Source organism: Amphiprion ocellaris, chromosome 9, assembly GCF_022539595.1.
Source record: "Amphiprion ocellaris isolate individual 3 ecotype Okinawa chromosome 9, ASM2253959v1, whole genome shotgun sequence".
NCBI classification, from domain to species: Eukaryota; Metazoa; Chordata; class Actinopteri; family Pomacentridae; genus Amphiprion; species Amphiprion ocellaris.
Genome location: NC_072774.1, coordinates 5,483,431 through 5,910,911, shown reverse-complemented (window position 1 = coordinate 5,910,911; position 427,481 = coordinate 5,483,431). Strand labels below are relative to the sequence as shown.

Below are 427,481 nucleotides of genomic sequence, written 5' to 3'. Positions count from 1 at the left end.
CATCATACGGCACGTTTTTACCACATGTTCGAAAAATCGCATTTTTTTTCGACATAGTATAGTAAGGCGTTTTTTTGGCGCCAAAATTCATGATGATTTTTTTTTGCACAGAAAACCTTTCTGGAGTGTTTTTCACGCCCTCCTTTACATTATTTCATCATATGGCACGTTTTTACCACATGTTCGAAAAATCTCATTTTTTTTCGACATAGTATAGTAAGGCGTTTTTTTGGCGCCAAAATTCATGATGATTTTTTTTGCACAGAAAACCTTTCTGGAGTGTTTTTCACGCCCTCCTTTACATTATTTCATCATATGGCACGTTTTTACAACATGTTCGAAAAATCGCATTTTTTTTCGACATAGTATAGTAAGGCGTTTTTTTGGCGCCAAAATTCATGATGATTTTTTTTGCACAGAAAACCTTTCTGGAGTGTTTTTCACGCCCTCCTTTACATTATTTCATCATATGGCACGTCATATGTGGCTCAAAAAAAGTCATAGCATGGTATGTCGCTCGAAAAACGTCATAGTATAGTGAGTCGCCTAAAAAACTGTCATACTATAGTATGTCAGTAAAGAAAAGTCATAGTATAGTGCCAGTAAAAAAAAGTCATAGTATAGTATGTCAGTAAAAAAAACGTCAGTATAGTTTGTCGCTCAAAAAAAGTCATTATGTCGCTCAAAAAATGTCATATTATAGTATGTCGCTCGAAAAGTCATATAGTATGTCGCTCAAAAAACGTCATAGTATGTCACTCAAGTAACTGCAGTGACTTTAGCGACACTACAATGTATGAGTGAAGTTACTGAATATTTGTCTCTCTTTACTGTTGCAGCGGTTTTGCAAATTGCAGACGGACCCTGTTCACTCCACAGACACCAATGTTATTCCTGTAGCTTGAAAGACAGCTACTTTTGATAAAACTGGGCTTGTAGCACATTGTCTGCCTTGCAACAATGGGAAAGAGGCACCGTTTATGTTTTGACAACCTATATCTAACGAGTTATTGATGCTGGAAGTCCAAATCTGTGACTATCTTTCCAACTTTACCGAACTTGGGGCCACTACCACCCAAGGAGTGATATATTTAATTATGAAAAAAGCATTTAGCCATACTTAAAGCTTTAAGTGCTTTATTAACACGGAACTAAACATTTTGTATTGTTTTATTATCACAGGTTCTGTCTGAAAAGAGGTGGCATCATTTTAAACAGTGAAATCAAACTAACAAAATGTAATGACCAACCAGTGAGCAATACTGGATTCTGCAAAAACATAAACAACTTTTTTAAAATCTAAATCTTAACACAGATAATGTATTAACTTATTTATGTGTGTATGCATGTATTTATTGATTTATTTAGTACTGTTAACATATCAGAATTCTGAGTGAGTTTTTCTTAAGATAGGCAAAGGCCATTTATTGATTACATATAGGCTTTTAAATGTTTATTAAAAACTAAAAAGCTGTGACCTACTGGTTGGGTTCTCTCTGTTCTCATGTTTCTTACATGTTTGTCCCCTGACAGCCGGGTCCTAATGTTTTTTGAGCAACACACCATACTATGACGTTTTTACAATGATGGTTCTACTATGGAACCAGTTTGACATATTCAGGTGTTCTTTGTGTGAAAACTCAGAGATTTCAGGTATCAGAAGGTGGTTTTCAACTTTCTTTGTTAACTTTCTGCTTCAACTTTAAACTAAATTTCCTTCACTAAGCCAGCCCTCTGGACTCCCAGTAAGCTGTGTTCCTATTGGCTGTCCAGGTGGCTGCTTGGTATTATCAGGAACACCTGAGCAGATCAGTGTCTTCCTGCTTTATGTGGCTGCAGCCAAACATTTCATCTGTTTCTGTTCACCACTGAACCGGGTTTGGTTCCATTGCTTTAGTTTGTTCTTTAGGCGTTGGCTTGCAGCTTCCAGCAGTAAAATAGGGTTTAATGTGTTTCTTGGTGTGTTTTAGGGCTTTGTACTGAATAGTTGTCTTGGTAAATGTGGTTCTTTAGCCACAGTTAGCACATGGTGCTGATGTGTGCAGTGATTAGTGGATTTGCTGCAGCTGAGTTGTGTCTTTATCTTGGCTGTAGTGAGTCTTCAGAGGTTTCTGGTCAGACACATTCTGTATTCTTGTTTGAGAACCAACGTTGGTTGTCCAGAAGGTAAGAGTTCCTGTCCTGATTCTCTGTTCTCAGAGGTTCTCTGGTAGGCTGCAGGAGACTTTAGCGTTTGGGTTGTGCTAGTTTGGTTTTTGTACGGTTTCATTTGGACGACTATCTTGAGGCCCCTCCATGTGGTTTAGTGAGGTTTTCTGGAACAGTTCTACAAAGCAACCTGCAGCAGAAGAGACTTTGAGAGTTTTTAGGAAGTTCTGGAGACCAGACTTTAGAGCAGCAGAAACATTTGTCAGCAGTTTGAGCAGGAGAAGGTGAGCTTCAGAGTAGAAATGAGATGGAAACCTTCTTGACCCATGTGGTGAGGTCCTGTACCAAGAGTTTGAGCAGGTTGTGAAGAGTCTGTAGTTCTTTGGTCTGAAAGCACAAGAAGAGTCGACTCATTAAAGGAGAAAACAGGAGATATTGTTGGTTCTTCTGTCGCTCTGCAGTTTCCTTAGACTGAATATCAAGTTTATATTTTAAATGATTTCCCATGTGAGCCCAAGAAGACTTCAATAAACTCCCTCCATCCCCTGGACACAATATATTTTATTACCATGTTAAATCTTTTTTTTTTTTAAATGTTTTTGAGTTTTAATCATAGTTTTTTTCTCTTTGCTTGTTTAGTTTTGTCATCTGTGTAAAAGGTGCTAAACAAATAAAGTTGAATTGATAAACTGAATAATTGACTAACTCATGATTGTGACAACAGAAGTATTTTCATTGTGATTTAAGGGTTTGTTTCATTTTTAAGGTTGGGGTTAAAATCTTGACAGAAAAAAAAGATTAAAGAAATAAACTACAGTAAAAAAAACAATTAAATCAAAGGAAAAAACATTTAATATAATAACACTTTTAAAAAGAAAATTAAACATTAAATACAATTAAATTTAATTGTATTTAATGTTCAATTTTCTTTTTAAAAGTGTTATTATATTAAATGTTTTTTTCCTTTGATTTAATTGCTTTTTTATAAGCAATTAAATCAAAATTAAATTTTATATTAGAAAAAATATTTAATTAGATAATTAAACAGAAGATACAAACATGTAATTATGAAATTAACCAAAAATTTTTAAACAAAAATATTAAACATTAAAGATGAAATATTTTAGATAATTAAACATTTAAAAATACAATTGAACAAGAATATTAGACATTTAGAAAAATACAAAACATTTGATTATTAAACCTTTAAAAGTCAAAACATTTAATTAAAAAATTAAATGTTTAATTAGAAAATTAAATCTTAAAGACAATAAAACTTTAAATAGGAATTAAACAGAAAATAAAATGAAGCATTAAAAAAGAAAATTAAACATTAAAAGGTGGTAAAACATTTAAAAAGAAAAACAAAGATTTAATCAAAAAATTAAACACGGAAAGAAAAGGAAATTTTTCAAACAAGCCAATAAAACATTTGAAAAAACAACAATTAAACATTAAAAAGACAAAACATTTCGAAATCAGATCAGACATTAGAACAGAATAAAAGGTGAGAAAAGAGCAAAACTAAACATTTAAGAAGAATCAAACTAAAGACAAAACATTTGAAAAGACACCAGTTAGACTTTAGAAGATCAAATTAAACAGAAGAGACAATAAAACGATCAAAAAGAGCAAAAAGAGAAAGTTCTTAAAGCGTTTTCTAGTCTGAAATGAAAACATCAAGTTGTTTCTTCAAACATTTCCTCTTTATATGTTCTTGGTTTGATTGTGGACAGATTTACTAAGAACTCTTTTCAGAAAACTGCTTTCCAGATAAAGTCTACTAGAGGTTGAAGGCATTGATCAAACTAATGTTACCTTCTGATCTCCACAAACTTTACTGTTCAGTGAAGAGAATCAAAGTTTGTTCAGGATTTCTAAAAAACCCACAGGTGAAGGTCTGAGAAGAACTCAGATGGATGATCTAAATGTGAAATCAAGACTCATGGTCACAAGTTTTAAGGCTTCTGTTAACCAGAAAGTTCAAACTAACAGAGAAGTACTGAGAAACTTTTAAAACTTCAGCCCTCAGACTGTCTAAAGGTTCAAACTAACAGAGAAGTACTGAGAAACTTTAAGATTTCAGTCCTCAGACTGTCTAAAGGTTCAAACTAACAGAGAACTACTCAGGAACTTAGAAGATATCAGTCCTTGGACTGTCTGAAAGTTCAATCTAACAGAGAACTACTGTGGGACTTAGAAAATTTCAGCCCTCAGACTGTGTGAAAGCTCAGGTCCTGAGGACTCGGGAGGTGTGGAGGCTTTGGAAAGTCTTGGAACTGAGGGTTCCACCCTCCAGCACAAAGGCTGAAGTCCAACCTCCTGAGAAAAACGGTCGAGTCGAGACTCGAGTTAAAAAAAAACTCGAAAATGACAAAAAATAGATGATAAATGCGCAAAAAAAAGAAGAATTGGCATCTGAGCGAATAGCTCAGGGGGATAAGAAGAAGGACTACCAAGCGGTAGGTCGCAGGTTCGAGACCCGCCACCGGCCTTTTCTTTCTTTGTCTTTGTCAGGATGTTGAGAAAATTTAAGAAGTGTCTGGTCTTGAACCAGCGACCTGCAGCTCCATAGTCATATCCTTAACTCACTGAGCTACAGATCAGATGAAAAGAAATAAATTCGTCGTCCCTTTGGCATCGTAGTTTCCAAGTGACCACATGGGTGGAGCCAAGGCGGAGTCTGGGTGGAGTCAGGGCGGAGAGTAGGCGGGGAGGTGGGTGGCGGCCTCCCCCCTCTACTCCCCCACCTCCCACCACCACCCACCACACCTTCCCCCGCCCGACGAGTTTTTCGAGTCTCCACAGGTTTTCCCGAGTTTCTGGAGATTCCACCAGGTCGGAGGCAGAACAAGTTGTCATGAAGAGGTGTTGAAGTCGGCCAGGATGGACTGACTTTTTACAGCGACTAGAAGGAAGACCACTAGAAGAGCAGGTCTTTAACCACCATCCATGAAATCCATGGAGTCGCTCCAGAGAAATGAAGGGAGGTCAACTTTTATCAACCTCCATCCAGATGTTCAACTTGATATCTTTGAGATTTTTAGCACCACAAACCTTTAGTATCACACTTTATTATCATTTATTAGGACTTTAATGGAATCCACCAGCAGATTTACTTTTTGTTGACAAACTTTATTCTTGTCATCATGGGACTGCAGTATTTAAAATGCTTCCTTCTATTTGACCTCATGTTTATTAGTTTTAGTGGAGAAAGTTATTTTAATTGTCCATTAGTCTCTTAAAAACCAAATAATAAATTGGATTAGTTAAGAGGTTTAAATTTCTTACTTTGTCATATTTTAAAAAAAAATACAAAAAATATAAAAATAAAGTGTCTTGAGACAATTTGACCTGTAATTGGCGTTATATAAATAAAATTGAATTCAAACTGTATGTATCTTGTAATGTTGGAGTAATTCAGCCATATATGTTGGAAAACACATTTTCTTTGTCCATTAATCTGTTGATTGTTTTCTCCACTAATTCATTTCTTGTTTTGGTTTATAAAATGTCAAGCCCAAATATATTCAGTTTACTGTCATAAAAACCAAAAAGATTTACATTCATGATGCAGGAATCAGGCAGTTTTTCACTTTTTATCTTAGTTTAGTCAGAAAGATAGTTGACAATGTGTGAATTGTTGCAGCTTGTGAGCCGTAGAATGTTTTAATCTTTGGGGCCGAGTGTCAAAAAACACTTAGAAACCAACATCAACAAAACCTCAACAAAGATTTGAACATCATTAAAGGGAAATCCAACTTTTGGATGACAATGTCGAATTAAAGGTCATTTATTTCCAACGTAAATGTGTGATATTCATCCTCTGGAGCTTTCTCTTCACATCGTCTTCCACCTGGACTGGTTTGGTCGGGAGAATGTGCAACAAACATTTGAAAAACTGCACTTTAACATCAATGAATGACACTGAAGTTGAATCTCTACATAAATGAGACTGAGTCTGAATGTGCTGCTCTGTCATTAACTCCTAAGTTTAGGGAAAGTTCAAACAAAAGAGGACAGTTCAGATAAGACTTGAGAATGAGCTTATTTTGAACAAACATCTCAGACTTGCTGAGCTTCAGCACCTCTAGCAAGATATTTTAACAACAAGCAACTCAAGAGATCCAGAAGTTGGAGAGAGTTAGCTTTAGCTGAGCCAAAGAACATGTGGGATGCTAACCTAGCAAACATTTCAGACTTTTCTCTGTGAATTCTGAGAAATAATTTCCTATTTAATGACAGAGCTACACATCTTAACTCAGTCTCATTAAAACAGACTCTAATTCAGTGTCATCCATCCATATTAAAGTGCAGTTACCCAAAATGTTTGTTGCATGAGCTCCAACAAAACCTGTCCAGGTGGAAGGCCACTTTGACAAACAGGAAGTGGAAGATTCCAAGCAGATTTATAGAAGGGGGAACCGGACTGTACTAAGTGTGGACGAGTATAGAGGGGTGTTTTGTGGGTTTTTAAGGCTGATAATGATTATTAGTGAGACATTTGGAGTAGATATTCATTTGCAGTAAATGAAAGTATTTAAAATCTTGAGTTAAACTTAGAAGAACACAAACTCTAACAGAAAACTTTGTTGATACGTTTTTTTGTTTACAGATGTTAAGTTAAAGGAGTTTTATCCGTGACGTATAACCAATCAAATCACTCCAGAAGACAGAGCGACCACAGGTAGATAAAGGTTCAGAGCCAAAGTAGCACCATTTTTAAATGTATTTATTACCGTAAATCAGTAAAAAATAAAATACTGATAATCAGTAAATCAGTCAGCCCACAATTACTATAATTCTACAATGTATGTCTCTTTCCTTTGACTTGTTATTTGTACAATATACGTTGTACATTATGCCGTTTTTTTCATCCCAAAGGCTATACTATGATGTTTTCTAAGAGACATACCATACTACTCTGGTTGTTCTGGCTCTGGGCTGCTGCACTCCTCCTCTGTTGTTTTCTGGATTGTACTCAGCTGCATGCCTTCGTCCATCCGGCCTCCGTTGACTCGTCCCGCCTGCCGTCTCTGGAGCTGAAGCTGGATTGGAACAGACCAAAGTACAGTCCAATCACGATGCCAGCTGCCTCTCAAAAGGCTCCTTCATCTGGCGGAACTTCTTCTGAGGGGAAGCTGAGCTGGCCCGGCAGAACTTTGGAGATGTGTTCCAGTGGTTGGTGGATGTGTGGGGAGATAGAGAGGGACCTTTGAATTGTTCAGAAAGGAAAACAGGAAACCCATTGGTAGTTTTAGTTTAGGATGCTACTGCGGTGTGTTTTTGGTTTTAAGAGGTGAACAGGAAGAGTTTTTTTTCGTATTGATTATCTTTTACTTTGTTCCTGGTTGGAATGCCCATCAATGTCAACATGAAGTTCACTTTTAGTTCTGTTGATTTATTTTTATTTTACTAACACCCATTTGCTTTTAACCCCCTCACATGTTGTGTTGTTGTAAACTTACTCTTTCAAATAAATTCTCGTCTAACCCTCTGGAAACCAGCGTTTGGACTGTTTTTGTGTTGCTCCTCACCTACTGACAGCTGTGGACTAAAGGCTAAACTGTGATGTTTTTAGAGCGACATGCTATACTATGATGTTTGTTGGGCGACACGCTATACTATAGGCTTTTTTAATTGACATATTACTGACCTTTTTTTTTTTTTTAAGTTTTTTTGTTGTTTTTTAGCAACATATTATAAGAATTTGAACAGTTTTAAAACTTACTATACTTTTACTTGTGCAATGAAATATTATTCTATGGTATTTTTAGATGACATATTATACTCTGATGTTTTCTTGAATAACACACTATTTTGACAATATATTGACATTTTTTGAACCACATATCATACCTGACAATTTTAGGCAACATCCTATCATTTTGCGCTTTTTGAACCACATAATAATCTATGTTTTATTTTTTTCTTGCCAACATGCTGTACTATGAACTACAGGCCATACTATGTTATTCTTGAGTAAAGTATACTATACTTTGACATTTTCTGAACTACATCCTATACTATGGCGTTATACACAGAGTGCTTTGGTTACATGTTGATTTATAATCTAGATTTTTTTCTGGTTTGTTTTTTGACAGGATTACCACAGACCTGACTGTGAACACCGTTGACACCCACCTGAGGGAGACGCTGCCTAAGATCTCAAGGCTGCTTGGTTGTGGTCTTTCTGGCACGTACTCTTCCAAGATGAGCCGGGAACTTTAACACTGATGGAATGACACCAGGTCTAAGCCGACAAACTTCCAATTCCTCCTCAACCCACAGTCTCTGGGAAACCTACATGGAGTAAGAAAAGTAGACAGAGAAGTAATTAAGTCTGTACACAACATATTAAAAAGAAATCATGCCAATAAATTAAGTACAAATAACCGAATCCGCCAATATACTGGAGACCAGAGCTATTTAATTTGATAAGTATAACCTTGTTTAGTAACATTTCAATTATTTGAGAGCAATCCTAAAGAACTGCCTGTAATCCCAATCATAAAATGGGTTTGGAGGAAGAACATAGATGGTAATCTGGATATACATGAGTTAGGCTTTATAACTACTATTGGTAGTATTGGTGGTAGTAATAGTAATAGCAATGTGACTACTACTAGTAGTAGTGGTATTGCACTCACTACTGCTGCTGATACTGGCACTGCTACTACAACTTGTAATACTATTACAAATGCTGATACTACTTCTACGACTCTAACAGCTTTTTATACTACTACTGCTGCTTGTACTTTTAGTATTACTACTACTGCTTGTACAACTATACTACAGCTACTATTAATCGTTTGGTATTAGCTTGTCAAGCTGCTAGCTCGCCTTAGTGTTTTGCTAGTGGCTAACTAGTTAGCTCTCATAGACTGGAAGCTCTCAACAAGATTTCATAATGAAAACAGAGCCAAAAACTATTCTTACCTATGAAAAGTCATTCCAAGTTTCCTTGTCTCAATCGTACGACGTAGTGTGTAACTGTATGCAGCACAGTGAGCCGGCATACTTGTTGTTTCCGTTTTCACGCCGTCTACATCAATGGAATGCACTGAAACTTTTCCCCCACTAGCTTAGCCTCGCTGTAGCACGCAGCTCAAAGGGGCGTGTCCTATCTACTCATTCATATCTATGAGAACAACGATGGCTGCACATAAGGACGTCAGACGTTGATTAGCTGCGTAAATACCATTATATACAGTCTATGGTAAATACGTATGTGAATCGCATCATTGGCTGCAGCAGCCAGTCACCGGTCACTCACTGACTCACATTGATAAATAGCACAGAATGAATTGTTACGTGTTTATTTCATTTACAATTTAGGTTGGATTTTTTTTTTTGTGTGTGTGAGCAGCGCAGATTTTCTGTGCGCGGAGACCGTGTCAGCAGTGCGCAATTGCGCATGCGCGCACCTTAGAGGGAACAGTGCTCTGAGTGTAAACGTGCTTCAGTACTGGCAGATCAGCTAAGTGTGAGGAGGATAAAAAGCTTGTTTTCATGCAGTGTTTTTTTTTTTTATAAAGACAACCTTAAGCATCAAATAAATTATTAAAAGTACCAACAGATTCCTCAGTAATGGTGTCGGGCTCAGAACAAATGAATGCAACACGTCACCGGTCTAAACCTGTGTCCATTAGGAAAAAACAAACTCAAAACCATTAAACAACCTGGTCCAGGGAAACAGAGGCCTGTGCTACGAAGCAAGTTCAACAAATCCAGGACTTCTGTATGTTATCGGGTTTCACTAAACCAAACATCAGTCAGGCTGAACTAAAAACTCATTCAGTCCACCAGTGTTTATGAATCCAGCTATGAGCGCATTTACATCAAAAACATGGACAAGAACAAACATTAATCCTAAAACTACATTACAAGCTAAGGGCAACACAACAGGAAGGAAAACTGCTTCATTCTTTCAGCTGCTATCTTGGTGGTGTTAAACACTTTCTGGAGCAAGTAAAGAACAAATTTTAAACCGTTAATAACGCTCGCTGCAAATTTTATAAAGTCAACAAGCCTTTAGTGCTTTTTTCAGTCTCTGTCTTAGGATGATCTCACTATACAGAGGCCTATAGAAAAATAAAATGGCTTTAAAATGTGTAACTATTTATAAAAATAAAGCAAGGAAGACTAGCATTCTCTCCACTGAAAATCTCTTAAAACTCCCAGCTCAGATTTTTATATCAGTTATCAGAAATCAAATGTAAAATATACAGTGAAAACTGCAGGCTTATACCTGAAGTCTACATCCAGAAAGTCTATCTTGAGAAAACCTGCTTCGTAGCCTTAAAAAGTCAGACTTAAACCTTAAGTTAGCTAGCTAAAGGGCAATTCATGCTTTCCGCAAGGATTATCATATAAATTTCGTCATCTACTCTAAATTAGTAGGCCAAAATTTGAAACGGCTTGTACTGCACATTCCAGAAAAGTAGCTTTTAATGATTTGTTTAAGGCTTTCTATTGACGGGGCGCAAACACAGCGGGAAACGCTCAGATCTCCAGAAGTCCTGTGCTATGTCTACCTCCTATCTGCTGTCAAAACCTCCATCAGTCTTACAGAAACCATGAATTTACTCCAAATCTTGCTTCGTAGCGCAGCCCTCCAGAGCCTTTATTAAAGCTAGTGTTGCAAACTCGCAGCTGACATCAAACGATAAATTAAGTTACACTTAGAAGAAAAAAAAAACCTGCTTCTCTTGAGCAGGACACAAAGACTTCTGTGTTCAGTTCATCTCGAAACAAACCAACCTTCACTGCAGACTCTCCTGGAGCCTCCATGAGGGGAGAGGTAGGGAGTTTAAACACTGCACAACCACGCAGCGTAGCCTGGGGAACGCAGGGCAAAGATCAGGGGCTTCGTAGATAAAATATATCTTCTCACAATTCACCACAAACCACACAGTAATTTTAGGCATCTCTCAATAGTACAAAATTAATTCAGGCACCGAGTTCAGAGAGACCGCGTGATTGGCGTCTTTGCCGAACACGATCATAAACCCAATCCGATGTCGTTGAGGTTACTTTGCTTATTTTTCTTTTAGAGCGCTGGATTAAAGGAGCTGCTGCCGTGTTGCTCAGCATCACGAGTGAGCAGCCGCTACACCACCATCTCTTCTTGGCGAGGCGACGGAGCCGGGAGGGGAGTGCTTCTCCTGAGGAATCAGCCAATGGGAACCCAGATGACGTCCCACTCGCTGTCACTCAGTCGGCTTCTTCGTGACGGACGGTGTCGACTCCGCGAAGGTCCTGGGAACAAAGACGAGAAAAATGCAACGTTGGTATGTTATGTCTTTTTTTTCCTTAAAGGATTTGATGTATGTGGATTTTAAAGGTGTGTTATCCTGAAGAGGAAACACCTTAAAGACACCATTTATCAGCCAGAAACTACTTAGCTTTCCAAAGGTTCTTGAACTAATCGTGTGACTTATGGTTTTTTCTGGAAATTTAACATAATCTAAGCTTAAAACTGTGATATTTCATTAAATTATTTTACTCTACGTGTCTAAAAAATAAACTATTTGCATTAACCAGCTGTGGTAAACAATAACAAATCAAGAACTTTTCGGCTGAACTGCAGAAGAAGAGGCAAGTTTGAAAACAAATAAGGGAGATTGAGAGCAAAATAAAATAAATGCGGCATGGCTAAAAGATAGTATACAGAGAAGCAAAGTTATCAGGAAGTTATTGGAAGGTACATTGAGCATGGTGAAACATCTTTCTAGAGTATACACTACTGTTCAAAAGTTTGGGGTCATTTAGAAATGTCCTTATTTTTGAAAGAAAAGCAGTTTTTTAAATAAAGATAACATTAATCAGAAATACAGTCTAGACATTGTTAATGTGGTAAATGACTATTGTAGCTGGAAACGGCTGATTTTTAATGGAATATCTCCATAGGGGTACAGAGGAACATTTCCAGCAACCATCACTCCTGTGTTCTAATGCTACATTGTGTTAGCTAATGGTGTTGAAAGGCTAACTGATCATTAGAAAACCCTTGTGCAATTACGTTAGCACATGAATACAAGTGTGAATTTTTAAAGGAAAACATGAAATTGTCTGGGTGACCCCAAACTTTTGAACGGTACTGTATGTGCGGAGTAGTGTGGGGGAAAAAAAGCAAAGTTTGTGGAACTTTGAAGAAGAAAATGTTGTTTCCAGGTTCTTTTGTAATGAAATAATCCTGCTTTCACTAATAAGGTTTGTTTGATTCCTCAAACCCATGTGACAGTTTGATTGGAACAGATGGATTCAATTATTTGAGATAATTGCAGGATCAATAACTCTACAATTAGAGGCATGACTAAAGGGAGGACACAAATTTTCATCCCAGTAAAGCTTCTGTTAAAGGGGGCTGAGATGAGTTTAGCAAGATGATTTGCACTAAAGATAATTTGGCAGGAACAGAAAAAACAAGAAACCATTTAGTTGCAGATTACTGTCAGAGTTTCAGTACGAATTCTAACCTCTTTCATTAAAAAATAAGTGATCAATGAGGCTTAATAGAAATCACAGAAATTATATACAGGGGGTCCTCGGTTTACGACGTCCTCGACCTACGGCGTTTCGTCAGAACTGGTTACGTGGAGCTAGTTGACGAGTGGAGCGGACGATATGTCGTCACGTGGTGCTAAAAGAGGGCTTTGTTTACATTCGTCGGTTGTTCGCCACCTTGGATTGTGCTACATTCGTTCATTTTTTGCCCTTCATTATGGCTTCCAAATTTAAGTCAGACTCTTCTGATGGCAGTGACCAAAGAAAAGGAAAGCCATCTCCATAAAAGTTAAATTCGATAGAATAAAACGCTCATTACAGGGAGAAACACAGCGGTCAAGTTGCAAAAACAGTGCAATATATTGTAGCGTCCCTCTGTGAATAATGAGTGAGACTTTATCCTGGTCTCCGGTGGTTTATTGAACCTTCACACAGGATGCTGTGGGCCGTAGCCAACGCCAGAATAACTACAAAAACCTTGTAACTTAGCTACAGAATTAGCCGCTGTTCCTAGCTCTCTCTTGCTCGACACACACATTACTGCTGACTCTCAACCAATCAGAAGTGAGCTAACTAAACATGGCATGTTCACTGACATTAGGTAAATCTCCAACTGAACAATAAAAATTGAAACCTCAACAACAATATCAGTCCGTTACAATATTCTGCTTTCTTTGTCAGAACTCCGACGTAAGTCGAGGAATCCCTGTAATTTAGCGCAGATGGCCAAACCTCAAAAATCCAGAATCAAAGAACATATTTGGAGTAGACCTTTAGGATTTTTGCAAGATCTTGTTAACCTAATGGAAGTTCTTACAGAATTATTTTCAAGTAAATCCTTGACGGTTTAGTTCATGGACACTGAATGACCGATATGTTGCTGTGACAATTTATCCAACAACTAGAACATGAACTGAGAAATCCGGGATCACGGAAAACTTCCAACAATTTAATCCAGTTAACGCGTTAATCTGTGTACGGAGGACTGATGTCTGCTTGTGTTCCAGGTGTAGTGTTTACCTCATGGGGTGAAGAGGCCAGGTGGGCTGGACCGGCGTCGGCAAAGCAGAGCTGGGACTCATCAGCATGGCGCTGTAGATGTTGGCCGCCACCACCAGGATGCAGAGCAGGATGGGACCGATGATCGCCCCCTCCAGACCCAAATAATAAGCTCCGCCCGCCACCGCCAGGCCGGTCAGGTACGGGTGTCCACCGCTGGAGGAGAAATAGTTAAAACATAGTGGAATAGTAGAGAAAGAAATCTAAAGAGGCTGAATTTTACTTCCATGCAAAACGTTTTGGTAGCTATTGTTGTAATTCCTAAACACTCATTCTCAAAGACTTTAATTGTGGTTTCCAGTTGAATGCTTAAATTAAAAAGTAAAAAGGCAACAAATAGTTCTTTATTAGGGATGCATTATATCAGCATCACTATAAAGGCTTTAAAATGAAATATCAGCCTTAACTCACAATAAGTTAGATAAAACCTTGAGGCTATAAGTTTACAGATTTTGTTTAAAAAAATAAATATTGGATCAGTTAAAGTAGTTTTTGTATTTTGCCCAGTAAATTTGTACATTTAAAAATCACTGGATTTTATGTCTGGACCCTCCAGAGGGTCATCACAATAAGATGAATAGGTAATAATATGTTAAACAACAGAAAAGACTGTATTTTATTATAGGTTTTAAAATAATCCACATATTTTCACTGTATCTTAAAGTACGCTTTTGAAACAGTTAATAATGTTAGGAAAGATGGAATGGGTTAAAGCATAAGATCATCTAAAAAACTTGAGTTAAGTGTACAGCAGAGCATGTTGTTGTTGTACATTGAAGAAAATGCTTCAAATATGTTTTCATGTTTGGTTCTCATTTGCTTCCCAGTCTGTTTTAAAATGCTTACTGCTGCACAGATTAGAAAACTTATTACCTTATTGGTATTTATGACAGAGAATATTTCATTACTAACATTAATTTTACTTTAATTTGGCTTTAGAGTCATTTCCGTGTATCCTTCATTATGGGACAGTGTCACTCCTAAGTGCACTTGTTGAGTATCACGTTTGAATGTTGGAAGTTTCATGTTTCAGAGCTCCAATGTGCAGCTGTCATGTTAGAAATGAGCAGCTGAACTGAGAGTCACTGTTAGACCATTTCTACTAACGTTCCTCTCTGCATGACCAGCTGGATAGATGTAGGTTTCTGTAGCAACACAACACATACAGGTTGCACTTTTGTAACTACACGGCATCATTCAATGGTATTGGTAACATAAAACTCAACTGGTTTTGCAGATATTACATATTCCTTCAGCTTCAAGTCTGTGTCGCTCAGAGAAAACAAATGATTCAAAGGGAGACGCCTCTTACAATTTAAATTGCAAACTCTGAGCAGAACTTCATCCAGGGAGGGAAATATTTGGAGTTATAGTTATTTCTAGGTTATTATGCTGTGATTTTACTTGTCCGAATGTGGCCCCTGCGCTAAAATGATTTTGACACCCCTGATGGAGCGGGTTAAAACAGCATAGTTTCCTCTTACACTGTGTGTATTATGTCAACAGTTGCAGGCAGTTTGTTTGCAATCTGCTCAAACAACAAGCTGCTCAGATGCACGTACCCTGATATGTCAGAGTAGATGGCCGTATCTACAAAATACGTGGGCAGCAGGTGGCAGATGAGCAGCAGCAGGGCTTTCACGCCTTCGCCCTGAGCCAACCACAGGTCGCACACGGCCGGCACGGCGGCCCAGTACGTCCCCAGGAACGGCACCGCTCCCAGGATGGCGGCCAGAGCTGGAGGTCAGGAAAGGAGGGATTCAAAGGGTGAGGAAACACCGAGCGTACCGAGGCCTGGCGGGTGCACCGACGGCGCAATCTGCCGCTAACACTCACCAGAAGGAATGAAGACGACGTTGATGCCAAATACGGTGTGAGTGAGCCAAGTGTAGAGGCCGTAGAAACCGGCCATTTTCAGAGAGGCGTCGAACACTCCTCTGCAAAACAAACTCAAGGTCAGACACGAGCTCCTTCAGGTGTATCTTTAGATGCTGCAGCGTCGGTGCATCTCACTACCTGATGGCTTCTTCCACAGACTGGCCGATGATGTTGGAGGAGGGTCCGGGCTGGGAGAGAGGCGTCAGGCTGATGACCCATTTAACCGGTTTGTAGTATTCACCGCTGGAGCTGAGCAGGTAGAAGAGAGTGGTGAGGAAGATCACCTGCAGAAACACAACAAACAGTACAAAATATGGTGAGCGCTTCATGTTTTACAGCAGCTGCACCAAAACTAGTGACCAATAATCAACACATATTAAAAGAAACAGGAGCATTCAGTAGAAATCAACCGATCATGGTGCCAAAATTCATCATTTTTCCAATCATCAGTGTGCTCTGCTGCCCTGGATTACATGTTGAAAACATTTTTTAAATACTGGTTTGAGATTGTTCTTCTTTTGTTATCATGTAGCATAATCTGACATCTTTCAAAAGTTAAAATGTTCTGTGTTAACCGCTAACCTCATGGGAACATTATATTTCAAATGACAAATAGATTGAGAACGGTCTTTCAACATCAGATTAAAATGTTTTCTTTCAAACATTATTAGAACTTGTAGGTAATGTTAGTCGGTGTGTTGGCTAACAGAGAGGCAAATCATTAACCGATAAGATGGCAGGCTTATCAATCAACAATCGATTAAACAACAATGAAATGGGGCACAGTAGACATTGTACATCCAAACTGCGGTATATGTCACAAATCGTTAGCCCTTGCCTCAAAATGTTGAATTAGCGCACTTCTGCTCTCCAAAAACAGGCTTTAGCCATTTAGCCTCACAGCACGTTTCTTATAGCTGCACTTTACAAGCTGAACTCCCACAATGCTCTTTGTTTGCTAACACAGAATGGACAAAAGTCTGAGTAACCGCCTCCTCTGGGCACTATAAATAACAAGAAGATTAACTTAAGAAATCTGCTTTAACTGACAGACCCGTCTCTTTAGCAAAGACACAGCCTGTAAAAACTCAACAGGAAGCACTGCCATCACCGCAAATCAGGAAGCTGCTTTCACAGGATGCGCTAACTAACTAAAGTTGGAAGGCAGCCACAGATTAGTCACCTTATAAACTGAATTGGCCTCTTCAGTTGTGTGCTAAATTGGTTCTGAACATACATTAAAGGAGTAAAATTGTATTTTAGAGACTATGAGTCAGAGAAACTTAATCTCTGGGGTTGTGCAATGAACTATCTTGTCTGTTTGTTATTCTCAATATCAATGCATCCTCTAGAGCTTTAGCTTTCTCACTGCCTGTCTTTCAACATTAAACACACAGATGAATGATAACTTTCTAAAACTAAATCAGGATAAATTTCATATAAATTTCACTACTTGGTTCAAAAACCAAAAGACAAATGAATCTGGGTGTTATTCTAAAGGGACAAATATGACTAATTTGACATTTGTGAATCTTAGAAACATAACCAAGATCCGGCAATTCCTGACGCAGCAAGGTACTGAAAAATTTACTTTAATTGCTGTTACAACTGCGGTCAGGTTCTGTTGTGTTCATTCTGTGTTCTGTCTCCACACTAAACAGCGAGTGATGCCAGGTGAGTGATTCAAATTGGAGTCTGCTGGTGCCAGCTGAAGACCGACGAATATAAAAAGAGCCAAGATGGCGCCGCTGGGGCTCAGGGAATCTGCCCATCTGCCTCCCAACCGACCGACCACACTGGCATCCAGGTTTTGTACGTGCAGTTCTGTCAAATGGTGGATTTTCAGTCATATATAAGAGTTTGTAGGTGTAGACAGCCATTTATGTTCAATTGTTTCTCCTGTTAAAGTGGAAGGTTTAGGTTATTTTGGTTGTTATTTTAGCTTATGTCCAACCTGAAGATTAAATTTGAGTCCCAATTTCTGTAAATAAGGTAAAAATATCACAACTCTACAACTTGCATTCTGTGATTGTTTGGGATCTGGGGAAGATGGGTACAGTTTACACTTTTTACTCCATTGAGAAGCTGAAACTTATCCAGAATATGTGCTGCTAGTGTGCAAACAAAGGCAAGCAAAAGTAAACACATCCTTCCAGTTACCTTCCTGTCCTTCTACTCGTACATAAAGCTCAGGACAAACATACACAAACAAATTCCCATTGTGAGCCCTTCCAACTACCCAAAACAACACCAAATTGACCATTTGAGATGCAGCTTTGCTTACAAACTGGAGCAACCTACCGAAGAAGTGAAGCATCTTCAAGAACCAAAAAGAGAAGCCCAGCTGCTTTTTAGTGAAGCTCTTAAAATCGTCATGACCTGCATGACTAAAAATCTACACAGACATAAAACATATCTTTTTAACTGCACCTTTTTCTGGGTTATAGAATAAATGTGCTGTCATTTTAATTAGGAATGCTTGCTTGTTAATATTTCTGTGTACTACTTTCATTTCTGTATTTTATTTATTTTTTTACCCTCTACCTTTACAAGCCTTCAAGGACCTGCTGCCAAGAGGCATCCCTACGACATGATGCTGCCACCACCATGCGCCACGGTGGGGAGCGTAACATTAAAGCCCTGTGAGCTGCATGTGTTGCATTAAAGGTGCTGTAGAAATGTAGAATTACTGTTATTATTGTAATAATAAATCTATTAAAATACTGTCAATGGTGAAATATTTTTACTTATTACTTTTGGCCATTACAGTAGAATAAAGATACAGCACATGTGAAATTCAAAAGACTTTTTTTTGTTCCTGAGAGTAAATCAGTTTTACCTTCAGTTGGAATTTTTGATGCTTTTTATGCAGCAAGTAAACAAGGTTGAACAAAGCCAGTTCTGCACAACACTGGCAACGAACCAAACAAGACAGCTCCTCCGTGCAGCTTTGAACTAAATGATTTAGAGCGTTTCATACCAGACTCAGTGCGAAGTTGAGCAGCGCCGTGCCACTGTGGAACAAGACAGTGAACAGAGTAGTGGTGGTGGAGATCAGGAGGCCGACGTTTCTGCTCATTACCACCCACAGAGACTCCAGGATCTGAAACACAACACAGCAGCTGTAAACATGGCATCCAGCAGAAAACTGCCCTCCGAGACACACACTTATAACTATCTCAACGATTTATGACCTGCAGTGGTTAGAAGACCTATTTAGGAGCCAAACGAGGCAGTGCTTTTATCAGGCATTCGCTTTACTGAGTATTCTTGATATATAATGGACTGGCACATCTATACTTCCTCTATTCAACCTCTCTTGGAACGTCTCCCATTTTATAGCTTTTCATCACTTAGTTATGGTCAGTATGATGTGGCTTTTTTGACAAGCATTTATGAAATATGACCCTTTCATGTCAAAGTGAAAACAGATTGCTACAAAGCAATGTCAATGAACTCACAATATTCAACAGAAAACAAGTGATGGCATCAGTATTTAGATGCACATTTGTTCAGCCTGAACATCTGGATGCTGCACTTTTACTCAATTTTTCTTTGCAAAACTGCTCAGATTGTCAGGTTAAAGAGGGACCATTAGTGAAAAGCCACAAATTCTCACTTGGATTGAGGTCTGGGCTCTGACTCGGCCACTCCAGAACATTCACCTTGTTGTCTTGAAACCATTTTTATGTAGCTTTGGCTGTAGGAAAAATCATTACCAAAGTCACAGTTCTGTTGCAGACTGCATTGGGTTGTTCTCCAGCTACATTCATTTTACCCTCTAACTTTACAAGCCTTCTAGGGCCTGTTGCCAAAAAAGCATGCCCACATCATGATGCTGCTGCCATCACCATGCTTCACGGTAAGGATGATGTTTTTGTGATGATGTGGAGTGTTCGCTAAACACAGCGACTTTGTAGAAATCCATTTCACTTTGACATGAAAGAGTCTTTTTTTGCAAATTCTTGTCAAAAAGTCAAACTAAATTGACCACTATTCAAAGTGGAAAAATACTTTTTAAAATCCCTATGAGAGGGCGAAATACGTGCAAATCATCTGCCACAATTAACACAGTGTTAAATACTTACAGATAGCAGAGTCTCGATATTTTCCTGCAGAAAAGAAGCGATGTCCTTCCAGTCCAGGATGTCCCCTAACCAGCTGTTGTGCCTCTGAACCATCATCTTCTGCCCACGGTGACGTCCAGAGTGGGTCACATTCTGCAAACATATATATGATATTTTACATAAAGCTGCAAAAAAACTTAATGTAAAATTTTAGGGAGCGGTAAACATCATCCTCTCACACTACCTTCACAAACCATGAGTGGTACAGTCGGTCCCAAAGCTCCAAAACCTGTTTCTCGATGACGGCAGTGTGGTTCACTTTGTCTCCTAACATCTTATGAAGCTGCACACAAAGGAAAAGGTTAGTCTTGGCTGTCAAAATTCCGTTTTTTCTTATATTTTCTTTATCATTGCCAATTATTGTTTCAACCTTTTGCGTTATCCATTCTCTCCCGTGCTGATAAACATTAGTAGCAGCTGAATTCAGAGCTCTCTGCACCACACGAGCCTCTGGAAGCCAACTGGAGGAAGCCACAAGAGAAATTCATGAGGTTCAGCAAGTGAAAAACAATAGCTTAAAAGAAGAATATACAAATGAAAAGAGTGAAGTGTCCTACTTGGCCCATTCTGGATGGTTAGAAACAGTCTCGTTGATGAGGTTACTGGTTACGTCGATGATGTGAGCACTTTCATGGTGAACCTAGAGAGATAAAAGCTACTTTAATAACTACAGTATACAACAGAAGTGAGCGTGTAAAATTCCTTAAATGTCAAATGATTTCAACTTACATCATTTCTCACTAACCGCATATCTACTTCCAATAAAAAACAAATACTTTAGAAAGACTATATTGCAATTTCAGGCCCCAAAGTCGAAACGCAATGCTACAAAAGTGAATACACCTGTGATTCCTGAAACTAAACTAAGTACAGCTCTGATTTCCATTCAGCCTAATTACAGGAACATGGTTATAAAATGGGCTGTGAACAGCAGAACTTTCTCAGTTTTAGACCAATGGGCTGTTTCTATCTGTATCTCTGCATCAGGGCTCCACATGGAACAGAATTGAACAGAAGGCCTAAATAATCTGGTTGTGAGGCTTTGCAAAGATGAAAACATTTACAGGAAGATCAACTAAAAATCAGTGAAACACAGTGGCAGCAGTAATCAGGAGGTACAGAACAAACCAAACCAGAATGGTCGTCCTACTATAATCACACTACAGGCAGCTAACTATTTTTACAATCAAGCTCTGAAAAACACACAGCAACTGCTTCAGACTTGAAACGGGTTATTAATGGAGATCAAAGTTTCTGTGAAGCTCAATGTGAAGAACAGTTCAGAACATGAGCCACAATGGACAGTAGGGCTGGATCCAAATATCCAAATATTCAGTTCTGACGGTGGTATCCAAATATTTATTTTAAGATCTGAATATTTGGATTCCACCCCCCGGGTACGATACGAACAGATCCTAATATTCGGCTCACCCCTCCCCCCTTCAGACGTTACGAACCGAACAGAATATTCGGATATTCGTCATTAATTGGGGCCGAATATCCAGAGCCCAGAAACTGCTATTCAGGCCAGCTCTAATGGACAGCTTCCAAGAAATAAACCCTTGCTTGCTTTTCAGTACAAAACTAGCCTTAAAAAATGTGAAATAGCCTGATAAATGTTAAGAGCACATTCTTTGGTCAGATGAGATCAAGATAAATAAATATGGCCCAAATGGAGTCTACTAGGTTTGGTGTGAACCTGACCAGGACTACCACAGTGAATGCATAGTCCTGACAGTGAAGCACGGAGGTGGGAGTGTGATGATATGGGGCTGCATGAGTGCAAAAGGTGTTGAAGAGATGATATTTATAGATGAAAGTCTGTGGATAAACCAAAATACAAGATGAAAACTTACCATTGCGGTCAGCAGCAGCGCCATGAGCAGCGTCCCTGTGACCAGGAGGAAGATGATGAAGATACTAATGATTTTATCCAGCGATCGCTCCAACCACACAATCATCTGTAGAGAGGAGAGGGGAGGACAAAGACAGGACGGAATAGAGGAAAGGGGGAAATAACAGGGAAATGGTAGAGAGGATACGTTAGTACAATTCTGCAGGAGGTGAACTCATACAGTGATCAGACACATGGAGAAACCTGTGTTCTTTCGTGTGAAGGAGCCATTTTGGATCTAAAAGATGCCCCCGTTGGGCCCTGAGGACGATGAAGTGGTCAAGTAAAGGAGCTAGCAGCTGTATACAAACATGCACACATCCTTTAGCATTAAGGCATGCAGGAGTTCGATTCGGAATGTGTGCTGCTGTGAGTCTATCAGTAAAGTCTATTTCAGATTCAGTTCAGTGTGGTCATTCTTAAACTCAGGTTTCTCAATGCTTCAAAACAGTTTATTACTAGTTTTAGTCTTCATTTGTTTATTTCTGCTCACGTGTTAATGTCACAAAAGCATTAAATAAATCAAGTTACAGGAGTAAACTGGTAAATGACTGTTAGGGGATGCCTCTTTGTCAATAGGCTTAATGGTTCAGTATTATATGGATGGTGACATGATATGGAAGTTGGCAAAGGTCATTCTGCATCCTTATGATGTAATCTTTAAGATGAATATATCATAAATCTGATCAGATTTATCTTGAAGTATAATACTGTAGCCTTACCATAAAGCAGAAGAATTAAACTGAGCAGACTGACTGATGTGAATTAAATTCAATGCAGCCAAAACTTGGTTAACAAAAAAATGGAAACACCACGCAATAAAAGGGATTTTATTTTAACATTTGGTGAATTAAAGAGGCAAATTAGTGTGTGAAGTATGAAGTAACGTCAAATATCTCACCAGCAGTTCAAACAATATGAGACCACTGATTAGTTTTAGTTACCAACACTGCATTTTCTGCTAACAGAAAAACTATGGCTTTAGAAATGACAAAAAATAGAATTTTAAATACAAAAAAAATGTTTTTAAAAAAATACTGCATGAGTTTGTATGAATGATTAGATCTTATACTTGCAGGAGCCCACTAAAGGTCACGGCAAGGGGGAAAAATACTGCAAGATAAGCCTGAGGTACAGCAAAAAAATGTAAAACTATCCAGAAGTAATGCAAAATTGCTGCAAAGCTACGCAAAAGTGTTGCTAGAGCTCACTAAATGTTTGTGAAGCAACGCAAAACTACTGCGAAGGAATGCGAAAGAGCTGCTGGAGGTGAGAAGCAGTGCAAGGAAAAAGTAACACAAATGGAATACAAAAGGATCACGAGAGGTAAGAAGTGTTGCAAACGAAAGGCAAAAGTAACATTAAAGTACTGCAAGGAAATGTAAAAGTGCAGAAAACCGTCTGTGTGAAGGCGGTTTTGTTGTGAGGGAATGGAAAAGTACTGCAAGGTTAAAGCAAAAGTGTTGTGACAAGAATGCAAATCAAAAAGTTCTTGCCTTGACCCTTAGGGGCTTCCGTACTCAGCCCCCAACTGGAGACATAAATCATTAAAGCAGATCACAAACATCTAGTTTTGTTTGTTAAATAGACTCTGTAACAACTAGGTTTTAGAAAATGTTCATCAAACAAGTAAAAGGCACATCTGTGTGGGACTACTTTCATCTGGGGATGAATATACACATTTCTGTCTTTCAGTGGGAGTTGTTGATGCCAAGAAAAATAGTGAATATTTCATTTTTGGTCCTTAAAACCCGCAGCAACGTCCAGCATCCAAAACCACAAAGACAACTGAAGTTCTTCTGAAGTTAAAAGGTGTGTTTACGGTACTTAGCGTTTCCATCGTTTTGTCAGTATCCCGTCCCTAAACCCACAGTTTTTATCAGATTTACATCAAACCAGGTGTCTTGTGAAACTCTTCCCACTCTGCTCGCTCTACATCGTCCTTCTCCCCATGCAGCTCACACACTCTCAAGACAAACCTGCCAATTACAGATCAAAGCAGGGAAGTTACAGACGAGGCCGAGGGATCAGCGAGTCCCGCCTCCGACTGTAGCTTCCTGTAAAAAAAACACCAGCAGGGGAAGCAGTGAGAGGACAGACGGTAAAGCAGGATGACGGAGGTGGTGACAGTGGATGGGTAAAAAACAAAAAAACGCCAGTCCAAGCTACTACAAGGTGTGCTCACACCTCCACACACACTCACACACATAGAAATAAACAGTGAGGTTATTTAAAGGCGAGTCTTTCTCTCTCAGCACTCTGCTCCTCCACATCATTACCTGCTTGTTAAGCCAATGCCAGAGCTTGGGGAGGAGACAAAGAGACATTGGGAAGATTATTATTGGAAAAGATCTGTGCAGCAGTCATCACATGTTCCCATGCCACAAGAAACACAGTGTGGGTACAGGCAGTGAGGGACCAGGAAGTGGCAGGCAGGACTTTATTACAGGGAGTGTGGACTGCAATGCAAACTAGTGAGATTACAAAGACATCCCAAAACACAGGAGATGCCAACAACGATGCCATTTTATAAAACATGAAAAAAAGAATTGCTTCTTCTCAGATGTACCTTTAATGAGTCTTGTTCTCTTTAAAAGCAGTGTTTTGCTTTTTTAGGCAGCAGAGGGATGTAATACAAAGCAACTTCCACCAGTTTTCTATGCTTTAACTTGTTCAAAACTCTTCTTAGAACAAATTTTATTTATTTCTCTATCTATTCACCTATTTACATATTTTAGTCTAATTAATATACAATTTATTACTTCATTTTTATCATTTCTTAGCCCGTTTTTATAATTCTGACTTCTATTTCTATTACCACATAGAAATTATTAGTATTTTTTTATAATAGATTTTTTTGTAATATTTTGTAGCTTATTTTGCCTTGTTCTCTTTCATTTTATCTTATGAGATGTTTCGTCATTAGTTCCTCCATCCCTGTGTTTTAGTGTCCTATATTTATAACATAATTTTAAGGGTGGGGGAGTTGTTTGCAATGTTTTATTGCATTTTTATTTCTGTGTGCGTTGCATTTTACTTGTACGAAAAGTGCTATATAAATGAAGTCTGATTATTTGATTGATTGAACAAAACCCAGAATTCCATCAGAGATAATACGTGGTTACTAGCCAGGTTTTTTTCATCCTGCTCACATAAAATTGAGTGTTTTTGATGCTTAATTTGTGCCATCACCACAAAATGTGTTGACAGTGCGCCACCTACTGCAGTCCAGAGGAACAGGTTGTTATAAGGGACAACTACAAGAAAATACAACAAATTCACTGAGGCGAGACCCAACACTGCGGCTGCAAATGTAAGTTTATCTATTTATTCTCCTATTCTCAATGCAGATGCTTATTTCTAATTTGACAGTTGCACATGAGAGCTCTCAAATTTCATATATTTAAACATGACATTGAAGAAGTGCATATGGGGCTGCCACTGTCATATTATTAAGAACATGGTGAAATCGCTTTAGTTTTTGGCCAAACCACAATGTTATTGATTAAAGATTCTCTGTGATAAGTACCAATGGAATGATAAATTCTCCAATCTGTATTCTATTAGCTGCAGAACCAGCAGTATAAAACAGACTTGGTAGTAAATCAAACATGAAGACCGTATAACATAAAAGCATTTTTCTGCATCACAAACTGACTGCAGGTTCCCACTGCAATGCAATGCATACAGGTTTCGCTACTGTAAATTCAAGGCTCTATTCAGTCAGCTGTTAAATTATTCACAGTCATTCTGAGTAATTTTTCAAGACAGAAAGTGTAAATTCTCTGATTGCAGCTTCTTAAATGCGAATATTTTCATTTTTTTCCCTCCTCTATGAGTCAGTAAACTAAATATCTTTTGGTTGTGAACCAAACAAGACAATGATCGTGATTTTTCTCCATTTCCTGACATTTTATAGACCGAACAACTAATTGATGAATCCATAAAATACTCAGGGTTAATAGACAAAGAAAATAATTGCTCATTTCAGTCCTACTTACTAACATACAGTTAAGACTCTGTATCGTTCAGAGTGAATAAGTTCTGGAGATGAATTGGTGAAAGGGTGACACTTCTTACAGCTGATTAAATCTGAAACTCTGAACATAACCTCCTCTGGAGCAGATTAGCTGTGCAGCATCAGTTACCATGGTGATCTAGCAGGTTAAGCAAGAGTCACTTCAGGCTTAACATACCTGCTAACACATCTATCTCACTTCCCTGTAAAAACAACTAACACTGACATGTTGCCTCTATAAATGTGCGATGAGAAACCAAACAACTTGTTGAACATCAGTCCAATATTCTCCCTGTTTTTAGCTCTGCTTTACGGAACAGCTTCTCCATGTTCATTAGTTAATCACTAATTCTGTCTGTCTGGCTTTTGGTGCTGAGCAGTTAGTGCACAGTTGGATTATTGGAGCTTTTTGCTAAAAACGGCGGCCAGCTGTTGTTGGAAATGACACTGATGAGAGTCTTGAAACTGGGCCAAAATAACAACAACAACAACAACAACAACAATGACTAAATGCTCCATAGAGCTCAAGAGGACCAGAAAACCAGGTAATGTGAGGGATCGCTTATTATTAAATAATTAACCCTCTGAATTGACAGCAGTTTCTGTGTGTTTTTAAACTCACTGTAGGTTTATTTTTCACTGCAATATAAAGCCCTGCACCTCTATGGAAACAGAACAACCACGGAGAAGGAGAAAGGACGCAGAAATGTCTTTAGTGTAAAATGGCACAGCTACAATTCTAGAAATCATAAGAAAACAAAAGAAAAAAAGTTGAATTTCTCAGATTTTTTCAGCATGCACATTTTTCCAAGTGCTAACAGTGCTATAATCTGGATTTACTGCCATGAAATCTCATTCATGTCAGTATCTAGAGTTACTGTCAACCTGATTTACTGTCACAATCTTGACTTTTTCCATAATCTTGGATTTAGAGCTTGGATATAGTTTATCCTAATGTCAGTTTATGTTTTAGAATCTCAATTTGTCTCAAAATCTGGATTTAATTTACAACGTTGGATTTGTAACCTTGGTTTAGTTCATCAAAACCATAATTTATCAACCAAAAGCTCGACTTATTTCAAAATCTAGACATATAACCTTGATTTAATTTATCATAACATTAATTCACCAAATCAGAACTTTTCTAAGGATCGTTGACCTTTTTGAAATTTTGACTTATTTTACAATCTTGACTTTTTGTGCCCAGGAGGAGAAACAAAAGATGTCTGTCCTCAACCCCCACGAGCTGCTGGAGGAGATGTAAAGATGTTGTAGAAATCTGATGAAGTGTGCCTGTTTTTGAATGAATTTTGGGTTTATTTCAGTGTATATTTTCAGCCACCAGTGGAAGGCAGTGCTGTTCGGTCAGAGAACTGGTGGCTCAACGCACTATGGCTGTCTGACTTCTTACATTTTTACAGTCTCTACAAACTACTTATTTTTCACACGTTTCTGCTCAACAACACTAGAACGATATTTTACCATGCTGAACGTAACTTCCAGCATCTTGCTGGCTCTTTTATAGACTGTTTTTGAGCCGAGCTGCAATTAATTTATCGATCAAATACGTTTAACGTTACTTTCAGTCTCTCTAATTTGTTTCCATACTTGTTTCCTATCTACAACAGCCTGCAGTTCAGCCAATTGTTTTTTATCACCCGACTGTTGGTCGTAGCTGTGTCACTTAGGGTTTCTCTGTTGGGCAAAAAATGCAGATTTTTTTGCATTTTACAGAATCTGATTTGTAGACATGTACAATAATGTGATTTTGAAGAAATGCCACAATTTTAAGCTTCAATTTGGTTAATTTTTCTGATAAAACGCGTGTCACACATGATCAGAATGCTGGAAAGACGAAAATCCCAAGTTTTTTTCAGTTTTTACACTTTCCAGCTCTGATAAATGGTGTAATTTCTGTGGCTTTTTAGAGATAACGTAGTTTTAAACCCGCCGGCTGAGTTTCGGGTTCAGAGGGTTTAAATAACCTGATAGACAGGTTTCAGAATTAGAGCCGTTTTACATTTTAAGGACTTCATTTTTCCTGAACTATTAATACTTACTCTTTAGCCTTTAAGCTGCAGAAACCCAGCAGTCCTGACCTTCAAGATTTATTGGCCAGACAGTCCTTGACAGCCACTGAGGGCCTTTATTGTGACAATGACGAATATACAGCATGAACCAGTGCAGCACAAAATACGCGTCTGGATTAGAATGTGTAAAATTACAGAGAGAGAAAATTCAGACGGAGGCATTACCTTCGTGTCGATACGCAGCAGGAACTGAGCTAGTCCTTTGATCGGTCCAGGCAGCAAGGCCTCCTCGCGCTCACGTCCGAACTTCTCCAACACCGTCCACCACGAGGAGAGAGTTCGCTCTGCAAAGCTCTTCAGACCAAAGTGGACCACCAGCTTCTTCAGCACCCAAACTAAAGCACCAGGGCAACATCTCAGCATAAGCAGGTAACGGGGGATTGTTCATATGTGTGTTTGTATACATGTTCGTTACCGGCCACGGGGATCGGCAGCAGCTGCAGGATCCAGAGGTTGAGCCACACCTGAACCAGAACGATGGCCCAGACCAGCAGGATGAAGTAGATATCGCTGGCCCTCTGGGAGCTCTGCTCTCTCTGGAAGAGGCCGGCCGGTAACGAACGAGAACCTTGAGGGAACCCAGGGGTGGCAGTGACGGGACCCAAAGTCTGGACGCCGTCTTGAAGACAGAAGAAGCTTATGTGTTGATACTTTTTTTAAGGGACTGTACACTTCATTTGCCCAGACAATCATGACGATCTACAATCTCTCTATAACACTGTTGTACTATAATCAAGGCCTGGATGGCTGGAAGTTTTCTCATTCAGTAGAAAACTGAAATCCTGCTTATTTACTATCAACACATGTAAAGCAGTCAGCCCAAACCTGAGAGCTGTTTTCCATCCATAACTCAACTTTAACAAACACATCAAGACTTGTGGTTCAAAATGAGTAGTTTAAAATTAGATCCACTGTTAAGCTCAAACCAGTGCTCCTCACAAACACTGTTCAGCTGCTTTTACACTCTTATTTTCTCTTACCAGGACTATTGCAACTCACTATTCACCTGCCTCTGCAACAGCTACCTGGCAACGGTTGATTTAAAACTCACAAACACTCGTCCTGGCTGACTTACACCAGCTCTCCGTTTGGTGCAGAATTCAATTTAAGATTCTCTCGATGTCTTTTAAATTGCTACACAGGCTGAACTTCACATCCCTGAACTCTGAACACCTTTTTCTGCATCTCAACCTCACAGATCAAAGAATCAATTGCTGTTAGAAGTTCCACGGTGCAGGTTTAAAACAAAAAGGGCGACTATACTTTTACCAACACTGTGAAACAAGCTCCTTTTATATTCAGCACAGCTCAGTTCAAAAAGCTTTAAGAACCCACCTCTACAGATAGGCATTTATAAAACATTTTAGCCCTTTTTTAATGTTTTGTTCTTATTCTTGTTCATGTTACTCAAGTTTTGGTGTGTTCTTTAAATGTTATATCATCATTTTTTAATGCTCTGCATAGTGCCATGTTTTGTTAAGCATCCTGTAACTCCAGTTTTGAAAGCTGCTCTGTAAATAGAGTTTATTTTTATTATTATAATAGATGACACACAACTGTGCATCACTGTGGACTGATGATTCTCTTACAGTAGCAAATGAGAAAGTCAAGACATTTCCTCCACATTCATCTTTGAGTGTACAAAGATCTTCTGTGATACACCGAGTTGAATAACGAACAGTTTTCTTACCTGTGCTGGAGTTTTCTCTGGGCCGAGTTTTGGGCTGAAGGTTGCTACAGGATATTGCCATGTAAATAGTGTTAGCAGCAAATGACAGCATCTGCCCCGACAGCTCTCCTAGAGAGATGAAAAGAGAATGAAAATAACTAACACACAAAGACAAAGGATGTAAAGACAAAAAGCTACACAGGAGGTGATCAAAGCAGCTCATCTACGTTCATTAGAAGCAGGTTTGATCAAAATTCAACAGTGTCATTTAATGTACTGCAGAGCATTAAACCTCTGAAACTCAAAACCAGTTGGGAGGTTTGACAGGCATTTTATCTTTTTAAAAAATCTGACAATCACACCATTAATCAAAGCCAAAAACGTGAAAAAAAACGGGATTTTCATCTTTCTGACTAAACATGTGTGACGTTCAGTTTCATCAGGGAAAATAAACAAATCTTTCAATTCAATCAAAATCACTGTATTCTACATGCTCGATTCAAACATTCACCAAAAATAAATAGTTTTCCTTTAAAAGAATCTGTAAAAAACAAAAAAGTCTACACTTCTTGGCACAACCAGGAAGACATTAGTGACTCAGCTGTGACCAACAGTCACATGACAAAAATTCTGGTATTTTTTCACTCAGCTGCAGGCAGTGTAAATACAATGCAGATGAACTGACGAGAAAGTGACAGAAAAATAAAACATACTGGATCAGTAAAATAAATGCAGCATGACTTGAGTTGTTTCCAGTATTGGTTACACTCTTTGACACTTGGAAAAATGTTGTACATGTTTACAGCAGGGTTTTTCCATTTTTGCAGCATAAATAATCAAAGAAATTCAACTTTTGTTTTTGTCTTTTTTAATGATTTATGACCTTTTAACTGTGTCATACTGCACAGAAGACATTTCTCTCGACTTATTGCCATGGTTGTGCTGTTTCCATGGAGGTGCAGGACTTCATATTGGAGTGAAAAACAAGCCCACAACGAGTAAAAACGTGATGGGAGCAAATAAAGGCCCTCAGAAGGTTCTTGGGGTCTGGAGGGTTAAATGAGAAGACTGACACCACTTTTGCATCTTCAGGAGAAGTTTAGCTCTTTGTACTCCGTTCAAAAAACCATTTACTTGTGCTCTTCTTACCCAGTCGGTGTAAAGGCTTCTCACTGCCATAAATGTCGACATGCACGCGTCCATAAATCCTCACCTCGGTTAGGAACAGGTGGTTTCTCTTGGGAGCCCACGATGAGGAGAACAACCACAACCACAAATATGGGAACTCTCCATGAGCCAGTCAGAGACACTAGAAACAGAAATGAAGCAGATTACTCAGTGGACACAGACAAAGTAGTTTTTAATCTGCAGGCTATGAAAGTAATGTTGACCTCTGGGGCACTAGTTCGTCTTGTGAGTCATACTTCTAAATATATATATAATCATAAAATATCACCGTAAAGGCATCTCTATGACATTTTATCAACCGCTCTCCTTCTTGCTCTTTGCTTGAGCAGAACTTCTTCTTCAAATTTCTCAGTCACTTTTAATATTTCACATCTGAAGGTCACCACTTGCCTCCAGCAGCCCTGAAGTGTGCTAAAAATACAGACTACTTCCTCATCTTACTATGCAGCTCTGCATGTGCTGCATGGACCTGTACAGTCGGGAGTTTATCTGAAGCAGAAAACTGCCGACTCCCCTCACCTCTGAAAAGAACACACTGTCTTTCACTGATTTTCACTGAAGGCTCATTTTCTGAAGCCTGCTGCACTCAGAATTAGCAGAAACCTCCTCGGGGGCAAAGAGGGAGTTTGTGTAAAAGTATGCACAGACATGCAGCAGGTCTGAGCAGGTTCTGCAGACCTCCACACTCACCGATGAAGAAGAGCAGGACGGCCCAGACCGGCAGAGCCACGGCCCTCAGGTAGCGCTCGGTCTGGGGGCTCCACTTAAAGCAAACCGCCAGCAAATAGCCAACTACGACAGTGCAAACCTGAGAGGGCACAAAGGGGGTACAATATTAAAAGAGAGGAGATGTTACAGAGTATTATACTCTACTAGGGCTGCAGCTATCGATTACTTTAGTAATTGAGTATTCTAGCGATTATTCTGGCAATCAATCGAGTAATCAGATTCCGCGCTTGGCCTTAAAGCGTCAAAAGTGGAAGGTAACGCGCTGTGTAACAGAAATAATCGACCTGGTGGAACAAGGGCAGACTTCTGCGATGTATTGTACATATATAGTATAGTACAGGGGTATTGTACATATATAGTATAGTACAGGGGTGTTACACATATATAGTATAGTACAGGGGTGTTACACATATATAGTATAGTACAGGGGTGTTACACATATATAGTATAGTACAGGGGTGTTACACATATATAGTATAGTACAGGGGTGTTACACATATATAGTATAGTACAGGGGTGTTACACATATATAGTATAGTACAGGGGTATTGTACATATATAGTATAGTACAGGGGTATTCAACAAAAACTCAAATCCATGGGAACCCCACATGTACTTGTTGGTGATGCAGAAATCACATAAATATGTTTTTATGTTTGCTCCGTTTAAACTGCTGCTACTGCAGCTAATAAAACACAAATAAGAAAACCGATCAGTTTATTCGTATTTATTAGAGAGAATATTCAATCAGTACCTTTAGTTTTGCTTTGATTTGGCCACAAACTAAAGTGATTTCCTTCATTATGAGACAGTGTCAGACCTACATGCACTTCAATACAGTATCATGATTGAATATGTGAAGTATATAATTTTACTGTGTAGCTGTCTATTATCAATAATCAGCTGCATTGATCGGTAAGTTTTCTACCAGCATTCCTGTCTTACATCATTTCCTGTTGCAGAGCTTTTAAATGTCATAAATTTCATGCTCCGCATTGTTCTCCATTAAAACAACCTGTTTTCGCGATCACTTTATTTTGTGCAGAAAACGAGTCAAATGATAGTTAAATGCTCCTGTTTGTGTGGCGAGTTTGAAGCAGAAAGTCTGAGTTAACAAAGAAACTTAAAAACCACCTTCATACTTGTTAACTCTGACTGAGGTTTTAGTTTTTGTCGAGCCGAATCCCACAAAGAAAGTCTGACTATGTTAAACTGTCTTCATAGTTCAGCCTCTGATCGGATAAACACTGTAGACACTAGAAAAGCTGCGCCGGTTAAAACAGAAGCATCCTGTCAAATTTAAAATCCCCTCAAAATGTATTGATTATAGGTCTGGGTCCATATAGGATGAAGTCTGGGCCCAGTTAGTGACCTGGGCTCTGGTATGTAGTGAATTAAACGAAGCCTCGATTCAGAGAATTTTGCCTCGAGGAATTTTAGAACTCGGACAACTCAAGGAATCGTTTCAGCCCTAATTAGGATATACATAATGCAGCACATCTGACCCAGGATTTAAACTGTTGTCAGTGATTGTACAGATTCGTACCATTATCCTTAGTGACAGCGATGCTCACAAATCAGAAGAAACTGAAGGAAAATACTGCAGAGAAATGGCCGCAATGTTGGGAAATTTAGTATGTAAGAAATGTTGCACTTTATTTTAATTAGTATTACTTAACATAATTTTACAGTCACTGTGATAACTTTTCTATGTTAGACTCTTCTATACTAGTTTTGAAAAATGTAATAAAAAACACGATGGAATAAGAAGTACTTAATATTTTGATGTCATAACAACGCATCACATGTTTTACATCTGTGACATGAGGTTAACCAAACTGAAACATCTTTTAGAATAAATAACAATTAGACATTTTCCCCCAACTGTTCAGCCTTATTAAACCCCTGAGATGAGATGTTCCATTCTGATTTCAGCTGCCCACAATAACTTCACTGGCTGTTCTCCACACAAAGAAATCTTTTGATGTAATTCAATACAACGTCCTCCTTCCTATTTATAAACCGAGACCCCGTGTCGGTCCACCTCTGCATTCAGAGAAAGAACACGCTGTCCGAGGAGGAACATTTAATGCAATTTGGATCTGGCCAAAGCTAAGCAGAGTTCAGGCCCCCAGGAGCTGTTTTGGAATAATAAAGTATTGATCGATCAGATGCTGGAACTGCAGCAAATTAAATCAGCTGACTTCAGGTTCAGGTGCATATTCCAAGAAACAAAAGTTCTGCATCGAAGTTAACTGATTAAGTTGCTATTAGAGATGTTAAAGTTTACACAGTTGTCAGCTTTTAATCCAACACTTATCAATTACATGTGCACATGTACTGATATGTTTATGTTCAAGGCCAGTAGTGATTATTAGTAATCAAAGAGAATAAGAAACGTGAAACTGACATGTATTTGCAGTAAAAGCTAAAATATTAGTGTCAGTACAAAGCTTTGCTAAATAAGTTTATTTATTTACATTTGGCATGTTTAATTTAATAATTTCTTAATATTTATGCTTCAGTGTTGACTGGCTGTTATTAGAAATGTGCACCCCAGTTGGAAAAGAACTAAGCCCAGGAGTTAACATCATTTGATAAACTCGCACAAATTAAAAACAACGGCGGAGTCCGGCGATTTCTGCAACATTTGTGTTATGTTATATGTTATATGTTAAACAAACGCTCAAAGAGAAAGTTAGAAGCGAGAGAAAGTTCTAGTCTCGTGCTATCGTTTGCATCTGTATCGGCTGTTTTACTGTCAGTCACAGACACAGAGATAGTCTTCTTCCTGAAGGGGGCGTGGCCAGCTTCAGACACTGAAACCGCCTGTCTAGAACAACCCTAAACCCAGAAATTACACAGAGATGGTAAAATAAACCATCTTTCCGGTATTTCAAGCTGAAGAACTAAAAGATATATTGAGGGGACATGTGAGACTTTCAGAAATCTATTGAGAAGTGGCACACTATGGGACCTTTAATCTCTATTTTTATTATCATTATTTACTCCACAGATTAGTTTTTCCATTATTTGTCTCTAAAATGTCATAGAAAAGTAGAATAAAAGCACATGTTTATATTGAAAGTGTTGGTTTTGCACAACCAACAGTCCATGACCGAAATATATTTAATTTACAATCACAAGACGAAGAAAATCAGCTGATATATTGGAGAAGCTGGAGCCACTTCATTTTTGCATTTTAAATTGATAATCAGTCATTACGCTACTTACTTTCTGTTAATCAGATAATGAATTAAGGGTTTTATGCTATAAGAAGGTCTTGATTTACATAACTGAAAATAGATTGTGGTTCTCAGACTTTGCATGTATTTTCCACACAGTACTAAAGCGAAGAAGTATTTGGATAAAGACAAATATTATGTGAGGTAGATTTGGACCATAGACCCAAACAGTGACTGACAACCACAGAGGGTCCATTGTCATCAGACACTGTGCCTTCACTCACCCACACAGCGTGGAAACAGTCCAGCGCGGCCCCGATGACCCCACAGACGTGTCCGAGGATCACCTGCATTCCGATGACCCTCCAGAACACGTAGAGGAAGTAGACCAGCGGCGCCCCGGCCCCGATCACCAGCAGCACCGTGAGCCTCTCCAGCACCAGCCGGCCCATCGTCTCCACCCCGTAGTTGACGCACCACACCGGGACCAGCAGGGTCCCCACCACGATGGGGGTGCCGGTATCTTGCAGACCGCTGAGCCACGAGCGGCCGAGCCGGGCCAGGGAGTACTTGAAGGGGTGGAGGAAGGTACCGCAGAGCACCGCCCAGAGCAGCGGCCGGAGGAAGGCCTCCAGGATGAAGTAGACCAGCACGGCCGCCCCGCAGCAGATCGCCACGAAGATCATCGCCCCGGTGTTGTAGAAGGCCTGCTTGATGTTTTTGTCGAACTTCAGGGACGACGGCTGGCTGAGCAGCTGGCTCATCATCCCGACGGCCGGCTGGAAGCTCTCCGAGAAGGAAACTGAGTGAGGCCGCCCCACCTGAGGGCTCCCCGGGGGAGAGACGACGGCGGGCTCCGGCGCCGAGTCCTCCTCGTCTGCCATGTTCCCCGCTTCAGCTCCGCGTGACGAAGCAAAACATATGACGTAGCAGCCTGGAAAAAGCCCAGGGGCATCATGGGAAATGTAGTACAAATGAAAAAACACTTCCTACTTCTTGTACTTTTGTTTAAATTATTATTATTGTTATTGTTGTTGTTGTTATTTTATCTAAATACCTAAAGTATGTACTATACTACAAGGTATGATACAATTCTCTATAGTACCGTATCTTATCATATAGCAGTATATTTTACATACTATTCTAAACTATACTACACTACAATATACTACAATATACTATACTATACTGTACTGTACTGTACTATACTATACTATATTCTATTACATTTTACTACATTCTTTTCTACTCTACTATTCTATACTGTACTGTACTGTACTGTACTAAACTATACAGCAAAGAAAGAAGCCCTTTTTGAAAAAAAAACCTAATTTCTAATGTGTCAGTAAAATTTGCATTTGGAACTTGTGATGCAGCATATCAGTGTTCTAAGAGGATATTTAGGAATCATGTGCATCTCTGTCACTGAAACTGACTGAAAACATGAATACAACATATTTTGGCCATAGCTGATTACTACATTGATCTAGTCCACTCTGAAGTCTGCACTTATAAAAACTGTCTACATTCTGTGTCCTTAGCTATATAAAGCTAAATATAATAATTTTTATTCTATTAAAATCATGTTCTTTGGTTTTGTTCTGTTTGAGTTCCATCTGTGCATTTCCATCAAATGGTAAAATAGCATTTTTCATATACTATTATTATTTTTTCTTTAAAGGTTTGTTGATGATAACAAATACAACCATGACAGATTGTTACAGTGGGAGAAATTTTAACATATTCAGCCATTAATACAGGTCAAAAGGCTACACTTAGAACCTGGGGAAAATAATATCCAAGCAAAATGTTTTACAGTCCACAATTTGCTCCTGTTCGGTATGTTATTGCTTGGTGCAGGCAATAGGAACTCATGTATCAGTCTGTCTTTGTTAAACTCAGTCACAGTGCCACAGTGCTGATGAACAACACAGTCTCTGTGGTTGGCGAAGAGCGAAAAATAATGGAAATTATGGAAAAGTGAGACGAACTAAACATGAATATTGGAAGTTATCGAAGATCTTTTACATGGTAAATGCATACTGTAGTTCCTAAAACCTCGGAAACTAAATATTTGACGGCAGTAAACCATCTTCCTGTCTTTGCTGATATCCACACAGCAGGGTGAAGGAGCAGTGGGAGTGTGTTGGAGCTGCTTTTTTATTTTGCTTTCGTCCTCAGAAAACCGTTGTGTTTCCGCCAAGTTCAACATGAGTCACTGGTGAACAGCAGGTTTCTGAAATCACTCCCAGATTTTCCAGTGCATGCAGTTTTTCAAAGACGAGTGAGATTTATCTACTGGCATGTGATGTCCTCATACTTTTTATATTTAGATTTTTTTTATATATGGAAGCTATCATAAATACTGAAAATAACTGGCCTGTTTTAAACTAATACTACTCTGTTGTTTTATCCTCACACCAGTACATGGCACCTCTACAGTATGAGTTTAATAATCCTCTGTATAGGTAGTAAATATATACTCTATCATGTTTAATTATCTAATACTGTCTCTGGTTTTGTGCAAACTGCACACTTGAATGTGGCATCAGATAAAAATGGCAACTTTAGTTTTCTTATTGCTGCATCCTTTTCTCCTCCCTCTTGTTCTTGGCTCTGTTGTGCTTCTTTATGGCGTTCCCATCAGCAGATAGAAGGTGAGAGCTACTATGAGCAACAAGCAGAGGGGAGAGTTGAAGGTCTGGTAGGCTGTGGAGGGCATGAAGACGTCCTCGTACTTGTAGATGCTGATCATGCGGTCGCTGACTGGAGGGCTGTCGATGTCGTGTCTCGTGATGGAGCCTGTTGGGAAGGAAAAGATGATGAAAGATGTCATGAATTACAAAAAAACAACACTAGATGCTAAGGCTAGATGCTCACCTTGGATGGCAGGTCCCCATGCAAACAGGTAATACCAGGACAGGTGCAGGTCGACCAGCGTCTCCTCTCTGGGGACGTATAACGGACGCTTGAATCGGCAGGTCACCCGGTTGTTCTCGAAGATTCCTTCTTCGTCTCGAGCCGGGTTCCTCTTGATCTCTTTGGCCCACTGACCGACGTTGTAGAAGTGATGAATCCGAACGCGTCCGTTGTCATCGTGAACGCAGCCCATGACGTCGTCTCCTCCCTGAAGCAACGAGGAAAGAAGAACTTTATTCCAAAATGCAACTTTAAACAGAGCAGGTCCAAAATAAAGGACAGTTATTGTGACAGATGCCATAATCTCAGTGTTTTGTGACAGAAACCAATGACAACCAATAACATATGATTATACCCCCCAAATTACTCATAGCCTATGCCAAATTTTGATTTGTAGGAAATTTTCATTGGACTAACAGGTTTCTTCTGGTTGGAAATGACATAAACAAGTAACCAAAGACAGTAAAGCAGTGTGATAAAGATGGTACTGGTGAATTTGATGCACTTTTGTCAAAAATTAGGCTAACAATCTTATCTGCAAAGGTAATAAAAATTCACTCAAGAATTCCTGTTTAAACAAGAACATGCAGTGTTTCATAACAGTTTATTAGAGACTCGTTGTAAAGATGAAGTTGAATTCATAAAGTCATCTTCCTGGGGTTTTTAAATGTCTGTTTTTCTTGTTTTCTGATTCAGAAATGGCCAAAGACCTTTTAAATTTGTGTTGTTCACATACAGTTAAGCCCTAAAATATCGCATTTATGCCAAATTTTGTTTGAGCAACAAGTTTGTTTTGGCTGGAAACGACATAAACAAGTGACAAAAGACAGTACAACATTGTGTTACAGATGGTAATGGTGAATTGGATGTATTTTTGCCAAAAATTAGTCATACTTTTCCCTCAGTAATCAGTGTCAAACATCAGTCCATCAATAGTTCTAGTGTCTAACAGTGTTCCTGCAGGTCTCCACTGGGAGTTCCTCCAAGTGTCCATCTCTAGATCTCTGAGCTTGAAGGCTTCCTCTCCATCACTCTGCTCTTCAGTTCCTCCACGGATTCTGGATGGATTCAGGTCTGGACTCTGGCTGGGACGCTCCAACATCTTCTCATTGTTTTCTCTTCACCATTTCTTCACTTGGTCAAAGCGCTGTTTACTTTGACCAAGCTGCCTGGAAAACAGGCCCAAAGCCTCACATTCCTTCCACCATGTTTGACTGTAGAGATGCTGTTCTTGGCCTTGAATGCTTCTCCTTTCTTTGTGTTCAAACATCTCCATGTGATCCAGCACAGAAATGATGAGCAGCAGTTTTCTTCTTTGTCCAGCTGAGCTTTAGTGTGTCTGTCTTGGAGAAGTGGAGTCCTCCTTGGTCTGATCCATGGAGACCAGCCTTGTTTCTCAGTCTGCTGGAGTGTCTGATGGACATGTTGCTACCAGAACTGCTCACATTCATCAGGATGCTCTTGGTGCTGATCCTTGGATTCTTCTTGTCCTCTACCATTCTTCCAGTGCAGGGCTCACATCTGTCTTCCTAGCAGCCCTTTGACATGTTTCACAGTGTGGAACTCCTTGGACTTATTCATCAGGCTTCAAACTGTGGACTATGGAGCTTGAAAACACTCTGATACGACTTAATAGTGTTTAAATATCTTGTGAGCAACAACAATGTGAAACTGGACATTCTCATTGAGTTCTTTGGTTTTAGTCATGACTTGAAACTGACTAGAGAACTACTGCATCAACTGTTCTCAGTTTATAGTGAATTAGATCACTCTAGAACATGGTAGAACTTACCAGGAACATTTGGAATGAGATAGAAGCTGCATTTTCTCAAAAACTGGTGACAATTTCAAGGGAATTAATAATCTTAAATGTGGTGTTTTTAGTAGTATTTATTATTAACATCTCTAACTCGGTGTTTTACTGCTTTTTGTCACTTGTTTAAGGCACTTCAAGCCACAATTATTAATTTTGGGCAAATATGTGTTGTGCTGTCTTGCAACAAGTCTATTCTAACAGTCTCAACAACTGGAAAGGTTGTGCAGCTTCTCACCATCTTCTTATCAGAGGAGAATCCTACGGCCACCCAGCCGTCTGTATCTGCACTCATCTCGTACTCCACATCTGTCCCGATGCGACGGTAACTCAGGAAGTAGTCGCACGTCTCTGCATCACACCCGGGCTTCCCATACCTGGATATGGACAAACAAATATAAGCATTTACTAACTTTACTTTAAAGGCACTACAAACTTGTGAGGCTCAGTAGAGAACATACAATCCATGTAAAATAAGGTGCAAACAAGTATACTCAAAGGAAGTTACAATTTGTCTGGCAAAATTTCTTTGCAAAACCTTTTCTCTTTGGCCATTGTTGCCTATATGGACATATTTTAACGGCACAACCACCTAACATTCAACCTAGTAGTTCTGGCCAACCACAAAATCTGTGCAATATCATGTTTTCCTCTATAGGTGTTTCTATTCATGGTAGAATCAGTGCAGTATCATTGTTTTTCAATACATGTATGTGTGCAACATTGTTATTTTCCACATCTAGAAGAGTCTGCAATAGATGAAGTTGCACAAATGAACAAATCTGTACAGTATCAACAGTTTTTATTCAAATTTCTTGTTTAATTTCATTGTCTACTGATGTTTCCTACATGTTTGCACTGTCCCCTCTGCCGCTACACTGCAAATTTCTCCAATGTGTGATTATGTTATCGAGACACTGTGCCATCCCAGTTTGAGTGATGGTCTCAGCCTGGCCACACTTATACAGACTGTCTCTCTCCGCCACTGCAAACAAACTAGGACACTTATTAAAATAAATTTCATTCAGGTTTCAGGGGAGAACAAAGACTAGACAGTGGAGAGTTTCCCCTGTTTTAGCTGTAGCTCTGTGAAGTCAGGCCACTGCATCTAGGATAAAGCAGCCCAGAGGGAATATTACACAGCTGCACTCCAGCTCTGTTTCCAAGAAGGACGGAGGCGGTGATGTGCAGGAGGGGCATTGTTCTCTAACCTTATGCAGCCTTTGGTTACTCCGCAGTCGCTCACTTTGATCTTGGCAAAGGGGTCGACTGGTGGGGCGGTGGGGAAGGGATAACCTGCAGGATGGGAATAAGAAATGACACAAAATAAGGTATCAGTGGAAGAAAAAAAAGGCCAAATGGGGAGCTGAGGAGCCCAAGGAGAGGCCATCTGCACTGCGTGTGTGTGTGTGTGTGTGTGTGTGTGTGTGTGTGTGTGTGTGTGTGTGTGTGTGTGTGTGTGTGTGTGTGCCTGTGTGCAGAAGGAGGGGGTGGGCAGCTGCCACCGTGGAGCTGGCCTTGGTGCTGAAAGGCCCCTTGCAGAGGATTCAGGTTGGACCAAATACCCAGCAGGAGTATCTGTACATGTAAACAAACCACTCACTGTGAATATACTCACCATCATCCGACAGATATCTGGACTCCAGGAACTCAGAGGCGAACGTGCTGTAGGAGTCCTTGTGCGGCTCCTGGTGGCCCGGCTCTCCGTGCTCCCCGTGGCCGGTCCGGAGCGCCCCTTCGTCGGTTGGGCTCGGCGCGACCCCCCGGTATCCGCTCTGGAGCAGCAGCAGCAGCATCTGAGCAAGGCTCCTCAGGGAAATCATCATGGCCGAAGAAATGAAACAAACAGCGATGGATAATAAACACTAACCCGACTTCGGATCGATTCGCATCCTTTTTGCGGTTTGAATTTCTGTATCTTCGCAGGCTTCCATCGCAGCGTCACAGCCGCATCCTGTCCGCTCGCAGGGATGTGAGGATGCGATCAGGAGGCTAATCCAGCTCCAAATTACCCAGATTCATAATCTCACCATCTAATTCAGATACACGGCCGTAATCCTCCCTGAAACCCGAATCTGGATGCCCGCTGGTGTTCATTAATCTCTACATATTCCTCAGTCGGATGAATGGTTTCGTCCGGACGCCCTCCTCCCTGCATCCTGTCAATCACATCAGCGTCCAATCAGCAGCCGCTACGTGCCTTGAACAGGATCGATCAACTGAATGAAACACTGCAGTTTAAACAACACATGAACAGTTAAGCTCTAAATTATTCATAGGTGTGACAAATTTAGATTTACAGTGACTTTCTGTGCGTTTTTCTGGCTGGAAATGACATAAATAAGTGACAAAAGACAGTAAAATACTAAGTTAGACATGTTAGTGATACATTTTAATCATTTAAATGTTGTTTTTTTTATCATTATCACTACAAATGATATATCAAGATTTATATATACTCCTTAAAATTGATTTTTGAGAAAACGCACTTTGTATACCACTCCTGCCTGGTCCTTGAAATTTCTACCATGTTCAAAATTCAATTTAATTCAGCTCGACTTCATTTGTATAGCACAAATTCATAACACATCTCACACAGTAAGGTTAAGTTACCATAAGAAAATTATATAGAGAAACCCAACAAATCCGAAGTGTCTTTTCCATTCCATTTGTGCAGCATTATGAAGAAAAAACTCACCTTTACTGGACGAAATCCCTCGGCAGAACCTGGCTCAAGGAGGGTGGACATCTGCCTTGACCAGTTAGAGTCAGGACTGCAGATAAAATAGAGACAAATAATGCATAAGACAACAATAGACACTGATCAGAAACATACAGCTCTGTGGCCAGAGATGCTTGCAAAAGTAAGTTAATACACTATAACCTAACAACAGCTGATGCAATAGTTCTCTGATCGGTTACTAGTTTGGCTGAAACCAAAGCGCTCAGTTAGCTGCTGTTATTGTCCATAACTGAGAGACAGCTGCATATTGTTGCTGCTAACAATATGTTTAAAGGCTATAAAGTCATATCCAAGAAAAACAAAAACATAGGAAATAACATGTAAATTAATTGAATTTTGAACTTGGCAGACATATTGGAACTTTATAGAACTTGCATTTTCTCAAAAAATTGCAACAGTTTTAAAGGGTATGAATACTTTTGACATGTCATTTTTACTTCTATTTTACTTTCTACTACAGAAATCCTATTTCTACTGTCTGTACTGCAGTGTGATCTGTGAGCCCCAAACTCACTGGACAAACCCTCAGTTTAACCTCTGAGAGTACGTTATATTATAGTATAGTTGGAAATAAGATCATCAGCATTGCCAAGGCTGTAGCCAGGAACATTTCCACGAGACACAGTAATAAAAGCACTTAAAATAAAGCACACTACTTGGCTTTTTTATACTGTTTTGTCAGATTTATGTTCAATCACACTTTCAATTGTAATTGTAATATCAATAGTGACATTTTTGACATTAAAAGGTCACAGAGTCCTTGGGTATTAGTAGGTCAGTGCGTACTTTTGTTTCATTTTTCCTGATTTCTTACTTTATTTTCTATAATTACAAAAAAATAAATCTGGAACATGTGTCCCACTACTTAGTATTGTGCGTATTTGTATGCAGGTCCAAATCTAGATGTGGTTTAAACATTTATAGAGGCTTGTGTTGTGTTGTATTCACTTCCTGACTGCATTATATATTTAAGATTCTGCATGTCCACCTTTATTTCTCTATTTCATGTCACCACAAGTTTTATCACAGTTGCTGTAGAAACTCTGTAGGTGACCACGTACAGTTAAACCCAAAATATTTTTATGCATTCTAGGTTTTGATTTAAAGGATTTTTCTTTATTGAATAGGTTTCTTTTGGCTTAAAATGACATTAACAAGTTACAAGGGACAGAAAAATATTGTGTTAGAGATGTTAATCATAGGTTTCAACTATTTCTATATTGTTGTTTTGATTAAATTTACATTTTTACTAAAAATACCAGGTCGAAATATATGATCCTGTAATTTCTACTATGTTCTACAGTGTTCTAATACATTTCAAACTGAGAACAGCTGATCCAGAAACTCTCTAGTCAGTTACTAGTTACTTACATGTCATGGTTAAAATCAGAAAGACCATTTGAAATACATAGAAGCAGCACTTTTACAAAAATGTGCAACAATTTCAAGGAGTATGATTAACCATGGACATGGCTACTTTAGTAAAAATGTGTAAAAATGCATCTTAAAATTCACAATTACCATCTTTAACACGATGTTTTGTCATGTTTTATCACTTTTTAATAGTATTTTAAGCTTCAAGATCATACTGGTCAAATAAAAATTCATCATAAATCAAAATTCAGCCCATCTATGAATAATTTATGGTGTATTTCTTGATCAGACACAGTATTTAGCCAGACATGATTTTGTTCTTAATGTTAATGGATAAATATGTATTATATTAACAGATAAAAACGAGAGAGAAAATCTAAAACTCCACATTCTGGAACTGAGGTGTGGTTACACACAGTCAGGCCACTTGATGGCGACATTAATCCACCATTTGACTACTTTCTAAGGTTCTCTGGAGTCTCTGCTCAGATAATTATCTTCATTTTATCTGCTTTTTACTTTTTAGTTTTAAGACTAAAAATACCAAAAGTTTGATACATTGTCATATCTGAGATTGTCACCAACACACTCTGTGACTTACGAATTAATTTTATTTGTTGTATTTTAACCTGCACACCTGTGAGGATTTCAGTCACCTCAGTGTCCTTGTGTCATATTAGTAAAACAGCTGAAAAAAATCCTTAAAAATCATAGTTGTACTATTTTATCTTTAAATCACTGAAGTGCAGAATAAACCTGAAGAATGTGCATCAACTGACAGAAGGTTACTGCAATCACTTTTACACAAAACTATCAAAAATGCACGAAGAAAGAAAGCCGGGTGACAATAAAAATCTTGAATTTATCATTCTTCTATAAATATTCATCAATTTATTGATATTTCATGGGTGAATCCATTAGTTTACATTCTCAGAACTGTAACTGTGGCTAAGCAGTACATATAAAAGTTAATCAGAATTAGAATTAAATGTAAAGTGCAACATTAAATTGATTTTGAAACACATTTAAGTATGTTAGGACAGCAGATTTAAGCTAAATGAATAAAATACCTAAACAAATTCAATATATAATGCAAAAAGCTCCTTCAGTTGTATTTTTGTTTAGTATTTGGTCAAAAAGTGAGGAAAATACTTGCGGTTTTAGACTCTCAGCTGGTCAGAACCGCGCAACAAATAAAGCAGGAAGACTTTGCTGTTCACGTCTGCTTCCTGTGGGTGATGCTGATGCTACACTGAGAGTAAAACTGCAAATAGCTACTGTCAGGGAGATTAAAGCCCGACTGACATCCATAATCGCACACAGAAACAGACAGCCAGGCAGTGCGAATGCTTTTCTAACATCCACAGAAAGTTTGATATATAATATTTAATATGACACACAGTGAAAATGATAAATGGTGTTGCAGGGTTTCTGCTCTTACGCTCATGTCAGGTTCTGGTCTTAAGAGCGGCACTCATGCATGTAAAGCGTGTGCGGCGAACATACAAGAGAGCGTGACCTTTAACCTTTGGCGGCGTCTCTCCGCTCAGACACAAATCAACCTGATCAATCGCCCCTCTTGGTCTCGATCCGCCCAATTATCCCTTGTTTATCCTCCTATTATTTCCACCTCTACCTCTGCTCTGACTCTCTCTCTCTCCCTCTCACTACCTTCCCAATTACCATTCTGTGTAGGGGGGCAATGCTTGCTGGGTAATGAGGGACTCTGGGCGTACCAATCTTAGCTTAATAGCCTTAAAGGGCCACTCATTAACACAAACACTCACTCCGTCTCACACGAATCCACACACATCTGTCCCTGTACATCGCAGCCATACGGGGAGATGGAGTGACAGGCGGCGGGAGGACGAGCGAGGGGCTCTAGAAGGCGGTAGGAGAGAGAGAGAGAGAGAGAGAGAGAGAGAATGAGGAAATGAGGAAGGGGATGTGATAAGGAGGGCTGTGGTGGGGGGAGGTCTGGTAAATGTCAGCGGTGTGTCTCCTGGGCCTGAGAGACGAGTTAGTGACAGCAGAACAATGGCTGCTGGATCCATTCAGAAACACAGCTGCTATGAGCCCGGATCTGTCTGCTGCTTAGCCGTCAACCAGCCACTTGTAATGACACACACACACTAATAGGGAAATAGTACACACTGTAGGACACACAAGGTAAAGCCCTGGATGTTATGGGGGATCAGCAGCAATGTGGACGGCTTAGTCAGGGCTGTCCGTCATTAAGAGCCTCTGTGGACTGAAAACTGACCACTGCTTCTTCACCTCAACGCCTTTTTTTCCAACACAGACTGGACATAAAAAATGGATGTCAGTTTAACTCTGTATTCTTTCTCACGGCCACCAGGGGTCGACTCCTCTGGTTCCAAAATCAAGTTAAGTCTATAAGAAGCGGACTCTATTTTGCTACCTCAGAAAATATTTTCCCTGTTAGTTTTTGGTCTTAACTGCTAGTTTCAAGACTTTTTGAACACAGCGTGGTGTTAATTTTTAAACATTATATTCTCATTTACAAGAAAATAGACAATAATCCAGGGTACGCATACCTATTCTTTAGTGTATAATGGTCTGGCTGCATCTCATCAACTTGATTTTCAGTCTGGCTTGCTTGCATTTCTTTAAACCAATCACAATAACCTTAAGTGGAGGTAAGTGAAGGACACGGCAGGCATTGTCAATAAATAAAATAATCCATTGGGAAAAAATTAGCTGGGTTGTGGTGTAGTAGGTTGCTAGCCTAGTAGGTCATTGTTGTTGTTTCCCAGATTTAAGTGGACTTCAGAAAACACGCTTCTCACCAAAGATTGCATTTAAAACACAGACATAGCCTTAAACCTGCATTCTTTTCAACAGCCAGCAGGGGGCGACTGCTCTAGTTCCAAAATCAAGTTAAGTCTATAAGAAAATTACCCAACTTTGTTACCCAACGTTTTTCTAGTCAGTTTATGGTCTCAACTGCTAACTCTCAAGCCTTTTTAAATGCAACATGATGTTCATTTTGTAAACTATGTTCCTATTTTGAGTAAAATAGAGGACAAAGCAGGGCATGTTTTGGGCGAGGGCTCCTTGGGATCAGTCTAGCCCATTTTGTTCAAAATAATTGTCTAGTTGCACTTAGTGATTAGTCTAGCTTGTTTGTATGTCTTGAAACCACTCACAATCATCTTGGCTGGAGCTAAGTGAAGCATGCAGCTTCAGTTTTCACTCAGAATAGTAACAAGTGTGATTGTTTAGGTGGAACATTTGCACATAGGGAGGTGAAAACTGTCATTAAAATGCATAATTCACCAAAAAAAAAGCAAAACCCAAAAAACAGCAAGTCTGCCTTACTATTAAGTTCTCTTCCCCTCAAAGCCTCATTTTTACCACCAACCGTATATAAGACATAGACATACAGTTAACCTGCATTATTTCTAACAGCCAGCAGGGGGCGACTCCTCTGGTTCCAAAAATCAAGTCAAGTCTATGAGAAAATTAACAATCAGTTTATGATCTCAACTCTAAGTTTCAAGCCTTCTGGAAAACAACATGATGTTCATTTTGCAACTTATGATCTCATTTACAGGAAAATAGACGATAAACCAGGATATGTTTTTGGGCGAGGGCTACCTTATGATTATTCTAGCCCATTCTATAGTACAAAATGGTTTGACTGCACTTGATTATCAATCTAACTTTTTAGTATTTATTTAAGCCATTACAATCATCTTGGGGAACTTGAGAGCAGTTTAAAATGTCTTATTGTGCAGAAAGAAGAATATTTTGTTTAGTTATTTAACTCAAATACTCTCAGTCACTAAACTAAAAAAAAAAGTTCACAAGAAAAACACAATTTATCTCTGTTTTCTGAAAAGCAAAGAGCCCTTTTTCTCCAGTTTTAAGAAATGATATCTTTATTAATAAAACTGTGTGTTTGTGATCCTTTTGTAAATATTTATATCTTTTGGAGCATCAAATATGCTTCGGGCTGAAAGCTATGGAAAAGTTAACCCTCTGAACTCTAACTAGTTTCTGGGCATTCTGTTTGCTCCTGTCACATTTTTCTCCACTGGGGCTTCATTTTTCACTGCAATATAAAGTCCTGCACCTCAATGGAAACAGAACAACCATGACTAGAAGGAGATATTACTCAAAAATATCTTCTTTGCAGGATGACATAATTATAATGCCATAAATCGTAAAAAAAGAATTAAATAAAGTTGAATATTTTTGATTATTTATTTTACAAAAAATGGATCCAACTTGGAATCAACATGTGAAACATTTTTCAAAGTGCCCACAGGTGTTACCAATAACGATGACTCTACACACGCAGCTCACATTTTTCATTTGTTGACATAATTTCTTTTCATACATCTGTGGAATCAGAGTCTGCAGTTCGGCTGAAAAATCTCTAAATCTTTGTCACTCGTGGTTTACAGTTGCACCAAGGAGTGCAAAATTTCAGGCTTAGTTGTTGCTTAGTTTTGCTTCCATTATTTTTAGTTTACCTGATTTTTGCTTTCTTAATTTACTTAGTTTTTGCCTTTTTACATCTTATTTTTTATATTACATTTCTACATTTATATTAGTTTTTAAATCTCAGAATCTTCTAAGTGTACATTTAATGTCTAACTGTTGCACGAAGAGATGCATGTACATATTGAGGAATTTACAATAAGGCTGACTTTGACTTTAAATTTTGGCCATTTTTTAAAGATAAGAAGCCTTTCGAACCCGCAAGTGACTTTTGGAGTTCAGCTGGTTGAAGTAAATAAAAATATCGACCAGTATATGGGCAGTTTTGGTCTTTCTCTGAGAAGAAAATGTGCAATAAACCAGCAGTATCCTCTCTCGTCTCATTCCTTCTGCTCTAACACTCACTAGTTTGTACTGTACGTGTAGGAGAAATGTAGATTGTCTCATAAAGCAGTTTTTTTCTAACTGTGGCATCTAAATTCAGCATGATTCCCACATTCTAGACTCTAGATCACTTATCGACTCAGTCCTGCTTATAATGCCGAGCTATTACCTCCCTCTCACAAACAGTCATAAAGCAGGTCCAGCTGCAGGCCTCCCCTCCTCCAGGGATTCATTTAGGACTTGTCAGAAATCCCTTTACTCACACAGGACAGTGAGCACTACTGGCGTGTTCCTCTGTCACCTCCCAGCTCCCACAAAGACACTCCAAAGATGCGTTTGCTGCACTTACCGGCGACTTGGAACAAAAGCATGTCTGTGTTTGGCTTATTTGCATACACGGTTTGGTTTGTGCTGTTTGTCTGTTGGGGTCTCGCTGTGTACCGAAGGCTGAACGCTTCCATTGTGCCGATTAAATGTTTGCTTTAGAGATAAGGAGGCGCAGGCGAGGTATCGATCAGCGCTCATTAAAAACCTCGCACACATGTACACAAACACCTTCATATTTACAGCAAACACAGACGAATGTATTTGAGCTCCTTCCACCCGTTGGTCTCCTCCCAAAGCGAGAGGCTCTCAAAGCTCGTATTGACAGCTGACTTAAAACGCTTGTTGTCAGTGGACTTATCCATTAAGCTGTAACGCTGCTCCCTCTCCATATAGAGGCGCCGACCGGCCGAGGCCTTGAGCAGTGATTATGGTGTTGGGCAGTGGGAGCTGGGGGCTGCACTGTCATTAGTCTGGTTAATCAGAGCCTTGCTTCAGGTTAAGCTGCGCAGCCTCTGGAGACGGGCTGATGAGCTGAGAGCCGTGCCCAGCCTACAGTGCTGGGTTCTGGGTTCCCCTCGGCCCCGGCCTGCTCCAGCCAGTAATCTATAACTCTCCCCTGGAGCAATGCGAGCAGGCTCAGCCTCCCGGACAACACTGACACCCGATGCATGCTAATGAGACACACAATGTCACCGCACACACCTGTTCATGCACACTTTACCAACATCACTGCACTGTAAAACATCAGCAAGGAGTTTAGACAGGTAGCTTTTCAATGTTTCAGCAAGTTAATTAAAGCAGGGGTGACAATCTCATTTTAGTTCAGAGGTCACATGCAGCCTGATTTGATCTCAAGACCAGGAAAATCAGAGCATAACAAGCTACAATACCACTCAAACAGACAATTTCATGTTTCCATGAAAACTCACATTCTTAGCCATGTGCTAACATAACTGCACAAGGGTTTTCTAATGATCAATGAGCCTTTCAACACCATTAGCTAACACAATGTAACATTAGAACACAGGAGTGATGGTTGCGATACTATTAGTTAAAGTTGCTCTATATTAAAGTTGCTCTATATTAATTGAAGTTGCTCTAAATGAGTTAAAGTTGCTCCATATTAGATAAAGTTACTCTAAATAAGTGAAGGTTGACCTACACTACCATTCAAAAGTTTGGGCCCACAGACCGTATGTTTGACATCCCTGAATTAAAGTCTTACATGCCCCCATAGTTTCTGTTTTTCAGTTCAAAAATAAAGATGATTCATTTCACTTTGACTGTATAACTCTTGGTTTTAGGGCTCTTTTAAACTGTCTGAAAACCAGTGGACTGAAATGTTTGAGCTCTATGACTTTTGGTTAAAACCTGCACCTGCGTCGAATTCTTGTAAAGCTGGGAGGCTAGTTAGTTGTGGGCGAGCAAGCAGAATGGCAGAAGTAAATGTTTATATAGTTTAACAGTTTTGCTCTGTTTGTTACTGGTATAATACAATTAAATCACTTTTTTTATTATATCAAAGCAATTCAGTCCAAATAACTGCAGACTATTAATTGAACTCGCTGTAAATGGGAGCAACTTTACAGATTGACTTGACTCTCAAAAATGGCTTCAACAGCTGCTGCCGTAAGTTCTCAGTGTAAAATGGAGGAAAAACTCTTTAAACTTCAAACAGAAACTAAGTCTGTTTGTAAACTAGAAGATTCAACATAATATCTTCAGTTTACTGAACTTGTTTCTTGAAGTTACCTCAACTAGCTCCACTTTGAGCTAATTACCCAACTCAAGTGCATATAAGTCACATTTTTTTAAGCAGCAAAGGAACTTTCAAGTTGATTTATCCTAAAATAATTGACATTTTCTGCAAATTTGTTCTATTTTAAGCTCAAAAAACAAGCCGCTCCGTCTGTTTTTTTTTACCACCAGCAGTGACCTTGACTTAATGACCGATGTGATTCCACATCTAAATGCTTAACTACCCCTGTCCACGGAGCGGGGTAATAACCAGCTCAGCAGAATGAGTGTCTAATGACCACCGGGACCAACCTCACACTCCACACACAAACAAAGTCCCACGAGGCCTGGAGGGTCTCCGCCAGGCAGGGGACCCTCCGGGGAGTCGTACCTGAGCAGCCGGGCCTTCCATTGGCCGGCCTCCTCCATCCCGGCGTCCCCTGTGAGCTCATTAGCCCCGATCATAACCACTTCCCCATGTCTTACTTTACGCTCCATCCATCGCCACCCCTGCCACACACAAATTACGCCCTCCATCAGAACCGAGCGTGGATGTAAAGGACGAGGAAGGTCGACGACGAGCAAAAAGGGGGCGAGGAAGGATCTGGAAGGAGGTTAAGGAGTCGGGTGATGAAGTGGACGACCGGTTCCGCTCTTTTTTGCGACCCAGATGGGCTACGGGGGAGACAAAGCAGGCAGAGGCAGATAAAGAAAGAGCATTTAAAAGATGCTGCAGACACCGGAGGGACCCCCGGAGAGCTGCAGAATGGGACGAGACAACAAAGAGACCCCATCATCAGTTTAGTGAATAGATCTGTCTATCTAGCCCTTTTATCTCCCTCTGCTTTGCGTTTTTTTTTTTTATTATTATTATTTTATTTTTTCCACCCCCTCCCTCCCCCACCAACACCACCACCTCTCTTAATCAGCCTCTCATTGTGCCATTAGCCCAACCTGTAGTCTTAATCAGAGGCTTGGCACAGACACCGTCGCTATCCGCTGCCCTTCTCGCACAAACACTAAATAAACACATTTTAATGCGACACCAATCATGTCACCCACTCAATGAGCCCTCCCCCTCCTCCCCCTCCTCCCCCTCCTCCAAACACAACACATGGGAGGCTCGGCTCTCCCGTCCATCAGTCAGCCAACACAAAAATGATGTGTGTGTGCAGCTTTTCTGGTGTGTTTCCCAAAGGGGAGGGAGGATGATTTTAACTCGGTAACCTGCATCACCTCCTATCCCAAATCTCTGAATACCGTAACACACACACACACACACACACACACACACACACACACACACACACACACACACACGCACACACACACACACACACTCGCTCGTGCATGTCAGCCAGTGTGTATTGATAATGGCCATTAGCATATTTATGATCATTGCCAGCCTCTTATTGTTTGCTCGCTCCATTAATCTTCATCTGCTGCCTGCCGACTGACAGCTCAATCTAACAGGCCATCGCCGGGCGCAGACACGCACCGAGGATGCAGAGTTGTACATACTCGCATCAACAATCGAGGGGTTCATTGTCTCACGCGTACGCGCATCCACGAGGACGTCGTGATTGACATTCACCCCGGTGAGTGTAATCACCGGAGGTTATCCTCTCCAGCTGCGCGGGGGTCCGCCTGGCTTCTCCTCGCTGAGAGTTGCTTCTGGGCCGAAGGTGTGCGATGATGCCCTTTGATCAGTCGAGCTTCCACCTCCCCGTACGTCTGCCTCGACTCTCTCTCCTTCCACTGAAATGTGCGGTCCCAGCTCTGCGCCAGTCATTAAGTCGTCATTAAAGACCCCCAACCAGTCAGTCTAGCAGCGGAGCTTCACCCAGCAGACCCCTCAGGCTACCGTCTGCAAAAAGAAAAAAAAAATCCTGAAAAATGCAGTGAGTAAGAGAGCAGCAGAAATACTCAGGGTGCTAAACTATGCGGCTGCACTGTAAAAGAAAAAGCACATGAAAACATCGTGGAAAACATTCAAAACCTGTAAAAAACCTGCAAATGTATGGAAAACATTGATATTTTTAGCTGATGAAAACAAAGTAAAACAGTGTCATTAACAGTCACATTGTAACAGGATGAATTATAATATATAAAAAATCAAACGTTTTATGTGGACATTATTTACAGTTCTGACCACTTTTTTCCTGACTCTTTTTGACTTCTTTTTCTCTGATTTGCTCTGAGTTATTATCTATAAAATACCAGTTAAAAAGGTTTTCAGGCCTGAATATATATAATTTTTATTTTTAAGAATAATTGATAGTCTCAAAATAATTATATTTTTGCTGATTTAACTCTAAGACTAATTTTGCATTCAAATACAAATATTTGATGTGGACATTATATGCAGTTTTTACCCTTTTTTGCAGAAAACATATAATTTAATACTTTTTCTGTAATTTTTACTAGATAGTAATTTAATACAACTGGAAAAATCTGTAAAATGACTGACATTTTTTTGTTACCATTTTTCAATCCCTAATGTACATCATGTGCCATCTTAAATAATATAATATTTTCTGATTTAAATGCTGTAAAATTGTTACATTTTATGGTTAGAGAATGCGAATGTTTACAGATTTCTGATGTGTTACGGAATATTATTTCTAGGTATGCTCTGTTTTTATAGTCCAGATGTAAATTAAAACATTCTTCTGTGATTTGACGACATATTATCTGTACTTTAACAGCAAATGTCTGTAAAATACAAACAAAAATACAATTATTATTTATTAAAAAACTAATTTTTAGTCCTTTACATATATATAAAATCAACTAACAGCAATTATACATAATTTTTATTTCGTATAAGGCCAAATATCTGTAAAATAATTATATTTTTACTGATCGCAATACACACTGTAAAAGAACAATTATTTACATTTTGTTAAAATGCAGATTTTTGATGTCAGCATTATATTTATAGTTTTGTTGTTTATGGTTAAAATGTAAATTAATACTTTATTCTGTAATTTTACGAGACATTGTCTATGATTTAACAAAACAGGGAAAATCTGTCAAAAAAATGGAAATTGTTCCAAAAATTTACCATTAAAAGCTACTAAAATACATTTTTTACAGTGTGTGTGTGTGTGTGTGCGTGTGCGTGTGCGTGTGTGTGCGTGTGCGCGTATGTGTGATGACAGCATGCGGTTCGTGTGCGAGCGCTCGTGTAATGTGCACTCAAATGTTAATGTGTTTGTTTAAAGGCAGGATGACTGAGTGACTCACAGCTGATTACTGGCTGAATGAGTGCTGGAGCTGAGCCAAGTTCAATGGGAGGTCTGTTCTCCTGTTGCCTCTTCCTCTGCCTCCCCTCCCTCCCTCCCTCCCCCGTCCTCCTCCCCCTGCATCACCCTGCTGCTCCAGGAAGACCAACCTGGGAGTCAGGATATCTGTCTGTGTGAAGACGTTCACTAATCCGGGACATAAATTTAACATCGAAGATGAATTAAAGCACAAAGTCCACAACATACATAGTTACATGCATATAGACAGTATACTGTAATATCAATAAAAGGCCAAATGATTACAAATTATATCACCTTTGCATCACTTCTATGTAAAGCAGGATAATATTTGCTGTTATGTAAAATTAAAAACTAACAGTTTAGATTTACTATATAAAAAATACAGGCCTCAAAGTAGGAAATCAATGCAGCAAAAGTCAGTTCATTTTGAATTACTGAGATTCTAGTCTTTAAATCTTTATTTCTAAAGATGAACCTAATCCTCCTCAGCATGGAGGAAATTAAATATCTACAGAGATGTTCTGTCTTTCTTCAGAAACAACTTTTTTTTTTTAAGCAGCTTTTTGTTGGAGGGGTTAGCTTCTTCTGACTTTCTCTTTAAAATACCCCAAAGATGTTCTGTTGGATTCAAGTCAGACAACATACGTAGTTTTCACTTCTTCAGAAACTCATGTCTGATTTAGTTGTTTGGATGGTTCTCATGCTGGAATGTTCCTCTTCTTCAAGCTTCTGCAGACTGGGGGTCATCTTGTCAGCCAGTATTTTTGTAAATCCATAGACTTAATATAAACGTCACCATTTGCTCTCATGCAGCCTCATATCATCATTCTTCCACCTCCATGCTTCACTGTCAGAACTATGCATCCACTGTGGTAGTCCTGGTCAGGTTCACACCAAACATGCTGGACTCCATCTGAGAACAACAAATTTATCTTCATCTGACCAAAGAATGTTCTCCCAACATTCATCAAGCTTATTTTCATATTGTTTATCAAGGTTTAATCCAGCTAAAGAAAACCACAGTGCAGGAAAAACATTTTTCCCCAAGTTTTTCTGTTACGAAAACTCTGATTTCAATTGATAACTCCTGTACCAAATGTGAAGCAGCTGCTGTGTGTTTTTCACATCTAGATTGTGAAAGTAGTTCACTGTCTGTGGAGTTATTTTAGGAAGACGACCACTGCAGCCATGATTAGTGCTACTATGACTCCTTCTGTACCTCCTGGTTACTGCTACAACTGTGTTTCTACTGATTTTTAACTGATCTTTCTGCATCCTTTACCATTTTTGTGAAGTCTCACAATTGGACTTCCCAGTATCTCTGCCCATTCTTTTCCACATAGAGCCATGATGCAGACATGCAGACAGACGTAGCACATAGATACAAAAATGTTGAAGTTCTGCTGGGAACTTTAACCATGTTCATGCCGTTTGACTGGAAATTACAGTTTGTCCGTCTATCCAACTTGCCTTAGCAACATCTCACTTAGGTGCCTGACAACCTCAACTAGACTCCATGAAGTCACTGCTGTTGCTTTTAAAGCTAAAATATGTCCCCCCTCTAGTGTCTGTTTATCCTTTAAAGTTTTAAAGAAGCTAAAGCAGTTTAGTCTGTATGTCAGTGGTTTGGCTTAAACCTCTGCAGAGATTATCTTCATTAAGCTACTAAACAGCAGGAAAGTTTGCCGTACCAATTGTGGAGTGGATTTATGACGCTACCAGAGAGAATCCAAACATTCCTGATGCCTTCATTAAAGCTTCAAACTGTGCTATAATAACTGTGATGCACTTTTATACCATCATAGGAAACTGTCTTGTTTTGGTGATGGGAACACAAAGTGGTAACAGCCAGGTAAAACTGTGACATGTTCAAATAATATTCACACACCAGAACTGTGTCTTGGTTTAAATAAAACTTTAACAGAAAACATTAAGCAATCTGTAGCTATGTGGAAACTTTGATGGCTATTTAATCCCTTCATTAATTGAGACACTTAGGCTCCAAATCACCATTTACAGGGAATTTTTATTTGACCGATAGGTTTCTTGTGGCTGGAAATGACATAAACAAGCGGCAAAAGACGGCAAAACATTGGGTTGCAATTAATTAGCAACTAACTAAAGACCTACTGCATCAGCTGTTCTTAATTTATAGTGTATTAGAGCATTGTAGAAATTACCGGGAACATTTAAATTGGTTAGAAGCTGCGTTTATTCACAAAACTGAACCAAAGTCAAGAGTATGAATAGTTTCGGATGTGCCATTTTTACTTAAAATGCTTTAAAAACGCACAGAAATTGTTAAAATTAATAAATAACAGGTCTAACACAATGACTTACTGCCTTTTGTCACTTATTTATGTAATTTCCAGCTCGAAGAAACCCATTGGTGAAATAAAAATCTAAATTTGCATGAATATTTAGGGGCAAAACTGCGTATTCTTTTATTTTTCATTGTATTTCTTATCTAACTCCACATGATCAATGCTGTGTGAACATTTTGTCATAACTTTGGATCTGAACCAAGACCAAAGAATTATTAATAAACCTGCTGTGAATGAGACGGTGTTGGAAATCTATGGACCCATTCGTCTTTAAGGATGTTTCAAAGCACAATATACAGGATCGAACGAGTCATAACGCTTCTCTTTTCTTCGGCCATAAAGCTGCTTTTATAGAGCCGATCTATAATATTTCACTGGTGGAGATTATAGAAGTTTTATTGTGATCTCCCACAGAGAGAAGAGTTTTATGGAGCTTTAGTAAATCACTCCTTTTCTTTGTGATATTGGCTTCTGGGCCTGTTTGCCAGTGTGTGAGTGTGAGAGTTGTGCAGCGTTAACATTTATGGTCTGTAAGCTAATATATTGGAGTAGTTTATGGAAGCAGTAAAGTGTGAAATACATAATTTGCTAACATGTACCATGTAAAACGGCTCTTAAAGATGAGCTGTGAATACAAATGCAGCGCCTCTATTGTCTGAGCAGATTCTATCATTCATGAGGAGGAAAGCTCTGCATTTATCTAACAGTAAAACTCCTCCTGGTGCAAAATGCTAAAATATTTGGAGCTACAAGAAGGGCAATGTTATATTACATTAGTGCATCACTAAAAGCTGAGGAATATATCATGTCGTAGGAGATTTTTTTTGCTTTGTTTATGGATTCTTTCTCCACTGATGTCTGACTAAATCATCGTTCAATATGTTTGTGTTTGATAAATTAGGCTTAAAAGTACAGAATTTTGTACTAAAAATAAAGATTCAACCTTTTATCTCATTGATTTGTTAAAATTACAGACACACTAAACCTGTTTTCTGCTGCTTCATATCCACAGTAACTGGACTGGACTGAACTTGTATAAAGGTTAATAATAACCGTTTTTCCTCTACTGTAGAAATATATACTACAAATTCCTACTGGGTCACCTCTGAGTTATTGTGCTAACCACAGGCTTTGTAATTTAGAGACTCTCACATTGCCGCTACATAGAATTGGTGGGAAGTAACTAAGTACATTTAGTCAAATACTATGCTTAAGTACAAATTTGAGATTCTTGTGCTCTATTTTAACAATTTTCATTATACTAGTATCATAATTTACATTTTATGCTAGCGGAATATGGTAGTTAAGCATTTAAAGTACAACATATAGCTGAAAATTAAACAAATTTCCATAGACTGTATGGAAACGCTGCATTGAAAGGCCTGAAACGTGAATCCAACGCTAAAGCTCGTTAAACTTGCATTCCTTCTACCAGTCAGCAGGTGGCGACTCCTTTGGTTGTACAATGAAGTGGAACTGTAAGAAGTCTATGAAAAAACGACCATACTTCTCACCTGATTTGTTACCTCAGTAAACTTTTTTCTTATTTTTTTCTTAGTTTATGGTCTCAATTGCTAGTTTCAAGTCTCCTTAGATACAATATGATGTTCATAGCCAAACGCCGAATTTGCAAACAGCAGAAGAAAAGGAGAATGTGACCTGAGAAGATGGCTATATTTCAAACATGATGTTGTAAAACGGTAGTCCACAAACCTCACGGTCACTATGTGCATCTTTTAAGTGACATTTTGAATTTGTAAAAACAGATTTAAAAGTTGCTTTGTGTGGATCTATATCCACTGTAAAAACTAAAATTAAAACAAAAAGTCTGTATAAAGTGTACGGTGAAAGTCTAGCACTCCTGTGGCCAGAAAAAAATATGCTGAAAATGATACATTAAAAAATTGGGAAATAAAAACCAAAACACTCAAGACCTGGCATTTACCAGAAAAAAAAAACATGTTAATGAGCAATACATTAAAAATAAAATTTTTTTTTACAAATGTGTGAAAATCTGGCAACCTCACTACCAGAAAAAAATATGGTAAATGGTACATTTAAAAACAAAAATCAAACACAGGTAACTCTGAAAATCTGTCTTGCTACCAGAATAAATATGCTAATAATGGTAAATTACAAAAAACTGTTACTGAATGTACCACCAATACAGTACGCAGCTGTTATTTACCAGTAACAGAGCTTTTCTTCCAAGGTAATTATTGCAATTTAATGAAAATACAATTAAAAACATAATAATGTCACTTTAAAAATAGCAACCACCTGTAAATAACAGGCAAATTAAAGGAGAATTAAACATCATCAACTCAATAATAACAGAAAATATAAAAATTTTGATCAAAAATACAACAAAAAATGTTCAATTTAACATTAAAATCACTTTACTAGTATGCATGGTAATCTAAATGTGCAATATATAAAGTATTTCTCTTCAAAAATGCAATAAAGAGAGATGTTTTACGCTGCTAGACTTGTTTTTTGATATATTGCCGCTGGCTTCTTGGAATCATTTAAAGTTATAATTATATTGTTCATGAAAATGTTATTATTTTTGCTATCTGGCTTCTGTGGAATTTTAAAAGTTTCTTAGAAATGATCTTGTTCTAATTTAGGTTGTGTCTAACAGTTTTCCCTTGATATCCCCCAGTCGGATCCACCTTCAGCCGCTCTAAACACCACGCAGTAAATACACAATGTTTACATCTCGAGTACGTTTCTGTTTTCAGGTCAATGAGTCGGTGACCTGGTTAGTGTGCAGGAGGAAGACTTCCGATTGATGCATTAACACTAACGCTGCTTCTCTCATCATCAGCTCCATTTAGCCGATGATTAACTCCCAATCACACGGCGTGATTAAAAGTCAGAGTAAAAATATTCCATACATATTTAATATTCCACTAACAAGGAACCCAGCTCCCAAACTGCCAGCAAAATAGATATACACCCGTAACACGCACACACTCCCACATACATCTCACCGTTCCTCGCCTGAAAACACACACCTAAACATTTCACGGCTATCTCCCCCACACCCCGGCGAGGGCTAGGTGGAATTAGAAAACCAACCCCGCGGTCTCATTAATTAATTAAACATCGTGTGCCAGTGGCACCTGGGTACCGGTTATCACTGCCACTCAGACACACCGTGATCTCAATAACCACCCCACCACAGGGCAGAAGGAGAGGGGAGGTGGGGGAGGACGGGAGGGAAGGGATGTCGAATCTTCTCTCACAACTTTGAGGGTAAAAAACTGTTTCTTTAAACAGCGAGGAAACCAGGAGGAGACGGAAAAGAGAACTCAGACACCGTGTTTCTGCGGTAAAGTGGGACACATTTCCTCCGAATGCAGCCTGATGAGTGTTTACTGCTGTGTTTTTGTTTGTGCCTCTTTGCCTCCCTTACGGGCTCCACAGGACCTTTTTATCATCTGGCCTAGCAGGGCCCCTAAATCACTGCAGCGACTCCCTCCTCATCATCTGCTCTTAATACCTCCGCATGAGGAAACGCTGCACGAACACACAAACGCTTCCGCTTTCATTCTTGGCCCATTAGCATTTTGCATTGTTAAAACTGTCAGTGGCTTGTGGGTTCATTTGTATGAGTGCATACTCTGTATATCGTGGATGCAATTTTAACCATTTTTCAATCCGACAGTGCCTCCTAAAGGGTTTCAAAAGCCAAATGTTTCAATCCTAATGTACAGTATACAACAGAAGTGTGTATATGTGCAAAATCGCTTTTGAAAAACGCATCACAACTTGATAATTACATTATTTCTAAGTTCAACTTGTCAGGAGGGGTTGAGTTTTAAGATCCTAGGAGCAGCCATTAATACGACGAGCAGAGTATCTTGCATTTAAAGGCAATAGTTTGGATTATCAATTAATTTTCCCTTAAATTATCAAGATTCCATGGTTATAAAAAGATAGGTTATTGTGTGCATGCTTATTTCTTCCTAAACTCTACATTTTTAACCTAGCACCTTACCAAGTGCCAGAACCATTGGAGGAAAGCTACCGTTAACAGGAGTGACTGATAGATTAATTAACTACAAAGGCCACTCAGTCAGGTTAACTATTACAGTAAGAGGGATAGACGTCTGGATGTAGGCAGTTCAAAGCTTGGCGAGTTTCCTCAACACCAGCTTAAGTTGTTTCTCAGAAAACTAACCCTAAAAATGGAGCGCTGGTCCAGTGACCCTTTCATCAGGGTAATACTGCCACGGGTCAACAAAGTGTAGGAGATTCGGTCATGAACAAAACTTTAGAGAGATTACACTGAAAATACAAGACCCAAAAATGAATTTACCTGAACAGCAAAACTGTTTCAGTTTCCGATCTATGAGCTGTCCGTCTGCATCATGGCTCCACGGGGATCAGAACTGAAATAAGAACTGAAAAATCTGACTGTGAGACTTCACAAAGATGGAAAAGGACACGGGGTGATCAAGTAAGTATCAGTAGAAACACAGTTGCAGCTATAAGTTCACAAAACTACCTTAAAATGGGCAGCATGGTATCTTATTTGGAATAATATTTAGCTATTTGACTGATTATCAACCACAAACTGAGCAGCAACAGATCAAACAACCAACAAAAAAAAATCAAATGTCAGGTGTTTAAAACTAGTACATCCAACCAATCCTGAATATTAAATCACAATATCAACATACTTTATTCTCTTTGCAATCATCAGGCTAACATATAGGCATTGACTGGAGCTGCATCACTGTGATATTCCGTACGCCAGACCTTAGTATCTATTTTAAATTAAACCGTGGCCACCAGCACTAATTGGACCTATAGGGACAAAGAACTTGGAGTTCTGAAAAACAAGTGCTATCACTTGGTTTCTGTGCTTTTCAGCTTTGGAAACTGACTCTGAAGAAATGTCTGAATCAATGGGAGGTATGGGAACTGAAAACTTGATGCAGGTGAAGCACACAACTTCAACAAACTGAAGTAAATCACAGAAAATATTACAGACTGACGCTCACCTGAGTCTGCCTGAAGTTATTATTATGATAGAGCATATATAAGAATAACAGGTAACATTAGGCTCCAAACACTTGCAGTCAACTGATAAAGCTGTTTTAACTGTTACAGCATCAGCAAGTTTTACTGAATTTCACCAAAAATATAATAATTTTACAGATATTTCCTGGTATTTTCTCAGTTTTCAAATGTTACAGTATTTCATCTTTTTCTAAAGTGTTTTTTCCTCACACCCTTACTTCCAGATTTTCTCTCTTTTTTTGTGCAGTTCTATTTTGATGCATGATCCCAAACTTGAGCAATTCATACTTTTAATCCTCCTCATTGTTACATGTTTTGATTTCGTGTCCACCCTGTTCTTATTTCCCATGCTTTTATGATAAATATCAATAGCTTCTCTGCTCAACTGAAGGAATAAATCGAGGGAAAAGAAAGAAACTAGTTTGCTGCTCTTTTCTCTTCAGAGTGTGTCCACAGCAGAGATGGACTTGCTTGACTGTCTCTCTGGGGCATTTATGTTGGAGAAGGCCTTGTTATCCATTTTAGGGTGGGAGTTAAGAAGCTGAGATGATTTTTAGGTGCCTGTTTTCTCTTCTAAGGGGTTTGTTCTTTCTGCCACCTAAAAATATTGCAGTTTTATTTCAGTAATCTTCTTCATTCATGCCACAGCTTCTTTCAGCTGACGACTCTGAGGTCAGAAAGCGACGGTGTTCTGAAGACGACCAGAATGTGCAAGCAGCGACACCAAAGTGCCTCAAAACAACAAATACAACGTGGCTCCATCTCCGCAGGAGATTCTGAAGCTCTGCTTGGAGGCTTTTCTGCAGCAGGAGTTTAAATATGACCTGGTGAACTTCAGCAACAAGCATTTGGCCACGTTAGTTTGAGCTGTTTGCAAACAGGTAGGTGAGAGTGACTCAGTGGAGCAGCGTTAGACCTATAAACAGTCAACCAGTCAGAGAATACAGAGATAACTGACGGAAAATAATTCAGTATTTAGTACTTAAGATGTCTCTAAAGCAAAAATGCCAAACATTTGATGACATTTGACAGTCTTTCACACTTGATGTACAAGGCTGAGTATCTGCTGCTGCACAAATAAGCATCAACTGCAAAAAATAAAGGTGAGCAGTGACTAAAACATTCTATGAATTCACCTTATCCTCTGGAAAACATGTAGAAATTCACAGACTGTTCTGTGCATGAGCACCTTTGTGCTGCTAGACTAGTGTTGCGTGAATCAGTCTAAGCTATTTTGTGTTTTTTACCCCATCTACAGTGTACAAACATTTATTTAAGCACACAGAACTGCATGATTCCACTCTAAAAAATATTAAAAGGAGCTTTTATCACCACTTAATTAAAAGCATGGTTACAAAATATCTATAAAAAAGTAAGATTTACGTATTTACGGGAAGATTTTAGTTCAGAACAAAAACCAGAACCATGTTTCACTTCACACAAACTAAAATCTATCGGCCTGTTATCACATTTTTGTTCCATCTGCAGCCAATTTTATCAACATTTGACTCGAGTCGCTGCAGTTTGAGGAATTTTCTTTGACATTTTACCATTTTTTGCAGAACACTTGTTGCTCAAACGTGTGGCTGTGGTCCAGTCTGGTTGGTTTAAAAATAAAATAAAGCTCTGTATGACCTGTAGTTAATCTAATGTAAATGCTTGCAACTACTTAAGTTGCAAATATTATTCCGCGTTGGGTTGACATGAAAATGTTGCATCAACTAAATATTGTGTGTAATTAAAACTCAACTTTCTGCATTAGTTGAATTAAAACTAAATTGAAGTTAGGGTAACTGGTAAGTGGCTTGATAACTTCATTTGTCCTTCAATTTTAGCTCAGGGTTTGAAGTCTTCATGCAAACCTTAACATGCTTGGACAATTTTAGATATTTAATACTGATAATCAAAAAAAAAAAAAAATCAGTGTAGTGAAAAAATAATAATTCTCCTAAGTTGGCGTACTTGAAAATAATTTCAAATGTTGTCATAATTCAGTAAGAATGACATAAACTGGCCAAAACACTATTTTTGATATGAAAAAAATCTTTTTTACACCCCAAATTTAATGTCCCAGTTTTTTTTCCTAGATTACCTTTAAGAAAAAGAATGAAGACTACAACTTCAACTGTTGAAGTGATAATGCAGCAGCAGCGGTGGATAAAAACAGAAACTTGATCTTTCTGCTTCTGTCAAACTGCCTTTTGTTAATGAGCAAAATAAAACTCTTTTTGCTGCTGCTTTGTCTGTTTCACGTAACAACCTGATCTGTCCGCAGCATCAACAATGTTCCTCCATGTTCACCCACAAAATCCTTAGCTATTAAAGGCCAAAAAACAAGCCAAACTTGCCAACAAAGCAAACCCACCAACTCAGTAAACTATGCTTCCTCGTGTTTATTAAAACTTCAAGAATGTCAATAAGAGCATTTCTATACAGCAGGAAGGCTGAGGAGGCCAGACACAACGACCTTCTGCTATTCTCCTCGTTGATAATGACCCAGACAGAGGCACACTGCCCATCAGCCAGACCTCTAATAAAGCCAAACACTCTCTATCATCTGCTAATAACCTCCACGCAGTGGCAGGAGTCATGGACAGGCCAGCGTCTTCTGAATGCGAGGAGGGGAACAAAGCTCTGGGCGGACAGGAAGTAGTGGAAAGCATCCCGTCCATCGATCTGAGAGTGTGATAACTACATTCTTGGTCTTCGTCCCCAAAACACACAAAGACAAAGACTACTGTTGTAAAAACACACACACAGTGCAGAACATCTCACTCTAACAATCAATCCTTTTCATTTGCGAGGCTCCTGGTTGCCACGTGCACACTTGCAGGGGGAGTTATTTTTTCCAGAGATAGGACAGGTAAACTCGTTACTCTTTTCTTAATTGGTACAGAGATTCCGTCCTTTTTTCCCCCTCGCAGCAACCCCTCCAGGGGAATGCTGATTAATTGTCCTCTAAGTCCTCATAATACCCCCCCTACATCCCTGCACATAAACACATACATCCTCTGTTAGGAGAATCCAGTCAGTTTCAAAGTTCAGCAGAGTATCGTTTTTCACGCTGCTTCTCCTGCAGCCTTCACATCATTGGCTCAGTCTGACTATGCAGCCGTACAGCTGGTCTGAAAAGGCCTGCAGAGAGAACTTATCTCGCACCCTCTTCCTCCCAGCTTGTCCCATGTCCCTGCGGAGGTTCGGCTGCCTCACCAGCCTCTCCATGGCCCCGGAGAAGGCCTCGGCCGTGGGCTCGCAAAGAAACCCAGTCTCCCCGTCTGCCACGCTCTCCAGGGGACCCCCAGAGTTCACCGCGATAACGGGGCAGCAGCAGTACATGGCTTCGACGGGAACTATCCCAAAATGCTCTCTGCTGGGGGTGTAGAGCACCGCGGCGCTCCCTCGAAGCAGCGCCACCTTCAGGGAGTCGGAGGGGGAACGCAGAAAGGTGACACAGTCCTCCAAGTGGAGCTGTGCTGCTAGCTCTTTGAGTTCAGCGTAGTGCTGAACGTTCTCGGTAACTCGGTCGTCGTAGCCTCCCGCCACCACCAGGTGAACGCCGGCGCTCAGGCCTGCAGGGAGGCTGCTCCTCAGGGCCGCCAGAGCCTCCAGAGCCAGGCCCAAATTCTTCTTCCTCTCATATCGGTTCAGAGAGAGAAACAGGCAGGAGGTTCCCTCAGGGAGGAGCCCTTCCAGGCCTTGAGCCTCGGCGGACAGCTGGTCAAAGGTTCTCGTGTTGAGGGAGGGATAGAGGACGTCTGTCTGGACTCCGCTCAGACTACGAAAGGTCTCCCTGAAGATGCCTGCGGTGAACTGGCTGTTTACCAGAATCTACGGGGACGTACAGAGAGATTAGTTCATAAGGATCTCACATATATCACAGGTGTGTTAATTCCTTATGAGTCGGAGAGCAGCCCGAGGTCTGTGATTATCCTAAAGTCTAGACTAAAATCGAAATGTCATCTCATTTCTGTCAGGGCCCTGAGCTTTTACAACAGCTCGCCTGTGGAGAGTGTTTTAAATATGGTTTGTTGGAGCTGTTTCAACTCCAAATAATACACCTTGGATTTGAATTTATTCCACTACGCGATAGTTTAAGTAGTTACGGAGAACCAAACTGTTTGGAAAGAGACTCTTCACCTCTCTTAACCACACACAGCAAAAACAACAGAATGAGATAAATACGCTGCAGTTTTTAATAAACGTGCGGTTGCAGTCTTTTGTTTTGCATGCATAAAAGCAGACACAAAGAATGTATTTTTGTGTTAATCACAGGTTTGTATGAAGTGCAGCAATGAAACTAACTTGCATCCTGCACTGTTACAAGTTTCGTGTCTGTTTCCCACTAATATAAAAAATACATTTGCATGCATGTTTTATGTACATATACTGTGCAGTGACCCATATAAATACAGTTTGATAATATTTACTACTCAATCAAATAAACAAATATTAATTCCCGCTGCATATGAGATGATCTGTAAGAAATTATGACATTAAAATGATCTGACACCAGTGTGCAAGAGTGCTGTTCTTAATCTTTTATTCTCCGTTTTACAGATTTTCTGTTTAGTCAGTGATTTACTGCCTTAGCTGCTATAAAGCTTTTAATGTACATATACATGACTGTGCAGATTTTAGGCATTACACGTAAAGAGGATAGTTTAGGTTGGTAAAAAAGGCACGCTATCTTTAGGAGAAAAAAACCCACCAAAATTACACCAACTATTAAAGTCGAAAAAAAATGTAAAAAGAGAACAAATTTGGACATTTTCAACTTTTCAAGTGTCCTTGAACTAATCATTTGTCACACGCAGTTCCATTAGTAAAATTAACCAAATCTGAGCTGAAATTTGTGATATTTTGAGACATGTGAACCGCATCTCATTATCATTTAAAAATTCACCCAAAATAAACCCTTCAAACAGAAAAATAAAATAAAATTCTGCTCTTTCAAGTACAAGTGAGAAGCCATGACTGACCAACAATCACAGGACAAAAAACTGAAGCATATTTAACTGAGCTGTAGGCTGAGTTCTCTCTACTTCTAGTCACAGTTGCTCTGTTTCCATAGAGCTGCAGGACGTTATATTGCAGTTAAAAATGAATCCACTGTGGGCTAATATGTAACAGGAGCCAAACAAAACAAAACACCAAGAAACTGCTAGGAGTTCATAGGGTTAAACAGAGCAGTAATTTAATTATGACATACTAATTATAACAAATTAGTTAAATCTTCCCTGCAGCTCCGTTTTAAATATTTTCCTCTTTTCTTTCTCAGCCATTGTGCCAACTAGTGTAATCAACATCGAATTGATTTAATTTTAAAGGAAATGGTGTGACTGCATGGAGCATGTAAATAAAATTCATCACAATACAGGCAGTGTTTTGTTCTGTGTTTACTCCGCATGTTTTTTTTTTTTAATCGTGGTGTGAATGAAATCTATGGTTCAGTAGCACCTCCTACCTCCAGCTGTTACGTACCATATCAGCCATGCCCGTGGTGCGTTCCTCCATCCAGTCGATGGGAGCTCGGTAAAGCTTCTTCAGGGCCGACTTCCTCTGGGTCAGCAGCTGATCTGGGAAGTGACAGTAGAACAGAACCTTCTTCCTGTGGCGGGACAGTCGCAGCACCGGGATGCACACTGACACCTGTGGTCATTAAATTACAATCTTTACAGGTTCTCCCAGAACTTACCATCTAATACAGCAGCTATGAAGTGGCACACAGCGTCTTTTTCAGACATGTAATACGTAACATTACTGCTTCACCAGTCTTTAGTCGCATTTTATAGACCAAACAACAAAATCAATTAATTGAAAAAATAATCAACGACTTAATTGGCTGTGAATATAATCATGAGTGCAGCTTTAGTATGTTTGTGTGAAAGAAAATAACTTAGAAATTAAGAAAGAGACTGAGAGTGTCCGCCTCATGTTCAGGTATTCTAACAGGGTGTGACACTAAAAGGAAACAGACTGCTGTTGACAACAGAAGCTTTTCTCTGAGAGTGACAGTCATGTATGAGAAGAAAGACAGATAACTGAGAGCTGTTACTGTGCGACAACATTCACCTGATCACAGAAGATGACATCGTACTCCACCCCACTGAGGAACACCAAGTAGAAAGCGACATAGATCATCCTCAGGTAGGCACAAAGGGCATGCAGGTAGCCAAACACACTGGTGGGCAACCAATCACCCACACACTCCTGATATAATAGAATAATAATAGAAACAATGAAATCATGAGTGTGTCTTTAAAAATAACTATCTTTTTGCATCTTTAAGGAACAATTTTCTGTAGTTAGGTGTGTGTTAACGTACCACATGCAGGTCTGGGTCCAGGGTCTCAGAGAAGCAGTGTGTTGGGTCATAGTGGGCCGTCCAGATCTGAACGCTGCATCCCTGAGACTTCAGAGCAACAGCAGCATCCACCACCAGCCGCTCTGCTCCACCGATACCAAGGTCTGGATGCAGAAACACCACCCGCACCATCCTGCACACAGGAATGGATACAGTTACAATACAATTTGGCATATGTTCTCCAGCGAAGAAAACGCTAGTATGCAAATTAGGTTTTAAATACAGTAAAACAAATGAAACATCACTGCATCATGTGAAATGAGAGACAGAATAATGAGCATTCACAGATGACAAATAAACAGTCCAAATACAGCCGAAATCAGAAATACACAGCACATATTTAGAGTAGAATGACTGACTGTCTCAACCTGTGAGAGACAACCAAGAGAAAATAATTCTCTGGGCCATTCAAACAATCTAAAACTTGATGTTAATGACAACAACAAACAACTCTCTTTGGCAGAAGGAAACTGGGATTCATTAATCTATTCTCTGATGCCAACAAAGAGAGCAAATCTGTAGAGAAGTGCTTAAACTTGAAGAATTAGTCCTTTTGGTTTTGTAACATAATTAAATTCATAATATTTATCCCTGAAAGCAGTAAAGAAATCTTTACTTAACAAAAAATACACCTACAATATACAAGACAAGTGAGTATCCCCTGCGAAACATCAGCTAAATGTCACATGATTTACAATTGTATCACCTCTCATCAGCTGCATTATTTCTAAGCTATGCGGTATAGTGTTTTATGTTAGGAACACTAAAAAAACAAATACTTTAGAAAGACAATACAAATACAGATGCCACAGCAGAAACTTGGTTTAATTAAAATTAATAAACCTGAAATGAGCTGTAAACACCAGAACTTTCTCAGTTTTAGATCCATGAACTGTGTCTATCTGCATGTCTGCATCATGGCTCCACATAGAAAATAACTGAACAGAGGGGCTGCAAAATCTGATTGTGTGGTTTCACAAAGATGGAAAAGGATGCACAGAATGCATAAACCGGCTCCGAAAAATAGCTTCAGACTTGGTACACAGGTTATGAATAGAAATCAGAATTTCTGTGACAGCTCAGACAGTGCACAACATCAATCTCTGTGGACAGTGTCCCAGAAGAAAAGAGACTTGCTTGATTTTTGTCACTAAACTGCAAGATTAAATTTTGTTAAAAACATGAAAAGAAGCCTGATGGATGCTGGGAGCACATCATTTGGTCAAATGAGACAAAGATAAATGTGTTGGACTCAGATGGGTTCCAGCATGTTTGGTGTGAACCTGACCAGGACTACCATAGCGAATGCATAGTCCTGACAGTGAAGCACAAAGTTGGGAGTGTGATGATATGAGGCTGCATGACTACAAAAGGTGTTGGTGAGATGATATTAATCGATGCACCATGAATGTATGACGATAAAACACAAAACTGGCTCACAAGACGGTTTAAGAAGAGGAATGTTCAGGCATGAGAACCATTCACAGCACAAAATTACTCAAGAGTTTCTACAGAAGAATGAATGGGTATTTCAGACAGATATGTAGAGCAACACAACCCTACTGATGAAATTAAAAGTAATACAAGTATTGAGACCATTTTCAGTCATTTGACATTTCAGTGATATTCTAGAGATGTATTCACTTCTGCTGAATTCCATACATCTACTGCAAACCACCCTACCTGTCAGAACGTCCATAATAAACCCAAGATAAAGAGACCCTTTAGCTAGTTCGCAATAATTGGAAAGAGGTCAAACTGATGTGTAAAGCTGCAGTAGTGTGTTTACAGATACTAGCTTAAGTGGCTAATATAACCATTAGCCGGTTAAGACAGCTACAACTAGCGAACAGTCATCTTTGTAACTGAGCAGCACAACCGCATGTCGGTGCAATTTAATTAGAATACAGTTCTGTTTACCTTGGGCTCTCTTCACTACCTTCTCCAAGTTGGAAACCAGTGATTATGCTCCTCTAGCTGCCGATAACAAGTGTCAAGAAACTGGGCAGTTTAAACGCCATTTTGGCTGAAAACGACCGTTGAAATCAAGCAACCTGCGCTTCGTGTTTGAGCCACTATGGCGCCTGTTTCCTCCGATGAGACGCTTCCTGTGAGACACGTCTCCTTCGAAATCAAGGCGGATCATTTATCTGCCTTTGAATTAATGTACATATTTTGACATAAATTAAAGATATTAAAAGAAAGATTTTTTCTAAAAATATATGATACTGTAATGACTAAAAACAAGCGCCTAAAATAAAGTTTTAGACAATTTATTTCTGTGTTGAAAGTGATCGGCCGGTCAGGCTTCTCCTCGGTCACCCTCGCTGGTCTTGCGTTTCGCCGTCGTGTCCTTTTTAGATCCGCGTCAGCTTTGTGGGTTCCCTTCTCAAGTTTTGACCAAATCACACATCGGCTGTCTGCTGGACATCAGCGTGAAGAAGGTCTCAGGGTTTCATCTCGAATCAGGACAAATTTAACAAAATGGTAAGATTCACACAGTTTCATTTCAAAGTGTTACAGCTGCTAATGCTAACCGGCTCCACTGCATTCATTCAGACCTCAGTTAACGTTTTGCTATGTTTAGCCAACATGCTAACTTAGCTCATAAGCTGTGGACGTGGCTGCTTGTCTGCAACTCAAACTGTCTCTAAACACACATTTGAAGCTGCTCCAGCAACTTATTAACTAATTATAAATGTTTATAAGTGCATTAGGTGGATTTTGAAGTCTTAATTGATGTTGAAAACACCACTGTAGCACTCAGGAAAGGCCTGTCCATTAGTCTCTGGCATAAATATACTGTACAGTTAGATCAGAGTTAAATAGTGTTGTCATATCAAAATTTTGACTTTAATACAATACCTGTCGAAATATTCCAATATACTGAAACCATTCTATACCAAAAACCTAAAACAAAAGGAAAACTAACAGAATAGTAGATGACACCTCAAATTTACTGTTGTTTTTTAGCAATTATGACAGAGTGAATCACTGTACCTTATTATGTTCATATTAACTAGAGCTGCATTAACTCTTTATTAAGATCAGCTGTTTATACATTCACGTCTCTCCACCTTTATGTCACACGGCTGCTTATAAAAGAATAAATCCCTGCAGAAATCAGCGTAGCAGAACTTTAGCGCACATTTTAATCTCCCGTTTTCTTCTGCAGGAACTCAGTTAATCATTTACATTTATTTCAGTTCTGCAAATTTGTGAACACCTCACTTTTAGCAGCATGAAGGAATGTGAGTTATCATTGTAAAAGCTCAAGGCTAAATGATCATTGCTCTCAAGTACCTCACCAGACTGATGGAGAGAAAACATTTTGCTTATCGCCAAATTTTACAACCATTTTTTAACCTGTAGCTCTTTGAATCCTTTGAACAACTTGACATGTCTGTCGGCGAGACACATAAGCGGAATAATTCCATATGTCACTTTGTGCGGCTGTGTTAGCATCAGTGTTAAGAGGCCAGAATGAAAAATCATCACTTAAATATTGGTACAAATAAAAATACAGTGTAGAATCATTTTTAATGCCAAGGAATCACAATACTTTTCTTGTGCTGGTATACCATGCCGCACTAATTAGGTGGAGAATTACAACTTGGCCTTCTTCAACCATTTCTGACATTCATACACTGCACAGTTCAGAGTCTAATGTAAGTTTCATTCTTAAATCTCCCTATCTAAATGTTATAGGTTTGTTTTAGCTGTGAGCCATGACAGACAGCAAGAAAGAGGATGTTCCTGCTTTGAATCCTGCTCTTAAGTTTAAAATCTGTTGTTGTTCTTTCAGCCTGGACCAGCAGCAAGTGCAACCAACGTCGGGGCGTCTGGCCGTTCCCCCAGCAAGACAGTGGCCCCCCGAGCAGCTGGTTCCACAGTCAGACAGAGGTACAGACTAATCTTTGACTTGTATAAACTGCACTCATCTAAGCCGACAGATGAAGGGGGTAAACCTACTTCACACAAGAAGATGACACATAAAAAGCCAGGAAGAGTCTCGTGTGATTTGGTCTTCTCAGTCTTTACATCTTGACCAACACTTAAGGGAGATTTTGGACCGCTTCACTATCATGAAAACATCAAATAAAGTGATATCTTTTGTAAGAATGATATTTGTGATGACCCAACAACTTATTGAGACACTTTAAGTTCAATTTTCCATTGTCACCTGTCTGTATGTTGCACACAAAGCAGCCCTGGAAGCCTGTTTTATATCAAACGTAAAAGCTCAGCTCGTGCACACTCCCACGTTTGACCCCCGCCTGCTCATGCTATCATACTGTAAAGACTGACTGATGGTTTTCAGACAGCCCTCCCCTGTCTGTTTTGTTTGCCCTCCATAGATTAGAGCAGATAGATGTTGTGCCGTGGGCTTAATCAGTGTGTAATCAGAAGCTGACGGTTTCCTCCCTCGCTCATTATTACCCATTACTACCAGCCTCTTCATTACCTCATTAACCTCTGTTTAATCTCATCACAGGAGTGACGCAGCCATGAATCAATGTGATCTTTTGTCACTGGTTACTGTTGTTGAAATTTCATTCTGGATATAGATTTTTTTTTCTGTGATAGTTTCTAAGTGGGAGGTTCAGATTTAATGGTTTTAATTTGGTTTGGAGGCTTGAATTTGTAAAAATTTGTTAAACTTTGGAGTCAGCTTCACTATATTGCTTTTGAGTTTTTTTCCATTATCCTGTAAAAAATAAAGGTTTATTGTTATTTAAATTAAGGGCTTTTGATTGTTAATAGATGTACCCTTCTGAATCTCGAGCAGTTTCTGGGCTTTTTATTTGCTCCTGTCCCTTTTTTACTCACTGTGGAGTCGATTTTCACTGCAATATTAAAGTCCTGAACCTTTTTGGAAACAGAACAACCATGTCAAGATGTATAGAGAACTCAGAAATCAGTTTTGTGTGGTATAACATAGCTATAATATCAAAAAGTGTGAAAAAAGAAAAAGGCAAATTTGAATAAATTTAATTACTTATTCAAAAAAAAAATGTAGAATGTAGAACATTTTTTCCAAGAGGCCACAAGTATTGCCAATACTGGTAAAAATGGTGGCTTGACATGCTATAAATATTAACTATTTACATCTTTAAGTAGTTTCCATACACTTCTTGCAGTTCAACCAAATAATCCCTGATTTGAATAATTTTTTTTGTCACATGACTGTTGGTTTCAGCTGAGTCAAATATGGTCTCTCACTAAGAAGTCCAGTTTTGTTTTGGTTTTTTTAACGGAATCTGGTTACTACAAATGGCTTAATTTTGGTGAATTTTTAAATGAGACATGAAGAATAAAGGAATATTGATAGACTATTGCAATTTTAAGCTTATATCTAGTTAATTTTCTCAACTGAGCTCAATGTTACACAAGATCTAGGACCATTAGAAAGTTTTTTTACAATGTCTGGCTCTGATAAATGGTGTGATTTTTGCCATTTCAAAAAAAAAGAATTATATGCCTTTCAAACTCACTGGCAGGTTTTGGGATTCAGATGGTTAAAGGTGTTATTTTTTTTATGTGTTTGTTCCCAGGAAAGCCACCAGCAGCGGCACTCGCAGCGGCGGCAGGACCACCGGATCAGCGGGCACCGGCGGCATGTGGCGCTTCTACACCGAAGACTCACCAGGCCTCAAAGTGTGAGTATAAAAGCAGCTGCTGTAAATCGGCTGCACTCGTACGCTCACAAACAAATTTAGCCTTTGACATTTTCACTCGCATCCAGTCACAGATACAAACTAATCCTCAGGATTTCCGACACTTAATGGTAGGAAATTGAGCAGACGTGACTCGGTGGTAGCCGCCTTTATGAGCCGTGGATCAGCTTCATTTAAGTGTCTATATACGCACATAATTATGTGTGTTAGGGAGGCGCATGTTTAGACGACTCTCAAACTTATATTCCTCCACATCCTCGGCCCTAATATTAGAGGAGGCGTCCTGTCTCCTGGCCAGAGCCGGTCACGGCTGATCAATGGTGGCGCGCTGGTTATTGAGTGCGTCTCTCCAGCAGTCGAAGGAGGGCAGACTGGCCTTACAGTGCTGAGTATCGAGTGCGTGTTTGTTCCTGCGTTAGACGCCGGCCTCAAAGCTTCATTAAAGGATCCACTCTGAAAGGTCAACTCAATTACAGCCTCCTGACAGAGGGAGGAGGGAGGGGGTCGTGGAGGAGACGGTTGGCATGGCGATGCTGCTACTTAGCAATGCGCTCCTCCGCCTCACCTCCCTCCCCCTCACTCAACCTCCCCCCTCCACTCAGAGCCTCCTTCAGAGATGAGAGCGCCTCCTTGTTTCCAAAACTCATCAGTAAAATCAGCCTCTCCAGCGAGACTCTCGCTCTGCTCGGGATTACAGCAAATGATGGGATTCTGTGTGTTAATCTGAGTGTTCCTGCACTCTAAAGAAAATAATGTTTGGGCTCTTTTTGAGTTACGACAACTTCAATTACAATCAGCCAACAAACTGCATTGATTCAATGGAATTATCTTTTCTTAAGCCTGAAATTCTTGAGGAGAAGACTTCAAATCCTGAACTCAAAGTGAAGAAAAATAGGTTATTAAGCCACTTGCATTAAGTTATGTCAACTTCAGTTTAGTTTTAATTCATCAAATGTAGAAATTTGAGTTTCAATTACACAAAAAATTAAGTTGATGCAACATTATTTTGTCAACACAAGTCATTAAAATAATGTGTGAAACTTCAAAGCTTTATTTAAATCAGCAAATTGCTGTTTTTATCTTTCAACCAAGCATTTAATCAAGTTATGAGAGTTACTTTTTAGATTGCAGAAGCTTCAATAAAAAGCAGCTGGACTTTTCTTTTGGGATTTTAAAGATGTTTAACATAAAGTTATGTGAGACGTCTTCAGGAACCCACATTAGACAAATTACAAAAAAAAAAAAACAGACTAAAAATATCAAATATTAAAATAAAATGTATATATTTTTTTTAATTGATGAAAATTTAAAATATAAAAAACAAAAAATTTTTAAAAATCTAGATAAAATAAATTACAACACAAAATACCTCGAGATTTTTTCGCGATATAAATTAAAGAGAAAATTAAGACAAAATGATAAAAACTGGATTTGAAATACATCTAAAAAAAAACAGTTGGAATAAATTAAAGTGGCAAAATATAAAAATAAAATAAAGTAATATGAACAAAAAAATTTATGAAAAGTAGAAGCGTAAAAAATAGATGGAAAAACTAGATGAAATATGTTAAAACACAAAATATATTTAAAAATAAAATAATAAAATAAATAAATAAAATAAAATTAATGTTAAAATAAAAAAACGCAAAACCTAAAATGAAGTTGACCAAATAAAAATTTATCAAAAAAAAACAAAACCTAAACAATAAAATACCATAATTAAAAACTACAAATCGAGTAATTAAATAATTTTTAAAAAGATGTGATTTCACGTCTTCAAGAACCCCCTGAAAACAATTCCAGTTACTTTTTACTGCTGTTTCTCGTTGACTGAAAATCCACACAGATAATCTGGGTGTTAATCAGTGTTTTCTTGTTCTTGACAGCGGTCCAGTTCCGGTTCTGGTGATGAGTCTTCTGTTCATCGCTTCCGTCTTCATGCTCCACATCTGGGGGAAATACACTCGTTCTTAAACCGCCTGCTGACCTCTGACCCTCGGCTTCTTAACTCTTCGGACCCGGACCAAACAGCAGCCCCGTTTCCTTCAAGCCATCACTACGACGACGCACGAATTGGATTTCTGTGTCTGTTTTGACACTTAATCAGCATCAGACTTTTGGTAAACATCTTGTTGCTTCTTGCCGTCACTCTCATGTTTTTTTTTTTTTGTTTGTTTGTTTTTTTACATTCAGTGGGGTGAATCGGACAAAGTAACGCCACCTCGGATCCAGCGCAGGACCTGCCGGTGGAAACTGTTTTTTTCAGGCCCCCCAACAAACATTTCTCCCCGTAGCCTGAGTTTCATTTTTTTTTTGTTAACAGCATTTGTACAAAATGTTATTGTAATATTGTACAATAAAAAAGTGATAATTAATAAGTGTGCCTGTGTGTTTTTGAAATTTAACCTCACTTTGTTTGAGTGAAATAACCCTGTTTTTGTTTATCAAGTCACCTGAAACTGAACAAGGCTTTTGTGTGAAATATTCTCAGTGACAAGTGATGTTTTGTCACCTTCAACCTTCTGCATCCATTACCAGACTATTGACAGCTGTACATTCCTCCAAAAGTCACTTGGAAATGTTTGTTTGAACAAAAATTACAGCTTGGATGGGGCTTTTAGGCAGAACAACAGGAATACTAAAACAGAAACTGAAATGTTAAGTGTGAAGTTTCAGTGTGATTGACAGATCAAATTAATGATTAAACAAGTTTCTAAACTTACAATTTGTTTAATTGAGGTTTTGGTTATAACTCAATTATCCTAGTAGTGTTATTTTCCCCAAAAATGCATTCGTGTTTGATCCCAAATTACTCATATCTATGCCAAATTTGGATTTATAGTGGATTTTTAATTGACAACAGGTTTCTTCCGGCTGGAAATGACATAAATAAGTGACTAAAGACAGATGGACATTGTGTTAGAGATGTTAGTGACTTATGTAAAATATTTTTATGCCATTTTTATCCAAAATTATCCGATCAGCGATAAATGTCGAAGCCTTTATTTTCCACTACATCAAACTGTCGTTCTAGTTGAGGAGTATGAATAATTTTCATTAAAACTGTTGAAAGAAACCCATAGAAATAATTTTAAATAGTAGAAATTCCTCATTACCATCTCTAACACTATGTCTTATCACTTGTTTGTGTCATTTCCAGCCAGAAGAAACTTTTCTGTCAAATAAAAAGTTAACAAGGAAAAGCACTCAGAGAGCACACTACTCCTCCAACGCTGCTCAATTGTATCATTTCCGACAGCTGCAATCTTGAAAAAAAAGTCATGGCAGAAATCACGGCACCATAGAACGTGTCTATTTAATGTAAATGTACCCACTAACAAAATGACCTTGCCCTGAGCACAGGTGTGCGCTATGTATGGACACCGAATCGCGTGACCTAAATACGTAGCGGGCAGCGGGAATTGATGGGACTCAGAAACACACCCACAATTTAATCAGTTGTTCCTTGCATAATTTCCAACAGGTAAGTCCTGATAAGTCCGCAGCGGTCGATTTGTAGTAGGATCACAATCATGGGATCATCAGCAGGCAGCTGACGTAGTGTTCACTTGTCATAGTTACAGTGACGACGTGCTGCTATCTAGCTAGCTTTCTACAGAAAACTTTAACAAATCTGTGGATGCAGACTATAAGCTGCATCACTACCAAAATCTAATCACTTGGTCCTTGTGTCATTTCTGACTTTCCCTGAAAATGTCATCGAAATCCGTTAATCTGTTTTTGAGTAACGTTGCCAACAGACAGACAAACAGACAGACAAACCAATGCCGAGTGTCATATAACTCCGCCGCATTCCTTGGCGGAGTAACAAGGAAAGCACTCAAAGAGCGCAGTACTCCGCCAAGGCTGCTTAGTTGTTGTATCATTTCCGACAGAGAAGTCCTGATAAGTCCGCAACGGTTGATTTGTAGTAGGATCGCAATCGTGATCGTCAGCAGGCAGCTGACGTAGTGCCGCTACCTGCCAATGACACAGAAATCTGTCATTTCTGACCTTCCCTGAAAATTTCATCCAAATCCGTTAGTCCGTTTTTGAGTAATATTGCAAACAAACAGACAAACCAGTGCAGATCGTCACATAACTTCGCCCCCTTTAGTGGAGTAACTAGAAGTCAAAATCTGGCGTGAATGATTGTGTGGATAATTTGGAGCAAAACTCTATAATCTACTTGATTCGCGTCATCATCTATATCTGCATGCTGGTTTTGACACGATATCAAAGCACATACATAGCCTACAGTGTGTTACAGCGTCATGTAGCATCAGTAGAACAGCCCAGACTTGTCCTGATGAAATACAGTGGCTTCTTTAAATTAAACTTTGACTGGATCAAAGTTAACTTCTCAGTTTGCATTCCACTGCAGAGGTTCAGAGAGGCAGCAATCTGCAGCAGCCCGGGGCTTCGTTATCACCACTGATACTGGAGCTTTTTCTCTCTAATTGCAGGCAGAAAAAACACCAGAAGGCAAACAACAGGGAGGACTTCAGAAATCATAATGACCCCAATACTGACAGACACTTATTAACTGTACGAGTGTTTCAATCTGGTGTCAATGAGCATCAAACTCTGAGAAAAACGTCCTTTAAGATGGGTCAACTTTCTATATTTTTTTGTATTTATGCCAAAAACTTGACTTTCTGTTTGTTCTGATGTGACTCAGGCAGCAGATTTACATAATGAGATAATATTATGTATATTTTAAATATCTGAGAGCAACTAAAATTAGCTGAAATCCTAAATTTACATCTCCAGCCTTACTTTCAATTAGAATGGTTTATTAATATTACTTGCAGTGTTATAATTACTTATCTTATTGTGCCTATGTTGTTCATTTTCAACATATTTTTTCATGTTTTCATCTATTTAGTCCAGTTTTCAATGGAGTTTTTATACTTTTTTATGTTTTGTCTTATATTTTTTTATTTTGTAATTTTGTTATTTTATCTAATTTTTATGTTTTTTATCTATTTAATCTAGTGATTTAATCCAGTTTTTACTGTGCTGTTTTTAATGTTTTGTCTTTATCATAAGTTGTTCTTGTTTTTAATATTGTTTTATTATTTTTATCTTATTTTTGTGTTTCATCCGTGTTTTCTAATTTATTAGTTTTTCTTTTTTGTTTTGTTTTTATTATTTCATCTTACCAATTTTAATCTAGTTTTTACTCTTTTTATCTTTATTTAATTGTCTTGCTTTTATTATTTTATCTTATCAAGTTTATCTTATTTTTATGTTTTCTCTGTTCAATCGATGACGTCCATTTTTTAAAAAAAAATCTAGTTCTTACTGTGGTTTTCATGTTTTGTCTGTTTTTTCAGAATCTTTTTCTTGTTTTTAATATTGTTATATTATTAGTCTTATTTTTGTGTTTTGTCCTTGTTTTTTAATTAATTGAATTTATGTTTTTCATTATTTACCTTATCAAACTTTAATCTATTGTAACCTAGTTTTTATTATTTTATTCTATCATTTTTAAAAACATTTTTATCTAGTTGTCTAATTTTATTATTTTATCTGATCAATTTTTAATCCATTTCTGTTTTGTTTTTGTTTTTTGTTTTTTTACAGTTTTTTTTATGTTTGTCTTATCATTTTTTCTTTTGCTCTCTGGATTTTATCTTATTCTTATGTTTTGTCTGTTCAATCTATTTTATCCATAAAAAAAATCTAGTTCTTATTGTGGTGTTTTAGATATTTTGTCTTTTTTTTTTTTTTTAGATTTTTTTCTTATTTGTTTTCTAAGGCATTTTTTTTATGTTTAATCTTTTTAATCAGTTTTTGTTGTTTTCATTATTTTATTTTGTTTTTCTGTTTTTTAAAAAAATATAGTTTGTTTCATTTTTCATCATTTCATTAGTTTTCTTTTTTAAATATTGTGTTTTAGTCTATTTCATCAAGTTTTTAGTACAGTTTTTAATATATATATTTTTTGTTTTACCATTTTTGTCCATTTTTTAAAATCTAGTTTTCATAATTTTTTCTTAATTTACCTTTTTTTTTTTTTTTTTTTTAATCTAATGCATTTAGTTTCTTATTTTTAGTCATGGTATATTTTTGTGTTACAATCTATTTTAATTCATTTTTCAAGACAGTTTTTGATCTGGTATTTTGCTTTTTTAATGTTTTGTGTCATTTACCCCCTTTTTAAGAATATTTATTGTATTTTATTCACATGTTTTGCCATCTTAATCTATTTTATCTATTTTTAAAATTCCATTCCATTGAGTTCTAAACTTGCTTTGTCTCATAATCTGCTGATAAATCATCCGTGAAGCACTTCCACCTGCACTAACCTGTATGAAAGGTGCCGTACAATGACTGATTAACTGATATTTAACTTTTCTTGTATAGATCTCTTCTAAATTTGCTCCACCTGGATTTTAAAAAAGGTGTTTTTCACTGTTCTCCTGAGGGGGGCGCTGCAGACTGAGTGTCACTGGCTCAGCAGACACTAATGTAAAGCTGCTCTCTGTCAAAGAGGGGCGTGAACACATCCTCTGAGTGGTCATTTATTTGTTTTAATCTAATCTTTTTAACACTTTGGTGTATCTGAGCGACTGCAGCACAGTCGCTGTCTGAGCTTCACAAACACACTGTGCCATGTGGAGTCGATTCTGTTGAGATGAATGAATCACAACTGATGGTTTCTGGTTTGACTTGGTGTGTTCAGAGGATTTCTTTTATTTCCTGAGCTGTGAGCAGCTGTCTGGCTGTTTTGCAGCTGCAGAAGCTCCTCTGGTTCAGCCTGCATCACCAGGTTATCTGCGTTGAATATGAAACCACCAGCTGGCGTGGCTTGTGTAACTGTGTGTGTGTGTCTTGTACCTTGTGTTAAACGTAGCATTCATGTCCTGTTCATTAATTCATTCTGTTGCTATGGCTCTGCTTTCCGAGAGAGTGTTCGTGGCAAACCCGGCCTCTGTTGTCACATCAGCCTCCCTGCCGTCGCCGTCCTGCACACACAGAAGAAAGAAAAAAAACAAAACACTGAGACACAAACTCCACGGCCCAATTCACGGTGGCACAACACGGCAGCCAGCCAGAATAATTCAATGTAACGATTAAAAATGAAGGAGCTGTGGTCCCCCAGCGCTCAGCAGGCAAACAGGCCCGGGCAGGACGAGCAGCCGTGACCCTCCTCATCGCTGCAACCTGTAGTTCCAAACTGCTCTTGACACCGTCTGCACAAGTCAGCTCAGTGTTTCAGGCAAAGCTGCTTCAATTTCCTCATTGCTGCAACTGGAGTCTTTCTTTTAAACAGACAAATTGATAATGCTCGGAAATCACTCCAGACTGTTCAGATTTGTGCTCTGGACTTGCTTTTCAAATACAGTTAGGCCCAAAATCTTTTATATCCTCACCAACTTGATCAGTAGGTTTGTTTCATGGCTGGAAATGACATAAACAAGTGACAAAAGACAGTAAAATATTGTGTTAGAGATGATAAATTTGAGCTATTTATATATTTTTGACATTTCACTTGAAGTGTCGTGTCCAAAATCGGTCATACTAGTTGAAACTGTTGCAACTTTTCAAGAAAAGAATGGTAGAGGACAAGAAGAATCCAAGGATCAGCACCAAGAGCATCCTGATGAATGTGAGCAGTTCTGGTAGCAACATGTCCATCAGACACTCCATCAGACCAAGAACAAGGCTGGTCTCCATGGATCAGACCAAGGAGGACTCCACTTCTCCAAGACAGACACACTAAAGCTCAGCTGGACCTGCAGCACTTCTCTACTCACTTACTGCTCAGTTACAAGTCATGTCTGAAGGAAACGGCGTCATGAGAAAAGAGGAAACATGGAGATTGTGGAGGAGAACATCAGGCAGTCTGCAGAAAAACTGCTCCTTGGGCAGCATTGGAGCTTCTAACCAGACCATGATGTGAAACATGGAGCCGACGTGGTGAAGAAATGGTGAAGAGAAAACAATGAGAAGATGTTGGAGCGTCCCAGCCAGAGTCCAGACCTGAATCCATCCAGAATGTGTGGAGGAAGTGAAGAGCAGAGTGATGGAGAGGAAGCCTTCAAAGAGCTGGAGATGGACACTTGGAGGAACTAAATCCTTGTGGAGACATGAAGAAATGCTGTTAGACACTAGAATTACTGTTATCTAGGCTTTGACACTGATTACAGAGGAACAGGATGACGAATTTTGGACAAAAATGCATCAAATTCACCATTACCATCTCTAACACAATGTTGTACTGTCTTTTGTCACTTGCTTATGTCATTTCCAGCCAGAACAAACTTGTTGGTCAAACAAAATTTGACATAAATATGAATATTTTACAAAATTAAAAGTCTTTGGTCTTTTAAAAACCCCAGGAAGATAATTTTATGAATCCAAGTCTCTAAGAAACTGCTCTGAAACACTGCATGTCCTTGTTTGAACAGGAATTCTTGAGTGAACTTTTATTACCTTTGCAGATCAGATTGGTAGCAAGATAACCATTTCCACTGCAACAAAGCTGCTGCAGAGGAAGGTCAGTTAAAAAAAAGCAGTCATGCATCTGTAACGGCAACTTTTACATGCATCTACATGCATGTTAGAGCTACAAGAGAAGCCAGTAAATCTTCCTGAACATGAACAACATGTGAGGCGACGTTTGTCTTGTGGAAAGAAAGAAGCAGGAGGACAGAGAAAGAACAGAACAAGCAGCTTTCTTCTTCTCTTTTCACCAGAAACCCGCATCCTGTGGAGAAACCACACACTTTTACAGGGGAGGGTCCCTCGTACAGACAGAGGTGAGCAGCCACTTGTACACACCGTTGTAAATAGGTCGCGTGTGCTTTCTGTTCTACATGACACGAGCTCCTCTGTGGTTCAGCGTCGAGGTGAAAGAGAAGCTGCCTCCCTCTGTGTGGCAGCAGCTTCCAGGATGTCAGGTGCAGCAGAGGTGATGGGGATTGTTCGACACCCGTCTTTTCCTTTCAGAGATTCTGCAGAATATGTGCCCAGCGTTGCATGCACACGTGTTGAGTTTGTTCATGTAGTTTTTGAGCGGATCACATGGTTGGTAAAGCGTGGAATGGGTGGGCGGACGGGTGGAATCGATCCACGCTCGCTGACCAAGTGAATCCCGAGGAAGAACCCAAAAACTGAAGGCAGGGAGAGGGAACGTGGGGACACCTGTGGCGGGGTCTACAGAGAAGAAGTGCAACTATAGCTTGAGTAAAAGTGACAATAAAACTAGAAAAAAGGACGCAAAAAACAGATGGCAGCAAACTATTACACAACAGTTTGAGCCTTGTGATTAGAGGACCGCACTGTTGGTATTTTTACGTATATTTTCACTAAAATGCCATGTACAAAATTCTCAGTAATCAGCATCAAAATCTTTATTTTCCTCCACGTGAGTCCAACAGTTGTTCTAGTGTCTAATAGTGATAAAAACAAGTGACAAAAGACAGTCAAGCATTGTGTTTGAAATGTTATTTATTGATTTTACCTGTTTTTATGGGGGTTTGTTTGTTCAAAATTAGTCATACTGTTCCTCTGTAATCAGTGTCAAAGCCTAAGAACTGCTCACATTCATCAGGATGCTCTTGGTGCTGATCCTTGGATTCTTCTTGTCCTCTACCATTCTTCCAGTGCAGGGCTCACGTCTGTCTTCCTAGCAGCCCTTTGACATGTTTCACAGTGTGGAACTCCTTGGACTTTTTCATGATGCTTCAAACTGTGGACACTGGACCTTGAAAACTCTTGTATATGACTTTATAGCCTTTAAACGTCTTGTGAGCAGCAACAATGAGACACTGGAGGACCTTACTGAGATCTCTGGTTTCAGTCATGACTTGTAACTGACTAGAGAACTACTGCATCAGCTGTTCTCAGTTTATAGTGTATTAGAAGGCTCTAGAACATGGTAGAAATTACCAGGAACATTCGAAATGATATAGAAAGCTGCATTTTCTTGAAAAGTTGCAACAATTTCAAGGAATATGAGCAATTTTGGTCACGATACTTTAAGTGAAATGTCAAAAAACATAGAAATAACTCAAATTTAACATCTCTAACACAATGTTTTGCAGTGTTTTGTCACTTGTTTATCTCATTTCCAGCCAGAAAACAAACCGATTTATCAAATTAAACTTGAAAGTCGGTGTAGATATGAAAGATTTTGGGCTCAGCTGCATTTAAAGCTGTTAAAAGCTGTTCTGAGTTTGTAGTGTATTAGAACGCTCTAGAACATGTTAGACATTACTAGACCATTTGGAATGGGATAGAAGCGGCATTTTCTCAAACAAATATGACAGCTTCAAGGGTAGAAATAATTCTGGACATGACGTTTTTAGTAAAATATTAAGGCAAAACTCCATAAAAATAGATCATTAACATCTCTATCATAATATATTACTGTGTTTTCTTTCTTGTTTATGTCATTTCCAGCCAGAAGAAAGCTATTGGTCAAATAAAAATGCACTACAAATCAGAATTTGGCGTGGCTATCGGTAATTTTGGGCTTAACTGCATAAAACTGATGATGTGATAGGCACCTTTAAATACTGACACTGAAAAACAGATCCCTTTATGTGCATTTGCTGTGTTTCTGAACTGGGAAAATGACATTATATTATGTTTTGCATTAAAACTGGTCACCCGTAAAAGCTCATTTTAACTAATTGCTAACATAATTGTTTTTCTTAACAACTGGTACCTCTTCTACATTTCATTAGATAGTTTTTATACAGATAATTTGTGCAGATTTGCTGTTTTTATTTGGTTAACTGTGAATTTCACTTCGCTGTCTTCATGCTGCTGTGTCCTGTCATTGCCTCTCAGCTCCTCCACTCTGGAAAACACTTCATAAATAGACCGTTATTATTTATACATGTCCCCGAGTGTGCAGTATTTAAATAAATGTACATGACAGATGTGTTCAGCTGCTGCTCGGCCACTGATTAGCCTGTTGTGTCGCAGCCAATTGGTGCGACACTCTCTGGTTAATGGCCGGCGATCAGTAGCAGCGTGTGATCCTGCCGAGAGGTGACAACTTGTTCACTGTAAAACAATCTGAGGCCGTATTCTGTCCTATGTACTGTATGTGGGTCAGCAGGGAGGCAGAGTTTGTGAATGTGTGTTCAGGTGCCAGCTGGATCTTTCTGCAGTCGTATCTTCGCTCAGACTGAAATAAGAGAGTGTGCAGCCTTCACTACCTCATGTTTCTGCTCTAATCCTCGCCGTGACTCACCTCGTGCTCCCAGCATGAAGCGTGAGGAAATAATAACCGCTTACTTTTCTATTTGGCTCCGATACATTTGATTAATTGTGCTCAGCAACTGCTCACATCAGATGACTTGTAATGAGTGAAAACTAAAGCTCTTTAAAGTTAGAAGTTCTATTAATTTCCACAGACACTTGATGCAGGGCCCCAACAGTAAACATTTATACATTCTGTACGTCATGTATATATGGAGATTTTTAAAGCACTGTCATGTCAGTTTCTTTTTATTTTATGATAAAATGAACCAAACTGAGAATATGGTGATGTAAACAAATAAATACTTAAAATGTATACATTATATAGAAGCTAAAATATTTCAGCTTCCATGATTATAATAAGAATTTAAATTTATTTTATTTTATTTTTGTTACTAGTTCTTTTCCTGTGTTTTTGAAGCACACAAAAATGAGAGAAAAATACTGTAGATTTACAGCTGAAAAAAATTAACTGTGATTAAGCTTTTTTTAATGACTCTTAAAATATATTTCCAATTTTAACATAAGGTTTCCCATTTATCTAATAGATATAACAGTTAAAATCAAGTTTAATATTGTAAATATATAGTGAGAAATAAAAGAAAACAAAGCATTATTTTATCCTAACTTGTTTCTTGAATGAGAGATATCTTGTATGATTACAGAAGTTTTCACAACAAAAATGTCAATAAATATATAATATAATTTCTAGAAGTCCTGCTAATCTATCAAAATATATACAGTATACATCCTGCATATTATGCATATATTGAGATTTATCATGTTAGCCTTCTTTTCCTTTATAAAAAAAATAAAACTCAAAATATGGTGAAAGAAAAAGAAATATTGGAAAAGATTTTATAAATGTTGAAACTATTCAATGTAGACAATTACAATCAAATTAAGTTTTAAAAATAAAACCCACTGTTTAAAAAATCTGTAATTTTTCAGAATTTTTCCTTGCTAGTGTACACATTTTTTCTATATTTTTTAATTATGCAAAAATTACAAAAAGACAGAATTTAAATGTCTAATGTAAAAGCAAAATAAAAATCTGTAACTGTAAATAAGCATGGACTTTTATTTTTTAAAGAAAATTGAAAATTTTGGCATAAAAAGACTGTTAAACATTTTCAATTGTAATGTCATAAATATTTCTTTTTTATTTAATAGACAGAACAGTTAATTTTAATAAAGTTATAATTAAAGTTTAATATCAAGTATAATAGTGTAAATATATAGTGATAACAGAAAAATAAACATTGGTTCTGTAATTTTACTTGAACGTGTTTGTTACAAGAGAGATGTATGAATATATATATATATATATATATATATATATATATATATATATATATATATATATATATATATATATATATATATATATATATATATATATATATATGAACTGGCAATCTGTCAAAATATATATGTATTATTTGTTAACAAATAAATGTCTGTCAGTCTATATCTACTACAGGTAATGCCATTGTTCTTACACCTGTAAATATCCTTTTCTTAATATTAAATGGCAAATTTAAAAAAAGAATAAAGAAACGTGCATGATCTCCTGTAAAAATTCCTCCATAAACTTCTTCTCTAAATTGGGCTTTTGAAGTTTCCTAAAGATCCCCTGAGTCCTTGAAGTTCTCTTAATTCTAAGAAGGCATTATCTCTAAAGTTATGTGCAGAGCCATAAATGATTACAGTCTTGTCTGTGATGTTATTTAAAACGTTCAATTACACAGAAAGAGCGTAAAAGGTCAAATGAACTAGAATTAGAGACGACTTCTCTTCAAACAGTCCATTATTTAACCATTTACAACTAGTTCTACTGTTTAAATTCATCCAAACTTGGGTCAAATTGGACCACAGTTTATCTCCACCAGCATCACAGCATCTTTGACTCACAAGCAACTCTTGAAATCTGCCTTTGAACAGAAAAAAGAAGTGTAGAACATTATCAAACAGTTGCAGCATCAGACAGAATCCAAACTGCCTCCAAAATAAGAGGAGTTGAGCTGCTGACTTGATGAAATATTTCAATCCTCTGGCATGTTTTTGCGATCATACTAACCTAAATAAAAAGCCGAGCTGCTGCTGCACAGATTCACAGTTTCTATGGTGAATCTTTGGGTCGAGCTCCAGATGAATCAGCACCATCAGAGCTGTCGACACATTTTTATTTACAGCTATTTATTCTGTACATTTTTTTCCAGGCATATCAAGTGCATTAATACAGAGAGTTGTCAGTTTTGCTGTTTAAATGCACTGCAGTGTATTTGGTTTTAGGCCTGTAGTTTATAACTGGGCTGCTGTGTTTTTGTCCTTTGGGGCTTCACGGAGCTTCAGATTTATTTAAAGCATTGTTTGATTTAATTTACCAAAAGTAAAAGAAAGTGTACAAGTACGTAAAGCAAAAATGAGAACACTCAGGCTTGTCCCAAGTGGATTCCGGCTGTTAAGATGTTTAATTTGTGACTTGTGACTCTGAAATGCCACCAAAACAATGGAGGTGAATGGAAGTGAGTCTGTGGTGCAACATTAAAGACAGAGCACCATTTCTATTGCTGAAATTGCCCTTATTTCTACTGCCTACTATCACATCTATAAGCCTAGACCTCCCTGGAAAAGAGCTTCAGATCCTTACGAATCCTAATTTAACTGGTCTTACTATTTATTATTATCCACTGATTAATAAGGAACACCAAAACCAAAAAAAGCTCCACATGAATTGTGCAAAAATAATAAACACAGTATCTGGTCAAGTCAATAAAAATGCCTCCATCAGCTGTATTTTTGGAAAATTAAAGTCATATTGCAATGGTTTAGATGGATGCCATCTCTGTATTCTCAGTCTGTTGCTGTCAGATCCTCACTGTGTCAATATTTACAATTATTTTATATGTTTTCCGAGAAATAACTTCAAGTTGCGGGCACTTGCATTGAATAGACAGAGCAAACTGCTGTCTAAAATCACACATAAATGCTCATAAATTGTGAAATTATTAGAGTGGAGGAGTGAAATAAGTTTAGGAGTTTGCATGTTCTGAAAATTTCACAGAAACTACCCACAAAGACCCACTCAAAGCTGCAGCTCTGTTGATTTTTTGTTGAAAAAAGCACTTCAACATTCTACTATATACTGCCGACTTGGAACAAAAAAGTCATTAAAACTATTAATGAATAAGATTCAGTAAGTTCGAAGGACAAATTCACAAAGAAATAAGCTACATATCAGAACAAAGAGGACATGAGTGGCAAAAAGGAAAGAAATGTTTAAAAAATATGAAAAGAATGAGACAAAAAGTTGTCTAAAAATAGAAAGACGAGTCAAATAGGAAAGGAAATTGAGATCTTAAAAAATATATCTCCAACTGTCGAAGTTAAAAGCACAAAGGAAAGAAGACAAATACACGAGGAGTTGAAAGAAATAGAGCAGAAAAGAGGTTTAAAGCAAAGATAAGAAGCAGCACAGGGTGCTGGAGAGAGATATGAATAACGACAGGAAGATGGAAACAAGTGGAGACAGTCGATGGTGGGAGAGAAGAAGAATTAACAGGTCTGCTGCGATATATGAGAAGAATTTAACAGAATGGAACAATGTGGAGGCTAAACCCAGAGATGAACGAAACTTTAAAGGAGCAGGAGAGGAAACCAAAGTGTTTTTGATGAGCAGGCAGAAAGTACGGGGTGAAGGATCAGCTGCAGCACAAACCAAAAATGAAACAACTGACAGAGAATAAAGGATGCCACATATTGTATGTATTATGTGGAAAGCTAGAGTGTAAAACCACTTTCAGGTTTGTGATTTGAGGAAGGATTTTTATGCATTTCAGCACGAATATCGGTTTGAAAATACCCTGAAAAGGCACAATCTTCAGCCAAATAAGTCGCATTCACTTTGCTTAACAATTTCACCTCTGTAACATTTGAGGTTATGTTTAAATTACAATATCTCAACATCTAATAAAGATAAAAACCTGAAAAAACATTTAAAACCAGAGAATTCTGCTCTACTTGGATAACACCTGTCTAGTAGTATTTTTTGTTTTTGTGGTACAACTTGTCAAATCTGTTCAATTAGTTATGAAAGTAAAACAAACAAAAAAAACTTTATGTTAATTTTTGTGAGCAAATACTTCATATTTTAATGCATTTTATACGTTTAGTTTTGTATTATTGTCTCAAGCAGCTACATGTGGTTCACAAAATATCACTAGTTTAATTTTGCATTATCAATTTTTTTGATGGTATGAGCTCAAAGATGGGACTTTACAGAAAATGTTCTATTATAATCATAATAAGAAACTATTTGGTCAATTTGTTAATATTGCAGATTCTGAATCAATGACGTGATGAGAATTAACAGTTTCTGAGATCTTGCTGTTCAACATCAAATGTCCATACACATGAAAACTTTACTGCAATGAAGGCAAATTATAGAGGCTCATTGCAAACACTGACTGAATTTCAGTTTGTAGTTCCCAGTTGTTTGCAGGACACTTTTTTCTTCGTCCTGCACACTCTCAAACATAAAAGCAAGATTTATTTGAATGTAGCGGTGTTCTGTTGTTAGTTTTCTTTGTATTTCTTGCCCTAATTATTGTGCTTGGATGTACTCCTCACATCACTAAATAATCCAAGGATGCCACTGATAATCTGTAAATGTTTAAACAAAGGTTGAATGAATGAACACATTTATTAAACAACTGTGGCATCAGACAGCAGCAGGATCCATGTAAGTGTCTCCAAAGAGAGAAAATTGGCTGCATTTACGCACCTTCAACAACAGAAATAAGTTCATCAGTGACCTGTAATTACAAATGAAACCCCGACATGGAGACAGGATGGATCAGGATCTAACTGCAGCAGGTCACACTGAGGACTTTTCCTCACCTCATCAGAGTCACAGTTTATCAGCTACAGGTAAATCAGTGGTTAGATAGCAGACAGTATCAGTACGAGAAATCATTAATAAATTATATTTTTTATTTGCTATTAGTCTGTTCATTAGCACAATATTATGTATTAATATTGATGTTCTGTCCTGTATAACATGTATTTTACCACATCTCCATCACTGTGGTTATGTCTAAATGACAGAATGTTGTCACTTTAACAGACTGATATAGCAGCAGTACTACATATCCCGTGTCCGAACAGGGTTAAGGTGTCAAACCTGAGTGTTTGCAGGTCGATACATGCCACAGTCTTTGCACTGGGAGGGGGGGTGATGAGGAGAATCCCGGCACAAAGGTCACCATCTTTTCAATACATCCGCTCCCATCAGCGTCGAGGCTATGTCAGGTCTGGTGATGCCCCGTGTGACTGCCATAAGCATGCAGAGCCAACTGGGCTATGATGTCACAAACATGAAGCCCCGCCCTGACTGGCAGCCTGCTGCAGAGCGGATCAGACTGGACCGGCAGGGACACACTGGCCTGGACTAATTTAAGGAACGAGGCAGGGCTGAGGGTGGTGAAACCGTCAGGCTGACTGTCTCAGGTGTCAGCCTTGTGCTTTCTAATATTAAAGACACTTGGCGTGTGTGTGCCCATGTGTTCATAGGAGTGTTGTTTATGTGTGGTGTATATTTTTAGGTAACTGTATTTTCCACTCCTTGTGCAGCACTCCAGGGGAGGGGGGGTTGTACAGTGAATCTGGGGATCACTTTGCTCTTATATAATACTGTTCCCCAATAAAATATGTACTCATGGTGTGACTTGATTGAGCTCATACCACATGGGTGCAAATTCCCCGAGCAACAAGTGCCTGGTTTGATAAGTTTCCCTGATCTCTTTACCCCATCTCCACTGTTACTATCAAAAAATGCCATCCATCCATCCATCCATGCATCCATTTTCTTTTGCATACCTGGTTTGCAGGTAACAAGGCAGCAGCTAAACACACACCAGGCATTTCTAACCACAGCACGATTTTCCATCTCTTACTGGGGGATCCCGAGGCATACCCAGGCCAGATGAGATATGTAATCCCTCCAGCAAGCTCAGGGTCTCCCCCAGGGTCAACTCTCAGCTGGACATGTCTGGGAAAACTTCCAAAGTAAGGCATGCAGGCGGCATCCTAATTAGACAACCTCAGTTGGCTCCCTTAGACCAGTGGTTCCCAACCTGGGGTCCGCGCCCCTCCAGGGGGGGCGCCAGAGATCTGAGGGGGGGCACGAAGCTTTGTCTGCTCTGAGGCTGTGATGTTATAAAAATAGATTTTTACATTCTGGATAAAATCAGAGTAACAGACTCACTGTGTCATCACAAGTCTACCTATAAAACATTTTTAAAACACATTTATTTGGTCTTTCTTCAAAAATCCTTTGCTACTTCGATGGCCACAACTCCTTGACCTTTCAACTTCTCTCCCCGCTTTCTTCAGGTTGGCTCCTAGTTCATCCAGATTCGTTAGTTTGTGTGCAGTTAGAAAATTACTAACGGAAACGGTCTCTGAAAAACGCAAAACGGGTGAAGATTCATCAGTACCTAAAAACTCTGGCTATACCTCGAGTTACCTTAAATTTGGTTTTATTAAAGGACAAGACAGAATTATGTTATTTGTGGTGAAATGCTCGCAAATGACAGCATGAAGCCAGCGAATTACGGCGACGTCAGGAAACGAAACACAGTTCGGTAAAGTCGGAAAGATATTCACAAATTCGGACTTCCGGCATCAATAACTCATTAAATATACCTTGTCTAAACATAAACGATGCCTCTTTCCCATCGTTGTGACGTAGACAATGTACTACAAGCCCAGTTTAATCAAAAGTATCTGTCTTTCGAGCTGCAGAAATAACATAGGTGTCTATGAGCAGCCGGCTGTGTGACGAGTGAACAGGGACCGTCTGCAAAATGCAAAACCGCTGCAAACAGCGAAGAGACACAAATATTCAACAAATTTACTGCAGCTGTAGACTCTCTCCTCCTCGTCATAGTACAACTCTTGGTTTGATATTACATTTTTTTCATAATTTTAAGGATTTTTTTTAGTAAAAAACAAAAAAATCAATAACTTAACGCTTATGCACTGTAGCGTCACCAAATTTACTGCAGCCATAAACTCTCTCCTCCTCGTCAGAGTACAACTCTTGGTTTGATATAAAATATTTTTTTATAATGTTAGGGAATTTTCTATTAGTAATACAATGCAATAACTTCCCTCTTATGTTTTGTAGTGTACTTATGGGGTGGTTTTGGTGGGAGTGGGGGGCGCTGGGGCTGGGGATGCAGCTTATAGGGGGGGGCTCCAAGCCAAACATGTTGGGAACCACTGCCTTAGACGTCCGGAGGGATGTCCTACCTCTCACCCTATCTCTGAGGCCACACTATGAACAGAACTCATTTTGACTGCTTACATCAACAATCATTGTTTTGGTCACTACCCAGAACTCACTGGAGCTGGAATGTAGATCCTCTCAGAAATCAAGAGCTTTGTCTTCCCACTCAGCTCCCTTTTCACCACATCAGCCTGTTAACACTGACATTACTGGTGATGTTACACCAATCCATGCGTCCATTGTCCCGTCACTCGTGGACAAGATCCTGAGATACCTAAACTCCTTCGCTAGACCTAACAATCTACTACTTTCCGGCAAAGAACCACGATCTTGGAGGTGCAATGCTGAAGGTCATGGTCTGATGAAGTCAACAGAACAACGTCATCTGCAACTGCAACTCAGAAGTTTCCCAACTGGACACCTTCTTCACTCCGGCTGCACTTTGAGATTTTATCAGTGAACAGCACAAGCAAGAGCAGAGACAAAAGGCAACCTTGGCGGAGTCCAGCACCCACTGGGAATATGTTCGATCTTGTGCCGAGAACACTACTGCAGATCTTGTGTTGGTTGTACAAGAACCAGGGGCACCCCATTTGCCCGTAGTACCTTCACAGGTTCCCCACAGTCATATACCTTCTCCAAGTCCACAAAACACATTTAGTCTGGATGGTCAAAATCCCATGACCCCTTCAGAAACTGTGCAAGATTAAAGAACCGGTCCAGTGCTCCAAGGCCAGGATGGAATCTGGACTGCTACCACTGACTTTGAGGATCAACATTCAGTTGGAGACTTCTTTCTAACATCCTGACATAAACTTTCCAGGGCAGGTTGAGCAATGTGATACCCTGATAAATGGCACCCTTTAGTTTACCTTTGAGAAAATGGAAGCCACCACCACAGTTGCCCTCTGTCCCCAACCTCCACACAACACTGACGAGGCATACGAGCCAAACTATGTCTTCAGAGACTTCTGCATCTCAGGGCAAATCTTGTCCACAACTGGGGACTCCTTTCTGTCTCTGACTCGCGCTTGAAATGTCAAAAAAGTACGACTGCAATGTCAAAGACATTATGGTTATGGGTGGGGCTTAATTCTCTGCATATAGCTGGAGAATTTTTCACATTCACTTAATGTTAGAGCCAAAACTAATGCTGCACTTCCTTACTTTAATGGAGCCAAATATTATTTTGTCCACATTTTTAGCAGAAAGATTTTATGACATAGTTGTGTGTGTAGCTGTGTAAGCATGGATATGTACATTTATGCTACGGATGCATGGATCAAGTGTGCTATATGTCATGTGTTTATGCCACCTCATTAATAAGTTACCAGCTTTTACAATATCTGTCTCTCTCTCTGTCTGAATCATACCAACAGACTTGTAGACTTAGCGTCTTTTTCTTTGGTTTATGATTTCACAAGATATCTTCCATGTGATGAACACCAGAGTTGTGGTGCAGACAATGAAGAAAGCCGTCACATACGGTGAGAGCAGCCTTCAGTCGCACGTCTGCTGGACAAGCATGGAACATGACACTCTCATATGAAGTAATGAATAACATCACTCGCTGCTGACTGCTGCTTTGAATTATTAATGATTTAACATCATCTACCTCAGCTGCTCTGCTTACCATTCAGATAAATGCTTTCATAAAGGTTTGTACAGAGAACAGTCTCCTAATTTCATCTCACTTTAGACCTGCCATAATCAATATTTCTGTGCACTTGGGAGCAGACAGAACAGTATATTATCACCAAATGAAGTTGTCATAATGAGCACACACTGAACACCCACAACAATCAAACCAGTTACAGGCGATCTTCTTATTATGATGCATTGTTCTGTTTCGAAACATTGTGTCCTGCATTCATGTGGATGTTACTCTGATATATATCAGCCACGTAAAAACTAGGAACATCTCAACGAACTTGACAAAGAGCCCAAGGTGTTCTGCAAATTCCCCACCTCCCAGTCTGATTGGGCATCTGGGGATGTATTGATCTATGGAGGTCCCACCCAACAGCCAATGGAACCCAAAGCATTTTCCCCCAACGTCCAAGTACCAGACACCATAAGTCACCAATGACACAAGGAAAATCTAAACACTATTAGGAAATTAGTTTTAAAGTTTTGGCTAATTAGAGTTTATGGATACTGCCAAACTGTTGTCAATTTATGAATTTAATATCTACACTAATTTGTTTTCTTTGGTCTGAGCATTAGATTGTATATAAAAGATGGATGCAGCAACCATGATGCCACTCACTGGTTTGTGGACTAACATTGTATAGTCTTACGTTTGCAATCCAGCCACTGTCATCTTGTTTTTTAGGTGTGGATGTAACTGGAGAAGCAGAAGACACTACGCATGGTGCTGATATGATAGAGACCTCTCAAACACCCTAAAACACGCCCAGCTTTACCATCTATTGTACCCTAAATGTGACCATAACTTGCAAAATGAGCATCATGCTTTATTCAAAAAGTATTGAAACTAGTGATAGACACCATAAACTCATTAGAAAAATTCTTTACTGAGGTAACAGATCAAGTGATAAGTAGGGTCCTTTCACCTAGACTTCTATATAATCTGACTTTTTTTTTTTGCAACCAGAGAAGTCGCCCCCTGCCGGTTGATAAACAGAATGCAGGTTTAAGACACCTGTGTGTTAGCTTCACTTTTCAGGTCCACAGGCTACATCCATCCTTAATATACAGTCTATGACCCACACCAACTCTTGAGACCGGTTCTTCAGTTGCTAAATACTCCACTGCATGCACCAGCTTGTAACTAATGCAATCTGTCTGTCATTTAGTGCTGAGCAAGTCGCCTTAAGTGAGTTTTGTTGAAAACAGCTGAGAGCAGTGAGAGTGAACCCTGTGACCCCGATGATAACTCCTCATATCTTTCCTCACTTGCATGTTTCAGTGTGAAGTTCTTTGTTATGCAAACAACACTCTGTGGTCACATTACATACATTTTGGCCTCATCATAACAGTGGCTCCTGACTGTGGCTGTGTGATTTGCATATAGTATATGCTTCTCCTCAGGTACATTCATTCCTTTCTTAACAGGTCTGTCAGGGCAGGTTATTACAAGTGTTAAATGTCTGTGAGTGCACGTGACAGTGGCAGGTGAAGGTGCTTTATGCAATCTTACAGGTACTGTGTGTAAAAACGTGACGTGATTTGTGTGTATCACTCTTTTTTTCATCTCAAATGTCTGAACAGATAATAAGATCATTTTCCCAGCCTGTGGAGTCTAAAAGATTTGGGACATATTAGCCCTTTTCAGACATTAGATATGTAACATTGCTGGCTTCATCAGGCTGTTATATTGATGCCATTATGTTCATCAGACGAAGGTCACTTTCTTATTAATGTTCCTCACAACTTCATTCACACAAACTCACCAAAGTGCCAGAGAAAGATGCACAAGATATTCGACATTTACGCAAGATTAGACAAAGCACCTAGTGAAGTATCTTGCACAAAAATACAATAATAAACAAAAGACTAAATCTAAACTAATAGCAGCTTATTAAAGTGCCCAAATGACTAACAACTACTGTGACTAGCCGTTAGATCCTGATCGATCTTGTCTCCATGTAATTTATATTTAAAACTAACTAATGAAATTACTGCCGCTTGATGTTGCAGATATTTCTTAAACTCAGAGGAAAGAGTCATAAAAACAGCTGGAAGCAACAAAGTAAAACAGTGACTGTGTGTGACAGCTCACCTGTAGGATGTGAAAAAAAGTCAGTGTGACTTGTGTTGGCTTCTCGCCATGTCAGTTGGGATAAAGTGCAGCCCTCTACAGGTCGGGATCAGGTATAGTAGATAGATTCATAGTGCAGAATGTTCAGGCAAATACAAGTGTGCCTGCAGTCAGGACAAACACAGGGTCAACATCAGTAGGGTGCCTAAGTGAAGGACAGAAAAGGGAGAAAAAAATATAACATTAAACTCAAACTATAATCTCATATGGCCAAATCCATCTCCACACTATGTTTGCCTGCTCAGAAAGTTAAGCATACTCTACAGTCTGAAATATAGTTCACTATTATAACAGCGTAACTGAGTAAGACTCTTGGATTAAAAGTGAAACGTCCAGTTGTCAGAGAGGAACTTCAGTTACCACATCTATTAATGTGGTGCCAGTCAGTCACATTCAGTCTGGTGTATATGGCAGCTGTTCTAACATTTAATAGCTACACTGGTTACATGTTGCAAATACCTGTAATTCAATTCTGCGTAGTCAAAAAGAGCATTTCAGGTATCCACAACGTCATTCTTCCAAGACAAAATGACGTCACTTTTACTATTCATGTGTTTATTATCACAGAAATCTACAATCCAGCTGCAGAACCTTGACTAGCTGTAATTCTAATTTAAGATCTCTTCAATTCCCCTTAATCATAAACAAAAAATAACAAGGAATTGATCAAGAAGCTGCAGCTGATCCAGAACAATGCTGCCAGAGTCCTAGCTAACACCAGGAAACTGGACCATATTACACCAGTCCTCAAATCACCATACTGGTTTCCTGTTAGTCAAAGGATAGAGTTCAAATTCTTACTCCTGATCTACAAACCACTGAATGGTCTTGGACCAAAACACATCCTGGACTTATTAGCTCCATATGAAGCGTACTGAACCCTCAGGTCATCAGGGACAGGTTTGCTGTGTGTTCCCACAATCAGAACCAAAAATAGTGAAGCAGCATTCAGCTATTATGCTCCTCACCTGTGGAACAAACTTCCTGAACACCTGAGTTCTACTCAAACTGTCAGCTCATTTAAATCAGGTCTGAAAACCACATTGTTTACTACAGCTTTTTCTTAGATCCTCAATTTGTTTTCTTGTCTTTTAATGTAATTTTATGATCTTAATGTCTACTTTTATGTTCTATTTTTATGATTTTAATGTATGTCTACCTTTAAATCATTTTTCTGAATGTATTTCTTTGCCTTTGTAAAGCACTTTGAATTGCCTTGTATATGAATTGTGCTATACAAAAAACTTGTCTTGCCTTGCCTTTCTTCAGCACATCTACATTTTCCTCATTAGATTCTTAAATTAAGTTTGAACTGGTCAGAATGACGTTGTAGAATCTCAAACTGGAATTGTGTCTAGTCAAGATGTAATTACAGATATCTTCATTTAGAATTGTGACATTGCAGACATCTGTAGTAGCGTCAGAAGCTACGGCAACTTGCTCTTCAAACATACTATGACACTGCAAGCGTAATCACATATCACAGCTGTTTCACCGCCATGTCAGAGCAGCCTGAGGCCGAAGTTTTAAGACATTTCCTCCACAATTCTTCTCCAGAAACTCCTCGCTGATGAACTCTTTTGATTTCACGGCATTTTCTAACAATCTCAGCAGCTGCCATTATATCTGCTAAAACTGTTTAAATGCTTTGATGGACCAACATCCAATTAGGGGTCTTGCATGAGCAGCGTCATGCACAATGATTCAAACTAGTCATGATGATGTTTGAGCTATTATTCTGACTAAACTGAATCACAGATGATCTCTAACTGTAGTTTTGACGGGTCTGAATGATGTTATAGACATCTAGAATATCTGGAATCTGGAAACTACGCGTGTCGATACCTGTAATTTTAATTCTAGATAGTCAAACTCAGACATCGCCAAACCCCCAGGTCTGTTTATGTAGTCCAACACTGTTCGCATTACTCCTAACTTGCACCAGTTTTATTAATAACAAAGGAATTCAGGATGTTACATGTGTGAGACTTGGTTTGAGAATTAGCTTTTCATTCAGAGCCTCTGCCAGCGTCAGATAGAAACCACAGCGAACAGAGCTTTGTTTGTGGGCGATTCTCATGATTCTGCAGCACTTGCGTAATTTTACATATCACAGAGGTCCCTCCAGTGTTTCTTCCACTTCGTCGTGGGCCTACGGTAAGACGGACCCACGTGGATGAGAGGAATGTTTGTGTAACCTCCATTCAGACTGTACTTTTATTCATAATTCTGCAGACGATGTTGTCGGCAGCCTTCCAGAGACACTCTATTTGTGCGACCCGGAAGGCAGCAGCTACAGACTTGACACACTGCCCTGACTTATACACTGGCCTGACTTATACTCTGTGGATTATGTGAGCTTGTCTTTCTGCTTACGAGGTGCAGGGATTTGCGTACTAGTCCGGCGTGCAGTTTTACAGTGAAAGTGTACGTGCAGTCCTATACGCTCTTGAGATGCCATCATTATCTGATCAGTGCTGCTGCTCTCCCAGCTGCTGTAGGTCTGAGCTGGGAGTTTCCTCCAGAATGCTCAATTGTAAATCAGGATAAGTATTTGGGGGGCTTACAGATATTTGAGCAGAGACATGTCAAAGCTGCAGGTCAGAGAGGAGATAATAACATAATGACAGGTTGGTCTTCCAGTCATAATTCTCCGGTAGCTGCAGGGTGAGGTGTGTATCCAATGAGGGGTGGTGAAGCAGGAAAAAAGCTGATAGGAGCAGCTTCTTCCTCAGTGTTTACCTGCTCTCTCTTAAGCCCTGTTACCTTCTTTTTTCTTGGTTTTTTTTACTGCTTCCTGCAGTCCTCTGGATGAAATATTCACATTATACTCCTGTGAATCTCAGTAAAACACTTTAACAAAAGAAAAAGTCCTGCTTCTGTAAGTCTGTAAGTCTCAGAAATATCTACTTAATTATCAAGTAATGCAGAAAAAAACTTAATGTGACTGATATATTATTGTATCTGATAATACTCCTGGTAAAGAACAGAACAGAGCAATGGTGGAAAGTATATTAAGTACATTTACTTAAGAACAATTTTCGTGTATTTCCATTTTATACTACTTTATACTTACTACTGCTTTTTCTAAGCGAAATATTACACTTTCTGCTCCAGCACACTTATATAACAGCTTTTTAAAGATTAATATTTTGTACAATGATTAATATAACAAGCTTTTAAAATTTCAGATGTCCTCTTAAGACCATTCATTTACTTTCTCTGTACTAGACATTTGTTCTTGATCTATGTGTTTTAATTCATTTGATCTACTGAAATTAAGACAGATTAAGTAGCTTATTTCTCATCTCAACAGCTTTCAGAAATACATTTTTGCTGAACGGTTTCCATTATAAAAGAGCCGGTTTGAAATACAGGAGCACATGGCCTCCGAGAGATGCGTTCGTCCAATCAGGTGCAACCAGTGTTGTTTGATTTTTTTATGATGCATAAATGCATAACTGGAGTTAGTTTCCCCATCCCATAAGGGTCTCAGAGGTTATATGATAAATTTTAGAAGTCATGAATCAATTAGTGTGGTAGGATAGAAAGAAAATGATGCTTTGCTGCACCATTTTGCATTTACTTTTGGATTTTTTTCCCTAATATTTCCTTGTTTTGGGTAATTTTGCATATTTTAGCATCATATAATTATTAAAATAAAACTGTGTGGGAGGTTTAGAGGGGAAATTTTATCTTCGGGGAGTTTGCTACAACTCAAAGATTTCATAGAAAGCATATTCTGACAGACCAGATGTAGATGATGGGTATAAACCTGCCATTTCTGTCATGCAGCTTTCGCCTCCCTTTAGGCTATCTGCATGTTGCTGCTTTTTTAAAACCCCTTTTTTGCTGCAGGAAACAACCTCAGAGCAGCAACCCACACGCTGAAAATGGCAAAATTTGCAAAAGCTTCCTTGATCACATCACTGTATACACATGTAACAACAAAACACAAAACTATTTTGGAGGGAACCATTGCTGCATTCTGCACCACTCAAGATTATTCTAACTTGTTTAAAGAAATGAAAACAATCCACAGCTTTTTCTGAAAACGAATGATAATGAGGTGCAGCAGACCATTCTCCAGCACCAACACAGTGCTGTGGAGGAAGTTCTGAATATGCAAGACAAATATTGCAGAAGCTTGCTTGATTTTGCAATGACTCAGCCATATAAATGACATTGCAAATGTACCAATTTGTCACTATTTTACAGGTGCACCATTGTTGCATCTTGCACCACCCAAGATGATTCTGATTAGTTTAAAGAAACAGAAACAATCAAGAGCTTTCCCCCCACATAGCAAAATGATAATGAGGTGCAGCAGACCATTCTTCAGCACTGAAAGCATCATTGAGACAAATCTGAATACACAAGACTGCAAAAGCTGAAGCTAGAAGTCACATAAAAACAATGAGAAAGAAACTCCAACAGAAATGAGAGATACTCAAATCAAGTATTTCAAAATTGTACTTGAGTAAAATATTTGAGTAAATAGCTTCTCCGTCCTCATCTTTTCGCCTCACCCACTCTCGGCTCCCGCTCGCCTTTTGACGCTCACCAGTTGCTCGCGTGAATAAATAGATGAGAGAAAGAACAGGTAAAACAAACCCACGGATACAATCTGCTGGGGGAGAAAAAAATGCAGACTTGCAGATTCTTCTCACACAGATTTGTGACGGTGAATGACTGATGAGCAGGGACAGACAGTAAACACAAGTAAACATGACAGCGGAAGCATATGTGTGTGTGTCAGCTGGACCTTGGCTGTTTCTCCATTTATTATTAAGAAGCCCAGAAATGCAAGAAAACACAGGAGCTCGTCTCGTTTAGCAGGAATACTAGTTATTCTTTGATGAGATTGTTTCATATTGATGACTCTGGTGTGAGTCAGTGATTTGCAGCCAAAAAGAACTTTGATTCAACTTCAGGTCTCGGAAAGTTAACAATGACCTTTAATTTAGCAGTTTAGTCACAGATCGCACACGGAAATGTGCACGCAGAAGAATGTGTGTGCTCGGAGGAGTGGTGGATCCAGGTTGTCGCTGGTTGTCACGTCTGATATCATCACATAGCCACTGGAGCTCTATTATTCATGAGATCAATGCTGAGAGTCAACCAGGCCTGATGCAGGAAAACCCGCCTCCCCCCTCCGGATCTTTCCCTTCCGTCGTGCCCCCTGGATGTTTCTCAGAAGATTATTCACCCTTCACTTTCGTCTTTTCTGCTGAGTTTGACTTGTGAGTGTCGTGAACATGAAAGCTGAGAGTGTTCACCTCGAGGGGTGACAGCCGGTGAGAGACAGCGAGGCGGATGCTGCTGCCTCTGACGCCTCGACCATCGGAGGGCTTCAGAGCCGGAGGCCAAATGTGGAAGAACGAGGAGGGAAAAGGTGCAAGAAAGTGGAGGGAGAAGGTGATAGGACGTAGGATTGGAGGGGTTGGGGGAGTGTCAGATGTCCAGCAATGAACAAGGAAGTTCTACAAGATGTCCCATAATTCCTTCGGTCACTCATTCCTTATTCCAGACAGGATAAAAATTTACTGGTTTCCTCTACAGTGTGCAGCAAATCAAGATTTCTTGCCTAAGTGACGGGTGTTCATGGTTGCATAACAGCAGACTGGCTCTTTGTAGGAATTTGTGAAGTGAAGTGTCTTTCATTGCATCTTGACATGTTGTAGAGGTAATATACAGCTTTCACCTGAGCAAATTCAACCCTGTCCCTGGAAAAATTACATTCCCATACTGCTGAGTGGCATTCTTTCTCAAAGAAACTAATTCTGTCTCTGGAAGGTAAGACAATGACGATGTAGTAAGGCTTCCAGTTTGAAGGAGTCACTTAAGGAGATATGAGTGAGTGAGAAAACCGGAACTCCTCCTTCCTTCAGCTTCCGCAACATCTGCCTCAATTTCCCAGCCGTCCTTGTGAGAGCTTTCCCTTCCAACATCTGGTAGGGTTTTTTTGGAGCCTCCATCTTCTACTTTTTGAGGTCCGTCCACAAGGATGCCAAGCAGTAACTGGTTTCCAATTATTTTTTGGGTGTTTTTCATCAGGAAGAATTTGTAGTATTTCATTCTGATGATGAGCTTGGTTTTGTAAAGCATGTATTTCAAGACGTCAGCATTCAGTCTCCTGAGATGTGCGGAGCCAACATGTCATCCAGTTTCTTGATCTGGTCCTCCATAGTAAAGTCGAGAAACTCCTCCAGATACATCTCTAAAATGCTGAACCTCTTGGGTGTGAGGACAATGAGCAAGTTAAAAAAAAAGCTCCTCTAGGATCTTCTGCTGAGACGCCTCCATCTCCTTCTTAAGGTTCATGATGATGTTAAGCAGAGAAATCTGGTTTCTTCCTTTTTCTGTGTTTTTCATCAGGATGAGTTTGTAATATTTCATTCTGATGATGATGGTCTTGGAGGACATGTGCTTGAAGAGGTCAACTTCCAGCCTCCTCATCATGTTCAGACTCAACATCGTGCAGCTTCTTGATCTATTCCTTGATAGAGGATGTTGACAAACTTCTCCAGACAAATCTATAACTTTCTGAACTTCTCAGGTGTGAGCAGGTGGAAAAGCTCCTCCGAGTTGTTCTTCAGAGGAGTTACAAAAAAGGATTTGTTCAGCACCCAGAAGGATGGTGGCATCGGTTGACAAGAAGACTCTTGACCAGGTGGACTGAGGCTTGCGCTCCATGTGAGGCCATAGATCTTGGGATTTTAGTTTTGTTTTCACTAATTGATTACATTCAGTTTTCACCTGCTTTCTGGTTATGGTTAGTTTATTGTAGCAGTGTCTGAAGAAGGTGAGGGAGTTTTGGAGAAACTCTTGTAGGAGGGAAGAGTTGCAACTGTCAACCTGTCGAACATGATCCAGGTAAACTTCCAGGTCGGCTGGTTAGTTGGCAAAAGTTGCGGGCGCAGTGAGTAATAGCTTGCCTGACAATGTGCACAATGTGTGCTTGAGGGACATAGAGGTAACAACTAGTCAAACAAGAAGACAAAGAGAAACACAAACTTCGAGCAGAATTTGCAGTGTAGATGCTAGGGCATTAGCAGGAACAATGATCTCATGAAAAACGCAATTGAACTCGGATTTATATTCTGCAGGTGGTTGGTTCCATGATGAATCTCAGGTGGGTCTGATGATTTACGCCAAAGGGAAAGTAGGTCGACAATACTTAGAACCAGAAGTATACATACCAAGGCCAACACAAGGGAGACAATGTAGGCAAAAAACACCAGGAAATTGGAGCATGAGAAACAAAAAAGGAGAAAAGAATTGGCGGGGATTTAGATAGCAATAAAATAAATGGTAAAGATATGTCGATTTGAAATATACAGAATCCAGTAAAGAATACATCTCCATCACTGGGAAAGTGCAGTTTACTTGTATAAGAATGCAGTATTTTGGAGACTGGACTGCAAAATGTACAGAAAAAGTAAATTTGGCTACACTTTAAACACTAAATGGAGCTCCACTAATCTTCAACTCAGTCACACTTTTTACTCAGATGTAAAAAAGAACAATGAGGAACATTACAAATCCTCCCACGTTCTACATGCAACAGTTGCACCCACACGAAGACACACAGATATATATTTGTATTGTTTCATGAGGGAAAACATGGCTGCATAGTGTGCCAGGAGTCTGACTGTTGGCAAATATCCACACGTGCTGCTTAATGCTTACTTTCGGCCGATAAAATGTGCAGGATTTACAGGAAACACGCTCAAATCATAAATAATTTTTCAATTTTAACATGTTAAAATGACCTTTTAAGCAGATTTTTTAGAATAGTGCAGATGTGAAACCTGCATTTTGGTACAAAAACATTTTAGTAATAAAACACTACCCTGTTTTACATTTAGCAAAAAATCTAAGTTCATCAGCATTGCATTGTGTCTTGCAGGCTGTTCACGCTCACACAGTTGCTAATTTTAATTCATGTGATGCTAGCAAAGATTCATGATGTTATAGATCAAAAAATTTTGCTAACAGGACAAATACTGCATTTCATCTTGTAAGTACTAAAGACTTTGTTATATTTAGATTAAAGGAGGACTGAAAACGGCCACACACACAATATATTATGAAAAATATCGAGCTAACATTAACACTTTAAAATGGTTTCAACCAAATCAAAAATGGTTACTCAGAGGGATGGTGATGATTTTAAATTGTAATAACCCACATGTATCTGATTTATTTTAAGCCAAAGACATGTGTGCCGTATGTGCTTGTGAAACTACAAATTAAAATGTGTTTGTAGCAATAAAAACTGGTTTCTCTGTGCATGTTCTGACAAAAATACAGCTGAAAAAGAAGCTTCTTCGTACAAAAAAGGGTGCAGCTTAATTCCCAGCCTGTTATTATGCAAACAAACTCGTATTTCCAGTGCTGTTGTTCACATTATGTACCGTCGCTTTGTCATTTTTGACACTGATGCTCACACATTTTGGCACATTAATCCAGTGTCTTTAATAAAAGCTTCACTGATCCCGTGTGTCCCACCAAACTCATCGCTGTCTCTTAGCAACTGCTACCCATAATGCCTCACCGCTGGGAACTACAACTTCCTCAGAGAGACATCAGAGTGTGTGTGTGTCATTGCCTCGCCCGTGACGTCTCTGCAGGAGTGTGTGTGCGCCGCTCTGTGCGTGGACGCTGAGGCGGTGATGTCAGAGAGTCGGGTCGAGGTTTGGGACTGTGCAGCAGCTGGACCGAACTCCCGAGGGAGAGCTGAGAAAGTGAACACAAACCTCCCCCAGAAAGGCCCGAGCCAGAGATGGAGACAGAGGAAGAGCTCCGGCTGCAGCGTGTTATTACTGGATGCATTGTGATGCTGTTCTCTGTTTGTTGTAGTCACTAAAATCGCCTTGTGTGCATCACTTTGTGTGTGTTTGTGTGCGTACAGGCAGCAGCGCTGACGCTCTCACACCGCCCACAATACTCAGAAAAATAAGAGTTCTGCAGAAGGCTCTCTGGTTCGTCGAAGCACCAACAGTAACTGAAGGACCTCTTTATTCAGCGGATGGATCTTCATGTAGTTCTTTCGAGTACTAAAAGGTTTTATTGCAGATATTTGGTGGCAGTTAAAAGTCTAATAGTGAAATAATTCTATGCTCTACAAAACATTAGAGGCCCACAATTTCCCAAATCCCAAGCTGGAATATGCTAAATGTATTTTAATGAAGGGTCATACATGAAAGTTTTAAAATCACTTTGTCTACAACTGTTAAATGCATTCAGTGTTTCTTGTTGTTTAGTTCGGATCCACACAGTTTATTATAACTTTTTAGGAGTCAGTGTGACTGATTACAGTACGTGTTAGTTCTCTGAAACTGACATGACATTTTGAATACCCTGCTTGTCTGTACCGAAACAAAGTAAAAAGAAATGGTGTTAAATGGCCAACAACTGTGTTCATGTGTTTTTTTTGACAAGCCATGCTATGAAAAAAAAAAAAAAAAACGTTCCAAGTCCTGGAAACAACTGTGAAGATCTGGCAGCAAAATATATTGAAAAATAATGCAACATTCAAAAACTGTGGAGAAATATGGGAAAATACTATTTTTAGTTAATTTAAATCCAGTAAAACTGCAATTTTAGAATTCTACAATGTGAAAGAACAAATTACGATGTGTGAAAATACAGATCTATGATGTGAACAAAATGTACAGTTTTGGGCTTCTTTTTTTTTCTTTTTTTTACAATCAACATGAAACAATAATACTTCTTTCTGTGATTTTATAAAATGTTCTTTTTCATTTAACAAAGCATTTAAATTTAAATAACAGTTAAAATATATATTTTACTTTTTAATACATAATAGACATATTTTTCTTTCAAATAACAGCAAACGTGTAAAATAACTATATTTTTGCTGGGTGAAACAGTAAAAAAGTAACTTTATGCTCAAATGTTGCAATAGAATAATTTGCTATATGTAAAGACATTATTTTTTATATAGACAATATGTACAGCTTTGGCCCATGTTTTTTCATAGCTAACAGTTGAAAAAAATATTTACTATTTTTTAACTGTTACTGAACATTTTTTTCTTTCAAATACCAGAAAATATCTGGAAAATAACCACTTTTTAAAATGTATTAAAACACAGTTAAAAAAAGTAATTTTAAGGTCAAATGTAAATGAATGAATCATTATTTGTATATATTTACACATATATATGGATGATATCTACGGTTTTGGCCTGTGTTTTGTCATAATCAACAGCTTAAAAAGTATTTGCTATTTTTCAATTGTCATTACGTATTTTTTTCTTTGAAATATCAGTAAAATAATCATTTTTAAAATTAATTTAGATACAGGAAAAATACTGTAATTTTATGGCCAAATGCTTCAACAGAACAATTTACAATTTGCAAAAATGCTGTTTTTTAAAAGAGGTCCTTAACTGGACCATGTTTCCCACAAATAACTCCCTTGAAAATGGTTCCTTAAAGTCATTTATTCTTCCTAAAGGAACTCTTTTTTAATGATTCTTCGAGGAACATTTAGGGGACCTTTGAAAAATAATTTGCAGAAATAATTCATTAAAGAACCTCTTGCTCAAAGGTGCTTTGTGGAATGAAAAATGCTTCTTCTATGCAAAGACGCATTTTAGTTTAGCAGCTTTATCCTTCTGAGAGTAGATATTACAAAAGAAAAACCTGAACTACTGAGACGCACACATGGAAAACTACCGTGGAGTTGTGCGATGGTTCCTCCGACCAGCTGGTGTGTAGATTCACCACCAGCGGCTGGATAAAGGCTGAGTCAGGACACACTGGTCTCTGTGTGTGTCTGTGTGTGTCTGTGTGTGTTTGGGGACAGTGAGGAGATGATGGCAAAGCAAAGCGGTGTACAAACACTCATGCTCCTCTCCTGACACGTGTGAGGATAAACATCGATATCCTTGACTGACGTTAACACCCTGTTGAGTAAACACACGAGTCGAACTCTCACCACTCGACGGCCGCCGCTCGCTCAGATGCCTATAGGCTCCTCGGCTGCCTCCGCGGCCGTCTGGCAGCGGAGTCAGGCCCAACAAACAGCGCCACTTCAGGGTTCAGCAGCCTCGCCACGGATCTCCCACACATTCACAACAGCAAACACCTGTATTATTGGTCTGACCGCCCCCGATTGTCAACACGGCTCGCTGTCATGCTCCACATGGAAAGAAAACAGGAAGAAAAACACCAAAAATCACCTCCCCTCACCTTTACCTCCTTTAAATATGTAAAACCTTCAATCGGCTACAAAACTATGAAACCCATTGTTGCCAGAACCATGGCCAGATTAACCTGTTTGGTGGCCCAGAGGCAAAAAATTAGCTGTTTGGCCACCTTTCAACCCCCAACCACCAACACCCTTTGTGCACTGTTGCCCCCTCGCCTCTTGATTCCCATTTGGGACACCGTTATCCGCACACAACGGCTTCATTATTTACCCAGAGTCCATAAAGTGTTCCTCAGATGGAAAGATACAGTCTGTCCTAAGGTTCTGTGGAAGCATTTTGTAATAAATCTTTGAAGTAAACTGATTAAACACAAAGTAATTTTGGAACTTCCATGACGTGAGCACAGAAGCCAAAATTCTGAGGTCTGGAGCACAAGATTTGGTAACGCTGCAGGGCCTGGCATGTCATCTTTAAAAGAAATCTGCAAAATTACACAATTTATGAAAGCCAGAAACACTTAAAAACAGAATCATCTAACTTTCAACTTTCTGATGGTCCTTGAAGTAATCGTGTTTTACGGGAGGCTCGGCCAGGACGACCAACCAAGTCTAATTGGGATGTCTCATCAAAAACTGCCTAATTAACTGAAACTAAACCACCAGATATTGTAAAACACCAAATTCTGCATTGGCGAAACTAGGAAGCCACTCAGCTGCAACCAACAGTCAAAAATTCAGAGATTTTTCTGTTGAACTGCAGGCAGTGTTTACACAAAGCTAAGAGGAGACAAGTATGGAGACAAATGAGTAGGACTGAGAGCAAAATAAAACACATCTGATCAATAAATCAAATGCAGCATGGTTTTAAAATGGCTTACAGAGGAGCAAGTTGTTGGAAGATACATTAAGCATGGTGAAACATCTTTGAAGAGTTGATGTGCAGAGTTGTGTGGATATAAAAAAGTAAGTAGTAAAATATCTATAGTACGCAGAGCCATTATTTTTTCAAAAATTGGTAACACCTGAGGGCTCTTGGAGCAATGTTGTACATACTGATTACAGGTTCTTGAGTAACAAACAGTCAAAGAAATTCAAACTTTGTCCTTTTCTTGGGATTGATGGCACTACAACTGCATATAAAGCATTTCAAAGTGCTCTCTTCGTCTAGTCGTGGCTGTTTCCACAGAGGTGTAGGACTTTATATTGCAGAAAGAAGAGCCCACAGAGAGGAAAAATGAGAGTGGGGCACATAAAAAGTCCAAGAACTATGATTGTACTTTTTTTTTATAATCGATGAAAGAAGACAAAAAAAAACTCAACGGTATTGGATAGATGCGAATAAACGCACACATACAAAGAGTTTTCCACCAGCTTGACGTTACAAAGATTTAGACAGATGGAGAATAAGTGCATAATGGAGGTTGATTTGATGCAGAAATTCAAAATGGAGACACACCGGTCAGCCACAACATTAAAACCAAAAACCAGATATTTACTAATGGAACAACTCTTCAACGGATCAGGGTTGTTCCGACACATTTTCCAGATGCTCAGTCGGACTGGGACATGGAGAGTTTGGAGCTCTTTGGGCTCTTGGTCGTGTTCCTCGAGTCCTTCTGGAGAAGTTTTTACAGTGTGGCAGGGAGGACAACATTTAGGTGGTTGGTATAAGTCAAAGTAACATCCACATGAATGCAGGATCCAAGGTTTCCCAGCAGAACATTGGACCATAACAAGATAGTGAATGTTTTCCACTTTCAATGGTGGTTTTAAGGTTGTAGCTGGTTGGTGCATGTTGCTCTCTCGCTTCTAACTGGTTCTAAATCTGCTTCTTATTGACTGAATTGATTTAAAGATTTTACTGATTACTTTTTTAAAGCTCATCGAGGCTTAAAGGCGGCCGTGCTTTTGCCATCAGGACCCCTCAGCTTTGGAACAACCTGTCTGGGGAGAAAACTTGTAGAATTACTGACTTCCTGTAAATCACTTTCTTGTATGTGATGTTGACTACTTATGAAGTTTTTTGTTATTGCTTTAAGGGTGTGCTGCCTTAATTATTTTATTCAAAATTGTTGCATTTTGTGTTTTTGTGTCTGTTGCCAACTTGTTTTAACTTATCTTAATTTCATCTTGCTTTGTTCAGCCTTATTGTTTTAATTTCGGCTTCTGTGCATCCTGCTTTTGCAGGATGTGTTGATTTGTTTTGTTTTTAAAAGTGCTATATATTTACATATAAAGTTATTACTGAATGTATGAGCTGGATTAAAGGGGAAATGGAATGAGAATAAAGTGCAGGCACCTCTTGCAAAAAACATTAAATAGTAGAAAACAACGTTGGACAGCCTTATATTTGTACTGCCGGCTGATATTTTTGTCATGGAAATTCCCCAAAATGAATCAAATTACCTCAAATTTGCTCAGTTCGGCCTCAGCTGTTCATGTTTTGCAGTGAATTAAACTTATTTTGGAGCCACCAAACACTTAAAAAATGTAAAAGTATTGTAATATTTATCGTCTATTAAATGAAATCACTATGAGGTCAAGCTAAATATGTTTCCAGTCACTTTTAACAGGTTTAAGTGTTAAAGTTCTGGTTATCTTTTACACTGACCTCTCCAGATGAAGAGGTAATCTATCCTGTGTCATCTTCACAGTTTATATAAACCTTGTTTCCTCTGACAACTGCACACAATCACAACAAACCAGAGAACAGAAGCGGTGTCTCAGTGAAGAGCAGTGATTTGAGCGAGCTGCAGGCAGAGATTACAAAGGGCTGACTATGAAAACAGCTTATTGAGGAAAAAGAAAAAAAGACTTGGGGAGGGGGAGAGAAATGCTAAATATTCTCACATGAAGAGCATAATGGAAGTTGGTATTGGTGTGAAGGGAATTTAATATTAACGTCCCCCTCAGCTGCTCCTGCCAGAGGCAGGAACTGATCATAACATTCGGCTCAGGACGTCATAATTGGTTGTAAAAGAGCCTCTGGACTCAGTGTGTGGTTGTTGCGTGCATTCCAAAAGATTCAGACAATCTGCTTTTTACGCCTCCTTTCATGAATAAATGTGATCAAGTGCGTAACTGGGTTTATTACTTAAGTGAGCGTGTGTGTGATGTTTGTGCGCCAACAGGCTGAGCGAAACGGTCCAGAGGGGGCAGTCGTGATACTACGAACGGATTCATCTGCTCAGTCGGAAACCTGAGAGGCGGCGGTGTGTTTGTGTGCACAAAATGCTGCACGTCGAGTTTGTGTTGCATTTAATCACAGGTTTGTTCCCTCTTTCGATCTTGAAAACCATGACACAAACCAGGTATACTTACCATACATTATTTCTAATATTTCGCCCATTTTTTAAAACCCCTCTGAACCCCAAGCAACATCTTTTGCTCCTAACACATTTTTCCTCATTTTTCACTGCAACATAAAGTCCTGCACCTCTATGGAAACAGAACAACTCAGAAATGTCCTCTGTGCACAATGACACAGTTGTAATGCCATGAATCACCAAAAAATGAAAGAGAAATACAAGATGTCTTTGATGACATGTTGTACAAAAATTGAAAAAAATGGAATAAACATGTAAAACATTTCTTCAGGTGCCCACAGGTGTTAGGTTTTTTTTTTCCCCACGACCGTAAGACTTCATAATGCCTCAATGGGGGGCAGAGTGAGGTTTGGTGACAACCGGTCCTAGTCTTAACAATTTGCACTTTTAATGCACTTTTTATTGTGGGTTTTTAAATATTTATTATCATTATTATTTATGTATCTTTATATGACTGCTCTTAACTGTTTTTAGTGATTTCAGCTCTTAGTTTTTACTTGCATTGTGTTTTAGTATTATGCTATCACTATGTGCACTGCATTACTTTGCTGCTTTGTCTGTCTATCTATCTATCTATCTATCTATCTATCTATCTACACTTATTTATAAAAACCCTACAAACTTGTAGCTTTTCATGTTTCTCTGCACACCAACTTTCACAATGCTGAATGTAGGTGAAAACACTGCCTGCAGTTCAGCTCAAAACTCTCCAGTGGAAGCTTGTTTATTTCCAAAGGATCTCGCTCAAAATGGATTATTTTGGCAAGTCCTTAAATGAGACATGTAGAATAAAGTAATTTTGATAAAATACCTCGATTATAAGCTCTGACTTTGTTAATTTTCCTGATGGAACTACATTCTCGCTTGAATATTTTTCAAAAATTTTTCTAAAGAAAACATCTTTTAAATCTGCTGACAGGTTTTTAGGTTTCACAGTTTTAAATATAATGAAGTCCCCTTGCTATAGCCTCAGAACAGTAACACAATTTACACCTCTTGAAACGCTTTAAACAAAAAAGAGATGAAGTCAGTGGCAGAGCTGTTGTACTGGACTGCATTAAAACGTATAGAAATGCATTATAAAGTTACACACATTAGAAAACGTGATACACGCTTTAAACTGATGACTAAATCAATTAGCTGCACCAACTACAACAGTAAAAGTCTCTTTACACATTAATGTATCGATGTAAATAAATCAAAGTTAAAGCTGCAAGTCAGAGTGTTGCTGGGATGCCAGTTACACACTTAGTTGACCATTACTCACTGCAACAAACAAATTATGCACCACTTGTGCCTCATGCTGTTATTTCTGCTGATCTTTCTTTTAGCTGAGCGACAGAACTTTCACTGCAATTGCTTTAATGCAACAGCACTGCCTCTCTTAAGAAACACATGATCTCAGTGCTTCCTCTGCCACTGGCCAGCTGTGCATGTTTGCCTGTCCGAGCAGAAAATTATGAATGAGCGCAACCCTTTAATCACATTCAAACGCTTCCACTTATCTCACTTGTTTTTCCTGCCCGCCTGTCCTTCCTAACAGCCAAAGCTGTGACAGAAGCAAGAAGTTAAGTCGCTTTTCAGAGATCTGTGAGGGGAAAAGAAAAGGCTGAATGCACTCAGAGCGGAGAGGAGGGAATGTCCTCAAAGTCTGGAGGGAGGAGGGTGGGTTTGGACAGGAACATGCTGGAGGATAAGGCGTGTTCCCTTTGGCAGCACGGTGCAGTGTCAATCCGCCGGTGCCATCCGATGCCGGTGCTTGTGACGGTGCAACAGTTTGCGGCTGAGACGCTGAGAAAAGATCCGGCTGGCTATAAATAGGCCGTGTGTTAAAGAGGAGCGTTGTAAATATAGTGCCCTGGCGTGGTGTTGCTTTACACCAACCCTCCCCATCCCAACCCACCTCCGCCTCCCTCTCGGCCTCGGCCCCAGCCTCCACCGGACTCCTCTTAACAGTTTCATTATGCCAGAGTGCGTCATGAGCGCTGGAAAGAAAAAGAAGCCGAAAACACGGGAAGAAAGGGAGGAAGAAAGAAAGGAAAGACGGGGGCTGGCAGCGGTGTAGTTATGGGACAGATTACGCTCCGGCTCTATGTGTGTGTGATGTAATGTAACTGAGGCCAGGCTTCCCCAGGTCTTCTGCAGGTTTGGGCAGCTTCCAACATTCATTAGAACAGAGAAGAAGTGTTGGGAGTGAGGTGATCTGCTATTGTCTTCTTTTTCTATCCTTCTTCTTTTGTTATCTAGGTTATCTTGTCCTCTCCCTTTCATTCTCTTGTTTCATGAATCGTGTTCCCAAGCAAATTTAAACCAAACTTTTGAAATGTTGCAGAAAATTCAAAAGAAAAGTAAATGCAAATTAAGGTTTCATGGTCAGAAGCTGGTAGTATAGGCTATGATAGTAATAACTGTAATAAACAGAGTAGAAAAAGCTGCAAGCAAAACAAGGAGTGTGTTCCATTTCCCATATTAACATAAGGAGAAGATTTATTATGTCCTAAATCTTAATTTGTAAAATGCGGTATGCCAACAATACCAGGATGTCCAACTACATCCATTTTTACTTAGCAGTTTGCAAGCCGGAATGCTTTTCTGGCTTTGACTTTTCAACTCGGCCACTTCAGAACATTCACCTTGTTGTCTTTAAATCATTTCCGTGTAGCTTTGGCTGTTCGTTTCAGTTCATTAGCGTTTTCCAAGTTGCAGTTCTATTTAGACTGAATCAGGATGTCCTCCAGGACTTCTCTATATTTTGCTTTGTTCATTTTACCCTCTACTTTTACAAGCCTTCCAGGGCCTGATTCTGAGAAGCATCTCCATGTAATGATGCTGCCACCACCATGCTTCACTTCATGATGCTGCCACTACCGTGCTTCTGCCAAACATAGTATCTAGTCCTATGTCCAAAAAGCTCAAATTTGGTCTCATCAGACCAAAGAACCTTCTTCCAGTTGACTTCAGAGTCTCTCGTATGTCTTCTGGTGAACTCTAGTCCAGATGTAATATGGGCTTTTTTCAACAGTGTCTTTCTCTTTGTCTCCCATAAAGCTTTGACTGGTGAAGATCACACAACAGTTGCTGTATGCACAATCTCTCTCATTTTAGCTAACTTCCTTAGAGGAATCATAGGTGTCTTGCTGGTCTCCCTCACTCTTCTCTTTCCTTCTCAGTCTTTGAGGACAACCTGCTCTGGGCAGATTTACACATGTGCCATATCCCCTCCATTTCTTAATGATGGATTTAACTGGACTCCAACAGATATTCAGTGACTTTTCTTTTAATGCATCACCTCACTTATGCTTTTCAGGAACCTTCCAAGGGGGGGTGAATACTTGTTAAGCCACTGTAGTTGCAGCCCTACATGTCATGATTTGTGCTCTCCAGAGGCGAAAACAATGAAAGAAACAGTCAATCAGTCATGAGTTTGAAGTTTGCTGTCAGAATTCCTTCCAAAAAGGTGTTTCTGTCCCCCATGAAGTGCATTAACTCATTTTCAAAGAAGTCAGAAAGAAGTTCAAGTGAGCATAGAAACTTTTGTTTTGCAAACTTGGGGAAGTTTTATCGAGTTTTAATTAACTTTTACAGATTTAAACAGGCTATGGAAACATGGTTACACTCTTCTGTCTCACTTCTCTGCCCCTCTGTCCTCCTCTCTTTTCCTTTTCTACAGACCTGCTAAGAAAAGTGCCTCGCTGGGTGTGGTGTGGTCTGTGTGTAGGCAAACTCTGCTCACTGTGTCCACTGTGTTTTCACACTTTGCGAATGTGCGTGTAGGTGAATTTCTCGTATCGCATATAAAACCCTTCCTATGACATCACGCGGTGACGTCCCCTGACATTCAGATGTCCGCCCGGCCGGCTTTCAGTGGGAACGTCGTCGGTGTGTGTGTGGTTGCACATCTGGCAAGGATTTTCAAGAGCTTTTTCCCCTTTTTGTTCCTTTTCAGCGCCGAACAAGTGACTTCTTTACAAGAGAAAAAAGTCAGATAGACTCACTCTGTCTCCTTCTGCCTCTCTGTCTCGCACACAAAAACACACACACAGAAACACACACACACACTATGTGACGCAACAGCCACTGGTCATGTTCCCAAGGTCCTGTTCTCAGCACAGTCTGACTGGAGGCCTTTGTCTGAGCTCACTTTAAAAATAAAACTGGAGCAGGATTACCACACACACACCCTCACTCACTCTTTGTGCATGAACTAAGCCTGACCCGAGGTGGAAAAGGAGCCCACTGCCAGCTCATGATGCTGTTTAAGTGAAGTGTGTGTGTGTTTGTGTGCACGTATGTGTGCTGCCATACTGTATTCATGTGCATATTATTCCACTCGTCCTGACAGTCTAATTATGGGCTTGTGTAACACCCATGTGTATATGAGCGTGCACGTACACACACACACACACACGTATGAGCCTCGAACATGATCACACCACCTGTCATTTTACTGCCGTGCACAGAAACTTAATCCTCCACAAATTACAGGACTCAGATTAAACTCGTCCGACTCTTCGGGACTCTTCGTAAGGATTTCTGCTCTCGTAGCGCTTCTCATTGATGTTTCCCAACATCCCGAGAACTTCCCGTAACTTCCACCGCCAGCATGTCAGCCGAGCGCTTTTGCATTGCAATTTACGGATTTAGCATAAGAAAGCAAAACACGATCCTGGACAGTACGAGATGAAACACTGTGACTTCTAAATTTATCACTTCATTTACAGAACCAGTTACATGAGATAAACTGAAAATAAGACAGCGTCCGCAACTAAACTGCATTTTCAGTTGCATTTTGTGGGAAACTTATTTACTGCCGAATTACGTTTGCTTGTGAAGTGTCACCAAAAATAACACATCTTTACTGTTTGCTGTTTTTGTTGGAGCCTGAACGCATCTCAGTTGATGTTGGATGAAGTTCATAGATTGATTTGAAATAAACTAAATTCAATATTTACTGCATGTACAGGTTGGTGTACTCTACCATTTAAAACTTTGGGGTTACCCAGACAATTTTACACTTTCCATGAAAACTCACACTTTTATTCATGTGCCAACATAATTGCCCAAGCGTTTTCTAACCATCAGTTAGCTTCTCAACACGATTAGCTAACAAAATGTAGCAATGTAGCATTAGAACACAGGAGTGATGGTTGCTGGAAATGTTCCTCTGTACCCCTATGGAGATATTCCATTAAAAATCAGCCGTTTACAGCTAGAATAGTCATTTACCACATTAAGTCTAATTATGTCGAGACTGAATTTCTGATTCATTTAATGTTATCTTCATCATTTTTTTTTTCAAAAATAAGGACATTTCTAAGTGACCCCAAACTTTTGAACACTAGTGTATATACGGTTCATGCTTTACAGTGATACTGTATGGATTAACTTCTTTAAATGTATGGAGTCTCATTTATATTACTTAGTGGCTATGTGCCTTTACTTGCCTTTGACTTAAGAGTAGTGGGTTTGGATACCTAATCTTCAGTCAGGTGAAGAGACAACAGTTTTTTGATAACTGTCCTAATATCATTTTTGATAAATTTAAAAAGGAAAATTATATTGTAAAAAGTATTTTTTTTGTTTGTGCGTTGAAGTAAACAGTTCACTTTCGTTTAGTGCACTGATGGAGAAAGTTGTGACCGACAGAGCGAAATAGGTGGATTTTTCAATACTTACATAGCGAAACTACACTCCTAAGTCAGTAAAATATTCTGTATGAAAAATAAACCTCTGTACATCAATTAAAAAACTTCATTATCTCTGTAGAGCTATTGAGTGGGGACACATGAACCTCAGCTTATTACATGAGTGTTAAAATAATTTACTGTACTCTTAGAATTAGGTGAACCTCAAGAAACGTGACTTGCTTGGGGGGTTTCCTGGGGGAGTCTTTAACAGCTCAGTTCTGAGAAGAGATTACTGGTGGAACTTCTAATAACTCAATAGGGGTTCTTTACTAGTTAGGTGTCACTTTATGCCTGTCCACTGATGTAAATAATGTAACCCGTTATTCATTTTTATAAAAAAAACAAACAGCAATACCAAAATTACTAGAATTCTTTGTTTTAGTCCTTTTGAAACTAAAATTTAATTACAACAATAATAAATGAAGAACCTATCTGAGGGAACCATCAGAAGGTTGCTTGAGGCTCTTCTACTTCTAAGATTGTATATAAAGGTTTAAAGACACCTGACATGCCAAATTGGTTTGAACCTGTTTCCTGAGGGATTGTTACAAAAGCAGATATGTGTCATATAATTATAGGAATCAGTTTTTCTTTCATTTCATCTTCCGTGCCTGTTGGATACCTCCTTTCCATTGACTGCATGTGTATTTGTCACAGCGCACAACAGTGAAAATTCAACTGATTTCAACTTTGATGCTGATGTTTGGTGGGCGGCAAGTTGCCCTTTGCTCAACGCAGCGCCAAACCATTGTGGTGTGACGCAAACTCTCAGAAATCATACGTTTCAGAGTGGATTGTTGGGTTCTGTTTGAAAGGCCATTTTGCCTTACGTTGACTGAAAGTCTTTCATACTATGCCAGCGTGACAAAACACACCTGTTTCAAATTACATTTCTTTCAAAGCATAAATAAGAATGTAGTGTAGGTGTATAGGAAGATTATTTTCGGGAGACGTGGTTTCTTTATCTGTTAAAAAAGATAAAATACGCACTTCAGATCCTGTTGAAAATATGAAACGTGAGACAAATTTTCCTCCAAATGATTCAAAGCATCCTTAAAGTACCACAACAACTTATGTTTCCCTCTCTGGGATTGAAACCCTTCACTGTGCTGCGTTTTACCAATTGAGAAACACTGCACTGACAGCTCAAGACGCACTTAATTAGCTTTGTCCGCTAACTTTGAGAACCCTTCCCTTCTCCATTAAGCTTCTCCTCCAAAAACACCCCAACCACAACTGCCATCCTGAAGGCTTTACGGGTGCACGTTGCCAATGACGCCCAAAGAGAGCTCTCACAGCGGATTAGCGCAGCTTCGCCACAACAAGGCCCCAGAGGTCCACATTAAAATTATAAATGGAATGTTGTGTCAATTTTACTTTTAATTTCAGTTTTTCGTGGAAACAATGACATAAAATAGCAAATATCACAGAAATATTGACTATATTTTTAAATCCATTTGTTGATAATTTTTCCATTTCATCATTAATTTGTAAGCGTTTGCCAGGCTTGGCCCCATCCCTTTGACTGCATATCACTCCCCTGGATTTCACATTTTGTAGTGCAAGTGTGACCCCCCGGCAGGTTGGCAGCGAAGCCACATCACAAGGCAAACCCTCCTCAGGACACTCAGACACTTTCCAAGGAGCCAGAGAACAGCGAGGACATTCAGGGGAGACACCTGCTGAATCAGGCGCTTCTACGCCACAGAGTGTGATGGAAACTAATCCACTTATATCAGCCGCGCTGCTATTAGCGTCCTGTACAAACACACTACCGTCTATTAATACTGTAACCTGGCACACACACGCCGCTCTATAAATGCACACTCACGCAGTGGCTGTCACACATACCTGATCTGGTTTCAGCTGCACAAACCTTCCCGACAACACATTATACAAGACTGGCCCACACACACACACATACAAACACACTAGTTGGCCGTGGCTCTCAGTAGTGTACCGTTCAGCAGACACTTGAAAGGACACCCTAGAGAGGAGTCCTTTTCACAGTAATAGTGCCCGGCAGCACTTAGCGCGGACCCGGTGGCTCTCTCCCACTGTAGTGAAGGGGATGAGGGTTCTCAATTCCACAGCAGCCCACTCTTCTCTTCCCACTCAGTGGGAGAAGAAGAGTCTTTCATGGGCATAGCACTCCACCGGCTGCACACTCCAAAGCACTCACTCACCCGCCGTCCACTGTGGAGAGTGGGATCTCGAATTCGAGAGAACAAGCAAGCGGGAATTGGCGATGAGTGTGAAATATTTCTGAATTATGTTCAGATGGTTCACACTCAAATACGCCGAAACTCAGCTGGACGAGAATGTGCAAAAAGAGTGATAAAACGAAGGGAAAAAGTGTTTCAGCGAAATGTTGAGGCTCCACAAACTGCAAAAGCAGCTGCAGTGCTCCTTGCAAGTTTTCAAAACTCTCTTGAAATCCCTCTGTTGGTGTTGTGATGTTGTTTTGAGAGCATGTTCAGACATTAAAACTATAAATAAACTGGAATCATCTTGGTAACATCCCTGGACAGTTCTTTTGGGGTTTACAAGACCAAATCCCTATCTAAACGAATAAAGAGAGACTCATTACTGCAGCTTCAATGGCCACCGAGACCCAAAACCTGCACGTACTGAATCAAAAGTCAAATCTCACTAATAAAAAAAAAAGTAAATGTGTTCCAAAATAAGGTTTAAAAAGAGTTTTTCCTGTAGATTATACTTCTATTATGCATATACCACAACACAAGTGCTTGAGATGTTTCCTTGGTTAGGCTGTTGCAAACCTGACAATTAGCTTTTTGGAAAAGTGATTTATGGAGCTGCTGAAGGTCCACAAACTACAAAACTAGCTCCAGTGCTCCTTGCAAGTTTTCAAAACTCTCTTGAAATCCCTCTGTTGATATTTTGCTATTAGTCTGAGGCCATGTTCGGGCATTAGAACTGTGAATAAACTGCAATCGTCCTGGTAACATCCCTGGACAGCTGTTTCGGGGATAATAATATCAAATCCTGATCTAAATGAATAAAGAGAGACCTAAAACTGAGACACAAAACCTGCCTGTATTGAATCACCAGTCAAATCTAATCTTAATAAAAAAAAACTAAATATGATTCAAAATAAGGTTTAAAAAGAGTTTTTCCTGCAGATTATACTTCTATTATGTGTACACCACAACGCAGTTGGTGGGATGTTTCCCTGTTCGGTTGTTATAAACCAAACAATTGGCTTTTTTGTTGGCAAAATAAGTGATGAAACAAAGGGAAAAAAAGTGTTTCATGGAGGTGTTGAGGCTCTACAAACGGCAAAACTAGCTCCTGTGCTCCTTAAAAGTTTAAAAACTCTCTTCCGTCCTCTATGTTGGTATTTTGATGTTGGTTTGAGGCCATGTTCAGACATAAGAAGTGTGTAAATAAAATGCAGCCATCTTGGTAACATCCCTGGAAAGTTATTTTGGGGGTAATAAGATCAAATTTCTATCTAAATGAGTGGAGAGAGACTTAAAACCTGCACCTACTGTATTACCGGTCATATCTGATTAATAAAAAAACTAAATATGCTCCATAATAAGGTCGAACTATACTTCTATTATGCATATACCACAACATGAGTGGTTGGATGTTTCCCTGTTTGTCTGTTACAAATCAGACAATTTGCTGTTTTGGGGGGATTTATTTGCAAAATGAGTGATAAAACAAAGGAACAATGTGTTTTAGCAAACTGTTGAAGCTCCACAAAATGCAAAACTAGCTCCAGTGCTTCTTGGAATAAACTCTGCAAGTTTCAAAACTCTCTTGTAATCCCTGTATTGGTGTTTTAATGTTTAAGTCCATGCTCAGACTTGTTTAAATAAACTGCAGCCATCTCGGGCAGTTATTTAAGGGGGTGATTGGATCAAATCCCCTTTTAAATGAATGAAGAGAGACCCATAATTACACTTTCAATAGCCACCGAGACAGAAAAGCTGCATATACTGAATCACCAGTCAAATCTGCTGAATTAAAAAAAAACAAAAAAACAATACATGCTCCAATATACTTTTCTGCTACAAACAAGACAAGTGATTCATTAGGAGGAAAGAACCTCCCACAAATTTCTATTCAGGTCTCTGTGATAACTGTCTCCCTCATAACATGTCTGACTGAGCCCACTCATTCATTTCAATAACGCCACTGCATTAACACTGTTGGAATTTTACATCAACAGATGAAATTGCCAATTTTTGCTAGAACCTAATGTGACCAACCACTGTGCAACATAAACATTATATTTCTGCTGTTTACACTGACATTGTTAAGATGGAGTATGAGATGATTGCCAACGTGACTTTCCAGAGTTATAAAAATGTTCCTTATATCATTACAACCCATAATCAGTGCTGTGACAGAGGACAAGCCCTGATATTCATTCAAACGCCACTGAAACACTACTTTCTGGAACCCAAAAGTTTCCCTTGAATAGAAACATCTCCATTTGTTATATTCCTGCACTGAATTAAAACTAAATTAATCACGTCTGCACATGTATACACATATATAATTATTAAGGTCAAAAGAGTACATTCATTATGCATGTATGTATGTTATGAGGGACTCACTTTGGCCCTGTAAATCAATTAATATTGATAATTTGTGACATATATTTTTGTAATTTCATAACACTTTCATGCACACAAATTTATTTAAACTGTTATATATCTGTACATTTGTACATCATAAAAGGTATTCTTAATTTTAATTAGCCTTTTCCTGCTTAAATTAACGGAAAATAAATAAATTTAAATACACAAAGTATTATTATATAAGTGAGACACCAAAGTCCAGGGCTCATTGGGCCATTGTTTACCCTAGTCCTTTTAGCATTAGCTAAGGAGAGTATTGATGATAAAGTGTCGTCCCTCCAAGCTCATGGCAACAGTTGGAGATATTCAACAATCACATAACGATGGAAAAATTTAATTTCCATACAACTAAACTGTATTCCCACAACATTTTCTCTCCCTACAAAACAAGACTATAATGACTAGGAAAAGCTTCCAGTTCTAAAGAGCCTTGCAAGACACGTCCACAGGATTTGTCATTTCAGTGCTTCCTGTTTACTGTGTATGGAAACAGGCGTGCAATGCATTCTGGTAGCACCACAATGCATTTTGAGAGACGTTGATTGGTTCTTATTTGCTTGCTGCCTCTGAAAACTCCTGAAGAACTTTTGAACCAACTAATAGAAAATGAAGACAGACTCAGCAGCTGCATGACTGATCTCTTAACACAAACGTTTTTAGAAACACATTAAGTGTTCCCCATTTGCTAGTTGTACGGTAGAAATCCCTCAAGGGTCTATTTTAGGGCCAATTTTAATCAGGATATATCTACTAATGACCTTCCTCAAGTGTGCCCAGATGTTACCATCCAGATGTACACAACCTAAAGAACAAACTAACAGCTGCAGTGATGAATGTGTCAGACTGGTCAACTAGTTCTTGCTTGACTCTCAATATAAGAAATCACTTTACATGTATTTCACAGTGAGGAATGATAACTCAGTTAACCGTGATGTGAAATTATCGCTGAAGTTTTATTTCACTTGGTTTGGTTGAGGCACCCAAACTACTTGTTTAAATTTAGGGAGAATATCAGTCCATTGCTTGGAGCACTGAGAATGTAGTTCAGTTGTACAGAAGGTAATTTGTAGGACACAGGGCCATGCAAGACATGGTTGTATCTTGCATGGCCCAGAAAACCAAGAAGAATTTTTTTAAAACTACATGTTGTTTAATGTGCCTTTCTGTATTTTCTGGTGTTCTTGCATTGTGCATAGTAAGTTAATGCACAGGCTTTAATCACTGCAGGTTTAGAACAAAGGTTAGGAGCTATATATGGTCCAGATCTGGATAGAAGATGGGGTTATAAATGCTCACAGGGTTGAAGAATCAGACTAATTCCTGGGTAGGTTTTCTGTGGTGCAAATTAGAATGAATCTGGGTTGCCAATGAAATCACAATGTCAGGGATAAACTCCTTAAACAATAGTCATTTTTGACAGTTTGGTCAATATTTGTACAATATTTCTGTCACTGAAATGGGATATGCTCTTTTAAGATGCCTTTTTAAATTGAATTCTTTGCAAAAAGTTACTCTTGTAATGTTTAATACAATCTTTTATTTTTTTATTTTCCCTGTGGTTGTCAAAAAAAAAAAAAATTTACAACAAGTCACCATGCTTTTGTCCAATGCTTGGCACATTGTTGGAAAGCACCACCTATCATGGAGACATCCCTGTAGACATTAAGTTTCATTTCACATGTAGTTTGGTTCTGTTTATGTACCAAAACTACTTGGTTATGTTTAGGGACAATATCATAGTCTGGGTTACAGTACACAGACTATTGTTTGAAGCTTCTCTTCCATTCTAGGTTACCAGAGTGACATTTTACTCAACTGAGAATGCAGTTATCTGTATAAGAATGTGATTTGGGTGTCCACATACTTTTGGACACATGGTGTACCTTTCACCCCTATTGGTAGAAAACACTTCACGGTAAGTCATCATGCTATTCCGGTTTGAAAGTGGACTTGGTCATCCCACAAGTGAAGCGCTCAATCACTGCTTGGCCCATTGTTAAAGGGCTCTATATATCATGGAGACACGCTTGTGGACATGTACCAATAGGCTGAACTTCCATTTCATTTACTGTTTGATTCAGTTTAGGCACCGATATCACTTGTTTAGGCTTCGGGAAAATTCAGGGTTTGGGTTGCAAGATACAGTTTATTGTCTGGAGCATTAAGGATGCAGTTCATTTGTATAGAAAGGGAACTTTTAGGACACAGGACCATGTAAGGTTTGGATGTCCACATACTTTTGGACACATAGTATACTTTCTACCTTTACTGGAGAAAAAAAGCATTACGAATTATGTAATATATGAGAAAGTTTCCAAGCTTGTCCGTGTTAGGTTGGAAATCGTGGCGCGTACAGCCAACAGGTTAGACGTTTGTTCAAGGGTTGGCCCAATGTTTTGAAAGCACCATTCGACTTCATTTGAGTTGTTAGGTTTGATTTAGGTTCAAAAAGTACTTGGTTAGGTTTAGGGACACTACCAGGGCTGGGGTTACAATATAAACCCTATTGTTTCAAGCATTAAATTGCATAGGAAGGTAATTTTTCGGACACAGGGACATACAAGGTTCAGGTGTCCATATACTTTTGGCAACACAGTTTACCTTCCACCCCTATCGGACGAAAACCTCTGCAGTTTATTGTCTCTTTACCAGCTTATCCTGTGTTGTCTAAACACAGCAAAGTGTAGACCCTCACTTCACCCTCACAGTGGAAAAATTACCCTGAACAGTCAGATCTGATGCCTTCAGGCCTGAGAGCAGCATGATGGTGACAGAAGCTGTGATGACTCCCAGCTTGTGTCTTTAAAGCGTGTATTAAAGTTCAATGAGACACTGCTTTTTAATAGTTTATCTTTCTCCTTCTTTGTTTTTGTAGATTGTGTTGCCCCTGTGGTATTCCCATGAGCAAACTCAGCATCACTGGCGGGATTCATCACTCGCAGTTCGGCACAGGCCAGGATTACAGCAGCATTCCCCGCTGCTCAGTCACGATGTAAATTCAGCTCATCCAGGCGGATATCTGGGCCTTCTGGACGGCGTGTCTGTGAGAGTGTTTCTTGGCTGAGGATCTAGACGGGATGAGCCGAATACTAAGCCTTTAGGAATCAGGAAGATGGTTCCTGGGATGCCTGGAATTCCTTCTGGAAACCTTTGCTGTCTGAGTGTGAATTAGGGCCCAGAGTGAAAGTTGCAGCAACAACCTCCCACTCGCTCGCTTCCTTTTGAGGCCAGAGCCGGCTGGATCTTCTCACGAGACTAGAATTATGGGACAGTTATTCGGAGGAGCCTATTATGGTATGAGGACACAATACTCCCACACATTCAAACACACACAAATACAGACGGTTACAACATGGCAGGTGATAGGAATCAGGCCGTTCTTGTATTATCAGGCCATAATGTGATGATGCTGTGGATTCCTCGAATACCTAAGTGGTCAGGTTTATTCCTCGCTATAGACAAGTGCAGCAGACAATTACCTAATAGCAGTCTGGAGTGCAATAAAACAAAATCTCTGCTTGCGTGAAGTCATGCTGAGGGAAAAAGAAACAGGTCCGCAGATGAAAGGAATGCAGAGGAAAGTGAACTCAGGGACAGAGGATGACACACCGCAAACCGACGATCCTCAAAGGCTTTTTTAGTCCTTTTTATCATCACAGATATTAGCTCAAAACCCATTTCGAGGGTGTCGACATCAGAGAAACATGAGTGTGTACACAGGAATGTAAGGGAAACTACAACATCATGTCATGAAGAGTCATTCGATGTTTTTAGAACATCTTATTATCATGTTATATTTGGACCTGTGTTCATCCTTTTATTAAATAGGATGAGAATTTATATGTTTGCTGAGGTCTAAGGAAAAAATAATTCAATGGTAAAGTTCGCAAGAAGAAAGAACTGTCGCATGATTAGACAGCTTGGTAAAAATCTAAAATTTAATTTATAAGACAATGAGCAAATCAAACTTTTCTAATGTGACATCACAGGGTTGCATATAAATAGCATGTCAATTCAGGCACATTTCTCACATCTACGCATTTTAAGCTTTTCGCACGTGGTTTTATGGTGTTAAGTGATGAAACGTTGATGATTAGGATCAGGGTCAGGGGTCAGGGTCATTTGTGGCGATTACATGCTCTGCAATTAAATGCCAAATGCAAAAAAATCATCCCAAAGTGACTTGTCAAGTTATTAACTCGCCTTTTTGTCATACCTGGCTTGGTTTTCCACTGCAGGAACCCCAGACAGGTGCACTCAAAGCTCAAATTTGAGCAAAAACAACCCCTAATGGGCTCTTTTAGCTTTTCTGTTTCCATTGTATTGTAGGATTAATTAAAATGTACCAAAATATAGACAAATAGGAGTTACTGGATGTAACACTAGTTCCATAAAGCTGTAAGAAACACAACAATGAAGATTTATGTTCATCTATATGGTGAATTTTTGCATAGATGATAGTGATGTCTAACTGCAAAGGATCACTATTTAACAACAAGCTGAACCAATCAGCATTCGTATTCTCTGCTCAGAAATACTTACTCCCATAGCTGTTATTGGGGAACTTTCTTTCCCCAATAACGACCCAGAAAGAGGTTCTACAGGGGCAGTTCTTGCGGTTGAAAGACACAAAAAGGTTTGGGAAACTCACAAGTTCCTGCAGCTAAAAACAGTCTACTGTCAGGTGCAATTTATTAGTAATTGTGGCAAATTCAGTAGCCAAACATGGACCAGGTATTTGAATTCTGGGTGTTTACAATGGGTAGAGGAATAACTTTAATGTTCTCCATTGTTTTCTCTCTTCCAGGGGAATGCAGTTAAGCTGTGGGTTTGATTGTGTGACTACTTGTGTTCTCAGCAAGTAAAGAGGTGCTTCAGTAAATTGGTGTTGCTCTCCATAGAGCTGAGAGACATGTAAAAAAAAAAAGATTAAAAAGTGTTCCATTTTTGTCCTTGTTCATATCAATATCATATTCCTTCGCCCTTATCCTGGTCTTGAGAATCTTGATTATGCCAGCTGCAGTGCCCCCAAACGTAACTGGGATACTGCTGCATGTATGCATCTTATCCCGGTTTGTGATTACCACCAACTACCTGCACAGGTGCGATTGCAGCCATAAGACTATCAACGTGACTTCCTACTAATTTGGGACTTTTATGAAGTGACTTCATTATCAAAACCACAGCACAATATACTGTACATACAAATGTTGCTTGGTTGCTAACCGAAACTGGTTAGCAACCAAGCAACTGACATTAGTAACAGAACTGGTGCTCATACAGTTGTTTCCTCTGATCTCATAATTGCTTCAATAGCGTCACACAGCTTGTAAAACAATAGATATTCATGAGTACATTTTCTTTCCACTTGAGGTTACCAAACTCTATCCAAAGTTACAACTGCATACCTTCATTCACTGCTACCTTATTATACGTGATGACAGCCCGACACAAACTAGAAGACATGACTTAATATTGTTGGTCACGCTTGTCTCTCAGTGCCAACAATGAGGTGGATAAGCCAAACCCACAACACGGCATTGGTATTCAATAGAACTAAAACCCGTGATATGAAAGTAGTCAAATTAGTTTAAAGTGAGGCTACCAGTTGCAGAAACGTTGTTAAAATGCCAGTTTGTGTAGTAAACATCATCGATTTCTGCACGCAACAATCAGTGACTTGGATATTAGTATTTATGATTACAGGGATAACAAGAAAAGCAGTCAGAGAGCTCCGCCAAGGCTTCTAAGTCGGTGTATCATTTCCGACGGATGAAATCTTGAAAAAATTTGTGGCAGAAATCACAGCACTATAGAAAGTGTTCATTTAATATAGATGTACCCACAAAAAAAATTACCTTGTGCTGAGCACAGGCGTGTTATGGATGCGTACGTTATGTACGGATACTGAATCACATGACCTAAATACATAGCGGGAGGAATTGATGGAACTCGGAAACACCCCCACAATTTAATCAGTTGTTCCTTGTATCATTTCTGATGGATAAGTCCTGATAAGTCAGCAGCGGTCGATTTGTAGTAGGATCACAATCATGTGATCGTCAGCAGGCAGCTAACATAGTGTTCACTTGTCATAGAGTGATGCCATGCCGCTATCTCACAATGATACAGAAATCTTTGACAAATCTGTGGATCCAGTCCACAAGCCGCATCACTGCCAAAATCTAATCACTTGGTCCTTGTGTCATTTCTGACCTTCCCTGAAAATTTCATCAAAATCCGTTAATCTGTTTTTGAGTAATGTTGCTAACAGACAGACGGACAGACACACCAACACCGATCGTCACATAACTCCGCCGAGGCACCGTTTACCAGACGTAAACACCATATCCCAAACATGAAACCAGAAAAAGCCTCATAACAAGGAATCTATGATGACATGATCAGGGTTACTCTCTTCTACCTACAAAGCTCTTCCATAGACACAGATTACTTTATACAACTGTTTTCACGGTTCCCTAACAATGACAAGTAAACTGATCTTTATACATAAAAAATGGTGGAACCGTCATATAACTCATACAAATCAAGGTCAAAACAATGAAAATATGACCTAACTTTTAATAAAATGCAATTTTAGACTGTTTCTTCTGCCTGCTATTGTGCTTTCACAGCAGTTGAGACAATGGACAGGATCGGTTTCAACAGTCAGGCAGAAATCGATATTAAAATGATGATGAAAGAGGGGAACACCTTGTACATCGTTAAAGGGGTCAAGAGAGAATGAACATGACACATATAGGTTACACCTCTCACACATGGGCCTCACAGGACATAAACCAAAATGTGCAGTTGTGTTTATTTCCACTGTGAGCTAGAAACTGACTCTCACACACCACACACTCAACCACATATCTGAACAATGCCTGAGTTATAATACGTTTTTTTACTGCATGTTGGCAAAAGAAATGTCCATTTGTCCAATTCTGATGTGTTTTAAATCACAACTATTCCACACATTCACACTCGTTTCCCAGCGCTGGAAACTCTGAGTCGAACAGGATAATGGCTTTAGCAGTTTCTGACACACTTTCACCATCTTCTATTATATTCTGTGTTTTTCAGAATTTTCAATGCAGAGAAACTACCCAATGTTTCAGATCCAGAATTCACTGGAAAGAATTCCCTGTCAGCAGTTCCCACAGCTCACCTACAGTAGCCCATTAGGGACAATAGATGCATTCAAGTATGAATAGCTGGCATCCCACTGAAAACTTGTGAACAGGGTGAAAGGATACTCCTAAATTGCAGCCCTATACATTTACTGTCACATTAAGGAGCTTCAGAGTAATTCCTGCCTAAGGTTCCTGGTCTTTTTAGGTCTCTGCATGCTTATTCCACCGATTAATTGCAGCGTGATCCTCTGTGAGCATCTTATTCACAGACAATTGTAGAAAATTCCACAAAAAAGCAAACAGCTGACTGACAGAACCGCACAGATACTGAGGCTCATTTCCTTTGTTTCCTAATAAGTGTGCAGTCACTTGTGATGAATGCTTTGATCGCAAAATGACCTACTGATCATCCGTTGTGTGTCTGTGTGTGTGATATCTGTCACTTAGAAGCTCGCAGCACTATTATAATGAGCATACGGTCGGCGTCACACACGGCTCATATTAACCCCTCGGCTCTTTCCTGCATCTTCTCCGCAAGATCGTGTGTTTTCCATCTCTGCAAATGTGCGCTTATTTCTGCGTTCGCATGTGCACATTAAAGTGGTGGCTAATCTAAGTGTTTTACTCATGTTTTAATGCTTGATTATGTGCAGTGAGTCAAGGGAAAGAATGAGGCAAAGTCTTTGGCTCAGAGCTACGACTTGAGTGCCGCCTCCCTCCCTTCATCCACCCTCATCATCCATCTTTATCAGGCCCCGCTGCACCCTCCGGTCGTCGTCCCAAAACTTCTGCGCTCAGTGGCCCGAGAGAAGTCAGCCGTGCACCCTAGAAAACTTCCCCTCCTTCCCACAGTCGCTCAATAAGCGCCATTCATGGCTCGGGCACCATAGGAAGCAACAGAACAGAACATTGTGCGTACACGCATTTATGCCGACACAAGGGTGAGCCAGAGGTGAGCGAGGAACTCCCCCCGAGAGGTCCAAAATCTAATTTCACAGAGAGATACGCTGCAGAAAAAAATGCGCAGAGACACAATGAGATGCTTCAAGTGCAGCTCGAGCTCTCCGAAGAGTTGAAGTCCCGACGATCCCACAATCCTGCAAGAACAAGATCTATGAGTGGCTGCAGCAGATATCCAACCTGGCAAGCGTGTGTGTGCGTGTGTGTGTGTGTGTGTGTGTGTGTGTGTGTGTGTGTGTGTCTGTGTCTGTGTGTGTGTGTGTGTGTGTTCCTCGGGCCGTCCCACGGGGGAATATGTGCGTCTCGTCTGTGAGTCACAGTCCGGGTCTGTGTCTTTGTGTAAGTCCATCAGAACACATCAGCATCAACATCCCCAGTTCACCTCAGGCAGACACACAAAAGACACACAACACACACACATTGTACATCCTTAAACCTCCCCAGGGCTATGTGCTATCCCCCCACCACCGAATTCCCCTTAAGCTCAAACCTCAGCCTTTCTACGTCCGTTCATTGGACAATAGCTAGCATATGCTGCTGTTACATACAGTTAAGCCCCAAATTACTCATAGCCATGCTGAAATTTGATTTATAGTGGATTTTTATTGGACAAATAGGCCTATGCTGGCTGAAAATGCCGGAAAAAAGTGACAAAACCCAGTAAGACGTGTTAGAAATGATAATGATACATTTTTACCATCTCAACTAAAAATGCCTTGATAATACAGCTTCTGAACCATTCCAAATGGTAATTTCTTCCATGTTCTAGAGTGATCTAATTCACTATAAACTGAGAATAGCTGATGCAGTAGTTCTCTAGTCAGTTGCAAAACATGGCTGAAACCAAACAGCTCAGTAAGGTCCTCCAGTGTCACACTGTTGCTGCTCACAAGATGTTTAAAGGCTATAAAGTCATATCAGAGTGTTTTCAAGGTCCAGTGTCCACAGTCTGGCAGCAACATGTTCATCAGACACTCCATCAGACCAAGAACAAGGCTGGTCTCCATGGATCAGACCAAGGAGGACTCCACTTCTCCAAGACAGACACACTAAAGCTCAGCTGGACCTGCAGCACTTCTCTACTCACTTACTGCTCAGTTACAAGTCATGTCTGAAGGAAACGGCATCATGAGAAAAGAGAAAACATGGAGATTGTGGAGGAGAACATCAGGAAGTCTGCAGAAAAACTGCTCCTTGGGCAGCATTGGAGCTTCCAACAAGACAATGATGTGAAACATGGAGCCGACGTGGTGAAGAAGTGATGAAGAGAAAACAATGAGAAGATGTTGGAGCGTCCCAGCCAGAGTCCAGACCTGAATCCATCCAGAATGTGTGGAGGAAGTGAAGAGCAGAGTGATGGAGAGGAAGCCTTCAAAGAGCTGGAGATGGACACTTGGAGGAACTAAATCCCAGTGGAGGCATGAAGAAACACTGTTAGACACTAGAACTACTGATGTGGAGGAAAATAAAGACTTTGATGACTGAGAAAGAGGAGGAATCTTTGGTAAAAATGTAAGAAAAAAAACATAGAAATAGTTCAAATTAATCCTCAACATCTCTAACACAGCGTCTTACTGTCTTATTTATGTAATTTCCAGTGAGAACAAACCTATTGATTGAATAAAATTTAACTGAGGATAAATAATTTGGGCTTAAAAGTACATCAAAACATTTTTCACCACAGATGAACTGTATGAACAATGCTCTCTTTCACCAGAAAAGTTTTTTGTTTTTTTTGTTTTTTTAAAAACAGCATATGGGCTTTTCATTCAGATTTTATGTCTATTTTTGTTTTGTCACGTGCTGCAAGAACACGATGAACAGTTTACAACAATGTCCCCTTGTGACAAACAGCTTTGAAAATGAAAAGATAACAGTAATGACTGGATAATTATGTACCCGAGTTCATTTTTAAAAAATGCAAAACACAATAAACAGTGAATGTTTTTCCATAAACAGTTCATTTTTTAAAAAATAGAACTGTCTTTTTTAAATGATAAAAGAGGAGAAAATGGGGAAATTTCAAGGTAAAAATGCAGAAATAATGATCCTCTAAGTAAGACAATGTAAGAATGGGCAGAAGTACAAAAGCATCTTTATATATTGCGGTTTGGATATTTACTAGCTGGCACAGTGGGAGGAAATGTTTAAGTGTCCTGTTTCCCAAGAAATAATAAAGTTTGACACTGAATTAAGAAAAAGTTAGGTTTTAGATAAAAATGAAAATGTAAGAGAAAGTTTTCATTACATTGCAAGTCAATGCAGTCTGACTACAGGGGATAATAAACACACATTTGGCTTGAAGAAGAGACGGAAAACAAACTAAACTTGATAATGGAAACGAATCAACGTTGAAGAAATGTTCGGTCTCAGGTTTACATTTTGCTTTTTGTCATTTTTTACTTCGGGTTTTGGTTTGTGGTTCAGGTTCAGGGAAGCGAAAAGCATTGTTAGGCACTGTTACATGTTAGAAGCTTGGTGATTTTAGGAAAATTGTCATTGTTTGGGTTAAAATATGTCCCTTTTATTACATATTTGAAGCCTTTTCTCCATTTTCTGGGCTAAAAGAGGCGACACGTCCTAACTAATCTCATTTATGATTGGTTGGGTGAAAAGGTTTGACAGCGAATCAATACAAAAAGGCAAATATACTACGATTAGAAACAAATTTGTGACACCTTACGAACATAATCTGGCAGAAAACATCTCAAGATGTGATTGAGAATGCAGTTTAGTGGTGTAGTAATGTCATTCAGTGGAGAAAATAAACACACAGATGTCTAAAACCAGGGAGCTAAACATGGAGGTGCAGACAGAGAGGCTGACTGTGGAGTGGACAGCACTCTGTGGAAAAGTGCTTCAGGAGCCTCTCTGCACCGAGAGTCATTATGGTTCTATGACACAGATGAATAGTGCATTAGCATGAGGGAGAGCCTGACATGACACATGACAGACTCAACTAACTCGCTTTCGCTCTGTCACCTTTCTATGAGCTTTTTTTGCTTTTCCCTCTCTGAGAGAAACTGTCTTTGTGTCGGTCTGTTTACGTGGAGAGCACATGTGAGTGCACGACTTCAGCGTCCACAGAACAAGAGGACGAAACGCTGCACTCAATGTAGCTGCACGAGACACATGCTGACAGCGTACACTGCAAAAAATTAATGCTTTTAACGTTGTTTTTTTTTTTTTTTTAACAATTTAAGATGAGATCAATTTAAGAGAAGCTAAGATAAGATTAACTTTATTCAGCTCAGAGGATATTGTTTGGCCTCAATTTGGTCTAATAATACTACTACTACTACTACTACTACTAATAATAATAATCATAATCATAATCATAATCATAATCATAATCATAATCATAATCATAATCATAATCATAATCATAATCATAATCATAATAAATGAGTACAAAATGTAAACTGTAAATTAAATGACAAGAAACAGATAACAGAAAGTCAACTGAAAGTAAACATGTTTTGCACAGAAATATTGTACATGACAATGTTGATATTGACAATGAGACTAAAAAAATTAAGATATTTACTGTTTTTTCATGTTTTGTTAAATGGGAGACAATAACTGATGTTACTGGTAAAGAAAGATAAATAAAGAAAAGAAGAAGAGAAAACAGGCCAAAACTATAAATAATATTCACATCTCTGTATGGTAAAAACTGTAAATAAATTAATTGGAATTTGACTATGAAATTACAATATTTTTACAGGATTTAAATCAGCATAAATTATCAATATTTTGAGGATATTGTTCTTTTTGTTTTTAAAAGTGTATTTTAAGGATTGCAAAATAGTACTTTTTTGAAACAGAATTTTATAAATAATCCTTGTTTGGTTAAATTCTGCTTTTGTTCAATTATTTAAAAATTTTTTATGCTGGCTATCTAAATCTAACTGTTTTATATATATATATATATATATATATATATATATATATATATATATATATATATATATATATATATATATATATATATATATATATATACACATACATACATGTGTGTGTGTATATATATATATATATATATATATATATATATATATATATATATATATGCTGCTAATTGAAAGATAATGTGTGTTAATTTACAAATACAGGAACAATTCTTTTATAAAGTTTGACCATAAAATGACATTATTTTTTACTGTACTAAAATCTACAAAAATCTATTAAATATTTTCTGTTATGGAAAATTTTTAAAAATTATGTATATTTGGGGTTAAAATTAAATTATATTTTAATATATTTTACTGACTTTTTACTGGTTTGTTAAATTATTGATAATATCTAGTAAAATCACAACTAAAAACATTTTTTTAACATGCTGACTGTACAAAAAAAGGCAAAACTGTAATGCTCACATCAAAAATCTGGATCTTTACAAAATGGTAATTAGTTCTTTTCCAATGCTTGACTGTAAAATTACACTGTTTTACTGTATTTAATATATGCTACAACTATTCATTTCTACCATTATTTTACAAATACTTGCAATCATTTAAAAGAAAAATTGAAACTGAGAAAATGATGCATTTTTACTGGTATTTTACAGATTTCCCTGTTTTGTTAAATTGCAGAAAATAACTAGTATAATCACAAAATAGTATGAATTTACATGTTGACTGTACAGTATTTATATAATTATTTTATATATTTTTTAGTGATTTGAAAGATAATGTATGTACGTTGTGGATTGAAATTGGTACATAATTTTTAACAGTTATTTTCAGGATTTTCTTTGTTTTATTAATTTACAGAAAATATCATGATGTCTGGTAAAATCCCCTGACTGTAAAAATAAAACAAAGACTGCCAAAACTGCACATAATGTTCACTTCAAAAATATGTATATTTACAAATAGTACCTTGTCCTTTTACAATGTTTTACCACAAAATTAATCACACATTTTAAAACAATTAAATCCTCAAAAAATGTCATTATTTGAGAAATATTTGGCATTAATTGAAAGAATAATTATGTAATTGGCAAACATTATGTATTACTGTATTTAAATCTGCTGAAAAATATCATTATTTTACATATATTTGCTGTTATTTTCACATATTTTACAGTTTTACAACATTACAGTATTCCACTGTTTCATTATGGATTTTTTTCTGGCACCCTTGCTGCCAGATTTTCTTTTTTTTTTTTTTTTTGTGATATTTTTCACAGTGTGTGCAGAGTGTATGTGTGGTGGAGAATAAAAGAGAATATAACAACTGTGCAGAGCCTCACTACACAGCGAGTGTTAGGTAAGAGCCTCTGTATGGACTTGTGGCCTTGTTTGGAGAGCGCCTCGTTCTGCCGTGTTGTTCAATGAAGAGCCTCTCAGAAAACACATAGACGCACACTCGCTCGCTGCAAATGATATCAATGCTTTTGTAGCACAGGGAAAACGAGCGCATGTTTGGTGGGTGAGAGCAGCAACCCCGAGGTCTGCATCCGTTCATTGTTCTTTCATTCTTGTTAATAATTTCCAGGAGTGTTTGTGTGCGTGACTATTCCTGGCACGTGACGAGGAGTTTTTGTGAAGACGAGGCCGTGCGTAGAGGAAAGTCTTCTTACTCTGGCTGAGCTCCGGGTTTTCGCTTCACCCTTGCCGACTCTGCTGACTGAGCGGAAGCCTCTTCTTGGCTTCTTCCTCGTCTTTGTTGACTCACCGGGCGGCCAGCATCCACAGAAATAGCAGGGGGATCCTTAGTGCGTATGAGGTGTCCCCACTAAAGCACCTTAGCGCTGGGGAACACAGGGATTGCCCGGCGTATCCATCCAGCAATAATTGGATCACTGTGTGTCCGAGGAGGCCCGGGCCAGGCTGCCGCTAACTGCTGTCCTAATTGGATTAGCGAGTGTAGCTGTGGTTGTGTGTTGCGAGGGTTTCCCCGGCTTACCGTGTCCCAGGTGTGTAACAGGAAAGCTGCTGGAGTAGGACGTGCATGACGTCATTCTCTAAGACAGGCATCTGGTCGGCGTTGTGACCCGATGACGGGCTTTTTTCCTTCTCAGGCGATGACGTCAAAGCAGGAGATTCCATCAGCAGAACACACATGACGCTGCTGAGGACAGACATGGGGAGGAAAAGACTCATTTAAGTGACAGAACCCAACCGGGCAGGGCCACTAATGAGTGGACAGGTTGACAGGTGTGACCAGGACGACCCCAAGGAAGCAGAGGAAATCTACTCATTACCAAAATTACGTAACTCGGTCTGTAATGGGGTCTAGTTTGGGATCAGAAAGAACAAATCTGCAGACTAAATTTGGTAAAGTATATTTATAATATGGGGTTCTAAAGGGCATCAACCTGGATCAGTGTTTGGCCTCTTATAAGGAGAAAGTTCTTGTTTCTTTGGTTTCCTCAGCATTCGGATGCACAAACGGCAAATTAATAATCTTAAATCTTGAGTCTTCAATCTTCTCACACCGTCCTGAGAATTGCAGGTTAAAGCCAAAACCCAATGCTGGTTTTGAAATACGTATTTTATTTATAAAAATCATCTAAATTACACAATTTACCAAAACCAGAAACTGTAAAAACAGAAAAAATCACCAGGTTTGGTGAACATATCATGTGTGACAAGCGGTTCCACTGAGAAAATTAACCAAATCTAAACTTAAAATATATATTTTATGCATGTCATATACAAACAAACTGCCCAAAAATAAACAATTTGCACCAATTGCGTTCTGTAAAAAGCAAAAAAATGAACTGGCTTAGCTTTTGCCAACAGTCACGTGACAAAAGTTACGGTTTGTTTGTTTTGGAGGTTTTTTCTCCATTGAACTGCAGGCAGTGTTTACACCGAGCAGAGACGAGACAACTAATTAAACTGAGAGGAAATTAAACATATTTGATGAATAAAATAAATGCAGCATGGCTCAAAAACCATATACAGAGGAGCAAGTTGTCGGAAGATACATTCTGCATGGTAAAACATTACCAACAGCGTACAGTCTTAGCCTTATAGTCAGGCAGAGTAGTATTTTATATCATTTTTGTAGAGTTTTAATCCATAATATTTAACTTATTTGGGTAAAATCACACCATAAATAACATTATAGAGTCTTACCCCAATTTTTGCACTTTTTAGGTTACTCTTAAAATTCCAGTCATAACTTTTTTTGTAGGAAGGTGCTTTAACGAAACAGCTGTTGTCTTAAACGTGCTATATAAAGTAGTAGTGTGTCATTTGAGTCCATTTTTAGTAATTTTCAACCATTTTTGACAACATTTTGAAATTTTTTGTTAGATTTCAAAAAGGTTTTAGGTATTTTTGGTCATTTTTGGCCATTTTCTGTTACTGTGGGAAGCTTTTCGTAAAATCTGGATAGGTTGGAAGTATCTTGGTAAATTTCTGGCTCATTCAGTACAACAGAAACACATCCAGGATACCAATGATTGTTTCTAGGACTCATAGGAAATAAACTGCTCCAGTTTTACTGTTCAAACTATGATACATCCCATAACATTTATGCTCAACGTGGGTTATAGGAAAAAAAAAAAGAACAAAAACGTATCTAGTATGCCTGTGTGAATATGAATGTTGGTTATAGCTGTAAATGACTGACAGTCTATGCAGTTTGTACTTCACCTCCTGCCCAGTTTTACCAACGACAGGCTGCATCACTCTACAACCCTGTAAAAGGCCTGAGCAGATACACGTCACTGATGTCTTTTCAGCAGCCTTGTCTTCTTATTGCACTGAGCCTCCAGGTTTCTCAGTCCAAAGACATTCACATAGAAGATAAATTGGAAACTCTGAAGTGCCTGCAGGTGGAAATGGGCTTGTCTGTACACGTTAGCCTTGTGATTGACCACTGAACTGTTCAGGCTGTTCTCAGTTTCTCGCCCTCCTGCAGCAGCCCTGCAGCCTCAGACAAGTTACGCAGCATTAAACCCATCTACTGTTCTCGGTCTTTTCTCTGAATGAACGAGTGTCACTAAAACTAGCACTAGAATCTGTGGCACAGATCAAAGACAACCAGTTTGCGACACATCTGACCGCATCAGAAGTGTTTGTAGTTGTTCTGCACAGCCACATTCAAAGGTAGGGTGAAAAGAAAGCTGTCATAGGACTGGAGGTGGACATATTCATAGTCATAATGTTGTCCAGAAAGTATGATAAATAAGAGCATATTCATAAAAAACAGAAGATTACATTCTCACTTCAGCACATGAAATTGTCAGTTTTGTGAAGCTGACATCAACCACCAAGACACAGTTTCTCAAGCCATTTATTTGGATCATACCATTACTTTAACCCTTTGAACACCCAAATGCACCAACGGGTTTGAAGGGTAAGTTATCTTAACAAAAAATCACCAAATGATGCCATTTATCTGAACAAGAATCTGGAAAAACCAAAAAGAATTGGTGGCTTTTCAAACTTTTCATGTGTAGTTCCACTTGGAAAATTAACCAAATCTAACCCTAAACTTATATTTGATCAAAATCCATTTATTCTACATCTCATTCAAGAATTCACCAAAAATCAATCATTTGCTTTAAACAGATTCTGCAAAAAAATAAATAAATAAATAAATAAAAAATCTGATGCTTCTTGGCTTAACTGAGGAGTCATGATCAACTGAGTTGTGGCTAACAGTCACATGAAAAAATTCAAAGACTTTTGGGATGAACTTGGGATGAACAGTGTTTATACAGAGCAGAGAGGAGACGGTAAGAGACACAGTTTATTAGAGCCAGAAACTGAAAAAACTGAAAAAAATCATCAGGTTTTCAACTCTGAAGCAATTCATGAAGATATCATGAGCGACATGTGGTTCCATTGGGGGAAAATGAACAAATTTCCACTTAATAATAATTTGTATTTAATTATTCCCACCACTACTCTTATTACAAAAAAAACCATAATTTTTGGCCAAACTCAGAGCAGAGAGGAGATGACAAGAAATGAGAGAAAAATACAATATACTAAATGCAGCATGGCTCAAAAATGGCATTCAGAGGAGCAAGTTGTTGGCAGATACATCCAGCATGGTGAAACATCTCTCTAAAGCTTAAATGCAGAGCAGTGTGAAAGTTTGTAAAGGTTGTAAAAATGCACATTTTAAAATACTATACGAAGTCCTCATTTTTGAAAAAAAAAAACCCATATTAGTAACTACTTCCCTAAATTGAACATTGTGTGTGTTGACTGTAGGTGTTTTAGAATTGGTGTAAAATAAATCATAAAAATTCAGCTTTCATTTTGTCTTTTTTAAAATGATTTATGGCATTCTAACTACTGTGTCTAACTGCACAGAAGACATGTTTGAAGTTCTCTCTCCTTCTCCATGGTCATGCTGTTTCCATAGAGGTGCAGGACTTTATATTTCAGTGAAAAATGAGGCCACAGCGAGGGAAAATGTTACAAAAGCAAAAAAGGGTTCAGAGGTCATAAGTCCATATTGCAAGATATTCTGTCTTTGCTTGTCATGATCACTATTACTCCTCCAAAGAAGGGCTGTACATTTGTCTGTTTGTCTGTTGGCAACTTTACTGAAAAATGGAATAACGGATTTGGATGAAAATTTCAGGGAAGGTCAGAAATGACAAAAGGACCAAGTGATTACATTTAGGCAGTGATGTGGCTTATGGTCTCGAGCCATAGATTTGTTAAAGATTTCTGTATCATTGTGAGATAGCGGCACAGCGTCACTGTAACTATGACAACAAGTGAACACTACATCAGCTGCCTGCTGACGATCACATGATTGTGATCCTACTACAAATCGACTAGGACTTATCCGTCAGAAATCATACAAGGAAAAATTGATTATATTGTTAAATTTAAATTGATTAAATCATGATGCTGCCACCACCATGCCTCACAGTGGGGATGGTGCGTTTGTGCTGATGTGCAGTGTTCGGTGTCCGTCATATATAATGTCTAGTCTGATGCCCAAAAAGCTCAATTTTGGTCTCATTAGACCAAATAAACTTCTGCTATGCTTTTTCCATAGAGGTGCGGGACCTAATATCTCAGGGAAAAATGAGACCACACTGAGGGAAAATGTGACAGAAGCAAAACAAAAAGGGTTCAGAGGGTCAAATGCTTAAGTACATATTGTAAAATATTCTGTCATTGCTTCTCATGATCATTATTAAATGTGTGGCCTTGGTTTTATGTGTTGTGTAGAACTAAATGGTGTTTAAACATACAAACACACAACCGTAGGACACAAAACTTTACCTGCCAGTGGGTGAGTTCATGTTCTGACTACGCAACTTGTCACACAACCTCATTTCGACACAGAACAAGCACAAAGACTCTTCTTATGCATCAGTGACACTATGCGGTGTCGATGTTTATTATTTCTTCTGTAGACAGCATGTTCTTCTGGTTTACAACTAAATAATTGTGAGTTAATTGCTCAAGGTTATAGCATCTGAAAAGCCTTAAGTTATGTTCGTGGTGACAAAAAGCTCAAAACCCAGAACACTGACGCACAACACATCATGGTTTATCTAAAAGACTTCTCTGTGTGCCTGAGTTCTCAACAATGCATGAACCAACCACAAATGTTTAATATGACACCACTGTGGTCATTTTTTTTTTTTTTTTATACTGTGCATCCAATAAGGCTGTAAAAAAGTCCCCAACCAGCAACAAAGTCCAAATCTAGTTTGTTCCCGTGTTTACATGTGGGCGAGTGAGAGGGAGGGGCGGGAGGGATGCTGAATGTGCCGATCCATAAGCCCCATCGACAGAAAAACTACTGTTCCTCAACCGGAAAGAGCAGTGGAGGAGAAACACTCAAAGTGGACGTCCTCAGAGCGGTTCAAAAACACACACTCAGACACTCGTACAAACACACAGAGCAGGTGGGCAAACAAGTCAATACTGGAATTTGGAAAAAGAAATGACAGAGTATTGAGTGGGAGACAGAGCAAGAGAGCTTATTTGAAAAAAAAGTACATTTTTATTCATTTTTGAAACCAAAGTATTAGCAATATGAGGCAACACATGAGCAGTCAGTCATGAAAGATAACAGGCCTGTAGTTAGAGGCTGCTGCAAACGTTTACCTGAATATCAATTAAAGAGTTAACTAAAATAAAAATAAAAATCTGGGCAGGCAGACTTCTCTTGAATGTATAGTGCCTATAAAAAACATTCACCTCCCTTTGAACTTTCCTCGTTTAGGTGACTCTTCAATGCCAAAGCAAAAAACAGATTTCTACAAAATTATCTCAGTTAATGGACAATACAGAGCAGAAAATAAATGATTGCATAAGTATTTACCCCCTTCACTACCATACTTCTCATCATGATGCTGCCGCCACCATGCTTTACATCATGATGCTGCCACCACTATGTCATGCTTCACCTCATGATGCTGCCACTGCCATGCTTCACCTCATTATCCTGCCCCCACTATGCTTCTCATCATAATGCTGCCACCGCCATGCTTCACGTCATGATGCTGCCACCACCATGTCTCACATCAGGATGCATCTGGTCTGATGCCCAAAAAGCTCAGTTTTGGTCTCATTAGGCGAAAGAACCTTCTTCCAGTTGACATTTGGAAATGCACACATTTCCCCAACATTACCTAGTTTCCACTGGAGAAATTGGGGCAAGCATGAAGTGGCGCAAGCATTTTCAAGAACAAACGTTCTGTTTTTATTGCCATGTAGGAACCAATTGCTTTGACCACAACATTAACTCTGAGTGCACTAAAAAATGACAGAAACCTGTTAGTTGAGGTAACTCCAGTTCTATGGGCATGTAGGAAACAGAACAATGTAGGTTTGTTATGTTAGCCTATATAACAAATTTTACATTGTTGATGGTGATGTTTGAAAGGAGAAAACTGCTACTGGATAAGGGCATCTTTTTTCCCCACATAAACAGCACTTAAAGAGGTTTTAATCATGCAATCAGAAGATGTGCAAAGATTCCAGCTGCCCTAAAACCCCCACACAGTTCCTACAGTCTATTAATATCAAGAAGTGATACACTGATGACACTGTTAACAAGTTACATTGGGACTATTCTTCAGTAGAGAGAGTATCCAAGAGAGAAATTCACTTAATTTCCACATGAAGCGCAGAAAAGTCAGACACAGAAACAAACCGAATATGCATATTTTTGTAATTCAAGTAAACAAACCACATCCTGAGTATATAGTGTAACTAGGGTTTTGACAGCACATTGCAATAATCTCTCTCCCACAGAACACAGAAGAGTGTTTGTTCACAACAGAACGCAGTGTGACTAAATGAGCCTAAGAACTGTGCAGAAGAGGACACCAGTCAGAATACTGACACATTTAACTGAGATTTATTGTGTAATACTACACGTGTGTGCTCATGTTTTTGTTTTGAAGCGCTGTTACTACAGATCCTTCATGGCATGCTAATTAATCATTCAGCTCTTCATCTCAGCGCTCCACGCTGGGAATTCAAACACGAGGCCCGAAGTTTCCACATGTTACGTCTCATCAAAGTCACTTTACAAGAGGTTTGACTCTGGGTTACCATCGCAATTTGAATAAACCCGATTTAATCGAACATCAATCAAAGATCTCCTCACACCAAGACCATTAACACAGAGACACACATATATGGGTAATTATACAGGACTGTACCTAATCTCTGATGTTCCTGTATGTATTGAATGTGGACGTGGTGGATTAAGTATAGGACCATAAATGCCCTGCAGTCATCGCATGTCAGTGTTTACATGCAAGCATGTGCATGTACCGTATATGCAGTTTGCGTTTTCTGGCCTTGGGAAAGTTGCACAAAAAAAAAAAACATCATTTATGAAACCACCAGAGTGGGCAGGTGTAATTCATTTATTTTTTCCACGTGTTTTTTATGTTATTTTAACATTAAAATTATTACCTGTGTACCCTGATAAATAACATTGCAATACTCCAAATGAACTTTTTTTTTCTCTCCTGGCCCTTATTAAGGATTAGATCAATAAAAATAATCAAAAATTGTCGATACTGGCAAAAATTAAGCATTTTATCGTAATAAACTTTTCAGCTTTATTGCCAGCCCAATGAAGTGTTTTTTAACTACATTTTTTATATTAAAAATCATAATTAATCTAGGATTTTGGCTAAACAAATGTATTAAAGTCAGTTAAAAGTGAAATTCATGATTATAAAACTACAATTTGTAGGACAAAGCTCACATGTTGATATGTTTTAGATTGTAAACTGCCGTTATCAAAGTATTGTTGCTGCAGGAAACAATAAACAATAAAATTCTAATTTCAATTCAATTTAAAAGAGAAGTGCATTTTTTGGGAATAACTGAAAAAATGACACATACCCAAACTATGTTTTCTTGTTAGGTAGGTTTTTTTTACATTAGAAAACATAATTTGTTACTGACACAGACTAAAAATTGTGGCCTATATGACTGCTTAAAAGGCACTGAAAAGCAAAATCCATGCAATCATCACTGCAATAATCCATCATTATTGTACTCAGAAAGAACAAATTTCCAGTTGTGAACATAAAATCTCCATTTAAAATAAAAGTCCACGAAAAACAGCATAAATATATGTTTTGTTTCTGTTTCTTTACATTAGAAAATATAATTAATCTCCAGTTATGGTGACAAAAATTGTTAAAAGCCAGTTAAAAGTAGAATCCATGCACTCCTCACTGCAGTAGTCTGTGATCACTGAGTTAGGAAACACCAAATTTCTACTTGGAAACATAAAATCGGTTTTTAAAAAGTCTGCTTTTGGAGAGTAACTGTGAAAATGTTTCAACAGGGAGAGGCATACACGTAAACAACATTTGTCATTTGAGGTGAAGATATCTGTTCCCTGCTATCACAAAGACGCAAATGACTTGACAGCTGCGAGATGCTGCAGTCATACTTTGAAGTATGAATTTGCTCGTTTTAGCGTGGGCTGCAGTGACATCATTTGGAAAAAAATTACTGCTTCTCTCTCTTGGAAACAGGATGCTTTTATCAATTATCAGTGAAAAGAAGCCCACAGAGACCCTTCAACACTCTGGCCCACGTGCACAGACGCATGCACACAAACACACACAAAAGTACTCCCACGACAGAAAGAAAAAAAACACATCCACAACTACCTCAAAACCGTTGCCATTGAGAGGAGAACCTCCACCAATCAGAGGAAAGAGGGCAACAGAGGAGGAAGTTAGTGTCACACTGTATGTGTTCATCATCAGCGCTGACAGAAATAGCTCTGTCAGAGAGTAAACAACACATCTCATTCATAAAAAAGAAAAAAAAAACAGCCAGCAAACGCCTACTCTTTATGCAGTGCAACAAGAGGGGAATCAGGAGATAAAGACAAGAAGAGCGGCAGCACACAGATACTGTACAGACACAAAGAGATGGAAATATAGACACACAAAAAGAAAGTGACAAAAGGGGAGCGTGAGACGTGGGGCCGCTAGCAAGTGACGCTGACATCACTTCCTCGTCACTGCTGGTTCCACTTCTTTGGTTTGGAAAACACCAGAAACCTACGTCACGTGGTGAGACGTCGCTTTCCAACTCTCACTCTTTCTCAGTAAGTCACACACACAGTGACACACACTCACACTTACATGTTAACGAGAACTGATCAGCCACAACAAAAAAAAAACCCCACCAAGAGGTGAAGTGAACAGCATTGATAAACTCTATACAATGCAGTGTTCTGCTAAGAACTCTTGCAAAAAGACACCAAACAACGGCAAAGAAATGTAAAATGACCCATAATGACCCAAAATGAGACTTAAAACTACCTCACACCCATCCCAAAGAGAAACAAAACAACCACAGAGATGCAAAATGACCCAGAAAGAGAAGCAAAATTACTGCAGACATAAAATGAGTGCAAAGAGATGCAAAACCGCCGCAAAGCGATGCAGAATGATCATACAAAATGACCACAAAACACATGCAAATGAACCAGAAAGAGAAGCAAAATGATTGCAAATAGATGCAGGACAACTGCAAGGAGATGCAAAACAACTACAAAGAGGCATAAAATGATTGCAAAGAGACCAAAATGGCCACAAACAGATGCCTAATAACCACGCAGAAATGCAAAACTACCTTAAAACTACCACGAACAGACACAAAACAACCGCAAAGAGATGCATAAAAAGATTGCAAAGAGACACAAAATAGCCACAAAGAGAATCAAAACAATTGCAAAAGATCTACAAAGAGACACAAAGTGACCCAGAAAGTAAAGCAAAACAACCATAAAGACATAAAATGACTGCAGAAACGTATGAAACCACTGTAAAGGGCCACAAAACGACTGCAAAGAGACGCAAAACAACTGCAAAGTTGTCTCAGAATATGAAAACCCTGCATTTTGCACTGCAGATTTAAAGGCAATCATCAAAACACATTAAAAGATTCTCTTGAGAGTTCAGGTGAAGAATTCAAGGAGATATTATCGAGTTGATTGTCAAGATCAAGATCAACCCAACGACAGCACCAACCTGTCCCACTAAGCGACCTCTTCTTTAATTATGCACAACTTTAAAGACAAATTCATGGTTCCTGCAGGACCAGTGTAGACTTTGTACACAGTTTTATTCATATAACTGTAGTTAGACGTCAGTTTGTTGCACTGATGGTCGTATTAGTTCTCATAGTAGTCACAAAAAAAACACTAAGAATGTTTAAACAATCATGCCCAAATATGGTTTAGGTGATTTTTCTTTATCAATTAACCCAATACAAAGTCTACAAAAGACTTAAGCACAAAGCAGGTGGGGTTTTAGAGATCTTGTCACAACTCCCACTAATACAGTTTCATTCAAAATGCATAACTTCTTGTATGTTCACGTCCACATTACTCCTGTGTTTTAAGAACTCCAAGGTGGAAATTTTTGGTATTTGACCCAGTTTTAGTTTTAAAACTCCCAGATTGTGCTTTCAATTGGACATGCAGAAGCAGAGACTTTTAGAAATGATGACAGTGACACCCATGTCCACTTTCTGTTTGGGCCTTATGGCCAATTAAGGGCATGGTTTCCATTTTACTGGTGCACAGTTGGTTCACTTCATACTACAACAGGTATTAGTCCACTTGCTATGCATTCAGCCATAATTAGCTCTTCTTATTGAACACAGAAACAACTCTGGATGTTTCTCAAAGGCTGTAATTTTGCACTTTTTTATAGGATATTGCAGCTGGTCACATATGCAACTGCAGCAAGACACTCCAATGTCTAGCAGCGACTACTTCAATTACAACTCTTTTAATGATGGATTATACAGTACAGGACAGTCTGGTATATGTGCAGTCACTTGCAAAGCAGAGAATCCGTGCATTTTTCAAATTTTGGGCTTACAAACCTAGGTAGATATCGAAATTTATGTCACATATAACTTTGCAAAAATGCAGATATGGTGAGGTGGTTTTAATGCTGCTCAAATATACTTTATATACTATAACTGAGACTAGCCCTTTATAAAACTGTTAAGAGTCACCAGCCCACATGTTGTGCCATTACACCAAACCAGTTTCCACTCAAACGTACACATAACATGCGTAAAGCCACATAAGGAAATTGCTTCATGTTCTTTGGTTATTCGCCTGCACATGTGTGTGTGTGTGTGTGTCAGAAAGAGGAAGTGATGCAAGCTGCAATGGAAGCTCTATTTTTAGAAAAACAACGGAAGTGTCCATCTCACTTCTCTTTCCAGGATTTGCACAAAAATACAGACACACACACCAGAGAAAGCCAGTGAAAGTGCACACTTCCTCGCCGCAGACACCCACACTCGTCTTCCAGCGGTGCGCAGCGGTGGATCTGATGCAACAAGTTTTTTAAAAAATGCACAAGTGCCTAACGTTTTTGCCAGTTTGGAGCCAACAAACTCGCAAAACTGTAGAGGAAAATGCGTGAAAACTTTGACAGGGTCATAATGTGGAGCAACTTTATTTTATCTGCACTTACATGGAACCAAATCAGCATCAAAAAACAACCAATCAACCATGACTGATCCCGTTCTCTGAAAAACTCCCACACGGCTGTCCAGGTGACAATAAAGCTGTGTCATTGCAATACTGATGTCATATGATTGTCACGGCACGGAGAGGCGAGTGGGCGTTTTTCACTTCCATTTACATCACATGGTAACAGGATGAAACCGGCAAAGTGAGACTGGAGTGGGCGGCATTGTCGCCACCTTGATCGCTGGACCACAAACCCTCTGGCTGTGTGAGCAGAGGAGTCGCTGGGCGATGCTATCCTTACGTTACAACCTCAACCCCCACAGGACTGAGAGAGTATCGGCAGAAATTGGCATCATGCAACACGAAACACAGAGTAGGTGTTACACAGTCTGTTCCGTGTTTTCGTTTTTCACTGAAAATTAAGGACCGTTTAGTAAAAAACAATGAAACTACATAATCACCAAACATCAACCGCCATTAGAGGAAAATACCACATCTTATGTCTCTATGTGCAGACGACAGATTCTACATACTGTAGGCTCATTTTCACTGCAGTACACAGCATTTAAAACCAAAACCGCACATTTATTAACGATCATGAGTAGTAAAGTCAGATTATTTTTGCTAGATATACTTTTAACATTCTAAACCTCAAAAGTTTCTGAACATTTTGTTGGCATTTTTTTGTTTCTATCACATCTTTGCTAACTGTGGCTTCATTTTTCACTGCAGTATACAACCCTTAAAATCAAAACTGCGCATTTATTGATGATTATGGGCAGTAAAGTCAGATTATTGTGCTATATGTGCTTTACATTTGACATTCTAAACGTCAACTGTTTCTGGGTGTTTCTTTTTAGTTGTTTGTGTCACATTTTTGTTCACTGTGGGCTCATTTTTCACTGCAACATACAACAGTTAAAAGCAAAACCGCACATTTATTAATGTCCATGAGCAGAAAGTCAAATTATTTTTTTAATTTTAAAATTTATTTTGTATTTGTCACATTTTTGCTCACTCTGGGCTCATTTTTCACTGCAACATGCAGCATTTAAAATCAAAACCGCATATTTATTAATGATTATGAGCAGAAAGTCAGATTATTTTTGCTAGACATACTTTACATTTGACATTCTGAACCTCAACTGTTTCTGGGTGTTTCTTTTTTGTTGCTTGTGCCACATTTTTGTTCACTGTGGGCTCATTTTTCACTGCAACATGCAACATTTAAAACCAAAAACACATATTTATTAATAATCATGAGCTGTAAAGCCAGATTATTTTGCTACATGTACCTTAATTTAACATTCTAAACCTTAAAATTTCACTTTTTTGCTTTATTTAGCATCTGTCACATTTTTGTTCACTGTGGGCTCATTTTTCACTGCCAAAACCGTACATTTATTATGATCACGAGTAGAAAAAGCAGATTTTTTTTTGTTATACATACTTTACATATAACCCTCTGAACCTGAAGGAGTTTTTCGGCATTTTTCTTTTGGTTCTGTCACATTTTTGCTCACTGCAGGCTAATTTTTCACTGCAACATACAGGAATTAAAACCAAATCTGCACACTTATTAATGATCATGAGTTGTAATGGCAGATTATTTTACTATATGTACTTTACTTTTGACATTCTGAACCTCAAGCAGTGTCTGGGTATTTTTGTATTTTCCTTCTGTCACATTTTTACTTACTATGGGCTCATTTTTTTTTTTTTTTTGACTGCATTATAAAGTTCTGCACCTCTATGGAAACAATACAACCCTGACTAGAAGAAGAGAAAACTCAGAAATGTCTTTTTTGCAGTGTGACATACTTATAATGCCATACATCACAAAAAAGAAAACATTAAAGATAAATTTCTTTGTTTTATTTTACAAAAATTATATTAAAAAAAAAACTCTAATCAACGCTTACAACAGGTGTTACCAATACTGGAAAAAATTTGGTGGCGTCACATGCTATGAATACTTTATTACTAACGTTTTCACAGCCTCTACAAATTCAACGTTTTCCCACAATTCTGCACATCAGCACCCTGTGCTGAATGTATCTTCCAAAAACTACATTTATAAAGATTTACTTCCTCGCTACTTTCCAACTAGTCTGAGATAAAACCATTTATTTCAAAGGAAACATTTGGGCTGATAGTGCAGTTTGGCTGCAAGGAAGCATCTATTTCACTGGTCACATCTGAATGCTGTCAGCAAATTAAAACCAGAGGAATCAGGAAACAACAAGGAAACACGGACGTCACGCTGTAACTGCGATACGGGAGTTTCTAGCACTAAAAGTTTGCTGTTTGGCAACTCATGTCAGATGCTGGAGTTCCCCACAAACACACAAATGTATCAACAAACAAGGACTTTTCCAAACCGTTCCATTTCGGAGCTGCATTACTACACGATGACACAGCAATGACGAGGCAAAACAGGGCGGCTGAGAGTTTTCTATGACGGGGCAGCCGTGTTAACGTTAACGTCACGACAGTGTGATTTATGTAGCATCGTGAATTGGATGGAAACTGCCAGAATGGATGTTTGAACAGTGGAAAATCAATCCTACATGGCCACTCCATAAATTATTGTCGCTAAAGTCACAGAACACGAGGAGCTTCATTCAGCGTGTAAAAACAGCTTCAACTTCAGATGTTATCAGCCCATTGAATTATTGCCAAACATTCCCATGTGTACGGATCAGAGATACGGAATGCAATTTTGCACTTACAAAGAGGAATAAAGTCACATTTTGAACTCCAAGGGCATTTGTCACTCTTTTCACATTTTTTCCTCTCTGTGGGCTCATTATTCACTGCAAAATAAAGTCCCACAACTCCATGATTAGAAGTAGACAGGACTGAAAAATGACTTCTGTGCAGTACACCAAAGCTAAAAAGTCATAAATCGTAAAAATAAGGGAGGGAAAAAGTTTAATTTCTTTAATGTCTTTATTAGCAAAAATTTTAAAAAATGGAATTAACATGGACAACATTTTGCCAAGTGCCCACACGTGTTAAATATTCTACCACTTCCATTTTTAATGTGATTGATCTGTTCTATGTAAACACTGCCTGCAGTTTGGCCGAAAAATCCCTGAATTTTTGCCACATGACTGTTGTTTGCAGCTGAGTCACTAATGATTTCATGGTTGAGCAGAGAGATACACAATTTTTAGTTTTTTACAGAATCTGTTAAGGGCAAAAGTTTTATTTTTGGCAAATTTTTATAGAATAAAGTAATTTAAATTAAATATCGTGATTTTAAGCATAGGTTTGGCTAAGTTTCTCGAAAAACCTCACACGATTAGTTGAAGGACTGTGAAAGCTGGAAATCTCACTATTCTTTGTATCTTGCGGTTTCTGGCTCTGGCAATTGGTATCTTTTTGACAGTTTATTGTAAAGATAATGTGCTTTAATTTGGAAGTTCAGAGGTTTAATAGCAGTAGAACCTTGATTTTGGATATAAAAAGAGAAACAAAAGTCCACATTTGGAGGTTAGGAGGGTTACAAAAGGTATAAGTCAGCAGCCATTTTCCACTGTGGCTTCTATTGAGGTGAATTCTAGAGTTATTTTTTCACTTTTACTAACAATTTTTCACTCAGTTTACTTGGATTTTGTGTTGGGTGAAGTTTAGGCACCAAAACTACTGGGTTGCTTTCACAAAAATATCATGAGTTGTGTTAAGATGCAGCCAGTCGCTACTTTTATCACATGATACAAAGCTTCATTTTGTGGGTTTTCAGGGTTATGGCTCAACTAGACATTTACTACGCACTCATTTACAAGAGGTCACTGACATTAATAGGGTTGCTTTGTGTTTATTAGTGATCAGAAGCGATGATAACATCCTACTGAGCTTCCTAGAAAGCGGAGAAAGTTCCTAATGACGCCCATTTCTGAATAAATGGGCATTCATTAATGTGCACTGTCCCTACCAAATGAATATATAAATAAATAAATAAATAAATAAATGACCCATATACGCTGTATATATAAGAATGACGTGCAATGATAAAGGCAATTTAACAGGCTGGTAACATCCGTATCTGGGAGGAATAAAGTGTCTTCTTTGTCTCTGAGGGAAACAAGTGTGAGAAAAGCTACTGGAGTGATATCACATGAGTGTTCTAGCCTGGGCTTGAAAGACGTCTAGAAAGGGTGGAATGAATAATCCTCTAAAGCTGCTTGGGACCAGATTTTTAAAGCTTCACTCGGGACAAAAAGTCAGAATATCTTGGCTGCAACGACTTTGGTCGCGTATTTTAATCTTTAATCTTAACTCACATTATCACTGGAGTATCTCTTTAGTCTTTGTCATCCTTTCTTTGATTTTTAATCACCTCCACGCTCGATTACTGTAACACACTTTACTCCAGTATCAGTAAGAGTCATAGGTCTTAACTCTTAACGAGTTCCAGTAAAAGTCCTCACATGACTCCAATTTGACTTGATTTTAAAATTTCATCCCACAACTAAACAGCAACTTTCATTTGCGATCTTGCTTGGTGTTTTTTGTTTTAAATCCTCTATGACTGTTTGTGAATCTCTCCTCGTGACCAGAGGTGATCCAGTCTTTCTCGTTTCTACCTTTAAGTTCAGGAAATTCCCCTCAAGATGATCTCAGACTGTCAGTCCCTTCTTTTAAATCATTACTGAAATCTGTATTTTATATAAATCCTTCTCCTAATTGTTTTATTGTGATTATTTTAATTTGTTTGTGTGTCTTTCACTTAGTTGCTTATATATTTTACTAAGCTGCTCCACTTGTTTCTTTATATATTCTTTGCCTTGGGATTATTTTATTGTATTTTTTTTTAATATATTTTGGGTTTTATAGCTTATATTTTAACATCCAATCTGTGTAGCACGTTGAAATTTTCTTTTGGAATGTGAGATATAAAGTTATTCTTCTTCTTTTTATTAATCCTCTTAAACCAAAAACACACCAGGGGGTTTGAAACCCATACAATTTATTTAACCCTTTAATGCACAACATGGGTCAAAAGTGACCCAATCCAATGGAAAATGGGTATCTCCTGACCCACATCGCCCTTCAGAGGGTTAAATAACTGCCATATTACAGTGTTTATCAGATCCAGAAATTGTAAAATTCAAAGATTAATCAAATTTTCAACTTTATGACAGTCCTTGAACTACTAACAAGCCATTCTGTTGGAAAACTTACCCAAATCTAAGCTTTAAATCATGATATATTTTTATCAAAACCACTTCATCCTACATATGTCATTTAAATATTGGCCAAAAATAGACTGTTTTCAATAACCAGATACTGTAAAAATAAAAATAAAAAATTCTGTTTTTTTGGTGCTACTAGGAAGCTGTTAGTAACTCAGCAGAGAAAAACATCATTGGACAAGAATGCAGGAACCTTTCGGCTGAACTGCAGGAAGTGTTTACACAGAGCAGAGAAAAGGCGAGTATGGAAACAAATTAATAATGTAAATGGTAAAATATCTATAGTGTGTAGAGCCACCATTACTTTTTCCAGAGCTGGTAACACCTGTGAGCACTTGGAAAATGTTGTGCACATAGATATCAGATTTTTTTTTTTTTTTAAAGATTTTTTGCAACAAATAATCAAAGAAAGTCAACTTTCACTTTTGTTTTTTGTGATTTATGGCATTATAACTAAGTCACACTACACAAAAGACATGATGAAGCCTCTCTACTGTTTCCATAGAGGTGCAGGATTTAATAGTGCAATAAAAAAAATGAGCCCAAAGTGAGAAAAAATGCAACAAAAGTGGAGAAAAAAACACCCAGAAGCTGCTTGGGGTTCAGAGGGTTAATGGACTCAAACATAAATAACAGCAGAATGTAGAAACTTAGCTGCCGGAAGAGGCATACAGGAGCTAAAACAGACGTTGTCAGAAGATGTTTTTGATACAGGACTGCATTTTTTCAGCAGTCAAACCTTCCACTAACACGCACACACTTAGAACAAGTGCAAAGGGCTGATCCTCTTCTCTCGGCCCCCCTGAGGTGCACCTCTGGGGGGGTTAATGGACGCACTCACTCACCCTGATACTTTCCTCCTTCCTTTAAGCTCATCTTCCACTGGCCCTGTCTTCCCACTCCCCTCTTTTTCCCACTCCACTAGTATTTTCCACCCCAGTGGAAACAGGGAGGCAGGGGTGGGTGGGCGGCGGGGCGACTCGCCAGCGTCTCCACTAGTGTACACAAGGAAAATGGGTCAGATACCAGAGTGGGTGGGCCGAAGTGGGGCTTCCATCTCCACCGCTGAGTGGTTTTTTTTGTTTGTGTTTAGAGGTGAGCCGGTGTTTACGTCCCCCCCTCCCCCCAGAGTGACATCACCTTCAGGTACATGCTGCCACCACTCTCAAAAAACACATTCTTGATGACAAAACTCCCTTTCTGGATTCACATCAATGAGTAAAATCATCCAAGATGGCAGCTTTCCGTGTTAAAAACAATGTGAGTGGTTTAAAAGTATCTCAGGGCCTCTCATCTATCTCTTGCATCAGAGTAAACAACGCACTCGTTTTACCTCATAAACAAGTAACTCTATTTGGACACTCATTTTTAAATCTGTCGTATACGTCGTCGTGCATGTGGGCGTCTTTGTTGTGAGTGTGCACGAGCGTATGTGTGAATGCTGTTGATGCGTAGGAGACAGTTACGTGTTTTGGCTTATAACATAGCTGTCGATGGCTTGAGTTGTCATGACGATTTTTAGTAGGACTTCACCATGGTGACCATGACTGGACACACACACACTGAAGTGCACACACATTTTTAATCTACTGCCGTGGAATATTTCTTAAATAAGCCAATGACACACTTTTGTCTGTTTTTCTTTTTCAGTTTTTTACACAAATGCAGTTCTGCCTGACCCATTTTTTTAGAGGAGAAAAAAGATTTTTTAGTCAAAAAAAGAAAAGCTCCTGCAGGCACTCTAACTAGCAGTGATTAGCTTTAAACTGCTTCAACTTATCATGTTGATAAAAATTCAAGGTCTTAGCTTGTCAACTGGGTTTCAGTAGCAAATCCTGGACTAAAATCTAATCCATCCCATTGTATTACCATTGGTCTCGTCTATGTGTCAGTATATCTAGTACCTGAGAGGATCACACAGTGCATCATAATTATTACACAAGAGGAATGTGTGATTTCCAGGTTCACAGAGAGTGAAACTGTGAGAAACTGTGAAGTGCTCAAGATTGAGAAAATTAAGTTCTGAGGAATCCTCTTAGATGAGATGTGAAATGTCAATAAGAACCAAAAAAGGAGAAGTCCAGTTGCTTTCTACTGAAATTGAGTATTTTGATCTGATGATGACACTCATTGAGTCCCAAGTTAGGTGGATCACCCAAGTTGTGATAAAAATACCAACTTAAAGTAGTGGCATTAGAAGAAAAGTCAGAGCATCATCAAATTTAAAAGAATATTTTAACTAGGAATTGTGAATGTCTGTACCAAAATTTTGGATAAATCTATCTCCTAAACGTTCAGAAATTTTACGGGATAAGTGAAAACCTGCTGGTGTAGTGCAGAAAAAGGGTAAAAGTTTATCTGCACCCATCTCCACAGTACTGGAGAATGGTCTGACTACACCTAATCATCATTCTGCTATAAGCGGATGAAAAAAATCTCAGGTTTATTTGTATTTTATTGAACAAATCATATTTGTCTTGGGCAAGACTAGGCCCAGGATGCAGTGATGGTGACCCTGCAAAGTAGTATTGGGGGAATTGTTTTAGTGGACCATTTGAACACAGTAATTCACCAAAAAGTAGAAGGTCTGCCTCAAACCATGATCTAAATCTTCATTAAAATTAGTCATTTTCAGCACACAGGTTGCTGCTCGGAGGTTGTAGTAGTTTCACACAGTGAAGTTGGGAAAGTTGTATAAAATGTGTAGCAGAGAAGGCCTCCGGTTAGTCAGATTAATAAAGACATGTCACTAAAACACAAAAATGAATGACACCAACCCTGATCCTACAAAATCGGAAATCCACATCATTTGATTACAATTCACTTATTATTTTTTAAGTGCTCAAAGATCAAATCATCATTAAAGCTTGTGTCATGTAAAATAGCCAATAAAACCAAGTGGCCTGAGTTTTTAAATCGATCTATAAGGTGTGTTGACTGATATACAGAATCTTCTCACGTATTAAGCAATGAGCAGGAAAACATTCAACCTGCAAAGCTACCGGTAGCTGCTGGTTGGACCTTTGATAGTATTAAATTATTGTTTTTTTTGTCTGTACATTTACTAGTAAAGATGAAAAGGCAGAACAAGACCCTTTAATTTTTTTTGGAGCACCTGAAAAGGTACTAACCGTATAAATAAGTAACTTTAAACATATTGAAAGCCCTTATTTCTGAATCAGTCACCACTTTTAATGCTACAGTTCATCAGTGTTGGTGTCTAAAATCAGGTTGCAACTCATTTATTTACACAAACGGATGAATTAAGCTGGTATATTTTTAAGTGATGCCACCATAGTGAAACAATACGGACAAAATCCTCGAGATGGGAGTATTAAACTGTTCTATTTGTAAGAAAACAAGCTGCAACATGACGACTAGATGAACTATTCATGCAGTCAGTCTGAACCTGTGGTACTGGCACTATAAGGACAGTGGTGATATAAAGTTGGAAACAAGCCACAATTTCAGTGTGCACATGTCCCAGAGGTGCAAAACAAATCCAGTAGAGATGTTTCAGTTTCTACCAGTGTGGTAAACTGGCTGACTGTTCACACAGCTTCTATCCACGAGCCTGAAGCTCAAACTGCTTGTCTTGGCTGCAGCCCCGTACTGCACGCATTGCCACAAAGCAACAGCTGCAAAACGAACTGTGACAGCGATCCGACATCAGTCTGTCACATCGAGTCAAACCCCGAAGTCCAGTTAAAACAAAGGAGCTCTGGTTTACATAAGTCTGAAGCAAGCGCAGCTTTTCCACTCTTGGTTTGCCTCCGTTTTTGTGTTGGTGCCACTGTTTAACATTTCCTCTCCTCCACCCAACCATCAGAGCTCCCACACCCCATCCATCCCTCCACTGTCCCCACTGCGTGGAGTGGGGCAGTGGAGCATTTCCACAGCCGTGGCCAGCAGAGCTTCCAAGGCGTCACAGACACACAACTGCACAAGGTTTCCAGAAACACACAAAAAAACATAAAGCGCCAAGAATTATGTAAGTCCCAGGCATACCTTATATAAAGACCAGATATGTTCATGGAGAAATAGAATATCTCGGCAGTGGAAAAGGCATCTTTGACAGACATGTGGCTGTATACACACACACACACACACAGAAACATACACACACACACACACACACACACACAACTACACAAATAAACAGACACAATAATGGCTGCAGGTCATGGTCATTGTTGAGGTAATGGTGCTGCTTACGCCACTGTGGTTACCTCATGTAGTCTGTTTCTATTCCTGTCTGCTTTGAGTACGATGATTCTTCCTGTGTTTCCTCAGTGTGTGTGTGTGTGTGTGTGTGTGTGTGTGTGTGTGTGTGTGTGTGTGTGTGTGTGTGTGTGTGTGTGTGTGTGTGTGTGTGTGTTTGCATATGAGTGTGTGTGAGCTCCTACCTACGTGTCTTTTCTATCCATTAATACTGATAAGTGTCCAATTACAGCAGCCGTCTTTCAGGAGCAGATCAAACATAATAGCACAGAGTGACAGATACAGACCTCTGCTTTGCATACTGATGCTAGATGTTGAACTCTGGTATTTGTATGGGAGTGCCACTAACTGCAGGCTATCGGACATTATTTATATTAGGAAGAAAAAGTAAGACGTGCAACCAAAACATGTCGAAACATATACAGCACTTTGCAATAAAGTTGATGCTAAAAGCAATGTGAGGATGCTTAAATAATTATCCATTCTCTCACATACACTTGGGTACAGTTTCTAAAGAACTTGCCACAGTTCTTCTGTTGATGAAGGCATTTTCATTACAAAATGCACCATGTCCACTACATTTATGCCTACTTTACGCTCTACTCTGAAGTTTTAGGTCTCACCAAAACAGACTTTTGGAAACACCGCTGACCCAGTTTTAGTTGTAAAACTCCAGGGTTGCCTTTGAAGGTCAATTCATGGTTTCTACACGAGCAATGAAAACTTTAAAAGCAGACAGTGGGCTCAGGTCTGGTTTTGTTCATACTACAATAGATGCAGATTGGCTAGCTACACAAAGAATAACACTGTGAGACCGTTGCCCCATGACAGTGATTATTCCTCAGGTGCATGGATTTAGCGCAGGATATCTGGAGATTTTAGAACGTCCCACTGTGTATGTATCATGTACAAATTAAAGCTCCTCCAAAGTCCTGCAGCAGCTACTTCAGTTACAAGTGTTTTAATGATGAATTATAAAGGTGTGGATGGCGACAACCTCCTTGTACAGTTTATTTGTTTCCTCTAGCCTTTGCTTTTTTTGGCATATGTGAAGTCAGTGTGCTTGCAGGGCATGCAGTCACTCGCTGACTTGGCCGGATGATGAAATTTAGATTACGCAGACCTTGTTGACTCGTGGACATTAAGAGCATGAATTGGTCTTTGGTAGAACGCCTTCTGATTTGGCCTTTTTATTGCTAGATTCATTTCCTAATCAATCACGCTGAGATACTGTGACCCTTTTCTAGAAGACCTCAGTGTCTTTGCTGTTGCGCAGTTGAGGACATACGAAGATTAATCACAAAGTTCCAACACTCAAAAGTTCTAATCATGATTATGTGTGCGCTATCAGCATTACGGCCTGTGCTAGTAATTGCGCATTTGTGAATTCTCAATGGACCTCTAACTGAATAGTAGAAGAGACACAATCTTCAAAAACCTGACAAGTTGCATCAGGTCAAGAGCACCAGGAGAGTGCTTGTCATTTTCTTCAACATTGACAGGGTAATGTGAATTCCTCCCCTAGGGGGGTTGGACTGTCAAGGTGGAGGACGACTGTTATGTCCTGACAATGTTGAACTGTAGAGCAAAGGCATGTTGTGTGTGCAGGGTCACAGTGACGGTTGTTCTGGACACAACAACACAAGATTTGGCTCCCTGTGGCTTCCTAATCTTCACCAAAATGAAATTCAAATTGAAAGGTTGCCATTTTGACGAAGTGTAGAAGATATTGCACTAATTGCATGTGTTGTTTTATATGTTTATGTAACTGGGCTGTTGCAGGAGCTCTGGGAGCAGAGTAACACTGCACAAAGACTATTATGACAGGGATCACGGTCAAACTTAAATCTAGTGTGGAATTTGATTTTTTTTAGGCAACATCTTGTGATTTTTTGATCAACCCTCAAATTTAGTCTCACTTTTTACCATTGTTGTTCTTTGTCTGCAGAATTTTAAGCAACCAAATCCCTGCTTAATGGTTACACCAGTATGACAAATATCCACAAATATGTGATGTACATTTTCAGATACGCAAGTATGCAATGCGATTATTTTATTATGTCTTCTACATGGTATTTTTAAAAAAAAAAAAATCTTTATATAATGTTATCTGCAATTTCTGCACCGTGTTTTTTTTTCTTATTTATTCTTGCACTGCCTTTATACTTTTATACTTTTTCTTTGGAGCTGCTGTAACAGTGAACTTTTCCCATTGTGGGATCAATAAAGTTTATCCTTATCCTTATTTCTGAGACAGATGAAAAACATTTGTCTACCCATCTAGATTGTTTTGTATTAAAACGGTATTAAGAATGTCTTCCTTTGTTATTATGTAAAATTGCAGGAACATTTAATAGAAGAATGAACAAAATGACGCTCTACTTTTGCTGATATATCACATTACAGGAAAACACGTTCTGTCTTCTGAGGCCTGGATAACATTTGGAAAACATTTTTTGAATGTTGTTTTGAGAACTTTCTTCTTTTGTTATTATATAACATAATCTGACATCCTCTAAATGCCCTCGGAATGGCAAGTGTTCCGTCTTCATTTTTAACGTAATAGGAACCTTATTTGAAATGACAGACAATGAGACCATGTTTTCTGAACATTAGATTAAAATATTTTCTTTAAAACATGATTAAAACTTGTAGTTAATGTTAGCCAGTGTTGGGGGAACATTTCCTGTTTGCTGGGTAGACGGAGATCATTACAAAACAAAATTGTATTAGTGTGAATTTAGCTTCACACTGTCTTCTTCTGTCTCTTCACATAACTCCAGACTGAAGCCTGTTACACAACAGCGATACATGAGTCCAGCTTCCATAAAGATCACAAACAGAGACTGTGTTGTGTTTTTTCACAAATTAGCATCACTCGTAGACAAATTTGCTTTCCTACAAAGTGGTACAAAGTGTTCTCATGCATGAATCGCAAACATTTAAGTGATTTTGACTGATTCACATGAAACTATGTCCGGTTTGAGATCAGAACTATGCTTCCTTGTTCCTCTTTTCGCTGAAGATAGTCATTTTTTAACCCTGACTGATTATTCGAGTTCGTTGCCATGCTGCAGAGTGAATCTGGCACCGATGCCTCCCCGGTGTCGTTGCATGCTGGATAAGAATCCAAACATCTAAGCCCAGCTCCCCCTCCTCTGCTCGCTCTGCTGTGGAAAGCAACCGGAGCACTATTATGTAGTCGTGTTTCCACAGTGGAAGCCTGTTCCTGGATAGAAGCTGCAGTGGAAGTTCCCCCTCATGGAGCGAAGGAACACAAGGAAGGAAAGACAGAGCAAAGGAAGGACTGAGTGGCAAGTTTAAAGAAAGGGCAAGTGGGAGGAAGGACATTTTACTGAGCGACGAGACAGCAAGAGAAGAACAAAGCAAAGTGGAGAACAGAGACCCTGACGGAGGAGGATGGGAAACTGACACTGGGTTAACTGGGTAAGTCTGAGGTCATGACCTGCCGTTGACCTGAGTCTGGTCTGGCAACTGTCTGAGAGATTATGAGAGAGCGGCCTCTGTTTTAGCAGCACATGGAAATACTAGTGGAGCTGTGGAGCAAACAGCTGGATTAGCTGGTTCCTGATTTGTTTGGATATCGTGCTTTTGAGGCGCATGCATGACAAAAACATTACTATCTTTAAATAAGACATGAATTCTTTAAAAATTCAACTTCAGACAAGCTAAATCCTGTTAAAGTCCAATACTGGTTGCTCATTTAACCCTTAAAAACTCATTTCTGTGTACCAAAGCTACATATTTAGAAGGTTCTTCCATGAAAATAATGTCTTAAAATAGCTTTAAAATAAGAGGATCTATCAAGTCTGTGCCTTTCTTTTTCTTTTGTTGCAGATCGAGCACACCAGCTCAAAGATGACTCTACACTGTAAAACTACTCGTGTAATTCAGCCATGAATATTTGATTAATGACAAGATTAACGATACAGAAAGTGCCACACTTTTGTTTGTTGCATATTAAACCGCGAAAGTTTGTCTTTGAGACAGTCATCACTAAACTACAGTTTCAAGGCGTTGGTGGCTATTTTTGATCAAAAACACAAATAAACATATTAAAAAATACCAAATCGACATGTTAGCAAGACAAAACAAACTTGTTTTTCATCAGAGGGTTCTATAAAATACACTGTTATGCTCAAAACAACAAAAAAAAATGCACAGTTAAGTGAAATTTGCAAATTTTAAGCAGAGTTTTTGGCAAGATTTGACAAGATTATTAAGAAATGAGACTTAATCAGATTAAATTAGAATATTGTGATTATCTTAAGTTTCCTTTTTTGCAGTGTGGGCGTGTTTATCCAATCACATGTTTTTCTGCAAGGTAGAACTCCATTTCTGATGCTGGAAACATTTTTGGGGAGAAAGATTCAAACACATTTTGACAATCTACTTTGCATGAAGTTCACTAACCCCTTAAGACTAGTGGTAAGCCTTGATTATACTTGCTTGCAGAAGTCCACATGGACAGCTGCAGACACCATGGACAGGTATTTATTATACAACTTTTGTAGTACGTTGGCGTCTGTTCACAATTCTCCTAAATACACAAATTTTGGGCTCGTGGACTCAGCGAAATGGCATCAAGTAGACTCTCACGTACTCCTAGACATGCAAGTATGAGATTGGCCTTATAGGTTCTGCATCTACAAGTATGCAACAGTTTGCATCATGTAACTTTTCTCCAAGAAGTGTACCATCAACCTTGGACTAACTATGACAACAAGCACATGAAGGTTCACATTACGTAAATCTAGTCAGTTTGTTGGGTAGTGGTGTGCATGCGTGAAATATGTAGATATGACCTACTTATGCAACAGAGTCTTCCAAACAACCTAGGAAAGCAGTATAACCGCAACAACGTGCATCCACAAAGAAGGATCCTCAAAGCCCAAGCCTGACTGCAATATTAAGTGAAACATGGGTGTGTCATATAGGGAGTATGTTAATTTTGTCGTTTCTTACTTTAGAATAGCGTTCTTTTTTAACCAACAACCAAGTAAGGAAAAGACGTTTTTTACCTTGCTGGCGTGTTTCAACCACGTCTGCAGTCTTCCTCAGAGCGTCATCTGACGTGTTGATGACGTGTCTTTTATCAGGTGACCAGTTTGACAGATCTGTCAGACCAGCCACACCCCCCGCTGTCAAATGGTCTCTGGAGGATAGAATCCCGGGTGTGCGAGAAGGTGTATGTCCCCTCATCCCAGTTCATGGAACTGCTCATCCACTTCCTGATCTCCATGGCCTCCTTAATGCACCGTTTGTATTTGGTAGCCTCCGATGTTAAAATCCTCCCCTTGTCCCAGTCCATAATGTGGTTATTTCTTTTGCAGTGGTCACACACCGGCGCTGACGGCATCCAGCGGAGAGCGGTGGCGGCGGCCAGGGATGACGCCGGGTCCTCTTCAAGGAGCGGGGGCCGGGTGGACCGGATCAGTTGGGGGTCCACATCCCCTATCTGGGGGATGGTCCTCTATCCGGAGGTGCCTTGGTGGAGTCCACGTCTTCTCTCTGGAGGACGGCTTGCTAGGAGGGGGTCCAGGTCCTCACTCCGGAGGAAAGCTGGAGGGAAAGGTCTGCTGCTCCAACAGGTCAGTGTCACACTGTTGTTGCAGAGCTGATGCAACAGGCAGGATGATCCAACAACGTCTGCAGTGCGAAGTCGGGCTTTATAGCCGAGGTGGATGGTGTGATATGAGCTGCAGGTGTGTGGCTCCCGCAGCTGTGCTCAATCCACGCTGACCAGCAGCTGCAGAGAGCCGCACAGACCGGAGACACACCTGCAGAGGAGCGGATGGCCAGAAGGGGGCGGGGCTAGGCAGAGGCCATGACAGTTTCTTTTTCACATTGTGTCTGATGTTCTTTTTTTTCTTGTGTTAATACAACCGGACAACAAATGTAACATCATATATGAAATTTCGTTCAAATCATGCGAGAAAACATACATTGGAAAAACAGGAAGATCATACAACACAAGAAAAAAGGAAAAAACGGTGGATTAAGGAGGCCATAGAGATCAGGAAGTGGGAGCAATTCAATGAACCAGGACAAGGGGCCTACACCCTCTCACACAACAGGGATTCCATCCTCTACAGACCATCGAAGAGCCGGGGGTGTGACACCTGATAAAAACGACATGTCATCACACATCAGATGACACTCTGAGGAAGAGATGCGGTTGAAACATGTAAGCAAGATAAAAACCATCTTTTTCTTACTTAGTTGTCGGTTAAAAAGTAACACTATTCTATGGGAGTGTCATACAGAACAAAGCTGCAGTTCACCAGGAAAATGCAGCACTGATGGTTCTGATAAAAAAAGGGGGAAAATAGTTTTTAGATAAAGTAAAAGAAGCTTATGTGCAGAACCAAAAAATTTATTGGCTCTTTGAATGCATTTACTTATAAGCAAATACATGCATTCCTGTTGTTAATTAGGCCTCAACGGTGCAAAACCTTCCGCAGCATTGTCGAGAGTCCTCATACACAAACGCACTTTTGATTAAGAAATAATCAATGACGATCGATGCTAAAAATACAGTGTGACACAGAGTGCATGATTTTTCAAAAATGGGTGGAATGATATTATCCACCAAATGTCACGGTCACTTTACAGCAATCAGCACTTTAAACGTTGTTCTGTCGTATTCTGGGGCGATCTGTTCTGTCGCGAAATGGAAACTCTGTCATTCTCTGAATAAATGTTCCTTTACACATGCAGCATGCAATACAATGTGTGCCAGCTGAGAGGAGTACTGTGAGTTTCGAGCCAAACACACTCTATTTTGTTTATTCTCTGTGGTGAAGTTATAATCTGAAACAACATGTCTGCAAAATTATCTGCTTTTCTAATGAGCCGTACAGAAACTCACTGACTGCTGAGGGTTTCAGGGCAGCACAGCAGCCCGGCAGGCTGAGACTCGAAGTTATTTATCTCACAAGCACACAACTTTCCAAACATTACACAACATTACTGACCAAACATTTAGACAGCAGAGCCCTCTCTCTAACCGAGTTAGTTAGGTGAATCACATCCGGTGAGTAAGCAGATTATTCAACAGAGAGCGAAGGGAGGAGTGCTGTGTCCATCGTCCCAGTGACAGAGCTGGAGCTGCTCTAATTTTCACTCCTACTATCACCGCAGGATCAATAGCACACAATCATAATCACAGATATTTCACAGGTACACACTGGTGACATGCAGGGTACAGCTCACTGTGGCATTACTAATAACTGCCTTCAAAGGAACAGTTCGGGGTAATTCAGGTACACAGAGCAGAAAACACTTTGAAACTTTTCCACAGATGGTCAAACTAAACTATGTGTTTCATTCAGCATATATTTAACCTTTGTTACCACATTTTTACTCACTGTTGGCTCATTTTGTCGTCAATATGAAGTCCTGTACCTCTATGGAACCAGCACGACCATGACTGGAAGAAGAGAATTTCAAAAAATGTCACTTCTGTGCAGTATGACACAGTTACAATGATGTAAATCATAGTTAAATACATACATTTGAATTATATTAATATAATATTTATATATTTTTATGTATAATATACATATTTGATCTGTTTTTATGTATGTATATATGTAAATTATAGAATATTTATAACTATATTATACATATACATATTGTATATAATATGTATCTATACATATATAATAAAAATTTTTACAAAAAAAATACAAAAAAAAACCATAGAATCAACATGTCCAGCATTTTCTGATTTGTCTACAGGAGGTACCAATAATGGTAAAATGCATACACACACACATTAGATATTGTAGTATTTACTGTAAACTCTGCATTTTTGCTTTGGCAAGGAATGCAGCAGTGTTATATGATGATTGGTGTACATTTGTCTGTCTGTCTGTTATCCTATCTGTGTGCAACATTACTCAAAAACGGACATTCTATAGTGCCGTGATTTCTGATCATCACTTAATCGTCAACTAATAAACAAATGCTGCATTTGTGACAATGCCTTATGGGGGAATGAATAGCATTGGTGGAGTACTGTGCACTCTGAGTGCTTTTCTTGTTTATACTAGTTTGCATTTCACCTCTTAAAAAACATTTCACGATGCTGAATGTATCTTGCAGCAACTTGCTCCTCTGTATATAGTTTTTGAGTCATGCGGCATTATGTAATTGATCAAAAATGTTTGATTTTCCTCTAAATCGCTCTGATTTGTTTCCATACTTATCTCCTCTCTACTCGGTGTGAACACTGCCTGCAGTTCAGTCGAAAACTCTCTTTAGTTTTTCCACTGAATCTGGTGCAAACTGTTAAATTTTTGGCCATTTTTATAACGAGACATTATGTGATTTTGATGAAATATGATTTTATGGGCAAATTTGGTGAGATTTCCTGACAAAATGGCACATTGCAGATGACTACTTCAAGGACCACTGGATAAAGTAGAAAATTTGACAATTCTTTTAAAGCTTACAGATATTAGCTTTGATAAATGGTGTCATTTTTGTGATTTGTTAAAATAATATATGCTTGAGGGTTAAACGAAGGTGCTTTAGTTTCACAACTGTGTGCCCCGGATGCTAATAAACTTTTGAAAACAGCTCCGTAATTTATTTCTGAAGCTTTCTGAACTTTGAAAGAACAACCTCAATGTTGCAATCAGGTCTCATCACTGCACTGTATTAGAGGAAATGGAAAATTTAGTGTTTTGAAAGCATAGCAACTCAAACTTTATCAAAGTACAACATCAAACCAGTGTGTCTGTTATTTATTCGTCCTATATTTTCTTAATATTTCCAGCAATTCCCAAAAAAGTGAGCATAAAAATGAAGAATGTACAGACCACTACTCATGCTATAGGAATAATTGGTCATTTTCCTTGTTGAAAATCAGATTTTAACACACAGCAGAAGATAAATCTGCTAAATGCTCATAAGTAAGGTTCAACAGATGCAGCCTGTTATCTCGGTTGTCTCAGACTTGGCGGCACGGCGAGCCACAGAAACCTTCAGTCCAGCTTGAGCTCCATTATGTGGTCATCTGAGCGTGTCTGTGGGAGGGCACAGGGAGTGTAAGTGGAAACTCAGAGCCTTCAAATGATGCAAAGCGATGTTACTTTAATATACTGTCGGTGCGTTGTCTCTGCGCAGGCACGTGGGCGTACTTACAATAAAACAGATTTGAGATTTTCTGTATTCCTGAAAATTATGCACCACGCAGGAACTCCCTTCTGAACACCTTACATCAGCATCAAATTATGTCAACATTTTTGGGCACTACACTCCCACACAACAAGTCAGTGCTTCCAGTCATGGGGAGCGGCGTGCGTAAATACTTGCTCTTCAGGTATGCAGCTGGCCGAACATCAAGAGGAAAGTCCTGATGCTCTTCTTTCACTGGAGGAAAACTTTTCTTATGCAAATTTCTGGGAGTGTCTCTTGCGCTGTGCACCGAGGGCTTCTGGGAACATCACAATGGCACCCGCGGGTGCGTAGGGATTATTGCTAGTCGGTGCCCACGCAGGGGCAGCAGCCATGAGGCATATGTTAGATTCCTGCACTCAGGTAATTGTCAGACTCCGGGTATCAATCGTGAGAAGGAGATGAAATTTAAATGTCAGAGTTCAGGAGCAGTGAATCACTTAACCTGAACTTTTTGAGGGAAAAGGTCAACGCTGTGACAAAGCCGACTTGTATAACAAAAACGAATCCTCTCATTCAACACGTAGGGAGATTGGATTCACAGACACGAAGACCGAGTGTCTGCAAAACAAACAGCCGAGAGTGAAGGGAGACGACGAGCACAAAGGAAAAGATAAACCAGAACGAGAAGGAATAAAATGTTTAACAGAGATTAATGAGAAGGGTTGCTGTAGGAGGTTATTCAGGGTCGCTCCTGCATGAACGAAGCGTCCGACCTGAGAGAATATGTAGCAATAATAATACCACGCTATCTGAGCTTGTATGGCACTAATCACAGCAAAGCTACAAAGCGCTTCACACAGACTGCACAGAGCAAATAAAGCAGGGTTAAATACATTTGATTTGCAGCAGTGTACATTAAAGCCCAATGCAAATAATGAAGTACATTTATTGGATGTTATCTTTGCATTTACTTGGGCATTAACTCAAACATGCATTACACCCTTCACGCTACTTGCAAACACACCTACGCAAACAAACAGCTGGGTTATTCCGAGTCAAATCACCAGCGGCCTGCTGCTCTACATTCTCTGATCTGCTTTATCATAAAATATGGATATTTAAAATGGTATCTGCCAAACTCTACATTGATATATTCGGTACTTTCTGAGATAATTACTTTTAAACATTACCCACTTTCAGCAGGATATTTACACATTGAAAATGTGGCCGTTTGAATGACAATATCTCAGAACATATTAAATATGAAAGTTTGAAATTTTATGTTATTGTCTATAATTCATCAGTGTATGAATTATATTTAGTTTTATTTGATTCAGTTGTATTTGAAGGACCATTTTGAAACTCTAAAACTCTACTTGGAGTGAGCTATTTAACAAAATCTTGGAATTTTGTGTTTCAAATCGGTTATTAAAGTTCAACGAAAAATAACTTTTTACATTTTTGTGACCAAGTACTTCATATTAAAAAAGTATTTTATATGATTTGTTTTTGTAATATTGTATAAATTTTTTGTTAATTTGTGCTTGAAAATTTGACTTTTCGTGACGGTTTTAACCTTTTTTCATATTTGAACTCACCACTCACAGCTCAGTATTGCAAATTCTGAATCAATGTCATGATGACAAATAGTGAAAATTTCAGGAATTTATAATTAATAGTTCTTGAGATTTTGTAGTTTAAACAGCCAAACAATGTGCCAAAAAATGTATGTATGTTTATATTTTTAAAAAAATCTCAGTATTTGATAAGACTAAACAAAAATGTTTAGAAATACCCACATTTTAAGCTGTTAAAATTTCACGAAAATCAGATATGGGTAGCAGAAACTGTTCAATAAATGTGCTGATTTGAGCTGTATTTTTTTTTTTTTTTTTTTAATTTGACTAATATTTAAATATTCTGAGAGGATTTTTCCGTGCAAATAGTTCAACCAAACCTCTCAGTATTGTTTTTGTGCTTTGAACAGCTCTCAAAATTGGACCTGAACAAGAAGTGAAACTGTTGTTTTGATTCTGGTTCTAACTAATGGAAATAAGTCTGTCAAAGGGTGTGAAACACACTAATAATGTCAAGTGGTTGACTCACTTGAAAACGGATGGGTTTCTCCTTTAATATCAGACTATTAAAGGCTGTCAAATACACAGTAAAATATTGTATTGGTCTCCTCATGACTCCATGGACCCCATGTGTCTATAAAGACCTGGAAGTTCCAAGACGGTGATTTTTTTGCAGAACATCCTCCAGATGATCGATCGGATGAGGATCTGGAGAACATGGAGGCCGAGTCAACACCTTGAACTTGTCGTGTTACTCAGATCATTCCTGAACAATGTTTCACACAAGGGGTTGTGCGTGATTAGATAAATGTCAAAGTAAATTCAACACGAATGCAGAATCCGTTTCCCAGCAGAACACTTCATAGAGCATCGCTCTTCGTCCACCGGCTTTACTCCTTCCCAGAGTGCATCCTTCTTAATCCTGCTGCTTCAGTTTACATGTCCACTCCTGCCTGCACCCGTAAACATTCACACCTGCACAATACCGACTTGTTGCGTCCTCTCCAATCCCACGGGTAAAACACGTCATTTACTGTCCATTATAAATTTTTTAAAATCTGGCAGTGATAGCAGAAATTACAACTGCAGTCATTCAAGAGTTTGTTGTTTTAGTGCAGCAAGTCAACAGTTGTCTAGTGCAGTGAATCCACATTTCATGCATTTCTCAACAGTATCATGTCCAGGAAAAAGGGCTTGGTCTTTAAAGGAGAGTCACCTTAGACTTAGATGACTTTATTAATCCCCGGAGGGAAATTAAGTTGTAACAGCAGCATGGATATTCAATAAAGGAGTAAATAATAAGACAATGCAGAATATTAGGGAATAAAGTGAAGGTAAAATAAGATAGAATAAAATGAAGTGAAATATGATACAACAGTGACAGAATGTGCAAATGACAAATGACAGTGCAGATAAGTTTACAGATACAATTTTTTATTGTACGTAATACCAGATGTGGCAGATTTGTGCTCATTCTTTATCAACACTTGTTTTCTTTTCCATTTTTGTCAGTAACAACTGAGAAAATTATTCACGTCAGACTTGCCTTGCTTTGTTTCTGTATTACAAAAACCCACTTTCATTTTTTGACTCCATCTTTCTGGTTGCATTGAATCCTAAAACCTGCAGTGTTTTTTTTTTTATTCCTACTTGCAGCAAAGTTTAAAATGCTCGTTCAAACCAAATTTGCCTCCTGTGGGGTTTGCAGAATTCTGATCTCAGTGCAGTCATCTGCATCCTCCTGCAGCCTCTTCTTCTGGTGAATGACACATCCAGACGTCCACGTAATGGAAAAGTAAACGTGATTCATCGGATCAGGCCACCTTCCTCCACTGATAGTCCAACTTCCCACCCTCACATGTCCATTACAGGAGCTTTTAGTGGTGGACAAAGAGTCAACATGGAAACTCCTGACATGAACCTGTTTCTGTTTCATCTGTTGTCTGTCGTTGGTCCACTCTTGGTCACCACTGCGCACCAGAAACATCCCATGATGCTCTGAGAGTCTCTCAGATCCTCCCAAGGCCCATTTTTCTTTCTTCCAACACATCAACTTCAAAAAATGCAAAAATAAATGTTCACTTTCTACCTCATATATCCAACTTCTTGGCAGCCAGATTGTCAATGTCAGACACCTCAGCTGTCAGTGGTTTTAATGTTGTGTCTGATGGGTGTCGTTATCTTGTTTTTGGAATGTTTTGAACACCAGTAAATGTCAGATCTTGATAACATGGTTGATTCTTCCTGATTTCACTTTTTACTCCCACGGTAAATTCTTGAACTCGAGAGAGTTTCTCATGATGTGACCTTTTGTCTGCTATAATGTGCAGACATGAAAACTCCCTAAAGATTTTAAAAAAGATTAAAACTAACAATAAAGCTTAAAATTTGTTGACTTAATTGCAATTAACAGCTATAAAATCCAGTTGATCCGCACGGGTCGGTTTTCTAGGCCGTCCGTCCTTGAGATTTTTTTTTTTTAAAGGCTTACGAGTCCAACGGTAAAACTGTGACAGCACATCGAAAAAATCTGCTAATCACATCCACCCACACCATGCAAAATATCAAAGGTGATGGAATTTTGACAAATGAGCAACACTTAATGAGCACACTTGCAAAAAAAATAAGATAAACTTTTATATTGCATGTACAAGCAGGCATCCTTGTATGAATTCACACGTGTGTAATCAGAAACAGCCCCAAGCGAAGACATGATGAGGCATGTTTCTCCCCAAAAGTCGACATTTGTTGTTCCTGTTCTCTAAGCCTAGCTGCACATACCTGATGGTTAAAGAGCATAAACTTATTATGTCTCATTAACAATAGACGCTCCCCACAGCCATGCGAGCATTTCATTCATACGCTGCGAGGAGGAGAGCAAACGGAAGCTCGGCCGTTGGATGTCTAGTTCAATTACAAAATGCCTTTTTCACCCAATACTGGAAATGCAAATGACCACCAAAGACTAAACACTTGAAATGCAAAGTCAAAGACCTGCAAGACTTTAAAGAGGGAAAGGCGTTTCGGTGCTGACGCAAGACACAAAAATAAAATTTTGTCATTTATGTAAGAGTGGTAGAACACATGCAAGATGCTTGTGACCTTTCTTTTGTCAGTGGAGTTTCATTTTTTGTGTGTTTTTTTTCAGAAACACCCCACTCACGTCACCACGTTTCACACTTTAAAACCCGGAGGAGCCGAATCAACCACATTCTGAGCAGCTAAACTGAAGCAGAGCAGCTGCAACCAGCGTTTCTCTTTCGATTTCCTCAAGGAAATTAGTCAAAGTTTTAGTTTCTCAAATATAAAAATACAGCTGCAAGCATTATTGTGTGTGTTTTCCAAATCAAATGCTTCTTTTTCGGCTGATCATTCCATCCATTAAACTACAAACTTCCCAGAGTGATGGTGGTAAATTAAATTTGACAAACCAGAACCAAAAATGATTTCACATCATGCAACTTAAGCAGAAAATCCTGATATGAGAAGCTGGAACCAGCAAAAAAATAACAAAAATGGGATTTTTCTTGAAAAATTACCTATATAATGATTTATCAATTACCAAAACAGTTGCAAATTATTTTTCTTTCAGTCAATTAACAAGTTGATTGTTTCCACTAATGAAGGCATCAAGTACAAGCTGTACAGTTTATGTACAGTAACATTTTCTGTAGTAGTCTTTGTGCTTATATCAGTATTAAATGTTCCTTTATGATGACTGAGTACACACAAAAATTATTTTAGCATCTTGTACCAGTTTTAACATTTAAAAAATGTATTTAAGATTTAAAATAAAAAGAATTGCATGAACAAATCATATGACTGCGAATGACGGTTGAATTCCATGCGGCTGCCTCAGTGTGCGGGTCACTGCCATGACTTACCGGGCTCATGACTCACATAAAAATCATAGAGTAATTGTGACTAATCATTGATGTTATTAGTAACTGCTGCTGTTCCTGCTATGACAAGCCAAAATGTCTGCCGTGACAAAGATCTATGACGGAACAACACGAAACCTACAGGAAACAATAGAGAGCTTCCCACTGCAGGAACTCGAGGCGGCACGAACGTATGCAGAAACGGACATTGAATCAGCTGCGTCAGTTTCTGTAAAACCAAAAACAGGTATTACTTACTGGACGGAACTCCAGTTCTATGAACACACAGGACACAGAAAAATTGCCCCCGTGGTGAATTTTACGTTGTTGATGACATCGAGGGGAGAGAAAAATGGTGCTTGTCATTGTGCTCGGTGGGTTGAATCAACATGCATCAAGCGCTTAACGGTGTGGGTGCAGCCCTGAAAGAGGTGCAACGGGCAAATTTGTGGTCGGAAGACGTTCTGAGGCCCATGTTTTACTGGCCTAAATTTTATCATCCCTGCACGTCTGTCGGTGTCTGTTTGCAGCCCCAGATTTCCGTAGCTACAAAGGCAATAGCTTGCATGCGTTGCAGTGTGTGCATTTGTGGAATACGTACTAATAGATAGTGTGCACGAGTGCAACAGAGGCCTCAATTGAACTACAAAAGCTGATATAGGCCTGTCATTTTGTCCGAGAGAGTTTGCAAGACTTCCTGCCAGTATTTATGAGCAGTCCAATATTTGGCAAAAAAAAAAAAAAAAAAAAAAAGTTCTATACAGGTAGTAGTGTGCATGTGTGGAATATGACTAACTTGCTTATATAGACAACCGAGTTATCTAAGAGGACTCCCGTGGACTAAGAAATGAGCACAGAGCTAGACTTGGAGTACTTGAGGGTATACCTGACATAAATTTCATCAAAGTCCACATGGACCCCTCTGCATGCAGCCATTTGGTATATAATGTTCTTGCAATCTCATCTTTTGTCTATGTTTCTTTGCAATTTTTGTACTGTGATACCTCTGTCTTTTGAGGAGCTGTTACAGTGAACTTTCCCCACTGTGGGATCAATAAAGTTTCTCTTATTTTATCTTTTCTACATGCAGCTGAAAACTTGTGTTTGTGCAGATTAGACTAAAGGCAATTAATGCACGTTTGGATAGCGTGCATACACAGAATATGAAGATATGACCGACTGTGCATCTTCAACAAGATTCTATTTGATTATAAAAGTCATTTTAAGCCTGGTGTTAGACTTTAGTACATATGGATCACCTGACCAATTCTGCACATGACAGCGTGGAGCCTAAAATTTGTGTTTGTGTATCAAATATGCTACAATAGCAATAGTTCTCATGATTGGCAGTAGGGCGCAGACGGAAAACGTTGATATGACTGACTGTGCACATATGGATTGTGTAAATTTGTTTTAATTATGTAATGTGCTAGGATTTGACATATGTTGTGAGTTGGTGCTATATAAATAAAATGTAATTGAAACGGAATTGTAAAATACAATAACAACAACTCTGGGTCCAAAGGAGTACAAGGTCAGTCTAAAACTTTTGGAATACACGAGGAACATCCATGTACTGTCCAATATTTACATAGCTACAGGGGCAATAGCACGTGCTACCAAGTATAGTGCACACACAGAATACACAGACATGTATGAAACTACACAAGGGATTCTATCAGACTTAAAAAAGTAGCACAACACAGGTGTTATACTTAAATATCTGGGAATATGCAAGGATTCGTGTGACATAAATTTCATCATCTCACTAGCTCCACACGTCAACATGCAGCCCAAAATGTGTGTCCATGTAGACAATAATAATACATCTATTATCTATACACCGCTTAATCCTCATTAGGAGGCTGGAGTCTATCCCTGCTGACTTAGGGTGAAAGAATCCCTGGACAGGTTGCCAAATGGGCCGTATTTACCACTATCATTGCATAATAACTCTTGATATAGCTGTGAAAGAATGGTCGGTTATGAACAGAGCAGTCTAGGGCAGTTCATTTCAAGCTATTCGCTCACAGTTGTAACTACTTTGAATGCACAGTTTAAAACCTTTCAAGATCAGGAGTAATTTAAAATGAATTAAACCAGAACATTAACTTGAGCAGAAAACACACATAATAAACAAAGTGTTACCTAGACTAATTCAGTTTGCTAGGTGACCAGTTTCTTTACACTGCATTTGTGCATTTATAAAATTGTTACTCAACTACCCAGCTGCAGAACGTGCTGTCAGTGTGACCTTATTACTGTGCTAGCGCGGCTAGCGCCGTGCTAGCGCGGCTAGTGCTGTATTACCGCGGCTAACGCTGTATTAGCGCGGCTAGCGCTGTGCTAGCGCTGTATTAGCGCGGCTAACGCTGTATTAGCGCGGCTAACGCTGTGCTAGCGCGGCTAACGCTGTATTAGCGTGGCTAGCGCTGTATTAGCGCGGCTAACGCTGTGCTAGCGCTGTATTAGCGCGGCTAACGCTGTGCTAGTGCGGCTAACGATGTATTAGCGCGGCTAACGCTGTATTAGCGTGGCTAACGCTGTGCTAGCGCGGCTAACGCTGTATTAACGTGGCTAGCGCTGTATTAGCGCGGCTAACGCTGTGCTAGCGCTGTATTAGCGCGGCTAACGCTGTGCTAGTGCGGCTAACGGCATGCATTACAGCTTACTGACTCTCACAAAAACAAACCACATACTGGACAAAAAGGATTAATACACTCACTGAAGTGTGATCATTCACACTGGTAGCCGTGGTTGACCCCGGCTTGTGAGGTCAACCGTCCGCGTCACATGACCGGAGGAGCGTCACGTGATTGGCTGGGCGTTGGTTCGATTTTGGCCAGGATCGATTGTTTACGCCTGAGTCACCCGGACGTGAACAGTGAATTTTTTGACAGCGAATTTTGAACGTTGAATTTTTTGATGGCGAATTTTGAACATTGAATTTCTTGATGGTGAATTTTGAAGACATTTAATTTTTAACTGGTTTTTAGAATTTTGATGAGCTAAATTCAGGCATAAAAAAATTCACATACGTAATTTTGATGCAAAAAAATTCAAAGTAAGAAATTCAGCAGCTTTTAAAATTCTGAATCTGATGAGTCTGATTTGCTTCCATACCAGTCTGTCGCAGGGCTACATATACAGACAAACAATCACATTCACACCTATGGACAATTTAGAGTTACCAATTAACCTCAGCATGTTTTTGGACTGTGGGAGGAAGCCAGAGTACCTGGAGAAAACCCCCACTTGCACAGGGAGAACATCCAAACTCCATGCAGAAAGATCCAGGAGGGCCGATACGCGAACCAGGGATCTTCTAGCTGCAGGACAAAAGTGTTAACCACCGAGCCACTGTGCAGCCCAAGAGCATATGCGACATAAATATGAACTATTGCACATGTAGGGTTTTTAAAGATGACTTAAAAGGTAGTTCGAAAGCAACAAATACACGACTGTGCTGTGAAGTTGTCAGTTTGTGCTTCTTTACAGGAGGCATATCAGCTGATTTCTTTACATGATCTGTACCATGAGAACAAGATTATTACTGTAAGTAGTGGCAGCAGTAGTGCCAGTATTCAGCTTTTAAACAGTATCCTTCTGCATTTATGTGTGTTTGTGTCGAAGAACAAACAGGAAAAGAAGCAGCGTTGGGATATCTGACCTCTGCAGGTGTGAGTTAAATCCTTCGTCCGCTACGACTCGAAACACATCAGATACTTCATGAAAGTATCGAAAGTGTCAGCAGGGGGGAATAGCCCAAACAAGGAAACTTTCCACCTCTGCCCACGGCTGTGACTCATGCAGCAATGCAACCACTTGTTTATCTCTGTTGCGTGCGTGTGTGTATATGTGTGTGTCTTGCCCGTGTACATGCCCATGTGGTCAGTGTGTGTGTGTGTGTGTGTGTGTGTGTGTGTGTGTGTATGTTGACCCAGAATGACATGACTCTGAGCCACAGCGAAGCGTCAAATGCATTTAAAACCCCCCCAAAAAAATCACACAATACACACACGCAGGCACACATTCTGCTCAAGTGTTGAATATTTGAAGGGCGACAAAGGCACTGAGTCAGCTAGCAAAATGTCATCACTCCTTTATATGAAGTCAGGCTGAGCTGCAATTACAAGCTGCCGAGCAGATACCTGGGCTGGGGACGTGGGAGAGGAATGAAATTAATGGAGGTGTGCAGGGCATCCAGCCAGATCACAAGAGCCTCTGATCGGCAGAGGCCCAGGTGTGAATGACTAAAGGGCAACTGTTTCTCACACAAAACACATTTATCCATTCAGGAATATGCACTTTGTCATGCAGATCAAACTCAAAAAGGTTCAAAATAACACTCACCGTCTGATTCCAGGTCGCCAGCAGCTTGTTTTATGTTAACCTCACATTCAAACATCCTGCAAATATCGCTGGCTGCTCTGTTTCTCGGGGGGATTCTGCTTTTGTGTTTGTCTGATTTCATGATCCACACGCTCTGAGAGGGGGAATCCTGCCGATGACAACACACACACACACACACACACGTATTTACTAATTCATGTTCCTGTTTCTGACATCTCCTAGAAAATGGCCTTTAAACAACTGCCTACACCAAGGTGACTCATACGCCCACTGTTCACATATTTCCACACAATCTCACAAATTACACCCCCACACACTTAAAGTCACCACTGGTAGTTAAGTTGCAAACTTAATAGGAGCAGCGGTGGTACGATTCGTTGCTTCCAGTAACCTTACATGACCCGTCACGTCTGGCTTCAGACGGGTAGGTGTTCGCGTATCGATCGACAGGATGTTTTTGTTTTTTAAAATGCAAACGAACGCATTAAAGACACAGAATCATGATTGAAAAAATTCGGGAGCAAGAAGCTGAAACTTCGAACAACTGCGAGGAAAGGTGTTCCAGACAGTTTCGTCTCATTCCAGTTGCTCAATACCGAGATTGCTTAACGTGAACTTTTCCACTGAGTTCAATGTCTTCGGGTTTTCCTTTGTGTCTTTATTTTTTCTGCAATCTGGAGATTAAAATTGAGATCAAAAGCAAAGAAAAAACAGCCAGGTCTGCAGATATATATTGATCCTTTCATGCATAAATTATTTAAAAATTGACATAAAATGTGCGATTTTTCTTTTTTAAATATCTATTATTTTGAGCGAGATACACAAATGTGGACGTCACACAAATAATTTAAAATGGACTTTAAAGGTTATTAAGAGCTGAATATCGGAATTAAACCTCCCCAGATTAATTAATAAAAGAACATTTTGTATTACACTTTATCTGCAATGCAGAAATATGCAAATGAGGTATTATCTCATAAAAATGCACAAATTTGCATACATTTCCTGAACTGAAATGTAAATATTTGGCAGTGTCAAGTTCAAAATCCTTGTTTCTTTTTGATGAGGTATAAAAAAAATTTATAGAGGAGGTTTCTTTTTATCAGTCCATAAATCAAAAAACAGTTGAAAATTATGAAAAAAAATCCATTTTAGCTCCTGATTTTATCAGTGTGCAATGTTCTATGAGTCAGACTGTGAATAACAAACAACAAAATATGAACAAACCTTGAATTAAACACTTCAGAACATAGACGGGAATTAACTGGAAAGTTTGGTGCATGTAAGAGAAAAAAAATTCAAAAAAATCTAAAATTCCACACATTTTGTCTGAAAACTAGTGTTTACAGGTAATAAAATGAATCACTAATTGCTTATTTAAATTTGCGTGTTGTGCAGGAATCACAATAACTCACTATTATCAAATAATAATTATAGTAGAATGTTAACTTTTTTCTCATGAGATTGTATCACAGAATCCTCATAGGCAAAACATAGCCACTGATGCATTACATTTTCACTCGTAAATGAAAAGAAATATTAAAAAAAAACACATGTATTCCCTACTCTACAATTAATGAGAGATTATTACTGTGATTGTATGCTTAGGTTACACATTTTGCATATATGATGCAGATTATAGGGTGCAGACATATTAATAAAAATAGTGATCAAACAGAAATACAGATGAGGCTTGAAAGTCTGGCACCTGCTAGTGTGGAGTAATAATGTGGTTTCAGTTGAACTTTGAATAACCGCCCACCATAGCGCCCGAAAAGGTTAAGATAAATAAAAGAACCCTCTTTGTACTTTTATGTGTTTTTTTCTCTAAAATAACTCAGTTAGCTTGTGTATTTATAAAATTTTGGTCTGATATATCAAGTACTTTCTTACATTTAAAAAAAAAAACAACTTGCAGGTTGACCCACTTCTAACAGGTTTCTTCAAAGTTGAGGCCGTTTGAATGAAAATATCAGGAACTATTAAAGATTAAAAGCCTGAAATTTTCACTGTTTTGTCTCGTCGTGTCATCGATTCAGAGTCTGCAATATTGGACAATTAGCCCAAAAAATATCTTGATTATGAAAGAGGTAAAATATGAAGAAAAATAACTTAAGCCATCATATAAAGTCACGTCTTTTTGCACACATTAACAAAATAATTAGTCAGCTAGTAATATTTTCTGAACTGTTCGTAGCTGCATGTCACAATACTATAAAAAAACATAGAAGACTTTTTAATATCAAACAGTTGCTCACAAGAATGAAAAAATAAAGTTGTTTTTGCTAAATTGCCTCAAATTTAAATGCATGAATAAATCCTGGGTCGACTTTTTAAAAAAAATGTTATCTTGGAAAGTATTTGATATATTAAGCTGAAATTTCACAAATATATTCATAAATATCCATATTTTATGCCACAAAAATTTCAGGTAAATCCGAGAAGGTCAAGCAGACACTGTTCTTCAATTTTGCTGAGTTGAGGTGGAACAAAGCTTCTGCATGTGGATGTGAACTGGAGGCTTCTTTACATCACGCTTGTTTAGTTTCCTGCTGAACTAAAACAGCTTCCAAATTAGTCACAATGCCACAAAATCTGCCCAAATGTATTTTGAACTTCAGTGTAAGGTGATTTAAGGTGAAACTTTCCCCCTTCAGCAGACGACCTCAAACTGCCCACATGCATCATTCTGCACAAAGAAGGTCAAACATCTGAGTCAAAAACAACGAGTGGAGGGGAACTTTCGGTCGCTGACAAAGATCTCTTCAGTAGATCTGCTTTGTCAGTAAAACCAGGATGTGAACAAACATCTTTCGTATGACACTGATGCTTGAGTTGCGCAATATCGGTGTCTTCGTTGCACGGAATCCTTGTCGTGGAACAGATGAAACAGGTTCTGGAAAGTGACTTGCTGAAATGATAAGTCCATCCATCAACGGTACACACCCCATAAAACAAATTTTGCTTTATTGATCTGCCGCTGTCGCATTAAACACAGAAGCGCTACCCATTCAACTCAATACTGACTGGCTGTCTGTCTTCTGTCATTGACACCTGGTATGTACCAACACATAGCTGCAGACTGGATAATAATGGAGAAATCCACTGCGACTATCAGCTTAAAGGGTGTTGACAAACTTTCAATAGTCACAATATTAGTTATCATAAAGGAGTCAAGCCTGTTTCACTGATGAGCAATTGAAACCCGATAAGACACATTTTATATTCCACCTTTAAACAAAGGCTTAACACTCCCTGTCTTTTCTTTAAAACTGCACATTTAGAACGTTTGCCAGTAAAACAATCCCTTCCTGCATGAACTCTGTGAACTCTGAGTAGTTGCTGGCTGGTTATTTTTTTTGTCTGGTTTCATGTTTTTGGCTCACTGTGAGCTCATTTTTCACTGCAATATAAAGTCCTGTACCTCTATGGAAACAGCACAGCCATGACTAGAAGGTGAGAGAACATAGAAATATCTAATGTGTAATATGACACTCTTATGAAGGCATAAATCGTAAAAACCGGAAACTGGAATCAACGCGTACGGCATTTTTCCAGTGTTCAGGGGTGTAACCAGTACTGGTTTAAAAAAACAAACATGCTGTAGGTATTTTACTGTTTACATTTTTCTCATTGCTTTGTACATCAAGTCCATTGCCTCTTAAGCACACCTGGTCACCATATGACGCTGCACAAACGCTGTAAAACTACTCTGAGAAAGCTCCACTCTGCATCTTCAGTTCATCAGTTTATTATATATGAAAGTCCAAAAGTCTGAATCCTTGTTTCTGAGACTGTCGTCAGTAAGCTGCAGCTTCAAGGTTAACATGCATTTCGTGACGTGTATTCTAGCATATAAGCATCACACGGAGATGCTAACAAGGTCAAATTTTTAAAAAATAAACAAATTTGAGTTTCACCTGAGGGAGTCCTTAAGAAAATTATAAATCAATTTAAATCAAATCACTTTTCTGTATGTGCAGCTCAAGGCCAAATGTAGGAGACTGGGGGCAGCATCAGCAAAAATAATTGGCCACTTAAGAAAGTTTGAAATAGAAGTCTGTGATGTGTTGGCAGCATGCTGAGTCCTGCCTGTCGCACACCTGCTTCTCGCCACTGTGTGTACGTGTGAATGATAGCGAGGCTGAATGCATGTATGGTTCCTTTCAGACGGTGCTTAAAGAGGCTTCAGCAGAAGTGCTTCGGGACAGATTTTTGCTCTGATGTAAGGAGAAGATCCAGTCACGCCCACAGACTGTATATGGTCACAACACATAAGGACCCTGCACCCTTTGACATCCCGCCGCTGTCAGAACAAGCCTCTCACTCCATCAGCCCTGATGCTACACATATTCAAAACATGATGTGCACTTGACAGCAAAAATGCACGAGCTTAAGTGGAGACTTTGCACACATCCAACCTAAATCTGCTTCCACTGATGCAGGTGCAGGTTTTGTGAAAGTAGCAGAAACAGAACATCTGCATAGATACATTCACATACAATTTATGCCCATGATTTATGGTGAATTCTTATCGGACAGATAGGTTTCTTCTGGCAGGAAATTACACAAATGAATGACAAAACACTTCAAGACATAATTTTAGAGACCCTAATGATGCATTTTAAACCGTTTCTTTGTTTTTACTAAAAAAGTCAGGTCCAAAATCATGCATACCCCTTGAAATTGTTGCAACTTTATATGAAAATGCATCTTCTATACCATTACAAATGCTAATGTTTTACAGTGTTCTAATACACTATAAAGTGGGAACACATGATTCAGTAGTTCTCTAGTCAGTTTCTAGTAAATTGCAGGTCATGGCTACAACAAAAGAGCTTACTAACGATCTCAGGTTGCACATTGTTGCTGTTCACAAGATGTTTAAAGGCCACAGTTTGAAGCATCATGAAACAGTCAGAGGAGTTCCACACTGTGAAACATGTCAAAGGGCTGCTAGGAAGACAGATGTGAGCCCTGCACTGGAAGAATGGTAGAGGACAAGAAGAATCCAAGGATCAGCACCAAGAGCATCCTGATGAATGTGAGCAGTTCTGGTAGCAACATGTCCATCAGACACTCCATCAGACCAAGAACAAGGCTGGTCTCCATGGATCAGACCAAGGAGGACTCCACTTCTCCAAGACAGACACACTAAAGCTCAGCTGGACCTGCAGCACTTCTCTACTCACTTACTGCTCAGTTACAAGTCATGTCTGAAGGAAACGGCATCATGAGAAAAGAGGAAACATGGAGATTGTGGAGGAGAACATCAGGCAGTCTGCAGAAAAACTGCTCCTTGGGCAGCATTGGAGCTTCCAACAAGACAATGATGTGAAACATGGAGCCGACGTGGTGAAGAAATGGTGAAGAGAAAACAATGAGAAGATGTTGGAGCGTCCCAGCCAGAGTCCAGACCTGAATCCATCCAGAATGTGTGGAGGAACTGAAGAGCAGAGTGATGGAGAGGAAGCCTTCAAAGAGCTGGAGATGGACACTTGGAGGAACTAAACCCAGTGGAGACCTGCAGGAACACTGTTAGACACTAGAACTACTGATGGACTGATGTGGAGGAAAGTAAAGTCTTTGTCATTTATTACTGATTAGATGAATAATTTGGGCACTTCAAAACACGATTAACACCACTAACATGATGTTCTACTGTATTTAATTTGTGCCATTTCCAGCCAGAAGAAGCAACTTATTGGTCAAATAAAAATTCACTAAAAATCTAAATTTAGCACAAATAACTGGGGCCTAAATTACACAAACACGGAGCTGTATTGTGTTCACTCTGCCACCCTGGAATCCTTTAGTGCGATAAAGTACACCTCCTGTGTCAGGGGTTCGTGGAAACACTCCTCTACACTCCTCTCTCCTGTCTTTGGTCACTGGTGTGATAAGGCAGCGATGGCTTGTGTTACTTGGGTTCTCCTGAGGGGAATCCCCTGGTGTGTGCGTCCCCACAGAAAGGGAAGAAAGCCGCCATTGAGCTGCTCTGCCATTGCGCCAGCAATCCTCTCCCCCGCAGCCTTACCCCCCTCCCGTCCTCGCTTGCACTCTGACGTACAGTTGCAGCAGATTTGGTGACACGGAGATAAAAGCCTTCCACTGTTTCTCTCTTTCCTCTTTCTCCAGTGTCACCAGAGCGCTGAGTGCCGGTGCCTCGGCCACAGACATAGAGAGCTCATTCAAAGTGACACAATCACTTTTTACTTCTGCTTTGTGATAAGACACAGTTCAGTGTCTCTTGGTGCAATATGTCCAACCAGCCGCTCAGTGCTGGAGGCCTAAAGATGCTATGAGGGTGCTTTAAAAAGTTCTCCAACTCACCTGGAAACAAGGGATGTAACCCACATTTTGAGGCATAACTGCAAACTGTAAAGTCTTATATCACTTTCTGCAAAAAGTCAAATCTTTGTTGTGATTTCTTTGCTGGTGACACTCTTTGAAATAAGAATAATGAAGTCTTTCTTTGTCAGAAATACATCACAGAACTGTTTCTCTTCTTGCATATCCCAGTTGGGGTCAGAGAGCAGGCTTACGGGCCCAACAACGGCAGCTTGGCAGCATTGGAGTTTGAATCCAGAGTCTCAACCGTCCCCTACAATCAGTAGGTGAACCACCAAATAAACAAGAGAGAAATAAGAGTTGAGATCAAATATCTGCATAAAAAGGAAATGAGCCCCAAGTAAATCCACGAGGGCATAGTCAACACACTCAGTGGGGACTTCCCTTGGTATTCTACCGTAAAGAAGTGGCATGCTGATTTCAAGCGAAACATGACTCACGGTCAGGATGCCCAGAATCAGCAACCATGGACGATCAAGTGGAAGCCATTCACTGCATGGTCAAGAATGATAAATGTGTCCAACACATAACAGAAACCATCAGTTCTGACTCAGTTCAAGATGTTTATCTTGTTGACAACAGATCAGAAGTTGAAGAGGAGGGGAAAATTCAAGCATCTTTTTTTGGCTTGTTTTCAGGCTGATTCGGGAGATTTGTCACCCAGGATGAAACATTCACCACTTTGAACCTGAACCACAACGAACAATGGAAACACACCGGTTCTCCAGCTCCCAAAAATTTCAGGCAAATGGCATCTGTCAGCAAGGTCTGACTGCCATAGTCACTTTATTCAAACCAAGGTGTACAATAATACACAGTCCACTGTACGACCACTACCATTGTCAGTTCAGGTATACTTACATATTTAAATTGCAATGGTTTTTCTTATGTCTTGTGTCTATTTGGTTAAGTAGGATCAGCAAAGTAAGAATTTTACTGAGTCTTGTTTTCTGTGCGTACGGCAAGAAACCTCCAAATTCTCTTCAACACCATGCATAAACTCATCATCGTCAGAAACTACCATCCACCCAAGTAGGATTTCAGTAGAATTTCACGTAACAGAAGAAAGATTGTTCTTGGGCTTTTTTTTTTTTTTTTTTTTAAATCATAGGTTCCTTTAATTTCAGTGCATTGGTCCACTGATGTTCCAGCTTTGCCATCCCTTTCACAGAAGAAGGTCACATCTTGAGCCTCCAGATTCTCCTCAACAGCATGTATGACCTCATCATCAATCTGTTAGTGGCGACTACCCAAGTAGGATTTCAGTCGGATTTGTCAGATCGCGTAAGTAAGGTGAATTGGGCAACAGTTCAAAGCCACATTTGGCGCTTCAGGACGTGACCTTCCGCAAAGGGTTAATGAAGCTTGACCATCAGTGGACAAAGTGAGGACACTGTTGAAAAATAATGCAAAAACAACCTTTCTGCTGCGATGCCAAATCCCACTGAAATCCTACTGGAGTGGCCGCTATTTTCATTGTGATGATGAGGTCATGCACATCGTTGAGGAGAATCTGGAGGCCCTTCCCTTCATGAAGTCGTGCCCTTCATCCACAAAGAAATAGTGAAGCTTGAACATCAGTGGACCAAATGAGCTGAAGTTAAAGGAGACTATGCTGACATATAATGCACGAACAATCTTTGACAACAAATGCAACAGGAGGCCATCGGTAGCCCTTTTTACTCAAAGCTATTTCTGCTTTTAATCACATGACAAGCCTGCCGAAGCTGGATGTCTCTCTATCGAGGCAGGAGACACTCAACCTGTCAGTCCAATTATTTATTGCTGCACAATTAGTTTTGCAAAGCGGAAAAAGAGCAAAAAGAAATTATCTGATTTGTAAAACTCAATTTACCCGGCAGAAAATAGGGATGCCACAATTTCCTTCACTCTCTATTCATTCAAAATGTTATTGCCGTCTGGCAAAAAAAACTCACTTTAGTCTGAATTAACTTCAGCTTGCAAAAAATAAAATGCAAGACTAATGTCAAGAAGATTTTAGAGGAAAGATGACATTGACCTCCTCTTCAGCGAATATCAATTGTTGCTGTTTTACTTGGTAGTAGAATCCAAGCAGTAGAATAGGAGGAATATTCTAAAAGTGGTAGCGATTGAGTGCAAAGATGCCAATAGAGGGTACAGAGAATGAAATCATGTAAAATGTGCAATTTTTAATTTGTGAAATCTTCATATTTGGCAGCATCTGACTGCAGGAACATGAGGTTTCCTTTCTACTTGCATTGTACTGCATGATCCAACAACTTCGACCTCAACTTTAGCTCTGAGTACACTAACAAGCAGAAGACTTCTACTGGATGAGGACATCGAAAGAGTATGAAAATAGTGTTTGTTGTCATGTCCGACTTTAATCGATCAGTGTAGAGACCCACACAGCAGTTTTTCTGAGAATTTAGACATTTGAACCCCAGAATAAGTGCTGAAAAGGGTTCTACTTGGGCAATTTTCACCATCAGAACACACACAAAGGTGGAAAACAACCTGTTCACAACAGTACACCCATTTTTCTGCCTTAACCACAGCACAGGATCAAATTAGGACTTTCTAATTCCAGTCTAACCACAACATAAAGCACCAGTGAGCAGATAAAGATGGGGAGATTCCAAGAAAAGAAAGATTTTTAAGGATGCAGTTGTTTTTAAAGTTGATTTAAGAACATTTTGTTCATGCTTCTTCCATTAACTTTCATATTACCCATTTTGTGCATACAGATCTGAGTTCACTTCTGGTCACATCACTCACATTAAGGGGCTAATTTTGGAATTAAAAGCTGCAAAAGCTGCGAATCATTCCATTTTAGGTTTGTGACTTGGATTTTGTTAAGCTCAGGATTATCAGTCACGGTTTAGAGTCTTCAGCCAATTTCATGAAACAACAGTGCAACATCCTCCTAAAAAGATAAAATAAGCAGCTGTTTGTGTGTTTGTGTGAGTCACCTGACACGCGACACTGGTGGACGCAGTTGATTACCTGCACGGCCAATTCTATTAAAAGGACACGGTCATAATCTCTAATCGCTTCCATGTCTGGCGGAATAAGAGAGCAGGTTAATCTGGATTACACGTCACCACGGTGAGGTCACAGCCGAGGCAGCTGACGAGTCGAGAGGAGGGCGAAGGCCGGTGGAAAACACAAGAGACACAAAATATAAAGTCAAAAAGCCGTCTAGAAAATTAAAAAATCCATTCAGAAAAGCTTATCCTGCATAATCAAAACATGCTGATGGATAAATATGAGAGAACAAGAGCAATAACTGTGTTTATATTCAGCAAAACAAGCAGAACACGTCAAAACGGTAATAAATCATAGAGATCTTATTAACTATAAAAGCCTCTTTTGTGTAATAAATTATCCATTGATGTGAGCTGACCCTGGATGACCCAGATACCGCTTTAGATTTCTGACAAAGCAGAGAACAGCACAGGATGTGCAGAGCAGCTTGTGATCTATGCCTATAGGATACACTTGGCTCGACAAACCACATGGGCACTAAAGTAGGTCAATTTACTTAAGATTCATCTCAATAAGATGGCACATGAGAAACAGAGCAGACAGCACAGAGCTGCAAACTTAAAGCAGTTAAACTGATGACAGGTGCAGTAGTCACTCTGTCTAAGCCACTAATCGATTAGTTGTCAACTCACAAATAATCATCAGCTCATCAAAAAAAAAAAAAAAACAACTAATCCCTAACACTAAAATCTGGGATTGCAGCTTCATAAATGTGAATATTTTTCGGGTTTCTTTCCTCCTCTGTGACAGTAAACTAAAAAACTTGGAAATTGAAGATGTCATCTTGGACTTGGATCTACATTTGTCACCATTTTCTGACATTTCATCGACCAGACAAGCAACAAAATAATTGATCAGCTGTATGAATCATCAACTACTTTGATAATAGGACAAAAAAAGTCTAAATTTTCTGGTTCCAGCTTCTCAAATGTGAATATGTCTTGTTTCTTTCTCCGTCTATGACAGTAAACTGAATATTTTTGGGTGTAAGAAAGTTTGTAAGAGTGTAAGAGTTTGATCTTTTTTTTATTTCTGACATTTTTTAGAGCAAACAACCAATCAAGTAGCTGTATGAATCATTAATGATTTTGATAATCTGATAAAAAAATAAAGTCTAAATTCCATGATTCCAGCTTCTTAAATGTGAATATTTACTGGTTTCTTTCTCCCTCTATGAGAGTAAACTGAATATTTTTGGCTTGAAGATGTCACCTTAGGGTCTGATAAACCTTCTTCACCATTTTATTGACCAAACAACTCATTGATTAATATTTAACTACTAAATGAATCGCTTTCTACTTTGATAACCAATTAATCAGTTGGAGTAGCTTTTTAAGATGGAAAAAGTGTGAAATTCTTTGGTTACAGTCTCTTAAATATGAATCTTTTCTGGTTTCTTGATTCCTCTGCAGCACTAAACTGAATATCTTTGGGTTAAACATATCATCTTGGGTTTCGATCAACATTTTTCACCCATTTTATGGGATTTTATCAACCAGTTAATAAATCAGTTGTCAATTATTAAATTTATTATTTATATTATTTCCTTCATTTTTATGGCAGTAAACTGAATATTTTGGATTGGAGATGTCACTTTAGATTTGATAAACTTTTTTCACCATTTTATTGACCAAACAACTAATCGAATAATCAGCTAGTTGTAAACTATGAAACTGATAGTCAACTGCTTAAATCATTTTTAAGATGATTCTTTGGTTACAATCATTTAAAAATTAATATTATCTGGTTTCTTGACTCCTCTATGGACGTAAAATGAATGTCTTAGGGTTTAACACAAGTTATTTTGGGCTTTAATCAGCATTTTTCACCATTTTCTGACATTTATTGACCAAACAACTAAACAATTAATCAACTAGTTGTCAGCAATTGAATGAATCATTAAATAGTTTGATAATCGGACAAAAATAATGTCTAAAATCTATGATTGCAGCTTCTTAAACATTAATAATTTCTGCTTTTTTTCCTCCTTTATGACAGTAAACTGACTATCTTTGGGTTAAAGATGTTACCTTAGGGTTTGATAAACTTTTGTCACCATTTTATTGACTAAACAACTAATCGATATTTAACTACTAAATTAATTGTCCCCTGGTTGAGTAACTTTTTAAGATGAAAAAGTGTGAAATTCTTTGGTTACAGCCTTTTGAATATGAATATTTTCTAGTTTCTTCGCTTCTCTGTGGACATAAACTGAATATCTTAGGGCTTACCACACATCATCTTGGGCTCTAGTCAACATTTTTCACCATTTTATCAACCAATCGACTAACCGATTAACATATCAGTTGTCAGCTATTAAATCAATCCTTAGCTATTTTGATAATCTGACAAAAAGAAGAATATTTTGCGATTTCTTTCACTCTTTATGATAGTAAACTGAGTATTTTTGGGCAGTAAACTGAATATCTTTGGGTTAAAAACTTGGGCGTTAGTCAACACGTACACTATTTTATCAGCCAAACAGCTGCTGAATTAGTCAAGAAAATAATTAACAATGGAGATAATCGTCCATTTCAGACCGCCATCAAGAAATATGAAAGAAACGACAAACGGCACAAACCATTGGAGACTGAAGTAGGAGTTGAGTGCGGTGGAGAGTGAAAAGGGGAAGTTTTTAAATATAAATGACAACTTGCTAAGCCCCTGCATGTCTGAGGCCTGGTGGCATGTGATCTGCTGGCCCTGCAGCTAATCGTGGCACAGAGGGACTGACCAGTTTCAGAGAATTAATCAGCAGTCACACTTTGAGCAAACAAACACAGCGAGCGGCTGCACATTTCACTGCATACATGCAGCATTGCAGGATTCTGGTCACAGGATTTTAGCTCTTTTGAGCAACACTGTGCTGGTTTTTATTGACTAGTTTGTGTTTTTATCTGATGGTTTTAATGGCTTGTCTGTTTTATTTTGCTGCCCTGTGAAATGAGCGGCAACTAATAATTGTTTCCCCTATTATTACTTTTCTTGATTAATCGATTAGTTGTTTGAAAGCTCCATCTGGAATCAGAGAGTTTAGATGGTTTTTCCACCTTTATGAAGATAAACTGAATATCTTTGGGACTGAAAACATCATGATGTTGGAATTTTACCAACATTTTATTATCCAAACAACTAATCGATCAGTTGTCTAGTTGTCAACTATTAAATGAATCATTAACTACTTTGATACTCTGACAAAAAAAAGTCTAAAATCTTTTATTGCAGCTTCATAAATCTGAATATTTTCTAGTTTATTTAATCCTTTATGATGGTAAACTGCGTATTTTTCAATTGAGCTGCAACTAATGATTGTTTTCACTGATGATTAGTTTTGTTGATTAATCTATTAATCTATGTTTAATCTATGTTTAAAAATTAGAAATTGGAGATAAAATGCAAGGTGAGAGATTATGAACACTCGGTTAGATTCACAGTAGTTTACATGAGGGCTGCAGTTAGTTTCTTGATGAACTGATTAATTGTTTGGTTGATAAAATGTCAGAAAATGGTGAAAAAATGTGAATCAGTGTTTCCTAAGGAGGACAGAAACCAGATAATATTCACATTTCTTTAAAATCAGAGAATTTAGACTTGTGTTATCTTTAAAAAATACTCAAATCAATTAATTGATCGTCCAAATAGTTGAATAATTTAGACACTGACGACTTTGTGGGTTAATTATTGCAGCTCTAGTGGTGAGAAATTAAAGATCCAAGGTGAGAGATTATGAATGTTATGTTAAATTTACTGTAGGTCTGTGACTATTGATATTGTCCATTATTTTCTTAACTAATCAGTTAATTGTTTGGTTGATGAAATGTCAGAAAATGGTGTAAAATATGGATCAGTGCTGCCCAAAACCAAAGGGGATGTTCAGTTTCCTGTTATAGAGGAAAGAAACAAGAAAATAGTCACATTTAGGAAACTGCAATTAGACAACTTAGACTTTTTAATCTTAAAAAATTACTCAAATCGATTAATTGATCATCAAAATAGTTGAATAAATAGTCGATTAATCAGTTAATCGCAGCAACGCTTGTGGGGAGAAAATTAAATACTCAAGGTGAGAGATCATGTATGTTGTATTAGATTTGCTATAGTTTAGTTTATATAGTTTATTTCCATTGTGAGCTCTTTCCTTAATTAATCAATTACTTTTTTGTCAACAAAGTCAGAAATCATGTAAAAAATGTTGATCAGTGTTTCCTAATCTCAACATGACAAATGTCTTGTTTTGTCCACAACCCAAAGATGTTCAGTTTCCTGCCATAGAGGAGGAAAAAAATGAAAATATTCACATTTGAGGAGTTGCAATGAGAGACTTCATCTTGTAAAAACAAACCGATTAATTTATTATTAAAAAGTTCATTTATTAGTTGACAACTATTGATTAATAACTGCAGCAAAAGTAAGAAAATAAAAGATGTAAAGTAAGACAATATCAAAGCTATGTTAGAATTACTGTAGTTAGCACTGGGGCGCCTGTTTTCCACTCACAATTACTTTCTTGATTAACCGATTAGTTGTTTGGTCAATAAATGGTCAGAAAATGGTGAAAAATGTTCATCAGTTTCCCAATCTAAGCATGACAAATGTCCTGTTTTGTCCACAATCCAAAGATGTTCAGTGTCCTGCCATAGAGGAGGAAAGAAACCAGAAATTTGGCTTTTCTTTGGAAAACAATCAAACTGTTAATTATTAAAAGTAGTTTATATTTGATTAATCGTTGCAGCATTTTCATTTTTGAAAGCGTTCTGTGAATATATTACAGGAAAGTGGCCAAACTTTTCCTTCCCCATGAGCACACATTGTTTTAAGCACGTGTTTCAGTGTCTTATCTCATCTACTTCCAGGTGGAACACCAAACAGGAGGTTTCCCAGGACGCACAGGAGTCTCCATACGTGCGTAAAAGTGCGCTCATGGCATTTCACGGCTGTTTTTTTCTATATCAAATATCTTACAGCTCACAACTCCTGACTACTACAGCCTTCCTCTCCGTGGTGTCAGCGGTGCATTCTGAGCTTTGAGGGGGGAAAAGGAAAAAAAAAAAGTGGCGGTGCCGTGCGAAGCTGCAAACCATCACATCCACAAACCTGTTGCGCGTCTGTTTGGCGACCTGACGGCTACTTTATCTTCGGTTCTACGGTGTTTTCCAACCTTTCCAACCACCGAGATGTGTGTGAGAGAAGGAGCCTGTGGTGGTTTGATTCACTCTCGACAAGCTCCTCTCTCTATCTGGGTATGACTGCAATCAGCTGACTGTAAAACTATCCCGGCAGGTTAACACTGACTGCGCCGATTTCCAATTCAAACCGGCTCCTGTATCCGTCGCACAGGTCGCCCTTTGAGAATGAAAACGGGGACACGCTTGCCGGCTAAAAATACCTGTCTACGACTATATTTGGCTTGGCTGGATCACAATCGCGAAGCTAAAATAGCCGGGCCCGCCCCGGCAGAATGAATGGGCTCTCTGCTATCTCACTCTGCCTCCGTCCGCCAGGAAGCTAAAATTAGAAACAAGGCTTGCGTCAATCACGAGCCTCAGTGCGTCAAGGCTTTCCCCGCCCCCCGGGGCTCGTCATTGGTCAGAATTAGGACGCTGACTGCAGAATACGCGCCGTGTGATTGGAGAGTGTGAATTATTGTTCTCAGCGACTCCGGAGAAGCGTTTTAATTTTCAGTTTGTTGCGCACGACGCGTGGATGAGTCGTGTTCTGGAGACGCTCAAAGTTGTGCTCTTACCTGGCCGCTTGCAGTGTCTCCTCACAGGTGTACAAGCAGCAACAGTGGCCCGAGTGAGTGGAATTATCTTTGCACATTTATTGTTTGTTTGAAAAACGACGAGTTGTCGTGCGAGCTGAGGCATTTAGGGCGCCAAACACTTCATTTCCTGCATTTTGGCGAACATTTACGCGCCAGTTTGTGCTTTTTCTGCAACGCTTCTACCGGCTTCCCCCGGAAATCCACACTTCTATGTGTAGTGTTTCCTCACTCGTGACCACATTTATCTGAAGTTATAAAAAGAACGACCACCATTTACAGAAACTGCATTGATCCCCTCAATGAGTCTAGTTAACCTGGCACACTTTATTTTGGTTTGAATATTGAAGGAAGTGATTGAATGAGAATTTTTAATCACCCAATATATCATTTTCTGCATTCTGGTTATTTTTAATGCGGCAATTTGTGCATTTCCTGCATTATTTTTCTGTAGAAGTTGTACAAAAAAAGAGCAACCACCATTGCAATGATCCCCTGAATGAGTCTAATTACTGGACACACTTTTCTTGTCTTTGAATAATGAAGAGAAGCACACAAACTGAGAAATTTAGGGCATCAACCACTTTACCTTCTGCATTCTGGTGATTTTTTTTTTTAATGCACCAGTTTCTGCCTTTTCTGTCAGTTTTCCTTATGATGGAAATATCTGTATTTAGACGAAGAAAAACAGAAAAATCAGACGCAAAGACTAAATGTTGTAGCGTTATTTTCATTAAAAAGAGAAGCAACCACCATTTAAACAACTTGCAATGATCTCCTAATAGAGCTAAGTTAACTTGGCATACTTTGTTTTTGTTTGAATATTGACGGATGGGAGATGAAATGAGAGATTTTGAGCGTCAAACACTTCATTTTCTGATTTCTGGTGAATTTTTATGCACCAGATTGTTCCTTTTCTGTGTCACTTTTACTTCTGGCGGAAATATCTGTTGAAATTCAGACACAATGACTAAATGGTTTAGTGTTTTTTTGATGAAAAAGAGGGGCAACCACCATTAAAACAAGTCACAGTGATCCTCTGATGGGGTTAAGTTAACTTGGCAAACTTTCCTCATGTTAAGTGACAAAGAGCATTAAACTTAATTTATTTCATTGCGTATCCCCTACTTCCCCCCTGAAATCTACACTTCTGACTGCAGTATTTCCTCACTTGTGACCACATTTAAAGTTATAACAAGAAAAGCATAATTTCAAGAATTTGCTTTGATCCTCTAACTGAGTTGTGGTAATGTGGCACGCTTTTTTCCATGTTAAGAGCGACCACAATTTAAGCAAGATGCACTGGCCTCCTTCCCTGACTGCTTCAACTAAACTCTCTTTATGTTACACGTCCTTCATATACAGTCAGTTTGTTAGACCTCACTGGTATGGATAACTTTGAACACTGGTTGGGGACAAGTTTGAGCATCAAACATTTCATTTTCTGCGCGCTGGTGAATTTTTATGTACCAATTTCTTCCCGTTGAACCTTAAACTACAGGTCAAGCATTAAATGAATCACAGAGCAAAGCATTAAAGCTGCTTAAGTGCAGATATTAGTGTCAAAAATGAGTAGACATGACACTGACAGTGACTCATTGTCACTGAATGTCTTTGATTTGATGCAAATGGACATGCTCCTCAGATTAATCTACACTTGTGTTTTCTCACCGTTATAAAATGAGCATCCACAGTCTAGATGAGTTGTAATAATTGACCTTTTCCTTAATGTTAGGCCTCTTTATATACATTCTGTGTGTTCTGTGAACGGATGTTTTGCTTAAATATTGAGAAGGACACTTTTAGTAGGGGTTTGTGGGTTGTAATCAAGAAAATTTGTAACATTCAACAGTTAATTTCCTGCATTCTGGGGATTTTTTATGCACCAATGTGTGTCTTTTCTGCATTAGTGTTTATTGACATCTAAATGTGTGGCTTTACTCTGCTACGTTCCAGGGTTTTAAAGTTACTTTGAAAGTTCGATTTTGCACACAAAACATGAATAACTTGCTAAAATAAATCCCCCAAAAGTCGTCAGCTCGACCACTTACACATTAGAATGTTCCTTTCATGGGTTTGCATCAACAATTTTCGCCAACTTTTGCAAAATGAAGTCTTTTACTTGCGCAAAAGTTCAAATTTACAACTTTTAATGAAGTTTTCTGTGTGGTTTCAAAATGATCGTAGCAAAATGATGGTAATATTGATTTTAATCTTCTGCAAAATGTGTTGAACAGATTGGGAGACCCTGCACATGATGCTCTTTATTGCAGGCTTTTGCAATACCTTTAGGTCATAATAAATCAGGCACGTTACCTCGTCATGGCACCGAGCTGCTCCGTTGATATAAATCTGCTTCTATTCGGCTAATTTTGTGACATTTGTATAACCCAAGCCAATAAAAATCCACCACTAAATGTCAAACATAGTCTATTATTAGCTCCCTAAGTGTTATTTTTGCAAACTGAAATAATCGCACCCTTTTTTCATGGTACAAATCAACTTATTTAAAGAGGCTAATCTCCCAGAATCAGATTACAGGGTCCAGATTTCTTCTGCCAAAAGGCACTGGCACATATTTGAAGTAAAACTCCTGAAACAGCAAATAGGATTATCTCATCACGTTTGTACATTTTTTAAATACAAGAACTTGTGTTATTGTTTAGTTTTGCAGGGGCAGCACGGAATTAAATGCAACTGCGGACAAAAGAACAACAAAAACATCCACAACACTACAGTTGGAAGATAAAACAACACAATACGTAAAAGTGGAAAGTCTCTAATGTTCACTGCTGCTTTAGCTGAGAAAACAAACAGACCAGAAGCTGTCTCTGTCTGAGCTGCAGTCGCCTCTAGTGGATGCTCTGGTCCTACTCCTAGTTATAACCCAAAGGAAAAGAGGATGATGGATAATTTTAAACATCAGGATGAATCAGAGTAAAATAGAAAGCCGAAATCATGACGTATTTTTTCAGGATATTGCAGGGATGATGATATCTTAAGGATTTGTTTACCAGGTTGGCCTGCAATAAGACAGATGAGGAAAAAGGCAAAACATGTACAGATTAAGATGCTGAAAGCTGACAATGAAACTAATAGACTTTCTAAAATTTGCGTTTTTGTAATTTAAACATATTTATTTGTCTTTATAGAAAATACTGTGCAACTATATTATGTCTAGCAGACAGAAAGTTAGCTTGGTTCAGTCTGGGGTCATTGCAACTTGCTCAAAAAGTGGTTTGTTTTGTTTTTATAGCTGTGAGGAATAAACAGAAGTGTAGATTTCAGGGGGATGCATTCCCTTTAATATTTGGAACGGAAGTCATACACACTTTAACTGATAAAAACGTGTACAAACACTAGAAAAACAGATGCATTTTTAGACTTTTTCCACACTTTTCCGCTTGGTCAGAACTACTTGCTTGTATGTGGCTGAACAGCAGCTGGTTGCACTGTTGAAATGCATTTTTATGTGAATATTGTGAGGAGGATGCTCAGCTTGCTAACTCTACTTTTTGCAGAAGATGGTGTTCTGTTTGTGTCACCTTTGACGAGTTTTAGGCCGGAATATGAGTCAGCACTTCCAAGTCAGAGGTGAGAAACTGGTGGATTGTTCCCTCCGGGTTTGGGACGAGTTGCTGCCTGATGTTCTTGAGTGACGGGAAAATGGAAATGGACAGACAGATTAGTGCAGCGTCAGGTGTTGTACTGGACTGTCTTTGTGGAAAAAGCAGCGGAAGCAGAAGGTGAAGCTCTTGATTCAACCCTCACCTGTAGTCATGAGCTCTGGGTGGTTACTGAAAGAATGAGGTCGCAGATACAAGCAGATAAAATTAGTTTCACCTCAGAGAGAATATGAGAAGCTCTGAGTAGAGTCGCTGCTCCTTCACACTTAAAGGAACCAGGAACTCATGAGTGCCTTCTTTTGGAGGTTTTCCGGGGTAGACGCAGTGCTTTCTGGGGGGATTTTGTATCTCATCTGGCCTGAGAACACCTCAGGAGCAGCTGGAAAGTGTTGCTGGTGGATGGACATCTGGATAACCTGCTGCAACCACGACCCGACCCTGAATAAGCAGCAGAAAACAGATGAGAAATGTTAAAATCAAATTCTGTCTATAAAATAGAAGCTTCTGGACAGTCTGCAGAGACCCACATTTTGGGTGGATGATAAAATTTACGTCCCACGTATCCTCTCAGACATGAATCTGCCTCAACAGGCTTCACTGTTGGTTGTTAAGGTGGTCAGACTTTATTCTGTGGTTGCCACCCCGACCACCTTTTGGCTCCGGCCCTGTCCATGTATTTGAAGATGATTCATTTCATTTGACAGTATATACCTGCCTTTATTTATATGGGAAGTGTTTCCTGGAAGTGAAGGTGATTTATCTGGAATTCAACTCCTTTTGTTACGGGATGAGCTGAGATTTTATTCATTTTCCCTTCAAAGTTTGTATTTACTATTAGTTTTAATGGAAAAACACAGTTTTACCGGGAATAACATACATTATTATCAAAAACCTGAACTAAAAAAATGCAAAATAAAAAAAAAAATCCATGTAATATAAATAAAACAAAGCTTGCTTGGAATCCAGGTAATCCTTGGATTTGTCGGGTTTCATGTATATTTTCGTATGATCAAAACTTTAGCTCTAAATTCGTCACATTAGTCTCCATAATGCTGTAATATCTCAGCTTTAGTATGTATTGTAGTCAGACAAAGTAGCATTTTATATAATTTTTCTGAGTTTTAAACCTTAAAATGTACAATACTCAGAGAAAATCACACCATAAATAACACTACTGGGTCTAAACCCTAATATTAACAATATTAAGTTCATTTGTGACACCAGTTAGAATGATTTTTTTATTGTAAAGCAGTTTTTGTGGGATATTTGCTGGTTTAAATGTGCTCTATAGATAAGATGGCGCATAGCAAGACTACAGTAAGAAAACATAAAGTAAAAAAAGTAAAAATAAAGACAAAAATAAAGATATGATAAAGACTGTGCAACTTTCAGATGTAAATATAGTGTAGCATAATGGATAAATGTACCCAAATTGCAGAACACATACTACATGTAGAATTGCACTTTTAAAAAAATAAATCAATGAGACTTTACATGACAAAAAATCGAATTTGGACTCTAAACAAGGATTTTTTTTTATAGAGGTGGCCACAAAAGGTGAAAACTGAGTTTCAGGGACTTTTATTATGCTGTTGTATAATAGAGTATAATTTCTGTTAAACAGGGAGGAAAAACAACTCTACTTTCAGTAAACATACAACGACAACATCTGCAACCGTTTTTTTCTGTGAAATGTGATTTTTAATAGATTAAACTGGAAGCCATGACATACTTCAGAGTTTATAAAAAAAAAAAAAAAAAAAAAGATATGCTCCAGTTTTATATTTTACAGTGAAAATGACTAATTTTCTGATATCCACAGACTAATTCTGGTACTTTTTGCGTATTTTAGTCCCCACTGATGAGAATAACCGACTCGACCAGCTGCTGCAGTGTTTTATCAGCACTCTGGAGCCAGTTCCAGTCCCACATGTGCCCGCCCTCCTGCCGGGTCCCCCTCCGCGTCCTGCCCTGCAACCAGCGGACCAACCGGCTCTCTCTCCCGCTCTGCCTCGTCCTCTCTCCACCGCCGCTCTCTGGCACGGCGCACACCGCTTAGCGCGCTGTAACTGTACGGAGAGAGAGTGTGTGCCTGCTCGGAGTGACGTCACCTCTCCCATGGCGTCACATTGACGTAGCGCATACCAGCCGCCCTATGTGGAGGCAGAGCCCACATAAATGCACTATTTGACTTTCTCCTCTCAGACGGACGCACATAAACAAACCCGCGTTACGGCCCCACACTTTGCAAAGCACCCAGTGACAGAGAGCGCACCGGGACAGACGCACTCCTCACACTGTGGAGCTAGAGGTTTCTTTTTAATTATTCCGTTTTCTTTTTTCTCTCTTTGAAAAAAAGTAAGAGGAAGAAACTTTTTCCTGCGCATCTCCAGAAGAGTGTTTTTGTATTTTTTATTTTATTACTTTTTTTTTAGAGAAAAAGAAAATACATTTTTCTCTTCTTTACTTCGACTCTTGGTGATTATTCTGGATGGAAATAGGATACTTCAAGCGAGGTTATTACCACATGTAAAGACGGAACCGCTACAGCAAACCAGTAAGTAAAGTGTGAATGAATGAATCCCGGGTTGTCTGAGCCAAAACGCACGAACTCTCATCTGTATGTGTTCACGCTTTTAATCACACGTGGAGCTGATTTCCGCTCTTTTTCGCTCTGTGTGCGTTCTGTCCAACTTTGTACGTCTAACCTGTTGATATGTCTCCAGTATGCGCGTAAAGCTGCTCATATTGCCCGTCTCCCTGTGTGTGTGTGTGTCTGTACGTGTGTGTGGTGTCTCCAAACGAAGCTGAATTTAATTTGCGCCGGGAAGGTATCATATCCTTTGCGGTTGTCATGGAAATGAGATGCCTCTCAGTCACACAATGAATAGTGGAGTCAGACGCACAAATGGTGTGAGTGGAGAATAGTCTAACCTACATTCAGGCAGGAGCTGGAGAGGAGAGTTAATGCTCTTTGATTTCATGCCAATTTTTCCTTCTCTGTTTTTTATTATTATTTGGAGGCCTCCTGTAGGATTTTTTGTAGATGTTATGGTCATAAAGTGTGATTTAAAAGTGGTGTGTTTGTGGCATGGTGGGTGTGTTTGTGTTTATAAGCCGTGCCACTGAGGACTAGTACGCTTTAAGATGAATTAAACCTCCCCACAAGAGCATGCTGTGCGTTTTAGTGTTACTGCTCCACCAAAACATGTCACATTTTTTTTCTCCAGGAGTCTTAATTCACATATTAACTCTGAGCACATGGCCTCTCTTCCCGTTCAAAGCACCCAGAAATCAGATTTCTCCAGCATTTCCTCATGACAACACACTGAAATCTACGCCAAAGTGATCCCAGTTTGTGATAAGAAGCTCACAAAGCAGAGTTGACTTTCCCAACTTGCTGGTTTTACCTTTTTTTCCACACTTACTTTTACGCACGCAGGCTCCTCTGACAGCCTCCCTCTCAGGGCTGATTTACTGTATTCACATATTTCTCCACTCCCTCCTTTATGTCCGCTCTTTTCTCTGTCTCTGTTTGCTGGAAGCCTCGCGCTGTCCGGGGTTATTGGTGCTAAAAGGGGGGCTACCGGGGGCTACCGGCGCTCCGGGGCGCGTGCTTTGCAGCTCTTATGTCGTTCTCTTGGTTACCGGTGTGCGCAGGGCCAGAGCCCCACCGGCCGGAGGCAGAAAGTGAGAGGAGGGAACCCGGTTGGCATGAAAAAAATCAGCTTCTTTTCTTTACTTTTCCCACTTTTAAGCCATCACAAAGATTCTAATCTGAGCGCGCAATTTACGCACAATTACGCTCGGAAGAATTTAGGCTTATTTTGGCTCCTCTAAAAGAATGTCTGCTGCTACTGTAACCAGCTCATTCTTTTTAAGTCGCTCCTCACAGCACTGAAGAATGGCCCAACTGTTCCAAATCAACCCTAATCAAATCAATGTTCCACGGTTTGACTTGTTTGTTTACTCTGGTTTGTCTTTTCTAACTTTATTTCTGCGCTATTTGGAGGTTTCACATTTGTAGAAAAAGCCATCAAAGGAGCGCAGTGTTTCCTCTCAGATATTTGGCCTTAAAGTTTGGTTGAAAAGTGCTTGTTGCAGAGGAGGAGTCTGCTGTGTTGACACGGAGGTGAAGGGACCGGACGGGCTGCAGGTGCCTTCAGCCCTGAGAGGCGCTTATGAGGGCTGCGGCTCGTCAACAGGCTGCACTGAGACGCGCACCGGGAGCCGGAGTGGTCTCTTAACTGGGTCTGTGTGCGCGTCTGGCGAAGAGAGAGAACGAGGGAGAGAGAGGGAGCGCATGTACATGTATATAAGGGAGTGTGCGGCAGAAAGGGGGCGCTCTGGGCCTTGAAATCCCGCCGCCCTGCTGCAGTCAGAGGGAGTTGGAGGCGCGCAGGAGCCCGGCTGGTTTAGGTTTCAGGTCTCCAAAAATCTTCCTCGATTCGCGTCTCCCTCTGGATGAACCCTGAGCGGGCGAACACGCTGCTGATCAGAGGCAGGAGAAGCGATGGGCTGGAGGCAGCTTTCATAAAAGTTGTCACTTTTGTAGGTCTGTATTTGCACAACTTGTGCACTTTTAAAAAAAAATCTGGTTGAAATGGAATTTTGCAGCGCATAATTTAAATAATAATAACAACAATAACGGAGCTTAGTGTTAGAATGAAACCTGTCGCCCACGTAAGTGGAAGTTGTGAAATGAGCCAAAAGTCCTCAGTTGTGGTTGTTAATATTCTCTTTGTAGCATGGACTCAGTGACACATTTAACGCCAGAAGTCGGTCTGTGTTTGATGTAAATGTGTGCATCTTTGGCTTAATTTGCTTCTTGTGGACGTGATTTAATTTAAATTGTGCCATTATGGTGACTTAATCTCGCTTTTACGCACATCTCAGCTTCTTTTCCTGTGATTTACCGAGTTTATGTGTTGTTCTAGATTTTTGTAATAATACTCGAGCTGAAATGATCTGGTTGCGTATTTGATTTAAATTGCGCAAACATTTCCTTAAACCACATTTTTTGGGAATGGTAAAAATGCTGTCCAACATCAGCTGAAATTCTCAAAATAAAGTTTAGATAATCAGTGGAAAACGTGGGGGAAAAAATACAGGAAAGGACGCTTACTTTTCAGTGAATCCTATTGGTATTTTTCTGTCCAGCCTCCTCCGTGGCTTTAACCCAGACTTCTCTCCACACCAGGCACAGGTTCGGAAGAGCGCGCCCAGCCGAGCTCGGAGCCCCGGCGATCGGACACTCCCTCAGCGACGCCCGCCGAGTCCTCCCCGCTCCAGGAGCCCTGTCCCGGCCGCAGCCACGCCACCCCTAAAACCCGGACACCCAGCACCATTCAGCGCGAAGCTCTTTCACCAGGTACAGACACCTCTCCGACCACTTTCTCTTTCTTTCTTTCTTTCTTTCTTTCTTTCTCTCTTGTGCAGACTTGTGACAGCTCTCTGTTTTTTATGTGGCGAGTTTTTGGTGATGTGAAAAAATGCGTAAAAAGTCCATTTTGGTGTTAAATCCGAATTTTAACTTAAAGGCAGCATTTTAGTTTATTTCTTCTGTCTGCTCAAGTTCAGAAATATGTTTTATGAACATGCTGGTGATCCTTTTTTGTGCGTTGCATCTCGTCAGCTCTCGTGTGTGTGTGTGTGTGTGTGTGTGTGTGTGTCAGTGTGTGTCGGTGTTTGCAAGAGTTGACATTTGAGTCTTTACGATGAGAGAAGCTGAGGTCTAATCAATGACTCACTGAGGTCTTCAGAAGTGACTCAAATTGCAAATTACAGCTATAAATATATGTTTGTATTTTAAAAGTATATTTCCCTGATTAAGTATCTGTGCCACTTGATTATGCATCCACCCAATCTCCACTTTGTTATCTCTGTTTTTTGGCTAAATTAAACAGAGGAGAGACCAGTCAGACTTAGAAATAGATAATTTCCCACTGGTGGTGTAATTATGTCTCTGTGCTTTTGTGTTTCTGTGTGCAAATGTGTGAGAGGCCGCAGATATCAGACAATCTGTTTCACCCAAAAAGATGCAAAAAAGAAAGAGAAAAGAAAATGTGTTCTTTTTTTGTATTCATGTCTGCACCTTCATGTCTTCATTTGTTAGATCTATGGCATTCTGACAATGAACAAGCGCACTCAGTTATTGGAACAGCTGCAGTTTGTCCAGTTGAAATGCACACCTCGAGGTTAGAGACTGTCTTCCCCCCCTTCGCCTCACTTTTACGCTGCACCACCTGTGTCTGACTCTGCTTGGGTTGTCTGTCCTCTTGCTTGCACCCACACACAAACACACACATGTAAAAACACACACCTGCATGCATGCAAGTGTAACAAAGGCAAATCTGATGGTGGTGTTGGAGAGGAGAGAGGGTTTTTTTGTTTTTGGTGGCTTTAAAAATAAAAGATCTGTGTTGGTGGTGCGTTTGCGAGAGAGAATGCAAGCTTCAGAGTGTGTGTGCGAGGCTCGGCACCGAATGCACTAAAGGGGGGTTTGCAGAGCGGTTTTACAGGTTCTCTTTAGGATGAGGGTGTATGTTATTAGCACAGGGAGCACATACAGGTCCATGTTGACATCTTGTACAACACTAGTGGCGACGATGTGAGAGTGTGCACGAAAAGCAGCTGCTTTTGTCTCCTGTCAGCTCGAATTAATAGAAAATATAGGTGAAACCGCAGCAGCCTGAACACGTGCACACTCAGACACACTCACGACATGTGGCTTGACCTACTGACACAACAGACAGAGCCACAGAAACAGCTCACCAGTGTACTCTCCTCTCCTCACAGTCGTATCTCGCCCTCTTCCTCCTCTGATGCCTAATCAGTTGAGAAAGTCTCAAGCCCAGAAAAGGCCCCATGACACCCATGTGTGTGTGTTTTTCCACGTGGGTTGAAGAGCTGGTCACTTGCAGAAGAAGAAGAAGAAGAAAAAACAAGGCGATGACGCAAAGCACACGTAGGCCTACAGCTTGAGTCATATCCTCAATCTGAAAAAAAAAAAAATCTTGCAACTTAATATTCCCCGTCAGACATGGCTGACATACTTATTGGTGAATAATGGAGAGAAATATTTATACAGCTAGAAAATTGTGGTTTTTAAATTTATTCTGGAGCTTTTTGAAAATTTTTTGAGAGATCACACTCTAAAACAATAATGTGTGGGCTCAACGGCAACAGAAAATAACAGTTTAAATCAGTATTGTTGAGTTGAGACAACTTCTAATGAAATTACATTCAACCAACAAATGACACTGAGTTATAAGAAGGAGCTTTTCCTGCTAAATTACCAGAGAAATTGTCCAGATGTGTCGAAATCCTGAACTCAAGGTGAAGAAAAGTCATTATCAAATTCACAGCAACTTGAATTTAGCTTTAAATCACCTTAACACAGAAATATGAGTTCAAATTAAGCATATTAAATTCACGCAACACAATTATGTCAAAATGTGTGAAATTGTCCAGATGTGTTGAAATCCTGAACTCAAAGTGCCAAAAAAAGTTATTAAAGCAGATTTTATTGAGTTACATCAGCTTTAATGTATCTTTAAATCAACCTAATGCAGGAATTGCAGGAGTTTAAATTATACAAAATATTAAGTTGATGCAACATTATCGTGTCAGATCATGTGAAATTGTCCAGGCGTGTTGAAATCCTGAACCTCAAGATGGAAAAAGTGAATTTCACTAAGTCACATCAACTTGAATTTAGCTTTAAATCAACTTAATGTAGAAATTTGAGTTTAAATTACTCAAAATATTAAGTTGATGCAACAGAATTATGTCAAACCAACCCATCAGAAAAATACAAAATGCTTAAAATCACTAAAATAGATATTTCCCATCTTGCAATTTGACCTTTTGACTTCTAAGACCAGATGCCTACAGAAATAAATAAATGAATAAAATCATACAGTTATGTATTGTAGATTTTTTTTTTTTCTTTTACATAATTAAGGCTTTGAGTCACTGTCTTGTTTTTTTGGTTTGTTTTTTTTTTCTCAGCTCCCCTCGCAGCCAAAAACGCATTCTGCCCCTCAGGTATAAATTAATTGTGTTTCAGTGCGGCTGGATGAATGTGTCACTCTGCCTGCTTCCACTCTGGCTGATTTTTTTGTGCAGTTTATTACGCGCAAATGACCGCAAACTACAAGTTCCGGGCTGTTTTTGCAATAACAAGAGGGGTTTTTCATGCAGTTGCGGAAGTTTTATTGATAAACGAATACAAACTAGGACAAACTGGGGGCATGTGTGAGTCCTCTGACAGCAGCAGCAGCGAGTTGTCCCGTATTTGGCTCCGCAAACATGACGCGCAACGGAGACGGAGGCGATTACGCGCATGCTGGGCGTCAATGGGAGCAGCGCGGTGTTGACAGTTCCCGAGCAAACACTGCAAAAAAAAAAAAAAAAAAAAGGGAGAGAGAGAAAAAAAACTCTGACTGCGCACACACTCACTACACATACGCACGCACGCATGCAGGTGTTGTAGATTACGTAAGAGCTGTGATAAGAACATATGGTGATGAAGACCTGTTGCTGAATCAACGCGCATCTGCAACACTTTAAAGCGGAGTATCCGTGCGTTTTGTGCGCTTCGTGCAGCATCCAGCACCACCATGGGGTTCCATTATTATTTAATGTTATCTCATCTGCTTTGCCATCTGACTAACCAGAGCAAACACCCACCTACACGCACACACACTCACACAGAGAAAAACTTTGGATCTTGCTTCTGCAGCTTCTCAACTAACTGTGGGATGTTCAGCAAGTGTTTGAGGTTGTGTGTGTGTGTGTGTGTGCGTGTGCAAATATTTCTAAAAATCCAGTGCAGGAAAATGAGTGCACATGGAAAGATTTGCTCACTAAAAAAAAATAAGGTGCATTTTTATGATATTGTGCAATCCCCGACACCTCCAGAGCTGAAAAAATTGCCTGTTCCAATAGAGCTGTGCAGACGTTTTTAATGTTTAATCGTTGGCCCTGTTTAAAGCCTTTGTGTGCATGAGCCTCTTTATACCGGAGGGACTTTCCTTCACAGTGCTTCTGTCTGCAACCTCCTCCTCCAAGTCCCGCTTCTCTGTTTAATTTACTAATATGTCATCACATTTTCTTCTCTGACTAATGGTTGTTGCTACTAACACACACACAGTCACTCCATGGAAGTCAATCACCTGACCCCCTCAGAATCAGCTGATTTCTTTTGAAGACATGCAAAATTTTACCTTCATACTATGAATATTATCAGGCCTTTAAAGTACATAGAGGTGGGTTGAAATTTTGCTCTTTTTCTAGCATTTCTGGGCCTCGTAACTTCATCAGTACAGCAGACAGAAATGGGAGATTTTCAGGGGCGAAAAAAACACATTTGAGTTCTGTTAAAAACTGCAGCAAAATCCATTTTACCTCCACTCCAGGTGTCACAATGTAGAGCTAAAATGTCATTTTTTGTGCAGTGTGGTTTTTCTGTAACCAACTTTGAGTATCGGTATTATGACATAGTTTGAACAGCAGAAACAAGCATTAGTAGCCTGGATGTGTTTCCATTTTCTGATAATTCACCAAAGAAAACCTTTAAAAATCAGCATTTTGGGTAAACTTTCAAGACTCATATCAGGATGTGTGATAGGAAGTCGGTTATAGCAAGTGAAAAGTTTCATTTTTACCCACATTTGATACCAACACCGTTTTCTTGACGTGATTTCTTCTGTCAAAATAATATTCTAAAATAGGTGCATTTTATGTTAAGATGAGATTCTTCTTTCTTGTGCTGTTGTGGATAGAAATTCAGCTGCTTCTGAGGGCATCAAGTAGGAACTTAATTCCAGATCTGCTTGATTTTAGATGGACTGACTGACTGAAAGGTGCTCTGTAAGTGAAACGCTTCGGTGTAAATGTGTGCTGCTGCTCTAACCTCAGTGTGTGGCTGTGTTTCCCGGCAGACATGCCCTGTGTGCAGGCTCAGTACGGGCCCGCCCCTCCAGGCTCAGCCTACTCCGGCCAGTCCTTCAGCTACCAGGGTGACAGCTACAGCTCCGACCTCATGACCCCCGACTACACCAAGCTGGACCTGGGCGGGGGCGAGATCTCCGCCGCCGCCGCCACCACCTCCCTGCCCAGCTTCAACGTGTTCGTGGAGGGCAGCTACGAGCCCAAGTCGTCCTGCCTCTACCAGATGCCCACGCACCGGCCCATCATCAAGAAGGAGGAGGAGAGCTACCCGACCGCCCCGCCGCTGGAGGCCATGCCCTCCTCCACCATGTACTTTAAGCAGTCGCCCCCCTCCACCCCCACCACCCCGTCCCTACCGCCCCAGCCCGGCACCTCCTTCCTGTGGGAGGAGCACTCGCTGGCCCCTCCGTCGCACCCTCACTCGCTGGGCTCCAGCCTGGAGACGGGGCCCCTCAAGTCGCCCCGCTTCCCGCACTTCTACCAGCACTCGCCGCCCCACAGTGGAGGCAGCGTCGGCGGCTACGAGAGTCTGGGAGGCGGGCTGGTTCGCACCTCTTCCTCCTCCTCCTCCTCCTCCTCCTCGGTGTCCCACCCTCACGGCCCGCCCCTGGAGCAGCCCATGTACCAGCTGCACCGCGGGGCCGGGGGCAGCAGCCTCGCCTTCCGATCCCTGGCTCTGGGCCCCTGCGGCCCTCTACTAGGAGACAGCCTGCCCTCGCCGCCGCCACGTGGCCCCCAAGGAGAAGGAACCTGCGCCGTGTGCGGAGACAACGCCGCCTGCCAGCACTACGGCGTTCGCACATGTGAGGGCTGCAAGGGCTTCTTCAAGGTAAAAACCCAGCAAAGATGCATTTCTAGTCTTTCTGGTTCGAGCATCAATCAGCTCAGTGGATTTTCAGACACTTCTTGTTAAAGTTTCTGACCTCACACATTCATAACTCATTGCACCTTAAAATACCAACTCTGTATCTGCGAACTGGCTGCAAAACTGACTGACGTATTTCATTTTGAAGCAGTTTTTCTTGCCTCGCTCCCACTCTACACCCGTCTCTCCGCTGCTCTCTAAATCATCTTTAGAGTCATTGCGAAAGCACAACACACCCACAAGGGTCGTCTCTCCAGGCAACCAAGTGGGCAAAGTGTGCGTATGTAAGGCTTCAGCGTGGCTGCTTCAGTTGCGTGAGAAAGACAGGATGAGAAAAAAGAACAAAACACACACATTCTCTCTGAAGGCAGCAGAGAAGGAATCCTCCTCAGAATCAACGTTTCCTCTCAGAGTGCTTGTTGTGAATCAGTGGCCACGAAATTGACCACAATTCACCGACACGACACTGGGGCCGCTATGAGTCACTTTGAAATTTGGCCCGTCTAATGATTCAATCTAATACTTGATCTCACGTGCGGCTTCAACAGCCAGTTTTTAGTCAGACTGGTTTTTCATTTTCCTCATGCAAGTCATAAATCACAATAGGCCTCGTAGACAAACCTTTGACACGTGCGTGATATTATATAGTCGGTGCACCAACTGAAAGACGCTAAGCACACAACTGGGTGACAGTCAAGTCATTTCTCCGCACAGATTTTTTAGAATTATGCCATTTTCCGGCACGCTTGTTAAGCATTCTATTGGCCGCATGAGGCAAAATTAAGAGACAGCAAGGAGGAGGGTGCAAACACGGAGCTAATTGAATAATGCCGCTGGTAGGTGGAAATGAATTATCCTTCTTTTCAATTAGTTTCACAATTTGTTTTTATTTAGTAATTAATGAGAGCAGCGTCTGGTGGCAGCAGGCTGCAGGCTGTCTGCTCGCTGCAGCGCTCGGCAGCCACAAAGCCTGTCAGACCTCGCTACGTTTCCTCCACGCACACGTGCAGATGCAGCCGGGCGTGCACGCACACAACCGCACACATGTAGAAAAACATACAAAATGTACAGATCGTTCAGTCCAGGATGCAGCAGAAGCTCGAAAACCTCCACTTTCTCACATGTTCTCACGCACGGCATCCTGATGGTTTTATTGTCCCCCCGAAAAATATTTTCCTGATTATATTTAATTGTCCGTGAATACTTATTACACATTAAACCCTAGTAGGGGCCTTGCTGTAAATTATTGTTATTTCATTAGTGCAATTTGAAGCACATTTTCGCAGTGAATTAATTTTAGCTCTTAAACTAAATCCTGCGTTTATTATTTTTTGGCTGAATAATGCTTTCCATTCACCGCTTTCCATTAGTTCGCTGCTGAATTTTTAAAATGAAAAACGCTCTCAGCTGTTAGCGTAATACATTATGTTAGAAAACAAAAAAAAGAACATTAAGGTCACCTGTTTTTATGCACATAAACTGGTCAGCTACTTTAGTTGTGCTTTTAGCAACCAGAATCAGCTCCGTTTTCATTTCCACTGCCTGCACAGCAACATGTTAGTCATGGGAAGGCTGGGAGGTGTCAGACTTGGGTTGAAAAACAAGCTGAATGGTAACTTACACATGTCTAAATCCCTTAAATGCACATTAGAGGCGTGTAAGTCGATCATATATACACCCAGAAACATGCACGGACCTGGGTGTGTGTTCGTCTCAGCGCTTTGAATGAATCAGAGTTGTGAAGAAAACCAGAAATGCCTACACATATTTTTTTTTTGTAGTGACACTGAGGTCTGAAGCAGGAAGCGGGATGGGATTTTGGGTGAGGAGAGGGGGAGGAAGGGGGGGCAAAGTCCCTAAAGGCTTTTAATTTAAGCCAAGGCTATTAGCACATGTTACATGTCAAGAATCTGCCTGTGCATGCCTCCATCCAGCCGCCACTGCACCCACAGCATGAGAACGTCTGCTAGCGTGCATCTGCTGAATGAAGTTACTGTATCCACGCGCAAAAGTTTGTCTTTTCTCAGATATTTAGCACAAAAATGAGCATGATTTAAACTCACATACTTACAGGCTGCTCTGAATAATGAGGCAGCAATGCACTGAGCACAATAAGGATCGTCAGGTTCGATAATCGTGCTGAGATGATTTGATTTGCGTGTATTTTTGTGTGTATTTTTGTTTGCATTCACCTGCACGACACTGATATCAGAGACTAGTTAGACGCACAATAGAAGCTCTCAGTGTCTCTGCTGCTTAGACGTCAGTCAAGCTCCACGCTGCTTAATAGAAAGCAGTCACGAGAGCAGCTACACACACACACACACACACACACACACACACACACACACACACACACACACACACACACACTAAAGACAGTCGACAGCAGCAGACAGTCAAGACAATTTATCAAAATCTTAACTGATTATTGCAAACTCTAACTTTTCTTGGAACCAGCATTCTCATAATAAAATGAGAGGTCACTGAAGTCTTCCTCCTTCTCCTCCAACAACAACAGTCTCAAACCTCAAAACCAGACCAGCACTTTTCTTTAATTTTGCTGTTTTACTCACAACTTCTACAACGAAACTCGTGTAAATGTCTCCAAACTTGTAAAGGTGTGACTAAACGTCTGCAGCTTCACTCGTAAGGCCTCCCGCTGAAAGCACATTAATGACCACAGCTAACTTCTCCTCCCTCGCTCTCTCGGGTCACCGGCCACTGAAGGGGGATGAGAAACGTTTGCAGCCATCCGCCGTGTCCATGGCAACCACTCTCATCCGGCACTGGCGCCCATTACGCGTCAGTTCCGCCGCTCGCGCCGGAGCATATGGAATAATTGGTGTGTTATTGGTCTCCCGGGGGCACGGGCATGTGTGGCACGAGGGGTTGCTAATTGGATTTATTTGTTTTGATGTGTTTTAGAGGCGTTAAAGAAATAAAAAAAAAAAAAGAAAAGAGGGGGGAAGTCACTTTCCGTGTGGTCCATTTGGGTAATTTACAGTCGGCTCTGACTGGACTACAGGCTCGACAGCTTTGCAAATGACAGCAGTTATAACGCAGGTGTATTTTTCTTTGTCTCGCTGTTGATTTTGCACAGTTGTGCACCCCAGGCAGAGGCTTGGCCTGAGAAATTAAATCCTTGTGGCTGGAAAGACTGACAGCATGGAGGCCTCAAATCCAGTCCCAGCATCGATCCAAACTTTACATCAACACCTTAAAGTTTTGCAAAAATGGAACAAATTGATGCGTAAAATTAACCAGAATGCAGAAATTTAAATGTCTGATGGTCTGTCACCACAAGTTACATGTGGACAAAACACCAAAGCTCAATCAATATGGTTTTGTAAGGGCGGATACTGGTTAGTAGTTGTCAGCTAAGCAGATATTTGGAGTCAATATACATTTGCAGAGTCAAAATTTAAAATTCATTTAAATATCATTATTTATCCTTCAGTGCTGATTGGTCGTTACTCGTGACATGTAGCCAATCAGACAGGGTTGTGGGCGGGACTTTGCTCAAGAGACAACAGACAGAAAGAAGCAGTTGCATGGAAGCCAGAGTAGTGCATTTATTATTTGATTTACCAATTTATTAACTGGCTAAATTAAAAAATCAATAAATCTTGATTCTATTGCCAAAAATTACAACACCAATTATTGGGAAGATGCTGAGTAGTGAATCTAATAATCAACCAGTTTAATAATCAGTCGCTTCCTACAAAACACACCCAAAATATGACCAGTCTGGGGCACTTTGTTGCATCCGTGCACTGCTGTCGTACCCACACATGCAGATTTTTTCTTTAATATTTAGAGCAAAAACATGACAGCAGAAAAAGAACTCTGTTAAGTTAACTCGGTTTGCCTTCATTTGGTGTTTTCATACACATAAATAGGGACATTTCACTATAAAATGAAGCAAAAGGAGACACAAATTGGTGGAAATCATGTTTTGTGCATAAAATCTCAGTTTGCAGCTGCCAGATCCATGAAGTGGAGTAAAACACTGATAAGCAGTCAGGTATAAAACTGATATGTAATGGAGTAAAACACTGAAAAGCAGTGGCATAAACACTGAAACTTTGTAGAGTAAAAAGCTGAAATGTAATGGAGTTAAAGACTGAAATATAATAGAGCAAAACACTGAAAAGTTGTCCAGTCAAAGCTTGTATGTAACAGAGTAAAGCACTGAGAAGTAATGGAGAAAAATACTGAAATGTAATAGAGTACAACACTAAAATGTAGTTGTGTGAAACTCTGAGATGTAGTGGACTAAAAGTAATGAAGTGAAACAGTAAAATGTAGTGGAGTAAATACTGAAATGTAATCGAGTAAAAGACTAAAATGTAATGAAATAAAAAGCTGGAATGTAGTAGAGTAAAACACTATAAAGTAATAAAGTACACAGCTGAAATGTACTGGAGTAAACGCAGAACTGTAGATCTCTCACCAATAGGGGTGGGAACCTCTGGGTACCTTGCGATACGATTCACGATACAAGGCTCACGATAACTATTATCTCACGATATGGCGACAGTCCGAAATGTACCCACACTTTGACTTGTAAGCTGCCGGTGCATCTTTCAATTTCTGTTTCTCGCTTGTTGCCGCCATGTTTTCTCCCTTTGCGCGCTCTATGGGTATCTTCTTCGCCCTGCGACTTCCGCCCACTTCACCGCCACTCCCAGGAGGAGCGCCCCTAGCGGACCATCAAGGAATTGCCCAATAAGCAACGAACATTGAAAGAGCCGTTTATAGCGGCCGTATGTTAAATAAAAGTATCGATCCTTGGCGGGAGCATATCGATAATCGATCGGGAGACAAAATATCGCAGTATATCGCCATATCGAGATACTGTCACACTCCTACTCACCAATTAAAAACATGAAAGAAGCAGAGGACTTTTATTTTGGAAAACAGCTACTCATCGAAGCAACAATATGGAGGCAAATTGGTGCGTAAAAGTTAAGCAGAGTGCAGGAAATTAAGCGTTTGATGCCCAAAATATCCCGAGGGACGCACAGGCCCCCAAATGTGCACATAAAACCTACACCTGCACAACAAAGAAAAGTACAGGAAGTGATAATATTAGTCTGTGCGCTGTAAATAAATAAATATATCTGTGAAATCACCGCTTATTCCACCTCATTGTGCCTTTTTACGCACGGCTCCATCCAGGACCGTCATTTACTACCTTCTCAGTTATTATTGTTCTTCCTCCACGGTGAGGCGGCCGCGGCCCCCACGTGGCCCGTTTCTGATTTCATTTTAATAAGGTCAGTAATAATCGCGCGAGTCAGCCGAGGAGAAAACAGCTCCCGCGGGGCCCATCGATGCGCGAGAGGCCCGCGAGAGGCCCCCGAGGTGCCACGAGCTGACCCGCGAGCTTCACAAACAATCTGATCACGCAGGTCTCGCGGCCGCCGCTGTCCCTCCCTCCCTCCCCTCCGTCCTCACCCACCCCCCTCCGTCTCTCGGGACCCGCCTCGGCACGCTCGATCCCCCCATTGTCAGCTCCGGCGCTAATAAAATTGTCCCTCCTGCAGGCGAGGCTTGTTGGAAAATTAATTTTATCTAATTATACTGATGTCACCGCCGCCTTTCAGCGCGTAATTAAAATCTGACCTGCGAGCTTCTGCTTTCATTCTTTGATGGGGAAAGGAAAAGAGAGGGGGGAGAGAGGGTGGGGGGCAGAAATTGAATTAAACAAATCAAATATTAGGTGTTGATTGTGTTTGGAGGCTGATTGTGGGAATGTGTGTGTTTCTTGCAGCGCACAGTGCAGAAAAACGCCAAGTACGTGTGTCTGGCCAGTAAGAACTGTCCTGTGGATAAACGGAGACGCAACCGCTGCCAGTACTGCCGCTTCCAGAAGTGTCTGAGCGTCGGGATGGTCAAGGAAGGTAGGAGACCCCACACTAGTCACACAACCTCCAGTTCATGGACACAACTTTAACTCAGGGTTCAGCATCACGCATCCCTGCTGCCATAGATGCAACAATGTAGACGCAAATCGGTGCGTAAAAGTTACCCAAAGTGCAGGAAATTAAACGTTTGATGCTCAAACTGCGCAGCATCACTCACAAATCAACCAGTTTAAACTCCTACATCCTGGTTTATTTTAAAGTTGACCTGCCAAAGCTTTTGTGTCATCATTGTCTTCTGCACCCCGGAGATGTTTTTGCTGATGTTTGCAATCAGTTGCCCTCCTTTCTCTGAGGTTTATCACTTGCTTCTCACACACTCATGCAATAACACATATTTCGGTGCTGCACACACATCTGCAGCCTCCAGAACAGCTCCACTGCCATCTGCTGGTTGCAGCCTCCTTAATTTGGGAAAAGCTCCACAGTTGTGCATCAATCCTCTTCTTCCTTCTGCTCCACAGTTGTTCGTACCGACAGTCTGAAGGGGCGTCGAGGTCGTCTGCCCTCCAAACCAAAGAGCCCCCTGCAGACGGAGGCTCCTCCGTCTCCACCGCTCAGCCTGCTGTCTGCTCTGCTCAGGGCTTATTCCCACTGCACACCCCGAGACCTCGACTACAGCCAGGTACTGTTAAACGCTCACTCATACTTGCAGATACGACCAGTTCAGGAGCTCTTCCGGTGACCTCTGCTCTCTTTGCGCCCCACAGTTCAGCGCCGCCGACCCTCCGTCCTCCTCCTCAGACGCAGAGCACATCCAGCTCTTCTACCGGCTGCTCACCATCTCCATGGAGACCACGAGGTGCTGGGCCGACCGGCTGCCCGGCTTCTCCGAACTGCAGCGGGACGACCAGAACATGCTCATAGACTCGGCCTTCTTGGAGCTGTTCGTCCTGCGACTGGCTCACAGGTACATTTGCACTCTGGTTTGTTCGCGATTGGTTCAAAGAAATGCAGTCATGACGGGTGGAGCGAAGTGAAGGATGTAGCGACGGTGCCCCTGCAAAAAAGTGACTTATTTAGCATGCAAACTAGCAGAACTGCTTAACTGCACAATGCAAACCTCCTGCAAAACTTGCTGTTATGAGGTTGGTGGATTTTCAAAGCAATGTCTGCTTAAACCTCCAATCTGCATCCAATGAGTCACACCAGCTTGCAGGTTAGAAGTCAGAGCCCGCTGAGAACTTTTAACACTTTTAATTTAACTTTTCTCCACCTCTGAAATGTTTTGATTCTCGGCACACACCCACGACTTTGTTCGCAACTCTGTTTTGGCATCGGACGTCGTGTTAAGAACAACAGGCCTTCATTTTACCGTTAGACGCAGTGTGCTGTAAGTGTGCTGGCAGAGCTGCGCTGCTGCTGTGTTGGTGTATCTCCAGAGTGGGAGGAGTGGAGCTGAGTAATCGCCATATGAACCAAATCATGAATGGAGTCTGTAGCTATGACAGCAGCTACGCCCACAGAGTTCCGCTCGGCTCGAACTGATATCTGACGCACAGAAAGCTCAGTGTGCTCTGAAACTGTGCTAACATTGTGAATCGACGGGATCGATTCCATCTGAAGGGGCCGGTCAGCTGAGGAGCTGAAAAGGCCCCGTTATGGAAGCAGATGCATATTCAGTTCAGCTGACTGGAATAAAAAAAAGAGAATTGCCTTCATTTGCTTCCTGTGTTGCGTGTCTGCGTGTGAGCACGTGGATACCCATGGTGCCGTTGTGGCTGCCCCGGCCCGGCTCCGCTCTCACTATTACCCCTGGTTACTGGTCTGCTCCTGCGAGGCATGCGGCTGGTTAAATTTATGGGGGAGGGCTACGAGCTCATCCTTTTGTCTGCGCTGTCGTCCAGGGCAGAAGACCAACACAGTCGCTTACTCACACACTGATGATGCAGAGTCCCGGCTCCGTCCTCCTCCTGGCTCCAGGTGCAGGGTGGGTAGATTCTGGGTGGTGGCATCACAGGCCCAGCAGGAGGTTGGGGATCAGGCTCTGATTCACGCTGTAAAGGGTGGACTCGCTGCTCGTCTTCCCACGGCAAGGAGAGGAAAACGCACACAAGCACCGTTTTATCTCCTCATGAGAGCGGCGGATGGAGTGGTCCACGCGACCCTGCGTTGACCCCGTCCTGAACCTGAAAGCCTCGCAGTCCCCCGAACGCACATCTGCGTGCTTGTGAGCGCTCCGCAGAGTAAATTTGCTCCGCCGCTCTCCAGGGCCGGCATTGCTGCGAGCGCCCCGTTACCAAACAGTTTCTGTGGTTATTGGTTGATTGCCGTGGTGACAGTGTCGTCAGGGGTGAGAGGAATGTGTGGCAGACATCCAGCTGTGTGTGTGTGTGTGTGTGTGTGTGTGTGTGTGTGTGTGTGTGTGTGTGTGTGTGTGTGTGTGTGTGTGTGTGTGTGTGTGTGTCTGTGTGCAGTTTCGCTCATGTGCTACTATCACACACGGGTCAGATAGTATTTGCAAATAATGTTATATAATAATAATAGTAATGAGGCTTTAAAGCAGGTCAGTCGAGGCTGCAGGAGAGTGGAAACAATGGCATTGCAATGTTTAGTTTTTCTGCAATATATGTGGAAAAAGAATGTTTGCTTTTTGGAAATAATCATTCTGCAGCGATTAATGGTTTTGTAGGGGAGTGCATCTGCAGCAAATATAGAAAATATTTTCTAAAAAGCTAAAGAAAACTGTTCTTGTGGTAAAATAGTATTTTTCACTTTCAGATCTGCCTTTGGACTCATTGTAGAGAGTTTGGTGCTGCTGATTTAAATGCTAGAACAAATTGTTGCCGTATTGCAAGATAATAGAGGGGCTGTTTTCATGTCTTTGGCTGAAATATTTACATTTTGCAACCAAATCTTCCTTTTCTCTCCTTTTGCTGTGCACATGTGGAGCCTGCATGTCGGCAAACTCTGTGTTTTGTGGTCAAAGTTTAAAATAATCCAAAAAGCCTTTAATGGGAGTAAATGATGTTCTATCAGTCAGACTTGTCTCGTAGATTAGTCGTGGAAAATGGGAATTTATACAAAGCAGCAAAAGAGTTGTAGCGTGAAGTGTTTCAGTTAGTTTTCCACACATCACATATGTTCATTGCAGTGTCGATGCTGAAACGATGTAGCTCTAGGCTCAGTGTATCAGAGAAACAAATTGAGATTTTCTCAATCATTAAATGCTTGTGGTGTTTCGGCTTCATACTTTATATGCCAGAGTTTTGTTTCTACTTCGACTTTGTAGCGTTTACTTGTCAGTCAATCAATGGAATGCACTGATTCCATCAAGACTGAAAGATATGCAGAAAAAAAACACCATATTTTGACAATATTTTAAAAGATATTGTGATATAAATCAAATTTTAGTGTGAATTTTTCCGTTTCTTTTCCACTGAAACAAGACTGCACCCAACAAGTATGTTCTCCCACATGTAGAAAATAAGATTTCTCAGCAGGAATATCTCCATGCTTCGTGTGTAATGGCATGTTGTGACATGTTTTATCCAAAAAGATTGTAAGATCTGTGATTTGTATGTTATGCTTGGCCATATTGCAATGATATGCGGATTCACAAGGATACTTTACACACAAACAAACCTTTTTAGAAAACCCAGAAATGCACTCTTATTCATGCTAGATTTGATGGGAAGTTGTAAAACAAATAAACGTGTGTGTGTGTCTGCATGGCTGCGCCTGCCTGTGCAGTTTTGCTCATGTGCTACTATCAGCCGCAGGTCAAATAGTATTGTGAAATAATATTATGTAATAAAAAGAGGGATTTTTTTAATTGTTTTTTTGAAACAGCTCCATGTAGTAAAGGCATATTCATTTATTGTTGCAGTCCTGGGAAAATAATGAGATATTTGTGGTGCTTTAGCTTCTAATTTTTAATTTTTACACTTAAGTTTCTTCTAATTTTTTTCTATTAGATTTTATTTATTTGCAGCATCGACCTGTCAGTCCATCAGTAACCCATCAAGGATTCTTCACACACAAAAATCCCAAAATGCACTCTACTTATGCTAAATTTAATATGAATTAATGGCACAAATTTTGTTAGACACAGCTACGATTTTACATTCAAAATAATAAAGCACTATACTGTCAAACAGGGCTGCAACTAATAATTATTTTCATTGTCAATTATTTTCTCCTTTAGTCGTTTGGGCCATAAAATGTCAGAAAATGGTGAAAAATGTCAGTAAGTGTATAATATTTTTATCCACAACCTAAAGACAGTCAGTTTACTGTCATGGAGGAACAAAGAAACTTGAAAATATTGACAATTTAAGATGCTTGAATCAGTAGAATTTAGACTTTTTTTGTCTTTAAAAGGTGAAAAATTACTTGCCAAATAATTTTGTTGTTGCAGCTCTGCCTTTGTCTGGGTTTGTACAGCTTTAATCAAGAGTGTGAAATGTTGTATAAAAGATGTGTCACAAGAAGTCAGGAAAGCAGGTTTGTTGTTAAAGATTCCCAATTCCCTCTGCTCTCACATTGGTACATTCTGGTCCTGTTAGCTTCGTGTTAATCGTTTTCACTTGTGTGCATAAAAGAGAAAAGATGTTTTTAATGTGTGTTTGATTGTGTGCAAGCGTCTTTGTGCATGTGTTGGGCTGAGAGTGGGTGGAGCGCCTCCTTTAAACTATACTAAGGATAATTAGACACAAATGGCATCGCATCTTATCCCCATAACTGCTAAGCCAATGTTTGTGCAGGGTGTAATTTGAGGCTTCCACCCCTTCTTTTCCGCTTTCCTTTCCTGCATCTTCCATCTTTCTTAGTTGAAACTTTTTTCAGCAAAACGCTGCACAAACTCTCCTCCTTTAGCCTCTAATAAAGACCAGTTAGCTCCGTCTCCGCTTGACGTTGTGTGTCGTGAGTAAGTGATGGTTAAATACATCTGAGAAGCCTTTTCATTTCCTCATTAAAGCTTTGTGTTTCCACTGCACACCACAGCTCGGCACATTAAAGCCATTACCTATCTGCACACAGGCCTCTGCCCTAACCCTTCACCCCGCCCCACCGCAAGGAAACGCAGGAATGTTTTAAAATCCTATAATTTGGAAAACACGACCTTAATCAGCTGCATGCCAGTGTTTGATGTGCGCGCTGCCAGGATTGGTCATTGTTTTTTATTGTAATTGTTTCCTTGCACCGCTATCTCAAGCTATATTTACAATACATGAGGGAAAAATGCAGCGTTTCATTGGAGATCTCTTTATTTTTCTTACTGTTTCCTCAGGTCGATGCTGTCGGAGGATAAACTCGTCTTCTGCAACGGTTTGGTGCTGCACAGGTTCCAGTGCCTTCGTGGGTTCGGGGAGTGGCTCGACTCCATCCGGGACTTTTCCACCCACCTCCAGAGCCTAAACCTGGATGCCTCCGCCTTCGCCTGCCTGGCCGCCCTCGTGCTTCTCACAGGTAACGGCAGATTTCAAAACTACCAGCAGGGGAAAACAAAATGTATTCCATGAACAGAAACAGCCACGTCTTCCAGTCGCTGCTGCACACAAACGCCTTCAATCATACAAGCTGCTTGTATGTACAAACCGCCTGGGAGTTTTCTCACATTTTTGCTCACTGTGGGATCATTTTTTGGTGACAATATAAAATCCTGCACCTCTATGGAAACAGAGCAACCATGACTAGAAGGAGGGAGAACTAAAAACTGTCTTCTGTGCAATATGACACAGTTGAAATGCCAAAAATCACAAAAAACATTGAATTTCTTTGATTACTTATTGTGCAAATATTAAAAAAAAAACCTGGTACCAGTATGTACAACATTTTTTCAAGTGCTAAAAGGTGTTACCAATACTGGATTCAAAAATAGTGGCTCTACATATTATATATATATATATTCTACTGTTTACATTTTTAACTTGTTCCCAGACTCATTTTCTATCTGCTCTGTGTAAACACTGCCTGCAGTTCAGCTGAAAACTCAGATTTTTTTGGTCAAATGGCTCTTGGTTGCAGCTGAATTACTGATGGTTTCACAGTTGCACCAAGAAAAACGGATTTTTTTTTTTTTTTTTTTACAGAATTTAGTTAATGCAAGTGGTTAATTTTTTGCTGTTTTTATGAGGAGATATAGATTAAAGTTGCCCAACAAAGCAACATGTCACAGTTGCAAAAGTTGAAAATCTGATCTGATCCAGTGAATTTCGCTGGATTTTGGTTGATTTTTCTGTGAATGTTCTTAAAGAAACATTTTTTCCATTTCTTTTCTTCCACCAAAAAATGTTCAAAAATTTCCCAAAAATGTTGAAAATGTGGACATCAAAAGTTTCACTGTGAAAATATATATTTTTTCCCACATTTCCAAACTTTAAAACGGGTCAATTTGGCCCGCAGGACGACACGAGGGTTAAGTAAAATACATCAAAGTTAAAATCGAATTCCAGGTGTAGAAGTCTGTCATATTTTTAAGCAATAACCTGCCTTTCAGTGAAGATTTGGGGCTCATTCGGTTGCAGATCCAAACATGGACACACACACACACACACACACCTCCCTCCCTCGCTTCTTTCCTTTTTGCCCACAGCTTCCTCTGTGGGTGATTCAATGTGACAGTGATCAGGTGGACACTTCCACTAACGTCACACATGCGCTCAGAGACACACACATGTGCACGCGTGTTCTCGCCCGTCTCCGCTCGAAACAAGAACCCGATACCCAGAAGCACCTGCTGCACCTGCCGCACACCTGCCGCTCTAATCAGCGCGGAGGAGAGTGGCAGCTTTTCCCCGCAAACACACGTCTGTAGCTGCGCATTAGAAACCCAGAGGTGACAGAGGATATCCTGCAATTAGAGCCTCAGAATCTGTACATTAATGTGGTAAAAATCCTCCTCGCGTCACGCTGCCCCCCTCCACCACCATCGCATCCTCCAGCTCTTTTTTTCTGCCCGAGCCCTCCGACCCCGTCCTCGCTCTCTGGGGGAGCACTTAACTCTGTGCCTGATCGACCAGCGCCAGCCGTGGAATCGCGGCTGTGGAATGGCGTCCGCGGCGCTCTCAGCGGCACTCTGCCACCTCGGCGAAGCACACAGGCGCATAGCGGCGGCCCGAAGCCGCCGAGAGCCGCCGGGCGATCGACCGCCTCGGAGTGGCCCGAGCAGAAAAGGCAGCCATCGATCTCTGCCCGGGGAGCAAACAGAGAAAGAAGGGGAGAGAGCGGGGGAAGAAAGACAGGAGAGGGGGGGAGAGAGTGTGCGAGTCTGAAAAGCCGCCGTGAAAGGAGGGCTGGAGTGACATGGAGTGCATCAGCAAACAAAGGAGTCACATAAACAAACAATAAATAAGCTCCGGATAATGGATACCTCAAAGTGAGGCTGGTCTTAGTGGCAGCCTCCCTGCAGCACAGACTTGTGTATAGATATATAAATATATGTGTGTGTGTGTGTGTGTGTGTGTGTGTGTGTGTGTGTGTGTGTGTGTGTGTGTGTGTGTGTGCAGCTCTGGACACGCTGTTCTCTGCAGAATGAGTTAGTGTCACATTAAGCCGCTACGAGTGCCACTGGAGTTGCTATGGGCAGCAGCAGTGTGTGTGTGTGTGTGTGTGTGTGTGTGTGTGTGCGTGTGTGTGTGTGTGTGCGTCTCTTCCTAATTTCATTTGGCGGCTCACAGGGCCAAAATAATCAGCTAATTGTTGAGCACTTTTGTTCCTGTCAGCGTCTTAAATTGCAGCTGTGTGTGTCTGCAGAGGTCTAAAAATATGTACATATATATATTCTACATATATATTCTCATGTATATATATGTGTGTGTGTGTGTGTGTGTGTGTGTGTGTGTGTGTGTTTGTACACAGCGTGCAGGGGGCTTATTAGGTTAGACTGAGTATTGATCTGCAGTGAATGAGGCAGGTTAAGGCCTGTTAAGAACATGAGCCATACAGGCTAATGAGGTGGAATTCAATATAAAAGAAGATGTAGCTAATGCTGCTTCGGCTGGATGAGCTCTGAGGTCATTCCTCGTAAAATCAGACAAATCTAAATACATTTCCTCCCTTTTTTTAAAATTTATTTTGTTTAATTCAATAACTTTAGTGTGTTTAATGAAAACATGCAAAATCTGACCTTCATATTGTGAATATTTTTAGAGTTACAGACCTTTAAGGTACACAGAGTGGTGACATTTTTTCCAGCATTTCTGAGCATCGTAGCTTCATCAGTACAGCAGAAAAACACATTTAAGTTCCGTTAAAAATTGCAACCAAATCAATTTTACATCCGCTCCAGGTGCCACAATGTAAAGACAGAAATTCATTTTTGCAGGATGTTTTCTAAAACTAACTTTGAGCATCCATATTATGGGATATATCATAGTTTTAATAGTAAAACTGCAGCAGTTTAATGTCTATGCAAAATCTCACCCTCATACTATGAATATTTTTAGAGTTGCAAGCCCTTAAAGTACATAGAAGTGGGTTAAAATTTCACACTTTTTCCAGCATTTCTGAGCATCACAACTTCTTCAGTACAGCAGATACACATATGAAATTTTCAGAGCTTTTAAACAGACTTATGCTCTTATAAAATCAGTTTTGCATCCACTCCAGGTGTCACAATCTGAAGGCTGAATTTCATTTTTGTGAAGCTTGATTTTTCAACTTTGAACATCAATATTATGGGATGAATCATAGCTTGAACAGCAAAACTGCACCAGTTACCAGTCTATGATGTTGACTAATAGAAGCAAGCATTGGTACCCTGGACTTGTTTTTAGTTTTATGATAATTTATAGAAGAACCTTCAAAAATGTGCATTTTGATAACCTTTAAAGGGTCTGACATTAGTTTTTTTCACATATTAATACATATTTTGTCACGATGCTTCTTGGGTGTTGACTGTTGACAGATTGTCCTCCCAGAGTGACTTTATGGCACCAGTTAGTCTTGTTGCTCAGCTTAAGGTGGAAATTTAACTTGGAAGCCACACCTTTGAGCATCTTGTATACATGTGCAGTCCTCAGTCACTCAGCAGTATCTTAGTTTTAATCCCTCCAGAAAACAGAACCTCAAATTTTACATTTTGCAAGTGTCAAAATATTAGAAAATTAGTTTGACACAGAAGGAAACATGGCTTTAAGATGATCCTGTATCAAATGTAGGTAAAATTAGACTTTTCATTTGCTATATCTTGCCCCACAAACTCCTTTCTTTGAGGAATTATCAGAAAACAGAAGACATATCCAGGCTACCAATGCTTGTTTCTATTGGTCGACATCATCGACTGGTAACTGCTGCAGTTTTGCTGTTCAAGCTATGATTCATCCCATAAGACTGATGCTAAAAGGTGAAAAATTAAGCTGCAGAAAAATGACATTTAGTCTTCAGATTGTGACACCCTGAGTGGATGTAAAACTGATTTTAACAGAGCATAAATCAGTTTTTAAGCTCTGCAAATTTCATGTGTCAGTGTGTTGTACTGATGCAGTGATGAGGCTCAGAAATGATGGAAAAAGGGTGAAATTTTAACCCACTTCATGTGCTTTAAGGGGCTGTAACTCTGAAAATATTCATAGCATGAGGGCGAGATTTTGCATGGCTTCACTACATATATGAACCTTATTGTACATAAAAAAATCAGCTGATTCTGAGAAGGTCAAGTGGAAGAAACTGATTGATTTTTCAATGAACTCAATGAATAATTCTCCTAACGTTTGCCTTCTTGTCTCTCCACAGAGCAAGTCCCAGGTCTGAAGGACTCGAAGCGTGTGGAGGAGCTGCAGAATAAAGTGATTTGTTGCCTCAGAGACCACCTGGGCTGCGGCCCGTCATCCTCCACGTCCAAGGCGGCGCCTCCCCTGAGCCGTATTCTGGGTCTACGGGCGGAGCTCCGTTCCCAGAGGACCCAGGGCCTTCAGCGGATCTTCTACCTGAAGCTGGAGGACCTGGTGCCGCCGCCGCCGCTCATCGACCGGTTTCTGGACACTCTGCCGTACTGATCGCGTCCCGTTCAGGCCTTTTTATTTCCCCTCTATGGAGCATGTGCACACTCACCCAGAAAGAGAGACTCGCCTGCTTCCGACTGAGCAGAGAGAGCCGATCAGATGCTTTTTCACTCGACGGGACGAACCAAAACAAGAGCGCCTTTTCACTCCAACGGACAAACGCTTTTCACCTGTATAAAAAAAAAGAGATTCTTTGACAAACAAAAAAAAACAAAAACGCTTTACCACTTTTTATTTGATCCTCACGTTTTTCTGGGGAGGATGATGAGACGGAACAGAAAAAAGTGACCTCTCTGTCCGGGTGGCAGCTCATTCTGCAAAAACAAAGAGAAAAGAAAGAAAGAAAGGTTTATGAGTACTGCTGATTTGATCTGTGTTGAAGCGTGAGAAAACGCTTCGCAGAGCCGGTGGTGCTGCCTCCTGCTGCAAAAGGAAGTTTTGAAAATGTCAGAGGTCAGACAGCGTAGAAACATCAGGTACTTCATAAACACGTGGAAGTGGCTGCTGAGGTGGGCTCTTAATTACAAGTGCAATTTCTTAAGTGCTATCTCGCCACACAAAGGAAGAGGAGGAGGAGGAAGAGGGGGAGGAGGTCTAATTTCAAACTCTAAATTATTTTAATACAAAGACTCGTACTGTACTGTCAGTAGCTGAAAAGAAAGAGAGAGAGACTCCATCTGGCTTCAGGAGGCAGATGTGAAGCTGCGCACTAACGTTCGATGACTGAGTCGCCCAGAGTTGAACTCCTCTGTAGCTTCTTTTTTTTGTCTTTTTTTTTAAATATTAACTCGTTTTTGAAAATCGTAGGTCAAGTGAGGAGGACGGAGGAGCGAGCGCTGGGGCGGGAATTGGCTTTTTTTGAAGCACTTACACCCTGAGAAAGGGCTAGAAGCACAGACACACACCCTACCTGCCTGAAAGATGGACGGACGGCGGGGAGTCGGAGGGTGCTCGACGATAGCTGCACGTCCAGGGAGTGAAACATTCCACATTCATGCTCTTCTTTTTGTTTTTTGTTTTTATGTTTTTTTTTCATTTCTGTCGTGGAGGCTGCGTGAGCGTGTGAAGGACAGACCAGTCTTTTGTGCTGCTTAGAGAAGCCCGGATCATATGCATGGTGTGTTTATACGCTGTCGGAGCTGCCATACGCCCGTCAAAAAGAAAAACAGCTCGACCCGTGTTTGTGTCTCAGACTGCAGCTCTGTGGGGAATCTCCCACCAACCCACTCACACTCACGGCAGCCGCTTTTCGAAATGACAAATTCTATAGATATAAATATAAATATATATATATAAATATATATATACAAAACTAATATTTTGAAGTGTTTTTAGCTTTTTCAAATATTGTGGTACGAGTTGTGCATTGTTTTTTTTTGTTTTTGTTTTTTTGGAAAAAGAAGAAGAGAAACAAAAAAAGGAAAAAAAGTTGCTGTTTTTTTCAATGTCCCTCTTTTTTGGTTAGAGTTTCCTGTTCAATTTTGTTTTGTTTTTTTCTTTCGCTTTGGTTCACTGGATTTTTTTTTTTCTGTTCAGCACTTTGAAATCATAAACTAGTTCTGATTATTCTGAGCCGCAGTGTCCTGTGTTTTCTTTAAAATGCACATTGTTATTGGGGTAAATTCAGATGTTTTACTGCATTATTGAAGACAAAAGCTGAAGATACAGACTCACATTCATGGTTACGCTTAAAATAAGAGTGGATTAGAGACAAAACTTCACAGTTAATGAGTAAATTATGCAATATACTAAGTGTCAGGAGTAAAATCTGTAATTTCCATCACAATTATAGTGTTTTAAGGCTGTAAAAATGTAAAACAAAAGTCAAATTTGAGCTAAATTTACACAGAATACATATATCTGCATGTCAGATTATTCTAACAGTGTTCTGTGATTTTGTCAAAATGCGTGTTGTGGAAATTCTGCAAAAAGTCAATGATACATATGCCTTTTAAAGACAATAGCCAAAGGTAGAATGTCACACTCACAGTCAAGCTAAAAAAAGAGTAGAGAGACAGATCTTCTGAATCATACTGAATGTCAGCAGTAAATTATAACATTTCCATTACAATTACAGTGTTTGAAAGCTTTTTAAAAGGAAAACCGAGGTCAAATTTGAGCTAAGTTTTTACACAGTGTGTGGGTCTGATTATTCTGAGCCACAGTGTCTTGTGTTTACGTTGTGGAAATTCTACACAAAATTGAGAGGTATTTACTGCAGTAGAACCTATAAATGCAAGAACCCATGATAGGTCACACTCATGGATAAACCAGAGTGAATCAGAGACAACCTTTTTTGCTGGTGATGTATGAAATATGCAAAATACCAGGTGTCAGCAGTAAAATACAGAATTTCCATGCCAATTATTGCATTGCAAGGCTTTTAAACGGGAAAACCGAGGTCAAATTTGAGCTAAGTTTACACAGAATACATGTGTCTTTGTGTGTCTTGTCAGACACAAAAGCCTCTTGACAGGTAAAAGGCCTCGTCTCTCCCTCGGGCTCTCACACCGAGTGGAGGTGGGATTAGGAGGGTGAGGAGGGAGGAGGAGAGCTTCATGTTAGCATGAGGTCCAGATCAGCCTCCAGCCTCGTTAAACACCATCGATCGCCACGGTGACATTTCGCAGCACATGCCGTCTATACTGTCACTGCCATCACTCACTCGTGAGCTCCAACACACACACAGCAGCAGCAGCAGCAGCAGCAGCAGCAGCAGCAGCCAGGTGATTGATAGTAACTGTGCTGGTGAAACTGTGAGTGGCTCCGACTGCGCAAAAGAAAGAAGACGAAAGTTCAGAGAGAGCGGACGAGTGTGGAGTGCACTCTAGTGTACGTATAAAACCTGCAAGGCAACATCAAATCCAAGTTTAGTGAAACAGAAATTGAGTCTTTCAGATGCATGTGCACAAATGAATCCTCCTTTTATGACAATAAAATGTCTGAGCTTTAAGTAAAACAACCTGAAGCCTGAAATCAACACCAAGACTTTGACCCAAGAGACTGAGGTTTGGTTTTCACCTGCTCCTTGGTAAAGCTCAGGGTGAAAAAAAAGCCCAGATTGGGTTAAAATTCAACCCATTCACAGCATATCTGAAGCCTCTCATCCACTGTATTGTTTACCAATCTGAGCATGACTGCGCTGAGAAGAAAAATTGTAAATAAACAGTGAAAGTCTGACAGCAAGGGCTCATAAAAGCAAATAGATGTTTAAAAATAATTCATTTTTCAGCTGATTTACATACAGTAAAGTTCAGATTGAGCAGTGTGGAGTGCACCAAACCTGCAATGCAACACCGAAACTTCAATCACAGTTTAATAAAGCAGAAATTGACTCTTGTAGCTGCATGTGCACATAAATGAATCCTTCTTTTATGACAATAACATGTCCAAGCTGCAAGTAAAACAACCTAACGTGAAGCAGTCAGTCAATAACAGGACTTTCACCCAGCAGAGTGAGGTTTGGCTTACATTTAGGGAAAATAAAACAGTTTGGGTTAAAATACAACCCTTTCACAGCATATTTGAAGCTTCTCCTCCACTGTTTAAGTTACAAAATTGTACATGACTGCAATCTGGCGACAAGAAAAAAATCTGGCAGCAAGGATGCCAAGAAAAATACATTCTAACATTCAAAAACTGCAAAAACTGTGAAAAGAACATGAAATATCTGCAAAAAATCATGTTTGTAGCTGATTTATGTACAGTAAAGTTGGGATTGAGCAGGCTGGAGTGCACCAAACCTGCAATGCAACACCAAATCTGCTACCCCAGTTTAAAAAAGTAGAAATTTAACGAAAGATTATGGCATTTAGCTGCATGTGCACATGTTAATTCCCTTTTGATGATAATAACAAGTGCAAGCTACAAGTTAAACCACTTGATGTGAAGCAGAAGGGTTACCAAGGTGTACATGATTGCACTGAAAAGAAAAACTGTAAATGAACAGTCAAAATCTGGCAGCAGGAATGGCAAGAAAAATACATTATAACATTCAAAAACTGCAAAAACTGGGACAATAACATCAAATATCTGCAACAAATATTATTTTTAGCTGATTTATGTACAGTAGAGTTCAGACTGAGCACCAGACCTCCAATGCAACACCAAATCTGCAACCCCACATTAGTGCTGGGCGATATGACGATACATATCATGAGAACGATAGAAAAGTGTCTATCATTCCATTTCTCTTCTATCATTTCTATCGTTTCTAACCTGATTTTATCAATTATTACAGCAAAGATATCATTAAATAGCCTGCGACGATTGTGTAAGTGATATCTTGTCATTATGCATACTCTAAGTTTATATAAGTGAAAATAAAGAAGAATAAAAAAGATTTTTCGCAAAGATACTCCATCTTGTGGTTTTTGCGACATGACGCTGCTTTACGTTCTTTGATTCTCACGTGGGTTTGCGACATGCTTTATGTTACTTAACTCATGAGTGCTGAACGATAGACGCGCAACAGGTAGGGCTGACCCGAATAGCAGTTTCTGGGCTCCGGATATTCGGTCCGCTTCGTAACGTCTGAGGGGGTGTTGACGGACGGACGGATGAACGAACAACGAACCACATACCACCATTGGACCGAATATTCGGATATTCGGGTCCAGCCCTAGCAACAGGTTGAAGTTTCATGGAGAAAAGTAAGCAATGAAATTTTTGTCAAGAGAATTACTGAAAACATACTTTATTGTGGTATATCATGATATATATCGTTATCGTGATACAAAATAATCCATATCATGATATATGATTTTTTCCATATCGCCCAGCACTACCCCAGATTAAAAAAGCAGAAATGTAACAAACAATATGGCTTTTAGCTGCATGTGCACATAAATTAATCCTCCTTGTGTGACAATAACATGTCTGAGCGCCAAGTAAAACAACCTGACGTGAAGCAGAAGCTTGAATCAGACCAACACACACACACACACACACACACACACACACACACACAGTGAGCTGTCAATCTGGCAGCCGATCGATCAGCGCTGACAGATTGCAGATACCCAGAGTCTTAATTAGAGGTCCCATTAGAACATACAAACACAACCAATGCTTCTGCACACACACATTCAAAGCAGGTATGTTTTTTTGTTTTTTTTGTAGCTGTGGGTTTAAAACTGGGTTTAATCTGATCAGAATTGTAAAATGAGCAGAAATATATGCTTATAAATCATATTTATTCAATGATGGGGAATACATTAACGCCTACAAACATGAAGCTGGGATTCCTGCAGAAGATGTAAATCCTAAAACGACTGGTTCGGGGCCCTGGTTTGGTGCATGTTGGCTCGCTGTGTCACCTGCACAGCACAGAGCCTCCGTTAGCGTTATTAGCAGCACCTGAGCAGCTCCGGCTCTGACGTGTCACTGGTGTCTGCTGCGATAGAGGCTTCAGGATGTAAAAAAATACAGGGTAGGACGTGAACGGAGCTCCCTGCCGGCTTCCTCTCCTGCTGACAAACTTCCCGGATTAGACAGAAACAATTGGCACCTGAGTCCTCCTGGGTTTAACACACAAATATTCACACACAAACACACAGTTATGTTTTTATCGGCATGAGCAAGGCCGCCGCTAAGGGGGGGTTCAGGGTGGCCACCAATGCAACCAACAGTAAAGCCCCAAAAATGATGTTCCTGTTCCACTAAACTGCATTTTTATTTATGTATTGAAAGAAATATCCTTAGATTTTGAACCTCTTTTCTCACCTGTGACCTAGTAAGGAGGGCCTCCAGTTTAAAACAATTAGAAAGTCCACATAAAGACAAAAGAGGTGAGGATGAAGCTATAAGTCAACAACAGTTTTCACTTAGTATTTGGCTAATTTAGGCACCAAATCTAGTTGTTGAACTTCGGGAAAATATCATGGTGTGGGTTGAAATATGACCTTTTCACTACATGTTTGCAGCTTCTACTCAGTTTCTTTAATAACCAGGGTGTACATGATTGCACTGTAAATAAGTAAATAAATAAATTTTTAAAATCTCTAAAATAAACTGAAAATCTGTCAACAATGGAGCCAAGTGGTGGAATAATGTATTATTCAAAAACTGTAAGATACGCTGAAAATATATGCAAATACCTGTAAATTTATTTTATTTTTTAGCTGATTTATGCACGTTAAAATTGTAATTTTATGGTTGTTTAACACTGTTAAATAACAAATTACGGTATGAAAAAATACAGATTTTTGAGGTAGACAATTTTTAGAATTTTTGCTTCTTTTTTTTTTACAGTAAACAGATACATTAAAGGTTTTATTGAGATTTTACTAAATTTTATCTGTAATTTTACAAAACCAGAAAAATCAGTAAAATACAATAATAATAAAATACATTTTAAAAAAATTATTAAATTGAATTAAATATATATATATAATTTTATTTTTTAAGCTGAATTACATAGAATAATTGTAATTTTATGGTTGTTAATCATTGTTAAAGAACAAATTATGTTATGAAAAAAGAGATTTTTGATATAGACAATACTTACAGTTTTGGCTTCTTTTTTTTACGCTAAACAGAAAAATTAATGCCTTTTTTAATTGAGATTTTACCAGATTTTATCTGTAATTTTACAAAACCAGAAAAGTCTGCAAAATAAAATAATAATAAAATAAATTAAATTAATGAAATAAATAAGTACATAAACTGTTATAATTTGACTTAAAAAATAATTTTTATGATGTCGTTGACTGTACAGGTAAGACAGAAATCCTTTAAGACATTTTGATTTGACACATTTTGCATATTTACTCTTTAAGACTATAGAAGTGAAACTCGCTGAACAAAATAAGACTGACACAGAACCTGCAGACCAAAAGAAGGAAATTAAACTCTGGATGGACGTCTTAACTAAGTGGGTGTCCTGAGCAGAACATCAGCACTTTGGACATAAGCAGTTTAAATTGAAATTATCTCATAATTCATCAACAAATAAAACAGAGTACAAATATCTGGGAATTTTAATCAATGAGAAGCTGATTTTTAAGCATTTTGTGTCCATCCTGGTGACTATGCTACGCTGAAATAGTGGTTTCTTTTATAGGAATAAATCGTGTTTCATAATGCATTGTAGGAAAACGTTTCATCAGAACTAGTGACATGTAGTGCAGCTGCAAATCTGTCCCTCGTTATTTAGATTAATCACAGGTGAAGGTAATTATACTCATCACTGTGGCATGTATGCTGAGGCTGCTGGTCCTCCCTCTCTGTAAGGTGTGATAGACACTGGCTTTTATTTATTTACACGGCTTTTATTAAAGTTTCACCCCTTTATATTACCTCACTTCTGTGATTTAATGCGGCCCCTTACCACAGACAATTAAATAATTAAACTGTTTTTACTGAGCTTGGAAGATCTAGTTTTACTCACTGAACACCTGCAACCTGGAATAACCTGCAGAACAACAGAAAGCTTGACTCATTTTTAATTTAATATTTTGCTCACAGCTGTTCTTGTTTAAGTTGATTTGCGTGTTTTAAAACTTAAATGCGCTAATTAATGTTTTTTAAAATAATTTCACTAATCTTGTCTTTTAATTTTTATCCAGGTTTCAATTTGTGTGTCAATGTTTTGTTTTTTGTTTTAGCTTTTTTTGTAATTTTCTTATTCTGCTACATTGTAAATGAGGCTTCTGCACCTCAGAGTTTAGATAAAAGTTGAATGAATGAATAACTTAAGCACCCTTTTGAGAGTTTTAATGAGCTGAGGGTCCAAAAGATCCAAGATTCAAGAGTTTCTATTTGTCACAGGCTCATACAGTATGTGCAGTGAGGCTGGGCAATAACAATAAGACATTATAATGGACAAATCTTGAAGAAAAAAAAAATAGAAAATTTTCAAAAAAGCTAATTATTTTATAAATGACTTGTCATGTGTCTCTACATGACATAAAGAAATGATAAAAGGGAGTAACCAAAAAATAACCTGCAGAGATTTGCTTAAAAAACAATAATTAAGACATTGTGCCACCCAGATGTGAGCATAGACCCAGCCTGGACACTCACACAATGAATGACACTCTCGTGAAAACATGAAGTTGCCCGGGTGACACCAAACTTTTGAACAATAGTGTGTATTCAAATACTGAAGAGTTCCTCCAACTTTACACCAAGTCTTCACCCTGCAGCTGAGTTATTTACATTATTAGAGCTCCACGTTGACAAACACAGGCAGAAAGAGGAAGCTGAACGTTTCTGATTTGCTGTTTAGGCTCTGGCTGTGAGCTTTGTTCCTCCCCCTCAGTCTGCAACTCTGGGAGTCCCCTGAAAGTGGACACACACGCACAAACGCAGGAGCACACACACATCCACGACATGCGTGCAGCACCGGGGGAAATCCCGCGGCCCGTGTGCTGCTGCGGCCCCTCGCATGGAGCATCCGCTGGGGGAAGAGTGTGTGGGGGGTTGGCCTAAATGTCAAAGGTAAAAGGTGCTGCAGCAACACAAGTGGAAACATGCAATAGACCCACTCACAGCGGCTGATCTCAGCAGAGAGGAGGGGGAACCCCGGCTCTGTCTGCCCTTTTTTTTTTTTCTTCTTCCAAACACAACACAGATAAAAATATCACACTTAATGTTTCTTTCCACAGGATTCATGCTGTCAACTGTAACAAGATGTACGGAAATTACAAAAACATAAACACACTTGCAAATCTGACTAATTTGATGAACTCTCTCACCTCTTTGCTGTAGCTTTTACTTGTTATTAAGTGATTTTGGAACTTTAATTAGGAATTTTTGGATTTTAATTCATATTTTAGCATTTGTTGATTATTTTTATGTTACTTTTTTGACCCATAAAAGGCTAGAATATGGTGAAAAATGTCAATCACTGCCCAACACACTGTCCTCAAATGATTTCTTTTGTCCACAACCAAAAGGAATTCAGTTTCCTGTCATAAATCAGCAAAGAAACCACAAAATATTTACGTTTAAGAATCTATCATCTGAGAATTAGAAAATGAATTAAAAGTGAACACAAGATTATGTAAGTAGTTGGCAATTAATTTAATAGTTTACAACTAATCAAATGATTGAATTTGTTGTTGCAATCATATAATTTAAACTCTATTTCTTAAATATAAAGTCTAATTGATTAGTTATTTAGTCTATTAAATGTCAGAAAATGGTTCAAAATGTCAACTGGAGTTTCTCAAAGCTAAACATGACAAATGGCAACCCAAAGATATTCAGTTTACTGTCACACAAGAGCAAAGAAACTAAAAAATATGAATATTTAAAAAGCTGAAATCAAAGAATTTAGACTCTATTTCTTAGAAATTAAGTCGAAATTCTTTCTCGATTGATTGTTTGGTGTATAAAAATGCTAGAAAATGGCGAAAAATGTCAATCACAGCCCAAGATGATGTCCCCAAATGACTTCTTTTGTCCACAGACTCTCAGAAATTCAGTTAGTGCCCCATAAGAGCCAAGAAATCACAAAATATTCACATTTAAGAAGCTGCAATCAAAGAATTGAGGCTCTATTTTTTAAAAATTGAGTCTAAATTATTAAGTGATTGGTTATTTGGTCTATAAAATGTTAAAATGCAATGAAAATGTCAATTACAACCCAAGATGCTGTCCTCAGATGATTTGTCCACAACCCAAAGAAAATCTGTTTACTGTCACACAAGAGCGAAGAAATCAGAAAATCTTGATATTTAAGACACTGCAATCAAAGAATTTAGACTACTTCTTAAAAATTTTGTCAAATTTAATTGGTTATCAAAATAGCTGCTGACTAACTTGAATCGTTGCAGTTGTGAGACACTTTTAAAGGTCACACATAATAGATCACGTCATACAAAAGGGGAAAAAAAGAACCAAAGCATATGACTACACTGTACCAATGTGGTCAGCAGTTGGAAATTTTGAGGTTGTAAAGTCCAACAACAAAACGTCGCCCACTTGAGGCACATCAAAGCATCATTCATCCATTAAAGTGATCAATCAGATTTTCTGCAACATTATAGTTTAAATGTTAGAGAGAGCAATAAAACCCCTTAGTAATTTTTATTGGTAAACCCAGCATGTGTTGTATTTATATAGTTTAAACAATATGTATAGTATAGATGCTATAATATAATATAATATAATATAATATAATATAATATAATATAATATAATATAATATAATATAATATAATATAATATAATATATAATACTTTTTTATAATCTAATTTTATATAGTAGAATTTTGTCATATCATTAAATCTATATTGTCTATTATAATTTCACTTGTTGTTTTTATCTTTTTATTATTCTTCCCAACAACCTTTTTAAACAGAATATGATTTTTTAGAATTAGTATTAGCACTGTTATTATTATTATTATTATTATTATTAGGCCTATTGTTGTTGTTGTTGTACTAAATAATCCCACCTTACAGATTTTTTGAGCGGAACAGAATTTAATTCTTTTAAAAATTAGTCTCGCTATTAGAAGTAATACTACAAAATTATGACTAGTTTTTATTTATTCATTTATTTACTCGTCTTTTATCACTTCGCTTTTCTTGTCACTGTTTCGTAGTTTCTTATTGAGACCTTCATTCGCAGAATAATGCTTATGATGCGGTTGGAAATGCTGCTTCTTTTGTATTTGTCAAACATTTTTGACTTCTGCGACACAAATAAAATCTGATTGACTCATTTATTGGCTCACTGATGGCCATGAAAGTAGAAACTGGTGGCAAATTTAAAGTATAAATGTAAACTGTTTCAGGATCGTGAATGAACGTTATTTAACTTTAATAAAAATATGATCAGTGGCAGGAACAAACAGTTGTGGTATTATTTCAGAGGAATCACGGGACACGCTGAGGGGGGAACGGAATGTGTTGCGGCTGCTGCTTGACGTCGGAACCTAATCGCAGACGCACTGGGAAGAGAGTTGTTTACAAACAGTTTACTGTCCGAAACAAGAAGGAAAACATTGTTTTTAACTACCCAGTGTAGCTAAATGGTATTTTATTCAACACCACGGAGGCCAACAACTGCCCGTAGCGGCTGTAAATTACGTTATTGAAGTGTGTTTTTGCTGGTAAGTGCCGCTTTTTTCCTTGAAGTTTGCTGCTGTGTTTAGCAGCTGTTTCAGTATCTTAAGTATCTTAGCTCAAATTTCTGACTAATAACGGCCTCACAAAGCTGCTAGCTGCCGTAGCTAAATGCTAATATCACGCTAGTCCGCTCATTTATCAGCAAACTGAAAGTGTGTCAGCAATTTCACTTTCCGTTCATGAGACGTGGCCTGACTTCTACTCCAGATTTTTACACTCAAAGAAATTATTAAAGGTAATGTCAAGATTCTCGTTTCCAGCTGTACATTGCTCCTGTTTCTTAATTGTGGCATTTAAAACGGAGAACAACACGTTTAGAGGAAACAGGGTTGGTTAAACAGCTACTTTCTGGTCATATGAAGATCACAGAAATCAAAAGTAACACTAATAAAGTTTGGTTTCTCCTCCTCAATGCATCCAGGTTGTTCTAACATCTGAAAGTCACAAGACTTCAGTATCAAAAGTTATTATACAGCTGTGTTAGATAGAGATATTAGTAATGTTTACTTCCTGTACATCAACACAGAAATCAGCTTCATTTTTATACAGGATTTCAAACTTTGTGATGACTAATAGTAGCTGGAAAACAAAACTTCATCAGATAATTGGGTCAAAATTAAACTAATTTTGTTGGCATATGTACTGAATTGTATTATACAGTGTGTCCATGTTTCTCCTAAATTATGCGACACCTATTGCAGTAATTGATTAGATCGTTTGAAATGTAGTTTAAGAAGAAAAAATCAGATTGTAGCTTCTTAAATGTGAATATTTTCTGGTTTCTTTTCTCTTCTATGACAGTCAACTGAAAAAATTGGGGTTGTCATTTGTCATTGTTCGCTTTGGGAAACACTGGTTGGCATTTTGGACCATTTTCTGGCATTTAATAGACCAAATAACTAATCAGTTAATCAAGAAAATAATAGTACACATTAATTCATTCATTATTCATTAGTTGCTACCCTAGTGTTTGTAAATCCTTTTAACAAACATTCTGGTCACTGCCTTTTATGAATTTTATTTTTTGCCTAATCCCTGGTCATCACACTAGTATATTTATTCTTATATGTTGACATTTCCTTGACATTCCAACCCAGTTGGGCAAAAGTTCAATCAGTGCTGAGTCACATTGCATAATCTTAAAGTGTATTTGTTAATAATACTAAAATAATAGCACTTTCAGGTAGGTTTAACCCAGCTAGAATTAATTTGTTGTTATTGTTTTTGCTTCACTATATAGTTTTGTCAGTATTTTATAAATTTCGGTAACTGTATGTTTTTCTTTTATGTTTGGGACAGCGAATGGAAATTAGCCTTGTGCTAAATCCGGCTTATTTACGGCAACCTTGTATAAACTTTAGGAGAGTGTTTGTTCATTAATTTGCACTGTCCATTTCAAATAAATAAAGAAATGAAATAAATTCAAATCAAATTAAAACATTTTTGCTAGTTTGATTACCTGCTACCCTTTGCTACCCTTTAATCCATACCATCTATTAGGTATTCATAGTGTGTATTCTTGTCCCATATATATTCATATAACTAAACATATGCACCCAAACACATGCAGAGTAAAAGTGTGTAATTTTGCAGTTGTTTGTAAGCTCACTTGACCTGTGATTTGATCAAATTTTCCTTTACGTAAGTGTTCTTAAAATTTGAAAATGTGGTAAATAGGATCTTTGTATTTTAGAAAAAAAAATACAACTTCAAAAAGATGTTTTATTATTGTGCAAATGAACTATGTACTAGGATTGGTTGGCAGAAAAGCACAACATGACTTTAGTCATAGAATTTTATTTCAACATGTTTATTTAGAGCTGAGACTTTACCCTTCTTTGGCTGCTGGTTGCAATACTCTATTATGATTTATGCCACAGAAATATGGCTGAGACCAACCCTGTTCCTGTTATACCTAAAACCCAGAAAAGCTAAATATTTGCTTGTCCTCATGGTGTTGGCTTCTAATAACCGTAAAAATAACCTTCGCTGTCAGTAGATGTGTCATGAGGAACTATTGTGGGCGTACACACTTCATTTCCTTTTTTCAGTTGATTTTTTTTATGCACTATTTATGCCTTTCATGCTTCAATTTATGGTTAAAAATATAATGGAAAATATACAGATCGAATTCTTTTTTTAACAACAAATTTAGTGGTTGTATGAGCTCATAGTTCAAATTTAAATTTATTAGAGAAAAAAGATCCAGTGCATCTATTAGGAAATTTATAGCATAAAAAAAAACTTTCCTTCGTGTTTAATTGTGGGGGACAAATAAACGTTCTACATATTGAAAGTGATGTTTCTCTTTCATCCCACCTGAAATCTACATCTTCGTGCACTGTTATAAACTTCTACACTGCAGTGTTATTACAAGGTTTACTGATAAATCTATTAAATATTCATCAATTAACTGATTAATTGTTATTCTAGAATAGCTCAGGAAATAGCGAAAGAATACCCACAGTACAAAGTGATGTATTCAAATGATATAATACAGAGATGAGCTGTTCAATAGATTTTCTAAATTAATGATTCATTTTCTGCCATTATAATGATATCATGCAACTTCTGTTACTCATTTCACCAAAGGGATGTTGCCAAGAAAAAAATATACAGTAATTTAGCCGAAGTGCCAGTTTTCGACGTGTGGGCAACTCGCATGTGTCACTGATTTTTTTTTTTCTTTTATTAATAATTGGATTTATTAAAATCGTACTCTGCTGGTCTTTACAGTGAGGTGAAGCTTAGCAGGTGCGGCGTCTAACTTCCACAGAGGTGCTCGGTCAGCGGGACACATGGCAGAAGAAGCCAACAAGCTGACACTGAGGCGCCTGGAGGCTCCGATTCACAAGTTCATTAAAGTGGCCCTGCCCACGGACCTGGAGCGGCTGCAGAAACACCACAACAACATACTGAAGGTGACGACTGAAATCTGGCTGCACACAGGGTTGCACCCTCCAAACTCTTCCCTCCAGTCTGCAGATGAATAACTTTCTCTTTCTTGCTCACAGTACCAACACAGCCAGCAATGGGAGCGCCTCCACCACGAGCACATCAACGCCAGCAGAACTGTCCAGGTACAAACTAAAAGCAGAGGTGTGTGCTTGTGTGTGTGTGTTTTCAGTGAATGTGAGGATTGTTCGGAAGATGATGTGACTCACTGCCTCTTGAAATTCCTGAACATGCATGACTCTGCAACTGCACAGAGTATTTTTTGTCTCACATTGCCAGGACCTCACGACCTCCTAAATCTGGACTTGGCAGCTTGACATTTCCTGGTTTGTGCCGATTGTATGTCCTAGCTTGAAAATCAGACGTAATGAACAAAAACAGAGCAGCATCTGCTTTGTGTGTTTGTGGTTTCAGCCTGTTTGAGAAGATATGTGACTCAGTCTAATGCCCATTGAGTCATGCCTGACAACAATAAGCAAACTGAATGATCTTGTATCTAGACAACGCTCACTGATCAATAGAAAAATGAAAACAACTGCTTTAAAAGGTTCAGCTACTTAGTGTTTCATAAGTTTTGAGCCACACCTGGTGGCCTCCCTCAGGAAATAGTTGATCAGATGTTAAGGAGATGCTTTAGTTGATGTTATGTGTCAATTCCTGTGACCAGAATCTTCTTCCTTATATGACCAGATGTGATTACATAACTACCTCATGTGATGGCAACTAAAATAATCTCCATCAGCAATGGAGCAGCTTCATCTGTTGAGGAAAACAATGAGAAATGGCTGTAAACAGTATACTGAACCACACCAGTCTAATAATTTAGAATAAATGCCAAATTTTGATTTATAGTGAATATTTATTTGAGCTACAGGTTTCTTCTGGCTGAAAATGACATAAACAGTAGACAAAAGATGTTAAGACTTCATATTAGAGATGTCTCCTCTGGGATTTAGTTCCTCCAAGTGTCCGTCTCCAGCTCTTTGAAGGCTTCCTCTCCATCACTCGGCTCTTCAGTTCCTCCACATCTTTAACACAGTGTCTGACCATCGTTTTTCACCTGTTTAAGTTGTTTTCAGCCCATTAATTGAGTTAAAATTAACTATAATTCTATCGCTGGAATGGCTATGGATCAATTATAAACAGTGAAATTAGGATTTTGGATAGAAACTATCTTTCCCAGTAAGAAAAAAAAAATCAGGGCAGGGAAAGAGCTGCTGGCAAACCTCAAACTGAGCATCTCTTATGTGTTTGTAAGTACTTGTGTACTTGTTCACATGGTGAGTGTGAAATGCCTCGGGGGATGTTGTTGCCTGGAAGCCACCGTGTCTCTGAAGGTGAAATAACTCCAAACAGGCGCACACCTATCCTCTCACCATTACCCTACAAACCCCAGGGGCGGCCGCAGAGTGCTTTCCCATGTCTTCACGGCGTTAATCCAGAGTCGGGGTTTGTCTGCCCTGCTGTAGATGTCTTTATAGATAGGTAGGAAGGCAGACACACAGATAGTAGGTGGACTTTTTTTGTCCTTTTGAGCATATGATTCCATAAAGTTTATTGGTCCCTCATTGGGAAAATTTACATGTTACAGCAGCTAGATACAAATGAGGGATGGAGGAAGCAGAACAAGTACACTAAGGCTAAAAATGAAAATAGAATGACTACCTTTCATACATGCAGGTGTGGCATGTTGAATTTATGTATGAATGTGGTATGTGGTGTGTAGAACTGTACTTTTGTACAGAATAGTGCATGTTCAACTGTTAAATCTGCCTTTTTATGACACTGGTTTACATTTTTTTTGTAAATTATCTGCTAAAACGTGCAAAATCTTGCATACTTTGATAAGATGAATTGGGAAAATGAATGTTAAAATGTTTTCAGGATATTTAGTAATGAAGTTATCATACAAATGTACATGGGTTCTTGTTTATTTATATAATAGATTCATAAATCTTAAATTTAGAAGAATACTTAGCGTTAATTTCTAGGCCCTAACCTGTCAAGAATTAAACAAGAAATGTCTTATGAATTATGTTGATTGAATGTATTACAAAATATGACTAAAACATAAAAGAACAACGAACAAAGTCTTTATTATCAGTATCTACGTGGTGAATTTTGGCCTGTAGGATCATCTTATTCCAATTTTCTTTTCTTGTTGAGCCACTGATGAAGATTCATTGCACCTGTGTCACAATGATAACGTAGGGACCGACTCTTGTCCTGATCCCCTATTTTGCATCCAAAAATTAACTCGATCTGCCGCTTTTTTTTGGCCACAGCGCTTTTGTGGTGCAAACATTAGCTCACCACAGATATACAGAAGTTATCTACGTCATTTGCACAGTTGTGAGGGGTCTCTGCTTCCTGAGGTCAAAAATATAAGACGGTTCCACAGAATTATCAGACTCTGGCAATTTTACAAGCTGCTACATGTGACTTGTATTTGACATGTAATGTGTAGATCAATGTGTGCTTTTTGTCCACTTCAAGACACAAATTTGTCAGTCAAAGCATGTTCTATCAAAATTAATGTATTCTATTTTCTAGACAGTGTTTTGAGGAAGAACTCAGACACAAACATTTCCTTTTGATTAACATATATTCTACAGTAATCTCAAATTTTGACCCAATACTGTATTATAGCTAATTTGCACTTCTTTACTTGAAAATTTCAGTTTGACTCAAAAAACAAGTTATTACTATTTCCACCGCATATCGTGTTTACAACATTAAAAAGATGTCCTTATTACTATTTACTTCCCAAAATTTTCATTTTTTAAACCATTCTTTTGTTACAGCATCAGAACAGCTCATGCAGACTTATCTTTTTGCACTGAATAAAACTTATCTTTTTGCCCTTTTAGTGAAAATAATGATTTCTCCACAATGTAAACCTCATGTACAATGTCTATACATTCCTCAGAAGTGGATGAAAAAAAAAAAAAAAAGAAGTGGATGGTTCTATTTTTAGCTTTTTTGTCGTGATGGTTTTTGGTCATTTGTTGTCATTAATATTCATATTTTCAAACCCTAATGCATAATTTCATATTTTAAAGAAATGTTTGCCCCATATACATTGTACATTGAGCATATTTTCCCCCAACTCTCAATAGATACCTTTTTAGATTTTCTGTGTTGTCTTGTTTCCATAGTAGAAAATCCATCATACCTACTGGATTTAATTTTGTTGAATTTTTTGGACATAAGTAATGATAGAAATACCTGCAGAAACCCTAAAACCCCTTTTTCCAAAACCTCTTTCAGGTTTTGGTTAAAGTGATGTCATCTGAACCCAGTCCATATTTGCTAAGTAGCACATTTGACTTCTTTTTTCCCCAGATTAGGTAAAGTTTCTCTGCTTTTATTCTGGAAGCGTTTGACTGATTATCCATGTATGCTTTGTCCCTCCTTCCAGAAATTCAGCCTGCAGCCTCTCCCCTCCACCTTATGATTGACATCCCCTCCCACTAGCTTAGCACCAAGCTAAACCCCCAAGAGAAAGTCATGCAGACTCAGTGCCTTCCCAGCTACAGTAACGCTGTCGATATTATTTTATCAAGAATATCTGCTATCGAGAATGTGTTCAGGTGCTTTCTGTGTGTGTGTGTGTGTGTTCGAGCTACGTACGGTCACTGCTAATTTGCAGGCTGACAGGTCCCTGACCTGACTGTCTCCGTGTTAATCAGTGTGTTTTTCAGCGTTATGCATGTGAGAACGAGCACGTGGACGTATGTTTATTCATGTGTAATTAGCAGGACGTGTTATCGGCAACGCGTTGACCCCCTGAGCCCGGGTCGTGCTGCGGCCTGGAGGGCTGATGGCTGGGATGTAATCCTCCTGTCACCCCCAGGGCAAAGCTCGTGTTCCCCCGACTCATATCTGAACCTTATTAAGCTCCCACCAACACACGCACACACACAAACACACACATACGCACACACATGCACACAGTTCACATGACTTGATTAAGAATGAATGAACGTTTCATTTCCAACCGGGTCAACTGGCTAAATGAACAAGAACTAATGTTTTTGCCTAAATTTGAAAGATAGCAGGTTAATTAGATTCATAATTAGAAATCATTTTGGTTTTATTTCCTACTTTATAAGTTAGTTAAACTAAAAGTCACTGTTATTGATTATTAGTAATTAAGCAGACTGATAATAACTGATATTTGGATATTTGCAGTAGAAATTAAAATACTGGTGTCAAAATGTATAATGACACAACTACAAAACAAAACTCAGTTACAGAAGTTTACATCCACTTGTAAAGATCATGTACAGTACTGTTCAAAAGACTGGGGTCACTTAGAAATGACCCTGTTTTTGAAAGAAAAGCAGTTTTTTTGTAATGAAGATAACATTAAATGAATCAGAAATCCAGTATAGACATTTTTAATGTGGTAAATGACTATTCTAGCTGGAAACAGCTGATTTTAATGGAATATCTCCATAGAGGTACAGAGGAACATTTCCAGCAACCATCACTCCTGTGTTCTAATGCTACATTGTGTTAGCTAATGGTGTTGAAAGGCTCATTGATGATTAGAAAACCCTTGTGCAATTATGTTAGCACATGGATAAAAGTGTGAGTTTTCATGGAAAACATGACCCCAAACTTTTGAACGGTAGTGTACATCACGGCAGTCTTGAGTTTCCAATGACTCCTATACAATAACTCATAATTTTCTATGAAGGAATCACTAAAACGTGCTCCAAGCAAATTTCCAGACTTGTTCAAGTCAATGATTTGCTTCTCCATGTCTGTGCTGAACTCCTCAGACTTTCCCACTGCCATGTTTGTCGCTGAGTGTAATTATTGTGTTAAGTGGCCCTAATTTAACATGGCCCAGGGGAGTCAGCAGCTGTAGTCAATTGTAATCACTTACAAAAAGTTAGGAAGCATTTCAACATCACCAAAACTGATAATTCAAGTTGCTGTATGTATAATTATGACCTAACAGGTTTGATCATATGTCCAGAAGACCTACAATAAATCTGTGAAGGAACCAAAATGCAGGATTGTTTTTTTTTTTTGTGACAAAGATGCATGCATTTCAGTGATTCCATCATAGAATATTCAGAGTTATAGGAGTCATTGGAAAGTCAAGACTGCCATGATATATGTAGACTTTTGTGTATATGACTGTTTACTTAAGTTTTACATATGTTCAATTAAGATAGAACCTTTCAACATGTATTGGCTGGCCCTTATGATGCATAACCAATCTGATAGTAGGGCTGCAACAAACCATTATTTTCATTCATAAAAATCAATGTGATTGCACCAGATTCTGTTGAAAAACTAAAATTCTGCTCCCCTCGGGGCAACTAAGCCAACTGTTTTCAGCTGAACTGCAGGCTGTGTTTCCACAGAGCAGACAGAAGACACTCATGGAACCGAACTAGCGAGATTAAGATCGAAATAAAACATGGTTGAGCATTAAAATAAATGAAGCATGGCTCAAAAGTGGTTCACAGAGAAGCAAGTTGTTGGAAGATACATTCAGTATGGTGAAATATCTTTGCAGAGCTGGTGTACAGAGTAGAGAGAAAAGAGTTTGTAGACGTAAAAATGCAAGTAGTCAAATATCTATAGTATATAGCCTTTTTTAATGATTTGTGGAATTTTAACTATGTCATACTGCACACATGACATTTCTGAGTTCTCTCTACTTCTAGTCATGGTTGCTGTGTTTCTATAGCGGTGCAGGACTTTAGAATGCAGAGAAAGATGAGACCACAGTGATTGAAAATTTGACACTAGCGAGAAACGCCCAGAAACTGTTTCTAGCTCCAGAGGGTTAATCAAGTGTCCCAATATGCTTCAGATATTCCACTCTTTGCTTATGTGTTCGCTCCAAAACCCTGCGGACATGTCAGTTGTTTACACTGAGAAATCTGCTCGTCTTCGTGTCTCTGCAGCAGCTGAGAGCAAACATCAAGGAGATGGAGAAGCTGTGCACTCGGGTTCGTGCCGAAGACGCCGCCGCTCTGGAAGCCCTCGTCAGGCCGGTCAGAGACAGAGCGTCAGCCGCTGCACGAGACTTCCTGCTTCTGCACTCTAACCCCATCGCTGCACCACCACCTGCCGCTCAGACGTCCAGCTGTGGATCCGGTGGCCACCACGCTGATGACGAAGTGGGCGAGGAGCCGGCATCTGGCAGGCAAATTCAGCTCCACCTTCCAGAGATCCCTGCTGAACAGAGTGCATCTGAGTCCTGGGATAACCTGGAGGAGGTATGCACGGCTGGGTGCAACATTTCTGAATAGTACCCTGACATGTAGCCTGGCTGTATTGCTGCTTTATTGTTGTGTAGACACAAGAGCATGCATGTAAAGGTGTGCAGTACATTCCTGACATACATGACAGTAGGCTGTTTTCCACCACAGGAACTTTCGTTAGCATTTGGGCTTGTACCGACCACGAGAACCGCCCCTGTAGAACCTCTTTCGGGACTCTTTTAGGCCAGAAAAAACTCCAGTGTTGGTTTTTCTAAGCATGTGCAGGGCTAAATGCCGATTGGTTAAACCCAGACAAGACAAAGCTGATTGGTGTAGCTCAGAGGACAACAAGCAGCATTTTTCTGCCCTCTCATTGTCCTCATCAAGTCTGCTTATCTTTAACATTTTTGTCTTGTGTGTGTAAAATTCACCACATAAGCTAACACAACAAACCTCTATTGTTCTATTTTCTGAATGATAGAAGAACAGCAGTTATGTCCAGTAACTACTATTTGTACTGAGTTCATGTCATGGTCGAAGCCGCTTGATTTTTGCACTGTAATGGCAACACAAAGACTAAAAAGGCTGATTAAGGGGCTGAAACATTCCTGCAGTGGAAAGCTGCCTACTGTTTACAGATAGTTTTAGTAATACCAAAAGTAGCTCCTTTTTTACATTATAAAATCAAAAAACATGTCAACCCACTGTTCAGTTCTCAGGTCTTGTGGTGTATTATCATCTTACATGTTTGGATTTGTCTATCCGTCTGATCCTGAGCAAAAAAAAAGAGGTAGAAATAGCGTTTTAGCCCCCACACTTTAGCATCTTTATACCTGCTTCAGCCACACTAAATAAAAAATGAATCCCTCATATACACTACCAGTCAAAAGTTTGAATGCACCTCCTCATTCAGTGCTTTTTATTTATTTGTATTATTTTCTACGCTGTAGATTAATACTGAAGACTACCACTTTTTTTGTTTATAACATAATTCTATATGTATTCTTTTAGAGTTCTGATGTCTTCAGTATTCATCTACAATGTATAAATTGTGAACAAACGTACACCAAGTTTGAGCCATGCTGCATTTTTTTACCGATTATTTTATTTTTCTCTCAGTCTCTCTTCTTGTTTTCTGTATACTTTGTCAATACACAGCCTGCAGTTCAGCCAAGTAGTCACTGATTTTTCGTTTTTTTTAATCAATAGCTGATTCAATTATAGCTTCTCAGTTATGTTGAGCACAGATGCTAGCACAGAGCATTTTTTAATTTTTTTCTAGAGGATCTTGTCCAAACAGTTTATTTCTGAAGACTTTTCTAAATCGAGACGTGTAGTATAAAGTGATTTTTAAGAAATATTGCAATTTTTAAGCTTAGATTTGGTTAATTTTCATGACTGAACCACGTCACACATGATTTGTTCATGGATTGCCTTAAAGGTAAAAATACAATGTTTTTTTCTGTTTTTGCAGTTCCTGGCTTTGATAAATTCTGTCATTTTGTGCTTTTTTTTATATGCATAACGTGGCATTTGGGGGTTCGGATGGTTTTGAATTGATTTTTTCTATCCAGAGTTTCTGCTATTAACTGCAAGCTGCAAATGTAGTGTTTTCTACGAAAGGTGACATTTTGTAGTTTAAGAGGGAACCAATGCATCTTCTAAGTATTTTGTTAGAGAGACATATCTAAAACAAAAAACATATAATGTCCCATTATGACATATCTAATGTCATTTGTACAAAAGGAAGATTAAAGCCTTAACATACCAGACATTGCTGTGGTTGCAGGTCATCTAGCTGGCTCTTCTTATCTGTTCTTACAGATGCATTTTTTTTCCTCTCTGCTGTCTTGTGATGCATTAACATTCACTCTTGTTAGTTAATGTGATTGTGAATCCCAGACACCGACACTACAGTTGCATTGTAGCTGCAGCTTTGTGCCATAAGCAACACAATGAAGTAAATATTTCTTCCTCTCAGGATCTGAAGGAGCTGAGTGGTTTGGTGACGGAGTTCTCGCTGCTTGTCCATGTGAGTAACACATTCAGTGCAATTCAGTTCAATATCTTTATTGCAATGAAATTAAGTGCAAAAAAAAAAGGTAATAAATATCACATAATATAAACAAAACACACATTTCAGACTCACCCAACCAGACATCTACATTCAACAGATGTTGCACAATCCCTAATAGTGCAGTTGTATTTGCACATTCAGGATGGCTGAGAATTTACCCAGATTTCATGGCAGCGTTTAAAGCATTGATTGGCGCAGTCACATTTCGGTGCATTTCTTCTGCACCTACATGTGTGCACAGCTTGAAAACAATGCGCTGGGTGCTGCTCGCCTGTAGCGTTTCCAGGAAGTGGTGCGTATTTGACCACCGTGTTGCCTGGTGAGGAGGCTCAGGAGAAGCGCCGGGGCCCCAGAGGCCCTCCACCGAGGCCAGGGGGAGAGAGAGATCCAGGAGTAGACGAAGGGGGGTGAGACAGAGGGGAGGATTTTAGGAGGAGAGAAGGGAAACGAGGGAGACGACGGAGCAGGTGGAGAACAGACGGCTCAGATTATCAGTCTTCTCCTCGGGGATGGAGGCAGAGGAGCAGCGAGAGATTAACAGGGAGGCAGTGAAGTTGTAGCGAGGGTGAAAAAACAGGCCGAGGGATGGAGGGGAGGGCGGTGGCAGAAAGAGCATAGACATGTTGTGGCGTCTCAGGGGTGAGAGACGCCGTTAGGGGAGTAATATTCCAGCGCTCTGCCACAGTGGAAACACTGAGTGAGTGTGTGGTCGTGTCTTTGTCTGGCTCTCAACATGCGTCATGTTAGAGGCTGTTCCGATGTTTGTGCTTATCTCTAACGCTCTTTTTTCTTTCTTTCTTTGTGTGTCTTCTTGGGCTTTTTACTGAGGTTATAACTGACACGCAGTATTATGTATAATCTCTTAATCTCAACAACCGTAACAGTCGGGGAAATTTCACGCTGTAGCCGCTGATGGAGCCGGTCGTTGGGGAATCAAAGGTGTACAGTTTTATCAAGCAGCAGCTACTGATTGATGTGCTTTCAAGGTTAAGGGATGTTTTTTCTGTTTACTGAAAGTGTTTTTGCATTTTTAAGCAAATTCATAAACACAATTAGAACATATAAACATTTTATAGGAAAATGTCAGTCAGAGGTGCAATAATTATTGGATTATTTCAAAATAAAAGACAAAATATCAGGACTTACTCTGACAATATCAAATAATTTTTGAAGTAATTGAATTATTGTGTCTAAGCATTATTATTATTATCTGGGTTTTATGCCTGTATTAGATAGAAGGATGAAACTAATGATTATTTTAATTATTGATTAATCTGTTGATCATTTTTCATTGATTAATTTTAGTTGTTTGGTCTATAAAATGTTAGAAAATAGTGATTGATCAGTGTTTCACAAAGTCCAAGATGACAAATATCGTGTCTACAAAAGACCAGAAAATATTCACATTTAAAAATCTGCAATCAGAGAATGTAGACTTTTCTTTCTAAAGAAATTGCTAATTAGCAATTAATTGATTATTAAAAGAGTTGACAATTAATTTAATAGTTCACAACTGATCACCGAGTTGACTAATCAGTTTTATCATTGCAACTCTAGTGTAAAATACAGATTTTTAAAGTTACTTTTCTATGCTATGCTCATATTTTTGCTGCCAGACATCCAATAAATTAAGTTTCTTATCTCATTTTATCTGATATACACAAAACACAATATAAAGTTGAGCAAAAACAACTACGTGATTAATCAGGAGATAGAAAACTAATCCAGTTCAAAGTGTAAAACTTAATTTAAGTAATTTTTTTAACACAAAACTGGGAAAAATAAACAGTTCCTTATCGTTAATTGTTAATATTTTCACTTTTTATACTGAACTGACTAGTTTTGGAAGTTAGGAGCTATCGGAATATGTTGATCTATCTATCTTTTGTTGATTTATTAGGGCTGAAACTGATGATTATTGTTACTATCGTATTGTTGAATTAGTGGTTTGGTCTATAAAGTATCAGAAAATGGTGAAAAATGTTGATCAATGTTTCCCAAAATGCAAAAATAACAAATATTATGTCCTTAACACAAAAGTATTCACTTTCATCGTCATAGAGAAGGAAAGAAACCAGAAAATATTCACATTGAAGAAGCTGGAATCAATTAATTTGGACTTTGTTCTCTTAAAAAACGCTAAAACTCAGTAAATGGATTATCAAAATAGTTAGTGTTTAATTTTATAGTCAAAAACTAATCAATTAAGCATCTAATCACTGCAGCTCTAATGTTAAACAAGTGTTCAAGGTTGTTTATTTATACTCTAATGAACACAAAGCACAGTAAAAAGTTGAGCAAAAATAACTAGTTGACCAGTTAACTGATAAAAAAAAAAAAACTAAGGCCCTAACAATGTCAAATGTTTATTGTCTTTTTTTTTTATCTTGTCTTGTGTCTTGTTTTGTACACAAACCAAAGATACTGAGTTTACTGTCACAGAGGAGGAAAGAAACCTGAAAATATTCATCTTTTTTCTATAAAAAAATCACTATTAAGCAATTATTCAACTACAAAATAGCAGGTGAATAATTAAATAGATGACACCTATTTGATCATTGATCACAGCTCTTGTCAGAACGTGTTTGAACTGATTGAAATCATCGTAAAACGACAGAAAAAGGTTTATTTGGATATAAGATTTGATTCTGGAGGACGGTGTCGAGGTTTTGAGGTAGAAGAAGGAGTAAAAATGCTCTGGTTGTTGTTTGGTCACTGTGTCCATCCAACCCTCACATGGAGAGAGACAGCTGCCACTCTGAATATTTCATGAGATCTACACAATGCACACGCACAGACACACACAAATACACACAATCCTATGACCCCACCCCCACTGAAATCTGCCTATAGCCTACACACACACACCTCCTCCCTGATTTTGGGCAGGTAAAAAAAAGAAATATATATAAAAAAAATACAACAACTTTGTACACAACAGGTGGTCGCTCTTTCACGTGTGCTTCCTGAATATGAGTGTTTGTTAATGTGTGTGTTTTTACCCCCATGTTTCAGTCCCAGCAGGAGAAGATTGACAGCATAGAGGACAACGTCAACACAGCCGCTGCCAACGTGGAGGAGGGGACCAAGAGCCTGGGGAAGGTGTGTGTAGATATATATATATATATATATATATATATATATATATATATATATATATATATATATATAAATAAGTATATATATGTGTGTGTGTGTGTGTGTGTGTGTTGATGATCTGATGTGTGTGTTTGGGAGATGGGGAGATCGATGGCACTTTGCCTCCCAGCCATTCCACAGCGTTTGTCCCTATTGATCCGTTCGAATACGGAGGAAAGCTGCAATTAAGGAAATAGAGAGAGAGCAGAGGAGAGGGCTGGAGGAGGAGCGATAGAGAGGCTTCTGTGTGCAGCATCCAGGAGAGCTTTAAATGACTGCTTAATAGTTTTTCAGGAGCAGCGTTGGTGATTCAGTGCGGCACCAACGCTGCTGTGTAAGTCAGGAGACGATGCGGCGGATTTCACGCTGGAAATGTTGGACTTTGAGTCGCTAATACCCAAAATAAATCACCCATGACACACAACAGTGCAAGCAAATGGTTTTAAATACGACTGGATGTAAAATTATCTATGCCAAATGTTGATTTGTAGTGAATATTTAGGTTTCTTCAGGCTGGAAATGATGTAAACAAGATGTTCATGATGAATTTGAACTATGGCTTCATTAGTACTCATTTGAATTATTGCAAATTTAATTTTGTTGGGTGAAAGAAAGAACAAGCATTTATGTGAGGAGTTGAATCTTAAGATGGCGTTAAGGTTCGAGGAAGAACAGGTAGACAGTGAATTTTTATTGACCGAAATGTTTCTTCTGGTTGGAAATGACATAAATAAGTGACAAAAGACAGTAAGACAATGTATTAGAGATGTTTTATCAATTAGTTTTTTACAATTCTACAAAAAATTATACCTTCTTTTTCTCAATAATCTGTCAAAATAGTTTCCAATCAATTTAATAGTTGACAATTAATTGATTAATCATTGTAGCCCTATTAAAAAACACCATTTATTCACATATAAGAAGCTGCAAAAAAATTACTATGAAGTGGTTTATCGATTAACAAATGATTTATTTTTATTATTTATTATTATTATTATTATTATTATTATTATTATTATTATTATTATTGTTATTATTGTTATTATTGTTATTATTATTATTATTATTATTATTATTATTATTATTATTATTATATTTGACACTTATTTGAATAATCATTGCAGCTCTTTTGAGGAGAGGTTTGTGTCAAAATAGTCTCCAAACAATTTAATAGTTGACAATTTATCGATTAATTGTTGCAGCTCTTGCATAAAACACCAGTTGTTTACATAGAAGAAACTGCAATCAGAACATTTCAACTTTTTTCTTGCAGCTCTTTTGAGGACAGGTTTTTAATCTTTTTATCTTGTAAAATAAACAGGAGTTGAATCTGTAAGACGGCATTGAGGTTTTGAGGATAAAGAGTTTGTATTTACCGAAATGTTTCTTCTGCCTGGAAATGACATAAACAAGCGACAAAGGACAGTAAAACATTGTGTTAGAGAAGTAGTTTTTTTTTACATTTCTACTGGAAAATTATTCGTCCTCTTTGTCAGTAATCTGTAGCAATGTCTTTATTTTCCTCCACATCAGTTGTTCAAGTGTCTAACTATGATAAGTACTGACAAAAAAATAAGAAAACATTGTGTTTGAGATGTTATTTATTGATTTGAACTGTTTTTATGCCATTTTTTGTTCAAAATTAGTCACACTTCCTCAGTAATCAGTGCCAAAGCCTATACAACAGTAGTTCTAGTGTCTAACAGTGTTTCTGCAGGCCTCCACTGGGATTTAGTTCCTCCAAGTGTCCATCTCCAGCTCTTTGAAGGCTTCCTCTCCATCACTCTGCTCTTCAGTTCCTCCACACATTCTGGATGGATTCAGGTCTGGACTCTGGCTGGGACGCTCCAACATCTTCTCATTGTTTTCTCTTCACCATTTCTTCACCACGTCGGCTCCATGTTTCACATCATTGTCTTGTTGGAAGCTCCAATGCTGCCCAAGGAGCAGTTTTTCTGCAGACTTCCTGATGTTCTCCTCCACAGTCTCAATGTGTCCTCTTTTCTCATGATGCCGTTTACTTTGACAAGGCTGCCTGGTCCATCAGCTGAAAAACATCTCCAAAACATCACATTCCCACCATGTTTGACCGTGGAGATGCTGCTGTTCTTGGCCTTGAATGCATCTGCTTTCTTTCACCAAGCGGATGGAAGCCATTTATGACAAATTTGCGACAATTTGAAGGAATATTAACATGTCTGACCTGTTATTTTTAGTAAAAACTACATAATTCAAATTCATCTTGAACATCTCTAACACAATGTCTTACTGTCTTTTGTCATTTATTTGTCTTTTCCAGCTTGAAGAAACCGATCGATCATATAATAATTCACAATAAATCTAAATTTGGCATTTGTATAAGTAGTTGGGGGCTTGACTGTACATTTTCTTACTTTGCTTTCAGGACAGAAATGCTCATCTGTGAGATGTGGCCTTATGTAGTTTGATCTATTGTTGGTGTGTGTTTTGCTCACACTTCAGGAATATAATGGCGGTAATCAGACTGTAATTACAGACACTCAGAGGTGGTGATGACGGAGTCAGATCTGTCGATGCCAACACTGGACAGCATCTTTTAAAGCTGTTGAGGTTGAAATAGTTTTTGTCTTTCCTCTAGTGGAGTCTTCTAACATCTGTTTTAACATTTCATAGCTGAGTCTAACCATCTGGATTTACAGATATCAACGATATCATTTTGACTAGTCGGAATTGCTCGGCAACTAGTCAGAATTTTTATTCCAGATGTCTATAATTTCAGTCTAAACAGCCCAAACCTCAGGATATTCAGTGATATGTGACAAAAAAAAGCTGATTAACTCTCATTTGAGCTGGATTTTTTTTGTGTGGATGGATTTTCAAGAGGTTTTTTTGATAAATATTTAGAATAAAAAAAATTAAAATCATTTTTAACTAATATTGCTAATTTTGGTTTAAGTTACGCAAGCATAAGTGATATATTTGTTACTCAAATGAGCAGAAATAGCAGGAAAATGCAGATTTCTGTCACATACGGAAGCACAGATTCATTGTCCTTATTTTATGCGATGATCGTGCTTGAAATGATTGATAAGTTATCAAAATAATTATTACTCCACCAAGGAACATGGCGGAGTTATGTGACGATCTGCGCTGGTTTGTTTGTCTATCTTTTCACAACATTACTCAAAAACGGATTTGGATGAAATTTTCATGGAAGGTCAGAAATGACACAAGGACCATGTGATTAGATTTTGGCAGTGATGCAGCTTATAGTCTGGATCCACGGATTTGTTAAAGATTTCTGTATCATTGCGAGATAGGTGTCACTGTAACCATGACAACAAGTGAACGCTACGTCAGCTGCCTGCTGACAGTCATCATCATGATTGCTATCCTGCTACAAATCCACCGTAGTGGACAAACCAGGACTTAGCCGTTGGAAATCATACAAGGAACAACTGATTAAATTGTGGGGGTGTTTCCGAGTCCCTTCAATTCCCGCCGCCCGCTACATATTTAGGTCACGTGACTCGGTATCCATACATAACGTACACATGCATAGCACACGCCTGTGCTCAGTGCAAGGTAGTTTTGTTTGTTCGTACATCTATATTAAATGGCCACATTCTATGGTGCCGTGATTTCTGATCATCAATAACTAATAAAAAAGCATCTAATGGGGAAATGAACAGCCTTGGTGGAGTACTGCGCTCTCTGAGTACTTTTCTAGCGTATTTTTTTGATTAGTCAACATATACATTGAGCTCCACACTAAGTATATGCAGATTATCTCGAAAAAGACACATCACTTTGCAATAATATTTTTATTTTATATTTAGAAAGTTTTGAGCAGGTTGAATAATATTTAAGGGTTTTGATCAGTTTTTTTCTGTGCTCATGTCCCATGTCAGAGTGTCCTGCAACACAGATTTACAAATTTGTGTGCATGTGTGGCTTTAAAAAAAAGACTTCCAAATGAATGCCATTTACTATCAGCTATTTTGATTGTGATTTATTGCCGCTAAAACTTCCGTTTACCATGACTGTCTTGAGACGGAACAGCAGACTAAAAAAATCAGATGAAACCAAAACTACCTGTTAAGCAAGATTCCAGTCCAGTGAGTTAGTCGGATAACACTTTTTTGAACTTTAGTCCTAATAACCCGTGTTTAACAAATCTCAAGTAAATTCATCCAAATTGTAAAACCAGACCCAGGCTGACCTCTCTGTGAGGATGCAGCTAGATGTAGTGGGCTGCACATTAGATGAGGGGCTGTGCAGAGATAAAGCAGATGAGAAGGATGTCAGATGTTTTAGCGTGTCTGAAAGCTTGTAATCTGTCATCAGGTCAAACAGCATTACACACACACACACACACACACACACGGATGTGGTCGCACAACACCCACATTTCCTCCATCCTCCACAACCTGAGTCCTTTTAACTCGGCTCAGATGAAATTAAAATTTCCCTCAATTGCCACAGGGGTGGGGACGAGCAATGCTAGCTTTTGAACTGCATTAATTTAATGGTGAAGTGTTAATCAAGTGTGTGTGTGTGTGTGTGTGTGTGTGTGTGTGTGTGTGTGTGTGTGTGTGTGTGTGTGCGTATGGTCAGGGAATCAGTCATTAATTGCCATCAGCAAATAGCACCTTCCACTCTGATGATAACAGCTGTAATAACACACAGGCCACATCTCTCTGATTCCTCCTAAATGAAGATAATGAAAACGCTTTGATGCAGCCGCGGCGGCGTCAGCTCACATTTACACATGGAGGCTTGTTTGTGTCTTTTTACTTCTCTTCCTTCCTCCTTCTGTGGTGCCGATGTGTGATCATGAAAGGATAGACACGTCCCCAACTCTATCGCGGACTGTCTTGAAGCCACAAAGTGCTAAAGCCTCCAAAGGTGTGTGTGTGTGTTAAATTAAACCACCACATATCTCTTCTCGCTGTCTCTCTAGGCGGTGGGCTATAAGTTGGCGGTGTTGCCGGTTGCCGGGGCGTTGCTGGGCGGCGTATTGGGAGGCCCACTCGGCCTGCTGGCTGGGTTCAAAGCTGCAGGGGTGGCGGCTGCTCTGGGAGGGGGCGCCCTGGGGTTTGCTGGTGGCAACTTGGTCCAGAAACGCCGCCGAGCCCTGGTGGATCTGCAGATGAAGCAGCTAACAGCGCCGCCGCCACCGGACGAACCAGAGCCAAGCAAAGACAAATGACCCACCAGGCCTGGTTCAGTCTAGCTGCTGGTTAATCACTGAGGCTCCTGAAAGCAACCGACAGACTCAGACGTCGCTAAGCACTGCTGTTACCAAGCACTGTGTCCAACAAGTATGTAATAACAGCCTTACTTTAGAGTCAGATACGCTGACGTTTGAGTGGTGTTTCTGTCGGAACGTAAATCTAATTTTCTACACACAGTAGTTTTTTTTATTCAGCATAACAGCTATTTACACTACAGCTTTTAGTGTGTGTGGTCGGCCGTGAGCACAACTCTACTGAAGACAAATGATGTTTGGTACCAAATAAATCCACTGAACAGACACAACTACAAGAGCACACTGGAGCTGTGTTCCTTAAACTAACTTATTCTCTACAGTTCAGGTTTACCAGTGGTCACGCCTCAATGTTCCTTTATGCAGAAAATAATGTGAACAGCTGGAGCAGCCTGATGTGAAATAAGTGTTGCTAATTTATGTAAAGTGTGTTGTACAGTAGACAACAGTGCAATATCACTTCAATTTCAAATGATTCTAAACTGTATCACCTGACAGAAACTGATTACTTCTAAGTTCGACAGTAGGTTAGTTGTTCTTACATAAAATTGAAAAGAAAAGTTTAGATATACTTGACTAATAACACAAGCCCCACAGTAGGAACATAATCATGCTGGAATATTCCTCTTCTTCCAGCTTCTTTTCAGTCAGTATTTTGGTTTATTCACAGACATTTATCTATAAATGTCATCTCTCCAACACCTTTTGCCCTCATGCAGCCCCATATCATCATACTTCCACCTCCGTGCTTCACTGTCAGGACTATTCATCCACTGTGGTAGTCCTGGTCAGGTTCACACCAAACATGCTGGACTCCACCTGACCTCAACAAATTTATCTTCATCTGACCAAATAATGTGCACTTAACATTCATCAGGGTTGTTTTTATGTTCTTTTAGCCAAGTTTCATCTTGCAGTTTTGTGCCGAAGGACAGGGAAGGTGTTTTTTGTGGACACTAACCATAGAGGTTGGTGTTCTGAGCTTCACAGAAACTCAGATTTCCATTGATAACCCTTTTACCAAGTCTAAAGCAGCTGTTGTCTGTTTTTTACAGCTAGACTGTGATAATAATACATTTTATTTGTAAGCGCCTTTCTTGACACCCAAGGTCACTTTACAGTAAAATCAAATACAACAAAACAGATAAAAACCATACATAAAGATAAAAAGCATATATAAAGAAAGAGGCAGCTAGAGAGAATAAATAGTCCTGAACAGATGAGTTTTGAGTTTGGATTTGAAGAGAGACGGAGTCAATAGTCGTTCACTGTCTGTGGAGTCATTTTAGCAGGACGACCACTGCAGCCATGATTAGTGGCACTATGAGTCCTTCTATACCTCCTGGTTACTGCTGACACTGTGTTTTACTGATTTTTACTTGATCTTCTTGCATCCTCATAAGTCTTTTGAAATTTTTTAGTTCTTCTGGTAGTTCTACCGACGTGGAGCCATGATGCAGGCATGATGATAGACACATCTATAGGTCAAAAAACTGGGAAAGTTCTGCCCTTCACAGCTCATTTTATCACCACGTCCATGCAGTTAGGCTTGGTTTGAGTGACCACAGGTGCTTTCAGTTTTCGGTTTGAATTTTCAACATAGTTTTTCTAAAGTTTTTGATTGTTCATAAGGGGAAAACACTCTACTGTTCAATTCAAATGCCATAATTACCGAGAGACAGTTTTGAATCATTTGACATTTAGGCGATATTGCACAGGAGTGTACTCGTGTCTCTTGTATACTGTAAATTATGTTCTGTATTAATGCAGCAAAATTGCACAAAAAGAGCCCAAGTGCCACTGTCCAGATCACTTCAGGGACTGGAGAATAGAAACCTGCCGTGTATTGATTATTACACCACTGTTGCCAAATAAAGTGTCTCTTTTCAACAGTGCTGCTATTCATTGGATAAACTAAACAACAAACTGCAGCAAAGACGTTTAGAGAAACGGACACAGAAAGCATCAGACGGCACGACAACATCCTGTAAAATGGTTTTTAATTTACTTTTTCCAACTCTTCCTCCCCTCTGAGATGACTGATTTAGAAATGGCATCACTCCCCCCCTCCCGTAGCTCTGTATGTGGGCTGATATGTCACTATGCAGGTATCTGTTGGCCTCTATGGAAGGGCAGGACGCACAGTACAAACTTAGCAATGGGTCCCCAAACTCGTAGTCCACTTGTAGGATTCTCAGGGATCTAGACTTGTACCAAAACCTCGAAGACATATAAAGGAGGCAAGAAGACTCGTATAAAGTGGCAGACTAAATTTCCACCGTTCGCCGCTCGGGTTTTCCCCCTCTCTCGTCTTTCGGCCTTTTGTAAAACACCGGGACAGTCCGTCTTTTCTTCTTTCCCCCAGCGTGATGACACATTTAACAACAGGTAACAGCAAAAACAACAGCCATTTCAGAGATTCGTGGTAAAATACACCATTTTTTGGATTCCCACGAGCACAACTCAGAGGGTTGTTATGGCAAATACCGTGCCCATCAAAGTACCCAGCCTCTCTTACTGTTTAATAGTTTACCGTTTTACAGATGTGGATTTAATTAGACGTTTTAGACACTTAACAGGAGTCAAATTGTTTGGACTGATTGCGGTTGAAAATGTAGATTTCAGATTGCATCCATGAGCTATATCCACTTACTGTTCATATGCTCAAGAGGGGCTACAACTGACAAAAAACAGTGATCAACTGCAGAATTCATGTGCTTACATACACTTTTCTGGCCCCAATTTCAGCTTTAAGCTTAAATGGACAGGTTTGTCACAGTTTTGGAAAGCACAATCCCAAGCAAATTCTGGCTTTTGTCATGACTTCATGCCTTTCCTCTTTTAATCTGACTTTATGTTTGATTTTCCTGCATGTATTTTGCCCTCTCATACTGTCACAAGAAGCCCGGCACCTCTGCAGAGAAGCCTCCACATGGCATGCTGCTGCTGCCACCACCAGGCTTCATCAAAAGTGGGGATTTTTGGGGGTATTTATGCAGTACAAAAGCCAAAAAGCAACTCCATTTAGATTATTTTCTGTCGAATGGTGACAAAAAACTTAATTGCATCCACTGTGGCACAATATAGTAAAAAAGTAAAACATGAAAAGATCCCAGGAATATTTTTTTCTAAGCACTGTAAGAGACATCATAATCTATAACCACGGTACCGACCGTACCAGGGAGAGAAGGGATGCATCTCAACGGGCTGGAGTAGCTCAGTCTCTTTATCTCCTGTCTGATTTGAAATTACAGAGTGTTTTTCTCTATTCCTTCTGTGTGTGCAGAGTAGATATGGAGATAAAGCTACTTCAAAACAGGCATACTGTTAGAACTTGTGCTATACAAATTGAATTAAACTAGAGTTGGTCGTATTGAGATGCAGCCATGAGGTCAGTGAGACTAAACGAGCATCTCCTATCAGACAGGTTGAACTACCCACAGATAAGAACCGTACAACTGGAGTGAGGGAACTGTTGATTTTTTTTTCCTTTCTTTCTACAAAAAGCAGGGTGATGAAAAAGAAAAGGAATAAAATAAAGAAAACTCTGCATTTAATTTAGACCAATATTGAGACTCCAACGCAGCACAAACATATTTACAACCTCCAGGAAAACAAAAGTAAAAACTCTCCATGTCCTAATGCCCCTAACCCTCTGCCCACACACATTTTTCTTCTTTATCCCCCTTCCTTTTTTAATTCAAAATAAAAATTGTACGTGAAAGAGTTATGAAAATATAGGTTATTCCAACATGGTGTGTCATGGACTGCGCTCTTCCTCCTCCTGTTCGTCTTCGCTCCTCTTCGTTCTCCCCTTTCTTGCGCTTTGTCTCGTTCTTCAGTAAGGGTGTTGGGTGTTTTGCTGTTCTGTCCCGCCGGCCTGTCCCAACCCTAACCCCCTCCCTGACCCCGGGCGTGGCATTGAGTCACAGGAAGGCCGTTAAGGTCACAGCTCGTCGCGGTCCCGGGTGAGAATGGTGTAGCGGGTCTCGCTGGGCCCGAGCTTTTTGAACGAGCTCTCCGGTGGACTGCTGGCCACCTCTCCGCCCATCTCCTCCTGAGGGGGAAACAGAAAACAAACGCTCAAATTTCTCGTGACACAACAGTAACGGCTTTCAGTGACACCTTGTTTCCACAACTTAACCGCAAAGCCACTTGCTCACGAATTTTCCTCGAGTACATTGAATTTTTTTTACTTTTGCTGTAGATTATGGCCACATCAGACAGTGTGCATCAGGAAATTTGGAAAATATATGAGCGAACAGGCTTTTCAGTTGTTACTACGGTGGCAGTCAAATTGTGTAAATGTGTAAAGAAACTGGTTTAGCTGGTTTACCACATGCTGGCTGTGTAACATGCAGAAAACTTGAAACCAGATAACAAAATGAAACCTCATCCCTTATTTCTCGCTATACTACGGTACTGCAAAAAATCATCAGCCTCACCTGGAAACTCCCATTTTGGGGCATAACTGTGGTACTGTACAGCCTTACATCACTGGTAACAAAAACTGAAATATGTGAAGCAATCCAAAAAAAAGGGACAGGAGAGCTTGGAGGTGATTGCTGATACACAAGCAGCCAAATGCACCTTACTAACCCGACCTGCACTGTTTGACTTGTATTCTTTCCCCAAACTGAAATCCTACATGTGTGGTCGCCGTATTCAGATTGATACTGAAGTCATACATGCTGTGTAGGAGAACCTGGAGGCTCAAGATGTGACGTCCTACCTAGTTTTCTGGTGAGGCTGAGAACTTTTCAGTGGTAGTAATGCTCTATGCACATATTCCATAAAACTCTGGTAAAAACTGCTAGCCTCTGATTAGTGTCTTGTGGCTGCGGTGAAGTTCTCATCTGTAATAAAATGTCTTGCATCAAACACTGAGGAGCACAACTAGTATACTATACAGACATAAAGCTAAGCTATGTGTAAACGAGGCATGACTCCATGGTGCTGCTGACTGACCTGTCCAGGCGTGCTGTCCGTGGGGTCGGGGCCGTGGTGGAACTCTCGGTGAAGCTTACCGGAGTGAAGGTCCACAACAAACTGTCTCAGTTTACCAGGGGTACTGTAAAAACAAAAGTTATGTCATGTCAAAAGTAGATACAGCCAAGTAAAACACAGACTTTGCTTATCCTGTGCGAAACCAAAACGCATATTTTGAGGGGGGCAATTTCTAAATCACATAATGTCCTCAAGTAAAACATAACATAAAATGAATGCCACTTTAGAAGTGGATGCATGTTCATGAGACTTTATTATCATCATAATAAACCACTCCTTTCCCCAGCAGCTGTCTTCAACCATCAACATCTAGAAGTCAAACAACTGTCTTAAACACAACAGAGATAAAACGTCTGTGTAGATTCTCGGTTATCCAGGTCATGGTCATCGTAGGCGCTTCAGTGGAAATCAACTGAAGGTCCTTGAGGACGTTTCACCTCCAAAAGGCTTCTTTAGTTCTAACAGACTAATGGGCTGTTATAGAATTTATAGTCACACAGAGTTAAAAGATTCATTCAGAATCAGAAAGTCTTAATTTTCACTGCAAGCTCTGAAGATAATGATATTCTTTGTTGAATATCTCCTCCACACTTTCCCTAAATCAAAATACTTGGTGTCATACTGGATAGTTCACTTTCCTTCAGCCCCCACAGCAGTAAACATCTCATGTACTGCCTGTTTTCCTATATAGTTCCACATTTTCCTTTCTCAGCACTTAAGTTCTTATTCACACTCCAAACTTCCAAAAAAAACTTCTCCAAATCATTCAACACCTGCACCAAATCCACCGACTCATCAAGTTCTCCTCATTCAGCTCCTCTGGCTCCCTGTTCTGATACATGACGACTCCACCGCTCCCCTTCAAACCCTCCATACCTCTCATACCTCCTCCGTCCCCTCCACCTCGTCCTGTGCTTTAACATCTTCCTCTGCTGCTCTGCAATCCGTTTCAACTCTTAGAATAAACATCACGGTTGCCAGAGACTTCAGCTACTCATCTTTTAGCAGTTCAAACAAAGTTCAAATCACAACTCATAACACGTTTGTTTACAAAAGCGGGCCTAATCTAACTCATCTGTTTATGTCATATCCACTCTCAAGATTAAATAATTCTTGTTTCATTACACCCGATGTTTTACAAGGCGCCAATGAATAAAATTTACTATTATTCTTATCAATTGCCCCCAAACTGCTTTACACAAAATCTCATCTTAGAAAAATGTTACTAAAGCGCAAACTAAGACAGTTCATGCAGCGGAACTACATTCATTCGGGCACATTCCTGCACACAAAGTCCGACGGTGACGGCAGAGCTGCTCAAACTACAGAGCAGGTTGGAGTTAAGCGCTGATATGAGACAAAACATCTCGTGACAGCAGCAGCAGCGGAGGACGCTGGTCCCCGCGGACATGTCATCAGGCAGCATTAATCCATATCAGCGCTGTCCTGTGAAGTGTTCTTATTACCGACAGGTCATGAGCTGTTGTCGTAGCACACAGGCGGGCGGCGCTGGTCCCCAGTCACAATAAACGCGGCGTGTCAGAACAACACACACACACATATGTATATATAAGATACACTGTGCTAACGTAATTACAAGCTGTGTGCCACATGCGGTGGTGATGTGATGTAATTAGGCTGTGGAGGGCCAGTCAGTCCTCGGGGCTGCTGTCTATCTGATCAGACTCTGATTGGGGACGGGGGGGAGGTGGGCAGAGTGGTGGGGGGCAGAATAAATAAGATTAAATTAGATTAGACTGGATTAGTTTAGCACTTATTGCACGTGCCAAATCATGTCACATTAGCTCCAGTGTCCTGGCCCATTCATAAAGGACGGATTTTAGGAGGTGTGACATTTCTCTGGTGCTGCGTGCGCCGTGGATTATCGTGCGCGTTGTGTGCAACAAAACTGACTTAATTTGATGAAGAGCAGATCTCATTACGTACAATTACACATGCAGGTGAATGATATATCATTTAGCTCATCAGTGTCAGGCAATAATTCCTCAAAAAATATCCAAAAGAATGTTGAAGATATCAAAGTGGACATAAGAATGATTCATTTGTAAATTATGAGAACAGTTGTAGGCGGGATTTATTTACATTTTAATGAAAACAGTTACGGGCCTTTTCTTTTCTAAAAACTTTTTGGTAATGTTTATATGAAGATGCAGACATTGTAGTATGATATAATTGTGATATTTCATCATGATAATTTTATCTTTTGCGTATCAATGAAATTTTAGAGGTTGTAAAAATGTAAATAGTGGAATATTAATAGTCTGTATGGTCTTATTTTTTTCCATTGTTAGTAACATTTGTGGAAACTTAAAAAATTGTGGGAAAATGATTTTTTTTTCAACATTTTTTATGATATATGGCACTATAATGATATCATACTGCAACAGAACACATTTCTGAGTTCTCTCTCTTCTTCTAGCCTTGGTTGTGAAGTGTACAACTTTATATTGTGGTGAAAAATTAGCCCACAGTGGGTAAAAAATGACAGGAGCAAATAAAACACCCAGAAACTGCTTGGATGCGTGCAAAAACGTGCTACTTACTCGAGGTCTTTGAAGTCGGGGAAGACATACATGTGTCTGAATGAGTCTATGGCAATGACGGGACAGTCAGCTGGAGTTTTCTGGATATGGAGGAGAGGATGGCGGAACTTATCGCAGTCCGCATGAAGGAAGTTTATAGACCCTGAGGAGGAAACACCAACATCAGGAAAATCGCCTCTGCATACAGGAGTGTTAAAAATTCACACTCAATGTCACCAACGCTTACCTTTCTCGCTGATGAGCTGGCGAGCTACTTCCTGTTGGAACTTCTCTAAGCTGTCTGTGTCTTCTTTAACGTGGAACAAAATGAGGAAAGGGATTCCTTCTTCAGTCAGCTCCTGGAGAACACACAAAGCGTCCGAGACAGATGGAGTCAGGGCCTTTTTGAGGCTCAGCAGATGGACTACCCACAGACTCCATGACTACCCTGTGGGCTTTTTCTCGGTGTAAATATGTACATCCACACATGCATATTTAGACATCTAATATTACACCAAAACAGAAAAAAAAACCACTCAAAGCAATAGAATATTATTGTCACAAAGCAGGTAACAAACCTCTCCATTTTCAAAGGTGATCTCCCTGACCAGAGGCACACACTTGTCCTGGGCCCAAGCGTACGTCAGGTCAAAGTTGGTGAGGGATCCGAGGTAGACCATGTCGGGAACGTTCTCGCCCAGAGGTTTGTAGATCACGTTGTCTCCGCTGAAGCGCTCGGACTCAGATACGGCGCTGCAGGAGTACAGGTCAAGAATATGAATGTAGAAAGAGGAATGACGCTAAAATACTGGGTAGTAAATGAACTCCATGTGGATCTAAAGATGTTCTGTCTCACCCAAAGGCAGCCAAGAATGTGCAGTCATCTCGAAGGATGTTGGCAACTTTTTCATATGTGTGGTAGTTATCGGAGTCCTTTTTTTCAAAGTAGCCTATGATGTTCCTCTTGCTCCTCTGTTGAGTAAGAAAGCAAAATATGTGTCACCGTCTTATTTTAAAACATGGAAATTTGAATGTTAACCTTCTAAGTGCCAAAACTCATTGATAGGTTGACAAGGCATGTTATCATTCTAAAAATTCATAAAAAATACACCATTTACCAAAGAGAGAAACTGTAAAAACTGAAAAAAAAAAACTTTCAGAAGGTCCTCGAACTAATCATGTATGACACGTGGTTTTGTTTGGAAAATTAACAAAATCTTAGGGATAAAATTGTTATATTTCATCAAAAATCACTCAAAATAAGCTGTTTGTACTGAACTGGTTCTGTTAAAATCAGTGCTCCCCTGTGCAACTTTGAAGCCTCAATTGACTCAGCCACTACCAACAGTCACATGACAAAAATTCTGGGCTTTTGTCTCATTTAGAAAATTCACCAAAAATGAAATGCTTGCACGAAATAGATTCTGTAAAATAAGAAAAATTCTGTGCTACTCAGACCAACCGAGAAGTGATTACCGATGAAGCTGCAAATAACAGTTACAAGACTAAAATTCAGGTACTGCTCAGTTTATCTAGGCTGAACTGCAGGCTGTGTGTACATAGAGCATATATGGAAACAAATAAAAAATGTAAATAGTTCAATAGCTTTTCCCCCCAGTATTAGTAAAACCTGTGGGCATTTGGAAAAATGCTGTGAGCGTTAAATAATAAATAATCAAAGAAATTCAAATTCATTCTTCTAGCCAAAGTTGTGCTGTTTCATACAGAAGTGCAGGACTTTATGTTGCAGTTAAAAATGAGCACACGCTAAGTAAAAATGCAGCAGTAGCAGATAAACATCCAGAAACTGCTCGGAGTTTCGAGGGTTAAGAGGCAGCATGTGTGTTTTTGCACCACTTACATCCACAGTATTAACCTCCTCCATTGAGTGTATTTCTTTTACTGGGTCGACCTTCTGCTGGCGGATGAAGTCAGCGATGGCCACCACCGACCTCTGACCCCTGTACTCCCTCTTCATCATCATGCCATTGCGGAACAACTTCAGCGTCGGGTACTTGGTGATGCGGTAGCGCTGTGCTATGTCCGCTGCACGGGGGAGTGGGAAGAGGCAGAGAAGTTAAGTAAAGAAAGACGAATCAATTGATGAAGAGCAGGAGGTAGAGTAAAAACACATGGGGATGGGTGGATGAGGAGCGCAGCGGCGACAGAGACGGCGGTTAAACCTCGGTCTGAAAACACTGCCTTCAGTCAGCTCCGAGCTCTGATCTCCCACATGAAAGCAGCCCCCCCGCCAAGAGTAAATATTCTCTGTGCACACACTGAATGGGGGTGTGTGTGCACGTGTGGCAGGTGTCAATCTCCCCGCAGGGCGTCTCTAAGCCTGCAGTCTTCACAGGAAGCAGCAGTTTTGTCATTAGTCTTCAAACAGTTTGCAGGTCATCAATAATTCTCTTTAATTTGCTTTATCTCAAAAGGCTGAGGCTGGCGGTTTATGTGTCTGTGCTTTGGTGTGTCGGGCATCTATGTGTACATATGTGCATCAAATATAGTAACAGCATATGAGTGTTTTCTGTATGTAGAATGAAGGTGTTTGCAGTTTAGGGCATTAGATCACCGCCTACACCAGCTCTAACAGTAGTAACAATAATTCAGAGGATAAATTAATCGTTTCAGTTTCATTTTTCAGTTTCAGCTTCAAAATGACTAGCTTATTTTTCTTTGCTACACTCTATAAATACAAAAATAAATACTTTAGCTGTAAATGTACAAAGAAAAAATGTTTTAAGTACAATTATTACTTGCATAAGTACAATATATGTTGATTTTTGACTTATTTTCTTGTTAATGTCAATAAGAAAATAAAATACTGGTAGTAAATCAGTGATACTTACAATGTTGGTCACAGTCGACGCGAGCGAACACCACCTGCTTGGTATCAGGAAACTCCTCCCTCACTATGTTAGATGCCTCCTCAAAAATCGGATGGAGCATCTGACTGAATCTACACCTGTAGGAAAGCAGTGAAATAACCTCAGAGGACTTTTAAAATAAGCCACTACACTAAATTTTGCAGTATTTGATTGTTCTGTAAAGCCATTTTGGCCTACAACAGATCCATGTTCAATTCATTATTAAAAAGCACACAGAAGTAAGTGAGATTATATCGTCACATTAAAAACCCCTTAAAAATAAATGAATAAACTGGAATCCAATTATATTTTTGGCACTAAAATGTGCAGGGAAATTCTGCATTACGGACAAAACTCAATTTAATGTGGCTGACATAACAGACTGTGAGAGAGAAACAACACACTTACCAGTCTGCATAAAAATTCACTAATGCCACCCCAGCATTATCTGCAAGGAAGCACACACACAAACAGGACATAAATATAAGCCTCTATACGTTACCTAATATACTAATGAAAGTACGTTTAGCTGGTGAAATTAATTAAGTAGGCTGATTATATGTAAACCCTTCAGTTTTCTGTCAATGAAAGAAGAAAACAAAACAAGAAAGCCATTAGAGAGCATTGTAGCAACAGAAATTTGCAGTGTAATTACAGGTTTATTAAATGACAAGTCCAGCCAAGGTTCAAGGACCATCTGATAGCCCTTGAACCTGACACACCTGTTCAGTGACGTGGAACAGATGTGTTGGCGGTGATGGGCGTGGACAGTACGTTTTGTTTGGAGGAAATCCAGAAAAAACAGAACATTGCTTCTCCAAATGACAGCTTTAACTCACCAAATCAGGGTTTAAAATGCTGTTATTGTTTAAAATCACATTTGATTTTCAGCTCTCTAACAATCCTTGAACTAATCAGTGTGTGACGTGCAGTTCTACGTGTCTCAACTGAAACATTTGCCAGAAATAAATCATTTGCGTTAATCAGATTCTGTAAAAAAAAAAAAAAAAATACACACAAAAAAACACAAAACTAAAACTTCCTTGTTCCTTGGCAGAACTGAGAATCCAGGAGTGACTCAGCTGCAAACAACACTCATGCGTCAATCAGGGACTATTTGGCTGAACTGCAGGCTGTGTTTACACAGAGCAGATAGGAGGCAACTATCAAATGTAAGTAGTAAATATCTATAGCATGTAGAGCCAACATTTTTATCAGTATTGTGAACACTTGGGGGTACTTGAGATAATGTTGTACATGTTGAACTTCCAGAAATTGAACTTCCACCTTGCCTTTTTGCTGATTTATGGGATTATAACTTTATTAAAAAGCACAGAAGATATTTCTGACCTCTCTCTGGTTTCCGTAGAGGTGCAGGACTTTATATTGCAGTAAAAAATGAGCCCACAGTGAGTAAAAAAATGACAGGAGCAGAGACAGCTAAGCTAACCATCTGGTACTTTCTAAATTTTATACTTTTAAACATAACAGTGGGCACAGATTTCCTCTAATTTGTAATCAAGTTTGATGCCTTACTTAGGACGTCATCAATGTTGTTCGTGTCCAGACTGGTGATTTCTGCTTGTCCAGGAGTAGAGAGGCCCATCATCTGCAGACACACAGCAAGACACACATTAGCAATTAAAACATAAATACACTGGTTAGAACAGCAACATACATGTGCGTTAGCATGTGTGAAGATGCTTGACAGTGTACTGTAGATTAAAATATACCAGAAACCGCTACACTCATGCCTTAGGACTCGTATCACACAAAGGTGTTGCTTTCATGTAGAATGCAGTGAAAACCAACAGGTTAATATGTTACTCTGGAGAGCAGCTGAGCAGCTAAGATGCTCATTTAACCAACACCTTTTCTGCAATTCCCAGAGGGAGTCCCAGGACATCCATCCATCCATTATCTATACACCGCTTAATCCTCACTAGGGTCGCGGGGGGGGGGCTGGAGCCTATCCCAGCTGACTCGGGCGAAGGCAGGGGACACCCTAGACAGGTCGCCAGTCTGTCGCAGGGCTACATATATAGACAAACAATCACTCACACATTCACACCTACGGGCAATTTAGAATAATCAATTAACCTCAGTATATTTTTGGACTGTGGGAGGAAGCCGGAGTACCCGGAGAAAACCCACGCATGCACAGGGAGAACATGCAAACTCCATGCAGAAAGATCCCGGGAAAGCCGGGACGCGAACCAGGGACCTTCTTGCTGCAAGGCGAAAGTGCTAACCACTACGCCACTGTGCAGCCCGAGTCCCAGGACAGCTGAGAGGTTTAATCTCTCCACTGTTTCCTGGTTCAGCTCTTCTCCCGCTGTTCCTGGTACTGCGCTAAATATACCGTAAACAATGTCACCTCTGGCTTGTCCTTTCCCACAGAGTGACGCTCTCTGTGTAACCTGGTGGTTTCCAGGAACATGTTTTTTGTGTGCATATGCAAATGTAGACAAGAGTTGTACACAGTTTGACATTCACATTGACATAATTAGGGCCAACAGATAAATTTTTCAGGGCCGATGCCGAGCATTAGTAATCAAGGGGATGATAATGGAAATTTAGAAAGAAATCCTGCTGTCAATATTCAGTAACACAAACTCCAAAACAAGACTTACTTAAAATGCCATTGTTTAGAACTTGTCAATATTTATCTTTCAGTGTTGATAGATGACCAATGTAGTGCATTTTCATATTAATTTATTTTATCAAGAATTGGTTAAAAAACTTTTTATTTTTAAAAACTGAGTATTGGGTTGAATATTTATACAGATTGATAATTGCAACTTTTCAGAAGCTGTCTCAATGTATTGTTCAATTAGCAAATGTTATATTAATAAACCACTGACAACTATGCATTGTAATAGTTTAGATTTCCAAGAAAAATTTGCCAAAATTAAATAAAGATCTATGGTAGCAACTAGAGACGAAGTGATTACAGGCCTTATCAAATCCAGTATTCAGCAGCTTTTATTTGTTTGCCTTAATACTCCCTGTTTGGTCCAGAACCTGTTGAAAATGTCTTCTTTTTAGATTAAATTAACCTTCCTTCCTTAATAAAAGTAGCAACAAAAGATGTGAAAAAACACAACAGTAGAGCTGCAATGACTAATTGATTAGTTCTCAACTATTAATTTAATTGCCAACTATTGATATTGATAATCAAGTAATTTTTAAAAAAGAAAATAAAGTCAAAAGCTTCTGATTGCGGCTTCTTAAATGTGAACATTTTCTGGGTTCCTTCCTTCTTTTTGACAGTAAATTGAATGTCCCTGGGTTGTAAACAAAACAAAACATTTGTCATCTTGGGCTTTGGGAAACACTGATCAACATTTTCTGACATTTTCTAAAACAAACAACTAAATGACTAATTAAGAATATAACCAACAGATTAATCAATAATGGAAACAATCATTAGTCTCAGCACTACAGAGTAGCTCTTCAACATCCATTTCCTCTGGTGTGTTGAAGCCACAAATCTCCAAAATACATAACCTGTCATTTGTGAATAAATCAGCATTGATAATTATGATTTCCACTTCCTAACCGACTCAGAGACTGAGCCTCCCTTAGACTTCATTTTGCTGTGTTTTAGTGCATAAATGCATTATTCGTTATTCAAATAATGTGCCCATTTACCACAATGATGCTGCACAATTTTTTTACAAACATCCTCTTTCTGTCAAACATTTCATCTGTGAGCTGGAACTACAAGCTTCAGACCAAAGATTACTGCATTCCGATGGAATTCCAAGTCACACCTTCGGCAGGGCGCCTAAGACTTTCCTGAGATATAATTATTTAACATCACATCACTGACGTTTGATTGTACACGCTGCATGACTATAAATCTGCCATCATTTTGTGGTAAATGTCACAACATTAAAAAGTATATCGTGAAAAAGCACATTACAGCTTCTCCTCATCGTTAAATGTCACTGACATGACATTAGCTGTTGCCTGGGGGACTTTATTTGGTGTGAGGAAAATAAAATCTTTCAGACATCCATTTTTCTCTCCTGCACCTTCCTCGCTATAGACCACTGAAACAAGAATGTGGTTGTAATTATGATGTACAAACTGGGGTTTTCTGAACCTCAGCTGTGAATGCAATGCTGCATAAAAGAAACCTGTATGAAAGAGATTGGTATGGAGAAAATTTAAGGGCTAAAATGACATTCGCTGGAGAGTGAAATGTGAGAGGGAACACCAGTGTTGGAGAGGACTACAAACCAAAAGCACAAAAATAAAAAAGGCAATTTAAGCCTGAACAACGCTTATGAAAAGAGGATATTTTTAACTAATAAGACTGTATTATCAAGCATGTTCCATCAAGGCTATATTTTTCTGCACCTGCCACAGCTGCTGTAGTCCACACTTTCATAACATTACAAAGTTTTAAAAATATTGCCTGCAACACTCATTTATCTGCTGTGATCTGTGCTGACTTGAATTCCTCTTCAAACAGGATATATGGCGGTCATCCTCCTTGAGGCTGCGACAGCCGCAGATCAATAAGAGTTCTAAAGAAGACTGCAAATTTTTTTAACAGTGACACAGTCACAGCTGGCTGAACTTATGCTCTCGCACAACCCAATGGTTTTATCTCTCGCTATCCTTAGTTATTTTAGTTTAAATATTTTCTAATGTAAATTTTGGCTGCAGCTACGTATTCTTTCTGTTATTCTTACAAATGTTAATTATGTCTTGATTAAACAAATAATACTATAGTCAAAAAAAATCCAGAGTGACAAAATCTAATTGCTTTTGTCCAAAATAAAATCCAAATATATTTAATTTGCAAAGTTTTATGACAAAGAAAGAAAATTAATTTGAGAAGATTGGTGTTCAGGTTTAGTGTGTCTGCCTGAACAGTTGCCTTAATGTTTAATTTACTAATAAAAAAGTCAGCACTATTTTTTTTTGTCTCCTGACTAATCAGTTAGTAGGCAAATGATGCAGCAGAACTGCAACTGTTGGTTATTTTTATTGCAGAGTATTTTCTTGATTAACTGATGAGTTGTTCAGTCTATAAAAAGTAAGAAAACGGTGATAATCAGCGTTTCCCAAAGCCCAACATGACGCCCTCAAATACAGGCCTAGGCGATAAGACAATAGGGACATGAATCAGCGATAGACATTTAAACAGCAATAAGAATATATAGTTGGACAGAATGTTTGATAGTTTCCCTCAAATGCAAACCGCCATGAAATCGCTGAATGAAAAGCTCAGTTGCATGAATAAACTAAAAGCGTGCTCCCTCACTGGCTTATACAGTCCATCAAATCCCATGATAATGAAGCCCCTATTGGGCCTCTTGTCACCTCCATTCACACCCACAGACCTCCCCTGGTAGAGGCTGTGACGGGCAAGGGACCAGTGGTTGCACTTGGTCCTGACTACCTCTGTACCTTGAGAAAGTCTCAAATAGTTAACCTGGTTAAATTCTGATCAAAATTAACTAGCAATATCAACTGAAATTTAAAAATGTTCTTGATATATTTGTCCGCTATATTGCTCAGCCCTACCCTCATTTTTTTTCTCTGCAGCCCAAAAATATTTTCGAAAGAAACTACAAAATTAATCACATTGAAGCAACTTGAATCAAACAATTTTTACCTTTATTTTGCAGCCCTAATAAACACGTGTTTTTGAACTGCAAAATAACCTGTGGTGATAGGGATAAAATTATACCCTAATGCAAAAGCAGAAAAGGCTGTGGATAACATTTGGTCAGCTGGTCTTAGATTTAAATTAGTTTTAGTACTGCATATTTGCAAGTTTAATCTCATATAATAGTCACAATAATGCCATAGATGAACCAAGACAACATCTCTCCCTATTTTCACCTTCAAAATTAGAATATCATATTGCAGTTGAATTCATACAATGTCAATTTGTTGATTATTTCCTCAATTAGTAGTTCAGTTGTTTGGTCCACAAACTGTCAGAAAACTGGTGAAAAATAGTAATCAGCATTTCCCAACACCCAAGATGTCAAATGTGTTGTTTTTTTTTCATAACTCAAAGACATTCAGTGTACTGTCGTGGAGGAAAAAAAAACTGAAAATATTCACATTTAAGAAGCTGCAATCGCAGAATTTTCATGTTTTTCCACCAAAGTCTTAAATTTAATGACCGATTAGCAAAACACTTAGCAATTAAATTCATTTAATAGCTGACAAGTGAATGTTATTATGATTACATTTTCTCATTCTCCTTGAAAGTTCACCCGTCTCAACATTGAAGACAAAACACAGTAACAATGCTCTTCTATCACACAGAATGACACAGCTGCAGAAAGATACGACAAACCACATCTGCTGTGGTTACAGAATAAACTCTGCTCTGCTGCTCACACACAAGTTTTAAGTTTTCATTCTAGGCCAAACTGCCAGTCTGTCTAGTTCCGGGTTGTCAGCCAATGAGAATGAGCCACAACAGAGGAATTTACCAACCGGCGTGCATCACTCAGAGACACACACAGACACACGAAGAGTACAACTGTAAACTTTGTACATCAACACAACAACGAATATAAAGCAGAATTAACACCTTAGGCCACAACAATTGATTAAGTTTAACTAGCAATGTTAGCAGTTAGCATTTAACTCACAGCTGTCAGTATGTGTTAGCTCCTGATGCTAGCATGGATGCTTTAACCCTCCTCAAACTAAAGTTATTTGTAACTTTAGCTCAAAATTTCAAAGTCTGACATATTCTGAGTGTTATGTGAGAAACATATCTTTCATATAAGATAGATTATGGTTAATAGCACAGCTAACAACACTACCGGCTGCACTGCAGCTGGATAATTTGATTAGTTCTGGGAGTTTCTGGGAGTGAAGCATAGTGGAAAGGCCTCTTGAATGAAGCTGGCGAGCGTCTGCAGCACCAGAAAACGGTGAGCCGGATCGCTTTAGCCGCTTTTAAAGCCACGTCTCAGGGCAGCAGAGGTTAGCTAGCTGCTAACTAACCAGCGGCAGTTACTTAAGCTAACATTAGCCTGCACTGCTGGCTAAATGCAGCCAGCGGTTAGCGGCTGAGACGCAGGAGCTTACCAGCAGAATAACCGTCACGAAGCGGGTGTCGAGAGACGGAGGTGCCGCTAACAGTTTCATTGTATGGTGTAGTTATTGGAGGAGGAGGTGCTGCTCAGTCTTCAGTCTGTCTCGACGCCGCCGCTTCTTCTCACTGCAGCAGGAAACCGACGGCGAACCGATCACACGGTGACCACGGAAACCAGAGCGACACTTCCTGATAACCGCTTGGCTTCATGGCTATTGTAGTTTTCAACACAGTGAAGCGGCCGACTTCAACTCCGCGCAGAACTCCAAACATGGCGGTGCATCGCTTACCAGCAGTGACGGGAGTTGTAGTGTTTTGTGGCGCAGACGTTCAACGGGACGCCTGGGAAGAAAAGTTTCCGAAGATTTTCATCTGAGAGGAGAAGAAACGGTAAATATAACGGAACGGAGAGATAGTTTTATCGAACTGCAGTTACGTTAACGTTTCACTCAGCAGATCCAGTGTCACATATTTGCTCTGTACGATTAAGAACAAGTGATTTCTCTAAAAACGGCGGAGTTGCATCATTTTGGTTCATTTTCTGTAATCGACCAGGGTTTTTTTGAACATCAAGAAACAAAAACATACTTTGCGGCGTAAAAGCTGTTGAGTAAAACTAGAGTGGAAAAATTAATCGAAATATAATTGAAATCGCAATAACCAAATGTGTGACAACAAACAGTTCAAATGGAGCTTTGTGGTGCTACAGAGATGCAATAAATCTTATTCTCCACATACAAGAAAACATGCTTGTTTGGTTGAGACTGCAGGGAAAAGTCACAATCATTTTAATAGTTCTGTCAGTGGATGCAAAATGCAAAAATTACCACTAAAATAGGCAATATCTGAGAAAATATTTACACTATATATACATTTTTGCATAAAGATCAAAGTGTATATATAGTGTATCAAAAAGTAAAACATTTAGATACTCTGATGCACAACTCTGCAAAAAAATCTGCAAATATTCTCACCAAAATCCACAAAAAGTGTGTTTATTATCCAAACAGCACCTCCAAAACTGCAAACCGTATCAAAAGATTGTTGCATGTCTTCAGATGAACAATTATTGGATCAAATGGGGCATCTAAATCAGAGTTTAAACTGTATTGACAGTTGTGCTTTTGATGGTAAATCATGTGATAACGCTCCATCACATGTTTTCAATGAATCACTATTGAAGCTCTACTTGGAAAAAAAAATAATGACACAAATCAAATTGTAATATTTATTGGAAAAGTCTCCTTTAGATATTTGCCCCAAAGCATTCGGCTCTAATCACAATGAAAGGAAAGTTTCACTAATAAAGTTCCATAACACAGTAAATAGTAATCAAATCTGCTGCCTGTTTCTGACAATAAACACAGAAAGTTCCCTCCATGTTCAGCCTGGTCATAACTCATCTAACTACAGCATCTTATAATAAAGCAATAAATTGTGTTTTCATTGTTATTTGGCTAACTGTTGTTATACTTTGGGATTTGAGACGTACTGTGATATATTTATGTAGTTATAAGAAGCATCCGTATGCACAATAATACTTTAGATCAACTATATCATCTTATTTTGAAGGGCTTTAACACAGAATTGAAAAGATCCAGAGCTATTTATTCTTAATATTCTCTTTTTACAGCCTGGGACACCTAGATCTAACAATACCACTGGTTTGTTGCTTAAAATCTGATGTATAACTTGGCGAAATCTCTGCAAATATCCCAAATACAGCCCCAAATGGTTTCAATTTTAGCCTCTTAATTACACCATTTTGACAATGTTACAGAGTAAACTGAAATGTGAAACACTGTGCATTCTTTTTCTGTGTTTAGTCCACATTAGTATCACAGTTAGTGGCAGGCAATTTGACCAAACTGTGTGCTTTGGAATTAGTCCTATTTATATGATTTACTTCTAGAATCATATGTGAACTCATAAATTTTATTCAGTAATAATATAGATGATGGACACTTTCAATGTTCCAGGATCGACTATATCTATTATAGAAGCACTTTCATGGGCTTTAGCACGTGGTCGGGATGATTTTCTTTTGTGAAACAAACCAAAAAATAATCATTTAGATCATTTTAAATTTGACTTTAAATGCTTTGATGGAAAATTCTGCAAAATCACTGCAAATAGTCTCCCTAAACCCACACAAAGAAACAGAAATCTGTAGCTTTTAATCTCTTTAATGCACCATTTTCAAGTTATTCTAAAGTAAAATGGATATAAAATGTGAGACAATGTAAGATCATCCCAATTTCTTGCTGTGTTTAGTCCACATTAATATCACAGTGAGTACAGGTAGCAAGTCCAAACTGCGTGATTTGGAATTAGTATAATTAATGGTGATTTTTAGGTTTAATTATATGTAAAATTGTGCTGATTAGAAATATATGTTTTCACAAATGTTATTTAGTAATTTGTGCGACCGATCTTTTAAATAGTCCAGGATCAGCTTTACTGATTATAGATACATTTTTGAGGGCTTTGACGCATGATTGGAGTGACTTACTTTTGTAAAACAAACAAAAAAAATAATGATTTTGATCCCATTTATGAACTGAATTAGGTGTTCTAAAGTACAGCAAAACTGTCCCTAAATCCAAAAAAAAGCAGAATTTTTATATTGTTTTATGTAATGTCATGCTATTAAAATAGAATGGAGTAAAACAGATATAAAATGTGAGACTCTGTGAGGTTCCTACTTTCTTTCCTGTGTTAAGTTCACATTAATATCAAAGTGAGTCCAAACTGTGTGCTTTGGAATTAATTTAATTCATGATGATTACAGCTATACTTATACGTAAACGCATGCACTGGTAATTCTTGTTTTCATACATTTTATTTATGAGTAATTTGGGTAACTGATTCTGTAAATAGTCCAGGATCAGCTATATCTTTTTAGCTATGTTCAGGAGCTTCTGTGCATGATTTTATATGTTAAATTGTTCTTACTTTTGTAACGCAAACAAACCAAACTAATTTAGAGTCAGGGCTGTTCATGAGATATTCAGGCCTACAGCCTCGGAGGGAAATTTGTTAAGTAAAAGTAATCTGGTAATCTGGTGCAAAACTCCCCAAAATCTCTGCAAATGTTCTCCATAAACCCACACTTAAATGTTTGCATTTGATTGTTGGTTATTAAGCAGCTCCGCTACTCCAAACTTTAACGAAAAGATCTTTGCACCTCTTGAGAAGCGTCGAATTAAAGGAATAAACAATCTGTAGACATCCTCCCTCTGTCCGTACAGTAGCTGTGTTATGCTGGCAGTTATTTGTGAACAGGTGGGCAGGTCTCAGTGTGTGAGTGAGCCTCTTTCTCTGCCCTGGCAGGAGCCGGGATCAGGGCAGGTAGGGGACCTGGACGTGCCGCCGCCCCCACTGAGGATGCACTGAACTGGGAAACATCTGCTGAAGTGTCCCCCCTCAACACAGATATGGTAAGAATCCAATAATGCACAGAGAGCAGCTGCTCAGGTTTGATTTGATGTTTACATCCCAGATTTTCTGTAGTTATGAGGTGTGTCTGTTAAGAGTCTCCACCCTGAGCCCCACGGTTTGTAATTCTCTCTCAGGAGCCAGGACCATTGAGACTGTGCGTAACGAAGCTAATTGTGTGTGCTGCAACAACCTAATTGTTAAGGAGATTAAGGTGGAATGTTGAATTGAATCCCAGCATTAATATTTTATGGGCTAAAGCTGTCCATAGGGGGTTCACAGTGTGTGAGCAACTCACAGATGGAGTCAGGAAGATTTCTCTCTGTCTGAATATCAGAGTAGCACTATGTCCTCTTTCAGTCATCAGGGCAGGTATGGATATATATTGATATGAAATATGAAAATTCCCCAATGTTGGGTTTATTCCATTAGTCTGTGTTCATGTGGAATCAAATGGGAGCACAATTTTCTGGTGAAATTCCTTTAGTTTTAATTTAATTCATCAAACTAAAGAACAGATGATGATGAATACAGTTGAAAAGTACTTCTAAATGGAGCAATGGAGTATTTATTACATTTGCTATATTACAAGCCCCACAGCAGGAACTCAGTGCAACAAAAATCAGGCCACCTTTTCATTATTTAATAAGAGATTCAAGTCTTTTATTTTTGAGGATGTCAATGTCAAATTTCTGCAGAGATGTTTTGAGACTGTTTTTCAGCTGCTCTTTCCTCTAACTTTGTCTTTTAAATACCCCAAAGTGGTTCTATTAGATTCAAATCAGGCCACATATGTGTCCAGATCGTAGTTTTCACTTTGTTTTTCTCCAGAAACTCTTGTGTGATTTTGTTCTTCGGATGGTTCTCTTGCTGGAATATTCCTCTTCTTCCAGCTTCTGCAAACTGTTAGTCATCTTGTCAATCTTGTCAGTCAGTATTTTGGTTTATCCACACACATTCATCTATAAATATCATCTCCACAACACCTTTTGCTCTCATGCAGCCTCATATCATCATACTTCCACCTCCGTGCTTCACTGTCAGGACTATGCATTCACTGTGGTAGTCCTGCTCAGGTTCACACCAAACATGCTGGACTCCATCTGAGCCCAACAAATTTATCTTCATCTGACCAAAGAATGTTGTTCAACATTTTTCAGGCTTCTTTTCGTGTTTTTTATCAAAGTTTTATCTTCTCGAAGATAATGAAACAGAAGGTTCAAACCAAAACTCGCTGAGTTCAGACCATGAAATTCAAACTGATGGTTGAATAATTACAATGAAACTGATGTTTCCTGGGAAAATGTTCCCAGGGACATCGAGTAAATCGAGCGTTGAAGCAGTAATTTTAAATGAAGTGATGCCGAAACATTTTTGTGAAACATTAATAGACAGCGTGTTCTTCAGCTATTTTTAAGCATATCATTTTGTTAGAAATGCCCTGTCATGTAAAATCCTAATCTAGATAAGTTCAAAAGATTTTGACTGATGTGCGAGTCAGAATGCTGGGAACTGTTGTATAATGTGATTTATTTAGAACTACGTGGTTGTTTGGTCTGCAAATGTCTTTATATCTAAAGTTTATGTCTTCAAATTGTGTTTAACAGTAAAAACATACAAAGATGTTCAATTTACAATCATTTGAAATAGAGAAAAGCTCCTTTATTAACCTTAGTGTTGAACTGATCGTCAACATTATCATAATTTTTAGCCTAGATTCCTAGAAGTTCAAGCACAGAATGATGATATCTTCTTCTATCATTCATGGTAAAAATCCACTGGTCACCAGAAATGATGAAATGTGATTTTCTAACTTTAAAATATTGTTTTTTAGATCATGGTTTGAACAATTTTGGCTCCTCATAATCAGACCTGAGCTGCCCTAAAAACATGATTTGTGAAATTTTAAAGGAGCTCCAGAATATTGACAGTGTTTTCTCGTTACATGCATTTTTATTTATTTTTTCAATCTTTATTGACAATAATTAAAATGAGACTGTTGTTGATCTACATTGGGGTGATGAGATGGAGCTAAGCGGTGGCCTGGCTTGACCTGTTAAAATCTGGCCTCCAGGCTGCATCTGCAACCATTTTTTGGAAATGAAAATTCCACGTGGTTGTATTTGCAGTGGTACACAACGATCTTGATGATGATTTGAAGCCCCTCCGGCTGCTACGAGCTGTTACTGCAGTTAGCTGCTGTGGTTTTCTTCTTCACTGAATCCTGTGTGCCGTGTGAAACAATCAATTCACTGCAGCCGTGTTGTCATGATTAAATTATCTGTAGGTGATTAGTTTAAAAGATAAAAAATGAGACGATGATGAGTGTGGTGGTGAGGAAGAGATCCAACTCAGATACTCCTGGTGTTAAAGAGCGCAGCAGAGGAAAAAGTACCAACTAAATGAATATTAATAGCAAATAAATGAACATGATCAACTGTGATATTGACGGTTTAGAATGTAGAAAGCTTCACTTTTTCAAAACTGCCATCACATGAAATCTTGCTTGTTTTTTCTGTCTTATTTATATCTTCTGGCGTTAATATTAGGCAAAAAAAAATTGACTTCTGATCATCAAACCTTCTTGAAGAAAATTCCAATAATTCCTTAAAAATTTTATTTAAAAAGAAAAATCCCCCAAATTTGGCAAGAAAATTCTTGTAAATGTTTTCAAAAAATGAGTAAAAATCTTTAAAAAAAATCATAAAAATATCTAAAGTGATTACATATATATCAGTAAAATATCTAATATTTTCTTTAAGAACATTCACAAAAAAATCAGATTTTTTTTGTGAATGTTCTTAACATTTTTTTTAACATTTCTTTTTTTCCACCAAAAAATGTTCAAAAAGTTCCCAAAAATGTCGAAAACGTGGACATCAGAAGTTTCACTCTGAAAATATACTTTTTTCCACATTTTCAAATTGTAAAACAGGTCAGTTTGACCTGCAGTACGACATAAGGGTTAATTTAATGTTATCTTTATTGAAAAAAAATGCTTTTCTTTCAGAAATAAGGACATTTCTAAGTGACCCCAAACTTTTGAACGGTAGTGTATATTTATTTTTCACTTTAGAACACATTTTGATAATAGAAAAAGAAGAATATTACACAGAGCAGCAATAGAAGAATGTCAACATCCATTTTCCTTTCCTCTAGCTGTTGCTGCTCTCCGTCCCTCCAGGTTTGTGCACAGCATCACCTCTTGTATGATAGTTGACCCCAGACTGTTGAACAGTAGTGCAGGTTTAGCTGTGGGTTTAGTTGTCGCTCTTTTAGAGACTTTTAAAGATAGCAGGGATGAAACCTACTTTGCAAATATCTGGAAACCAGCTGCTGAACAGTGAAATGCTGAACCAGAACCGGCAGCCAAAAGGACAACAAAAGGACACTTTTGACATTAGCGTATTTTTATGTTGTGCAATTTAAATGTTAACTATCTTTTGAGCTTTATCGCCAACTTAAAAAACATGACTTTATCTGTTGCAACTGTTTTAAATCAACTCAGGTTACATGAAGAGGCTTATCATGTTGTGTAAGAGTCCTCATGAGCTTCAAATCTGCGGGTTTAACGGCATAAGCAAATGGCAAGAGTGAGTGACCACAAAAAAAAAGACTATTTGGTTTGCAGCAATGAGTAAAATTTAAAAAGATATGCTGCCACTCCAATGTGAGTAATGTTGGCAGCCTGGACACCCCTTTAAATAATGTCTGGTATCACTACTTATCAATAATTCAGGAAAAACATCAGCCTGCATGAACTTAAAATTCACTGACCTTAAGTCAGTATTCGTAAAAAAACACAGAAGAAGAAACTTAAATGTGCAGAAAAAAACACAGCATACAGGTGCTTATACATATTTTAGTTGTTTCTTCAGGAAAATGATAAATAAAAGCTAAATCAGGTGCTGTAGAAACGTGACCATAGAACGTGAGTCACTTTAAACCAGATATCCGGAAATAAAAGATGCTTTCTTGATGCAGAAAAAGAAACTTAACCCTATGTGGTGCTGAAAGATGCACAGCAGCTGTTAGCTTCTTTATATTTGTAGCATTTTTTAGGAATAATGATGAATAAAAGCTAAATCAGGTGCTACAGACATGTCAGCATTGAAACGTGATGGTACAATATCTAGAACTTCACTTACTTTATGTCAAATATCAGGAATGATGTTGTGCCTGTATAGCTCAACGGGTTAAGTGGGTGACCCATGTACAGAGGCTGGTCCCTGACGCTGTGGCCCGGGTTTGATTCCCGCTTGCGGCCCTTTGCTGCATGTCTTCCCCCCGTTTCCTGTCTGTCTGTCACTGCGCTTATCAAATAAAGGCCAAAAAATGTATTTTACAAAAAGAAAAATCCAAACTTTCTTGATGCAGAAGAAGAAACTTAACCCTCTGTGGTGCTGAAAAACAGATAGCAGACAGGTGCTTATTCATATATTTATTATTTTCTTATGAATAGCGATAAATAAAAGCTGAATCAGGTGCTGCAGACGTGTTGTCACCATTGAAACGTGATAGCACAATATCAGGAACTTCACTTACTTTAAGTCATATATCATGAAAAATGCTAACTTTCTTGATGCAGAAGAAGAACCATATACCTCTGTGGTGCTGAAAGACACACAGCAGATCATATTTTTCTTTTTTCTTTTATTAATTGTGATAAATAAAAGCTAAATCAGGGACTGTAGAAATATTACCATCGAACGTGGCAGTGTGACGTCATGAACTTCACTCACTTTAACTCAAATATCAAGAAAAAAAAACTACATTTCTTAATGCAGAAGAAGAAACTTAAACATCTGTGGTGCAAAAAGACTAACATCAGATGTTTGTTCATTTATATTTTTATTATTATTTGTTAGGAATAATGATAAATGAAAGCTGAATCAGGTGCTGCAGACATGTTGTCACCAATGAAACGTGATGGTGGAATATAATGAACTTCACTCACTTTAAGCCAAATATCAGGAAAAATATCGACTTTCTTGATGCAGAAGGAGAAACCTAAACCTCTGTGATGCTGAAAGACACAGAAAATGCTTGTTTATTTTTATATTTTTTTTAGGAATAATGATAAATAAAAGCTAAATCAAGTGCTGTTGTTACGTCACCATCGAATGTGACAGCATAACATCATGAACTTCACTCACTTAAAGTCAAATATTGGGAGAAAAACTTACTTTCTTGATGCAGAAGAAGAAACCTAAACCTCTGTGGTGCAAAAAGACAAACATCAGATGTTTGTTCATTTATATTCTTATAATTTGTTAGAAATAATGATAGATAAAAGCTATATCAGGTGCTTCAGACATGTCACCGCTGAAATGTGATGGTGTAATATAATGAACTTCACTTACTTTAAGCCAAATATCAGGAAAAATGCAAACTTTCTTGATACAGAAGAAGAAATTTAAACCTCTGTGATGCTGAAAGACACACAGCAGATGTTTGCTTATACATATTTTTATGATTTCTTAGGAATAATCATAAATAAAAGCTAAATTGGGTGCTGCAGACATGTTGTCGCCATTGAAATGTGACGGTACAACATCTTGAACTTCACATACTCATCAGCAGGTCATATATGAGTCAAATATCTGGAAAAAAACACTTTCTTGATGTAGAAGAAGAAACTTAGACCTCTTTGGTGCTGAAAGACACACAGCAGATCAAATTTCTGTTATTTTTTCAGAATAATGATTTAAAAATGACTAAATTAGGTGCTGTGGAACTGTCATATTTGACATTTCTGGCCACATAAAAGTGAAAAAGGTGAAAGCCAAAGTACAGTTCAAACAGATTTAGATGCAGTGAAATCCGTAGTATTTTTACCTGCAGTGTCCAGATACTGTATATATCTGTTGTACTACATTGTACTGCAGCACTTCATGTGTCCATCCTCTCCTTCTCTGCCCTCTCCTCCCCTTCTTTCTGTCTTCTCCCATCTTTTTCCATTTGGCATTGATTTTTTTGTTTGTTTTTCCAGCTGATTATGTCCCTGTACTCTGATTCGCCGGTGGGCACATTGCTCTCTGCACTTTAATTGGACATTTAATTAGATCACAGTTTTAGTCCAATTAGACTCTGAGGTGTGGGGAAACGAGGGGATGGAGAGGGGAGAGGAAAAGTCCCCCAAGCTGGTGTCTCTGTCTCCCTTCCCCCTTGGTGCTCTGTCTCCCCTCTCCTCGCTCTTTTTCTGCCTCGCCGTCTCCCCCGTCTCCCCCGCCTCCCCCGTCCTCACCCTCCTGAGGGCGGCTCATTAGTGATATAATGGGATGACACCAAACGCACAGCTTCACTGACTGTCAGAGTGGCAGCTGAACTGAGGTGACTGTTTCTGTATCAGATATCTGCATTTTTATACAAATATATAATTATATTCTAAATATGAAAGCTTAATAAGTGGTAAAATAATAGAAAAAAATTGTAATTTACATATTAACTGTAAAAATAAAAAAAACAGGCAGAAATTGCAATTGATATCCACATTAAAGATCAACATTTTTCACAAATAATAACAATATTCGACTGTAAAATTACAGTTTCACTGAGCTTAAATCCACCAAAATATTATTAATATATTGATGCATTTTTTTTACTGTATTTATATCGTCAAATCCAAAATAATTTTACAGACATTTGCCATTATGTGAAAGAAAAATATGTATATTAAGGATTGAAGAGTATATCTTTTAACTGTTGTTTTACAGATTTCTTTGTAAAATCACAGGAGAAAAAAAGAATAATTTACATGTTAGAAAAACCAACTGTAAATTACGTCCACATAAAATTTTTTTGCTTTTCCCAATATTAATTTGTTTATTTATAATGTCTGACCATAAAATTACAGTTTTTTTGTTGTATTTAAATCAGCATAAATAAAATTATTTTACACATTTTTGCTGTTAATGGGAATAAAATATATATTTTAAGAATTGAAAAGTATGTGTTTTAACTGTTATTTTACATAGTTTCCCTGTTTTGTTAAATTATAGATAATACCAAATTTAAAAATAAAAAATAAAAAAATAAAAAAATAAATATATATATATATATGTATATATATATATATGTATATATATATGTATGTATATATATATATATATATATATATATATATATATATATATATATATATATATATATATATATGTTATTTTACATATCGACTGTTAAAATAATGAAAAATAATAATAATAAAACAGGCTGAAATTGTCATTATTATATAAATGTTAGGCCAGATAGAGATATTTTCTAGCAAAATCACAGAAATAAAAGTAGGGATTTACGGGCCAAAACTGTCAATAACGTCTACATCAGAAATCTGTATCTTTACAAATAATAATTCCTTCTTTTACAATATTTGACTGTAAAACTGCAAATACGTTATTATATTTTAATCAGCAAAAATAAAATGATTTTACAGATATTTGCTGTTTTTTAAAAAGAAAAACTGTATATATTAAAGATAGAAAATAAGTAGTGAATATATGTCTAGACAAAACCACAAGGAAGAGGTATTAATTTACATGTTACCTGTAAAAAATAAATAAAAATATTTTTAAAAAACAGGCCAAAACTGGAAATTATTATATCCAAATCAAAAATCAGTATTTTTACAAATATTATTTTTTTAATTTGTTGTCCTATAACATTTCCCTGTTTTGGTAAATTAAAGTATAATTTATATGTTGACTGTAAAAAACAACAACTACAACAACAACAACAAAATAGCTCTTTTTACTCCAGCCAAAGTATAATTATTTTTACAGATATTAGCTTTTATTTGAAAGAAAAAAATGTATATTATGGATTGAAACAAAGGGAATACACCTTTTACTTTCTGAACAATTTATTGATATTTTACAAATTTTCGCCATGTTGGTAAATTACAGATGATATCTAGTAAAATAGCAGAAAAAAGGTATTATTGCACATTAATTAAACATGCCAAAACTGTACATAACAGCCACATCCAAACATTGTATTTTTAATTTGTGACTGTAAAATTAAACTGTTTAACTGCACTTAAATATGCTCACAATATCATTATTTTACAGATATTTGCTGTTATATAAAAAAAAAAAAGTATATTATGGACTGAAATAAAATGAATACATTTTTTATTTATTTTTTATTTTTTGACTTTTATTGATAAATTTAGTGATATTTTGACAGACAGTCAGTGTTGGTAAATTACAAATGGCTAGTAAAACAACAAAATTCAAAATCTAAACATGGTATTTCAGTGTGTGACTGTAAAATTACACTAATTGATTGCACTTAAATCTGCTCAAAAATATCATTACTTTACAGATATTTGTTGTTTTTTTGAAAGAAAAACTATGTATATTTTGGATTGAAACGAATCAAAGAGGCCAAAACTGTACATAATGTCCACATCCAAACTGTGTATTTTAGTCTGTGACTGTGAAATTAAACTGTTTAGCTGCACTTAAATCTGCTCAAAATACCATTATTTTCCAGACATTTGCAGGTTTTTTTTGTTTTGTTTGTTTTTTTTAACCGTTTTTGAGCGTTACAGTGGGGAAGCGTCTCTAGGCTGCCACTCACTGCAGCATTGATCAGCCCACACATGCTGTTCTGAACCCCATCGACTGCTGCAGTGCTCCAGTGTGAAATCACATCACCTAATGAGACCAAGATAAGCCTCATTACCAGTCACACCAGTTTAGCTCCCCCACGGTTCCTCCCTCTTTTACCCCCTTTTTTGTTTGTCATGAGGCTCAGAGCATCACAGCACTGAGCCCCGGTGGGCGACAAACACACAGGTGGGTTTAGTAAACACACACAAACACACACACACATATGCGTGCAGATATGAACACGCAACGTCGCTCAGGTGTAAGTCCTGAGAGGAAACGAGCCAATCTTTGCATCCCCCCGAGCAGCCACACACTGTACATTTTTTTAACAGGTTTTAACTTTAATATTCTGACAAATTTGCTGTTATTTTACAGCTTTTTCCAGTTGTGTTGAATTCCAGATAATAACTACTAACATAACAGAAATAAAAGTATCAATTTACATGTTAACTTTACAAAACAAAGGCCAAAACTGTAAATAATGTCCACATCAAACATCTTTATCTTTAAGTAGTAATTAGTTCTTGTACCATAAAATTACACAACTTCTTACCTTATTTTAATCAGTTAAAATATAATTTTAAAATAGATATTTACTGTTATTTAAATAACAATAAATAAATATATATAAATTAAATAAATAAATAAAAATGATAAATTTAAAAAATATATAAATTTACACAGTAACCCTAAAAATACAGGCCAAAACAGTAAATATTGTCAGCAACCATTTTTTTTAAATAGTAATTTGTTCTTGCACCATAACATTACACAATTTCTTACTTTATTCAAATTAGCAAAAATATTATTTTTAAATAGCTATTTACTATTATTTAAAATAAAAATAAATACATTAAATAAATGAATAATTAAATAATAAATAATAACGAAAAAACATTATAAATTTAAATAGTAACCTTAAAAAAATATTTTTTAGCTATTATTTTGTTAAATTGAAAATATTTAAACAATGTTACTTTACATGTTGATTGTAAAATAACAAAATAACAAAAACAGGCCACAACTGTACATAATGTCCCCGTCCATAAAATTACACCATTTCACTGCATTTAAATTCACTAAAAAATGTAACTATTCTACAAATATTTGCTGTAAGTGTGATTTTTTTTTAATTATTTTTATTTTTAATGTTACAGTATTGTCATGTATTTTCAGATTTTATTTTATTTTTTTACAGTGCACGCCTTCACCTCCACCCTCAGGACTCTGAAATGTCTCTGCAGTCACTCGTCCTACACTTGATATCTGCTCGGCTAATCTGCGCCGCTTCCTCATATTCATGTTTGGGTGATGTGTGTGAACGACAGGCAGCAGGCAGGACTGTTTTAGCCACCGGCGTCGCTACCTGACCCCCGTGGCTGCCAGATTGACAGCTGTGGTCCCGCCTAATTGCATTACTCTCCCAAGTGATTGGCTCTCACCCTGGGGGCTCATTTGTCAGGATGCATTGCGGTAATGATGTAAATTAGCAGATCTGTGTGTCACTCAGCCTTCTCGCCTCCTGCTGATTGGCCCCGCTGTGCCCCAGGGCTCGGCCCCCAGCTGAGGGAGCCAGCTCATTGGTCCTTGGGGAACCAGGAAGCCCCCCCCTAGAAATAGGGCTTTACAGATTGGGCTTCCCTTAGGGCTGATATTATCCTTCCTCCTAACTCTTTACCTGTCAGTCAAAACCCAGGGACCGGTCCCTGCAGCCCCTATCTGATACACTCACAGAGGGACGTGGAGGTGTCTCAGGCACCTGTAATCGCCAAGACACACTCCGCTATAAGTGCAGAAACTGTTAAAAAAAGAAAGAAAGAAATTTATATAAAAAGTTGGTGTGTGTGCGCTTGTTTAGAATGGAAATAAAGGCCACAGGCTCTGTTCCCCATTGCTTACCCAGCATGCCCCAGCGAGCTCCTCTATCAAAAGCAGACACCTTCACAGTGACAGACATCCAGAGAGCCACAAACACACACTCAGACTCCGACTCCCTGGTTTTTCTTTGCCTGTTTGCCTCAATAGCGTCTATTGAAGTGCCGGTTGCAGAGTGTGTGTCTGTGTGCAGCTCTCCTGTAGTGTCGCTCAAAGGTTCCGTGGGAGTGTCTAGAGTCTTTGTTGGACCCGCCGCGGTTATATGAGGCCGAATATGAATAAAGACTAAATAATGTCAGCATCAGCATGAATCAATACTAATACAGATGCACAATCACTTGGTCTGGACCTCAGCCCGTGATCAATGGTTTACTCTGAGTTATTGTCTTCATATTAACAAGTGGAGTGCTCCCTGAGGAAGGTGTATGAATGGCTAAATGAGACCACTCCAAACCTCTCAACAGGACCTTGTGTTGTTTTTACGCCCTCCTTTGTTAGACTTCAGACACTGGCATCGCAAAAGCCTTTTTAGCACAAATTTGGATGCGCTGTGGGTGTTTCCAAAACACTCAGGTCCTCATGAAACTCTAATTGCATGCTCTCAGCGATATGAATGTCCTCGCATAGATTCAGATATCGACTCGTGTCCCTCGTGTCAGTGTTTTGCCAAATTACAACTTTTTTCCCCACCTGTATCTAAGATTATTCATAAATTGATTCAGATTTTTATTGCAGCAGCTGGAGGCTTTCAGATGGACTTGAAATGTAGAAACGGATCACAATAAATCAACAAAAGCAAAAGTTTGAAATGAGTTTGTGATTGAAAGGAGGCACGGTGAATGTCAGATTGTATCAGTTTTCTGTGCAAAGTCGAGAACATGATGTTACTCTTCCTGAGGGCATTTCTGCATGTGTTTGTTATCACCGAAATGGCAAAATTTAACAAAGCCAGAAAGTGTAGAAACAGAAGCAATCATCAGACTTTCATCTTTCAGACAGTCCTCAAACTAATCACGAGTGACATGTGATTCCATCTGGAAAATTAACAAAATCTAATCATTTAAATCACTTTATTCTACATGTCTCATTCAAAAAGTCGCTCCAAATAACCAAGATCTTGTTAAAAAAACAAGAAATGATGCACTGCTGGGCCCAACTGAGGAATCATAACTGCCTCAGCTGCGACCAACAACCACAAAAGAAAAATTCAGAAACTTTTCGGCTAAAATTCTGGCCGTGTTTAGGCATGTTAACTTAAAAAATAGCCCAAACTACACAATTTATCAGAGCCAAAAACTGTAACAGCAGAAAGACTCATTTCATGTAACTTGATTATCAGTCTCATTGAGTTATTAATAGTCAGAAAAAAAATAGAATGTGGTAGTTTTTAGTCACATTTACTGAGATTTGAAGCGTTATTATAAATGTTCTTGGTGAAGTAACACTTATGTGTCATTCTGTTGGGAAAATTCACCAAATCTAAATCAACATCACGATATTCTACATGCGTCATTTACAAATTTGACATAATTATACCATTTGCATTTTGAATAGATCCTGAAAACAACAAAAACAAACTGTGCTTCGTGGCACAAAACCAACTCAGCTGTGACTAACGGTCAAATAATTAAAAATATTCAGGAACTTTTTGGTTGAACTGCAGGCAGTGTTTACATAAAGCAGATAGGAGTGAAGTATAGAGATAAACTCGAGACAGTGAGAGAGAAAATAAAACATACTTGATCAATTAAATGAATGCAGCATGGCTCAAAAACAGTAAACAGAGGAGCAAGTTGTTGGGAGATACATTCACCATGGTGAAGCATCTTTGTAGAGTTGATGTACTGTCATGTGAAAGATGCCTCGTTTGTAGAGGCTGTTACATCTAACCTGAAAATTGTGATATCTGAAAAAAAACACTTTACATATATGTTGTTGAAAATCACGAAAAAATAAACCATTTGCACTAAACAGATTCTGTCAAAAATAAAAAATAAAAATCTGGGCTCCTTGTGCAACCATTAAGTCATTAGAGACTCAGTCATGTAGCAGAAATTCTGCAAGTTTTTGGATGAACTGCAGGCAGTTTTTACACAAAGCTGAGAGGAGATGAGTATGGGAAATAATTAGAGACACTGATAAAACATAACGTGCTTCAATAACATTGATGCAGCATGGCTCAAAAATGGTAAACAGAGAAGCAAGATGTTGGAAGACACATTCAGCATGGTGAAACATCTTTCTAGAGCTGATGTGCAGAGTGAAAAACACTATTCACAAAAGCTGTTAATTTGAAGCTGAAAGTCTCTGATTTATGGGATTTTAACTGTTACATACTGCAGAGAAGACCTTTCTGAGTTCTCTCTACTTTCAGCTATATTTGTGATGATTCCATAGAGGTGCAGGACTTTATACTGCAGAGAAAAATTAACCTTAAAAATATGACAGAAGCCAAAACCCTAACAAACCTTCCTGGGCTCCAGAGGGTTAAATATCAGAATTTGCAGACTACGTGTGTGTATGTGCATTACTCTGTGCATTACTGGCTGAGTAATCTCTGTAAATTAGAGATGTTTAGAGATGTTTGTGGCTGATTTTGGTAAAGCCCCTGTAAAAACTCTCTCTCACGGAAAATCACTTCCCATGACATGGCACATGTGCCGAACACACACACCGACGCATTCACGCACACCTTTAAGGTGCCGCACCTACCGTCCCGCCTCCGCACACATACACTTACTCTGCAGTAAACGTAATAACTAAAGTCTCCGCCGCTGCTTGGCAGAGCGTGAGAAAGCAGCGAGCATCATGGGTAATTGCTATGCTGCACGCAGTATCTACAGGAGCACTGTTTATGAGGTGACCAGGGGGAGGGAGAGGGGGATGAGAGGACACCGAAATATTCCCTCCTGCTTCCTCCTGGAGTTTAGAAGTTTTCCAGACTGTGCATGAACTGATCAACCTGCCTGTGCTTTATCGATAATTACCATCAGCTAGTTTGGTGCAAAAAATTTGATCTGCTGGCGCGGCCGCTGATGAAAACATCTGGGAGAGATCTCTGATTGTGGCTGAGTTTGTGCCTCCAGCGTTTATGTGTTTAGGGGCAATAATTGATTTCTGTGTTGTGCCCCACAGGGCTTGTCCCACATCTCCAAACTCAACACACACATGCACACACACACACACACAAACACAAACACAGCAAGGCATGCTGCAGTATTAATGAGACATGAATAAGACATGAAGAGAGACCCCCCTCTTACATGCTCACACAGGGTCTCCCCCTCCCCAGCTGCTTCCTGTCTGCAGATTACCCAGCTTTCACTGGGCTCTGGTTAAGTGGGGCCAGGAAGAGATTTAACCCCCTCAGCAGGAGCGCACACACACACTCATGCAAGCGTGCACACACACACGCTCCCCACTGTCAGCCTACATTAGCCCCCTTATTATGTTATCGGAAAGTATGTGTTTTATTGAGTGATTGACTGCTGACGGAGCTTCAGGTGTTTATTATCGGCCTGAAATAAGATTCGTGTTTGAAATGAATGATTTTATGTACCTCTGCGGCTCATATCTGTGAACTCAGGTCGCCGAAAAAGTGTGAAAACTCACCGCTTGAGGTGTAAATGTGGACGAGTAAATTGTGGAAGTTGCAGTTAAATAACATTTCTTCACTGATGTTGAAATTCTTTCCAGTTCATTTTTCAAATAACCTTTTAACCTTCTGAACACCAAGGAAAGGCATGTTGTCTTTTAAATATTGCATTTATCAGAAGCATAAACTATAAAAGCAGAAAGCAGCATTGTCTTTGAACCATTTCTCTGTGATATTTCATTAAAACAGCTTTATTCTACATGCCTCGCAGTTTGCAACGGTTTGAACCTGATTCTGTAAAAATCTAAAAAATTCTGCAATCCTGCGACCGACACTTACGTGACAAAAACACAAAGTTTTCAGCTGAACTGCAGGCAGGGTATATCTAGAGCAACTAGGCCGTAGGCATTAAAACAAATAAAAAGGATTGAGAACAAAATAAAGCACATTTCATCAATAAAATAAATGCAGCATGGCTCAAAAATATTATATGGAGGAACAAGTTGATGGAAAATACATTCGGCGTGGTGAAATATTTTTGGAGAGCTTGTGGAGGCTGTAAAAATGTAAATTGTTAAATATTTATGTTATGTAGAAAAGTGCTGGTAACACCGGTGAACACTTGGAAAAATGTTGGGTATGTTGATTTTAGATTTCTTCTATTTTTGTAAAACAAATCGAAGATCAACTTTTTTCTCTTTCTTTTTTTGTGGGAGATTTATGCCATTCTGACTGTGTCATACTACCAAGAAATTTTAGATTTATCTCTCTGTTCTATTTGCTGCTGCTGTTACATTGTAAATTTCCCCCGCTGTGGGATCAATAAAGATTTAATCTATCTATCTATCTATCTATCTATCTATCTATCTATCTATCTATCTATCTATCTATCTATCTATCTATCTATCTATCTATCTATCTATCTATCTATCTATCTATCTATCTATCTATCTATCTATCTATCTATCTATCTATCTATCTATCTTAGCCTTGGTTGTGTTGTTTTACATAGAGGTTCAGGATTTTCTATTGCAATCAAAATGAGCCCAAATGTGCCAAGATGACAAAAAAAAAAAAAGAAACGCCAGAAACTGCTTGAAGTTCAGAGGGTTAAGTGTTTATTATGGCGTACCATTAATTGTTACTGAGCCCTGTTGTGGAGCTTAGAGTCAGATGAAAGGAAACTGTCTAGACTCGGCTTAATGGCGTCGTATTAAACACTTGATAAGTGAGCTGAGTGTATGTTGCTGCAGGTTGAGTGGTGACCTTCTGTATGTTTGTGTTGCAGGCCTCAGCGACGTCTGGTCCTGGTCCTGGTTCTGGTCCTGGTCCTGGTCCTGGTCCTGTCTCTCCGGGCTCTCAGGTCCACGCAGCAGCCGTCAACGGAGACCGAAGCGCTCTCCTCAAACTCATCACAGGTAAGTCTCACAGCATAGTTCGCTTTAATGTGCAGTAACGTGTTGCTTTAAGGATTTTTTTAGAACAAAATTTCGATGCAGTTGCTCCATCTGTGGTCAGACTGCAGCAGCTGGTCTTTTGTTTTGCACAGAAAAAGGTCAATCATCCTTTTACAAAAGTGCAGACCTTTAGCCATGTTTATATTTAATAGTGCACATGCAGTAAAGTGTGCTTGTACTCAGGCATATATTAGCAAAGAATATATATGTAGGGTGACAAATGGTTTTAGCAAATCAGGCAACACAATCCTCCAGCTCATCAGTGTTGCAGTTTTTCTTTATGACTCCCAGTTGCTTCAAATAAACTAATTTATTTAGAGAAGTGGAAGCGGAATTCCTATTAAACTAAACTAGTAAAAGACTGCTGCCTTTTTAAACCAGTTTATAACATCTTCCATTGGAAGCCACATACTTGCAAAGTCTGCTGCTGCGTAGAACTGAAAATCCAGTACATATTGACCCAAATCTTGGTTTCTATTAACACTTAAACCTTCATCTGTGTCTTGTTTGTGTGTTTGTGCAGCAGAGCCCTCGCTGAGGGACCGTGAGGACCAGTTTGGCCGGACCCCTTTGATGTACTGTGTGCTGGCTGACCGCCTGGACTGTGCAGAGATCCTGCTGAAGGCCGGAGCTTCGGTCAACAAGACCGACCACAGCCAGCGAACTGCTCTGCACCTCGCTGCACAGAAAGTAAGGACATACACAAATGCTCGAACACTGGAGCACGCACAGATGTTGTCAGCCCTTTTTATGACGCACAACAGAAGTGAATACACACCTGTGTGGAATCACTTCAATATGAATTGATTAGGGCGCCCCGGTGGCTCAACGGATTGAGCGAGCGACCCATGAAGAGGGACTATCGTCCCCGATGCAGTGACCATGGGTTCAAATGCATCCCATTGCAATTTGCTACAGGTCCTTCCCCCACACTTCCCCCAACCTTCACGTCTAATATAAAAAAAAAAAAAATCAATTGATTAAAAACAGCTCAAGAACTGCATTACTTCTAAGTTGAACAGTAGATTATTTCCACTGATGAACAATCAATAACAAATACCCTAGAAAGACTATATTTAAAATTCAGACCCCAAAGTAGGAACTTAATGCAACAAAAGTGAATACACCTGTGATGACTCAAACTAAACTGAGTCCATCTGTGATTTCCAATCCGTCTAACAGCTTGAATATGGTTCTAAAATGAGCTGTGAACAGCAGAACTTTCTCAGTTTTGGACCTATGGACTGTGTCTATCGGCATGTCTTCATCATGGCTCCACGTGGAACAGAACTGCCAGAAGAACTAAAAAAATCTGACTGTGAGACTTCACAAAGATGGGAAAGGACACAGGAAGATCACCTACAACTCAGTGGAAACACAGTGTCAGCAGTAATCAGGAGGTACAGAAGGAGCCATAGTACCACTAATCAGGGATGTAGTGGTCGTCCTCCTAAAATAACTCCACTGACAGTGAACTACTTTCACACTCTAGCTGTGAAAAACAGACGGCAGCTGCTTCAGACTTGACAAAGGTGTTATCAGTGGAAATCAGAGTTTATGTGAAGCTCAGACAGTGAAGGACACTTCAGTAAATCAACATCTATGGACACAAAACTGCAAGTAAAAACTTAAAAAGAAGTATGAAAAAAGAATGTTGGGAGAACATTTTTTGGTCAGATGAAGATGCATTTGTTGGGCTCAGATGGAGTCCAGCATGTTTGGTGTGAGCCTGACCAGGACTACCACAGTGAATGCATAGTCCTGTTAGTGAAGCACGGAGGTGGAAGTGTGACGATATGGGGCTGCATAAGTGCAAAAGGTGTTGAGGAGATGATATTTATAGATGAATGTCTGTGGATAAACCAGCATACTGCCTGTCACGATGACTCCCAGTCTACAGAAGCTTGAAGAAAAGGGATATTCCAGCATGTGAACCATCCAAAGCACAAAATCAAGAGTTTCTACAGAAGAATAAACTGAAAACTATGACCTGTATGAGTATGTCACCTGACTAAAATGCAAAAAAACCCAACCTCTGGGGAATTTAAAAGACAAAGGCAGAGGAACCCAATTCCTTTCAGCAAAGAGCAGCTGAAAAAAAAATAGTCTGAAGAATGACAAAACACCACTTCCAAAATTTGGTGTCATCCATGCCAAGAAGGATTTAGTCTGTCACCAAAAATAAAAGATTTAAATCTCAGTACTGACTTTTGTTGCATTAAGTTCCTGCAGTGGAGCCTTTTCTGTTTAATATAGTAAATCAAAACTATTAGTTTTTAATTTAATTTTTCCTACTGTTCAACTTAGAAGCAATGCAATTATTGAGAAGTGATACAATTATGAATCATCTGACATTTAGGTTATATTACACAGGAGTGCACTCACTTCTGTTTTACACTGTATGTCATAAAGTTGACAAAATGAATTCACAATCATGGATTTATAGAGGTGGATTGAATATGGAGCAGGAGAAATTTTGACAGACTACTAACTTCAGTGGGAAGCCAGTGCCCCCTAGTGGCTGTAGTTACAGCCTTAAGGCTTGTGGAATCAATATCAACTGATTTATAGTCTTTAAACACAAGCATATACACTTTTTACACACAAAGAAATAACCTGCATGGAGTTTCACACTGAAACCGATCTTCAGTCCAAGGCTTAGGGATAATCAGCATAAAGGAGAACACCTCCAGAGGGATGTGAACTAATAATATGTTTTTACATCTCAGTTATTTATTGGTGTCTTCTTCTTTTGTGGGAGTTTACTGATGCAGGATCATCATATCACTGAAGAAAGAGGGGCGGTAATGGGTTATCGGGATCTGTCTCATAGATAGGTGTGTGTGTGTGTGTGTGTGTGTGTGTGTGTGTGTGTGTGTGTGTGTGTGTGTGTGTGTGTGTGTGTGTGTGTGTGTGTGTGTGTGTGTGTGTGTGTATATTCGTGTGAGTGTGTATGTGTGTCGGGGGATGCTATGCGGTGATGGGAAGCCCTGTCTCTTTGACATCTGATCAATAAGTGGCTGAGACAGCGAGAGAGGCCAGGGATTACTGATCTAATTGGACTGAGAATAGAGAGGACACACACACTCTCATAGTCTGGATGCATGCTCACACACAAGATAGATCTGTCAGACTGTGGCTCTGTGGTCGCGGCATGGCAAATATACAAAACACACTCACACGTGTACGCGGTCACGCCTGCACACACACCGCCGTCGCGCTGCGCCGATGCATCACCCGGCGGTTGGGAGGCCGAAACTGAGCGGGGCGACGACGATGATGATGTGGAGGGGATGACAGGCCGCTGTTTACTGTTTAACAGCTCATCACAGGCGCTGAGCGGTGAGGCAGGAGGAAGATGGATGACCTGTGGATTGAACCAGACGCTGCCTGGGGAGCGTATGTGTGTGTGATCGCTGCCGGTTCATGAGTAATGTTGAGGAGAATTGGTGATTTCTGAGCCTTTTTTTTTTTTTTTTTTGCAGGGGAATGTTCGTTTCCTGAAGCTGCTGCTGTCCAGACGAGCCAACTGGCTGCAGAAGGATTTGGAGGAGATGACTCCGCTCCACCTGGCCACCCGGCACCCTTCTCCGAAAGCCCTCGCCCTGCTGCTCAAACACATCGGGCCCGGGGAGGTCGACACGCAGGACAAGAACAAGGTACAGACGCACAAAAGGCTCCACACCTGGGGTTACAGTGGCATGGACCTCTTCTTTTCACATTTGCCGTCTCCCCTTCTACTGTCTCTACAGTAGGACAAAGGACAAAAGGACTAAAGCCTTTGTTTAACTCAGGTGGAGTCCAGCATGTTTGGTATGAACCTGACCAGGACTACCACAGTGAATCCATAGTCCTGACAGTGAAGCACAGATGTGGGAGGGTGATGATATGAGGCTACATGAGAGTAAAAGGTGTTGTGGAGATGACATTTATAGAAGAATGTCTGTGGATAAACCAAAATACTGGCTGACAAGATAAATGGTCCAGCTGAGAACCATTGAAAGCACAAAATCACACAAGAGTTTCTGAAGAAGAACAAAGTGAAAACTATCTTGGACGAACATGTCGCCTGATTTGAATCTAACACAACACATTTGGGGTATTTTAAAGAGAAAGAAAGAGCAACACAACCCCTCCAACATGGAGCAGTTAAAGAAAATATTTCTGTGAAGAATGGTGGAATTCTAGATAGAAATTTGGTGTCCTCCATAACAAGGAGGCGAAAAAGCCCCTACAGAAAACCCAAAACAAAACATCCAGCCTGGTTTCCAGTCTTGACGTCTGACCAAAAACCTGCAAACAGATAAATGACAGACTCAAGTCGGAATTTTAGGTCTCACACACACACAAATAGATAGAGAAGCACTCGCACAATGATTTTACAATCTGTGGCTTTGTCCTGTGTTCTGCTGATAAGACCACAAACACACAGTCTCCTCTGTCTGCTGCAGCTGATGTGTATCTGACATCAGTAGTTAGTTTTGTAATAATCCAATATGCATCATCGCGTCAGATGACAGTGGTTTCAGCGAATCTCAGAATAGCTCAGCGGCCGTCATGGAGGCAGTATCTGGGTTAGAATCTCAGCCCCCCCGCCGGATCTTCAATATGAGCTTTGTGTAGCATGTTGCCTCATATTTCTTGGCCCTGTCGTAGTGGAGTGGTTTTTTAAACGTAAGTGGAAACCTCAGACCTGCTGTTACAACATCTCTTTATAACCCCATTCATTCATCTTTGTGTTTCCCCTCCTTTCATCTTTCCCTCGCTGTTGTTTTCTATTCACAGCAAACTGCTCTCCACTGGTCTGCGTTTTATAACCGACCGGAACACGTACGCCTCCTCATCAAGCACGATTCCAACATCGGCATCCCAGACAGCGAGGGAAAGATCCCCCTGCACTGGGCGGCTCACAGTCAGGAGCCCAGCGCCACCCAGACTGTTCGCTGTATACTGGTACATCCAAACTCACCTGTTCAGGTCAAAGTTACATCATCAAATGTGAAGAAAGTTCCCACCTGAACCCCTCAGAAGCAGATCATTTTTCCTTATGTATGATAACTTTAACGCATTTAATGAAGACGTGAAATTTTACCTTCATTCTATGAATATTTTCAGAGTTACAAGCCCTTGAAGTACATAGTGGCGGTTGAAATTTTGCATTAATTTTTGAGCCTCATAACTTCGTCAGTACAACAGATAGAAACATGGGCTGAAAAATACATTTAAATTCTGTTGAAATCTGCAACCAAATCATTTTTACATCCACTCCAGGTGCCACAATCTAAAGCCAAAATCATGCATAATTTTATCTATAACCAACTTTGAGCATCAGTATTATGGGATGTATCATAGTGTCAATAGTAAAACTGTACCAGTTTAATGTCTGTGATGTAAACCAGACCTGGGCCACATCCAGCCCGATGGCTGACCCTAACTGGCCCACATAGGATCATTGGCAAATTAAAAGTCAATGCAAATGTTTATCATATCATATCCACCACAGATATTCAGCCTGACTTCAGTGCACTTTGATTTCTGTCACTGAACAACAACAAAATAAAGAACTGAGGTAATGCAAACAAACAAAGCTGCAGGCATTTATTGCTTTTTCATGTAAAGTTAATGTGATGCTAGTTGTGCACATTTTCTAAAATGTTTTTGTGAATATTCATTAAATAGTTGTCATTGTATTGTTTGATTTACTGTTTTTATAGATATTGAGCAGAGCTTTAAGTGTATTGATCACGCCCTTAACAACTGTCAAAGTTTCTCATGTGGCCCCATAGGAAAATTAATAGCCCACCCCTTATGTAGACTAATAGAAACAAGGGTTGCTAGCCTTGATGTGTTTTCTGTTTTCTGAAAATTCACAAGAGAAAACATTAAAAAAGGTGCATTTTGTGTAAACTTTCAAGGCTCATATCAGCATGTGTGATAGTTGGTTGGACAGAACAAGTTATTGCAAAGGAAAGGTGTCATTTTTATCTACATTTTGACAACTTCTAGACATGATTATTTCTGTGGCAGAGCTACTTTCTAATATAGGATTGTTTTAACGCTAGCAAAATGTAAAATTTGAAATGCTGTTTACTAAAAGGATTAAAACCATCATAATTTTTGCAACATCATTTTCCTGACTAATAGACAAGACAAGTGTTGGATACCTGGAGTGGGTGTAAAATTGATTTAGTTGCAGTTTTTAACAATGTTTTTCATCCCTACATTATTTATGAAGTTTTGAGACTGAAAAATGCAGAAAAAAGTGCAAAAATTTCATCCCACCACTGTGTACTTCAACGCCCTGTAACTCTGAAAATGTTCATAGTATGAGAGTAAAATTGTGCATGTTTTCATTAAACATAATTAGATGAACAATCAGCTGATTCTGTGGAGATCAGGTAGGAAAAACTGATTGATTCTCATGGAATATAAATCTGCATGTCTTTGTATTTAAAGGAAGCAGCTCCCACTGAGTCCCTGCTGAACTGGCAGGACTATGAGGGTCGGACGCCGCTGCACTTTGCCGTCGCCGATGGTAACGAAGCAGTGGTGGAGGTGCTGACGTCCTACGAGGGCTGTAACGTGACGGCATACGACAATCTGTTCAGGACGCCGCTGCACTGGGCCGCTCTGCTGGGTGGGCAAATCCTTTTCACTGCTGTGGAAATGACATCTTCTTCCCTACAAACTAAGTTCTCATTAAATCTTATTATGCTGCTTAGCTGAGTCAAAGCCAGAAATGGAAAAGTTCTTACTCACAAGATTCTGATTTATTTTTGTCCACGCTGTCTGCTTGTCTTTCCACAACTTTGATCCAGACTAAAATATCTCAACAACAACAGATGAGCTGCGAAAATGTGATCCATTGAGAAAAAAATCAGACTTTTCCACCAGCTCTACCTGCAAGTTGAGCTGCTAATCAGTTAAGCATCAACTATTATCTTAAATCCCAACTAGTTTTGATTTCATAGATTCAAAAAAAGTTACAGATTATGTAATTCCAGTGTTTGTTGGAGAAAGAACTCTGCTTATTATGCTTATTTATTAGCCTCAATATTCTCTGTTTGGTCCAGAACCTGTTAAAGAATTTTGTTTTTTTAAGATTATATGTACCTTGTTTCCTTAATAAAAATGGTTTAACTTATGCATTTTTTAACTTTGCATGTTCAAAAGTGTGAAAAACCATTGAACAGTAGAGCTGCAGTGGTTAATCAATTAATTTTTAACTTTTAAAATAAGCAAATATTCTCTGGTTTCTGAATATCTTTGGATTTTGGACAGAAACAAGACATTTGTCATCTTGGGCTTTAGGAAACACGAATGGACATTTTTCACCATTTTTTTCTGACATTTGAAAGACAACTAACTAAACAACTAATCAATTAATTCAGAAAATAATCATCTTTTAAGTATGACTTTAAGGAAAACTATTATTAAATCTATATTTTTGTGCCTCTTTTGGGCGACAACTAGCAAATAGTTTCACGAGCAAGTCATCTGCTGATTATTTTAGAAGTTTTTTATTGTTTTGTCACTAGAGTGTCTCAGGATGGTGAAAATGTCTGTCAGTTTCTTAATGCAAAAGGTGATGTCTTTAAAAAGACATCTTTTGTTCAGCCACCAGTCAGAAAGTCAGAGATGCAACGATTATTCATTTAGTTGTCAACTATTAAATTAATCGGCAACTTTTTTGATGTTTGATTAATCAGTTTGAGTAATTTTTTAAAATGAAAAACAGCCTAAATTCTCTGGCGGCAGCTACTTAAATGTGAATACTTTCTGGTTTCTTTCCTCCTCTATGGCAGTAACTGAATATCTTTGGACAAAACAAGACATTGATCTCCATTTTTCACCATTTTCTGATAAACAACTAATCGATTAATCTAAAAATATTCATTAATTTGCAAAGATTTATGCACAATTTGCCTTTTATTATGTCACATTTGCATTAAGTTTGAGTAGAAATTAATTGGTAACTATTCAGTTAATCGCCAACTGTTTAGATAATTGTTTCATGAGTTTGAATAATTTTTTATGTAAAAAAAAAAAAGTCTAAATTCTGTGGTTACAGCTTCTTGAATGTGAATGTTTTCTGGTTTCTTTCCTCTATGACAGTAAACTTCATATCTTTGGGTTGTGAATCGACATTTTTCACCATTTTCTGACATTTTATAAACCAAACAACTAATTGACTGAAGAACTAACTGACAAAATAAATGAGAGATTATTTAACAATGACATTAATTTTTAATTGCAGCCCCACCTCTACAGCTGTACACATGTTAACTTCTAAAACGTCACAAAGGCAAACACATTGTTCACTAACTGTGTAAACAGCTGAGTCATGTTGACCTAAAGTGGAGTTTTTTTTACCGTTAACAGTTTTCTAAAGTAAACTGACAAACTACAAGATGCTTTTGTACGTCTGCGTGTTTCCTCGCATCCTTGTCATCATTTGTCACAACCTCCTAAGGCAAACGTGTTTTTCAGGCCACGCCAAAATCGTCCACCTGCTGCTGGAGAGGAACACATCAGGCACTATTCCCTCCGACAGCCAGGGAGCCACGCCTCTGCACTACGGAGCTCAGAGCAACAACGCTGTGAGTCACATAAATACTCAGTATGGTCACCTGATGTGTCAGGATGCTTTAATCCAAAAATAAATCTAACTGGATTCTGTAAAAAACTAAAAATTCTACAATTCCGAGTGAAACTGTGAAGTCATGATTGACTCAGCTGCGACCAACACTCACTTGAAAAAAATTATGGGAAAATTTCGGCTGAACTGCAGGCAGTGTGTACACAGAACCAATAGAGACGAATGTAGAAAGAAATTAAAAACGCAAGGAGGAAAACATCTATACCAATAGGCCCTTGGAAAAATGTTGTCTATGTTGATTCTAGTTTAAGAAATTCAACTTTAGTTTTTGCTTTTTTATGATTTAAGGCATTCCATCTGTGTCATACAGCACAGTAGTGATTTTAGCGATTGTTCTACTTCTAGTCAGAGTTTTTCTGTTTCCATAGAGGTGCAGGACTTTATATTGCTGTGAAAAATGAACCCACAGTGACGGAAAAATATGACAGGAGGGGAAAAAAAAGGCCCAGAAACTGTTCAGCTAAATGTCTTTACCAGTGAAATTTAAAACGCTCATATTTGTTTGTTTGTGAAGGAGACAGTCGGTGTGTTTCTGTCCCACCCATCGGTGAAAGACGAACCCGACCTGGAGGGAAGAACCGCCTTCATGTGGGCCGCCGGAAAGGGCAGTGATGACGTCATCCGCACCATGTTGACGCTGACGCCGCACATCGACATCAACATGGCCGACAAGTACGGCGGCACCGGTGAGCACCTCCGGAAACTCCACCCTCCCCGCTCTGTAAACCTTCCGGGCGTGGCCACACACTGTACACAGACACCTTCATCCTCTCTGGAGCCTGATTGGCTGCTTGTTTTAGGTTGCTGATGATGTCACGAGGGATTCCCCCGAGCAGGAAGTGATACTGTGAGCAGAATTAGTGCGAGCTTGTCGACCCTGGCACACGCATGCAAACACACATGACTTCCTCGCCACGCTCCGACCCCCCCAGGGCTGCTCGGACGTGTAATCTCAATGGCGATGGCCCCCGCCCGCCTCATCGTTTATGCATGAATAACACGCCGCGGTTGAGTCATGCTAATGAGACGGTGTGAAGGGCAGTGGAAGTGACTGGTGGCCACATCACTTCCAATGCACTTGACTCCAGCCTGTGCCGTCTGGGGACTGGAGTGAGATGGGGGGGGGTGTGTAAGAGGAGGATTAAGTGCACTGCTCCTCATTAAATTTCACTGTCTGTTTAACCCTCCGCTGACCAGGATTTAGACATGGCCCAGATGCAGCGGAGGGGGATGCAGGCGAGGGAGGAGAGGTTGTCCTCAGGGTATTTATTGTCCACTTAGATTCAGGACCTCGCATTATCATCTGGTGTGTGTGTGTGTGTGTCTGTGTGTGTGTGTGTGTGTGTGTGTGTGTGTGTGTGTGTGTATGTGTGTGTGTGTGTGTGTGTGTGTGTGTGTGTGTGTGTGTGTGTGTGTGTGTGTGTGTGTGTGTGTGTGTGTGTTTTAAACCAGCGCTCCATGCGGCCTCCCTGTCAGGTCATGTGAGCACCGTGAAGCTGCTGCTGGAAAAAGGAGCGATGGTTGACTCCCTGGACGTGATGAAGCACACGCCGCTGTTTCGAGCCTGCGAGATGGGATACAGAGACGTCATCCTCACGCTCATCAAGGGTGGGCATGATTAGTTATCGTACTGTGCTCAAGCAGGTTAACTGTGTGAACCACAAAACTGTCTGTCTTTAAACAAAATTGCCAAAATTAAACTATTGATCAGGGTTGTAAATTGTAAAAATGCCAAGAATCGTCAGATTTTCAGTTTTCCTACGGTCTTTGAACTTCTCATCTGTGACATTACATCTATTCATGAAAATTCTCCAAATCCAATCAAGATGGTTTGTGAACATATATTATATGATGCATGGTTCTCTCAGTACAAATCCCCACAACAAGCTTATATTTGTCATTAAAATCACTATTCTACCTGTCTCATTTAAAAATTTGCCAAAAATGAACCATTTACTCGAAACACAATCTGTAAAAAACAAAAAATTCTGCACTTATTAGTGCAACCATGAAGCCATTAGTCAGTCAGCTGGAACCAACAGTCACCAGGCAAAAATTCAGGGACTTTTAGATGAACTGCAGGCAGTGTTGACACAACAGAGAACAGACAAGTAGGAAAAACTTAAAAAAAATATAAAATGGGTGTTGAATTCAGTATCTATACTATGCAGAGTCATTTTCATTTTCCAGTATTGGTAACACCTATGAGTACTTGGAAAAGCATTGTACATACTGATTCCATGTTTTTTAAATTTTTTTGGCAAAATAAATAATAAAAAAAATCATTTTCTTCGTTTTTGTTTTATGATTTACGGCATTCTAACTGTATTTTACTGCATGGAAGGGATTTCTAAGTTCTCTCTCCTTCTAGCGATTGTTGTTCTGTTTCCACAGAGGTAGAGGACTTAATATTACAGAGAAAAATTTGCCCACATTGACTTAAAAATGTTACAGGAGCAAAAACGAACACACAGAACCTGCTTGTGTTTCAGAGGGTTAATGGCAGATTCTCAGATTTTAGACTCACTACTTGGAAAAAAAATCATCTTTTTTGCCTGTTATCCATATTGTCTTGTTCTGTGTATTAAAATGAATAAAGGTTCTGCTCGTGTTGACCTGGTAGACGTGGATGGTCACACTGCTCTGCACTGGGCAGCTCTGGGAGGAAATGCTGAAGTCTGCCAGATACTGATGGAGAGCGGCATCAGTCCTAATGTGCAGGTACACAAACTACACAGCAGCAGCACACTGAAGGAGCAGCTCAGAGTTTAATTTTATCATCACTACTCTTCAAGGCTTCACGTTCTGGATCAGACCAAGCTTTATGATTGTACTGGACATGAGGATCCAGCTGGTGAAGCCATAATTTTTCCAAAAACCTAAAGTTTAGCCAGAGCGAATACGATGCTGCAGCAGTGTCACAGTCATTTTCGGTGGAGAAGTGAGTTCTTGTTCATCAAAACTGCTTCTATTTGCTTGTTTTTCACCTGTATTCATCATAAAATCTAAGATTTTTCATGCAGCACTGTATAATTAAGCTCTAAATAACTCACAAATATCCCAAATTTAGATCAATATTGCATTTTTATTCGACAAAGAGATTTTTTGTGGCTGGAAAATTACATAAACAGGCAACCAACAACTGTAAAACACTGAATTGTTATTGATGAATTTTAACTATTTATATCTTTTTCTTTAATTTTTAGCTAAAAGTACCATGTCCAAAATTAATCATACCCATCATAAATTTGTGGGAAAATGCAGCTTTATCTCATTCCAAATGGTCTGTGTAATTTTCTACCATGCTTTAGAGCATTCAGAATCAGAATTAGTTTTCACTGTCTTTATACAATGTGTAAAGAAACTGCAGAAGACTTCTCTCTTTATATACAAAAAACATACTGGTGTATATAAAAACAAGGAAAATTTATAATCATTCATGTTCCTGTCATTTAAGGACAAAAGGAACCTATTGGTAAAATACAAATCCACTATAAATTGAAGAATTTTGAAAAATGTAAGCGTAAAATCAAGATTGAGCTGCTGTTTTCTTTATATTTCTGCATATTTCTGACAGGATCAAGCCGGTCGGACTCCTCTGCAGTGTGCAGCTTACGGCGGCTACATCACCTGCATGGCCGTTCTCATGGAGAACAATGCTGATCCAAACATACAAGACAAGGAGGTTAGTATTTGTATTTGCCTGCATGCAGTTTTACACTTCTGTGCATGTTATCTGACTGAATCTGTCTTTGTTCATGCGCAGGGACGCACTGCTCTCCACTGGTCGTGTAACAACGGCTACCTGGACGCCGTGAAGCTGCTGCTGGGCTACAACGCCTTCCCCAACCAGATGGAGCACACCGAGGAGAGGTGAGGATGGAGAGAAGACTCTAATTTAAACGAAGATGAACAGATGATATGATAGAGTTTTGCCGTCCAGGTACACCCCTCTGGACTACGCTCTGCTGGGCGGCCACAGCGAGGTGACTCAGTTCATGCTGGAGCACGGCGCTCTGTCCATCGCTGCCATCCAGGACATCGCCGCCGCCTCCATCCAGGCCGTCTACAAGGGATACACCGTCCGGAAGGCCTTCAGGGAGAGGAAGCAGCTCCTGATGCGACACGAGCAGCTACGCAAGGATGCAGCTAAGTGAGAGACGAGCACGCACAAACAGTGTCGTACAGGAGTTTTAAGCTCTCAAGGTGGAGTTAAAGTGAAATTTCAGAATCAGAATCAGCTTCAATGGCCACAACATACAAGGAAGTCGGTTTTGGCTGTTGGTGTCAATCTAGGAAAAAAGAAAACAGAATAATAAAAATAACTGTAGAAAAAAATAGAATAGAATGCTTGTTATTGTCATTATACACACACAATCTCTGTATAAAACAAAAGAAAAAACAAACGAAATTAAAAGACAACTTTTGTGGTGCAAAGTACAAATAAGACAAATATATAAAAATGATGGATGGATGGATGGATGGATGGATGGATGGATGGATGGATGGATGGATGGATAAATAGATAGATAGATAGATACATAGATAGATACATAGATAGATAGATATTTACACATCTAGAAAAGAACATATATGCAGAGGAGTGCAAAATGACAATTGCTACAGTGAGAGCAGTGCAAAAAGCAAATATATTCATAAAGCACATTTAAAAAACAAGAGTCTGGGTTCAGATTTTGCTTCTGCATGTTTAGTAAAGTTTGAAGCTTAAAATAATAATACAATGATTACTTTTTACTTATCAATTCACTTTGTGCACACACACATAGAAGCATAAAGTCAATATATGAGTGTAATAATCCTTTACTGGCGCCCCGGGAGCTCAGCTGGTTGAATGGGTGACCCGTAAACAGGGTCAAGGGTTCGAATCCAGCCCATGGCCCTTTGCTGCAGGTCCTTCCCTCATTCTTCTCCCCACGGTTCCTGTCTCTCTCCAATGTCCAAAAGCCTATAAGGCCAAAAAAATAACTTTAAAAAAAAAAAAAAACTGGGTTGTTTCTGGGTGTTTTTTGCTCCTGTCATGTTTTTACCTACTGTGGGCTCATTTTTCCCTGCAATATAAAGTCCTGCACCTCTATGGAAACAGAACAATCATGACTAGAAGGAGAGAGAACTCAAAAATGTCTTTTGAGCTGTATGATACAGTTAGAAATGCCTTAAATCATAAAAATAAGAAAAAAGCTGATGTTGAATTTCTTTGATTATGTTACAAAAATTGACAAAAACTGGAATCAACGAGCACAACATTTTTCCAAGTGTCCACAAGTGTTAATAATACTGGAAAAATATAGTGGTCCTACAGACTACGGATACTTAACTAACTACATCTTTACAACCGTTACAAGTTCTATGTTTTTCTCTCTGCTCTGCTTATCAGCCATACAAAGATGTTTCACCATGCTGAATGTATCTTCCAACAACTTTGCTCCTCTAAATACCATCAATCACGATGCATTTATTTTATTGAGCAATTATGTTTTATTTTCTAGTGACTCTACATACTTTAGATAGTTAACTATTTAAATTTTATTTTTATATTTGATTCCTATTTGCTCTGTATAAACACTGCCTGCAGTTCAGTCAAAAACTGATTTTTTTGTCAAATGACTGTTGGTTGCTTCTGAACCACTAATGGCTTTACAATTGCACCAGAGAGCACATAATTTTTTTATTTTTTATTTTAATTTTTTTTACAGAATGTGCTTAGAGCAAATGCTTTATTTTTCAGGATTTTTTAACTTGAGACATGTAGAATAAAGTAAGTTTGATTAAATATCATGACTTCGACCTTGGATTTGTTGGAAATCAAATAATTCTTTCTGTTTTTACAGTTTCTGATTCTTGATAAATTGTGTAATTTAGTTGATTTCTTTAAAAAAAAATAGCATGCGTCTCAAACCCGGCGACAGGTTTTGTGGTTCACAGGGTTAAAAAAGCACCATTGCGCCGCTCTTTTTTTTTATTATAAGACACTCTGTTCGTCACACAGGAGCTTTTACATCTTGTTTCTGTCTTCTTCTACTATCGGTCTCTGTCCTGCTTGTTTCAGCCTCAAACAAACTCTCTCCATATCTGTCTTTTTTGTGTCACTGCAGCAAACACATCCATCTTCCTTCTGTCTTTCTCTTTGGGCTTCTTCTCCTTTTGTCATTTGCTCACCAGTCGCACCTTTATTGTCTTATTCAAGCTCCTGACAGGTAAATTTGTTCTAAGAGGGCACATTGACTTCCAGTTTCCTCGTGTTTGTGATGTTTTTCTTACAAAGTAGACGAAATATTCCACCACATATTGCCTTTTTATCGCTTTGTTTTCCCAGTGGTGGCAGGTAAATGCATGTCTTTACCCATGAGGTACTTTGAGGTACTTTGCTGGAGTGTTTTCAGTTTTATGCTACTTTCTTCTTGCATTTCACCACATCTCAGAGGCAAATATTGAACTTTCTGCATTTATCTGACAGCTTTTTAAGATGTAGATATTCAACAACAGATGATATAACAGGGTAAATACAGATGAAGCCATTGTTTTCCAGCTTTTTTAGCTTTTTGCGAAAAGCAGTGTGTACTCGGGCTTATGTTTCGGATGTTTATGAGTTGTTAATGCCTCCACAAAATACAGATTTTTCATTTCAGTAAATATTCCAGTGATCTAATATCTCAGTAAAAATCAAAGACAAGAGATAAACAGAAAACAGATTTTTCTTCTTTTCTCTCCCATTAATCAGATTTATCGGCTGTTGCTGGATATAAAACTGGATGTAAAATATTTTAAATTAGCTCCACCTGCAGCAGCTACAACAGTAAAATGCTGCTGACACACTGATGATCCACTATTAATACTCTGTCACATATAATAATATGTCAGAAGGCCTCAACTAGGACTGTTATTGCAATAGTTAATGTACATTTTACTGCTGTGTTCTTTTACTTAAATAGGATTTTTTTTGTGTAAAAGTTTTACTTGTAATAAATTATTTTTACGTTGCTGTATCGGACTTTTTATGTAAAGAATCCACCACTGTGTTTTCTCGATATAAACCCAATTTGGGACCAAATCTATTCAACTGTAATTGCTTCTTAACTTAAAAACTTATCCTGAAATGCAATTTTGCATGTGAGAACAGGTTAGTTTTCTTCTGTAAGTACATCTGATGACTGAATAGTTAGGTCAGAATACATGAAAATACAATATTCTCATCATTAATATTTAAAATAAACACAAAACTAGAATTTAAAACATGAAAGATTATGAGTAAATGTCTCACAATGTGCATTAAGCATAATATACCAGCGGACAATACATTTACATCCTTAAATTAGGTTTTTTTGCTGAATTTTTCACACAAAATCTAAATTTTCTTTGTGTTTAGGAAACGGGAAGAAGAGCAGCGGAGGAGAGAAGCTGTGCAACAGGTTTCAGTGGCGGCGGCTGCAGAGAAACGTAAAGTTTCTTTGGTGAGATCAGAGCAGGAGAAGCTCAGCTTAGTGAACATCATGGAGGACTTATCCATGAATGATTCACTGGTGGAGACGAAGAAGACGTCCAAAGATGAACGCACCAAAAGCAAAGAGGAGAGACACAAAGGTACAGAAATGTTTAGAGTTCTGTGTGAATGATAAGAAGTTTACAGGAACTCCAAGTAGTTTCTGGGTGTTTTTTTGTTGTTGTTGTTGTTGTGTTTTTACCTACTGTGGGCTCGTTTTTCACTGCAATATAAAGTCCTGCACCTCTATGGAAACAGAACAACCAAGACTAAAAGACAAACTGTGAACTATGACACAGATATAGTACCCTAAATCATAGAAAAAGTTCAAGCGAAAGTTGAATTTCTATGATTATTCATTTTAGAAAAATTGAAACTAAAATCAACATTTACAAAATTTTACAATTGAAAACAGGTTTTGCCAATACTTGAAAAAAAAATAGTGTTGTGTAAACACAGTCTGCAGTTCACAAGAAAAATTTCCAGAATTTTTCTCACGTGACCCTTGGCTGCAGCTGAGTCACTAATGGCTTCACGTTTGCAATGAGGAGCACAAAATTTTTAGTTTTTTACAGAATGTGGTTACTGCAAACGCTTTATTTTTGGAAAATTTTTAAATAAGACGTAAAATAAAGTCTGTTTTATGACATACTGTGATTGTAAGCTTAGATTTGGTATTTTTCCTGATGGATCGCATGGCACAGATGAGTATTTTTGCAGTTTCTGGCTTTGATAAAAGGTATAGTTTGGGCATTTTTCAAAAAGATAACATACCTTTAAAATCTGCCAGCTTGCTTTGGGGTTCATGAGTTTAATAGAAATTTACTTTATCTTCACTAACATGAACTAGATGGTACAATATTTCGGCAATTTGCATGAGAGAAACGTTTAACAAAACTTTAATTCTGCCCCACCAGCCCACAAGAGCAGATCCTCCCGAAGAAGTAAAACAGCAGAAGCACATGAAGCTCCTGAAACTTCAAATCTGGTGCCTGGTTCTCTCCAGACCAACAGGCTGAAGGAACTTCTGTCTCCTTCCAGCTGCAGACACACGCCGGGCATCAAACCTGCGGCCACCTCCAAAGTCAAGGATCGACCTTCCTCAAACACTCCTTCCACATTCATCTCCTCTGAAACTGAATCCAGCGCCAGAGAAAGCATCCCCATAAAAAAGACTGTCCACACCTCTCCACAAAAACGGCGAAACCACAAGGAGCAGACTTCAGAGAGGGCCAAAGATCAAACTCACGCTGCCTCATTAAGAAGCAGTTCATCCCCTCTGAGAAAGACCGCCACGCCTGCATCGTCACGCACACACCGGGAACACGACAAAGAGCAGCGCAGGAGGAGGACTGAGGCTGCACGCATCATCCAGCGAGCCTGGAGAAGGTGAGTCTTACTTCTCGTTTGAACCCTGGAGGGAGCCGAAGCCTTTGTGACTGTGGGAGATTTTCGGTGCCATGTGGCGCCCACATGTGCCCGCATACATGTCCACCATCTCCCCTGCAACACCCCCATCCTCGGTCTGGATGCCATCAACACTGTGGCGGTGGGGGGGAGAGCGTGGGAGAAGGGTGAGACGAGGAGGCAGGGGACAGCGTAGCCTATAATCTGGAACTTTCATACTAGTTTAACAAGAGGCTAAAAGTTCAGCCGGGCTGTCTAATCGCTACCAGCAGCTTCTCGTTGCTTTTCTCTCCACTGAGTTTCTCTTAGCGGCTGCCAGTTCACCGCAGGAGGCCCTCTGCTTCTGCTCAGCTCTACAATTATACCACGAATATGCTGCCTATTAACTGCCTTGAATAAACTGTTTACTTAGTTTACGCTTAGTGAGCATTAGTGTGAGGACTTGCCAGCTTTGAGACCTTTGAACGCTGTCTGAGAGTTTTTTTTATTGACGAAGCGTGCGGATGGATGGATGGATGGATGGATGGATGGATGGATGGATGGATGGATGGATGGATGGATGGATGGATGGATGGATGGATGGATGGATGTGTCTGCAGGTTTCGTGCACGCAGACAGAGAGAAGTGAAGTCCTGCTTCGAGGTGGAGTCGAGCGATTCGAGCTACGCCCAGAACAGGAAGAAGGTGGAAGTCAGAGCTCAACCTGCCAAACCTGCAGCGAGTAAAAGCTCAGTGCTGCAGAGCATCTATGGTGAGATAATTTGTGTTTTCCTGTTTTGTTTTGTGGGCTTTTTATTGATACATGCACCTACAAACTACTGCTGGTTTTTAAAGCCTTATAAAGTTGGTCTCCTGCCTGTATCTGTGATTTGCTGACTCCCTGGCTGTTAGTTCACCATTTTGTAGTGCTGTCCGAATGTTAAATTACAACTGCTGCACCCTGTATAGTCACTCAAAGTATCCCACAATGCAAGTGCAAGCTAATGCCCAGCCAATAGTCACTAAGCAACCAATATGTACCGTTGTACATTGCATAACCCGAGAATGACAGATGGATGCGAGAGAAAAAGGAGAGTTGATGGCATTTCCATGTATTTTCTAGTGTTAAGATGTGTTTTATAATGTTTAAGATTAGGGATGTGCAATATTGGCTTTTTTGTCGATAACCGATACGCCGATATTGTCCAACTCTCAATTTCCGATTCCGATATCAACCGATACCGATATATGTGGTCTTGGAAATAATTCCAAATCACAGACATATTGTTAGTCAGGCACAGCAAGCTTGTTACTGCAGCCACACTTGTTTACACGCTTCATAATGCACTTTGATGATGTGATCATTTGTGTGCCGGTAAATGCCACCGAAATCCAGGCATTATTTTATCGGTTTTCTTGATAGCAAAAAAAAACCCCAATAATGATATTGACCAATATTACATTTTTATGCCAATGTTGGGCCGATAATATCGGACATCCCTATTTAAGATGTATTTTACAGACATATTTTGCCGAGTTAAGACATATTTTCTAGTGCTAACATGAATTTTACACGTATTTCATAATTTTAAGACGTATTTTACAGACATATTTTACCGTGTTAAGATGTATGTTATAGTGTTAAAACATATTTTCTAGTGTTAAGACACCTTTCATGGTGTTCAGACATATTTTACAGATGTATTTCGTAGTGTTAAAACATGTTTTCTAGTGTTTAGACTTATTTTCTAGCGTTAAAACATATTTGATAGTGTTAAGATGCATTTCATAGTATTGAGATGTATGTTTTAGTCTTAAGACATATTTCATAGCATTAAGGCATGTTTTGAAGTATTAAGACGTATTTTCTAATGTTAAGACATATTTTAATGCTGCAAACGCTGTTGAGAAATGGTTTGAAGAACATGACCAAGAGTTCAAGGTGTTCGCTCGGCCTCCAAATCCATCGATCCATAGAGGTTCCACTTTGTAACTTCCAGGACTTTAAGAATCCGCCGCTAACGTCTTGGTACCTGAAACTTCAGAGGTCTGTAGAGTCCAGGTCTCGATTGCTCAAAGCTGTTTTAGCAGCACCAAGGTGACTTACACAACATTCCGAAATGTTGAGGCTGATTGGTGTATAAATGGCAACAGAAAACCAGAATATCAATGCAATTAAAGCAAAATTAACAACCACCCAATGACAGGAGCACCTATAGAGCCAAACCAAACCAAACCAATCACATGTAAAGACACACAAAGCAGCCTTCCCAAAGACTATATTCTGATGCTGTTTGTGTCTTTGTCTTTCAAAAACGTGTTCAAATGTATCATCTCCTTCAGTCCTGTAAAATTGCTCTGCACTTTGAAAGTACCCGATGTCATGGCAACAACATGAGAAGTGGCTCGATACTGAGCAGCTATTTCAGACTGAACAGCTTTTAAGAGCAATGCTGCAGTTAATTGTTGCACTAATGTAATATTGAATCAATCAGGGTGATGGCACACCATTGGAATAATGATTTTTCAATTTCCTAACATTGGGTATTAATCTTTCTAGTGGTTGAAACGCTGAATACATGCGAGCTGTGACCTGTGAGTCTGCCTGAGCTCACTCTCACCTGTTGGTTATCCAACAGTGAATTGCTTTTTGAGGGGTTTTTCATTGTGACAGTAGAGAGATGAGAAGGTTTGACGATAATATGCAATAAAGGGCTCTGGCCAGACTCCAATCAGGGACTTTACAGCTTGTAGTTGGCATTTTAAACCACCCAAGTCAGAGGCGTCAAACGGAGCATCATGGCCTCAAAGTTTGGGTTTACAACAGTCCAATACATCTGCAAACTAGTTCAACATGTCAGACTCTGTTAGGGATAAAGCTCTGGACACATTTCAATCCAGAAGTTGTCGCTTGTGATTGCAAATGCATGATAAAATGTCCAACTTTACAGCAGAAATAAACATGCTAACAGTCTGTTACACACAACAGATTTTGTATTTATGGCTAATTTCTATGATCATGACAACAGGAGTGATTTATTTTTCAATATATAAAAGTCACCAGTTTAAATCCTATTAAGGCTTCAAGGTACCCAGAAATAACCTTCTGAAACTGAAGCAGTTATTGGACATTATTGTCACATTTTTCCTTGCTGTGGGTTCATTTATCACTGTAATATAAAGTCCTGCCCCTCTGTAGAAACAGAACAACCATGACTAGAAGTAGAGAGAGCTCAGAAATGTATTTTGTTCAGCATGACACCATTACAACGCCATATATGATTTAAAAAAGTGCGGTGGTTGTAAATACTATAGATACAAAACTAATTAAATTTTTAGGCCCTCTACAAACTGAGTTTTTCTCTCTACTCTGCACATTAACTCTAGAAAGTTATTTCACCATGCTGAATGTATCTTCCAACAACTTGGTCCTGTGTTCACCATTTTTGAGCCATGCTGCATTTGATGTGTGTCACACATTATTCTCTCCATGGATGTGTCTGATCTGTAGCCGCTATACCCCATCATTCACATCCCCATACTCACCCAACCGGTCGAGGCAGATGGCCACCTTCCCTGAACCTGGTTCTGTCAGAGTTTTTTTCTTTACCCCTCCCTCTTCTATGGTTTTTTTTCATTCCTTCCCACCGTCACTCATAGGGGATCCAAAAGCAACGTTGGGTTTTCTGGTCCTGGTCTATAATTCGTACGGTCTGTACCTTACTATGCTACCGTTCAAAAGTTTGGGGTCACCCAGACAATTTCATGTTTTCCATCAAAATTCACACTTTTATTCATGTGCTAACATAACTGCACAAGGGTTTTCTAATCATCAATGAGCCTTTCAACACCATTAGCTAACACAATGTAGCATTAGAACACAGGAGTGATGGTTGCTGGAAATGTTCCTCTGTACCTCTATGGAGATATTCCATTAAAAATCAGCTGTTTCCAGCTAGAATAGTCATTTACCACATGAACAATGTCTACACTGGATTTATCATTCATTTAATGTTCATCAATCTTCATTGAGAAAATGCGTTTCTTTCAAAAATAAAGACATTTCTAAGTGAGCCCAAACTTTTGAACGGTAGTGTATGTTGTGAATCTGCGGCATATAAATAAAACTGAACTGAATAAGGACTGTTGGAAAGTTAAAAATTCCCCCCAAAAATTCTGTTTTTACAGTTTCTGGCTCAGATTTTTTTTTAAAAAGAAAACAAGTTGTTTTTTTTGTTTTTTTTAAAAATATAATTTTATTTTTGTAAGATTTATACAAAAATACACTGAACAATATGAACAACAGGGAACGATCCATCTCTTTGTTTATATATTATATTATATATTCAAAAAATCAACCAAAATCCAGCGAATTTCGCTGGATTTTGGTTGATTTTTTTGTGAATGTTCTTAAGAAACATTTTTTTTAACATGTCTTTTTTTTTTTCCGTTCGTGTCCCGGCTTTCCCGGGATCTTTCTGCATGGAGTTTGCATGTTCTCCCTGTGCATGCGTGGGTTTTCTCCGGGTACTCCGGCTTCCTCCCACAGTCCAAAAATATGCTGAGGTTAATTGATCATTCTAAATTGCCCGTAGGTGTGAATGTGAGAGTGATTGTTTGTCTCTGTATGTAGCCCTGTGACAGACTGGTGACCTGTCTAGGGTGTCCCCTGCCTTCACCTGAGTCAGCTGGGATAGACTCCAGCCCCCCCATGACCCTAATGAGGATTAAGCGGTGTATAGATAATGGATGGGTCTTTTTTTCCACCAAAAATGTTGAAAATGTGGACATCAGAAGTTTCACTGTGAAAACTGTTCTGGACTTGGAAAGTTCACAGCCTGGCTCTTAAATCAGGCTCAATCTGCATCACCTGTGAGATGGAGCTCAGCTGTGTGCTGTAGCCAATCAGCCGGGCGTTGATAAAAGGAGGGATCACCCAACTGCTCAGTTGGTTGCGGATAGGTGACCTGGAAGGTTCGACACCATCAGTCGGCCTTCTTCTGGAAACCTGAGTGTCTTTGTGTTGTGTCAGTGCACAGAACCCAGCACTTGCTTGCTTTTGTTTTGGGGAATGTTTTTCTTTTAAGGGGTCTTAGTTTTTGTTTGTTCTACCACCTTTGGTAGATTTAGTGGGGGATAGTGGTATTAAACCATACACTATCCTCTTTTAGACCACAGAACCCCATTTTCTGTTTGTGCAGTTTTTGTTAGTTTCACACGCAAACAACCTTGGTTCATTTAGTTTGAGACAAGAGGGGGTGAAACATAACAAAATATAGTAGTAAATATTTTCCTACGTTTTCAAACTTTAAAAAGGATCAATTTGACCCGCAGGACAACATGAGGGTTTAAAGAAGCTGGAAATCAGCCTAAGTGACAGGAACTGGTGTAAAACATGTGTTGGGTCCACATACCAGGCCGGTATCAGCCCGGTGTTCTGACTGGATCCTGTGGTTTCGACCCTCAGACATTTGTGACCTTCTCAGCACATCAGCAGGTGATGACGGGACGACGGGCAGGAAGGCGGCTGCACCAAAACTCACGTGGCTCCTCCGACAGACGGGTCGGTCCTACCCAACCTCCCCCGACGTGGTCCTCACCTCGTCTCCCCCCCGGCCTCCCCCCCGGCCTCCCCTCCTCTCTGTCTGACAGTCGTGGCACCGTGAAAAGTTCAGAGCTGTCAGGGGGAATGTCAGACGACTGCGTGGAGTTATCTGCTGAACACACAAACCGCCTCGCGCACACATGAGGCCGATTTTCTCACTTTCTCCCTGCCGCTGTTTTCCAAGACGTGGACACATGTTTGACACACCGGGACGCTTAATTATTATAAACCGTTTCTCAGATAAAGGCTAGCAGAAGAGAGAAATTTAGATTTGCGTCCCAGACAACAAAGCTGCACATACCAAAAAATTATTTTCTGCAAGTCTGATTCTAAAAAGTGATATTGCTCCTTTTCTATGAAAGTGATCCCTTCTTGCCTCAGAATAGTCCATTTTCTCATTTCTGTGATGAATCCAAAACAAAAATCTGTCTGATAAAACATAATTGACTCAGATTTTAGGGTTCTTGGATCCACTGAGGGGTGTTTTTTTTTGTTTTTTTTTTTTTTAAACTTTATTTAAAAGCCCTTAGTGTTTGTTGACATTCAGGCTCCACTTGTGCACAGCAAAACAAGCTAGAAACAAGAGAGAATTAAGAATTTAGTTGCAAAAAGAAGCACCATTGGTACGAAAATATTTCAGAAAGGATGATGTTGACCTAAAACAGGTACTCTGTCGGCAGAATTTTGCAATTTTTGACACCGCACAAGGCAAAACGACTAATTTGACCACTTAAATCTGCACCCCAACACTCTGTAAAGCCAGATCTGAATGCCATCTAAAGCAAAAAACTATATTTCGGATTCTTTTCCAGTGTTACACCACGTGAGGATGTTTCCAATCTGCTCGTTTCAGCTTATTTTAAACTCTTTCCTGCTGTTGATGCAGATTAAAAAAAAAAAAACCCCTACAAAACCACTCTTGATTGATTAATTGATTCCAGTTACAGATATTCAAGTAATCTGGGGGAAAAATTCCTATATTTTTTCAGATGGTAGTGTGTGTATATATTGTCAGTTTTTCCAGTACTTTGAAGACACTTAAAAGCTGAATCAATAAAGATTTCTGCACGTCATTGTTGAGAATGTAAAGCAGAGGTATAAACCAGGCAGGAGGGACAAAGCAAATTTGGAAACTTTATAAGATGCTGGTTAAAAATATCAGACACACATGTACGACAATAATATTTAGTGAGAAAGGCAGTTGAGTTGGTTTATTTTCAAAATCTCTCACTATCTCTTTACATCTATTTAGTATCTGTTTCTGTCAGAGCCACAGAGGCACGATGGTCCTTTGAAAAAACCAAATCTGAATATTTAGACCATCTTGCATGGCCATAATGTAATTTGCCAAAACCTCAGACAGTCTGCCGCTAGAACGCTACGGACCGAATCCTCAGTTTCTTGGCAGCAACATGGTTGTTAACTCTGATGCCAAAACGGGTCATAAATTAAACCAACGAACATGTTTTTCCTCCTCTATGACAGTAAACTGAATATTTTTAGATTGTGGACAAAGCGAGACATTTGTCAATTTATATTTTGGGAAACACCAACTTTTTTTTATCACCAATTTTTGACATTTTATATCTTTGGGTTGTGGACAAAACAAGACGTTTGTTATTTTGTGCTTTGGGAAACACCGTTTTCACTATTTTCTGACATTTCAGACCCAACAACTAACTGAATAACCGGAAACTGAAAATGAACATTAGTTGGAGCTTTTGTGACTCGATCAGCCTCATTCTTTTGTTTTTGGCAAAAAAAAAAAAAATACATTTTCCATCTCAAAGTATGTGAGAAACCTTATTAAAGCTGCTTATTCTTCGATGTTTGAGCATCAGGTATCAGCATCGGTGAGTTCCTTCAAGTTTCTTAATTATGTGGATGTTAATCTGTGACAATTAGGGGTAGAAATTCTAATTAAAAGCATGAATTAGGCCCCAGTGAGATTTGAACTCACGACCGCTGGTTTACAAGACCAGTGCTCTAACCACTGCGCCAAAGCTGGGGAACAATAGTCTGCTTAGGGGGGGGAAGAGGGCGAAAAGAAGGGGAAGAAGGGGAAGAAGGGGGGGAAGGAAAAAGGAGGAGAAAAAGGGAAAAAAATGGGAAAAATTAGGAAATAAAGACATGAATTAAGAGCCTTTCCTGGCCTTGAAGCCTTTCTGACTGTGTTGAATGCAATTTCTTATTTGAATTTTAATAATTTAGGCAAAATGTGTCATTTTACAGGATAATGGTCGGGGAAGCTGTGGATCCGAAGGTCGTCGGTTCGATCCCAGCTCGTAACATCTATATTCAAACACAAACTTTAGAGATATAACTAACTTTGACATAAAATTATGAGTGGCCTATTGTAAATGTAATGCTAACTGGTCAGACCTTCAGAAAACAGCTTTTTCTTATGTGCTATTGACAGAGCTGTATAAACAGTTATTGTTTTTTGTGTAGCCCCATTTGATCAATTATGAAATGGTTTTGAATAAATGCTGTCCATATGAAGTCACTTTAGACTATGGAATAAGGTCTTTGTATTATTATACAGATATTTATGTAAAAAAACACCAAAGCACTGCTGCAGAAATAAAGACCAGATTTATTACAACATTTACAGATTAATTGGATATCACACAAACACACAAAGAAATACAAGACTTAAGTGCAGTATATACAATAAACAGTAACAATATTGAAACAATTTTAACACAACTATATAACAACAGTACAATATAAAAATAAAGAAACAATATTTTGTACAGCTCTATTTAAAACTATTTACAATATCTACACAGCATATCCAGTAAGGACGAAGAATCCATTACTGGTTTGCTCTTTTTCTCCGCATCTCATCCATCCACTGGTCAAGTGGCAAACCAGCATTTTGTGGGCAGTATATGTGCCCATAATACTGGCTGTGTCCACTTTCTTTGGTGCGGGGCTGGTGGCACTGACCGCATTTATTTTTTTCAACAGTCCGATTGTATGGCCTGCGAGTAGGTGTAGGAGGAGGAAGAGAGCCAGCAGGCGCAACTGCTATTGGTGCAGGTGCAAGGACTTGTGGGGCCTGGAATATAAAGGGGCTAGCGGAAGGGGTGGGAATGAAGACCATGGGTGGGGGTGCCTGTCTTGGGAAGAGCTGCTTCTGAGCAGACAGCCTTGGTCGAACTATTGGTGGAGCATTCAGGGGTGGAAAAGCAGTGGATTTTCTTTTGAGCACTGCCTGCCCTGCTGTGCTTTCAGGCAGGTTGTACTCATGCTGGGGAGCAGGACGTGTCGGTGCAGCAGTGGGCCGTACCTGCGGTGGTGGAAGAGGCATGGGAGCTACAGAAATTGTGGCAGGGAGATTGACTCCCTGCAGCAGAATTCTGCAGTCCTGCCTCTTCAGCCTTTTATTGTGCCACTGTATAAGAGTTGTTTGATTGACTGCAAACAACTGCAGGGTAGTACTCTGCATAACTGTGCCGTTTCCCAGGACCAGCTGCCGAATTTTGTTGTAGTCCCTGAGAATCAGCGTCCACCGTGTTAGAGCATAATTGTCTTTTTTTTGAGGGCTCTTATGGATGTTGCAGAGTTTAATGAACATGACTTCTACCAGGCGATAACAGTCTGGCCACTGGGCAGGAGATCCTGATGAACCCAGGACACAGCGAGTCATGCTTTCCACCCCTGGTGTAAATTCAGCCTTTCGTTTTGGCTGTTTATACCGCCCAGTCGTCAGGCGCACCTGGTGCCGAGCGGCATATGCCACACGCTGCTGGTCATATGGCAGAAGATTTTGCCATAAGGCTATAATGGTACTGGCCTGCTGGTTAGTCAGAGTTTGGCCATTTTCAGCCCGTAACCCGACCAAGTACTCTGCCAGGCTGTCCACTCGGTCCATCCCTGGGATGTTGTGTTCATCCACAGCCTGGTCAATATAACAATACAATAAAAGTCAACAACAATACTACCACAAGCAGAAACATAACATTTAAGTACAGTGTAACCTCAGAGTGAGACTCACCTCTTGCTCGGGTGCTGCTGGGCACATAGCTGGTTGCCCACAAGGAGCGTCAGCTGTAGCAGTTGAGACAGAGGTCGTGACTGCGGTGGGGAGAGGAGGAGCAGAGGGAGAGCTGGAGGTGGAAACTGATGCACCAGTGGCCTGTTAAACATGATGGATGAGCATTAGAAATATACCACAATAATCAAAAATGTATTCTTGACACTTTGTTACAACATAGATTACAAAAAATGTCCCCACCTGTTGGTGAGATTGTGCTGGGCTCATGGCTGGTGGTCCAGAGGGACCAGCAGGTGCATCTGTGGCAGTGGAGATGGCGGCTGTGACAGTGGTGGGGAAAGGAGGAGCAGAGGCTGAGCTGGTGGTGACAGCTGATGCGCAGAAGGACACAATGGAGCTCAAATCCTTAGCCTGAAAAAGATTAGAACACAAATAAACATCAGAACTCGACCAAAAATATAACATATTAAAATACATGTCAAGATATTACAAACATCAGCTGTTCCAGATGAGAATATTAGTAATACTTACTAGCTGTTGCAGAGGTTGTGCTGGTGTGGGTGGTGTAACCAGTGGACCAGCAACGGTTGTGGCAGGCACAGTAGCTGGAAGGTCAGTGGGAGCAGGGAGGTATGGGGCAGAAGAGGTGGCATCAGATGTAGGAGGCTGGACAGAGGTGGGAGTTCCTGCACTACAGGCTGAGGTGGTGATGGATGTTGATGGCTGAGAGGATGGGTCTGTGATGTCTAAAAGGCCAACAGTGGGGTCCACATTGGCATCCTCAAAACCCTCATCTTCTAGCTCCTCCTCAGTGCCTATGTCCTCCAGCATCTGGTCAGTCTCCTCTGTGTCAGGCTCAATGTTCTGCATGACCCGTCCAGTTTGTCTGAACAGGTAATCAATACCTATTAGCTCTCCTAGGAAGGACAATTGGAACAGAATTTTTAAGAAAACAATGGCAATTAAATAAACGTATTTCGTTTATGTGTGTAAGAACACATGACAGAATATTTAAACTCACCGGTGTACACAGAAGGAGGCTGAAAAGATGGGACGAGCTTCCTGCCAAGTACCTTGGTACTGTAATTGTTCACACACTGTACAAGGTCCCCTGAGTAGCTCAGCAGTGATGGTGGCTTGACTGCCATAGAAGCAGCTTCTCTGTCCTGGTTCCATCTATTAAGGCCTTCCAGGAGGTACAGCTGAAAATTCAGACTGTTTGCGCTCGTTCCTTAAAATAAATTAAAACAAAGAAACAGTACTGACACTGTGTCTCTGTTGTCAAGCAATATTATACAACATAATTTTAACCTTAACATATTTAGCCTTGCTGATAAATAGTGATTAATACTAACCTGGAATGAACCTGTGAAGATGGCAGTGGAAGGACTCAAGTGATGTTGACCCCCTGGCGCACCTGTATTTAGGGAGGATAACTCCCTCTTTGGTGGTGGTACTCCCTGTCTCAGTGTACAGGAGCACACCTGGTTGGTCCTGAATGCATTTTACATGCCTCTTCTGGACTCTCCAAATGTGCTGCATCCTCTCCTGGTCCAAGAGTGGGACACCAAGAAGGTCTGTGCCCTTCACACCCATCAGCTCATTAAGCAGCGCCTCGATCATGAGGATAGTCTGCACCTCCCCTCTTGTCCGCCTTCTGCAGTGCAGAGCCAGGTCATCTTTGGTAATCTGCTGGTCCACTATTTTGTCAGTGATACCAGGGACACCATCTCTCCTCAGCTGCTCCCTTTTGGCTCTCCGTAGCAGTGCTACATCACTGCTGTCCCACTCAAAGATACAGCATGACAGCTTGGCCATAAAGGTGGGGTACAGGGGAGTAACTGCGGCAGTGACATGAGTCTAACAATACAATTTAGCTTTCAGCAGCATATGTACATAAATTTTCTTAGCCCAAAAACAATACTTGTCATGAGCTAACTGTGAATACTTATAGCGGTCCTTTTCTACTGTAATGTTATTATGCTGTCCCATTAGCTTAGAATATGAATGACATTTGCTCTTGTTCAGCTCATGCACCTATAAATAATAATGACATTACTATAATACATATCAATGATGGTTACTAGTTCTAAACTCTGGTTGGTACATTTGGTGTAACTTGTACATTTCTTCTCTGTTAACGGTAGATGGCTTCCAAACAAAAGAAGCACAGAGCTATGTCAACAATGTGATCAGAAGGTTAAACATAACACATCTGAGCAGGTGTAGGTGTGGAGCATATTTCAGGTGTGTCTCTGGGCTTTGTCATGCAGCACCAGACGGATGCAGTTCAGATTATGCAATAATTTATGATGTCATGCAGATATTTTTGTCCTTCAGGTAGCTCCGTGTCCAGACGTGGACGTTCCCTTCGAGGTTCTCAGTCTCAGCTGCTCCTGGATTTACCTCTACGCACCCAGAGCCAGTGTGAGTGGATGCACATTCAGACACATTTCTACAACCCCCGGCAAAAACTATGGAATCACCAGTCTTGGAGGACGTTTATTCAGCTGTTTAATTTTGTAGAAAAAAAGCAGATCACAGACATGCCACAGAATTAAAGTCATTTAAAATGGCAACTTTCTGGCTTTAAGAAACCCTAAAAGAAATCAAGAAAAAAAAATTTGTGGTAGTCAATAACAATTGCTTTTTCGACCAAGCAGAGGGAAAAAAAATATGGAATCACTCAATTCTGGAGGAAAAATTATGGAATTACCCTGTAAATTTCCATTTCCAACACTAACACCTGCATCAGATTAACCCTCGTGTCGTCCTGCGGGTCATATTGACCCATTTTAAAGTTTGAAAATTTGGAACAAATACATATTTTCACAGTGAAAACTTCCACATTTTCAACATTTTTGGGAAATTTTTCATTTTTTTTTTGGTGGAAAAAAAGAAATGTTAAAAAAAATGTTTTAGAACATTCAGAAAAAAATCTACCAAAATCCGGCAAATGTTGCTGGATTTTTTTCTGATATTTTATATATATATATATATATATATATATATATATATATATATATATATATATATATATATATATATATATATATATATATATATAAAAATAAAATGGCTTTAGATATTTTAAGGATTTTTTTGGGAAATTTTTTTTATTCATTTTTTGAAAATATTTACAATATTTATTTTTAAAATTTTTATTTCTTGCCAAATTTGGGGATTTTTTTTTTTTAAATAAAACTTTTAAGGGAAGCTTTCAAGGAATTTTTGGAATTTTCTTCCTGAAGATTTTGCAGATTTTTTTTTTTCTGGAATTTTTTGATTTTTTTTTTTTTTTTTTTTTTCAGATGGGGGAACAATATATTTTGCTGCCCGTAAATGAGGACAACAGCAATGTTAAAGCCAGAACGTTGCAATTTTAAATGACTTCAGTTCTGTGGCATGTCTGTGATCTGCTTTTTTTCTACAAAATTAAACAGCTGAATGAACGTCCTCCAACACTGGTGATTCCACAGGTTTTGCCAGGGGTTGTATTCAGCGAAAGCTTCTAAACTTCCTGCTCTTATTGGCTTCCCAGTGAGCGGCATCGACTGCGTGCACCTGACGGACGCCGTGAGTCAAGCCAAGCAGTTCTCCTACCACCTGAGGCCTCACAGCGCCGGACGGGGGACGAGAGGCCGCGGAAAACACTGAAAACACACACCTTTTGATGTTTTCTCAGCTGGCCGGCAGCTCTCGGCTCCATAGAATTACTCCACACATTGTTCGGCCAGCGCGCCGAGATTTCTAAAATTAAGCCCACGTGACATCAGAGCCGTGACCTCACAGGGTGGGGTTAAGTCTACAGAAACGGTGTGTGTAAAAGATAACCTTTCATCCATTGTGGAAGGAACACATACACACTGGGTCGCCCTCGCTGGTCGCCGCTCTGCACACACACCGAGATAACCTTTCCTCCCGTTGTGGAGAATGAGGCGGTCTATCAACAGCCGGTCATACAGATAGCCCACCTGCAGCTGCTGCCGACACACTAAAACACACACAAACACACACCACACTCCACACACCAGTCTGGTCTTTAAGTGCTTTCACTCTCAAGAGAAACATGCGTTTCTGAACTATGCTGTTGTTTTTCTACACTTCTTTTTTTGCACAGAAATAACCCGTATTGTGTAATTTTTATAATGTACCTCAGTGTTTCTTGCTTTATCTAATAAAAGAATAAAACTGAAACAAAAGAAACTGCACTTTGTTTTGCTTTTATTCTGCTTCCCCCCCATTTTAGTTCCTCTATTCTTTCTCTTTTTAAATCTACAGTCACTAGTTACCTGAGAAAGCACTGTGTCCAACAACAACACCCAGAAAGGAGAATGTTCACCAGGCTAAGAATGAAGCAGTTCTTTCCTCCTCTATGACAGTAAACTGAATATTTTTACATTGTGGACAAAACTATACATTTGTCATTTATGTTTTGGGAAACACCAACTTTTTATCACCAATTTCTGTCATTTTATAGACCAAACAACTAAACAAATAATCAAAAATAATTATCTACACACTGGTCTGGTCTTTAAGTGCTTTCCCGCTCAAGAGAAACATGCATTTCTGAGCATTATACTGTTGTTTTTCTACACTTTTTTGGCACAAAAATAACCTTTATAGTGTAATTTTATGAATATATATCTCAGTGTTTCTTGCTTTATGTCAAAAAAGAAATAAAAACTGAAAGAAAAGAAACTTCCCTTTGTTTTGCCTTTATTCTGCTTTTTCCCCCATTTTAGTTTTTTTTTTTTTTTTTAAAATCTAAAGTCACTCGTTAACTGAGAAAGCAGCAACAACAATACTCAGAAAAGAGAACGTTCACCAGGCTAAGAGTGAAGGAGTTCTTTCCTCCTCTGTGACAGTAAACTGAGTATTTTTGGGTTGTGGACAAAACATTTGTAATTTTACCAACTTTTTAGTACCAATTTCTGACATTTTATAGACCAAACAATAAAACGAATAATCAAAAAAATTATCTACACAAGAGTCTGGTCTTTAAGGCTTAAGAAACATGCATTTCTGAAGTATTGCTGGTGTTGTTCTGCACTTTATTGCAGAAAAAAACAACCCTTATTGTGTATTTTTAAAAATATATATCTTAATAAAATAAAAACGGACACGAACTTCACTTTATTTTGCCTTTATTCATTTTTTTCCCCCATTTTAGTTTCTTTTTTTTTTAAATCCAAAGTCACAGGTGTCTGAGAAAGCCCTGCGTTTATGCAAAGAGAACAAACAATCGCATCCCATGAAGCAGACACACAACAAGAAATTGTCGCTCACATTAAAAAAAAAAAAAAAAAACGTCCTGCTGTATGTTTTTCTGTAAGTTTCATCACTATTGAGCTCTGCTGAGTTTGTGAGATGTCTGAGAGGGAGAATACATGGAGGTTGTTGTTTTAGTACATGTCTCGAAGGCCTCCACGGTGAGCCGAAGAGCCGTGAGCGACGGTGACGCTGTAACAGTAGAGCAGGTCGGTCAGCCACTGCTCCCTGGTCGCACCGCGGGAATATCTCTGAAAAACACGAGTACAGAGTGGAACCCAGTGATCCACATCCACAATGTGCATCTTTAAAAGGTCTCAGATGGTCTAAATCCTTTTTATTGTACTTTGTATGCCTGTAAAACCTATAGGTGTTAAATAAAAGATGATGTAAAATTATGAAGATGTTTACTTCTGCCATTCCTCATTCCTAGATAACCTCAAACCAATAAGAATTTTTATCCAGTTAGATTTTTACTTAGATTTTATCCAGTTTTTACGTAGAAACTGAGGAACCGGTAGCTGTAACAATGGAAAATGGTAACTGTTTACTTTCTAGAGCTGCATCTGTAAAGACCACATATGACGAAAATCCATTTGTTTTTGTCATAAAAACCCAGAGGTGTCAAGTAAAAGCAGTGAAAATATGAAAACACTACTTCCACAATTACTCAAGGCCCTTCTCAAGGGGACAGCCTTCCAGCTTTATGGCCCACTAAGAATTTTATTCAGTTTTTATGTAGAAACTGAGGAACCAACAGCTGTAGAGACAATAAAAAAAAACTGCACAATCCAGTTTTCTTTGCTGTCTTTATCTGCTTCTGCTAATTTTAAAATATCTTAACCACGAGTAAAGTTCATGAAACATTCTGCTGAGAGTGAACACAAGAGTTTTCATGCACTCCCAGCATCTGATGAACTGAAGATACAGAGGAATACTTGTATTTTTGATAACAATGTCACCACAACGATAGGAAAATCCTTGGTGTTAGCACGCTGTGTGGCTAATCTGGCTAGCATTTCCATACATTTTGATGGTGTGCCCACAGGTCAGAGAAGGTGGAAACTTTCATTTGAAACTAATAAACAAAAACTGGGTGGGAAACTGTGTATTCAGGTCGCCGGTTGTGCTTCAGTTCAACCTAAACTCAGAAGCTCTTTGCTTCTCTCCTGCTCTGTGTTCACATAAACTGCATTTATATATAGCTGAATTTGCAATAAAGCTGTTATAATTTACATATTTTTCTGTTTCTGTTGTCAGCCGATAGATAGATAGATAGATAGATAGATAGATACTTTATTAATCCAGAGGGAAATTCAAGTGAGTGAATGCGAAACAGTGACTGAAATGCAGATAATTAAAACAACATGTTAACTCTAGAGACATTTCAGCACTGCGAATCAACTGATTTTATAACTGCAACAAACTCACCAAACACGAGTCAAACTACAACTATGCAGTGGATTCAGCGATGTTTCCATGTAAAATGCTCGCTCAGAGAGAAAGTTAGAAGCAATTGTAAGTTCTGCTCGCACTAATTAACAACCGCAGAGAGGGTCTTCTTCCTGAAGGGGGTGTGTCAGCATCATCTCAACTGCATTTAAAGTTACAAACAGTCCATTTAGTACAGGACTAAAACCACAGTCACAGTGAAATAAACCATCTTCGCAGTATTCTGAACTGAAAACTTTAAGTCTTTCTATAATTTGCTCCAGAAGGGGAACAATATGGGACCATTAAAATGTGTGTTTACCGTGAGGTGCTGTATGATCTCCTGCAGCAGAGCGGTGTTGGCCAGCAGCTGGTTGTGTAGCGGCGTGTGCTGCAGCAGCATTGAGAGAATCTGTCCGAGCTGCGGAAGCTCCTCCTCGTTCAGATCGCTGACACGCAGCAGCTGCAGAAGCATCCGGAGCAGGCGAGGAACGCTGCTCAGAGCCGTGATGCAGGCGCCCCAGATCGCCTCCCTGCAAAGGAGACAACAAGGATGCTGTAAAACCAGCTGATAAAAGCATTCATCACCTGACATCAGTGAACAGCTACTATGAACTGTCTACACTCCCTAACCCAACAGTGGGCTTAAAAGTAATCTTTAAAATAAAAAGTCACATTATCATAGCTAGAGCCTGTAAAAAACATTCTAAAAATGGTTGGATTCTTAACTTTAAGACACTTCTTGAACTAATCATGACTTTCCATTGGTAAAATTAACCAAATCTAGGCTTAAATCTGTGATATTTCTTCAAAATCACTTTATTCTACATGACTTATTTAAAAATTACAGAGTGGTCTGAACAGATTCTGTAAAAACTAAAAAAATTTCACAACTTTGGCACAACTGAGAAGATATGGCTTTATGGAATTTCGCTGGATTTTGGTTGATTTTTATGTGAATGTTCTTAATCAAATATTAGAAGTTTTACTGATATATATGTAATCACATTAGGTATTTTTAGGATTTTTTGGAAGCTTTTGCTCATTTTTAAAAATATTTACTAGAATTTTCTTGCCAAATTTGGGGGAGTTTTTTTTTTTTTTTTTTTTTTTAAATAAAACTTTTAAGGGAAACTTTTAAGGAATTATTGGAATTTTCTTCCTGAAGGTTTTGCAAATTTTCAGAAATTTGGGAAATTTTTTTGCTGAATTTTTGCACTTTTTTCAGACAAGGAAACAATATTTTTTGGTGCCCGTAAATGAGGACAACAGGAGGGTTAAATAAAGGTAATAATAATCATAATACACTGCAGAGAAAATGTGCCAGGAAGCAACAAGCTGAGGGCTATTATCAAAATTCCACCTAATCATTTCCAAACACAGATCAGTAAAAGGCAGTAATGATTGGAAACACACCTTTTGTGGTTGGTATCAGCGGGTGCCGCCTGCTGCAGAGTGACCAGCATCGCCAGGAGGCTGAGGCAGCACTGAGACAAGAACCGCAGCACCGGTTCTACCGGCAGGATGGACAGATCCAGTAATCTGGACACGGCTCTCAGCAGTCCGGCCGCCATGCTGTCAGGAACCACCCCCAGCTTGGTCTGAGACACACACAGTACACACACCACATGAATTTTATCAATACCGTGTCACCATGTGCACAGGAATAAGCTTGACACAAACAATGATGGAAAAATACTCTTACCACGTATTTGCAGATGCCGTTTTGTACGATGTCAAAGCACTGCGACTTGGATCCCAGCATTTCCAGGCAGTGGCATACTTCCTAGGAATCAAAAATACCCATGAAATCCATGTCCAAAAAACATCTGAACTGAGATAAGCATGACAATTTTATCGCAGTGTTTCCAAAAATGGAAACTCTGACATACCTCTTTAAAAAAAAAAATTTAAAAGTCACAGAAAAGCTATTGTGGACAACCATCCTTATTATTTCTGAACACAGTCAGGTCCATAAATACTTGGCCATTGTTTGGACACAGTGTTCAGCATTTGGGCTCTGTATACCATCACAATGGCACAGAGATCACCAGACATCACCAGACGCTGGGTTTGGTCCCTGGTGATGCTCTGTTAGACCTCTACTGCTGCTGTCTTCACTTCCTGCTTCCCTTGACCTGGCCACTGCACAACATTCCACCTCTCTGCATTAAAAATCTTTTGGTTGCTTATGGTTAGGCTTAGAATGGCATGAAAATGACAAAAATGACACAAAAGGATGCTAAAATAACATCTGAAAGTGTTAGATTGGGCTCTGTAGTTGTTCTTCATTGTCTGCTGATGTATCCATTATTTTCCTGATTAACTATTTTCTTGATTTTTTGGACTATAAAAGATAAAATGTGATGCATGACTCAAATTACCATCGCAGAAGAGGAAAGAAACCAGAAATTATTCATATTTACATAGCTGCAATCAGAGAATTTTAAAAACAAAATAGAACTAATCAAACTGATTAATCGATAATCAAAATAGTTGGCGGTTAATTTATTAGTTGACAATTAATCGATTAATTGTTGCAGCTTGTGTCTGGATCATGGGAGGCCTTTGATTTGACAGAATAGTCGGTAAACGGCATCTAAATGTGCAAAAAATTGAGACAAGTTTGGTTTGAGGCGTGAAAAGCCGCCACGCCACAAGAACTTTTTAAAAGTGAAAAATAAGGCTCCACTTTCCCTCATTAACTTGAAATCCAAATCAAATTTCTCATTAGCTTTTATCAAATTGAGGTGTGTGTGTGTGTGTGTGTGTGTGTGTGTGTGTGTGTGCGTGTGCTGAGGCCAGTGTGTGTCTGAACGGTGCACCTGTTGGCATTCTCCCCGTCATTAAAAACAATCCCGTCTCATTAGTCCAACCAGAGCTGACACAGTCCGTCCCTTAATGCCGTCCCCCCCCAGCTCGCCGCCACCTCCCTCCTCCTTCGCGCCACTCGCCTGTGATTGACTCAGACAGGGAGATGAGAGGCAGGATCTGAGGCCTTAATTGAGGAGCTGAATTAGTGATTATAAGCCCCCCACTTGCTCACACACACTTGCCCCGGGGCATAGCTGCGTTAACGGTAATTTCTTCGCAGAAATGTCACTCTCCCATCATGCCATGGGCTCTCATTAGCATTTGTGCATATCCACTATGCCCGATAACCACGCATCTCCAACCTGCGCAACGCGATAAAGGTTCCCCTCTCAGTCGGAGTGCCACGATAAAGCTTCCACCCTGTGAGCTCTATATGAGAGACAGAGAGAGTCCAGGGGGGACTGAAAGACCACAGCTGTGTCCAGAATATCAACACTTTGCAAAACAATCCTTCCTCACCCGCAACTTGACGCTAAACTCATGTCTGAAGATGCGGGGGTGAGGAAAGTGAACGCACCTCGACGACGTCCCAGTGGTGGGTGAACTGCTCCAGCGGCGTCGGATAGAGGCTGAGAGGCGACAGAGGCGACGGAGGCAGGGTGCTGTCGTCCTCCTGCAGCGAGTCGAGGTCTTCGGACGAGAAGCCGATGAGGGTGGAGAACAAGAAGCTGATGTAGTCGACGTCCTGCAGAGCCGCTTCCTGGCTGCCGACCGTCCAGCCGCTCAGAGACGACCTGGACAATCAGCAAACATTCAAGATTCCTCTAATGTCATTTTCCTAAGTATCTGCATACATGGCAAAACGAAAAAACGTTCCTCACCAGTGCAAGCACTTAAAACTAAAAAATAAGAAAAATAAACGGTGACAACTACAATTATGCAGTGGATGTCTAAAAATAGCAGCAGGTTGAAGGATAAAAAAGAAGTACTGCACATGACGGAGATCATTTTAGATAGCAGCAGGTTACTGTAGTCGTTGTTAAACTTGCAACAGGTTAAAATTAATACTTAAGAAGAATAAAAAGTGCATGTGTGAGATGGAGTGCATTTTTTAGGACTCATGTTGCATTGGCAGGGGGGATTGTAAAGCTATGATGTCAAAAAATGTAAAAATTGCAAAAATTACACCATTTACATATACTTAAAGACTTAATATTATTATTTTCTACATATTTTATTGCATTTCACATATCCTTTTATTGTTGAAGCTTAAAATCGTCAACATATATTTTATAAAAATTGCCCAAAAAAACAGACTATTTGCACGCAACAGATTCTGTAAAAAACAAAAAATTCTGAAATCCTCACTGCAACTGAGAAGCCATGACTGACTTTGCTGCATCCAATGGTCACATGACAAAAATTCAGGAATTTTTTTGTGAAGCTCTTGAACCGTAGGCACAGTGAAAAAAACAGTGAATAAAAATGTAAAAGAAGCAAAAATTACCCAAAAGCTACACTTGAGGTTAAAGGGGTTAAACTCCAGATAACATTTCCCATCTAACATATTCCTCAATTGCATCTCTTACGTGTACTCATGATGCGCTTTGAAAGAGTTACACTGAGACGAATAGAGAAGACAGTTACAAAAACTCTTCCTTGCGTCGAGGGGAGGACAGAATAATTGTGTTTTGTGAAGCCTGGGGGGGGGGGTGGGGGCAAATGCAGACAGCCTCCCGATACTCCATGATGATGCTGCATTCCAGCCTCCCAAAGAGCTCTTTGTATCGCCAGCGTTGCACACACATCCCATCCCATATGAACTCCCTGCACTGAAAAGTTGTCTAATGCTGCCCCATTGACACAAGAAAAAGGTCAGACACACAAACCAACGTCGGTGCGCACACACTGTCGCAGGGAAAAGGTAAGCCGGGGATGAGTAATAGAACAAAGCAAAAAAAAAAAATCCTGCTTTTACTGTCATCAGTACGCTGAATATCAAATATACACTCACTCACATCAGCACCCATCAACAGACAGGTAAGAAATCAGAAATCCTCTGTGAAAGCGCAACACTGCCATCTGATGGTGATCAGCGGGAGTGTTTTAACCCTCTCGACTCCAAGCAGTTTCTGGGAGTTTGTTTTTTGCTTCTCGTAACAGTTTTTTCTCACTGTAGGCTCATTTTTCACTGCATTATAAAGTCCTTTAAAGAAACACAACAACCGCGACTACAAGGAGAGAGAACTCAGAAATGTATTTTATGCAGTTTAACACAGCTGCAACACCATAAATCAATTTAAATAATTATTAAAGTTCAATTTATGTACTTATTTATTCTACAAAAAATTTAAAACTTGGATTCAGTTTCCTAACTTCCCACAAACATTGAAAAAATAAAAGTGGCTCTACTCACTATACACATTTTATTATTTACATTTATACCTCTAACAACTGTGCGTTTTTCACACAACGCTGTACATCAGCTTTACAATGACGTGTCATTGGCTGAATGTGTCCTCCAACAACTTGCCGACAACTTTTCTAACCAAATCGCATTTATTTTATTGCTCATGTATGTTTTATATTTAGCCTGTCTCTCCAATTTGTTTCCATCCTTGTCTCCTTCACTGCTCCGTATAAACACTGCCTGCAGTTCAGCTGAAAAGTATCTGAATTTTTGTTGCGTAACTTTTGGTTGCAGTCAATCACTGCCTCTACTTTATGATAAAGAGAGCAGATTTCTTTTGCCGAATCCATTTAGTGTAACTGTTTTGTTTTTAATTGGGCAAATTTAAAAAAAATACATGTAGAATAAAGTGACTTTGAAGAAATATGATTTTAATGTTAGATTTAGTTTTTTTTTCCAACCAACTGCAAGTCACATATGAAAAGCTCATACACTGTCCAGAAGTTGAAAATCTGGTGATTTTTTGGGTTTTTACAGTTTGTCACTCAGATAAATGGTGTGATTTTGGCCATTTTTTAAAAAAGATTTTGGAGGTTAATACCTAAATAGTTTAACTGTAGGTGTCCATCTGGTCAAACATCTTCTCCCCAAATAGGGATATGTGTTACACGCATATGAATAAAGTGAGTTCAGGTGTGAGGGGGGGTTTTGAAGCTCACCTAAGGTGTACGATACGAATCAGAGAGGCGGCCAGGCCGGCAGAGATTCGCCCGGCGGTGCAGCAGCAGCTCAGATTGGCCAGAAGCGGCTGCGACATCTTGGGCAGGAAGTAGAGCAGCTGCACCATTCGCTGCTGGGACTCTGCTGGTAACAACACCACAACTCCTTCCTGTGGATCTGTGGAACACACAAACACAGACCCACAAGTCACATATGGAGGCAGCGACGCGCTGGGCCCTCCAGGTATATTACAGGGAACTCTGTGGAGAAAACTGGGACGATACTTGGAAAACCAGACTATATCCGGAGCAGCAGAAAAAAAGACTAACAGAAAGCCATAACTACTACAGTGAGGGCTCAGATAATGTGTCTGTGTGCGTGGTGTTCTGTCCGTCTCTGACGCACATGCTGATGTCAGAAGCTCTCAGACAAAAGGAGTCTTGTGATGGTGAATTGCTGGCTCTGCGGCAGTTTCTATCAGAGCACCCCCCTCCTCTGCTGGCCTCCGGTGTCACACACCAGCCTCGGTATCTGACCATCCTCTGAGCGCTCTCCACCCATAGTTACAGTTCAGCGCTACAAAGTTGTCTGGGATGGGAAGCGTGGAGTTATACTGCCTCCTAGGGGACACATGGTGGTTGTGGTCCACATTTTTCTCTTTGGTCACTGTTGTTACATTCTGTTCTTCTATTTAACTGTTTACTCTTCACATGTATAAATGAATTTATTTCATTAGTTTTTTTCAAATAAAGAACATCTAAACAGAGATCTTGCTCTTTGTGCACATTCCAAGAAAAAAAAAGCTCCAAAATACTGGAATACAGGAATAGTGTTTAATAATTTCTGCACTATATTCTGAAACACAGGAGGAGGAATCATAGGTGTCTTGGTGGATTCACTCAGTATTAAAGGACAACCTGCTCTATGCGGATTTACTGATGTTCCTTCTGTTTCTTAATGACAGATATAACTGTCCTTCAGGAGATATTCAGTGACTTTAAACTTTTTTGTGTCCATCCCCTGACTTGTGCTTTTCAGTAACCTTTTCACAGAGTTGCTTGGAGTTTTCTTTTAGTTACAGCCAGAAGTAGCAGTTTCACCAGGGGCTGGCTCTACAGCAGCTTCTATCAAAACACCGACTTCTTCTCCTTAAATGGGAAACATGGAGTTGCACTGCCTCCTAAACAGAGCTCCTGCTCTTTGTGTCGTCAAATTTGAAGCAGGAATTGTCTTGAATCACAGAGCAGAACCCTGATGCTACACTTTCTTGGATTTCCAACTCTGGAGAACAACTGATAGGCCATTGTGTAAAACCAATGTCTGCAAGAGTAAACACAACATACATTTCTTCATCTACATAAGTATAAACCCATCTGCAGATGTCCGCACTACAAACACACTGACTGCATGTGTGCGAGGAAAACAAATGAAGCTCAAAACAAATGAGGAGGGAGTTTACGAGGATATTCTCTGTTGTCCACACTTTACAGTTCAGCAGTAACAGAGCTGCAGTCAACGTAGTTGCTGCAGGACTTTGGAGGTGGTTTCATTTTTACATGCTTTAGATTGATGGAGTGCAAACACAGTGGAAAGTTCTAAAATATCTAGATATCCTGAGCTCTGAACACCTCAGGAATAATCACACTGACAAAGTATTACAGTCCAATTTGTAATCATTTGCGGTATCCTTTAAAAAGTGCAAAGTCACAGTCTTTCAGAAACATCCACAGGAGGCCTGTGGGATTTTCTGTGGTCAATATAACAGGCAATTTGATTGTATAGATTGTATTATGACCTATGTGTGTGTCTGCTTACAAAATCTGCTTTAGTCCACGCAGAGGGTTGCAGAAACCATGAACTGGTCTTTAAAGGGGCATGGCTAGAGGTTAAGATACTTGGAAACACTCAGAAAATCAGAGCAATAGCAGTTGTTTGTTTATCTTTGAGAGTCGGTCACAATTAGTCTTCCCAGTGTGGTTGTGACATAGATCCTATAATAACCTCTGATGCCAGCTTCACGTTTTTGTGCACATTCTACGATCGCTGTGTCTTCGTCTTTACCTGTGAATTAATAAACTCACCGTAGAGCTTGCAGGCGTGCATCTGCAGACTGTTGAGGAGGTCTTTGTTGCCTCGAGCAGCAGCAGCCTGGATGGAGCTGATGAGCTGAGCGGACAGCGCCGGGTTACGGTGGCCCAGCTGGGACAACTGCAGAGGAAGAGATGCCAGCCATCGACACAGCACCTTACTCCTTCAGAGAGACAGATGGAGGACGGTACAAAGACATGAACCCGGTGATATGACACAACTGTGAAAACAATCTGAATACAAACAACTGCAATCAGCTGGGTGCCAGATTTCTTTTTTTATAGTCCATTTTGACATTAAATAGCTAAGAAGTCCATAATTTAACATCTCAATTCTTACATTACAAATGACGTCAGTTCATGTGCTTCTCATTACAGAGATCTACAATTCACAGTCGATATCTGACCTTTTGTAATTCCACTTTTAGACATTTACAATTTTAATTCTGACTCATTCTAATTTTGGCTCAAGATATCTTCAATTCCCCAAATTCACCATATCTAAATTGCTTCTTTTAGATCCAATATTCAGTTTGAACTCTAGAATGACTCTGTAGATTTGTAGAAACCGGGATTACATGACTAGTCATAATATAATTACAGGTATCTTGATGTAGAGCTTAAATTCTGTGAAATGGCGTTAGGATATCTTTAGTCATGTCAGAAGTTACAGGAAGTCAGAAGCGGTTTGCTTTTCAAATATGATATAAAACTACAACTGCATGACAGCCATATCACCACCGTGTCCTAAAGCCTCAGGCCAAAGTTCTAGTACATTTCGACCACAGGTTTCTGAAGAACGAAGTTCTTGTTCTCCACAAAGTCCTCGTTGATGAGCTCTTTCCATTCCACTGTATTTGACAATGAATCCACCACTGCTGGTACTTCTGAGAACACTGTTTGAATGCTTTGCTGGACTGACAGCCAATGGGAAGCCTTACATATGCAGCATCACGCACAACAATTCAGACTAGTTTAAGAATGTTTGAGATATCTGCAGCTGTTATTCAGTATGGTACAATAATTACAGAGAACTCTTACTGTGGTTTTGACTGATCAGAATAATGTTATAGATCATAGGAATAAAAAATCAACTAGTCACAATGACTTTGTTGATATCTGTAATTGTAATTCTGATAAGTCAAATTTTAGTCTGTGTGATCTGGAACAGTCATGGATGAAATATTTTTACTGAGACATCCTTCCTGTGCTTCACTAAATGACCAAACCAGTCCCTAAACTCACTCACTGATCTATGCTTTACTCTTTTTAAAGTTGAAAAAAGGCTGCCTGTCCAAGACTATCATGTTATTGTGCAAGAATATTATGTTCAACTTTACAAATTGGGTTTTAATTTTGAAAAGAAAAAAAAACCTTAAAAGATTCCAAACAGCGACACCGAACTATGGGGTCTCTGTGGTTATGGTAACACCATGCAAAAACTGTAAATGTTGGGTGAAAAGAGCCTAAATGAGGTTACCGGGCTATGTGTGTGTGTCCTTGCTCCTGCTGGTAGAGTTTGCTGTAGAAAGACAGCAGCAGAGATCGTGTTTGTAGAGACAAGTTCCTCTGCTTGTAGTAGATATAAACCGCTGCCAACAGGTCCTCTGTCACCGCTGCACAAACACAAACAGATATTAAACATGCATTCCAGTTCACGAACTATCCCAACACATAAAGAAGTAAAACAAACAGTAAAATGTCTTCAGTTTGTGGGTGTGTTAATCTAAACCATTCTTACTTCTGCTCCTCTGTGTGAGCACCATCTTCCACATGGTTCCCAGCAGCATGTGCAGCTGCCTGTAGCTCAGCTTCACCGTGTTGCCCAGAGTGTCTCGGACAAACGTCCTCAGCGGCGTCACCCAGTCTCCGTCCGACTCTCGGCCCTGACTCTGCTTCTGGCTGAGGGACACCATTACCTGGCAGAGGGTGATGTTCAGGGCCAGAGGCTCTACAGTCAGACCGAGAATGGCTGCAGGCTGTTTACTCCTGCAGAAAGTCGTCAAGAGGTTAGATTTCACATACAGGAGGTATATTCAGCCTAAAATTACTCACATCAGTGCCAAAGTTTGATGTACAGTGAATTTTTATTCAACCAGTGGGATTCTTCTGGCTGGAAACAGTTTGAGTTCAAACAGCAGCATAACAAAGCTTGAGACACACCTGTAACCAGTCACCTGTAGCTCCACACCCAGACCTGTTTCAGGTCCTTATGTTTATTATGGCTAGATAACAAATATTGATATATCCAAGGCCCTATAGCTCAGTGGTTAGAGCACTGGTCTTGTAAACCAGGGGTCGCGAGTTCAAATCTCGCTGGGGCCTAAATAACATTTTCATGTCATTATATTTTTGCCTTTAGTGGTCATAAACAAACATTTAGATTATTAGAAGCCGTGAAGAAACTACATATGATTTATTAAAGATGCTCATAGTAACAAAAAAGAAGTAGTTCAACAGATTAAATGTTTCTCATACAGTTTGAGGTGTAAAACCCACATTTCTGCGTGTCACAAAACAAAAAAACCCTGAACATATACTAGTGTTTTGTTCACTACTCCACTTCAGTACGTTTCTATAGCTTTCTTGTACCTACAAATGACATGAACAATAATTTTGGACATGGTATTCTTATTAAAATGTATAGAAATGAAAAAAACAAACATAATAACAGAAATTGATCAGTTTTAGTGATCTTTGCCACTTGTTCATGTCATCTGAGTCAAAAGAAACCTATTGGTCAAATCAAAATGTATCACAAATCAAAGGTTGGCATAAGTAGGCATAATTTTGGTCTGTTTGATTTTTGTAAATTAAATGATGATTTTCAGATTTGATATTTTTTTAAAACCATGTTTACATACATTACTAAAGCAAAATGATGCAAACGTGGGGTGAATGCAAAGAAATCAAGGACACACTTGTAAAAACAGGTCATAAAGTCATAAATTCCACTGGGCACTTTAAGAGAAATGATTTTAATGTTTACAAATAACTTCATCAAAGTGAAGGAAAAAAGAAGAGAGTTTGAATATTATGCTCCCACTGGTATTCCTTACCTTTTGAGATCAGCTTTCTTTTTAGGTTTGGGTGTGTCCAAAGTACCATAAGGAAAGTTTTTCATGAAGTGTTGCTTAAAATCTCCCAGGTATTCTTTACGGAACCACGCATCCTAAACAAAGACAACACGCTCCGTCACTCTTATCGATCCTTTTCCTTAAACAACAAACACAGAGTGACGCTTGTGCACATCTCGTCTCACCAGTGCATCCTGGTGCTCCTGCTGTGGTGCCAGTTTCCTCAGTAGCTGCAGAACAGTCAGGACCTGGAACATCACTGACATGGCGTCTGGACTGAGCAGGTGAGCTCCTTCTGTGCTATTCGATGGGCAGTGAGCGGTGCTGGCCTCCACCCAAACTTCCAGCAGCAGAGGAACGAGAGTAGCTGCAAAGCTCTGGACTGTCTCAGCTGAGTCCAGACCTTCAGTTACTGCAGCTCCTGGGTCCACCTCAGGTCTACTCAGGGACAAAAAAAAAGAAAAATGCGGTAAATATTAAATTTAAATGAAACAATGATTATGAGCTGTGTCTGTCTGCATGCTTACATCATGGCTCCACATGGAAAAGAATTGAACAGAAGAACTGAAAAATCTGACTTACAAAGATGGGAAATTATACAGGAAGATCTCTGAGCAACAAAAAAATCTGTGGAAACAGTGTCAGCAGTAATCAGGAGGCATAGAGGGAGCCATAGTAGCACTAATCATGGCTGCAGTGGTCGTCCTCCAAATATTACTCCACAGACAGTGAACTACTTTCAAAATCTAACTGTGAAAAAAGGGAAGCTGCTTCAGATTTGATAGATTTAGTTTCAGTGGCAGCTCAGACTGTTTAAAGAATAGTTCAGAACATCAACCTTTATGGACGGAGGCCACCCCCCCCAAAAAAAAACAACAATAAAACTTGCTTGTTCTTTGTAAAACTGTAAGATGAAATTCTGCTAAAAGACATGCAAAGATAAAGAAAAAAGAAAAAAAATGAGAGATAAAGAAAAAATTGTTGGGCTCAAGTCCAGCATGTTAACTGTGTTAACATGAACCTGACCAGGACTAACACAGAGAATGCATAGTCCTGACAGTGAAGGACGGTGCTAGGAGGTGACATGATATATTTATAGAACACCAATGGGGTATTTTAAAGAGAATGAAGAGCAACTGAAAAAAACTGTCTTGGAAGACTGACAGAACACTGTATCCTCCATGCTACAGAAGATTGAGTTTTACATTCAAAATAAAAGGTGTACATGTAAAATATGGAAAAAATTTAAAGAATTAAATCTCAGTAATGGAATGCTTCTACTCTGAGGCCTGTAATACATTAAATCTTAATTCCTACTTTTAATTTTATATTAGAGCAAATACCTACTACTCATCCTAGAAGAATCATTTGACATTTTAGTGATATTGTATATTTCTTGTTATATTCTGAAAGTTGTGTGTATAAATAAAGTCTGTCTTGGTTACTGAAATCTGTGTATCATACCTGAGTTTAAAGGTGGAGTGAGGAGTCGGCTTGGCACCAGAATGTTCGTACACACGAACCCCGACTTTGCTGTAGATAAGCTCTTCCCAGTTGAGATAGAGAGTTGCAATCCGGCCCTCTCCACTGGAACCAAACAGTCGCTCAGAGAGGGCAGACATGTCACTTTCCCCCACTGGTCTTTCTTCAACTACCGCCTGCAGAAATCGCCCGAGCCTGAAGCACAACAGAAGCAAACGGCATGGTCGGCATCCACTCTTCGTGTATGATTTTTCAGATTCTGTGTGCATGTGGCCTCCATACCTGAGGAGCACAGAAAGCCTCCACTGCTGGCTGCTCACAGCTCTGTCAGGGTTCACCGACAGCGTCCACATCCGGCTTTTGGCGTCCTGAGCCTTTTTGGCCGCTCCGCTGTTCTGTCGGTGAGAGATCAACTCCAGGAAGTTAGTGAGCAGCACCGCAGGCCGAGCAGCCAGCAGAGCCGGGTAGTGCTCCAGGAACACGTCCAGGACGGCCATGGCGTCCTCCTGGATTCCTGCCTCGATGTGGGTCATGGCACAAGACAAGTGAGCACTGAGGAGTGGGAAAAACGGAGCCACTCGTTCTGCAGGTACGGACTGCGCAATGAACCTGAAAGCAGATTCAGACGCCCAGTTAACTGACACAGAAACAAAAGCCAAGTGTTTATCATACAGTGTTATAGTTTAGCATCGCCGTTGCTTCTCTAACCTGAGCACTCGTGTAGCTGCCACGCGAACGTTGCCATCCTTGTCAGTGAAAACGGCTGCAACTTCAGAGAGCAGGCGGGACAGATGTTGCTCTAACAAAGAGGGATTGATGGACAGCAACTCTCTCAAACCCAACAAGGCACTGTGCTTCACGTTGGCATTGTAGTGGTGAAGCTGAGACAGGAGCTCCTAGAGGAAGAAGGTGAAATACGGAGAATGAAGACAAAATGTGGTGTCAAATATATGTATTTGTAGGCGAGTCCAAACAAAGGTCACAGTTCAGGATACACAGGGTGTGGCTAATATGTAATGAGACTGATGCTATAATTCAGTTTTATTTAATCTGAGCAAATTGGAACTTTTAGGTGTCATTGATGTCCATTAATCAGTGTACACTATGTGGTTCAGGCATGTACTAACAGAGGTCCAGTCTCACTTTTTATCATCCACCTCTTACACATTTTTCAGTGAGTCTGACCCAGGATTTAAACATTTGTATGAGTGGTTTTATAAATTTATACCGCCCTCTTGTGTGACAGGCTTAGTTTTGATAGTAAATCATGTGGTAGTGCTCTATCATGTTTTAAATCTATTACACAGTAAATGCTGAAATGAAGCTTGACATAAAAAAAATATATCACAAATCCATTTACGCTAAATATTTTCAACAAATCCTTCAGTTCGAATTTGTACCATGCATTTGAGCAAACATAAATAACTTGCATTGATTCCTAGCTGTCTGTGTGTTGTGGGGCCACTGGTGTCTCTCTTCAGTTGTTCAGGCAGATGGATTCCCTTTGTGCGGAAGTTAGTGTTGGTGGCATTGTCAGCTCTGGGCTTCTTCTTTCCCACTTTTAGCTTGACTTTCTGGAAGTCATCCTGTCTCTTCTTCTTCTTGGCCTTCATCGCTGCAGTCTAGCCCTGCAAAGGCTACAGCTGCAAAATTACATAAATAGCTTTTAGCAATCCTAAAAACAAAATCTGTAAATGTTTTTTTTTCCTTCTTTAAAGGGTGATATTCAAAGAATCAATGGGTTCTACTGTTTAGCCTCACAGTGGTAGTAATTAATATACTTGTATACAGGTCTGGTCACAGGACCATGTACTGAGACAACCTTGAAATTTGGCTTCAAGCTCATCTCCTTGTTTAACTCCACTGAATATGTCAAGATTCAGGTGATGGATGTGATTATTTTCCAAAGAAAACAAGCAAAATCAATGAAACATTGTAGGATGACCTTTCCTAAAAATCCTAGTCTCCAGACAGTCTGCTTGTCTGGTACAGAGTGCAGCAAAAATCAGGTTTTAACTAAAGAAACATGCGAAAATTTTACACACACACACGCATGCACACATATACGTACTTACATACATACATACATATATGTATGAGTGTGTGTGCACTTTCTTAAACTTGTCTGAAATAAATTTATGAAATAAAATATATCAAAAACAGTGCAAGCTAGCGTATTTTGCATTTTATCTTTACATTTTCTGTCTAATTTTTCTGACATTTGCTTGTAAAGCACGTTGAAGTGCTATAAAAATAAACTTGCTTGCACACACACACACACACACACACACACACACACACACACACACACACACACACACAGAGAGAGAGAGAGAGAGAGTCAGACAAAATAATGTATACACACATCAGGTAAACAAAAACTTGCATAAATATCTAATTTGTTTAAGTACTTCTATACATAGATGCTTCTTTCGAAGTTTGATCAAATTACGATAACACTGTGTACTGTTGGACGGTGTTTTCCCTCATGAATGGAGCATCAACAAGTGACGTCTACAACACAACAGAAATGTCTGGAAGCCAGTGTCTATCACTTTGAGCACATCTTACCTTTTGTAAAGGTCAGTGGTCACTTGTATTAATCTCGTGATGTCTGAATGAATTTGGTATTGAAATATTTATGCAAGTGTTTCTTTTCCTGATGTGTGTAAACATTATTTTGGCTGACTCTCTCTCTCTCTCCATCTCTTTATCTATCGATATATATAACTTTAATCAATAATTAGAATTCCATTAATAATATATTAATAACATACTTACATTATAGCTATTATTACAACTTTTTCCTAAACATTTACTTTAAAAAAGAAATGTGTTAATTTATTTTTTGTATATTTGGGTTTTCCAGGGCTGGACTGCTGTCTGTTACCAGACATGAGGTTAGCGGAAATTAATGTGTGCACTGATTTTGATGAAAACGTAACACTGCGGACCAATGCCGTAGGTTTGGACTGTGACACGCAATTTTTGCAAAACTGTACAAATTGCTCAAATTTTGCTCCGGTTACACTGAAAAAAAGCTACCACTGAGCTACATTAACGGCAGCTAACTAGGTTAGCCTGCAGCTAACTCATCTCTGCTGCAGCACCAAGCATGACAGCTGTTTATTTTGCTCACCACAGTAAACAGACTTCTACCGTCAGAGGGTCACACAGCATCAAACGCTCACTCTTCAAACGGAATATCCAACCTGCTAACGACTATTTATACATAGAAAAAGAAAAATCATCTTTATTCCATCTCGTGTTGATGCGTTGGGTCCTTTGACTGTGTGTACAGTTCACAAAGCCCGCTCGTTAGGTGAACAGAGAGCTGATCGGCTGCGGGGTTTAAATGAACAAATTTATGATTGCAGTACAATTTCAATTTTTGTAAAGTGTTTATTCACTAAATTGAAATTAATACAAAGAAAATAAAAAACACAAGGCCAAATGTCCAAGAAAAAATCAATACCGTGCTCTTGGGTGTGTGCCGGTAAACTCCGGTGTTTAAAATAAACGCATTACATAGTTGTCCGCACAGTTGCCTGTTAATTATCTTTTTTCATTTCTAAATTGTACAGACGTGCGATTTAATTTGGGTAATTGTTATTTTGTTATATTAATATTATCTATTTTGTGTATTTATAATGTGAGGGGATAAAATAACGTTAAAATATGTTTTTTTTTAAACAGGCGAAATCATTATACTACTATCCTCTCCCTGAAACCACTTTCGGTTGCTAGCTAGTTCACTGTACCGACTGTGTGCTAAGGGAAACTTTGCGTTTGAATATACCGGGTAAGTTTCGTTTTATTGTCCTATTGTTTTAGTCGCGGAAGTCCCTTTTATATGCGGCATTCTAACCTGCTTAGTTATTTTTCAAAAAATTGTGAATAAACTGATAAAGTAAAGCCTTACTTGACAGGGCCTCATCGGCTTTTTAGCCCTGACGTATTAGCATAGACAGAACTAACTATTATTTCGTCTAATAAATACCGAAAGTCTGTTTGGAATGTTTCAGTTTGAGGCGTTTCCTCAATACGTAAAGACTCGCCTACATCAAATACCGGTTGTCCATCCGGAGTCCAACCGGGAGAGAAGTTCCAACTTACTAAATGTGTTAAAACCGTTTCTTTATCATTAGTCTAGTGGATTTCTTCACCCAAATGGTTAAAAGAGTTTTACAGACTCTAGAAATCTCCAGAAACATGTTGTTTGATTTAAACAACGGGGAATTTTAAAATATCGGTTTGTTTACTCTAGTCACCCACGATTAGCTTCATGAATCGATTGTAAACAAAGGCTTGACGGGAAAACTCAACAATTTTATCACCGTAAAATGTTTACTTCCAGCCGATATCGATAATTATTGATCTTTTAAATGATCGTTTTAAAGTAAAACACACACATACAAAGATTTAATTAGAATTTTATCACCTTACTTTCACTTTAGCCACTTAAACCGCCTGTTTATCAAGGTGCCCCGGTAATAGTTTTTATGTTAACACTGCAGTGAAAAACACACACGAGTGGAGCTGTAACTGACAATTATTTTCACTTTCGAGTAATCTGTCCATTATTTAATCAGTTCTGGCAACAACTCCTGTAATTCCAGCTCTGTTTATGATAAATTATAAAGGAGTGGATAACAAAAAATCTTCTCACACAGTCTCTACTCATAGCAAGCATTTGTTTTGAACATTGTTTGTTTTCCTGGTACATGCACAGCTGGCCATGCATGGTCACAGATCTTTAATTGCATGCAGACACTCGCATTGTGTGATGGTAAATTTACATCTTGTGGGCCCTCATGAGTGTAATTTAGAAATGATGTGGTGTTTTACTTCCTGCAAGAATCTGCATTATGTAAATTCTGTCATCTCCCCAAGTCTGAAAGGACCCATCTGCATAAAATCTGTCGACTACATTACTAAGAGAACCTTGCATATGGTTGTTAGTAGTGTGCATGTGCAGACCGACTATATAAGTATGCAACAAGTCCTTAAAGTGGACCCCGACAAACTAGAAAAGTAGTATAACATGCACCAGCTACACATCCATGGATGACTGCAGCCATCTGTATATGTGTCCATGAGGAAAGAAGTTTATTATTGAGGGATATGATGGGCTGTTTATGAACCAACACGTATGGCGTTTGTTCAGTCAACTGAGTGCACGTTGCATTTTTGTTACGAGCTTCATGTTGGTTTACATCTGGTGCATTTCAAGTGAAGCTCTCAGACATTGTATGAAACTATTTTCTTGTTGCTATCGATGAAGTGTCCTTTGTCGCTACATATTGCTGCTATTTTGTTGGTCTGATGTAGTTTATACAGAGTGGCACAAATTGGGGCTGGTCTGGTCCTGAGAAGACAAGAAACAACACAGTAGCTGTTAATCCACGTAGATCATAACTCAATAGCCACTAATTAAGGCATGTGTATCATTAAGGGAGATCAGTTGGTACATGTATACTTTTCGATACGTTCTACTTCTTTGTTTCATACTAGAGAAACTGAGGAAATGGAGGGTCAGGCTTCAGTGAACCAGCCTCTGCCAAAAAATGGGCCGCCATTTCAAAAGAGATACCTAAAGGTAAGTATCTCTCTGTGGCTGCACTTCAACACTACATGCAACCAAAGCAGCACTATAAGCTTCAGAATCAGCTTCACAATTGCCTGCTTGTTGCTCAGAAAGGAAACATGATTTTCTCCTGGCACATTTTCTTAAGTGATTTTGTTGACCTGCCTTTTTGATGCCTGATGGAGAACCAGGTCACAGCAGTCTTTGGTGGACTAAGTAGCTGCCTCTGAGTATCCAGGCCTGCTTTTTTTGCATTCTGGTTGATTAAGACGTCATTCAGTGGTTTGGGCTTCACATATGAGGTCTGTCATTACTGGAATTTTTCAGCACCAGATTTGCAAAGTCCAGTTGATTGACTTCACTATGCCAGAATTTTTTGGATGTTGTAAAAGTTTTATAGTTAGTTTTTTTGGGCAAAACTTTGTTAGCTCAACCATTTTCAAGTAGCAGTCCACTCATTTTTAGTTCGGAGTGTTCACGGATCATTTTGCTGATTTGTAACACTTTGTTCTGTTATAATCATTGATAGTTTAATTACCTAAGCTTTTCCTGAGGGTAAGTGGTTGCATCACTTCTCAAATGCACTTCAGTGCGTAAAGCACTGAGTGAACACATCACCCTTTTATTGCCATGACGTTCAGACTGCCTTCTCTTCAGTCTGTTGATAAACACAACAGTTATGTTCAGTTTTATTACAGAATTAGCTATACAAGCACTGTGCATAAGGTTGATAACTTTGCAGTCTATTATGTATGACAGGTAGTACTATACTACAGATCCTAAAATGTTTGTTTTACAAGCTCTTACTTGCATAACGTAAATCAGACCATCACGATTAATTTTTATCCAGATGTTTTACTGTTATGACATACAGGCAGCATTTTTGAGTTTTGTTGTGACTATCTGCTTGTTTCTGTCGGCTGTCTCGTGTCCTGTTACAAAAACTATGTTTGGAAACATTTACTTCAGCACCCAATCTTGTTCCTGAAGGCCTCAAAGTGTAACAGGAACGACCTCCATGCTTTATACAGCTTATGAAACGAACACATTCAGAGCTCCCACACACCCAGTTTCATTCTCTTGGGAAAATTCCTGAGGTCTTGACCTCAGCATACTTTAATGTGGCCCCTGTAGAGCAGCAACTTTCCATATTGAACTCTGTTTTTCCCTGTCAAAGTGCTGATCGTTTACATTCTCATTTGATGAGAATTCAGACTCTACGTTTGAGACTGTGTTTGCACACTTCTGCGACTGCCGCTGCTTGATGCAGGGGTCATAAAGAATGAGGAAACTGTGGCTCTTTGGCATAACATGTGGGGGACGTTGACCAAGTGTTCAGTCCTCTGCAAAGTGTCATCATCTCACTAATTCGTGTGTGTGTGTCTCTCTCCTTCTCGTGGGTTTATTCCCTCTGATGACAGAGAAAGCTGCCGCAGAATTCTGCCGATATAGGTAAGTCTTTTTACACACTGCGCCACTTCCAGCGCTGAGAGTTGAAGTTTGAGTGTTCTCTGCTTCACATCATGGGTGGTGGCTTGTTCACTGCTCTGTTAGACTCTCACCCTCAATGACTGGGGGGGGGCTGTTGTGGTGCAATCACACTTTCTGAACACCTCAACCCATTTTCCTAAAATGTTGCTTCATTGAAGGCCTGTACCATAAGCTCCATTAGTCCCAAGTGACACTAAACGTAGTGTTAGGACACAGTAATACAGCCATGCATCTGCAGTGGTTGCTTATTAAGTTTTAATGCATATTTTATACTGTGATATTTGAATACAGTCCAGCTTTTGCAAATATTTGCCTGTTTTACATCAGAGCAAACCTCCCCTGTTTACGAGAGTATTTTTAATCATTGCAGGAGTTTTATGGTGCATTTGCAGGAGGGCTGCTTCAATAGTGCAGCACAGAAGTGACTTTCTGTGGCTGAGCACGGTGAGAAGCAGTGCATCATGGGATGTGGTGTCCTGCAGCCCAGTTTGGGTCTAAACGGGAGTTAGCCGATAACTGCTGCTCCCACTCTTGTCCCAGGCATCAAAAGCACACATGAGGAGTTTGGGTGTCTAATGGTTGTTCACTTAGTACAGACAGAATAAAGTCTCTTGGCCCTGAGAGGCTGCAGGTAGAGTAAGAACATGGAACACTTTCCTAACTTCATTGTCTTCTTTACTGGGATTATGAAGGTTGATGGCTTCTTCCAAGAAATTTGCAACAGAGCGAAAATATAAAGGCAGCATGCAAATGGACTTCTTCTCAGGCTTCATGGAAAAATTTCATTTTAATCTTTGTGCACAAAAATTTTTTTGAGCCATTTAACCGGTGACAAATTGTCAACCTCTGAGTTCATTCACACTCTGGTCAGGTGTGGCTTTAACAGAGAATGATCAGATGCTGACAAGTATACAGACACTCCTTTGACCATAGATTATAAAAGTCCACCTTAAGATACAGCTTTATTTAACTGACATGATGCAATAGATGACAAGAAAAAGACGACAAGAGATGCTGGCTTGTCAGTTATGGCAGTAGCCAGGCACTTGAATGTTCACAACTCAACCATTTGTCATCTGAGGAAATCATTTTCAGTCTGCCACGTCACCAACCGAGCCCAGGATCGTCACATTCAGCTCATCCATTTATGAAATTGTTTGCGATCGGCTGCAGAAACACTGGTGAAGCTGCTGATGTGGACAACCAGAGAATATCGGCTCAAACTGAGGAAACTTCTAAGGGACGCTGGTTTGCGATCTCCTCCCCAAGGCGTTTATCTAACAGCAGAACAGCATCATAATTGTCTCCGGTGGGCAACTGCTGATATTTTTTGGACACTTGCAAGTTTGAGGATGATCCTTTTCATGAATGAATCTTATTTTCAACTGCACTGAGGAGATGACAGATATTGTGGCCCATGGAGGTGGAATAGTGACAGTATGGGCAAGGATATGCTACAGACAATCGCAATTTCAGTCCCTAACAATATTTAGATGAAATCCTCACATCCATGGTTATGTTGCTCATTAGCTGCCATCACTTGACGTCCCCACATGCTGCCTCATGCCTCCAGATTCTGCACTGTCCTTCTACGACTAGAATTTGCTAAACCTTTACATGCTGCCTTCATATTTTTGTTCAATATAGTTTGGTGGACGTAAACTTTATTTCTTGGACAATTATTAAGCATTTATGAGATGTTGACCACTGTTGTACTTCTGCAGTATACACAAAGGGGACTTCTATCTACACCTTACCGTCTCTCAGCAAACAGTTGAAGGGGATCACAGATTGTGTCATTGGTAAGCAGAGGGGCTGTTTCCCTCTCATACATTTCTCTTTTTGCATACAAAAATGCAATAAATAACCAGTGATCATGACATGCCTGCAGGCCTCCAGTATGTGTGGGAGTACCGCAGCCCCAGTAAATCCGTCCCGCCGCACTACCAGTGCAAACTCTGCGCCATGTCACGCCTGCAGCACGACATGCTCGACCACGTGAAAGGCTGGAAACACGGCTTCAGATACATGGTGAGTGTTGTCGCTTTGATTGTCTGCCTCAAAAGCATGGTGTCGCAGATTTATTTTAACTGTTTCACGCTGTATCCGCAGAAAAAGGCCCACCCTGACAAGGTGACCTGTGAGGAGGACGAAGCAGTCAAAGACCCCGTTATCAGAAAGGCGGTTAAAGAAGCTGCTTTGGAAGTGCAGAACACAGAGGGGAGGGGACAAATTAAGGTGATTTGACCTTTAGCACTACACCAATGATACAAAAGTTCTCTTTTCGAAGATAGATTACAAGAAACTGCAGTGTTGTAGCAGCAAATAACATATCACAACAAATACATAACGTACACTGAGCTGACATGAAATAGATAAAACACTACTTTTAGTATTAAAATAGGATTGCGATTTTGTGTTTCTAGTCATAAACAGATATTGATATTGACTAAATGTGCTTGCTTGTAAAGTGAGCTGTGTAGAATATAGTCACTTTGATTAAATATCACAATTTTAAGATTATTTTGGGGTATTTTTCCTGAAGAAACCTTCCGTTAGATTTGATACTTTCACAGACCGTCAAATTGGGTTCTTTTTTCCTTTAAATCGAGTAACTTTAGCAATTCCTTTGCAAGTCATCTGCTGGTGTTTGGGTTCAGAGACTTATGCGCCGTTAAGGAGCTCATAATATAGTCATTTACAGGTTCAGAATTGTATTTTGGGCGTCTACTAGAATATGTTTACATGCTTTTCTGTTTCTTTTGTGGCCTTTAGGTGATCCTGAAGGAGCCTTTAGAAGTACCTGCTTTTAAAGGATTCCGTAAGTTACTCTGCTGTACTTGCCTGACAACTACAGCCACTGTGTCTTTTATTTTTTTTTTAACTCTTGGAATAAAAAATAATGCATTAACTTTTGATGATAGATTTTTTTTCTGTAATTTTACCTAAACCTTTGCATACAACAGCTTTTCTGAGTCATTCTTATCTTTATTCTCTCTCACAGGTTCTGCTGTTCCTAAAGTTGCTCCTCCATCAGCTCCAGGGATGGGACCGATGGGACCACCCTTTGGTGAGTCTGTGTTTGAAACACACTCTATCAAAGTGTCACTGTTTGTCCTTCTTATGTTGAACTACAGTATGAAAAGCAACAAACGTTTTTCTCACAGCTCCCAGGTTCCCCGACTCGAGGTTTCCAGGTGAGTTCCCTCCTCACCGTGGTCCTCCTCCTCCTGACTACCAAGCAGGTGAATACAGAGAACCCGGCTTTGGAGGCTACTCCAACAGACAGGACTTCCCTGACTCCGGTAGGGAAGGGAGGCCTTTTTCGGATGGTATGGGTCGCCGCCCAGTAGGAAGTGGGAATGGTTTTGGCCCAGGTGACGGCAGAGACAGCTTTGGAAGGAGTGGACTGTTGGATGAGAGCCCTAGCAAAATGTATCCCGAACCTTTCCGGGGCAACCAGTTGGGGGGAGGTTTACTGGACAGACCAATGGACAAACCAATGACTAGGCCGGGATTAATGGGAGCAGCTCCGGAATCCAGCGCCCTTCCTAATACTCTGCTCGCATACCTGGTAGGTTAAGTGTTAACATTTATTTTAGTTTTTAAATTGCTAATTTTTGCATTGAGATGTACAGTAACTTCATAAAAATGTTGTTTTTAGGATTCTTTCAGGATAGAAAATGAGACCGATGCACAACTGGTCCTGAAAGTGACACAGAAACTAACAGATGTGCTGATGGAGTACAGACTGAGGAGCGTGTCCACGGTATGAAGCCGCTTTTGACATGATTCTGTGACAAATAATCTTGTTTTTAAATAAAGCATTTAAGTTACAGTCAATCCTTAACCCTCTGAACCTCAAGATTTGTCTGGTCCTGTCACGTTTTTACTCACTGTGGGTTAATTTTTTGCTGCAATATAAAGTCCTGAGCCTCTATGGAAACAGAACAACCATGAATGGAAGTTGAAGGAACTCACAAATGCCTTTTCTGTAGTATGACAAAGTTGTAATGCCACAAAGCACACAAAAAGGAAAAGAAATAAGTTGCCCACAAGGGTTACCATTACTGCAACTAGATGGTGGCGCTACATATTATAGATGTTTTGCTATTTAGATTTTTACAACCTCTACAAACTCTGCATTTTTCAACACTCCTCTGCACAACTCCAGAACGATGTTTCACCATGCTGAATGTATCTTCCAATAACTTGCTCCTCTGTTTACTGTTTTTGAGCCATGCTCCTGTAGACTCCTATCTGCTCTGTGTAAACACTGAATGCAGTTCATTCAAAAAATCGGTACATTTTTGTCACAGCTGAGTCAGTGATGGCTTCTTAGTTGCTTTGAGGATTGCAGTTTCTTTGGTATTTTTTTGATAGAGACATGTAGAATAAAGTGATATTGATGCAATCTGACAATTTTAGGCCTAATTTTGCTACTTTTTCCAACAAAACCACCTGACACAAAAGCACAGTCAGAAAGTTACAAATCCAACAATTCTTCTATTGTTACAGATTGTTTTTGTGAAGGAAAAATTACTCTTTCCCCTTTCTAAGGTCATAATGGGCTTCAGACAGGCAGACGCTGTAGGAGGAAGATATGCTAGAACTCTCTGCTCTGGTCAGGATTAGATAGTGTCTATTCTGACGTGACCAAGCAGACTAGTTGTCTGCTTAGTGGTCTGTAATCTAAATCTGACCTTCTCCCAACTGCAATATTTACCCAAAGATCAGAGAGAATCCTCAGAACTGAAGCTTGCATGTACTGCTGCTCTGTTGGTGTCACATCTCCTGATATCAGTAAACCTTACTGGCAACTTAAGTCATTTGAGTTTCTGCCTCCTCCTTCTCTCTCGACTGAATGGGGTCATTTTGAAAAAAGATTAAAAGCCTTTCAACCTTGCTTGTTACTTCTATGGTTCAAGGAGTTTAACTTTGTCTTGCCTGCTAAACTTTAGTGATGTTGTAACCTAATTAACTTTTTTTTTTTATTATTAAATTGTATCAGTGGCCTTGGCAGATACTATCAGTTGTTCAAAGTCCAACACTTTATAGCTATGCAGTTTTTGAAGGTTTGATAGCAGTATGAGTAAGAGTACATTGATATTTTGGCATTTGTGAAGATTTTTCAGTTGGTGAATCCATTTAAATGTGTATTTTGTGTCTTTTTTTTTCCTCCTCAGGGTTCTAGTCTGAACAGCATGTCAATGAGCTCCGCAAGTTTCTCCTCCACACCCTCCAGATTGTCAACCAGTAACGACCGATATTTAGGTAATCTCTCAGGTATGTAATGGCCAGCTCCTCCTCTCGTTTCTCAGTTCCTTGATTTGTTTCCTCACTTTTTAGTCTCTCTCAATAGAGATGTGAGCAGAGGAGTCAAAAGTTCAATATAGCCAGTGACTCATCTGCATCATCTATCCATTGTTTTGATCTGTCAGATGAGTAGAGTGCTGGTCATAACTTACAATATATTTTCATTTTTAATTCAGTTAACCAGGAATGAAAGGATGCCTCTTAACAAAACGTAACACTAGAGCTGCAACGATTACTTGATTGGTTCTCAACTACTAAAGTAACAATTACTACCAACTATTCTGATAATCGCTGATCTTTTTAGGTAATAAAAGTCTAAATTCTCTGATTTCTGTTCATTAAATGTGAATATATTCTGGTTTCTTTCCTCCACTGACAGTAAACTGCATATCATTGAATTGTGGACAAAACAGGACATTTTGTCAGCATTTTCTGACATCTTATACATCAAGCAACTTATCAGTTAACAGAGAAAACAATCAGTAGGTGATGACAATGAAAATAATTGATAGTTGCATCCCCTTTTTCACAAACGCAGATGCAGTAAGGTATAAAAGAGCTTTGACACATGGCTAGGTACAATGATAATTTGGATTCCTTCTCTAATGCTGTGTTATTGCTCTTTTTAATGTTTCAGTCTTTAGTAAGGTTTTGTTTTCTAAAGCACCTTGTAATTCCAATTTTTAAAGTTGTTATAAAGTTTGTTATTAATATTTTTGTTCATAATATTATTATATGCACACCTCCTCCTCCATAGTTTGTATATTTCAGTGTTTCGCTTCTTTTTGAAGTCAAAATGCTTCCTGAGATGCATTTTTAGGATTTGAAACGTCTTTCAAGATGTTGATTTTCCAAGTCAAAGGACAAAGCAGACAAAGAGGCTCAAAATGTAGACATAAAATGAGCGTCTCGTCTTCTCCTCAGGTTTCCGTAACTTAAATGTGCCTCATGTAGTGGTATGTTTAACTGAAGGGCACCAAAGGAATTCCTGAGGCACAGAAGTCAACATGCGAGTGAATCATCCATCTGTAATCTGTTTAATGCTTTCATCATTCTGTGTTTTTCCAGGTCCATCCAGATACTCCGATGGTCCATCCAGATATTACAAATGACAAAATGGTGACAACTCGATCTCCTCCTTTTCCTGTCCGTCAGCCACGACTGTCCAGCAGTTAGAAAACGTAGGTTTCTTGTTGTTTTGACATTTTTATGCACCTGTGTTACTTTTCCTGCTGCCTCCAGGTAGTTTTTTGTTTTATTTAGTTGTTGTTGTTTTTTTTACACGTTTTGGACTTCTTTAGAAGATGGGAACGTTTCTAACCTGGAAAGTTTTACACAAAACGCATGTTTTCAACAACTTTAACTGATCATTTTAGTGTACGGCTGTTGTTAAATTTCCCAGATTCAATAAAAGTCATGGAGAAAACGATGTGTTGTACTGTGAAATGCATTCATGTGGGTATTTCCTTTTGAAAACCTGTCCTTCAGGTTTTATGTTGCACACTAGACTGTTCGAGATGCTGTCTGGCCTCCGTGTAGAGCCAGTTTAAAGAAAGAACTTGAATGAATTCCAGCTACAAAACTTGTCCTCCTGGTTCTGTAGCCAAGACTGATTCCTTATTTTCCGTCTGAAGTTTCAGCGACGTCAAAGTTTCAAAGTGTATCTTGTTGGATTGAGGTTATTCTTTAACCAGGAAATGGACTGAATGAGATCTCTTTCACAGCAATGTCCCGGCCGAGACACGTAGCAGCTTGCAGAAATAAAAGGGATTAAACAAGGAGTGTCTCAGCGTTATAAAATCACAGAAATGAGACAAGTCGTCTGTGAGAATGACACAGCAGGTCATAATATGTAAATGTTTCTCCAAGTTGCATTTAGTGACCTCATCTTGATTCCAAGCAAAGAGGACACGCCCTTCTGCTGCTGCAGGCATAAACACCACAGCTTCTCTCACTTCACTGGCTTGATCCGTAGATATATACAGGCAAATAACTACGACTTTTCATTAATAAATGCACCAAAAACGTGTTTAAACAATCTTTATTTTGGTCTGTATGGAATGTACATGAAGATTAAGTGGAAGCATGGCCCAGTGGTTATTGTTACAAATGATTTGACAAGCATAAAATTCATGAGTTGAGAAAAACTCATGAAACTGAAAGTAAAGATCTCCAGATCAGTCTTAATTTTGTTTGTGCTCTTCAAACGCGTTTATTCAAAATGTCATCCATCTGTCTCTCACTTATGCGTGTAAAAAGCAGTTTAGCTCCCAGGTACTTCTTCCCGTGCATCTTATAAGCGAACGACGCGGTCTTCTCCGAGTCAAACTGAACCAGAGCTTCACCGAGACCGTTTCCGTTGCTGTCGTGCAGCACGACGATGCTGTCCTGAGTGAGTCTGAATCTGTAAAAAAGCCTTCCTATCTGACCTTTCTGCACGTGTGCAGGAAGGTTTCTCACAAACAGGCAGCTCAGACCTGTCCGGTCCAGGTTCTCCTCTGGTTTCTGTTTTGGATTCTTGCCCATCTTCAGATGAGTCCTCAGAGATCGAGCTTTGGACATCTTCTCCCTCATCATCTGCTCGGTGATCGCCAAGACCTGGATGGCGGTGGCGCCCACGTGGCAGCCCGACAGATTCAGTGCATATTCGTAATCCTCAGTTCGGTCAAAAATGAGAAAGGTTGTGTCAGTTTTGCTGCCGTATTTGTCGAGCAGATGGATAACGTTTTTGTGCGGGATGTTTGGACATCCGAAGAGTTCTTTTATTTCAGTCTTGTTTATCTCTTTGGGCAGTTTGTTGACCATGACGATGTGCTCCGCAGGTGGAGGCGTGTAAGCGGCAACAATTTTGGGTTTTTTCGCTGGTTTAGATGGAAGCAGGTTGATGGATCCCCTCTTGATCTTGAGTGGAGATTTTTGCTTGTGGTTTTCTCTCAGAGGGTTTTGCTTCGGTTTCGATCTCTCCTCAACCTTTGAAGCAGTTTCACATTCCTGCAGGGCGCTGTTCCACATCTTCTCGGTCCCTCCACGCACCTCGACGCAGATTTGGCCCAGAGGCTGCTGATTAAAGCAAAGAGCGTCGCGTGCGTCCTGCATGTTTGCAAACTTCACCAGGCAGCCGTGATTAAGCCCCAACTGCACGTTAACTATAGCTTCCTGCACCGTCAGCCCCGTGAAAAAGCGGCAAATGTCCTCTTTGGTAGTCGAGGCGGGCAGGCCGAAGAGCCTGACGTAGCCCGGCTTCGAGTTCACAGGTTGTTCTGGTGTTATCGAACCATCGGACGCAACAGCTTTAGGTGACGCAGCAACTTTAGGAGACTCAGCTGCCTTATTGGTTTCTACTGGTTGGGACGACTGCAGACCTTGAAGAACGGTGCAGATCCCGAGAAGAAAAGCAGTGCCGGAGTCCAGAGTCTGACCGGCTTGCAGCTGCTGCTGTGTGTTTAAAAGAGGCAGATTTGCAGTGTCTGGATCTGTTGGCCACGCAGGAGAAGATGTAGGATCCGCGGTGAGGTCCACGACAACGTTTGAGGATGTGGGTTTGGCAGCAGGTCTTTGCACGGTGAGCTGAGAGCTTTCCTTCTTCTTCGTCTTCTTCTTCTTCTTCTTCAACAGCAGCTCCAACTTGTGCTCCAGCTCGACCATGCTGCTGATGTGCATTGTCACCTCGGAGCCTTTCAGGAGGTTTCCGGTGCGTCTCATGGCAAGCTGAGCATGTCTCTCCGAGGTGAAGGCAATAAAAGCCTCCCTGAGAATTCCTCCCACTATGACAACTCCACCATCAGGTATGTGGAGTGGCTGGAAGAAAGCTCGAATGTCTTCAACGCCCGCCTTCACATCCAGTCCTTGGAGTCGCAGGATTATATACATTTTCTCATATCAGGTCTGAAAATTAAGAAAACTTAGATGAAAAAAAGGAAATGAAAAAAAAAAACAGCTGCAATCAGGAAGAAAAAACACCACGTGCGTCATGCAGACAGAGAACAGAGAGAAGGAGAAACAGGCAGGAAATGTGGAAAAAAATAGTTTTCTGCCTCAGCAAAAAGCAGATAAATTCTCACCACAGCTGGTTGGAAGAGTTGCTGGTGAACAGGAGGGTTTTAAAGCGCTGTTATTGTCGTCTCAACTTCACGTCCAGTTTTTATCCTCCTCCGTCTCCTCCCTCCGCGCTCTGCTCGACTCTGCGCTGGTTTCCCTCCTTTTATCTTGATTGAATCTGTCGTGTGGACAAGATGTTTTACTGCCACCTGCTGGCCCGGAGTATGAACTGCAACACACAGTACAGCACCACATAAATAAAGTTTGATTTAAAGTGGATTTTTATTTGACTAACTTATTTCTATAGTATATGTTTATATACTTATGAAATAGAGAAACAATAAAAAATTAAATACTACACACAGCGAAACATTATAAGACAGTAATACGTCAGAAAAGACAATAAAACCTTTAAAAAATACAACAATTTGACAATAAGTAATAAAATAATTATAAAGGCAACAATAAAAACATGACAAAAGAAAATAAGCACTGAAAACGGGATTACATGTCAGAAATGGCAATAAGACATTTTAAAAAGACCAGACAACATTATTAGTCAATAACATTAAAAATGACTATTAAATCGTTGTAAAACAAACATATTAATAAGACGATTACATATTTTTAAAAGACTGTCACACATTAAAAGGCAATATCACATTAGAAAAGTCAATCAATTTTTTTTTCAAAAGTCTATGAATTTTATAAGACAAAATACATTAGAAAAACATTAAAATATTATTAAAGACAATTAGACATTCTAAAAGTCTTAAAACATTATAGGACAATTGGTCATTAGAAAAATATTATAAAAGATAATTAGACCATTTTTTAAGTCTTTAAAACATTATAAGACAATAACATATTAGAAAAGATAATAAAGCATTTAAGAAATACCATTAAAAATGTAAAAGACAAAAAAAATTTTAAAGAGACCATAGAACATTAAAAAAGATTTTTAGCAATTATAAGAATTGTTTAAGTGATGTGTTGATAGAAATAGGCTTTGATACTAATACTGAGGAAGGGTATGAATATTTTTGTTTTAGTAAAAATGTCAACACCAAAGAATCCTACTGAAGTTGTTAAAATTCATCATTAACGTCTCTAAGATGATGTCTTTTGACAGTTCGGTAAAGTTGACAAGATATTCACAGATTCGGACTTCCGGCATCAATAAATCGTGAGATATACGTTGTAAAAACATAAACGATGCCTGTTTCAAATTGTTGTAAGCTAGACAATGTGCTGCGAGGCCAGTTTTATCAAAAGTCGCTGTCTTTCCAGCTGCAGAAATAACATTGACGTCTATGCGCAGCCGGCTGTGCAACGAGTGAACAGGGACCGTCTGCAAATAGCAAAACCGCTGCAAACAGCGAAGAGAGGCACTACACAAATATTCAATAACTTTACTCTTATACATTGTATTATCACCAAAACCACTGGAGCCATCATTTGGCTCCTGCTGGTCATACTACAACACTTGGTTTGATAGTAAATTAAAAATCTGAATTTTAAATAATTTTTGTAGTCAATAAAATTCAATCACTTCACTCTCAAACACTGCAGAAAAAATAAACTCCATCCAACCATCAAAAGGTCCTACTGATCATACCTTCAGGTTTTTTCTTCCAAGTATTGTCCGTACAGTCCTTAACTTGGAAAATATTATTAGCTGTTTAACATCATGGTTTAAATGAATCAGTTAACGCTGCAGCCTTGTAAGAAGGCATCTTATTGTCTTTCTTCCCAATCATCAGTACTTGAGGAGGCAGTCTAAACAGTTTAGTTTGGTATATTGGTGTTATCTGAGCCTCTCTTTGGTGAGGATTCCAAGTTCCGTTACTATTCAATATCATGTATTTGGACAAACAGGTGCACTGTGGATCTAAAAATATAGCAGAGAAGAGAAGAGCCATCAAAGCTAATTTACTCATAATCCTTAAACTTCACACACAAGCATGCACACTAAATAGTGTGCACAAATTCACATGGCAATAAACAACCCAAATCATTAAAATTCAGTTACTTTTGGTGATTAATGTTGCACAATCTACCAAAAAAATGGATGAGCACTTTTATCTGTTACAACAAAAAATGTCTGATATAAATAACAACAATTTCAATACTAATAAAAAAATCCTTAAAATCATGAAAAATAGTTAAATATCAAATCAAGAGTTGTAGTATGATCAACAGGAGGCAACTGATAGTTAGACAGAGTGTAATCTTTCTGCAGTATATGAGGGAATTTATTGAATTTTATTATTAATAAAATAATAATAAAAACAATAAAATAATCAAAAATCCATAAAATTGTGAAAAACATATTTAATGTCAAAACACAAGTTGTAGTATGACTAGCAGGAGACAATTAATGGCTCCAGTGATTTTGGTGACACTACAGTGTATAAGAGTGAAGTTATTGAATTCTATTACTAATAAAATAATAAGAAAATAAGACAAAATTCCTTAAAATTCAGATTTTGCGTTTACTATCAAACCAAAAGTTGTAGTATGACCAGCAGGAGTCAATTGAAGGCTCCAGTGAATTTGATGACACTACTGTGCATAAGAGTGAAATTATTGAATTTTATTACTAATAAAATAATAAGAACATTTTTTTAAAATTCCTTAAAATTCAGATTTTGCGTTTACTATCAAACCAAAAGTTGTAGTATGACCAGCAGGAGTCAATTGAAGGCTCCAGTGAATTTGATGACACTACTGTGCATAAGAGTGAAATTACTGAATTTTATTACTAATAAAATAATAAGAACATTTTTTTAAAATTCCTTAAAATTCTGATTTTGTATTTAATATCAAACAAAGTGTTGTAGTATGATCAACAGGAGCCAGCTGATGGCTACAGTGATTTTGGTGACACTACAGTACTTAAGAGTGAAGTTATTGAATTTTATTACTAATAAAAATTCCTTAAAATTCTTTTTTTAAATTTTATGTAAAACCAAGTGTTGTAGTATGACTAGCAGGAGACAATTGATGGCTGCAGTAAATTTGGTGACACTACAGTGTATAAAAGTTAAGTAATGTAATATTTGTGTAGTGTGTCTCTTCGCTGTTGCAGCGGTTTTGCTATTTGCAGACGGTCCCTGTTCACTCGTCGCACAACCAGCTGCGCATAGACACCAATGTTATTTCTGCAGCTTGAAAGACAGCGACTTTTGATAAAACTGGCCTCGTAGCACATTGTCTACCTTACAACGATTTCAAAGAGGCAAGGTTTATGTTTTTACAACGTATATCTCATGAGTTATTGATGCCGGAAGTCCGAATCTGTGAATATCTTGCCAACTTTACCGAACTAGTATTTGGTTCTCGATTGAATGATGTGTATTAACTGGTTAGTAATCAGCTGCTGGGTCTTCTATCAAAAAACAGCATAAACAGCAACAAAAAATAAAGCAGGCAAAATCTGTTACCATCACAGTCTAAACCTCTTCTAACAAAGACAAGATGAGCTAAAACTTGATCACAGTCTTAAGCATGAAAATGACTGAATTTAAATCGTATTAGCGATCACAACACTCTTGTCTAAGGAGCAGGGCCTTACTTTGCTTTTCTCACAGTTTCTTTCCTTTAAGTTAAAGATCTAAACGTGTGAAAGCCGAGATGGAATATGAGGTTTCTAATACACTTTATACTCTTTTCTGCTCAGTCCCATTTCCTTAAACCTTTACATTTTAAAATCGGACTTACTTGGCTGATTAAATTGCGTGATTCGTCTTCCCTTGCAGACTATGAAAATATATTATTGCACTTTGGGGAAGGAAGTTGGGAGTGAATAAGATGCATCTGCAGAGTTGTTGCGTAGGTCGCATTTCCTGCCAAAAGTCCCCTTTGACTCATCAAGCGTGTAGAAATGGCTGATAAATCTGAAGTTAACTCAGAGCGACATAATCACGGGTTTCATCTGTTTCAGTGCATACTTTCAGCTTTCACACAAACCCTCTATGACACTCTTTATATCCCTGTCCTGCTATAGTCAAGTTCTCAGATGTCTTGCTAATTCCAGTGCCCTGATAGTTAATTGCAAATCTAGGTGGAATCATATCTGATAATAAGACTCACAGCTGTCATGATGCCATTTACTTTGACCAGGCTGCCTGGTCCATGGGCTGAAAAACACCCTCAAAATATCACATTCCCACAAACATGTTTGACTGTTGGTGGCCCACTGAGCTCGTTCAGTCAACCAGTAACTGACTAGAGAGCTACTGCATCAGCTGCTCTCAGTTTTTAATATATTAGAACACTCAAGAATATGGTAGAAATTGAAATTCCCACTTGAAATGGTATAGTAGGTGCATTTTCTGGCAATGTATGACAATTTTGAGGCGTATGAATAATTTTGGACATGTATTTTTTGTAATATTGTGAAAAAATTTAAATATACAATCTGAATTAACATTTCTAACAGCGTTTCTTACAGTCAGAAACAAAAAATATCGGAGAAACACATTCCCTATAAATCAAAATATAGAACTATTTTGGGATTAATTGTTTGCAAAATATTATTACACTACAAAATAGTTTTTTAAAGTTTATATATTACGTAAAATCTATATTAACATGACTGAACGTTTTTGGTTTTATTTTTTCTTTTGCGTCGCTCACAGAAGTTGGGGAAACGTCATCACGTCGCCTGAAGGATTGTGGGTAATGAGGAAGACGATTGTTTACCATGGCGACGGGGACGCTACCGCTCGTCTTTAGCAGACACAAAGTGCCTCTAACGTTATATCTTTTTATCTACATGGGCCTGCTTCATTGCCAGCAGTTCATTATTCCCTTTAAGGCTCCTTCTGACTGCAGAGCGGAACAATTCTTCGATATTTCCAGTTTGTCGTGCGTGAGCTGCGGTCCGAACCAGAGACGGAGCACAACAGGTCGGTTACCGCCACAACACCACACAACGTAACGGAACACAACACAGCACTGATTTAAGCCACTGCTATGCTCGTAAAAAGTGCCTCAGTGTAAAACAAATACCTTTTAACTGTGAGCTGGTCTGCAAACAACGACAAACAGAAGCCACGAGGAGCTAAGTAGCAGTTAGCTTGTCCAGTAAAGTCACTGTTATTATTAATATGGAGCATTAAAACAAAAGACGTTGAGCCAGAAGCACTTCCCAGCAGAAAAAAACTAGATTGGAATTCAATAAACACGTTGAAATATTAAGAATAAGACACCACAATGTTATTTATTATGTAATTATTAAGATTCCACCCCCACAGTGTTTTATGTATAAATTATCCTGTCTAACGTGAATGTGAAGGGTAAGAACATACAAGATTATTATTTATCCAAATTTATTTGACTAATTTAAATATTAAGGTGAACACCCCCCAGTATTTTGTACTATATAAATCAATCTAGCTAAATTAAATATCAACATCGGGGACCTACAGAATGATTTAATGACGCTAATTTTGCATGACTAATTTAAATATAAAAGTTAGAAAACCACAATATTGTATATTATGTAGTTTACCTGACTAAATTTTATATTAGAGTTAGGAATCTGCAGTATTATTTGTTATTCAAAATGACCTGAATAATTAAAATATTAGGTTCAGACAATGTAAAATTGTGTATATGATACAAGCCAAGGTGACTAACTAAAATAATACTGATAAGAACCCACAATATTATTACTTATGCAAATATCTGATTTATTTAGATATCAATCTACAATTTTTCATGTATTATAAATTTGCCTGACTAGATTAACTATTAACATTAGAAATCTACAAGATAATTCATCATACAAATGTGCTTCATTAATTGAAACCCTTCAGTTGTATTTATTATACATATTTACTTAACTATATTAAATATCAACGTTAGGAGGCTGCAAAATTATTAGTTATGTAAATTTAAGGTTTAACCGACTAATTTAAATATTGAAGTTAAGCCTAAACAAGATTATTGACAATGCACATTTACATAACTTAATTAAATATTGTGGTTAAAACCCTAGAATATTATTTAATTTACAAGTTTACCTGACTAATATAAACATTAAAGTTAGGAACTTGCAATATTTTGAAATGGCCCAGAGGAAGTGAAACCAAAGGTCAGCAGCAGAGAAAAGCAAAGCCTCTCCAATTCAGCTTTTATGACAGAAGCTAATAATTTATAGTAGAAGAAAAATACATGTATTTGTTTCCATTTTAACTAATGATAAATAGTTATTTAGTTAATCAAACTGGTTAAGCCACACTGAGAGTCTATATGTGTTAAACCTCTAAGAAAGAACGAAGAGCCTTGAGCAATCAGAAGATACAGAACCATTTTTCTTTACCAAGCATGCGCGTAACTTCTAATCACAAAGTAAAATGTACATTATGAAACTTTTAAGTATTCATTTTGAAGACTTCCTGATCGACTTACTTTTACAAACTGACCTCTGATGTTTGAAATCAAGTTCAGATCAAAATCCAGAATGAATCCTCAAATAAAGTCTGTCATTTTTTCTTCTTCTCCGTCATCCGGTAGAATCAATCTGCAGTTGATACTGACAGCCTGTTTTCTGTACAAACACTGAAGAAAAGTTCAGTGGAACAGAAAAAGGAGAAGTTCTTGTTTTCTACAGACACGGAGGAAGTGTAGCGGATTTCCTGCCCAATCTGGTTCAGTGACCTTTGTTGATCCTGGCAGTAATACCTGGTAAAAAAGGGGATCGCTGAGCCAGATGTCCGTCTCTAGGGTTAGGTTCCTGCAGCCCAGAGGGTTCTAACCCTAATGGGTTCTGAGGCGAGGAAATACACCTAGCTGCTAGCTGCCTCCATCCAGATGCCTATCCCTCTTACTCTGATAATTAATTCAACTGAGTAGCCATTGTAGTTGAATCAATCTATCAGTCACACCTGTTAATGGCACCTTTCCTCTAAACAGATCTTGCACTTGCTAAGTTGCTAGTTTATTTTAATTAATTTAGAGGTTTGGATTATAATAACCCCAGGGATAAGTTTAGAATGGACTACTTTTAGCCTCATTGACTAGAACAACCTTTAAGAACCAATTGAATGTCATGCACACAATAACCTCAACATTTTCCCACCATGGAATCTCGTCGACGAAAAACAGATAAATTGATAGTCCCCACTAACACTAAACTGGTTTTCTTCCTTTTGCAGGACTGAGCTGTGTTTGCCAAACTGGTTACCAAACCCTCACCACTGATAAAATGTCCATAACCTGTCAACAGTGTCCCATCGACAAGCCTGTATGTGCAGTTTATCTCACATTACGGTATATAAATTGTATCTTACAGCCCCTACGCAGTGTTCACAGTCATGTTTTGTTGATATGTCTTTATTTACAGGCAGTAACTAAAGACGGGTTTGGGTGTATTCGCTGTCCAGGCGCTGTCAGTGATGAGGGGAACTGCAAGTGTCCACCTGGCAGCTTCCTGGGTGAGTCTGTGAAAACAGAAGTGCAAAAATAAACAGTTTCAGTGGTGAATGTGCTTGCTTCAAATATAGCAAAGTGAAGCAATACCTTGGATGCTTGCATATTTTATGTAAAAACATGAGAATGGCTTGTTTTTTTCCCCCCAGTGGAAAGAGACATCAATGGAAACCTTCTGGATGAGGCCAGGTGTGAAACATGCAATGGAGACAGCCCTGCGTCGACTGTACCAAGCAGCAGTGGAGACAGGTACACATCATGTCAGATATTTGAAGGCAGTTTTGTTTATTTTAAAATAGAAAAAAATGCAAACACATGCCTCTATTACTGGTGTTAATTACTCCTAAAAACAGGCTAAATATTCCCCCTTGGGTTGTTATTAATCCATGTCAAGATGTGCATGTTATCAGCAGGTTTGAGAGACATGTCTTTAAAAAAATGCCAAATTACACCAAATATCAGAACCAGAAACTGTAAAAACAGAAAAAACTGTCATATTTTTATCTTTCCAATGGTCCTTGAATGTATCATATTCAACTAGTTGTTCAGTTGAGATAATTAAGCAACTCAAAGCTTGAAAAATCACTGTATTCTACATGTCTCTTTAAAAAATTCACCCAAAAATAAATAATTTGTGCTCACTGATGCAACTAAGCCTGACTCAGCGGCGACCAACAGTCACATGACAAACATTATGAAACAAAATTAGAATGTAAACTGTGAAATGTTTCTAGTATTTTCCAGTATTAGTCACATGTGTAAGCACTTGGAAAAATGTTAGATATGTTGGTCCTGGATTTTTTCAGTTATTTTAAAATGAACAATCACAGAAATTCAACTTCTTTCTCTCTGTTTTTATGATTTATGGCGTAATAACTGTATAGCCATGGTTGTTCTGTTTCCATAGAGGTGCAGGACTTTATATTGCAAGGAAAAAAAAGCACAGGAGCACAAAATACCCAGAAAACTGCTTTGAGTTCAGAGGGTTAACAAGGAAGTTAATTTACTACAGAATCTACTGAAACGTTCTTAATTAAAGGGCAAAAATTGTTGAGATAATATGAGTTCTGAAGAACAAATTGTTATATTGTTCTCTTCTTGTGCTGCAAGGACAGATTCTATTCGATCCTTGACATATTTAAGATAAGATAAGATAAGATAAAGTTCTTTATTTCTCCCCACTCCAGGGGAAATTTACATTGTTACAGCAGCTTATGTAACAGTAGACATAGTGATAAGAATAAAAGAATAATAGAACAATAGTAATAATATTTACAGTATATACAAGGGTGACAGATGAGGGTAAAGTGGCTTAACAGAAAAAATAAAAATAAAGTTTAAAAGTGCAGAGATGTGCAGTGCAAGAATGTCAGTGCAAATTTTATGGTTTGGGGTGGTAATGATATAGTCCAGTTTATGTTAACATCAGCCAGTGATGCTGATGTTGTAAAGTCTTATAGCAGATGGAATGAAGGACCTGCGATAGCGCTCTTTCTTGCAGGGTGGATGTCTCAGTCTGCTGCTGAAGGAGCTGCTTAAAGACCCCACAGTGTCATGCAGTGGGTGAGAGGGATTGTCCATGATGGATGTGAGCTTTGCCAACATCCTCCTCTCACCCACCTCCTCTATGGAGTCCAGGGAACAGTCCAGGACAGAACCTCCTCCTGACCTTCTGTTTAGTCTCTTTCTGTCCCTTTCAGTGCTCCCTGCTCCCCAGCAGACCACTGCATAGAAAATAGCAGACGCTACCACAGAGTCATAAAATGTCCTGAGCAGAGTCCTGCACACTCCAAAGGACCTCAGTCTCCTCAGCAGGTGGAGACGACTTTGGCCCTTCTTGTACAGAACCTCTGTATTGTGTGTCCAGTCCAGTTTATTGTTGAGGTGAACACCCAGGTATTTGTATGTGTCCACCATGTCAATGTCCAAACCCTGGATGTTCACCGGTGCAGTCCGGGGTGTCCTCCTCCTGCTGAAGTCCACGATCATCTCCTTCGTCTTACTGGCGTTGAGCTGCAGATGGTTTCGCTCACACCAGTCAACAAAGTCAGAGATGACCGTCCTGTACTCCCGCTCGTCCCCCTCAGATACACACCCAACAATGGCTGTATCATCGGAGAACTTCTGGAGGTGACAGCTCCCAGAGTTGTAGTGGAAGTCCGATGTGTACAGGGTGAAGAGAAAGGGGGAGAGCACTGTCCCCTGTGGGGCCCCCATGCTGCTGACTACCACATCAGACACACAGTCCCGAAGCCTCACGTACTGTGGTCTGTTGGTGAGGTAGTCGATGGTCCAAGCAGCCAGGTGACAGTCTACTCCCGCTCCTTCAAGCTTCACCCTAAGCAGAGAAGGCTGGATGGTGTTGAAAGCACTGGAGAAGTCAAAGAACATGACCCTCACAGTGCTGCTGGGTTTCTCCAGATGAGTCAGTGATCTGTGCAGCAGGTAGATCACTGCATCATCCACTCCAATGTTCGGTTGGTAGGCGAACTGCAGTGGATCCAGATACTGGCTCACCTGGGGACGGAGGTTCTTGAGGACGATCCTCTCCATGGTCTTCATCAGTCTTCATCAGGTGAGAAGTGAGGGCCACAGGTCTGAAGTGGTTAGGCTCCCTGGGGTTCCTGGTCTTAGAGACAGGAACCAGGCAGGAAGTCTTCCATAACAGAGGAACCCTCTCCAGACTCAGGCTCAGGTTAAAGATGTGCAGCAGCACCTGACAGAGCTGGTCTGCACAGTCTCTAAGGAGTCTGGAGCTGATTCCATCAGGACCTGCAGCTTTCCTGGTCTTGATCTTTTTAAGCTCACTTCTCACCTGATCAGCTGTTATGGAGAGGCAGGGGGAGGGTGGCAGGGGGAGGGGTGATGGTGGTGGTGGGGGGTGAGACGAGGAGGGGTGATGGGGCTGTATGCAGAGTCCGGAGGTGGTAGAAGACGGGGATCGGAGGAGGGGTGCGGTTGGTGGTGTTGGTGGTAGAGAGCTGAGGTGTGAAGAAGGAGCTGGCTGGTTGGTGCTTTGATGAGAGGGGGGAGGAGTGGGAGCAGAGTCGAATCTGTCAAATTTGCACATTTGATTTACTGACAAATGCCTCACTCCTGTTTGCTCTTTCTTGCTCTGTCACCACTGATATAATGCTGTCAGACTGACTCCCATAATATGTGTTTCAGGTGTGAGAGATGTCAGGCTTCCTTCATTGACACCTCCTGTGAGTGTAAATCTCCTAATATCCTGGTGAGTTCAGACGTCTCTCTACTCTCACATCCTTTCTAAATCATTACATTGTTAATTAATTAACATGTCGCATCTCATCAATGAATTATATTTAATAATCCAGGCAGGAGGATTATGTTTCCGTCCAGGCAGCCTCTCCACTAATGTGAACCCCAGCGTCAACTATGCTCAGCTGGTCAGTCTCCTTCTCTTTCACATCTTAGTATATTTACTCTAATTCTTTTCTGATTTAGATTTTCTGTTGTATTCCCATTGCAGAAGTTCAGTATCCAGTCTGCCTGGTTCCTGGAAAACCTCTACTCCTCTTCTGCGGCCTGCCTTGTAACTCCAATACTTTATTTTCTTCAAAAAATAATTCTGTCTTTAACATCATAGGATGCAAATTGCAGCTCTGGTTGCAGCGACACACTGCTGTAAATGATGTACTCATCATGACACTGGAGAATATTTAGGACTTTATGCTGGCATTTGTGACAAAACATGAACGTATGGATCCTCTGAACCCAAAAACAAGTTGGAAAGATGTGTTTTGTTTTGAAAAACTGCCAAAATTGCACCATTCATCAGAGGCAGAAAGTGGACAAACTGAAAAGAACTCATCAGATGTTTTAGTCCTTGACTATTCTTGAACTAATCATGTGTGACGTGTGGTTTTGTTGGGAAAATTTACCAAATGCAAGTTTAAAATCATGATGTTTAATTATTATAATTTTTGCCACGTCTCATTCTAAATATTGTCAAATTGCACCAAATTCTGTAAATAAAAAAAAAAAAAAAAAAAGAATGAAAATTCTGCAATTTCAAATGCAACTGTCAGTTGTGACCAACAGTTGTGTGACATAAACTCAGTGAAGATTTGGCTGTCTTTAAACAGAGCAGAGAGGAGACAAGTATGGAAACAAATCAGAGACACTGAGAGCAAAATACAACATATTTTATCAATGAAATATATGAAACATGACTCGGAACGGTGAACAGACGAACAAGTTGTTGAAAGATACATTCAGCATGGTGAAGCCAGTAGAAACTGTGCCAGGAGCAAAACAAATGCCCCACAAAACTGTGTATAGTTTAGAGGATTAAAAATAACCACAGACATTTTAAAACCAGTTAATGGCAAAAAGCATTGAATGACAAATATATGTGACAAAATACTGAAAAGTGCTAAATCCTTTTACAGAGACATGAAGTATAATGTGCTAAGCAGCGTAAGTGAAGTAGACAATGATTAGCATTGTGTTATTTGGAAGGTGTTAGGACTTTTTGTGTCTAAATAATTGTTCTGTGTGATGTTGTTTCAGGTGTTCTCCAACCTGACGGCGTGTCAGGCTCTCGGGAACATGTGTGTGATGAACATGCACTCATTCAGCGGCGTTTCCACCGACGCCTGTGGTCTGTTTAACACCATCTTCAGATCGAAGGCCTCTTTGAGCTCCACTCAGGACATTTCTTACTGGTATCACTGTGCTTTCTTTGCATGATTCAATCCAATTTGCTGTAATTGAATTCGACTAATAATTTTGATGATTCTGTCTCCAGGAGAGCTAATCTGCCGTGGCTTTACTATGGGGATGAACCAGGACTGGCCAGCCGAGTGCTTCAGACCGATCCTGTTCCCACTGGCTTCAGTTTCAGAGGAACAAAGAAGGTAAATGATAGATTTTAATCATCCTCACTTTGAAAAAAAAGAACCTAAATCCAAAATAGTATCACTACATAAACACTTTCCTTTTTATTCCATGATAACTCACATGTCAGTGTTCTTTTAATCGACGTTTATTGTTTTTTTTGCATCAGAACACAGACATCAGGCTGCTTGCTGCTGTCTATAACGTCAGAGGAGAGTTTCTCAGGTGGGAGCCAGTAGGAGGAAAGAATCTGCAGGTAAGATGTGAAATGATATGATAATGATAACTTAAATACTTCAAGCAATTAGTAAGAGTTGCAGAGGATGTCTGATTTCAATATGTGCAAATCTGTCATTTGGAAAGAAAAAAAACTAAAAATTCAAACAAAAGGATAATATTAGCAAACCAGTGGTCTTTTTTCTGTCTTATTTCTTTGGTGAATTTTTCTGGTTTTCTCTGCACCTTTTCCTGCACTCCTTCCTGCTAAGAATTCTAAGCACAGGCAATTATAAAGGAGCAGTTTGGGTCCAAAATCAGGAGCTGTGTGTTGCTACACAACATGGAGAACCATTTAAAATACTCAAATCCATCACAGGAATAAAACCACAAAAGACATTACATGGATGAGGTGCAGCATGCAGTGATGAACCTTTTTCTGTCTCTCAACACCTTTCTGTTGCAGCATATTCATATAATATCCACAGAAAATGTCAGTTAATTCATGTAAAACACAGACTTTGCTTACTCCATGCAAATATGCTGCACAAATGTGGTCATTTTCTGAATCACATGAGGTCCCAAATAGAGTTTTTTGTCTGAGTACACAAGAGTATTGACACATACTAGATGTTTATAGAAATGCTTGCTGTACCTGAATAAGTTGGTGGTCGAGTTTAATCCCAGTCATTGTTGCCCACTTTTCAGCACAACTGCATCAGTTGTTCCTATTTTGCAGTGTGTTAGTCTGACTAAATAACACTTTTCAACATGATTTTCACAAAATGTATAATTCAGAAAGCTGCTAAACTCCCTGTATCACCATCTCTCTTTCAGCTTTGTCCACAACCAGCCACCAAACAGGCAGCAGCCTTCAGCTTTGGAACCGCTTATCAAGAAAGTGTGAGTGTCTTTCTACTTCGTTTAGCTCAGAGAAAGCGTACGAGCTCTCTTTAACTACCCAGTTGTGTTATAAACTGTTTGTGTTTGTGTTCGCAGTGTGATCTTTCGGTAGCAGAGCTGCTCGGTTCCCATCCTGAACCACTGTTCTATGATGTGTTCATGGACCTCGGTGGAGGAGAAAACCCAAAGCTGCTTCCTCTGCCAACATTAGTTCTGAACCAGCAATACAGCGGAAGATTCATCAACCAAGGTGGGATTTTGTTCTCTAGAGTGTATGTGTATTTGGCAAACAGGTTGAGATTAATAACTAGACTGGAAATACATTTCAGATATCAATTATTCAATTTTTCATTGAACAAATAAAGTGACTTTTGTCATTCATGCGCACAGAGTTTCTTGTTAGAAATATCTACAATTCAGCTACAGGTATCTGCAGCTGAATTCCGACTAGTCGTGAATCTCTTTAATTTAACGTCACAATTGTAGTAAAGATATCTTTAATTCACCTTAATTCAACATACACTGCTGTTCAAAAGTTTGGGGTCACTTAGAAATGTCCTTATTTTTGAAAGAAAAGCAGCTTTTTTTAAATGAAGATGATATTAAATTAATAAAAAAATCCAGTGTAGACATTGTTAATGTGGTAAATGATTATTCTAGCTGGAAACAGCTGATTTTTAATGGAATATCTCCATAGAGGTACAGAGGAACATTTCCAGCAACCATCACTCCTGTGTTCTAATGCTACATTGTGTTAGCTAATGGTGTTGAAAGGCTAATTGATGATTAGAAAACCCTTGTGCAGTTATGTTAGCACATGGATAAAAGTGTGAGTTTTCATGGAAAACATGAAATTGTCTGGGTGACCCCAAACTTTTGACCAATAGTGTACCGACATTGTTCTTTTTAGATGTAGATGCAGCTTTAGATGTAGATGTTCTGAGTGATGTCAAAGTGGAGGCAGTTTGCTTTTCAACCATTCTATGGTGCTACAATCGTAACTGCATTTTGCAACCTAATTTCCCACCATGTTGGTGCAGCCTGATGCCAAATCTCCATTGAATAAAGCTCTCATTCAGCAAAAACTCCTTGCTGATGAGCTCTTTCTATTTCACAGCACTTTTTTGACAGTGTCATCCACCGCAGCAGCCATTATTACATGTGCTAAAACAGTTCAAATGCTCTGCTGGACCAACAGCCAATAGGAAGCCTCACATAAGCAGCAACAATTCAGACTTTATTATTAATAACAATAATAATAATAATAATAATAATAATAATAATAATAATAATAATAATAATAATAATAATAATAATAATAATAATAATAATAATAATAAACTAAATTACAGAGATCTCTAACTGTTTTTGATTGGTCAGAATGACGTTATACATATCTGTAATTTTAATTCTGGATAGTCAGGCTCAGCTATTGAACGTTTGTGTCTGTATTGATATTGCTTTGATATATTTTGCATCCCTATAGAGAGCATGAGAAACTGGTACTTGTCTCGACGGATGTTTCTCATTGACATGCTGAGTGGCAGAGAGAAGAGCTTAAGTTCCCTGCCTAAAGTCATCCGTGTAGCGAGCAGCGTCAAAATACGGTAAACTCCTAACCTGCACACTGCCATGATAAAAAATAAATAAAGACAAAGCTTCTTTTATAAAGTGGAGATGCTGCTGTTGATCAAACGTGTGTTTTGTAGGTTCCAGCTGGTTCCACGAACTCAGGAAGGACAAGTGTTTCCTCCTCTGATGGTTGTGACCTACAGAGACGTTCCCATCACAGATATAAATACGCAAACTGTATCTGTGAGTCGATCACACTCGTTTGTCTTTCTGTAGTTGTGGAAATCTTCACTGGAATAACGATGAAGTCCTTTTGAGACACAGGATATTTGACGTAGCTGTTCAATCTGTTAAAGTGACAGCATTCTGTCATTCAGACATCAGATCACTTTCTCATTCATGTTTCCCAGAGCTATGAATGAATGAATGATTTTTATTTTGGACATGTAAGAAGAAAAAGCCACAAAAACAAATCAAACTATTCAAAACAATGACAAAACTAAATAAAACACAGACATTGCTTGAGCTCCACCTGAAAGTCGTTCCATAACCTCACTCCACACAGCTTTATTCAGAAATAGAGCCACGCACTATTTGTCTACAAATTGAACTGAACCTTTTATATACGTAAAAATGCGGTAATAGAAAAAGAGTAAATCTAAAAAAATTGCATCTTATCAAAGTTTTCAAATGACTATTGGCCTAATTTAATTCTGAATTCTTAAATAGTGAAAATTATGTCCATAACCCAGCAATTTTATTTTTTTATGGATCATATTTCAGTTTTTAATAGAAGTGAATTTGTAGAACAAAATTAATGAGAAAGACGTGCAAACTGTGTCTTTATCATTCATGTTTTTGGATCAATATTGGTGCTGAAATGTGGAGAAAAGTCTTCAAATCTTAGATCTCAAACCTTAAAACAGTTCAGATTTGTGCCAAATCAAAAGTGGCACAGAAATGTCCAGAATAATATCTTATTCTTTCTCTGATGGCCTTTTTAAGGGTTGCACTCTTTACTAATGTGTCTTGTCTTTTTTTAATGTTCTATCCAATGTTTTGTGTATTTTAATGCTTTGTGAAGCACCTCCACTTTTGAAAGTTGCTAGAACTAAAATTTATATTATTATTATGTCACAACAATGGGAAAGTGTACATGTCTGAAAGCAGCTTCACCAAGCTTTCTATTAAAATGAAAAATTATTAGCTTTATTTATTGGAAAAACAAGCTTTTGTTTGGTTTGTCGTTGAGCTCATTTACCTTTTTCTAGACATCCTTTGCTGTGGAGTATGAGATGGACCAGAGTGAGGCTCGCATGAAGACAGATGTGAGTAGAACCATGAATCAAATGTTGGTAAAAGTTTGAGGTGAACTTCCTGGTTTTGGCTGATCCAGGATCTGTGCGCTCAGACTGCTTTAGGTGTGATGGGTGGAGTCGCTGTGCTTTACTCTCTGCTGAAGACAGTCAGCTGGAAGCGGAGGATTTCATCTACAGACGTTGATGGCGTGGTACAGTTTCTTCTACACGTTATCATCTCAGCCAGTTGTTGGTTTATAGCTCAGAACTAATGTCAGTTTGTTCCTCCTTTTCCCTCAGACGTTGGTGAAGTTTCTGTTCTTTTATGCCGGTGATCTGGCCAACGTTTTCTTCATCGTCACTGTAGGAACTGGACTGTACTGGCTCATCTTTTACAAGGTATGTCTCTTAAACCTTAGGCCTTTCTTTGATTAGACTTTAATGCACGTGGGATCTTCAGTTCTTGTACCTTTGTTTCCTTTCCTGAAGCCTTTTTTACTTTTTCCACACTAAGAATGCTTCCTTCGCCTTTGCATGAACTTTTAACTCTTTTTCTTTTCTTCTCTGTCCTGTTAAGACATTAAAGGTAAATCTTTTTCTTCCTTTATCTTTCCTGGCCAACTTATAACAGATGTAGATGTAATTATTGTTGGCTGCACACTTGGATTTATTTGTGTATTCGTCTGCTCAGGCCCAACAGTTTGTATCGGTGCTGCTGCCGCTGCCGCCTCAGGAGGAGAAGCTGGTGACATACGTCGGTTGTGCCTTCGCTCTTAAGGTCGGACGCCTGCTAAACAGATGAGACGATGAGCAGGATGGTTTGTGAAAGCTGGATGATCTGTCTCTAAAATATGTTATTTTGTGTATTTTTCAACAGGCTGTCCAGTTTCTCCACAAGCTGTTCATCCAGGTGTCGGTCGATGTGTTTCTCATCGACTGGGAGAGGCCACGAAGTAAAACCAGCAGAACTGTGCAAGGTACAGACATGCTTCACCTGAGCTTATGTTCCTCAGAGGTAACTATCAAGCTCTTTTATTTCACCCACCATGTTGACTGGTGTTTCAGCTGCTGGTGAAATGAAGCGTGAGCCATCTCCGGTCAGCATCTGGAGGACCTACTTTGTGGCCAACGAATGGAACGAGATCCAGACCATCCGCAAGATCAGCCCGACTTTTCAGATCATGGCTGTGCTCTTCTTCCTCGAAGTACGTCTCATAGCAACTCTTTGTTCTTTGAACAGCTGTCGTCGTGTCCTTTTCCCTCATTGCATACTGTTATTCTTCATTGTTAAGGTGCTGGGTTTCTCCAGTCTGGCCCTGAGGGATCCCTGGACAACGTTACAGCGCCCCTCAGAGGCCTACACACCTTCTTACAGCCTGACGCTGCGCTACGGTCTGGCAGCAACACTCTGGCTCTGCATTGGACTTCTGCAGGTAAATAGTTTCTTCTTTTTCTTGAGGCGTAACTCCTATTTGCTTCTGCCTCCTTTGTTGCGTAGACAGGCACATTGTCCTGGAGCAGCAGCACAACAGCCCCAAGCTTTCCTTTTTCCCTTGATTGCTTGAAACATTGGAGTTTTTGTGGCCATAATATAAGGCTGTATAGTGTACAGTTATGCCCCAAAATGAGGACTTACCCCTCTCATATCCCTCTCTCTCTTAACCCTTAGAGCCCGGCAGATGCACTTTGCTGTCAAATTTACATCCTTTCTTCTTAGTCGAATTGTTCTGGAAGCATTTATTGCCGTGATGTGTAGGTCGTATCAAATGAAGGCAAAAAACATAACCTCAAAATGTCGCTAAGAAAGCAAAAAATCTTAATTCACATCAGAATTGTCATAGTTACAACCTGAATCCAGCTATGTGTGCATCTCCACAATTATTACTCTTGTTTGGATTACTTATCTACTCATCATTGCATACCCATGTTGATATCTATAACCAGTTTTTATTTATTCTTGTTGCATATTTGAAGTAATGTTTTGAAGACAGATCAAACTTACTAACTTCCTCCCCCATTTTCACACTCCTGCCTCTCAGCTGAATAAGTCACAAAATTCCTATCGTTTCATACCGTTCTGCATATCACAATAAACAGCAGAACTTTACTTTTTCTTACAGTAGAATCTCGTTGTTTCTTTGTGAGCCAGACTACATCAAATTTCTGCATTGTCTCCACCATACTTCTGACATTACAGACCATTTTATATGAAAAATAAACACAAAATATAGGATTTCTTTGCACTACAATGATGGCTTTGGTGGCCAAACATTCATACTGTATGTGAACACTTCAGTGATTAAAACCATGGCATTTTCTTAGGTAAGGCACTATTTTTAAGTCACTCAGCATCCCACATCATGCCTCTGATATCTCCCCTACGTGATTATGTAAAGATATTTATAATTTTTTGGTGAAATACATGTAAAAACGCAACAATTTCACAGTATGAAAGATTTTTTTTCTCTGACAGGTTATGTATCCAATTTAGGTAGCTGGAATCTATACAAATTAGGGACCAAAATATGAAGAACTAAACAATTGAGGCACTGAACTTATATTTATGTACATTTATAAGACTAAACATACCCCTGGGGTCCTCATGGACCCCAGCTGTATAGATGAAGGTTAAATGGGTGCATTACTGACAGACAGCTGATCAGAATAATACCAAATATGACCACGTGTGAATGGCAGACATGTTAAAATTATAATGTTTGTACCAAAACAAATAAAATCGAAGATTAAAGAAAAGGCAAGATGTAAATTGACCATGATGAGGTTCTTGAAGTCAGTATTCAATGGTTCTTTAAATAAGTGCATATAAAGAATGAATCAGTCCAGGGTTGTGGAGAAATGGTCTTTCTCTGTGGTAATGTGAGTTCTGAGTTTGTAGCAGTGTCAGTGGAATGTCTTTGAAATCCTTATCAAGATTTTGACCCCCGCTGCCTGCAGAGTCAGCAGTTGGTCAGAGTGTGTGTGTGTATTGGTAGCCATTAGGCCCCTTGTGGGCACATTGTTTTATTTCTCTTGTCTGGAGGTCTGTTTTGGGGGAATCCTTGAAAATCTGCTCTCGTGCTCTCCTGCTGATTGGATACTTTGTGCCCTCGTGCCAGATGTCTCGGCTCCACTGATTACAGGGAGCCCCGTCTCCAACCTGTGGCTGTGAAGGTGTTAAGACCAGAGTTGCAGGAGGGAAACAGACAAGATCTGCTCTTGTCCTGTTCCACTGCTGCTGATGGCTGGTGGATCCTACACATGTATTGGTAGCCCTTATGGTCACCAAGATACGAGTTTAAAAGTGAAGCAAGTGAAGTTACCCTGAAAGCAGTGTACAGGCTCATAATGTCCTTTCATCCCTACAGGTGATTTTCTTCACAGTGTTTTATGAGCACTTTGTGGAGGATAAAATCCGTCAGTTTGTAGATCTCTGCTCCATCAGTAACGTAAGTAGCCACACACACGTTATATTCAACAATTTTTCTGTCTGTAATGTTTCACATAAGTGTTTTTTTTTTCCGTGCAGATTTCCGTGCTGCTCTTGTCCCATCGCTGTTTCGGTTACTACATCCACGGTCGCTCGGTGCACGGACACGCAGACACAAACATGGAGGAAATGAACAACAATCTGAGGAGAGAACAGGTGCGTACAGTGGCAGCCTTTTTAATTGGCTACTAGCTTGAATTCTGTTTGTACTATTACTGATTTCTTATTCTCTCTCCTTCCTGTTGTAAGGAGTCGCTGTGTGGTCAGAGAGGTTTACTTCCCAACACTGACATCCAGACGTTTCAGGTTGCTCTTTCCAACCTCCTTCGGATGCAGTACGACAGGATACAGGATTCAATCAGCAGGGTTTGTGTTTACTCTGTCATGTTTGCACCACTGCGAACACAAGCATCCTCATTCTGCTGTTTAAATGGTTGATTTCATCTCCTGTGCTGCAGAGAAACAGGCCATCACGGCTGACGGACACGACCATGGGTCACTTCAGCGAGCCGCAGTGCAAAGCCTACCACACCATGAACCACTTCCTGGCATCTGTTATCGACCATGTTAGTAGAAATACACACACAAAAAACACACTCAAGCAAACTGAAGCCTGTTCTGAGCAAGTTCAACATATCCAGGGTATGTTTACATTATCTGGCTTTACTAAGCTGAACAGCAGCCGCCACAGGAAGCTGGTTAGTAACTTATTAAGTCAACTCAGGATTTCTGAACGTAGCTGTGAGCGTGTTTATATGAAAGAAGCCCAGAGCTGCATATTTCTCACAAAAAGAACAGACTACATATTCCTGTTGCAGCCAAAGCAGGAGGGAACGCTGTGTGAATTTTGAGTTAAGTTTGAGGCGTTTCTTTACTCCTGTTGCATTTTTTCTTCACTGAGGGCTCATTTTCCACTGCATTATGAAATCCTGCTCCTCTCTGGAAACAGAACAGCTATGGCTAGAAATAAAGAGAACTCTGAAATGTCTTCTTTGCAGTATGACACAGTTGAAACATGATAAATCATAAAAAAGTTAAAATTTTAATTTCTTTGATTATTGAAATGTACAAAATCTGGAATCAACATTTACAACATTTTTAGAAGAGCCCATTTTTTGGTGACAAATGGTTACACCACATATTATACGCATTTAACTACTTACAATTTTAATTTGTTTCCTTATTTGTCTCCTCTCTGCTCTCTGTAAGCACACCCTGCAGTTTAGCTAGAAAGTCCCTACATTTTTGCCATGTGACTGTTGTCACAGATGAAACTATCTTTTTTTTATTTTTTACAGAATCTATGTAGAGCAAATTGTCTACTTTTGGCATTTTTTAAAAATGAGACATGTAGAATAAAATGATTTTGATAAAATATCAAAATTTTAAGGTTAGATTTGGTTTATTTTCTTGATGGAGTGCTACATCATTGATGATTAATTCAACAAATGGTGTGAAGTTAAAAATCTGATGATTCTTTCAGTTTTACAATTCCTTGAAGATGTCATTTTTGCCGATGTTTAAAAGAAAACACGCCTTTCAAAACCACAATTTGAGGTTCATCGAGTTAATATGCAAGTAGATCTGACTATAATCAATCTACAATCGTGTATTTTGTTAAATTTGTGGCTTTGATGTAGCTTATTCTTCTGGCCTGTAAGATACGTTTAGCTTTATTCTTTCAGCTACAGCTTCAGAAGTGCTAAACAGTCTTGGGAGCAATTAAAGAATACATTTAAAAAATATAATTTACCAGTAAGTAGGCTCACTGCATATCTAATAAAGTTAAGAAGTACAAGACTTTAGAGCTTTATTAGTCTGTCTTAATATTATTTTGCTACACAAATGCACATAAAAGAATGAAATGGATATAAAATCTGTCTTCAATCTTTACTTGTCAGGGAAAGAAGATCAGATAAGATAGGAAACAATAAAACTTCATTGATCTGTCACCAGTGAAATTCACGTTGCAGCAGCTGGATACTCACTTTGACTTCCATTCCTCTGCAAATTTTTCTTCTGTTTTTAAAATTGCTAAATTTCCTTCTTTTAAAATATTTACATCTTTTAAAAAAAAATGTTGCATCTCCTTCTTTTACATTTTTTACATCTTCAGGTTTTATATTGTTAATGTGAATGTGTTTTAACTTTGTTTACTTTGTACGGTGTCCTTGGGTGTTTTGAAAGGCACCTATAAATAAAATTTATTATTATTATAATTATTAATATCTATATAGAGGTACAGAGGAACATTTCCAGCAACCATCACTCCTGTGTTCTAATGCTACATTGTGTTAGCTAATGGTGTTGAAAGTTAATTGATGATTAGAAAACCCTTGTGCAGTTATGTTAGCACATGGATAAAAGTGTGAGTTTTCATGGAAAACATGAAATTGCCTGGGTGACCACAAACTTTTGAAGAGTAGTGTACGACATGATGAATTTATATGTATACAGGTATGGCATGGAGGTTAATGCACCCACAATTCTGTTATTGCAGTCAAAAGGACATTATTGGCGGAAAAGACCTGAAAACTCAGAGTTTAACCTAAAGTTACCCCGCTATACCCAAATGGTACCAGCCTCAGCAGTGCATATATTTGGTAGATAGTAGTTTGTTTACGCTCCCATGTTGTGTTATTTACTTCAGGCCCACCCTGACATGGACTACATAGTGAAAGACAAGCTGATGTTTGAGCGGGTCATAGGGATGGAGTTCCTTGAACCCAGCGAGAAGAGCATCTTTTACAACGGTATCGACCTCCTCTCGGCCCAGACGGCTGCACTTTTCATTCTGTTTGTGCTCGTCCTTGTGTCTATATGATGTGTGTTTGCGTTTGTCGCCACAGATGAGGCCCACTCCTTCAGTAATGTGCTGTTTTACGGAAACGAGGCCACGCTGCTGATCTTTGACACCCTGTTCTTCTGTGTCGTCGACCTTGGGTCTCAGAGCTTCATTCTGGCAGCTGTTCTCACATACCTACAGCAGATGGTCGGTATTTTTACGTGCGTACAGTATGTTGCATTTGCTATATAAATATATTAAAAACCATCTCGTCATTTACAGATATTTTCCTTCGTCCGTAACGCTCTTGGAAGGAGGAACCTCGCATACAAGACTCTGGTGGACAAGAGATTTCTGATATAACTTCTCTACTTAGTGTTTGATTGTGTTGCTTAGTGGCATTTCTCAAAAGAATGTTTACCGTTCACAGCTTGTGCTTCTTTTTTTGTACCTTTACAGTGTTTTTGCTGCTGTTTTATGATGTAAATATCACAATTTTTTTGGACAGATTTTTGATGTTTTTATTGATTAAAATCTTTTGATATGAACAAAATCTTGCTTTGCATTATATTTTGACATATGCTGATCATGAAATTCATATGATAACATTAGTAGTGCTTAATTTTTATGCATACCATAGCACTTTTAATACTCATATTATGCTCATTGCTGACAATGAGCAGGATTGATTTTTATATGAATTTTGCATATTTTTTGTTTTATTGATTTGCCAAAACAGTCTTTCATGCCACACAACTTTAAGAGGTTTTTTTTTATAGAAATCAGAATAAATATCAATACTGTGAGAAAAACTGTAAAACAGGCTTCAACTTCATGCATGTTTCTCTCTTTTTACATCTGCAGAGCATTCAAATATTGAAATCATAGTTCTTTCTCCTGTGCTTCTAAAAAAGCACGTGCAATATTTATGGTAGGTAATGCTGAATATAAAGTACAATGCAGAAAACACATGCAAGAAAAATCTCAAGACATGCATGCTTTCAATGTCTTTTGGTTGCTTTTAGTGGTGTAAATATTATATTTTATTTTTATTTTAGCAATTGATCTAACAAGTTTTTAACCTGTTCATATTTTTTTATGGTTTTTTGGGAATTTTACTCTGTTTTCTGTTTTGCATTTTTGCACCAACATACAACTCAGGTTGTTTTAAAATGTGCTGTGTAACAAACCTGATTTGAATTGATTCCATGTGGTGTTAACAGAAGATAAGAGTGAATAACCAGAAATTACTACTCAGTTATTTAGAAAAATAATAAATTAGGAGACACTGCTATTTCAATGTGAGTGATGGTGTCTCCCTGAAAATTATGTCTGGATACACCACTTTTTATGATGATTTTAGCTGCTTTTCAAGCTGTTTTGCCATTAAATTGGAAATAAAATGCTAAAAAAAATTGTGTAAAATAAAAAAAGAAAATTGTGAAGGTAAAATTTAGAATACATGATATATTACAGATTACAGAGAACAATGCCACTATATCAATGAATATTATCAGCCTCTGTCTCCTCAGAAATAAAACCTGCATTTAAAGATTAAACCTCTAATTTCAGAAACACGCTGCGTACGTACGGGCTTGACGTGACGCCATCACGTCGGTGCGGGCTCAGCCAATCAGCGCTGTCATTGCGGTGCGGCGCTCCAGAATAATACGGAGAGGAGAGGGTCGCAGCTAAACCATGAACTTAAATAGCCGCTGCACTTCCACCGGCTGAGGTGAGTCCGGGTTTCTCTCCACGTCCACACTTCTTCCTCTCCTTCACACTCACCTTTATCAGCAGGTGAGTCCGCGGCCGACTGTTTTCACCCGCTGCCGCCGCCGTGTGTTATGTAAGCGGACGTTTTGACGGCGTTTGGTGGGTGTAACCGGGACGCTACTAGCTGCCGTTAGCATGAATTTGGTGTCTGTACCTCCTTTTAGCGGACTCCGGCTGAGAGTTTATCCGGTTATGCCGTGTTGTAACACTGTTTGTCAGCCTTATTCAGCCCCGAGACTGATTTTCTATCCTGCGAGTCCAGCTAATTGCCCTGAAGCTAAATATCTGGGGCTGCTTTGGCTCTAGCTATGAGAGAGAACTGTGAAGTTAGCTTCTGTTTCGTAAGTTAAAGGGAACGTTCAGGGAAACTGAAATTATTGTACTGAGAGACTAACTATTTGTTGTACGATGAAGTTAGTGATGCAAAACCATGTTAGACATTTTGGGTAAACGTTTTATGCTATTTTTGATCCACTTTCAATGTTGTGGAAACCTTTAATCTATTTGTGAAAGTACAGAAATGGAAATTTGGCTCTTTATTTTGCATGGAGACCATGTTAGAATAGAACTGTATGGTCAAATCTGGACCACATTGTTCTACAGCGTCTAAAGAGTCTTTAAAACACAGCTTTAAATTGATGAAACGTGTATTGCATTTGTTAAAATGCAGAAAGTGAGATTTTATTGCATTTTTGCATGTAGTGTGCATCATCATAAGGTGCAGATCTAAATTCACTACATATAGACTAGTCAAATCTGGACTAAATTGACATGCAAATGCTAAAAACCTTGAAAACGCAGTTTATGAATTGTTCCACAGTTATCCTAATTGAGGAAAAGAAAAAGTAGACAATATCAGACCAGGTTCAGATCAGAATACACACCACTTAAAAGTGTCAGGTTTGGACCAGATATTTTAAACACAATTTCTGTTTTGTGAAAAAGTATATTCTATTTGTAAAAGTGGTATAAAATAGAAGTTTCTTTGCTGTTTTTGCTTGTAGATGACTTTAGACCAGGTTCAAATCAAACTTTATTTTCAGTAGATTGGTTAAAACCATAAGACATTTTCCAACAGAGGTGAAAGAATCTTAGATTTGTGAAAGACCATCTAGTCCAGATTTGACCAGTCTGTATGTCCTAGTTTTACATCCAAACATAGTCTAATGTGGTCTATATGTAAGAAAGATCAGCGAATTCTCCCCTCTTTGCACGTTCTCAAGTAGCACATGCATTTCACAAGACATAAACTTTGTGTTAGAGTCTTCAGCTTCTGTAGGGTAGTCTAGTCCAGATGTGACCCATCTAAGTAGAGTGGGTTTTGATGTTGATTGTGGTTTACATGCAAAAAAAATCTATCAAGTCTCCCTATTTTGCATTTAACTATTAGAATAAATGTTTCATTTATCAGAATCCGTTTTAAAGACTCTTCAGCCTCTGTAAGGCAATCTAGTCCAGAACTGAGCAGTCAATCAATCAGTCAGAGTTTATTTGTATAGCCCTTTACAAAAGCCCAAAGGGTGACCAAAGTGCTTCACAGTAAAAAACAAGAAAATAGCTTAAAAACAGACTTTACAGTCAAGCCTGCTCTCAGTATACCAGTTCACCCACCTACACACTGTGCAATAAAAATGTACATAATGATGCTGTGCAATTTCATAAGAATGTTGCTGTAAATATTGTATTTTTCTTTTTTGTTTTTTCTTCTAGAAGGAGAAAATATTTATATCTATGCATTGTGTGCTGCTCTCCTTTTTATTCTGTTCTATTTGCTGCTGCTGTTGCATTGTAAATTTCCCCGCTGTGGGATCAATAAATGTTTAATCTGTCTATCTATCTATCTATCTATCTAAGTAGAGTTGCTTTTGCTCTGGACTTGGTCTATTGTGATGAACATGCAAAAAACAGTGAAGTCTACCTTTTTTGCACAATAAAAGAAAAGTTTCACAAATTCTAAAAGGGTTTCAGGCACCATTAAAGGGTAACCTAACATGCAGAACATGGTTTTAAGTTATTAAAATTTGGGGGCGAAGTTGGAATCGGGTCCCTCAGCACTGCAAGTTAAGTTTCCCATCACTTTCCGTTTTATTGCCCAACCAGAAGCTAACTTCAGCGTTGCCTGAGAGAGGCTTGTGATGTCAATAAACATGGCAACTTTTCTTGCAGAGCTCCGGGCTGGGACGGGCCTCTGTGTTCTGTGTGACTCATGCACAGTCTGGGAGGATTTTTTGGCTGCATAGCTTGTTCCAACACAGCATGGTCAGTGTGTAGGACACTGAGCGACTGTGCTGCTGCTTCTTGTTCCCTCACATTTTGAGGGGCTGCATGCTTAAATTATGCAATGAGGAGAGATTACATGAGGACACGCAGTCAGAATCTAGTTCAGTTGGTCACGACCTGTCAGAACATTTCTCAAGATCTAAATGTCAGGGCTGAATTACTGCCAAAGCTATTTTTAAGATGGCGTGCAGCACTGCTGACCTATCGGAGAAGAGCTGCAACTCATGCCACATGCTGGCTCTGGTTGTGCTGTCTCAAATTTTCTTAAGATTTTAGGACAGAAAAAGTGAACCATCTTGAAGTTTTAACAACCAAAGGCAGCCGTTGTTGCTGCGTGTAAGATATGCATGCAGAATCAGAGGAATTTACCCTGAGGCATTTAGTTTTCTTTCGTGAGCACACTCCTTCCTTTGTTGTGGTAAATAAATTGGCAATTTGCAGTGTGTTGCAGGGATTGGCTGATAGTTGCATTAGATATTCAGTATGTTTATAGTTGTAGGCACTGTTGTTTTTTTTTAGCGATTTTCTGATTTCTGTGGAAACTTTTTGTATGATGTAATGCTGACAAAGGCATCAGAAATAGTTTTGTACTTTGGATGACATTCGGATTTGTACTTGTCATGCAAACCTTTGTGCAGCTGATTTAATTGTTCAAACAAATTAGTCATGTTGCCTCATGATGTAATAATTTGAGACATTGCAGTATCGGTTCTGGATGGGCATCGTCCTTTCTGTTGCTGAAATAATGCCATGCAACTTATTTTTTTGCCACCAAATCTTCCCTTTAAATGTTTCTCACTCATTTTACTGTGATAATGTGGAGCCTGCATGTCAAAAAACAGTTTTGGAAATAATAGAAAGAAAATAATGTTCTATCAGACAGACTTATCTTGTAGATTAGACATGGAAAATGAGAGCAGCTTTGTGTCAAGCAGCCAGTCAGTTTGAGCATGATGTGTTACAGTTAATTTACTTTACTGCACACCCTTACTCACATTGCAATGCCGATGCTGAAATGATATATTGTGCAGGCCTATTTATATATCTTGGCATCTGTTTTTTTAGCGTACTCTTGCCCTTGTCTTCTTTCCAGTTAGTCAGCAATATTTATCCTACTGAAATGATATGAAGAGCACAAAAATAGGTGATGGAAGTTTGCAGAAGTTTGAGTTTCTGCAGTTAATTAACAACCTGTTCAAACTGATTTAATCTAAATCACCCAGAAGCAAAATATGTAAATGGTTGCAGCAGAGAAAAACAGCAAAAATCTGTCAGTATATAAACCTTTACAGGCCTTTTTGGTGGTTTCTTGTTTTTAGGTTATTTTGATGCAAACCTTACCAGCGTTTTATTTAATTTTCCACTTGTGCCTGGTCTGCTCAGTCTGTCCACTTCAGGACCACATCACTGGATCTCAGTGTGTTTGCATGTGGTTTGCTTAATGGTGCATAGAGGGAACACGCTGTTCCATACATGCATCTTTTTAAAAGCGCCTCCAGCTGTCACACCTCTGACCTCTCAGTGCGTTTTCCCTCCACAGGTGTGTGTTTGCAGTGTTTGTGTGCGCCTGTAGTGCACCGCCAGCCATGCCTGTCGCATCCCAGCTGCTCAGGGGTTTGCCCCGTGCCAAGGTCTTAGCCTCCAGTCTGTTACCATGCCAACAACACCAGTCCCAGTTTGGACCCGCCGCTCACCGACCCGCCTCGCGACACCCCTCCCACGCCTGGCAGAGACACCAGCCATCGAGAAGCTACCGGAAAACCTCAGCGATCCACAGCTACATCCTCACACCTCCGCAGGTCAACTCCATCCTCAAAGCCAACGAGTACAGCTTCAAGGTTTGTGGGTTCATCTATGGAAAATGTTTCTCTCCGTCTGTGGCATTTCATCTCATCATTTGTGTTGTGGATCCAGGTGCCAGAGTTTGATGGTAAAAATGTGTCTTCGGTGATGGGATTTGAAAGCAATCAGCTGCCAGCAAACGCTCCAATAGAAGATCGCCGCAGTGCAGCTACGTGCCTGCAGACCAGAGGAATGCTGTTGGGCGTGTTCGACGGCCACGCCGGCTGCGCCTGTGCACAGGTAGAGCTGCTTTTAATCTGTGGTTTGTTCTGCTTTTCTTTAGAGGCGTTGTTTAAAAGCAAGTCAGTCTTCTCGCTCCAGGTTTCACTGTCCAAATAGTCAAATTATTTTCTCAAATTGGTCAAGTGATACGTTTGCTGTATTGAGAAAGTTGAATTAGTCTCCAAACAGACTGTTTTCAAACATAGAAGACCCCGAATCACTAAGATTATCATTTTATCCAGCAACCTCTCTCTTCTTTTTTTTTATTTTACATAAAATTTCTCAAATTTGGTCAGCAAGATTAGTTTGGAAAGATGGTAATTTGATTCAGCATCATTTCAATACTTTGTAAGTTAAGAACCTCACAAATTTGAAATCCATTTACAGAGAGATTATTTATGAATATCTTTTCTCAGTCATTAAGGCCTTCACCTTCTAAACCCCATAATCTGTCAGCTGGTTTGAAAGGCACATTCTCTTTAAAAAAAATCAAGGAAACTACATCATTTATCAGCAAGAGACTGTAAAAACAGACAGAATCATCAGATTTTCCACTTTCATGTTGTTAGGGTTGAGTGTGACGTGGAAAATTAACCAAATACATGCCTAGAATCATGATATATCATCAAATTCACTTTACTCTACATGTCTCATATAATAAAAATCTCCCAAAATACAAAAATTCAATTCAAGGGCGCCCGTATAGCTCAACGCGTTGAGCGGGCGATCCATGTACAGGGCTGGTCCCCGACGCAGCGGCCCGGGTTCGATTCCCGCTCGCGGCCCTTTGCTGCATGTCTTCTCCCGACTCTTCTCCCCTGTTTCCTGTCTCTCTCTCACTGTGCCTATCCAATAAAGCCCACAAAAAGGCCAAAAAATAACTTTAAAAAAAAAAAAAAAAAAAAATTCAATTCAAAAAGGTTTCATCTGAACTGCAAGCAGTGTTTTCACAAAGTAGAAAGAGGACAACAAGAGAGACTGAGAGCAAAATACAACATACTTGATCAATAAAACACATCCAGCATGGCTCAAATACAGTAAACAGACAAACACGTTGTTAGAAGATTCATTCAGCATGGTGAAAGACTCTAGAGTTGATGTGCAGAGTAGAGTCAAAAACATGCAGTTTGTAGAGGTTGTAAAAATATAAGTAGTAACATTTTTATAGTATCTACAGTCACAACTTTTTCTTCCAAGATTGGTATCACATGTTGACACACAAAATGTTGTTTTTGTTGATTCCTGGTGTTTTCAGTTTATCTTAAGTAAGTAATCAAAGAGATTCAACTTGTTGTTTTTTCTTCTTTTATGATTTGTGAACAGAAAACATTTCAAAGGTCTCTCTCCCTCTTCATGGTTGTGTTGTTTCCATAGAGGTTCAGGACTTTATATTTCAGTAATATGACCGCACAGTGACTGGAACAAAAAATAATCCCAGAAATTGCTTGGAGTTTAGAGAGTTGAACATTTAATGTCATATTTGCAGTTGAGAGCAAACACATTATTATTTGTCTTTTTAGGGCAGATTATGTTTGCTGACCTCAATTAGTGTGGTGAAACAATATTATTTGTTGTAATTTTTGACCTAAATAGGAATGTTTATCTGCAAGTTCATCAGTGTGTAAACATTTGGTAGGTTGCACAACTTTCAGCATTGTATATAGGATTTGTATAGTTGTATTGTGCGTGTGTTGTTGCAGTGACACAGTTTCCTGTTTCCGTCCTCTGCAGGCGCTCAGTGAGAGGTTGTTTTACTACATCGCTGTGTCTCTGCTGCCCCACGACACTCTGTGTGAGCTGGAGGCAGCGGTGGAGGCCGGCAGGGCCCTCAGTCCCATCCTGCAGTGGCACAAACACCCCAACGACTACTTCAGCAGGGAGGCTCAGATGCTCTACTTCAACAGCCTGCGAACGTACTGGCAGGAGCTGATCGATCTGACTAGGTGAGCAGAAAAGACACGACTACGAACAAGAAAAGCACTCAGAGCACAATACTCAGCCAAGACTGCTCAGTCGTTGTATCATTTCCGACGGATAGGTCCCAATAAGTCTGCAGCGGCGGATTTGTAGTAGGATCGCAATCATGTAATCGTCAGCAGGCAGCTGACGTAGCGTTGACTTGTTGTCATAGTTACAGTGACGTTGTGCCACTATCTGGCAGTGATGCGGAAATCTTTAACAAATCCATGGATCCAGTCTATAAGCCGCATCACTGCCAAAGTCTAATCACATGGTCCTTGTCGCATTTCTGACCTTCCCTGAAAATTTCATCCAAATTCGTTTTTCCGTTTTCGACTAATGTTGCACACAGTAAGACAAACGAACGCCGATCGTCGCATGACTCCGCTGCGTTTCTTGACAGAGTAATTAAAGCTCTTAGACAGACTCTAGCTGTGTCCCAACAGGGTTCCAGACTGCAACCAAAATGGTAAATTAGCGACCTTTTTTTGAGAATGAGTTAAAATTACAAGTAGTCGCATTATACGAGGGCATGATCATCATGAAGCTGTATTTGTGTTGCTTTTCACATGTTTTTTCTGCTCATAGAAAGATTATCTTGGAGAAATCTGATATTAGAATGCCCTAGTTTAACTCTTCACAGTAATTTTTGGTCACATACACCTGTCTGAACACCTCAGCTGCTACAGCAGCCTGCAGTGTGGGGCGTTTGGGGAACATCAGTAAATTGTAGTGTGTATCGATAAGAAATTATTCAGCAATTATTCAGCAAGTGACACTGCATCTGATTGTTAAATGAGACGGTCTAGCCTACGATGGACTTCTTGTTTGCGTTGTCACATCCCATAACGCTGCTCCCAGCAACCCGGACTGCCAAATTTTTATCCCAAAGATAAGGATGAGACGAGATAATCTTTGGAAATTGTAAAAATATAGAAAAGTTAATAGTAAAGTAAAATAGAAAAGTTCATGTTAGCCGAAACTCTAACCCTGGAATAAACTGTCTGAAAAACTTAAAATCAACACAGTCTCTGTAAAAACAAAAAAAAAAAATAAATAAATAAAACCTCAAGCACTGAAGCTGTACAACTGCAAAGTAAACAGTTTAAAATGCAGCAACTCACATCAGTAACATCGCAAAACTTAATTGTTTTTTGTAAAACTAATTTTGCATTTTTAAAGACTGTTAGAGTGAGATTTAACACAATAATTACATTTGAAAATATAATCCCCAGTTGCTGATAAATCCAGCTTTTCAGTCAGGTTGCGAGCTGTTAAAACTCCAGCTGTTGAATGTTGTATTGTCACTGAAGCACAGTGAATCCATGGAAAAGAAAGACGCATTCGTAGGCCGCTTTTCAAGTAGTCTTATTGAAGTGGGAAGGCCTTTGTCGTGCCGCTGTGACGCATTTGGCCATCAGATGCAGCCTTCAAAGGATGCAGCCTGCTAAAGCTGAGTTTTGATTAATCAAGAAAACTTAATATCAGTTCAGTTTATTAATTCCTAAACACAGCATAAAGAAGTACAGATATGTGTGCAGAAAAAATGCAAGTGGTAGAGCGTCAAACAGCGAGAAACCAATGGTGTTAGCCCTGAAGCTAACAACTACTTTGACCTGAGAACTGTTTTTCTTCTTCTCGACCACAGTCCAGTCAACAGAGCAAAGATTGACACATTGTGCTGCGCCTACTGTGTATCTACTGCTATCTGTTGTAAATAATCACATCTCTGCATCATTATCTGGTCAGGCATTGCTGAGCTGCTCATTAGCAGGTGAGCTGCACAAACTGTGCGATTGTCTCATAACAAACAACTTCATCTAGAAAATGCGACGACAAAGTGTGTTACAAGACTTTGCTATCCTTGTGGTAGATAAACTAAAGAAAACTTTCTAATACAAACCAGTAAAGAGACAACTGTCACTGTCATGGTTGTTTTATCTACCCCTGTGTTTCTTCTATCATTTCTAAGCATTTCTAAGTTACACAAACCCCACAGAGACTGTTGTTAAACACAATTGTTAAAGTGACCTGTACCCACTGTATATCAGCTGCTATCTGTTTGCATGATTCTGCAAGCTGAAAGCCTCTGTTTTTTTTTACCTCCTCATATATTTGTCTTAATAAATCAAGCATTGTTCTGTTATCCTGCAGAATGGCTCAAACAGTGTGACTCTTCTTTGACAAACTCCTCAATTTAGAAAATGCTGATTCAAAGCATGTCACAAGACTCTGCTATCATTACAGTAAAGTAGCCGAAGAAAACACAGCAGAAAGGAGACCATTATGTTACTTTATCCTCTGCTTATAAAAGCTTTTATCACAAAGTTTTAGAGCTCTAATGTGATGTGAAAAATAAGCAGCTGCATGAAGAGAGCACTGGGTGGTAAAATAAATGTATCAACTGACACGATTGACCTGTTTTCTACCAGCATCTTTTTCTTGCATGATTTGCATAATTTTATATTCTTCATTGTGCTTCATTATAGCAACCTTTTCCTTTTGTCTGAAGTAGGAAACACACAATTGGTCTTTTCTTCTGCAATCTGTGCAGAAGAAAAGTCAAAATTTATGGAAATGTGCTCAGAACCTGATGAAGAAAACCTTGGTAACAAAGAAAGCTGATAACCACCAATACATATTCTCTCTAATTGGGGTTTTATTTTCATTTTTTGGTTTTGTCAAGCCAGCTAACACAAAGAAAGTCTGGCTATATCTGACTTGGTTCACAGTAAACCCCTCTGGTCTCAGCTCAACATTTTTTTGCTGTAATATACTCTTTAGAGCTGCACAGTGGAGTGTATATATTCTCTCTGGTCTCAAACATTTCGAACCAGACGTCCTGGTTTTTAGTTCTGTCCTCACTAGCAGCTCGCCCACACCAGCACAGTCCCGTCTGTTGTTTTGCCAATAGTGCTGTTGCTGGTCTCTGTGCTCGACCTCAGGGCTTCCTCTCTATCTGCTTCACACATGTTGTTTCTGTTTCCAGTCCAGGCGAGGTTCCAGAGACCCGCGAGGCTTTGCTGAATGCCTTCAAGAGGCTGGACAACGACATTTCTCTGGAGGCTCAGGTGAGAGCTGTCTGCTGCATCTATGTGATAAAGAAGACTTTTTTTCTGATGTCTGAATCGAGTACAGTCATAAGGAAAAGTTTACATGCACTTGTTAAGACTATATGTATGTCATGGCAGCCTTGGGTTTCCAAGGACTCCTGTATCTCTTAAGTTTCTGTTACAGAATCATTGACACACATGCGTATTTGTTATTTAAAAAAACAAAAAACACGCCTTTTTGTTCTTTCGTAGGTTTGTTATAAATCTTCTGGAAATATTACAATCTGCTGGCATCAAAAATATACATACAGAAACCTGAATTCTCAGTTTTGTTAATATGCAAAGCTGCATTACGGAAATTTTCTTCTAACTTCTCATAAGTGATTATGATTGACTACAGCTGATGACTTTTTTTAAGCAGATTTAATGTTATTGTCGTATTTTGTTGGCTCTAGTGTGGTGTGCTGCTGACTGTAGGACAAACTTGCCCCTTGGGTATAATAACGATTAATTATATAGGGCCCATTTGGTACCATTAGTCACCAGCTGTAGTCAACTGTAATCACTCACAAGAAGCTAAAAGATCATGCCACTGAGAAAATTTGATTAGCACAACTTTCTACTTCAGAAAAACAGATAATTGAAGCTGCTCTGTGTATATTTTTGACTCAGACGGGTTTGTCGTAGTTCCAGAAGACCTATAATAAATCTGCCAAAGAACCAAAATGCATGATTGTTTCTTTGCAACAAAGACACATGTGGCTCAGTAATTCCATCATAGAAAGTTAAGAGTTATACGAGTCATTGGAAAGTCCAGACTGCCATACTAACAAATGTATGTAAAGCTTTCGTTCACAACTGTATCTTCTATTCTGTTGTTACAGAAAGACTGTAGAGCAACTTGTGTCATATCATGAAGGGTCACAGAGAGTTTCACTTAAAGCATCTTTTTTTAAATCATTATTATTGCATTGACATACAGTGTAATTAGGAGTTCAGATGTTTAAGAAATACTCTAAGGGCCCCAGTCAAGTGAAGTTGCAGTTCATTAATTATCTTCCAAGTTCCAGACTTGAGTTTCACATATTAAGAGACGTATTAAATGTCACCATTAATCCAGAGCAGCCTTGTAAAAGAAATGGGAGCATCCAAATTTAACCTTTTATGACTCATAGAGGAGCTCCAATGTCACTGTGTCTCCATCTTATATAAACATGTGTGTGCTATCTTCTTTCTTGAGGATGACTGTGTCATTTCACTCTGCAGGTTGGAGATCCGAATGCCTTTCTGCACTACTGGGTTCTAAGAGTGGCCTTTTCTGGAGCAACAGCCTGCGTGGCTCACATCGACGGACCAGACCTGTACGTAGAATAAATGTGTGCATTTTAGCAAAACTGATCCAAAATGGTTCTTCTGTAAATGTAGAATTTCTTCCTCTCTGTTCCTGAAGCTTCATAGCCAATGCAGGAGATGCTCGGGCGGTGCTGGGGGTGCAGGAGGAGGACGGTTCGTTCAGCGCTCACACGCTCTCTAACGACCACAACGCCCAGAACGAGGAGGAGGTTGCTCGGATACGAGGCGAACATCCTACATCGGAGAGGAAGACGGTTATTCGTCAGGTACTGCAGCTCCTCACTCGCTCAGTGTGGTTGTTTTTAAGGCATGTGTATAAAACTCTTCCCCTCTTTCTGTCTTTTTCAGGACCGGCTGCTCGGCCTCCTCATGCCGTTCAGGGCGTTCGGTGACGTGAAGTTCAAGTGGAGCATTGAGCTGCAGAAGCGAGTGTTGGAGTCTGGACCCGATCAGCTCCACGAAAACGAACACACCAAGTTTATCCCCCCCAACTACCACACGCCGCCCTACCTGACCGCAGAGCCGGAGATCACGTACCACAAGCTGAGACCACAGGATCGATTCCTGGTGAGAGAACAAGCAGCAACGCAGTTCTGTTTATTTTTTACCGGGACACATGGTGCTCCTGATGTTTATTTCCAAAAAAGGATAATTCTAGCTTGATAATCACACTAAATTGTATTTCAGTTTCAGTGTTTTCAACTGTCCCCAAAGCATGCTGCTTTAAAGTTGTATTTTCTGTATCATCAGACTCACATTACAGGAGTTTCAGACTAATTTATCTCATTTCGTCTGCCCCAATAATGTGACCCCAGATTTTTTGGTAACGTGAGAGGTTTCTTGATCCAATCTGAAACTTTCCGAATGGCTTACAAACTCTTCTGTGTCATCCTGATAATATCAAACATGTTTGATATTGACAAGTGAAATTATGGATAGTTGCAACTATCACTTTTCTGCCCAAAGTAGCAGAAAATCTAGCCCTGGATGCTAACATTAGCTATAGATATTAAAACTAACAGCTCTAGTTCTCGATAAAGAATAAACATCCCATGTTGACCTAGTTTTTCCAACCATTTTCTCATTCAGACTTGTTAATTGTTATGCTTTTGTCTATTTTTTTAACTGTATATATTAGTAAGTTGTTGTACCACAGTCTCAATTTGTTTACATCTGTTTCCCCACAAGATGAGAGAAACTCCAAGCGTTTCTTGCACCTGACTGGGCTCATTTTTCACTGGAATAGAAAGTTCTGTGTCTCTATGAAAGCAGAGCAATCATGACGAGAAGTAGAGAGAACTCAAAAATATTTTTTATGTACTATGACAAAGTTATGATGCCACAGATTTTAAAAACAGAAGCACATTTTACAAAAACACTTGGAGTCAGCATGTTTAGCTTTTTCCTAATGTTGACACGTGTTTCAGACATTGGAAAAACTTGTAGCTCTACGTACCGTAGATGTTTTATGACCTACATTTTGTTTCCATACTTGTCTCCTCGCTGCTTTGTGAAAACACTGCCTGCAGTTCACCTGAAAAGTCCCTGAATTTTTATCACATGTTGAGAAGTTAAAAATCTAAAGCTTTTTTCTGTATGTACATTTTCTTGATCTGATAAATGGGGCAATTTTGCAGATTTTCTTTTAAAGATAATGTGTTTCAAGTCTTCTGGTGTGTTTAGAGGTTTGAAATATTAATAATATCCTGTAGTGTCTCGGTTGAGCCGTTATTTTTCCAGTCGTGTTGCATGTACACGTCTGAGATTAGAGATAAGAATATCTGTGAAGATTCGCCTCATGGTATAAAACGATTTTAAACTCTGTTGGGTTGGCAACCCTAGTCTAAACAAAGCTTTTATTGTCCAACTTCTTCTCCAAGCAAACTAAACAGCCCACAATGGAACCAGGTGCAACCAAGTTATTAAATCAGTCTTGTTAAAAATCAGGAATCAAAAGATCTGTGTCATTAAAATATACTTAACTACCAATTTGGGTTAATAATTAAATATATAAAGCTAGATTAAAGGATTTTTTAAATTTCTGAATTGTAGATTTTGGCATCATTCACTGTTAAGCAACATTAAATTGACCAGTATATACATTAACAAGGCTTTATTAAAGGTAAATAAAGCAAAACATGCATCGTATACAGCATAATTTTAACTAAATTTACTTTAAAAGAACTAAAGAGCATTTGTTTGTTTGTTTGTCTGTGAAGCTCCTCATGGCTCCTACTCTGCTGAATAAATCAGACATGTGGGCACTGATTCAGAGGTCTGAAACCAGCACTTTAATGCCCTATACAGAATACTGAAATGAAAGTAAGATGCATTAAGGATCTGATGTGTCACTTTTACATGGAAAATGTTAATGCACCAGCTAATGACCACCACCGCCTGCAGATTTTATGAGTCACAGCTAATTAATTCTGAGAAACCAACAAATGTGCTCTTCGTCCTGATGTTTGTGCCGTTACGCTCCACGAAGGTGGTTTTCCACCCTCCAGATGCAGCTTTTTGCATCTCTTTTGTGTTCAGAAAGAAAGAGTGCCCTTTTTTTTGAAGTCGAAAACAAAACCTAGTCTTAAAAAGATGACGTAACTTCTAAGCTCATGATTACATGTTTTATAGCCCGATTTTTTTTATTTCTATGTTTGGCTTCAAATTAGATCTCTGTGACCTTTTCAAACAAAGGTTTTACTTGTGAAGAAAGAGTTTCGTAATCACTTTCCAGTGGCAATAATCTCACAAATGAATGTTTTGTAATGAATTCGCTCAGAGTTGGAGCCTCACGCTGACAGGACTTTCTTCTGTCGGTAGGTGATCGGCTCCGACGGCCTCTGGGAGACCCTCCACCGGCAGGAGGTGGTCCGCATCGTCGGCGAGTATTTAACGGGGGTGCACCAGCGTCAGCCGCTCACGGTCGGAGGCTACAGGGTCACCTTGGGACAGATGCAGGGGCTGCTGGAGGAGAGGAAAGCTCGGGTGTCTTCGGCCTTCGAGGACCAGAACTCGGCCACCCACCTGATGCGCCACGCGGTGGGAAACAACGAGTTCGGCACCGTGGACCACGAGAGGCTGTCGAAGATGCTGTCGCTGCCCGAGGAGCTGGCCCGCATGTACCGCGACGACATCACCATCATCGTCACTCAGTTCAACCCTCACATGATCGGAGCACAGATGCAGGAAGGGCAGTCCTGATCCAAGCCGTTCACTGAGCAGCGCACACTTCTACAGGTCTAAGTACACTCTGTGGACACACAGGTTACCACAGCATCTGTCCAGCACGGGGAGCTCAATGTTTTAACACTATATGTGTTTAAGAGTTTCTATGTTTGTATGCAGTGCTACAGGTAGTCTGGTTTCCTATCAAACTTAAAACTGCGTCTCTTATACAGCACGTTATTTATGCTGCCGCCGTTGTCTGGCAGATGTTTTCATACACAAATCTCTCCGACGCTGTTACAAACTGACTTCGGTGCCAAAACTTTCAACCTCCTCAGCCTCAGCAGGGTTTAAATTGTTGAAGTTCCAAAGAGGGTGAATGAGTAAAGAGGCCTTGACAGCACTGACTCCACCGCATGGACTGTAACTGGCTGGTCCCATTATAGCAACACTCTCTCTTTCTGTACTGTCTGGTTGTGTTACTTGGACCGATACTGGATCTTTTTGAAAGTAAAAAAAAAAATCTGAAATTGGCTGAGTTATGTTAGGCGGTTCTCCAGAGACTTTGTGCTCGTTGCGACCAAAGAACCGCCCACGTAGCACCTCTTCAGGGCCAATTTCAGGTAGACCAAAGTAGCTCTGTGGTTGGTACTTCTGAGCGGTTCTGCGGACGTCGAAGCTGATTGGCCTCATCCGGTAACAGTCTTTTCCTTTTAAGCTAAGATGGGCAAGCTTTTTAACGACACCGTTTCTAAATTACCACCAAGGATCATGTACTGTAAAAGAAAGTTTTCACATCGAACTGTCAGTCAGGCTCTACTCACTTGCATTTATGATGGTTTTGTTCTCTTTCTAAATTACTTCTGTTGTTACAAGGAGGCCTGTTGCATCTATTTTTTTGTTTTTTTCAGCATGTCATTGTATGATACTCTTACTGTCCAAACACATAGTCAATACTTCATTCTACGATTGCAGTACTGTCTGAATGTTTTTACTTTGGCTCTGCTGCAGCTCACTGGAGTGAAATGAAACAGTCAGATTGAAGGTGTTTGCATCCATATTGAGTGAACGACGTAGGATGTGGATGCAGAAATGCTGAATAAGAGCTGAAAGTTGGCATTTTAGCATCTGGAAGATAAATCTGAGGGGTCACAAGTGGAATATAAGGGGTTGGGAGAAAAATAATTCTGTTACAGGGAATGTATGGAGTTGACTACATGCCATAATCAGACGGTTTTTCATTTTCAAAGCCATAAATGTTCAGAAATGCTGAGATAGTGATTGTTTTCATCTCCAGTCCAGTGTTCTGTAGCACTGAGCAGACACCACTACAGGTAGACTGACTCACCTGGTGTTTGTGACATTATCACTTAGTTACTGTGCAACTTCTTCACTTTTAAAACATATTAATGAAGTGAATTATTCTCCATTTTCCGTACATAATGTACCGCTACGTGTGAAAGTCAGTGTCTGAATTATATCACAGCTTCTTTTCCAAATATCGTAAGGTCCAGATGCATGTTTTTTATTCTTTTTTTTCTTTCTGACAGGTCATTAGCGGTGTAACTAATCATTTCCTACAGTTTGGGATTTTTTATTCACAACACTGATCTCGAAAGCGGATCCTGATTCTCTCCGGTTACTCATGAATTACAGGGTTGTGGATGTTTGTGTATTTAAGCCCCAAATGAAGGAGCAGAATGTACATTTGAGAGAAGCTGTTTGAATATTAAATCCTATTTATTCAGCTTTAGCAGTACGCCACACGTCTTTACTGTCATATGTATAAATTGTAACTTATGTGGGTTCAGTTTTGTATATGGAATGGTTTAATAAAATGCAGAATATTAAGCTCTTGTTGCCGTTTTCTGTGTTTTGGTTGATAGAGGCGGCCCTGAATGCAGCCTGATGATGTCTAAATAACCCGGAGAGTTGGGAGATGAGTGTGTTTCAGGTTGCAAGTTCGATGCCGCAGCAGCTCCGCCAGACATTTCTGCAGTCGTCATTCACTGGTGAGTTAAATATTACTTGTTTGCTCCATTAAGTTATTTTAATGAAATGCTGTTGTGACAGTTCACCACCACTAGATGATGCTGCAGCACCAAAGTTTCAAACAGATTTTAAACCAAACAACACAGTTCTGCCAAAATACTGTCATCAAATGGAAATTTTGTTGCAGTAATTATATAAATATTTGAAAAAATGCCAGTCTAGATGCAAAATTAAAACATAAAAGGCATCAAAATCATACCATGCTATAGCATTTTTCAAATTGTCACCAATTATTCGATAAAACCAAATAAAATCAGGTTTTGTTTGACTTATATTGATCCCTCTGTAGCCAATTTAGATTTTCACCTTTTTCATTTCCCTGCTAAAAATGTAAAAACAAATATTTAAACATCAATTTTACATAAAATACATATCTGCCATGATTGCATAAGTTTGGTATTGGAGTCTAAATCTATTAAATATTAGTACTGTGTATGTTATTTTTGGAAAGTTTAAACCTTTGTTTACTTAATGGTGGTTATAAATTATATAACATCTACTGAGAATCCAAGCTTTAAATAATAATGTGCATGATTTAAATTATTAAAATCAAGTCACCACTGCCTTTTAAAGGACTTTTAATTTGCTAAAGAAGCTTAAAGCACCTGAAAGCCTCACTACTATACATCAGATGCAGTATTCTGGGAAGATTTTTTAGTTTAGGAGCACAGAAAACCTTTTAAAATCTGGGATGTTCAACTTGGTTTTTCAAAATAAAAGTAGGCTAATAAATGTGTGTGTGAAATGTGTGAAAAAAATGTGTTAGATACAATTACTGAATATAAAAAGGCTCATAACTCGTCTTTCTTTAAAATTATTTTCGATATATGTATATAAACAAACAAAAAAGTAGTAAAAAATAGTAGTAGACCTTAGAGAGGGAAGGTTTTTATGCAAAATAATTATAGTTTTAACTTCTGTCAAGGGATGAAAGAAATTTTATAGATTTATTCAGCAAAAAACTTTCATTTACATCCGTAGTTTCTCTTCGGACATTGAAAGAGCCCCATAAAATATTTAAGAGGTGGTTTTAGGGTTAATTTTACAGTTACAAGAGAATAAGTATAGTCCTCCCTCCTTTCTATTTAAATGTTTATGGAAGTTTCCCTGGTTTGTTTGACAGAAAATAGACTGTAAATAAACCTGAGGTGGCTAGAAAGTCAAATTTGCATCCATAGTTCCTGGTCAGGCTTTGAAAATGAACAGAAACATAAAAACAGTGTATATCTGTTTACTTTCACTGCATTTTAGTGAACAGTTAGCGGACCAGCTGGGACACCGTCTGGACCATCGAGTTGCATATTTTGATCACCACTGGCATGAATGAAACGTTGAGTCATTCTGTCAGACAGAACGACATCACAACTTTTCTGTTAGTGTGATCACAATATTCTAATGCGTTCTGAAGCCTGACAGTGTCCTTCATGTAAAACTGTAGATAAAATCCATCAAAAATGTGTTTAATTATTGTAAATCTGCTGGTTTCATGGAGAAATATTACAGTTAAGCCCAAAATTATTCATTCTCATGCCAAATTTTGATTTGTAGTAAATTTTTATATGATTAATAGGTGTCTTCTGGCTGGAAATGACATAAACAAGTGACAAAAGATACTGTGTTTCGAATATTAAAACCATTCTTCCTCCTTTAAACTCTCTCCTCTAAACAAACATACAAAAGCTCACCTGGACAAAAAAGAAAGCCTCACTTCTGTTGCTGATTGAGACAGAAATTGATGTAAATGTGTTATTATAAAGATAAGAAAACAAAATACCTTAAAAAAAATAGCTTTAGAAGAATTATAGCAATAAATATCCCACATTATTATACAAGAATAATGGTTTGCAGTGAGCATTTCTGCAATCTGGCACTGTAAACAGAATGTCCAAATCTTAAAAAAAGTTTAGATTTATGTCATATATCCTTTTGATAATAATACAGCTGCTTGATTTCAGTGTTTTCTTGAACATTTTGTAGATTTTTGTCAATTTTAAACGTATTAGCTTCTAAACTAAGCCAGCTAAGACCACAAATGCACAAAATAATATATTTGACGTCGCGACTGCCCTTAATGCTGAATATATTATTTAACTGAGCTCGTCTGTCTGGTGAGTCAGTTTGATTACGTGGGTTTTTTAATTACGCATCCTGTGTTTTAAACCAAACACAAAAGTACAAGCATGTAAATATATTTCATAAGAAAATGTCACTGGTGCTTTTACAAGCTTGTCCAGAAATAACACCAGTACAGTAATGGAATGTGGCTGACCTAAAAATCATGCAGATGTTTTTTGTTTTTTTTTTCCCAGTAAATGGAATGGACATCAACTAAACACACACACACACACACACACACACACACACACACAGTGTGTCAGTGTGTTAATGGTGATCTAAATAATAAGCATAAAATAAAACCTGCTTCTCTCTGTGACTTAACAGGAGTCACTCTAAACATCAACACACAGTTAAGGCAGAAATTATTCATCCACATGCCAGATTTGGATTTTTTTATTTGGACAATGGATTTCTTCTGATTGGAAATGACATAAATAAGAGACAAAAGACAGTAAGATGTGTTGGAGATGGTAATGATGAATTTAAACTATATTTATGCCATTTTTTTGTCCATGAATCAGTGTTAAAGTCAGTAGTTCTAATGTCCAACTGCTTCTTCATGTCTCCACTGGGATTTAGTTCCTCCAAGTGTCCATCTCCAGCTCTTTGAAGGCTTCCTCTCCATCACTCTGCTCTTCACTTCCTCCACACATTCTGGATGGATTCAGGTCTGGACTCTGGCTGGGACGCTCCAACATCTTCTCATTGTTTTCTCTTCACCATTTCTTCACCACGTCGGCTCCATGTTTCACATCATTGTCTTGTTGGAAGCTCCAATGCTGCCCAAGGAGCAGTTTTTCTGCAGACTTCCTGATGTTCTCCTCCACAATCTCAATGTTTCCTCTTTTCTCATGATGCCGTTTCCTTCAGACATGACTTGTAACTGAGCAGTAAGTGAGTAGAGAAGTGCTGCAGGTCCAGCTGAGCTTTAGTGTGTCTGTCTTGGAGAAGTGGAGTCCTCCTTGGTCTGATCCATGGAGACCAGCCTTGTTCTTGGTCTGATGGAGTGTCTGATGGACATGTTGCTACCAGAACTGCTCACATTCATCAGGATGCTCTTGGTGCTGATCCTTGGATTCTTCTTGTCCTCTACCATTCTTCCAGTGCAGGGCTCACATCTGTCTTCCTAGCAGCCCTTTGACATGTTTCACAGTGTGGAACTACTTGGACTTTTTCATCATGCTTCAAACTGTGGACACTGGACCTTGAAAACACTCTGATATGACTTTAAAGCTTTTAAATGTCTTGTGAGCAGCAACAATGCGACACTGGGGGTCCTCTCTGAGCTGTTCACTAGAAACTGACCAGAGAACTCCTGCATCATCTGTTCTCAGTTTCTAGTGTAATAGAACACTGTAGAGCATGGAAGTAATTACCATATTCATGTGAAACGTGATAGAAGCTGCAGTTTCTCATAAACTTGCATAAATTTCAAGGAGTAGGAATGTTTCTGGACACGGTCTTTTTAGTAAAAATGTAAAAAAAATAGCATATAAAACTCATGTTTAAGATCTCTAACACAGTGTTACCGTATTTTGTCTCTTGTTTATGTCATTTCCAGTCAGAAGAAACCTACTTGTCGACTAAAAATGAAGTGGCCTATTAGCCATGACTAGTAACTGACTACAGAACTGCTGCATTAGTTGTTTATAGTGTATTAGAACGCTGTAGACCAAGTGAAACGCTACAGAAGCTGTATTATCTCATACATTTGCAATAATTTCAAAGAGTAGGAATGATTCTGGACCTGGTATATTTAGTAAAAATGTAAAAAAAAAAAAAAAAAAACAGCATATAAACTGTTAAAATTCATCATTAATATCGCTAACACAGCATCTTACTGTGGTTTTGTCTCTTGTTTATGTCATTTCCAGCCAGAAGAAACTTATTGGTCAACTACAGATTAACTAGTCTATTAGCCATGACTTGGAACTGACTAGAGAACTACTACATCAGCTGTTTATAGTGTATTAGAACGCTGTAGAACATGGTAGGAATTACCGAGAACACGTGAAATGCTGTAGAAGCTGCATTCTCTCATACATTCACAATAATTTCAAGACTAAGATTGATTATGGACCTAGTATTTTTTTGTTAAAAAAACAAAAAAAAACAAAACAGCATATAAACTGTTAAAATTCATCATTAATATCTCTAACAAAGCATCTTGCTGTCTTTTGTCTCCAAACAGAAGAAACCCACTGGTCGACTAAAAACTTGAGCATAAATCAAAATTTGAAAGCAGGCTGGGATCATAAGACTCTATGTTTAACTTAGGCGATAGAAGCTCATGTGAAATCAGCCGACACTGATGTAGCAACGCTGATGTAGTATCTCTATATTAGGATGCGAGCTTTCTCTCGTGCGGTTGTGACTAAACGGTTTAAACGAAAACAGTCGTGCGAGTCTGATGCTGAGGTTTGATATCCAGAGAGGACCATCCATCAGTGAGTTTACTCTCCCTGTCTTTCCTCCACCTCTTCCCCGGCGTCCCTCAACCTTTCAAACCCTCCAAACCCCTCGGCGGGACTCTGTATGTGTTGTTGTGGAACGTGTTGCCGGGTTACGGGTGAAGATACAGAGCAGACATAAACACAGCAGCGTTGAGTTCATCGTTAGGAGGCCATAGCTCACTGCTTTACCTCCTTTTCTCCTTCAAACACACAGAGAAGAAACTCGGCAAACGTGACACACGGATTGGAAAAGCATGCATGCTTATAGCAGCACATGTGGCGTCCACATTCACCTCTCACATGTGTGTCGAGGCCTCTTTGTGCCGCGTAAAAAAAGAAAATAAAAGCAATCACAATTATGCCATCCTCCTTTCAGCGCCGCTAACAATCTGCCGCCCGTCTCCCACTGTCAGGGAGATGACTCAGAGCGTCGCAGCCTCGGCTGCTCTGAAGACACACCAGCTGGACGGACGTTAAATGCAGAAGGAAATGTCAGCGAGGAATCAAGGCCACCCGAAGGCGGCGATAGCGGTGAGTATCAACGCTTATGTCACCTGCAGCCTCCACGCGTCCTCCAGGATGCACAAACACACGCTTTCAAAGTGGTCCCAAGTTTCTTTGTTTATTGGGAAACGGAGCCGTGAACGGCCCTTTAACAAAACAACTCATGAAACAGGCGCTTTGCTCTCACATCACACGACGCTTCCAACTGTTGCATAAGATTCAACAGTTGGCCGGCACATTTGGGAATAACACAACAACAACAACAACAAAGAAAGAATGAAAGAAAAAAAAAGCCTAATTGAATCATGGGAGAAGCTGCTAATGAAACCACCAGAGTCTGGGAGTGAATTTTGAATACATTAAGTCAACAAGTTGCATAAATGCATGATTAGCAGCTGTCGGCATTAAGAACCACCTACCAGTTTAGTTAAGCATGCACAATACCGAATAATCATCTCCTAAATATAATAAAATGAGCCAAAGTCAATGTGTGTGGCTGTATTGATGAGGAAATTTGAGTTTTAACCTTAGAGAGTGAAGGTTTTTATGCAAAAATAATTACAGTTTTTACTTCTTACAAGAGGTTAGAGAGGGTTTCTTCACCTAATTATGTAATTTTATAGATTTATTAAGCAGAAAAAATGTTAAACTTGCATCCATAGTCCCTCTTCAGACATCGAAAAAGCAACATAAAAACGTTCACAAGGTGGTTTCAGGGTTAATTTTACAGTTACAAGAGAATGAGTTAAGTTCACACTCCTTACAAGGGATTTTTAGGGGTTTATTCATATAATTATGTAATTTTACAGGTTTATTTAGCATAAAATAGACTGTAAATGAACCTAAGTTGGTTAGAAAGTCTAGTTTGCATCCATAATCTCTGGTCTGACGTTGAAAAGGAAACTTAAAAGTGCTTTGCAAGGGAATTTTTGGGTCTTTGTTCACTTTTTAATGTAATTTTATAGGTTTATTTGACCAAAAATAGACTGTAAATAAACCTAAGTTTGATATAAAGTCAAATTTGCATCTGTAGTTCATTGTCAGACATTGAAAAGGCAACTTAAAGTGTTTGAAATGGGGGTTTAGGGTTAATTTTATAGTTAGGAATGAATGACCATAGTTCTCTGTAGTTTTAAGGAGTTTATTCAAATATTTATGTAATTTTACAGGTTTATTCAGCAGAAAATAGACTGTAAATAAACCTGAGTTGGCTGGAAAGTCTAATTTGCATCCATAATCTCTGGTCATACATCCAAAAGGCAACCTCAAATTGCTTAAGATGGGGTTTACAAGAGAATTATTGAGTCTTTGTTCACTTTTTAATGTAATTTTATAGGTTTATTTGACAAAAAATAGACTGTAAATAAACCTGAGCCTGCTTTAAAGTCTCAGTTGCATCCATAGTCTTTAGTTAGACACTGAAAAGGCACCATAAAAACATTTAAGATGGGGTTTTAGGGTTAATTTTATTGTTAAGAGTGTATTTCCTCACATCTTACAAGGATTTTTTGGGGTTTTGTTCACTTAGTAATGTAATTTTAATAGCTTTTTTTTTTTTTTTTTTTTTAACAACAGATAGATACATAGATGGTAAATATACCTGAATATCTTTAAAGTCAAATTTGCATCTGTAGTTTTTGGTCAGACATTGAAAACGCACTGTAAAAATAATTTGTATTTGCTTTTAGGGTGAAGTCTTCATTTCCTACAAGGGATTTTGTGGGTTGATTCTGTCTATTTGTGTAATTTTCTATATGTATTTGGCAGAAAAGAAGACAGTAAATAACCCTGAGGTGGCTGTGGAGTCTAATTTTGTCCGTGGTTTCTGCTCAGACGTTGCACTTGCACCATAAAACCAGTGGGTATTAGGGTTAATGTTACAGTCGGGCTTCTCATCGTCTGCATCGTGTCTGAGGACGGACGGTGTTTTGTGCTGCACATGCTGTAGGCATATTCGTGATTGATGACATTGGGGTATATAAATAAAAGTGGCGTGCATGTCTCTACTGCATCATCGTCTCCTCCTCTTCTGCTTTCTTCTTGCGTCCTTGATTTACGCGTTTGATCACCACGATGAAGACGAGAACTGAAACAGAAAACAGACGTCAGCCGAAGCAGAAACCAGAGCGCAGCAGTCGGCAGCACAAACCTGCTCAGAGACGCTGTTTCATGGGAAATAGTAGATTTAAGACTCACCACAGAAGCCTATAACGCCCACCAGGATCCCAACGGTGGCTCCCATTCCATATTTGAATCCATGCACACCTGGCTCCATGTAGCAGTAGCCCAGCTCTGTGCAGTTACATACTCTCACTGGCATGTGGAAAAAGAGACGTGCATCAGAGACAGCAGGCAACTTTTCACTGCCGATTAATACTTTCTTTATTAATTCGTTTGTTATTTGGTCAGAAAATGGTGAAAAATGTCAATTAGTATTTCCTGAAACCAAAGGAGATGTCAGGATGTTCAGTTTACTGTCACAGAGGAGGGAAAACTCAAGATAATATTCACATTTAAGAAGCTAAAATCACAGAATTCAGACTCGTTTTTTTCTTTAAAAAAAAAAAAAAAATGCTAAAAACGGTTGCCGATTAATTTACTAGTTATTAGTAGCAGCTTCAGTCTCCGGTGTGTAAATCTGCTGGATTTCTTATTTTTCCTGACATTTTATAAACCAACAGATTCACCGTTAATTAAGAAATCAACTATTAATCGTGGTCATGTTGGTGTTTTTGCAACTTTGTTGTTCAGACGTATTTGACGTTTCCAAAGCTGAAGCTGGCAGGGAAAATTATTTGGCTGGAAAAGTTTTTTTTTTTTGATAAACAAGTTCACAAACGGTAACAGTTTAGAGCTGCTACTAATGATAATTCTCACTGCCTATTAATCAATTAGTTATTTGGTCTATAAAATGTCAGAAAATGGTGAAAAATGTTGGTGTTTCCCAAAGCCAAAGGAGATATAAAAGATATTCAGTTTACTGTCACAGAGGAGGAAAGAAATCAGAAAATATTTACATTTAAGAAGCTAAATCAGCTAAAATCAAATTAGTTTTTTCTTTAAAAAAATACTCAAATTGATTATTTTATTATCGAAACAGTTGCTGATTAATTTAGTAGCTGGTTATTAGTATCAGCTTCAGTCTCTGGTGTGTACATCTGCTGGATTTCTTATTTATTATGATAATAAACTGATTGTATTTGCCTTTCCAGTGAAGAAGGAAGCTATGTGAAGACAGGATTGACTTTTTTTCACTATTTTGAGACATTTTATAGACCAACAGATTCACAGTTAATTAAGAAAGCAACTATTAATCATGGTCATGTTGGTGTTTTTGCGACTTTGTTGTTTAAACGTATGTTTCCAGAGTTGAAGCTGGCAGGGAAAATTATTTGGCTATTAGCAGTTCTACCATATAAATGTGTTTTTCAACTGCACTATGACCTTTGGTGAAAAAGACTAAACGCGAAAACAAAGAGAAGCGAGTATTTAAGATTTGGGCAGCTGGCTTTGAATTAGAGCTAAATAAGTTATTTAATACTATTCATTTAATCGTTTTTATACCTTTAACTATCACTTACAATACAGTTACAAAGAAACCAAGACGAGGTTAAATTAAACGCGTCTCTCTGTACCTACGACCTAATAAAAATAATGTTATGTTGTACCTATAGGACTGCAACTAACGTCCATTAACCTGTTGTTTACTTTCTTGATTATTCCATTATTTGACAAATGTCTTGTTTTATCCAAAGATATTCAGTTTACTGTCATAAAGGAGGAAAGAAACCAGAGAAAAAATCACACGTATGAATCAGCAATCGGAGAATATAGACTTTTTTCCTCAAAAAACATCTAACTTATTATAAAAATAGCTGATGGTGAATTTATTAGTTGTCAACTAATTGATTAATCAATCAGTTGTTTGCAGCTCTAATGTCCAGTGTGGTGTCACTGTACAGACTTTTAACGTGCAGTAACAAATTTTTTTGGGCAGTAAATTAACAAATTGTGAGCAGAACACTAACATATCATCACCTTTTATGTTGATATTTAAACATGACTATTGATTTGCAGCTGTGTGATCCAACATCTCTTAGTTTTAGCTCTGTTTTTGGTCTCCACCAGCTCCTAAAGTTAATACCTGCTCTTTAGACGGACTACTAGTGAGGGACTGGAGGTTTTATCGAACAGATGAGTCAGCTACATCAGGCTTTGGTCGCACAGATACGTCAGTTGTTGGTTTTTATGGGCTTTGTTTGGACAATGTATAATACTGTGAAACATATAACTTAAGCCCAATTAATCAGTTTACTTACTCTGGAACGCATGTGTGAGTCCCATGCCGGCATTGTCTTTAATGTTAATTTGAAGCGTGATGGTTCTATCTTCAGTCGGGTTTCTCTTCAGGCTCAGTTCAGCCGTTGTATCTGCACGATGGGGAACAAAGACACCAATAAATGAATGTAGAAATTTTGCATCAGCGCATCATCTTGTGTCTCTTTGGTGACAGTTTTTTTAAAGTGTTAACGTACCGTCGATTTGGCGCAGGTTCCAGTTGGGTGATTTCTTGTTGTTGTTGGTGGCCAAGGCGAAGGTGAACGGTTGGGAGTAGGGGTCGCTGTCTGGGTCCACGGCTTTGATGACGACAGGTTTGGGTTTCCCAACGCAGATGAAGCCCTGAGTCTCCACCAGTCTGGGGTAGTTGTCGTTCACATCCAGCAGCCTCACGTGCACGACACGCTCGGCAGACATCTCCGGGTTCGCTTCAGAGTAAAAACGTTAAAAAGTTGGTCTGACTTGAGGCTAACTTGTTGTATAAAGGTGTGAAACAGCCACGTTTTCATAGTCAAAGGCTTCGAACACATGAGAACATAGCTATTATCTCCTCTTGTGCCATTACAAAGCCTGGAATCAACAGGTTCACTTTTCACAAAGTTGTCTTTTTTTTTTTTTTTTTTTTCCGGAACGCAGAAATTACTTTCAGCCAGTTGTGTTTCCAACAGTAACAGAAGGTTAATAAAAGGCAGCATGGAAAAGAGAGGCAGAGAATATGCTGAAGGTCACTGCAGAGTTTTATGAAGACCACAACAGCAGCGATTCGATCTACACAATGTGTAAAATCACTTAAAAGTCAAAGGATTCTACTTTGCATTGCCTCTAAATGACTGCATTTCTTCAAAGTAGAACAGCAGGTATTTGCTTTTTTGTAAAATAAAAAAACAGTTTATATTAGAATACAAGCCTCAGAGCAGGAACTCAATGCAACAAAAGTCAGTACATCTTTTATTACTGAGATTTCTGTACTTATTTTTTTCAATACTTCTTGTTCAGTCCTCCTCAGTGTGGAGGATATTACGTTTCTGCAGAGATGTTTTGCCACCATTCAGACTATTTTTCAGCTGGTTTTTGCTATAGGGGTTGTGTTGCTCTACCTTTCTCCTTAAAAAAAACCTGGCCGCATACTTGTCCAGGTTGTAATATTTACTTTGTTGTTCTTTAGAAACTCTTGTGTGATTTAGTTCTTTGGATGATTCTCCTGCTGGAATATTCCTTCTTTCAGCTTCTTGTCATACAGTCTTTTGGTTTATCCACAGACATTCATCTATAAATATCATCTCTCCAACACCTTTTACTCTCATTCAGCCCCATATCATCACACTTCCACCTCCGTGCTTCACTATCAGGACTATGCATCCACTGTGGTAGTCCTGGTCAGGTTCACACCAAACATGCTGGACTCCATCTGAGCCCAATAAATTTATCTTCATCTGATCAAAGAATGTTCTCCTAACATTCGTCAAGCTTCTTTTTGTGTTTTTCAGCAAGTTTCATCTTGCAGTTTTATGCTGAGGACCAAGCAAGGTTTCCATTCTTGACATTGCTCATAGAAGTTATGAGGCATTATTAACTGTCACAATGTCTTGAGCTCTTACAAAAACTCTTGTGTCAAGTCTGAAACAGCTAGATGGTGAAAGTAGTTCACAGTCTGTGGAGTCATTTTAGGATGAAGACCTCTGCAGCCATGATTAGTGCTACTATGACTCCTTCTATACCTTCTGATTACTGCTGCAGATGAATTACCACTGATTTTTACTTGATCTTCCTTTATCCTTTTCCACCTTTGTAAAGTCTGACAATTGGATTTTTCAGTTTTTCTGGCAATTCTTTTCCACAAGGAGCCATGATGCAGACATAAACATAGCTGATAGGTTCAAAACTGAGAAAGTTCTGCAGGTTTGCTGATTGGAAATGAATTTAGTGATCACAGCTGGATTCATTTTTGTTGCGTTGAGTTTCTACTTTGGTGCCTGAATTTTAAATACAATCTTCCTAAAGTATTTCTTTTGGATTGTTCAAGGGAAGAAATATTCTACTGTTCAACTTCAAAATACTGTAAAACAGTAATAGATTTTGATTAATCTAATTTACAGGACCTGCATGTGAGTGTGCTCTGTCCTGTTGTATGCTGTGTATAATAACTAAAAAGCTGTATTTATGCCTGGCCTCACCTTTCTCAAAGGCAGTGACGGTGACTTCAAAGCTCTCCAGAATCTCTCTGTCCAGCTTCTGTTTGGTCTTTATTTCTCCTGTGTCAGCATCGATCTCCAGCCAGTCTTTAGAGTCACCTTCCAACTTAAAACTGCACAAAAACAAAACCGTGCCATCATCAGTCATCAAAGCCACGGCACGCTTAGTCAGAAGATATTAAAAACCACGCATTGCACAGCAGGCACTGCACTGGTGGCCAGAGGACACAATACTAGTCAAAGCAAATCAATCAGTCATGTACACGTGACGATCCCAACAGACGAAACCCAAAGCCAGCAGCCAGCGCCGATCGAACGGGACAACTCCTAAAATGTCAAAGCTGTGTGCTCAGGGTTTTGTAGATCACTCAGAAATTGAGGCAGTAATTGAATACAAATAACATGGCGTTTTCTTTTTTATATAAAAACACAATACAGTAATAATAATAAAACACCCTGAAGAGCAGCGTTCACAAGGTGCTTTGACAGTCAAAACATGCAACAGACAATCAAGCAAGACGTAAGGAGACAAGACAGAGCAGTCAAATAAAATAAATGTAAAAATGATAATAAGTTAAACGAATAATTAGCTAGATTAGCACCTATATCAAACAAAGGAACTAGGCAGTTAAAAATGACAGGATAAGATTGAAGGGTAAAAGAAATTAAAAATCAAAAAAGTAGAGAATTAAAGAATTAAAGGTGACATCATACCAAATAACTAGGCAGCTAAAATTAAAAATAAAACAAGAGAGAACATATAAAATAGACAGGACATAATGCAAAATAGAATACTAAAATTAATTAAAGCTAAAAGTAAACTTCACATAAAAGCAAGTCTAAAAAAGTGGGTTTTCAGAAGTGATTTAGAAGAAGCTAATGATTCTGCAAGCCTCATCTCTTCAGGCAGGTCGTTCCAAAGTCGAGGTCCTGATGGTGAAGATTTAAGCCTCGACTTTGGAATGACCATCTGAGGATCTGAGGCTCACAAGGGGTCAACAGATCACAAATGCAGCTTGGGGCGAGCTTTAAAAGTGATTAGCAAAATCTTAAAGTGTTTTTACCCGATCTCTTTGCCCTCCGGGTCCTTTGCGTCCACGGTGAGCAGCACTGATCCCTTGGTGGTGTTCTCGGGTACCGTCGCGTCGAGGACGTCCAGGCTGAACTCTGGGACCTCGTCGATGTCGGTGATGAAAACAGAGACGTAGGCGGTGGACTCGCTGCCGTACTCCAGACCTTTCATCAGGGGCTCCGGGTTACGAGCATCAATCTTTAGCTTGTAGATGGTAGAAGACTCGAAGTCCAGAGGCTGTTTGGGACAGAGATAAGCCGGTTAGAGGAAGTGGATTGAGAATACACTACCAGTCAAAAGTTTGGGGTCACCCAGGCAATTTCATGTTTTCCATGGAAACTCACACTTTTATTCATGCGCTAACATAATTGCTAAGGGTTTTCTAATCATCAATGAGCCTTTCAACACCATTAGCTAATGTGTGATTAGCTTCACATCATGATGCTGCCACCACCATGCTTTACATCATGATGCTGCCACCACCATGCTGTACATCATGATGCTGCCACCACCGTGCTTCACATCATGATGCTGCCACCACCATGCTGTACATCATGATGCTGCCACCACCATGCTTCACATCATGATGCTGCCACCACCATGCTGTACATCATGATGCTGCCACCACCATGCTTCACATCATGATGCTGCCACCACCATGCTTCACATCATGATGCTGCCACCACCATGCTGTACATCATGATGCTGCCACCACCATGCTTTACATCATGATGCTGCCACCACCATGCTGTACATCATGATGCTGCCACCACCATGCTGTACATCATGATGCTGCCACCACCATGCTGTACATCATGATGCTGCCACCACCATGCTTCACATCATGATGCTGCCACCACCATGCTGTACATCATGATGCTGCCACCACCGTGCTTCACATCATGATGCTGCCACCACCATGCTTCACATCATGATGCTGCCACCACCATGCTGTACATCATGATGCTGCCACCACCATGCTTTACATCATGATGCTGCCACCACCATGCTTCACATCATGATGCTGCCACCACCGTGCTTCACATCATGATGCTGCCACCACCGTGCTGTACATCATGATGCTGCCACCACCATGCTGTACATCATGATGCTGCCACCACCATGCTGTACATCATGATGCTGCCACCACCGTGCTTCACATCATGATGCTGCCACCACCATGCTTCACATCATGATGCTGCCACCACCATGCTTCACATCATGATGCTGCCACCACCATGCTGTACATCATGATGCTGCCACCACCATGCTTCACATCATGATGCTGCTACCACCATGCTGTACATCATGATGCTGCTACCACCATACTTCACATCATGATGCTACTACCTCCATGCTTCACATCATGATGCTGCTACCTCCATGCTTCACATCATGATGCTGCACCACAAAATCAAAGAACAAACTCACTGAAATCAAATGTGTGTTTATGTGTCAGCTGCTGCACCTTAGCTATGACCACATGGCCGATGCCTTTGCCATCGGTTTCCACGGTGAACACTTTGTCGTCATCGCCAGCGGAGATGTGGAACTCGATGATGGAGCTGCCACTGTCTGGATCATCAGCATCTGTCGCGTTGATGGTCAACACAGTGTGTCCCACAGGAGTGTCCTCGGCCAGAGTGTAGCTGCCATACTATACATCCAAACACAAACAGTGAAAACATCGTAGAAACAGCACGAGAAACAAGAACAGAGGTTCAGATACTCACATCGGTCATCTCAAACAGGGGCATCTCGTTGTTCACGTCAATGACCTTGATGACGACCTTACAGATCGTGCTGAAATCTGTGAGAAGAAAACCATGAGTGCTTCATCCTGCAGGGAAAATAGTCTAAACTGTACCTGCAGGCAGTGAGGATCCAAACAGTTCTTATAGGGGCCACCAGGCTTCATTAGCTTCCTTATGAGCCAATCTCAGTTTGGACACTTTTGGGGTCATTTTGGAAATTTTCAAGTCATTGCTGACACTTTTTAATGTATGTTGGAGAAGTCTGAGTGATTCTGGACAAATTTTGTGTCATTTTGGACACTTATTGATTAATTTTGGAAAGTTTCAAGGAATTGCCGACAGTTTTTGAGATGTATTTTGGGCAAGTTTAAGTGCTTTTGGAAAAATGTTTTCATTTTGGATGATTTTTGAGTCATCTTGGACAGTTTTTGAGTCATTGCTGACAGTTTTTAATGTACTTTGAGCAACATTAAATGCATTTGAACCAATTTGGTGCATGTTTGTACACTTTTTGAGTCATTTTCGAAAGTTTCAAATAATTACAGATCGTTTTTAATGTACTTTTGACAACTTTTAACAGTTTTAGACAAATTTTGGGCAATTTTAGAAAGTTTTAAGTCATTGCTGAAAGTTTTTAAATGTATTTTGGACAATGTTTAGTGCTGTTGGACACATTTTCTGTAGGTTTGGAAAGATCTTGTGTCATCTTAGATGCTTTTTGAGTCATTTTGGAAAGCTTCAACTTGGGCACGTTTGAGTGCTTTTGTAAAAATGTAGTCATTTTGGATGATTTTTGTGTTGTTTTGGACACTTTTTGAGAAATTTTGGAAAGTTTCAAGTCATTGCAGACAGTTTTTTAATGTACTTTGGACAGGTTTGAGTGTTTTTGGACACATTTTTTGAAGTTTTGGAGAAAGTTTGTGTAACTTTTGGCACTGTTTGAGTAATTTTGGAAAGTTTTGAGTAATTCCCAACAGTCTTTTGATGTACTTTGGACAAGTTTGAGTGATTATGGACAAATTTTGTGCCTTTTTTCATTTTGGAAAAATTTTAGTTATTGCAGACATTTTTGTAATATATTTCGAATAATGTTAAGTGCATTTGGACCAATTTTGTGCAAGTTTGGACACTTTTTGAGTCATTTTGGAATGTTTCGTGTCATTACAGACAGTTTTGTACTGTACTTTTGACAACTTTTAATAGTTTGGGACAAATTTGGGGTCATTTTGGAAAATTTCAAGTTTCAATTCCCGACAGCTATTAATGTATTTTGAGGAATATTAAGTGCATTTAGACCAATTTTGTGGATATTTGGACATGTTTTGAGTCATTTTGGAAAGTTTCAAGTCATTGCTGACAGTTTCTAGTGTATTCTGGGCAAGTTTGGGTACTTTTGGACAAATTTTATGTTGTTTTAGACTCTTTCTAAGTAATTTTGGAAAGTTTCAGGTCATTCCCAGCAGTCTTTAAATGTGTTCTGGACAGGTTTTAAGACATTTTGGGCAATTTTGTGGAGTCATTTGTGAGCAGTTTGTTGCACTTGTTTCCAGAATTCTTGAAAGTAGGTTTCATCCCTGCAGTCTTTAGGAGTCTGTGCCAACGCTTCAACTACATATACAGCTGAACTTCAATCAAACACACGAGAAAAAACAAACGGATTCTTAAATTCTGTATGGAAACAGCAGCTGTGGAGACACGGTTCTGCAGGAAAGTTCTGCCAGAAAAATAGTATTTCTTGGATGTAACTCCAGTTCTATGAGTGTGGCTCTCGAGCAGGCTTCTCTATTGGTCGTGTGGACCACCTCTTGGCTCCGCCTTACCAACAGGTGTGTTTTCATACAGACTGTATATTACCTGAGTCAGAGACTCTGACGTCGAGGCTGTAGGTGGGCTGCTCTTTTCGTCGCAGGGATCGCAGCGCCTGGATCTTTCCGTTGGTGCCGTCGATGAGGAAGGTGTTCTCGGTGGCTGGAAACTGGAACATGATCTCGTAGCTCAGCTGGGAGTTCAGAGTTCCTTCTTTGTCGTCGTCATGGACGAGCAGCTGTCCGACCAGGGAGCCTGCAACAAGAAGAACCAGAGAAAATGATCAGCATTTATCTCATTTAAACTTAAACATGCTTTTTAATTTAAGGGTTCTCCAGAAGCCTCTTTAGATTCAAACATCAGAGCAGTTCAGGGTAAATAATAAATGACTACAGCACAGAAACAGATCTGGACACTCATCTTCAGAGACATGTAATAATATTTGTAAATCCAGAATAGGATATTTTTAGGTGATTATTTGCATCAGAGTTTATTAATTTACACAGTCTAGCCTTTTTTTTCTGTCATAAGAGGTGCAAATGACAAGAATAAAGCTGCCATTGATGTTTACAAAATGCAGTTAATGTCCAAATAAATCTTTCATCAATTTCTCTTTTAAGCTGTTTTTTAAACATTAAATCATTTCCTTTTTACATATTTTTCTTTTCCTCTAAATGTTCCTTCCTGCTCTGAATTTTGTGTCATTTTAGATACTTTTTAAGTCAGTTTAGATACTTTTTAAGTCATTCCCAACAGTCTTTTAAGTTACTTTGGACAAATTTGAGTGCTTTTGACCACGTTGTGTGCAATTTTGGACACTTTTTGATTCATTTTGGAAAGCTTCAATTCATTGTGGACAGTTTTTTAATATATTTTGGACAAGTTTGAGTGCTTTTGGAAAAATGTCATTTTGAGCGATTTTTGAGTCATCTTGAACACTTTTTGAGTCATTGCTGACAGTTTTTAATGTATTTTGAACAATGTTAAGTGCATTTGGATCAATTTTGTGCTCGTATTTTGGACAAGTTTGAATATTTTTGGACAAATTTTGTGTTGTGGTAGACAAATTTTGGTTCTTTTTGTAGTCTTTGAGTCATTTTGGAAAGTTTCAACTCATTACAGACTGTTTTCTAATGTACTTTTAACAACTTTTAATAGTTTTGGACAAATTTTGGGTCATTTTGGAAATTCATTCAAGTTATTTCAAGTTCTTTGTTATGGAGTTTGTGCTAAAAGTCACTGGATGTTGGCGCGAGTTACATAATAAACGTGTCTTATTTTCTTACTTTAGAGCATTATCACAGTCTGAATATTGTAAGTTTGATTAACAATGAAAGCAAAAGAAGCTGAGACGGTGAATAGCGGCCGGTCAATAACTGTTATATAATAATCAACATAATAATGTGTATACAGGTGGTTTCTTACCTGAAGGCTCGTCCTCCTGCACCTCGAACACACTCTCCTCCTCCTCACACTTCGGTTCATTATCGTTCACATCATCCACCACGACGTAAATCTCCATGGGCGGATCCACCTCTTTGTCATGGTTGTCTTTAGCAAACACCACCAGGGTGTACTGAAACACAACCAGTACAAGTTCAACAACAATAATAACGATCTACATGAGTTATAGCACATTTATTGTAATGTTTCATCCACCATGTCCTTGTCTTCTCTGTCCAGCTCCTCCGTCAGCATGATTTCTCCATTTTCTGTGATCATGAAGGGGAATTTCAGCTGTCGCTCTTTCTGCACTATCGAGTAGACGGCGTTGGGTTCGTTAGACTGGACCTGGAAGCAGAGAGAGAAGGAAAAAGACCAGAGTTACTTATGTAAAAAAAAAACAAAAAAAAACAGAAATTCTGACTGCAAGGGTGCTAGAAAAAATATGTAAAAAAAAAATAGTAATACTGTCATGTTCAAAAACTGTAGAAACTGTTAAAATAAATATATTAAATTATTATATTTTGGCTGATTTAAATGTAGCAAAACAATGTAACTTTAAGTCACTCCTTCTAAAAGAAGAAAGTGCTATTTTTTTTAAATGGCAATTTACAATTTTGGCATGTTTTTTTAAATTCATTATTATTTTTAATCATTTTTTATATTCATGTCTATAATTTTTCTTTCCAAATAACATCAGTTACCTGAAAAATAATGATATTTGTGCTGTTTTAAATAAAACAAAATGTGTTATTTTACAGTCAGATCTTGTAAAATAATTAATTTTTATTTGTAAAAAAAATACTGACTTTTGATGTTGACATTTTTTCTTTATTTCTTCCTTTTTTTGTTTACAGTCAACATGTCAATTCATATTTTTTTCTGTGATTATACTATTTATTATCTGTAATTTAATAAAATTAGGAAAAATAAAGTTTTAAAAAACTGTTATTTTTAATCCAAAACATATGCAATTGTTCTTTCAAATAACAGCAATTATTTGTAAAATAATATTTTTTAGCTGATTTAAATACAGTAAGATAGTGTGATTTTACAGTAAACATTGTAAAAGAACAAATTGCCATTTGTAAAAAAAAAATATATATATATATTATGCAGTTATTTACAGTTGTGATTTTACTAGTCATTATCTGGAATTTAATAAAACAGGGAAAGAATATATTTACTGTTTTTAATTGTTAGAATATAGATAATTGTTGGTTGTTAACCTTAACATTTAAGTCAGACAGGCTAATTTGTATTATTTATAATACGGTATGGTCTAAACCATATATTTAATCTAGTTAAATACATTTTTGTAATAAATAATACTGTGCAATTTCAACCTAAATATTTAAATTAGTCAGGTAATGTTGATTTTTTTTTTATGATATTGTAGAATCTCAGATTTGCATAATTTCTAATATTACTGTGTCTTAACTATAATATAAACCTACTATGTACATTACTTATGCAACAACTTGCAAAATATAGGGTCCTATTGTTAATTTTGTCAGGTGTAGTGAATTTTATCTGTTATTTTAGGGTGTTAAATTGATGTATTTCATGTAATATTGTTGGGCGTAAATCAGAATTATATATAATATTGAAGGGGCCTTATTATAGTATTTATATTTATATAGTATTATAGTATGTGAGTGGACGTTGTGAGGTTTGGTCGACTGGATCTCAGCTCACCTTTGCGATGACCTGAGGATAGCTAGTCTTCCAGTTCTCCACTACATGTATCGGTCCGGGGCTGACCCAGAGGTTTTCCTGCACCACGATGTGAACTCTGGTGTTTCCGGTCAGCGCCGTCTCTGAAGCTCCGGCCAGGTCCTGAACTCGTACGATCAGGGTGTAGTCGGGGTCCTCCAGGGGGTTTACGTTCCGCCTCCTCATCTCTGAAAACACGAGGGCGGGAGGACACTTCAGCAGGGCTCTTATTTTGAAAAGCTGAGAACCCAATAAATCAAACCTCTGGTGTCTTTATTACAGTCTGTCTTTATTCTGGACTTTAAAAGGCTCTATTCTGGGGCAATTCCAGTTTTTTTACATTGTTAACATGCGCATATGATGTTTTTATGCACTTTAAGATGCATCGTGTGCAAACTAAGAGCCATAACTGAGCTTTTCCACCTTGAAACTACAGTTTACAGTTGACAAAAACACAAATTCAAACTTCAAGGTTTCATATGTTATTCTTCCCCAGAATCAGTTTCCGGTTTTAGTCATACAAAACTCATAAAGACATCACCTCTTTTACAATTATCATTTTGTCTCTGGGGCTCTGTGTTCTGGTTTATAATAAATCCAGTTTTTTTAAATGGACGAAGCAGCTTAAAAGACCAGTTCGACTCATATAATGCAGATTTCTACTTACCAAAAAGCTACTGCAGCTCCAACACTGTGACTGAAATACAACAAACTGACTTGATTCCATTCTTGATTGTTGTATTTTAAAAATACTGATTTTTTTTATGTGGACATAATTTAGAATTGTTTTGTTTTTATCTACCTCAAAATGTCAATAAATATGTTTTTTTAAAAGAGATATTATTTGTAATTTAATAAAACGGGGAAAAAATCTGTAAAATAACACTTTCAAAGTTATGTACCGTTTTCTAATTCTTTTCTTTAAAATAATGGCAAATATCTGTAAAATAACAATATTATTGCTGAATTAAATATGGTTAAAACACTGAATCATTTTACAGTCAAATGATGTAAAAGAAGAAATTACAATTTATAAAAACAGATTTTTGATGTAGACATTGTTTATAGTTTTGGCCCGTTTTTTTCTTTTCTTTTTTTTGTCTTTTAATTCTCTCGATGTCAATTATTAAAATTTTTCTGTGATTTGACTAGATATTAACAATATTTTTACTAACTAATATAGTAAAAATCATATAATTTGATGTTCAAAGATTGTAAAAAATGTTTAAAAATAAATCTATTTAGAAAAAAATACATGAAAATATAAAAATAGATACATAAAAAATTTAAAATATATAAAAATAAAAACTGGTTTTTGATGTTAATATTATTTACAGTTTTTATATGTTAGTCAATATCTAAATTAATACTTTAAAAAACAATTATTTACCATTTTTAAATAATAAGTAAAATAACTATTTTTCTGATTTAAATATGGCAAATATGGGTAAATAAATATGGATAATTCTATGATCAAATTTTGTATAATAGAGAGTTTTGATGTGGACATTATTTACAGTTTTTATCGACCTCGTGTAAATTATTCGTCTTTTTCTGTGATTTTACTCGATATTATCTGTAATTTAACAAAACAGAGAAAAAAATCTGAAAAATAACAATATTTTAATTAACTTAAATACAGTAAAAATAATTTAATTTTATAGTCAAAAGTTGCAAAAAAAAACAGAATAATCTATCATTTAGAATAAATAAATAATTTTTAAAAAATATATAAAAATAAAAAACTGATTTTTTTATGTTTATATTATGTACAGTTTTGATCTAAATTAATACTTGAAAAAACTATTTAGCATTTTTAAATAGTAAGTAAAATAACTATATTTTTGCTGATTTAAATATAGAAAAACTGGATAAATAAATACGGGTAACTGTATGGTCAAATGCTGTATAAGAAAGAATTACTACCATGATAGAAATAATAAAATAAATAAAATAAAATAATAAATAATTACCATTTATAAAAATATAGAGTTTTGGCCTGTGTTTTTTATGGTTAACTGGTTTGGTAAATATTTTTTTGTGATTTGTGGTTATCTGTGATGTAACCAAACTGGGAAAATCTGTAAAATGACAGTAACTTGTACAAAAAATGTAGATAATTTTTTTTTTTTTTTTTTTTAAACAGTGTATTGTAGACTTTAACAGAAACACACCTGCTCTCTCCACACAGGTGTAGAAGGGGTTGTCCTCATAGGGGACATTGGGGTCTGGACAGTACTCGTTAAACTTCATCTTGAGAGCGTCGGCGCCCTGGTTTTCTCCTCGGCTGTACAGGATTCCCTCTCTGGCCTTCAGCATCTGCTGCCCTGTCAACAAACACACATCAGACACCGTTAATCACGCTGCCTCTCATTACAGACATGGGACTCGTTCACATGCTCCGACTGATCGGCGTCACGCGACACATTTAGGCAATCTGCCTCCAATCAGCGTTAATCTTGAGCGCACAAGATGAGCTGTGTAATCTGGATTTACAGTGGCGCTATACTGCCGGATTACAGGCACAGATTAGAGACTTTCCCAGGACTCTGTCTGGCTTCATGTTCACCTTCTTCGGTGGTGGAGATCTCTCCGGTGTTGGGGTCGATCTGGAACAGGGGGACGTGGTTCATGTTGGGGATCTGGCTGACCAGACTGTATCTCAGGTCAGCGTTGGGAGTCGTCGGGTCGTCCCGATCCAAAGCAAACACTCTGGTGAACGGGACACCTGGAAGCACAAACTGATGTCAGCAGTCTGAACCACGAGCTTCAGTTTCTGGGTGGTTTTTCTCTGCTCCTGCAGCATTTTTATTCAGTTTTCACTGCAGTATAAAGTCCTGCTCCTCTATGGAAACAGAACAACCATGAAGAATGCAGAAAAAGTTCTATAATAATTTTTAAAAAACAGAAATGGCAAAAGTAAAATTTGGACTCAGTTTAAGTATTGCATATATAATAATAATTATTTACTGTAATGATGATACATTGAAGGACCATCAGAAAGCCAAAAGTCTGGTGATTTTTTCTGTTTTTACAGTTTCTGACTCCAATAAATGCTGCGATTTTTGCTGATTTTATAGCAATAGCATGCCTCATAAACCCACCGGTTTTGAGGTTCAGAGGGTTAAAAACAGCAAATATTGGACCTGAATTTAACAGTGTAGAAATACAGCTTTACGTATAAGTGTTCCACTTTGGTCTCACTTAATTGGTTAATTTACCACCAAACACACTAAATATAAATACATCAGCGTTAGTTCAGGTTCTTTCGATAAATTCAAGGCAGCCATTGTTTTCCTTAGTTTAGTACAGTATAAAAACCAGTTTTCTGTCTCGATCAACATTTCTAAACACAATATTGCACTAAGTGAAGAGCTTTTAACCTCATTTATTTTACATAATCTGTTATTTTTTCTTCGAGTTGCTCAAAGGGAACTATTTGGATTTGTTGGGTTTCTCTCTATAATACAATATTTCAAGGTTAGTATGTTAAATGTCAGCTGTGAATCGGTACAGTTGAAATCAAACTGAACCAAACTGAATGAGTGCACAACAATAACCAACAAAACACAATGATTTAATGTGTTAAATTACTGGCTGTAGCTTAGCCAACTGCAGCCTTGTAGGGAAGAAATTAATCTAAAAATCTTCTGTCTGCTTTGAAAAGTCACTGCCGGTGAATTTAAATTGCAGCTTAAACATGCAAACGTAACACCATTTCAATGCCATTATTTCCTGTACGCTTTTTGTCTGCGGTTTCTTTTGCATCTTTTGTTCGCCTTCCTCTTATTTAAGTGGTTATAAAACACACACCTGCTGGACTATTCTCCCGGACCATCGCCGCGTAGCTGCTCTGGTTGAAGAATGGAGCGTTGTTGTTGACGTCCAGCACGTTTATCGTCACGTAAATTGGGCCATCAACCACCTTGTCATTTGCTAATGCCTCCACCTGGAGTTAAATCACACAGAAATGAAAATAAACGTGAGTATTTGTGCAGTTTTCTACGTGTCTACGAGGACAGAGAGGTTGTGTCTGTGTGGATTCTCAGTCATCTAGGTCATGGTAATTGCAGGAACTTCAGTAGAAATCAACTGGACTTCTCCTGGAGGCTCTTGAAGGACTTCTCTTGGAGGTACTTCAAGGATTTCTCTTGGAGATTCTTGAAGGATTTCTCTTGGAGGTAGTTGAATTACTTCTCTTAGAGGTACTTGAAGGACTTGTAAGTATTTGAAGGATTTCTCTTGTAGGTTCTTGAATCACTTCTCTTGGAGGTACTTGAAGGATTTCTCTTGTAGGTTCTTGAAGGACTTCTCTTAGAGGTACTTGAATCACTTCTCTTGGAGGTACTTGAAGGATTTCTCTTGTAGGTTCTTGAATCACTTGTCTTGGAGGTACTTAAAGGATTTCTCTTGTAGGTACTTGAAGGAATTCTCTTGTAGGTTCTTGAAGGACTTCTCTTGGAGGTACTTGAAGGACTTCTCTTGGAGGTACTTGAAGGACTTCTCTTGTAGGTTCTTGAAGGACTTCTCTTGTAGGTTCTTGAAGGACTTCTCTTGTAGGTACTTCAAGGATTTATCTTGTAAGTACTTGAAGGATTTATCTTGTAGATACCTGAAGGACTTTTCTTGTAGATACTTGAAGGAATTCTCTTGTAGGTTCTTGAAGGACTTCTCTTAGAGGAACCTCCAATAGAAGTCCTTCAAGAATCTCCTGGAGAAGTCTAGTTCATTTCTACTGAAGCTCCTATGATTACAGAGGTTGTTTTACCTTGATAATGTAGTTATCTTCTCGAGACCAGTCCAGAGGATTCTCCAGGTAAAGCCAACCGTCCTTTGACATGCGAACGTCATCTTTACCTTCACCGCTCAGCCGGAAGCTGTTGACATCTGGATCACCCACCTGGAACTGTGGAGTGAAAGATAGGGGGAAAAAATCAAATACAATGGTTTTTTTTTGTTTGTTTGCTTGTTTTATTTTGTTTTTTTCTACCTCAAAATGTCAGTTAACACTTTTTAAAAGAGATATTTTCTGTAATTTAAAAATTAGTATTTAGTAAAATCACAGATAAATTTCATGTTGATTATAAAAAAACAAGCGAAAACTGTAAATAATGTCCACATCAAAAGTTTGTATTTTTTTTTTTACAAGTAAAACTACAGTTTTCCTGCATTTAAATATTAAGGATTTTTGAATGCTTAAAAAAAAAAAAAAACAGACAATATTTAGTAAAACCACAGTTAATTTCATATGTTGACTATAAAAAAACAAGTTAAAATATTGGATCTCAGGCGATGTCACTAAGTAATACTGAAGGAATGTAATGAATTATGCTTTACAAGGAGTAACAAAAAAAGACAACATAATGCATTACATTTAAAAAAAAAAACAAGTAATGTCTAATTCATTACTTTTTGGGGGGAAATAATCCCAACAATAAGTGGAAATACCTCTATATCACACAGCAGTGAAGTTTTCCACCTCTGCAGCCGTGTGTGTTTTGTACCTGATATATAGCGAACGGTACCGGCGTTCCCTCCAGAACCTCCAGCACTGTGTTCTCAAACGGGCCCTTCTTCTCCTCCAGATCCGTCCCTGCAGCCTATCAGAGCGCAGGAACAGAGGTCAAAGATCACAGTACAGTAAGACGCTGAGCTGAAGTTAAACCTCCCACGCTCAGGTTATTTATTGAACCAAAATTACACGACGAAAGGGGGAAGATTCTGACATTCACTGGGGAGCAAAGTCCGTAGACAAAGTTTAAATCGTCATTTTTAAATAAGTTACTAAAGGTTTTTTTTCCTTTGCACATAATTTGTTAACAGTTAGAAGCACAAAACCTGCCCCAGAAACTGCATGAGAACAAATCTAAACATTTCACCGGTTTATTTAACAGGTTCATGCATTTGAGTGATTATTATTTTTATGAATATGTATGGAAGGACGGCAGCTGTGTACTCACAATGCCGAGCAGGATCAGCAGCAGCAGATGCATCATGGCTGTCATGATCACAGTCTGCGAGGGAGGAAGAGGAGGATTTTACACATTTAAATCTCATACTATAACATCCCCTGCTGCCGAGCTGATGCAGTCATCCATTACCGCCATGTAGGAAACATTTAAACCCAGCAGGCCTCTCCAGCACGACGCGTTACTGATTCACAAAAGACGAAAAGTGTCCTTGAATCCACACTTGTGCGGTATCTCTGGTGAAGTTGGAGTGCTTTGTATGTTCGGCTCCACCTTCACAGCCAGGTGAACGGCACACCTGAGTGCGCAGGAGAAACTGAAAGCTGAGCCAAGTTTTTCTGCTTCCGCAACTCCGATCTCACTGAGGCGGATCAAAGAGTGTAATCCAGATGATTTTATGGCAGCATGAGAGTCGGGAATACTTTATCGTCTACTGCACAGTCAAAGCCATCAATAATCGTAAATGGAGGATTCTAATTGCCAATAACGTATATGCGCTTTCAGACATTCGGCTGCTTATGTCTGCAGAGGTGACTAACTAAAGGAGAAATCATAATAATGTCTCTTCTTTGATTAATTCTCCAGCACAAATCAAACAAATTATCAGAATCAGATTTATTGGCCTTGTATCCATTCACACACGAGGATTTGGACTCTTTTCTTCACCCTCAAATCACTAAAAGACACTTTATTACACAAGAGCAACAGGTTAAAGACAGGAAAATGAGTGTTTACCTACTATGCATGGCTATAGATTCAAATTACAAGAATAAGTACAGTTATTAACAGTAAACATAGAGTTATAGACACTTTATTTAGAGTTGGATTTGGAGCTGCAGTGGTTGTTTCATATTACAATTTGTTATTATAGATGGATTTAACTGTTCTTCAAGCCTGTGTGACGAAGCTCAGCTCCTGGAGAATAAATTGATTCCTGGTGTAAAATGAAGAAGTGTCAACAAAAGCAGCATCTATTCTACGATTGATGGGGAATGCCTCGATAAATCAGCGTGTTTCTGTCAAAGATCAGCTGAAAGTCGAGGGTGAAGTCAGCTGGCTGAGTGAAGGTGACATTGAGTCGTGGCTAATGACCTTTTTGCAGCAACGTCTCGCTTTTAATGCCGCCGCCATCAACGGACACTCCTCATTTTTCTGCACTTAATCACTATTTCTGCGTCCTCGTAGTAAGATCTGTCTGCTGACTTAGCGTGCAGTTAGCTAACGAGTCCTACACTTGGATTTCCTGTTTCTAGACGTCCACCTACAGGGGTTTAACTCACTGCCAATGAGGAAATTATTTAGTAGCACAACATTAAAGTGGAGTAAAATCACAGCTGCAAACTTTTTCTTTACGTTTTTAGCACAAACACTGGATGACCTCTAAATCTCAGCAGCTGTCATGTAAACTCAGCAGATATTTCCTCACGTTTCCAGATGTTTAGAAAAATCCAGGAAGCCATGAAAACGAAGAGGACATTAGTGTTCAGATACGCCTCAAACCGAGGCCCTGCCAAAGTCAAATCAAGATCACACAACTCCTGCATGAATCTTAAGCCTTCCGCTATCACACGATCTGTTAAACCCAACACTAGCAGTCTTGTTTGTTTCTTATCACACCCCCAGAAATATTCTGTGAACTTTCAACAACACTTAAAACCCGGGAGACAAGAGAGCGAGGCGTCTTACCTGAACTGGAGAGCTCGAGTGACTCACAGACTTCACAGTGATCAGAAACAGCTTCATCCTGTCTGGTCAAACGTTAACCAGGTGCTAACCAGCTATGTTTTATTGGATCTAATCATTGTCTAATCACCCAACCCTCATGTCGCTCTGGCCAATGAGGAAGCAGCTGACAATAGAGACAGGAGGAACAGAACAGTGATACATACTGTACTGCCACTGACAAACCCATTTTTACTCAATAATAGTCGCTGATTTCATGTAAATCCTCTAATTCTTACAGATTTTAATGTTATTAGGATAAGAAACAAACTCAAAAGAGCAAAAAAATCTGTCATTTCTAGGCAAATTATGGACAAAAAGAGACACAAATAGAACAAAATGTGCTCTAATAACTTGTGAAAATTCTCTAGAAATGTGCTGCTCAGTGTTTAAGTTTCTAATTTCTGCCCAGACTTTGACCTCTGCTCCTTGGCGCTGTTTCCTGACAGATTTTCCATTAGTAGCAGCGCCTGATAAGGAGCTGAGTGTGTGGACAACAGGACTAACAGATTGCACTGGCGATCCATTGCCTCATAAGAATGCGAAGCCCAGAGGTCATCCGGGTGATTCAGCGGGTCATCGCTTGGATGAAAAGTGTTAAATGGCAGGTTTGATTCAAGCTCATGACCCGGTTTCCTGTTAAACTTTTCTCGCCTTTTAGAAGCAAAAACTTAAATGTCATTGAGAGAAGATGTACGCCTCTACTTAGTCATATGGCCTTTCTTCTGACTGGAAATGACATAAACAAGAGACAAAAGACAGTAAGACATTGTGTTAGGGATGTTAAAGATGAATTTGAAATATTTTGTGCCATTTTTGTCCAGAATTATTGAAACTCTTCCCCAGTAATCAGTGTCAAAGCCTAGATAACAGTAGTTTTAGTGTCTAACAGTGTTTCTGCAAGTCTCCACTGGGATTTAGTTCCTCCAAGTGTCCATCTCCAGCTCTTTGAAGGCTTCCTCTCCACTCTGCTCTTCAGTTCCTCCACACATTCTGGATGGATTCAGGTCTGGACTCTGGCTGGGACGCTCCAACATCTTCTCATTGTTTTCTCTTCACCATTTCTTCACCACGTCGGCTCCATGTTTCACATCATTGTCTTGTTGGAAGCTCCAATGCTGCCCAATGAGCAGTTTTTCTGCAGACTTCCTGATGTTCTCCTCCACAATCTCCATGTTTCCTCTTTTCTCATGATGCCGTTTCCTTCAGACATGACTTGTAACTGAGCAGTAAGTGAGTAGAGAAGTGCTGCAGGTCCAGCTGAGCTTTAGTGTGTCTGTCTTGGAGAAGTGGAGTCCTCCTTGGTCTGATCCATGGAGACCAGCCTTGTTCTTGGTCTGATGGAGTGTCTGATGGACATGTTGCTACCAGAACTGCTCACATTCATCAGGATGCTCTTGGTGCTGATCCTTGGATTCTTCTTGTCCTCTACCATTCTTCCAGTGCAGGGCTCACATCTGTCTTCCTAGCAGCCCTTTGACATGTTTCACAGTGTGGAACTCCTTGGACTTTTTCATCAGGCTTCAAACTGTGGACACTGGACCTTGAAAACACTGATATGACTTTATAGCCTTTAAACGTCTTATGAGCAGCAACCATGAGAAACTGGAGGTTGTCACTGAGATCTTTGGTTTTAGCCATGACTTGACTGACTAGAGAACTACTGCATCAGCTGTTCTCAGTTTATAGTGTACTAGAATGCTCTAGAACATGGTAGTGGTAGAACTTAGTAACACTTGGAACAAGATAGAAGCTGCATTTTTTCAAAAATATGCAGAAATTACAAGAGTATAAATTTTTTTGGACACGGCATTTTTGATAAAGATGTTTAAAAAAACTCATTAACGTCTCTAACACGTCTTGCTGTTTTTTGTCACTTGTTTGTCATTTTCAGCCAGAAGAAACCTGCTGCTCAAATAAAAACTCAGTACAAATCCAAATCTGACATGGATGTGAATGGGCTTAACCCTATATCTGGGATTATCTTCCATACATCCTCATTCACATGCTGCCATCCTCAGCTTAACAAGCTCTCGAAAGCCGCTTGGAAGCAGAGCAGAGAATTGTGTGAATCTGCAACTGTAGAAAAACAGGCTGCGGCTGAGTCACTGTTCCAGAGACTCGCTGTTTAACCAGAACCTGTGACTGTGGCACTGACGGTTCAGCAGATGAAGCTTTGAATTCAGATGGAAGTTACGTAAAACATGTGTTCACACGTGGACATGTTCTGCCTTTATTTACATATATAGACGTCGTGGACAGTATGCAAAAAGACCACCTGCTTGGACGGAACCCACAAAACACTCACACAGTTCATGGGTTCCTCTGAGTGTTACCTTGGCAACAGATTTCCCTGTTTTTTTTTTACCACTTTCATGAGCAAACTGAGTTTAGGACGTGAGCTGACAGAGCTTGACGTTCAGTGTCACACTCTGACCCAGATCTCTGATCAGTCTCTGAGCACTCAAATTGCTGCCCTATCAGATGAAACATACAAACACAAAATGGACTAATTTTGCTTCTCAAAGCTCAGCTTTAATGTCATCATCTGACTCATCTTTTATCAGCTGATTTGTGTTGCTATTAACCTGATTTTCCTTTTGTCTCAAAGCTGAGTCATGCAGGGGCAGAGCTCAGGATCAACCAGGGGTGGCACTGGCCCCAAAAAGTCTGGCCACCCCATCACAACCAATGGTGAAGCCTGTTAGAGTGCTGAAAAAATGGAGTAACATCCAGGAAGTACTGTTTATCTGGCAGAACTTTTTGCAGAACCATTTTTCTACAGGTAAGGCTGGGAAAACAGATGTTTGGGATCAACAACAAAAAAATTAACGCAACAGTTTGGATTAAATTTTTTGAGTTGTAACAACTTCTGATGAAATTATGTTCAATCAACAAATTCCAGTAAGTTAGGGGAATCTTTCTTATTGTTATTTTATAACCATTTACTTACTAAATGCAAGTTTTTAAGCTGATTGCTCATAAAAATTAAGTTGTTCCAACAAGTTCTGATAAATTATTAAAAAGAATTTTTTACATCTTGTAACTCATTGTCATGGTTACAGATAAGTTTTTAGGTTGACAACCCTGCAAGAAATTAAGTTGCCTCAATGAGTTTGGCTTTTTTATGTATTTGTTCATGTAGCGGATGCAAGAAATTAATTCAATAATTAAATTGTTTGGCAACTAAGTTTTGCATATGAACTCAGGCCATATTTCCTTGGGAGATGTCACTTTGAAATGTCTTTTGTATAGTAGTTGTTTAACCTACAGGTCCTTTAACTGGCTTAATCTCAAATGAGATGGAGAGGCGGTTTGAAATCCTGAAGTAATAGTGAAGAAAAGTTTTCAAACCAAATTTCATTGAATTAATACAACTTGAATTTGATTTTAAAACAATTATTGTAGAAATGTGGGTTTAAATTGATGAAATCATCTACATTATGTTGACACAACTCGTCACAACAACTTAAGCGGTTTACATAAATCAATAAATTAGATTTTTTTTTGTCTTGCAACCATGCATTTAATTCAATTGTTAGAATACGTATCTTGAGTGCAAACAGATGCATATTCAACCGGCCTCCAATTAACCACATAAAGCCAAGTTATTTTGAACAAGCGAAAATGTTCACAGTGTTTAGTACCAATGGTAATTCTTAATTAGAAAGGTTAGTCTGAGAGTCAGACCATTCTCCACAGCACGGTGTTAGCACTGGAGAGTGGTCTGACTGCACCTTGCTATTATTCTGCTATAAGAAGGAAAAGCTTTGATGTGTTTGTGTTTCTTTATTCCAATTACACTCATCTTGCTCGGAGCTTAGCCTGGGATGCAGTGATGGTGCCCCTCAAGACAGTTTCAGTGGGAATTGCAGCCTGTAGAACATTTGCAAACCAGCCCTGTTGACAAAATGGCTAATTCATCAGAAAAAATGAGCAAGCCTGCCTCATTGCAGGATTTAAATCCTCAACAAAGCTTGAAAATTTTAGCATAGAGGTTGTTTTTACATGTTGTGACTGGGATTTTGGAAATGCTAAGATGCACAAAGTGGAAGAGAAGGAAAAATTCAGCATCGAATGTGCGGCAGAAATGATTGATTTATACCCCAAGTCAACATCCAGTGAGTCAGATTAAGGTTGAGGCAACAGACAAAAGGAACAGCTGGTTTTTCTTCCAAATAAGCTGATGTCACTTTATTTCATCAAGCAAATACTCAAACTACTTCCAAGTACCAAAATACAGCAACATTATCAATCTGGTATTTATTTACAGTAAGTGCAAAATACATAAACACATTGTAAATAAGGTAAATACTCAGAGATCCTCATATGAATTACCAAAGACATTAATCACACGCAATAATCAGTAGCTTACGACTGGTCATTTGAGCACTTAGGGGTCAACAGTCAATGAATTTGGCAAGAATTGGCGCAAACTGATGAGGAAAGAAGAGAAAGGAGAGAGAAATGTCAAAGTCTTTGTTCGTAACTTTTCTCAGTTTCCATCAGCTGATCTCTAACTTCTCAAATGTGTCCGATTTCACTGCATTAGCTGATTGTCCGATCCTTAAAACAGGCTGACAAGCTGATCCAAGTCCAATCAGGCTGTGCAGAAACACCTCTTGTATGTGTCTTCCTGGCTTTGTGGAGGTTGGATGTGAGCTCCATCCATCTTCAGCCCTTCAGAAACAGGCTTCTCTCCAGCCCTGTGCACAGATTCTGCTCTCCAACCCATAATTTCAGATTTCTGATCATCTATCAGCCTCCTACAGCACAGAGAGATCGTGGCAGGATTTAGATTTCAGCCAGAACGCCACGCTGGGATTGTTCTTTGCTACCATCTTGTCCAGGAAGCGCTTGGCCTTCATTGGGATGCTTTCGCGCCGAGCATTACAAGTGCTTACGTGCCTTCGGCGTTTGTTGGCTTCCTTGGAGTCTCGGCGAAGTCGCAGCTGTCGCACGATGCCATGGAAAGCCTCCCAGACGTTGTGCTGCATGGCGGCCGACGTCTCGATGAACTTGCAGTCAAACACAGCAGCACAAGCACGACCCTCTGAAACATACAGGAGAACGTAGAGTCAGAAATGTTCATATTATCAGAAAAATACAGGTCTTAGATGGTTCTTCAAAGCACCACTGCCAAATAAATGGATCATTATGTGCTTAAACTACCAAAGGTTCCTCATTTCAATTGGAGTTATTTGGTTTGGCAGCAGATAATAGCAAAAAATGTGACGAACAGTACAGAACCCAAAATATTAAATTACTGATTGACATTTTTTACCAGACATCCCTGTCTCCCTGTTTTGGGTCTGCAGAACTGAGTATAAACCATCTAATCTTCATCGTCACACCTACAGCTATGACAGTTTTCTTGCTAAAAGGTTCTTTGTGGAACTAAAAATGGTTCTTTATGTACTTAAAGTCGTAGATGTTCTCCATTTTTATTGAAGGTATTTGGTAGACAGAGAATATGCTGAGACTTTATGTTTGGTTTGTTAAAGAGGAAAGCCAGGAGGAAGATTTAATCTCTGGAAATTGTAAACAGAAATACTCCCCAGAATATATTTGATATTTTTCTCATAACACTCATCTGCACAGGCACTGTAGACGAAAGCCACGACACTGGACTCTTTAAACAGACATTTTTATCCCACTCAGAGGTATTTTATCTACTGTTTTTGGATTTCTCAACCTGTGTCTGCTCTGTTTTTTGACCAGAATCCCTGTCCGCATGCTGTGTCTTGGATCCAAAGCAGAAACCAGCAGTGACAACGAACACTTGTGGCATTTTTCTTGCTTTGTGGGATTTGTGTTTTTGATTCTTGTGTAGAACTAAAGCATCACGTCAGGGATTGTGTTTCCTTACCGCTAACTGACACCTCTCTGCGTCGCACCAGGTCACACTTGTTGCCCACCAGGATGATGGGTGTGTGCTGCGCGGGGCGGAAGCGTCGCAGCGTTATCCGGAGCTCCGAGGCTCGCAGGAAGGAGGTCCGGTCGGTTATGGAGTAGAGCAGCAGGTAGGCGTCACCTGTCTGCATGTAGCGCTCCTGGGTCCAGTCATTATCCGGCTGCGGAGCACAAACACGGTTAGATCAAGCATGCAGTGCAGAGTACGTTGTGTACAGTGTGATTCATGCTTCGTCTCACCTCTGAATCCCACGTGTCGAGCAGCATTATGGTGGCCAACTCTCCATCCACTTCAATCTCCTTTTCACACACTTCATCTGAAATTAAAGTTTTCTATTAGTAAAACAACAGATTTACAGCCATGGAGGGTTCAACATCACATCAAGCACAGCCAATTGTTAGAATAATTGCAGTATTATGATATTATTATAGGAAATCAACAAGTTTAATAGTATATTTTTTGCATTTGTGGACTTTTATAGCCTATGGAGCTGTACCGATTAATCAATTAGTTGAGTTTTGGATTTTTTTCTCCCATTTCCTATAGAGCAGATTCAAGAAAACATATCAATAGCAACATATAACAATCAAATATATTTCTGCTTTTAGTCTTGGTGATAACATTAATCACACACATACTAACTGCACAAATAGCAATGAAACATCAGACTTAAAACAAATACCACACTGTAAAAGAAAATATATATAGTTTTTCGAATATTATATTACACTCTAAAATATATTTTTGTGTACTTTCAACTTAAACAGATTCACCCTTAATAATCACTCCCTAATTAATTACACAGTGCAGCAGCAGTGCAACGATTAATCGATTAGTTGTCAGCTATTTTTTCACTGATTAGTGGTTTTAAGGAGAAAAAAAAGGCTAAAATCTCTGATTGTAGCTTCTTAAAAGTGAATATATTCTCGTTTCTTTCCACTTATGTGACAACAAACTGAACATCTTTGGACAAAACAAGACACCATTTAACATTTTCTGACATTTTATAGAACAGACAAGTAATTGTTTAATCGAGGAAAATAATAGACAAATGAAATATTAGTTTGTTGGCATTTGCAGGTCGCTGGATTTTTTTTGCGTTCATTTTGAATTTATTATATTATAAAATAAAGACAGAGCAGTATATTAAGCTCTCACCTCCACACAGCTCGCAGTCGTCGCTGTCCATACTGTCCGCCGCTCCGGCAAAGATGCTGGCGAAGGCCGTCTTACCGACCCCGCTGGCCCCCAGCAGCACCACCCGGTACGGGCCCCCGGGCTCCGAAGCTTCCCCGGAGGAGTCGGTGGAGATGACCGAGTCCGAGGACGACCAGCTGCCGCGGCTTCCCTCCGACTCCCCGGCGGAGCTGGTGCAGGATTTGGAGCGGGAGATGCAGGCGGGGACGCGCGCCAGGAAGCTGTCCGGGAGCAGGTGGCTGCCCGGGTCGCAGATGCTCCAGCGGTGGAGCTCGGTCTGCAGGCGGAGGCTGTGGCGGCGCACAGTGGACAGCATGGTGCCAAAATGAGGACGAGCTGCACTAAAGACCGAGGTGGGGTTTTTCTGAAGAGGCGCTTTAACCTTTTTAAGGAAAACACCCAAAATAAAACCGAGTCTGTCTTACGAAAAGTCGCTTTTCAGGCGCGTAAAACGTGCGTAAACGTGCGTAAAAGATGCGTAAATGTGTTCTAAAGCCACAAAAAGGACAGTAAAGTGAGCAGGACTTCTCCCTCTACATTTCTGCCGCAGCTACAACTCTGCAGCAAGTCAGCAGAACCTCAACCAGGCTGATAAAAACCAGATCAAACTGTTTCTACGAGTTCAGATCGCATTGACAAGAAGTCTTGCGCTGCAGAGCTATTTAGTTGGTAAATCCGGAGCTGGTGTTATCTTTATGTGTCTGCTGCCTCACTCATCTCCAGCTGAGAGTCTCTAATGCTCTGATGGGGTTTCCCTGCAATTTATATAGAGGGCAGACGGGTGGGTGGGTGGGTGTGCGTGGAGGGGGGGTTGGGAGGTCGCACAAGTGGAGCAGGGGACGTTCAGCTGCGTATTTACTGTTTTGATTCATGCGCACATGGCCCGGCAGTGAGCAACTGCTCGGAAAGTGTTTACAGCAGGGAAGACTGTGCAACAAACCAGAATCACAGCTCAGAACAGAACGCTGTGCAGCTTTATGTTATATGTTCTATGATGTCTGGTGATAGATCTGCTGCTGTATTCAAATTACAGAGATACATGCCAGAGGAGGAATTTATAATTAGTACTCATGTTTGTCTTGGTTTATTTTGGTTATTTTGTGCTACACTTCTTAAATGTTTGCACCGTCTTTGCTGCTGGATCAATGCAAATGTCCCCACTGTGGGATTAATAAAGGCTTATCTTATTTTATCTTATCTTAAATATATGATGCTTGTCCCTTTATGCCATAAATAATCTGCACTGTGCAGGGAAAGCTGTCCTCCAGATCTGAGGAATATTAAGAAGTATGCAACTTTACACTGTAAATGAGTGTTTTAAAGCAGTTTTAACTGCATTTTTTGAATAATTTACAGTTATTTTACAGTGCACCTTTACTAGTGCATATAAGCTAGTAAAATCACAGAAAAAAAAACTAAATTTACAAAAATCTACTACACTATTTTTACAAAAAATATTTTGTCCTTTTACAAAATTTGGCTGTAAAATTACTTTTTAACCGTATTTAAATCAGCAAAAAAAATCTTATTTTACAGATAATAGCCAAAACGTGTGAGAAAAAAAATTAAGTGAATTAAATAATTTATTTTAGTGCTATATTACAGATTTTCCTTGTTTCCCTGTTAAGTTACAGATAATACCTAGAAATTTGTGACTGTAAAAAAATAAAAAAAATCCACATCAAAAACAAAATATAGTTTTTTGTTGATATGAATATATATATATATATATATATATATGTGTGTGTGTGTGTGTGTGTGTGTGTGTGTGTGTGTGTGTGTGTATAGGCATATATATATGTGTATATATGTAGTATATATTATGTATATATTTTACATATAGATTTTTTTACTGATAGTAATTTGTTATTTCAATGTATGACTGTAAAATTACAGCTTTACTGTATTTGTATTCCAACATTTTTATGTATTTTTCTGACATCCTTTCTACCAGAATGTTCCAGCTTTTTTTTTAAACAAATTTAGTTTTACAGTGTAATTATATATTTGTATATATTTTCTATCATATTGTTATTGTTTACTTTGTAGGTTTAGATTTTGTAAAGAAAACTTGTGGCTACTTCGTATATTATGATCCAATGTAAAATATTAACTACCTAAATGTTCAAAATAGCTTCTGCAACAATAAAAACATGGTAATGCATCAGTCAGAATCATCAATCTGTGCTACAGAAATGTGAAATTATTAAATGGCAGAGTGGTATTTATTTAATTTGCATGTCCTGAGTAAATTTTTGAAGTCAATGTCATTTAAATGTACAAGAAATAAAGCTAAATTTGTGTATTTACGCCTATAAATGTATGATTTTATCCAAATTTTTCGGAACAAACAAAGCGAACGACATCAAAGTTGAACTAAATATGACGATATTCTGTTTACAATCACGTCAGACAAAGAGAAGCTAATTTAGAACTGAAATTAGGGAATGTTTGACATTTTTTGGCTTTAAAAATCACCTAATTATCAAAACAGTTGTTATACAGTTGTGTGATTTATGCTGAATCCACCAGCAGCTGCAGCTATAGATGAAAATATTTAATGGAAACTCCCCCTCAGAAAGCTTTTAACGCCCTCAGTGCGTCCACTTTACCTCAGTTTAGTGATTCCCTGCTCTCAGGATTCCTCTCAACAGCTATGAGACGTGTAGGCAGAAAGAACAATGAGGAAGATTTTCCACTTTCTGATGAACGCTGCAGCACGAATGTTGAGGAAAAACCCAGTGACGTCTGAGGCTGTTAAATCAGTCCGTTAATGCTGCCTGCAGGGAAAGAATAAATCTGAAACGTGTTGATGTTTCATAAGCAGGGAAATAAAATAATGTCTCTCCCAGAAACTTCCATTTTCCTCTCAGCAGATCTCAAGGACCCTCGTCTTCATCTCAGTCAGACAACAGCAGCTCCGTTGATGAAGCTGGATGAGCTTCTATTGTTCAAACCACCACATTCAAACACTTAAATCTACATAACACGGATTTTATAAAAGAAGAATAAAATAGGATTCATACAACTTACACAACCTTATTTTTCTGCCTGAAATTACTCAGAAAAAACACTTTAATTTACATATCAATGGAACATACTGGTCGTTTATGATGCAGTTGGATTCGTGGATGTACATTTGTATAGTTAGTAATGTGAACAGCAGACATTTTAGTTATGTGACGATCTGCATATGTTTGTCTGTGAATCCGTCTGTCTGTCTGTGTGCAACATTACTCAAAAACAGACAAACGGATTTGGATGAAATTTTCAGGGGAAGTCAGAAATGACACAAGGACCACCTCATTAAATTTTGGCAGCGATGCGGCTTATAGTCTGGATCCATGGCTTTGTTAAGGATTTCCCATTGCCAGATATAGCTGCTGGCACAGCGCAGAACACTGTTAGTTACCTGCTGACGATCACAGTATTGTGATCCTACTACAAACTGACTGTGATTCATCAGTTGGAAATCATACAAGGAACAAATGATTAAACTGTGGGCTGTTTCTGAGTCCCATCATTTCCTGCCTACATATTTAGGTCATGTGATGTAGCAAACCCCAACCTTTCTGTCCTTCACTCATTTCTTCACCGTCAGAGCTTGTCCCCATTGCAGCTAGCTGCTTCTAAGTTTATACGCATCCTTTGCTAGACAGCAACAGCGTTGTCTTTCATCCTTATGTAAATTTTCGGACTTTTCGCGTCTTCGTCATGTCAAGAAACCGCTTCTTAGACACTTACTGTCCCGCTGGAATGGTGACAAAATAAAAGCCTATAACATTAAAAATATGCCTTCAAAATAAAAGCATGGATGGAACGGTTATTTTAACACTAGCAAAACAAAGGCTTGCCAAAAGTGATGAACTGATCAACAGACCTTTGTAAGAGTAATCTACACGCAGTTCGGTATCCATACATAACATACACATGCATAACACATGCTTGTGCTCAGCGAAAGGTAATTTTTTATTAAATATTTCATCCGTTGGAAACA

At 39.1% G+C, this 427,481-nt stretch overlaps 16 protein-coding genes, 1 long non-coding RNA gene and 1 other non-coding gene across 35 annotated transcripts; 8 read left to right on the top strand and 10 right to left on the bottom strand.

The window, feature by feature from the left end:
- Positions 1-1,120: 1,120 nt before the first annotated feature.
- tmem245 (transmembrane protein 245) lies at positions 1,121-35,402 on the bottom strand. Of its 4 annotated transcripts, XR_004848512.2 has the most exons (20): positions 34,779-35,402; positions 31,271-31,388; positions 30,606-30,701; positions 29,414-29,521; positions 28,139-28,342; positions 27,889-28,058; positions 23,895-23,918; positions 21,578-21,682; positions 20,279-20,361; positions 20,092-20,182; positions 19,906-20,004; positions 19,683-19,814; positions 18,575-18,697; positions 15,733-15,878; positions 15,553-15,653; positions 15,279-15,453; positions 13,678-13,872; positions 10,912-11,409; positions 8,293-8,451; positions 6,863-7,361 (listed from the first exon to the last, which is right to left on the bottom strand). XR_004848512.2 is itself a non-coding variant. In XM_023284346.3 (18 exons), the coding sequence occupies exons 1-18, from the start codon at positions 35,376-35,378 to the stop codon at positions 11,361-11,363; spliced, it is 2,619 nt and encodes an 872-aa protein (XP_023140114.2). In that variant the 5' UTR covers positions 35,379-35,402; the 3' UTR covers positions 9,452-11,360. The 4 variants fall into 4 exon arrangements, 2 of the variants coding, with proteins under 2 accessions (XP_023140114.2, XP_023140122.2); XR_008602792.1 differs by lacking the exons at positions 6,863-7,361; positions 8,293-8,451 and adding an exon at positions 1,121-2,535; XM_023284346.3 differs by lacking the exons at positions 6,863-7,361; positions 8,293-8,451 and having other exon boundaries at positions 9,452-11,409.
- A 1,420-nt stretch (positions 35,403-36,822) lies between these two features.
- On the bottom strand, positions 36,823-41,940 carry LOC111577840 (DOMON domain-containing protein FRRS1L). 2 transcript variants are annotated; one of them, XM_055013755.1, is made up of 6 exons: positions 41,925-41,940; positions 40,845-41,385; positions 40,438-40,522; positions 39,465-39,603; positions 37,375-37,621; positions 36,823-37,296 (listed from the first exon to the last, which is right to left on the bottom strand). In XM_055013755.1, exons 2-6 carry the CDS (start codon positions 41,050-41,052, stop codon positions 37,124-37,126), a joined length of 852 nt encoding a protein of 283 aa, XP_054869730.1. In that variant the 5' UTR covers positions 41,053-41,385; positions 41,925-41,940; the 3' UTR covers positions 36,823-37,123. The 2 variants fall into 2 exon arrangements, with proteins under 2 accessions (XP_054869730.1, XP_023140076.1); XM_023284308.3 differs by lacking the exon at positions 41,925-41,940 and having other exon boundaries at positions 40,845-41,415.
- Positions 41,941-63,266: 21,326 nt separating this feature from the next.
- Positions 63,267-173,615, bottom strand: alg2 (ALG2 alpha-1,3/1,6-mannosyltransferase). Of its 5 annotated transcripts, none has more exons than XM_055013753.1 (8): positions 173,468-173,615; positions 134,063-134,227; positions 95,196-95,379; positions 79,777-79,904; positions 67,214-67,385; positions 66,961-67,098; positions 66,370-66,537; positions 63,267-64,716 (listed from the first exon to the last, which is right to left on the bottom strand). In XM_055013753.1, the coding sequence occupies exons 4-8, from the start codon at positions 79,797-79,799 to the stop codon at positions 63,976-63,978; spliced, it is 1,242 nt and encodes a 413-aa protein (XP_054869728.1). In that variant the 5' UTR covers positions 79,800-79,904; positions 95,196-95,379; positions 134,063-134,227; positions 173,468-173,615; the 3' UTR covers positions 63,267-63,975. The 5 variants fall into 5 exon arrangements, with proteins under 5 accessions (XP_054869728.1, XP_023139981.1, XP_054869729.1 ...); XM_023284213.3 differs by lacking the exon at positions 173,468-173,615 and adding an exon at positions 161,898-161,959; XM_055013754.1 differs by lacking the exons at positions 95,196-95,379; positions 173,468-173,615 and adding an exon at positions 161,898-161,959.
- Positions 69,582-75,308, top strand: sec61b (SEC61 translocon subunit beta). The gene is made up of 4 exons (XM_023284365.3): positions 69,582-69,739; positions 71,058-71,155; positions 72,808-72,912; positions 74,817-75,308. The coding sequence occupies exons 1-4, from the start codon at positions 69,737-69,739 to the stop codon at positions 74,902-74,904; spliced, it is 294 nt and encodes a 97-aa protein (XP_023140133.1). The 5' UTR covers positions 69,582-69,736; the 3' UTR covers positions 74,905-75,308.
- An 8,073-nt stretch (positions 173,616-181,688) lies between the features above and the next one.
- Positions 181,689-197,503, bottom strand: LOC118471263 (uncharacterized). Its single transcript, XR_004848522.2, has 3 exons — positions 197,361-197,503; positions 187,943-192,673; positions 181,689-182,929 (listed from the first exon to the last, which is right to left on the bottom strand). It is a non-coding gene; the product is annotated as an uncharacterized LOC118471263 (long non-coding RNA).
- Positions 196,481-220,506, top strand: nr4a3 (nuclear receptor subfamily 4, group A, member 3). Of its 2 annotated transcripts, none has more exons than XM_023284248.3 (8): positions 196,481-196,790; positions 197,436-197,606; positions 202,183-203,021; positions 208,837-208,966; positions 209,452-209,612; positions 209,698-209,897; positions 214,221-214,399; positions 218,666-220,506. In XM_023284248.3, exons 1-8 carry the CDS (start codon positions 196,700-196,702, stop codon positions 218,926-218,928), a joined length of 2,034 nt encoding a protein of 677 aa, XP_023140016.2. In that variant the 5' UTR covers positions 196,481-196,699; the 3' UTR covers positions 218,929-220,506. The 2 variants fall into 2 exon arrangements, with proteins under 2 accessions (XP_023140016.2, XP_054869727.1); XM_055013752.1 differs by lacking the exon at positions 196,481-196,790 and adding an exon at positions 198,351-198,432 and having other exon boundaries at positions 197,471-197,606.
- Positions 220,507-229,822: 9,316 nt separating this feature from the next.
- Positions 229,823-251,559, top strand: stx17 (syntaxin 17). Its single transcript, XM_023284320.3, has 7 exons — positions 229,823-230,000; positions 232,753-232,937; positions 233,031-233,096; positions 238,905-239,219; positions 241,186-241,236; positions 244,297-244,383; positions 249,362-251,559. Exons 2-7 carry the CDS (start codon positions 232,815-232,817, stop codon positions 249,608-249,610), a joined length of 891 nt encoding a protein of 296 aa, XP_023140088.2. The 5' UTR covers positions 229,823-230,000; positions 232,753-232,814; the 3' UTR covers positions 249,611-251,559.
- invs (inversin) lies at positions 244,363-318,000 on the top strand. 3 transcript variants are annotated; one of them, XM_055013756.1, is made up of 19 exons: positions 244,363-244,383; positions 270,505-270,611; positions 285,980-286,109; positions 286,672-286,838; positions 289,634-289,807; positions 290,934-291,101; positions 292,605-292,785; positions 294,639-294,748; positions 295,322-295,493; positions 296,260-296,415; positions 297,407-297,528; positions 298,385-298,492; positions 298,574-298,680; positions 298,751-298,960; positions 302,192-302,406; positions 303,223-303,694; positions 304,312-304,463; positions 315,640-315,726; positions 316,841-318,000. In XM_055013756.1, exons 2-19 carry the CDS (start codon positions 270,609-270,611, stop codon positions 316,954-316,956), a joined length of 2,850 nt encoding a protein of 949 aa, XP_054869731.1. In that variant the 5' UTR covers positions 244,363-244,383; positions 270,505-270,608; the 3' UTR covers positions 316,957-318,000. The 3 variants fall into 3 exon arrangements, with proteins under 3 accessions (XP_054869731.1, XP_035810619.2, XP_023140043.2); XM_035954726.2 differs by lacking the exon at positions 244,363-244,383 and adding an exon at positions 267,422-267,561 and having other exon boundaries at positions 286,675-286,838; XM_023284275.3 differs by lacking the exon at positions 244,363-244,383 and adding an exon at positions 267,422-267,561.
- On the bottom strand, positions 251,651-267,325 carry erp44 (endoplasmic reticulum protein 44). The gene is made up of 11 exons (XM_023284333.2): positions 267,165-267,325; positions 261,624-261,696; positions 260,496-260,535; positions 260,070-260,185; positions 259,079-259,263; positions 258,074-258,189; positions 257,796-257,970; positions 257,465-257,576; positions 257,239-257,380; positions 254,636-254,738; positions 251,651-253,724 (listed from the first exon to the last, which is right to left on the bottom strand). The coding sequence occupies exons 1-11, from the start codon at positions 267,222-267,224 to the stop codon at positions 253,614-253,616; spliced, it is 1,233 nt and encodes a 410-aa protein (XP_023140101.1). The 5' UTR covers positions 267,225-267,325; the 3' UTR covers positions 251,651-253,613.
- Positions 311,905-314,009, bottom strand: LOC118471256 (uncharacterized). The gene is made up of 3 exons (XM_055013757.1): positions 313,540-314,009; positions 313,300-313,440; positions 311,905-313,203 (listed from the first exon to the last, which is right to left on the bottom strand). Exons 1-3 carry the CDS (start codon positions 313,774-313,776, stop codon positions 312,115-312,117), a joined length of 1,467 nt encoding a protein of 488 aa, XP_054869732.1. The 5' UTR covers positions 313,777-314,009; the 3' UTR covers positions 311,905-312,114.
- A 429-nt stretch (positions 318,001-318,429) lies between the features above and the next one.
- On the bottom strand, positions 318,430-335,892 carry tex10 (testis expressed 10). 2 transcript variants are annotated; one of them, XM_023284295.3, is made up of 16 exons: positions 335,731-335,892; positions 334,022-334,219; positions 333,300-333,487; positions 332,874-333,200; positions 332,574-332,786; positions 331,295-331,547; positions 331,092-331,204; positions 329,774-330,021; positions 329,513-329,648; positions 328,027-328,196; positions 325,945-326,122; positions 323,393-323,609; positions 321,707-321,787; positions 321,418-321,602; positions 320,324-320,534; positions 318,430-318,821 (listed from the first exon to the last, which is right to left on the bottom strand). In XM_023284295.3, the coding sequence occupies exons 2-16, from the start codon at positions 334,202-334,204 to the stop codon at positions 318,705-318,707; spliced, it is 2,820 nt and encodes a 939-aa protein (XP_023140063.2). In that variant the 5' UTR covers positions 334,205-334,219; positions 335,731-335,892; the 3' UTR covers positions 318,430-318,704. The 2 variants fall into 2 exon arrangements, with proteins under 2 accessions (XP_023140063.2, XP_023140055.2); XM_023284287.3 differs by having other exon boundaries at positions 334,022-334,234; positions 335,731-335,891.
- trnat-ugu (transfer RNA threonine (anticodon UGU)) lies at positions 330,285-330,357 on the top strand. The gene has a single exon. It is a non-coding gene; the product is annotated as a tRNA-Thr (tRNA).
- A 390-nt stretch (positions 335,893-336,282) lies between the features above and the next one.
- On the top strand, positions 336,283-346,414 carry si:ch211-197h24.6 (uncharacterized). Of its 2 annotated transcripts, none has more exons than XM_055013759.1 (12): positions 336,283-336,393; positions 338,106-338,190; positions 339,600-339,630; positions 341,394-341,471; positions 341,561-341,700; positions 341,782-341,907; positions 342,445-342,490; positions 342,674-342,739; positions 342,837-343,243; positions 343,334-343,438; positions 344,856-344,943; positions 346,054-346,414. In XM_055013759.1, the coding sequence occupies exons 2-12, from the start codon at positions 338,119-338,121 to the stop codon at positions 346,095-346,097; spliced, it is 1,203 nt and encodes a 400-aa protein (XP_054869734.1). In that variant the 5' UTR covers positions 336,283-336,393; positions 338,106-338,118; the 3' UTR covers positions 346,098-346,414. The 2 variants fall into 2 exon arrangements, with proteins under 2 accessions (XP_054869734.1, XP_054869733.1); XM_055013758.1 differs by having other exon boundaries at positions 336,284-336,393; positions 344,856-344,955.
- Positions 346,415-347,010: 596 nt separating this feature from the next.
- rbm12ba (RNA binding motif protein 12Ba) lies at positions 347,011-355,596 on the bottom strand. 3 transcript variants are annotated; one of them, XM_023296867.3, is made up of 3 exons: positions 355,444-355,596; positions 349,047-349,252; positions 347,011-348,870 (listed from the first exon to the last, which is right to left on the bottom strand). In XM_023296867.3, exon 3 carries the CDS (start codon positions 348,853-348,855, stop codon positions 347,188-347,190), a length of 1,668 nt encoding a protein of 555 aa, XP_023152635.2. In that variant the 5' UTR covers positions 348,856-348,870; positions 349,047-349,252; positions 355,444-355,596; the 3' UTR covers positions 347,011-347,187. The 3 variants fall into 3 exon arrangements, with proteins under 3 accessions (XP_023152635.2, XP_035798173.2, XP_035798172.2); XM_035942280.2 differs by having other exon boundaries at positions 355,458-355,590; XM_035942279.2 differs by lacking the exon at positions 355,444-355,596 and adding an exon at positions 352,747-352,860.
- On the top strand, positions 353,704-372,156 carry tmem67 (transmembrane protein 67). The gene is made up of 28 exons (XM_023299170.3): positions 353,704-353,936; positions 356,190-356,278; positions 356,378-356,468; positions 356,613-356,712; positions 359,632-359,695; positions 359,799-359,870; positions 359,954-360,016; positions 360,997-361,151; positions 361,235-361,343; positions 361,493-361,579; positions 362,377-362,442; positions 362,539-362,692; positions 363,929-364,049; positions 364,152-364,257; positions 365,286-365,342; positions 365,426-365,524; positions 365,613-365,711; positions 366,004-366,090; positions 366,190-366,289; positions 366,378-366,517; positions 366,605-366,745; positions 368,678-368,758; positions 368,839-368,955; positions 369,049-369,165; positions 369,258-369,365; positions 371,450-371,552; positions 371,649-371,791; positions 371,867-372,156. Exons 1-28 carry the CDS (start codon positions 353,732-353,734, stop codon positions 371,945-371,947), a joined length of 2,955 nt encoding a protein of 984 aa, XP_023154938.2. The 5' UTR covers positions 353,704-353,731; the 3' UTR covers positions 371,948-372,156.
- Positions 372,157-373,211: 1,055 nt separating this feature from the next.
- pdp1 (pyruvate dehydrogenase phosphatase catalytic subunit 1) lies at positions 373,212-389,085 on the top strand. 2 transcript variants are annotated; one of them, XM_023299172.3, is made up of 9 exons: positions 373,212-373,319; positions 377,181-377,478; positions 377,555-377,722; positions 379,436-379,647; positions 382,653-382,734; positions 383,983-384,077; positions 384,167-384,335; positions 384,418-384,636; positions 386,890-389,085. In XM_023299172.3, the coding sequence occupies exons 2-9, from the start codon at positions 377,227-377,229 to the stop codon at positions 387,268-387,270; spliced, it is 1,578 nt and encodes a 525-aa protein (XP_023154940.1). In that variant the 5' UTR covers positions 373,212-373,319; positions 377,181-377,226; the 3' UTR covers positions 387,271-389,085. The 2 variants fall into 2 exon arrangements, with proteins under 2 accessions (XP_023154940.1, XP_023154941.1); XM_023299173.3 differs by having other exon boundaries at positions 373,256-373,384.
- Positions 389,086-394,465: 5,380 nt separating this feature from the next.
- On the bottom strand, positions 394,466-416,418 carry cdh17 (cadherin 17, LI cadherin (liver-intestine)). Of its 2 annotated transcripts, none has more exons than XM_023299175.3 (19): positions 416,338-416,418; positions 414,643-414,696; positions 414,187-414,282; positions 413,451-413,588; positions 412,496-412,631; positions 411,252-411,410; positions 410,857-411,009; positions 408,665-408,870; positions 407,183-407,314; positions 406,949-407,099; positions 405,572-405,778; positions 403,697-403,773; positions 403,432-403,620; positions 401,956-402,200; positions 400,874-401,004; positions 398,897-399,127; positions 398,681-398,791; positions 396,558-396,674; positions 394,466-396,447 (listed from the first exon to the last, which is right to left on the bottom strand). In XM_023299175.3, the coding sequence occupies exons 1-19, from the start codon at positions 416,392-416,394 to the stop codon at positions 396,365-396,367; spliced, it is 2,673 nt and encodes an 890-aa protein (XP_023154943.3). In that variant the 5' UTR covers positions 416,395-416,418; the 3' UTR covers positions 394,466-396,364. The 2 variants fall into 2 exon arrangements, with proteins under 2 accessions (XP_023154943.3, XP_054869386.1); XM_055013411.1 differs by lacking the exon at positions 416,338-416,418 and adding an exon at positions 414,784-414,804.
- A 4,121-nt stretch (positions 416,419-420,539) lies between these two features.
- On the bottom strand, positions 420,540-424,228 carry gem (GTP binding protein overexpressed in skeletal muscle). The gene is made up of 4 exons (XM_023299174.3): positions 423,446-424,228; positions 422,527-422,603; positions 422,243-422,447; positions 420,540-421,426 (listed from the first exon to the last, which is right to left on the bottom strand). Exons 1-4 carry the CDS (start codon positions 423,798-423,800, stop codon positions 421,140-421,142), a joined length of 924 nt encoding a protein of 307 aa, XP_023154942.1. The 5' UTR covers positions 423,801-424,228; the 3' UTR covers positions 420,540-421,139.
- Between the last annotated feature and the right edge of the window lie 3,253 nt (positions 424,229-427,481).

Bases quoted from the DNA above. Each gene is read 5' to 3' on its own strand.
- erp44 (XM_023284333.2), bottom strand. From the start codon at position 267,224: ATGAAACTGTTAGCGGCACCTCCGTCTCTCGACACCCGCTTCGTGACG. The intron at 260,536-261,623 runs GTAAGGCATCAA...GCTTCCTTGCAG, and splicing joins CAACATTGATGACGTCCTAA to ATAATGCTGGGGTGGCATTA. The intron at 258,190-259,078 runs GTAAGTGGTGCA...CTTACTCAACAG, and splicing joins AGGAGGTTAATACTGTGGAT to AGGAGCAAGAGGAACATCAT.
- rbm12ba (XM_023296867.3), bottom strand. From the start codon at position 348,855: ATGTATATAATCCTGCGACTCCAAGGACTGGATGTGAAGGCGGGCGTT.
- sec61b (XM_023284365.3), top strand. The intron at 71,156-72,807 runs GTACAGACTAAT...GTTTGTTCCCAG, and splicing joins GGTTCCACAGTCAGACAGAG to GAAAGCCACCAGCAGCGGCA. The intron at 72,913-74,816 runs GTGAGTATAAAA...TGTTCTTGACAG, and splicing joins GACTCACCAGGCCTCAAAGT to CGGTCCAGTTCCGGTTCTGG.
- LOC111577840 (XM_055013755.1), bottom strand. From the start codon at position 41,052: ATGATGATTTCCCTGAGGAGCCTTGCTCAGATGCTGCTGCTGCTGCTC. The intron at 40,523-40,844 runs GTGAGTATATTC...CCCATCCTGCAG, and splicing joins CAGATATCTGTCGGATGATG to GTTATCCCTTCCCCACCGCC. The intron at 39,604-40,437 runs GTTAGAGAACAA...GTCCATATCCAG, and splicing joins GTAACCAAAGGCTGCATAAG to GTATGGGAAGCCCGGGTGTG.
- invs (XM_055013756.1), top strand. The intron at 295,494-296,259 runs GTGAGCACCTCC...GTTTTAAACCAG, and splicing joins CGACAAGTACGGCGGCACCG to CGCTCCATGCGGCCTCCCTG. The intron at 296,416-297,406 runs GTGGGCATGATT...AAATGAATAAAG, and splicing joins CATCCTCACGCTCATCAAGG to GTTCTGCTCGTGTTGACCTG.
- LOC118471256 (XM_055013757.1), bottom strand. From the start codon at position 313,776: ATGTATTTTAATATGTTATATTTTTGGTCGAGTTCTGATGTTTATTTG. The intron at 313,441-313,539 runs GTGGGGACATTT...CATGTTTAACAG, and splicing joins CAGCACAATCTCACCAACAG to GCCACTGGTGCATCAGTTTC. The intron at 313,204-313,299 runs GTGAGTCTCACT...TATATTGACCAG, and splicing joins CAGCAGCACCCGAGCAAGAG to GCTGTGGATGAACACAACAT.
- cdh17 (XM_023299175.3), bottom strand. From the start codon at position 416,394: ATGAAGCTGTTTCTGATCACTGTGAAGTCTGTGAGTCACTCGAGCTCT. The intron at 414,697-416,337 runs GTAAGACGCCTC...CCTCCCTCGCAG, and splicing joins ACTCGAGCTCTCCAGTTCAG to ACTGTGATCATGACAGCCAT. The intron at 412,632-413,450 runs GTAAAACAACCT...ATTTAACTCCAG, and splicing joins AAGATAACTACATTATCAAG to GTGGAGGCATTAGCAAATGA.
- pdp1 (XM_023299172.3), top strand. From the start codon at position 377,227: ATGCCTGTCGCATCCCAGCTGCTCAGGGGTTTGCCCCGTGCCAAGGTC. The intron at 377,723-379,435 runs GTAGAGCTGCTT...CGTCCTCTGCAG, and splicing joins CCGGCTGCGCCTGTGCACAG to GCGCTCAGTGAGAGGTTGTT. The intron at 379,648-382,652 runs GTGAGCAGAAAA...TTCTGTTTCCAG, and splicing joins GAGCTGATCGATCTGACTAG to TCCAGGCGAGGTTCCAGAGA.
- alg2 (XM_055013753.1), bottom strand. From the start codon at position 79,799: ATGAATGCTACGTTTAACACAAG. The intron at 66,538-66,960 runs GTGAATGTTGTC...TAATGACCACAG, and splicing joins ATGTCATCTTCTGTGATCAG to GTGTCAGTGTGCATCCCGGT. The intron at 64,717-66,369 runs GTACGTAACAGC...ACGTCCCCGTAG, and splicing joins CCACGGGCATGGCTGATATG to ATTCTGGTAAACAGCCAGTT.
- stx17 (XM_023284320.3), top strand. From the start codon at position 232,815: ATGGCAGAAGAAGCCAACAAGCTGACACTGAGGCGCCTGGAGGCTCCG. The intron at 239,220-241,185 runs GTATGCACGGCT...TCTTCCTCTCAG, and splicing joins CCTGGGATAACCTGGAGGAG to GATCTGAAGGAGCTGAGTGG. The intron at 241,237-244,296 runs GTGAGTAACACA...CCCATGTTTCAG, and splicing joins AGTTCTCGCTGCTTGTCCAT to TCCCAGCAGGAGAAGATTGA.
- gem (XM_023299174.3), bottom strand. From the start codon at position 423,800: ATGCTGTCCACTGTGCGCCGCCACAGCCTCCGCCTGCAGACCGAGCTC. The intron at 422,604-423,445 runs GTGAGAGCTTAA...CTTTAATTTCAG, and splicing joins CGACTGCGAGCTGTGTGGAG to ATGAAGTGTGTGAAAAGGAG. The intron at 421,427-422,242 runs GTAAGGAAACAC...TGTATGTTTCAG, and splicing joins CAGAGAGGTGTCAGTTAGCG to AGGGTCGTGCTTGTGCTGCT.
- si:ch211-197h24.6 (XM_055013758.1), top strand. From the start codon at position 338,119: ATGGAGGGTCAGGCTTCAGTGAACCAGCCTCTGCCAAAAAATGGGCCG. The intron at 339,631-341,393 runs GTAAGTCTTTTT...GTACTTCTGCAG, and splicing joins GCAGAATTCTGCCGATATAG to TATACACAAAGGGGACTTCT. The intron at 342,491-342,673 runs GTAAGTTACTCT...TCTCTCTCACAG, and splicing joins ACCTGCTTTTAAAGGATTCC to GTTCTGCTGTTCCTAAAGTT.
- tex10 (XM_023284295.3), bottom strand. From the start codon at position 334,204: ATGAAGGCCAAGAAGAAGAAGAGACAGGATGACTTCCAGAAAGTCAAG. The intron at 330,022-331,091 runs GTAAGGAATACC...GACTTTCTGCAG, and splicing joins AAGAAAGCTGATCTCAAAAG to GAGTAAACAGCCTGCAGCCA. The intron at 329,649-329,773 runs GTAAGAATGGTT...GTGTTTGTGCAG, and splicing joins GCTCACACAGAGGAGCAGAA to CGGTGACAGAGGACCTGTTG.
- tmem67 (XM_023299170.3), top strand. From the start codon at position 353,732: ATGGCGACGGGGACGCTACCGCTCGTCTTTAGCAGACACAAAGTGCCT. The intron at 365,712-366,003 runs GTATGTCTCTTA...TCGTCTGCTCAG, and splicing joins ACTGGCTCATCTTTTACAAG to GCCCAACAGTTTGTATCGGT. The intron at 366,290-366,377 runs GTACAGACATGC...CTGGTGTTTCAG, and splicing joins AACCAGCAGAACTGTGCAAG to CTGCTGGTGAAATGAAGCGT.
- nr4a3 (XM_023284248.3), top strand. From the start codon at position 196,700: ATGAACCCTGAGCGGGCGAACACGCTGCTGATCAGAGGCAGGAGAAGC. The intron at 208,967-209,451 runs GTAGGAGACCCC...TCTGCTCCACAG, and splicing joins CGTCGGGATGGTCAAGGAAG to TTGTTCGTACCGACAGTCTG. The intron at 209,613-209,697 runs GTACTGTTAAAC...TGCGCCCCACAG, and splicing joins GAGACCTCGACTACAGCCAG to TTCAGCGCCGCCGACCCTCC.
- tmem245 (XM_023284346.3), bottom strand. From the start codon at position 35,378: ATGGCAGACGAGGAGGACTCGGCGCCGGAGCCCGCCGTCGTCTCTCCC. The intron at 30,702-31,270 runs GTGAGTGTGGAG...TTCTGTTTCTAG, and splicing joins CGTCCTGCTCTTCTTCATCG to TGTCTCTGACTGGCTCATGG. The intron at 20,005-20,091 runs GTTGAAACAATA...CTTTGTGTGCAG, and splicing joins GAGAATGGATAACGCAAAAG to CTTCATAAGATGTTAGGAGA.